Raw genomic sequence first — 412,878 nt, 5'->3', positions numbered from 1 at the left:
TGGATGCCTTGAAATTGTATAAGAAAATCCTCTGGATGGCTTAGACTTTTCTGGAGAGAGGGTCTATAGCTTTCATCAATTCTCTAAAGGCATTCATGACCCAAAAAGAGATTAAAAACCACTGGTTTAGGTTATATTTTGCAATGTTTTAGGCAACAACAGTAATTTGCATTTTTAGGATATTTAAATTTTCAAAGCACTTCAGTATCCATTATCTCATTGTATCTTTATCAGTTTTGTCAGGCAGGTGTTATCTCCAATGATGGAAGGAAAAGCAAAGGGACAGAGAAGTTACAAGACTTTTTTTTTTTTTAAGACTTTCTTTTTAGGAATTAGAGCAAAAGCCCTTGAAGTGCTAACCCAATGACCCTTCCCCCAAGCTTTTCCAGCTACCTTGCTGGGACCCAGAAGACACACGGCTTACAGGTGTTTTTACAAAAGATGTTATGGATTAAAACTAAATATCAATGCCTTCTCTGATTTTAAGATTAGTTTTTTCAAGAAGCAGTCCTTGCAAATAAAATTTCCCACAAGATCGCGGTTTACTGGCCTCATCGCACTTGTGAAATGAGAGTCATCTCAATTGTGGGGAAAATGAGAAATAGCATAATTACCCAACTCGAAGCCAAACTCAAGCCGTGGTGAAGCTAAAAAAAGAATTTGCTCTAACAGTGAATTTCTCACCCAACCTTTTAGGACAGGGGATTAGCATCAGCTTTAGAGCTTGTTCCAGGAGCCCTGCCCGAGTTCTCTGAAACGCGAAGGTCAGGACACAGGTGGGTGGCGGGGTAAGTAAGCAAGCAGGTAAGGGTGTTAGCTGGAGTCCATGCTCCCTGCTGAGCAGGCAGCTCTGGGAAGGAAGCTGCTGACCAGAGGAGGGCCCACTCAGTACTACGTTCATCTGACCCTGGGCCATGGTGGCAAGACCACCACTGAACAGGCTTCTGGGAGCTCCCCCAAGATGGCAGCAGCCTGCCTGGAGAACTGGTTATAACTGTACAAATACCTTGCAGAACTACATCCTTCCTGTTTTACATTCTTGTGAGAATGTGAACAATTTACGACTCTAGTCGTGAAAAACAAACAGCAGAGGAAACTTAAATTGTCCAGGGCCTTGCTTTAAATCATATTCATGATGAAAACTTTTGTGTGTGTGTGAGGAAGATCAGCCCTGAGCTAACATCCATGCTAATCCTCCGCTTTTTTTTCCTGAGGAAGACCGGCTCTGAGCTAACATCTATTGCCAGTCCTCCTCCTCTTTCCCCAAAGCCCCAGTAGATAGCTGCACGTCATAGTTGCATATCCTTCTAGTTGCTGTATGTGGGATGCGGCCTCAGCATGGCCGGAGAAGCAGTGCGTTGGTGCGCGCCTGGGATCCGAACCCGGGCCGCCAGTAGCGGAGCGCGCACACTTAACCGCTAAGCCATGTGGCCGGCCGAAAACGTTTTTTAAAGACATAGGCAAAATGACTGCTATCCCCCATTCTTAGAAGTTGTCATTAGAAGACTTGCATGTCAGTGTCCCCGGCGGAAATAGATAGAACACTCCAATGGGAAAATTGAAATTCTTTACAAAGGTGTGGGCAGGGTTGAAGAAAACCGACAAGAATGGTGAAACAGCCCTAAGCTGGCAATAATCGGGAGCCGTTACCAAGTCCTGGAGAGAGAGCAGTGGTTGTAGTGAGGGTCACCTGGCAGGAGCCGTGGCCTTCCTGGAGAAACACATCCGCTGTCAACCTGAGGCCCAGCAGGGAACAAGCTAGAGTAAATACCCTGACCCTCTCTCCTCCCTCCAGTCTCTGTCAGGGCCTCCCACAGGCCAAACCAGACTGGTGACCATAAGACTAGGGATCCAGTGACACAGTCCTTGTAGGTCAGTCAGCCCCAGGGGCACAGAGCAAGGGGAGAGTGGGTCTAGAGGGATGAGTGGAGGCTCTCCAGCCAGCAGAAACCAGAGCAAAGCAAATGTAAAAGAATGGATATTTCTAGAGCTTTACTTGGAGGCAACAATTATTGCCATTTTGAATCCCTTTGCCTAAGCAAAGACTATTCCACCCAAAGACAGTGTATTTTGAGAACATCTGAATTTTCTTTTTTTTACTACAACATGGCTTTATGCCATAAAAAAGAATTATACGAATCCATTCTATAGCTGAAACTCAGAAAAGATGCATGTCAGAGGTGGTACAGAAACATTCCAGGGAAATAATGGAGAGTCATCAAGAAATGCCTTCCCAGGCGCCGGCCCCGTGGCGCAAGCGGTGAAGCGTGTGAGCTCCGCTTGGGTGTCCCGGGTTCGAAGCTTCGGATCCCAGGCGTGCACGGACGCACCACTTGGTAAGGCATCATGTGGTGGCGTCCCATATAAAGTAGAGGAAGATGGGCACGGATGTTAGCCCAGGGCCACTCTTCCTCAAGAAAAAAGGAGAGGATTGACATTGGATGTTAGCTCAGGGCTGGTCCTCCTCACAAAAAAAAAAAAAAAGAAAAAGAAATGCCTCCCAAAGCAATAGGAAAAAAGTTTAAGTCCATAAACTGGTAGATTATCTCTCTTTGGAATGAAATGATGTCTCACAAAAGGTAAGATTTATTGGAGCCTAGATTGAATTTAATGCCAGTCATCCTCTTATGTTGAACAATTAAACTATGTTTCCACAGCTGGGGGATATAATCGATTTTCCTTTTATGATTTTGTCTTACAATATAGTTTTGGGTCTGCCTGCAGGATTTCCATCACCAAAATCAGGATTAGAGACAAAGAATCTTTTATATTAATAAGTAGGAAAGAACTATGTTAAGAAGCCAGCTCTAACTCAGAGATAAATGTATTTTAATAAAGCAGATTCACAAATGACATGTAGCTCTATGTTAACATAATATTCCTCAAATTGTATAAGAAAGATCCCTTCTCTAATCCTAAGGGAAAACCCTCCACAAATAAAATATTAGCAGTTCAATCACCGGCTCGCTGTGCACAGAGGATAACTGCCATCCTCATGGCCCAGTCATTGTAACTGAAGCACGACGGTTTTCTTCTGTTGCTATGCGGGCAGACAACGTCTGTCCCCATTAGAAAGAAAGAAAATACATCTTCAAGAGGAAGGCAGACTCTTGCTCAAGAGCTAAGAAAATAGACTTTTTTTTTTTTTACAAGAATACATTAGCTTTCCATCAGAAAACCACTTGTACTGTATAAAAACTGTCTGAGCAGATACTGTATTGTGTCATGGGTCAACAATAGAAAAACGCTTTCTTTGTTGGAGATTATTTTCAACAGAAAAAAAACGTAAGATGTCCATTTGGAAATGCTTTCTTTAGAGCCCAGAACTTAAACTAATACCATTGCAATCAATCCCTTATTATTAGTTCCTTTCTCATATGCATGTTTTAAAAAATTATTTTGTCCTATGAAACACAAAGTCCTGTGCAACTACAGTGAAATAATCTTTTGACTGCTTTTGACTGCTTACCTGTACAATTCCAAAGCAGGTGAAATGGTAGACTACTGAAGTAACATATACAAAAATAATAAGGATGACAGGATATAAATTAATTCCCCGTTGGAGTTTTTCATCTGAATTTTAAAATTTTATTTATTTATTTTTTCCCCCAAAGCCCCAGTAGATAGTGGTATGTCATAGCTGCACATCCTTCTAGTTGCTGTATGTGGGATGTGGCCTCAGCATGGCCGGAGAAGTGGTGCGTCGGTGCGCGCCCGGGATCCGAACCAGGGCCACCAGCGGCGGAGCGCGCGCACTTAACCACTAAGCCACGGGGCCGGCCCCTCATCTGAATTTTAAAAGGCTAGAATGAGAACATTTTAAAATGTAGTTTCTCAAGGCCCTGGGAGTAAGGTACTGACTTATTATCCTGAGATTTATAGCCTTCGTAAACTTGAAAAGAAAATGAAGTCAGTGATTGTGGCAGACCTTGTTAGAAACTCGTCCCAATATCCATTTTCCTCTCCCTCCCAAGAAACAGAACATCAGTTTCTACCAAATTGTTACTCAGCTAAATGCCTTTACTATATTTCCAAGTCTCTACACAGGTAGATATGGCCATGTGACTAAGTTCTGGCCCATAATGTGTTTATGATATATATATAAATGCAAGTGTTGTGAGGGATTTTATGGAAATTTTCCTTAAAAGGGAGGGAACAGGCCAGTCCGATCACTCTTTTTTCCTGGAGTATGTATGTGATGGCTGGAGCTCCTGTGGCCTTCCTGAACCATGAGGTGATTTTGAGGATGGTAGAGCAGAAATACAGGGCACGCATGGGCTGCCTTCCCCTAGACATCTTGTACATGGGAAAGATACATCTGTCTTATTTGATCCACTGTTATTTGGGGATTTTCTTTTTCAAATATCCTGATAGAGTAACACTCCCCTGCCTGATGTGGAGGAATTGCTCTTTCTTTTTCCTCTTCCTGCAGCTTCACGTTTTTATGACTTAACACTCCACTTTGCTTTTGTGGGAAGAAACCCTGTTGAGCAACCAAAAGAATGAGGGGAAAAAAGATCATTGCAGAAAGTGTTTAGTCCTCAGAAGACGCCGAAGATAACTATCCCAAGTCCCTAAAAATATGTCAATAAATGAAGTATCTGCTTCAAAAAAAATCGAATTCATAAACTTAACAGTAAAAAAAAAAGGTTTCTAACCAGCATATTTTTATATGACATTTCCAACATTTAAAATAAAACTTATAACTAAAATTGAAAGTTATGCAGGCAAATTTTGACTAAAAAGGTTGTGATACTGCAAATACAGTACTCACAAATCCTCATGATTCTGATAGACCTGTAAGTAGTGTTTACAAGGAGAATAACTCGGAATAAAGGACTGAATGTGGTGCCTGGCATCTCCCTCCCTCCCCTCAGGCGAGGTGACTTGCTCCAATGTCATTTTCCCAAATCCCGACATCTAGAATTTTAACTCACTCATCCCCTGTCAGTGCCACACCCACTGGCACTTTCTGTCCCTCTCTAATTTTTCTTGTTAGCATCTACCACTATCTAATATTCCATATATATATGTGGAATATATATATGTGTGTGTCTTCCTAGTTGCCTATCTCCTGTGCCAGAGGTAAGCTCCCTGAGGGCAGGACTTTTCTCTATCTGTTATCCTGATACCTGGAAGAGTGCCTGGCCATGGCATTTGCTCAATTCATATATGCTAGAAGGAGGACTCTTGAAACAAATCTGCCTCTGACTTGATTGTAACCACCACGGCTGGGAAGACATCTGGGTTCCTACAGCCCCAGGAGAGGGAGGGTTTGGCAGCAGAGGCCTGCCTGGTGCTACCTGGCCTTGGGTCGGCTTCAGGGTGTGCAGCCAAAGCAGTCACACAGGGTCTTGCATTCAGGAGGCCCCACGCTTGGGGTGTAATGCTCCGAGGTTGCTTGCCGTCTTGAATTTCTTAATTTTATCTTTGAATTTGTGTTTTGGAAGTGCAGTTCGATTGGTCAATGGAGTATGTGCCCAGGAATCAGAGCCCAAGTTCACCTACAGTCTCGCCTCCCTCCACCTCTCCCTGTCCCCAGGATGGGTGCTCAGCTGCCCCCTCCTGTCACCACGCAGTGACCAGCGTCCAGGTGGGTCATGCATGCCCTGTGTGCCAAGTCACCAGGCAAAACTCCAGCAGACCATGGGGCTGGCGTTCACCCTGCAAATAACCCCATGCCTGAGAGAACATGACACTAAATAGCAAATGAAGCAAGCCGTGAGTGGTGGAGAGAGAGGGATCGCGGGCAAATAAGGAAAAAGCTTTTTTCCTGTTTTTGTACAGGGAGCCCTGAATTTTCATGTTGCACTGGGCCCTGCAGAGTATGTAGCTGGCTGCACCTGGCACAGAAGTGAAAGGGGCCAAGGAATAGACTCTACACCGGGACCTGCGTCCAAGCCAACCTAGTCCTGCTGCAGGAGCGCTGGGACCTCCCAGACGTCCTTGAGGTGCTCACTCCCCACCCCACAAATATCCACCAGCTGATGCTGAGCACAGGAAGCACAGAGCCCCGGAGCCTTTTCTGGTCCCAGTTAGCCAGTCAAGGGGCCCCTGCCTTATTCATGCCTCAAACTCCCCTTGATGCTCTTTTGAACCAGGCTGTGTCTAGATATAGATGTTCATAGGCACAGGTGTGCTGGTAAATATTTAACAACCAGCTCTCTGGGGATGGGAGCCCTGATTTGTAGCGTTTGCTGATTGCCATGATGTAAATATCCCCACAGGGCCGATTTTGAGCTACCAATATTTGATAACCAGTTGGCAGAATTCTTGAAAATAAATGAGCTGCTGCACATTACTGCTTGGAAGAAGGAGGAAAGAACTCACTGTGACTTCCTTTATATTCTGGAACAATATGAACAGATAATTCACAGGAAAAAAAACCCTGCAGAACCAGCAAATGGGAAAAGATGCTCAAATTTGTGTTAGGATAATGCAAATGAAAACAAAGAGGACATATACTACTTTTTAAAAATCAGAATGATAAAAATGTTAAATCTCAAGTTTTGATGAGACGCACGGCTGGTGGGAATGTAAATTTGTGCAGGTGCTTTGGAGAGAGATTTGATAGCGTCCAGTAAAATTTAAAATGTGTGAAGCCCGGCAGCTCCTCTTCTGGGTTAGGTCTGGGGATTCCCACACGTGGACGAGACTGTCGTTCCCTGCAGTGTTATAACCGTCAGGGGCTCCAGGCCCCATCACCCAGCTTCAACAATTACCAGCTCATGGCCAGTCTTGTTTCAAGTTTATCCCCATCTGCTTCTCCACTTTCCATATTATTTTGAATTAAATCCCAGGCAGCATATCATTTCATCTGTAAATATTCCCGTATCTCTGCAAGTAAAACACAAGCAAACGAGAAGCCTGGAGCAGGCTTTTGTTGGGTATGGGAGAGAGACATCCCGGCAGAGGAATCAGAGAAGGGTGGATGAAGAGGCAGAAGTACTCTGATGAGCGCTCTGGAGTCTGGTTAGTCTAAGAGTAGGGTTTCAAGTGCGTTCCCTGAGGAAATTGTCCCGGTTCCCACCAGACACAGAGGGCTGAAGGGACAGCCTTCTGGTGTTTGGCAGATTCTGAGGTCAAATAGAATCTGTACTGGGTAATCAGCTTAGAGGATAATAAACTAAGAACAGACATTGCATGGCGCTTACAAACTTCCAACGTGTGGGGCTGACTCATATTTCCACGTCTCCCTTGAATATTGCTCTTTATCATCAGTATTTGAAAATATGTGCCTGATTAGTAATACTCAGTAAATAAAATACCAAATGCATAAATAACCACAAGAGAGGTCTTTAAAATGACAGTGGTCTTTGATTGCCAAATTCATTCCCAGCTCTAAAATTTTGTCTCCATGAAATATTTCATACTGCAAAAAAGTTATTCTAACAGCAATGATTTTCCAGATTGTTTATCAACATTAATCAAAATAATTCTCCTTTCCAAATTGCCGCTTTGGTCTGTGCTTTGTGGAAGGAGCTTTAGAATTTCATTTTAATCTGAAAATAAATTGCCAGAGATTGAAAAGTCAACAAGGAAAAACATTTCCATTTTAAGAGATGGTTGTCACAAAGCATTAGTAAACTGCTCTATAGTTAGTTTCGTTTAAGTGCTAGAAAACTTCCAGAACAGACATTGCATGGCACTCACAAACTTCCAACGTGTGGGGCTGACTCATAGTTCCACGTCTCCCTTGCCTCTGTCTCGGCAACAGAGAATATTATCTCCACATGGAACGTGGTTTCATAATTCCTACACAGATTACACATAATTCTCCCAAACTGGTTCCTTAGTGACTTTCACTCAGTAAAAATCATTACTGACTTGTTAGATTTTAAGCAGCACGCAGCTGGTGGGGAGGGCAGAAGAAAGTTAGAGAGTGCAAAAGCACTGTGGAAATTTTTTTTCTGAATTTTCTGAATTCTGAAAGCACAGGATCTGGTTAGTTTTTCAGTAACAGTAAGTCAGCTCCTCACCCTAAGGCCTGTGCTATTACCAGATGGACCCTCCATCTACAGCAATCGCAAAGCTGAAATAAAATGACTGGGATGGAACGTTGTTAGATGATGAACATCAGCTCCTCTGAGAGCAAAAGAGGCAGAGCTGTGGTGTCCACGTCTGCAGAGCAAGAGGCATTAACCTCGATGGAGACTCCCAGTCATGCCTCTAGTCCTTAAGCAATATCATAGCTTTCCTCTGGATAATCTGTGATTCCTGCCCCTTTTATAAGCCCCCAAATATTCTCTTTATTGATTAATTTAGTTTACTTATAAAGACAGTTGTTTTTTTTGTTTTTGTGAGGAAGATCAGCCCTAAGCTAACATCTGCCAATCCTCTTTTTGCTGAGGAAGACTGGCCCTGGGCTAACATCCATGCCCATCTTCCTCCACTTTACATGGGACGCCGCCACAGCATGGCTTGACAAGCGGTGCATCTGTGCGCGCCCGGGATCCAAACCCACGAACTCCAGGCCGCCGCAGCAGAGCACGCGCACTTAACTGCTTGCGCCACCGGGCCGACCCCAAAGACAGTTGTTTCATTTCAAAATTTTATCATGACATTTAGAGCCAGGATAAAATCATATATTTTATGGAAATAAATGCTTGTCATTTGGCCTGGCTCATCTCGAGGGGTGAAGAATGGGACTGCTCCAAACAGGTTGACCATCCTTTCACGGTTTTTGCCTGGACAGCAGGACTGTGTGACGGTCGAGAGCCTGGGCTCTGGGGTCACCCACCTAACACCAGATTACACCAAGTGGTCTCTGTTTACTCATGTGTAAAATGAGAATAATAATACACCTGCCTTGTAGGGTTGTTGGGAAGCCTAAATGAGAGAATGTGTGTCACCCCCACCTTAGCAGCGTGATGGAGAACGCTAACCACGGGACCCAGCCTCGGAGAAGCTCCTTCAGTTCCTCCTCAAGCTCAGACTCCACCTCCAACTCCTTCTCTGCCCGAAGGCCAACCAGCCGCTTCTCTCTAGGCCTTTTTTATAAGATAAGTGGGTTAGAGGAGTTCATGAATAAGTTCCCTTGCAGCCATAAAATTCTAGTAACTCCTTTTGAAATGATTGACCCACTGTCCTTTGCTTTTACAAAACAATATGCAAAATCCTATAGTCTGTGGAACTGTGATCAGACAGCAGAGCCCCTCCTTCCGTGTGTTAAACCTACCCGTGGGAAACCCACTTAAAGGGTTCTAAAACGAATTAACCCAGGAGGGGCTTCTGGAGCTCCTGATAAAAAACAGGGTTTGTGTTTATGAAGCCAGGAGAAATCATACTTCCTTTTACTCAGCGAGAAAGGATTTTACAGGAAATTGCCCTGACCTGTCAAAGTCCACTGTTCTTTCGTTTGTGTGTCAAATGGACAGCCTAAGGGCGTAAAGTGGGTAAGCCTACCTATCCATTAACCTTTGTTTGTACCACGTTTGACCATTCGAGAAGCATTTTCACAACCATTATCTCCCATAGGATCCAATTCATCCTGAGTAAATCCTTTTCCGGAAACCCCAACTATTCTGGAGAATGTGAGTACCTCCAGTCCATCAAAGCTGAGGCACCTCCATGGGGATCCCACCAAAAGATTGTTACCATGGCAATGTTTGAGAATGCATTTTTTTCACCTACCTAGTTGAATCTTGTGTGTGCGTGTGTGTGTGTGTGTGTATAAAGATGCTGTATTTCATGGAGTTTAAGATGTGCATTTTTTACATTTAATGTCTTTGAATTTAAGATGAGTCTCACAAAGGAGTTTTAGCCTTCTGTCGTAATCCTGTGTACTGGGTCCAGTAGTGTTCCCAAAAATTCATGTCCACCTGGAACTCAGAATGTGACGTTACTTGGAAATAAGGTCTCTGTAGATGCAATCAGTTATGATGAGGTCATACTGTATTAGGGTGGGCCCTAAAACCTATATGACTGGTGTCCTTATAAGGAGAGGAGAGGACATGCAAAGACACAGAGAAGACACAGGGAAGAAAGTCATATGACAATGGAGGCAGAACTTAAAGTGGTGTGTCTACAAGCCAAGGAAAACCAAGGCTTGCTGGCAACACCAGAAGCTGGGAAGAGGCAAGGAAGGATCCCCCCTAGAACCTTTGGAGGAAGCACCGCCCTGCTGACACCTTGACTTCCACCTTTTAGCCTCCAGAACTGTGAGAGAATGCATTTCTACTGTTTTAAGCCACTCAGATTGTGGTAATTTGTTATGGAAGCCTTAGGAAACTATTATACTCCGCAAAATGTGTGCATTTAGGCATGTATGCACACACATACACACACACAACACGCACGTGGGTTTGTTTGGTTTTCATTTCTTTTGCTCTTTTGCCTTGTCCACAGGGGAAGGAGGAAGGAACCTCCTCTGAGCTGCCAGGCGTGCACCATGCTGGCTGCTCTCATAGACACCGGCTCACAGAAGTCCCACGACTCCCTGCGGATTTACAGATGGGTAAGCTGAGGACAGGGAGGCTAAGCTGGGCCTGACCGTTAGATCCTGGCAAGGAGAAAGTCATGTATTTTGAAATGAAAGGAACGTGCTCAGTAACCATAAAGTCAGTCTTCTGCTTGTAGAAGAGAAATGGTTAGTGTCACAGAAAGGGGTTTCTTAAATTCAATATGTTGAGTGCTCTGAACTTGTCTTTAAAGGATAAACCTTTGCCTTCTCTGCCCCAGCACTCTATGGGAAGAGTGGGGGTCTAGGCTGCAATAGCAGTGAGAATAAACCATCCTTGGAGCTGAGCTCCCTTTGAGATTCTAGGAGAACCTCACGAGGCCAAATGCCCCCAGGCCTGTCTTCCCAACAAGGTCCCAGGAGCCCCAGATTTTCCTGAACCCAGTTCTCCTGTTCAGTCAGAGTAACTCTCTCCAGTGCTGTCCTTAGGGCGGTGGTCTTAGGGCACAACAATTGGAAATCTGTTACTATTTGCAAGTAGGAAGGAAGGAAGGAAGGGAGCGAAGGAGGGAGGAGGGAGGACAAGCTTAGCACAGGACCTGGAAACTAGCAGGTGCTCCCCTGGTATGTGTCACTCCACTCCCTGGAGGAAACAGAGCTGCTTTTGTATCACTGCAGAGAGGTCTTTCCCAATCAGTACCACCTTTACACCTGGGCTCGAGAGACCCCTTTCGTGTGCCTCGTACGTGACAAACACACACACAGCCCATGGATTAAAGAGCACAGGTGTTTGGCCACCTGGGATCCTGTGCTCAGCACTGGCTGATACACTTAAATAGCTGTAAGCATCCACACCCAGGACTAACACTTGTCAGGCCCTGGGGAAAGGTTCCTCCACCATCCCTGGCCTCTGTCCTGTAACAGAAGGTGGCTATGTCTGATCACCCCAGAGATTTGTGCTTGTGCTGCTGCCAGCACTGGAGACAGACACTGCTTCGGGGAGCAGGAGGATTTGGACAGGTGAAGATCTTAGGTAAGAGAAAGACAGATCAATCAATTTGTCAAATCCTCAAATAGCACAAATACATCAGATTCTTCCACAGAGAAGCATCATTTCCCGATAGTCCTCTGTGCCTTTTTCTTCTCCTCATGTTCGAATTCAGTATTGAAAGGTACTGACAATTTAGTACAGTTTTCACAATAGTTGCACATGGTGGCCAAAGAACACTGTGCAATGTTACACAATTCAAATTATTCTTAAATGTGTCCGTAAATAGGTTTCGATGTAACATGTGTGAAGCATAATGCCAGTTATTTACATTACTCTGTGGATCTGGATATTGCTTTAAGAGACGGAGAAAATTGCAATACAAGTGATAGCAGTTTATGTGGTAAAATCCAATATGTTGTAATATTTTCTGCAATAAAAATAATGTATCACATGAAACCCCATTACGATGTTTGATTCTGATACGTGAAATCCATGGCTTATTTCTGAATCTAAGTATTGCTTTAATAGTTTTACTGACAATTCTAATTGCTATTGCTTCAACAGAAAGAAGTTTCTTCCAACTGAAATTAATAAGAAAAAACTATCAAGAACTAAAATGACTCAATAAACGTTGTCTAATTTAGCATTACTGTCAATAGAACACAAATTATGTGAAAATTTTGCCTATAACAACATAAAGAGTGACTTTGCTGAAATGCAGGAAAGAAAAATAAATACTGTGGCATAAATATAGAATAATTTATAAATTTTTATATGTCTTTACTACTCACACAAACATCACCAGCCCATTAACAAAGCACCTAGTCATTTACAATGATAATTAAATCAGTTGTCTTCAATATCTTACCAACTTTCTTTTTTTTTAAGTATTTTGCCTTTTTTTTTTTGTTTTTTTTAAATTTTATTTATTTATTTATTTTTTTTCCCCCAAAGACCCAGTAGATAGTTGTATGTCATAGTTGCACATCCTTCTAGTTGCTGTATGTGGGACGTGGCCTCAGCATGGCTGGAGAAGCGGTGCGTCAGTGCGCACCCGGGATCCGAACCCGGACCGCCAGCAGCGGAGCGCGAGCACTTAACCGCTAAGCCACAGGGCCGGCCCTGGACAGCTCTATTTTAAATCACAAGAGCTCTGATGGCGTCTCCAGGGGAGGTGCCACTTTTGTGGTGAGCAAGGAGAGCTAGGAGAAGAGCCCACCCAGGGGGCATGGTGGGTAGAAGCCACTCCCCAAAGGATGCATTTCTTCTGTTAGTCCCTCTCCTCCCTCTGGGTCTTTGTACAAGTCACTCCAAGGCCCTGGTGACTGGCCCTGGGCCTTAAGAAAGAGCAGGGCCAGGAGTTGGCCAATGGGGGACTGGCCAGAGTTAGGATGAGCATCCTGGATGGGGTGTCGGTGGTACAAGACCAGGGGGAGCCAAAGTGAGTGGATGGGGCGAGTCCAAGTGAGCATTCATGGGGAGTGTACCCTGCAAGCCTAAGGGGCATGTGCAAGGGGATATCCGAGAATGGACCTAAGTAGAGAGGCTCCACAACAGACGCTAACACCTGGCACAGTCCTAGGGCCATCTAACTCAAGCACTGTGGCACTGGATGGAATTCTAGAGAGTCTAATCAGCTCAGCATGGTGAGGCTATGTACATATATAGCATAAAAATATATTATCTATCTCATTCAATCATCTATGGCTGGGGCTGGGGTCACCTAATGCAAACATGGCTACCTAGCTCCACCCTTTCACCGGGGCTTTGGGGGCACATCCAGAGAGGGCATGGGGGTGCCCCCAATGTGTTCATAACAAATTTGTCTACATCCAATGTCTCTGTGACAAATGGTTGTCCAGTTGACTTAGGAGTGAAGGGTCAGGGTGAAAAGTTTGGTACTCTAGGGCTCCTTTCCTGAGGCTGCTTAGACCTCCTCTGACTATGGGTAGGCTCTATCCCCCAACCAAGGGGGTGGTGTGCTGAGCATGGCTGACAGTGGGGTCAAAGGGCTGCTGGAGGAGCCGAGGCGTGAAAGTCAATGAGCTCAGCAGGTGGCGATGTGTCTTGGGAGATGACCAGCCCCAAATCCAGAGGGACTTCTCGGCTGACTCCCCAGCAGCAGCAGAGTTTGTAAGTGCAATGAAAGACCAAGGCCACAAAGAAGATCATCTAGCAGCTTGAATTCAGCATTCTTTTATCGAATGGGTTATTTGGCTGGTTTAACAATTGATTGTTACTTAGTCAGTTGACAGAGTCAAGAGTGTGATCAGATTAGGACCTGAGGGTGATGCAAACCACCCATCACATCTCCAATATCACTGAGCAACTTAATCTACACATAACCTAAATCTGCATATAACACATTGTCCTCTCTCTCAGAGAGGCACTGGCCAAATCGCAGGAGTTCAGCATTTACAGGCCATTTCCAGCACCATGGCAACCCAGACTGCACAACATATAACAGCACCTGGAGATTCTAAACCCTGAGCCTGGGGCCTAAGGAAAAAGAAGTCACCGCAGCATTTAGATGACAGGCTCATTCACTGAGGAATTAAAATTAAGAATTTAAGACACAAAGGCTTGATAAATTATTGACTTGGTGACAATTTTCTATCATATATCCTAGAAGAGGAGACAAAAGGGAACTAACTATATCTCTGGACATCATTTTGACCAACAAGAGGGACTGATAAATGGCAGAGAAGAAACAGCATCATTGTAAAAGAGGCCACTGCAAGGTGACCAAGATACAAAGCCTGGACTCAGATATCATCCTGGACTCTGAAGAAAGTAGCTTCCAAAACGTGCAGAGAAAAGGTGCGTGTGTCTCCAGGGCCTGGAAAATTCTGTCTACTCCTACGTCATTCCCATGAAGAATGCTGGAGTCCAAAAGCAACAAGGCCACATAGGGACTTAAAGATGAAGAACGAGGCCAAGGAAGGTCAGAGGGGTTATGATGAGGACCTGTGTGCCCATGTCTCATCAGTCTTGGGGCCACCATAGGGCAGAGAAAAACTTCAGCAGTGTGACTCTGAGCTCCCAGCTGGAAGATGCTCCACTGCCCAGATCACCTCTCTTCTTTGGTCTGGGTGGGTCATGCCTTTCCCCAGAATTACTGCTGCTGCCCTCGTGTTCTCTACCATCACCTGGTAGTCTTGGGCTTGTGCTTCCTGTATCCCTCCAGGCTGTGGCTCTTCGAGGCTCTAGCTCCTGCTGTTATCACTATTGCGGGTCCCAAAGTTTACAGAAGGGTTTTGCCAAGACCATTGCATATGGCCCTTCATAAGGCAGCAGGCAGAGGAGGCTGTCGTGCCAAGAGAGACAACAGTGATAAAGTTGTGCATAGAGGAGACACAAGGCAGTTTTATTCCTCTTAGGGTTATGCTTCCCAATACGTCTACGACTGTAAAGGTTGTCCCGATGGAGTTGGCACACTAATGACTCTCTTCCTGTCCACACATGAGGCTCAGGCTCTCTCAAAAAGCCCTGCGCTTCCTTCTTGCCTGCCCAGGGCAATGTTACACCCTCCACCCCCGGCCTTTGGACTTCATCTGGTTCTTCGAGTTTGCCCATGGATTGTCTCTCTTGCTAGCCTCTTCCAGCTGATGATACACTGGACAGTTTACCTGGCTTTCTGCTGTGACATTTTCCCAAGATCCTGCCTTTCAAATTGCCTCCTAGGGTCCAGGTGGGCAGCCCACCCAACACTGGCTTCTCAGGGAGCATCCCCTGCTTCTCTGGGAAGAGAAAATCAAGCAAAAGCAATGCTTATTTCTTACAGAAGACCTAGAAAATACGGGAAGGAACAAATAAAAAATAAAAGTTACACATCCACCCCAAACCAAGACAGATAATCACAGATAACATTTTAAAGAATTTCCAGAAATATGTTATTTGAATATATGCTTATTGGACCTGGAATGTGTTTGTATTTATGTATGTATTCTGCTTTTTTTTTTGGTGAGAGAGATTGGCCCTGAGCTAACATCTGTTGCCAATCTTCCTCTTTTTACTTGAGGAAAATTGTTGCTGAGCTAACATCTGTGCCAATCTTCCTCTATTTTGTTGTGGGTCACCGCCACAGCATGGCTTGATGAGTGGTGTAGGTCCGCACCTGGGATCTGAACCTGTGAACCCAGGCCGCTGAAGCAGAGCTTGCCAAACTTAACCACTACGCCACCAGGCCAGCACCTATTCTGCTTTTTTTTTTTATTCACATTTATCATTTCCATACATACATATATGTGTGTGTGTGTGTGTGTGTCATATAAATTCTTTGAAAACATTTTATTAAATAACTGCATGAGATTCTGTTTTATGAACATACTATAAGTTCGCCATTCCCCTATGCTGGACATTTACGTTGTTTCTGAACTTTACCATTTGTCGGAAGAAAGGCCATGGACCGTCCTGTCCCATGCTCTTGCCTCAACATACACAGGAGATGCTTCCACAGTGCTCTAGCTCAATTCCTCCACAGAGAGAGAGGGGTAAATCCCACTGCCCAGACTTTGACCCTAATTTGGATCAAATTTTTACTAGTGACCAGGGTTCGCAGTCCTCAAAAGTGGGCACCAGGCAATTCCTCTTTCATGGCCTGGGCTCAAACCCAGGTCATCTTGCCTGTGTTGCTCCAACCCCTCCCCTGGTGTATAGACGCCTGTGACTGTCGTCTGTGTTGTTGCTGGGGAGAGTGGACTCTAAGGCGGTTCTACCTTATCTTTCTCCACCATGTACCTGATCATGCAGACCCTGTATCTCGATTTCACTTGAGAAGGAAGAGGCCTCCTTCAGTTGCAGGTCTAGGCAAGCTGTCTAGGCAGGCTATTAGCAGGAAGCTCTGCTTTGGGGTTATAGGCCGATTGCTTAGTGTAGTTATTCAGTAAAATGTTTTCAAGCAATTTACTCACACACATATATATAATTATACAGGGAAATGATAAATGTGAGTAAAAAAACCCAGTATTCATAAATACACCCCCCCAAGTCCTTATCACCATGATAAACAACACTACAGTGAACATCTTTGTGCTGAAATCTTTCTCTAGATCTCTGACTATTTTCAACGTACTTTATCAGCATACCAACATTGTGTTTATGAATCTGTTCTGTCAATGCTTCCACTTCTTGCCTTCTGGACATCTGGACGGGCAGCAGGACGTTGCAGAAGTCAACACAGAATCTGGAATCAGAATTCCTGAGATGATTTGGCAGCATCACCACCCACTTCTGTGACTCGGGCAAATAAATCACTTAATCTATCTGAGCTTCAGTTTCCTCATCTGTAAAATTTAAATTAAGGTATTGAGAACATCTGCCAAGCCTCCTACACCTCATGGGGTTATAGTGAGAATGAGAAGCAAATGAGATCACAGATGTGAGCAGTTCTGTATAAGGGAGTGACGGGGCAAGCATTGCGACTTCAAAACAGAACATTGCACGCATTGTTCTCTATTTTAGCTCAGAAGTTTGCTCTCTTGGCAAGGTGTAAAATGGTTCGACACACAGGAAAAGAGGTCCAAAAAGCTGAGATGAAGAATTATTCCCCTTTAATTCATGGGATATTCAGGACAACTTATTTACATATAAGCACACTTAATAAATAGAATTTGGGAACGAATTTGAAAAGCCCTTCATTTTCCTAATTTTCAGAGCTGCTAATCTGCTCTTGGCCATTCTTATTTATTGTCTCCATTTCCTGATATATCATTTTACCACATGTGTCCTGACTTTGACTTACAATTAATAACCGGCTTTTTAGCAATGCATCGCCCTGCATTTCACATGTGAACAACTGGTCAGCGAAAGACTCTTCTGGCTGCTGGCCCTGGGTGGGTGGATGTTCTTCCTTCTTCCCTCAAGGCATTTTTTTTGTGTGTGTGTGAGGAAGATCAGCCCTGAGCTAACATCTGCCAATCCTCTTTTTGCTGAGGAAGACTGGCCCTGGGCTAACATCCATGCCCATCTTCCTCCACTTTATATGGGATGCTGCCACAGCATGGCCTGACAAGCGGTGCATTGGTGCACGCCCGGGATCCGAACCAGCGAACCCCAGACCGCAGCAGCGGAGCGCGCGCACTTAACCGCTTGTGCCACTGGGCCAGCCCCCCTCAAGGCAATTTTGATGACTTCGCAAAAACTGCTTTAGAAACAAGTATAGGAGCCAGTGGGCTTGCAACCTGAGGTCTTAGTCAACAGAGAATTCTTTTGCAAATTCAGTTGTAAATATTTTCTCCAGACGAAATGCGGAGACAACAGTCATTGCCATTTTAGTAGAACTTATTGTCAGACAATCCTGTGCCTGGCCTGCCATGCTCATTTGTTTTCATTCATTAACCCAATAACATCACTGAGCAGCCCCATGGGCAGGGCTCTGTGCTCAGTGGTGGGGTAAGGCCTGGCCTTTGCCCTGGAGGCCCTAGGGATCGGATAAACATCTGCGCTGCAGAGTAAACAGTGCTGTGAGAGAGACGGCATGGGCCATGCAGTCCTTGTCCAGGAAGGCTCCTCAGAGGAGGGACACCTGAGCTGAATTTGAAGGATAAGTAGGAGGGGGCTAGAGGGCTTTCTGGCACCTTCTTTAACCCATTTCTTGAGCAGGACTTGGTGCAGTCAGGAACCAGCTGTATTTTCCCCTCACCAATGCCTTGCAAATCTCCCCTGCTGGCTCTTCTCCTCCCAGATGACAGTTCTGGTGGATCCCACACCTTCTCAGAGGCTTCCACATGTTGACCAAAGTCCTCACTTTTGGTCCTCATAAAGAGTGTGGTCTGATTTAAGTCAAAACCTCAGTTTCACTCCCAGGTCAAAGCTTCTCCCCTTCTCCCAAGGTGAGCCTAGAGAGGGGTCTGTCTTCTGCACTCCGCTGCAGTCCATCCCGTCCCCAACTTGCTAACTGCTGCTTGTGGCTCCTCCAGGCTTGGGGCAGGGAGAAGGGAGGGACGGTACGGTAAAGGAGCAAAAATGTATTTTTCCTTAGCTTGTTATTCTCACTCGGCTGTTGAATTCTCCCCATCTTGGCAGATGTCTAAATGATGACTCCTTGTCTCTTGGAATACGTTGGAGGACCCACCCACATCTGCAGCGCTACCCCTGACATTACACAGGTCCCTGATGCAGGTGAGGCACTGTTAGGCTAGCCTCTCCGAATGCCCCAGCTCCCATGCCACTGCCCCACACCTTCAGGGGTGGCATTTGGCCCACTGTGACCCACCCAAGAGCTTTTCTAAGTCTGTCACTAGTATACCACTGGAGGATCTCTGCAATTCTGCAGGCATCAACCTGAGGGCTGTGCTGGCAGTCCCTGCTATGGCAGGTACCCCACTGCTTAGTGTGGTCCTGTCAGTGCCCCCTTCCCCTGGGTTGAAGAGGAAGTGTGTGGAGAGACCCTCAGTGCCCACTGCCCACTAGGCTGGCGACGCTTCCTAGCCTATCCTCACTCTGATGGGAGCGGAGGGGGGCGGGCGTGGTTGGCAGAGCAAGTTTGCAGAACCAGTTTGGCCCACTCTCTTCGCTGCTCCTTTGATGTGTCCCATTCCTTCCTCTAGAAGGTGGGGACACTGGTCACTCACTGACCTCTCTTCCTAGACAAAGTTACATTAGCAAATGAGACTACATTTCAATCAACTGCTGAGAATCATTTGACTGCACTCATTGCAGAAAGAGGCTTTGTTTTGTTGTCATTTTCAAGGCTGTTTTAATAGCTACATGAGTAAAACACAGAGGAAAGAGACCCAAACCGGAGATCCCATATGAGTTTCTGTGACTACGGGGTCACCAGCCAAAGAATGCTGTTCTCAGCAGCAAAGTAGTGGAAGGAGCCAAGTGGGCAGAGCTGAGCGGGAGGCCTGTCCCACAGGTCCAGCTGGACGGGGAGGGCTGGATGGAAGTGACCAGGGAGCTTTGTGCCAGGACGTCCTGGAGGCGAGGACCTGCGAGGTCCTGCTGTGGCCGTCCCAGGATTGAGGGGGAGGGGAAGGTGCCCCATTGGTACTGAACCTCACTAAACAGTCATGCTTCAGCCTGCTGCGCTGCAGGTGCTCAAGAATTCCTTGAGTCCCACATTAACGTTACTATTCTGTCAAGAGAAATTTCAGTACCATATGTTCCTTCCAAGAAACTTCCCACAATGACTATGAAGACAAAGCAAGACTTTTTTCCCACACTCTTAAAATGAATTTTGAAGGAAGAACATGAGAAATTCAGTAATGTTGGGAATAATAGTTTACAGCTCGGGGGGCCAACTTTATATTTTAAAATTCTGCTAGATTTGCCATATAAGAATAGAAGAAGAATTGGGACATAATTTTATTTTGTTCTTTATTAAGCAAGTAAAAGATAGTAGGACTGCGGGGTTGAAATGGTGGATTGAACATATCCACCTAACTTCACTTCCTCCTGAAATCTACCATAAAGGGATTAAAAAAACAAAGGGGCCAGCCCAGTGGCGTAGTGGTTAAGGTCAGTGCACTCTGCTTTGGTGACCCTGGTTCATGGGTTTAGATCCTGGTGCGGACCTACACCACTCATCAGCCATGCTATGGCAGCAACACATATACAAGATAGAGGAAGATTGGCAACAGATGTTAGCTCAGGGACAATATTCCTCTCCAAAAAAAAGTAGAAACCAATAAGTTTAGAGAGAACAAGAGAGGAAAACAGCAACAACATTTTGGAAACTGGAAATCAAATGAGCTGATGGTAACTGACTTAGGAGACCCAAGAAAGCCAGTTCCTACACCAGCAGTGAGGAAAGCTGAGAGCCATTGGTTTACATGGCAGACCCTTGCAAAGGCACGGGAACTGGTAATACCAGAGACTTCTGGAACTGGAGGTGAAAGGGAATGTGTTAAAATGAGGAGGGCTGAGTGGATGCTATTTGGTAATCACTTGAATTCCTAGATGTCCTCCCTAATTCGTGTGGCTGTGCGACAGTCCCACCCCTACCTCCACCTTGGTAAAATAAGATCTAACCTAAGGGATGGCAAGCACGGTTGAAGGTGTGGGCACCATACCAAATGCACCTCAATACTGGATACAGTGCAATAGCCGTCGCGTCCTCCCAAACTCCTAGAAGGCTGGCAGCCAGGCTGTTACTCTGTAGACAGGAGATAGGAAGACTATGTCTTGGGGAATCTGGCCAGCCGTGGGGAAATATCTCAAGTTATGACCACAGGAGTTCCCCCAGTACGTGGTCCACCTGATCATCCCACAGAGGAGCACGAAGTCAACAAGTCCCACTCATGTACACAGATTGTCCAATAAGTTTTTAAGACCCCATTTTGTAATCATGAGTATACAACCAAGGATTATTAAAAATCTGAGAAAACAGATCATCTGAGGAAACCAAAGAAACAAACATAAGGGCCGGCCCGGTGGCTTAGCGGTTAAGTGTGCGCGCTCTGCTACTGGCAGCCCGGGTTCGGATCCTGGGCGCGCACCGATGCACCGCTTCTCCGGCCGTGCTGAGGCCGCATCCCACATACAGCAACTAGAAGGATGTGCAACTATCACATACAACTATCTACTGGGGCTTTGGGAAGCAAAAAAAAAAGGAGGAGGATTCGCAATAGATGTTAGCTCAGAGCCAGTCCTCCTCAGCAAAAAAGAGGAGGATTAGCACGGATGTTAGCTCAGGGCTGATCTCCCTCACACACACACACACACACAAAATAAAATAAAAGTTAAAAAAAAAACATAAAAAAAGAATTTGGTGGGAACAAAGACTATGTACAGAAAGGAAAATTAAATTAAAAGAAAAAACTGTCAATGAGAGAAAACAGAAGATATTGCATCATGAAACAAGAGTAGGACACTATGAAAAAGTTACATCCAGAGAACAAAATCTCTTGAAAACATAGGTGTAGCAATAAAAAACTCAACAGTTTTAGCAGTGCATTAAGGCAAGAAAAAGAAATAGAAGGCAGAAGATCAAAAGGAAGAAGTAAAACTGTGTTAGTAGACAACATGATTATTTACATCGAAAATCATAAGGCATCTATAAAAAATACTATAATAAATGAATTTAAGCAAGAATACAAGGTCAGTATACAAAAATAATTCTATTTCTATATACTAGCAACAAATAAATAAAATTTTTTAAATACCACAAGAAGGGGGGGCACAAAAGATCTGAATAGACACCTCACCAAAGATGATATACAGATGGCAAATAAGCAAATGAAAAGATGCTCATTAGGGAATTGAAAATTAAAACATTGAGATACCACTACACAGCTATTAGAATGGCTAAAATCCAAACCACTGGCAACACCAAATGCTAGTGAGGATGTGGAGAAACAGGAACTCTCATTCATTGCTGGAAGGAAAGTAAAATAGTACAAGCCGCTTCAGAAGAGAATTTTACAAAACTCAACATGCTCTTACCATATGATCCAGCAATCACTCTCCTATGTATTTACCCAAAGGGGTTGAAAGCTTATGTCCATAGAAAAACCTGCACACAGATGTTTATAGCAGTTTTATTCATAATTGCCAAAACTTGCAAGCAACCAAGATGTCCTTCAGTAGTTGAATGGATAAATAAACTGTGGTACCTCCAGACAATGGAATACTATTCAGTCCTAAAAAGAAATGAGCTATCAAGCCATGAAAAGACACGTAAGAACCTTAAATGCATATTACTAAGTGAAAGAAGCCAATCTGAAATGGCTACATACTGTATGATTCCAACTATATGAAATCCTGGAAAAGGCAAAACTATGGAGAGAATAAAGAGATCAGTGGATGCCAGGGACTGGGGGATGTAGGAATGAATAGGGGGAGTACAGGGGATTTTTAGGGCAATGAAACTATTCTGTAGGATACTATAATGGTGGATACGTATCATTATACATTTGTCCCAACCCATAGAACGCACAACTCCAAGAGTGACCCCTAATGTAAACTCTGGACTTTGGTTGATAATGATGTGTCAATTTAGGTTCCCAGATTGTAACAAATGTGCCACACTGATGCAGGAATGTTGTTGGTGAGGAAGGCTGGAGAGGAGTGGGGAAGCAGGGTATGGGGGGAGGTATATAGGAAACTCTCTGTACCTTCTGCTCAAGTTTTCTGTGAACCTAAGACCACTCTAAAAAATAAAATCTATTAGTTAAAAAAAAAATACCATACTGTGTTATGTTTAGGATCATTGCCCTAAAAATCCTTTCTCTACTTGAAATGTTCTCTTCTAATATTTTTACGGTTTTAATTTTCATATTGTCATCCTTCAGGAATTTATTTTAGTTAATGGAAATCAGAACAGTGATTTTTGTAAGGGAGAGGGGAGGAGGCTGGAGATCTGCTGGAAAGGAACAGGAAGGAATTTACTGGGATGATGGAAAAGAATACATCTTATTGGATGTGGGTGGTGGTAATATGGATATATACCTTTGTTGAAATGTATAAAGCTATATATTTAAAATCTGTACACTTGATTTAATGTAAATAAACACTTCAATTTTAAAATTACATTAAAGAAGCTTAATAGAAGGGTTAGAAGATAAAATTGAAGAAATTTTCCAGGGTGTTGAGCACAAAGACAAAGAAATAAAATATAGTCAAAAAAAGGGTTAGAAAATCAGAGGACCAGTCCAGGAGGCACCACTTACAAATAACATGAGTTCCCCAAAGAAGAGAACCAAGAAGATAAAGGGGATGGAGTCAGCAGATAAAGGATTTAAGAAAATTTCCCAGAAAGCATTCTATATGCACATTGTAAATCTTGACTTTCCACATAGCCTCACTGCTTGGGGATCATTCCCAATGTCAAGACTTACAGACCTGCCTCCTTATAACAACCACATAGTGCTCCCTTGTAGGATAGCTCATAGTTACTTACCCAGTGTCCTAACGGCCGATATTTATGCAGCTTCCCATCTTTTGATATTACAAGCAATGTTGCTAATACCATCCTTGTGCGTTCAGCATTTCCCATGTGAGAGTCTGTCTCTAGGAAGAATTCCTGGAAGTTAAATAGCTCAGTCTAAGGAATTTTCATTTTAATTGGTATTGCCAAATGGCCCTCCACAGAGGTGCTGCAATCTCCAATCCCACCCCAATATGAACCCCCATTTCCGTTATTCTCACTAATACACCGTGTCAGTTAGCTTTTCTCATCTTTGTCAGACCAATTGGTGAAAAGCACTATATCCCATTGTATTTTAATTTTCCTTTCTCAAATTGAAGTTTTTAAAAGGTGTTTTTGTGTTTAATATTTGGGAACAACATGAGCAATAAAATAAATAATATTGGAATATAAACCAAAGGTGTAATAAATATCCATGAGTCCATATTGATATAAGTGCTGAACTGAATAAGTAAATAAGTGGGAGAGAAGTGACAACTCTTCCTTACAGAAGAACTCCAATAAATGTAGAAGGAATGGGGGACTGGGAAGAGATCTCCATGAAAACATCACAGTAATAACCGTGGCAGGCAAAATTTCCTGATGGGTGCTGAAATTAGCGGGGAAAACTTTAAGAACAAACAGGATAGCTGCAGAGTCTCAAAACTACCTCACCCAAAAGATTTAATAATTTCAAAGGGAAAAACAGTAACTTTGCAGTGAAGAAACCCAGCAGACACCACTTCAGCCAAGGGGTCCAGGTTGACATATCAACATCACGTCCTCCCGAGGATGCACTGACAAGTGCACTGATGATGCACTTCACCCCTGTGCGTCCTTCCCAATAGAGCACAACCTCAACCTCATCCCGAGGCAGTACCACCCTGAGGGACATGCTGCAAGTTATCTGATCAGTACTCTTTAAAAGTGTCAAGGACATGAAAGACAGAGGAACTGTCAGAGCCAGGAAGAGACTAAGGAGACCAGTCAATGGAATATAACAATGAATAGGATACTGGACCAGAAAAAAGGACATTAGCAGAAAAACTGGCGAAATACGAATAAACTCTGTACTGTAGTTATTAGTATCATACCAAGGAAATCTCTTAGTTTTGACAATTGTACTATGGTTATGCAAGGTGTTAATGTTAGGGGAAACTAGGTGAAGGGAACACCGAAACTGTATTGTCTTTGCAACTCTTCTGTAAGACTATATTATCTCAAAATAAGAAGGGTTTTCTTTTTCAAAAAACCCAGTTCTTTGTATTCCCTCTTCTGTGAACTATCTGCTCATGTACACTCATTTTTTAATTTAATTTTAATTTTTAATTTTGTCTCTTACATAAAGATTTATAAGAATTCTTTTGGGGGCCGGCCCCGTGGCTCAGTGTTTAAGGGTGCACGCTCCACTGCTGGCGGCCTGGGTTCAGATCCCGGGTGTGCACCAATGTACCACTTGTCAGGCCATGCTGCGGCTGTGTCCCATATAAAGTAGAGGAAGATGGGCACGGATGTTAGCCCAGGGCCAGTCTTCCTTAGCAAAAAGAGGAGGATTGGCATGGATATTAGCTCAGGGCTGATCTTCCTCACACACACAAATATATATATATATATATAAAAGAATTCTTTTATACATAAGATAAAAATGGGCTTTTGTGATATGTGCTGCAAATACTTTCTCCCTGTCATTTGTCTTTGATTTTGTTTCTGATAACTAGTAAAGCAAAAACTTGTTTCATTTTTACTTGGACAAATTGATTAGCCTTTCCTTTATAGTTTCTGTGTCATATCTAGAAAGTTCTTTCCCCCCTTGGAAAATTTTCTTCTAATACTTTTATGGTTTAATTTCTTACATTTAAAACTTTTTTTCCTTTGGGAATTTATTTTGGGGTATTTTTTCTATAACGGCTACCTAGTTTTTTCAATATTTTTACTAAATTATTAACTTTTTTCTCACTGATTTGAAATGCCACCTATATTAGGGACATAATCATTCTATATACTGATTTTTTAAAAATTAGACAAACTGCTTCTGAGGTTTCTATAAGTAAACATTCAAGAATAGCCCAGGAAAATTCAAATAAGGAAGTTAATGAGGATAGAACTTACCCAACTAGGTATTAAAGTACGTTATAAAGCTACTAGTAGTTCTGATTATTTGTTTACTACACTGTGAGCTCATTAACTGCAAGGACTGATTCATCTCTGTGCATAGCACAGTTCTGGCAAGAGTAGGGAATCAATAAATGTTTGCTGAATAACTGACTGACTCAGTGAACAGACGGGAAGTGGTGAAAGAAACTATATTGTTGAGAGCCTGCTCTGTCTCAGGTGCTATACATTTGTTTTCTTCTTTTACCTCCACTTTTAACCCCCAGTTTACTCCTGAGCAAACAGGCTCAGAATAGTCAGACCAGGATCCTCAGCTAGTGGTAAAGGGCGGGCTAAGATTTGGCTCTGACTGATTGCCCACCGAGCTCAGCAGGGCCTTGAAGAGGCATCAGCTGCAGCTTGCCCAGAGAAGCTGGTTTCAAAGAAACCGGGCCCAGACCTAACAAAACAAGCTCTTGTTTGGGGCTAGGTACCCACCTCCCAGGGTCACTGCCAGCCCTGCTGTGGAGGTTGACTAGGGCCAAGTCTCAGCTCTGCTGACAGGGGCTGGACCCCAGACCGGGATCTGCAGAGTCTTCTAGAATCCTAGGGTCCCAGCCATCAAGGCAAATAACAGCAGCATCCCGGGGAGGGACCCAGGAATTTATGTGGTTGCGCAGGAGTCTCTTGGGTCAGTCCTGGGAATCACAAGACAGCCAGATCTCAGATGGGCGTGATCTAGGGTTTGGGCATCAGGGTTCCAACCCAAGCCCAATTGCTGTGCATCTTAGGATGTAGAGTAGGGATTTTTTCCTTCATTATGGTAAAATTTATAAACTGTGAAATATACTGATTTACAGTACAATCAATGAGTTTTGACAAAGTATTACCAAAACCCAAATCAAGATATAGAGCATTTCCATAACCCTAGTGAATTCCCTCCATCATCAATTCCCTGACCTCAACCCCTTAGGCACTCATTGTCTGTCTCCAGAGATTAATTTATCTTCTTGGACTTCCTATAAACAGAATCACACAATATATACTCTTTTGTGTCTGGCTTCTTTTAGCATAAGTTTTTGAGATTTGTCCATATGGCTGCATGTATCTGTACTTCATTCCTTTTAATTGATATCCATTACTCTCTGGACATACCACCCATATACGTCTGTCCGCCTGTCTATGGACAGTTGGATTTGTTTCCAGTTGGTGGTGATTACGACAAAGGTACTAAGAGTATTTTTGTTTAGGTTTTGGTGGATGTGTATTTCCATTTCTCTTGGGTAAATACTTATGTGATGCCCACAGAAGCACACCGCTTGTATCTCCTTCAAGAGAACCTTTTGCTGGGGGCGCAGATGGCCGACACCCCAGCACTGCCCCTTGGGATCCACCTCCCTCAGCTGCTCCAAGGGAGACTGGTGCCAGCCCATTCCTGCAGGACACAGGACACCCCACTGGACACCGTGGCTCAGAGCCTCCCCATCAGCATGGCTGAGACTCTGTTAGAGCTGCATTGAGGCCTGAGGCTCTTCCTACCTGTTATGGCTGCATTGTGTCCCCCTAAATTCCTATGTTGAAGTCCTAACCCCCAGGACCTCAGAATGTGACTGTATTTGGAGATAGGCCTTTAAAGAGGTGTTTAAGATAAAATGAGGTCATTAGGGCAGGCCCTAATACAATCTGACTGCGGTCCTTATAAGGAGATTAGGACACAGATATGCACGCATTCAGAGGGAACACTGCGTGAGGACACAACGAGAAGGCGGCTGCCTGCAAGCCAAGGAGAGAGGGCTCAGAAGGAACCCAACCTGCCGACAGGTTGGTTGTGGACTTCCAGCCTCCAGGACTGTGAACACAATAGATTTGTGTGGTTAGCCCCGAAGTCTGTGGTGTTTTGTTTTGGCAGCAGAGCAGATTAACACACCACCCAGTCTTCCTTCCTGTCCCCTCCCCTTGCTCAGGGTTTAGACCTGTGTCTCCACCGGAGGGCTCCCTGCTCTCCAGCTCCCTCCCCCTCACCCCTTCCAGGCATTTCCTCCAATAAATCTCTGCACGTCTGGCCGTGTCCTGTGTCTGCTTCTTGGAGGACCCACACTGGCACAACCTGGGTCATTCACTGCACATTTTGGGGAGGTCGCAGCAGTGAGGCAGGTCCTATTCCTGGCAGAGTCAGCCAGGATTCTGGGCAGGTAGATGGGTCCCCAATGCTACTTTGCGGGCGGGAGCTGGGACTCAGATCCTTCCTCTCTGCCTAGGCCACGGTGCGGCAGGAAGGAGCAGGAAATCCCTGACGGGGGGCAGCCATTGGGGTCTCCGTGCCCTCAGCCCAGGATTTGCCCCAGCAGCAGGGCAAGAGCAGCAATTCCAGAGCAGGGAAAGGCCTCAGAGGAGCCTCTGGAGCGCGGGGAAACTAAGGCTGGGTGGTGCTGTGATCAAGGTCATCAGGCACACGGGCCCCCACGTGTTGCAGCAGGTCCAGCCTTTGGCTGACACAGGGACAGAAATATCGCCCCCAGTGGCACTGCCCGCCTGAGTTTGGGGTGGCCCTGCAGGTAAGCAAGCTCTGGCGTCTGTGGTGGGCTCCGTGCCCCACCCCCACCCACTGGCCGTGGCTTTGAAGGCTCAGTGCAGCTGGTCCCCAAGCAGGAAGATGATCAGCAGACTTTGCGAGGCTGGATCAGGGGTTGTCTCGAGCCGCCCTCGCCACCAGGAGAAGAAGGTGAAGAAGGAGGGGCTGGCATCAGGGACATTGGCTTTCAAGAGTGAAGAGGGCAAAGGATGTGGCACCCAGGAGGGGTGGGGTCGAGGGGCTTCACTGGGAGAGAGCGAGGAAGGAAGAGAGGGAGGGAGGAAGGAGGGACGGAAGGGAGGGAAAGAGGAAGTTAAAACCCGACAAATCACCTTTCTCTCTGTAGATTACAAAACGCTTTTCTACACGTTAGCTTTTTGATCTCACAACCAGCCCATGAAGAAGGCAGGTAATTATTCTCATTTAACAGGTGAGAAAACCCAGGCTCCGGAAGGGGGAGGTTGGGCAGCCTGTAAGGATCACGCGGCTGTCACCTCAGGCCTTCAGACACCAGCCTCGGGCCTGTCCAGTTTCTAACCCGGCCTCTGTCACACACACACCCGCATCCAAAAGCGGCTTTGGCTCACCACTGTGGGCTCGTTGGGAGTCCCCAGTCCACACTGTGTTTATTGGCCTTGGTCCCAAATCCTCGTGTCCTGGGCTGGCCCCAGCTTTACAGAGGAGCCTGAAACGCCGCGGCCACTGAGGCGTTTCTGAGAGCAGGCTTTCTTCTTGGGTCCTCCAGCCACACACACCCTCACCCCACCCCGTGGGTGACCATGGTGTCTGGGGCAGTGGCCCAGCGTCTCACACCTGGCCATGTGTTCAGTCATTCCTCCTGAGTCCCCACTATGCACCAGGCATTTTGCTAGGCCGTAGGAATCTGTGGTGACCAAGCCCAGGGTCCTGCTGGACAGGATGAGGGAGCTGGGCCCACAGCCCAGGCCCAGGGCCACTACATTGGCTCGCTCCCCCTAAGTCGCCCCCTCCAGATAGACTGTATTTTGACAGACAATGTCACTACCTTGGGACAAAGGAGTGAGCAGTCACAGAACCACAGGCAGATGGGAAGGGGGTGCTCTAAGGCTGGGATCTTGCAGCCTGTCCCAAGTCCTGACACCTAGGACCCTGGCTGGGCCATCTCTGCAGATAGGGAGGGAAGATGGCTGAGGAGGTGCGCCAGACCTTACCCTCCCACCTCCCACCCTGGCTTTCAGCCCCCTGCAGATGACTCAGGGAAAACACTAAAGAATGTGGATGAGTGAACATAGAGACTCTCACGGAAACCAGAAATACCCACCTGGGGCCAGCTTCATGGGTGTGCAAACTGAGCCATCACACAGGATCTTACACTCAGAAGGTGACCCCACACTTGGGGCTTAATGCTCTGCTGTCATTGTCTTAAAATGTGTAATACTCTTATCTTTGAATCTGTGTTTTGTAAGTGAAGTCTGATGGGATGATGGAGCTTGCAGGAGGGACCCTGAGCCTCAGCTCCTGCGTACTCCCGGCTCCCAGGAGGAGTTCTCAGCCACTCCTCCCGGACCCCACCCAGCAGCTACTGCTGCCACCCTCCACCCCTCAGCCTGCGTGCAGGTGTGGGCAGGACCCAGTCCGTTGCTCTTGTCTCGAATATGGAGGCATGAGTGGGGCCCCGGGTGCCTATGAGCGTCTACACTCTCCTACCAGCATCCCCATGCCTGAAGGAGAACAACGTTACGTAGACACCCTGACAGGTAGAGACCACAGAAGAAAGGAAAAAGCTTTTCTCCTACTCTTTGAACAAGGGGCCCCACATTTTCATTGTGTACTGGGCTCCACAAATTATGCAGCCGGTCCTGTCTCCTCAGAGGGACAGCAGGAGCAGGTTCCAGGAGGGGCTTTCTATTCAAGAGTAGACTTGCTTTTCTTTTCTTTTTTTACATAACATAAAATTGACCACTGTAACCATGTTTAAGTGTACAGCCGGAATTCCCTCTGTGGTCACAGAGCAGAAACGTTCCAATCGGAGGTCTGCGCTCAATCAACACCTTCACAGTTGTTGGGGATGGCGTCCACGTTGTGAGCATCCCGGTGGACGTTAAACATTGATTTCAACCACATCACCTGGGGACCCACAGCTAGTGAGGAAGTTAATCCTACTGCTAGTCCAGTAGCTGACTAACCAGGTTAATAGTGGTCATGTGGTTATGCTATGATTATCTGACTCGGAGGATCCCTATGTCTAGAATAAAAGATTCAGAGGAAATGTGTGAGCATATTAACAGTGATTGTGTGTGGGAGGAATCTAGAAGTGATTTCTTCCTACTTGTTTGAATTTTCCTAATTTAACATATGTGTATTAGTTTTATCATGAAAAATGTTAAAGCAATACTATCCTATCTGTGTGATGTTAGAAACACGATTTTCCACCTTTTCTCCTGTTATCACTATTTTCCACCACTGTTTACTTGACGTAGTTATTAACCAATTAGTCATTCCACATTTGTTTCATTTGCTAGTATTCTTAAGAAAATGTTCTTAAAGTCCTTGGCTTTTATTTAGTAATTTTTAAAAGCTCCATTTATCAAAATGACACATATTTATTATAAAAAATAAATAAATAAACATACCAAGAAGAATGTGGAAATTATCCAAAATTCCATACCCAGAGGTAACCTCAATGATCATTTGGTGAATATCCTTGGTTTACACAAACCCAGTCACTTTTTAGCTGATTTTATTATACTTTTTAATGAATTATTTTTTTGAATTGGTTATATATTCACAAGGTTCAAAAATCAAAGTTCAAAATGTGCAAAAAAGTGAAACAGTGCATCTTCCTTAACAATACATCTTGTTACACATCAGTAAATAGGTGGCTACGCCTAGTTCTTGAGAAAGGTGGAACCATATTCCCTGGTATGGAGGTAACATAATTTAACACATCCTGGCTGAAGGACATTTCGCTCAGATAGATTCACTCTTACGTCATGAAAGCACATACCACATGCGAATGAGTAACCTCCACAAAATACAGCATCAAGGCCTTTGCTTTTAAACTGATCTGAATGAGAACCTCTTCCTGTCCACTTCCTGCCCCCCTTAGCTTCATCAAGCCCAGCCTCATGCACGTCAATGAAATACCATCTTTTGCAGGACCTTGATATCTGCTTTCCAGTTTAGCGCTATGTTTGAGCAATAAGTTGGCAAGAAAGAAAAGTTCATCGTCTACACACATCAAAGGTTTTTTTCTCTCTCAATGTCCTGCCTTCCTGTGAGGTCAAGGCCCTTATAATGTAAGTCCAGTGCACAGCACCTCTGACAGATGGTCCCAACACTTGAATTTTGCAAGTTCATGACAAATTGGATGGGGAAAAAAAATTCATTTGGGACTGGGTGTGCCTGAAATTGTTTAAACATCTAGCACATTAGTAATGATCTTTTTTGGAATGTTGGCTCCTCTTGTTCAGAAGAGCAATCACTGACATGTGATGTTGTGGTTTTGCCTTTTCTTGTTTTTCCAGCTGATTCCCCACCACCCCCAGAAGCAGCAATCTGAAGTCTGTTTCCTTGGCTAAATATGTCTGCCTTTCTTCCTCAAGGGCATATGTATCCACACACATTTGTATTGGGGGCCACCCCTATGCCCAGGCTGGATTGATTATCGTTTGGAAAGATCAAATAAGAAAAAATAGTAATAATATGCACATCAAAGATTCCTTGAACTTTCTGGAGCTGATAGAAGACCTTGGATACCAGATAAGTTCTCCGGTGTGGCTGGTGTGGGAGAGGTGCCCTGCCACGCCCACGTGCAGCACCAAGGGCTGGGACGTGGCTGAGCAACAACTGCCTGGCCAGGAGATAGGAGATGGCAGAGCGCGTGCATGTCTGTCGACACCAGAGATGTGCCCAATCTCCCACTTCTCACGTTTCCCACCCCTGCAGTGGGTGTTTTCTGGAGCAATCTCTTCCAGAGTCACAGGGAGAAGGACAGCACGTGGGTGACCGACCCATCTCAGAAGGAGCTGGATGTTCAGGGAATTGGTCATTGTTGGCCAGGATGTCCGAGACTGAACCAGGTCCCCTGTATGCCTTTCAGGAAGGCCGTAAAACATCCTTGTCAGTAGACACCTGGGCTTGGGGAGGGGAGAGCATGCTGCTTTGGGGAAGACCCGGTTCACCTTGCATCTCTCAGGGTGGCCCCGTGACTTTGACTGAATGATGGAGTTACTAAGGCCACAGGCTTAGGGCCAAGCTGCTGGAGTTCTAGTTCTGACTCCACCACTTGGAAGTCCTACAACCTAAATTCACACCAGTTATTCGCTCAGTTTCCTTAGCTGAACATAGAGCTAATAATAATAGCTGCCTCCTGGGCTGTTCTGAGGCTTAAACGAGATAAGCGTAGGCAGCACGTGCCTGACCCTCTGAAAGGCCTCCACAGATGTTAGCTATGGTCATTGTCCTGAGCCTGCCACCAGGGACTAACCAGACCTGCCGTATTGACAACACACCAGAGATGGAAGTGGGCAAGAAATCTCAGGTCAGGTGTGCTGTGCAGCCAAGGGCTCTGCTGCTTTTCCCCTGGATGCAGAATGTCTGAGCTAGAGGGCCTGGGCGGTCAGCTGGCCAGGAGTTCCCAAACCCAGCTGCACTTCAGAAGAGACTGAAGAGCTAAAAAGGGCTGACAGACCAAAAACTCTCCAGGTGATCCTGATGGATAGCCAGGCTTGAGGACAACGGAGCTAATCCAATTCCCAATTCCCTGGACAGCGGGGGTAACGGAGGCGCAGGGTGGGGAAGTGGCCTGTCCAAGGTCCCGCAGTCAGCCGGTGGCCAAGCTGGGGCTAGCACCTGAGGTCTAGTCCTCAGAACCCCAAGGTCTCTCCTTTCCCATAGAGGCTCCCTGCAGCCATGAGGCCACATGGGAAAACCAATGAGGATGCCTCATGTCCTTTGAAGCATTTTTTAAAATTTTTTTGGTGAGGAAGATTGGCCCGGAGCTAACCTGTTGCCAGTCCTCTTTTTGCTTGAGGAAGATGGTCCCTGAGCTAACATCTGTGCCAATCTTCCTCCCTTTTCTTTGTGGGACGCTGCCACAGCATGGCTTGATGAGCGGTGGGTAGGTCAGCACCTAGGATCCAAACCAATGAACACCGGGCCGCCAAAGTGGAGCGTGCAAACCTAACTGCTAGGCCACCGGGCAGGCCCCTGAAGCATTTTTTTTTTAACCCAAAAGGTGGAAGAATGCATTTCCTGCCAACATGTTTAAACACTTTCCTTTAAAAGAAAGCAAACTTCATGATGTTCAGATTTAGCTGAATCTGAGTGGGAGCCTTAATCTGACTCACGGACAGAGACCCACTGGTTGGTGGGCTGCATTGATGCCTTTTTAGAGGATTGTTTCTCTGCAAATCAGGAAGATGCGTGCTCAGCCGTCTGTTTTAGAATTTGCTCTTTTCAGGAGGATAAATATCAGTCTGTCGTTTTGAAAGGGAACATATGGACATCAAATGACCATCATTTTCTTTTAATGGCAGACATGTGTTAATGAATATGTAAATATCCAGAGGTGAGGCTAGTGAAGCTCAGCCATCCTTGGGCAGGATTTCTTAGAAATATTTTTTGCACCGAGGACAAGATAGCGTGAGAGCTGCCCGACACTGAGGCTCAGAGCAACAGGTCTTTGCTCCTCCATCCCCACCCTCTGGGGGCAGCCCCAGGGAGGGGCCCCATTGGCTGACTTCTGTGCTGGAACGCCTCCCCTGGAAGGGAGGGTTAAGGGGACACACGCAGCCCTCTGAGTCAGGATGATTGCTCCCAGATGGCCTCAGCCAAGTGGGCCTCACTGTCGTCACCACAGAGTGTGGATGATGCCATCTGAGTGATGCATAAAGTGCCCCGAGCCTGGCAGGCAGTGGGTGTGCCCTGAGTGACAGCGGCTATGGTCATCCAGCCCTGGACTCCACCCACCGGCCTGACCTGGTTTGGGGCTGAGAAGCTGGCTCACTGCCATGCTGTGCTCTAAAAAGAGAATGCTGTGCCAGGCCACAGCCGCAGAGTGGCCAGCCCAGGAAACAGAACCTGTTTGCCACCCTGTCATTACCGGCCCAGGTGATCCTCCCAGGCCTCAGTCTCCCCTCATAGGAAGAAGACTGGACAGAGGTGCCCTGGGCACCCCCCACCTCAATAGGCTGCCCACTTGAATGGTTGTGCAGACTCAAGGTGGCCGTCTCGACCCTGACTGCGCATCACAATCGCCTGGTGCACTCTAACCGCACCAGTCGCCCCAACCCCACAGCAGACCAGTTAGATGAGAGACCCCGCAGTGTGGCCTGGGTGTTGGTGTGTTGCTAACACTCCCTGGGGGATCACAGAGTACAGCCAGGGTGGAGAACCACCGATAAGAGAAGCGTCCTTGCATAGAATTGATAGTTTAGACTCACACATCCAAGGCCAGTGACATGCAGGTGTGAATCTGGCACAGCTGAGCCGTCTAGCCCCATCACAACTGTGAGGCCAAGCTACAGGCTGTTACACGGAGGCAAGACTTCCAAGCTCAGCCAGCAGGGCCTGCTCCGCTACCCTGGTCTGGAAGAGGTAGGACACTTGCCCAGGAATCTGTTGGGGTCAGAGGTCAAGCCCGACCTGGGCCATGATTCTGGTGGGGCTCCCTTGCACACGGCCACAGGCTGCACCTGAAAGGGTCCTGATCCAACAGCACACCCACCTACAGGCTGGAAAGCACAGCCTGTTCCTGGTGGGACCAGCCTCTTTCTGACAGCTGGGCCAGCCACGCAGCAGACTCTCACCCGTTTTGGGTCTTTGGTTGTCTGCAAAATGCTAAGGACTGAGGTCCAGTGATTTTAACAACAACTTCATTACCATCCCTTTCTTGAGGGCTGCCTCAATGTCTGCCAGTACTACCTACTTGATGTGCATTAGCCAAATTCTAATTCCCACAGGATCCCTGTGAGGTAGGAGGTATGGTCCCTACTTCACAGACAAAGAAATAAGCTTGGTAACTAGCTCAAGGCCTCACCGAGAGTAAAATTGCTAAGCCAGAATTCACTCCGTAGTCTGAAAGGCCCAACTGTCCCTGGTCCTTCTGTCAAATCACCCTGCCCCTTCTCCCCATGTGGGCCTGAGACCGCCAGGTAGGCAAGCCCACTGCCCAGACTTACGTCTTGTCAGTGCATGTGAAGCTGGGGTTCAAGCTCTTCACATCTCATTCTTTCAGCCATGACCCACTTGCAGCAAAGCTCGGTTTACGAGACTTTCAGGGAATTCTGCTTCCGGCTATGATGCAGCAGCTTCGAGAAGACCAATTTTCTCACTGAAAACAACTAGAAAAACTGGGTAACACACACGCACACACACGCGCGCACACACACACACACACACACACACACACACTCTAGGTACATATGGTTTCACCAGAGAATTCTTTCGAACAATTTAGGAAGAAATAACTCCAGTCTTACACAAACTGTTCCAGAGAATAGAGATAGATGGAACGCTGCCCAACTCATCTTGTAAAGCCAGCATAACCTTGATTCAAAATCCAATAAGGACATTACAGGAAAGGAAAATTACAAGTGAATCTCTTTCATGAACACTGGTGCAAAATCCCTTAGCAAAATACTAGCAAACAAAATCCGGTGACACATGAAATGGATAATACCTCACAACAAAGTTAATTGATTCTACAAATGAAAGATTATTTTAACATAAAAAAATAAATCAAGGTAGTTAACCACATTTAATCAGACAAGGGGAAAAATCATATGCATTTGATAAAATTCAATATTCATTCATAGTAATAAAAAGAAACTCTCAGAGAACTAGGAATAGAAATTTATAGAAGGGTTAGGAAATTTCCTCAATCTGATAGAATATCTGCAAAAAAACTATTGTGAGCATCTCACTGAATATGAAATAATGAAAGCTTTCTCCCTGAGATCAGGAATGAGACAAGGATGTGCCCTACCGACACTTCTATTTAACATTATGTGGAGGTCCAAGCAACAGCAAAAAGGTAAAAAGAGAAGTAGAAGGTATAAAGAATGGAAGGGAAAAAATAAGAGTATCATTATGCACAGGAAACATGATTGTATGCATAGAAAATCAAAAAATCTGTAGATAAACTCTTGGAATTATAAGTGAATTTGGCAAGGTTGCTCAATACAAGGTCAATATCAACAAAAACCAGTTGTATTTCAGTATACTAGCAATAAACAAGTAGAAAATGAAGTTTAAAAATATTACTGTTTATAATATTATATGTGCACATGCGTTCACCACCCCCCATCAAGTGCCTTGGAATAAAACTAATGAAAGATATGCAGGATCTCTACACAGAACACAAATCAGGATTACAAGAAATTAATAAAAACCTAAATAAATGGACAGATATATGTGGTTTGTGGATTAGAAGACTCAGTATTGTAAAGATGTCAGCTCTTCTCAATTGATCTATAGATTCAATGCAATCAAAATCCCAGCAAGATTATTTGAGGGATGTGAAAGTTGACAAGCTGATTCTAAAATTTATATGGAAGTGCAAAGAGCCAAGAATGTTCAAAAAGAACAAAGCTCAAGGATTTATACTACCAGATATCTACAGTTATTATAAACCTACATTATAATAAAGAGGCCACGAGAACAAAAGAGAGTTCAGTAACAGACGTGAATTGATTTATGACAAATGTGGCAATGGGGTGCTGTGAGGAAAGGATTGTCTTTAATAACTGGTGCTGAGTCAACTGGATATTCACAGGGAAAAAATAAATTTTGACACTCAGATCACATAACAAAAATTTTCACCCTTACCTTACACCATACGCAAAAATCAAAATACGAGAAGTAAATAAAGCTCCTAGGAAAAAACTCAGTGGAAAATTTTCATGACTTTGGAATAGGTAAAGATTTCTTAAATAAGAGGCAAAAACACTTAACCATAAAGGAAAACAATTGGTAAATTGGATTAAAATTTAAAATTTATGTTCAGCAAAAAACACCTTTAAACACACATATGCACAATATACACACACATCCATATATACACACACATATTTCTAAAACATGTTTGGAATATATAAGAACTCTTACAAATCAACAAGAAAAAAGGCAGACAACATGACAAAAAACATGAGCTGAAACAGAAACTTCACAAAAGAAGTTATTCAAATGGCCAATAAACACCCAGAAAGGTGCCTAACCTCATTAGTTTCCAGGAAGCACAACTTCAAACCACAATGATCGCCACTCACACTAACCAGAATGGCTAAAATGTCTTAAACTGACAAACGCAAGTGTGGACGAGGATGGCACTCCTGGAACACTCATACTTTGCTGTTGGGAGTATGAATTGGTGTGACAACATTGGAAAACCATTGGCTGTACCTACTAAAGCTGAACATTTGCATACCCTGTGACCAGCAATTCACTCTTAGATATACACCCAAAAGAAATACAGACGTAGGTTTACTAAAACACATGATGGGAATGTTCTGACATGCATTATTTGCACCTCCTTCCAGAAAAGTCTCAGCTGTCCATCTATAGTTGAACAATTGCTGTACTCAACAACATGGACGAATCTTACAAACAATCTTGAGTGAAAGAAGCAGACAAGTTTATAAACAGACAAAATTAATTTATGGTAGATTAATTTACAGTAAGTGTCTTAGTTCGGGCTGCTATAATAGAATACCATGGGCTGGGTGGTTTATAAACAACAGAAATGTATTCCTCACAGTTCTAGGGGCTGGAAGTCTGAGATCATGGTGCCAGCATGGTCGAGTCCTGGTGAGGATCCTCTGCCTGGTTTGCAAATCCTCTCTCGTCTCTTCTTATAAGGGCCCTAATCTCATCCTCAGGTCTCCACCCTGACCTGGTCTAACCCGAATCACCTCCTAAAGGCCCCCCCTCCAGATACCATGCCACCAGGGACTAGAGTTTCAACATATGCATTTTGCGAGGATACAAACATTCAGGACATAATGAGAGAAGTCAGGAGAGCAGGAGTGAGGACTGAGGGGACATGCAGGAGCATTCTGAGGCACAGGTATGTTCTATTTTTTGTAATTGAGATATAATTGACATATAACATTGTATTAGTTTCAGGTGTACAACATGAGTCGCTATATGTATATATAGCGAAGTAATCACCTCAATAAGTGTATTTCTTGATCTTTGTGCTGGTTTCATAGGTATGTTCGCTTGGTGAAAATTCAACAAGCCATAAATTTATAGTTTGTGTCCTTTTCTGTATATATGTTACACTTTGATAAAAATTTACTCAAACAAAAGAGAAAGGAAGGGGAAAGAGGAAGGGGGTGGGAAACAGAAAAAGAGAGAGAGGGAGGGAGAGAAGACAGCACATCCCCCAGCTACGGGGGATGGGGCTGGAAACGGGGCTGACAATTGATCCCATCAGGTCTCCAGGCGCCCGGAGCATGATTTCCCAGCATCGGCTACAGCAAAGTGCACTCACGCAGGATTTGGTCGGGGACAGATGGCCAGAGAAAGGTGCCAGGATCTCTCCTGCCACCCCCCTTCTCCTGAGGGCTTGGACGTCACTCAGGCTCGCTCGTAACTCTGTGCCCACTCTCCCTGGGTGGGTAGAGATTTGAATGCCAGGCTCCGGATAAAGAATGGGGATTAATTTGATCCTCCACCTGGGTACCTGTGAGTGGACAGGCAGAGGGAATGAGCAGGTGGAATGTGTGCAGGAGCCGCAGAGATGTGGCTGACCTCCACCTTGATCCAGCCCCTCTTATCCGAGCTGGGGCAGTGGGAGGAGCATGCTGGTCAGAAGGGGTCACCGAGATTGCAGCTGCCCAGGCGAGGTCCCCTGACCCCAGCTCTGGCCTGCCTGCATCCGTGGGGCCAGGACACCATCGAGAGCATCTCGGGCTGAGCTGAGGACAGTCAAGCTTCCTGTGCAGGATGCCAAACCCCACAGGGGCTCCAGAGCCAATGCTCCAGCCTGTTCTTTGTTTACTTCCATCTGGGACAAATGTTGCCCGAGATGGGCTAACCTCCTGAGCCTGTGATGGTCTGGAGCATACACAGCTGAAAGAGGAGGCAGGAAGCCTGGGCTCTGCTTATTTCTCTGGCTTTGTGGCCTGGGGCACATCACAATGCTGCCTTTGCCTCCGTCCCTCTTTGAGACAGAAGGGGCTAGTGTCCTGTGCTGCCCAAGGTGGTAGCCACTGGCCATGTGGTGCGCGGCTATTTAAATCTGGATTCAAATCAGTTAAAATGGAATAAAATTAAAAAGTCAGTTCTTCAGTTGTGCTAGCCCAAATGTTAAGTGCTCAGTAGCCACATGTGGCTAGTGGCTACTATATTGGACAGAGCAGATGTAGAACATTTTCACCAACATAGAAAGTTCTATTGGACCACGCTGGGCTAGACCAATCTGTGGTTTCATGACCTTTTCTTAATTAGTGAGAAGAACTCTTTCTTCCAACCAAAGCCCAGCACAGTCAACAGATAAAATGAGGAAGAGGCGACCTGAGTTCCCGAGGTTCTCCACATCCCACATGGCCCCCAGGTTCCTCCATGGGGCCCCATCCGTGGAAGAGCTTCCAGCGCCAGTGCTTGCTGGTCTATCATCTATAAAGCTGTGTGTCTGGGATGAAGACGTGGTGTACCTAGCCACAGGTAATCAGTACTTGTTGTCTTCCAGGCTTTCAGAATTTCACACACTCTATCTCACTTAATCCTTATAATAACCCTATGAAAAAAGTATTACCATCCATCTCTACCTACAGATGAAGCTCAGAGAAGTTGAGTAACTTGCCCCAGGGCACGCAGTTGAGGAATTCAAACCCCAGGTGATTCTGATTCCCAAGGCCACTTCATAGCACATTTTAAGTACTTCCCAGGCCTGGGAGAGGTGACCAGCAAGCCCCTGAGGTCACCACTCCATGGTGGGGGTCTCCATTACCACTGGACAGGGATTGAGTTTGTGCAGAAAGCCTTAGTGCTTCCTTGGGACAGCTGGTGTGCTGGGGCAGGGGGCTCAGGAGAGAAGCTAGGGCATCTGTCCAGCTGGACGAGAGCTGATGGCCTGGACAGTTAGGGGGTGGTGCAGAGATAGTGTCTCCACTCTGAGAGGAAGCAGAATGCGAAGGTCACTCTTACAGAACACCCCCTGGCAGGTGAGATGGTCCTGGTTACTTGGAGGACCCCGATGGCTTAAGGCATCCCATGGAGGCCAGGACGAGTCTGTTCACTGTCTTCCCACCCCCCACCCCTACTCCACCCCCGTGGATTTTCTCCTTTGGCTTTTCTTTACCCTAAGGTCACTGTTCACCCAGGTGTGCTCAGTGAACACACTTCATGTGGAGTTTTACTAGCTCTGATTGGCCCAGGATGCACCAGGCTTTGCCAATTTCTCCCAGGGACGAACAGGCTATTAAATCAGGCTGGGAAAATCACTGGGGATTTGTAGGGATGGTAAGCCTACAAAATCACCATCCCTTAAATGCCATTTGGATCCTTGAGCTCAGTTTCAAGTAGGGGTAGGATGACCACCATTCTGAGGAGTTTCTAGGAAGTGAGAATTTCAGTGCTAACGCCGGAATTCCCTGGCAAACCAGGATGAGCTGGTCACCCTAATTAGTGGCTACTCTCCAGGAAACTTATCTTCACTTTCTAAATGCTGCTGGTGCCATGGGACTCAGCACCTGAAGGCACTTTGAGAACTTTCTAGAGGAGGAAGATGATGGGAGCTTGGCTTGGCATGCAGGCTGTACATGCCAGAAACGCCCATGCCAACAATCCACATGAAAATGCCCGAGCACTTGGGAGCTCGGAGCCTCTCAGTAAATAATGCACAGTTGCTGAAACAGGAGGAAAAGGGTGGGATTGCCAGCCACCGAGCAGGAGGGGCTGGGTTGAGAATGGGAGTCCCGGTGCCATCTAATGACGGAACCCTTGCTGTGCTCCTGTTCTGAGAGGCTTCAGAAAATACCCATTGACCTCAGGTGGAAAAGGGACCAGGAGAAAGCTCTCAGATAGACTGCATCCCCGCTTGTGCGGAAGACGTTCCATCTCTCCCTCTCCCTCCCTCCCTCTCTCTCTCCCTCTCCCTCCCTCCCTCTCTCTCTCCCTCTCCCTCCCTCCCTCTCTCTCTCCCTCTCCCTCCCTCCCTCTCTCTCTCCCTCTCCCTCCCTCCCCTCTGGAAGGGAATCTGTTCTGGGTTTTGACCAGAAGAAACATAAGTGAGCCTAGCATTCATCTAAATGACCAGAGGAGAACAGCGTGTGAGGAGGGGGAGGGAGAGGGCTGACTGGGGTACTAATCCCTTCTGGGCACCGTGCATGACAGTTCACAACGCCCTTTCTTGGACTGTCTCAGGTCATTCTCATGGCAACCCTGTGATGCAGGCAGGGTTGGTATTAGCATCAGCCCATTTTAAGGGCAAGTAAACTGAGGCTCAGAAGGTTGCAAAGCTAAGTGATGGAACCCACACCCAGTGACTTGGTCCACGAGTTTGGCCTCCTCAAACCAAGACCCAATCCCCACTTTACTTCCTCAAGCTGAATATCCCTTTCTGGGCTCCTTACGCCTACTAGACAAGCATGTTCTAGCAATAGTGGGCTTTGCCACTATATTCTCCCTTGTACACTGAGTCACGAAACTACTGGTCACCATGGATAAATAAACTGTGGCACATCCAGACGATGAAATATCATTCAGCACTAAAAAGAAATGAGCTAGCAAGCCATGAAAAGACATGGAGGAAACTTCAATGCATATTTCTAGGTGAAAAAACCCCATCTGAAAAGGCTACATACTGTATGATTCCAACCATATGACATTCTGGAAAAGGCAAAACTATGAAGACAGTAAAAAGATAAGTGGTTGCCAGGGGTTTGGGGGGAGGGAGGATGAATAGGCAGAGCACAGAGGATTTTTAGGGCAGTGAAACTATTCTGTGTGGTACTGTAATGCGGTAGATACGTGTCATTATACATTTGTCAAAACCCATAGAATGTATCCCATCAAGAGTGCATCCTCTTGTAATGTAAACTGTGGACTATAGGTGATAATGACCTGTCAGCGTAGGTTCATCAATTGTAAGAAATGTACCATCTGGTGGGGGATGTTGATAGCGGAGGAGGCTGTGCATATGTGAGAGTAGGGGATATATGGGAACTCTCTGTATTTTCTGCTCAGTTTTGCTGTGAACCTAAAACTGCTCTAAAAAATAAAGTTTATTAATTAAAAAACAAAAAACTACTGGTTATCCACTGAGCACCCCAAGCTGCTTCGTGTCTCCCAGGCTTTGCACCTGCCATCCATCCCCTCCTGTCGGCCTGGCAATCTCCTCTCCTGTCTTTCAAACCTTGCCTGAAGGTCACTTTCCTCCCAAAAGCCTTCTCTGCCCCTCCTTTGTGCTTTTCCTGTACTTTGAAGATGTATTTATTATTTCACATATCACACTGTATTCTAATTTGTTTCATAGCTATTATCTCTCTGTGCTCACCCTTGGGGCCTAGAATAAAGCCCAACACACCGGAGTCTCTCAGTATCGCTCTGTGGAGTGTCCTAAACCACGCTGCCTCTCCCTGGACTCTTTCAAGATCTTCTGAAGCTTCTCTCTGCACTCCCTCCCCATCCCTAATTATTCACTGATTTATCTTTTACTGCCTTACCAATTATCCAAGTAACTGACATTTATTTACCTTCTGGGCTGTGGGGGTCTGTTTGGGTGCTCTCTGGAATTCTAGACCGGAAACTCCTTGAGGGCTGTGTATCAGCAAGGGTTTTATAGTTGCAAGGAACAAAGACTAACCTTTTCTAACTTTGGCAGGAAAACAGGATTTACTAGGAGGATTCCGAGCAGCACACGCTATCAGAGGAAGAGCTGAAGAGCCAGGGCAGAAACTGGGACGTCTCTAAGGATCTTGGGGTCAGGGATATCTCAGGCCCTCCCTCCAGGCTACAGCCAGCAGGTGACTCAGCTTCAGTCACCTTCCGACTCTGCACATCTCTGCTCAAGATTCAAATTTCTGGAGAGTCTGATTGGCCTAGCTTCAGTCAGGTGTCCACCACTGTGATTGAGGTGATTGGGGGCTCAGGGTCCTATGAGATCCCTTCTAGAACCACGTGGAGGGGGAGGGACAGGAAAACATGATGTCCGCTAAGGTAGCGGCTATGTCTGGTACGCCTAACACTGCGTGACACAGCAGGTGCTCAAGTTTTGTGGAGTAAATGAATGTCGGAATGCATGAACCTGCCTCCAAGGAATCCCACCACCTTCCCCATCCATGCCAGGCTTGTCCTAGGATTCCATTCTTTCAGAGACCATGCACGGCCTCTCTCAGGACCTGCCCCCCTGAGAAGGGATGGAGTGTTGGACCTGCTGGGTTAGCAGGGCCACAAGGCCTGGAGGGGTAGGTAGGACACACATCCCTGCTTCAGGCAATGGCCAGGATATGAAAGCCAAACCTCAGACACAAGATCAACCCAGAGGAGGAGTAAGAATCTGTATTCCACCGGATTCTGTGCTCTGAGATTCCTCTCAGTAGTGGTTTTCCCAAGTATGAGTAGATTTATGAACATTAACTTTGCCTGCAACTTTCCAGGAAGATGGATCCATGGAAGCTTAGAGGTCATGGGACCTCAGAAGTTATTTATCGCCACCCCTTACTTTTTCAGAGCAGGGAACTGAGATCCAGGGAGCTGTGATGTTTTGCTCAAGGTCATAGCATACTCATGACAGGTCTCTTCAATTGTACACAGTTCAGGGCTCTTTCTACTGTGCAGCAGTGGCCCTCTGTGCTGATGGTGGGATGCTGGGGACTCCAAACTTGGACCTTTCCTTGGTGATCTGGATATCAACTGGCTTGTTCCATTTGGGGGCCCCTTTGTCCCACTTTCCCTGCCTTTTTGGTCCACAGATCCAGGACGGTGGCAGTTTTTCTTCAGTGCCAACAGCATGAACTGCACTGTGCATCATGCAATTTCCTCATTTTTAATAAGTGTTCAACATTAACACCCAGGCTTGTTCCCGACTGTATCGGTTAGCTAGTGCTGCCTAACAAATCATTCCCAAAATGTAGTAGCTTATAACAATAACCTTTTACTTAGCTCACAGTTCTGCAGGTTGGCAATTTAGGCTGGGCTCAGCTGGGCCATTCTTCTGTTCTTGGCTCAGTTCCCTCGTTTATCTCGCAGACCTGCTCTCTTGGCTGGGCTCTCTCATATGTTTGGGGGTCAGCTGGCTGTAGACCCAGTCTAGGATGGTTTTGGCTGGGACGGCTGGGCTCTCTACAATGTCTCTTGTGGTCCAACAGACCATCCTGGGTTTGTTCTCATGGTGGAGGAAGGGATGAAAAGGGACAGCAGAAACATTCAGGCCTCTATTACATTCTATTGGCCAAGCAAATCATAAGGCCAGCTCAGATTCAAGACGTAGGGAATAGACTCCACCTCTTAATGGGAAGAGTTGTGTATTATTGCAAAACTCATTGCAAAGCATTATTCATAGTCACCAAAAAGTGGAAGCAGCCCAAATGTCTACCATCTGACAAATGAATGAACAAAATGTGGTATATCCATACAATGTAATATTATTGGCCATAAAAAGGAATGGAGCCCAGATATATGCTACAACATGTATGAATCTTGAAAACAGTATGATAAGTAAAAGAAGCCAGATGCAAAAGGTGACATATTATATAATTTCATTTACATGAAATGTCCAGAATAGCCAAATCCGTAGGGACAGAAATTAGATTAGTGGTTTCCAACGGCTGGGGTGAGGCGAGGATGGGGTTTCTTTTTAGGGATGATGAAAATGTTCCAAAATTAGATAGTAGTGCTGGGTGTATAAATCTGTGAATACACTAGTAACCACTGAATTGTATAATTTAAAAGGTTGAAGTGTATGGTATATGAAGTATATTTTAATAAAGCTATTACTTAAAAATAAACAAGTGAAAAAAACTTATTGCAAAATAAGTCTACCAAAATAAAAAAACATCTTTTTGGAAAGCTTATAAATCAAGGCAACAAAATTTTAATCATTATTGATGAATCTTCATCTCATATATAGAAATATCTTGATAATTTCGACCTAGAAGTGAAGTTTAAGATTTTAAAGATGTTTAATGGTTTTTGTTGTCCTCGTGGAACAATATTTGAAGTAACATATTGAGCTTTATTGTTGGTGCTCAAGAAAAATGATTCCACTGAGAAGACTTTACAAGCAAACACTATTGATTTTGTTAGATAGTATCCGTGTAATGCTAGTGAGAAAGTCTAAGTTCCAGCCCAAGTTTAGAAGATTTTCTGTGTGTTTTAGTTTGATACTTAGTGGGTATATTCAATTTTCTGTGAATGAGGCAATAAAAGATATAAATCAATTAAATCACTTTAAATCTCTTCTTTAAAAAGCATTCTATTTACTATCACATCAAATAAATATCAGAGAAAACTCATATACCTCATGAACTGAGAACCTAAAAATTGAAAATCAGGATATTTGGATCTCAGTGGGTGAGCTCTGAGGTGCTAGAGTTACAAAAGTAGTTTGACAATTGAACTGAGTCTTCAATATTATCTTTAACAGAAATTACAAAACAGGAGTAGTTGACATTTTTTTTTTAATATAATTTTATTTATTTATTTATTTTTCCCACAAAGCCCCAGTAGATAGTTGTATGTCATAGTTGTACATCCTTCTAGTTGCTGTATGTGGGACGTGGCCTCAGCATGGCCAGAGAAGCAGTATGTCGGTGTGCGCCCGGGATCCGAACCCGGGCCGCCAGCAGCAGAGCGCGAGCGCTTAACCGCTAAGCCACCATGCCGGCCCAGGAGTAGCTGACATTTGGAAAATGAAAACACTTAAAGAGATGTGGTTTTAGTAAATGATATTCTAACCAAGATGTCAGGACTTTCCTTAGTTCTACAAGAAAGAAACATGTTGGTTATTGAAGCTGATAAAATAATAGAAGTGATTGGACCTATAAAACTAGATGTATTAAAAAGGAGCCGAAGGTATTAGGAAAACAAAGAAATACATGTCTTCTGAAACAAAGTAGCAATTCCTAGAAAAAACCCTATTAAATTGTGTAATAAATTACATGAGAACATATTTGCTGTTTTATGATAAAAATAAACAAAAATGATAAATTTTGATGTCTTTTAATTTATTTAATCCTAAAACTTGGCCAACTGATGTTTGCAAAGCTCTGTGGATTTTAAGTAAACAAAAATTTATAAAATTTAGCCAACTTATATGACATTCTAACAAAGTATTTTCAAGACAGATTGATATATAAATATCAATATAATCATATATAAATCATATATTATAAAATATAAATGTATCAATCTGTCTTGATAAAGAAAGATTGGCTATATAAAAACCTTACTATGATAAAGGCTAGAAAAATCCCAGATGTAGATGCTTTGGGTTTAGTAGAAGCTGAGAGAGATTCCAGCGTTCAGAGCAAGATTGTTGATGATAAAAGTGATTCTCGGGCCGGCCCGGTGGTGCAAGCGGTTAAGTGCGTGCCCTCTGCTGCGGCTGCCCGGGTTCGCCGGTTCGGATCCTGGGCGCGCACCGACGCACCGCTTGTCAAGCCATGCTGTGGCGGTGTCCCATATAAAGTGGAAGAAGATGGGCATGGATGTTAGCCTAGGGCTAGTCTTCCTCAGCCAAAAAGAGGAGGATTGGCAGATGTGAGCCCAGGGGCGATCTTCCTCACAAAAGAGAAAAAGAAAAAAAAAAAAAAAAGTGATTCTCTACTTACTGAGACTGTGAGTCTGTCAGCGCAATTGGTTTAATGAGAAAGCCATTGGAAAAGTTTGATGCAATTCCTAAGTCAGATCACGGCCCAGACAGGGGCGCCATTTAGCTAGTGACAGCTATGCTAAACCAAAGATCACTAACAATTTCTAAGCATCAGAAAGCAATTGGGAAATTATTAGAATAATGTGATAAATAATTTATATTACAATATACACCCCTTCGTTTTATGTATACATATATATATACGAAATTATATATTTTAGGTTTTTTCAAGAATAAAATATGTTAATTTATTATTTCTATATTTATATTCCATATCAGTCATTGAATATTTTTAATATCATCCCGCCTGTGGAATTATCATCAGCTCTGTTTTACTTTTATTTTTTCCCAACTTTCTATTACGTAAATTTTCAAACATACAGAAGAGTAGAAAGTATAGCACAATGAACAAGCATGTACCCATCACCTAGATTCAGCAATTGTTAACCTTCACCGTATTGTCTCTCTCTGTGGATGTGGTTTTTGAGTCATTTGCATGTCAGCTGCGGACATCATGACTCTTCACCCTTAAACATATAGCCTGTATTTCCCAACAATCAGGAGATTCTCTCACATAACCATATCATTATTGTGCCTAAGAAAACTCACAATGATTTCCTAATATTATCTAACTCAGTCTAGTCAAATTTCCCCAACTTTTCAAAGTTGAAGCCAACCAAGGCTGTTGTGTTTCTATAATCCCTTTTAGTCAGAATGGTCCCTTCACCTTTTTTTTTTTTTCCATGACACTAAATTTTTTGAAGAAAGTAAGCCAGTTATATAATGTCCCATGTTCTGGATTTTTCTGATGGTTTCCTCGTGATATAGTTTAACTTGTTCCTCTGTATTTCCCGTAAACTGGAAGTTAGGCCTAAAGACTTGATTAGATCCAGGGTAGAAAGTGGGTAAGCATACTTCCTAGGTGACATGCACTCTAATCGCATCATGTCATTCTGTGTCCCTGTTGATGATGCTAAGACCTATCGCTTGACTAAGGGGGTGACAGTGAGATCTCTCTACCGTAGACAGAGATTTTTGAGACAACAAGGACAGTGGACATGGACAAAATACTAGATAATATTATGGAATTCATTTCATTGGGGTGCTAACGGCTTATGATTGTGTAAGAAAACATCCTTACTTTTGGATATATACACAGAAGTATTTAGGAGCAGGTGAAAGGATGAGATGTTGGGAATATGTTTTAAAAGAACATAGCAACAATTTTTTAGAGGAAAAGAGGTAGATTAAGCAAGGGTTTCAAATAGTTGATAATCCTTGAAACTGAGGGAGGGAAAAATAGTGGTTCTTTATACTCTTCTCTATACTTTTGCATATTCTTTAAAACTTTCATGTTAAAAAAAGAGAAAAAAGAATGAATGAATGATTTGGAGATGGTGAAGTCAAATACAGCTAAATCCTGAATATGTACTGGTAACTGGTTCAAACCCAAATCCCATAGACTACTGACTGTGTCCACGGTGTCAAATAATTTTCTTGCCCTCACAGCACACCAAGCAAATGCCCGTGCAGCCAACTTTGTAAAATGGATCAGAATATTATCACAACTCTTTTTTTTTTTTTTGTGAGGAAGGTCAGCCCTGAGCTAACATCCACACCAATCCTCCTCTTTTTGCTGAGGAAGACTGGCCCTGGGCTAACATCCGTACCCATCTCCCTCCATTTTATATGGGACGCCGCCACAGCATGGCCTGATAAGCAGTGCATCGGTGCGCGCCTGGGATCCGAACCCGGGCTGCCAGCAACGGAGAACTTAACCCCTACACCACCGGGCCAGCCCCTCTCACAACTCTTTTAAACTGTAAAATACCTTTTGCCAATCTTAACTTTCTAAAGTTCACTCATGCTTGTTTGTCCAAGTAAAAGTCACAAATAATTTTCCAAAATGGCCAAACAATGAAGTTTAAAACAGCAGCTGTTTCTAAGAGGTAGGTTTTGTTGAGTAACGCCCCATTTCCTTCATCCACGTTTCCATGAAGGAGGAGGAGGAGACGGTTCTGGGAGCCGCACTAGGCTTTGGGTTCACATGTGGTTGGCAGAACCCCTTCCTGGCCTTGGAAGAAAACCCAATCAATGAAAGCAATGATACTCATGGGACTGCTTTCCAGGCCCTTCCAGGTTCCCCTGGGGGACTGCATGCAACTCTCTTCAGAGAGGGCCTTGGCCTCTCAGGGAACTTAACCTAGGAAGACGTTAAAATGAGGCCTGGGCAGCTGTAAGATAATTGCTTCTGTGATGCTTTTCAGTGTACAAAGGCATTTTCACATGTTTCTCAGCAATTTCCTCAACCACCCTGCAAGACAAGCAGCATCACCCTCAAGCCCATTTTGCAGATAAGAACAGGGAGGTCCTGAGAGCCTGAGAGACTTCTTGAGACCACATAGTTGATACAGGGTGGAGTTGGTCCTGAAGGGAAATCTTTCAATCATCTATCTTGCCTCTACACTCTGCTGGATTTGTGCCCACCCTTGTGCAGTGCATAACGGTCCCAACAGGCCCAGCTAGGGATCTGTTTGTCAAGAAGGTTTTCAATACAGGGGCAGTTTAAAGAAGTCAACATTTTCACTAGTAACCTGTCCAGATGATAATGTTTGCCTTACCGCCTGATTCTTCAGGAACAAGTATATCTACAGTGCAGTTTTACTTGGGTCTTCCTACTTTCAACTTTTGAGTGACAAATATTTATTGACACCCACTCTATGCCAAGCCTGTGCTGGTGCCCAGAATTCTGAGATGCCTCAGTCCTTTCCTGCGCTTGAGGACTTCACATCCTACTGCGGAGTCAGACATATTAACTATAACGCTATATAACATGCTGAGTGCTGTATCAAGATACATGCAAGGGGCCAGACAAAGTTTTGAGCCCAGTACTCAAGTTGCACAATCCTCCCAGGTGAGTCACAAAGGTTTCCTAAAGGAGGTGATATTTGAGCTGGGCCTTAAACAATGAGTAAGACTGTGACAGATTGAGAAGACGGAGAACTTTTAAAGATTCAAGTTGCATAAAATCCACCTCTTAACTTCCCATCTCACCTATGCCAGGGATCTTCCTTGGATTTATTATTTCTAGAGAGCGGTTACTTATCATCCCTGAATTCCTCCCACATACATGCACTCTGAAACTGTCTGAAAGGTCTTTGCAATGATCCACATTTTAGTACAGCTAAACCACATCTGTTTCTAATCAGTCGTGATTCATGACTGATGGCCCCAAGCTACAGCAAGCAGTGCCCATAATTGGTTGGCCACAACAAAGGTCCCAAGCAAGCATATATTTCCTTTGGAATCTGACACCTCACAGACTTGCTTGTGCGTGGATTGGACTATCAAGGGCCCACACTTCCAATAATGGAAAGGAACCATACTAAAGAATAACAGCAAGTAGGACATGTGAATCTTGCAGAGTTATCTGCAAGATCAAGGAAATCATTCTTATATTTTAAGACTCCAAAAACCCATTTTGTAGTAAGCACTTTTGCCTTAGAGAAGTATCATAAATAATTGCTCCAGTTTTGAATCACTTTCAATCTCAGAAGGCATTTACGTGCTTCTTTGAAATTAGGAAATGGATTCCAAACTATGAAAAGTGGAGTTGGCTCTAGACTTATTTGAAAAGGAATCAGTGTCAATGCAAAAAATGTAAGTACATGCTTTCATCTGGAAATGAGCTAAAAGTTGAATGCAGGGAAGTTAGCAGTATCAACAAGGCCGATCTTACACTGACCACAAATCCAAAAAATTGAAGGGCGGTGGTGAAGAGACCCCCAGAGAATCAAGAATGTTTCCAGAATCACTTCTAGGGTGGTGTGCCTGAAATAATTCATGTAGCCAACGACCCACCATTTCTGAAGTCTCTTATTATACAAACCCATTGCAGAAAAATTAGAAAATGCAAATAAGTGAAGGATGAAAAAAAAATCACCTGTATTGCCATGACCTATGGACAACACAGTTAACACTTTGGTGAATATCCTTCCAGAATGTTTTCTATCAACAGCAATAGCAATATTACATAAATTTTTTTTCCCCATAAAAATCAGATCATACCTTACATACCATTTGGAAACCTGGCTTTCTTCATTTTGTATCTAGAAACCATCTTTCCATGCCAAGAAATCTTTTTGACTTCTACCTCAATATTTTTTTCTTTTTTTTTTTTACCTTCCAAAAACACTTTATTTATAAAAACAGGTGGTAAGCTGGACTTGCCAGCCCCTGATCTAGACAGTTATGTGGCTTTGAGAAGGCTTTTAATTTTAATTAACTCCAACATTAAATAGGGAAAATGACATCTTTCTTATAGAGGGTTACCTTTCTTGATGACCAGGTCACCAGAAGCACTGGCACAAATTCCAAAACCATCCTGAACTTACTGAATCAGAAATTCCCGAGTGGCACCCGTAGTTCTGTTTTTCCAAAAGCTTTCATAGAGAGGTCTAATGCAGCCAGTCTAGCACCACACTGACAGCTGACCGAAAGAATGACTGTAAAATACTTACTATTGAGCCTAGCATAATATGAGCACTGAGAACTTAACAAAGCAAGTCTGTTTATACTGTGGAAAATAGACTCAAACAATATCAAGAATAGCTCTGAAGAGCAAGTTCATAGAATGGCTATATTAGGGGGCCAGAGGTGATAGAAGGCAAGAATGATAGTTGCTTCTACTTTAGTCAAGCCTGGAGAGTTCTACCTCAATATTTTTAATGGTTGCAGACTATTTCTTCCGTGGGTGTACCAAAATTTAACCATTCTGCTATCATTAGCATTAATTTCCAGTTTTTTGCTATTAGAAAAATGCTGCAATGTACTTCCTTTCGCTAAGTCTTTGCACAAATAGAAGGCCACTTTTAAGTACTACAATCTGGACCATGTGTAGCATCTGGTATTCAAGGGGACAGCTCCCTGACGTTCCAAGGCCTCACTGCTAGAGGGTGCCCCTCCCCCAACCTCCAGGGATCAGAGTAGCCCCAGAGTAAGCCAATCTGCATGTACTCGACGTCCTGACTCTCCTGCTTTATTTAGGGCATTATAAAAATCACTGGAAAAAGGAAGACAGTTAAGCTAAATTCCAGAACTTTTCCCAAATCTGTTTGTCATAAAGTTGAAAAGTAAACATTTTCCATTATTTATTAGCACCACATTTGCAGAACCAGTTGCCTTCAGGCTCCCTATCTGGCAGAATTAAGGTTTGCTGTGGGAAAGGATGAAGTAGAACCTTGTAAAAGAGTGAAGATCTTTTAGTAACTGAAATGAAACCTACAGTCAAGGCAAGCTAGACCCAGAACACAGTTAAGAACCATTATTGTTTCCTGTTGTTTTTATTTTACCTTCCCCCAGACTCTTTTGTTACCTCCTTAAAATATGGATTCACAAGACAATTTAAATCTTTTTTATTAAAGCAGTCATGGTCACTGCCCCACTGTGTCTGGAATTTTAAAATATATATTCTTAGGGTCTGAATGTTTGGGGATGAATTTCCGTTTTGATGTTTTGATCCTTCTTCAGAAAAGCCAATTACAACATGTTATTAAGCATTTCCAGACTTCTAAGTTAAAAGACCCCAGTCTTGGGCTGGCCCCGTGGCTTAGCGGTTAAGTGCGCACGCTCCGCTACCGGCGGCCCGGGTTCGGATCCCGGGCGCGCACCGACACACCGCTTCTCCGGCCATGCTGAGGCCGAGTCCCACATACAGCAACTAGAAGGATGTGCAACTATGACATAGAACTATCTACTGGGGCCTTGGGGAGAAAAAGGGAAAAAAAGGAGGATTGGAAATAGATGTTAGCTGAGAGCCGGTCTTCCTCAGCAAAAAGAGGAGGATTGGCATGGATGTTAGCTCCGGGCTGATCTTCCTCACAAAAAAAAAAAATAAATAAATAAGAACCCAGTCTTTTCTCTAAATGGTTAGAGGAGACACAGAGTAAAATTTGTGTGTGTGTGTGTGTGTGTGTGTGTGTGTGTGAGGAAGATCAGCCCTGAGCTAACATCCATGCCAATCCTCCTCTTTTTGCTGAGGAAGACCGGCTCTCAGCTAACATCTATTGCCAATCCACCTCCTTTTTTTCCTTTTTTCTCCCCAAGGCCCCAGTAGATAGTTCTATGTCACAGTTGCACATCCTTCTAGTTGCTGTATGTGGGATGCGGCCTCAGCATGGGCGGAGAAGCGGTGTGTCGGTGCACGCCCAGGATCCGAACCCAGGCCGCCGGTAGCGGAGTGTGCGCACTTAACCACTAAGCCATGCGGCCGGCCCCCAGAGTAGAATTTTAAAAGGCTACAATCCACATTTTAAAATCCTGTGAAAACAGACTTCACATTGGATTTTGGAAGAGATCCATCACTCAGATGGAATGGCTCCCACAGAATCCAGAATACACTTGTTAGCCCACACATCCTCATGCTAAGGCGATTCCGTAATTCCTAAGGCACTCTAAGAGCACCAAGTTCTACAACAACATCTCTATTTTCAGGTGATCTAGGCTGAGAGGTCTCTTCAAACAAGATCAGTTCTTATGGGAAAGGTGCCTTGTGGGCACCTTTCTATGATTCAATTCTGTTTTCTGTTACCATTGATACTCAGTTCTCTTGGTAACTTGATACTCAACACATTCTCCTTGAAATCAACAGAAACATTTTAGTAAGTCCTATTCCTGGACTTCCCCTGAAACCAGCCTGACAAAAAAAATCTGTCCAGAGATGAATTTTAACACTGTTTAAAAAACTGTATTAAGTCTATTAAGAACTGCCAGAATGAGTAAACTGAGGCAAGACCTTGTTGGGTGCTGAGACAGACATTAAAACAACGGTACCATGATTAAATAAGTTTTTATTGTCACATTTAACTGCTTTGTCAGATATACATTGTAGGTTTCAGTATGGCATAAAATAAAAACATTTTCCTGAATGTCAGAATCTGAACAGAGGAGACGGCAATGGCACTTAAAAACAATTAATTAATTCACACTGGTGCTGAAGCCCCTAGTAGGTAGCTGATAAAAACTGGAATGCATTTGCAGGTAAAGTGGTCTGCAACATTTTAAATCAAATGGCAGTGGTAGAAGGCCAACAAAACCAGGAGCGGAGTAAAATGCAGACCCCAGCAAGTGGGTATCTGAAGAACGGCAGTTTTAGCATTTCATTTTTCAGTCCCTATTATATCGTCTAATTTAGTATTGGAACTGGAGCTCAGTGAGTAAACTTCTCTCCTATAAAATGAAACTACTTTTTCAGAATCTGGATTTTAAGGCTCTTTAACAACTTCCTTATTCTTGCAGGTTTTAACTAGTCCAAAGGAAAGGCAGTTACGTTCCAAAGCATTAACTTCATGGGCTGACCTGTCATAAACGGTGGGTCTTGTCATTTCCAAACCAGGAGCCTAACATGCTCATGAACATCTTTAGTGGTTTCACACATTCTGGGCAAAACTAGAAAAGAGGCAGTAATTAAATAAAAAATATAAGTGCATCCCAACAGAAAGTCTCTACACATTCACAATTATCTTCCAAATGGCAACTTAAAAAAAAATAGGTATGATTATTCAGATTTAAAATGAATCTTTATTCACCAAGATTCCCAAATAGTTTATTAAATGTCTTTCCTCCACAAATAAAACTAACACTAGGATTTGTCAGAAGCTCTAAATGAATTATATCCCTTACGTACGAACTCGGCTAAATCCACTGCGTCTGGAATCTGTTCATCATAAAACTCAGGTCTGGAATAGAACACCCTTCTGTTATCCACTGCTGGGTGTCCTTCATTTAAGACTCCAGAACAGAGACCATAAATGTGGCTAGTGCAACATAGCAGTCACTGTAATTCTCCAAAAGAAAAATAAGTGATTTATTTTATGACATACTTATTTGGATGATTACTTACTGGTAATTAGTATTTCTACATTTTTTTTAAAGGCAACCATTTTAAGTGACAATACATATCAGGCTAGTAGAAAAAAGTTGAAACAAAGCCCTCTCTTTTGATCTCACAAAGTCATGCAGATGAGAGAAAGTACATCCAATTTGTTCCAATCAGGCTTCTTGGAATTATCAAAATTTCTTTTCTGGCAAAGATGAATTTGGCTCATCACAGAAAGTTCTTGAAGGCTGCTGCTAAACTCATTTCCCTTTGAAAAAGTGAATTTCAAGGCATGATAGTGCAAGAGGTAAGTTTTTGATTTATAGAATATTTATAGACTAATTGTGCTTAGTCTCTAATTTTCCAATTTATTTTAAAGAACAGAGACTACGTTGATAAGTTTCACTTAGCCTAAATTTACCAGTACATCCGTGAATCGCACCAGAATTAGGACAATTTGATTATCTTAATGATTCTGCCGTGAAACCTGCACACTGCGTCCGCAAGTGAAGCCCCGCGTTGTGAGGCTCTTACTAGTACAGTGCCCAAGGACTCTCCTCTTGGGAGTCCAGGGGTCTGAGAAAGCAGTTCTCCCCCCAGATGACGTCCTCAAAAAACTCTCTCAATAAGCGATTAAGAAAAACAGTGCTAAGTGGAGAGTTTCTTTTGTTTAGTCAAATCTGAGAGGTCTGAGTGTTCCTGGAGCCCCCGTCGGGATGTGTCATGGGTCGAGAATCCCTCGAATGTGAGTATTCGCTATTAGAGAGCTCTGTAGGGTCAATCAAATTTTCATAATCACTGTCGTCTGATTCCTCAACACTGTCTCCAGCTGCTCTTTGGGAAGGAGGAAGGTCGGCTCCACTTCCAGGATCCTTCAGTCCAGTGCTGGCGGAAGCATAACTGGAAGAGCCCACGGCCTGAGGTCGAGGCATAAAGACGCTAGTTTCCATGAGGGGATGGCTCAAAGTACTTTCTTGATTGTTTGGGTGAAAATCAGAATAAGGGGGAGGAGGATCAGAGGCCTCTGCGTCTCCAAGTGTACTTCTACCTTCAGCCACAAACCCAGAATAGGGCATCCGAGGGCTGAACGCTGGTTCCAAACTTTCAGACGGCATCTGTCTGCTCATCATCGCTTGCTGCAATCCTAGGTGAAAATAGGAAGAAAACTGTAACACTTTCTATATTTTCACAGCTTTGCATCTCAGTGCATTAAATGGTCAACCTAAACGTTCTGGAAAATAGCAACAAGGCAGTAAAACTGATTATTACTATTATTTTACATTTGCATAGTACTTTATAATTTACAAAATCTTTTCTTATACATTAATTCATTTAAGCCTCACAACAACCTTCTGAAGTATTACTATCATCATTATTATTATTATTGCTTCCATTTTAGAGGCAAAGAAACCAGAGTTAACAAAGGTTAAATGACTTGAGGGAACAGCTAGAAGTGGGGATGTGATACGCAAAATGCAGGTCATTTAACTCCACTATTTCCCCCACCTGTTGCTTACTGTGCTCAAAGACTGTGGGGACCTAAGGATGAAATAAATAGTCCTCACCACTCTTGGCAGTCATTTGAATGTAAATTTTTTTCTTGACAGACCTCACATCAGAAAATGTATTTCTTTACAACTACCCATCACAATACATTTATATCTCTCTTTCTCCTTAAAAATTTAAAAGCCCTATGTTAGATGACCAATTCTCCAGGTATGACGCCATAATTTTAAGCATTTTTATGAATGCTGTGAAACAGCCCCACAGCAACAAGTCTTTAAAATTTTTTAAAGTACATTTTTTTATATTATAAAAATGATACATACTCATACAAAATTTAGAAAAGAACAAAGAAAATAAAAATTTCCCACAATTCTATTATCCAGATAACACTGTTAGAGTTTTGGTGAAAAAAGCACAAGATTTGGGGTTAAAAGACATGGATTTTAAGTGTCAGGCCCTAACTTCTTTTCCGAACTCCAGTTTCATTATCCAGCCTTGTGTGTGTGTTTGGGGTATATGTATTTTAAACAGAGCTGAGATCAGATATTTATACCATATTATATCCTAGTGTTTTCACTTAAGATTATATATTGAGCATTATCCCATGTTATTAAAAATTTACTTCAATGGCTCTCCAGTATTTCAACATACAGACATACCAGAATTTACTCAACTACTCTACTATAGTTTATTCAACAACTCTAATAGATTGTTCCCAAGATTTGAGAATTATAAAGTTGTGATTAACATTCTTGTACATAAATCCCTATTTGCATTTGATTATTTCTAGGAAAATTTAACTTATTTTTAATAAAAATAAAGCAGACATCATTTACCTGGAAATAAGAACTACATTTTAATGGTTTGCAAATATTCTTATTAAATTAGAGGTTAGCCACACCCTTACCTCTTTTACACTTGATATTATTTGCCATACATTTTATAAATTTTACTTACGATCGTTAAATCTGATGGCATTATAGCAAACATGTCTGTTACCATGCTGGAATTAATAGATTCTTGGGCCTAATTCTCATTCAACCAGCTGGCTCCTTAGCCTAATGGTATCTATTCATCCACAGCTACCAAAAATAAGACATTTAAAGCCTTCATTGTGACCTTCACTATGAATCAAATATAACATTAAAAGAATTTCAGGTAGCTCCCTTGTGTGGCTTTAAGAAACAGAGGACATAGTCCCGACACACTAGGCATGCTCGAGTTAACTTAGTGAGAAACATCACATCCAGTCATGCGTTGTAAACAAATTACATGGGTCAATATATGCAGAAGTCTGCACCAGTCACTTCTTGGGCTTTATTCTAACTTGTGCTTCAGCCGCTCTACTTTTCGTCTTCTTTTTCTTCCAGTTTCAGAGACTTGAGAGGGATACTATGAAAAACACTACTTCTCTTCTGGAGAAGCTTAAAGGCAAGTGCATGCTCTCCCCAAACAGCTTAACTTGGGGCTTGATGAGTGTAGGATTCATGTAATTTATTGTATAATTTGACATTTAAAACCAGCCAGTTCTCTGATACTGAATGGTAAAATTAATAAGAAACTCACTTCTTTCTTGTTCCTTTTCATTTTTCCTCTGAGTGATTTGTCTTCTTAATTTGTTCACTTCTGCCTGACAAGATTCAACAAGTCGCTCACTCTTTTCTACATCTGCACACACTGCCTGAGGGAAAAATGACAAAAAGAACAATCAGTTTCAAATCCAAGCACCAGGCATTCCATAAAGACAGCACTGATTACAATCCTAGGAGGAGCCCGGATGCTTTACTGAGTTAAAAAGCAGACACAGAAGGTAGAACAAAATCATGATGGTCCAAGAGACCAGCACTGTTGTTGTTATTCGCTGACTTGCTTTCTTAATTTTGCTAAGACGATTATGCTATTTAGCTTATAAATTCTTGAAAAATAAGGGTAAGATGGGAAAGATTTAATCTTTTCCCTTGATTATTCATTTTTATTGAAATGAAAAGGGAATTTTTGATACTAGTCTAACATACAAAGGAAGAATAAAAGATAAGACAGGAATGAGATGCTTTCAACTTTTATTTACAACCAACAACCAAGAATCAGATGACACAGGGTCTGGCCCGGTGGCGTAGTGGTTAAGTTCGTGCGCTCTGCTGCAGCAGCCCAGGGTTTACAGGTTTGGATCCTGGGCATGCACCGACGCACCGCTTGTCAAGCCATGCTGTGGCGGCGTCCCATATAAAATAGAGGAAGATGGGCATGGATGTTAGCCCAGGGCCAGTTTTCCTCAGCAAAAAAGAGGAGGCTTGGCATTGGATGTTAGCTCAGGGCTAATCTTCCTCATAAAAGAAAAAACAAAATCCGATGACACAAAGAGATTTATTTAACAGAAAATATTTATAATCAGGGAAAGTTGAAAAAGAAAATAAGCTTCAAAGTCAAGATTTCATAAAAGATAACTATTTGAGACTACATCTATGCAACTTAACCATTCAGCTCAGAGCACTCTGTGTGATACTGGTGTCTGCAGAGCAGGCCTTATTCAACTGGCAAAGAAATGCACAACAGCCACTTGGAGGTCCCTTAGGCAGTGTTGATAGTCTGAAAAGAGCGTGGTCATGAATTCAGGACAAAAAGCTGTTTTCCACTGCACGTTTCCTCCATAGCAGAAATACCAGAAACTGCTGGAAAGTAGGCCAGTCACCAGTGAGTTTGTATAAAGTTCCCTATACTGCTAGGTGTACCGTGACCCTAGTTTGGAACACTAACACTGGAAATTGCCCGTTGTACGCTTTCTTCTTTCGCTCCAGGCTGATTTCAGTCTGCTTTCCTCTTTTTCAGTAGCTGCCTTCATTCCTTTCTCTATTCCTTGGGGCCTTCCTCCTCAAAGCTAGGCTTTCTCCAGTCCCAGGAGAGCTTCTTCAGTTCTACCACTTTCCTTCTTGTCCTCAAAGGTTCTTTTGTTCTTAGGGTTTTAGAGCAAATCACTCCTAAGAACATATCTGGGATGATGAAAAGAATGTGGGAAAGTATTGTTAGCACCTAGCTCAGTATCTGGCTTGTGAGAGATGTTTCCATAAATATTTGTTGCATGAATGACTAGGAATGAACAGACTCCACTGTGATCCTCCCACTCGATGGAGGCAGCTGGGGGCAGAGTGAGTGAACTAGAACGAAGGAAGCAGAGCTGTACCAAGTTATGGGTGCCTCCCGAGGTAGTCTCTACTTAGAGTATAACTGATGGAGACAACTGTGTTCTTAGCAATCCTTTAATCTTGGAACACATTTCCCTAGAAGAAACACTGTTATACATGGGATCACAAGTATTTAAAATAGTCATATTAATACATTACTGCAGAGTCTCTACTTCAGGCACATAATGAGTGAGATAGGCTTTTGTAGGCTGGCGTAAGTAACTATTCCATACATCTGATATTATTTTGGGAAAGCATATTCTGACTTTTGGACCACAATTCATTTGTCAGTTGGGAGACTATTAAAAATTAAAGTAGAATTAAAAGCATTTTGGCAATATAAATAAGATGAAAACTAGTAAATAAATCAGTTACCTGCACCTTCTCCTGAAGTGCATTATAAACCTGATAAATCGCCCTGATGTCTTTCATTACTCCATCCTTGTCAAAAAAGTCAGTACTAGAAGACAGATAGAAAAAAGATGTCACACAGTTATTACAACTGCTGTAAACCCGAAAGGCATTTTCCTATCACTTCTACCTTAACCTGTTACTTAAAAGGTGCAACTCCAAGGTGACAATGTCTCAGCAATAATGCCCACACTACGAGAATTACAGAGGAGAAATAAAAAGAACCACAGTTGCCGTGACAATTTAAAAAATAACAAGCTATACATTTTTCAGTGACCACTTTTAGCTTTTAGAACCTCAGAAATACACATACTCTATCCAAACTTTTGTATCAATTGCAAAAAAAAGTAGCAAATGATAAAAAATTAAGTATTAGTAAATGTAAACTATCTTTTCAACAGGAATAAAATGTTGATATACAGTGGTGGTGTCCTAGAGAATTACCTTACTGCATTTTTCCATTTTAATTATATCAAACTTGATTCCACATTTCTCCACACACCTTTTAAATGTTGTTAATAAAAGAAAAAACTTTCATTTTACCTTTCAACTTACCCATGTTCTTTAATAACTTTGGCATAACTCTGAGAAGTATTTGGCACTGAAGACACTTTATACTCTTGCTGGCTAGTATTGCCTAGATTGGGAATAGCAAGGGATATCCTTTGATTATACCTGTGGGCAGATTGAGACAGATCATGTTAGAAGCACTGCTGTGCTTGAAGAATGGGTCGTGGCAATAGGAGTCCGAGTCTGCACTGATGAACTAACAGAAGGTCTTACGGAGTGCCTATGCCCATAGACAACCCAAGAATGCATGAATTAGCCATTTTTTTCCCTTCTCTTAAAATAGAAGCTTGATTATAAACTCCATGAGGACAGAGGTCATGTCTTATACATCTTTTGCATCCTCACAGTGACTGACAGAGTGCCTAGAAGGTTCTAAGTGCTCAAGAAATACCTACTGATTAATTACTAAAATCTTGCAAATGGCTATTTAAGAATTAATAATTATTCTCATTGATGTCAATTTAACTTATTCTACCATAAGTGAATTTCCAGAGGGAAACCTCTCTGTTGTTTCCAGACAGACATCATGATCATATGATCATATATTTTTTTTTTGCTTTAACAAGTTCACAATGCAAAACCTTCATTAACCAGTAGGTGGAACAATTTTACAATTTTGTCTTGGAAATCTGTTTTAAAATTACAATCACTTTCAGAGCAATAAAGCTGTATTTCTACATAATGGATTATAGAGAAGCAAATGATGATTTCCAGCTGTTTATTCCTAAAAGAATTTACACATAATTTACATGACTTGTTAATGGTTCTTTATTCAAAAACAATTTTAATTTATACAACTAGCTGACAAGGAAAAGTACCTTCTCTAACTACAAAAAAAACTAGCTAAAAGAGAATTATAAAAGCTTTTCTACCAACATCTTTCCTGTATATGTGAGGCTGGTGGGAACACCTTCCTTACCTTCGATTTGGTCTAAAGAGAACGTATTCTAAAGCGTGAGTGGAATTGTTGGCTGTGGAGATGAAGCTGAAGAGAAGGAAGACAAGGTCAGGCACCCCAAGGATGCGAGTGAGTTGCTTATGGAGAACCTGCTCTCTGTATGACATTTGCTGCTGTGTGTTTCGCCGGAATCTGTACCACCCAATAACTTTCTGCAACCAAAACAGAAGGAAAAAAGTATTAAAAGTTACATGAAGTCTTACAAATTTAATTCTGAATGTATCCACACAAAGAACTGTACACAAATGGTCACAGTAGCTTTATGTGCAGTAGCCCTATCAACTGGCTAGAGCTATCAATGTCTAAGAACACGGCATATTACATCCTAAGCCTCAGTGCTCTACTTAACGCCAGAGTTAGCTCCTCTGTAGGACTGGGGCGTGTCTCATACTCCCTTTGCATCTCTGCAAAGACCTGAGCAGCGCTCAGTACATTGGCTGTTCTCATGAAATACTCACTGATTAACAGAATCTTGCAAGTGCTTATTAGATGCGCAATAGTGCTTTTCACTTATGCTGATTCCAATTGTTTTATTCCATTTGTATTTTCTGAGAAGTGGGGAACTTTATAAATTATTTTGGATATCAGCTGATAGCAATCGACTTATTCAATCAATATTTACCAAAAAGATGCCCCCATCGCTCCGATCAATGAACGATGAGATGCCAAATTAATTCACATTGGTGCAGCCACGAATCTGCCTTTTAGAGCTCACAAGCTACTTGGAAGGCTACTGAGAAACTAGGTTGCTAATGCTGAAAGGCACTTTTTTGATAGCTATGTTTGGGCCGTGATGAAAAATTATCGATATCTTTCCCTAAAACCTTATTTCTGCTGAAGTTTCATAGACAATTTTTCACAAAGGCTTTGCTCTCTACTCTCTATACTAGATATTCACTTAGGTTTTCCGGAGCCAAAGCAATTATCCTCAATACTGGGCACATTTATCATCTTCAGCTTGTGTCCTTTTTGGCCTTGTAATGATATTAAGATGGCTGTTATGTTTATCATTATCTATTTCAGAGCAGATGCTTCCAGAAAGCATCACTTGCTTTTTTGGCCTTAGCCCCAAACTTGAGGCTTGTGGAAACTTCGTAAACACACTATGATTCTGCAAGAGCAGTATTTCAGCATGCAACCACGTTGCACCTACTGGGGGATTTTCACATCAAAAACAATAGCCTCTATCTTAAGCCTAACATTTTAAATGTACATTTGTGGTAGTACAATAACCCTTTTGAGGTGAAGATACAATTTTGTACCTTTCCTGGGAGAAAATAACTCAAACTAGAATCAACTATAAAGCTTTTCAGTCATTTAAATATATGTCATCTTTGCTTTTGTGCTGGAAATTTCGGTTTTTGAAAAAAATCCTTAAAGAGTTTATATTATGCATAAGGTGCCACAGGAAATACATACAATGAAATATAAAATATAGTTCCTTCCCTTAACAAATACCATGGAAAATAAAAGATAATTTTCAAGTAAATTGAAGCAACAAACTCATATATTTAATTGCAAAGGAAAACATAAACATTTGTTTTAGCACAAAGTTCTATAAAATCATAACTGCAGATCAACTTTTAACTTTTTTGAAAATCCTGGCCCCAGGAAAAGCAAAGTTAACTCCAGGTAATGACCTATAACTGGTTTACTGTGCCCCTAAACAGCAAATCCAATTTTAAAATCCCCAAATTGATTGGAATGTGGAAAAACTACAGAGTAGAGTCCTTTTCTTTTTTTCAATTTATATTCAATTATAAAACACAGTTAGGGGCCGGCCCCGTGGCTTAGCAGTTAAGTGCATGCGCTCCGCTACTGGCGGCCTGGGTTCGGATCCCGGGCACGCACCAACACACTGCTTGTCTAACCATGCTGAGGCGGCGTCCCACATACAGCAACTAGAAGGATGTGCAACTATGACATACAACTATCTACTGGGGCTTTGGGGAGAAAAAGGGAAAAAAAGGAGGAGGATTGGCATGGATGTTAGCTCAGGGCTGATCTTCCTCACAAAAAAAAAAATACAGTTAAAAAACACTTATCAAATAAAGTCTCCCTTCATCAGCAGCATCTCTCCACTCCCTTTCCCAAAGTAATCCCTTTTAAGTTCGGTTGACGTCTTTCAAGATCTTTTTCTGTAATTTAAACACGCACTCAGACTTTTGTTTTTTACAATAAAATAGGCTCCAATTATAATACTACTTTTTTCATTTAACATAACTAACAGAACTTTCTACATTACATGAGAACCTCCCACATTTTTTTTAGTGGCTGCTTTGTATCCCATAGTATGGAGGTACCAACATAATTTGCTCCCCACTGGTGGACATTTAGATTGTTTTCAAACTTCTCACTATTAAGCAAAAATGCAACAAACATCCTTGTACACTTGATTAAGAGGCCAGACTGCTAGGTTTAAACCTTGGCTCCACCATGACTCGCTGGTGACCTCAAGCAAGTTACTTCAACTTAGTTGCCTTGACTGTAAAATGGGGATGATAATAACAGCAGTTCACCTCATAGGGCAGTTGCAAGGATTAAATGTGTCAATACCTGGAAAGTGCTTAGAACGTGGCTTGGCATAGAGTTAAAGTGTTTAATAATGCCAGCTTTTCATATCTTTGTGCCTAGATGCAATTATTTACTTGGGCCAGATTCCTAGAGGTGGAACTGCATATTTAAAATTCTGTTATTGCAAAAGTCTTCTCCTAAACGTCTGTATCAATTTACATTCCCACCCGCTACAGCTTTTCATTTCCCACAGCCTTGCCAACACTGGATATTAGCAATCCTTTCATGCTTTTGCCAATCTGATGAGCAAAAAATACTATCACGCTGTTTCTTTCTTTTTTTTTTTTTTTTTGTGAGGAAGATCAGCCCTGAGCTAACATCCATGCTAATCCTCCTCTTTTTGCTGAGGGAGACCGGCTCTGAGCTAACTCTATTGCCAATCCTCCTTTTCTTTTCCCCCCACAGCCCTAGTAAATAGTTGTATGTCATAACTGCACATCCTTCTAGTCGCTGTATGTGGGAGGGGGCCCCAGCATGGCCGGAGAAGCGGTGCGTCAGTGCGCGCCTGGGATCCGAACCCGGACCGCCAGTAGTGGAGCACGCGCACTTAACCGCTAAGCCATGGGGCCGGCCCCTACCACGCTGTTGCAATTTGCGTTTCCTGATTGAGGTTGAACGTTTTTTCATTTATTTCTTGGCAATTGGTGGATTTTCTTTTTCTTTTGTGAATTTCCTGTTCATATTCTTTATTCATTTTTCTCACTTTAAATTTTTTAATCTGTGAAAAAAAATACCTCCTAGTACTTTCCATATGTAGTGAGTGCTCTAGAAAACTGTGCTCCATAAGAATTTTCATGGAACAAATTTTAGTTTTAGAAAGTATAATAAATGTTCACTATCTAAAATACGAAAATAAATGGAATGAGGAGGTAAGGTGGTGGCTGGCAGATGAAGGATAGACTGCTAAGAGATTCCAGAATGCGTGTTCTTGGGCAAGTCACTGACAACGAGAGAGCCAGACCACGACTCCTGTGGCTACTCTCGCTTTCCCAGTTGGGCAGGTGACTGGGTCAGACTCTGCCAACACTGAGCACCTCCTGAGCTTGGTGTCACTCGCAAAGCCATCTGTCCTTTCTTCCCACCTACCCCACACTTCCCATTCTTCCTTTATCTCACCTGCTTTTCTTTCTGCCTCACGCCTACAGCTGCACGGAGCCGCCGTGCACTGGAAAGGCTGCTGACCTACTCTAACCACACTCTTCCTCCCGATGCCCTTCTTCAGACACCTGACAGACCAAGGCCCACACTGCCAGGATTATTTTTATCCACAAGTAATCTTTTAGAAGCTTTTTTATAATACAGGCTTCTAAAAAAAGGCATTTTGTTTTCTGTTTGACAAGTTGAAAACTTTTATTGGTATTTTTTTCCTCAAGTGATGGTTTAATAACCAATCTATTTTTCTGAAATTATTATTCCAAGGCAAAAAGTAAAAACCCACACATGGTACAATAGAGTAAATTAGAAATGAGACCATCGGACAATGCTGCAGCAATAAAACTTTGGTTCATTTTCAATTCTATTCAGATTTGCTTACTATACACAATCAGAACATCATAAACATATGTTGACACAAATAATAAACACATGACCTTTTGGAAAAACATCTATGTTCAATGTTAACTGAACTTGAAAGAGTAACACATCCAAAGATGTTTGATTGCAATTTACATTTTTTAGAAATATTTTTCCTGATTATAAAATTAATGCATATGTTTTAAATATTTGCAAAACTATTCTTTACATTACAAAATAGAAAGAACAACCCAGAATCAACTCAACTATTGTTAACTTTCTGAATTACGGTCTTTTTCCTTCTGATTTTTACATAATGGAATCATACTATAAATATCTAAATTTTTTTCTATTGATATATTGTAACATTGTCTCACATCTGCAATTTACCTTTAAAATCTACTTAACAGAACTCTCACGTATTAACATTAACATATTGTTTCATTTTACATTCCTTTCTGGTTTTAAGTTTGGGTGATAAGAAGGGATTTCCAAATCAGACTGGGTAACAAATAGAACATACCTTTCTCCGATCTTTAAGAATCCTGTCCAAACTTTCTTCATTAACTTTGCTTGCATAGTCATAAAAACTGTTTTTTTTTAAAGAGAAAAAACATTTTATTAAAATTACATAGTATTTTGACATGAATATACTTAGCTACATGTGTCTATGGGTCATCTAATCCTAAAAGTTAGTAATAAAGATATAATTGCTTGTCTTCAATAGGCATATAAAGAGAAATCAATCTAAATGCTTTACTACATGAGGTATCTTTTGCATGAAAGAATACTCAGGAGACTGCTACATTCAAAGAGTATTACTTCCACGTGTGGGAGGTGCTGTCAGCAAGTAATTACAAAATGTGTGGTTTCAAATGGCTGTGACATCTCTTCCTTGTTTCTAAGTATCAATTACCCAAGAAAAAAAAAAGAACTCAGGAGCTCATTTCTGAGAAAGGAAGAAGGGAAATGAACATTTGTTGGATGCTTAATAAGATGCTCAGCTGCACGCTTTCTCGTGTTATTTCATTTCATTCTTGTCTCAATGCTGGGAGGTAAGTATTAGTTCAGCCCAACAAGTCAATAAGTTTCATTCCCTTTTTTGTAGATACAGATACTGAGGTTAAGTGACTTGCCCTAAATCATAGAGTGGGAAGATGAAGGGCTGGGATTTGAAGCCAGGTTTGGCTAGCCTCCAACTGAATGCACTCACCCCTAAGACAGACCAATCTGACCAGGATCCTGCAGTGAGCAGTCCAGGTGTAATAATGTGTGGGCTTTTCTACCACTGATCGTAGTTTTAGAAATGTCACCCTTTCTCTCCTCCTCCCACCACCATAATTCCAGGCCTTGTAAGGCAAGAAGGAGTTTAAGACATAGTAAAAACACTGAATTGGGAATCAGGAGATACCAGCTCCAGCCCAGTTCTACTCCTCACTGTATGATCACTTAACCTATCTGGCCTCTATTTCCTTTTTTCCAAAATAAAGAGTTTGGAATAGACAGATGATTTCTAAGGTTTCTTTCAGCTCTAAGAATTATGATTCTATGATTTAAACTTGTTCTGGTGTGACTTTGCTGACAGCGTTTTAAGGAATTCCTGGGAAGGACAAGGCAGGGCACACCTAGCAAAGCTTTGGACAGTCAGGGCCAAATAGGACACTTCCGTGGACCAGGGCCTGAATCATTTCATTTGCACTGAGATTCTTTTCAGATGAACTGCTGGTTGCTGGTCTTGTTTCCAGCTCCTCTTTCAGCTCTGAGTAAATCTAAAAGAGGCTTCGTCCACAGGTAGCCATGTTGCATGATGACAATCCTCTGAATAATCAATGAGTAGGTGTGTTTGTGTGTGTGGGGGTGAACGTGATACAAGTCTGCAGGGGTTCTTGGGTGCAAGGGGGCTGGGTGTTTGGGCCAGCTGAGGACAGGCGAGTGGTCAGGGTGAGAGCTGCAGGGAACGCACAGCACCAGGGGTTCTTGGGTGCAAGGGGGCTGGGTGTTTGGGCCAGCTGAGGACAGGCGAGTGGTCAGGGTGAGAGCTGCAGGGAACGCACAGCACCAGGGGTTCTTGGGTGCAAGGGGGCTAGGTGTTTGGGCCAGCTGAGGACAGGCGAGTGGTCAGGGTGAGAGCTGCAGGGAATGCACAGCACCAACAGCCTGCACAAGGGGCTGGCAGTGTTAAAGAAGGAAGTGCTGAACAGGCACACTGAATCGTACTAGTGTGAGCAGCACTGGAAGGAAAGTATTGGCCTGGCTTCTAGGGAGGTAGCAGAATAGGCCTCAGGGGGTTTTAAGAAACACAGTTGAAATCATCATACCAGCCATCAGATGGAAGGGGTGGGGCTGAGAAAGAAGGCAGGGGCCTGGGTGATGGTTTGGGGAGAAGTCTGACGGCTGGGAGATACTGGCGTTTTTCTCCCTCACCCTTTCCTCTCCACATGTCTCTCTGCTATTTGCTTTCTCCCTTCGGAATGTCTCTCCTCCCATTGCTTTCTCTTTCTGTCCTTTAGTTGGTCATAAGATGCAACTGGTGTAGATTAACTTAAACACAAAAAGGAAGTTTTATGTTCTCTTTCCTTATATTTTAAAGTTGGACACTGAACATTTTTTATTCTTCTTAAAAACACCCATTAATTTATTTTATCTGTATGTGATCCTCAATTAACTTCCTTCTCTATGGCTGCAGAGCCCTTGCTAGGGAGGATGGTGGGGAAGGCTTCCATTCTAAACCTCTGAGGTCAAGGTTTATATTGTCCCTCTTCCCCTCCTCCTAACCTAACACAGTGCCACATACACTTCTGACACTCAATAAATAAGTGAATTTGGATGCCCTTAGTTATACTTGTAACTTTATAGCCATAATGAGCTACAGGCCTAAAATCATTAGTTTTTAATCAATTAATTTCTTAATAAGGACTAAGAGCTACAAAGAAGGATGTGGCTTACCTAAAAAGTTTTGAACAAGGCTGATGGTTATGGATTTCTGTAATTAGAAAGATGAAATACATCTCAGTTAATCATGTAAGATATAGGCAATTATAAAATAGCTCAGGATTTTTTTTTAACTAAAATCTCAGACAATAACAGCACAGTTTTCCTCTCTTAAATAGGTACTGTGTGTACATTAGTGAAGGCAGTACGTCTTCTTAACATTTAAACTCAGGGACACACTCTCAGAACAAAGTAAACTGGAGACCAAAAGTTCTGATTCCATTCATCCACGTATGATGGGCACACATCTGAAAGCTCTTATTCAGGAACACACAGCTATTGTGCGCCCTTACTCAATCTTACCTATTGAAACAAAGCATACAAGGAAAAAGTGACCACTGACTGGAAGCATTTAATCAAGGTGGATAAAAGCTGTGAGAACAGCTTGGGGACAGGAGGGTCTTAACCACCCTACCATCAATAACCTACTAACAACCCATGACAACTGGGGCCAGGCATTTTGAAGGGGAAGGGAGGAAACTCTGGAAGTCTATTCACCCTTTCAAAGATGGTCAGCACCAAGAGAGACTGTCATTTATAAGGCAGAGCCTAACGGCTTCTGAAAAGACTGCTGTGATTAATCAGAGTGAACAATTTCTTCAAGCTCATCAGGGGGCTTAGGGTCTGGGTTGCTTTATAAGACCATGAGACTAATTAACCATTCAATTCTATTAATCACATTCTCCTGGAGAGCAACTCATTACCTGCTGTTTAAAAAGTCACAGCCGCAGAATTCCAGGCTGCAATTTTAACTCAATTAAAATGAAACCACAGCCCTGAAGGACATGGGGCCATTAGCTTCTGTACTGATGTTAATGCTGCCAAGCACACATATAAATGCAATACTTCCACAGGAAAGAAAAGTTCATGTGCCTAGCATGGCTGTTGACACAGTGACGCACAGAAGAAAACCTTATCTAGAAATATTTCCTTCTTGGGCCGGCCCCGTGGCTTAGCAGTTAAGTGCGCGAGCTCCGCTACTGGCAGCCCAGGGTTCGGATCCCGGGCGCGCACCGACGCACCGCTTCTCCGGCCATGCTGAGGCCGCAGCCCACATACAGCAACTAGAAGGATGTGCAACTATAACACACAACTATCTACTGGGGCCTTGGGGAAAAACAAGGAGGAGAATTGGCAATAGATGTTAGCTCAGAGCCGGTCTTCCTCAGCAAAAAGAGGAGGATTAGCATGGATGTTAGCTCAGGGCTGATCTTCCTCACAAAAAAACAAAAAAAAGAAATATTTCCTTCTTTTATCACCAAACGATACAGAACACCATCATAAGTTATCTCAGAGATACTGTTAGTAAAGTAATTAGAATGTGGAATATTTGTAGTAAAAACATTACCTATAGTTCAGGAAAAAGAAAAAAACTCATCTTCTACTTTAAAGGAAAGAATATTTTGTTTAAGAAAATCCCTAGAGTAAATTCTGAACTCTGAATACATACTCCTGTCATCAATCTGCGCCAGCAGATTTACCACCTGGATTAGAAGCACACACAAGATATGCTCTAGATATCATGTGGTCTTTTCTAAAAGAAGTGAAAGCTTTCTCGTATACAATTTTTTGCAATACCTAACTAAGCATTCCATGGAGAAAACAGGGTGATGGTCTCAAAGGTGATAAAGCTGCAGATTGGAATGAAGTTGGAGGACACATCAGCTGATAGGTGGACCTTTGGAAGCAGGCGAGGCAGGGCAGCCTCGCCTGGGATTCTAGAGTTTCCCACACCTCAAGAGCTTATCCATGCTTTAGGCTCTCTGAGCGGCACCATGGTGGTTGGCAAGAATAAGCACCTTATGAAAGGGGGCACAAAGGGAGCCAAGAAGAAAGTGGTTGATCCATTTTCTAAGCAAGATTGGTATGATGTGAAAACACCAGCTCTGTTCAATATAAGAAATATTGGAAAAACATTAGTCACGAGATCTCAAGGAACCCAAATCACATCTGATAGCCTCAAGGGTCATGTTTTTGAAGTGAGCCCTGCTGATCTGCAGAATGATGAAGCTGCATTTAGAAAATTCAAGCTAATTACTGAGGATGTTCAGGGCAAAAATTGCTTAACTTCCATGGCCTGGATCTTACTTGAGGCAAAATGTGCTCCACGGTCAAAAAATGGCAGACCATGATTGAAGCTCATGTTGATGTCAAGACTACCGACAGTTATTTGCTTCGTCTGTTCTCTGTTGGTTTTAACAAAAAACACAACAATCAGATTCGACAGACCTCTTATGGTCAGTACCAACAGGTCCGCCAAATCCACAAGAAGATGATGGAAATCATACCCGAGAGGTGCAGACAAATCACTTGAAAGAAGTGGTCAATAAATTGATTCCAGATAGTATTGGAAAGGACGTAGAAAAGCCTTGCCAATCTGTTTATTCACTCCATGACGTCTTTGTTAGCAAAGTAAAAACGCTGAAGAAGCCCAAGTTTGAAGTGGGAAAACTCATGGAGCTTCATGGTGAAGGCAGTAGTCCTGGAAAAGCTACTGGGGACAAGACAGGTGCTAAAGTTGAACAAGCTGATGGGTATGAGCCACCAGTCCAAGAATCTATTTAAAATTTGACTTTTAATGGAGACAAATTTTTTTTACGCCTTATTTGGTGAAAAAAAAAAAAAGAGCTTATCCACATGTGAGACTTATCTTCATGTATATAAGGCATCTCTGCACTATTTCTTTAAAACTCCCCATGGGATGTACTGCTGTTCTTGCTTATCTTCCTGTCTCTGCTTCTCCTCGTAGTGGGTGAGCTGAACAGTTCCTCTCCTTTCCCTTTCCATTCTTTCCAATAACTGCTACTGCAACACCTCATTAACCAAGGAAGCTCTTCTGTTGTTGTCTCCTCCCTACCACTCCTAGAACTGAGGGTGGACAGCTCTGCGCAAAGGTAGGTTAGCACAGCTTTTAAAATTAATAAGTATTCAAACAAGACACAGATACTTTGTGTTCAAAACGTGATGTTCTATATAAATTGCCTAGCACATGCCTCCTTATTGTATAAAGTAAAGGTGTCTGCATGGATTCAGACAATTTCAACAAATAATAAATTTGGTCAATTCATTTTATTTAAAACATCTTATTCTAGAGGTTAAGCTATGCCAGAAAACTTCTTCACACTACTGGTGTGAAATGTAACTCATGGCACTTTACCTAATGTTTAGCCTTTCAACTCAGGTTTTCCAGAGTCCCTGGTTTACGTTTTCTTATATGAACTTATTTTTAAAAGAAAAATATTATAATGGTAACAGTATATTTAAGGTAATACTAGCAAATACTTTGTCCATGAGATCCATAATCGTTTCAAACAATGAATTGAATGTAGCTAATAAATTAAAGATCATACTGCAAAAGATGGTTGTCATGGCACTATATTAACTGGGACTCCCTATCGATTGGTATTTCTCCACATCTACAATACCATGGAAACGTATTTACTGCAAGAACCGGAAGGTTTACGAATCAAAGAATCAGTACATTATGCTGTAGAATTTGAATTAGTTTACCATTCTATTTCTTTAAAAATAAATAAATAGCCAGAATATTCATCAGAAATGCTATTTTTGTGATCATGCCAGATAGGAGAGCTTTTTCTTGCATGGTTTGCTGTCATTTAATTACATCTGGCATTTTAACCTTCATCTACCAAATTAATTTTGAAAACCCAAGTGCAAACAATAAATAATCGCACAGACGTCCGATGAAACCAAATTCTCTATTTTAGGATTTGAAATAGCTAAGGAAAACAAAAAACAAAACCTCAGTGAGACAATAGCTATCCCTATATATCAAGTCTTTATTTAACAAGTCAACATTGTGGGAATTGGTTTTATAGTTTTGGTCCTTCAGGAGACAGCTCAGTCTCTTGTTTCCCCCCAATCCTAACCCCACTTCAATCCTCACCCTGGCCTCCCAATCCATGCACTAGAAGGTTATCAGAACAGGCTTGAAATTGATGATTGGGCCCCAACATAACTTAACCTTCCAGCAGTATTTCAAACCACAAATCACTCACCCTCACATATTCTGTATTTTAGTCACATAGAAACAGGCCAGATGCCCTGTATGTCTTATGTACTCCTTGCTCTACGTTCCCCTGCATGTACCGCCTACCGGCCCTAAGTTCACCTCCTTCATGACATCTTGACTGATTTCACCCACTAGCCATTTTATTTTCAACCTCTGGGATTTTCTTTGTTGCTTTCTTACAGCACTCATCTGCACTATCTATTATTTCTGAATACGTGTCTCATCCTCCCCACACTCCTGGAAGGCAGGGATGCCTCTGGATGTTCCTCTCACGGCCCAGCACATACCTCACACGGGAATGTTCCTCAATAAATGTTGGCTGCGTAGGTGAATGAAATGTCTCTTGCTGATAGACTGGCGATATGCTCAAGGTACAGCTGAAAGGACTGTGATCCCTGTTTATCAAAAGGAGACTGATCCAAAAAGAGTGGGTGAATCTATAAATACTCCTTCATCTTCCCCAATAATCTTCCCTAAACTGATGGTTTGGCTTACTCCTCAGAAGGCTGTGTAGGTTTAACAAATAATCTCATGTAAACAAGTGTGAACATCTTTGCCAGATCCCTCCAGGAAGGACCACCACAACACATCCTTTCATTATAGTACAAGGTGATGTTGGCAATGGGGAGAGCCCAAAACACAAACTCGAGGTTCACTGTGGTTTTGAAGAGACTATCAAGTGCAAGAGCACAAAGCAATTCAGTAAAAGTCAGACCAGTCAGTGGGTAAGGGATGGCTTTACTGAATAGCTAAACTACAGCTATGCACTGTACGTTTACAGAGACTTAGAAAAACATTTCATATCTTTTATCAGTGCAAATAATTTGCATTGTGATTTTAGTGGTTTTCTATGCACTCTTTTAATCTTTTGGATTAAAATCAGTTAAGGGCCAAAGAACAAAACAAACAGTATATACACAGAAAGAGTATTTCTAAGGTCAGAGGTAAACTTACCAATTACTTGCAGAAATTCTGTGTTGCTGATTTGTGAGTCACTGATGCTAAAGGTTTCCTCTTGTCTTACCTCTCCCAGCAAAAATCCTTCCTAAAAGTAATAAAGGAAAATAGTTGCAGACTAAAAATAAAGACGATTTTTATGGGAATTAAGAGGAATTGAGGATGTTATAATTTTAATAATAATCCAAATAAGCTTGCCATGTAAACTACTATTCGGTAAATCAACAAGACTAAAGCAATCTGAGATATATCTATTAACTGGATTCTTCGATAACAAGATGAAATATTATTTTAATCCCTGCAAGTCTTCCCTGTTTTTTTGAAGTAAAAATAAATGGAGTGAGTTCATCACCTAAATCCTACTAAGTGTAATAACCAATACCAAAAAAACTCAGGAAGCAGGACTATTCTAAGGTTGTTTTCTCGAAATAGCATACAATTTATTTCATTGTTTTAAAAATACTGCTAATGATAAAAGGATAAAGAGGTTAACACAACGCACAACTAACTGCTCTTGTATAGGCCGGCATGAGAAATTAGGATCTTAGCAAATAAATTAAATTTCCTATGATACACATGAAAGTTTTTCTTTAAGAAAGACAGAGGTAATTTATGTACACCTTTGGAGAACATACACCATGATAATCAATTCTGGATTACTCAGCATATAACCTACTGCTTGAGTACCTGCTGTCACGTCCAGGACAAGCACAGTTGGAGAACACAGACCCTAAATGTCAAAATAACTTCCCTGTAGAGGGTAAACTGATAGGCTGTCCTGAATCTCCCTCCCCATATACCCACATGACCTACTCCCGCCCTCCATTAGTCTCTTTACTCTAATAGTACCTTATCAGAGGGGACCTGATGGCACCTTCCCTGGCCAATGGAACAGAAACAGCATCTGCCAGGCACTTGATGCTCTTTACTCTGCATTCTTTCTTCTTAGTCTTCTCACTATTGACCATATTACATACTTACACTATTAAATAAATGCCTATCCCTCACCAAAATGTCAGCTTCATGAGAGCAGGGACTTTGTGCTTGTTCACTGCTATGTCTCAGCACCCAGCACAGTGTCCAGCACAGAGGAGGTGCTCAATAAGTACTAGCTGAAACAATGCCCTTGTACTATACACCTTTCTATTCTAGGTAGATCCTTCAAATCAATTAAAGAAGGTTCCTAGTTTAAGAACATTCCCAGTTAGAAGTGAGAATCTTGGGTGGTGAGGAGGGAGAGAAGGATGCTTTACCGCACAGCTTTTGTATCGGATTAGGGGAGGGGAGTGTCCTAAAATTCCAAATCATTGTGTACAGGGCATTTCTTAAACTTGAGTAATATAGGGATCCCCTTAAAAAAATTCTCTCAGACCTGAAGGAGTGTCCATGGCTACTAGTTGGAGAAACATTGACTAAAGCAGCTTGTTTTATCCTATGAAAGTCTTTCAGTTATGAGTTCTCACTACAAAAGAGAAGCTCTGTCTTTGTAACAGATTAAAAAAATTTTTTTAACCAAAGTGAAAAAAACAATTTAAAATTCCTACAGAACTTTAGACCTTAAGAACATTATCTACGGATTCCTAGTATTCCACAGTCTAGGGTTGCCAGATTTAGCAAATAAAAATATAAGACACCCAGTTAAATCTGAATTTCAGATAAACAGAAAATAATTTTTATGTAATATTGGGATACACTTCTACTAAAAAATTTACTTTTTATCTGACGTTTGAATTTAACAGGGTGCCTTATATTTTATCTGGCAACCCTATTGCAGTCCTCAGTCTGAATAAGCCAACAGTGACATGTAGACATTCTAAAGCTGAGTATAAAATAAATGCTTATTTATCTACTGGTCTGGATTATCTGAGCCACTGTTACTTTATAGCAGGAGTAGGCAAACTATGGTGCGTGGGCTAAATCCAGCCTAATGCCTGTTCTTGTATAGCCCACAAGCTAAGAATGGTTTCTACACTCTTAAATGGTTGAAAAAATTAAAAATAGAAATAATATTTTATGACATGAAAATTAGGTGAAATTCAAATTTCAGTGTCCATAAATAAAGTTTATTGGAAATAGTCACCCTAATTTATTTACTGTCTATGGCTGCTTTCTCCCTACATCAGAATTGAATAGTTGCTACTGAGACCACATGACTCAGAAAGCCTAAAATATTTACTATGTGGCCCTTTAGAGAAAAAGTTTGCTAACCCCAGCTCTACAGAATGACTGGTTTTAAACTAATTTCTTGCCTGGATAAAACAAGAATGTACTACAAAAGCAAATTCTTGGTTCTTCAACTTTAAAATATATAAAATTGAGATTACATTAAAGTATTCCACGTATATAAATTGCGGCAAGGTTAATATAAACAGGTAAGGTCATATAAGATACAGATGCAAACTACTGTCATTGGTGAAAATTTCCATAAAGCCTAGCACCATCCCTGCCACAGCATAGATATTAAACAGATACCTCTTGAATTAAATTAACAATAATCCAAGTAACATGGCCAACTCACTGCACTTTGTAGAAACACTATCCACTTTTCAACAGGTTGGTGCTTATTCTTATCATAATCTTGCCTTATACATAAACTGCCATATTACTAAGCACTCCAAGAACTAAAGCAGTAAAGAAGCATTATTGAAACCATATTTAATACTTCCACAGACACTAGGAGTATCACAAACTACCCATACATGGAACTGCATTACATTACTAAATAGCTGGCTGCAGTATCAAAGGTCTTCCTGTCCAGAGGAAGGAGCTGCCTCTGGAAAAACCCATGTTGTGTATATTCTTATCATTAATCTCTACCACTGACACTGAAGAGATGAAAGGTACGATAATTCAATGCCATCTAATTTACTAATGGAATCACCTCTCTATGAAATTAGTTTTTATTAATGAAAGCTAAGACTGCTGACATCAAATCAAATCCAGTTCCTTCTTCTGCAGTGTATCATTTTGCTTTGTAATGACAACCACAAAACCCCCACACTTACTTAACGAATTTGAATAATTCACTATTAACATCATTTAAAATAATCCCCCGACTTGGTGGGCAAATTAAAGAGATGCTTCAAGATATAAATTATCTAGTTTCATAAAGAATTTGCATCCAGAGGCCAGTGACATTAAAAGACAATTCGTAAAATAAAGATACTGAAGCAGACAAGCTCTGCTCCCTCTGTGGGCTCCAAAGCCTATGCATTTCCGATCACTCATACGTAGGCCTGTCACTTCCCTATTTCACTGCGACTTAGTTCCGTGGTCTTAGGACATTCGCAAAGCAACTAAACATGCAACTTCAAAGCAAGTAGACCCTACACCTAACACTCTTGTTTACATTCTCCATTTTCCATCGAGGCAAAGAAAACAAACGATCGTATCTAACAAGTATGAATAGTGACAACCATGGATTCCCTCGTCGCATCCCACAACAACCTGTGAGACCGGGAGGGCTGGGTCCCTCGGCTCCTGGACTAAAGCCCGGTCTCTCTGCTCTTTCTCGACTCCAGGCGCCCATCACAAGTGTGGAGGCCTGATTCTCAGGGAGGGGCAGGCGTTCGGTTTCCACTAAGCGACTCCTGACACTGCCGGCGGCCGGCAGGGGCAGCTTTGCTAAGCGGGAGACGGATGTCCCGGGACGGCCGGGCGCCGGAAGGCACCGAGGGAGGAGGCCTATCCCGGGGGCGAAGTAGCCCCGGGCAGCACGATCTCGCCGGGGGCGGGAGCTGCCCGGGTCACCAGCTCCACGGGCCGGCCCTGGAGCGCGGGGGGCGAGCTACGAGTGGTCCCGGCTTGGTCGCAGGCGCCAGCCCGAGAGGGAGGGTGAAGGCCCCTGCGGCCGCGGCGGGGAGCCTGGCACCTACGTGGTCGGCGTTGCTGTTGGCGCTGTGAAAACACACAGCGCTGAAGGTGTAGCCCGAAATGGAAGCCGCCATGATGGAAATGTCCAACTCCCCCATCATGCCCCGCGGAGGGCACACAGCCTTCCGCCCGGCCCCACCCCTTGGCATCTTGGGAAATGAAGTCTTTGGCGGGAGGGGCCGAGGGGCCGGGCGCCGCGGAGTGAGCGCTGAGAAGTGCAGGTTTACGACAGCAGAACGACTCCGACATCGTATCTTCCGCGTGGGTCTCGCGCGCAGCGCACCCCAGACCCCGCCTCTTCTGTGTATCCCTTGAGAGATCCCTTAACCGTTTTTTCTCTTTGCAAATGAAACTCTTAGTATGAATAGCCAACATTTGCCGTGTTCAAGAATGAAAGGAGTGAGATGATTCAGGCAATTGTCCGGTTTGGGGTTTGACATAGAAATAACATGATGTGGTCTCAATTTTCACATGAGACTCCCCCTGCAATGTGGAGAATACAGTGCCGGGGAAGGGGGGAGGTGGAAGGGAGGCTAACACAATAATCCAGACGCGGGACGACGGCGGCTTGGGGGTGGTTAGAAGTGAAATGGTGGTAGCAGTGGAGGTGGTAAGAAGCAATTGGATTCTTGTTACAAACGAACACAAATTTAATGAAAAATCATGGAAAGAAGATGAAAACAACATAAATAAGAAATAACAGTGAAAATAAGCCATAACAAAGTTAGGAAAAGAAACTCAGTGAAGGAACTAACCTTTCTAATCATTATTCTTCAATTTGTTCAATGCTTCAGGTTCAAAACTGGGCTCCTGATCTCCCACAAAGCTCATTCTTCCACACTCTTTCCAAGCTCATCACACAGAGCCGTTTTCTCACAGTTGTGCAGGCCAATGACTTTAGAATCATTCTTTTTTTTGTGAGGGAGATCAGCCCTGAGCTAACATCCATGCCAATCCTCCTCTTTTTGCTGAGAAAGACTGGCCCTGAGCTAACATCTATTGCCAATCCTTCTTTTTTTTTTCCCCCTTTTTCTCCCCAAAGCCCCAGTAGATAGTTGTATGTCGTAGTTGCACATCCTTCCAGTTGCTGTATGTGGGACGCCGCCTCAGCATGGCTGGACAAGCGGTGCGCTCCTGGGATCTGAACCCTGCCGGCCAGTAGCAGAGTGCGTGCACTTAACCGCTAAGCCACAGGGCCAGCCCCCTAGAATCATTCTTGACACCCCCCCTTTCATCAGTCAGCACAGTCTTCAAAATATATCCAGGATCCTACAACTCACCATCAGCACACCTATCACGGTGGTCCAAGCCATCATCATCTCTCTCCTGGATCACTGTAACAGCCTGTAACTCAAGGGGTCTGAACTGGGGCACTTTTGCCCCTCAGGGGACATTTGGCAATGTCTGGAGACATTTTTGGATGTCATAACTGGGGGGAAGGTGCCATTGGTATTTAGTGGTTAGAGGCCAAGGATGCTGCTAAACATCCTACAATGCATAGGACAACCCTTCACAACAAAGAATTATCCCACCTAAAACATCAAAGGGATGAGGTTGAGAAATCGTGTGTTCCAGTTTCTGCTTTAACCCCTTCCCTGCCAAATCTGTTCTCAACATAGCAGCAAAAATGGTCATGCCAAAACTTAAATTTAAATCATGTTGCTTCTTGGTCAAATCCCCAAACTTATAATGACCTGGCTCCTATTACTGGTCTGCTACTGCCCCCTTTGTTCACTCTGCTTCAGCTACACCAATCTTCTTTCTGCCTTCTGGATATCCCCATCTCATTCTACCTCAGGGCCTTTGCACTTACTGTTCCCTTTGCCTGGACAGCTCTTCTCCCAGAAAGCTGCAAAGTTGACTCCTTTATCTTTGCTCTAGATGCTGTGATGTGCAACCCAGACCTGCCCTTGCAGGACTGATTGAATTATTATCCCAGCTGCTGGGGAGGTTGTCAGCTGAGAGCTCTCAGCTGTCAGCCCTCTCCTGGAATCATCCTCAATGAAAGACAGTCTCATTGCCCAAAGTCAATCCTCCTTTTCTGAGCAACCAGCATTCAATGCCTGATCAATGTAGATGAATAAAGGCCCAGCGCATTCACTCCAAGTTGGGGCAATTCCAAAAGGTCATCCCAGCTTCACAGTGCCCTGTGTGGGGAGGGAGTGTTAGCTGATGCTCTGTTGTAATGGTACTCTAGCCCAACTATTTCTTCTGTCCAATCCTGCTTCTTTCTCTTCCCCAATAGGTGGTAATCCTGAGAGCACTCCCTAATAAACTTCTTCCATGTTCATCTCAGTCTTAGACTCTGCTTCCCTGGGGACACAACCTGTGACAATCTCTTTTAGGTTTTCACTCAATGTCACCCTCTCAGGGAAACTTTCCCTTATCACCCTTACAGGACTGCAACCCTCACCCAATATTCTCAATATTCCTTCCCTGCTTTACTTTACCCTTTACCACTGTCAACAGCTAACATCATCTCTATTTTACCTATTTTTCCATTCTACTGTCTCTCCTTCCACTAGCATGTTCTGAACTTCAGGAAGACAGGGACTTATCTTTGATTTGCTTACTGTTGTATCTCCATCATCTGGAATAATACCTGGCATGTAGACATTGCCCAATACCTGATTGTTGAGTGACTGTTGCATGAAAAAGGGGCAGGGCCCCACAGAAGATGGTTGTTTTATCAACAGGGTGCAAGAGGGGGATGGAGATAGAAGAAGCTGATAAAAAGAGTAAGCTTATTAATAATGAGGTGCCTTGGGTTGCCCACTGAAGAAACAATTTGGGATGCAGGAGGAGATGAGAGAGCAAAGAGAGCCAGATGGACTGGCAGAGTTTGTACGGAGAAGGTGAAAGAAAGAGGGGAAAATGAGTAGCTCCAGTGAGATTCTGGACTTTAGAGGGAGAGAGAGAGATGAGAATAAGGAATTTTTAGGATCTAGTATTGTGTGTGGCACGATGTAATTCCTCTTGACTGCCTTCCTCATGAAAACCTTCAGCAAAACAACTATAGTGGTAGTGCACATCCATGTAGTGGGTAAGCTTGAAGGCTTTATAGTAGATTGCTTGGGTCCAGTCTCAGCTCCAGCACTCACTGTGTGACCTTGGGCAACTTCTCTGTGCCCTGGTCTGCTCATCCGTAAAATGAGAACTCTAGTATCTGCTTCATGTGGCTATCTTTAGGAGTAAATGAGATAATATATTGGACGTGCTTAACACAGTGACAGCTTCATGAATGTTAGCCATAATTTCTATTATCATGAAGTAGATTAAAAGCTAAAAGAGATTGATAGGTGTTGACAAGAAAAGACTTCAAGTATATCACCACACTATTGTTAAGTGAAAATGCAAGATGCAAACAATGCAAACGGTAAGATTCCATTTATATATATCTATCAAAACAATGTATTTTTGCATGTGTATTATGCATGCAAATGCCTCACTCTGCTATAATGAATCTCAAAGTGGGAATAAGAAGTCCAGTTTCATTTGGATTATGCCCATTTTGTAGTTGAGGAAACTGAGACTTAGGAGGTTTAAATTAAGTAACTTACCCAAGGGGCTGGCCCAGTGGCATAGTGGTTAAGTTTGCATGCTCTGCTTCGGCAGCCCGGGGTTCACAGGTTCGGATCCCAGGCATGGACTTACACACTGCTCATCAGGCCATGCTGTGGCGGCGTCCCATATACAAAATAGAGGAAAATGGGCATGGATGTTAGCTCAGGGCTAATCTTCCTCAGCAAAAAGAGGAAGATTGGCAATGGATGTTAGCTCAGGGCCGATTTTCCTCACACACATGCACAAAAAGTAACTTACTCAAGGTCATACCTGGTACAGACTAAGTTGTGATTGAAGTTCAAGTTGGCTTGACTCCATAGTTCATGATCAGGCAAGAAAATGCAAAGGAAAGGAGTGAGTGGTGTCAGGCACAGAAGGAGAGAAAACCTGGCTGAGTCTTGGCACCTCTCTGGAGGAAGAGAGGGGAACAGGGCATAGCTGGCACCTGAGAAGGGGCCTCATGCTGAATGGCTTGTGTGAGGTTTATTTGGAAGCTGCTGCAATGGCTCCAGTGAGCCGTGAGCTTAAGTGGCCCAAAGGAAGGCAGAGCAGTGGTGACAGGATGGAAAAATGCCCCTGAGCCCAGAGACCAAGAGGACTCCAAGAGGGGCTGGGTGGGGAAGGTGAGGGAAGGAGAAGGATGATGCTCTGCTTTGGGTGACAGTAGGATGGTCAGGGACCACATGAATGGAGAACACAGAGAAGAGAGGGTTCGGAGGCATGGGTGGTGGGGAGAAGAGGGTGCAAGAGAGTTTGGTTTTGAACAGGTTGAGTTTAATGTAACAAGAGACATCTAGGCGGCTGCAATAAAAGTCTGGAGCTGGGGGTAGAGGATGGAATTGGAAGTCATTGATAATAAGAATGATAGCTAACATTTACTGAACACTGACTATTTGCTAGGCTCTGTTCTAAGCTCTTTACATGTACAGTGTATTAACTTAATCTTCCTAACAACCCTCTGAAGTAGACCCATTTTAAACTCCATTTTATTTTATTTTTTTTTTTAAAGATTTTATTTATTTATTTATTTTCCCCCCAAAGCCCCAGTAGATAGTTGTATGTCATAGCTGCACATCCCCCCAGCTGCTGCATGTGGGACACGGCCTCAGCATGGCTGGAGAAGCAGTGCGTTGGTGCACGCCCGGGACCCGAACCCGGGCCGCCAGCAGCAGAGCGCACGCACTTAACCGCTAAGCCACTGGGCCGGCCCCATAAACTCCATTTTATAACTGAAGAAACTGAGCTAGCATTTATTGAGCATTTGCCATGTATCAGGCACGTAGGATTTTACAGGAATTATCTCATTTAATCTCTACAGCTGCCATATGCCATAGGTGCTATTATCATCCTTGTTATAAGGATGGGCAAACTAAGGCCCTGAGAAGCTAAGGAACTTGCCCAGGGTCACACACGGGAAGGCCAGGGCTCAAAACCTAGCAGTCCAACTCCAGAGCTGGGTGCCTTGCCCCCTTTTTTAAAGGTTCACAAGAGCAAGCGGTGTTGAGAAAACAAGGAGGGGTTTTTCAGAAGTGTGCTGAGTGGTGTTGACCCATACAGAGGATCAAGGACGTAAAGCCTGGAACATGACTCCTGGTTTTCCAATTGGGAAGCATTTGAGGAGTCCTGAAAGACCAGTTTCAGAAAAGTTGTAGGTGAGCAGGGTTCCAGGCTGCAGGGACTGGCAGAGTGAGAGGGAGACAGGCAACCTAGAGCACTCACAGAGCCTCCCTCCTGCCTCATGTTAACAGGTACCCGGTGGGAGGGACTGTGTTCCTAGGCACATTCCAGCTTCTCCCTGGTGATGGGCAGCTCTGCTAGGATTGAGCTTCTCCAACCCCAACCAAGAATCCCGTAGCCCTGGGTGATCAGGGGTGCTACCCCACACAGCCTTCAGGACTAAACAGCCAGAGTAATCCTGGAGCCAGAGAAGGAACTCCGTATAAACGGTGGGTTTTTCCAGGGCTCCATACCAACAGCTGTTTATAGCATTCATCACACATAGCAAAAACATCTTAAGTGTTGGCAAGACATCAGATTGAAGAGGGCCTTATCTTTCATGCGTGCTTCTTAATTAGAACGTAAAACTTTTTAAGAACTACTCAGTCACATTCAAGCTTGCTTTCCCTAGCATCTAGAGTCTCAAGAAGATCAAAACAACCAATCGCCCAGGGCAGCACTAATGGGCTGTGGCATCTGGTGGTTTTATTACTCTGTAATAAGGTTACTTACGCTCTCTCTTGAGTTCTTTAATCACTATGCACATGGATTCCCATCTGTCTTTTACCTGTTCTATCACCAGTGGCTGCCTGACAATCTTGGAACATCTTCTTAGGAGAAGATGCACATTCCGTCCTAATCAGGATTTCTGTGAGCTGGAGAGGCAACCGTTGTTGCTGTTTACCTCTAGGAACTTGTTATTGGGCTTCCGTCTGCAGAGTCAACAGAAACGTGGCCTAGGAAACATTCTTTTTGGTTGGAAGGCAGGCTTGCTAGGGGCCTTTGAGATCCTTGCCTAGGACAATGGACTACCAGTATTTCAGTGCTGCTACAGAAACCCCCAGACGTTTGGCCCATAAGTTCTCCCACATTATACTGCAGAACCACCAACAGCACTCAGACCAAGAGACAGATGAATCTCACGTTCACTGGTTGGGCTCCATCTCATGGCACAAGTCACCATCTATTTCCACGCGGTACAGGTGAGGAGACACACCAAGTTAGGAGTCTTGGACAGGGCCACATGCTGGGTTAGGGGCAGAGCTGAGACAGTATCGGGCCCCTTGACTCTCACTTAGCACTCTTTCTTCCACAACACTCTGATCCTCCTGATTGGCATATTGCGGGGCGGGGTATAGGGCGTTCATTTCTCTGGGCATAAATTCCCATGTCCACCCGTGACGTCAAGTCAGAAGAGGCCAGAATGCTATGTTCAAGGCAGAATCCCAGCCACAAACGGAATTAGTCTTCGCCCGGAAAGCCAAATAATGCTTCCCAGATCTGCCCACGACGTGGAGAGATGAGGTGATTTGTGCGTTTGGGTTGAGCAGTGTCAGCTTTAGGTATTTAGTGTGGCTTCCCCACCGTCAGGCTTCCAAAATGCAGTACCTTGACTAGTCCCCTATAAGCAGCCGTTCCCAAATATAGTGGCGCTTAGACAGTCACCTCGAGGAAGGAGGTTCATCATACGGTGGCTGGAGGGGCGGGGGAGGGAGGCGAGGCCCAGCCCGGCCCATGCCTGAGCTTCGGACCCCCGACTTAGGACTCAGGCAGAGCGGGTAGAAGCGCATAAGGACGGCGGACCCCGCACTGGGCCGGGAGCAGTAGAGAGGGCCGCCTCCTGCCGCCTAGAGGCGCCAACCCGCACGTCCGCTCTGTCCGCGCCACGTCTCTATGGCGGCCCCAACGGCCGTCCGGGGCGCGGAGCGGGATGAGCGCGGGCGCCGACGGTAGCGGCGGCGGCGGCGCTGGGACCGAGGCGCGGGTCGGAGGGGACAGTCCTGGAGCGGATGGCTTCGTCCCGTCGGCGCTGGGGACCCGAGAGCAGTGAGTGTGGCGTAGGGCAGCGGAGGGCGAGCGGCGGTGCCCGGACTGGGCCCCGGGAGGGGACGGAGATGGGGAGGGCCTTGGGGGCGTGACGGGAGGAAGCCTAAAGGGCCGTCTTGGGCGAGGGGAAGGGGCACTGAAGCGATAAAATCTCGAGGGGCCGCTATGGGGGTGGTAAGGAGGCGTTTCAAGGGGTTGACGTCTAAGGGGCTCGTGGGGTGCGGGACGGGCTCTGAGGCTCTTGAGGATGCCTTTTAGGGGTCTTGAACCTGAGGGGCGGGCTTGGGGAAAGGGAGAGAGGGCAGAGCCGACGAATAGGGCTGGTGGGCGAGGGTTAAGAGGCCTGGGGGGAAAACTGCCGGGCCCAGGGGCTGAAAAGGCTAAGACGACGAGGGTAGGGATATGGGATCTGGAAGGAGTGGGAGTGGAGGATGATCCGAGGAGGGAGAGAGGAGATAGTGGGGCATCTTGGGGTAGGCGAAAATGATCTGACCTAAAACAAAAGCTCAGTAATTATTTAATGAATTAATAGGTGGATGAATGAATAACTATGGCGGAAAGGTAAGGATGAGCTGTAACTTGGAGGGGTGAGAGGAGCAGGGATTCTGGAGAGATGAGGTGGGAAAGGAAGGCAAGTGATGGGGGAGGGGGAACTGTACTTAATAGAAATAAGAGTAAATCTTAAACTGAAAGCTTAACCTTTAAGCAGAACTTATCTTCGGTGAGTTCCATTGTGAGCAACCACTGTATTGGTAGAAAACCCTGTCTCTGCACATTTTAGACTGAAGTGTGCTGTCGTGACCCTATGCCTGTATAGTCAAGTTTTGAACTTGTGTTTGGGATTTAGGGATCCTTGGACAAATACTTCAAACACTTTTTTTTTGTGTGTGTGTGTGAGGAAGATCAGCCCTGAGCTAACATCCATGCCAATCCTGTTTTTGCTGAGGAAGACGGGCCCTGAACTAACATCTATTGCCGATCCTCATCCCTGTCTTTCCCCTTTTTCTCCCCAAAGCCCCAGTAGATAGTTGTATGTCATAGTTGCACATCCTTCTAGTTGCTGTATGTGGGACACGGCCTCAGCATGGCTGGACAAGCGGTGTGTCGGTGCCGCCAGTAGTGGAGCGTGGGCACTTAACCGCTAAGCCATGGGGCTGACCCCTCAAAAATTTTTTAAAGCGAAAACATAACATTTTTTATGTGTTGGGTGTTGTTCTAATTGCTTTATATGGACAAACTTATTCTGTCTTTCATTCTTTCAACACAAGGATGTTAAGAGATTGAGCTATGTGCACTTATTGATAACACTAATAGTTTTAAACTGTCATAAATATCTTTGTAATGTATTAGAAACATACATTTAGTTCCTAATATAGTTTAATTCAAGAATCTTGCTTTGCATTTGATTATTTATATAGTTGGGATGCTGTCTATGAGAGAGAACTGAAAACTTTCCAAGAATATGGAGATACAGGAGAAATATGGTGAGTTAGAAAAAATAGTGGAATTATGATGCAGAGGATTGTGTGTGTGTGTGTGTGTGTGTGTGTGTGTATGTATGTATGTATGTATCTTTTCGTTGCTTGTCCCAAAGAAAGACAGCCTAAAAATCTTGGGAACCTTGGGCTGATTCTGGCTTTAGTGAGTAGATTTAAAGAATCTCACTCTTTTCTCTCTTCTAATGGCGCAGATTTAAATTCAATGAGAGTATTAGGAAATTACTCTTTTTCAATTAGGAAATTGTCCTTTTTCAATAAGCAATAAAATTTTGAGCCATGACCGTGTACAAGTGTTAATGCTGATGTAGAGAAACAATAGGTAACATACCAACTTTATCTATTCTGTTCTGTTCGTGGAGGTATTTTCTCCTAAATAATAGTAGAGATGAAGCTTAAGCAGTGAGAGATATCACTTCTTACTTTCAAAAAAGACTTGAGTACATTGAATAAGCTGCTTAAATGGAATATAGTTGTAACTTTTGCTCTATATCCACCTGTTATTTGATTAACTGGTTCTCTGTTTCTAATAGGTTTGGAGAAGAGAGTATGAACCGACTAATAAGGTGGATGCAAAAACACAAGATTCCATTGGATGCTTCTGTGCTTGATATTGGAACTGGAAATGGTGTTTTCCTGGTTGAACTTGTTGGTACTTTTAGTATTCATGTGTTAGAGTGAAATTTTAAAATGAAAATTTAAAAAAATCATGCAATTGAGAATACTAACTATCTAAATTAAAGTAGTAAAGCAATCATACCTCTTACTTTGAGAAGTCACATGGTACAAAAAGGAGGCTGCATGGACTGTGAGAAACACTAAATGAGAAGCCAGGGAATCTGGCTTCTAGTCTTGACCCTTCTGGCTGTATCTTTGTCCTTGAGCAAGCCACTCTTTTTTCAGTTCTTTCCTAAAGATTTTGACTAGATGATCTCTGTTGGTTTCTTCTAGCTCAGAACTCCAGAAATCTATGTGTATAAAAGGAAGATGACTTTTTGCACTTCCAGTAGGACATGTGTACCTTATCTTAGGTGAGGATGTGGTTTGAAAAGAGCATTTTGTTCATGGAACTGAGTTTTGGAACAGGTTCTTCTACTAGCTAAACCATCACTCTTGTGAGCCTATAGCGTGTTCATTGCTGTGCCGTGTGCTGTGGGGGAAGTATAAGACTTAGGCTTCATTCTAGATGTTTTACTGTCTTAATTTGTGAAGGTACATACATAACAGTGAAATTTATTGATTATCATGTGCCAAGCCTTGTGCTAGGCACTGGCAACAGGAAAATTTAGACCTTATGCCTGAGTTGTTCACAGTATAATAGAAGATGGACTGACATAGATAAACAGTTAATGCTGTAGCTTGATGTGTGCAACAATAGATATACTGAGTACGGAAAAGGGAGTGATTAACTTGGGGGAAGAGGGATAGGAGGGGTCTTGGAGGAGCTAATACCCAAGTTGGGTGGAAATTGCAGGGGCAGGCTGTGAGTGTGGGTGGAGTGTAAAGAGGGAGAGAATTTCAAGCGCTGGAAACAATATTGAAAGGCGTGAAGATTTGAAGCAGCATAGTATGTACTGGGCCTGTAAATAATTTGGTAAATTAGAACATCAAATGTGTGTGTGGGATGGAGAGAGATGAGGATTAAAATGTAGGAGCCATATCGTATTATGCCTTGCCTAAGAGCTTAGATTTTACTTTTAGGGTATCAGGAGCCATTAAAATGTTTTAAGCAGTGGAATATGATTCAGAAAATTTGTAATGAACTTTTAAAAAATGTTGAGGTATAGCATATGCACATTAAAGTACAGAAATCAAGAGTATGGCTCAATGAATTACCACAAAGTGAACACACCTGTGTAACTATCGCCTTGGTCAAGAAGTAGAGTATTAGAGACTCTAGAAACTCCCCTTGAACTCCCTACCAGTCTTCTCTAAATTACTCCCTCCTTCCTCTCTAACCACTATCCACTAACCATGAGGAGTTTTAACATCATAGATTAATTTGCCTGTTTCTGAATATATAAATGGAAGTCTTCAGTATGTGTTCTTTTTAGTGTCTTTCACTCAACATTCTGTGAGATTCACTCAAGTTGTTGCATGTAGCAGTAGTTTATTTGTTTTCATTGCTGTATGATTCCTTTGTATGATTATACTGCAGTTTTATTTATTTGTTTGAAGATTGTTTACCTGTAGATTCTTTTTTTTTTTTTAATTTTATTTATTTGTTTTTTCCCCCAAAGCCCCAGTAGGTAGTTGTATGTCATAGTTGCACATCCTTCTAGTTGCTGTATGTGGGACGCAGCCTCAGCATGGCCGGAGAAGCGGTAGTTGGCGCGTGCCCGGGATCCGAACCCGGGCCGCCAGCAGCAGAGCGCGTGCACTTAACCGCTAAGCCACAGGGCCGGCCCATACCTGTAGATTCTTTTGGATTTTAATAGTTTACTTGTAGAGGCTAATGATTTATCCTTTGAGACTAGTAGTTTAACTGTAGATTCTAAAAAAAAAAAATAAAAGAAAAAAATAAAAAAATAGGGCCGGCCCTGTGGCTTGGTGGTTAAGTGCGCGCGCTGCGATGCTGGTGGCCCGGGTTCGGATCCCGGGTGCGCATCGAGGCACCACTTCTCCGTTCATCCTGAGGCCGAGTCCCACATACAGCAACTAGAAGGATGTGCAGCTACGACACACAACTATCCACTGGGGCTTTGGGGGGAAAAAAAAAATAACTGTAGATTCTTTTAGATTTTCTACATATACAGTTATGCACACTGAAAAATGATAGTTTTATTTCTTCCTTTCTAATCCTTAATAACTTCCCCCCCTTATTATGCTGTCTAGGACCTCCAGTAGAATGTTGAAAAGAAGTGGTGACAGAAGGCATCCTTGTCTTTTTTCCCCTTTTCAAAGAATGCTTTCAGTATTTCGCTGTTAGGTATGATGTTAGCTTGAAAGTTTGTTTTGTAGATAACTCTTATCAGATTAAGCAAGTTTCCTCCTATTCCTGCCTTGCTAAGTGTGTGTGTTTCTCATGAATCTTGTTGTTTATCAAATTTTTTTCCTGTAGCTATTGAAATAATAATGTAAATTTTCTCTTTTAGTCTATTCATGTTGGTGAATTACATTGGTCACTTTCAAATGTTAAATGCGCTCTTGAAATAAACCCAATTTATGTATATTACTGGATTCAGTGTGTTAATATTTTGTGTAGGATTTTTGCAACTTTGTCCATGAGAGGAATTGTCCTGTAATTTTCCTTTTTTGTAGTGTCCTTGTCAAGTTTTGGTATCAGGTTATGCTGGCATCATTAAATGAGAATCTGTTTTTTGAAAGAGTTTGTTGATGATTGGTTTTTTTCTACCTTAATTGTTTGGTAGAATTCACTGGCGAAGCCACCTGGATAGGGAGTTACTTATGGGAAGTTTTTTTCTTTTTTAATGTGAACTTATTTAAATGAAGTATAATATACATATAGAAAAGTAAGCAGGTCATAAGTGTACAGCTTTTACAAAATGGACACCTCTGTGTAACTCACCAACCTGATCAAGAAATAAAACATTGTTAGCACCATAGAAGTCCCCTTGTGCCCCCTCTTGCTCATTCCCTTCTAATGGTAACCACTGTTTTGACTTCTATCATCATACAGTAGGCTGTTTTTGTTATTAGCTGTACTGGTTTCTCATTGTGGTTTTAATTAGCATTTCCCTAATGATTAATGATGTTGAGCACCTTTTCATATGCTTATTTGCCATCCAGATATCTTGTTGGTGAAATGTTTGTGTGTGTGTGTGTGTGTGTTCAAATCCTTTGCCTGTTTTTAAATTGAGTTGTTTATTTATTGTTAAGATTTGAGGATTCTTTATGTATTCTGGATATAAGTTCTTTGTCAGGTATGTCATTTGCAAATGTTTTCTTCCATTCTTTGGCTTGTTTTTTCATTCTCCCAACAGTATCTTCTGAAGAGCAGACATTCTTGACTTTGATGAAGTCAAATTTATTAATTTTTTCTCATATGGATTATGCTTTTGTTGTCATATTAAAGAATTCTTTGCCTAACTCAAAGTCACATAGATCTTTTATGTTTTCTTCTAAAAGTTTTCAAGTTCTACCTTTTACATTTAGATCTATGATTCGTTTTAAGTTAATTTTTGTATAAGGTTTGAAATACTGTTTGAGATCTTTTCTTGCATATGAATGTTGAATTGTTCCATCCATCATTTGTTGAAAAGATTATCCTTTCTCCACTACATTGAGTTTTGCCTATTTTTAACTTGATATAAATGGTATCGAGTCTGCACTTTATTTATTTATTTATTTGCTGAGAGCTAATATCCCCTGCCAATCTTTCTGTTTTTGTATGTGAGCCACCACCACTGCATGGCCACTGACAGAGGAGTCGTGTAGGTCCGTGCCTGGGAACCAACCCCGGGCCACTGAAGCGGGGTGCACCGAACTTAGCCACTAGGCCACAGGGTTAATAATTTTTAAATTTTTAAATTTTATTGACATGAAGTTGTTCATAATTTCCTGTTAAACTGAAAAAAATTAACATATTATAAAATTGACTCTGTTTTGCATACAGTTCTATGAATTTTAACACATGTAGAGATTCATGTAATCACCATCACAGTCAGGAGGCAGAATAGTTCTATCCAGAAAACTCTCCCATGCCATCCTATGTAGCCACACCCTTTCCCCTAGGTAGCCACTCATCTGTTCTCCATCACTAGTTTTGTGTTTTGAGAATGTCCTATAAAGTAGAATCATGCAGTGTATAATCTGTTGAGACTACTTTCTTTTGCTCAGCATAGTGCTTTTGAGGTTCATCCACATTTTTGCGTCTATCAGTAGTCATTCCTTTTTACTGCTGAGACGCATTCTGTTGTATGGATATAACACACACTTTATCCATTTTCTTGTTGAAGGACATTTGGGTTGTTGCTCATTTTTGGCAGTTATGAATAAAGCTGCTATAAACATTTGTGTATATGTTTTTGTGTGAACGTGTTTAATTTCTCTAGTGTAAATGTACGTTTAACATTGTTAGAAACTTCGAGGCCATTTTTCTGAGTGATCACATCATTTTGCATTTGTATTTTACGTGCATGAACAATGCGTGCTAGTTCTAGTTGGTCTATATCCTTGCTGGCATTTGGAATTGTCAGTTTTTTTCTATTTTAGCGATTCTAATATGTATGTAGTGGCATCTAATCATGGTTTTAGTTTGTATTTCCCTAATGGCTAATGATGTTGAACATGTTTTCTTTCTTTTTTTTTTTTTTTGTGAGGAAGATCAGACCTGAGCTAATATCTGGTAATCCTCCTCATTTTTTGCTGAGGAAGGCTGGCCCTGGGCTGACATCCATGCCCATCTTCCTCCACTTTATATGGGACACCGCCACAGCATGGCTTGCCAAGCAGTTTGTCGGTGCACGCCCGGGATCCCAACCGGCAAACCCCGGGCTGCCGCAGCGGAGCACACTCACTTAACCGCTTGTGCCACCAGGCTGGCCCCTACTGTTGACTTTTGAGGGTTCTTTATATATTCTGGATGCAAGTCTTTTCTCTGATATGTGATTGCAGATGTTTTCTCCCAGTCTTTAGCTTCTCTTTTCATCCTCTATAATAGATGAAAACTAAAAGTTTAGAGCAAAAGTTTATAATTTTGATCAGGTCCAGTTTATTGAGTTTTTCTTTTATGTGTTGTGGTTTTGGCGTCATGTTTAATAGCTTGTTGCCGAGTCCCCTTTCTCCTTTCTTCCCCCTAAAAGTTTTATAGTTTACATTTGGATTTATGATCTTTTTCGAATTAATTTTTGTTTTAATTATCCTTTTTTTTTTTTTTTTGTGAGGAAGATCAGCCCTGAGCTAACATCTATGCTAATCCTCCGCTTTTTGCTGAGGAAGACCGGCTCTGAGCTAACATCTATTGCCAATCCTTCTCCTTTTTTTTCCCCAATGCCCCAGTAGATAGTTGTATGTCGTAGTTGCACATCCTTCTAGTTGCTGTATGTGGGACGCGGCCTCAGCATGGCCGGAGAAGCGATGCATAGGTGCGAGCCCAGGATCCGAACCCGGGCTGCCAGTAACAGAGCGCGTGCACTTAACCGCTAAGCCACGGGGCCGGCCCTAATTATCCTTTTGAATTTGAATTGAAATTGACTCCTTTAATCCTTTTGAATTAATTTTTTAAGATGTGAGGTTTAGTTTGAGATTCTTTTTTTTGCGTATAGGTGTCTATTTGTTGCAATACCATTTGTTGAAAAGACTATCCTTTCTTCATTGAATTGCCTTTTCGGCTTTGTCAAAAATCAGTTGGCCATATTTGTGTGAATTTATTTCTGCGTTCTCTATTCTGTTTTACTGATGTCTCGTTGCCAACACCACACTGTCTTGATTAATGTTGTTTTTTAGTAAATCTTAAAAGTTGGATAGTATGATTCTTTCAACTTTATTCTTCTTTTTCAAATGTTGTTTTGGCTGTTCTAGTTCCTTTACCTTTCCAAATAAATGTTTGAATCAATTTGTATGTATCTACAAAAGAATCTATGCTGAAAATTTGATTGGAATTGAGCTAAATCTATAATTTGAGGAGAATTGACATCTTTACTATCTTGAGTCTTCCAATCTATGAACATGATATGTCTCTTCATTTATTTAGGTCTTCCTTGATTTCTTTTGTCAGTATTTTTTAGTTTTCATAATATAGATTTTGTACATATATTTAAGACTTATACCTATTATTTCTTTTGGGGGTGGGTATTTTAAGTGGTATTGCTTTTTTTTTTGGTGGGGAAGATCAGCCCTGAACTAACATCCATGCCGATCCTCCTCTTTTTGCTGAGGAAGACCCGCCCTGAGCTAACTCTATTGCCAGTCCTCCTCCTTTTTTTCCCTTTTTCTCCCCAAAGCCCCAGTAGATAGTTGTATGTCATAGTTGCACATCCTTCTAGTTGCTGTATGTGGGACGCGGCCTCAGCATGGCTGGACAAGCGGTGCGTTGGTGCACGCCCGGATCCCAACCTGGGCCACCAGTAGCAGAGCGTGTGCACTTAACTGCTAAGCCATGGGGCCGGCCCCTGGTATTGCTTTTTGAAGTTCAGTTTCCAATTGTTATTGCTAGAAATATGGTTGATTTTTGTGTGTTGCCCTTGTATCCTGCAATCTTGCATTTTATTAGTTCTAAGAGTTTTTTGGTGAATTTCCTGGGATTTTCTATGTAGCAATCATGTCATTTGTGAATCGGGGCAGTTCTGTTTCTTCCTTTCCATTTTTGTATGCGTTTTGTTTTTTTTTTTTTTTTTTTTTGGCCTAATTATACTAGATAGGTCTTCCAATATAATATTGACTAGGAGTAGTGATGGGACATTTCTGCCTTGTTCTGATTTTAGGGGGAAAGTCTTCAGTTTTTCACCATTAAGTATGATGTTAGCTGTAGGATTTTTTTAGACACTATTTATCAAGTTGAAGAAGTTCTCTTCTATTTCTAGAATGGATGTTGAATTTTGTGAAAAAAAAAAAGAATTTTTTTGCATCAATGATATAATCATGAGGTTTTTCTTCTTTAGACTGTTAATATGGTGAGTTATGTTGATTGATTTTCAGATATTGTATAAGCACTGCATTCCTGGAGTAAGCCCCAGTTGGTCACAGTGTATAATTCTGTTTCTATATTGCTGGATTCAATTTATTAATATTTTGTTGGGAACTTTTACGTCTATGTTTTTGAGGGATGTTGGTCTGTAGTCTTCTTTCTTGTACTGTCTTTATTTGGTTTTAGCTTCAGGGCATGGCTGGCCTTGTAAAATGAGTTGGGAAGCATTCTCTCATTTGAAGAGATTGTGTAGAATTAGTGTTATTTCTTCTTGAATATTTGGTAGAATTCACAATGAAACCATTTAACCTGGAGATTTCTTTTCTGGAGGTTTTAAGTATGAATTAAATTTTTTTAATAGGGCCGGCCCCGTGGCTTAAGTGGTTAAGCGGGTGCGCTCCGCTACTGGCGGCCTGGGTTCGGATCCCGGGCAAGCACTGACACACCGCTTCTCCAGCCATGCTGAGGCTGCGTCCCACATACAGCGACTAGAAGGATGTGCAACTATGACATACAACTATCTACTGGGGCTTTGGGGGGAAAAAGAAAGGAGGAGGATTGGCAGTAGATGTTAGCTCAGAGCCGGTCTTCCTCAGCAAAAAGAGGAGGATCGGCATGGATGTTAGCTCAGGGCTGATCTTCCTCACAAAAAAAAAAAAAAATTTAATAGTCACAGTCCTCTTTAGGTTGTTTATTTCATTTGAGTGAGTTTGCATGGTTTTTGGTTTTTGAGGAGTTGGTCCATTTTGAATTTGTATATATAGAGTTCTGCATAGTATTCTCTTATTGTCCCTGTAGTGTCTATGGGATCTGTAGTGATAGTTCCCTTGTTCATTCCTAATTTTAGTAACTAGTATCTTCTCTTTTTTTCTTTGACAGTGATGCTAGAGATTTATTTTTTGTATCCTATCTAAAAACCAGCTTTTGTTTTCATTGAGTTCTACTCTTATTTTCATTATTTTTTCATTCTGTTTGCTTTTACTTTATTTTTGCTTTTTTTCCTAGCTTCTTAAGGTAGAAGCTTAGGTTATTGAAATGAGACGTTTCTTCATTTCAATATAAACATTTAATCATATAAATGTTGTGAATATTCCTGTAAGCTCTGATGCACCCCACAAATTTTGATGTTGTATTTTTATTTTAATTCAGTACAAAATATTGTCTCATTTTCCTCTTTGATCCATGCATTAGTTAGAATTCTGTTGTTTAATTTCCAAATGTTGGGGATTTTTCTCTTATCTTTCTGTTAACTGACTTTTAGTCTAATTTGATTATGGTCAGAGAACATACTTTGTATGATTTCAATTCTTTTAAATTTATTAAGGTTTGTTTTATGACCCAGAATATAGTCCATCTTGAATGTTTCATGTGCACTTAAAAAAATATTTGTTCTGCTGTTATTGGGTGGAGTGTTCTATGAATGTTAACTAGACCCATTTGTTTGATGGTATTATTCAGTTCTATATCTTTGCTGATTTTCTATCTACTGGTTCTCTTAATTTTGTAGATAGGCGTGTTGAAGTGTCAGACTGTAATTGTGGATTTATCTATTTTTCTTTTCATTTCCTTCAGTTTTTGCTACATGTGCTTTGAGGCTCTCTTGTTAGGAGCATACACATTTAGGATTTTGTGTGTGTGTGTGTATTGATGAATTGACTCTTCTATTATTGTACAGTGTACCTCTTGAACATTGGTAGTTTCTGTGCTTTGAATTTGACTTCGATGATAATAATAAAGCCACTTCAGCTTTTTTTAAAATTGAGATATAATTCATATACCATAAAATTTACCCTTTTAAAGTGGTTTTTAGTATATTCACAAATTTGTACAACCATCACCACTTTCTTAATTCCAGAAGATTTTTGTCACTCCAAGAAGAAACCCTGTACCTATTATTGTTCACTCCCCGTTCCTTTCTCCCTTCAGCTCCTGGCAACTACTAATCTGCTTTCTGTGTCTGTGGATTTGTCTGTTCTGGACATTTCATGTAAATGGAATCATCAGTCGGTAGCCTGGTAGCCTTTTGTGTCTGACTTTTTTCACTTCTCATGATGTTCTCAAAGTTCATCCATGTTGTAGCATGTATCAATATTTCATTCTTTTTTTGGGCCAAATAATATTCCATTGTATGGATATATCACGTTTTGTTTATCCATTCATCAATGGATGGACATTTAGGTTGTTTCTACTTTTTGGATTATAAAAAATGCTGCTGTGAAAATTTGTGTACAATTTTTGTGTGGATATATATTTTCATTTCTCTTGGTTATATACATAGGGTTGTATTGTTACTCTATGTGTAACCTTTTGAGAAATTACAAGACTGTTGCTCATGGTGGTGAAACCATTATACATTGCCACCAGCACTGTATGAGTGTTTTGGTTTCTCCATATTCTCACCAGCACTTTTTATTATCTGTCTTTTTGATTATAGCCATCCTGGTGAGTGTGAAGTTCAAATTTTTTTATTAGTTTTTTCATGGTTTATCTTTTTCTGTTCTTTTACTTTTCTTTATTTTGCCTATATCATTATATTTGAAGTGAGTTTCTTGTAGCCATCGTATAGTTGGGTCGTGTTTTTTATCTGTTCTAACAATCTCTATCCTTTAGTTGGTGTATTTAGGACATTTACATTTCATGTAAGTATTCATGTTTGGATTTGGTCTACCATTTTATTATTTGTTTTCTCTTTGTTACCTCTGTTTTTCATTCTTTCCTTTCTTCTTTCCTACTGCTTTTGGTTTATTTGAACATTTTTTAGAATTCCATTTTAATTAGATATATCTATTTATATATATGTCTTTGTATGGCTTTTTTATTATTGGTTGCTGTATGGATTACAATATACATACTTTTCACAGTCTACTTAGAATCAATGTTTTACCATTTCAAGTGGCATGTGGAAAACCTTATCACATATGGATTTTTTATCTTTCTGCCCTTGTATTGTAGTTGTCTTACATATTAGCTTTATGTACATTGAAAGTCCTATCAGATAATGCTGTAATTTTTCCTTTCACACATTAAAGATCTTTTAAAGAACTCAGTAGGAGAATAATAGTTAATTGTGTTCACCCAAGTATTTACTCTCGTTGCTCTTCCTTCATTTCTGATCTTCCTTTTTTTGGTATTATTTCCCTTCTGTCTAAAGAACTTTCTTTAGGAATTATTTTAGAGAGGGTTTCCTGGCAAGAGATTTTCTTAGTATTCCTTCATCTGAGAATATCTTTATTTTACCTTCATTCCTGAGAGATGTTTTTGCTGAATATAGAATTCTTAATTAACTGTTGTTTTCTTTCAGTACTTTAAAAATGTTATGTCACTTCTTTCTGACCTCCATAGTTTCTGATGAGAAATCTGCAGTCATTTAAATTGTTGTGTTTCTATAAGTAATTAGTCATTTCTCTGGATGCTTTCAAAATTTTTTCTTTGTCTTTTAGTTTTTAGCAGTTTGCTTATGATGTGCTGGGATTTCTTTGTGCTTTTTCTATGTGGGGTTCACTTACCCTTAACTCATGTCGTTTGCCAAATTGGGATGTTTTCGGCCTTTATTCTTCAAAAAATTTTTTATTCTGTATTACACTCTTCTTTTCTGTTGTGAATCTGTAAGTATCAACGTTAGACCTTTTTTTCCCAATTATTTTTCTCTGTTGATTAGATTTGTTAATTTCTATTGATGTATCTTCAACTTCAATGACTTTTCTTCTGCTGTTTCCATTCTCCTATTGAGTCCACATATTGCACTTGGTTAATAGTCTCTTAAGACTCTTTTAAGTTCTCCTTACACCTTTTCTTTATTTAACTTTGTGATTTATTTGTTGTAAAAGGTAGTTTATTAGTCCCAAATGATTTTCCACAATGTGGATTTTCTAACTGAAAATTAAATAATCTAATCTCTATGGTATCATTTGACATGTTTTCTGTTCCCTGTATTTTCTGTAGGTTGAAAGTTAGATCTAGAATAAGGGTCAGCAAACTACAGTTTGTGGGTCAAATCTGAGCTTTCCTTGTTTTCATAAATATTTATTGGAATACATCACACTTATTCATTTATATATTGTCTGTAGCTGCTTATGTGCAGCAGTGGTAGAGCTGAGTAGTTGCGACAGAGACTGTATGGCTGGCAAGCCTAAAATATTTATGCTCTGTTCTTTTAAAGAAAAGGTTTGCTGACTTCTGATCTGGATATTTTTATCAAATTCAGTTTTTTTTAAGAAGTAAACTTAATAGGTAGTGGTGTATTTTTGCCTATGTGGCATGTAACGTTTGGTTGTCTGTATTTTTGTGATGTTAACAGCCATTGCTTATATTCAGTACTTTTTTAGTGATCACCTATGGTTTTGATAAATATTTCTTTTTGCTGGGCATATAATTTTAGATTGGCATTTTCCTTTCATTGTCCTCTGGCTTCCATTCTTTATGACTTATTGTCAGCTGTCACCCTATTGTTGGTCTTTTGAAGGTAATCTGTCCCCATGTACCCCCCACCCCATTCCCACTCCTTGGATGCTTTTGAGATTTTTCTAGTTTTGATTTGCATCAGATATATTATACTATACTGGTTTTCTTTGTTTTTATCATGCCTTGGGCTTATAGTGCTTCTTGAATCTGTGACTTGGGGTCCTTTGTCTGTATTAGAAAATTCTAAGCCATGTGTCACTTTCTCTTCTGTCTCATTCTCATTTCTTCTTCTTCTAAGATTCCTATTATTTATATGTTAGATCTTATATTCTGTGCCATATTATGTCTTTTATGTTCTTTCCTGTTTTTAATTTCTGTCCTTTTGTAATTTCATGCTTAACAGGAGTATTTTCTTCTGATCTTTCTTCCAATTCACTAATTTTTTTCCTGTGTCTAATCTGCTGTCAAGTCCACCCTTGAGTTTCTTAATTTAATCTTTGCATTTTTCATTTCTGTCATTTGGTTCTTCGTTATAGTTTTCAGTTCTCTGTCAAAATTCTCCAAATTGTCGTTTATTCAGTTGTGTTAAAATCTGTTTCTGATCAGTGTTTTATTTGGTTCTCCTGTGGGTCTTTTTCTAATGTCAGTCTTTCTCCCTTGGTTTTTGGTCATTTATTATTTCCTTGAATGTCTGCTTAGTTTTCACTGAGTGCCAGAAATTGAATGTGAAAAATGTAGATAGTTTGAGGCTTCGGATGATTGTTTTAGCAACCTAAAACATCTCTCGATGCTTTTTATAAGTTCTACTGGAAGAATAAATAGGCATGGGAGAAGAGAGAACTGGTAAGAGTCAATTAATAGAATCATCTTGCGTTCTAGGGCTGATAGAGAAGGAATTGAGGAAAAGTGGGAGAAAATGAAGATCTTGAAGAGTATGGAGTGAGACAGCTAAAAGAGTATTGTTTGGCATCAAAGAGGGGTAATAGACCTTATGATAAAAATAAAAATAATCAAAGGGAGCAAAATGCTCTGTGGCAAAGAACTGGTGTGTTACTTGATTTTAACATGATGAGGTTATATTTATGCTTGGTACTTACCTTCCCTTGATCTTTGGTTTTAATAATTAAGTGTTTGCTAATCTATTTTGATAGAGGACTGCAATTTTTCTGGTTTTGTCGACCTATTTTCCTCCTTGTTCAAAACTTTGAATCCCCTTTCTCTTTTTTTGCCTCAGGGATGAGGGCCTTCTTGAGCACTTCTTGTAGTGGGGGTCTTGTGGCAATGAACTCCCTTAACTTTTGTTTATCTGGGATAGTTATTATTTCTCCATCATATTTGAAGGATATTGTTGCTGGATAGTGTATTCTTGGCTGAAAGTTTTTGTCCTTCAGAATTTTGAATATATCGTTCCACTCTTTCCTAGCCTGTAAAGTTTCTGTCAAGAAATCTGCTGAGAGCCTGATAGGAAATCCTTTGTATGTTATTTTTTTTTTTTTTGTCTAACTGCCCGTAATATTTTTTCTTTGTTGTTGACTTTTGCCAGCTTTACTACTATATGCCTTGGAGAGGGTCTTTTCGTGTTGATATATTTAGGAGATGTGTTGATTTCATTCACTGGTATTTCCACGTCCTTCCCCAGGTTTGGAAAGTTCTCAGGTACTATTTCTTTGAACAAGTTCTCTGCTCCTTTTTCCCTCTCTTATCCCTTGGAAATACCTATAATCCCTATGTTGGATTTCCTAATTGAGTTGGATATTTCTTGGAGCGTTTCTTCATTTCTTTTTAGTCTTAGTTCTCTTTTCTCCTCCATCTGGAGCATTTCTGCATTGCTGTCCTCAATATTGCTAATTCTTTCCTCCATATTGTCAGCTCTGATGCTTAAGGCTTCCAGATTTGTCTTTATCTCCTCTGTTGTGTTTTTCATCTCTAGGATTTCTGATTGTTTTTTTTTTATAGTTTCAATCTCTTTTGTGAAGAAATTCCTGATTTCCTTGAGTTGTCTGTCTGTGTTTTCTTGCATTTCATTAAGCTTTTTTATGATGGCTATTTCGAATTCTCTCTTGTTAAGGTTATACATTTCTGTGCTTTCCGGGTTGACTTCTGGGTGCTTGTCATTTTCCTTTTGGTCTGGAGATTTAATATATTTTTGCATGGTGCCTGTCGGCTTACTTTTCCTCATAGTGAAAATATATGGTCGCAGTTTCCTCTTGCTGCCGCTGGGTAGGGGTCAAGGGCTGTGTATTCCGGCCCACCTCCATCTGCGGGCACTCTTGGCCCCTGGCTGATCTGAGGCGTGGCTGAGTGCTGGCTGCTTGGGGGAATGCGTGGCAACAGCTGGAGCTGGGGCATGGGAACAGCTGAGACTGGAGCGCAACTAGGCTGAAGAAGCTGGGGCTTGGGTGCGGGTGGGTTGAAGCAGCTGCAGCTGAAGTGCCGCTGGGCCAAAGAAGCGGGAGCTGGAGCACCGCTGGGCCGAAGAAGCTGCAACTGGAGTGCATGGGCCAGGAAGAGCTGGAGTGCGCCGGGCCAAGGAAGCTGGAACCGGAGTGCACTGGGCCATGGAAGCTGGAACCGGAGTGCGCCGGGCCAAGGAAGCTGGAACCGGAGTGTGCCTGGCCAAAGAAGCTGGAACTGGAGTGTGCCAGGCCAAGGAAGCTGGAACCGGAGTGCGCCGGGCCAAAGAAGCTGGAACTGGAGTAGTGCTGGGCCGAAGAAGGAAGAGCTGGAGCACTGCTGGGCCAAAGAAGCTGGAACCAGAGTGTGCTGGGCCAAAGAAGCTGGAACTGGAGTGCAGTGGGCCGAAGTTGCTGATGCCAAGTCAGCTGGAGCCTGAGCACAGGACAAGCCGAAGCAGCTGGAGCCAGGGGGAGGGGGCGTGGTCAAGCTGAAGGAGGTGGGGGCGGGGAACGGTGGGGGCAGGGAAGCTGGGGCTGTGGCTTGGTCCAGCTGGAGCACCCGGGGCTGTGGCGTGGTCGGGCCTGAGCTGCCGCTGCCTCTGGTACAGGGGCACAGGCTCGCCCCGCTGCTAGTTGGGCCCGGGCACCTGAGGGCTGCTGCCTGTGGGGTGGGGTGCGGTCATGCTGCTCCTGTTGGTGGGGCTTGGGTGCCTGGGGGCCGCTGCCTCTGGGGATGGGGCTGAGCTGAAGCGCCACTGTGCTGAAGCACCAGTCAGGCGGGCTGGGTGGGGGAGGGGCACTTACTTTTGCCTCCCCCATGTCAGAGGTTTCTTGCCTCCCTGTTGCTCTCTGCTCTCCTGAAGGGCTAGCTTATTGAAACTACCCTCGCAACAGTTCTGCTTCCTCCGTGGGGGATCCCCTCCGGCTGTGAGGGGTCTTGGAGAGCGCTGTTTTTCACACGGCGAGCCGCCCCTCTCCCTCCTCTGAGAGCTGCGTGGTCTCAGTCTCTGGGTGGCAGTCCTTGGGGAAGGAAGGGAGCTCCTCTTGCTTCCTTCCACTTACTCTGGGGATTCCAGCACCTCAGTCCTCGGGTGTACGACTGCCTGGGTGCCTCAGACATCCCCTGTGTTGTGTGAATGGCCTCTGTTGGAATATGAATGTCCTTTTTGTTGTGTCTTAGAGGGGGAGAGTTCAATGGGGGCAGCTCACTCCATCACGATGCTGACGTCACCTTTGTTACTTGAGTTTAGATTAGGAATCAGTCCCTTAGGGTTGAAAAGTCTAGGTAAGTCTTAATGGCTCATGTGGGAGTAGGTTAAGTTTTGAAGGAAGTAACCATTTAGTAAATGGTGAAGAGCAGGAAGAGAATTTCAGGCTACACTGTATTTTGCAATTTCTTTGTTTCTTTGAATTTCCTTTGAAATTACCTTTAGCCTGATTGGTCTAAAATGTTTGGCATAGTTAGGAGGTGGGAGTGAAGACCAGAAGCTATCCTGCTTTTGCCACAAGCTCCACACACCCTAAATGGATTCGTATGGCTAGTAAATAGCTGGGGCTACAGCTTTAGTCTCAAACTCAAGTTCAGTGAGCTTTCTTTAACTCTTTGGGAGTACTAATACCTGCCTAACCTACTTCACAGGTTTTTTGTAAAGATCTATTGGAATGTATGAAATATTTCAAAAAATACTATACAAATGTAAGGTGGTTAATAATCCATGGCTAGTGGAGAATAGCATGACTTATAATTACACTGAAGGAAAAATTTTAAATCAAGAACTTATTACATATGATTTAATTTATTCATATAACTTAATTGTGTTAAGTAAAATTTATGATAGATTTATGTGTGAATCAGAGCATATCAATGTCAGAAGTTAATACTACATTTTCCTACTTGAAGGCAGAAATATTGTACATATATTCTCATTATCTTTGAGAAAATGAATTTTCTTTTGAAAAAGAAATCAAATACTATAAAAGCAAATGAGTTGTTACATTATATAAACTTAAATTTGTAGTTTCTATTTAGATTCTACAAGAAAATTTAAACATTGTAGATTATTGGATAGTATATATCACTTGATCTATTAAAAAAATAAATAAAACAGTCCCAGTCCTAAAGGGATATTATGATTTGTAGGCAAAACATTATACTAAAACTTTTAGAAACTAACGTATAAAATTATTTCTCTGTCTCTAGGCAAAATTTGGTTTCTCTAATGTTACTGGAATTGATTACTCTCCTTCTGCAATACAGCTTTCTGGAAGTATTATAGAGAAAGAAGGTTTATCTAACATTAAGTTGAAGGTAACTATTATTTATATTACTATAACTTACTTTTATTTATAATAAAAGTTATAAGTTTAAGTGTTTCTAAAGTACATTAATTAGCTGACATCTTTTGAACTCATTTGAATAAGGGATCAGTCAATAACCCAAATTGAAACATTTTTAAATAACTGTTGGAAATTTTGTCTAGTCAGCTTGGGGAAGTTATTTTCTCTTCTTCTTTGTGTGCAAGTGTGTTCACTCTTTTTCTCTCATTTGCTAACGTACACAAATAATTCCTAACTTTGGATTAACTAGATCAAAAAGTTGTAAATGCATAGAGTGATATAATGCCACCAAAGATTGCTTAATTTTTGTGTCCTGTGGTCTGTGAGGTGATGACTCTTACATTTATATTTCTAGCCCAGGCCTCTTCTCTGGGCTCTAGAATTATATAAAAACTACATATTCTGCAGTTCCACTTGGCTAGTTAATAGTCTCTCAGTTCGTCCAAAATGAAACTCTTGGTTTCCTCCTTAAACTTGCTTTCCCCCAGTCTTTCTCATCTCTATTAATGATACCACCATTCACCTGTTGCACTAACCCAATCCAAAGAGTCATCCTTGAGTCTTCTCTTTCCTTTAAATTCTATGTCCAATTCTGTTGGTTTTATCTTCAAAGTATATCAGGAATGTGATCACTTCTTGATATTTCCACTGCTACCCCCCAAGTTCTAGCCACCATCATTTCTTGCCCAGCCGACTACCGTAGCCTCTTACTTACTCTCCCATCTCCAGTCTTGCCACCCCACTGTCCATTACCAGAGGACAACCAGAGTGATCTTTTTTTTTTTTTTCCTAAGGAAGGTTCATACTGAGCTAACATCTATTGCCAGTCTTCCTCTATTTTGTGTGTGGGTTGCCGCCACGGCATGGCTGACGAGTGGTGTAGGTCCGTGCTTGGCATCCGAACCTGTGAACCCTGGGCTTCCGAAGCAAAGCACGCATACTTAACCACTACGCCACTGGGCCAGCCCCTGTTTTTATTTTCTTCGTAGCGCTTTATCTGAAATTATTTGGTTAGCTTATTTATTGTTTGTTTCTCCCTTTAGAGAATATAGATATATTCTCATACAGGGACCTTTCTGTTTTGTTTACTGTTATATTCCCGGGGCCTGAAAAGTCCCTGCGTAGAATAGGTGTCTACGAAATATTTGTTGAATAAATGAATACTTTTATACAGGCATTTAGGATAGGAAGCCTCTCCCAAGTTAGCTCTTAAGAGCAGTAGTCATTATTTTGCTTCAGGTGTAGTGAATACTTGGATGTGAGAGAGGGGAAAAAACCATCTTCAAATGTAAATGAACATAAAATCCACATTTTAAAGTCAAACAATAAGAAAGCTTTAGATAATACACTATTTGTGATTAGTTTATTTAGTTTGTATTAAAGTCTAATTGCTTAATTACTTTTTCAAAGTAACTTTTCAGAATTAAGTTCATTGGTAAATTATTGTGAATATTTTATGAAATTGAGACAGATCACTATTTCAAATGCTTATAATGTATCAGTAGGTTATTGAAAATGAATGAGATGCTGCTCTATGACTTTCAAAATGTAAAGTGCATGATATTTATGAAGTTAAGTAATTGCGGTTTAAACAGTCATTTAATTTCTTAAGTTTTATTCCATTCGTTTTATCCATTAGTTGCTTTGTAAGGTGCTGAGTCATGGCAGAAGAACTTTTGATTTACCGTGTTTACTTCAGACCACACAAGTAATATCAGCCAAAAATCATCCTGTTTCCAATGATCCAGTGAGTTTTAGTTCCAGATAATTTTTGTCATTTTTAAGAATATGTCAAATATTCTACCTTTCGACAGAAACAACTTTTTCATAAACCAGGCTTGTGAGATTCATTATGTGCTGGTATTAGGTCCTTTACCCAGCTTTGATTTGTTTCCAGATTTGTAGAGATTTGGAATGTCCAGGAAACGCTGTCAGTCTCTCTTACTAATCTTAGCTTTAATGATCTCGGAATGAAGCACATAAAAGTTACCTATAAAGTTGAAAATATGTTTATTATATGTAAAATGCCATCATAATTAGTGGGTCCTTTTATCTATAACTTTTTACAGGTTATCATTTAAATTCAGTAAAGATTATGTTAATTGTTCTCACATAGATATTGATTTTTAATATAGGTAGAAGACTTTTTGAATCTTTCCACAAAACTGTCTGGATTTCATATTTGTATTGACAAAGGGACTTTTGATGCCATAAGCCTTAATCCTGACAATGCAATTGAGAAGAGGAAGCAATATGTGAAATCTCTCTCCAGGGTATTGAAAGTGAAAGGCTTTTTTCTAATAACCTCATGTAATTGGACCAAGGAAGAGTTGCTAAATGAATTCAGTGAAGGTAAATGGCTATATGTTGTTCAAATGTTTAATGTGCTTAAATAGGTTTTTTTTTCTTGGTATTATAGTGTTTCACTTTCCTATTTGTGGGAATTACCTGCTTTTCTAGTCTGTTAATAACCTCGGTAATATTTAACTGTATATACAAAGAACAAAGAAATATTGGTTGAGATCCAGAGTCCTTTTAAAAATTTTCCAAGAAATCCTGGCAGTTAAGTACTAAAATTTTCGAGCCTGTAGAAATTAAGTTCTTTATTTAAGCTGTATAATCTATTGTTTAAAGAATCAAAGAAAGCACATATATTTTGCTCATGACTTCATCTGATAAATGATAAATGGTAATAATAGGATCATTAATAATGCAAATGGAAGTAGTATTTTTTAAAGTCTTACATGATGAGAGTTTTAATTTTATAGATACTTTATATGTCTTGCTAGTGGTCATTTAGGTATTTAGATTTGTCTTCTTGTTTTCAGTGTATATAGAACAATTTTAACATTGCACAGAAACAAAATGTAGGGACTTGATGGTAGAAATACTACCTATTAATTCTTGAGGAGAGCTGTACCTTTTTCAAGATTTTGGTGCAAGACAGGATTCTTTTTTGCCCCATTAACAAAGTATAATTAGTGCTGTGTCTACTAAGTGGGGGTCTTGTGAGAATTGAGAGTCTTAATCTATACACAAATATTTTGAGTTCTTTGGCAGTCTGTTTCCTGCATGTTTTAAGGAATGTTTTACCTGCCAATTTGTTCATTCAATGCACATGCATTTCTGGGAAAGTACCTTGAGAATCTGTAACTAGATATTTGCTTGTTTTTTCCTTAGAATCTTTTTCAGATTAGGATTAAATTTTTTAAAGGAATGAGAGGAATTTTCAGGATAGAGTATTAATAAATGATACAATACTAAATTAGTGGTTATATTTTGAACCTCAATTGTCACAAGCTAATGGGAGATGGATTTATAACTGTATTGAATGCACTTTATCTTAGAGTTTGTTTTCTTTTTTGGTAATGAGGGAATAGGCAGTAGGGGGAAGAACACTTAACACATGTCCTTTTGTGTGCATTCAGTGGCTTTGGCAGGTTGTATAATGTAAAATCTGAAGTGTTTGAGGCTTGAAATGTGAGCCTGTGGCTTCATTACTGTTGTCTCTGGAAAACAGGAATTACATATATGTGATTTATTGTCTTTTATTTCATGCCATTAATTTTATTATCTTCCATGTTCAATTTGTTTCCTTTAGCACTGTTGAGGCCCCGTATCAAAAGTCTTTCCCTCTTCCTGAAGCTTGACAGTTTTAATAAATGTTCAAAGTTACACTGTGTAGGGGCAGGTTCCTTTCCTGGTTTTTAAATACAGGTGTTCTCTTTTACCCCTGGAACCACCAGACAAAAGCATATTTGTCTGTTTTTGATAATGAGGAACAGACTTTATCCTGGTAAAGAGTGCTTAAAAATGTGTCTGTCTGAGAACTACTGAGTACATTCTTTAACTTATGTTCAGTTTTAAAGGTTAACACAGAATTTAAATAAGCAAAATGTTACAACAGGAAATGTTAAAGACGTGTTTATATACAATTGAAGACATTTTTTGAGGCGTATGTCTCTTAGAAAATGTTTTTGGAGTTAGATACAGGACGCCAACAGAACACACTGCCACAAATCTCTCTTGAAGGTCTTGTCACCAGCTACTCAGAATTAGCTTCCATGGTCCCTTTTGCATAGAATAAAGCTTGCTTCAGCAATCTTTTAAGGTACTTTGCTTGTTTCCTTATTTGAAACGTGAATGTTCATAAAACTGTTGAAATGGATCTTCATTTTTCCTTTATAGCCCTACTTATATAAACATTTTGTGTTATCACTTGTTTTAGGATTACTTGAATCATTTGCCACGTATTAGGAGGTTTTAATTTGATGTCCGAGGGACTTGACCTTCTTACAACTACTGAATTAAAAAAAAAAAATCTTAGTAGAAGAAAAGGGGGAGGGGAGAGAGGAGGAATGACTTATGTTGCCGTGATGCTGACATCACTCTCCTTCCTATCTTACTATGAAAGTAATCCAGATTCATTATGAAGAAAATTGAAGAATATGAATAACCCCAACACATAAACATATAGATTAAGATAATTAAAATCATTTCTTATCTATCACTGGAATACAATCACTTTGAATATTTTGCTGTATTATTTATTGAAGTATAATATCTTTAATTCTGTAGGGTTAGTCCAGGGAGTTAAAAGGTTAGTCCTGGAAAATTCACACAGACACCTCCATTTTCTCTTGAAAATTTTTATTATGAAATAGCTTAAGCATATGTAACATTTCTTTTTTTTTTTTGTGAGAGAGTGGCCTTGTGCTAACATCTGTTGTCAATCTTCCTCTTTTTCTTTTTTCTCCCCAAAGCCCCAGTACATAGTTGTATAACCTAGTTGTAGGTCCTTCTGGTTCTTCTCTATGGGACGCCGCCTTAGCGTGGCTTGATGAGCAGTGAGTAGGTCCACGCCCAGGATCCGAACCAGCAAACGTGGGCTGCTGAAGCGGAAGGCTAGAACTCCAGCGCTATGCCACTGGGCCGGCCCCGTGTAGAATTTCATAGAACAAATATGGGTGTATACCCTTGTACTCACCACAGTGACTCCATTTTCCAGCATTAAAATATATCATGTTATTTAAAAGCCCTGTCTAGGGCCTGCCCCATGGCTTGGTGGTTAGGTGCGCGTGCTCCGCTGCTGGTGGCCCGGGTTCGGATCCTGGGTGTGCACCGACGCACCGCTTCTCTGGCCATGCTGAGGCTGCGTCCCACATACAGCAACTAGGAGGATGTGCAGCTATGACATACAACTGTCTACTGGGGCTTTGGGGGGAAAATAAATAAATAAATAAAAGCTTTAAAAAAAAATAAATAAAAGGCCTGTCCTTTGGAAAAGTTTTCTTATGATCAGTTTTTTTTTTTTTTTTTTTTTTTTTTTTTTTTTTTTGTGAGGAGATCAGCCCTGAGCTAACATCCGCCAATCCTCCTCTTTTTTTTTTTTTTTTTTCCTGAGGAAGACGGCCCTGGGCTAACATCTGTGCCTATCTTCCTCCACTTTATATGGGACGCCGCCACAGCATGGCTTACCAAGCAGTGCGTCGGTGCGCGCCCGGGATCCGAACCAGCGAACCCCGGGCCGCCGCAGCGGAGCGCGCGCACTTAACCGCTTGCGCCACCGGGCCGGCCCCCTTATGATCAGTTTTTAATGAGCATTTCTTTTTTTTTTTTTTTGTGAGGAAGATCAGCCCTGAGCTAACATCCATGCTAATCCTCCTCTTTTTGCTGAGGAAGACTGGCTCTGAACTAACATCTATTGCCAATCCTCCTTTTTTTCTCCCCAAAGCCCCAGTAGATAGTTGTATGTCATAGTTGCACATCCTCCTAGTTGCTGTATGTGGGACACGGCCTCAGCATGGCCGGAGAAGTGGTGCGTCAGTGCGTGCCCCAGATCCGAACCCAGGCCGCCAGCAGCGGAGCACACGCACTTAACTGCTAAGCCACGGGGCTGGCCCTTAATGAGCATTTCAATATTTAGTTATTTGTTAAGATTTGGTGAAGTTTAATTAAGAATATGAATTAGAATGTGTAATGAAACAAAGTATAAAAGACCAGTTGATATAACAGTCTATATCCTTTTTAAACATTTTTTCTGTTTATAGGAGTTATTTGAGCTTAAGCTCAAGACGTGGAAACTTAAAAAATGCAGACACCACACCAAAGGAAAAAAATCCCCCCAAACTAAGAGTCCTGTCACTGAGGGAAAGCCATGGTTAACTAAGAGTGACCTTCCAGCCTTATTTGTCTTATTTTTTAAAAACAGAATAATAAAACATTAAATTTCCGTTTTATTTTATATTTTAGGAAAACATCATGTTATCTTATTTTGATCTTCACAAAATCCCTGTGAGTTAGATAGGGGCATTGGTATCTGTATTCTCCTTGCATAGAAACTGAGGATCCTGGTTAAGGTAACTTGACCAGCACATCTTTCACTTAGTAAGTGGTAGAGATGGGACTTGAACCCAGAACTTTTGAATCCAGGTTAATTTTTTTTAAAACCACACTGCTGCTTTGAAAGTTCCTACTTCCTTGTCTTCCCAGACCCTTCATTAGTTCAGTTTGGGTCTTGATCTTTGGTTGTAAACTCCTTTTTTTTTTATTGTGGTAAAATATATATACCATAAGATTTACCATTTAACCATTTTTTGTGTGTGTGTGTGTGTGAGGAAGATTAGCCCTGAGCTAACATCCGATGCCAGTCCTCCTCTTTTTGCTAAGGAAGACTGGCCCTGGGTTAACATCCATACCCATCCCTCTACTTTATATGGGACGCCGCCAGAGCGTGGCCTGACAAGCCGTGCGTTGGTGCATGCCCAGGATCCGAACCTGCAAACCCCCGGCCGCCAAAGCAGATTGCGTGCAATTAACTGCTACGCCACCGAGCCGGCCCCACCATTTAACTATTTTTAAGTATGTAGTTCTCTGGCATTAAGTAAATTCACATTGTTGTGCAATTATCACCACCATCCATTTCCAGAAATTTTTCATCTTCTGCAAATTCATTTTGATTTCCATGTTATTTAACCTTTCTGTATTAAGTGCTTTTATATGTGTGATGTGGATTGAGTTACTACATGTAAAGCACTCAGAACAGTATTGGATACATGGTAAGAACTCAACACATGGTAGCTGCTTCCTACAGACTAGATGGTGAAGTAGGCTAAAGGAGATGCAGAGTTGAAGAGATGATAAACAGGAAGTGGAGGAAATGGGGGATGGATGGGAAACCTCTTTTCTGCAGTTCGTTCTTGTCTGTTTCGTGTTTGATTCAAAGTGTTTTTGGGTGTACACACGTATACAGTAGAATTGAAAAATCATAAAATGAAATTCAGTCACAATTTAGAGTTTGGAATTAGATAATTTTATAATGGTTTGAAAGTACATTGTTAATGCAAATTTCTCTAAACTGTGAGATTCAATTCCTAATGAAAGTATTTTAATTTTGTCTGACAGGATTTGAACTTTTCGAAGAGCTGCCAACACCCAAGTTCAGCTTTGGAGGCAGATCTGGAAACAGTGTAGCAGCATTGGTTTTCCAAAAAACGTGAGACTTGTCATTGGACAAATTCAGTTAGCTTTTTTAAGAAGCTCTACATCAAAGTAAACCTGACACAGAAAATGCAAGTGCAAATAAATGCTTAGTAAGTACACAGGATGCACATGTTGAATAGATGTAATAGGTTGGTAAAAAAAATCATGAGTATGTAAGTGGTTGGGTTTTAGAGATCAACCAAAAATAATTTTAAAATTTCTTTTGTATTTGAAATGTAAATATTTTTCTTTTTGACTAAAAAAATTTCCTGTAACTGCTGAACAGTTTAAAATTTTAAAGCAGTAAATGAATTTACAGAAAGCATGTATTCTTGATTTTTGTGCCTTGGTAAAGTTGAATTGAATATAGCTTTTTATTAAGATTTGTCCAAACTATTCCAGGGCCAGAATAATAAGCAAAACAACTTGCTTAGTGTTTTATTAGACTATTTATGAAACACAATAAGTATAATATTTTGGGTTGAATGGTGGTTTTTAAAAAAATTAATACCTGAGAAAGTCCTATAGCCTTCATGTATATAATTAAACAAAATAAGATAAATGTATCAGTTGATCAAGAAATATTTATTGAGCTTGTATGTTGTGACTTATTGGTCTTTTACACACTGTGAGGGATAAATAGGAAATAGAAGGAAAGACAGCTAAGCGATACTGTTATATGCTAGCACTGTGTTAAGTTATATTATCTTACTAAGTCATTGTATCCTCGAAACAGCTTCTTGAGGTGTATATTACTTATTCCTGTTTTGATGTATCAAACAGCTAGTACAGGGTGGAGCCAGGATTCTTTTCTGGGTCTGACTCTAAAACCCATTCTGCTTCCCAGGTGCTAAGTCTCTGTCTTTATGGCATTTATAGTTCATTTGGGGAACAAGGATTGGTACGTAAAGGATACTGTTCGAGAAGTGGGCAGTTATTTTTAGGAGCTCTGCAGCTCCTTGTTAGTCACAGTGTTGATCTATGGACTGTGAGAATAGTGAGTCATCCTTCATTACTTTTCACCATCTCCCTACTTGTCTTAAAAGACTCGCCTAATCGAGAAGTGAATCGTGTCATTCTGTGAAAGGGTGGTAAGTTACGTATAAATATATATATATATTTATATATATATATTTATTTATATATATATATTTATTTATATATATATTTATTTGTATATATATTTATTTATATATATTTATTTGTATATATATTTATATATATTTATTTATATATATATTTATTTATAAAGTTCTCAGGGATACAGGGACAAAGATGTTTTAGTTAGGGGCTAGTTAGCAAGAGAAACAGTTTGTTTATTAACATTTTTGAAAAGATAAGGAATATTAATATTTAAGGTATATTAATATTTAATACCATTTTGTATTTGGGTTAATATTTTAATATTGGAGTCACAATCACTTTTTAAAAAAAAGGGATATAATTTTTGATGATTTTCAGCTTTTTGGGCCTGTTGGGTTACAGAATGAACAGAATTTTTGTGTGTTTGGTAAATGTTACTCCGGTGATGAGTAAGTCTAGCATTACATCTTTTTTCTTTTCATTTTTTCCCTGGAGTGGCAAGAGAGGGGAGGAGGATGGTTTGATTTAGATCAACATTAATCACCCATTAAGATTACTCCCTGCCTTGCACAAGGTAACTGAACACATTTACATAAACTTTCAACACAAATAACATTTTTTGAAAAGCTCTAGTTTTTAACATGTGAAAAGTGAGAAATTACTTCAAAATATATGTGATTTAAACGGTAAAAAAAAATTGTATTGGTTTTACAAACTAGACATGGGATCTTAAACCATGGAAACATATAAATAGTTTTATAATTTATTGAGGAGATGTGGTCTTTGTTGTTTTTTTCACATTAATATTCCTTGATTTCAAATATGATAATAGTATGTAAGTACATTTTTAGAATTCTGAGTTGTTAAGTATATGCTATGTTAAAGCACCAATCTAACACAAGAGGCTTTTTGTGCAAGTGGACTGAGACGTTGGGTTTGAGTCACTGATGGCTTGGAGTGGGCCTTTGTTGAAAAGCTCGTTGAGTCACTATCATGGGGGTATTATGTGTGTTCCGTTTGTAAAGATGAAGGATTTTGTTTGGGAATCATGGAGCTGTTGATAAGGTTAGGAAAAGGGGGTTGTCATCTCCTTTTATGAGTTTAATCCTACTGGAAGCCAGCCTCTTGGAGGTTTAAATCAGAACAAATGGAAGGCCCAAAAATGCTAACAATAAATTTGTCTTTTCAAATAATATTGCGCTTTAAAAACCAGGCCAGTAAATGTCCCCAAGTTACTGAAACAAGTCATAAATATGTTATTATTAAACTTAGTTTTGTTAAATCATATGAAAAGGGGGATAACTGAAAGAAATTGTACACTTATAAAAGGGAGCAGTAAGTATGTAGTGAATGCTGTTTTCTCTGGATAAGAAGTTGGAATTGTAATTTTATTTCATCAAAAGACACTTTTATTTTGAGGAAACTTGATTGAAATGCAAAGGAGATTTCTCTGTGGAGCCTGCACAGTATTGTTGCTTTTCATTATGATGTTATTGCTGCATAACAGGGCACTTCTGTGTGTAGGAAGTGCGTATGCAAGTCCAAAGGGATTTGAGGCCTGAATGGGCGGGTTACACCAATTAACAGATAGAAAGGTTTCAGAAAATTTTGTTTTAAGCCAGGTGCACAAGTTACAGTTGCTTTTTGGGACTGGCATTTATGCATATGAGAATCAAACCTGACACTACTCTTGGCAGCTTGACTAAAGCCATTTTAAAATAAGTACACTGTCCTTGAATGATTTTTTTCCCATTGTAGTAGCAGTGAGTTTGCCTTTCTTCTTCATCTGTGATATGCAAGCAATTTTCTATTTATTTTGGGGGAAGAAGGGAGGTAAACATATACAAAAAGATTTTGCCTTTGTATGAATAATGTGTTTCAATGCACTTATTTATTTTTAAATTTCTGTGATATTGTAATGCAGTATTATATGTTGACTTTTTTTCTTTTTGTGAAGAAGATCAGCCCTGAGCTAACATCCATGCTAATCCTCCTCTTTTTGCTGAGGAAGACCGGCTCTGAGCTAACATCTATTGCCAATCCTCCTCCTTGGTTTTCCCCAAAGCCCCAGCAGATAGTTGAATGTCATAGTTGCACACCCTTCTAGTTGCTGTATGTGGGACACGGCCTCAGCATGGCTGGAGAAGCGGTGCGTCGGTGCTAGCCCGGGATCGAACCTGGGCCGCCACTAGCGGAGCGTGTGCACTTAACAGCTAAGCCACAGGGCTGGCCCTTGTATGAATAACGTGTTTCAATTCACTTATTTATTTTTAAATTTCTGTGATATTGTAATGCAGTATTATATGTTGGCTTTAATTCACATTCATCAGAGTATAATAGAAACCTTAATTTTTAAGGAACCTAAATTAGTAATTAAGTTTTATATGGCTTTGAAATAATTAAAAAAAAATTATTTTTTAATTTATTTTTGTCCCCCAAAGCCCCAGTAGATAGTTGTCTGTCATTGCTGCACATCCTTCTAGTTGCTGTATGTGGGACGCGGCCTCAGCATGGCCGGAAAAGCCGTGCGTCGGTGCGCGCCCGGGATCTGAACCGAGGCTGCCAGCAGCAGAGCGCGCGCACTTAACCCCTAAGCCACGGGGCCGGCCCTAATTTTTTTAGTTGATACGCAAAGAAATAGAGTATCTCTGCCTATATTAATAGATTTTGGTTTATGTTCTCTTAAGTAAGTTTTATATATTTATGCGTACATGTGTGCCTGGTAGCCTACAATGAAAATATACACAAATGTGAAAAAGTCAGTTGCTCTCCAGGCCAGCATTCTACTGCTCTGGGGAGACCTGGGTTTGATTTCCTGCTTTTGGTACTGTGCTAGAGTGTATGTGCTCCAGAGACAGCCTTCTGCTTTGAGAGCAAGAGACCAAATGTCTTGTGTTCCACAGTAGTAACCTCTTTAGCTAATTGTGGGGCGGGTGTTGATGGGCTCTGAAAGGAGTCTTGTCTAGTACACTTCACTGGAAGGAGGCTGCCTATGACCTAGAGCTTTATTGTGGGAGGCAGGAGCATGGTAGGTTGAAGGACAATTGCATAGTGGGAAAAAAATTAGGAAACCCTTATCACTTCTCTTGGTTAGGCAGGAAACAGAGATGTCCTTAGAAGAAGGGGGAGCACATGAGCATGTTTTCTTGACAGTCAATGGAAGAAAATTAATGCTAATTTATTCTTCATACATACCATGCAATTTGTTAGAAAAGTAAAAGAATAGTTCGAAATTCTTTGGTCAATTGATGGATTCCTATGTTAGGGGCATAGAAATGAAACTCAACATTAAGCAGACAAATACCCAAGCCCACAGGCTACATAAATGCTGAATAAAACCAGCTCTACAATGGAACTCTCAAAAGCGAGGGGTAAGAAGCCTAATGAATGATTGAATATGACCTTAGCAAAATCCCTGGAGTGTTGCTGAAAGATCATTCATTTCCAGCTTAGATGTCAAGATGGGCTCCAGTAACCAGAAAAAAAAGAGAGCTTGAGTCGGTACTTACTGAGTTTTTAAAATCTTTACAACACAATACATTAGACTATCATTAAAAGGGCTTCTCTAACTGAATTTTGAGCTGTCGCTGTGTGGACCTGTAGTTTAGTCCCAGGGAAACCAAATTAAAAAGATAGGAATAATTCCCAAGACATGAATGTATCAATATCCTGCTTTTATGGAGTAGAACTTCAAAAACTGGGATGTAGAGGCTGGCAGAATGTACTTTTGTCATGCTGATACCATTGTAAGAAAGACTTACAACCAAGAGATCAATTGTACCTTAAAGTATTTGCAAATTACTTGCCTAGTTTATTAGAAGATATAAAAAACCAAAATCTACTTTTTTTCATTTTTAAATGTCCCATTCTGAAGAAATGGTAAATTCTTCTGTTATGTTTTTAAATATGTGTTGTTATTACTGCATCAGGAAATAAGTATGTTAGTGAGTGATCTTTATTGTGCATGCTATCCAGAAGCTTTTTAAGAAAAGCAAATCTAACCCATTTGTTTTTCCAAATACCTAAAAATTTACACATGAACCAGCAATTAGTATATCCTGGATATTATCTGAGGAGCTTAGAAAGACATATGAAAAGTACTCTGATTGAATAAGGGGACCATGAACTGTATTTCTCACTCTTCATTAACATATTTACAGATGAAGCAGTTTATTATTATCAGTGATTATAGCAGAAGAGAAGTGCTGTTGGGTGGCTGTAGTTCCCCTGCTATTGCCTCCCTTACCGCTTCAAAGACAAGGGAATAGTCAAGAGGAAGAGGCTAAATGTAGAAGAGAGTGGGTGCTGCCAGTTCAGATTTTTCTCCTAACCCCTCCTCTAAAATGAAAATGTCAGTCCTTTGTTCTCATCTAATTTTAGTACATCCTGGCTAAAAAAATGTTAGGATGAAAAATGTTAGGATGATTTCCAACCATGGAACTTGGAGGGGTAGGGCGGGACGGGGGCAGAGTAGAGGAAAGAACAGTTTACATTCCATATCCTTCTGCCTTTCTGCGACAGCATCTAGCCTTTACTCTGTTGATTTTGGTAATGAAATAAATTTAGATGCACTGAAGCAGCAATAATTAGTTTTCCTTCCATATCCTCAACAAGAAGCCTCGTTGGAGCCTGAATGGGGAAAATCATAATATGGTATTTAATAAAACATACTGGGTTGAATTAAAGAGCTGTGTGCAAGTTTTGGAAGAAAGGCCTAAAATTGTAAGTGAAAACTACATGTTGTGTTATTTATAAATAGAACCTTTGTGGTCCCTTTGTGAATCAGTGAAACTGCTTTTATGCTATTGTTTCGAATGAGAATAATGTTTGTTGATTTTTGAGAAGCTGACATAAGCAAGGCACACAAGTCAGAACTGTTTATTCCCTCTGGGAACCCTAACAGGTCTAGAAGGAAAGCTCTGATTCTGTGACGAGACCCAGTTGGTCAAATCGCTGATAATATAGTTTGTTCAAGAGATAGGACAGAATTCTGTATGGCTTTGTAGTTGGAAGTGCCAGTTGTTGTAGTCATTATTTAATTAAAAAGTAATTAACTGGATTAAACTATGAGGGCAATTCCACGTGCTGTACCTCACTATGAAATAAGCCTGTCTTTTCCAAAGGTTTGTTCGTTTAGTGAGCTGAGGTTTACTCTTGGAACCTCTCTGTGTGATAAAGACTTTATATACCCCAAGGAAGAGAGATCATTTTGTTATTAAGTCCATGTGGTTAATGATTTAATTTGTGACAAATCCAACATCAGATTATTTTCGGAACTTGAAATTCCATTTATTTTGGTTCCTTTAATTATAGTAACAGATAATTTGTGTTTAAAATCTGTTAGGTAATAGAATAACTATCAAAGAGAAATGATTTTTTTTTTTTTTGTGAGGAAGATCGGCCCTGAGCTAACATCTGCCAATCCTCCTCTTTTTGCCAAGGAAGACTGGCCCTGGGCTAACATCCATGCCCATCTTCCTCTACTTTATATGGGATGCCACCACAGCATGGCTTGCGAAGCAGTGCGTCGGTCCGCACCCAGGATCCGAACCAGTGAACCCCGGGCTACCGCAGTGGAGCGTGTGCACTTAACCGCTTGCGCCACCGGGCCAGCCCCCAGAAATGATTTTTTTTTAATAATAAATTTTGGAGAAAAAAATGATCGGAACCTAGGCCAGTCACTTTCCTTTTCTGGGCTTTAGTTTTTCTCTCTGTAAAACAAAGGCGTTCAGTAGGTGATACTTAAAGTTCTTCTCTATCCCTATGTTAGTCAGCCTGGCTGCCATAGACTGGGTGGCTTAAACAACAGAAATTTATTTTTCATAGTCTGGAGACTGGGAATTCCAAGATCAAGGTGCTGGCAAGGTAGGTTTCATTCTGAGGCCTCTTCCCTTGGCTTGTAGGCAGTTGCCATCTCCCTGTATGTTCACTTGACCTCTTTGTGCGTGCTTGAGGGGAGAAAGTGAGCGTGAGTGAGTGAGCATGTTTTCTGGTGTCTCTTCTTATAAAGGCGCTAATCCCATCCTGAGGGCCCCACCCTCATGACTTCATCTAACCCTAATTACCTCCCAAAGGCCCCATCTCCAAATACCATCACTTTAGGGGGTTAGGGCTTCAACATATGAATTTTGGGGAGACACAAACGTTCAGTCCATAATAACAGCTGAAATTGATTTAAGGTTCAGAGAAAGGCCTACAAAATAGGTTTCCACTATATATGGGAAGTTTAAATACTTCATTAGCTAAATATCAATTGTTAGGGCACTTTATGGTTCTTTTAAACCAAGGTATCTATCTGTTCATATATATGAAGAAGTATATGTACATATAATAAAACATTCGAAGCAATCACATGAGTATTTTTCAATCTAAAAAACGTCTTTGTGCATTCATTGGTAAACTTTAGATTTGAGTATTGATTGTCTCTGATATATGTTTGATAATTCAGTTTGTATTTATTTGACCATAGAGATGTTTTGTCCAAGAAACTCAGAAAATTACATCTAATTGTTTAGTCCACTTCAATTTTATGTATAGAAATATCGAGATCAAGATTGGGCCTAAGCAAGATTGTGATAATCTGAAGGATCTCCTTATTAATTCTTCCCTACTCTACTGTCCTATAACTGTTTATCCCCTCAATGAAATTGAAGTATGTTAAGGGTGCTAGCAAAGTGCCTAATGCATAGTAGATACTTATTTAAGGTTGGTTTCCCTTCAGTACGTTTCTTTGAAGCAGTTTGATATAGTGGAGCGAGAAGCAGTTGTGACTCTACATAATAGGGTTGTGAATAGTAAATGAGAAAAATAAATGTAAAGCAGCTTAGCATGATTCCTAGCACACACCAATGCCAAATAAATACTCTTTTCTCCAAGGACCGACCTTTTCATTGGAGCTAATATATTGAATTGTTCAAGATTTTAATCCTCAGTGCCACCGAGTTAATGTATTCAGTTCCATTGTAAGGTATTTGTATTCCAGGAGGGATGAGATGAGTGAAGAGAAGAGGAGGAGTGGTAGATAAGTAAGTCAGAAGGACAGTGTGGAATAGGTGGGCCTTTCAGAACTTTTTAAAAAATCGTGCTCTGTAGCTCCTTTTTCCGTAGTCTCTAGATAGGGCTCGTGCTGAAGTACCTTTTCATTTAGTTGGGAAATGACCACATGTCATAATGCCAGATTTTTATGAAATGTCCTTTCTGACTTGTTTCAGCAGACTCTAAGAATACCCCTCAGATTTAAGATTATTATCTAAGTGGAAATTATTTAGTAATAAATGTAGGTGTGGTGGGGAAAATATGAATGTGGATGCATTTGAATTGAAAACAAATGGTCAAGGGTATGGTGTACCTTCCTTCCTTAGATCTGAATGCTAAGGTATTATTCCCAGTGACTTCAAACAAGGGAACTGAGAGCAGGTGCCCCAAATGACCATGCATCAGGTTTAATGAAAGTTGTTAAGTTGGATTTGTGTCTTTTACTGGGCGTTGAGGAAGTAGTGGGCTAAGATTTTTATCATTGATTTCTACCTTGCATCATTTAGATTTGATTTCTTTCATCACTCAGGCATGTTTATTTTCCTTGCTGTAAGTTGAGTTAAAAGTGCTATTCATAGTGGCATTTCAAAGTTTGATGTTGGGTAATACTTTAAATAGTTTATCTGATTTGCCCTTAGTTTATACTAGAACTGACAGTATAGTATGTAAAGTGCAGTGAATTAGTTGTTTATGCTAGTCTAGAAAACATTTGGTTTTTTAGGTTTGTTTATTTAAACTTTTTATCAGTGGTTAAGTGAATATCTCCATGCCTAGAGTGCTTAGTATGACTATAGAAATGCTGGCCAGAGCAGTGTCACTTACTCTAGTTAACCTCAAATAGGTTAAGTCTTTGAACCATTTTCAAAAAGTTTTACATAGATGAGATGAATAGGATATGTACGTCATTAGGACAGAAAGTAATCAAAGCTTCACTACTTTAAATTAGGTAGTTTACCAGTACAATGGTTGAATTACCTGGTTTTGATCAAAGTTTTTGGTTTTTTTTTGTTCCTTATGAAAGTTAACAGGAGCTGTAAATAGTATTTAAAATTGCAAGCCAAGTCCTCATTCATATCAGTTCTTTTCTGTTTCAGGTCAGCTGTAGGGTATGCACGTACAAAATAGGCAAGGCTAGTCCCTCTTATAAACAGTAATGGGTATGATAAAACACCCTTGCTTTTGGTTAATGTAGAAGATTGACAGACTGCTGAGGAGAGTTAAGAAATTCACAGGCTAATATCGTATCTAGGGGAAATGTTCTTTTCATACTGCTCCCAGGAATGTTCTGCCCATTGGAGCCAGAGACTAATTTTTTTTCTTCATATCTTAAATCCAAGGGATTCAGTCTTTAGATTGGGTATTTAAACTCTGTGAAATCACAGACTATCTAGTTTCACAGTTTCCTCTCTACCTAACGAAAATGAAATTCACTCAGTGTCATTTTTATGGGGATAGTCAGGATAGCAGTAGCTTTAAGCATATCACTGGGGATGAGTTAAAAATAGATTTTTCTTGAGGCGTGACTTATATGGCAGATAGTTGACAGAAGAGAAAAATTAAGTTAAATTTTGGGCTTGTATCTCAAATACTAAGTCTGAATTCCACTAAAGAATATTAAGAAAAATAATTGAAATGATTTGAAGATGATAAAATAAACATTTAGTTTGGGTATGCTGTTGAAATATTTTCTAGATTAAATTCAATGTATAGCAATATGAAAATACTATAACTTGTTTTTAGCTACGTTTTGGGTGGAGTGACTGAGGCAAACTAGGTTATGGATAACTAACCATGTTATAGTGATACTAATTAGAGTCTACTTCAGCTAAGATCATAAATAGATGAGGGAAAGGCAAGGAATTAATTATGCTTTTGAATCTTAGTATTAAAATAGTAAAATAGGTTTGGTAAGTTTTACATATGCCAGTAACTTTGCATGTAGATAGTGAAAAGCCTTCGTTATATTTATTTTTGCTTATTTACCACAAATAAACTTTTCAATCTCTGTTTCTTCATGCTTGTATTTTCTTGTAGCACATAACACCAATAACTACTATTAACTGCAAAAAAACCCCAAAACCAAACAAAGTAAAATCAAATTGAACTAAGTTTTAGCTGTTGCTCTGTTCTTTTTAGCTTACTTTACCCAGAGCTCTTCCATCCAGTGAGTTGCAAGCGTGACATTTGCTGTGTTTTCAGCACCTGCTAACTTGGAAACCAGGGTTTGTGTTCAGGACTTAGGCTTACAACCCACACTTTGTGGTGCACAATGCCGTCCCAGCTGGCATGCTTCGTACCTCAATGGTGCTAGACGTTTGGTTACAAAGCTGTGCAGGTTCACATGTACTGATTGCAATAGGCATTCCCCTTCAAGCTGCTTTCAACTCGCATTTTGTATCAAAGGAGTTAGATTGATATCATTAAATTCACTGCAGTGGTTATTTTTCAGTGAAAATAAATTTGTTTTATTTAGTTCTTGAATCAAAAAGTAACTTTGTCTTTAAGAATCAAAATACCTCTTAAAAAAGATGTGTGTGTATAGATATGGGATAGATATATATATATGTATATGTACATGTGTATAGATATATATATGTGTGTGTATCTCTATATCTGTATATATCCAGCCAGTGCTATAATTCATTTTCATCAGTGGAAAGGTTTCAGAACACAAGATAAAAAGAACAGAAAGGAGAGAACAGAAGGATTAGTGTGTTGTTATACACTTATGTAGGTAGGGCTGTTAGTTGTAGCTGGATCATAGATGTGGGAACAATTATAGAACTTAATTTCTCTGAATAAGATCCACATAAGGAAATTGCCCCCATAGTAGGTTCAAATTTTTGGCTTCCATCTATAACCAAAACTTTCCATATTTTGCAAAGAATTGTATTTTGCTAACTTGTTTTCAGTAGCCAATCTCTTTGAAAATGCTTCAGGTGGACTTGGTGATGTCTGTCTTTCCCACATCTATTATAAACAATTTCAAAAGGTTCTGTTTTTAAAAGATCTTTTCAGATGTAGAAAGGACAGTGTGAAATGTGAATGACTGGCCTTTAATACAACAGTTGTGAGAAAGAGCCAGTGGCTTTTGGAAGCTGAATAAAGGGGTTAACATACACATCTGCATACTGCTGTTGGGTCCAGTGTGTAACATGTTTGCTATTTGTTTCACTTACTTTGTTAGTCTAAAAAGAATAATGTGTTATTCTCAGAGACAAACTAGTTTATCATTTTTTAGTGGTGAGCTCTTTTTACGACCATAGGTATGATAGATTTGATGGGAAAAACTGAACAACATTGACTGGTACTTGCTCAGACTTCAAAGCTTAGCTCCTTGTTGTTTGAATATCACATTTATCTGGTTCTAAAGGCAGAAAAATAAAACACCCACTAACTACCTAGGACACTCCTTAGTGCATATCAGTTCCCAACCTTTACCCTCCTCTGCGCAAATGTGCTTAGGTGAATACTTTTATTAGCTTGTTGATACAAGTATAGTTGGTTACACCCTTTTTTCATAAAATACACCCTTATTGTCTCTTGTTGCTTAAGAGCTTTAAACTTGCGAATGGGGGAGCTCTCTAGTATAAAATGATACTCAGTTTAAATGTCCCAGGCAGTTTTGAGTAGACATATGATGCATACCATACACACAGGCATTCCTCCATTTGGTAGTTGTGCTTTGAGGGGAGCCAGGAGAGCCAGTATGGCTGTGTTTTATCCCTAGATTTCATATATTGGTCTTGGAGTGAGACTGTAGGTAATCTCTACATTTGATATTTCCCAGGGCGTTCTATGGCTTAACCAGGTTACTGTTGGTTGATGATAGTGGAAAAGTTACAAGTTATCATTTTTGGATTATTTATGGATTTATTTCTAAATTGGCTTATGAATTTGTGTTTAGGTGTCTGGTTGTGCTCTAAATCTGGTTTTGATTTGGTTTTGACCTTTTAGGATTGCACAAAGGTAGGCAGCTTAGCCCCTCTTCCCCCGATTGCAACTTACATTGTTTTTAATATGGAGTTCTGCTGAGTTTATATTTACTCTTGTGAATTGAGCAAAACTCTAATATACAACCTTTTGGAAAAGGATTTTTTATAATAAAGAATTGTGTAGAATAGCCCTAAAAGGTGGGGTGTTTTATGTCTGTAGGACTTATTACATAATATGGGAAGAGCCTATAGTATGGAAGGTTAAGTGACAGGCCTTAATGTGTATATATTTGTAGCCTTTGAAGATTCGAATTAAGTAAATGAGAAATAGCTATTCGTTGGTTAGGAGCACAACTCCTTACACAGGTATTTTAGTTCTGCACACTCTTAAGAAAGCGTCAGAACCAGAAAAACAGGCTGCTTTAGGTTGGAAAGGAGGTGTTACAGCGAAGGAGCTTGCCATAATCACAATCCTTGGAATTTTGTGAGACTAAAATCATCCTGAAAGCAACAAGAATAATGGTTGCAATAATTGTTTCCAGTTGGGACCGCTGCATTTTGTTTTTTAAGTTGACCCAATGAACTAGTAATTGCAGAAATAAACTGAATGTTTGCCAGCAGGAGTCACTCTAGGCCTCCTAATAACAAGTAAATTAAACTATATCCTTAAAGCTTTCAAAGGCTGAGTGACGCAGTGATAAGATGGCATTAGGGAAGTGTGGCAGCATTTTCAAATTATCCCTTGTGCCTTTCTTTGTTCAACCAAGGAAGACTTAGTACTTGCTCCTTTCAAAATTGGCCCTTGATAAAATTTTTTAAAGCAATGTTTATGGATAAGGATATCAGTATCTTAGTATTCTGCCTATTAGTTCATTTTGGCTTTCTAAGGATGAAGTGATTATATCCCACATCATCTGCTTGAATGGAGTCACATCCGTCTGATTTTTGCCCATCCTAATCTTGCAGCAGAAATCACTGGAGTGAGCTGTAGTTAGTGTGAAAGGAGATGTTAGCTCAGGATTTTCTGAAAAAGAATGGGTCCAGTGTGATGAGAAAGTGAAATATTTCAGCAATAGCGGTGAAATATAATAGTTTCCCAAGTGCACACAAGCTCAAGAAGTTAATTGTTCATTTATGTTTGATACTGGGATTCAAACATTGGATTAAAACCAATTAAATGTTCCTAGAAGCAACAGAAAAAGTTTCCTGATTTATGAATAGAACCATTCAAATGGTGCAGACACAATCCATGTAAAGTAATGAGGTGTTTTGTTTTTTTGGCAAAGGAGAACACAAAACAGGCATAGGGAGTTCTTTTTAAAAACCTTCTCTTTAAAAATCTCTTTTTGGATACAAGGTCAATAAAATAACATACACAGTAGGAAGGAGTAATGGGAAATCTGGGGCTTCACTTCACAAGGAAAACAATCCCCCTCCCCCAGGTGAGCAGCACAATGAAAATACTCTGCTTATTCTATCAGGGTTACATTCCTGAACTTAAGTCAACATCCTAAGTTACAGAACTAAACATGCTCTGCCTCTGCTTAGCAACCACAAATCCTTCCTTCACCAGTTGCATATACTTTGGATGTGGCTTCTGAAGTACACATTCCTTTATTTCGATTAGCGCCCCGAGTTAGGAAACCAGCGCTTTATTTTCCCAAAGTGTGACAAAACTAACAGGGTTCCCCCTCCCCTGCCGCCCAGCACGCCACTGAAATGATCGTTTCTTTAAAACCTCAAAAAAACCCCAATAACCCGGAAGCTGGACGTCTGAAGTCCACGCGGCCCAGGGTTTTCGTCCCGGCTTGTGCGGGGGGCGGGGGAGGGCGCTCACGGGGCCCCTGGCCCAGGGCCCGGGGAGCCGCGGTGGTGGCGGCGGCGGCCTGGCCCGGCCCGGGGGCCACTTCCCGCGTCCCGGGGCCTCGCAGGCGCGAGCTCGGCGAGCGGCGCGCGGCGCTGCTCGCAGGACGCCCTCTAGCCCCGCCGGCGGCGCGCTGCGACCCCCCCCACTCCCCGCCCACCGGCGGCTACGCGCACTGCACACTCGCCCGCCGCCGCACGCCGCCCGGCTCCTGCACGCCGCCGCCGCCGCCGCCGCGCCGAGCGCCCGGGCCCGCGACGCCGCCCGCAGAGCCCCGGACTCAGCGACACGCAGCCGCGGTCGGGCGGCGGCGGCGGGCGCGGGCGGCCTGGCTGGGGCTGGTTAAAGGGACGAGTTGCAAACAGTTCAGGAAGTGACAAGTCGATTTCCTCCTCTCTGGGAGCCGCTCGGTACAAAGCGCTCGGCGCCGGCAGGAGAGCGTGCGCGCGGCGGGCAGCCCGGACGACTTGGCGAGCGCCGGCGGCGACGGCGCGGGGCCCGAGCGCGAAGCGTCCCGCCGCGCACAGTAAGCGACCCCGGGCCGGGCGGCGGCGGTGGCGGCCGGGAGGCCGGTCCAGAGCGGAGGTCCCTGCTATGTGCGCCCCGGCCGCCGGCTGGAGGGAGCCCTCCCTGCTCGCGTGTGTGCTGGGCTTGTCCTTTTAAAAATTTTTATTTATTTTTTATGTTGCTGATTTCCTTTTTTTCCGCCTTGTTTCGCGTTGGGTCGGGTGGTTTCTCGGGGCGCTGAGTGTCGCCCCTGGTGCGGGCGTGAGACTTGTCAGAGCGTAGCCAGGGGAACGAACCATCCCGGCCCCTGCGGAAAAGTCTTCGCTTCCCGGGGCGGGTGCGGGGACGGCTGCGCCCGGGGGTGTCTTCCTCTCCGCGTCTCAACTTGAGTCCTGGCTCGCGGCGGCGGCTAAGGCGCTGAGCCCCGGAACCCAGGTGGTCCCGCTCGCCCCGAAGTTCCCGCATCGTTTGCAGACAACTCTTTTGTTCGCGGAAGTTTGCGTCCGCCACCCACGGGATGCGGGCGCGCAGCGGCGGGCCCCGCGGCTGCTGGACCGGCCGGGGCGGTCACATTGTGGGTGAGGGGCGTTCTGTCCCGGGCCGAGGAAGCCCGCGGGGTGGCCGCGGCGGGGGCTTCCCGAATGGGGGGCTCCTGCGCCGGCGTGGCTTTTGCACATGGCGAGAAGGGCCGTCCGGCACGGGCACACTGGTCGAGTCACATTTTTGCCGGTCTTTGATTTGCAAGACCCTGGGAGTCGGCTTCCCTGCTCGGGGTTTCTCTTGGTGAGGCAAGGACACCTAGAGTCCGGGGAGGGCTCTCGGTGTGCGTCGTCCCATGTGGCTTCTCGGGCACCCCTCCAACTACCCACCTCCGCCCACAGACTTGGGGAACAATGCTGGTGGCGCGGGACAGGGTGGCTGAGCACCGGCGAGTCGCGCGAGCCGGGTTACTCGGGTCCCTCGCCCCCGGACGCCGGCTGAAACCGGGCTCCCTCCGTCTGACCGCCCGAGTTCATTAACACGTACTGTACTTCATAAGATGGTGAACAAAGAACAGCTCTTTGCAGCATTTGATGAATGGGATTCTGCCTCCTATAGGCCACACTCCGAGTCTTACATACGTTACAGTCTCCGGACTCGGTGGTATGGGCAAGTGGCCCCCGCGGTGGGCTGCATTCCGGGCCCGGGACCCTGGGCAGGGCATTTGTGCCGCTGCCGCGCTCGCCTTGCCGGAGCGGGTGCAGATGGAGCCAGGCTGACGGTTGTTCAACAGTAACAAATGTTTGTTGAATTGTTGGGTGGTGGAGACAAGAGGCTGTTTTCTATTGACTGCTGCAGGAGTTGGAATGGCATTGTTTATTGGCCTGGGAAGCCAGGCAAGCGCCTTGTGCTGCTTACAACATATTAGCAGATTTCCAAATGACATTCTAGCATATGTGTTCCCAGCAGTTCCCGCCGGCTGGAAGGGGATCCCTCCTTGCTCCAGATCCTGGACGCCGGGTTAAAAAATGCCACCCGGCTTGAGGACTTGAGAAGGAATGGCGTTAGCAGACTGGGTGAAACTCACTGTTCCTGACTTGGCCAGGTTTTGGTTTCATTTTAATTTATCCACTTAACAGTAACTTATCTCAGTTACAGTTTTGATACTGAATTGCAGATCTGTAGGGCTTTTTTTTTTCTTTCTCTTAGCTGTGGACAAGTAGATAAACAGAGAACAGCCTCTTGTCCCAGTTGATAGGCCCATGTTAGTGGGAGAAGGTTTGGGTCTTAAGTTCAGGATTGGTAGCTCTTAACCCTGTGTCTGCACTTGGCTAGCGTCTGGATACTGCCAGCGGTCCTGCAGACCTAGGAGCATGCTGATCCAGCTCCCAGGGCGCTGTTACAGTCCCGAAATGGAAGGAGAAGCTTGGGGCAGGGCTGTGTTTTTCTCCCAAATGCCCCTCTGGAGGACAAGGTGGTTTTAAGACCAGTTCAAATAATTTTGCCCAAGGACTTCTTATTTTCCCTTGAGAAGGTGATATTGATGTGCAGTCATCCTGACATCAAGACAAGTTTTAAGTAAAAGCTAGTGGTGCCATTGCTGCAGAAGTGGACTTGAATATTCTAAGGCTGGCAGAATAAGTAGAGCATTCCACTGTTATGATTGATAATGTTTTAAGTCAGTTCCTCCCTTCTGTTTTCAACTTAGGGTATGTCGCATGTAGTAGCAGTTTGGAAGTTCATAAACTTCTTTTGGGAAGAGCTTTAAGATACCTTATTGTCACCATGGTGGCTACACTTAATTGACATTTTATGGGAAGCCCTGTTGTTACTTCTTAGACTCTCTCCACATCTTTTAATCTTTCTCTGTCCCCGGGTTGATTCCTTCACTATCCCCTGGTCTCTCCATCTCCCCAGGTCGGTAGAAGCCTAGTGGGCTGAGTGTGCTTTAAGTGGTTTCAGGGAGCAGGCACCTGACCCCTGATTGAAGCTCAGGAAAGGCCAGCCAGCTCTCCCCCCTGCAGGAGGCTGGAGAGGAGGGAGCCTTGTGTACAGTCTGGGAGCTGGCAGCAGAGGACGCCTCAGAGCAATTTGGTGTATCTTTGCTCTTTAAAAAGCACACCCTTCTCACCCACTGCTTGGTGCTATGGGCCTTGAAGACTGAGCGCTGGACCCACTGTTGGACTGTTCAGCTGATGTGTTATCCGGGCAGTGTGACTTTTTTGAATTGCGTACTGTGTGGAAAACTTTTTGTTCTTGCCCTTAAAAAAAGACTGAAATAAGCAGATACTCAGATCAGCACAACCCCCATCATTACCACCACCACACACACCTCTCTGATGTGTAATAAAAGAAACCTGCAGGCATAATTTGTTATGTAATATGCTGATAATACAAGTTTCAGTTTTAGATGGAAACCAGATGTGGAGGGGCTCTCTTTAATTGATCCAGCAAGGGGGACACTTTAATAGATTAACTAGCTCTGGCAAACCCCAAAGGTGATTTTTTTTTTTTTTTTTTCTTGACTTGAGGGGAGAATCCCAAACCCGGGGCTTTTTCGAGGTTTTTGCTTCTCGTCTTTTTGCTTTGCTGCAGCTGTCCTTTTTGTCAGACTCTTCCTCTCTTGAAAGAACCGGTTTGTTGCCAACACGAAGCACATGGCCCGGTCTGGCGGGGCTCAGCACAGCTTAACTCTGCTGGGCTCCACTCCCCTCCTCGCCTTGTCCAGCTGCTGCCCTGTCCTCCACCCTCCAGAACAGGGCCTAGCCGAGGGACTTGGGTGCTGCAAGGAACGTTGACTGATCTCCCTCAGCTCCTTTCTGAAACATCTGATCATCCAGGGACAGTTGCTGTTTAAACTTGTCCAATGAATACACTTCCCAAAATCACTGACTCTCCTCAGATTAATTTCTGTGTTTGTTTCCTGCCTAACTTTATGAGGGTTCTTTCTACATGGCTGAGTCACCTTTATTATGGCCCAAGGTCGGGGACTGCACTGTAATAGCTGACCCCATTAACAGCAGTTTCATTGCGTGCCGGGATGTGAACTTTGGAAACAAACCCAGAGGCTTGGATATGCTGATGTGCCCAGAGACTTGCTTAGAAAATTTTTGTTTTAGTGCAGTTTACATTAACGTGATTAATGACCGTGCCACTGAAAAGTCTATATTCAAAAGCAATTTACTGTTCCCCAGGGTTCTTCTTATGGGAAAGTAATTTTCTTTGCCAAACAGCTTTGTTTTAAGGTAACTTGTTTTTTGATGTTTAATCCAAACCTCCTGTGCACACAGTTTGGGATCCAGGTTTGGGCTTCAAGAATTGCAGGTTGTGGTTTTGGTGGCGTCTGTCTTAACCTTCCCGAACTCGGGTCAGAGGGCACCCGGATTCTTGTCTTAAGCAAGTTCTCTGAGATCCTGAGCAGCAGCAGAGTTAGTGCAGTGCTGGTTAGGATGGGAGGAAATCTTCCAGAGGAAACTTGGCTTCACTAGGCTGGGAGGAGGGACACAAGGAGGCTGGAGCTGAGGACAGGAATTTTCTTTCCTTGCACCGACTGGGGAGATACTTGAGCTTTTTCAGAAAACAGAGACGTCTTTGCTGCAGCCAGCCTTCGTCGTTGTCTTGTTTTTTTTGTTACATGTGGCTTGATTGAGACGGGAAATGCTGATGGGTAGGTCTGAAAGCAGCCTTAGGAACCCGAGAAAATAACAACACGTTTGAAGGACTGTGGAAGATTTTGCATTTCAAAGGGTCTACCTTGTAGAATTTCACATCACGTCAGGCGTTGCGGAGACGTTGACAGGCAACCCCCTTCTTTAACCGTTCTCCGTCTCTCCTGCTGTGGGGGCTGCACGGGAAGCTGCTTTTTGCAGGGGGGATGGGGGCAGCTTGGCCAGGCCAGGCAGGGAGATCACGGAATCCACAGCGCCCCTTAGGCATCTGTAGTCCCTGGAGGGACTTTTTCCACAGGGCCATTCTCAGGAGGTGAAAGCAAATCATGCTGGTAAACAGCCCCTTTGACCCCAGAATGCAGGGGCAGCCCAGCTCCTCCAGCTCTCTTTTCCTTCTCCCCTGAAACAAAGAAACAGATTCTTCTTCTGCAGTGGTGTGATGTGCTTCTTTCCAAGTTCAGAGATTCAGGTCCAAGATTCAGGACCATGAAGAGTTGGGTACCGCAGGATTCAGCTGAAATGAGTGCAGATTGTTCAAAGAATAATAGCAGGGCCTACTGGTTGTCGAAGGTCCACCCTGGGCCAGGGCCTTTGCATAGGTTCTAATTCTCAAAGCAATCCTGCACTTAGAGCTGAAGAAACTGAGGCTCAGAGAGGCCAAGTAACTGGCCCAAGGCTGCACAGCTGGAAGGCCAAGAGGCTAGTAGCTATATCCCGGTCTGTCTGTGTCAGAGCCTGCTGGCAATCCATACACATGCTATTGGTCGATGTGTTTGTAAGATAGAGGCCCTGGGTTCTGTTTTATCTCAAAGCATAAATTTTGTTTAGTCTTGTTAACACCACAGGGAAACTTAGATATTTTAACTGCTTCTTTTCCTTCCCCCCGATTTCCTAGAGCTTTTTTTGTTTGTTTTTTAAGGAGTGATTGGATTCTCTATCTACCTAGGACCAAAGGCAGTGCCTTACTTGGGAAGACTGAAATGTTTTGCTTCATCCTTACAAAAGACAGATTCACAAGAAAATATAATTATTCTCAGTGACCTTCTCGGGGAAAAAGGAAATAAATCTGGCCGCCCACTAGATGCATCACCACTTATTCAGATTCCATTTTCCATTCAAAGAGATCATTAAAAGGGTTTCCAGAATTTTTTTCTTTTTTTTTGCATTTGTAATTCAGATGTCTCAAAGTAAATCATTTTGTGGTGCTTGCTACTCCAGGTTTGTACAATATCACGTTTTGTTACATGCCTGAAGTAATCAAATAACTAAACCCAATTGTACATCCTCTGGCCTGTGGGAACTTGGTATGCCCCAGCCAGGGCTGGGCAGAGGCCCTGCATTCTGTCTCAGACAGATGGCTCTTTGCAGATTGATCCTGGTTTGCGTGTGGGGGGGGGACGGGGGTTGGGGTGAGGATACCCATCTCCTGCAAGGCCTGCCGGGCTGGGTCTGCTGCCCTTTCTGCCTCTAAAGAGTTTGTGGGAGAGAGCTGAGGCCCCTGTGTGCTGAGTTTCTAGAATTTAGAGCAGTGGTTCTCAACTTGGCTGTGCATTAGAATCACCTGGGGAGGTTTAAAAAAAATCTGGATGCCCATGCTGCATCCAGGACCAATTAGCTCAGAATCTTGGAGAGAAGGGGTAGGTCTCAGCATTGGTATTTTTAAAGCTTCTGAGTTGATTCTGTTGTGCATCCAAGACTGAAGGAGCAAGGGCTGGAATAGACCCCACTGATACTTCGCTTCCCTTAGCAGGGGCTTAAAGACCTTGCTGTTCAGTTGTGGGATAAACCTATTGGAATTTTCTGCTGCTGCCATGCCTCAGTGAAGGAGAATCTGAAAGGTACCCACCCCTGGGGGAAATGCCTGCTGTAGACGTCATCCAGGTAGTTCCTGTTTCTGCTGGACCGGGTCTCGGGTGCGTCTCCCTGCATGGGATTCGGTACAGCCCCTCTGAGCCACCTTCTTTCTGGAATGAAGAGGGCAGGTTTTATTCAGCCTGTTGTCTCAGGGTACTTCTCATGCAGGCCCTGCATCCCCACCATCCTGTTGGTCTTTTCAGCTTCTTCACCCTTCTAGAGGTTTTCACATGGTACCCTCTGGGGTTAAGGGGAGGGAAGATGCAGTTTGGGTCCAGAGTGCATCTTGGTGATTCTCAGTGAGCAGTTGGTCATTTTCACCTTGATTTGCAGTGAATATCACACTGTCAGCCACCTTGGTTGTACCTGACTGCTCAGAATCTGTCCTCCTGCGGCATACTTGGGATTACAATTTATAGAATTATGTTTAGAATGACCAGGGACTGAGGAGTGCACCAGCTTCTCTGGCCTGCTGATGTGATCTTACGAAGGAGAAATCCAACCCCCAGGAGGTGTGGTGACCTTCCCAAGGTCACATAGCCAGTGCCTAGAGGAACGAGAACCCTCATCTCCTGAGTCCCCTGCTCGAGTGCTGTGTTCTCTCCTCTGAGACTTAGGCAACACAGTCTTGCTTGCAGGACAGCGTGCACAGACCCACAGGCACTGTGATCATTGTTCAGGGGTTCTTTAGCCAAGTGAAACATGCCATCGTCACTCTTGGTCAATTTTGACAGTACATCCCATATTTTGCCTCCTCCTCTGATGCCTACTCATCAGGGATCCCTTGGGTTGCTGAGAGAGACTCACTAAACTCCCGACAGGTGAAACTGAGTCCCCGTGGAAAGTACTGAAACCTTGAGCTTGATGAAAAAGGTTTTGGTCGATTTGGCAAAGGTTTGTCTATCTGCTCTTCTGCGTGTTGGTGGTGGTGGTAAAAAAGGGCTCTTTCTCCTCTGCTAGGAGTTGGGTTTGGGCCTAATGAGGTGGGGCAGAGGGGGATCGTTCTTTTCTCCAGGCCTGTTACTCCTGCTTCATTTAGCGGACATTGGTTGGGCACTTGCTGAGTGTCCCAAGTGGAGCTGGGCACTTCACTTCATTAGTTCATTGAAGTCTCAGCGCAGTCTATGGCTGAGGGACCAGCTCCAGCTATTGCTGGGTGAGAGGGACAGTGGGATTTCAGCTCTTTCTGGCTGGCCTCAGTTCTGTATTCTTTCCACCACGCCATGCTTCCTCTTTGTCCAGTGCCTGCGCCAGTGCAGAGGAGGCACAGTTCCTGCTGTAAGCACGGTGCGCCATCCATGGAGCGCTCCCTGGCGATTACTGCCTGGGCACTGTGCTGCTACTTCCAGAAGGGGCTCAGGTGGCCATGCGGCAGAGCCTGCTAGGTGGGACTGCGGGCTTCTGGAGAACAGGGCCTGTCTGGGGCCTGTCTGTGTCCCAGCAGTGTGAGCAATGCCCTGGATAGAGGAGGTGGCTTGTGCGGGTTCTGGTGCTGCTGTCTGCCTGTCCTCCACCCTGGGAAGACCACCCTCCTTCCCGGCTGCCCTCTGACTGAAGTGCCCTGATGGACAAGGCCCAGCTGGGAGAGGCCTGGACTGCGCCTGGAATTCCCCTTGCTCTGGCATTCATGTTGGCCAGGGGCCTGGGAGTGGAGGGAGGTTCCATCTGCTGGAGCAGCCTCTCTGTGTGTTTGGAGGTAGAAAGACAGTGTCCTCTGTAGCCAGCCGCCTCCATGCTCTGGGTGAGGAGAGGGAGTCATCTCCTCCCGGTGGGCCGGTGGGGAACGGGGTGTCTGTGGTTCTGAGACTCCAGAGGGGGTGTGGAATGCAGGAGGCCCCTCTGTGGCATGGTCCAAGGGCCAGGCTGTGGGAGCCCCCCTCCTGTGAAGTCCCTCTAGCAGTCAAACAATTGTATTCCCCGGATGGTAGTGCCCAGTACTGCTCACTTGCTGGACCTGATTTGCTGTGTGATCTTCTTGGCTTCGGGTTTCTCATCTTGCTGGCCCTGCCTTCCAGTGTTTTTAGGAGGATTGGTTAAGAGCCTGTCTGAGAAGCCTCTTGTGAAGGGTGCGTTGCCATCTGGATGGATGTGAGGTAGGAGACGTGAGTCTGACTGGATGGGCAGAAGTTCTGCCATGGGGTCCAGGGCAGGCTGCCAGCCAACAAGGGAAGAACCACTGAGGAACTTTGGGCCAAGTGGGGGTAAACCCAGGTTTGTGTCATTTAGGGCAAGGACAGCATTAAGCTCTGGAATCTGCCTGGGTTCAAATTCCAGGTCTGCCCTTTGCTGACCATTTGTCCTTGGGCAGGTAACTCTCTCTCCTGGCCTGTATTCCCTCATCTGGACTATGGCTATACTGACAGCACCCAGCCTGTGGGTTTGAGACACCGAGTGAGACCATGGGTGAGGACACTTAGAGCCCAGTGAATGTTAGTGAGCATCTCGTGCAGTCTGTGGCAGGCACATGCTGTTGGGAGGACAGATGGAGGGCTGGAAGGACAAGGGCAATTGTTCTCATGGCCCCAGTGGGTGACAGGATGAGGGACAGAGCAGAGGGGACTTAAATTTGAGCTGGATTCGGCTAGATGGGTTAGACTGGGGCAAGTAGAGCCTTTCCTCATCCAGCATTCTCCGTTCTCAGATGTCTTACGATTTGTTCAGGGACAAGAGTTGAAAGCTTGTGTTATAATTTAGTTTGCAGTATATTTCTTTCTTTTTTTTTTTTTTTTGGGAGGAAGATCAGCCCTGAGCTAACATCTGATGCCAATCCTCCTCTTTTTGCTGAGAAAGACTGGCCCTGAGCTAACATCCGTGCCCATCTTCCTCTACTTTGTATGGGACGCCGCCACAGCATGGCTTGACAAGCAGTGCGTTGGTGTGCGCCCGGGATCCGAACCAGCGAACCCTGGGCTGCAGCAGAGCACGCGCACTTAACCGCTTGCCCCACCAGGCCCTGCAGTATATTTCTTAACAAGAGTTAAGACTGGTGAAATCTTTTAAGCTTTCTCTTTAGGAAACAAAATCTCTGTTTACCAAAAGTGATTTAATTTGGTCCTGAACATGGAAAATTAAGTGCATGTAAGCATCATGATGTGGCCTCAAAATCTTGGCTGTGCTGTCACCAACTTCGGTGAATGAATTCTCTGGAAACTTCAATGGCTGCACATCTATCTGGACTGAGAGTAGGAGGTCCATTTACTACCTTTTTCTGTTCTTTGCAGCTGATGGCTTTATTTGGTTTTGCCTCTTCTTTCAAGTTGACAAGCTGCCTTTCACAACTGCAGTCAAGATCCTCTTGGTGCAAGTTATGTGGTCACAGCAGGGCACTTGCCCCCAGCCTTGCTGCCTCTCGCTGACTCCTGGAGTGTGATTCTGGCTGCCTCTAGACCCCTCCACCACCTCAACGTGACTGGCAGTCTCTGTAGGAGGAAGAGGTCGTCTAAGCTCATCAAAGCTTTTGAAGCGAGCCCTTGACTGGGATGACCGAGGGAAGAGCCTGTACCCTCCCCAGTGGTCACTGAGCTTTTCTTGGTACAGGCCAGTGATTCCTGGTGGTCTCCACTCCCTGTGTCTTCTGAGTGTCACACCTTGTCACCGCCAGCCTGGCATCCCGTGGGGTGGACAGTCTTGGCACAAGAGATTGCCTACTATACTTTGGGCAGCTTTGGGGGAGACCCCTTGGTACCGGGGTGTGAAGATTTGGTATTGAGTGAATTCTGGGCAGAGGCCCTGACTCCAGGCTGTAGCAGCCCCATCCCCTCAGAGGCTGGCAGAGGTGGTTGGGGCTTGCCTTAGAGAGCCCTCCCCAGAGGACCCACCAAGGTGGCTGGGCTTGTGTGGCCTTGACACCCTCTTCTTGGACATCAGGAAGCTTTGTAACTGAGGAGATGTGTGAGGGAGGTAACCAAGGCATCTGGACTACCTCTGGTTGATGGATGTGACAGAACTCATCTTTCTTGCCCTCTGTGCCTCTTCAGATGTGTCACTGTTTCTGTGGTGACCACAGAACACTGCCATGCTGGTGGTCCTCCAGGCGCAATCCAGTTCAGTTAGTTTCTGCTAAACTATGTGTGTCAGGCCCTGAAGAATTCGGAGATGAGTAAACTGAATTACTTTGCTTTTGAGGAGCCTATTGGCTTGTGTCTTGGACAGTCAGACTGCAGTTGTTTTTATTCAGTTCCTACTATGTACCAGACAGTGTAATAAATGTAATGGAGGTGTGGGTGCACAAGGTACCTTGTGAGTCCTCAGTCCTACGGGAGTCACAGGAGGGTGATTTAAACTGAACCAGAGGGAGGAGGGCAGAGAAGGCTCCCCGAGTCTTGAAGACTGAGCAAGAGCTTAGACAGATGAAGAATGGGGAGGAGGAGATGTTCCAGAGCAGGGAGCAGTGTGGGCAGAGGCATGCCAGCATGAGACCACCTCTGGGGTCATTTGGCGCAACAGCAGGTGGGTGAGAATAACCCAGAGCTGGGCACCTGGGTGAGAAGAGTGCTGATGGGCCAGTAGCTGAACTGGTCAAGGTCAGGATGGCAGTGGGTGCAAGATGAGGGAGTTAGGACTTGAACCGTGAAGGGCTGGGAGCTGGGGAGACATATGATTTTTGCTTGCACTTTCGAAGGCTCTGCCTTTGGGGAGTGGCGGTGGAGAGCAGGGTTGCAGCAGACAACTGGGAGACCACTGATTGACCCAGGAGAGAGGCGGTGGACCAGGGCAGGGCGAGGGCCAAAGGGCGTAGCAGTTGGTCAGTCACCAGCTGGATGCTGGTGAGGAAGCAGGAGGAGAAGGAAACAGTCTTCTGCAGCGGTCCTCACTAGGGACCACCTTCTATGGAGACTGCTCAGGGGCTCAGTCCTTTTGACCTTGGCGTGACCTCCTTAGAGGGCACAAGACTAGCCTCCTACATGTGGAATTTTCATCAAGTGCTGCCTGCTTAGCCAGAGGGATGTGGTCTTTGTTTATTTTTAGTTGAAGCTCTTGCTTTCAGCGGGGACACTTGGGATTCCCAAGAACTTCCAAAGTTTCTTGCCTGTGCCTGCACTGGAACTAAAGAAATCAAAACGAACAAAACCTTTTGGCATTGCATGAGTTGAAAAAATCTGATTCAGTATAAAACTACGTTTTTTTCCTTAAAGGAAACAAAGTAACCATGTTGGTGTGATTGGAAAAGGAGCTTCAGTGCCCTTTGGGCTCTGTCGTAGCGTGGTCTCACTGCTGTCTCGAAGGGTGGGGGAGTTGCTGACACAAACACGCGAGAATGTTCTGCCTGGGTCACCTGGCTCCTGGCGTCTGGCGCTCCTGCGGCCTCCACACCCTTAGATGCCAGCCCAGATTCCAGGCCCCGATGACTGTGAGTCATGTGACTTGGGCCCAGAGGAGGAGTATTAAGGAAAATAATGAATCGACGAGGATGAGCAGTTTATCCTCCCGTCTCGGCTTTTGGGGTGTCTTTTCCAAGCCCTGTAGGGTCGTCTTTATCAGTATTTAGTCTTGAGGAGACAAGTAAGTAAATTAGCTGCAAGTGGCCTTAATTTTGGCAATAAACCTCCTTGTTCATCTAATTCCCAGGGAGGTTAGCAAACACCCTCACCTATTAGAAAGAAAAGTAAAAGAGAGATCGGGCATGGATGAGGCTACATAGGCCAAGAGGTGAACTGCAAACGAGAGCAGGAGAGCTGTACGCCGGGAACAGGGGCCAAGACCCGTGTGGGTCAGACAGCTGGGTTACTAAGGTGTGGTGGCCCACAGGTGAATGGGTTCTAACCTGCCTTAAAAAGAAATCAGTTTTTTAAACTTGTGTGAGGTTTAAGCACGTCCTCGAGTGCTACAGAAAAGACTCCGGATGTCACTGCTCTGGGACGTGGCACAGAGCCCCACCGCTCTGCTGTGGAAGAGCATAGCCAGCATGGAGTCTGCTCTGTGTTCACCTGAGGAGCTCCTGGGCCTGCTAGCGTCCTGCTTGGCTTTGAACCCCTGCAAAGATGCCTGGCCCAGCCCTTCTCCTGCACTTGTGAGAGAACGATCGAGTGGGCTGCTTCTGCACAGTTTCTGGGTGGATCCATGGGGCTTAGGGGAGACCAGGTGATGTCCCTCGTGGAAGGCAGTGAGTGGCATGGCTAGGCTTCAGGTGCTCTTGGGACAGAGCACCTACTGGCAGCCCCTGGCTATGGTAGAAGGAGAGACCTGGGGCCCAGGGGCTTGCTCCCTGTCAGGCCGGCTGCCCATCTCTGATTTGGCCTCTGCTCAGGTTTTGGCCCAGCCCCCTGGTTGCTGCAGTTACACCAGCATGGTGGTCACAGCCGGTGGTGTCTTAGGGCCCTGAAGGAGAAGATGGTATTCCTGAGTGCCCTCTCCTCTGCTCGGGAATGATCCTGGCACACTCTGCTAAGGAGATGGGGGAGAAGACCTCGGTGGCTCTTTCTTCCTGGAAGGGAGCCTGGTCTTCGTGTTGCATGGAGGAAGAAAAAAGCGTCATTCAGTTCATGTTTGAGCTGGGCTTGCTCTTGTAAGATTGTGCAGCTCTGTAAGGAACTGCAGAGAGCATCTCTGTGGCCCCTATCACCAAGGTAGGGGTAGTGTTTTTCAATTTTGGAGGACTTAATGGGGATTCAGTGCTGTGAAGGGTGACAGCTAGATCTTCACGTGGATTTGCAGCACCTGAACCTCATTCTGACCCTGCACAGTTAAGGGGAGCCACCTTGTGAGGGTGTTCCTGTGGTGTCCTGGTGATTGACAGCCTTGGATGAGGGGTCTCTGGTCATTAGTGCTGAGAAGGGCTCCAGAGCAGTGGACAGAACAGGAACCAAGAGAGCACAACATCTTAGAGTGCTCAAGAAATCGTCTACTTCGTTTTTCTTAATGATTTCCTTTACAAAGGAGCAAGCCTCTTACAGTACAAGCTAGTACAAATGAGCCCAGACAGTCAGGCAGAATCTTGGGTGGGGCTGCTGTCAGTTGGAAAAGCCAGAGAGGAAGAGAGACTAGGGCACAGAACCAGGAAATGGGAGCCTTGGGTTCTAGTCCCACCACTTTATTGCATTTGACTTTGCACTAGACACTTCTCTGTAGACTATTACTAGTCTACAGAGTAATAGTGCCTACTTCACAGGATAGGGAGGGATAAATAGGATATTATAAGTCAGAGCTCCCAGTATGTATCCAGTTTCCATTTACCCTGAAAGTACTTTTGAATGCCCACTCTGTGTTGGTACTGTGTTAAGTGAGTTGCAGGCTTCCCATTTAATTCTTATAAGCACCTTGAGAAGTGGGTACTATGATTGTTCCCTTTTGATAGATGAAGAAATTGAGGTTTAATAAGATAAAGATGCCCAAGGTCATCCAGCTGGTGGGCAGTAGTCCTGGGATTTGAACTCCTAGCTCTATACTCTATATCAGGGGTTGGCAAACTAAGCCCAAAGGCCAAATCTGGCCCACTGCCTGTTTTGTAAATAAAGGTTTATTGGCACACAGCTGTGCTCATTTATGTACACAGTGTCTGTGGCTGCTTTAATGCTACAACAGCAGAGCTGAGTAGTGGCAACAGAGACCATATGGGCTACAAAGCCTAAAATATTTACTATCTGGCCCTTTACAGGAAAAATGTGCTGACCCTTCTCTGTATGTACTCCAGATCTGTGCTGTCCAATATGATAGCCACTAGCCACATGTAGCTGTTAAAATTATTTTTTCAGCTTTATTGAGGTATAATTGACAAAATTGTAAGATTATTTAAATTTAAATTAATTAAAACTATATAGAATTAAAAATTCAGTTATTCAGACACACTAGCCACATGTCAAGTGCTCAGTAGCTATGTGTAGCTATTTACTATCATGTTAGACAGTGCGGATATAAAAACATTGTCATCATCACAGAAAGTTCCACTGGGCAGAAGTGCACTAGACTGTCTCCCCGTGTGTGGAAAATCCAAGTCTGAAAGAACCGAAGGTGTAGAGGAGGCGTTCCAGTGAAAGAAAGGACAGTGGTCCAAAAACACAGAGTTGTAAATGAGTTCATTGACTCAGAAGTGATGGAGAAAGGTGTGAAGTGACAGAGGGAGCCTGGGTCTGGAGTGAAGAACTTGCTTCCCAGACCTTCTGTATGGCCATGGGCAAGCCACCCAAACTGCCCAGGCCATAGCCCCTAACTGCAAGTGACAAGTTGCTGTCTGAGGACCCCCTCAGCCCTGCCACTCTCCAGGCTGTGACCCCCAGTCCTGGCTCACCTGGGCCGGTGGCCTCATCAGCTCTGCCTTGCTCAGCATGTGCCCACCCCTCCTGTGTGTGTTTGCCTGCTGGGCCCTGTGGAAATCCACAGAAATCCAAACTTTCCCTGATTCAGATCATGCTCTGTTTTGGACCATCTGGACCTGACGGGTTGTATCATTGTTCCTGCTGTGCTGGGATGGGAATGTTTTTGTTCTGAGGAAATGGCCGTGTTTTCCAGTGGCACCAGATAAGGAACTACTTTATTCTTGCGGGATGGTGGCTACTGTGTAGCATGAGGAAGGAAGATGAGTTCCAGGTCACTCAGCTAGCTAACATCACGTGGCTTTCTCCTTAAAATGGTGTCGGTTGCAACTCTGGGGCAGTCTGTTGACTAGCTTGGAGCTGGGCTGAACTCGAGCTCTTGTCTTGCCTGTTTCCAATGTTCTCTGAATAGGAATCTCTTTAGAGGCTAATTAGAGGTAGAGTCATTTTGAGATGTGAAGACAAATATGGAGAACGTGGATTTTCAGTTCATTGGACCTAGCCATAAATGCATCGGTGCCGGAACCATCTCCCCCCACCTTCGTGCACGCCGATGGACTCTGAGCATAGAGAAAAGCCGTGTGGTTGTTTACTGCTGGCTATTCTTGTTCCAGGGCTGGCTGCTCTGGGGTCTTGAGTGAGATGCTGTGTGTTGTCAGGAGTCTGATCCACTCCTGCTCTTAGGAGTGCCTGGGCCTGTCCATGTTGGATTTACACGGATATAGTCTGCACAAATCTCTGTAGCTTAGACAGTGCCCACTCCCTTTATAATCAGGATGAAAACATTTATAAAGTGCAAGATACCAGGAGGACCTTTTAGAACCTTGGGCAAGAGTGAAGAAAGGAGAAAACCAGTTAAGTCTGGTGAATTTAGCCATAGAATAGTTGCATGAAAGAAGCACTTCGAAAGAAGGAAGTTGGGGTTAAGAGGACGCACACAGAGAGGTGTTTTTCCCTCTTGCTTTAAAAAGGAAAAGAATAGCCCTGGAAGTCCAGATTTGACTGCATACCCTTCCTCTGAAACTGTACTTGTCTCTCACTAGCCACTCCTAAAATGATCTTCCTTCTGTGGCCAGTGGAAGGCTGAGATCATGGCAAATAGGGCTGCCCCAGAATTGCTCACTGCCATCCCAGAAAAGGAGAGAAATTACATGTGCCCCAAAAGAATCCTGGGACAGATAAGTTTACAATGGAAATTGGTTTTTACTTAGGGAGCTGATATTTGTGGAGCACCAGCCATGTGCCAAGCACTGTGTATCCATTCTCATTTGATTGTCACACAGTCAGCTGTTGGGTAATTAGCTTAGCTCTATAGGGAAGGAACTGAGCTCCAGCCATAACCCTGCGAGTGTGGTCCTGACTTGGACCCTGGTTCTTCTGTTTGGAAGCTCCTCTTTGCTCAGTACCTGGTGCTGTCCCCCAGTTGTGGAGCATGCTGCTGTCTGAAAGAGATCTGTTGCTCCTCTGGATGGGCTCCCCAGTCTTGGCCCGTGGGCAGAGAAGTAGGTTGCTTTGTGGGTTGACATTTAAGAACACCCACTTTGTGGAGCTTTCTCTTTGAATGTGTTGTTATGGTACAAGAAGTCTTCATTTGTCCCAGGCTATTTTAAATAAAAGGCAGGAAACCCCCCTCTCATTTCTGTATCTCGCATAGAAGTCATCAAAACAGAATCCTGTGTTCTGTGCAGTAGTTGTAATTGAGGAAGCAGCTGTTCTGTTCACGATGACCCTCCAAACCAGCCATCTGTAGGCGTCAGGGATCCAGAATTGTCTGTTCCATCTGCTGGGTTTACTTGCATTTGTTTAAAGTATTTGGCATGGAAACTCTTTCCTTCCCCAACCCCATGTTGAGGGAGAGGCCAGAAAGGAGCTCTGCTGGTGAGGGCAGGGCAGACCCTAGGTCCTCCCCCTGCTCCCGATAATGCTGCAGCTTGCCCTGTAGAATGGATACCAGGCAGAGAAACGAAGCAGGTCAACGACCTCTCCAAGTCCACCTGAGGGAAGGCAGGCCTCACTGTTTGGGATTGGGAGTTTCATGGCATCACTTGGATGTACTCAGGATTTCAGACAGGCTGCGCTTTCTAGTCATTTGTAGGCCTTCGCTAACTCAGAATGAGCCGAGAGTGATCCAGATGCATATGCAAGACTGTGGGGTGCTGAGGCCAAGTGAGTCCACACGGCTCTTCAAACCAAGGTGAAAATGTAGTTGTCCGGGTGATTTCAGAGTTTTGAATATTCAGCATCTGACTATTAGACCAGAGGTTGCACCCCGGTGGTCTGGGGGCCAGACATGGTCCTCAGGCATGATTTATTTGGCCCCCATGATGCTTTATGAATTTTTGCATTCCTTGGCAACAGTTAAAAACTGGGATTGTACAAAGAAGTCTGGATTTGCAGCTTTTCTTGAGAAGTCAGAAGATTTTAAATATTATCCTGGGTCCTCTTTCCCTGTACAACTGCATCCTGTCAGCCATAGCTGAGTAGCTGTCCACTCTACGGGGCATGCTCTCTGTGTGGCATCACAGTTCCCACCCTGTGCTCTTCACTCATTTATATTCCTTGCTTGGCTCTGGAAGGCATTTGAGTTTGAGATCCCTGGAGTGGACAAGACGTTCAGAAGACAGATTCAGATTTTCTGGCTCTCCGGGTTGTTGGTGCAGGGCGAGGGGTGGTGAATGGCAGTTACTAGTGGAAATGCCTGGTACTCAAGGTCATTCCCTCCATAATCCTGCTAGTTGTTCTACCTGCAAGTAAACTGACAAAGATAAGCCAGCGCTAAGAGCAGGGGAAATGCTCCGTTCATCTCAGCGGAGTGTTCACCTGCTGCCCCTGCAGTAACCACTGACATGACTCTGGGAGTCAGCACTGCAAACCTGTCCCTTAACTCAGAAGCCAGTCTCAGCGCAGGGTCCCTTCCACCCCAGTGTTCACTGCAGGTTGTCTTCCCTCCCCCGCACAAAGTCACTCAGGTGCTTCACCCAGTTTAATCTTCTTAGTGCAAAAATGTCTCCAGGATTTTAACAGATGCTGCAGGATTTTGTTTTTAAACAAAGATTTTATCTTTAAATTATCTTGACAGGCAGTCTAGCTGCCGTGTATCAAGTAGATAACTTCTGGTGGTAGAAAAAGAGAAATTTCTTAGGGTGAATGAGAACACGCTTCTCAGAGTCTTCTGGCTTATTCCTTTCAACAGAGACTCAGTGAAGCAAGTAGAAGTAAAGAAAAAGATTCTCCAAATGGCAATTTATAATTTTCTAGGAATTGTTTTTTTTCTCATAGTCCCCCAAATATTTAATATCAATCACCCCTTTCATTTACCTTTTTTACTCAACCCCATTTTTCCCTCCTCTTACGGCAAATATTCTGCAAACATTTTTTTTTCTTCTGATTCTCACACATTTCACTACATGGTCAACCTTTGGGCTTCTTAGTGTCATTCTGGATTGTTTGCTGAATTTGAGAAATGTGGGCCATAAATTTCATTTCCTGAAAGCTCTTCCTGCCTTCCCTGATCTGCAGCAGAAACGTGCTATCCTTTCGGCTTCTCCTCTCCACCAGTCAGTCTGTTCCACATCTGGGGAGTTTGTCCGGTACCTGATTCTGCTGGCCCCAGACTTGTGAGAAGGGGCCCGGAGGCCCTGACCAGCCCGGTGTTCTTGAGTGCATTCCAGGGACTGCTCAGAACTCTGTGTGGACAAGCACTAGGTCATCTTTATCTAGATCTCCAGGTCCTGGCCCAGAGAAAGTGCTGGGGGCAGAGCCTAGGCCTCCCATTCATTACTGACCTCATGTTCTTTTGCAAGAGACTCAACCTTTGATGGACCCCAGTTTTTTCATCTGCAAAATTGTCCTCCCAATTGCCAGGGCTCTGGGTACTGAATCGATTAAAACAATGGTTTCCAAACTTTTGGGAGCACCAGAATCAGCTGGAGGGCTTGTGAAAGCACTGATGGCTGGACCGTACTCGCATAGTTTCTGATTCAGTCTGTCTAGGGTGGAGACTGAAGCTTTGTATTTCTAACAGATTCCCAAGTGAGGCTGCTGCTGGCCTGAGGATCACACTTTGAGAACTACTGCACTAAAACCACATTGTTGAAGCAGGTGCCAGATGTTCCAGTGTTTACTCCAGCAGGGTTTGGGTCAACTTGTGCGGGTCCCAGCTAGCGAGATGAATGCCTGCCCTTGGCAACTTGTAAGCCTGATCTTTTTACTTTCTCACTGAGCAGAGGTGTATAGTTTTTACATCTTATTTTCTGGGAAACTTGACTCTAGATGCCCAAAGATGTTTTATTTTCCATTTGCTGTGGACTGAATGTTTGTGTCCCTCCCCAAATTTGCATATTGAAACCTAATGCCCAAGGTGATGGTATTAGGAGGTGGGGCCTTTGGGAAGTGACTAGGTCATGAGAGTGGAGCCTTCATGGATGGGATTAGTGCCCTTATAAATAAAAGAGACCACAGAGAGAGCCCTTGCCCCTTGTGCCACATGAGGACACAATGAGAAGATGGCAGTTGATGAGGAAGAGAGCTCCCACCTGACACTGAATCTGTTGGCACCATGCTCTTGGACTTCTCAGTCTCCAGAACTGCGAGATATAAGTGTGTGTTGTTTCTGAGCCATGCAGTCTGTGGTATTTTGTTATAGCAGCCTGGGCAGACTAAGACACCAGCCATTTTATGGAAGCTCTTTGTCTTCAGACTCTCATTGTAATAGCTGGAAAAACATTTATTGCCTACCTTTAGGTCTCTTGCACCATGTCACCCACGGTCCCCCCTTACCTGGACCCCAGATACCAAAGGAGGCAACATTGGTGATTTTGAGTTCTGAGCTTTGGTTTCCCAGATAGATTTATTTTACCCATTCTCACCAAAGAAAGGCCTCAGCTGCAGTCACCCGCTCAGGCAGCTGTGTATCCCCTCACCATGCTTGTGCTCTCTGAAGACTTCCCAAGACTTCCCAGGTGTCAGTCCTCAGGCTGAGGTGCCCTTTGTCTCAGGTGCCCTGAAATCACTGTCCCCATGTAGTGATGGGAACTGGGACACCAGTGATGCCCAGAATCAACTGCCCTGTCCCTTTTTTCTCTTAACTAATGACAGATGAGCCCAGCCTGGGCTTCTGGAGGTGAAAGAGACCTTGTTACAGCTGGGGAAACTGAGGCCCGGGGCCAGGAAGTGATGTGCCTGAGTCCATACAGAGTCAGCCAGTGTTTGGATGGGCCTGAGTTGTCAGTGGTTGTTGACTGCCTGTGGCTTTCAGTTGTCCGGAGTAAATGTGCAATCACGCTTGTCTCTTGTCTTGAGCTTATAATGGAATAGCTGGGAGGTGGTGGCAGTCACCAATTTTGCTTCGCTTTGAAGTTTTCCTTGCAGTTTTGTTTTGTAAAGGAGAGTCCCCCATTCCACTCCCACTCCCTGAAAATTAGGGGACAAAGCAGTCATGGTTTTGAATGAAGCATTTCTGTGGTGTTTTTCTGACTCCTTTTTCACTGCCCCAGTGCTCTGCCGTCCCCACGCCAGTCCTTGGCAGCTGAAGCATGTTGGCCCTTGTGCTTTTGTGCTTTCATAGCCACGCAAACACGTGGTGAGCACGTGCTCAGCACATGCCTTGGTCACGTATTTGTAACTCGGGAGTCCGAGATGATCGTGACATTCTCATGCAGGGCTGTGCGAGGCCACTCCTCCTTCCCAAGAGAGAACACAATTATTGTATTGTCTCTTGGCATTCTGGGTTAGCTGCGTGGGTCAGAGCAGGGGCTGTGGGTATACTGAGAGAGAGAAATAACTTTTGCGGCTTTGTACCTTTATGCTGCCATTTTATGAAAGGGAGAGGTTAGGTTACCCTGTCAGGATCCCTGGCTCACCTGACTGTTCAGCTAAGTAAACCACCAGCTGTGCCCCCCACAGCTCAGCTTGTTTGCCTGGTGTTCTTGCCGGCAAAAGGGAGAGCAGGACAGGTCTGGTAGGGCAGACCCCTGAGAGCTAGAGAGGAGCTGAGTGAGGTGGAGGCCAGGCAGGGAGTGGGGAGGTGAGTGGCGGCCTGAGGCTGCCCTGTGTGGCAGAGCCCCACCCTCCTGAGCCGTGTGAGGGGCATCGGCATCAGCTGGACATGTGCCCATTTGGTTGGCATGGGGCTCCTTCCACCAGAAGCCAGGAAGGGGCCCTCACCTCCCCGCTCCCCAGCTTGCTGGAGTGTCGGACATGTCACTTATTGGCTTCCTCTTGGGATGCCCTTGCCCTGACTCTGGCTGTCAAACTCCTACCTGTCCGTTAAGGCCTGACACTTATGCCATCTCCTCTAGGACATCTCCCCAGATCTTTACCTCCCCACTTGCGATTACAGCTCACTCCTCTGTTCTGTAGCATTCGTCATATTCTGGCACTTACTATGCCTTGTGGTATACCTTCTTAAACACTTGGTGGTTTGTGTGAATTTAGTTGGGTACCTCTCCCTGCCTCCCTCGGTCCCTGGCACAGCCAGCCCAGGCAGTGTTGGACTTGGGACGGGACTCTGATACCATGAGGAAGTAACGACAAGAGAGAAACACAGCACAGGGTGTGCATAGGGTTTGCCTGTTAAACTGAAGTCATCTAGAAATTACTCTTCGTTTAGGGGCCCAGCGTCACATACACATTTGACTTCTCTTGGATGATCCTGCCCGTTGACACTCCTTGCTCACTGTGCAGGCTCCCAGGACCTTGGGCCCCCTTGTTCCCAGGACGCACTGGCCCACGGGGGTGCTGCAGAGCCTGGAGCTGTCCCGGAAGTGCTGCCTCTCAGCCAGCCCTGACTGCGCCAGGCTCTTTCTCCTTAAAGCAGAACCTGGAAGACAAAGCCTTTGGGAAGGGCCCTGGGCATGCGTTTTCCTAGGATCAGGTGTGAGAAGGGCCACCCGCCGCCCGCCTGCCCACTGCCCGCCCGCGGAGGCCCTGATGAGTGTCACAGGCTTCCAAGGAGGTGTGAGTGTTACCAGAAAACAGGGATTTCGTGCCGACACAGATTCTGCTGCGCTCTGCTGCTGTGGAGCCCAGACGGCTTCGAGCCCAGCCCCTCCGTGGACCAGGAGGTGCAATGCTTCGAATTAGTGTTAACAACACAATTTTGATAGCTGTGGGAAACCCCACAAGCATGAGAGGTTTCAAAAGTTTTTGGCACCCGGAAAGTCAAGACCTGACTTAATGTGGCGAATGTGTTTTTTGGTTCGGCAAACATCTGAGCAATTCTTTGCGCCAGGTACTGGGGACTCTCAGGACTAAGGTTGGGTTCGTGCCTTCCAGAAACCCACAGTCCGTGGGGGACACAGATACACTGCTAGTTCATTTCATGCTCTTGTGATTGGAGCTCTGCACAGTGGGTGAGGCCTTCCTGGAGGAGGTGACACCTGAGCTGAATCTAAAAGATGAGGGCAGTTAGCCTGGCTGGAGGCTGAGGAGGCTGAAAGGAGCAGGGGGAAGCAGGGAGCAAGTTCTAGCCTGGGGGACCAGCATGAGCAATGGTCTGGGCACATGGAACAGCATGGGGTATTTGGGGAATTGCAAGCAATTTGTGTGTGGGTGTTTAAATTGATTTTTTTTTTAAATAATTTTATTTATTTATTTATTTCCCCTAAAGCCCCAGTAGATAGTTGTATGTCATAGCTGCACATCCTTCTAGTTGCTGTATGTGGGACTTGGCCTCAGCATGGCCGGAGAAGCGGTGCATCGGTGCGCGCCCGGGATACGAACCCGGGCTGCCAGTAGTGGAGCGCGCTCACTTAACCGCTAAGCCATGGGGCCGGCCCTAAATTGATTTTTAAAGAATAGGCGATATATGCACGCAATACAGACTCAACGGTAAAAAGTAACCCTCCCCCCATCCCTGTCCTCCGGCTACACATCTCCTTCCCTCTCTGGATGAACCGCTCTTGCCGTTTTCTTGTTTATCCTCCCAAAGATAATCCATGCATGTGCAAGCATATACAGGTGGATATAATTTGGATTCAAAAAATTATATATGTTTTTGCATAGGTCATACTGCGTGATTCAAAATACACAACGTACAAAGTGGTATTCTTTGAAGAGTCCTCTCACCTCTGTTCCCAGCCACCCATTTACCCTCTGTGAAGACCACTGATGTTAAGTTTCTTCTGTTTCCTTCCAGAGACTTCTATCTTGTGATTACAATTATTTATTTAGTTTTCCCCAATTGGGAGCTTACTTTACCCCCTGTTCTGGTCTTTGCTTTTTCACTTAACACTGTACTGGAAGATGGTTTCCTGTCAGTACACATCGAGTGCTCTCAGCCTTTGGAAAGCTGCGTCTTCTCCTTTGCACGGATGTCTCGGCATGTATTTATCCTATTCCTACTGTGAGGCAGTTAGGTTGCTTTCTGTCTTGGCTGTGTCAAAGGGGTTATATTTTTCTGCACTCAAGCAGGACTGTCTCTAGGGCAGATTAATTTGGCATTCAAGGCTCATGCAGTTCAAGGGGAAAGCGGTAGAGGATGCCAGTAGAATGGCACGGAGACATTTGCCCAAATTATGTTTTGGGTTCATGTCTCTGGAGGTTGACTTGTTCCTCTTTGTGGAAGGCAAGTGACTTTTAAATTGGGTTCTACTGAGAGCTTTGGGGAGAAACTTTTATTCCTTTGCTGCCTCCCATCAGTGACCCTTCTGTAAAGGGGAACAGGCCCCACTGTGGGCTCACGAAGTGCGGCTCACCTGGGAGTGTGGTCACCATTGCTCAGAGAGACTGCCTCTTGGGCACCGTGCCTGACTGGCGCTTCTGCCACTCACAGTGGGGGGGCGAGGCAAGACGAGGGGCCAGGAAGCAGCCTGCACAGCGCCTTTGCCAGCCCTGTCCGCTGGGGCCTCATGGACGTGGATGCCACTTCTGGGCGTGCTCGGCTTTGTGCTTCACAAACGTCCCAGCTCTAGTAAATGTTTTGTTGATTTATTAATAATTGAAGTGAGCAAGAGTCTGCCCAGGCCAAGAACCTGCCAGAGTACAGCGGGAGAGACCCCAGCATGGCTTTGTGCTCACCTCACAAAGGTTGTGACGCCAATTTTTTTTTTTTTTTTTTTTTTTTTTTTTTTTTTTGTGAGGAGATCAGCCCTGAGCTAACATCCGCCAATCCTCCTCTTTTTTTGCTGAGGAAGACGGCCCTGGGCTAACATCTGTGCCTATCTTCCTCCACTTTACATGGGACGCCGCCACAGCATGGCTTACCAAGCAGTGTGTGACGCCAATTTTTGAACATTAGAAGGCCCAGTTATGTTATCCTGTTATTTTTATTTTTATTTATTTTTTTTTTCCCTCCTTTTTCTCCCCAAAGCCCCAGTAGATAGTTGTAGGTCATAGCTGCACATCCTTCTAGTTGCTGTATGTGGGACGTGGCCTCAGCATGGCGGGACAAGCGGTGTGTCTGTGCGCGCCTAGGATCCGAACCCGGGCTGCCAGTAGCGGAGCGCACGCACTTAACTGCCAAGCGTGGGGCCGGCCCTGTTATGCGTTTTTTAAAACAGACTCTGCCTCCTAGTGCATTTTATTTTACTTTTTATTTCACTCATCATCAGTCGTTAATAATTGTCACTTCCTTGGGAGGAGGGCCTGTGGCTTACATGTGTCTGTTTTCAACCCTGCCATCATCCCTGCAGGCAAAGTAATCACTCGATGAGGGCTTGTTGAATGAATGAAAACGACTCCTGCTCCCATTAGGCTTTTCAAGGGAGACAGCCTGTTGTTGACTGTTCACCCAGAGCACCTGAAACTTGGTTTTGGTACCCAAATGCCGACCTCTGACCAGTACCTGTTAAATTTCATCCATTCTGATCCTGTCCCCTTATTCAGTCTGACAGCTTTTTTTTTTTTTTTTAACTTTATTGTTGTTTTTAACTCTGAGAACATTTATAATCTATGTCTACCTCCCCTCGTCTTACTCCTCATTAAGGAGGCCAGAGTTACTGGTTTTATGAGTAGCCTTCCTGCTCTTGTACGTTTGATGACTCCTCCAGTCGAGTCTTCAGACCAGGCAAGGCCGCTTCCGTGGCCAGGCGAAGGCCGCAACTGCTGGGTTTGGGAGGTGCTCTGAGGCCTGGTTCTGTGAGCTTCCAGAGAGCAAGGCAAGCCTGCACCAAAACCTGGTTCTGATGGCTCCACCAGGGGCACAGTCACAATAACACCACAAGTATGCAGTAGCTGGTGCGTTTGGCAGTTTTTCAGGCACTTTGGGGTATGTTGTGGACAGACAATGGAGTGAATCTCCATTTCTTCTGGGCGTGGGCTGTTTCTGAGGAGGGAGATGGTCTGCTCACCTTGGAAAGTCGGGTTAACTCTCTCAAGGCCCTTTGAGTCTCTCTTAGAGCTGTCAAGATACCCACGGGAGGCTCTGGAAGAGTTCAGCAGGGCTTCTAAGATACCTTTCCTTTAAGCTGGGTGAACCTGGTTGGCTGTGTCATTTCCTCTTTAACCCCTGAGGTCTTTGGTGTAAGCACCAGGAGGCCCGGGTGTCATATCCAGAGTGCTTAGAAGGAAGTGGAGATGGGTTTGCAAATGAGGTACCCCTCCCTTCTCCCGCCCCCACACCCTGCCAAAAAATAAAAAAGAAGCTCAAGACCCGAGAAGCAGCTGCTGCCCCAAGCTCCTTATGTTCATTCCATGGCCAGTTCTGAGCCATTCAGAGCAGAATGCCTGGGCTTTGCTTTGAGTTGGGACCTCAGGGAAGCCCTTCTTACAGGAGCCTCTTTCTCTCTCTAAAGAGTCGACAGTCTGGTGTCGTTTTGGTCCTTCTGCAGACAGATGGCTGTTGTTAGACATAGTGGCTCCCCCGCTACGGTGCTGCAGCTGATGGCCCCAGTGTTCTTAATAGAGTTTGTCCTGCCCTTTAGAACTCCCCGGAAGGTCCCAGAGAGATGGTCTTGGGGATTTGACTTCAGAGGTGCCATGGAGTTCAGGTGCATGTGTTGTTATGACAGACCTGTCAGACAGCTGAGTCCCTCCAAAGAGTTTTGTTTTGGCAGATCTTGAACATGTGATAGAGCCTGCAGTGTGAAGAGGGGAGAGGGGAGAAGGTGGAAGGCTTAATGTAGATTGGTTAGCCCTTCTGATTAATTTCTACACCAGGCCCTGTAAAACAGGTTGGTAGATATGACTCTGGGGGATCCTGGTGTGTGAGCTGAGGTCAGGATGTGACCTCTGAGTGCGTGGCAGATGGGAAACCTGGTGGCTCTCATGTCCCCAGCAGTTTCTAAAGAGCTCCTTGGTCCCCACCTGCGTCACCTCCAGTGTTCCAGTGTGATACTTGTGATACTGTTTTGAGCACCAGCCCCCAGGCCCCTGAGATAAAAAGATGGCTGCCCTCCCAGCTATGCCCCAAGTGCCAGCTGCTAAGAGATTACGTTCCCTCTGCAGCCAGGGCCAGAGCAGGAATGCTCCTGCTCAGAGCTTCTGGAGCCCTGCTGGTAGGAAAGCTGTGCATGTAGCCTGGGCTGGGGGTGGCGAGCATCTTTCAGGAGGGAGAGAATATAGCTGTCTTTGGACCCTAAGAGTCCATAAACATTTTGGAAAGGAAGAGGATATTCTTGTTGCAGGAGGTGGGAGATGAAGGTGTGACAACTGGTGAGTGACTAACTTCCTGGTTCTCCAAGCAACTCTGTAGTTCAGAACATTGTTGTTGTCACTGAAAGACACCAAGGTGCCTGTGTGCTTAAGGACTGAGCTTGGAAAATGCTCTTGTGCAAACACCCCCATCCGTAGATGTGTAAGAGAGCGGGGCTGGTTCTGCAATCCCACCTCTCTTCCCCTTGCACCCATGTGTTACTTGCCCCTGAGAGCCTGCAAACAGATCAGAATGTCAGGGTGGCCTCCAGCTCCCCACTTGGCTGTATGGAAGGTCATAATAGAGGCTCTTGATGGTAGCGAGGGAGGATTTGTCTAGTTTCCTGGGACCCTGAACACTGCAGGTCAGGTTTGAGCAGGACTGGGAAGGCTGGCCTACACACAGTCCACCAGAGCAGTTGCTCCAGGACGGGCATCATCAGTTCTTACCATCCTTTCTCACCGCTCACACAGCACGTTCAAATCCATTACTGAGTCTCATACTCACTTGGGTTCCATTTGCATGTGACAGGTGAGGAAACTGAGACTCAGAGAGGCAGAGTGACCTGGCTAAACCACACAGCTCGTATGTGGCTGCACTTAGATGCTCACTAGTCAGACACTGAGCTTGTCTGGCCCAGCCTCCCATTTGACAGGTGAGGGAACTGAGGCCCAGAGAAGGGAAATGACTTGGCAGATGGGGCAGAGCTGCTCAGTGGCAGAGCCAGGGCCAGAACCCGTGTTTCCTGAGTCCTGGTGTCTTTATATAGGCCACACTGCCTCTTGTCTGGGCTTCTCCAATTTTTTTTTTTTTTTTTTTACCTCCCATCTCTTTTGTTTTTTAATCATGGTTTGATTAAATTCGCTGTACTTGTAAAGAGGTCTGAAGAACCAGTTCATGGTCGTCTTAGGCTGAGTGGTTTAACATTTCAGTCGATTACCTTTGGGGCCTTTGCTGTGTCTCACCACCCTCTGTTCTCTGCCTGTGCCTCCCTCATCCAGGTTTGGAGGGGACGGCAGTGTCTAGCTCTGTGCTCACTCAGTAAGTACTGCTTCTCCTCCCCTCCCTACCCCTGTCCTTCATGTCCTTCCTTTTGAGTTTGCTCAGCAAATTCTAGTCCGTAGCACACTCTTCTTTCATAGTGTTCAGTGGGTTAAAATGGCACGAACGTAGTGAGAATTACAGGAGTGCTTATAGGAAACTCGTCTGTCAGTTATTTCTCATTGATAAATGAGCTCTTGACAAATCATACATGCAGTTGGCTTCAGTTTCAAGAAACAACATGATCTGTCTCGTTCCCATGTTCAGATTTGTTTTGGCTCTGGGTCTCAACACTTTCATGTCCCTGAATAATGTCGTTCCTCCCCCTCTTAAAATATGATTTGCTTAAAAAAACAGAAAATCCCTACAACCCTGTGAGAGTGACTGGGTGAAGGCAGAGAACAGAGTCCTGTTTTGGTTCAGCAGCTTATTTTACTGGGTTTTTTTTCCCCCTCCATTAAGACATTCTCATAAGGGAACCTGGGCCACTTTGTTGAGCCAAGGAGACAGGGTGGGTCCCTTTCTAGTCAGGTAATGTGACTACCAGTCCTTCCTCAAATGTGGGCCTTCGGTGGCCTTTGATTACCTGAAGGAATAGGCGAGGGAATGTATATTCATCCAGTTACTGGAGAGAACACCTCCAAGGACGCACCTTACCCTGGGGTGAGGGACAGAGGATGGGGTGAGCATGCCCTCTCTAAGGACAGCATGTGCTTTATACTTGTAGCGAGAAAGAATCCCTCATTCCCCCGAGGTCTGATGCAGCTGCATGCCAGTCATGTGGCTTTAGTCAGGTCCCTCTGCCTCTTTTAGCCTAGTTTCCTCACCTGTCACATGCAAATGGGAACCCCGAGTGAGCATGAGATTCAGTAACGGATTTAAATGTCCAGCAGGCACATCCCCCGAGTGAGGTGCTTGGAGGATTTGCAAGCATATTCCCTTCTCCCAGCAGTCCGTGCTGTAGCTGTGAAGATGTGGTCTTTGTTAGCCAGTTTACAGGCGTTTGACGGGAGTCTCCTCTCTGCTGGGAACTGTGCTCACCCAAGGATGTCAGTACCCGCCAGGGACGTTCTCTGAGCTGCCCCCACCTTACCTCCTTAACCTTCCACTTGAAGTGGGCAGAGCAAGGATAATTTCTTACATATTACAAAGAAAGAAAGCAAACAAAAGTGCTGACAAAGTCAGGTAGCTCACCCTGGGTCCCACAGCTCGTCTGGGACTAAGCTGGGACTGAAGTGGGGCTTCTGGACTTGGAGTCCAGTGTTCTTCCCCACTTTTGTTGTTGATTCAGCAGATGGACGTGGGTCAAGTTCCTGCTGTGGCAGGCTCTCTGCTGAGACCAGAAGATGACTGAGGCAGTTCTGTACCCGGACTGCACATGTGGAGGGGAGGGCTCCCCACAAGCACCTTGGGAATGGACTTGGAGAGGGGGGGCAGGGCGGGCTGTGTTGGAGGAGCAGCCCAGGAGATGGGGGCGCATAGACGCAGATGTGGGAAGAAGCCGCTGGTGTGGGAAGAAGCCAGCACGACTCCTCCCAGGTCTGGGAGCAGCCTGGCTTTCCTGGGAGGCGTTTCACCTTCTGCACGGCACCCAGCACAGCTGCCCATCCATGTGGTTAAGGAGGGAAAGCAATGACTTTATGTCCTAGCCCCACCCTCTCCAAGACACCCTCTTGCATCCTCACTTCCCCTCTGCAGTGGGACCCCTAGTGCTGTGTTTCAACATTAAGTTCCAGAAGATTGAGGTTTGGCCTGGGGTGCCTCAGGATGAGCTATATAGAGAAGGGGTGTATTCCGAACCCAGCATCTGTGCTTCAGCATTTGGTCAATTTAACTGAGAAACCAAATACAGGATAATTATGGTGAAATTTACAGATCTTGGAGTAGAAGGGTTAGTGGTTAAGACAAAGACTTTGGAGTTCCGCAGATGTGGCTTGAGTCCTTGTTTTACCCATCACAGCTGGGTGACCATGGGCCTGGACCTCAGTTTGTCCCTCTGTAAAGTGGGACGACCGTAGTTCTCACTTGTAGGGATGCTCTGAGGATTCAGTAAGCACGGGGCCTGGCACTGTTGCTATGGCTATTATGTTATTCATGCTTTGTTAAAAGGTAGACTCTGTATCACCTGTTGTTTCTGCATATACGAGACTAAGAAGATACTAGGAAAGTGATAAACAAAAATGTATTTTTTTCTGGATACTGCCTGTATTGTGGCGTTTCCTTAAAGCAGCACTGTTTGGTATTGAGCCTGTCCTTGGTGTTAAAATATTGACTAAAGAGATTTTGTCTGTCTCTGTGGTTCTGTTTGTGTGTTGAAGGTGATGAAGGGGTGGCTATCTTTTTTCACTTATCTTTTAGTAGGACCTGAAGACCTGGGAATCCGGGCTGAGGGAGTTAGCGTAAACGTTCCACTGCAGTCTGGGAAACGCACAGTCTCCAGACACATCCTCTTATTGAAACTCCAGACTCTCTCTCTAATATCAACTCGGTCTGGGAAAGCATGGGCTCTCGATAAAGTTCCTAGGCAGCTTTTAACTTTTATACTTTAAACTCAGATGATTTAGGTATAAAAACAGCAAGCAAAAGGCATCCCCAGGCAGATTAACTTCCCTTCTCTTGGCAGATGGAACCTTGACTGCCGACTGCAGGATTCAGCTCCCCTCTCAACCCTGCTATTGGTTTGTCACAGGATCTGGCAGAAGGCAGCATGACCCTCTGAGAAAAGCACTTCCCCAAATGTTCGTAAATTTGCTTGTAGATTCTATCTGCAGATAGCTTTTGTCACATCAACAACTAAAGTTATGAAGGTTTAAAAGTGCATGCGGCCTTCCTGAAGACCTTGTAGAATCGCTGTTTTCCTCCCATTTCCTTTGCTTAATGGGAGGGGGAAATGGAAGCAATGAGGGGAATGACTTGCTTGAGCCGTCAGGAAAATCTCTGTCAGTGCCAAGGTCATGTTTAGGCTTTTCTCTAAGTCCTGTGTTTAGGGTGGTGAGATATTCTGCTATAAAACTAACTTGTACAAGTGGTAAACACACAGGAGAAAGATACGAAAAGAAGGAAAAGTATTATTAATTGTCTTGGCGATTTCCAGCCAAGTGGTCAGTTTCTTTTTAAGAGATAGCCCTTCAAAATGCATTACAGAAGCATTTGGTAAACTCCTTTAATCGTCTTAAGAGCTGTATAGAATTTTAGAGTTTACAGAACTTTTTTGCATATATAAATGCATTTAGCATGTACCAGGCAGGATTCCCATTTGCCAGAAGCCGAGTGTCTCCAACTACAATGATATCAGACAGCTGGGTTCAAGGGCTGCAAATGAGTGAAGGCTCACTGAAGACTGCAGAGCAAAAGCAAGAGCATTTCATGTGAGGAATGACTCGTGTGAGAGAGCAGAGCTGTCCCCTGTCCCCTGCGGTGTCAGAGAGAGAGTGGCCTGAGCAGACAGACCTGGATTCAGATCTTGCCCTCACCTCTGCTAGCTGTAGGATCTTGGTGAAATACTTGATTTAGTTTCTTGAAGCCTCAGTCTTCTCATCTGAAAAATGGAAATACTACTAACAGCAATGCCTATTCATAGGAACGTGAGAGATTTAATGAGAAGAGCCAGGTCCCTGGTTGGTGCTGAGGGATGTGGAGGCTGGGGGTGCAGCTGTATGTGGACACATCGGGGTGGAGGCAGCTCTGGGGCTGGGGTGCCATGGCGCTGGATCCGGGGCCTCTCACTGACTGCAGGCAGCGTCGCTTGGTGCTCGCCGGTCTGTGTTAACCCTCTCGCCCTGCAGGCCTTTCTCTGGGCTGGGGAGCTCGGGGCTGTCCTTGGGTAGACACACCCTTGGGGTGAGGACTTGGGGGTGGGCAGGGCCCTGTGCTACTACATTTGCACCCAGGGAACATGAGGGTGGTCAGGGAAGTGGGATCATGGGTCAGTGGAAAGTCTGACTTTGCCTTTTGGTCTCTTGGTGGAAATCCTGGGGAAGATGAGTCACTGAGTAGAGGCTCCTGGAGTCAGAGCTAGAGAGCGCGCGTTCCCCTGAATAGGTTGGGCACCTGCCGAGGGGAGACCCTTACCAAGCCCTCCTACCACAAACAGCAGGAACCCCAGGTGTGTGCGGAGGTGGGGCAGGAGGCCCTCTGTCTAGCATCAGCACTGTGCAGGGAGTCTCAGTGAAGAGGTGGGAGGTAAATGCAGGGACAGGGAAGTGACAGTATGAGATTTAAGTACAGGTCAAGGAGACTGCAGAAGACGTGCTGGGTGATGTTGACAGACAGAAGTGCCAGCCACAGTGGCTACTTGTGCAAAGGGGAGTGGACACCGACGTCTGGGGCCTTCTCTGTACTGTGCTCTTTGATACATATTTTCTTATCTAAGTCTCCCAGCAGCCTCCAGAGCAAAGATATTATCACTTTCATTTTAAAGATGAGGAAACTGAAGTCAAATGACTAGCTCAAAGTGAAGGCCAGGGCTAATCCCACAGCAAATGTCCTCTCCTCGCCTTGCACACAGTCTCCTCAGTACAGGCAGTGGCAGCTATGTGCGTTTCTTTTTTTAAGTATTTATATTTATATATGGTGCAATTTACTCTTTTGGTGTTTAGTTCTATGAGTTTTGACAAATGCATAGATTGAGTGAACTTTTTAAATTTAAATTATAACTTTGGAGATCATCGTAAACTCACATGTAGTTGTAGGAAACCACAGAGAGAAATCCTGCGTACCCTTTACTGTTGTACTGTAGTACAGTATCACAAGCAGAAAACCGACACTCACGCAGTCAAGATACAGAACATTTCCATCACCACAGGGATCCCTCCTGTTGCCTCTTCGTGACCACATCCCACTCCCTCCTGCTCCCACGCCCCTGTCCCCAACCCCCATCTCAAACCCCCGGCGACCACTAATCTATTCTTCATTTCTATGACTTTATCATTTCAAGAATGTTGTGTAAATGGAATTGTGCGATAATTAACCTTTGGGGATTGGCTTTTTTCACTCAGGATAATTCTTTGGAGATTCATCCAAGTCGTAGGTATCAATAGTTGGTTCCTTTTTAATGCTGAGTAGTGTTCCATAGTGTGATTGTTCCATAGTGTGATTGTTTGGCCATTCACCCATTGAAGGACATCTGGGTGTTTCCTGGTTTTGGCTGTTATGAATAAAGCTGCTCTGAAATTCACGTGCAGGTTTTTGTGTGAACATAAGTTTGCATTTCTCTGGGATGAATGCCAAGGAGTACAGCAGCTGGGTCATGTGTTGGCTGCTCGAGTGGGCTTCTGAAGGCTGTGTTTGGGCTGGAGAGGCAGGGGAGGGGTGGGGGCCATGCTGCAGGTGGGCTCTGGTGGGAACCATGTGCCTGGGAGCCAGTCTGCCTGGGTTCAGATGTTAGCTCACCCTGTGTCCCCTGGGTGAGTTGCTTCATCCGTCTGTAAAATGGGGATAATTGAACCTGTCGTGTAACTAATATGGGTAAAGCATCTGGTACACAGCAGGTGCTCAGTAGGTGGAAGCTGTTCTTCATATGGGTTAAGAGAAAACCCAGCAGGCCAGAGCAGGGTCTGTGCCCCAGAGGTGGCCTCAGGAGCCCTTCACTTTGCCACCTGTGGGCTCTGGGGCACCTGCTTTTTACCTGGGGCAGAGCTGTGCACCCGGTTGTCCCCTCACAGTCTGAGCCCCTGGCTTCTCCCTGAGCAGTCCCTGGCCCTGTTCTCAGACTGGGCTCTAAGTCTCTGGACAGGCACCGGCATTCCCCAATGAACGTGGCCAGACCTATGCCACGGAGCAAAGGAATCCCACGGAATTCCAGATTGTGCCAGACTCTGCTGGTCTGGATTCGCCTCACGAGGTCTGAGAGTGTGCCGGATCATTTCAGATGTTACTACAATTTAGCCTAGTTCTAGAAATGTGTATTGAGCTCTTACTGTAATGAGGGGACTGTGCTAGGTGTGCAGAGGGTTTAGAAAAAGTCACTCTCAACAGATCCAAGCCACCAACTCTAGCCCCTTGGGGAGTCCCTGTGGCTGCATGATGAAGTCCATATTCAGTCCGGCATTCAGAGCCCTCGGTCTGGTTTGAATCTGTCTTTCCAGTCCCTTGTCCTGCTGCCCCCTCTCTATGTATCCTGTGCGCCAGCCATCAGTGTGCTCATCGTCCCCCCACCGTGTACAGGGCAGCTCCCCGTGCTTGGCTCATACTCTTCCCTCTGCCCCTATGCCTCTTTGCTTCCTGTTGAAATCTTGCCTGTTTTCTTTTTCATCAAAAAAGTATCATATGCACTGGATGAAATACTCAAACAGCATGTAAGGCTGTACAATCAAGGTGCTTCCTCCCACTCCAGAACCACAGTCTCTGGCTCAAGGCAGCCATGGTGAGGGGACCATGCTGCCCTCCTCGTCTTGCTGCTCTCACTGTGCAGCGTGTCTTGGAGAACAGTTCACATCTGTACCATTAGAGTGGCCTTGTTAAAATGCGGTGGAGGTGACGTGGTATTCCTTTACGTAGCAATGCCATGATTTGTGTAACCAGTCCTCTGTTGATGGCATCTAGGTCATCCCCACTCCTGGGCTCTTACAGGCAGTGTTGGGTGTTGGCCCCTGTTGCAAAGGGGTCTGTTCACAGCCAGCTCCAGTGCCCTCTCCTCTCTGCCTTTGGTAGACGTAGTGCCTGCATTCACAGTGCTCTCTTTCCGTGACCTCTGAGGACAGGGATTGCGCCTGACCTTCTTTCTCCTTTCGGCACCTGTCGTGTTTGCTGACCACTCAGTTCACAGCTTGCGTGCTCCGGTATTCACCCCCCTGCTGCCTCTGTGAGCCCTGGGCTCCTTAGGGGCTCCAGTGAGGATGGAGCTTTGAGAGTCAGACTGCCTGTACCACTGTCTCCGTCCAGCTTCATTTTTGGTGCATATCAGCTGCATCCGGATGGGCTAATGTGTTTCCGTGGCAATAGATTTCCACAACGTTGATTTTACTGGCTACCTACTGTTTCACCAGGGGAATGGGCCATACCATAGCTAGTCCCCTCTTGATGGAATTTAGCTTTAAAAAAATTTGATGGAATTTCCTCTTCAAAAAATTTGAGGGCCGGCCCAGTGGTGTAGCGGTTAAGTTTGTGTGCTCCACTTCAGTGGCCCAGGGTTTGCAGGTTCAGATCCCTGGTGTGGACCTGTACACTGCTTGTCAAGCCATGCTGTGGTGGCATCCCACATACAAAATAGAGGAAGACTGGCACAGATGTTAGCTCAGGGCCAATCTTCCTCATCAAAAAAAAAAAACAAAAACAAAACTTGAGAAGACAGGTGCCTGAATGTGCATTGATGAGAAAGGATTGGGACCCACAGGCTCCCCCATGAAACTAGTGATAATAGCTACTGTTTGTTGAACACTTCCTCAAGTGAGCCAGAGCTTCTCACCGAGCCAGGGGCTTGAGCTTGGTTTTCATAAGAAATACTAATCTTCTGAGGCAGGCCCTGTTGTCCCTATTTTATGGAGAAGGAAACTGAGGCTCAGAGAGTAACTAACTTGGCAAAGATCGCTTGGACAATACATTTCAAGAGCTGGGATTCCAACCCAGGTGTGTTTGACTCAGGATCTGAGCTTGTATCTGCCGAACCCTCTTGCCTTGTTAGGGAAGAAGGAATGTGGGGGAGGGCAGGTCACCGCCTGGGCCTTGAGCCAATGGCTGGCTGCCCCAGAACTGGATTGAGGTGGCACCCAGAAAGAAGGCAGCCACCATCAGGCCTCGCCTCTGCCACTGAGGTGGCACAAAGGGTCCCTTTGAAGGGAGAGTCCACCAACAACCCTCTGGGCTCTCTTCCTGCCTGGCGCGGCCCTGGCCCCTCTCCCGCTCCTGAGTCAAGCGTCCAGGGGACTGGCGGGCATTTCTGGCTCAGCTGTCTGGCCAGAACTCAGAGGAGTGGTCTGAAATTCTTTCCTTGAGCAGATCACACTTGGTCAGAATGTGTCGCTTCTAGACTGATGCGGTATTGAAACTGTGCATCAGCTCTCCCAGTGTGACCAGGAGCCGGCAGACTCCACCGGGCCTCCCTTCCCCAACAGTCAGGCCTTTGACAATGTATTGATTCCTCCTCCCCTTCCCTGCTTGTGCACTTTGGATGAACCTTGTTTTCGAAGAACAGTAGAAGGTAATTTTCCTGTGCTTGCCAGCTGGCCCGTAATTGAGCAATTTCAGTAACACCCACTGTAAAGTCTAATCGAAGTAAACAGGAAAATATGATTTACAATCTGGATGGCAAGTAAATACCAGGGTGCAATTAATTTTTACACAGAGCAGCAGATTCTAAAACATTTTCCCGCACTGAGCAGTTTGTTTTTAATTACAGATCAGGAGCTGCCTTTTTATTTATTTATTACTATTACCATCATTACTTTTTACTTTTTGATGATAATCTTCAGGTTGCTTGTATCCATGTGACTTTCTTTGAAGGTGTAACCACAGATGGGGGGTTAGGATGGGGGAATTAGGGTCAGAAAAGTTAATTTGTAAGGAGCGATTTTTTAGACCTGAGCTGAAGGCTGCAGTCTCTCAGCATTTGCTTGGTGGGAGATGATGGTGGATCGGGGAAGAGGTGCTGACGGGCTGTGCAGAGTGGTGATACGGGGGGGTCCTGTCACTGCTGGAGCTCAGAGTGGTGTGGGCAGGCCCTCCAAGGGCTGTGGCTGGGCTTGGCTCCTTGGGAAGGGAGCAAAGCTACAAAGGCCCCCAGTGTTGCAAATGTGTCATGCGGAAGCATGGTGCTTCCAAGGATGGGAAATCTGTGCCTTTCAGTGGATTCTCCTAATTCTTCCAGTAGCTTCTGTTCATAACTGGTTGGAAACAATAGTTGTCCTGCTGACTGTGGGTCCCCTGCTGCCCGTTGGCTGCTTGAGGGCCGACCCCTTCAGTTTTGGACCGTGGGGTTGGTGCGTGTCTGACCCTCAGCCTCCTTAGGCATAGGCTGAAGCTGTCTGCAAAGCCAGCTCAGTGTAAGATGTTACATGACTTGAGCACACTTTGGGGACAGCAGATTGTGAGCAACTCAGACGCTGAACTATGTCTTAAAGGTGTCATGTGGTTGAACTGAGGTTCGCTGTTGTACCCACCAGGGTGTTGGCTATGGGGAGGCCCCAAGGCCGGCATGGGGGGTGGCGACTCCGAGAAGGTGATTTGGGTCTTCGTGGCCCTCTCAGAATGCATCTCCTTCAGCAGGGAGGTGGTTCCATTCTTGACCAGGGCCCCTGCCTGGAGGGGAGGGGGGAGCTCTCTCAGGGTACTCTTCTTTCTCAGTCCTGAATCCCTTTGCCTTTGCTTTGTCTTTCCAGGGAATTGACCACACTTGGCCATTTCCTAGAAGAGCGTCACCCTGAGGGTGAGTGGCTGATGGGGAGCTGTTTCTGCTGATATCTGTCACCTGGGAGGTACCCAGGACGTCTCCTCTGCCCAAGTCTGTCCAACTGAAGATGGCTCGTGCCCACCCTGGGATGGAGCCCCATGCCTGAGGTCCTTACCATGGTGATGATCCTAAGTAAAAGCCTCGACAAACAGGGAGCTGACTTCATAGCATGCAGGACCTTCAACCCTGAGCTGGTAAGGACCTAGTAGGCCTCATTTCTCTGAGGTCCCTTTTTGAGGCTTGGTTTCCAAGTGGGGCTGTGGACTGAGCTTGCAGGCTTAGCAGACTGAGTCCAGAGTGCACAAGAGCAGAGCTCTGTGAGATGTTGCAGGCCTGCCAGTAGGGCCAAGTAACCAGAGCCTGGCTAAGTATTTGCAAGAAGGAAGTATCCGGCCCAGATTGGAGTCCTCTGGTGAGTGAAGAAGGGAAGGCCAGCACCTTGGTAAATAATACCAAGCATGGTTCTGTCGCCTCTGCCAGGCTGAGGCCAACATTCCTTCTGTTCTCCACCCAGTAAGGGGAGGTGGTTTCTAGAAGGGGGGTGGTGCCCTGAGTAGGGGCCAAGATAAGGGCGTACCTTTAAAGGGTGGTGCAGAGCGAGAGCTGTTGCCTCAGAAATGTCAAGAGTGGGAGACAATGGAGAAACAAGGCATGGTCTGGCCGCCAAGGTGGTGGGCCGTGGTGACAGCTGCCCTCTGCCAGAGTTGTCCTCTGACCAAGTGACCTGATGGGCTGGGCCAGAGAGACAGACAACACGGCCTTCTCAGACCGCGAACAAAACAGCCTCCTAACCCTCCTTCCAGCCCTAATTCCTCAGAAGTGAGTGGGGCTGCTCCCCTACAGAGGGAGCGGCAAGTCCCACTCAGACATAAACATGCTTGTGGGGGAGTTTTGCAGACAGTTAAGTCCCCAGGACTCTCTGCAGCTTCTGTGGTCAGTGGGGGGCCCACTGTCCAGGGTCACTTTGCCTGGCATTCCTCCTGGTGCCCTTCACAGCCCCTCGTGAGAACCCACACTAGAACCCTCGTGGGCTTCTCTCCCTGATCTCACACCAACAACCAAGCCGAGAGCAGGCAAGTGGGTCTCTCGCTCTCACAGGAGCATCTCAAAGCCACTGAGACCTGTGTCTACTCCATAGGCCCTCACAGAGCACCTTGGGTGTGTCAGGCACTGGGCTGGAGGAATTCCACCAACAAAGATGCATCAGGTCTCTGCCCATCACCACTTTCTTTCCAATTTGCATTTAATATCTAATGTAATTAGATTCCTTCTCGCCATCCCCACTGCTGCCACTCTGATCCTACCTGCTGTCCTCTCTCGCCTGGATTCTTGTGGTAACTCGTCCCCGGCTTCTGGCTCCTTTAGCCTGTTCTCCACCCAGGAGCCAAAGGGAATACAAGTCAGATCTGTCCTCCTTCTGCTCGGAACCTTCCACTGGCTTTCCATCTCAGGCTGAGCAAATGCTAAAGCCCTTACTAGAATGTACAGGGCTCCACATACTCTGCTCCCCATGACCACTCTGCTCTCTCTCTGCTACTCTCCCCCATTCACTCTGCTCAAGCCACGCAGGCCTCCCTGCTCAAACATGGCAGGCACAAGCCTGCCTCAGGGCCTTTGTACTTCTTTCCTGGCCTAGGACACTCCCCTGTAGCAGGAGTCTCTCCCTCGCTTTCTTCTCTGCCACTTGGCCTAAAATGTGATTTCACCCCTGCCCCTACTTCCCCACCCCTACACTTCCTGTCTCTCTCCCTGTCCGCCCTTTTCCCTCTTAGGCTCTTAGGACTTACTAACATTTTGATCTTGTTTATTGAATGCTTTCTGCAGTAGCATGTGAGCTTCATGAAGGCAAGGAATTTTGTCTCTTTTGCTTGTTGCTGAATACCTAGTGCCTGAAACCAGGGCTTAGTACGTGGCAGTTGCTCAGTGAACGCTGTGGAGTGAATGAGTGTGGGTCTCAGGAGCTCAGCTTTTTCTCAGCTCATCATTGTTTTAGTCCTTCTCTGGCTGCTGCTCAGGTTCGTGGCTCAGGTTGCCCTGTTTTCTGTTGTTGGTGGGTGTTTTCCTGGTGAAATCTGAAGAACACACCTATAGTAGCTCTGACCAGAAAGGAACATCCTCCAGGGTGAGGGCCTTCTGGAGGTCCCAAGGGAGGACCTCTGCCGGGTTCCAGTTGTGCTGTTGGGACAGCCCTGCTGAGCTTGGTTCCATCTTAGGTGGCCTGGCTTGGGTTGGCTGTGGAGCTGGTTCCAGGGCACGTGGTCAGCTGAGCCGCTCTTTCAAGAGACATGGCCTGAGCCCCTGCCAGGAGGAGTGTGACCTCCCAGCCCTAGCTAGGGAAGAAAAACTCATCTTCTCAGAATAGGAAAGGAAGGAAAGTCAAGGGAAGCAAACGGGTCATGGAAAGGGGCTCCGCCCTGCTCACTCCTGCAGCTTTACAGATGAGGGTCTTCTCTTTCTTCCCAGACTCCCCCTCCCCTTCTTAGAAAGTCATAGGCTTTTCGTCATTGCCCAGCCCACAGCACAGTGCTCAGGCCATCAGTCTTCCTCCTCCTCTTCCCTCCCCTTGACTCCCAGATAGAAAGGACAGCCTGGGGAGGGGACTCCTTTGGGAGGGGGTTTTCTTGTTTGTCAGTTTGTTGGCACATCACACCTTGTCAGCCATGTACCTGGCCTGGCTTAGTTCTGCTTGCACAGGGCTGGTGGAAGCACAATGTGGGCAAGCGGGCAGGCGGGAGCATGGCTGAACCCAGGGCTTCGGAGGGGAAGCATGGTCTGTGTGCTGCTTGCAGAGGTCCTGTCACCCCTCCCTCTCCTGGAGCCTCCCCCCACCCTGCTGAGGGACAGGGGTGCATCCGTCTCTGCCCTGTTGTACAGACAGGAAGCTGCGGCTCAGAGAGCCCAGGGGACGGGGGGGCCCAGGTCACACAGCTGGCGAGCTGGGTGCCAGGGTACAGGCTTCAAGTCCAGACCCTTGTCTACTCCACCCAAGGCCTTCAGGCACGCCCCAGCCCTGCTCCTGAGGATGCAGTCTTCTCAGGACTCCGCTGGGCCTTGGGGAGAGGCATAGGCTGTAAACAACTGAAGAAAGACTGAAAATAATCTCAGTCTAGTGATGATATCCAACAAGACAGAATGTAAGATAAACTGATGTTAGAATTTGCTCTGAACAGCCAGCAAGGTTGAGAGGAAGTGGATGGGGGTTTCGCTTTAGCTTCCAAAACTGGTAACATCATCCTCATGTAAATACCATCAAGATAACAACAGGAAAGATGGAAAAGCATTTCTCTTTTGTTTTCTAATCAGACTAAGAAGAGAACAGAAGTGGGGGGTTTAAGATTAAAAAAGAAAACATGAATCACCACAGGCCGCTTTGGAATTGTGGGAGCAGGCCCCAGAGCCCTAGCAGTGAGGAGAGAAAGTCTAAAGCTGCAAGCGAAAGTCACCCGGGACCACCTGGGGGGGCCGTGGAAACACCGGGTGGAGAGGCCCAGGGCTCCCTCCCCTGGGGCCTGGCCAGGGCCCCTCCCTGTCCTCTTAGGAGCCTGTGTAATGGTCTCTTGTTCTCCTTTTCCTAAAAACTACTGGTGACAGCGTGACTGCCTCTACTCCCGAGAGAGATGTAGGAAAACAGAAAAAGGGACTGACGTGTGCTCCCCAGCATAGAGCCCGCCTGGCCCGGGAGAGATGGCCGAGGGCCCGCGGTGCCCCAAGCCCCGGCTTGGCTTGCACAATGGGCAGCAATGACGGCACTCGGTTCCCCTTTCCCCTACTCTGCCGGGTCGCTTTCCTCTGCCGAATGGGCTCTTCCTTCTAGTGTTCTAACATTAGCTGCTGCTGCTGGAAGGCAGCCCAGACATTTGACCTTGAGGGCAGCGTTCCCCCAGCTCCTTCCGCACGCCCACGCTCCGGCCCAGGGCCTGTTCTCTCACATCAGAGGGACCATCTTCCCTGGCCAGGCCTGGCCTCCTTTCCCCAGCAAGTCTCCCAGCCCTCTCTCAAGTCTGGAGACCAAAGGGCGCTGTGGGTGCACTGCTCCAGGGCAGAGGATGGATTGTGCCTCTAGGCCTCCTCACTTGCCCCAGACTCCCCAGACAGGTATTTCCCAGAACAGCTGACACTGGCTTTTGGAGCAGGTACTTCCTTCTGCACTTGTCAGATTAGGAAGCCAAGGTTAAGTTATTTGCCCAGTCAGAAGAGTTAGTGGCCACGTCAGGCCTTGCACCTAGCTGCCTGGGCACCAAGGGTCTTCATAGTCCCTGTCACCTGGAGTTGGCATTGGGCTCAACAGTCCCACCCAGGTTCCCTGGCAGGCCACGGGCTGGCCTGAAGTTAAGAATTCAGAAGTGCACAGCGAGTCCATGGCAGTCTGATGCCATCCATCCTGGGCAAGCAAAGACACCAAGCGGCCTCCCGTGCCTTGGCTAACCCTGCAGCCTGGGGAGCAAGGGCTGCTCACTCTATCTCCATCAGCATGTTTGAGAGCATCCACCCAAGGGCACTACTCCCTTCTCAGCTTCTGTGGCCTGGCTCTCCCTTCTGCTTTCCACTGCCACAGTCTCCGTCGGGTGCTCTGCTTGTTCCCTTCGAGTGCATGAGTGTGAGCTTGTCCACGTTGCGTTGTGGTTCCCTGTGACATTGTGTCAAGAGAAGGAAGCAGTGACGTGACTGCTTCAGTCAGTAATCCACAGAAGAAAGTTATGAAGAAGCACGATTATGACCAGAGATGAGCTCTGCCATTTTCTGTCTGAGCTCGTTCCTCATTAAATAAAGACCTGAATTGTGTCTTTAAGTCAGAACTTTTTTCCTTAGTCAGACAGATGGTCCCTGAAGCCTCTAATTTGATTTCTAGCTTTTGCCTTTCTTATGGATTCTGATTCTAAAACCTTCTCTCGTGATCTTAGGAATCTCACAGAGACCGGGCTCTGCCCTGGGGTAGGCTTGGGAACAGAGGCTTCACAGTGGGAGAAATACCATGGGGAACTGTGCTTATTGTCCTACTTCACTGCAGACACCAGGCAGGGCCTGGGCGCTCGCTTCTGTGCATACGCTGAGTGTCTTGTGAAACCCCAGAGGGTGAGAGCTTCTCCCAGGGCCTGTCGGGCCTCACCATGCAGTGATTGGCTCACCCTTCCTGCAGCGGGTGCAGAGGGTTCAAAGGGTTAGGAAGGCTGGCTGCAGAATGGCACAGACCAGTGGGAATTTTATCATATACCAGGTATAATGGGAATAAAACAGCTGTGGCCAACCTGGAGCCCTGTGGGAACCTCGGTCTTGGACCCTGGGAAACCTGCCAGCAGTCAGACACACTGGGAAGCCGTCTGGTCTGTGATGTTCTGCCTGCCCCCTGCCAGCCCAGCCTCATAGATGAGGCTCAGAAAGCAAGACGGGGACCCCCATCTCATCTTAAAGTCTGGCACGAAATTGGCCAGGGTTCCTCCGTTGTAAGCAACAGAGACCATCTCTGGCTAACTTATACCAAAAGAAAATTCACTAGAGTGACCCGAGAGAGCTACGAGACTGGAGGAGAGTTGGTGAATGAGGCCTCAGAAAGGGCAGGACAGAGCAGCCAGGAGGATTTTGGAAGCAGGTGCTCATGGCAGGCTCAGGGCCTCCCTGCTGGGTGACCAGCACCAGCACCCCCTTGGTCCAGGATTCAGAGCCCCAGAGTGAGGAGGGTCTGGTCAGCCACACCTGCATCCCGTGCCAGGGGAGGTCAAGGCATCATCCCACCAAGACACTCTCCAGTGAGGGAGGCGAGGAGTCCCAATGCAAAATTGGGGTGCTGTTAGCAGCAGAAAGGGGACTGTACCACCGTGCATTTTCACATGCTCAGTGAGGGGAGCAGGAGTGGGGTTCACTGGGAACAGGGAACGTAGAGAAGGTGTTTCTTCAAGTTGTAAAATCTCAGTGCGAGCAATCACCGGTCCACCCATGCCGTTGGATGCAGAGTCAGAGGCCGGCATGGGGGTTGACCCCAACTCTGTCTGGCTGGTGCTGTCTCCCCTTCCTCACCAAGTTTTGATTTGGCACGAGCCTAGCAATTTTGGGAGGCAGCAGGTTCCGCCCAGTGAAAATCCGTTTCCATTGGCCCTGCATCTGCCGGGTGTGGGGCAGCAGGAACGAGACAAGCTTGGGCTGACAGGTGGCCATAGCAGTCGGTCAACAGATAGTCACGTGGCACCTGCCTGTGCTGGGAATATTGTGGACAAGACAGCAGCCTCAAGAAGCTTAGTTCTCAGAAGGAGCAGAGAACAAGCACAGAAACAAATGAACTGATGCAGGCAGTGCCAATGCTAAACATGTGGAGAAAAGCACTGATGGGGAGGGCACCCTTCCAGCTGGGGTGGTCAAGAAAGGCCACCGAGGAGGCCACATGACAGAAATGAGATGCAGAGCCCGTCGTGTAAAGACCTCACTGCAGAGGCCCTGAGGTGGCAGCGAGCTGGGCTGGTGCCTGCTGAGCTGCGTGAGTGAGGGTGGGATGGACAGAGGCAAGGTTGAGGACGCCCGGGCTTGGCTCATGTGGGCCTGGAGGGCTGCGGGGAGAGGGGTTGGCCTGGATCTTATTCTGGTTGCTGTGGCAAGTCGTTGGAGGGTTGTAAGCAGAGGAAGGACGTGGGCTGGCCTCTGCTGGGTTCTGGGTGGAGAATGGAGAACGGGCCCAGGGCACAGGTGGGGACCAGTTAGGAGGCTGGTTTGGTCTTTCAGTGGAGGGCGGTGGTGGCTTGGAGTAGGGCAGCAGAGGAGTGAGAAGCACTCACATTCCGAGTTTGTGCTTTCTATCCTGGGAAACGGGTCTACAGCAAATGCAGGTAAATCCTTGCTGAGCGAATGAATGAATGAGTGAATGAGGGCCTGGGGAGCCTCTGTGCACTGGCCCAGTGGCTTCTCTCTGTGGGCACAGACCCCAGCACCTCTGGCGTCCACTCATGTGTCCACATTCCCTGGGAGGGCCCTGAGGTGCTCCTCTCTCTGGAACACACCAGCTTAGTGGAAGGAAAAGGCCAGTGAGCAGAGCTCCACTGACGGTCAGTGAGTCAGGTCACTGGTTTGCTTCCTGCTGTTTCTCTAAACCCTGAGTCTTCCTCAGTGGCACCTATGTGCCAGCACAGCAAATGAGCGCTCCAGCGTTCTTGCTCTCTTCTGCTTCCCTGGCCCCATCCTGGTTTGGGTTTGTGTGGGCTTTCAGCCTGGGTAGCTTTGTGCCACACAGCACAAGGGTGGGGCTGTGGTTCCCCGCTGGGTGCTCCTATAGCATTGGAGCTGTCTTCCTTGGCAGGCAGGGCCCATGCCATTGGCCAAGCCCAACCTCTCTCTCTCTGAACCTTCCCCTAGGAGCCGAGGTTGCCTGGAGGCAGGGCTTGTGAGTGTTTGTCACCGCACTCCCTTCAGTGACTTTGGTTTGGGTTCTCAGTGTGCATCCTGCTGCCTTAAGCTGGAAGGGAGGCAGACGCAGCCGTCTTTAACTCTTTCCAGATATTTCCCCGGATGGCTGTAGATTGGATGGTTAAGTCACTGTGGAATCCAGGAGGGTGACCTCCCCTAAAAATATAACGACTGTTTTAAAACGAGGAGGGGGCATCGGAGAAGGACTGCCCCATTCCCCTTCGCCCCTTGTGAGCTCCTTCTGGTCCTTCAACACCAGCTCCGGCGTTTCCCCCAGGAAGCCAGCACCCATGCCCTGGGTCATCTCCCCTCCAGTCCCACTTGCTCTGTGTTGTCGTGGTTTGTCTGTGTGATTGTGTCCTCCCTGAAATGGGAGCTTCCTGGGGTCCAAGGCGGGCGTCCTTCACCTCTGCATCCCAGGCTGGTCAGGACAGACCCTTAATAACCTGATTGGATGAACACATTGCTGACCAAGGACAGATATCTCCGAATCGGGCAGCTGGGGACAGGGGTGAGGGAGCTGGCACAGGAGCTTGCCACCCTCTTATCTGGGTGGGCCAGGTGTTCCTAGTCAGCCCCACCCTCGTCCTTCCAGGCCTTAAAGAACCAGGGCCTGGGTTCCCGCCTACTTCTTGGACTAGAAGCCTTGCATGTCCCTGTCATCTGGGGCTCCTCTCAGAAGTTGGAGCCCTCTATGATTGCTGACTCTTCTGGGGCTGGGAGTTTCTTTCACCATCGCGTGGTCAACCCCTAGCACAGCCTGCACGTAAATACTTAACAGTACATATTTGTTGAATGAGTGGTTGAAGAATGAGTGAGTCTTTGGAATACTTGAGGCAGACCCTTCTTCTTGGGGCCCCGATGGGCACGATCTTCTCTTTGCTGAGGCCTCTTGACCTGTGCCTCAGCTAGTGCAAGAAACCCCTGAATGTTCCATGCTCAGGTTACCGTGCAGCCATGGAGCAAGTGCCTGGACTTGGGGTTCTTCTAGGCCTCACTGGCCTATTTTTCACTGAATGGCTATAGCGTTCAGCTGAGGCTTAGGTGTGGGTTTAAGGGAAGATGTAGAATGTTTACAGTGGAAAGGGAAACCATTGTGGAAATAATGGTGCCAAGGAGTTCAAAAGCCGTAGCTGTATGTGGAGACCAAATATAACCTCTGAGTTTCTGTTTCAGTTCAGAGAGGATGCCTCAGGGGGCCTCGTAGCCACAAAGCAGCCTGCGGAGCAGAGGGCCACCTTCTTGGGCTTTACCTGGTGCTTCTGTGTAGAGAAGGAAGAGCCATTCTCCTTGTATCTTGAGGAGAGGGATTTGGGGGTGGCAGACGGGTCTCTGTTCTTCACTCAGGGTTCTTCTTGTCACTGTGAGGTCCTCTCCTCTCCCAGCCTGGGCTGTGGGGAGGCCTCTTTACAGCCCAACTCAGTGAACTGTTTATATCACACCTCCTCCTGTGCCCTCCTCCACATCACTCACATGGAAAAATCCCCCAATGTCAGAAGTCATGGGGCTTTCTGGTGTGTTTTTAAAGCCCATTAACTTGATGGACTCCATAACTCGCTGGAGACTTCGGACGAATGGTCCAGGCCTAATTATGGGCAGATGTTGTCTCTTTTAATACTTTTTTCTCCTTTCCCTAGTCTGATGTCGGCAAAAGGCATTTACCCCTGTAATTGTGACTTTAGCAAGGGATCAGTGCAGGGTCGTGTGCAGACGTGCTTCTTATGACTTGAAGAGTGAATAGCTTTTCTGGTTGTTTTCAGCACACGCCAAAGAAGATGAGTCAAGGACCGACACTTTTCTCTTGTGGAATTATGGGTGAGTAACCAAGGTGGCTGTGAATGATCCTTCTCTAGTCCTTTCTCCAGGGCCTGAGTCCTCCAGGTGAGACACTAAAAGCACTTTCTGGACACAGGTTCACAAAGAGCAGCCGTGGGGACTCTTTTCTGTGTGCTTTAACTCTTTCAGTCCCAGCGGTGCTGGAGTGGTACAGGGGGCTGCTGGGGCTGGTGAGTGGACGGGCACTGGTGAGTGGTTTACAGATATAATTTCCAACGATAACATTGAGAGTTTCTGTCTGATTGTTAAAGTAATCGTGTTCATCTTTTTAATTCAGAAAATGCACCGTAGTATAAAGTATAAAACAAAATCTCTCATAGCCCCAGTACCCAGTGATAACTACTGATAAATTTTGCTGTATTTTTATGTTCTCTGCACTTTTTACACAGCCAAGTCCAAGATGAACGTATGATTATATAAAAGTATACATAAAAATATTTGTTTTACTTTTATTTTTTTTTTGTTTTACTTTTTTCACTTAGTTGTAGTTACCATCATTTTCCCACAGCATTAAGATTGTCTGTTCCATGCATTTTAATGAGTCTGTAGTACTGCATTGTGTGGATGTATCAAAATGTATTTAACGACCTAACTGTTTCTTGGTTGTTGGGTAAAAGGGCTGTTTTGTTTGCTGTTGTGATTAACAGTGACTAAGTGTCTAAGTCTTCGTCTGCCTGTTGGATTATTCCTTAGGATAGTTCCCAGGAGTGGAATAGAAAGGCTGGAGGGCAGGACCATTTTTAAGGCTCTTGCTTCATATTGCTGACATCTTTCCAGAAAGGTTGTCTCCGTCCCCTATTCCTGTGCAAGTGTGGATTACTGTTTTTTGTAAGAGGGCCGAAAAGATGACTGTACTGATTATATTGATTTCTCTGTGCTCCAAATGATCGGGCACAGTTTCTCCTTTCACCATCTTTCCATGACTTCTGCCCCCTTTGGGGATACCTTACCAGGTGAGTTTCTGTAATGTCTGCATTGAGGTGGAAACCAAGCTTCCATGTTAGGTAACCACTGCAGGCTTTCAGATCTCCAGTTGGTCTTCGCAGGACTGTATGAAATCTTTCTTGCCTTTTTTCTCAGCTCTTTCCCTCTGTGCATAGTGTTTTTTTTTCTTCTTTAGACTCAGGTTGCCGTAGATGGGATGATGAGGGAGGAGGGAGTGCTGGGTACGTCAAGTTAGTGTGTGCTGGGCACTGCTCCTTACATGCACCATCTCCTTGACTCTGCAGCCCACAGGGGGTGGGCAGGGGCACTCCATTCACATATAGGGAAACCGAGGCCTAGTGAGGTGACCCCTCCCCTAAGGTCCCTGGGGAGGCAGAGTTGGACCCAGGTCAGGGGAGAAGGGAGATTGTTTTCTTTTCAATCACAAGCCATTGCTCTGTGGGAGAGCCCCAGGCGGTCCTCTTGATGCTGCCACCCAGAGGAAATGGAAACAGGGAGATCACCTGGCCTTTCGTGTGACACACTTCTGAGGCCTTTCCCCACATGGGGCTTGATTGAACCCCTCATTGGTGGTTAACGGCTCTCAGCAAATCCTCAGCGACCCAGCCACATGGCCCAGAAGCCTACCTCACTGCCTGCTTCCTGGGCCAGACTCACAGCTGAGCTGTGGTTGAGCTGCCTCCCTTTGTCATGCCCAGGAAGGGGAGAGGCTCCCGGGCACACCCAGCCTGGACTTGAGCTCCTGGCCACACTAGTGCACTGGCCTATGGAGATGTTGCTCTTTATTTCACGGCCATCCAGGCGTTAGGCTTCCTTGCCCTTTGCGCTGAGTACTTTGTAATAAGGTGGAGCTCTTGTGGGTTTATGATAGTTGCTGTGGGGCTCAGGTAGTCCCTCTGAACTACTTAACTTTTCCAAGCCTCAGTTTTCTCACCTGTAAAATGGCTATTTTGGTAGCACTTGCCTCGTAGGCTTGCTGTGAGGACTGTGTGAGATAATGTTGGTAAGGAGATTGGCACAGATTGAGCTCTCCATAAGTAATAGGTGAAACAGAGGGCTGAGACCTAAATTGAGAATCCCACTCTCTCCAAGAGGCCTCCGTGCCCAAGCAAAGGGACTGCCGCGGTTTCCTTGGGGAGGGGTATAGCTGGGGGGAAGATCCTCAGGCCCAGACCAGGGCAGAGTCCCAGGGGACGGAGGCACGGGGAGAGGTTCTCCTTTCAGATTGTCCAGCAGAGTTCATCTGAGCCTGCGGAGCCCAGCAGCCTGCTTTCTGCCAAGAAGGCCTGCTTTCTACCGGGGAGGCCTCTCTCTGGCCCAGGGTTTCCACCAGGGCCTGTGCTGCTGCTTCTCCAGGCTCTTGTTTGCAGAGTGGCTCTCAGGAAGCACTCCATCACTCACGGCCTTGTCTCCCTTCTGCTTTGCAGGTCAGCGCCAGGGCACTGCCAGGCAATAGAGGAGCAGCCGGCAGCAGCCATGCTGGTGGGGGTCTGTGGACCCCTTCGTCCTTCTTCTCGCCTTCTCTCCCACCACATGCTCAACTTTCTGTTCTCAGCTCCTCCTTGATTCAGGAAGACCGTGGCCCATCTGACAGTGTGCAGTACCAAGGCTTTTTGTTTACCACCGTTCATTTCAGTGGCTTGTTCTAGTAGTACCTACTGTGGGTCAGGCACTTGGCTCAGGGATGGGATGAATCGGCCCCTGCCCACAAGAGGGTTTTTGTCTAGTGGAGGAGAAAGATTGAGGAGCAGTGAATTCCCTGTGGGTTAGGGCAACTTCCACAATACTTACCTACAGCGGGCCCTCAGAACTATGGGCAAATCAGACCATCTTCCTGAGCCTTGATTTCCTCATCTTGCAGATTACAAGTGTTTGTGGGACTTAGACAGCCGCACAGAGGAGGTACTGGCTCAGTCCCTCCCACCTCCATCCCTTTCCTGCACTTGCTGAGCCTTCCCGAGTCTCTGTGCTGGTGGAAGCTCAGGTGACTGCTCCTGCCCATTTAACCTATGAATCAAGGTGTGCCATGAGCATCCCAGGCAGCGAGATTTCATCTTAGCCATGCCCGCTGTTCAATAGCAGAGAAGAGAACACCCTGTGGGTCCAGCCAGACTTTCAAGAGGGTTTTGGGCCCTTCCAGGGCTGGACAATGCTCAGCAAAGATAAAAATGTCATATTATTATAATCACCAAACCCCCTGCCTGTCTCCTGGAGATAAAGGACTCATGTTCTGACCTGGATCAGTGGAACTCTCCTGTGAGAGCTGGGGACAGCTTGGCCCTGTGACTCTGGGCATTTCCCTCCTAAGCCTCCACGCACGGGTCCTAGCTGGAAGCCAGTATGAGTTGGAGTTTCATAAATGTTAAAAAAATCCAGGCAAGTGCATTAGGGTGGGGAGTGCAGCGCCTGTTTGCTTCCTCTTAAAAAGCTACCCTTTCAAGTAGCTCAGCCTCCTCTGCACCCATTTAGATAGAATGCCTTGCTAATATCATCAAGTGCTCACAGCAGTGTTGTTTTGAATACTTCATGCTGCATTATTGTGAGCCGGGTTGCAGGCTCCTCCCCAGCTTTGTCTCCCTTCCCCACCCAAGTTTGGGAACTTGATACGAAGAAGTAGCTTTGTGGTTTTCCAAATTGGGGGAGAAAACACAGCCAGCGTGAGGTGTGTATGGGAGAAGCAGGGCAGGGTGGAGCCACGCTGCTGCCCGGCCTGCTCTGTTCCAGAGCCCAGTGCCCCTTAGTAGGGTGCCAGCCCATCCTGGTCACTGCAGGGCTTCTTCTAGCAGAGACAGTGTTTTGCCTCTTGATTTCCTTTCTCACCTTCCAGACCATCCCCAGCACACCTTCTGTGCTGAACTGGAATTTCCTCTGCAAATAGCTTCTCTGGGGAAGAGCCATGTACATGACCCATTATTGTGTTCTTGACACAGGAAACCTTGGTCAGGTGGCAGCTTCTTGGATGTGGCCCTCCCACTGGTCAGCAGGCCTGGCAGGCAAGCTGGCCCCTGTTCTTGGCCATGATTTCTAGTGGGTGCAGAAAGGGGCTTGGCTGTGCTTAAGAGAATTCATTCTGTGCTGGGAGAAGCGGGGCTGCATGTGAATCCTTAGCACATGGCTACTCTGGGTCCTCCATCATTTGCCATGGGAGATGCTTCTTCTTGCTGACCCAGGGTCACACATGTACTAGTTTAATCTCTTTTGGTGAAATAAGGCAAGTGGGATGAGAGCAGGCTGCATTCACCACCACCCTTGGCTAATTGCACCCATTAGGTGAGTTCTGTATTGCAGAGACAGTGGACACTACACATTCCATTTTCTTCACCACTCAGGCGAGGAGAAGACCTGGCGATCAAATAATATGTGAGAAAGCACATGCAATATCAATTATTTCAAAAAGGCCGTGAGGAAAAGTCTTGTAAATACCAGTCAATGGGCAGAGAATAAAACAATTCATATGCTAAAAAAAACCTAGATGGAAACCCATAATTACTTTAGGACTTATGGTAATAAATTATTTATTAATGTAAATTATTTCACAGGCAAAGAACATAGAAGGAACTTGAGCAGAAGGATCATACATTATGTATAAAAAGAATTGTAAAAATATTATAGCAGCCCTGCTTGTGCCCCTCTGGTTCAGGTTTGTCAGCATTTTAATTATAAGCCCTTCCTGTCCATGTTTAATTACTTGGCTGTTAAAGTCTGCTCTGTACATAAAAGGGTTGTTCCTGGGGGCACTCTGTGTTAATTTCTACAGGGTAAACCCGTTGGCTGTGTTGAGCTGTGCAGAATGAAAAGATTTCACTTTGAGATTTGGTAGCTTTTGGTCTTTTAACTCCACTACTGTTTGTCGTTGAAAGTGGAACGCGATTGCCCCTTGAATGAAGAAGCTGGCGTTGGAGGTTGAGCATTTTAGGTTTCTTAGAACAACCACATACGTGAGTGAAACAAAATGACCAACAGCAGTACCAAAACCAGAGCCACTCAGGCCCAATTTCTGGTCTCTGCCACTTTGTCCATCTCTCAAAACAGAGCCATGTTGAATATGATCATTGGATCAGGGCCTTCTGTTAGAAACTGATTATTAACCAAAATAGGCTAGAGTGAGGCTTGTTTTCATTTTAAAAAGTATAGCCATATGCAACTGTGCATATGTATGATTTTTAAAAATTTACTTTTACTTTATTTTTATTTATTGTGATTATATGTGTGATTTTTCAATCTCTAAAACAGTTTAAGGTTTTTTCCATAGAGAGTGCTTTAAATTTCTCATTGCACTGTGTATTGGTTTCAGACAGTGTTTCTTGAATAAAGTACAGAATGGAAGGAGGTGCAAAGTGTAGTTGGCACATGATAGCTGTTTATGTTGACGAGTGAAAAGGGAGCCTCCCGGACTGCCTTCTCACCCGGGCTGGCCCGACCTGGTGTGGGGTGCGGGCCACAGTGGTGCCAGGACACGGGGAATGGTAACTGCCAGACTGACTTTGGGTGCCACCTGCCATGGTGCATTGCCAGGTTGCCTTGCGCGTGGGAAGGTGGTCAAGCCGGTCAAGTTAAGAGGCAGCCTGGCCCAACTGCAAGAGCGTGGCCACGGGATTGCAGCCTCTGTCCTTCACTAGCTGTGTGTCCACAGGTGAGACGTGACGCTGTTCTGAAGCTCGATTTCCCTGCCAGTGAGACGGGCAGTGCTGTGACGCCCCTCGAGATGAGTAATGTGCTTGGGTGACACGCTCGTGCTCTTTCCCAGCTTCAGCTAGGATCCCGGTGGAGTGTTAGTTAATTAACAGTTAATATGCATTTATTGACAGTTTCCTGAATAGCTCTCCCAGCTGCCAGTTTTCTCATCTGTCTAATGGTGCCAGCTTTACTCTGAGCATCGGTTTAGAGATGAGTCGCAAGCAGCTGTCCTTTTCCCATGCTCTGTGTGTACCCACAGCCAGGATGGGAATCCAAAGGAGATGGATGAAAGTGACCTTTCTGTCCCTTCAGAGTTTTTGTTGCCACTGCAGATACTAGCTTTTTCCCGCACATTTGTAAATGCCCCTGGAGGTTGGGGGTGTGGAGCAAGAGGTCTGGGTCAGAGCTGAAAGGGCTATCACAGCGCCCTTTTTAAAAGGCCTTTTAAAAGGTCCACCTTGCCTCATACAGATGGGGAGACTGAAGCCCATACTCTAAATGCCCAGTTTGGTATGTTTTTTTACACCTCTACACTGTCTGTTTGGGATTCCACTGGGCCTCTTTTTGTAAGAGCAAAGACTTCCCACAAGCAGTGACAGCTGCCCCAGGCCACCCCCACCCAGCTGGTGAGGGCAGGGCCCTGGTAACCACTCTGAACCCGGGAGCCTCTTAGGCTTCTCCCAGAGCCCCTTGAGCCAGCCTTCCTGCTTCCCTTGATGAGGCTAGTGGCGTGTTTTCTCCAGCCATCCTAATCCCTTGTCCTTGTGCTTTGGCCGAGGAGCTTGGCATCCTGTGTCACTGTCCCTGAACCCGAGATGCAGCTGACATTTTATGATTCATGACAGGTGAGAGGGCACAACCAGAGGCTGAGGCCTGGGCAGGCAAAGCCCGAGAAACTTTTCTTCCTGACACAGCTCTGAATTGAGTCTCCATTTCCCACCCCCCCCAAAGCCCCAGTAGATAGTTGTATGCCATAGTTGCACAGCCTTCTAGTTGCCGTATGTGGGATGCGGCCTCAGCATGGCCGGAGAAGCAGTGCGTCGGTGCGCGCCTGGGATCCGAACCCGGACCGCCAGCAGCGGAGCGCGAGCACTTAACCGCTAAGCCACGGGGCCGGCCCTGAGTCTCCATTTTTGTGGCACAGAGAAAGGCGCTCCAGTGGGCCAGGGGCTCTAGAGGTCATTTAAAAATAAATGACACCATTGTGGAGTAGCTCATGTCATTGCCCTGCATGTTTTTCCCTCGTGTTCTTTTCAGAAGATAGGTTTAGTAAAGCTGGCTTCAGAAAGACACCCCTTGAGTTTCCCATTGAAGGGTGGGTGACCCCCAAATCAAGCACAGAGTCCTTGCAGCCCCGAGGCCAAGTTAGCACAACCCAACCCACAGGGTAGAGGAGAGACTCATCGTCAGCACAAGTAGACAGGTGTGAAATCCAAGAATGACTCAGCCGGTCTCGATCTGGCTGGAGGCCTGCTACCCGGGCCTGGGAGGCTGCAAGAATCTTATAGCTTGGGTCTGTGCTTCAGGTGCTTAACCTTTTCTAGAAACCACATTCTGCTGTGGTTATGTCACCATAAGGCAGCCTCTAAAACACAGCATAGAGATTTCCAGAGCTGTAACTCTCCTCTATCTTTTGAACATAAGAAAGCTTGTAGTCCCCTAAGAATCTGGGCCCCTGGGAATTTCCCTTCAAGTTTAAGAGCAGAAATGGAGACAAGAACATTTGAGGTCAAGTGCTATTTGTGTTCCTCTGAGAGTTTTCTTTCTTTGAGCTCTAGAGCTGTGCACCTAGCAGCCTTCTGTCCTCCTTCATCAAGGGGTCGCAAGACAGAAGCCTCGTGAGTACGGTTGGGGGATCCAGATTCTTGTCCCCATGTGTGTGGGCATTGGCTTCTCTTGTGCCTCCCAGGGTCATAGTAGTCTTCCCAGACACCAAGCTTGGTCATCAAGCGTCAGCTTTGAAAGACACCTTGGCAGTCACCTAGTCGTTCCATCTGTGAGAGAACTGGATGGTTTGTGTGATTTTTTTGTGTGTGTTTGTGTGGTTTGCCCTCCCATCTGTAGGCAGAGCCCTGTGTGTGTTTACACTACACACACATATCACACACACTCCCATGTATAATCTCAAACTTATGAAGATAGGGTCAGCAGGGAAATGGAGCAACTTTAGATGTTCCTGAAGATTAAAGTGGTGGAGGTGGCATAGAACTTAAATGGCCAGCTCCAGTGCTCTCAGACTGTGCGCTGTCATGCTGTCCTCATGTCTGCCAGAGGCTTGGTGTTGGGGACTTCCCTGAGAAGCTTTAGGCCACAGCATGTCTCAAGGAGAAGGTGGGAGGCCTCACATTCTTCCCCTTCACATGAGTCGTTGGCTTCTCAGGCCTTTTCCAGTGGCTCTCCATCCAGAACATGCTGTGTAACTCAGGTTCCCCACCCCCTGCTATGAAAAAGGGACCCCTAGGTACTTGAAGGGTAAGGTTATCCCTCTCCGTAGCTCCTCTTTGTGTTATTGGCCCAAAACAAAACAAACACCAAAACACCAACTTTGAATGATATTCTGAATCTAAATTTGTAGAGACCGGAATCATCAATCCTCCGGAAGTTTCCTGGGTGTGGCTGGATGGTTCTGACTGGGCTGCCACTCTGACAGAGGTGTTGGAGAAGCCAGGCCCCTGTGTAGCCAGTAGTCTAGAGCAGTGGTTCTCAACAACTTTGCATTAAAATAACCTGGAGAGCTTATTAAAATGCAAATTCCTATTCCTAGAGATTCTGTTACCAAGTCAGGGAGTGGGCCTAGGAATCTGCATTTTAGTACCCGAAAGGATGCTCTGAAACCACTCTGTGAGAAATCCTGGCATAGAGCACACGGGTTCCCATTCCAGCCAGGTCCCACAGAGATTGGTACCCAGTTGCAGAAGCGCCGAGCCTCAACTGTACAAGCATTCTCCAGTGTTGTCATCATAGTCATGACGGCTGCCATCATTGAGAGCCTCGCAGGCCCTATCCTGGGCAAATATTTAGTTCTCATAAGAGCTCTGTGAGGTGGTTACTATCTATTACCCTCCTTTGATAGATGAGGAAACCAAGGCTCTGAGAGATTAACTTGCAGAGTCGAGGTTTGAACCCAGGTCCACACGCATACCCCCACACCAAGTGACCCCTGCTCCGTGGACTCCCCACGTCCATAACCATTGTCACTTCTGAAAGAGTTATAGTTGTTTTTGCAGAAGTGATATTGAATGGAGGGGCAGGGGCTTCCGGCGTCCTCTCCTTGGAGCCCTACTGAGGCCGTTTGTGCAGCATGACGTTGGGGCCTAAAGCTCGGGGCGGTTTGCCATTAAAAACTAGCTCCTATTCCTGTTTCTTTTGTCTGGTGACCTGACCCAACAAATTGCTTTCTGTTCTCTGAACGAAGGGGGAAAACACAGGAGCTAAACATAGCCTCAATTGTTTTTACTTTTCTTATATTGTACTTCTTGAAATGATAAAGATAGAAACAATTAAAATATTATCTGCCCTGCAGACAGAACAAGTGGCCACCTGGCTGGTGTTGACACACAATAGCAGCACTCCACATCGGGCAGTGCTTTGCATTTTCAAAGTATCTTAGACGTTATTCCATCAGCCAGTCCTCCCAGCTGCTTCATATACAACCATCCATGGCCCTGGTGGGGTGGGGAGATCAAGGCAGAGCCCAGGTTGGATCTGCCTGCCCAAGGAAGGGTCACCTGTGCCCAGGGCAAAGACAAGTGAGACCAAGTGAGCACCCATGGCCTGCTCTACAGCTTTTGTCTGCACGTCGTCCACTCCTTCTTCTACCCACCACCGGCTAAGGTCTGCTGTGTGTCAGGCTCCGTGCTGGTCACTGGGGAGCCATGCTGGGACTGTGCTTGAGAGCTTGTGTTCAGCAGAAGTAGTAGACATGTGAGCAGATAATTGAGGTTCAGTTAACGTATGAACCATATGAGTGAAGATCTAGGCAAGGAGTGTATGGGTGTCCAGGGCCGATACGGGGAAGGCGTATCTGCAGAGGAGGTCATGTTTGAGTTGGCTTTGAAATGATGAGTAAAAGACTGTTGGTGGAAGGATAAAGGCATGGGAAGTATATTCCAGGCCTTTACAAAGGCATGAAGGCTGATGTTTAGGGGAAGCTCCAAATCCACCACAGTTGCCTTGTACTTGTATGTAACCAGTGGACTGAGTTGAGAACTGACTCTCTTAATCCTCCCTACAACAGAGAAATCTTATATGTTGAGATCATAGAGGCTTACTCTTTAAAACAGAGTGGAGTAGTTCCTGCAGGAAAGCAGAAACACGTTAGAAGTAGCCATCCAACCCCAGTCGTCACTGGGAATTTGATAGTTAACCTAAAAACAAATTGAATGCCCCCCCCCCGCCCCCCACATATAGATGTTGCCTGTACTCATTCCTGCAGTCCAGTTGTTAAACTTTAGTTTTATAAAGAATTGCTGGCGTGTAAGAATTACTCTTCAGGGCTGTGTCCACAGAACCAGGAGGAGTGTGGTTTATGGGCTGTTTCAGGGATTTTCAAGGATGATCTTGAGCCTGATTCTCATCTGACTTCTGATGCCACAGGAAGTTTGGTGTGCCTGGAGCGTAAGGTCTCCTGGGAAGTCGATGAGTAGACGGGGGCCTGGATGCCAGGCTAAGATGTTTGCATTCTTTCTGCGAGGCAATGGGCAGCTGCTGAAGGGGGTGGACCATGACAGGTGTGGGCCTTAGGAAGTTCTCTGGAGGCAGTGAGGAAGTGGGACTGGATAGGGAAGCCCGAGGGGTCCAGTCAAGAAGCACCAAGATCATGAGATGGCCACGGGAGAGGAACAGCACTGCCAGATGAGAGAGAGAAAATGTTCGTGCTTAACTGGCTCCCAAATCCCCTTTCTTCTCGTGATTTCCCTAGAGATGGGGAAAATTCTAGGGCAGTGAAATAAAAATGGAACAGAAAGTGGTAGCCTCTGAGGATGGGATCAGTCTCTTAATTTCATGGGTTTCCCAGGGCCTGGATGAGACACATTCTGTAGTGTACCTCAGGCTCCTTAAGGGGCTACTGTGCTGCCATCTTGGGGCCCTCACTGCTCTGTGGCTGGGCCCACTGGTTTCTTCCTCAGTCTACCACGTTCGTGGCACGTCTGGCGCCTCAGTGCCTTGTCCCAAAAGAGAAGTTGGTGGCCAGCATTATTCTATGGGAACTTCTTGAAAAACCAAAGGAGCAAACCCAGAGGAGGGTGGGGTTGTCAGCGTAGGCGTGACCCTGGCACAGCACCAGCAGGCTTGGTGGGTCACGTTCCCCCACATATCTGGAAATACATTTGTCCTTATAGGAAATATAGAAGAAACTGTAGGAAAACGAAAAGGAGAAAATATAAGTCAACCAGCCAGCTGCCAATCGACTCTGAACATTTTGGTTTATTTCCTTTGTATCTTCATGTATAACATACAGATTTTACTAAATCGGAATCATGCTGTCTATACAGTTTTACATCCTGTTTCTTTATGCTTAGCTTTACATCATTAACATTCCCCACATCGTTGATATTCTTTGCAACTCTGCTTTTTTCATACTCCATGCTGTTCCTTGATACTTTCTTTAACTTGTAGGACATTTTCGTGGTATTCACCATTTTGCTATCACTCATGTTGTTTTGAAGAACGTCATCATACATAAATCTCCACTTTTTTCTGAGAATAACTTTTTTCTTCCAAATCAGGTAACGTGCCTCAATCAATGTTAGTTTGTATTTCTTGTAATTTTACTTTAGTGTTAGTTTACTGCACTTACACTGCTGACAGATGTCAAATTGAAACTTTTTTAACAGAACGATAAATACTCGAGGGGTCAGGGTCGTGGGTAGTGAAGACATATTTTGAACAACATAAATGCTACTTGCAAAAAGGTAATTTTTGGTAATAATTTATCAAATTTAGTTAAAGGAACATGTATTGAGATTTGCTGTGCATCAGGCCCAGGAAGATTCAGGGATGAGATGAATTGGACATTTAGCGATAGTCCTGCCTTGTTCCCAACTGGCCTAACTGGGCTTAATGACAGCCTTTCTCTTACACCTCCAGCTTCTGAGGCCCTCCCATGGAAGCACCCTTTGGACAGATCCTCCCGTGCCCCCTGCCCAGGGACCCAGCCTCTCAGGCTCGGTGTCTCATGACTGTCAGAGCATCACATTTAGCCCTGATTGGGGTTTTGCTTTGGCTCGTGAAGCTCCTTGTGGGCCTCATCGGTCATTCCCTTTGAACCTGTCAAGAAGCTGCTGCTTGTGACACTCAGCACGGGGTCAGTCCCTTGGGTGTTTCTCAGTGCCCTTTGTGAAGTGGCCACTGAGAGGAGAAAGATGTAGTCCTTGCTGCCTGGAGGTTACATCACAGTTTTCTGAGTCAGCGGCCCATCTTGCATGACTAGAAAACTCCTTGAGAGCAGGGCCACTGTCAGATTCCCCTGTGGTTCCCCTCAGCACTGTAGTGTGGTGAAAAGAGTGTGGGCTTTGGGTCGGACCAGCCTGGGTTTGCATCCTGTCATTTGTTAGCTGTGTGGCCCTGGGCCACTTACTCAACCTCCCCAAGCCTCGGTCTCCCCATCCGGGCAGTGGCTGTGTGGGTTACCCCGCCCATGGTGGATGCTCAGTAATTGATGGCAGTGTCGTGAGATTCGGTGTGCATTAAATACCTGCTGAATATTGTTTCAGGTTTTACTTTTGTCCGTCTTCTGCCTGCCTGACTCAAGCCATAGTTTTCTCCATATTCACATTTGCACAGTTGATAAATATATAGAGATTAGAAAAAATAGAAACATGCTAACTTACTGATCCCTGGCAGCACAACATATTTCTCAATATTGCTTTTGTATTATAAACTTGAATACAAGAACTATGTCAGATTTATCTTTGCTCTCCTAAAATTCTCAGCACAGTGCCTGATTCCATAGTAGAAAAACAACAAATAGTTCTTGAATATTTTACTAAAATAAAGGTTCAAGTGCAAAGTCAGTATTTCATAATATGATTAACTCATTTATTCATACGTTCAAGTGGAGACTTGAATATGTAAGTTTAAATTGTACCATTAAGTTTCTGCAGCCCAAGACTTGCTCCTACAGATTTTAACCCCTTTAAATATCCTTGATTTCAGGGAGAAATCAAGTGAACATGAGGAAGGTACTCAGTGACTGGCAGCTACTGAGGTTGTTGATGTTGTGGAGGGGACATAGACCAATAAAAGATTCAGTTTCTATTATCAGCAAGTATTTTAAAGATGGAATTCAGATGAACTAACCTGGCAGCGCCCCCAAGCCCCTTTTGACCTTGACCCTCTGAAATACCAAAAGACTCATCTTTGGTCGTGGTCTTCTGCCAGGGCGTTGAGGCCCGGCCCAAGAGCAGCAGAGCACTGAGGCGAGATGTAACAGACATGTTGCCCCAACTCTGCGGCTGGCTGGGGGAGGGGTTGGGGCAAGTCGGTTTCCCATCCATAAAATGAGAAAGCATTTTGGGTGAAAAACATTGCTTTGGACTTTCCTGAGAGGCAGTATAGTATGTTGGAAAGGAAACAGTATCAGGCATCCTGGGGGATACCTGGATCCTAGACCTCACTCTGCTTCTAACTCAACGCCTTGGGACTTAACGTCCCCTCTCTGAGCCTCAGTTTGTCATCTTTAAAACGAAGTTGGACTGGATGGTTTTTAAAGGACTTTCTGGCTCTAAAATCCTGTTTAAAACGGGCTCTTGGTGAGGAGATAGAGGGCTGGCGTGAAGGCTTTCTCAAATCCTGTTTTCTCTTTGTCATTTATAAACCAGAAAATGACAGATGGCGAGACCTGGACAGGAAATGCCCTCTTCAGATCGACCAACCAAGCGCCAGCATCTGGGAATGCCTGCCTGGGAAGTGTCAGGACAGTGCTCTGTGGCACCGGGAGGCAGCAACCGCCTGCGCAGTGACCAACTTGATCAAAGACCTCAGCCTCAGCGACCACAATGGGAACCCCTCAGCACCCCCTAGCAAGCGCCAGTGCCGGTCACTGTCCTTCTCTGATGAAATGTCCAGCTGCCGGACATCATGGAGGCCCTTGGGGTCCAAAGTCTGGACTCCTGTAGAAAAGAGACGATGTTACAGTGGGGGCAGCGTCCAGCGCTATTCCAATGGCTTCAACACCATGCAGAGGAGCTCCAGTTTCAGCCTCCCTTCCCGGGCCAACGTGCTCTCCTCGCCCTATGACCAGGCGGGCTTTCACCACCGATTTGGAGGCCAACCCTGCCAAGGGGCACCAGGCTCAGCCACCTGTGGACAGGCAGGCGACATCTGGAGCTCTGACCCGAACCCCATGGGAGGGGGCCGGCTTGACATGCAGCGGTCCCTCTCTTGCTCGCATGAGCAGTTTTCCTTTGCAGAGTACTGTCCACCCTCAGCCAACAGCACACCTGCCTCAACGCCAGAGCTGGCGAGACGCTCCAGTGGGCTCTCCCGCAGCCGCTCCCAGCCATGTGTCCTTAATGACAAGAAGGTCGGCGTTAAGCGGCGGCGCCCTGAAGAGGTGCAGGAGCAGAGGCCTTCCCTAGACCTTGCCAAGATGGCACAGGTAAGAGCCCAGCTGCATGGAAGGTGCTGCAGTGGCATCTAGGTGCTCACTGGAGCCTCTGCTGGTCCTGGGCCATCCCAGGCAAGTGCAGAGTGCCAGTTTCAGAAATGCCCAGGAGTGGGTTAATTTTCTTGTTTTTTAAATCCTATTGAAAGATGAAATAGAATCTTTTTTTTTAAGTGTCTGTTTTTCTCCATTTAAAATCAGAAATACTCTTTCTCTGTGGACACAGTGCTAGTGGTTTAAGAGCAGATAGATGGTGAGAGGCAGGGCGTTGGCAGGCAGACCAGTGTCACCAAACACTGGTGATTCCCTTCCGGCACTTTGCTGGATCCTCTCCCAGGAACCCATCCCTGCAGCCACTGTAAGAAGGGCTCACACAGGCTGGGATTGAGTGTCACTTGGATTATGCTGATCCTGAGATCAAGGGAGTGGGTAGTGGTTTTAGAGACTGCGAGATGGAGGAGGCACTTATTCTTTTGATTAAATTGTCGAAAACGTGAGACCGACAAGAAATTGTGATCACTTTCCTCTGTGTCACCTCTGTAATCGTCCTTGCTTTTTGCTGTAGGCAAGGCCTCCGGCTGTGTGCCCCGTCACTTGCACTTTATCTTCTGTGTCTTGGAGCCCTGCCTCGTGTTAACACTGATCTTGGGTATTGATTTGAGTGAGATGAACTTGGAGTTAATACACTGTTTATCAGGAGTCTCTAAGCTTGAGCAGCGCCTGCGTTTGGTTCTTACTGGGGAGGCCTGAGGATGAGAGCATGGCGGTGAGGCCCAGGGAGTAGAGTTGGCCTTTGTGACCCGTCCACTCAAGGATGGGTGGCTGTGGTGGGTAGAATGCGGCGCTCTGGGTTCTGTGTCCAGGAGGCCTTCGGGTGCTTAGTGCTGCGGTTTGACCATGGTCTTTTCCGGTCTTGTTATGTGAGCATCCGTCATCGCTGGGTTTGAAGGGGGTGGAGACCTTGGCAGTGAGGGGCTAGCCTTGCTCACACAGCATGTGGCCACATCTGGTCAGGCAGGCTTGTCATGGCCGCTCCTTTTCAGGCAGGCACGACGGCCTTCCTTCAGTGCCTAGTGCTCCTTTTTCAGCTGGGCCTCCTTTTGTTTTAGAATGAAAATGCAGTTTCTGTTTATGAAGTTTGCTTCTCTCTCCTTTAGTTCCCCCTCCCAGCCTAGATGCCCCCTCCACCTCGAAAAGAAGAAGTGTAGGTATCTCAAGTCTGGAGCACACACCTGGCCCCAGAGTCCAGACTTTCTGGCCACCTTTGCTCAAGAGCCCAGGCCCTGGCTGGCACAGCTGGAGGACAAGCTCATCATGTGCTTTGCCTCCTCCATGCCGTGGGGGGGTCACTTGGGGAAGAGCCCAGAGGAGGACTGGGCACATGTCCATCCTCTGCCCCTCATTTTCCGGTTTCTGTTTCTTCCATCCCTGCTCCAGGTGTGTCCCTCTTTTTCCTAAGCAGAGGACATTTTTTACTTTACTAGCTAGACAACAATCAAACACGTTCATTTACGTTGGACACGTGAGTGGAATTTTCCCTCTCTGGAGAAATTTAAATAGGTAAAAAGGCTGGAAAGGTGACAGATTTGGGTGACTTCTTAAGGAAATTCAGGGCCCTGAGTTCTGGGTGTGATAAATGGCTTCAGTTAAATTTTTAATGCTGAGCTTATTATATTAGCTAGTAAGCTAGATAGGTAATAAAAACAGCTTACACGTGTTATTATATTTTACCAGCCACAAGTTGGAATAAGACCTCTGGCATCACTGGAGACGTTTCCTGTCCTCAATTGGGTAGAAACCGTTTAAAAATATATTGCTCGGTGTGCTGTGCCCAGAGGTATAGATCGCTTCATGGCTCCAGGCAGGCCTCCAAGATGCTGAGGAGGCCGCCCTATTCTGCCTGGGGAGAGTAGAGAAGGAGAGTATTCTGTCTTTCCCTGGCCAAGGCCTTGGGAGGGCAGAGTCTGGGGAGAGTAGAGAAGGGGCCCCTGGGAGTGTGTGTGCGAAAGGGCCACAGCCAGAGCCCCGGGGGTGGACCCTGAGTGCCCACCCCACCCCTCCCCCAAGCATCTAGACCCCTGGCAGCCCTCTCTCCATGGGGCTCTGCCTGCTTGGGCTCCTCCACCTGAGGATTTATGGCCTCAGGAGGTAGGCCTCGCTTTTCCAGGAGCCTTGAAAGCCAGGCCCAGGGCAACCCCTGTGCATTTGAAAAGAGCCCTAGACCCAGCCTGGAACATGTAGGGCCCTATGCCTGGTACCCTATGAGCTGGTGTGTCGCTGGTGTATAGGAACCTGCTTATGGCCAGACGACAGCTGACGTGGGCTTTGCTGCCTACAGACCCTAGCCTGCACAGGCTGTGGCTTTACTCAGCATTTGTCACTCCCAGGAAGTGAGCAGGGTCGCACATCTGTAGAAAGGTAGGCTTGTGCGATTGTTGGCTGCTCCCTCTGCGTTTCCTGCCATTGTTTTCCCAAGCTGGCTCGTGGACTCTCTTTCATGGGTTTTTTGATCTTGGTTTATACATTCACTTTTTTGGGGGGTTCCAGTTGTTGTCAAAGAGCCTCTTTGTGCATGGGTTCTGGGACCAGATGCCTGAGAGCCTCAGTTTGGAGGTGCAAAGTACCTTTGGAATGACTGGGAGTTCTGATAAATCCCGATTCCCTAGAGGCAATGACTGGGCCTGGGACCTTCAGACCTCCCCAGGGTTGTGTGAGCACGAGGGGCTTTCCTCTGGCCATTAGTTAGGGCACCCAGAGCGAGGATGGTAGCCCAAGCCCCTCCAAATTGCCTGCAGAAAAGGGACCATGGAGAGAACCCAAGAGAGTCAGACCAGCAGGGGAGGGCAGAAGCTCTGAGGTCCAAGGCCCTGCCCTTGTGCACACTGACGGTGAGTTTAGCAGGAGCAAGTCCCCTGGGAGTGGGACACTGCTGTGAGATGTAGGCTCCAGGCTAGAAGCAGAGGGTGTGAGATTTAGATGTGACCTCGGACCTTGTCCGTTCCAGCCCCTCCTGAGGAAACCGAGGCCCTTCTAGAGCATGGTGTTCACCAGTAGACCCGCATTTGGCGGAGAGGGACATCAAGAAATCAGAAGGCCTCCAGAGGAAGGGCAGGAGGCTGGCAGCCCTGGGCAAATTGCTTAACATCTCTGTGTAGCAAATAATACCACCATCATCACCAACAACATAGGACTGTTGGGAGGAATAAGGGAAATAATATGTGTGTGTCTGCATGCATGCACATATGTGTATGTGTGTATCTATATATGGGTGTGTATGGGTAATATATATATATGTGTCTGCATCTATTTTGACATATGTATGTGTGTATCTTTATCTGTCTACACGCACACACCACCTCGTGCACTGGCTGGCATGTGGTGAGTGCTGACAAATATTTATTATCATTGTCACAATTGCAGGGCTTGGGAGGGAAGGCATGGGCTTGTTCTGGGAGACGCCAGAGCCAGAGCTGGGCCTGGAGGGTGACGTTCTCAGAGGCACACTCAATCCGTTATAAGGACTCCCTTTTTGCTTTATTTGTCCATCTTTTTCCTTCTGTTTTTACCCTTCGTTTTCGGTCCTTGCCCTTTATTTCTTCTTGTTTGTTCTTCTTGCTTCATCCTTTTCTTTTGAAAATGGGAAGGAGGCCTGCCCTGCAGCTCAGCGCAGCCTGCGGTGAACTCCATGCTGGGAACTGATGGTTGTGACGGAATCAGAAGTGCCATCCATTAGAGGAGGTTGGCTGTATGTGAGTGTTCTTGTCTCACATCTGTTCCCTGTGGAACTAGAGTGGAAATGACCCTGGGAATCCTCCAGACGCCCCTCCAGGTGCCCTGTCCTTTCTCAGCCACACCTTTGGGGCACAGCTGTCCAACCGGCCGGCAGTGGTGGCTCTTATCTCTTGCAGCATTGAGGCTGGGATGTGGTGGATGGCGGCTGGAAGTTGCTTTCAGACTGTCTTTGCTCATGTCTTCTTAAAACCTCAGTGCCCAGCTCATAGGCAGGGATGCTGAACGAGGCTACAGGTGAACCAGCCATCTGCGTCCTGAGTGAGGGAGGGTGATTATAGTGAGGAGACCCCTACGGGGAGAAATGACACAAGGACCCAGCCCAGAAAGGCCCACCCCTCCCTATAATTGTAATTGCAAGCACTTGGTTCACAGAGCAGGATGCTCAGAGGCAACCCAGAGGACCAGTCTGGCCCCAACCCTGCCCAGGTCTGATTCTCCTGACCTCCCCACACGCTTTCCTCCTCATGTGGCCTGCTGAGGCCCCTTCTGCCTGGTGTTTTATGTGAAACTGCAGCCTCCCTTTTGCAAAATGACAATGTGTGCCATTGAGGGTAGGGCCCAGCCTGAGCATACGAGTAGTTTATTAGGAGGACTTTTGCTGACGTTATTAGTTACTGCTTTTTTGAGACCTAGTTTGACCACCAAGTGTTCGTTGACTCCCAGCAAGACCTGAGCTATGCATGGCCATTTAGACATGGATCACATGTGTGTGAACAAAGATTTCAGAGAAAGCAACAATTAAACATTACCCGCTGAATGCCATGCCCTTGGGTGTCATGGTCCTTGCCGTATTTTTGACTCCAAGCTGGTCAGCTTGAAAGAGCAACAAATTGTATTTCTCAACAGTGCTTTAAACAGAAGCAAGACATTTGTGAGGAGGGGTCGGGATGCTGAAACAGAGGTTTGATTGATTGCAGCTGCCCACACACTGAGTCCCTGAACCTCCCAGAGCAGGCCTTAGAACAGGCAGCAACTGTTGTGTTAGCAGATGTCTGAGGGGCCCATGAAAGCTGGCTGGGGGCAGTTTGGGGTAGGAAAGAGGCATGAGGTAGAAACTACGCCAAGAGCTGTGGTCTTGCAGACGAGTCCAGGAGAACGGGATTGGCCCGGGCTGAGGGGGCTCTGATGGGTGAGTGGTTGCACCAGGAAGTCGTCAGTTGAGTTATCTGAGATGCATATCAATAACTTGTGGTTCTTCACTGGCAGGGACATCCCTGGGTGAGGCTCCCTCTGGTCAGCCTTCTACTCTCCATCTTCTGTGCCAGTGGGGGCCGCCTTTAACGAGGGAGTGGCTCTTCTTGGCCACTGGCTGGAGTGGCCTTTAAGACCACTGGCTGCTCGACCTTCTTGCTCAGGCAGCCCCAGCAGCTGTAAGCCAGCTGTGCTTTTCCTTGGCAAAGTCCCTGGGCTCAGGCCTGGCTTGCCTGCACCTTTATGGCCTTATCCTGTCTGCTCTGCCAGCTGTCGGCCACTTCGCTGGTTTCAGTTTCCGGCTGCCTTGCATCCTTAGCACCCCTCCTGCTGGCATGGGGAACGTTCTGACAGCAAGCGGAGAAATCCAGGGGTGGATCACCCTTTACAACGTGGAATGCAGACAGCCGTGAAGATCTGGTGAGGGGTAGGCATGGAAAGCCTTGGAATCCCAACTGGAAGGAAAGAAATGCTGAATAAAAGCAAAGGGAAAAACCACTGTGGGCACATGGGACTAGTTGCTTCTGATGAGGAAGCAATTAGGATGGGCTTGAACAAAGAAGAGAGCTTTTAAGACCTGGACCCTCAGAGCTTATGGAGGCCAGGGGGTGGTAGCTCTGGGCACTGGTTCAACGCACGTCCTCCCTGCTCTTGACAGACATCGCTAATCAATCGTAGCAGTCTTTCCCGTTGAACTCAGAGGAAGTCTTAGAATCCTCCCCTCAGTGATCTTGGCAGCCATTACTAACGGATCTGCCATCTCTTCTTTTGTCTATCCCCTCGCTTGAGGGTGCGGCCTCCAGAATCCAGGAAGAGTCGGTGACTTGCCCAAAGCCACGTGGTTGGTTAGGAGGCTGGGAAGGTTGGGAGGCGGGTTCAGTGCCCTTCCTGCTACAGTGCTTCATCCTTGGTGAGGACCACCCAGTTGGCCTTTCCAGGTAGCCGGCACTTGCAGGACATAGAAAGCGTGGAGGTGAACAGTGTGAGCTCTGGAGTCCGATGGGGATCAGTTCCCCATTCTGCCACTTTTGAGCTGGGTGTTCTTGGGCAAGTCACCCTCCATCAGCCTCTGTTTCCTTGTCTGTAAAATGAGAATGATAGTACCTATTTCTCATGGGCGTGGGGAGGAGTCACACAGTGTGGATCTGGCCGTGGTTGACACTCAACCCATGTCGGCTTCAACAAAGCCCTGCCCTGCACCCTATCTCCTGTAGCTCCTGTTCCGGCACTCAGCTGGGCCTGCCACTCCTGGTATACGTGGTATCAGTGCGAGGCCTAGGTCCTGCCAGCGGTGGAGTGGGTCTGAGCCGGAGCCAGGAGACTGGTTTCAGCTCTCTCTGGTCTTTCTGTTCTCTCAGAAATACACGTGTCAGTGACACCATAGAACCCCTGAAGAGGGTTCTCATAATTTGAGGAAACCCCTATTCAGACACCTGGGTCACTCCTTGCTGTCTCCAGTCGCAGTCACCAGGTTGCATAAGCAATTTGCTTAAGGTCCTTCCAATCAGGGACGAGTGTTGACACAACAGCTTTGATCTCCCAGAGAAAAGAAAAATAGATGGAGTTCAGCTGGGGACATGCCAAGGAGGCAGCTTTTAATGCCACTCGGTGATTTTCTGTGCTTTAATTGAGAGCCTTTCTGAGCAGAAGGGTGTTTCAGAAGACATGAGGTGATGAAGCTCTGGGGGCACCCAGGGCTTTCTGGAGTAGGGGCCTCTGCTTCGTTAGCCAGTTGCTCAGTTAATGTGCTTGGAGCTTGCCGGGTCCTGTCCTCAGGAGGCCACAGCCTGTGGGTAGGGGGGAGAAGGAACCTTCCCAGCTGAGGCACATCTGAAGACATCTCCAGTCCTGCTTCATGGAAACCAGAGTAGGAAGGGCCTGTGGACCCATTGGCCTTGACTCTTTGATCGGCTTGACTCCAAGGGCCCACAGAGGAGGGTTTAGAGACATCCTCACGTTGCTCCCAGCCTGCTGAAGAAGCAGAGTGTGGGGTGAGACACGAGGAGACAGAGGCTGGTGGAGAGTGGGGCCTCATGCCAGAGCCCTGTGTGGAGCGGGCTCAGTCTTATCCTGGGCAGCTTATGTAACCTCTCTGTGTCTCACTTTCCCCATCTATGAGGAGGGGTAGCACCGCCTTCTCTCGTCTTATTGCTGGCAGCATTAAAAAGAGTTTATTTGTACAAAACACTCGAGCTCAGGCCTGTGTTTGCCCGGGGTGAGTGCTCAGTAAGAGTTAGCTGCCATCATTGCTATTGGGAATCCCATTTTAGGAGTAGGGAGAGAAATTTGTCAGAAGGAAGGAGCTGCTCTTCGTCGAATGTGGCCGATCCTCACCAGGGGGATTCTTTGTCGCTGCAGCTCTGAGGTTCTCAGTCACATCCCTGCTCCCCAGAGGAGAGCCTGGAGCCCAGAGGCTTGTCTGAGGGCCTGAGTTGAGTTGGTGAGTTGCATTGTTGGGGTTTGAACCCAGGGCTCTCTGACCCCAAGGTCGGGGTTTTGCTCTGCTGTGACATGGTAGATGCTTCCCATATCACAAGGGAGACAAAGTGTGGCCTATCGTTGGAACAGAGCTGCATTTGGAGTCAGAAGACCTGAGTTGAGACCCAGCTCTACGCTGGCTCTGTTGTGACCATGAGCCAGTTGTCCTGCTTCTCTGAGCCCCAGATTTCTAACCATATGCACCTCTGCCCAGTGTGGCTGAGAAACTGCGGCTAGCTGCAGCTAGGGGCCTCTCCCCGGAGTCTGAATCAGTGGGTCTGGGCCAGGGCCCCAGTACCTGGGTGTTTTGGAAGCTCCCCAGGTGAGTGGGGATTTGGAAGCAGCAGAGGTGGGCACAGCGCAGCCCAGTGACTCTACAGAGGCTGGGGGACGGGCTCGTCTCATGTGAAAACTGCGTTGAGAGTTGAGGCCCCTTGGTCAGGAGGAACTGGCTTAGCCTGGATTAGGAAAGCTTGACCTGGAGAAGGGATTCAAGAGCCCAGTTTTCTAACTTCTGAGTCCTAGGACGGGAGTCTCCTGAGCCACTGTGCCTAGCAGAGCAGTGGTATCCCACCTACTAGCGAACCTTCCAGAGCGCTAAAGAGGGTTTGGGGTTGACTTATGCTGAGCTGGGGACGTAGCTACCTCAGAATTGTCTGGAAAAACATCTAATGTGTAGTGTTGGGCATTTCCGAGGCAGGTCCTTGTGCACGGGTTGTCAAAGGCAGGTCTGCTCGCTGTCCCGAGTCTTACGTTCATCAGCAGAGTGAATGACCAGGACCCAGTGTGGGTGTTTATGCTCTGTCCAGATGCTGTGTGTGCTGGGTGTCTCTGGTCCCTGGTAGTGTTTGAAAGAGGCTAGGCTTCCAGAGTATTCTCATAGAGTGCATTGGAATCAGTGTGACGAGGGAAACAAGCCATGAGTCGGCCCTGGCAGGAGAAGTGCATGTGCAAAGGTTGGAGTCAGGAAGGGGGTGGGAGGAGCCCCTATGTGGCTGGAGCAGAGTGGATGGGGTGGGGCACGGGGCCCGAGCACAGTTGGCCTTCTTGGCAGGTCCTCCAAAGACATTTGGCTTTTATTCTGAGTGTAGGAGGAAGTGTCAGCGAGTTTTAAGCAGGGGAGCAACAGCCCTCCCAAAAGAGCTCCTTCTGGGTGGAGTGAGCAGCATGGACTGAGGGGTTTGGCGGAAGCAGGAGGCTGTTGGCACACATAGTAGTGGGCTAGACCAGGACAGGGGCAGTGGACGTGTTGATTCGTGTTAGAGGCTCAAGCCTTCTGGAGGTGAGACCAACAGGACCAGCCGATGGGTTAATCTTGTTGTTGGTTTCCAACCCACCTATCTGGGCAGCGAATCAATCACCCTGCTCTCCAAAGATGATAACTTCCTTTAAGCTATCCTGTTTCGTGTTTGCTGATCATATGTCCCTCTTGTTATCTAACCTGCAGCCCTCACTTTAAAGGCTTGTGTTTCTTCTTGATCTGTTCTCAGTAGAAATGAAGTCTAGTCAATCACCATGATTCATTTTGTTTCCACAAGTATCCTTGAAGCTGTCCCACTCCCAAATCCGTACGCATCAGTGCTTTGCCAGCCCACGCTGCCCTTTCCCACCTTGTGGAAGCTCAGTTCCTACCCTTTCCTGTCAGCCCTGTCTCTGAGCCTCTGACTCATTTGCTGGAGATTCTCTATCCTTGTCCACTTGAAACTGGGTGCCCCGTTCTGGACTCGGGCTTGAGAAGGCTGGGGGTGGCTTAAGGCCACAGGAGGATTCTCTCAGTTTTGAATGCTTGTCATGCTGGATCTCGTCTCAGCTGTGCCACATCTGGTCTGTTTACAACAGCTAGGGCAGCGTCTCCAGAAAATGAGGGGCCCGTGATGGCCTCTCTGAATCTACTCAGAGCTGCGTCATCCCAGCCCAGCCTGGAAGGATGCAGAGGAAGGGGGTGCTTGACAGACCCGGAAGGAATACAGCATTCCCTGTCTTATTCCTGCTTCCTTACTAGGGCGGGGATAATGCCTCCTGGGAAGGATCTCCAAGGCCTTGGTGAGCCTTGTGGGGTTTTGAGAGCCCCAGGGAAGTCCAGAGACAGGGAAGCACAGGAAAGTGTCACCAAGATGGACATGTAATTAATTATAAGCCAGGCCCAGAGCCAACAGGTTTGACACCTGCCACTGGCTTTACCTAGTACAGGCCATTGGCTTTCGTGGGAACCAGCACTGAATGAAACCTTAGTGTAGCCCATTTTGCCTTTTGCGAGACAGTCCTCTGTTGTCCTGAGCACGACATCGTAGGATCTCCCCTGTTGACATGAGTCATTTATCTATAACATTTTTATGGTATTAGCTGTCCTGAATTACTGCCCTTTCTTGCAGCTTCAGGCCATAGTCGAGAACTAAAGAAAGCAAATGCCACACAGGAGGGCAGATCCTTTGCTGCAGTCCCCAGGCCAGCAGGAACTTGGTTTGACTGGACTTGAAGTGGGTGTTAATTGGCTATTTATGGCCAAAAGATTAACAATGCCTCCTTTGAAAGTTAGGCATAGTAGAACTCTTGGATAATTCCTTTTGGGGAGGGGGAGGGGTAGCATTTTTTTCTCTTTTGGAAAACAAAAGAAATGATTGGTTCCAAAATATGACGCAACCACCAGAAGCTGCATTTGCGAGCAGTAGCAGTGAGCCCACATCAGTCATATGTCACAGAAGGCCACCAGGCGCCCAACACCTTCCCTGAAACAGTGCAGGGTCTCATAACGCATTTAATCTTTGTGGAGCGGGTGGGGGCGGTGGGGGTGCTGCAGCGGTTTTTTTGCCCGAGTTCTGTGCGAGGAGAGAGTGCAGCAGGCTGCCTGGATCATCCAGGGCCCTATCTTGACAGAAACCACCCTGTATGTCACAGAGAATTCACTGTGAACAGTTGCTAACTAGGTTTCTGAAGAACGCAGAAGCCAAGACGCGAACACCAGGTATCATGGAGGAAGCAACTGCAGGAAGCTGCTCCCACCTGGGCTGGGTCAGCAAAGGGAACAGGCTCAGTTCTGAAAGCTTGCTTGCTTAGTGTCCACAGGCCCCCCAGGGCTGGGACCCAGACCCTGAGGAGGGGGTGCTGGCCCGCTGGGGCTGAGGAAAGGGGGAGCGATGAAGTTGGTTCTGCATATGTTGGAAAAGCTGTGAACTGGAGGCAACTGCTGTGAATGGGGCAAACCGCTCCTGCTGGGTCAGGAAGCATGGCTAGGTGACAGTGACAGCCACAGGAAGCAGACAGGAAGACGCAAGGCCCTCCTCCCTCCTCCGGCTTTGGGGTCTCCTCTAACGCTCCTATTGGCAAAGCCTCCTGGGGAGCAGATGGCAGAGCCCTGCCCCCTGAGGAGAGGACAGAAGTGGGGGTGGGCCTGGAGCTGAGACACGTGGGGAGCTCCAGGATCTGAGCTGCCCGTTGCTGCCTGTGGGACCACCTGCCCTTACTTCACATAACTCCTACATCTGAGGGACTGGCCAGAGGGCAGGCTGTCAAGATGGGGCCAAGCGTGCTTCTCTCACTACCATCCAGTGTCCTAGAGCATGAAGCTAGGGATCTGTCCTCGCTCTCTTCTCTGCTCCTTGCCACTTCGTCCTCACTCAGCAAGTGCTTACCTGGTGTGTGCCGGGTGCCTGGCTCTTGGCTAGGCCCTGGGGATATTTTTGCAAGACACACATGATTGCCACTTTCATGTAAGCTCCGTTCTATATGGGGAGTAGGTAACAAGCAAGCAAACAGCAGGTGAGATTGGTTCCCATGGTGAAAGTGCCACGAAGGAAACAAATCAGGCGGGCGTGATCGGGAGTGCCGGCCAGGAGGAGAGGAGATGGCAGTGCCTGGCTTTAGGTTGGAAGGACAGAGGAGGCCTCTCTGAGGAGGTCTTTTGCGCCAAGGGCCAAATAATGAGACATGTTCAGCCATGCAAAGGTGTTGAGGGAGAGCGTCCTGAGTGGAGGGAAGAGCAAGCACAGGCGTTGGGAGGTGGGATGGGCGTGGCAAGTTTGTGGCGAAGCGAGCTGATGTGACTGGGTCTGAGCAAGGGGGTGTGCTGGAGGGCCAACAAGGGGGGTCAGCAGGGCCAGCCCGGGCGGGCCTTGCACTAAGCCCAGGAGAAAGCCAGCAGTGCTTCCAAGCCAGCATCTGATGTCATTCACTATGTCTGGGACCCACTGGATCAACTGCCTTGGGGATTTGACCTCAGACTGCACCTGAGGGAGACTGTGGTGCAAAGAGGTCATGGCAAGAAGGCGTGTGAGGGAGAAACCACACTGAGGGAGGCACTGAGGCAAGGATCCCCCGCGCTGGGGGGCTCGGGGGCTGGAGGGAGTAAGTCAGGCGCCTCCTGCCACATGTCTCTCATGGTGGAGTGCCACCTCCCATCCCCTGCTGCTGGCCAGTGGCAGCGCGCAGCCCTTGGCTTTTCCCCTCTCCATATTTTTACACGTCAGGCTGGCTCTGGGAAGCGGGTTCCTAACTGCTAACTGTACTGGCCCACGTTTGCAGGGGCCTTGGTTGTTCTGGGCCCTCCCTCAGGTGTGTGGTCCTCTCACTGACCTTGGGAGGGGCTTCTCTCCCTCCTCTTCAGGGATGAAAATTGAGTGTCAGCTGTCTGCTCACCTGCTGAGTGGCAGAACAGCGACTGGAGCCCTGCTCATTCTTTAGCCCCCACGGCTCGTGGGCCATGACCTTTCCAGAGGGCCCCTTCCTGGGGTGAGCTCTGCCACCACTTGTGAACCACAGGCCTAGGCGAGTCTGGGACCCACTCTAGGCTTCGAGTTCCCTGACAATAAGGTGGGGATGGTGACATCCTCACCATGGGGCTGCTCACAGCCTTTGGCCCAGGGCCTGGTGCCCAGGACATTCTCAAGAAGCATGGCTGTTATTTATCATACGCACTGGGCCCATACGCCGATGAAGTGGCCTTGAAATTCTAATATTGGGAGGTCCAAACCTCGTCTCCCAGACTCGTTCTCCTAGCCCTTGGGCAGACTGTGCATTTCTTGAGCTGTGAGTTTTCTGGCTGGTAAACAGGGCCCTGGGGGCTTAGAGAGGCTCATGTATGGCACAAGGGCCTCTCTGAGAGAGCGCTTCAGCTCTGTGCGGCAGTGTGGTTCAGCCGTTCTGTTCCAGGTCCTTCCGTTGTACAAGGCTGGGGCACAAGGGAAAACGGCCAGCACTCTGACACTGCCGTGCTGAGAGGAGGCACCTGGAAAATGCCGGTTATGTCCCTCAGGTGGACCTATCCAGAATTTGGGATAATCCTCTTAGTGCCTAAAGCAGAGCCTTGGTTTCCTGTTTTTTGTGACTTGCTGGAAGATCTCTGATTTCTGGGCTACTGCCATCCACCCCCCCCACCCCCAAAGTGGCTCTTCCTGATGGGGAGGAGAGGGGGTCCCAGCCGGTCCTGCACTTGCCCAAGCCCAGGGTCTGGCTGGCCTCCCCCTCTCAACCTCCTGCCAGCTGTTCCAGACGCAGCCCCTGGGCATTCCTCTCCCTTTTCTCCTGGTCCCGCTCATCCTCCCCGAGAGGCGCCTCTGAAGTGACCGGTGTGCCTGGGCATGGGGAGAAGAGGCATGAGAAATGGGCTTTCTGTGAAAGGAAAGTTCCTAGCAAACCCCTTACTGAGCTGACTTGGCAAACAAAGTGAAAGGTGGCTTTGAGGGTTGGCTGTGGGGGCGGCTCTGCCAGGCCCAGCCCAGGGCTGTGCTCACACTTGCACAAGGAGTGTAATGGCCCTCGCAGGCCCCCTGTCATGAGTTCTCTTCTTGCCCTGTTGCCCCATTTTCTCGCCTGCATCTTTCTGATGTGGGCACCCAGCTTCTTATCTTGTCTTACCGTTCTGTCTCGGAGCATCACATGTCCCCCGTGGAGGGGTAGATCCTGCCCCGGTGCTCAGTGTCATGGTCCAGCTGTTCAGACAGTTCTAACTGCACCCACTCTGGGAAAGCACGTGTGTCCTGTAGCCCATGATGGTTGGGACCAGCTTGAAACAGGCCTAATCCACCTAGAGAAATTCCATCTCACTTTAATCTGGAACAGTCTTGGACAATGGAATTTTCCAAGAATTGATGGCAAATAAAAACGGGAACAAGTATGCAGGCTGGGGAGCTAGTGGAAGAAAAGACCCTTTTATGTTGGGTACAGGCCTGCTCAGAAACAGCCCATGCAAGAGAGATGCAGCACAGTGTGTTTTAGCAGAAGTGGGCTGATTATGCAGCATTCACTGTTTGGCAAGAGAACGGAGATGGCATCTGAAATGTGGTGAGGCTAATTGTCGCTCGGCAGAGACACCAGAACTTCAGCGTGATGCACACAGGGAAACTAGGAGCAAATACATGTGCCAGCGTCTGCCCCAAACCTGGGGTGGCAGGAAATGGAAGGCAGGCCCTGGCCTGGTTCCCATCTGGAAAGGGTCTGTGCTCTAGGGCCAGATGGGCCTGGTGTGGAGTTTCGGTGTGCCACTCATCAGCTGGGTGGCCCTGGGCAAGTCACTGTCCTACTCTGGGCCTCAGTGTCCTCCTGCATGATGTGAGGATTGAGCACGTGAGCATACTTAAAGCAGGCCTGGTGCACAGTATGCCCTCAGGAGGTGTTGGCCCTGGGATCCTTGTTGTCACCACTATCATTATTATTATTTCTTTGACCTATTATTGCTTGTGACCTTAAAGCAGGATCGCTGTTTCTTACAGTTTTCTCATTGGAGGCACATTGTCATTAGCTTGACGGGCAGCCCGGCGAAGGAAGCAGCACTCTGCCTGGAGGCCCAGGACGTGCTGGGAGGCTGGACTGGGAGGGTGGGGAGGGCGGGTGCCTGGGGACAAAGCGGGTGCTCCAAGGACAGCCTCTGAACACACAAGTGGAGTGAGAGGCAGCAGCTGTAGGGCTGCTAACCATCGGCAAGTGAGGTGGGAGCAGATTTGCAGAAGAAGCTCACCTATTACATTTTCTCCTCAGAATAGCCCTGTGAGTTGGATGCATCTGACCTGTTTTAGAGGAGATAACTGAGTCTCAGAGGGTTGACATCAGCTTCGTCCAGTGGAAACAGAATCTGAACCACAGAGATAATTTAAGATTTTCTTTTTTTTCCCCTCTTTTTTTAAGCTTCAGTGTGTGGTTGTGTATCCTAGTTGTTAGTTTAATTCTCTGGGTGAGCCGCCTGGTTCCATGACTGGGAAACCAACCTGGGCCGTGGCGGCAAGAATGCTGAATCTTAACCACTAGACCACCAGGGCTGGCTCTAATTTAAGATTTTCTGGGAGCCACAATTCAAAAGAAAAAAGGAACAGGTGAAATTAATTTATATTTTATTTAACCCAGTATATCCAAAATACTGTCATTTCAACATGTAATCAATAGAAATAAATCATTAATGAGATACTTATATTCTTTTTTTTGTACTAAGTTTCTGAGCTGCGGGCTGTGCATTACACTCACAGAACATCTCAGTTTGGACTAGCCACGTTTCCAGTGCCCAGTGGCCACATGTGGCTGGTGGCTCCTGTAGTGGACAGTGCAGGGTCAGATCATTTGCGCAAGGTGACACTGCATTAAGTGGCTGAGCTGTCAGACTCGGGAGCTTATGGCACAGCAGGTAGAGAGGCTTTGGGGTGTGGACATAAGAGATAGGGCTGGGAATCAGCCTTGGTTTAAGTGACTCGGCCCCGCCACTCAGACCCTTTTTTGGGTAGGCCCCGTGTGCCAGCTGGTAAAGGAGGGGGCTTCCGAGAGGCCCCTGCTCTGACCCCTGTGCTGGGTTCTCCGGGACTGCACTCTTTGCCAGGGCACCAGCGTCAGGGGAGAGCAGGCCCCGGGAGGCCTGAGCAGTGGAGCATTTGGATGCTCACAGGACAGCTCCATCACAGAACAGTGTAGGATTGCCTGCTCCGCCCCGCTGTGGGGCAGGTGAGGTCAGGGAGGCGGTGGTGCTGGGGGGTGCCATTTCTCTGAGATCTTGCCTTTGTCTCTGGAGTGCTCATTTCTACTGAAGTTACTGTACTCGTGTGGTCCCACTCAGTCTAATATTCCTGGTGTGTGGCCAGGGCAGGGCTGGAGGAGAGGACAGGCGGCAGTAGAAGGGTGGGGTGGGGAGGTTGGCTCTTCTCATGGGGTCCAGGTAGGGATGCTGAGATACGCTTTGCAGCATGACAAGCCCTGGGCAACTTCTGCATGCTGTGGTCTTGCCCTCTGATGACCGGGCTGTATGTTTGTCCCCACACATCCCCTGAGCACACCACCTGAGCCAGGGTCCACACAGCTGACCAGTTCCAGGCCCCATTTCTGAGGGTGGGTCCCACATCCACTTGCACTCCGACAGTGAGTGTGAGCCTAGAGGGGCACAAGGGCATGTGTAGAATGTGGCAGGGGAGGCCGTGGACCAAGCAGAAGGTTCCAGAGCAGTCCTGTCCTTGGGTCTTGGCAGCCTTCTAGCCACAGTTTTCCTGGAAAATTGCATTTGTGGTTCTAGTTTGTGGCCCCTGCCAGGAGGGACTTACAGGAATATGAGCCCTGCAGCATCAGCAGTCTGGGAGCTTCAAACATGGATGGCCCCACCCACCATGGGAACCTTCTGGGCTGTCAGACTCCAGGCTGCAACAACCCTGTGAGCTGGTTCAAATCAGCATGCATTGATTGAGCCCTGGTTGTGTACAAGTGCCTAGGCCAGGGGCTCAGGGAGATCAGTGCGCATAAGACCCTGTCCTTACCTTCAAGGAGCTTGCAGGCTATAGAGGGTGGGTTGGGAGCAGCTGTGTCTTTACAGCATCTGCAGGCTGATAGCTGTGTCCTCCGAGGGCCTGGATTCAAATTGTGGTCTCATCCCTTCATTCAGCCACCACTCACCAAGCACCTGCTGTGTTTCAGGCCCCTGTAGGCTCCAGGGAAGCAGCAGTAGACAGGACAGTCAGCCCTGGCCTCCTGGAGGTCACAGCCCCAACATGTTGTCGCTTAGAAATGTATGTGGAGAATGTGACCAACTCTTGCAGCTCTGCCCTCTGAGCTTTGGTCTCCTCACCTGTTAAACAGGATCCATCATGGCTGTTGCTAGGATTAAATAAGATGGTGAATGCAGGGCTCTCACTTGGCTCTTAGGACACTGGCAGGAGTGTTCTAGGAATCCAGCAGTAGGGACCAGGGGCAAGTGGTGGGTTCTCCCTGTCATGTGCAGGGCTCAGCTCCTTTGCAGGGGAACATAGAAGCTCTCTGGGGCCCAGGCATGGTGCACTCTTGGGCTGCACCTCAGCTGGAGTGGAAAGGAGAGACATGGCACAGAGATGTTCCCAAGACCAGGAACCAACCCGTCCAGCTGGAGCTGTGGTTGAGATGGAGTGTGGAGGGCCGTGAGAGCGAGTTGGGGCCTTATTCTGTGTGCACTGGGGAGTCAGAGATGGTTTTGAACTAGGTGACTGGAGTTTTGAACCTCAGTCTGGCTGTGGGTAGTTTGAGGAAGCATCCCAGGGCAGAGGGAGAAGACTATGCTCATGTCTGTGGTGCCCCTTAGTGGAGAAGGGGGGCTGTGGAATCTCTGCCTGTGCAGAGTGAACTGCTTGGGCCTGGAGCCTTCAGAGAATTCCTTGTCTGGTTTCTACAGGCCCGAGAGTCAGGGCCTGGTACAGGTTGGATCAGGGGGCCTGCTGGCTGAGTTGAGCTCTGTGAGGCCACTCAGGAGAGTCCCTCCTCTCCCTCACAGTCAGGGAATTTCATCCGGCGAAAAGGGGGATGACCAAGTTTGTCCTTGGAGGGGCGAACCAAGTCAGAAATGGCTTCCTTTTTCTCCAGGAGCCAAGAAAGCCAGAGGGCACACTCCTGAGCAGTGAGACAGTGGGGATTTCTGCCTTGGTTTGGGTCACCTGCCTAGTCACCCTGCTTCCCACACTGTCCCTTCTCCTCAGGAATAAGGACAGCATGGTTCATGTTGGAGACCTTTCGCCCTGCACCTTGTGTGGCCTGGACCCCACCCCTTGAAACTTGGGTCAACGTGCAAGTGATAACACATGAGACTCTTGTTGTATGCGGCAGCATACTTACACTGTACCCACGTGTCCCTGTGCTCCGCTGTGCTCTGTGGGCCAGGGCCGAGGCTTGTGTTCATGTAGTTACATGTTGTCTTCATTACAATTCAGGAAAATGGAGATTGCTGTCCCGATTTTTTTTTTTTTTTTTTTTTTTGGTGAGGAAGATCAGCCCTGAGCTAACATCCGATGCCAATCCTCTTTTGCTGAGGAAGACTGGCCCTGAGCCAACATCCATGCCCATCTTCCTCCACTTTACATGGGACGCCACCACAGCACGGCTTAAAAGCGGTGCGTCGGTGCACGCCTGGGATCCGAACCGGCAAACCCCGGGCCACCACAGCGGAACACACGCACTCAACTGCTTGCGCCACTTGGCCGGCCCCTGCTGTCCTGCTTTTGCAGAAGAAGAGGCTGTGGTTCAGAGTGGCAGCCAAGCTCACAGGGCTAGGCCTGGCAGAGCCAGGCGTGGCTGTGAGGTCCATGCTTATTCTACTCTCCATTAGGGGACCTGGGCAGGGCTCAGAGTGCCAGACCCATCCTATCTGAGGTGTCCACACAGGGGGTCAGGCCAGCGAGAGCTGGAGTCACAGAGCTGAGGGTTGGCCAGGAGCAAGTCTCCCCTCCTTGGTTGTGGTGGGCCCTTGGTGGGACAGATTGGCCCTGGATGCGTGAGGCTCTCTGGTTTGAGGACAGTGAAGCAGCTAGGCTCAGGGGTCAGTGCCCAGTTCTGGGACAGCAGCTGGGAGCTCACGTGACATCACCAGGGGAGCCCGGTCCAGCGCCTGCTCCACCAGCTGTCGGAACCGTCTAGACAGTCTGAGGTGACAGTTGTCACCGTTCTGGATGAAGTAGGCTAAAATTGGATTATTACCGAAATCTGAAACTCCAGTTTGAAGCTGCAGCACTGAGCAGTGCCCAAATGGGGGCACTAATGGTGGCCTTGATGAAGCCCAGGGGCTTGCGTGAGGAGCCCCGTGCTTCTGAAGTGGCACCTGAGGCTCAGCGTGATGTGGTGGGTGGAGAAAATGAAGAGCCCCTTTCCTGCTCTCCATGGACCTTCCCAGTTGCCCCAGCCCCAGGCCCTAGAGAGACTCCACAGTGCAGGGTGGTGGGCATGAGGCTGATCCCAGAGCCGGCCAGCTGGAAGAAGGAAAAGCACAGGGTGGAGCATGGTCCTCAGCCCTGTTTCAGAATCCGTATTGGGCCTCTTGGAGGCCTGGTGTCCAGAGCAGCTGGACTTGCCTTTGTTCTAGTCTGCTGGTCCCTCCTCCTCTTCCGCTGGGGTTTTAGGTAGGACAGAGGGGAGCCATGAGTCCTTCTCCTCCTGGGCCTCCCTCAGCCCTTGAGCCTGTGTGGGGAGGGGGTGGAGGGGCCCCCCTCGTCACAGAGCAGGACCTCAGAGGACTGAGGCCTAGTGTTTGTTGAGTTCTGTACAGCATGTGACTTAATATTTTATTATAGTGTATTTAATATTCTAACTAGAGCTCTGCCAAGTGGCCCCGGGGGCCTCCTGAGTGGGAGTTCATTGGTATTCTACAATCATGGCCCGTGTCTTCCAGGAGTGGTAGCAGTCGTCACCTCAAACCATCTAGATCAGGGGTCAGCAAACCACAGCCCACAGCTGTGCCTGTTTTTGCAAATAAAGTTTTATTGCCACACAGCCACGCCCACCAATTTACTGTTGCCTGTGGCTGCTGTTGTGTTACAACAGAGACCACACAGCCCACAAAGCCTAAAATGTTTACTGTCTGGCCCTTTAAGAGAATTTTACCAGCCCCTGATCTAGATGGCCCCGTGCCTCAGTTTCCTCCTTTGGAAAGCGACTGGAATTTGTTTGGCAATTTCTCACTGAAAGCGAGTCCTAGAAAGGGCCTGGCACTATTATCTTGGCGGTCAGGAATGTGGGGTGATGTAACGTGGCCCGCCCAATTGTCTAAGGCTCTGCTGAGCTGAAACTTGGCCCCTGGGCGGCCTTTTCCTGTGCTCCTCAAGTGGCAAATGAGAACGCCTTGCTGGTGAGGGGGCTGCGGAAAAGGGGCGGCCGGAGCGTGTGAGTTTTGGCTACCTGGGGCCCTGGCTCGGGACGAGCTGCTCAGTGTGTCTCAGTGCACAAAAGCATCTCACTTGTTTTTTTAATGAACTGTGTCCTCACAGTGGCATTGCTCTGGAAGCGTTTGCTGGGTTGCCTGTCCAGTCCCAAGGCTGCCGTCTTTTCTAGGCTGCTCTGCCGTCGCTTCTGTGCTTGAGAAGCATGGGCCGAAGGGAGGGTTGCTTGTTCCTTTCCTTCTGCTTTCACTCACTGCCTCAGTTTTCTCCTGTCCCTCAAAGAGGTTTTTTTGGTGAGGCTGTTCCGCTCAGTATGGGAGAACAAAACTCCGACGCAGACAGTAGGGGTGGCCCTGGGATTCTCGTCATTCAAGACAAACCCCTAGAAAGTTCACCCTGGCTGGGAATCCAGAAGTCACCTGCTGGCCAGATATGTTCTGGCCCCCAAGGTGGACAACCAGCTGGGAAGTTACTAGAGAATATTAACTTTGTGGTAACAGAACTTGGCCCAGTGAGGTCGTTTTGGAGCAGCATTGTGAAAATAAGGGTGGGAGAGTTGGCTCTGACATTTAAAAGCAAGAGATGGCCGCGGTTTTATCCTATACTCCACCTCAAATCCAGTCAACAGAGGCCGGCCTGTTCCAGGGCTAAGCCGCTCTGCACCTAAGAAATCTGCAGCAGCCAGCCCAGAGCCAGGAGGCTGTGGCCTGGGTCAGGGTGTCTTTGGGGACCCAGGAATGTGGTTGGAAAGTTCTTAATACAACCAGGAACCACTTCCACCATTGCTGTGGGCGCAGGCCCGCTGTGAAGCTGACGTGAAAAAATGAGGCGTGAGGAGGAAAGGATGACCATGAGGAGATGTGCTCCCTCTTTTAAATAGAGCTGCTTCCCTGTATTTTTTATTTTTATTTATTTATTTTTTTGTGAGGAAGATCAGCCCTGAGCTAACATCTGCCAATCCTCCTCTTTTTGCTTAAGACTGGCCCTGGGCTAACATCCGTGCCCATCTTCCTCCACTTTATATGGGACGCCACCACAGCATGGCCTGACAAGCAGTGCCTCGGTGTGTGCCCGGGATCCGAACCCGTGAACTCCGGGCTGCCAGCAGCGGAGTGCGTGCGCTTAACTGCTATGCCACAGGGCTGGCCCCCAGAGCTGCTCCCCTGTAGGTCCTCTTATTCCCGCCTGGTCCTGCAGGGGCAGTGTGCAGTGGGCAACTCTGCTCAGACTTAAGGGTATCCATAACCGGAGAAGCAGGAAGACTGGGTTGGGGGGTCACGATTTTCCAAAGAGGAGTTTAGCTTCACAGGTCCTGTGACCTGTGAGTCACTGTCAACCTAAGCTAAGCTCCTGCTGTGTGCGAGGACTTCTGCGAGTCCTGTCAACCTAAGCTAAGCTCCTACTGTGTACAGGATGCTGGAGGTGAGTGTGCATTAGCCACAGTCCCAGCCTGGGAGAGACTCATGCATAAGCAGTTAGCCAGAATGAGGGTGGATGAGGCCAGTGCTAAACTGAGGGCCCTGGAACATTCTGGGGTCCCTGAGAAAGACTGGGTGATGATAATGAAATTGCAGGCACTTTCCTAACACTCCGTGCGCTCCCAGCACTGCTCTCATTGCTATTTGTGTATGAGCTCTCTTAACGCTCACATCAACCCACGAGACAGATGCTGTACATGCCGGATTACCACCAAGGACACTGAAGCAGAGACTTGATTACTAACTTGCCCATGGCCACAGAGCCAGTCCGTGACAAGTGTGGGATTTGAACCTGGGTGGTGTGGCTAGGAGTGTGTGCTGAGCCAGTGCGTGGCACAGAGGCAGAAGGCTCAGGGAGCAGGGTCCGAGGACCAGAAGGCTGGAGAAGATCTCATAGGTGGAGACGGGGAATGTGGGTGGAGGTGAGGAATGCATCCCTGGAGTTTTGCCACTGGCAGCCTGTGCCCGTCACCTCCCTGCACCGAAGCTCTCCGTTTGGTTGCTGGGGAAGTAAAGGTCAGTTTGTCAGAGCACCAGGTCCACTCCTAGGAACTCGTCTGCACCTTTGTCCCTGTCTCCTGAGGTGGGCTTTGTAGACTCTTGTTCTGCCAGACTTGTACAGAAGGTTCTCAAAGGTCCAACACAGTTAAACAGGTCTCATTAAGGTGATGGTTCTGGGAGCCTGAACATACTTGTGTCCCCAAGAGGGAGTGGAGAATGCAGCATTTTGTATGCATTGTGTGGGGGCTGACCCCATGGCAGAGCAGCCTTTGAGAAACACCATTAACATGTCATCAGGGCTGGGCACTTGGCAGTGGGTGGGAGGGGACCCACTTGACGTCTGTTCTTGAGTCTGTGGCCTGGGACCTCTGCAGAGGTGACCCTGGGCTTCTGGTCCTGAAATCTTCTGGGGTGGCACAGTGTAGAGCAGCACAGAAGATGGCCAGGCCTCCATGTTGCCCAGTAGGATCCCCATCCCCAGACACACCAGTGTTTTCTTCAGTTTAATGTCTAGCAAAGCCCCCTCCCCAGGCTCCTACGGGCCTGCCCCTTTCCCTGCACTGGACAGTCTGCTGGATGAGGCTGGGAACTGACCTGGTTGTTTGTGGGAGAGAAGTCACCAGTCATGACCCAGATGCCTCTGGAGTGCCCACCCAATTCCGTGGTCTCTGTACTACTTGTGGTTAGGATGACAGCTGCTTTCAGTGGCCAGGTAGAAAAAGGGACAGGTAGAAAGGAGCCCTCAAGTCTGCTGGGAGGCTGTGCAGCAGGTTGCCTGAGAGCAAGGCCTTTGGAAGCAGCGCTGGGTGCGGATCTAGCTATGGGACCCTGAGCCATAGTTTCCTCATCTGTAAAATGAGTATAATAATAGTGAGTTAAATGAGATGATGTCTGTCTCACATTGAGAACATAATGGAACATAACAATTCTTGGAATAGGGAAAAACACTTGTATATCAGCTCAAGTAATTTCCACATTAGTTGATATTTATTGTTTCTTCTGATTATAAAATTAATGCATACATATAAAAAATTTAAAGTTCAAAAGGTAAAAAAATTACAGTTCAGAAATGTAAAAACATAAAGTGAAATTCCTCTGAAATCCACCCTCAGACAACCATTGTTGAATGTTTGCTGTAGATCCTTGCAGCCTTTTTTCTAAACAGCTGAATAGAGACTCTTAATGCTCCTTCTAGCCCCTGGAGTCCATTGATTCCACAGTTTCAGATAAGCTGTATGTGGAGTGATGAAAAGAAATAAGAATTTGTTCCTTTAAAAGAGAGAAATGAAAGAAATACTACTTATTAAAACAGAAAATATAGGAGCTTAGGACCAGTTTCTTACTCTGTCCAATAAGAAATGCAGACACATAGTTAAAAAAAAAAAGTTACCACAAAATTCTTGGCCCTGTGCAAAATAGAGTTGAGTTCTTTTAGGCTATTTGGTCCAAGCTCTGTGGCGAATGTGTTGCTTCTCTTGTTATCATGAGTTTGTCCTATGCTGTTTTCCTTTAACACCACAGAACACACATGATGGAGTGTGTGTGATTAAATCACCTCTTGTGATTTAATCAATCATCCCACCCATTCAGGGGGCTTCTTGGCCTGGGTACAGGAGCTGAGCTGGCATGGCTACTCTGGGCACAGTTGGCCAGATGTTTCCAGCCCATTCAAGCACAAGAGTCATTTCCAGCGTCAGCCCTCTACCACGGAGTTGGAGCAGGGGTGCCGTCTGGGCAGGGCCCTGCTGTCGTTTTGGTTTTGTTCTTTTTTTTTTTTATAATTTTATTTATTTATTTATTTTTCCCCCAAAGCCCCAGTAGATAGTTGTATGTCATAGTTGCACATCTTTCTAGTTGCTGTATGTGGGACGCGGCCTCAGCATGGCCGGACAAGCGGTGCGTCGGTGCGCGCCCGGGATCCAAACCCGGGCTGCCAGCAGCGGAGCACGTGCACTTAACCACTAAGCCGCGGGGCCGGCCCGGTTTTGTTCTTTATGAATAGTTTGCACGTGAGTCCAGGGAGCTGGTTTGACTGTGTAATTTTCTCTAAGCAAACCATTACGTTTTGGGGCTGTGGTATCCCCACCACAACAGTGCTCCCCAGAACCCGAGGACCCCCATGCTCATTCAGGACACACTTATTTGTGGGGCCTTTTTTGCCTCCACACTGCCCCTGCACAGCCGAGGTGCGCATTTTATGTGAGAAAACCCAGGTCGCACCTACGTTCTGGGAAGAATCTGCTTCCCAGATTCTCAGGCCTTGCCCCATGCCAGGGGCAGAATCTGGGCTTCCTTCCGAATTTTGTAGGACTCAGATTCAGGTGGTCTATCTCTGTCACCTTGTGTTCAATCCAGTACACCTCTGTCTGGGGACCTACTGTGTGCTGGGCACTGTGCTAGGTGCCACAGAGCAAGAAAAATAGAAACAAGACCTCATTCCCTCCATCTCAGTGGATCCTACTCGTTCTGGGGCCAGTGCTGTTCAGTGTGTACTTGCTGTGTGCAGGCACTGCTCTCGGCCCTGAGGATACAGTGTGGAGCAAGGTGGCCACGGGCCTTGCTCTCTGGAAGCTTCCCCTTGTGTGGGCAGACAGACAGTGAGCAGGAGCAAAGAAGATCATGTGAGACAGAGTCAGTGCTGAGAAGACCAGAGACACAGGTAAGGGAGGAGATGATGGGCAGAGAGGCAGAAGGACTTTTCATGGGGAAGGGTGGCATTAGAGTGACCCCAGAGGCTGGCAGCAACTGGCTGGGGCACGGCACATGAGCAGGGTCCAGGGTCAGGCACTCACACCTGGCCCAGCCCTGGCTCTGCCACTGAGCAGTGTCCTGGATGATGATAGTCCATGACCTGGAGTGGCAAAGACGCCTCCAAGGAAGGGCCATCTCCCAGAATCCCAGTGCTGGGCCGTTCTTGCCTATTCCTCTTTCCTCGGCATCCCATGTGTCCTGCAGCATTTGCTTGGAAGTCCATGGGAGGGAATGTCTTGGTGGGGAAGGCGACCAGGTGGGGAAAGGTGTCAAGTTCAAGGAGCCCCTCATTTTCCTATTGAAATCCGAGAAGGCTGTGGCTTTTGGGCCCCTCACCGTCCCAGTGGGTCTTGGCACAAATCCCTAATTCATGTGGAAACACCCAGCCTCAGAATGGGCTGCCTGCTGTGCAGGAGGGGGCGTTGTCATGGGAGTGGTCCTGGAGTGTGGCCAGGAGATGGGGGATGACTGGGTCCTTGAGCTTCTTAGCAGCCCTGTCACCTGAATGTAGCGGGACACAGTGGACAGTCCACTTTTGTGGCCGGGAGTGTCCAGTGTGGCAGTGAAGTTATGAATGGGCCGCTAGATTGAGGGCCTGGGGAGGCAGTCTCGGACACCAAAGCTCATATTCTGTGTCACCGTCAGCTAAAACAGGAATTCTGAGAAGCCTGTGACCTGTGTGCGCCTTGGGCTCTTGTAACCTCAGCACTGTTTCGGGACCCGTGGCTCATGTCAGTCTTGACTGTCGGCAGAGTGATCACCGTGCCCTTCCTGCCTGTCTCACTTTTAAAAGAAGCTGGGGTGACCTGGTGTGAACCCGCCCTCCAGGCTCCTCGGTCCAAATGTGGATGGGTAGGCGGTCACATGAGGGCTCCTTCTGTTAAGTGCTGGCCTGCAGACCCAGGAACTCCAGAGCCGGGAGAGCATAAAGTCAGTGGCCACAGGAAGGCTGAGCCACCTACGGCCCTACCCAAAACACACGCCTAGTCAGCCCTGGCCATTCTGGTAATGAAAGGGAGCAAATTCCTGCCCCCGCCCCTTTGCACATGACAGGACTCAGATTTTCGGCCCGGAGCTGCCCCTACATGTGCTGTGCTGCCCTGGCCCTGGGAAGGGAGGGCCATGGGTGAGATGAATCAAAGGAGGGTTTTGCCTTCCAGTAACTCACTTCTGTTTGTTCTGCTCTATGTGAAAAATAAGCCCTCACCACCCTGCCACCCCCACCGCCATCCTCATACCTGGGAGCATCCTCATCCTGTCCGTGGGAACGCCCCTTCCTTCCCGTTGTCTCCACTGGCAACTGATGGGAAATGCCCCTCTCCCAGAGCTCATGTTCCAGGGCAGACCTGTTTTGGTCCCAGTGTGGAGAGAATATCAACTGTTCAGACCCATGGGGTGAGAGGGCGGTCAGGCCCAAGGCCTCGGGTCCTCTGTTTTCAGATCTTTTTCTGAGCACCATAGTGTTGACTGAAGATGACAATCATACTTAGCACGTGCCAGGCACAGCATTTACTCATGACATATTTTTCCCATTTAATGCTTCGTAATTATTTCCTTTGGTAATGATATGAGACTTTTTCTTTAGGATTACACCCAAGAGTTTCCAGAGCCACATTCTTTCCAAATAAGGAGAAATGTGGCAGCCTAGCTAGGCCAGTAGCTGATGTCCCATAGGTTTCTTAATGGCTCTGAGCATCCATCCTTCCTGCATCCACAGCCTTTGGCCTGGGAAAGGGGCTGCCTGGAGCTGCCAGAAGCCTGACAGGTGGAACCCAGCCCCCGCAGTTTGCCAGCTGAGCCTCTGGCTGCTGCCGATCAGTGTAAAAACATAAGCTGGAGAGTCCACCCAGCACTGGCCCTGAAGTGGACAACAGGTGTTCCAGGCCTGGCGCGGTGTAGACCGCCCCCACCCCCCCATACATCCAACACATTAGAGTCACCCTCACGTACCTTGTTTTGTTTCTTCCTCATGGGAGCCCCCCCTCCCCCGCCAAGATGGGTTCTGCTCGCCTAACTTACAGATGAGGAAAGTGAGGTTCAGGGGTGGAGGGCCTGCCCAAGGCCACATGGTGAGGAGGTGGCTGTAGAGAGGGCTTTGAGCTCAGGTCTGTCTGGCCCCTAGCCTGATGTTGCCATCCCAGTGGCACCCTAGTGACGGACCCACAGCCCATCCATCCTTGGCTATTTATTGGCAGAGCCGCGGGAAAGTAGAGAATGGAGAGTGAGGCCTGGCTGCCTGGGCCCCTCGCAGTGTCCAGCTCTAGTTGGCTCCATAGATGCCCCTGTTGAGTCAGCATCAGAGTCCCCACGCAGGGCCCTTCTTGTCAGCCCCTGCCGTACTCCAGCCTTCTTGGCGCAGAGGAAGCCAGTCACCCCGGCCTCAGGCACAGCTCTTCATGAAATCTGGAAAACACTACTTTCTAGCTGGCCTTGAGCTTGGGGCTTCACCAGAGAAACTCATCAGAGCCCGTGACTTCTCTCCAAGGAGCTGGAATGTGGCCTCCGTTTCCTAAGGTGGGGATAGAAACCACCAATCTAAATAGTTTTGAAGAGCAAGACCCTGACCGTGTGTTTGGGGCACTTAAGGTGCAGGCAGGCAGCCTTTGAGGCTCCCTTTAGCTGAGTTCTCTGCAGGGCGCTGGGGGACCCATTGGAAAGTGCTCTCCTGGCCTCGTGGGTGCTTGGCTCTTCACTCCTGGGGCTGCCAGCAGAGTCTCCTCATGGCTGAGGCACTGGGTGCCCCAGGGAAGGCAGGCCCTTTCATCTCAGACCTTTGGAAGTGTTTGGTTGGTTGAGCCTATGCCAACATAGGGCATCCATGCCTGTGCAGCCGTGGGCTGGAAGGACAGAGGGGTCTGCGACCTGGGGACTCGCCTGAGTGTGTCGGCTGGAAAGAGCGTGTCTCCTTTTGGCGGCAAGAGCATTCCCCTGGGACTCCTGCTCTCCTTATTGAAGGAATCAGAACCCCAAGCTGGGGACCAGCTAGGACAGGGGAACGCTGCAGTTTCAGGCCCTCTGCCACAGTGCTTCTGTGACAGTGTAAACACACATCATCCTTTCCCACCAGCACTGGACTCCTGGCATGTTGGTACCCAGAAAAACCGAACATCACTCGCCTCCTTCAACCACTTGAGTCTGCAGGTGAAGCCACTGAGGCCTGGAGGAGGGAAAGGGCTGTGCTATGGTCACCCAGCAGCTTGTTACCAGGGGACCAGATCCGAGGGCAGCTTCGGGCCAGGCTCCTTCTCAGAACTCCCCAAAACCCATAGCAGAGAGGCCATGGCCACAGCCTCCTCTGCCATTTGGCAGCACTGGGCACATTCCAGGGCCTCAGTTTCCTGATCTGTGAATTGGGCCAAGTTGCTCATTCTGCTCTCCCCCAGGGCTGGATGTGGATGTGCTGTGTGCGTGATAAAACCCCAGGTAGCCTAAGCACTGTTATGTAGGTGCAGACCTACTGAGTAGCAGCATTTGGGGAATGGATGATTTTCCTCTTTGTAGGAACAAACTTGGGAAAGTTTCAGGACCCAAGTGGAAAAGAGGCTGGAAATGAAGAACTAGGGGAGATAATTCCAGCCTCAAAAAAATTCTCATTCTTAATTGTACTTTGATGAGTCCTAATTGTGCTGGGTTTGAAATTCTGCAGGTGTGTCCTTTGGGAGGGGGCTCCTGGAAGACAGGGGCCTGTCTTGCTGGTCCCTGAGTCCATGGAACTCAGGACAGTGCCTGGCGCATAGTGGGTGCTTCACAGATGGGGACAAATAAAGGAACCAGTGAGTGAAGGCCCTCTGGGTTGAGAATGGCCCTTAGTTTCAGGTCGTCCTGAGGCTGAAGTGGGCATGAACATTCTGGGCTCGGTCAGAGGGACTGTGGCAGTCCCTGCCGTGTGTCAGTGCTCAAGAAGCCAAGATCTGCTGACCTGGGGCAGGGGCCTGGTGTCTGCAGGAAGGGTTCACCAGCCGGCTTTGCGGCCTTGCCCCTCCAGAGCAGTCAGGTCCCAGGGTAGGAAGTCAGCTGACCATCTGCACAGTGCTGCCCTGGGGAGGAAGTGAGGAGGCTGCTGGGCTGGGATGTCCGCTGCTGGAGAGTCAGGGCAGAGGAGGAGGCAGGAGAGTGGGGTGCTCAGTCTGGGCCCCTGGGCCTGTTTGTGGGCTTGTGCTTTTGTGCAGCAGCTGAGCTTCCAGTTGTGGTGCCTGCAGGTCAGGAGCAAGACTGGGCCACAGCCACGCCCTTGTACTTCTCCCCACTGCAGCCCTCCTGTCCCAGCTCCATTCCTGCCTGTATCGTGTAGGTTGGAGGCCAGAGCAGGCCTGGGAAGACTCCAGGCATTGCCCTCCACTCAGCCTGCCCCTCCTGGCCTCCTCCTGCCCTTCCACATCAGATGGATATGGAACGTTGGAAGCCAAGTTATGGCAGTGGGGCTTCGACTCCTGGTAGCAGGCTGGCAGCAGGACCATAAGAGGCTCTGAGGGAAGGGTAGAGGGGTGACCTCGTCCCCTCTCCCCATAGTGCAGAGGCAGAAACCAAGGCTGGCAAGGACAAAGGATTTGCTCTGCCTGAGTGCTGGAGTGCAGCTGGCCCTCTCCATCACTCTGCCTCATTGCCACCTATGCTGCTGTGGCTTTGGCTTTGGCTTTGGCAGGAAGCGACCTCTGAAGGGAGGTTGGGGGGCCCTCGGTGAAGGGAGGTGCATCGAGCCCAGCAGTGCCCCTCAACGCCCTGCCAGCACCCATCAGTCCCCACTGTTCTTCCTTCCTTGTCGTACGAATAAGTGTGCTTCCACTCTCATTGACGAGGGCAGGGGAGGGGTCAGAGTCTGGAGCTCACAAAGTCCACTTTAGATGAACCCTTTCCTTTCAGATAAGGCTTTGCCTCTTCAAACAAATGCCAATGGCTAAGGGAGGTTGGCTTGATAGGGGATTGGGGACATTTGTACTGAGGAAATAGAGTCTGGAAATTGATCATCAGCAGAAGAAATGGTTTCTCATCTGGAGTGGGTCACTTGGGGAGACATGAGGTAGGGGAGAAACAGCACCTTTAGAATCCAGTGGACCAGGGTTTGAATCTCAGCCTTACTGCTCTCTAACCAGGTGACCACTCTGAGCCTCAGCTTCCTCATTGGTAAAATGGGGATAATAATAACTTAGCGCAGAGGGTTGGTGTGAAGATCACATAAGCCAAAAGGTTTAAAGCACCTAGCATATCTGGCCACACTGTGGGTGCTCAGCAAATGGTAGCTGCTCGTCACAAGCACTATCATCATCATTACCTTCATCATCAACACTGTCATCACCACCATCACCACCACTACCATCATCGCCATCACCATCACCACCTCCACCATCATCTCCATCATCATCATTATCGTCAGTACTACCGTCACCACCATCATCTCCACCATCACTATCAACAATACTACCACCACCACCATCACCATTATCACCGTTACCACCACCACTACCATCATCACCACCATCTCCATCATTATCATCATCAACACTACCATCACCACCATCATCGCCACCATCGCCATCACTATCAACACTACCATCCCCACCACCGCTATTACCACCATCATCACCATCTTCCTTGTCACCATCACCACCACTACCACCATCACCTTTATCACCATCATCATTGCTGCTACCATGATCACCATCATTGTTATCATCTAGCATGGAGAGTCCAACCAGAACACTTAGAAGGCTCAGCCTCATGCCTGGCTCTCTGAATCGTAGTGGAGGATACCTGTCATCTCACTGGTATTGCCGTGACCTGGGCTTCTGCCCCCTCAAGAAGGCTCTTTTACCTTTGGCCTCCTCTAACTGGTAGAAAGTTCTTCCTTGTAGGGAGAGGTCCCAGTGTTAGTTGCTGTCTCCTTAGTGCTTACTCTGGGAGCAAGGCAGAGCCTAGTATCTTAAAATTGTCCTATACTTAATTATATTACTAAGAATAAAATATTCTGGCTCCATTAGGGAGAAAAGTCTTCTGGTAGATAATTTATGTCATCTGTACATGTCGCCAAATCATCTTATGACTTTAGCTGTTATTGCTATAAATATCTCAGTAGGTGACTGGAGATCTGAGTTCACAGTGGAGCAGGAGCTGGCCCGGGGCTGAGAGGCTCTGGGGGCCGCTCCCACCTCTCTTGTTCACTAGCTGCAGGATCCTGGGCAAGTTACTTCCCTGGGCCTCAGTATTTTTATTTTTTTCTGAAAAAATGGGGCTAATAATACCTGCTTTGTAGAGGCCTCATGAGGACTAAAGATATACAGCATAGTTCCTAAGACGGATATGCATGCAGTAAATGTTAGTTGCTTCTGGAGCCCCAAGGAATAGAAAGAACGAAGTGACACTTCCCAACATGTGCCAGGGAGACCATGGCACCATCAGACCGAGTTCTCGGGAGGGCAGCTCTCTGGTCATGAATCTTGCCATCTTCCAGTCAGGCACTATCCATGGCAGGCCCTTCACCACAGTTGTGTGAACGCAGACTCAGGCTTAATCTGAAAGTTTGTTTAGAACTGGCATTGTCCAGATCTGTGCAGTTGTTGGGATGTTGGCAATACCCTGTGGTATGTGGTGGAGGAAAAATATGTTGGGGGAAACAGCTGCTGACTCACGTGGAGGCGGGGCCGGCCAGGACTGTTCTTTCTGCTTCCCACCACTGCCTTTGATGCGTGGGCCAACGTGCTGGGCAGCACTTTCTCCACCCATCCCCCATCCTGGTTGGTCAGGTGGGTGGTCAGAGGGTGCCAACCTGGTCCAAGAACAATACAGGCGCCTCGGCCAAGGTCAGTGTGCTGGTGTCTACTGAGACGACGGTATTTTCCTCTAGGAAGACAACATGAAAACTTCCGATAATCAGGGCTGGTTTGCCAGTTTTGAGGATGAAGAGGTGCAGAAGGTTCTAGCAGAAACTCGTAAGTCTCAGAGCTTGAAGGGCCCTTAGTCCAATCCTGTCATTGTGCATCTGGGGAAACTGAGGTCCAGAGAGGGAGAGGCCCTTTGCCCAGGGTCACATAGTGAGAGAGATGGTGACAGGGCAGCGCCTAGACCCTAGCCCTCTGTTACTTCTGTCGCCTGCCCTTCCCACCTTGACACCCTCCCCAGCAGGCCTGCAGCTGTTCCTGCAAGTTGGTAGGACGTGGCTCTCATCTCCCACTGGTTGTATCCTGTCTCCACAGCCCTCGCCCTGAGCTTCTAAGTGTCTCTCTTGTTGTGGCAAGCACTTTCCACTGGTCTCTCCAGTGACGCTGCACATTCCTCAAGGGCTGGGATGGTGCTTTCTCTTCCCAGGGCAGCTTCCCACGATTCCAAATCTTGGCCAGGCCGCTTAGTGGCAAGAGGAGCCCTGAGCAAGCGGGGCAGGTGGCTGCGTCCAGGTTTTGCTGGGGCGACTTTCGGCTGTAGGACCTTGGGCAAGTTACTTAGCCTCTCTGAGCCTGTTTGCTCATCTGCAAAGTGAAGATAAGAAGAGCACCTCTCAGGGCTTCTTGGTAGGGGCACAAATGAAGGCTCTGCTGCTACTACCTTAGTGGGTTCCCCCTTCCGAAGCCTCACGACAATTATTCTTGAGGTTTCCTGGCAATCCTATGAGGTGGGCTGGCCGGAGACCATTACTGCCATTTTACAGATGGGGAGTTGGAGGCTCCAAGGGGGAAGGAGATGGGTGATGACTTTATGGCAGGTGGTGTAGAGCCAGGCCAGGACACGGCAGGCTGAGACTCATCCCTCTGCCTGCCCCCCCAAGACTTCCCCCCCACATGGAGAGTGTGGGCTCAAGGGTGCTGGGCATGTTGGTCTGGAGGCAGCCACTGCCCATCCATCCCTCTGTTTTGGAGTTTTCCTGCCCCAGGCTTGGCCCTTTGCTGTGCCCCGGCCTGTGGTCTCAAACTTGAGGTTTTCCCACAAATGTTCCCAGAGCCAAGGAGCCTCAGTATCTTTGTTTCCTCCCAGAAGCCTGGGTACCCTCAGTGCTCCCAGAAAGAGGGCTTTCTCGAGGAGGAAGAGTGCGCCATTTTGCCCTGCAGAGGCGAGCAGATTTTCAACATCTGAGGGAGAACCGAGAATGCAGAAGTCTGGGGGTGGCAGTGCAGCCTCAGCCTGCTTCTCTGCACGTTCCAAGTGCATTTCCTGTTGACTCCCTCCTTACCACACTCACTTCCTTTCCCATCCCTCGCCCCACCCTGATCGCCCTGCTGGCTGAGAGCTAAGTGCAGCTACTGATGCGCTCATGTTTGGCTCCCTGGCTGTCCTGGGCGTTGTAGGGAGCCCTGACCCCAGTACAGTGCCATCACAGGAGTCCTAAAGCTCCCACGGTGTGTCGCTCATGAAGCCAGACACGTTTCCTTGGCTCATTTCGGATCTGCCCTCAACACTTCCAGCCAGGTGCTGGGGGGTGACCCTGGGGGAGATTCCTTGTGCTCCACCACTCACTGGCCGTGACACTGGGCACGTGCCTTTGGCTTCCATATTAGAGTGTTGGTGACATTTGTTTCTCCACTCATGGCTGTGGTGAGGACTTAATCATGCTTCTGTAAAAGATCCAGCACATAATGGTCCTCAGCAGGTCACCTTCCCTTCCTTCTGCCTGCTCATTCTGAGGGTACCTCCAGCTGATTTGGGGCCTCAAAGTGTACAAATCAGCATCTAGCTTGAGGCCCTGAAGCACCTGATTACCGAGGTGTGGGGTTAGGAGCAGGAGAAACAGCCGAGGAGTAGGGGCTTGAGCAGCTCCTTGGAGGTGGGGAGACTGGTAGTGGCTTTCTGCCAGCCATTCATTCAAATTACTGAGGCTCAAATTCCCCTTTTATAAAATGAGGATAATAGTAAAGTTGAGTCCCTCAGGGAACGGGTACAAATTAAATGAGATATTTCAAAAGTATTTGGCAGGGTGCCCAGCACAAGCCAAGTGCTCCACAAATGCTGGCCCCTTCCCTTGCTCTGAGTGCCCCTCACTGGCCCTGCCCCTTCTGCCACTGTGAACTCCTCAGTGGCAGGGCTGGTCCCCCCGTGCTCTGGGCTCCCAGGTAGGGCTCGGTGCCTAGTAACAGCGCTGCCAGGAGGTTGACCTTGTCACCCTGTCATGATCCCTGGGGCTGATTCCAAGGGTGCCTGGGTACCTTGGATCCTGTGGATGGGGTCTCACTTTAGACCTGGAGAGAATGGTGTCCGTGTGTTCAAACTTTGACTCTGCTTCCGTAGACACTTCTCCTGCAATGGGGAGAAGACTCCAGCAGTACTGCCAGAGTCCCTGGGCATCTGTCATGGCTGCTCCCAACCTCCCGTAATCATGTGAATCACCCCAGTATCACAGTCTGACGATTCAGAAAGAAGGGAAGTCAGGGTTCCCATGAGGCAAGTGGTTGCAGACTGGTCTCCCAGAAGCAGGAAGAGACTAGGGGAAAGAGCCACAGCGAGTAACCATTGCCACTTGGGCTGAGGGCAGGGACACTGAGTCACCACAAACCCCTGCGTCCACTGTGAGTCTAGTCTCCTGTCTTTAGCCCTTGGCCTAACGTCCCAAAGGCCCAGGGCTGGGAGCAAAAGGATGGAGGGAGTAAATGGAAGGTAGAGGCCTGACAGCCGGGGAGCCCCAGTTTGGGGCAGCTGGTCAGAAGGCGGCTCTGGTTGTTCTAGGGTTCCTTCTGTGCTTGGTTGTAGAATTGTGTGTCTCTCCTCCTCTCTCCCATCAAGCACTAAAGGCTGGGGAAGATGTTTAAGCTACTGGGGAGCCAGAGCAAATTTAGCTGGTCTGTATTGAAGCCACAGTGGGAATGCCTAAAAGAAAGAGCGCCGCGCTTCCAAAAGGCAGTCGGAGGGAGAAGTGCTGTGATGATCGGACGAGAGCAGTTTCTCAGCCTCAGCACCATTGACATTCAGGGCTTGTTAATTCTTTGTTGGGAGCAGGGGAGCTGTGCTACACTGTAGGATCCCTGCCTTTACCCACCAGATGCCCATAGTCCCCACCACCCTCTCCCTGAAGTGTGACAGAGGTGACGTTCCATGGTTGAGAACCACTGACTGGATGAAGGATCTTGACCTCCCTGGTGGCTGCATCCCTGGGGCCCTGTTGTGTCTGGCCTTCTGAATTGGGCAGTGGCAAAGGAGAGGTGTCTTCTCAGTGCCCACTCAGCTCAAGTGTGTACCCGGTGAGGGGTGCTGGGCAGCAGAACGTCCTGGTACCTGAAGACACAGGCAGTGCAGGGCCTCTGCCCGCTGGAATGGGGTTGTTAGCTGTGTTGGCCCCATGTTTTCTGTTCTCTCTGAGTCCACGTCCCCAGGAGCTGGGAAGGATGGGGACACTGTCAGCTTCTCGGCCCACTTCTACCAGCTCCCAGGCAATGCCAGGGTCTCCCCTGAGCCCCTCCATGGAGGCCAGGTAAGCAGGCATTTCGCCAGACAGCTGCCAGCAGTGTGTGTCGCTGCTTTTCATAAGAAAAGGCGCCTGAGTCCCACTGCCAAAGCTTCACGCCATCTTGCTCATTAATCAGGATTTTGAGATTCTTGGAGCGATCTTAGCAGCTGCCTGGCACAAGCCCTACTTGATTTACCATCACCTGTCTGCCTTCAGAGCTGGCCCTATCCACTGCCCCTCCTGGGGGCTGGACTGGGGGTGGGCACTGCCGCCACCCTTGGCCTGTCCCCGGCAGGAGCTAAGACTGCATCTCTCAGCAGGGCCTGAGGAAGCACCCAGTTAGAATGAGTGTTATTTTTATTATGATTCTCAATTTTCAATTTTAAAAAACTTAAAAGAGAGAAAAGAAGCTGGACCAGTAGTCCCAGATATTCTGTTGAGGAAGAGGTTGAGAGAGCAGGAGCAAGATGGGTCACAGAGTGGAGGTGATGGCAGAGCTCGAGTTGCGCAGAGGCCTCCTGGGAGCTCCTGAGCTGGCCCTGGCTGCCCCTTTCTGCACTGACGGCTCAGCCCAGCTCCTTGCAGGGCCCCGGGCACCCTGGGGATCCCCCCACCCCCCACCCGATTAAGACTGAGCCTGGTCATTGTTCTTCAGCTGCCCCCGAGGCAGGTGACCACTGCTGGGATCATTGCGTCTCAGGCCTGGCTTCTGTCCTGCAGACAGACACTCACACACGCAGCTCCTTTTCCTCTCAGGGGACAATGTGAGAGACAAGCCCCACAGAATTCTGGGTACAGTGAGGGCCACCCTCACCCTCTTGGGGGCAGGTGCTCTGGGCAGTGCAGGGTCCCACAGCAGAGGGATCTGACACACCATCCCCTCTGTCTCTCGGCCTCCTGACCAGAGGCGGCTCTGGAAAAGCTGCCCCAGGCTGCCATCCTTGGCATTGCTCCCCCATTTTCATTGCTGCTGCCACCCCCAGGACCCGCCTGCCCTCTCAGGTCAAGCTCTTGGGCTTTGCCGATCTCTCCAGGTGCCCCCTCCCACTGCCATCTGGGAAACCGACATCCCCAGCCTCTTAGAGCAACCCAGGGAGGTCGCCTCTGGCCTCGCTCTGGCAGAAACCTTTAAGCAGTGCATTTCTGAGACGTTCCTGGGGGAGGACCTCGTTCAGCAGCTTGGATACCCGGGTAATTTGGAGAAGGGCTGCCAAAAGCCACACAGGTCAGCCGGAATTAACGCGCATTTTGCTGAAAGAACAGAGTTGCCACCCACATCTTCATCCATTGCTGGACTAAGAGCTGTCCTGGAATTTTAAAGGGCACTTGGGAGGCAGGAGGGAGGGCAGCAAGGTCCCCCATCCTGTTTCTGGAGGTTCTGGTTTACCTTTGTAGAACCAAAGTTCCTTGGTTTGCTTACAGAGCTTCAGAAGGGGTGGTGGCCACTTGGTAGTGCTGTGGTCAGTGGTTGCAGCAGTGGCTGTCACTGGGTGAGGCCGTGTGTGTGCCATGCACTGTGCTAGCCCAGCAACGCTGCAAGGGCGCTTTCATTATCACCAGTTTCCAGTTGAAACAGACCCAGAGGGGTGGAGGGACTGGGCCTTAGATAACAGCTAGAAAGTGGCCAGGCCTGGGTCCCTTCTTCCCTCAAACCGTGAGTGTCTCAGTAGTCGGTGACCCCCAGCTAGCCGGCGTGCTGTCCGTTGGGCATCCTAGGAGCAGGCATCGGGTGGTGAATTCGCCCCAGAGGCATGTCAGTCTGGGGCAGGGCTGTGTGAGCTGCAGACCAGCCTGCTCTCATCCACACCAAGTTTGCCCTGTTTTCCCAAGCAGGTTTGGAGGCCTTTGGCACACGCATGGAGTACTAGAGTCTTCCAGAGACCCAAGGGGCTAGGCTTTTCTGGGGGTGGATGCCCAGGCGGGCCCTACTCCTTCCAGAAGCCCTGTGCCTCTGAGGATAGGGCAATGGTCTGAAGGGGACCCGTCCTCCCAACCTGCCAGACGCCCTTGAAGGAAAGGAGTCCAGCATTCAGAGTCGTGCCTCGTCCTGTGAGCCTTCAGCCTTTGCTCCTCCCCACGAGCAGCCTGGGAGGGACCATGCTTTTAATTAGCCTAGTTTGGGGATGGCGGCTCTAAAGCCCTGGGAGGTGAATGCAGCTGCCTTGCTTTTGGAATCCACTGCCAGTGGACACAATGTAGCTGTAGGAATGAAAACGAGGAAGAGAAAGGCCCACAGGCTGGGGATTTTAATTGGCACCGTCCTCCCAGCCCTGTGCCCGCCCGCTGGCCCTCCCGGGGCTCTGTTTGGGCGACCAGACCCGGGCTGCGAATGATGGAGCCTTTCACAGCTTCAGACTGATTTAAGTGGACCTGTATAGATTCCTGCAGCCCTCGCTGAAAGAGCACGCGCTGATCAGCCCTGGGAAACGTATCAGCCACCTGCGAGTGGTGAATAGCGATAACCGCTGAGAGCCTGCAAAGCGGCCTGGTCTTCAATGGCCCCAAGGCCCTGCCGGAGAGAAAAGATTTTTCTAAAGCTGCAATTAATTTTTTTCCCCCCAATCAATTGGAAGTTGCTTTCTTGTTTTCAGCTGGGTGAGTGGGATGCTTGATTCTGTGCTTCTCCGTTAACCTGAGCGCTCCAGCAATTGATGTCTCTCTCGAGGGCTTTCTTTCTCATCGGCCATCGAGGAGGGGACTTTTTTGTTTGTGTTTGGTGTGTGTCTTTCTTTCTTTCTCTTTCTCTAAGATCATCTCAAGCTAATAGTGAGAAAAAAGGCATATGTGAGCGATTCTGCCTCGATAGGTCCCACAATACCTTCAGGAATGTCAATTTTTCTTGCTTTCATGAAAACACTATGAGGTCTCACTTAGAGGGGACAATGGCGGAGATTAAAGAGGGAGGGAGCGCAAGTAAAAACGGAAAGTAGAAAGGCAGTGCGGTCTGACCTCCGAGAGCTTTATGCTGCAATCTGAAGGGGTTTGTTCTGGACTCACCCTGCCTGAACAATTAGGGAGACATTCTTGGCTCATTTGGTTTTGCGGTGAGAACCAATTTTAAGTGCAAAAGAGGGAGAAGGCCACCTTTTCTCTCAGGAGTCAGTCTTACAGCTTCTGTGAACATAAATTGTTTGTGTACATGTGTCGTGGTGGGCACGGACCCACAGGATTTCAGGTTCCTTGTTCACTCCGGGACATTGTACCAAAGGGTGTCAGCCTGAGCACCCATCCATCTGTTGGTCATTAGGGTGGGGCCCGTAGCCCAGGCCGGTTCTCTTGCAGAAGGGAGGTGCCAGGTTTGAGAAGGTGGCATCTGGGGCCGTCTGGGCTACATCCGGCAGCCCGTCTGTCGCTGCAAGATCACTCTACCCCTGCCACCCCACCCTTGACGCTGGGCTGCTTTCCCCACAGCGGCCTGGAGAGGTGTTGGCATGGGAGGGAGACCCGTCACTGTGGATTTGTCCACATGCGTGGCTCCGGGTTTCATCCCCTCTTGTCTGGAGCCCCAGCCTCGTTAAGATCCCCTGACCTGCTTGCACAGCAGATTGCTGATAAGCCTCGGCAGGTCCAGTGTCCTTGAGAGAGAAAGAATAATGACTGCTCTGTCTCCCGAGCCTGCCTGGCACAACCACGGGCTACAGTTGTAGTGACCTGCTGGTTAGGGCCCCCACAGCTCATTCTTCTTCGAGGTTTGCAGGGCGGCGTGTGTGTGTGCATGCGAGCACATTGTACACACATGTGCGTGCCCGTGTATGCACATGCCATTTTGTTCAGATGGAGAATGGCCTTAGGCCCCCACTCTCGCTTGGTGACCTTAGCAGGCCCCTCAGCCTCTCCAGGCCTCAGTTTCCTCATCTGTAAAGTAGGAGTGCTGATACTTGCCTCCTAGGGGCTCTGGAGGAACGAATGAGGCCACAATGGGTGAAGTTTCTAGTACAGAGCCTGCACATAGTAGGCGCCCAGTTCTAGGAAGTGTAAGTGTTGTCAGCTCTCGTTTTCTTGGAGACAGAGGGTATCTGCTTAGAAGACAAAGGATAGAGAAGGGGCTCTCTTTCTGTGGTCCAAGGGGCAGGGGTCCTAGCCTGTTGGGGGTGGGTTGGCTTCAGGTCTGCTTTTCTCCTGAGGTCGTGGTGGCAGCCCCCTTATCTCCCATAGAACCTTATCTCCCAAGGTTCCATGGCTCTGGGCTCCCCTTTCCAAGGGAACCTGGGCCTTAGCCAATGACGCTCCTTTTTGTGGTAGTCACTTACAGATGGAAAGTGAGGGACTTCCTTTTGGGTTCTGTGCTTTGTCCAAATCATCGACATTTTTGCAAAAGAGAGGTAGGCTCATTTCCTGCCTTGGGCTTAGCCAGTGGTGGTCTTAAGCCAGAGGCTGGGGCCCCAGGTCCAAAAGCTGGTCTCCTGGTGTTTGGCACCTCTTCTGCTGCCACTGCTCCATCATAGCTCCTCTCACCTGTCTGGACTGGGAGGACCACTGTGGGGTCAGAGTCAAACTGACCCTGTCATCATCAGTCACTGTAGGAATTGCAACATCTTGAAGTGATTGCAAGATGGCGGAGCTGTGTGTGTGTGTGTGTGTAAGATGTGCATGCACATACACATGTGCACGCATTTACATCTAAAGGGAAGAAAGGAGTGAGGGTCAAACTGGGACCCTTGGGAAGACACCAGATTCTGTGTGCACTGAGGGTGTCGTCACTGGCGCTTGCTGGTTCCTTTTGTTTTGTCTCGTTGGTTTGCCTTCTGCTTGGCTCTTTCAGCCTCCCCCCGACACATCATTCATCACCTAGGGGTGGGCTCCAGGGGAAAGTAATAGACTCATGGCCTTTGCCCCTCTCTCCCCGTCTGGCCGAGGGCCTGGCCCCACATGGGGTCAGCTGGGGCACACCCTCTCTTTGGCCTCTTGCCTGGCTGTTGCCTTGCTGGCGTTCTGCATCAGGGAGGCCCTATCCTTTGTCTGTTTCTCTCCTTCCTGCGCTTGGGCACTCAGTCCCGGAGGCAGACTGCCGGGGTTCAGATCCTCCCCACTTACTCCCTGTGTGGCCTTGGCAAGTTTCTGAACCTCCAGGGACAAGAGTGTACCTTGCCCACCACTCCCAGGGTAGTGTGGGGGTTCAGTGGGACAGTCCCAGAGAAGCTCAGGGTAAATACTTAGTAAGTGTTAGCTCTACTGTCGTCAGAGGCTCCAGAGCTGCTAGGACACAAGAACAAATCCCTAGTAATGCCCTGACTTTGTTCCCAGAACAGACAAGATTCCACGGGATGGTGGGTGGAATTTACAGTAGCTCAGCCTTGTGGCTTGCTTTTCTATACATGAAGAAACATCTGGATTTGGGAGTGATTTAGGGTCGCTCCAAGCCCTGCGCATTCCTTGGGGGCCATCTTGGAGTCTTTGTCCCAAGGGCCTTTGGCCGTCATAGTTGGGAATTTTTACCAAGTAGCACGTGGGGATTGCTGTAAGCTCTTAGGGGTTGGAAATTAGGTTGGGTTTCCATCCTGAATTCTGGCATTTCTGGCAGTAGTGAACTGTGGCATGGTGGGTCAGGGCACAGGCTCTGATAGACAGAGCCCTGCACTGCCCCTCCATGGGAGTCAACCTTGGGCTCTCCACATGCCTGTGGGGATGCCGGCAGAGCCTGTCTCTCAGGATTAGGTGCTGAGATAATGGAGGCGAGAGGTTCCCCAAGAGCTGGCCCCGGGCATCCACCTCTGGTACGTTAACTTGGACTTCAAGGGCTTCTTGGGTCTTCTAGATGCCTCGAGATGTGGGTGCTGTGTTTGTATGTGCTGCCAAGCATTTAAACAGTAATGAACAAAAGGGAAAAAATAGAAAGGGAAAAAATAAGCCTATCAGGAAATTCACAGTTATGTTGAGGTGTGTCCCTGGGAAAGCCAAAGAAGCAGGGACCCACCCTGGCCAACCCTTCCGGAGCCTGCAGTCAGGCCTCCCAGCGGGCAGCACATTCTGTCAGCACTCTGAGGCCTTGGGCTGGGCCTGCCGCAGGCTCCCTCACCAGCTCAGCATCATGATTCCCATCAGGGCTCCGAGAGGGAAAACGACTCGTCCAGAGTCACTCAGAGAGCAGCAGACACTCCACTCTTGTGTCTAGTTGGTGGCAAAGAGTGTGCTCCAGGCCACACCTGTGCTGCTGAGGCCCCTCTACAGCCTCTTTGGCACCTCTAGTGCCGTTTAAGAAAATGTCCCCTGGGTGCCTGCACCTGGCCCAGAATCTGGATCTCCTGCTGGGGTGGGTTTGGCCTGTCCTGGTGGACAATACAGAATCCCCTCCTATGCTACCCTACCCCCCACCCCTGCAGCCCAAGAGCCCCTGCACTAGGGGTTCCCTGCCAGGGCGTCCCTGGGCAGCAAAGACTGAGGAGTGCCTTGGGCTGGTGGCCACAGGTGTCTAGGAGAAGTCTGGCGAGCACCACGCAGCCTGCCATATCTTTGCACCCTCTCTGGCTCCCATGATTGTCCCCCATTTTCTCTCACTGCAGCTCAGAGGAACTGGGCTCCGAAAGGGGATGAGACCTACTCAAGTCACCCCTGGGGCACTGGGCAGAGCTGGGACTCCAAGCCCCAGGGCCCCTGGCCCTCTGCTAGGCTCCTGCCCAGCTGCCTAGGCGCCCTGTTTTGCAGGCCCCACCCTGCAGCAGCATTGGATTTGGTTGGAGACAGGACTTACACGGGTGAGAGGGCAGGCCACCCCAGGAAGGGTGCTTGGTGGGCAAGAGTCCGAGGTGAGTCCCGCCCACTCCACCCCGTAGGTAAGCAAGTGTCTCGCCTGCCTCCAGGTGAGACAAAGCCCTCAGGAGAGGCAGTCCTGTAATAGGGCCTCTGCGGCTCAGGAGCACCAGGGCCCCACACGCTGTGTCCCTGCCACTCACCTCTGGCTCTGTGGGTGGGGACAGCCGAGCCTAGAGAGGTGGAATGTACCCAGGAATGTCCTGCCGCACCCGCCGCCAGCAGGCATGTCCATGGCCACCTGCCCTGCCCGGGCACGCTGGGACATGCTGGCCGAGCCCGGCTGGACTGCTGCCTCTCCTCACCCCTGCACGACTCTGGTGGCCAGCGAAGGCTAGCACAGCTTCTCTTTTCCCCAGCATGCCTGGGATTTCTGCTCTCACAGACCACTTCCTGGTGGGATGCAGCTGGGGTAAATGGCTCTCCTTATGCTGTTTCCGCTGGGGCTGTTTGTGGCAACGTGGGCCCTCCACCTCCATCTTGGTGCAGCTGGGAACTGTAAAGTGGTGTTGAAATCTCGCTGAGACGGGCCCTGTTGATGATCTCATTTCAGCCCCATTACAGCCCTGCGAGGGCAGTTTTGTTTCCCCATTTTATAGATGGGGAAAGAGAAACTCAGGTTGCATAAGGATCCCAAGGAAACACCAGTCCTAGTCACAGAGGCAGGATTCCACCCCAGATGGATCAGCATTTTCAACCCTTCTTTCAGCCACCTGACCTCGTTCCTCCAGGCATCAGGGATGCAGTGAGCAGAAGACTTACTCCCTGGCCAAGCCCCCTCCTCTGCAGCCCGGCCAGCCAGCCCGTGGGTGTGGGTGTGGGGGCTCTAGGATGGAGGGTGTGGGGCAGGGAGGCTCTAAGAGGGCTTTGTGGGGGCAGGGGAGGGCATTTTAGCTGTGAAGGGAGAGAGAAGTTTATTAAGGGGGTAATCCTGGCTGAAGGAGGGCACCCCCAGGAGAGCTTAGTATGTCCAGGGGAGCCTGAGTGGGCAGAGAGGGCAGAGGGAGGCAGGGATGGGGCTGCTGGGCTGTGGTGTGCAGCAGGCCAGGCCTTTGGCCTTGGAGTGAGGCGTTTGCTCTTCATGAAGGCCTGGGAAGGAAGTTGCTGGATCAGGTTTGAGACACGTGGAGCTGAGAGGCCGTGAGATGTTGGCTTGAAGGTACAGTTCCGATTTGCATTTGGTGCCAGGCCTCACGTCGTGTCGAAGCTGGTCTCTCACATCAGCCTGTCAGGGCAGGGCGGGGACACCCTGGGCTCATGCAGGACGACTCTCTCATTGTGTAGATGGACCCAGAGCCGGCAGGATTTTCCAGGACACACCTGGTATGAGGCAGGCTGGAGCCAGAAGCCAGGTGCCCACATCCCCGTCAGGTGCCCTTGGAGCATGTTTGTTGTCTCCCCCCTTCTGCAGACTGCTGTGAGGCCCGGAGCCAGCAAGAGCGACCCTGGAGGACCACCCCTTCTTAGAACAGAGGACAGGTGGAGGCTGAGAGGGGAGCAGAGTTTGCCTGAAGCCCCCATTTCTGATGCCCCTGGTGGGGCTCATTATCCCACCAGCAGGGCCTTCCTAGGGGATGCCGTTGCCCTTGGACTCCTGATCTTGGACCAAGTCACAGAGCAAGGGAGGGCTGCGGATGGCTTGTGACATGGCCAACTTCGTAGCCAATGAGGAGCCCCTCTGGATTTGGTGGGGGAACCCCCCTTGATGCTGCAGAAGTGAGGGCGGCCAGACGTTTTGTATTTGTTCGCTGATGCCTCTTCTCAGTGTCCCTCCCGTGTCCCTCTCAGGGGACCTGCACAGACCAGGACGCCCTGTGGGTGGTTGGGGCCGGTCCAGTCAGTGGGGAGAGGCCCCTCCTTTGGGGCCTCCAGCACGTCCCTGCTCCCCACGCCTGCCCTCCCATTCTGGCTACCTTGACAGGCTCTGAGCACGAGGTGAGCTGGTGCTGTCTGGGACCGGCCAGGATGCTGGCTCCCAGGAGTTAAGAGGGGTGTGCATGCATACGGGGGAGCTGGGCTTATCCTACGATGGTTGGCGCAGGCTCTCTCTACCTAACGTTTGCCTGGAATTCACTCTGACTGTGGCAGGTTTTATTTGGATTTTCCAGTATTTGGCCTTGGGAGACAGCAGAGGTTCTAGACAGCAGACGTGGGCATGTGTGTTTCTTTTTCTTCTCCCGGCCTTCTGGCATGGGCCGTTTAGCTGGGAATCAGTGCTAAGTGGCCATTTGCTGCGAAGTCCATTCCTGCAGTGCCATTGATCTCAACATAGACGCCAGAAGGAGTCAGTGCTGTGGGATGGATCCTGGCTCTGCAGGTGGTCCTCTGGGCCCTGCTCAGGCTCTGTCCTCCCTGAAGTCAGGGGCCAGGGGCCTGGAGGTGCAGAGCTCGGAAGGGGTGGGACCAAACCAGAGAGGGTGGGAGTGGGGCGGTAAAAGCACTCGATAGTCCTTTCCAGCAGGAGGGGAGTGCTTTGCCAAGGAGAGGGGGAGTCTGTAAGGGGCATGGGGACTGTTTGCTTCTGGAGTTTTCCGTGCTGGGGCCTGTTGGAGGAGATAAGTCAGTCAGTTGTGTTTCTGCAATGTTTGCCTGCCTTTCTTTATGATTTATGTTTTATTGTTCAGGAGGATAGAAGAGATTCCCCCCCCTCACCAAACTGAAAGGAAATCCAGCTGAATCTCACACTTTGAACTTAATCTCTGCTTCTCATCTATTTGCCAGGTGTAAAAATATGATGACAGGTGGATATGGGGGCTCCGTGTTCACACGCACCAGAATTGTAGACACCTGGCCCAAATGTCCGTCTTCGGTGTGTGTTGTAATGTTCCTGTGGCACCGAGGCTGTTGCAGACACGAGGGGGCCATTGCCCCCAGACCATTCCTGACAAACAAGCAGCCTCCTTCTTTCGCTGCCGTGGGGTGGGCCGGGCAGGGCAGCTGCTCTGAAGGGCCGCCACTGGCCCATTTGGACGAGGCTTGTGTGCAGTCCAAGAGCGGCCTTGTTTAAGGAAAGCTGGGGTTTTGGTGGGCACAGAGCAGCCCCCAGCCCTGCCTTGCATTGCCCACAAAGCTCAGCAGTGTTCTCCTGTGGAGCAAGATGCCCCAAACCAGCCCCTGTCAGGCGGGCAGAGAGCCATGCGAACCTCCACAACAATGAGATGTTTTCCAGGGGTCTCCCCTTCCTGTGTCCTGTGAAAGAGCCTACCAGCCGCGGGGGAAGGCCCACACGGCTAACCGCCCACATGCAGATGTCTGGCACATGTGTGGCCCATTTGCCATTCAAGGATTGGCTCTGCCTGATGTTTTCACATTCTGTGCATGTGTGAAACTTGTATTTAATTTGGTGATTATTAAGTGCAGGAACTCGGGCCTGGTAGGGGTTTTTTTTTGTCTGCACAATTTCGCAAAGTGCCGTTTTTAAAAATGCTTAAGCTTTGTTCCTGCCAATAAGGAGAGAAGAAAAGTCAAAAAGAACTTTGGTGGAGAAGCATCAGAAATGATTTAGTATGGAGGTGGAGGAGGGGCTTCTTTGTTTTGGAAGTATGAGTGGCCATTTGAATAAGATTTTGGCCTGTGGGTCATCCTTTTCTTCATTCCTAACTTAGTGTGTCCCCTCCTTGTAAAACACACACACACATTTTAGTTTTTGATAGTTCATTCACATGTTCAGAAATTAAAACAATATACAGTGGCAAGTCTTGCCCCCATCCCCCACGCTCTCACGTTAACTGCTTATTTGTTTCTTGTGATCCTTCTAGAATTCCTTTATGCAAATACAATCAAATAAAAATTTGGATTCTTATTTTATTCTGCTTTCTTATACAAAAGATACCATGCTATATCTACCTTTCTGTACCTTGCTTTCTTAAGTAATAGACCCTGGAGGTTTTTCCGTGTCAGAAAGGCTGCCGCCTTCTTTTTTCCTACTGCAGGATGTTCAGGTGCATGGATGTGTCCCGGTTTCTTTCCCAGGCCCCTGCTAACGGATCCCTCAGCCGTGTGCAGTCTCCTTCAGCTGTGAATTGCAGTGCTCATGAGTCCTTTCAGATGTGGCAAGTATATCTCCTGTGGGGCACATCCCACCAGTCGGATCGCTGGGCCACAGGTTGTGTGGGTCTGTCGTCTTGGAGGATGTTGCCCAGGTGAAGTTGTGGGAGCTGCGCACCCTGATGCAGGCTGGAGGTGGTCCATTTCCCCACTGCCGCCTCAATAGACGCTGGTCTAATGTGGATTTTGCCAACTAGATAGGTGAAAAATGGTTTCTCTGTGTCATTTTAGTTTGCGTTTTTCTAATCAGTTGAGCATCTTTTTGTATACTTAAGGGCCGTTCAGGGCCGGCCCCATGGCTTAGCAGTTAAGTGCACGCGCTCCGCTACTGGCGGCCCGAGTTTGGATCCCGGGCGCACACCGATGCACCACTTGTCCGGCCATGCTGAGGCCACGTCCCACATACAGCAGCTAGAAGGATGTGCAACTATGACATACAACTATCTACTGGGGCTTTGGGGAAAGAAAGGTGGAGGATTTGCAATAGATGTTAGCTCAGAGCCGGTCTTCCTCAGCAAAAAGAGGAGGATTAGCGTGGATGTTAGCTCAGGGCTGATCTTCCTCACCAAAAAAAAAAAAAAAAAAAAGCCATTCTTATGTCCTTTGTTGTGTTCCTTTGCCCTTTCAAAACAGTTGAGTTATCTTTTTCTTCTCGATTGTATATTAGGAAGATTAGTTTTTGCCTGTGATAGGAGTTGCAAATACTTCTTTCTAATTCATTCTTTGTCTTTTGACTTGGCTTTTACTGTTCTTTAACAACTTTATTGAGACATAATTCACATACTATACAATTCACCCATTTAAAGTGTACAATTTTAGTGATTTTTAGTATAGTCACAGAATTGTGCAACCATCACCACAATCAATTTTAGAACATTTTTTATCACCCCAAAAAGAAACCCTGTTCCCATTAACAGTACCCATTGCCCTCAGTCACTCCCAGCCCTAGACAACCACTAGTCTACTTCCTGTCTCTCTGGATTTGCCTATTCTGGGTATTTCGCATAGATGGAATCATATAATATGTGGTCTCTTGTTGACTGGCTTCTTTCACTGAGCAGCATAATGTTTTCACGGTTCATCCATGTTGTAGCAGGCATCACTACTTCATTCTTTTTCATGGCCTAATAATATTCCATTGTACAGATAGACCACATTTAATGTATCCATTGCTAATTGATGGACATTTGAGTTGTTTCCATTTTTGGGCTATTATGAGTAATACTGCCGTGAGCTCTTATGTACACATTGTTGTATGGGCATGTGTTTTCATTTCTCTTGGGCATCTACCTAGGGATGGAATTGCTGGGTCATATGTCAACTCTGTTTAACATTTTGAGAAACTGCCAGCCTGTTTTCCAAAGTGACTGCACATTTTACTTTCCCACCAGTGCTTTTGGCATTTTTTTTTACATGTATATGTTTTTATCAAATTTATTAACTTATTTCTTTGATGGCTCTGGATTTTGAGTTTTAGAAAAGCTTGTCCATCCCAAGATTATAAAGGAATTCTCCTATGTTTCCTTCTAGTACTTTTATGGTTTTATGTTGCAGTCTTTGATCTACGTGTTTTCCTATGTATGGTATAAATATGGATCCAACCTTTTTTTTAAAAATATGGCATCCATTTGTCTCAATACCAGCTATTGAAAATTCCCTCATTTCCTCTCTGCTTTGAGATTCCACTTTTACCCCGCACTGACCTCTGTCTGTTTCAGCATGCTCTCTGCGTGACCTCCTGGGCTAGTATACTCTTACTTGTTGAGGCTTTATATATGTTTTAGCATCTGGTAGGGCTAGCCCTGCCTCATTGTTCTTCATAGAGGTTTCCTGACTAATCTCTTCTGTTTATTTTTTAATAAAAAAGTTGAGAATCAGCTTGTCTTAAGATGGTGGGGGGCAGGGGAGCTCTGGATGTTTTAGATTGGGATCGTATGAGACTTATGAATTAACTTGGGGAGACTTTACACCTTTTTGAGGTCAAGTCTTCATGTCCACAGCACAGGATGTCTTTTTATTTGTTCAAGTCTACGTTTGTGTTCTTTAAGGTTTTATTCCTATCAGTTTTGCCAATTCTTGTATTTTTATTCCTAGAGAGTTTACCTTTTTGTTGCTGGCATGCCTTCTTGCTCCTAAAAGTAACTTATGGTTAAAAAGGGCAGTTGGGTTTGACCATCTATAGTATAGATTCTGTTCCCAAAGCTGAGCCCCCTGACGCCTTTGCTATGCAGTGCTGTGTCCGCAGAGAGCCATGGGCACACCTCTGAGCCCGAGCGCAGTGGGGTGGGCAGAGGGTGGGAAGAGGGGAGCTCAGGTTTGCCAAGCACCCTCCTTGGTCTCCTAGATGCAATTAAGCCTCCAAATAGTTTTATGACTTTGTTTGGGGCTCTTATTAGCCTTGTTGTACAAATGAGAAACCAAGGCTCAGAAGTTTAATGATTGTCAAGGTCCCCCAGAGGGGACACCGGAGCTGGGATTCCAGCCCAGGCTTGTCCGGCCTTTTCTAGGCTGCCATCCTGCCCGAGGATCGAATGTTCTCCTGAGCACAGCCCGGAAGTCGAGAGGCTGGTTGCACATCATCTAGCTTGCAATTTGGGGCAAGTCTCATCCCCTCTCTTGGCCTCGGTCTGCCCATCTGCACAATGAGGTTGTTAAACTGGTTGGCGATTTGCTCATTTTTCCAAAAAGAATCCCTTTTCTCTGAAAGTCAATATCTGGAACACAGACATGGAGCTGCTGGGGTGGAGCTGAGAGGGTACCAGTGCTCTGCAGTCCTGTCCCCCTGTGCCCAGTGTGGCCCTCGGGGCACCCAGCTCCAGGCAGCTGAACAAAAAACAATGCCCACTATCCCCTGTGAGGGCCTTGGCCCCACCTTCCGTGCTCCCAATCCTGCTGCAGAACCTGCCCCCTGACACTGTGTGCGTCCCGGCAGCGCATTAACCTTGGCCCCCTGCCAGAGCCCTGTGTGCTTTGGAAAGGTCCCTCCACTTTTGTTAGGCAAAGAATTCTCTTCACGCCAAGCTGAGAGCGAGGTGGTTTCACAAGTCCCGTCCTGAGTGTGTGCTGGCCGGAATGCACACCACAGAAACAAAATGTTTGTTTTCTAGTTGTGAGAGTGCCGGAGGCCCTTTGGCTTCGGCTTCCACACCTTCTGTGTTCTGGCAGGCCATCTGCCACCTGGGGCCCTGGTACAGAAACATTGTCTGCCACAATGTGGCCTGTAGGGTGTGAGCGAAGAGGGGCCTCCGGGCCACTGGGTTGGCCACCGTTCAGAGGACGTGCAGGGCTCTGGGCCACCAAGGCCTGTTCTTGCCCACAGCACCCTGGGGACCTCAGGGCTGCCCAGACACACTAGCCGAGCCAGGCAGGGCTGACCGGGCGTGTCCTTCCTTCCTGTCCCTCTAGGCTGCACTGGGCACCTACTGTGAGTGGCCCCTGAGCCAGGCAGTGGGGCAGAGAGTCAGGGCTGTGCGGGGCCAGGCAGTGTGCTGACAGGCTCAGGTTGGCTTCTGGAAGAAATGATGCGAAGCTGGGCATTAGTGGGTGACAAGGAGCCTGCCAAGTGAATAGGCACTCAGTAAACATTTGTGGCCTCTGCAGAAGTAAGCTGAGGAAACGTGGCGCAGGAAGGCAGGGACTTCCTAGTAACTGCACAGGGCTATCCCTCCACCCTGCAGATACTTCCTGGCCCCCTGGGCTGTTGGTTGTAGAACCTGTGATCTGGGAAGAGCCTTGAGTCTCCAGTGCCGAGTCAGTGGTGCTCACTGGGCCCCAGGGGCTCCCCCAGGCACCTTTATTTCTATTTTCAGGCCTCGGCAACCCGGCTTCCCTGTCTGGCTTGTGGGGCTGGTGTTTTCCTTATTCCTGAGGGTAGGGAAGCAGTCCAGGCTCAAAAGGGCTGCCTCTTGTGGGGTCCAAAGGTAAGTATTTCACTGAAACGGGCTGGGCCTGACACAGGCCTGGGTGAGCAGCTGAGCTGGCCGCACAGGAAGTGGAGCTGGGCTGCAGCAGGAGCACGATAAGATGCCCAGAGTAAGGGGCCGGCCTTCAGCGGGGTCTGTGCAGCAGCCCCGAGAGGGGCTGGCCCACACCCACTGCGCTCGGCCATCTCCAGCACCCGCCTGACACCAGAGTGACCACAGCTCTGACCTAGGGCAGCCTGGGGAAGCAGCCCCACCATCTGACCCCTTGTGCCTGGGCCTTCCCGTGACAGTCTGGCCTTCATGCAAAATTCAGATTAACCAAAGATGGATTAAAGGTAGGCCAAAAATACGCTGGGGCCTTTTTCTCTTTTCTGAGACAGTTAAAAAACCACCCCGGAAACCACGTCTTGCCATCCTGGTTGTGCCAGCTTCCAGCGTAAATGAGACTTAGAACATTTCCAGGCTACTAGCCATCCTCATGGCCTAGTGTTTTCTTGATACTTGGAGAATTCTGTTCTCATGAAAGTGTCTGTTTGGGGAGGAAATGCCTCAGCTTAGCCAGAACCCTCGGCCTAGCAGCTTCCAGTGGAGTGGCAGCAAGGCGCCAGGAACCTTAGGCCAGGCTGGGGGCCTGTCTGATCATCCTGACTTGGTTGGGCTTGTTTGTGCCCCTCTTTCTAGAGGGATTTGAGGTAACTCCCTAGAAATCCGTAACACCAAGAGATCCGTAAAATTGGATTAAAAAGAAGGAGATAGCATTAAAAAGAGGAAAAGCAAATGTGCCAGCCTTGAAGAACTGTGCCAGGAGAGGGAAGTGGAGGGGCTCTGTCACACTTCTTGTCTGAGAAGGGGAAGCACACGTGTGCCTCGGGGAGATGTTTTTTGTCCCAGTACGATGCTGGGAGGAAGTTTCACATGGGCACTGTGCTCGGGACACGCACTAATCAAGGAGGAGTGTCCCCTGCAACCACTGCTCCCCAGCAAATGCGAGGCAGGCTGGTTCCGGCAGCTAGACTCCTGACAGGACCTCACAACCAGCCTCTGACCAGGGCCTGGTGTTCCTGTTCTGGAAGGAACAACAGTACTGATGAGCAGTTGTATATGCATGACTACATGAGCATACAAAGTGCTTTCGCCTCCCTTCTTAGGTCGGTTCCTTAGAAGCAGAGCCTGAGACGGGGATTCTGGTCCAAGTGATTGATTGGTGTGGCTCTCAGGAGAAACCTGGAGGGAAGTGAGGGAAGCAGACAGGTCAGAGGAAGGAGCTCCACAGTGTGAAGAGCACCTGGGACTTGATCCCCCCTGAAGTCTGGGGCAGCTCTGGTACCCGTATCAGCCAGACCCTGGCTGTGGGCTGCCCGCCCCGCCCAGGAGGGGTAACCTAGACTTTCCAGCCGAGGGCAGTTCTCAGGAGGAAGGGGCAGGGGAGCTGTCAGTAATGGGGGGATGGGCGCATCTGCGGGTGGGGCCCTGACAGCCCCTACTTGGTCTCTGTTTTCTCCTGTGAAACAGCCCAACCAGCAGTGACTGTTCCCATTTCCCAAATGAGGCGACTGTCAGTGGAGGAGTTAGACTTGGGCCCAGTTTCTCCAACTCCAGAATCTTCATCCCTGCGCTCCTCCAGGTTTCAGAGGTTTGTCGGGGCCCAGAGAGACGAGAATGAGCCTGTCCTCCTTAGGGCGAGATGACCAGGAGAAAGGGGGCCGCTGCAGCCTGCTCTCGGCCATGGCCTCCAACAGCCCACCCTTGCCCTTTCCCCGGGATGCCCCCCACCCTTCACCATGTGGGGACTCCTGACACCCAGGCAGCGTTCCTGGAGAGGTCTGTTGTGCCCCACACCACCCCTTACCTCTGGGTCCTTACTCTCAAGATGTGTGGTGCAGCTCAGCTGAGTGGACGTTTCTGGAGTCCCTCTCTTGTGCTTGCCCAGGCCGGCACAGGAGCTGTAGCACTTGGGGAAGGGAAAGAGCTCGTGGGCCCGAAGTTTGGCAGGATGGGAGGCAGTCGGTGCACACAGCAAGATGGGGCGGATTGTCTGTCGAGTTGATGTGAACTTCCCAAGGGGAAATTTGGTTTTCAGCTTGTAGCTCCAGGCAGACGTGCCCTCAGCTGGCGAGGGGCTGTGACCTCTCCAGACTCTTCACAGGATAGGTGCACGGCCTGGGCATGGAGAGGGGAGCCGGGCCTGGCTCTCGGGGTGCTTTCACTGCCCAGGTCTGGTGGGCTTCCATCTGTGAGGAGGGCTGCATGGAGTTCCGTCGGGGGTGAGCACTGGGAGGCAAGGTCCCCAGGTGCCCGGCCAGGGGCCTCCCATCGGGGAGGGTGTCACAGCAAATATCTGCACAGAGAGGCCATGCAGAAGCGGAGGCCATTGCTCCTGGCTGGGAAGCCTTGGGAGACTGGCTGGGGTGGGCTGAGACATGGTGGCTAGAGCTGAGGTCTGGCAGGTGGATGGAACGACTTGACTTTCAGAGGCTCCATTCCAAAGTCACTCCAGACTCTAGCACTGGGATGCTGACCGATCTCTGCAGCCACTAGCCTGAGGTCACATGGACAGTCCCTCTGAGCTTTGTTACCTGGACAGGCCTGTGCCTGCATGGGTGGGCTGGGCCTCAAGAGAACAGAGTTTGGGGTGGGGGCCTGTCTGTCCCAGAACAGCCTTTTCTCTTGTAGTGATGTGTGCACATGGGCTTTGGACTTGTTAGCAGCTTTCCCCAGACATTTTTGGGGACACAGGCCTCCAGGTCCCCAGCAGGCACATGCAGCATCTTCTGGGAGCTGGGCTTCTGGGGAGCTTGAGCTGCCAGGACAGGCTGGGTTGGACCCTGCCCCCAGGGCGTGGTGGTCACAGGGCAGCCACAGGGCCTGAGCATGGGCCGTGCCCTGGACATCAGCACAGGGTGGGCTCTCCCAGGGGATAGAGTCTGGGCGGGACACACACTGCCCATTGTGGCAGTCACATTCCTCCCCCACAGGTGGGGCGTGCCACCTGCTGGGGCATTCAGTGGGTGGGTCTTGGTTGTCACTGTGGCTGTAATGGCTGAGTTTTGAGTCAACAAAGTTTTCAAGGTGACACTGGCTTTGCAGCCAAGGAGCAGATGCCTTTGGGACTTTTGGCAGGTGGGGTTCATTAGGATCCTGGGGTTGGCTTGTGATGACGTTCACCAACCAAACCTGGCAGCTTTTTGTCCTGCTGCAGAGCAAAGAGGACCCAGTAATTCCAGACAGCCAGAATGGGGGTGGCCTTGGGTGCCCTTGGTCCACCCCTGATTTGGCAGGTGGGCCAAGGCCCAGAGGTTGGAGGGTATTGTCTGAGGCCATGATGCCCGTGTGTGGTAGAGCCCAGATCTGTCACAGCCTTGTGACCTCAGCCTTCTCTGGGGCACACTTGAGGCAAAAGCTATGTCTCTGAAAGGTTCCAGCAAACCGGGGTCCCCAGCACCCTGCTGCTGGCGTGGCTAACATTTAACATGATCAGTGCTCAGACACACTATCACATTTACCCATGAAGTCAGGCACAAGAGTCCCCCCCCACACACACACACCTGCATCTTAGGTACTGGAATGCACCAGGTCAGGCAGGACAATCTGAGCAGCGTGAGGAGGTGAATGCAGACTCAGGGGCATTTTCTGTTCAGGTTGATGCCAGCACATCCCCTGTTTCCACATTACAGCCCACAGGGCACAGTGACACTGTTTGGGTGTTCGGCACGCTGGACATGGCCAGTCCTGAGGGCTGAGGCAGCGGTGTCTCGGCGTCACCTGTGGGCCGTCCGCAGCTCATTGGGCTGACACTGAATGGTATTATTTGTACTAGCAGGAGGCACATCACCCTTCACGAAGATTTCGTGAACACCGCCACTTCTCTCTGGCAGAGACAGACTACCCAGCCGGGTGTTGGGGTTGGATCTGGCTGGCTGGCTCCTGAGCTCCACAACGTTTCCCAGCCTCATGCCTGGGCCTCCTCCACCCTGGGCAGCCTGGGCCAGCGAGCCTAGGGACACAGGTTGGGGCGGGGGGTTGATGCCTCCTGCCTAGGCTGGGCTGTCTTCCCTCTTTCTTGTGCCCCTACCCATTCTCCTTCTGTCCTGGCTCAGGTCTGTGCCAATCAGGGGAAGGGGGCTCAGAGACCCTCCCATCACAGGCATCTGGGGCCTATGCCCACCATCAGGTTGGAGTTCTGACCTGTGCATTTTGCGTGAGGAGCCATCTTCAGTCCTCTGCTGTGTCGAGAGAGAGAATATGTTCTATGCGGACTGGGGGGGCCTCTTGAACCCCACAGTGGCCCAGGTGGGGGGACTGCGGGGTCCCCAGTCCAGTGAGGCTGCGACTGGACTCCTGCCATGGCCTGGGCCAGCATCCTGGGTCTAATGGGTGGCCTAGCCCTTCTCTCCTCAATCCCAGAGCCCCCAGTACCCTAGCCTTCACTTTTCTCAGTTAATCAAAAGATTCCAAGAAAAGCAATCCCATCACAACAGTGTCCTCCGTGGAGCATTCAGGAACAATGAGCGTGTGCATGACAGGCTCAGCCACCTTCCTCCAGAGAGAGTGCCTTTTATTTTTCATTTGCCGAGCCCGTTTCAGCAGCTTGTTCACTGTGACAGCAGTGGTCATCTTTATTTCAAAGTGACATGAATGCTGTAGCCTGTGAAAGGACCAGGGCCCTCGGGACAGGCCTGTGATCTTGGCATCGTGTGGTGCCCCAGTCCCTGCCTCTGCTCCCTTGTGCCCCTCAGCATGCTGGGAAGAAAGCAAAGCCCAGAGTTCTCTCTCTGCCTTCCACGCACGTCTCTTCTGTCACGTCCCCTCTGAGAAGGGGCCATGTTGCTGCTGGTCCTGTTGGGCATCTCCAGGGCTGGGCTGTGGATGCCCCTGGCCGTCACAATCCTCTGTCCCAATTTTGTGCTCTGCCCTGAAAGCAAGTGTTTAACTGAACCCACTGTGCACAGTGTGGCCCTGAGCACCCTGGAGTAGTGTTCCAGCTGCACCCGCCGCTCGGGCAGGCCCCAGGCTGTCTCCTTCTCCAGGCCAGCCCCACATAGGGGCTGCACTTGGGTGGGGGGCTTCTGGCAGCCACACTGTCTCACTGGGGCCTCAAAGGGCCCCGTGGGACAGGCAGGGACCATTGCTCGCCTCTTACAGATGAGGCAGCCAAGGCCTAGGGAGGCTGAGGGGCCTGTGTGAGGCTCCTAGCTGGTAAGCACCAGAACCAGCCTGGAGCTGGGCCTCTCTTCCAGCAGAGCTGCGGCATCCGCCACCAGAGGGCCTGTCGATGGCACAGGGCCCGACTCCCCGAGAGAATCAGCATCTTCAGGCCGGGCCTGGGGCTCCTGTGGAAACCAGCTCCTTGGATGGCTGTGATGTGCACCAGGTTGGAATATCAGCTCGACCCTGTGGTGCCATCTCCCTGTCCTCGGGGTGGCAAGTGGGTGAGGTGGGGATTATGCCCCCTGTGTGCAGCAGTGCAGCCTGGCGATGTTTCCAGTTGCATCAGTAAATTCACTCCTGCTGTGCACTTTCTAATGGCTGAAGAGCCTTCCCTTGGCTGAAAAGACACGCTTTATGTAACCATTATCGAGGGGAATTGGGTTACTCTTTTCCATTTAACATTGTGACTAGGAATATTCATGTCGCTGAATTTTTGCATGCATCCTGAATTGTTTTCTGTAGATAGGAATCCTAGAAGTGAAGTTGCCTGATGAAGGAATCTGATACATTTTTACCATATCACCCTTCAGAAAGCTTGTAGGTGAAGGGTTCCGGGCGTTTTCTCTGCAACCTCCTCACACTGGGGAATATCAAGCTTGTGCTCTTCGCCAATTTGTAGGTGAATACCTGAATTTTGCATTTCTTTATTAACACGGTGTTCATTGGCCAGGGGTATTTCTTCATGAGTGAGTTGCTGACGGCCCCTCTTCCTTGCCCTGCTGGTGGAGGAGGCCAGAGTTTGAGTGGTCTTCCACCACTTGGCGGAGCCATTGACAGAAAGCCCCATGGGCTTTGGCCTGGCTTTGTGAACTGTGTGGTCCTTGGGTTCTGGGAAGGGAGTGTGATCCTTATTGACCTGTGTGTCTGTCTCCCCAACAGAACTGTCAGACCTTCAGCAGCCTCAGCTGTCTGAGCACGGGGATGGAAGACTGCGGCCCCCACAGCCCTTTCGCCCTCATCAGTAGCACCAGGTCCTGGACCGCCTTGCTCTCGGCCTCGGCCTCCAGCACGGGGGGCAGGACCCCGGCCGGGACCCCGGTCCCCGATCCTCTCCCCCCGTCCTTTGATGACCACCTCGCCTGCAAGGAGGAGCTGTGCTGTGAGGAGTCGGATGGCTGTGCCCTGGACGAGGGCTACGGCAGGAGGGGGGAGTCGGCTCCAGCCTGGCGGGACCGCAGGGCCCTTGAGAACAGCCCCTGCTCCCTGGACGGCGAGCTGGACATTGAACAGATAGAGAACAACTGAGGGGGTCGTGGGTCCCTGGTCAGGGGTGGGGGTGCATTAGAATCGACAGCCTCCCTCTGGGCACTAGGTGGGCACTTGAAAAGGGGAGCCCCACTCCTGGGCCTGACGGAAGCTTCTGGAGGGCACTGGCTCCCAGGGGGCGAGCCCACCCACCTCCCAGAGAGGCTTTCCAGCCTTCAGGGTTCCTGGCTCAGTGCAAGCCGACCTGGCCACGCCACGCAGTGGAACGCTCAGCCTCTCACAGCATGGCAGCCATGGTCCACGGAACTGCTGTAGCCGATAAAGCAGCTTCTTGATTTGGGTCTCTTCCCCCTTTTCCTCGTGGGACATCGGCGGCCCCACTGGGCAGTTGTGGCATTTCCGGCAGGGCTGGCCTGCTCTGCATGCTGACTCCCGGCCGGCGTTTCCGACTGGTGGGGCTTGTCGGGGCGGCCTGGGCTCAGGTCCATCCAGTGGTGTCAAGGCCCTTCTCGGCCTCCTGCTCAGGTTCAGTTTTGGGGGGTCGGCCCCACAGCTTCGTTCACTCAGTTTTATTCCGTGCCTTCTCTCCCAGGTCTCCCTGCTTCGGGCTTGGGAAAGTTCGGGAGACGCTTCCTTCTGTAGTAACACCTTGGCCTTAATTCCAAGTGTGGAAGATAGAGATGCCAGGGTGGCCCTCCATGTCTGAACTCTTGGGGGCCAGGGAACAGCTTGGGTGCTTGTTAGAGGTCAGCTGTGTTGGGTAGACATTTGGTGGATCTTTTGGCTGAAAAGACAGACCCACTTGCCTCTCCAGTGGTGTGGAGAGCCTGACCCCATGGCTCTCTGCCACCCTGGGAGCCATGTTGGCAGGGCTGGCAGATGGCAGCCGTTCTCCTGGCTAACCTGTCCCTGCACGATTAGCTTAGTTGATTCAGGTGCGTGGAGAGGTGTCACCATAAAAGGGCGACCTCTTAAAAATGTCCTCAGAAGGTAGGAGCTATGAGCAGGGGCGCAAACCCAGGCCCTGGCACATTTTGGGGGTGGAGGATGTTTGCTGGCTGCTCTGGGGGGCCTGGGTCGGGGGCCTCCGAGGTCCTTGCAGGATTCCAAGCATGTTCTCCTTGGTGGGTGGGGACTGCTGGCTTTAATCAAGGTGCACTGTCCACCTCAAGACAAGCCTACCTGCTGGTCAGCTGGAGGGACAGAGTGTCTTAAGTGCTGCCTCCCGCTGCAGCGCACCCACACGCACAGAGCTTGACACCTGCACCAGCACTGGCTCCCACACCCGGCAGACTCCCCGACCCCCTGAGGCTTCGCTCTCAGGCAGCTCCCCGCCCCAGCCCGGCTTGCAGACAGACCACATGGGCTTTGCTCTCTCGGAATCTGGCTTTTAGCAAACTCGGCATCTTCCACAGATGATAGCAATTAGGTTGACTTATGAGCAAGTGGCTCCTTTTCCCATAAGGCTAAAAATAACTGGGGCGTTCTCTCGGGGTTGCTGCCACGTGATCAAGGTGCTTTCGCAGTCACTTTGCTTTGGCTCCTCCCGTGTTGACAGCGAATGCCTCACTTCTGCAGGTCGAGTACAAATGGTTCTCACCTTCTTTCCCCTAAAGACCCTGTTTGGGAAACTACTTAAAATTTCACTTTTTTACTGTATCAAAAGTGTGGTGGCTCAAGGTCTGATTTGTAACCTTAAAATGCATGCAGAAACCCCAACTCAATGGCCCTCCGAGGTTGTGTTGAAAGCATCTGGTTGATAGCATAATGGGTGTGCGGGTGCTGGGCAGGCCCTGTGGCAGGAGCCAGCTGCGCCTCAGTGGCTCCCATCAAAGGCACATCCACTTGGGACCCTGGAGAGCTAACCCGGTGAGCTGGCAGCTCTGGGTACACGATGACATCTTGCCTGATCCCCACCAAGTGGCTTGTGGAGACCACGTCGTCTTAGAGCAAATCTGGAGAAGGCTGGGGCAGCTGTGTGATGTCCGGCAGCATACGAACTCAGAGAGCACGCGCTGGGGCCTCTGAGGTGGGAGGTATGGCATCTGGCCCACACCAAGAGTGGCCACAGAGGGAGCGTGGCCTCTACAGCAGCCCTTCCTGTGGAAGGGGAGGCAGGGCTCCATCTCCTGGTCCACACCAGTGAGGGACGGGGGTTGAGCCAGGATGGGCTGAGTCAGCTGCCTTTCCTCAGGGCCAGGAGGGGAGGCACATGGTGGTGGGTGTGTCTCACAGGACTGTGGTACGGGTGACCTGCCCTCAGACCCTGCCTGCCACCAACCCCTTCTTAGGCCTGGTGGCAGGGAAGGACAAGCAGGGGAGCTTCTGAGATGGCCCCCTCCTTCCTACCTCCCCCCAGGCTGGTCCCATCTGCCTGCAAACCCAGCCCCAGGGCACTTTCGGGCAGAAGTGATCCCGGCCCAGGGCAGGGCAGGGCAGGGTTCGGTTGTTTCTAGCTTCCTCAGGTCCCTCTGGGCTGTCTGTGCCTCCTCAGAAGCTCCTAGCCCAAGCCCATACCAGCAGCAGTGAGGGGAGAGAATGGCCGGTGTCACTTCTGCTCAGAGAAAAAAATGACCTTCAGGTGGTTTCATGTTTGTCTTTTGATTGGAGAGAGCAGACCCCACTAGAAGATGCCACCACACTGCCCACAGAGGCCCATTTGTGCTCAACCCACTGGCATAAAGATTTCTGCTCTTGTAGCTCTTGGAGGGGCTCACCCAGGAGGCTCCCTTGGACCCCGTGTGGCTGTCCCCCTGGGGCAGCTGTAGGCTGGTGGACTCACCCTGCAGGTGCCACACTTTTGTTGGGGCCCTGCCTCTCGCAGCCGATGCCCATGAACTCCTGCCTCTGATGTGAGACTGAGGAAATTCAGAGCCAGGAAGGAGGGCTGTGCCAGGCCGCCCCCCTGCCCAGGGGGCCCTGAAGGACGAGCGGGGTCGTGGCTTCAGGAGAGCAGTGTGGGGGGAGAGGCTCGCTGTCATATGCATCCCGGCTCACTCCAAAGGCACGTCTTCTCCACCCTCAGCACTAATGGACTGCTGTCTGCCTAGAGGCTGGCCTGGGGCTGGCCCAGGGCAGGGCTGCAGCCTCCCCACTTAGATTACCGCCAACTCGCTTGCCTTACTCGCGGTGGAGGCTGGCCTGGCTGGGCCTGCAGACAGACACGATGTTCAGGCCACAGGGGAGCTTGTTCTGACTAGACATACGGATTTTCATTCTTAGAAAGCCTTACTTTTCAACAAAATTTTTGCAGCAGGAGAGTTTTGTGAATTTGTATGCTAAAAAAAAAATAAAGGAAAAGCCCGCATTAAAAAGAAAACAACCCAAATGTCCAGATGGGTCTCCCAGTGCAGGGGGGCGTGTGAGCTGGGCTGACGCTGCCGAGGGGGCGTTCAGGGCACTGCCTCTCTGAGCAGGCGTCCGTGGAGTTTAAAACGCACCCTGGGTGCTCTGCCATAGGCTCAGGCTTGGCGTGGGCTGCGCCTCCATGTCCGTTGACGAGGTTCAAGTAGTGTGCACTCTGGCCTCGGGGCCGGTCACCTAAACGATGACCACTTCAGGCTCTGCCGCCTGGGGCGTGAGCAGTCCAGCCCAGCAGCGGGCTCGGCAGCCCGGCCAGGACACGGTGGGTGCTGCCCAGGTGCTCAGCTCGTTGTGTAGGCAATGATGCTGCATCTTGCCATGTCCACACCGTTGGTCAGACACCTCCCCTGGGTGCCAGTCAGAGAAAACCATGCCTCTTTTTAAAGAGAAAAGAAAAGAAAAAGATTAAAAAACAAATCTCAGACCACAGCAGAGATCTTGTAGCCTAGATAGGATAATCTGACCTAGCATAGTTCTTTGGCAGATTGTTTTCAGTGCGTGGAGATGTCCTGGGAGCTCGGGTAACAGCGTGCAAGCTGTTTCTGGGGGTGTAGCATGCTTTCCCGAGCCGTACGTTGTTGGTGTTGCAGAGCCTCAGGAGGTAAGGTGGCCAGGACGTGTGGTGTCGGGCCAAGCCCCTGCCTGGGCGAAGCAGTCTGTGCGGAAGGCACTGGGTCTGTGTCTCGCCTATCTCCACCCACTGCAGCCTGTCCTCCGTGCAGGCCATGACTGTCTTGCACTAGAGCCGCTCTAGTCTCTCAGGAATTTGCTTGTTACTTTTACTGTGTAAATAAAGCTTCCTGGTTCAGTACCCAACCGTGGGCGCCAACAGTGTGGTTTCTGTTGGGAGCGGTGCATTGATGGGTCCCCCCTCAGCCCATGGGAGCATTGGCTCTGGGTTGGCAGGGGCAGAGCCTGGACCCTTCTGTCCCCTCCGAGCCTCAGGGTCGGGTCAGTAAAGTGGGGATAGCAGATCTCTCAGTGGTCAAGGGGCTCAAATGCAGGAGACTGCGTGAGCGACTGTGAGGGTTAGGGCTGGCCACGGCACAGCTGTGGTCATGGGGGAGCCCTTCTAGAGGTGCCATCCAGGCAACCCAGCCCAGGGCAGTGTGTGTATGTATGCATGCGTGTGTGTTTGGTGGTAGAGGGGCCCAGCTCCTCACCCCAGCCAGGAGTCAGGGACCCCAAGACAGCAGAGTGGAGACACCTCCTGTGTGTAATTTCTGAGTCAGGAGCAACGGAGGAAGCTGCCTTTCACAGAGCCTTCATGAGCACATCAGCTCAGCCCTCAGCAATGCTGAGAGGCAGGGCCCCACGGCAGTGTGCTCCAGGTCCCACTGCTATGGAGTGCCTGGCCTGGCGCCCTGCAGGGCATCTGCCCACCAGGGTAGCCATGGAGGTGGCACAGGCCGGGCCCCCATGCCCCATGGAAGGCAGCATGGCTCAGACCTGCACTGCTTGGGCCGCAGGGATGCCAGTGTATGCAGCTCAGCCCAGAGTGGGCTCTGGGGCATCAGTCCCTATGCCTGGTCCTCCACTGGGGACCCCTGGCTAACCAAGCTCAGGAGACCAGGATATCCGTTTGCAGCCTTGAGGACAGGCGAGAGAGGCTTAATTTCTATATCGCAATGTTCGCCCACAGGGTCTGACCACAGTTTCTGCCTAGAACATCTATGAGGTCCTGAGGCTGCCCCTCGGGACCTGAGCACTCCATGCAGACTCTTGTTTAAACGTTTTCAGTTTAGCAGCGGATTCTTTTTGAGACAAAATGGCCTGTGAATGCCTAGTTCACGACACGGGTGAAGCAAGGTTACTGTGGCTGAAGCTGCGAGTGAGGGGAGCCCCTCACCCCGTCCCTGGCAGTCTTGCAGTGCCAAGGCCCAGGGACCCAGGGACCCGGCCTCATGTCCCCCATGACTGGAAGGGCAGAGGCCAGGAGAGGCTTTGTCAACCACAGTGACCCCACATGTTCCCTACCTGAGGGGAGGGCACAGAGTAGCCTGGATGGACCTCCAGCCCCTAACAGCCCCTCATCTACCTCCTCAGATGAGGCCCCTGGCTGGGCTCCAGCCTAGCACCAGCCCTGCTGTCGGGGGAGCAGCATCTGCCCTCCAGCCCAGCTCGCCCGCTCTTTACCCTGGCGTCTCCCCACGGCAGGGGAAGGAGAGTGCCACACCCTCCTGTATCTTGAGATTTGCTGAAACCAGGACATTGCCCTGGGCACAGGCTCTAGGGCTCGCTGGGTCCACTCTGCCCTGCCATTGGGTCCAGCTGCAAGTCTCTGTGGGCCCGGCCCCACTGTGGCCCCTGAGCTGAGCCAGCTTGCACCTGCATCTGACACGGGCACTGTCTGCGGGACCAGGCAGTGTGCTGACTCTGAGCAGTCCCCTCACGGGTACACAGGGTCCTTAATACTTGTGGGGTTTAAATGAGAGACTAAACGCCAAAAAGCCCCAGGACCATACTAGACGTACAGTCCAATCCAGATTGTGTTAAAAACGTCTATCTTCACATAGAAAGAAGGCCAAAAGGAAATGACCCAAATATCAAGTGGTCAGACTCTGAGTGACTTTTGGTTTCTTTTTATACTTCTTTTCTGTTGAATTTCCTACAGTAATACATATTGCTTTTATAATCTTAAAAAAGAAAAAATAAGATAATGCAAAGTACCCAATATCACCTAAACCAGGACGGTGTTGGGAGGGAAAGCCGAGCTGCGGGTCATCTCGCTGGGGTGGGAGGTGGAAATGTGAGCACACGGTGGGAACGTGCACGTGTCCCTCCCTGGGTCCCCACCTCTGGCCCCTTCCCACCTGCCAGCTCCTGCCGGCCTCCCTGAGGGGCAGGAGTGGCCCAGCGGGAAGGTCAGGCCTTTGCAGGCACCTGAAGGAGGAGGGAGCGCTGGAGCCGCTGGGCCCAGGGGCAGGCGCATGCCTCGTGTCGAGGACTCTGATGCTCCAGCCCACTCCCAGCCGCACGTCAGCGAGATGACAGTGCGGAGGTCCCCCGTTTTCCTGTCCTCTTCCTGGTGCCATGCTGCCTCCCGTCTCTCTTATGGGAGTTTGGGTAGGGTGGCCCTGGGGTCAGCCTGAGACTTTCTTGGGACCCATATCCAGCCAGGCCTGGACTTGGAAGTCACGTGAGACAATAAAATCTTGTTGGCTTAACCCAGTTGGAATTGGGTTTTCACACAGGGCTGGTACAGTGTGGACCCTCGAGTTGGAAGATCTAGGGGTAGGTGAGGCCCTTGTGCCCCCCAAAAGGTGACATGCTCAGTCTCTCCTCTCCACCCCCCCCCCACCCGCCCAACAGTGGCTCTGCTGGGTGCCCCTAGAGCCTGGAACGTTCTCCTTGCAGCATGGCTGGGCCCAGGCTGGTGCCCCACTCCGTGGCTCTGCTGAAAGGACCATGGCAGGGGGCGGGGGGGGGGGGACATCCTGGCCTGTTCCCTGGACCTCGAGTGTCTGTTTCTTAGCAGGAGGTCTGTGGTGCGTCTCCTGAATGCAGACAGGTCTTTAGGCCACAGACAGCCCCGAACTCCAGCCCCACCCATGGCCAGTGGCTCTGTCTATCTCTGGCCCGAGAACTGTGCTCCCCAGCTTGGGGTTATGGTCTGTGCAGGCTGCGGCTGGGCAGCTGCAAGAACCCAGGGGTGAGCGAGGTCCACGTTGCCCTGGGCAGCACTGTCACCCTGGGTGGCAGCAGGACAGAGGTCATCATCCCCAGCCAGGTGATGGCACCCCAGCATGGCCTGGTCCCCAGCAGGGCTCAGTGATGCCTGTTAAGAAAAGGATGCAGCAGCTGAGGCTTAGGGCTTACATGGCACCCGCATAGTAAGGCTGGACCTCAATCCCAAAGAATATTTTGTCTCCAGAAGGAGGACGCCAATGTACTGGCTTGCCTGGAAAGTCACAGCCACTGGGGCCACCACAGGCCACTCCCCACAGAAGGGCTGCGGAAGGGACTAGAAGGGATATGGGATGCAGGCTCAGACCTTGATTCGAGCCTCAGCTCTGCCCTTACTGTCGGCCCTTGTGCGGGTCACTTGCTCCCTCTGCACCTCATTGTCCTTGTCTGTAAAATCGGGAGATAACATGCACCTCACTGATCCCACAGCTCGGGGCATGGGGGGCACGTTCTTTGCCCAAAGTGGATGTCTGTGCCTGCTGTCCCTCTGACACTGCCCTCTGACTCCCTCACTGTCCCCATTCCTGGGCAGCAGCTTGCAAGAGGAGGCTCCGCTTGTCCTGGAGAGAGCGAGCACCAGCCTCCTTCCTCCAGAGGGGTGCTGCCCTGGCTGCCAGCTCCTGCCAAGGATGCGAGCAACGGCAGCCCACAGACAGGGAAAGAAAGAAAAAAGGAAAACCAAAGCGCCGCAAAACAAACCGTCCATGCAGGCACCCTCCATGCCGCGGTGAGCTGTGACCCACTGCGTGCCCGCTGCCCCGCCACCGCGGAGCTCCTGACGAGCCGTGATGATGGGCAGCTAACAGGCCAAACGCCCCTGCTCCCTGCATGCCAATGTCACCATCCCGGCTGCTCTCATCCATTTTCTCCCCATCCTGATTTAATGGGGGACAAGGCCCGGGGACTGCACAGCCCCTGCCACCCCAGGCTCCCGTGCATGGACTCAGGTACAGGGGCCAGCGTTTTATCACTGTCTGCCTTTATTTAGTGGAAATCCTGTTACGGAGGACCCAGGACTTCTTTTGTGAGAAGTTGTTGTCTCCCAAGACTTATCAGTGGCTTCTGGATTGATTTGGGGAGAAACAGAGCAATATTTGTTCAACTGATGACTCTGAAACCTGGGCTGTGAGTGAATTCAGAAGCCTGTGGCTCACCACCACCAGCCACGGGGCTGCTCTGTGAGGAAGGCCGATGTGTGCCCTGGCCCGCCTGGGCCCCTCAGGGCCTCAGTTTCCCCATCTGTTAAACGAAGGGGTTGGCGTAGGTGAGGTCTCAGGGCCCTGGCCTCGGACGTTCAGGGTTCAAGCCAAAAGGCAGGACCAGGACAGTGTTGAGCCCTTCCCCACCGCCTCCCACCCCCACGGCCCTCCGCAGCCAAGGCCTGAGTGGGCTGTGGGTCAGGGTGGAGTTTATTTAACCATAAGTCTCCTCCTGCATACACCCGGCAGGACACACTCAAGTCTGTGACTTAGGGCTCCAGAATGCACCCTCTCTGCTTGCAACCTTGACTCCAGAGGGTGAAACTCATGCTCTGTAGGACGGGAGTCTTCAAAGTGCCCCTGGGAGCTGCCCCGGCTTTTGGCTCAAGAGGTGACTTGGGGGGATAGGAAGAGCAGAGGGTGGGCTGGCATTATTTGGGGGCAGGGGAGTGTGCTAAACGACCACTCTGACATCAGGTGGAGCCAGGGGGTGGGCAGGGGCCACTGGGCAGTCCCAGGGAGGCTGGCTCAGCTCTGGGCTGCATGGACTGTGCATAGGAGGCTACTGCTTTCTCAAGGCTCCTCACCCAAATGCAAAGCATATTTGATAAAGAGGCAGTGGGCAATGCCTCTGAGTCTCATTAGGTGGAGCATTTAAAGAACCAGGTGCAAATGGAGAGTGAACGGATTCGGGCTTCGGGACATTCCCAGAGCACCTTGAGCCCATGCCTGCAGGGTGTTCCTTCTCTGGAGGCCGACAGGTCTGTCCCACCCTCCTGACTTCACTAGGGGACTGCGGGCAGGGAAGCAGGCCTTCCTGGGGACGAACTCTGCCCAAGAGGCTGGGGGGCATGACTGGGGAGGGGGGAGGGAGGCAAGGGGTCAGCAGAGGAGACAGAGGAAGGGCCTGGCTGGCACAGGCCCAGGGGCAGGGCAGCCCAGAACTGCCTGGCTGGGGCCCTCTTGCCTGCCTGTCCAGGGCAGAGGGCAGAGGGCAGAGGGCAGGGCCTTGGGTCCAGGCACTGGGGGAGGTGTGGCAGGAGGCTGGGGGCCCTCCCAGAAGGCCTGTCACTTGTCCGCGTGCTGCAGCAGCAGGTCCACGGCCTCCGCGAGGTTGTCCACGTATCCATCAGCCTTCACTTCTGGATGGTGCTCGTCACTGGGCCTGGAGAGCAGGGCTGTAGGTTAGTCAGTGGGTGACCCCATGGTGACCCCTCTGAAGCTACTTTCTCTCAGCATCTAACACAGACCTGGCATTGCCCTTGGGAAACCTCCAGGCCCTTTCGCATCTGGTCAGGCAGCCAGGCCTGTGGCCAATGGCTGTCCCCCTCCCCACCATGCCCCAGTCCCAGCCATCCCCACTCAGGGCACACACACACACCTCCCTCCTGACTGTTCCCTCCCACTGGATACCTCCCCAAACCCTTCTGTTGGAAGCCTGCCTGGAGCCCCGTGGTGGAGTGACCACTGGCCCCTGCTCCGTCCATGCTGCCAGCAGAAGCAGCACACCCTGAGGCTGGGGCCGTGAGCTCAACCCTGCTCTGAGCTCCTTCCTGCCCAAACCCTGGGGGGGCCCACAAGCCATCTGGTCGGTGCCCTCTGAGGCAGCTCCACCTGCTCAGGAGCTCTAGCTCCTGTTGGGGGCTAGAACCTCCCAGAGCCTTCATCCATTCTCCAGACACTTCCTGAGGTCTGGCTAGATGCTGGGGACAAGGGGAGCGAGACCACGCCTGTGGGGTCCTTGCAGCACCAAGGGGACCCCACGTGGGGGCTTCCTGAAGGAAGGGCTGTGGGGTCCTGAAGTAGAGTGGGGTTCCAGGTGGGCATGTGGGGGGGGGAGGGGAACCATAATGGGGCTGGAGCCCCAGCCACAGGAGGGGACATCCTGCCTAGAGTCTTGACAGTTGTGTAAGGAGCTGGGACCTCGTCCCCAGGGCCATGGGCAGCCTAGGGGGTCAGTGAGCTGGAGAGTGGGGTCCTGGTGACTGGAAGGCCCCTCCCACTGCTCCTGGGTTGGAGCTTGGTGGGGTGGGGCCGCCCCTCTGCATCCTCCCTCTCCTGAGGGCCTGCTGCTCCTATCCCCCCAAGGTCTGACCCAAGCTCCCTGGGGAAATGCAAACCCACGCCCCCCCAGCAGCCAGCCCACCACCTTGGAGGCTCCCGCCTGGTCGGGGAGGAAGTGGCTGAAGTTGGTTCTGACAACATCCTAAGAGCCAAGCTGTCCCTTCTGAAGGGTGTGGTTTCCGCAAAGCACTTCACCCTAAACCGGCCGTTGTGGGCAAGGGCACCTTTTCTTTCCGAGTTTTCAGCCCAGTGGCCTGGAAGCCACTTCCCCAGGGGCTGCCGAGGCCCAGGACCTGGCGTGGGGGGAGGGCAGCGGGGACACTCCTTATGACTTCGGCCCTGCCCTGTCCCCCGCCCCTACAGGAGGACCCCCACTCACTCGCCCACCCTCTTGTACAGGCTGAGGCCCCTTTCCCTCCTGCCTCAGTCCCCAGGCACAGCCTTCACCGGTCTCACATCATTTTCTCCTTACATCCTCAGGGAGGAGCCAGGTACCCCCTCTTAGAGATGAGGAAATGGGGGCTCAGAGAGGTTCAGAGACTTGCTCAAGGTCACGCAGCAGGGAGAGCAGAGCTGGGATCTGACCTGGCTGTTCTGACTCCCAGCTGTATTCTGGGTGCCAGAGCCTCCAAGAGCATGCACGGCTGCTGGATATTCCCACCCCCTCCAGGAAGGTCCTGGGTCAGCAGCACCCGCTCTAAGCACAGAGGCCACCTATAGATGCCAGGGCCAGCGGGCATCACTCCTCTGGCCTTCCTGAGTGTGGCCACCCTGTAGTTGGAGGATCAACATGCTCCAGGACAGATGCCCTGGAGGGCACATGACTCCTCCAAAGATGAGGCCCCAAACCATGAGTCGTGGGGACAAAACAAGGGGACGAGTGCACAGGGACCCTCACCACCACCCATGGCATCAGCCACTCAAGCAAGAATAACTCTCGTGTCCGTGCACGTCTTTTAAGAGAGAGTTACTTTGTTCTTGCCGTCACACACACAATCTAGTGCATGTGGGAAGTTAACATTTACATCATCCTACCTCAGTGCTGAAATGTGCACTTGTCACTATCAGAAGCTTGTATATGGCATGGCCACTTTGGAAAACTGTGTGTCAGTACCTACTTGTGACCCACCAGTTCCACTCCTAGGTATGCACACAACAAAAGTGCATCAACATGGTCACCAAAAGACATGTACTAGAATGTTCCGAGCAGCAAAAAGGCCAAAAACTGCACAGATGTCCATCAACGGGAGAAGGAGAAACAGACTGTAGTCTGTGCATACGTTAGAACAGCACGAGACAAGGCCACTCGGAAGGAACTGCTCCCTGCACTGCAACGTGTATCTGACGTCATCCCCCAGACATCACAGCGGGCGGGAGAAGCCAGGCCCACAGAGCCCAAATGGGACAGCCCATCTATACCAAGTTCAGGAATGGACACAGCTGGTCTCCAGTGCAGAGGCTGGAAGATGGTCACTTCTTGGGGGAAGGTGATCCGGGGTGCTGGCCTAGACCTTGACCTGGGTGCGGGGGTGCCACATAGGGGAAAACGCATCATGCTCTTCATTTTTAGTGCACTTTATATGCATATAAACATAGGTATATAGAACATACTTTTGAGATATATGCTATACCTGGAAAATTTAACTCAAAAATCGCATATAATCTCACAATACAAGGGGGTCTATTCCCATCACTATGGCTATTCTCTACGGCGTGGGGCCGCATCCCGCCTGCAGCCTGTTTTGGTACAGCCCTCTAGCTCAGAACGGTTTTCATATATTTAAGGCATTGTAAAAAGAGAATATGCAACAGAGACCATGTGGCGCCTACCAAGCCTCAACCAGGTACTCCTCGGGCCTCTACAGCAAAGGCTTGCAAAGCCTTGGTCAGGCTATCCGTCCTCCCAGGGGCGGGTGCTCACAGCCTCCCGGCCGCCCAGGGTCCCTGTGGACAGCTCTTCCTGTGGAGGCTCTTCCTCCCTGGGGACCCATTGCTCTCGCTCAGGCCCTCCTGGGGTGCAGCAGAGGCGGGCTCTGGGTGCTGCCAGCCACGCCTGGCTCCAGGGTGTGCGGGCACCCCTCCCCAGTACAGACTGAGGGGCCAGGCAGGGGTCCCAGGTCCCCCTGCGGCTGCTGACGTGCCCCCTCCCTCCCGTCCTTCCCCGAGCAGGTAAGGGAGGGATTCTTCTCTCGGCTGCTCCACCTCTGAGACTGGGCTGGCTTGGCCCGGGCACAGCAAGGTGGGCGGGCGGGTGGGCAGGAGGGGCCCTCTGAGTGGAGACAGAGACAGAGATAGAACACCTGAACGGGCAGTACACCCACCCCCGGGCAAACGGTTCCTCTGCCTCAGTTTCCTCATCTGTACCCTGAGGATACGCATGGCTCCACCTCCTACCCGCCACAGGGCCTTGGGCAAGCACTGTATGCCTCTGTGCCTTGGTGTCCCTGCCTCTAAACGAAGGTGATAACAGGAAACACACAGGTCTCGTGAGGAATGCGGGAACTGACACGCGAGGCTCGGGGAACAGGCCTGGCACGGGGGTTCCGGACCCTTCCTGCAACCACTGAGAACCCTGCAAGCTGTTGGGGAGTGCACTGTGTGCCAGGGCTGGGCACACAGGCTGACGGGGGGACAGACAGACGGGACAGAAGGACACATATCAGTATATGAGACACAGGGAAGACAGCGTGTGTGTGTGTGCAGGGGGCGTGTGTAACCACGGGCACTGGAGCAGGACGGGCACGCAGGCTGGGACCAGGACCCTAGGGGGACGTCCCAACAGCCCAGAGTGCCCGAGGAAGTGGCCGCCAGGCTGGCTCCAGCACTGTGGCCCCGGCTCCCACTGCGCTCTGCTCCTGGCCCTGGTCTTGCCTCTTGCTCGGCCTGTGTGCGTGAGGCTTGAGTCCTGCGTTGCCCTGGATGTGCCCTTTCGGCCATCTGCCCCACCGAGGGTGGCCCCAAAACCCTGCTCAGCGACGTAGGGGGTGCCCTAGCCCCCACTTCTGAGGGGGTTTTCGGGGGCAGTGGGACAGCCGGGCAGGCTTCAGGCTGCACCTGTCAGGTGCTGATGCCCCTTGCCCCCACTCTGTGCCTCTCCCACCAGTTCCTGTCAGACTCCCAACTTTTCTTTCCACCACAGTGAGGTCAGTGTGGTTGCTCAGAGCGGAACAGAACTCTTCCCAGCAAACATCCCACCCCGATTCATCATCCAGGCCCTGGGCAGCTGGCCCAGGTCCCCTCCTCAGACACCTTTACTATACCCTTGGGCCAGGTTTACTGTCCAGTCAAATGAACTCGACCTTGAGAGGGAACAAGAAATCTGCCCGTAAAAGATGCTTTGTAATGTGATTCCAGCTGGCCCCATGGCATACGGTGCCTAGCCGAATGGCGTACATGGCTAATTATGTTTAATTACGTATCATCTAAATTCAAGAATCCATTAAAAGAAAGGATTGCATTAGCAGCCAGCGGTGTTTGCCAACACAGAGGAAATCGTGGAGTTTTATATCTTCATTACGTGTTGCTGCCATGGGCTGCAGCTCTCCGGGAGCCGGGGATGTGGAGGGGACTCATTCTGGACCTGCCTGTCCTGCAGCCCCTGAACGGCTAGGCTTGGCCTAATGGACTGGGCAGGAGAGGACCTCACTCCATGTGGGCCCGTGACCTCAAAGACCTCACACTACAGAAGCCTAACCAAGAAACCCAGCAAGGACATGCCCCTTGGCAGTGGGAACTGAGCAGAGGAGGTGATGGAGAAAGGGGCCAAGAGACGCGCCTGGCCTTGAGCAGGCCCTGCCAGGTCAGAGCAGGATGTGGGGGGAAGGAGGGGAGACGAGAGCGGGGGAAGCGAGGGGGAAGAGACAGACAGAGGGACACAGAGATGCGCACACAGAGGAAGAGGAGGGGGGCAGGAGAGGCAGGGACAGGAAGGGCAGCATGACAGAGAGAGGGAGGGCGGGAAGGGAAACTGAGTCAGAGAGACAGCAGAGAGGGGCAGAAAAACAGAGAAGAGAAGGTGGGAGAGAGCGGGGCACAGAGAGACACACAGGGGGGTTGTGGGCAGAGAGACAGAGAGAGAGGGATGGACGGAAGGAGGCGAGAAAGAGAGATGTGCAGAGAGGGTCAGAGAAACAGAAGAGACAGAGCGAGCGAGCACACAGAGTGTGTGTGTTGGAGGGACCGGCACCAGAGTCTCCCGGCAGAGAGCCGGCAGCACCTGGCCGTGCCCCTGAGCGGGGCCAGGGCTGCCTCAGTGGCCCTGACTCCCCCCACCCCCCTGCGACTCAGGGGAGGCCCCCTTTCCCTGCACCCTATAGGCTCCCTGTGGGGGTCACAGGACTGCCCCTCCCCTACCCCAGGCCCACGCAGGGTGTGCTCCCTGCTCTGCACCCCACGAGCTGCCTCTTCACCTCCCTGAGCCTCAGTTTCCTCATCTGTCAGGTGGGGATAGGACCTGGCTCTCAGGGCCACTCTGAGCGAGAAGCGAGGTGTGGCTGAGAATGCACCTGGCGCTCCACCTGCACTGGGGGGTGGGGCTGCTTCCCGTGCTGCCCTCTGCCCTCCTGGGCTCACAGGGGGAGGGGAGTGAGGCAACTCATGGGGGACTTGAGGGGTCAAGGAAACTTCCAGAAAAATGGACATTAGGCTGGACCTCCCTCCCCCCATCCACTGTCCTCACCACCAGCCTACTGCAACATGGAAACACGGTCCTTGAGGACGACTTTCTAACTAGGCGGCTCGGGTCTTGGGCCAAAGGTGGAGGCGGCGGCAGATTCCCGGGTGGCGGGTTCGCCTCTCTCCCGGGCTCCTGTGCGCGGTGTTCCGGTGTCTCCAGTGGGTGGGTCCTCCTTGCACAGCAGCCGCATGTGGGTCCCGCTGCCCCAGTTTTGGAGTTGGAAGTGGAGGGCCGGGGCTGTGGCATGTGGCGGCAGGAACAGGATGTCTCCAGGAGCCAGCATGGCTTCCACCCCACACCCCCCCAACCCCCCTGCTCAGCTGGGCCCCTTCTGAAGGGTGTAGTGGGGTCTTCTGTTCAAGCCTGTCCCTTCCCCACCCCCACAACCAGCTCCTCCCTCCCTGTCCTGCAGCTCCCACTCTCCCTGTGTAAACTCTGCTACAGCTCCTTGTTGCCCACACACAGACCGGCCTCTCAGCAAAGTAGACGAGTCCATCCTAACTGGGTGCCCTCCTTCCACACACTAGCCACCCAGCATCCAGGGCCCGCTGGCCTTCAGATGTGCCCTCTCTCACACACTGCTGTCATGCTATGTCCTGGAATGGCATGATCACTAGGTCCTGCTCCACCTACAAACTCCTACTCACCCTTCAAGACCTCACCCACTTGTTCCCATCTCCAACTCTGTGCTCCATCCCACAGGGCGAGTTGCTCTCTTTTTCTGAGCACATAGGACTTGTCCCCACCAACACCATGCCATTCTGGCTGGGCACCTGCTGGTGCCCTGCTGACCTGGGCTGCCTAGAGGGAAGGGCCAGGCTTCCTGCCCTCAGTGGTTGCCCATGCAGGCCTGGCCCAGAGCAGGCGCTCAGGAAGTGTCCACCATCCAGTGAATGAACAAAGGCCCCCACTCAGGCAGGGTGTCGCCTGTCATTAGCCATTCCTCCCCCTCACACCCTGTGAGCCGAGGGAAGGAGGGAACGACAGAGGCAGAGAACAAGGCCGATCTGTGTGGCGGCCTGGACAGCTTCCTGGGGTGGTCTTTGTACCAGCGACGGAAAATGGTGGCTGGGCTCCCAAGCAGAGGAGCACAGCAAAGACCATCTCCACGCCTGCCTCCTTCCCCGGGGCCCACGTGGGGCCTGCGCCTCCTCCCTAGCTCTGGGGACCGAGGGGACACAGCCGCAGCCTCTCCCTGAAGACTTCTCGAGGGCTCGGTGCTGCCCGCCCGCCGCCCCCCACCCTGGTCTGCTCCAGGGCAGGGCTGGACAGAGGCTCCAAGCCTGGAGGCCACAGCATTGCCCACACGGGAGGGCACGCACCCTTGTCCTCGACTGTTTTGGAAGGGCCGGCCACAGCCCTGCCAAGTGAATGCAGGGACCTGGGCACTGGCACGGGGAGGGTGATGCCAGTGAGAGACGGACACCAACCCTGGGCTGTGCTGACGAAGTTGGAGGAAAAGGGCAGAGGGCATCGATTCATGGGGCCGGAGGTGACGAGACTGCGCAAAGGGTGTCTTCCTGTCTGAGCCCAGGAGTCTGAGCCCCGGGGTACGGCCAGAGCATGGGCTCCTGCAAACGCCAGGACGTGCAGGGAGACCACCTCCACCTGCCCTCGTGCACGCTTTTCTGAAGGCCGATTACAAGACCCCCGCCACTGGCCGGGGCCCAAACGTGAGGCCTGTGCCACAGGCTTCCCGCTGTCCACCTGCTGACCCAGGATGCTCACTGTCAAGACGGCAGCTGGCTGGAGCCCAGAGGGGCAGCCAGCGACCCCCTGACCTGGGCTGGCTGCTGGTAGGTGCCTGCGGGTCAGTGACCTTGTAGTACGGTGGCCAGGAGAGCGGAGTCGGCCACAGATCTCAGACGGGCTGCTTCTCCCCTCTGTCCCCTGGGCCAACGAGGGACCTGGGTTCTGGAGTGGGGGCAGGCCCAGACTAGGGAAGACACCCTGGACGCCTCCGGGAAAACACGGGGTCCTGCTGCTTACAGAGAAACCTAGGCAAGATCTCCCCGTGGAGCCTGTGCCTCCACCCATTTCTGCTGAGCCTCTGCTTCACAAGGGGACCCTGACCTGGTCCCTGCCTGCAGGGAGGTCACCATGGAAACAAGAACCAGGCCCTGCCTGGATGCCTTAGCTGGGTGCCTGGTCATTGGCTCCAGCCTCAGATCCCGGTCCTCACTCAGAGATGGGCTCAGCCTTCAGGCTTGTGTCACCCAGCCCCGCCCACCAGGCCCTCGGCCCCCCTGGCCCCTGTGTCCCCCACCACCCGTCCTCCGTCCCACCTGCCTGGGCCCAGCCTCTGCCTGAGGCCCGGCACAAACCAGCCTGGAGCCCCTGAGCCCCACCTGGGGACCCTGCAGCCCGGGGCACCTCCCACCACGGATGGCAGAGACCTGCCCTCCCCCCGCCCAACCAGCTCACACAGACAGGGCCTTCTCGGGCTGCTTTAAAATCACGTGGGGAAAAATACCGAAATAAAACCCCCAGGCCTGAAAGAGTCCTCAGCCGGGCTCCTCTGAGGCCCATGGCTCTCTGGCCAGGAAAGGGAATGGGGACACACTTCTGCGGCTGGGACCTCCCTTGGGGTCAGAGCTCTGCCAGGCGAGGAGGCCGTGCCCCAGAGGTCCCTTTCCTGGCAGGCGCCTGGGCCTCCCCCATCAGTCTGGCCGTCTACTCATCTGTAACAGGCCAGGGCAGGGAGGTGTAACCCACCCCGAGAACACCCCCTATGGAGTCTCTGTACAAACGAGAAAGGAGAGGTGCACCCTGGTGACGTGCTGGCCTGAACCCCCTCACACCACCCTCCTCGCACCTCAGGGGAGCCAGGCCCCTCAGGGCACTCAGTAGAGCTGGGAGCCTGATGTAGGGGGGCGGGGCAGGGGCATTGCAGGTTGGCTGCCTCCCCTCCCCCACCTCTGCCTATCAGAGGAGCTAAAGGTGGGGTAGGGTCCTGTGCCTGCCAACTGGGAGACACACCCTCCCTCACGCGCAATGTGGCTGGGGTGCCACCTGAGAGAGGGGAGGGTCTCATTATCTGTGTTTTGTGCCTCATGGCCCCAGCAGTCCCTCCGGTCTCCTGGTGGTCTGACCTCATCTGGACGCGGTGATGAGTGGGGGCGAGGGCCAGGGCTGGGCTAGCAGGTGCCCATTTCCTTCAGGGGGGCAGTACACCAGGGCCCAGAACCCCAGCCTGGCTGACCTGCCCTCCAGCTGGGAAGGATCAGGAGTTTCTCCCAGCAGCCCCAGGGGCTCTGAGCTCTGATGGGTAAACTGAGGCAGGGGACAGGACTTGCCACAGACTAGAGCTCCCACCCAGCCAGCAGGCAGGTCCGGGATGCCAGCGAAGCTCGCCTGGCTTAGTGGGGTGGGGGAACCACAGACGCCGCGCCACAAGGACCAGGACGACTGTGCCCCACGTCTGCTGCAGGGGAGCTCTGAGGAGCATTTCCCGTGCACCCTGCACAATGCCCCATGACATGGGCACAACTGGCCCATTCTAGAGATGACGACACAGACGCAAGAGGGGGAGGAACCTGCCCAGAGTCACAGGAAGCACATGGCCAAGCTGGGACCTCAACCCCGCGTGTCTGGCTTTCACACAAATTTAAATCCAGGCTCTTTTTAGCGCCTCTTCCCTCGGCACCCGGGACGTAGTCTGCATGTGGGAATCACTGATGTGCGGTCGACCTCCAGTCAGGCCAGAGGCCTGTGGGCAGGGGGGCCGCTCCCCTCCGGCTCAGCCCCAGGACAGACATGGGCCCTGGGGAGTGACCGCCAGCTTTGACCAATGCAGTGCAGACAGCACAGTGTTCGTGGAAAACCAACGAGGAAAATGAAGGAAAAGCCACAAGTCCCACTGGAGCTAGGCCGCCCCGCCAGAACCACAGAGCCGCCAGGACTCCTTATCCGGGCCTCGCGGTCACCAGCCCCGGGGCCAGGCCTGCACAGGGGCGAGTGCCAGCCAGGCAGAGGGCTAGCCGGCTGGGGCGGGACTTCCCCGTGGGCCCCAGCACCTGCCCCCGGGGCCACTCTGTCCACAGGGAGCAAATGGGCTTGTTTATGGTGAGTTTCAGCCTGGTGGCACCTTGTCAACCAGAACCGACCCCCCAGCGCCAGCTGTTTCCTGTGCGGTTCTCACTGCCCATCAGCTGCAGACACCTGGGGGTGCTGAAAACAGAGGCAGGACGCCCGAAAATGAGTGGGCGGTGCCGCACAGCCACCCAGCGGCACGTGGGCAGTCTCCAGACGCCCTCACACCGACAAGCGAGGTCCCTTGAACCTCAGCCCTGCTGGAGCCCCTGCCCCGGCCTTTGCCCAGTTCACACACACAGTGAGGCCACAGTCACAACCTGGTGGGCCTTGGACATGTCTAGTTGGGATCACATAGTGTTGTTCAAAAATAGAAGCTGGAAATCTGGCTTCTTTTGAAAATCTGGAAGATCCAGTAACAATGGGCCAGCATTCCCCAGGCAAAACTGAGCTGATGTGGTGCGGCAGCTGCTTTCTTGAATGGGGCAAGTGGCTGCTAATTTGCCACACTCCCCACCGTTCTCTCTCGTCTCTCTATTCTTAGCCCAGGCCTGGTTCCCTCCACTGTATTTCCTGCCTGCCCCTGCAGGTATCTGAATCTGCTGCCCTGCCCTAAAGCGCTGCCTATCAGGGACTCATTTCCCAAGGAACAAGTCACCTCCTCCAGGAAGCCTTCCCTGAGCCCTTCCCCCAGCCCTTGCCTTGGTTAGGTGCCCACTCTGTGCTTCATGACACTTGTGTTGACCCTTCAGAGCACCCATCACTCTACTACAATTGTCTGGTTACCTGTGTCATGCCCTCCTCCAGACTGCGCCCCCTGAGGTCAGGGGCATCCCCATGGCGGCCTCATGCTCCCAGCATACGGCCTTGGCTTCTGGCAAAGACAGGAACAGTCAGCCAACTGCCTGAGCAGGCGAGCAAGTGGCCTCCTTCCTTCTGACCATCCAGGGGCTGTGTGTCATCACCCAGGCATCTGGCTCCCTAGAGATCTAGGTTTGGGGGCCAGTCTGTCCCCATAGCCAAGGGGGGAAGGGCAGATGGGCAGGAGTCTGAGTCTCAGGGCCTGGAAGCCCTGGCCTGGCCTCCCCCTCCTTGTCCTCCCTAGAGCCCAGGCCCCAGCACGTGGGCCACGTGCCCTCAGAATTCCTCACCTCCTTGGGGAGGCTCCACTGCTGAGTCTCCAAGCACCTGGGCTCTCGGTTGGGGTGGCAGTGCCAGGCCACAGAGCATTTCCTCCTGGAGAACCACTTACCAGGATGAAACGCCCTCTCCCCCCAGACCCAGACTGTCAGAGCCGTGAGAATGCCACCCACCCCAGGGCCGACCTCCAGTCTAACTGAGCCCTGAGAGGCAAGCCCTCCATGGCCCCAGGCCTGCAGCTCTCTGCGCCTGCAGCTGAGCAGGCTCCAGCAGCAAGGGCAGCGTCCTGAGCAGAGCTGCCGGTGTGGGGGTTGGAAGTGGAAGGGCGTGGACGCTGGGGCTGCACATGAACAGCAGCGGGGGTCCGAGTGGTCTATGCAGGGCACCATCACCCCTGCGGTTCCCCACCACCAAGACCAAATCCAGTCTCCCTAACGTGGCCCGTGAGGTTGCCCCGGAGCCCGCCAGCCACGCCCCCTCCTCCCCCATAACTCCCCAGCTCTGCCGTTCATCCTGTCACGTGCCGCAAACTGTCCACGCCATGGCCCAGAACATCCTCTTACTCCCACTCCCCTCTGCAAGGCCCGACTCAGAGAGGCCCCCCACCCCGTCGTCTCCAGGACCCATCCTACCCCCTGAAGGAACGAATGAATGAATACCTGTAAGGCCTCTGGGACACAGGCCCAGGGAGTCTAGTTGGGACCTTCCAGAATGGGGATCTGACAGGGTCATGGGAAGAGCACCCCACAGTGGGCAGCTGTGTGCACGGAGCCCCCTGGGAGGCAGGGCACCTCAAGTCAGGCCCGAGCAGTCAGCCATCACACCCCTGTCACTCCCACAGGTCCTCCAAATAGCAAGGGCGGTTTCTCTTTTCTTCCCCCTTTTTGTTCCCAGAGAACATTTCAGGCCTGACCCTGGAGCTCCTTAATTACAACCACACGCAGGACTCGAGCCTCCCACACCTGGGCCAGGGGAAGGGCAGGGAGCTGGGGGCGGGGGCTGCCCGGCAGAGTGTGTGGCCTGCCGCTAGTGTGGCCCGCTGGGCGCGGCAGAGGAGGCCTGAGCCACGGGTTTGGACTGGGCTGGCCCTGGCTGCTGTGTGGCCTTGGGCAAACACTTAAGCCCTCGGAGTCTCGATCCTCTCCTCCAGAAGTGGGGCTGAGAAGACCCCTCCCAGGGCTCAGCAGGGAGTCAGTGAGATGATGCAGCCAGCACAGGGTGTGGCCCCCGCAGATGCACGATCTGCAGGGATGGACGGATGGCAGGGGCTGCACTGGGGGGGTGAAGAACCCTCGCAGGCCCGCTCTGGCCAGAGGGGAGGGGCACAGTCCACAGCTCCTCACAGGAAGCTCACCTTGGGCTTGGTGTCTGGAGAGCAGATGCCACCTTTGGAGAAGGCGGCAGGTCCTGGGGGCCAAATACCTCAGCGGGGCTTCCCCCAGGGGCTCTCGGCAGAAGCCAGCCAGGCCTCCAGGGACCAGTGCTGTGTTCCTGTTCAGCAGCTGACAAGCAAGCCCGGCGGTGGCCGATGCCAGACCTGCAGAGATGCCTGTGTGGCTGTGCCCAGGGACCGGTGGCAAGGGGTCAGTCTGACTCCCGAGAGAGAGAAGGAACACCACTGGGGCCTCTGACCCAGACTGTGCCCCCAAGCCTGCCCACTTCTCCAAGCCGACAGGCCGCTCTGCTCATAATATTATTCACAACAGTGATGGTCACTGAGGCCCTCTCCCTCCGGGACCTGGTGAAAACCCTCCGCTGGTTTTCACAGCAGCCCAGGAGGCAGGTGGTACTGCCCCCAACTTGCAGCCGACAAAATGGAGGGTCAGAGAGGGTAAGTGGCCTGCCCGGGGCCACAGAACCAGCTGGGAGGCCTACTGCCCCCCTACCGGGCTGACAGCACCTGCAGCACGGTCCAGACCCCACGGGGAGCCGGGGGGCTGGGCACCAGGCGGCAGCAGGGGCCCACAGGAAAGGTTGCTTTGGCAGAGGGGCGGGCCTGCCGGGGCTGGGCATCTGGGCTTGCAGCAGAGGAGCCACTGCAGCTGTTCAGAATATTTTGATAAAAACCTGTTGAACACCTGGTGTGTGTTTAGATTAAAACAAGCTGGCCCAGCCCCTTCCAATGTGCTCTCCAACGGCCAAATCCCCCAAGAAGTCCGTGTGCACCCCCACCCAGGCCCACAGGGGCACAGGGCACGGCTCACTCTCCGCCTCCTGCAGAAATGCCACCACCCCCCTCCTTTTGAGGCTACTCCACTCGAGGTTAGCCCAGCCGGCCCCGGGCTTGCACACCCAAGCTCTGGGATGTCATGAGGCGGCCCAGGAGAGAGGGAGGGGATGGGGTGGTGCCCCTCCCGGTCCTGGGGGTGGCGGGGGGGGCAGTCACACTCATGGAAGGCCTGGTGTTGTCTCCATCACATGCAGACCCGGGGGGCTGGGCCAGGTGGTCCTGTTGATGACAGGGGTTACTATGGGCGGGGGGCCATGCTAGCACCTCCTCAAGCTGTCCTGGGAGGGGGCATCCATATTCTCCCTTGGTAGGTGAAGAAACCGAGGCTTAGGACGGCTGAGGAACTTGCCCAGAGCTCAAGGGGCAGAGCAGGGCTCACCCCTGGCACCTCTGTCCGTCTGTGAGCCTGGGAGGAAGGTCTCCTAAGGCAGGGGGCCCACTGCCAACGGGCCAGGCCACCGCGCCCTGGGTGCTGTTTAGGGTCCAATGTGGGGAGCTCTCACTCCATGTAAAGTGCGGCCTGAGCTGAGAAACGCAGCGTGATCAACCCCGTGGCCTTCCAGGAGCTCACACGGGACTGCGGCTCTACCAGCCTTTATCTACTCTGCACGTGTTCCACTTGAAAAGGGTTAAAATTGGCACTTCACAGACCAAAAGGTCCAAGTGGCCACTGTGCCTGCGGAAAGGCGCCCAGCACCACCAGCCATCAGGGATGTGCAGACGCAGAGCAGCACACACAGCCCCTCCACCAGAACAGCAGAGGGAAGACCACGAGTGCTGGAGGACGTGAGCAACGGAGACCCGCACACACGGCCGGTGGGAGCGCAAGATGGTGCAGCGCTCTGCAAAAACGTCTGGCAGATCTCTCCTAACGCTAAACACATGAGTACTGCGTGAGCCGGCGATTCCATCCTGGATGTATGCCCAAGAGAAATGAGGCTACGTCCAGAGAGACATGGACAGGAACGTTCTGTCAGCTCTGCTCATAATGACCCTGAACTGGAAACCACCCAAGTGTCCATTAACAGCAGGATGAATAAATAAATTGTGGTCTAGTCATACAATGAACCGACACTGCAATGAAAAAAAGACCAGGCTCCTGCTACACAGAACAACATGGATGAAATAAAGAGTTGGTTTTTTAAAGTATCCCAGGTAGTCTAGAAAGGCACACAGTGATGTTTATACTAGGACAGAACCAGAGGAAGTTAGAGAGATGGCCCAGAAACCCCAGTGAAGAGGAGGGGAAATACCGGTATGACAGGCCTGGGAATTTGAGCAAAAAAAAAAAAATGTAGCTTTGAGTTCCCTGGCAGCCAAAGCAAAGAGGGAAACCCTGTGGGTTACAAAGAAGCAGATTGTTCAGGAGGGACAATTTTCCTAGCAGCACAGACCAGGAGGGTCTTGTCCCTGCCCTATGTGAGGGCATGCGTAGCTTTATGCAGGTGAGGCTCCAGCAAGGGCTCTGCAGAAGCTCAGAAGTCGTTATTCCCAAACAAGCAGACCCCTGGCTCTCTCACTCCCAGGTGCCCATTGCATGGCTCTGAGACTGGCTCGACCCGCTCCCCTGACTTTCCAACTCCTGGCACCACGAGAGGGTCACTGGGTTGCTCAGCTGAGGTTTTTCCACACTAGATCCCACTTGCTCCTGAGTTCCCCCCTGGCCACCCCCTGTTCATGGAAGTCCCTTCTCCTCTCCAGACTTCGGAGTCTCCACTCATAAAGCCAGGGGGCTCCAGTAACCCTCCTTGCTCTCCCACTCCTTTCTCCTATCTGTGGGTGGACGTTGCACCTGAGGGGCTGACAGGAGACAGAGGCAGCTGCTGGCCCTGGACAGATGGTCCGGGGGAGGTGGGCGCAGGGCAGCCAGTACAGCATAGGCAAGCCAGCAAAGGTCCCGGGAGCCAAGTGGAGTGGGAGAGCCTGTGTTTAATGAGCCCCATGCAGGGATTTTATTGCTCACTTCCAATCCTGCACATAACAAGTCTCTGAGGGTGCCTCCGGGGTGGGGTGACAGTCATGTCCCTCCCTGGCAGCCTGCTGTGTGCCCTCCTCATTCACTCAGGCTGGCCCAGGGCCCACACGGGGGAAAGGGGCTGAGCCGACCTGCCTGCAGTGCAGGCCCCGCGTGCTCGAGAAATCCCCCGAAAGGCCCACGCGATGGCAAAGGGCGACTCGAGGCCCTCACACGGAGAGGACTCTCCCATCACAAAGAGGCAGCCCGGCCCCACTGAATGAGACGGTCAAGGAAACATTTTCATGTGGGGCGCTGAGCACTGCTGTGCTCTGTCGTGAGGGTCGCGAGTTAATGGCCTGTCACTTCCCAACCATAATCAGGAGCCCGCAGCGCTGACGGCGTAGAAGCAGAAACTGCATCCAGGTCGCTCCCGACCACCTCCGGATGTCAGCCTCCATCCCGGAGCCGGAAAGGACGTTCCGCGGGCCTGGCTCCCACCCGCCCCTGAGCTCGGAGGCTGAGCTTCTCGTGCGCAAAGGGAGTAAGGGGACCCTCCTGGCCCCTCCAGGAGGTCGGCGGGGTCACGCGGGGAGGCCCTCGATACAGCATTTCACACACAGGCTCTGGACTCGTGCGGCCGGTTCCAAACCCCGCCTGAGCAGATGACCCCCCTTCTGAGGCACAGCGACGTGAGGCCTGAATAAGGCGGCGGGCACTGAGCACCTGGGGGGTGCTGGGCTCACGGTCAGGCCGGTGGGCTAACCAGCGGTAGCTCGCATGAGCACTCGGGATGCGATGGGGCAGCAGTGCTGATGGCCATCACAGACGACAGCCCAGGCAGGACAAAAAGGACCAAATCGTCCCAGGAAACAGCTTCAAGGGGGCTGCTCGTTCATTTGAAACTGACACCTGGTTCATGAGGACCGTCCCCTGCGGTCTCCTCTGTGGCACCCCTGCCTCTGGGACGGCCTCCCCATCCCCGAGCATGATTCTGCGGCGCCCGTGTGGCTTCTCCATTTGTCACCATAGACCCTGCCCAGGGAGTAGATGCACACTCCTTTGCCGTCCTCCTTCCTGGGGACGCAAGCTGACACCACTTCTCTTGGGGGTAATCTGACTATAGATCCGTAAAAAGAATCACAGTCTTCAACCCCATTCCTGGAAACCTTTCCTAAAGACTTAATTCTAAAGAGAACTCATACAGAGTGTGGCATGTGGAAAATTTTCAGTAAATGTTTGCTTCTTTGAAGGAAAAGGTTATAGGTGCAAGAGAGATGTTCATGCTGGCAGTGTTTACAACAGAAAGAGACAAGTCCAAATGTCCAACATAGGGGAGTGGTTAGGTCTGGTATGTTTATCTGCTCCATAAAATATGACGCGGCAATGAACAATGGTCCGGGGGAGGGGAAGTAGAAGATGCGAGTTTTCCGTGTACAAGAGCACGGCTACAGACGGCAGCTGGCAGGGAGCCGGAGGAGACAGGCAGCTGTCTAAGCGTGGTGGGATAGTGGGTAGGACCTCTTCTCTAAGTTCCCTTGGAGGCTGCAGGAATGCTGTCTTACTAATGTACATCATCATAGAGGCAGAGTTTCTAGTTTTGTCTTGCTGCTGCTTCACCAGAGGTATTAACGAGGCTGGAAAGTCAAAGTCATGCTCCAGCCCAGCCAAACACAACAAGAGGCGAGCAGCCCTCCTTGACCCAGCAGCTCGCCAGCCAGGGGAAGGACAGTCCCGGCCAGCCCTGTTCCTGGGGCCAAACACCCGGCCGGGCATGGCAAATGCCACCAGCTCTGCTGAGCATATCAGTTAAGTACAGAGCACCCCCAGGTGAGCCACGATAACCAAGCTGGGGGGACCGGCAACGTCCAAAAGACGCCACCCGGAGACCACCCGGGGCTGGCCATCACCCCAGCCCCTCTGCCCACCCACAGTGTGTGTCAGATAGGCCCAAACCCACCACCCTTGGGACAGAGAGCTCCGGGGGCCGGCAGCACGTCCACGGTGGCACCTCATTCCTATCCACCTGGAGAAGACCTCACCTCTCACCCTAGGGAGGAGGACACGGGAGTAAGGGGTTTGCTTCAGGTTATGTGGCCCGCATCTGGCAGGGCTGGGACTCAGACACCAGGCTGACACCAATGCCGGCACCTTCCCTGTACCCACTGGATGAAACGAACCCCCAGACAAGGCACATGAGCCCCCAAGCCCAAGAGCTAGAAGACTTCAGGGTACAACCTCTCATTACTCAGGTGAGAAAACGGGCTCATGGAGGGGCAGACGCTGGCCCAAGGCAGCCCAGCAAGGTGGCACCCACCATGGGAAGACTCCACGTCCTCCAGAGAGCTCAGCGTGTCTCTGTGCAAAAGGCATCTGCCTGCCACCCACGGGCTCCCTTCTTCCCAGGACTCTCTCTCCTGCCTGTGCTTACAACACAGGGGCTGGGGGTGGGGAGTGGGCACTCCTCATCGGTTTCTCTATACAGATGGGGAAACTGAGGCAGAGAAATGGAGAGCTCGGAGTGAACTGGGGGGAGGCCCATGCCCCTCCCCCTGTATTCACTTAGCATCTTCCACCCTGGCCGGGTTCCCCGAAAAGCCGATGGACGCCACCTCATTCATCACAGTCCAGACGGCACCTCGTAAATGGTCAAAGCTGCCCAGTGAGGGGCCATTCATTCTGGCCCTCAGGGACGCCAGCCTGCCGGCGCGGCGTGCCCCACACTGGGCCAATTGTGCGTGCAGGGACCCCATCCAAGCTGTCCCGGCTCCTGGCGGGCCGCCTCGCACTGGGCGATTCCTAGATGGAATCTCGTTTTCTTCAGCTTCGTCTCCAGCCCAGGAAGACGAGCTGCTGCTCCAGAACATTTACTCGGCACTGTTTTGATCTTCCTCAAACCTGGGTCCTGTCCCACGATGCACTGGGCAGCCATAAACCGGCCCCAGACAAACCAGCCCTGTGGCTCCGGAGAGCCCTGGAAGCAGCTCCAGTGGGCTGCGCCGCCCGCCAGCTGTGTGTGGGGATGCTGGTGGCCCTCAGACATGTATGCTCAGTGATCCTCAGGGGGCACTGTCCTCTTTACAGATGGGGAAACTGAGGACCGGAGGGGAGCCTGGCCATTGACAGTAGTCTAGGCTCAGGATTCTGAGGCTGGGGCTTTCCCCAGGCTCAGGGAATACCCCAGTGACTCATCTTCCTCGACTCTCTCAGCCTCAGTCCCCTCCAGTGACCTTTGGGACCCGAGCCCCAGGTTCAGTGTATTTAAGGGCTCAGGTAGGCCGGGACTGGAGGACCAGCAGGCCAGCCTGGTGACTGATGGGAAGAGGGTAGTAGGACCCGCCTCCTCCGGTGCTGTGCAGGTTGAGGGTCCCATGGGAAGCAGGGACCCAGATGCATCTGTGATGCTATTCCTTCCTGGGCACCAGGAGCTGGGGACAGGGCCTGGCACACGCAGGAACGCCATCCCTCACTGGTCCCCCAGCCCAGGCGTGTGTCAGGACCACACCATTCCAGCAACTGAGGCTTTACACTGTTAACCTCTGAGAGGGCCTGTCTCCCTCATGGCTCCCCTGCTCGAGGTCTCCTGACTATTTACTTGCTTCTTTTTCCGTACAAACTTGAGAATGAACTTGCCCAGTGTGTGTTACAAAGTGGGGAAAGGAGGGAGCAGAGCAGATGGCCCTGCTGGTGTCTTAAATTTTCCCTAAACAAGGTTCTTCAGCAGGAAAAGCCTAATTTCCTCCTCAGAACTGTAGGAAGGGGACTGGGAAGTGCTGCCAGCTCCATTTCTACAGGCCCGAGATCAGACGTGAGATGAGAAGCCTGGTTCTCAAATCCAGCTGCTCAACAGAAGCTTAGAAGAATGATATGCCTGGTATGAAAGCTGTGGGTGCAGCCAAAGCAGGAACCAGAGGGAAATTTATAGCACTAAGTGCTTACGTTTAGGAGGAAAGGTGTCAAATCCATCATCAAGCTCCCACCTTAAGAAACTAGAAAAAGAAGAGCAAAATAAACCCCAGGCAAGCAGAGGAAAGAAGTAATAAAGATCAGAGCAGAAAACATTGAAACCAAAAACAGAAAATCAATAGAGAAAATCATTGAAACAAAGAACTGGTTCTTTGAAAAGATCAGAAATGCAGATGCCTGAGCTCCATCCCAGAGATTTTCACTTAGTTGGTCTGAGGTATAGCCTAGGGGCTGGGTGGTCCAATCTCCCCAGGTGATTCTAATGGACAGCCCTGGCTGAGGACCACCTTGCTCCCCAGTGCAGACCTTGAGGGCTGACCTGGAGGAAGAAAGAGCAACCTGCCACCGGATAATGCCACAGTTTCTACTCAGTTTCCTGTAAAACAAAGGAGGCAGCACAATGCCAGACACTGGCTTTGTGGTCTTGGGCAAGTCCGTTTCCCTCTTTGGGCCTCAGTTTCCACACGAGACTTTGTCCTAGACCTAGCGTTCTCCACCTATGCTGCTTGGAGCCCCAGCTTCACTGAGGACCCTGGCGCAGCAAGGGTGGGGGTCAGGCTGCCAGTCTCTCGGAGCCCTGCCTCCCCACCTCTTCCACTGGGGGGTGGCATGGACTCTGCCCTTGCACCCTGGGCCCTGGGCCTGTCAATGAAGCCCCTCAGTTCTGCTCCACCATCAGGAGCCCTGGTCCCATGATGTGGTGGCCTAAGTGTCCCCTGTCACCTGTGGTGGCCGAATTCATCTCCTTCCACAACTCTGCATGGACCTTCCCTCTGCACGGCAGGGTTTCATCTTTTCTCCTTGTAAGGCCCGGCCCCAACTGGACACTCGGGACATGCTTGCACTCCAGGACACTCACAGGATGCTTGGGGACGGGCAGGCGTGGGGAGCTGTCCCTCCTGCCCCAACTCCCCTTTAATTAACCAGCCCGAACCCCGAGACAGCACTGAACGCAGCCCCCCTCGCCCTCCTCTTGGCTCGTGTTCTGCCAACTGCACACCCTCCCGTAGGAGGCTGCTCTGTGCTCCCCACCAGAGAGCCAGGGAGCTGGGAACACCTCACCCACAGGTACAGCAGGAACATCACAAAAGAACGGTGATCCTGGGCCCCAGGGTGGGAGAGAGCTTTTCTCTCTGGGATAGGGATCCTGCTTCCTGCCAAGAGGCGGGCATTTACCAAAACCACAGTGTCTTCCCTGACGTTACGGGACAGAGCCCCCATGAACCCATGCTGCCCCCCAATTTGTGCAGGATTATGATCTGGCCTCTGGTCTGTGGACGAGGAGCAGGCTCAGAAGGGGCTATAAACCCTCTGGGCCCCACAGCAGGTAGGTGGCAGTGCTGGGCCTCAGACCCACTGTCTCTAGGTCCAGGGGCTGCCCGCTTCCCTCAGCTGAGTGTCACTGGGTGCCTCCCGTGGGAGAGGCCCACTGTGTGGACGTGGGGGAGCCCTGGGCAGATGAGATGGACACTACCCTGCCCTCCTGCAGCTCCTGCCTGGGCCTGACAAGTCCCCATCCCAGCATGGGGCTGTACTGGTATTGGGGTAGGGGGGTGCTGGGTTGGGGGTAGGGGCTCCTGGGTTGGGAGTGTGCTGGGTTAGGGGGTGCTGGGGTGGGGGGGTGCTGGGTTGGGAGGGTGCTGGGTTGAGGGTAGGGGTTGCTGGGTTGGCAGTGTGCTGGGTTGGGGGTTGCTGGGTTGGGGGTAGGGGTTCCTGGGTTGGGAGTGTGCTGGGTTAGGGGGTAGGGGTTCCTGGGTTGGGAGTGTGCTGGGTTAGGGGGTGCTGGGGTGGGGGGGTGCTGGGTTGGAAGGGTGCTGGGTTGAGGGTAGGGGTTGCTGGGTTGGCAGGGTGCTGGGTTGGGGGGTGCTGGGTTGGGCACAGGGGGTGCTGGGTTGGGGGTGTGCTGGGTTGGGGGTAGGGGCTCCTGGGTTGGGAGTGTGCTGGGTTAGGGGGTGCTGGGGTGGGGGGTTGCTGGGTTGGCAGTGTGCTGGGTTGGGGGGTGCTGGGGTGGGGGGGTGCTGGGTTGGGAGGGTGCTGGGTTGAGGGTAGGGGTTGCTGGGTTGGCAGTGTGCTGGGTTGGGGGGTGCTGGGTTGGGCAGAGGGGGGTGCTGGCTTGGGGGTGTGCTGGGCTGGGGGTGAGAGTCCTCTAACTCCACCACAGAGTGGCTGTCTTGGGGAAGGCCTGGAGATGCTCGCCATGGCCAATGCCCACATCACACTTCGACTCAGAATTCTGGGCCAGGAAAAGTTCTCTTGGCTCTGTTGGCACCTTTGGAGCCCAAGAAAGACCCCCTTGACTATGTATCCTTCATCCCCCGCCGCCAGGAAAGGGAAGCCCAGTCCAGAGCCAGCAGGGCGCCACCCCCACCTTGGGGAAGAGGTGGGCGTACAAACACACAGATGGATTATTAATGAAGCCAGGCCTTCTAAAACATCACAGGCATAAAGAAGAATGCCAAAAGGGACATCCAGCGGCAGCAAACCCTATGCGGAAGGTTCTAGCACATCCCCACGGCCACCCATGGGCACCGCCACTCCCTGGCAGCCCGGGGCACTTTCCTTTGCACAGACCTCAGCCAGTGCTTGTTCTGTACCCCCATCGCCGAAATGCGCCTAGGCCATACTCGCCCACTTTCACTTCACGTGCATTTGGAATGACACAGAGAGAGAGACAAAAAGAGAGAGAAATGTTATGTGAATGAACGAATGAGCTGTTCACACTATTCTTTGCAAAGAATGATGGATTAAAAACCTGCAAAGCCAGTGAATTGCACATCTATTTTTCTAAGGGGGCAGGGTGGGGGTGGAGAGAACTTTCCTGAAAGGACTTGGCCTTGAAACATTAAGTCAAGCAACTGGATTTGGCAGCGGCCAGCTTCCGAGCCCCGCCAGCCTGAAGAAACTGCTGGCCCAGCACGCCCCGTCAGGGTGAGGAATAATAAACTCATTCAAAGCCGAGCCCAGGGGCTGGAGAGTGAGTGCACGCAGGGGGCCTGCAGATGAGAGGGGCTGCGGCACCGGGGACCCCGACCTCAGCTCTGCAGCCATGGTCAAGGCTGCCAGTGGGGAATCCCACAGATCTGTCCCCACTAAGGTGGCAGAGCCAACAGGTCTGTCGAGATGGACAGGAAAAGGCCTGCTCCGTGCTACTAACACAGCAAGGAAGTGCCAGGGGACGGGACTTCCACTGTACATGGGGCCAATCCCCGATTGGCAATTAAGTTTTGAAGGGTGAGCCCTGTAGCACCACAGCCTTCCATGGAGCCTGATTCTCACATACATCAGTGGTCCAGCTCCTCCCGGCTCATCCAGCCAGGACAAAGGGGCTGTGCTGAGCCCACGTGGCACTGCCCACACCTTCTCTTGGCTGCAATCCTGTGTGGGCCCACAGGATTGTGAAGTGGGTCTGAGCGACTCTGCGGCTGAGCCCATGTCACTTTCTTTGTTTTTTTGCTTGAGGAAAATTGTCCCTGAGCTAACACCTGTGCCAATCTTCCTCTATTTTGTATGTAGGTCGCCGCCACAGCATGGCCACCAACGAGTGGTGTAGGTCCGTGCCTGGGAACCAAACCCACGCAACCAAAGTGGAGTGTTCCAAACTTAACCACTAGGCTATGGGGACGGCCCCGGCCTGGTCACCTTTTTGAAACCAAGTTTTAATTTCTGCTGATGGCTTTTGCCTTTGGAGGTGGCGCAGAAGCCAGCATGGTGGCCACAGCTGAATTCAGCAGTTGGCAGCTTTGGGAACAGATGAAAAATGAGGACTGCAATGCATGCTGTAAGCAAGCATGGCCACCACCAAGGGGTCACTGTCTTTAAGCTCTGAGCTGCTCATTCAGGAAAAGGTGCCTGCCCCACACCACCCTAACTCCGTTCCTTCCACCCTCCGCCTGCTTCAAGTAGCCCCTATTAATACCCAGCAGACCCTCCTCCTGCGCAGATTGCTCCAAAGGCTGTTCGTAAACCCAGTAGCATGGGAACAAGGTCTCCCAGGGTCTGAAGGAGGCTGGGCAGAAGCCTCGGTCCCGCAGCGGACGGGCCGTCTTCTCTCAGATGGGTTAGTGGAGGGGGCCCCATGAGATCATTTCGGAGTCCTCATTAGCTGCACCGCTGGGGGAAAACCCTGATTTATGGACCCTCCACCATGGCTATAAATAACCGTGCTTTGCTGGCAAGGCAGCTGGTCAAGAAAGGGAGCGCCTGGTTTTCCCTAAAATTTGCTCTTCCTTTCTCAGCTCCCAGAGCACACTGCAACCCGTGGGCCAGCCCCTGCGGAGGGGGGGCAGTGCCCCCAGTGCCCCTCACCGATGCCCCTCACCAATGACCCCCCCGGTGCCCCTCACTGATGCCCCCCGATGCCCCTCCCCAGCACGCCCCCCCCCAGTGCCAGATGGGACTCAGGCAGCAGGAGGAGAGGATGAGGTAGGCCTTGGGGTGGGTACATCCCCCCTTGGAAGGCAAACATCCCCTGCAAGCTGTTGTCACGGCAGGTCCTGAGGAACGAGAACCCACCATACGGATATTTTTGTGCAGACATTTGTAAAAACTTCTCCTATTTTTTTTTAATTAAAAAGCATACATTGCTACTCTAGAGAGCAATGCTTTAGGCCGGCTGGACCCTGTGGTCACCTTGGAGGTGAGGCCCAGGAGGACCACGCTGTGTTCTCAGCTCCCCTGAGCTGGGAACACACGGAGCCCCTAAACCTCAACGAACACCAGGTCAGTGGGTCATACTGTCTCGACCTCTGGCTCTCCACACACAGAGCACCTGTGAGCTCTGTTTGCTGGGGGGCGGGGGGGCGCAGTGGGACTTTCCCTTGTGGCTGGCAGGCAGGCAGGGGTGGCATTGCTGGTGTGGGGCCTGGGGGTCTGGGATACCCATCATTACAGAGGCTGGCAGCCCCGTCCCCGACCTGCGTCTGCACCTCAGTCAAGGCTTCCACACTCTCCTTGTTCTGGGGGAGGTCGTCAGGTCAGTGCCAGCCCCTGAGAGGTCTTGGCAAACGTTTCTGGCTTTTCTTTTGTTAACTCAGGGTGGTTTCTGGCCACACGTGAGAATAAACAGCTAGAGCAAAGGCTGTGGAGGCAGAATGGGGGGACAGCGGTGACGGGGGAGGAATTGGGGCAAAGCAGGGCCCAGTGGGGCTGGGGCACATCTCGATGGGGGCATGGGCCAGGGTGCCGGCTGCCACATCGTCAAGCTCACCCTGGCCTCAGAGGTGAAGGAAGGGGTGGAGAAGAAGCAGTGAATCAGAAAGGGAGAAACAAACATTCAGACTGAATCGAGGAGCAGAAAGGTGAAGTTACAGGCGCTGGTGTGAGAGAAAGAAGGTGGCTTTGGCCAAAATGACAGGGCAGGGGTGCTCACTGCACCCCAAAGAAAAGCTCTCCATGCCATGACCTGTTGTGGGGGGAGCCTCACTCTTCCGGGGGGCCCCTCCTTGCCGCCCTGGGGCCCACGCCCCAGCCCAGGCTCCCACGGCCCTCTGGACCTACCTCCCCATTCAGTCCCAAGTGGCCAGCACGCAGGAAGGACAGAGGCGAGGGTGGCCTGCGAGCCCTTGTAAAGCTGCCCAGGTGCCGACAGGGGCCGCCCCAGAGCCCTCTGCGCCCGGGCTTGAGGAGAGAGCGGGAAGGGGCGCTCCGCGTGCCAGCTCCAACGCGGGCTCCGGCTGGGGCTATGTCTGAGGGGCTCTGCTGGCTGGGACCAGGCTCCAGAGGTCAGGGGCACAGGTGTCTAGCTTGAGGCAAATCTCCTGACCCTGGAACCTTCTGAATTCCTTGGGCTGTTCTCCTGATACGGCCTCCTCCTCTGAGCGTTACCAAGGGTCATCAGACTTGCAGAGTGGAGGGGTCAGAGCCTAGCGAATGCTCCTGCTGGATGGCATTCTTAAGGGACTGGGAATTCTCTTTCCACCTCCTCCCCATCCCTTCTCTACCACCCACCCAGAAACCCCTTTACTTCATTCACTGCTGACTGCTTTGTGCTCTGCAAAGACTAGACACACACAGTCTTCTCTCTGAGTGACCCCCATATGTCTTCTCTCCTGGGGCTGTCAACACAACCACCAACAAGCTAGGGATGAAATCAGCTGATGTCTACACTGCTACACCCATGTCTACACCTGGGACACCAGGTTCATCCCAGAAAGAGCTGTGGCACCGCATTTTCTTTATTAGAACATAAATTAAGTGGGCTGCACACAGCGGTGTGCTGGAGCTGGTGTACTGACTGTGCACAGCTCTTCCCAACTCTGTGCAGTGACATTGATTGACGGCTCAAGATCAGCCATGATGGGAGTATTTACACCACTGAAAGTGGCAAGCGCTACCACTCAGGGCTTTCTTCCCCCTGAAGGGCTGGTGGTTACATTTAAAGCACACCACTTGAACTTGTTAATCCTCCAAGTTCCTTAGTTAAAAACAATTCCAGGGGCTGGCCCAGTGGCGTGGTGGTTAAGTTTGCACACTCCGCTTCAGCAGCCCAGAGTTGGCAGGTTCGGATCCCAGGCGCAGACCTACGCATCGCTCATCAAGCCATACTGTGGCAGCATCCCACATACAAAGTAGAGGAAGACTGGCACAGATGTTAGCTCAGGGCCAATCTTCCTCACCAAAAAAAAAAAAAAAATCCAAGAGATGATGATTTATATGCTTACGTATACATAAGCCTGTGTTCACAGATCTGTGAATAAAATACATGGGAATAAATATAACAACAGAAATGTAAAACTTATACTCTGGAAACTATAAAATATTGTTAAAAGAAATTTTAAAAGATCTAAATAAATGGAAAAACATCCCATGTTCATAGAATGGAAGATTTAACATTGTTAAGATGGCAACACTCCCCAAATTGAGCTACAGATTCAACCAATCCCCATCAGATCCCAGTGGACTTCTTTGTAGAAATTGACAAGTTGATTCTGAAATTCATATGGAATTGCAAAGAACCCACAATAGCCAAAACAATCTTGAAAGAGAACAAAGCAGGAGGATTCACACTTCTCTATTTCAAAACTTATCACAAAGCAACAGTAATCAAGTCAGTGTGGTACAAGGATGAACATAAAGATCAATGGAATAGAACTGAGAGTCCAGAAATAAAACCATGTGTGTAGGTTAACTGATTTTCAACACGGGTGCCAAGACCATTCAAAGGGGAAAGAATAGTCTTTTCAATAAATGGTTGAACATTTGCTGGGACAAATGGATAGCCACATGCAAAAGAATAAAATTGTACCCTTCTTTCACACCATGGGCAAAAATGAACTCAAAATGGCTCAAAGATCTAAAAGTAAAAACTAAAAATATAAAATTCTTAGAAGAAAACCTAGGGGTAAATCTCCATGGTCTCAGATTTGTAAAAGATTCTTAGATATGACACCAAAAGCATGAGCAACAAAAGATAAAATAGATAATTTAGACTTCATCAAAATTAAAAACTTTTGTGCTTCAAAGGATACCATCAAGAAAATGCAAAGACAACCCACAGAATGAGAGAAAATATTTGCAAATCATATATCTGATAAGGGCCTATAGCCAGAATATATAAAGAACTCTTAGAACTCAATGATAAAAAGACAACCCAATTTAAAAATGGGCAACAGATCTGAATAGACATTTCTCCAGGGAAGATACACAAATGGTCAATAAGTACATGAAAAGATGCTCAACATCATTAGTCATTAGGGAACTGCAGATCAAAACCACAATGATACCACTTTACCACCCACTAAGATAGCTAGAATCAAAAAGTCAGATGATAACAAGTGTAGGCGAGGGTGTAGAGAGACCAGAACCCTCACACACTGCTGGTGGGAATGTAAAATGGTGTCGCTGCTTTGGAAAACAGTCTGGCAGGTCCTCAAACGATTAAAATTATTAGTTACCATATGACCCAGCAATTCCACTCCTAGGAATATACCCAAGTGAAAGAAGCCAGTCACAAAAGACCACATATTATATGGTTCCATTCATGTGAAATGTCCAGAATAGGGAAATCTACAGAGAGAGAAAGTGGATTAGTGGTTGCTTAGGGCGGGAAAATGGGAGGCTAGCTAGGTGAGTACACAGTTTCTTTTAGAGGTGATGCAAATGTTCTAAAATTGACTGATGGTGATGGTGTGTGAAGATACTAAAAATCATCAAATTGCACACTTTAAATGGGCGAATTGTATGGTTGTGGATTATATCTTAATAAAGCTGTTTTAAAAAAAAACACATTTAGGGGCCAGTCCAGTGGCGTAGTGGTAAAGTCCACATGCTCCACTTCGGTGGCCCAGGGTTCGCAGGTTCTGATCCCGGGCGTGGACCTATACACCGCTTATCAAGCCATGCTGTGGCAGGTGTCCCACGTAAAAAATCGAGGAAGATAGGCATGGATGTTAGCTCAGGGCCAATCTTCCTCAGCAAAAGAAAAAAAAACCCCACATTTAAAGGGACTGAAAAACAAATATGGAAAGTTGACATATGACAGAGGTGGCATTACAAGTCAGTGGGGAAAGGGTGGGCTATTAAAAAACACTGTTGGAACAGCTGGTCATCCATATAGAAAATAAAATTAATTATTTTCTTTTTTTTTTAAAGATTTTATTTATTTATTTTTCCCCCCCAAAGCCCCAGTAGATAGCTGTATGTCATAGCTGCACACCCTTCTAGTTGCTGTATGTGGGACACGGCCTCAGCATGCCCAGAGAAGCAGTGCGTTGGTGTGTGCCCAGGATCTGAACCCGGGCTGCCAGCAGTGGAGTGCACGCGCTTAACCACTAAGCCACGGTGCCGGCCCAAAATTAATTATTTTCTATAATTAATCCCTACCTCACACCACACACACAAGTCAAATTCAAGTAGATTTATCAAAGCAAAACTTTAAAACTCTGGAGCAGAATGTAGAAGAATACCTTTCTGACTATGAGGAGGGAAGGATGTCTCAGACAAGATACAAAACGCACAAACCATGACAAAATGACTAATAAATCTGATAGTATTTCAGTTTAAAACTTTTGCTCAATAAGACACCATAAACAAAGTGAAAAGACAAACCACAGACTGGGAGTAAATTTTTGCAACACAGAAAACTGCCAAAGGAGCAGGAGTAGAATGTACAAAGAATCGTGACAAACTCATTTTAAAAGTGACAAGCATTCCACAGTAAAGGGTACAAAGGATAAGAACAGATAATTCACAAAAAGGAAACTGGAATGGTCATTAAACATTTGAAAAAGTGCTCAACCACACCAAAAGAACAGGGAACACAGATTATATGAAAACAGGATACCAATGCACACCCTGCAGATTTGGAAAAGTTTGAGAAAAACCTCACAGTACCAAGAATTGGCAAGGATGTGGGAAAATGGGATTCTTTTCCACTGCTAGAGGGGGTAGAAATGGGCACTCTGGAGTGACCAACAACATCTCATTAGTAAACTGCCAGCTCTCCTGCCTCTGAATCAGGGCTTGCTAAACTTCCCCGATAACAGGAACCAATGAAGTATTGAAAGAAAGAAAAGATTCCCGGGTCCAAAACTCAGACCTGCCAGGGACAGACCTGGCATATGTGTATTTAACAAGCTCTCCAAGGTGATGCTTATTACCTGGCAAGTGTGGGGAAAATTGTCCTAAAGAAAGCCTAGCGCATTTGCACGAGGAGGCCTGCCAACAGTGTTCACCACCGTGTGATTTATAATCACGGAAACGTTGGAAACCATCTCCACGTCCATCAACAGGAGACTGGAATACAAACTGTCGGACAGCCATACATTGAAACACTACAGCGTAACTCTGTCCTCCTTCCTGGCCGACCCTGGAATGCTCATTGCCAGAAGCTGGCCAGGCCTCTAAGTAAACAGGTCCTATGTGCGATTTTCCCTGCTGGTGCCACGTCCGATGAACAGAGCTGAGGGAGACCGGAAGGCGCTCAGTGCTGATTCTTCTACCTTCCAGTAGCTGCCTGCTTCCATCAAGAGGTGGCAATGACTCATGCCCGCCAGTTCCACAGTGGTGGCAGGACTGCCTAGAGCAGAAGCACCTTCTGCAAAGGGCACGCCAACCCTGCTGCCATGTGACACTCCTCAAAAGAAGGGCTCTGTGGTCAAGCTTGTTTAGGGAGTGCAGATACCCCACCCTTCTCGGCCAATTTACTTACTACAGCACTGGGAAGACCTGCCTTACAGAGACCCAGACCCCCAGTGACAGCGTTGGGAACACCTCCAGGGGCACGTGCTTCTGCACTGGGACCGTCAGCACGTTAGCCTAGAGCAGCCAGCTTCTCCCAGACTATTCCCTGCGGAACCCCTTTTCCACATAATCCCCTTTCCTAGAAACCCCTCTGACCTTTGGTGGGGCCTCCAAGCAGCCTGATACGGGTGGGGCCAAAGATCAGTGATGCACAGATCAATGATCTTTGGATAAAGGATGCCTCTTTCCAAAGGCCAAAACCAGAGTGTGGGAGCCACGAGTGAGTGCCCACTAGAGGCCCAGCTGTACTGCCAAGGGGGGCACCAGGGCAGAGGGTAGAGGCCCAGCCCTCCAGGTGCCCACGGGTGCTGCTCAGACCCCGCCAGCTTCAGACGCACAGCACAGTGTGAGCTCTTCATGGCCAGTGGCCATGCCCGGGTCCCCTGGGGTCTGCCCCTCCTTGGTATCTGGCACAAAACACACAGGTACCTGGACACAGTTCACAGGGAGGGCACAGGAATGTCCTTCCCAACCGCCTTCCTGTCTCACTGCTGCCGAGGTGGGGCTAGATGCTGTCCTGCCAGCTCCCTCAGCCCCCTGGGACCCTGAGCCACGCCTGTGCCCCATGGCTCACCTGTCAGGTGGGGCTCACAGCGCCGCCCCTGAGGCAGTTGGGGGAGGGCACGGTGGAACTGGATGAGGCCCTTGGGCCCACGCTCAGCACACAGCCAGCAGCCCCCCTGTGGAGTTATGCCCTGGGAACCAGGGAAGGGGTGGCAGGGAGGGGTCTGTGGAGGATTCCTGGGGGTGACACATCTGGGGGGCCTGGAAGGGCAATGGGAACTGGACCCGTGGCTGTGGGAGGAAGAGTACCCCGCTGTGTGTGCGCCAGCTCCTGACCTCAGGAGCTCCTGAGGTCCAGGGAGTTGAGTTCTAGGCTGGGGGCCACTCTTGTAAGGCCTCCAGGCCCCTCAGCTGGGGCAGGACAAAAGGCCTAACCCACCGAGTGCTACTGGCATTGTCATTCCCTCAGCCAGCTTCCCTGGCTAGGCCGGCGCAGGGACCTTGGCAACCATGATGGTGTGACCTCATCTCAGGGTGGGGGGACACACACGCATGAACGAATCGTCACACAGGAGTTAGAGTAGCTACTCACAGTGTGAAAGGGCCTGCGATTGAGGAAGTGCCATCTGCTGAGAAGGGGATGGGGAATGAAGGCGTGTGCATCCGTGTGTGGGTGTGTGCAGGCATGTGTATGTGTGTGTGTGCAAGTATATACATGTGTGTATGCATGTGTGGGTGTGTGCAAGCATGTGCAGGCGTGTGTATGTGCGGGTATGTACATGTGTGGGGGCACGTGCATGTGTGTGCAGGCGTGTGTATGTGTGCAAGCATAGGCATGTGTATATGTGTGCATGGGTGTGTGCAAACATGTGCGTGTGTTGGCATGTGTATGTGTGCGTGGGTGTGTGCAAGCATGTGCTTGTGTGTGGGGTGGGGAGGAGCCCGTCACCGCCTCACTGTGAGGGAGGGAGGCGTCCACAGTGCGAGCCGCGAGGTGGGGAAGACAGGACCAGGCCAGGCCTCAAAGGCCACCTGGCGTCATCTGAAGAGGGAGGGATGACAGTCAGACCCAGGCATGCCTGCGTGCCGCCTGTCTCAGGCCTTGGGCTCCCTGGGGACCCTGTGAACCGGAGGCAGGCCCTCTGGAGAGTATCAAGAGTGACAGTTTATGAACCTAATTAAGTTTTTTCTTTGGATCAATAAAATCTCAGGGTGGGCTCATTCCAGGGGATGTCTTGGAGAGCAGGTTACACGGGGGCCAGGCGTGTGGGTGGGCTGGGGCAGGAGTGCCCTCCGTGCCCAGGAGGCTGGGGTGGGTCCAGGGGACAGCCGTTCTATGGCTGGCTGGAGTGGGGGCGAGCCACCCTGGTCCTGGTGCTCAGGGCACAGAACCTGGTGGCCAGCAGCCCGTGCTCAGGAGCAGCCGGTCCACCTGGTTCATCTCCGGCCAACCACAGATGGGGGCAGGCTGGCACCTCCCTGGGCCTCTTCCCCCAGCTCTAAAGTAGGGATGACAACGGTACCTACTTCTTCGGAGTGATTAGAGGAGTGAGCACCAGGCCTGACAACAGTGAGCACTCAGTAGGCACTAATGTTATTATGCAGTTTCCCTGTCCTGAGGATGCAAATAATAGTACCTGCTCTGTCTCCTTCACAAGTTTTTGGTTGGGCCGGACAACACACCTCAGAGCTCAGGATGATAAATGGCCAAGTCACCTTGACACAGGCAGATGGAGACTGGGCTGTGGTCTGGCGTTCAGCAGCTCATCTCTGGCACGGGTCAGATGGGGGGAGGCAGAGTCTGGGGGACCGTGGGCTGGGGAAGGAGGGTGGGGGACGGCAGGGCTCTCGCTGGCAGCACGGACACTACCTGCGGGCGCCTCGTCTGGGGACAGGTCCTGTAGGGCTCTCCCCGGTCCTCCGGCTGCCCCTTGCTCAGGGATGTGCGTGCTCTTTGTGTGTGCATGTGCAGAGGGGTCCAGGAGGGCCCTGCTCCTGTGTTCCCAGTAGGCCTGGGGCAGGCCGTGGAGGGGGGCCTGGGGGCAGGATATGGAGGGGGGTCTGGCCCACCACGCGGCCCAAGCAGGCCCTCTGCATCCCCTCGCCACCTCACACTTCACACTAGCGCTTTATGTTCTGCCCGGTTCTTACCGTCTTTTTTCTTTAAATAAATTTCTGGGAAAGCTGTATTTTTACTCTTGTCCTGCCAGGTTTTTTTTTTTAATATGTGTGCACTCCATTAGGCAGTAAAATCTCCACGTGAAGTCATCCCCAGCAGCTAATAATCAAAACCCTGGGTGTTCAGAGAACAAAGCGATCAAGAAAACCAGGCCTGAATGCTGTGGACCGGGCAGAAATGACCAGTGCAGTTGGGATCCACGTTTCCTTTTGGCTCGTGCCTGTTTTATGAACCGTTGACGGCTGAACACCACAGCAGACACCCAAGGGGGGCGAGCCTCCTGGTGGGCCAGCAGGCTGCCTGGGGTCCTGGCCCGGCCCCTGGCCCCTGCTGTCCAGACACGTCACCACTCCCGCGCACACACCCACCGCGCCAACAGGATGAACACTGACTCTTCCTGGGAGAATTTTCCTCACGCATCCACACACATGGCGGCTTTGGAGGCCAGAGTGTGCAGGAGCAAGACACAGCCCCTGCCCACAAAGTGCGCGATGTGGGCGGCAGCAGGTGTGGGGGAGGCCAGTGCAGGAGAGAGGAGGGGACAAAAGGGGGCAGGGACACAGGGAAAGATGGACACAAGAGCCGGCCCCTTCCATCCATCCTACGGATGCTGACACCTCGATCCCGGAAGTTCAGCCTCCAGAACTGTGAGAAAATAAGTGCGTGTTGTTTAAGCCCCCCGTCTGTGGTATTTTGTTATGGGAGCCTGAGCAGACTAACACATAGCATCTGAGCAGAGTCAAGGGAGGGAAAAATGCAACATTCGCATGGGAGAACAGTGACCATTTTGTAGAATGTCCTGCAATTTGTTTGTTTTTGAAACAGATTTATTGATATATAATTCACATACCACATAATTCACCTATTTAAAATGTACAACCCAATGAGTTTTGGTATATTATTAATTTTTCCAAGCTGTGGTAAAATATATAGAACATAAGATTTGCTATTTTAATCATTTTTAAGTGTACAGTTCAGTGGCATTAATTACATTCACAATGTTGTGCAAGCATCACCACTATCTAGTTCCAAGAGTTTTCCATCACCCCAAACAGAAACTCTGTACCCATGAAGCAATAACTCACCATTATCCCCTCCCCGCAGCCCCTGGCAACCTCCAACCTACTTTCTGTCTCTATGAATTTGCCTATTCTGGGTATTTCACACAAGTGGAATAACACAATATTCGTCTTTTTATGACTGGCTTATTTCACTTAGTATAATGTCTTTAAGGTTCATCCATGTTGTAGTGTGTGTCAGAACTTCATTCCTTTTTATGGCTGAATAATATTCCATCACAGGGACAGACCACATTTGGTTTATCCATTCACCAGCTGATGGACATTTGGGTTGCTTCCACCTTTTGGCTGTTGTGATGAGTAGTGCTAAGAACATTTGTGTACATTCCCTGCTTTCAATTCCTTCCTCTATGTGGTTATGTCTAAGGTTTCCCCCTGACTTATGGGGAAAGGCATACAGGGCTGAGGGGCCCTTCTCAGTGCATTGTTGGGAGGACGTGATGTCTTATTGCAGGTGACATTAACCTTGACCACTTGGCTAAGGTTGAGTCTACCAGGATCCTCCACCGTAAACTTCCCATTTTCCCTTTGCAATTGCTAAATATTTGGAGGAGGGGGTATACTTTAAGGCTGTGCAGATATTCTGTTTCTGCTTAAACTTCCAAAGGGCTCTGTTTTGAACCTGCCAAGCTAGAGATGTCTAATGATAGGTAAGGGCAGAGGTCATGAGCCTGCTGATGCCCCCACTGGAACGTGGCAGGGCCAGCTGCAGGCAGAGGTCAGGAGGCATCCTGGGGCTGGGTTTGAGGCCACAGGCCTGGGTGGGTCACCTTGGGGGAGAATGGAGAAGGAGAGCAGTGGGCCTAGGCCAACCCGCCCTGGAGCCTGCGACACCTGACAACCGGGGAGGAGAGGAGGCCAGCAGGGAGACCAAGAAGGAGCCCCGTGAATGACCGTGTACCGTGAGGCCCAGAGAAGACGCACGGCCTCAGCAGGTGAAACACTGGAACCCATCCTTAGTTCTTCAAGATGGCAGGCCCACCAGTTCCCACCTCTGCACCTCTGCCCACGCCCTTCCCTCTGCCTGCCTCCCATCCCCTCCCTGCTCCTGGCCCTACACATCCTCCCTCTTACCCTATAGGGCCCAACTCAGATGCTGTACCTTCTGGGGCCATTCCAGGTGCCCAGTGGGATGTGACCACTCCCCTCCCTTGGCCTAGTTTCCTCTGGACTTTGGTTGTGCCCTTGAGAGAGTAAAGATGCCGAGTATCAGTCCCTGTGAACTTGGACCCTGGGGAGCAGCTCCCATGTCTGATTTTCCACAGTCCTGACACACCCTCCACTTCTGCACACCTGATACCACGTGAAGTTTACAGCCAATGACAAGCCCCCAATGTCCTCTGAGTCAGGCTGTCTGTGTGTGAAGTGCTGGGGATCCAAGGCGACTGTGACGAGGGCCCTCCCTTGAGGGCCCTGCTCCAGGGGAACGAATGAATGCTGTGTGCACCTTCCCACGGGGAGAAGAGCCCGCTGCTGGCGATGTTCCCAACTCCCACTTTCCAGCAAACCTGTGCCCTCAGCGCTATTCTGCTCATTGGGTGTAGCTGTGTGTTGAGAGCCATATGTCAAGAACAACCTACTATTCTGCGTAACAGATATTTTGGCGGGCGGGTCTCCTCTGCTTGTCTTGCAGGTTTCACACGTGCACACAGACAGCACACATCGTCCGACAGCAGAGGCGTCAGGAGCCAGCACGGGGGTTTTGCGTCACCTGTGCTAGGTCAGGCGCGGCCACAGACACAGCTCCCACAGCACTGGGTGCCTGGGAGGTGGGGCCTGAGCCTGGCGGGTCATGGACACGGCATGATGGCCACAGGGTTCATGAGCCTGCATGGCGGCACCTGGGGCCTATGTGCCTGGAGGCTGTGAGGGTGGCTTCTCATTCCTCAAACATGAACTTGGATCTGTCTATGTCTCAGGTACACGAAATCATAATTTGGGAATGCAGAATCCTCTGTGTTTCAAGCCTGGAGTGGGAAGCTGTCCAGCTCCATCCTGTCTCTGTGCCAGGTGCTGCAGGACCGGGAGCAGGGACCCTCCCTCCTTGGGACTCGGTTTCCTCATCTACAAAATGGCTGGGTTGGCACAGGTGACCCCAAGTCCCACGTTCCATCTGAGTTCCATGATCTCACCCAGTGACAGTGCTCAGCAGCTGGTGAGGGTGGGGGCCACGGGATCCTCGTCTGTTTGGTAGGATGATAAGTGGCGCCTGCTTCCTTGGGAGCGATAAGGCAACGGGTATGAGGATTTAAACTACCTTCCCTATGACCTAGCAATTCTACCTTGGGGAATTTACTTTAAAGAAATAATCAAACAAGCATACAAAAATACATGTCCGTGGTGAAATCCAAATAAAGTCTAGAGTTTAGTTAACAATACACGTCCAATGTCAGTTCTCCAGTTGTGACAAGTGGACCATGGAAACCTAAGACATAGACAAGAGAGGAACGTGGGTGAAGCATGGATGGGAACTCTCGGTGCTATCTTGGCAACTTTTCTGTAACCATGAAATTATGCCAAAAAAAGGTTTATCTTTGAAAATACACACACAAATGCCTGTCTAGGAATTTTCACTGCAACACTGTTTAAAATAGTGAAAATGTAGGAACAGCAAGGTCTAGCAGTCTGGGAGCCATTAAATACGTGAGGGTACAACGGGGCCACACTTGCTGTGCAGCTGTACAGAAGGCAGCCCCAGGGGCGCTGACCCAGACACCTGGGGCACATCAAGGGGAAAAACAAGATTATTGAACTTCATACTTATGGTACGACCCCATTAAGGTAAAAAGTGCGTTTACACTGGTGAAAGAGTCCAAGAGGACCGATGTCGAGCTGTGACAGTGGTGACCATCTCTGGGAGGCAGCGACGAGGTGACGTCCACGTCCTAGTGCACGTATTTCTATGTTATTTGACAGAGTGTTTTCTCTACAATGCGCCTAGATTACCCATGCGAGCGACCACCACCTCGTGTTACTGCAGAAGACTCCTGACTGGCCCCCCTGCTCCTGCCCTCACCGCCTGCCATCTTCTGTCAGCACAGCAGCCAGAGGGACCCCTTGAGACCTGAAGTCAGATCACGTCTGTCCTCTGTGCCAGATGGCAGTGGGCCATCCGGCAGAAGAGCAGTGCAGGCCCTGACCGCTCACTCCCTCAGACGCTCTGCTCCCTCCCTCTGCTCCAGCCACGGCTTCTATGCTGTTCTCACCTCTGGAATGTTCCTCCCCAGAAATCTGCACCACCCCCCACCATCTCCTCCAAGTCTTGGTTCAAACCTCACTGCTTTGATGAGGCCTACCTGAACCCACGTGCTAACACCATGCCCACAGTGCCAGGCACCTCACCCGCCTGTACCGTGTTCACTGTCTAGGGCCCCTCTCGCCCACTCACACACAATATTATCTGCGTATTTGCCATCTCTACCGTCCGTCTTCCTCTGTCAGCATGTGAGGTCCAGGAGGCAGGCACCTCTGACTCGAGCACCCTGGTGCCTCCCGAGCACCCAGCACGGGGCCAGCACAGAGTGACCGCCCTGTGAGGGCTGGTTAAAGGAGTGAATGAGTCAACAGAAAAACCACAAAAATACTTCCATTTACGAGTTCTTTGATCTCACTGACGAGCTGGACTGTGTTACCACTGACATGTTACTTACCTTTTCCACCAACGGCCCCTCTGAAAAATGGGGGTGACTCTACCTCGTGCTGGTCTTCCTCCCAGACATGTGGGTACACGGCTCCCAGGTAGTGCGTCCTGGACATTTGGGGCTGTTTGGGTCAAGGCTCTGAAGGTTCACATTTGGCATGTTATTTGGTAAGTTTCCTGAATGGAAGTGAATTCACTTAGTCTTTTCCTAACATATTCTTATCCAGTCTTTAAAAATGGCTGCTTTTTCCTCAAAAAGTTAAACATAGAGTCACCATATGATCCAGAAACTCCACAACTAGGCATATATCCAAGACAATTGAAAATATCTGTCCACCAAAAACTTGTACACAGATGTTCACAGCAGCATCATTCACAGCAGCCAAAAAGTGGAAACAACCCATAAGTCCATCAACGGATGAACAGATAAATAAAATGTGGTACAGACATGAGATGGAATATTACTCAGCCATGAAAAGGAATCAAGTACTGACACATGCTACAACATGAATGAACCTTGAAGACATTATGCTAAATGAAAGCAGCCAGTCACAAAAGGACAGATGCTGTATGATTCCACTTATATGAAACGTCCACAACAGGCAAACTCAGAGACTGAAAGTAGACTGGAGGTTGCCAGGGGCTAAGGGTATGGGGAAATGGGAGGTGACTGCTAACAGGTACAGGGTTTCTTTGTAGGGTGATGGAAATGTCCTGGAATTAGATAGTGGTGATACTTGCACAATTGTGAATATTCTAAAAACCTAAAACCCACTGAATTGCACACTTTAAAGGGAATTTTATAGTATGTGAGTATATCTCAATAAAAAATATTTAAACCTGGCTGCTCATAGGATAAAACCTCTAATTTGGACCCAATCTTACTAGACTGTCCCCTTCATCCCCACAGGCCCTGGGCCAGCTCCATGCCTGACTCACAGTAGGTCCTCAACGAATGCTGGCCGCATAGAACTAAGTCAGATGGAGCCCAGTTAAAGAGCTGTGTGCTGGGGCCATAGGAGTGGGCGAGGTGGGCACCATCCACGCAGTGGGGGAGATGGTGAGTCCACACGCAGCAGTGACCGGCCAGGAGGAGGGCAGGGAGGGCCGCTGTGTGGTGCTGTGGGGACAGAGGGGGCGCTCTTCCTCCAGTCTCAGGGAGCGGACTGTGGGGGCAGAGGGCACCACCCCGAGAAGTGGCGGCTAATCCATGACCGGAAGGGCAAATGCCGGTCAGCTCAGGGCAGAGCTGTGTCTGGAGTCCAGACGATCGGGGGGTAATCCTGGAGACACTTAAGACATTTAAGTGGGGAGGGTCTCGGCCAGATCTGCCTGTTAAGGAATACATCTTAAACCTAACAGCCTAAGTTTTCTCCAAGTAAAAGGCCTTCCTCGCCTGCTGTGAGGAATAGATGAAAGGGGAGAAGCTGATCTATGGGCTGCAAGTCAGAACAGCAGTTACCTGGGGGGCGTACCGACTGGGAAGGGGTGCGAGGGAACCTTCTGGGGGCTAGAGTGTTCCGTATGTTGATCTGGGTGATGGTTCACGGGTGCACACCAAGCTGTACAAAAATTCACCAAGCTGTACACTTCAGAATAATGCACTTTACTGATGTTATAAACATTTTTAAAAAAGAATAGATAAGACTTACTGACGACAGTCATTCATCCAACAATGTCTTGCTCCCCTCGGTCTCTCCCTTCTCAGCATTCATTGCATCTGTGATTGCTAGGTGGCAGACGCCTGTCTCCCTTCTGGACTGTGGCTCCGTGAGGGCAGGGTCTGAGTCTGGGTTACCGAGATACCCCCAGTGGGGTGCGGAGTGCCTCAGGCCACCCAGCAAATGCTTGTTAGTGCCTGAGTCACGTGTGACAAGACTGTTTCCAGGCTGCCTGGCCCTCCACACCCCTGCCTGCTTTGGAAACCCTGGCTCTGCCTTTAGACAGGGCATGACCGAGCTCAGTGCTAGCCGGCCCAGGATGGCAGAGCTGGGGCCCTGCTGCAGAAGAGCAGCTCACCGACCGCCCCGCGGGGCCACCGCGCAGAGCAGCCCACAGTGACCCCGAAGGGGCTGAGCGGCCTCAGAGCTACACCTGCACATCCTCGAACACCTGATCCAAGACCTAGGAGAGAAAAAAACGCCCCATCTTTCCGAGAGCCTGGGCCTCCCAGCTGCCCAGCTCCCACCGTCTCACACCCAGAGCCGCGAGCCGCGCCCCATGGGCGGAAGAAGGACGGCCACTCCCTGCCCACGGACGGAGTGCTGGCCAGAGCTGGAACAAGCCTCGCCCCCCAGGCCGTGTGTGTGGAGTGGACGGGGCAAGAGGAGGCTCAGAGCCCCAGGGCACAGACCTGGAGCCCCCGTTACCAGCTGCCCCCCATGCACCAGAGGTGAGACCTCCGTCCTAAAGGCCCTGCAGAGCCGGGAGGGGAGTGTGGGGTGAAGTGTGGTGGTTACCAGCATGGCTCACTACAGATAAGCCTGGGTGGCCATCCTGTATCCCCAGGCACTTGCTGTCAGCTCATTTTTTTTGCCTCAGTTTCTTCTTCTATAAAACAGGGAAAGGTCACCATAGCAAGATTACTGTGTAGAGATTAAATGAGTGGTGTGTCCCCCTCCTGCGCTTACGATGAATAGCATCAGACGCAGAAACACATCTCTCGTGCACCCATGACGGGTAGGAATGTTCCAGCACACTGTTCCTAAGGGCCCCGAATGCCCGCGTCAGCATCATGGAGAAATGGCAGAAACCGCACAGCAGTGAGAGAGGAGAGGACAGGCCACGTGACACTCGGCACACGGGAGACGCTCACTCGGGGTGGAGCAAAAGCAGCCAGACACAAAGGAGAACACCCTGCGTGCCGCCACCCACAGACAGGAAAGAAACAGACTGAAGTGACCCACGGAGTCCCAGTCAGGAAAGCGGTTACCCTGGGGCTGGGGAGTGATGAGAGTGATGGGAGGGGACGAGTGGGGAGGTTCTCGGGGACGGAAATGTCCTGTCTCTTGATCTGGGGCTGGTTGCAGGGATGTATGTCACTTTGTGAAAATGTATCAAGCTGTGCACTTCTGATATGTGCGCTTCTCTCTATTACGTAATTTTTAATAAAGTTAAAGAAATTTTTAAAAAAACAATGGAAATTATACAGGTACTAAAACCGTGCATTCGAGCAGATCAGAGAGAGCAGCAGTATGCATGCACATGAGCCTGTGAGCACATATGCACGAGTATGTACACAAGTGTGTGCATATGTGTATGAGTACATGCATGTGTGTGTGCACGTGCGGGCCTATGTGTGTGCTTGTACATGTTGTGCATGAGTTTGTGCATATGTACATGTGCATGTCTGTGTTTGAGCATGGGTGTCTAACCGAGGAGGACAACACTCCATCCACCACAGGAGATCACAAGCCACAGCTGGTAACACAAGAGGCCACCGGAGACTGACCGGGGACGTAAACAAACAGTGCTGCCCCTTGTCAACCCAGAGTGCTGCTCTGTGGTCATCTGGGCATATTACAGACTCAAAGGAGACCACAAAGGAGACCACAAAGGACATTTTCATTAATAACAACAATACTAGTTCCTACTTATTAAGCATTGCTACGGTAGGCCAAGACTTGACCTGTATTTTATATTCTATGATTTATGCCCATTTACGAGTGGCGGAGACCGAGGCTGAGGGGGCAGCCAAAGGCACACAGAGAGCAACAAGCAGCTGAGCTGGGATCTGACCCCAACCGAGCCTTTCGTTAGCCCACGAGTGTGCAACTCACTCCCTGGTCAGTGGCTCCTTTCTTATTTAAGAACGTTTATCACGCTGCTCTGCCCAGGCCTGTGGACGCGGAGCTGACCAAGGCAGGACCCAGCCCTCAGGGAGCTTGCAGTCCACTTGTGGGGACAGACTCAAACACAATTAGCTCCAGAAGAGGTTGGGACAAAGGGCTCGGGTGTCCAGAGGACAGAGGAGCAGGGTCCACGCCTTCTGGGGCTCTGAGAGCTGGGCGGGAGCCCCAGCTTTGAGCCTCTGGGGTCCCAGGGAATTCCCCCTTCATCTTCACCTCCCCTGCACTCCTCACCGTGGGACCCCCTCCCCACCTGTCCTCCCCACTAGACTGGGGATCCGTGGGCCGGAGCTGGGCCCGCCTCTGTCGGGTTCTGGACACCTGGTAAACACCATCTGGAGAAGAACTGAATGGATGCAGGCGAGTAGGCCTCTAGTTTCCTGAGGTGACTCAATTCTCCTCTGGAGCTGTGCTGACAAGGGTGTGTAGCCTGGATGCCAGCACTCCTAGAAATGGGGGGCCTGACCAGGGGAGGCAGCATGCTGCTCCTGGGCAAAGTGCAGCTGCCCAGTGATCTCCAAGGGAAAGGGTTTGGGTGCCCAAGATGACCACACAGCCCTCAGGCATCACTGCTGACCCACAGACCCTGGGCCTCCATGTCTAGGTGGACAGCTCAGCTGCCTACCCACCCGTCACCCTAACAGTGACCTGGCCAAGTTTCTGCTGGGATTCCATCAACTCTGCACAAAAGTCCCCCAATGCAGAGGTGTGCTGGTCAACTGGCTCCCTGAGGGGGCGGGGCAAACTCTGCTTTGTGGCACTTGCTGACTGCCGTGGGGTAAATATGTACCTCTCCCGTGGCAGATTTCAAGCTACCGACGTGATATGGCTGAACAGAGTTGGGAAGAGACGTACACAACTGACTCCTGCAAGTTGGTCCCAGGGGGCTCCAACACCCCAAAGGCCTAAATTACAGTCACATACATCACCTGAGCCAAATGGCTTAGTGTCAATGCTGAGAAAACCAGGGGAAAGTGGGCAGAAGCCCCACAGAGGACGCTGGCACCCATGGTCCCCAGCTTAGTGTCCACAAAGGACAAACAAGCGGTATGCTCCTGGGGGTGCAAAGATGACCCCTTCTGAGCGTGGGTCTCCCCAGGGACCCAACGATGCTAACCAGACTCCTGGTCCTGGGGGAGGGGGCGCCCGAGCACGTGGAGGGGACACGATGACACGTCCAGTCTCCAGGATCTGGGCCCCTAAGAGTTACCGGAGAAGGTGCCGCCTGCTGGCCAGGCCAGGCCGGAGAACCACTGGGCTCAGCCACACCTGTCCCTAGGCCTCAGCCGCTGAGACGCCTGACGTGGCACGGCAACTGCCCACAACAAACACTGCAGTGGCCAAGCCCGGCTCTGCAGGCCACCCGGGGGGCCACGTGGGCCACATCGAGCCCACCTCCCCACAGGCCTCCGAGGACAGCAGGGGCACGCTCCACTTTGGCGCCTTGGTTTTGTCGGGTTTCTGAAGGCGTAAAGTTCTATTTTCTCCTCAGCACACACAGGCACAGAAGGGCAGGGTGGTCCTCCGATCCGGCGTGGACCTGCGGTAACCCGGTCCTGGGCTGGAGCAGGTTGCTGGCAGCCGTGTTCTAGGCTCGGTCTGCCAACCTCTCCAGCTGCCTCCCGGCGACCTTGAGCAAGGCCATACTCCCCCAGGTCTCGGGCTGCACGCTGGGACAATGGCAGCTGTGCCTCTCCCCCTCCTGACAGAACCGATGTGCCAAGAACTGATACCATAACCCTAAATATAAATGCATTCAGCGGAGAAAGACCAGTGAGTGAACTCTCGGGGACCATGACCGGCACAGCAAGCCCACGGGTGCCTGTGTTCTTTATCACTTCCAGTAAAGGATGGCAAGGAAGACTACTGTCTACAAATAGTGAAACAGTGAGCAAGCAGACACAAAACCCTCCATTTCAACCAAAAAATATTCCCAAGGGAGGAAAATGCCCTTCTCACACTTGCCTCTCAGCTGGCGGAGGGCTGCTGCTGGGAGGGGATGTTCGCCCAGGGAAGGCCCTTGAGCATCTCAGGTGGCCTTGCTTGTTGCCTGGCGTTACGTTTGCAAACATGAGAGCAGAGTGTGCGGTGAGAACCCATGGAGCCTCCCATATGTTTTTTCAATGTCACTAAGCAATTCTCTGACGCCGGCTGGGTGTCCTACAATCCGACTCAATTCTGACACCATCCACCTAGAGATAGCATCTGACACTCCCCTCCCCCCCCCGCCCTGGTTAGGGGCTCAGTCCCATAAGACTGCCTCCACCACCCCCAACCTCAGATGCCAATCACAAGTCCGGGTTGTCACCTGTGCTTTTCTCACTGACCGGCTGTAAGTCAGAGGTTCCCATGACCGCCTCCTCCAGTTCAATTAATTTGCTAGAGCAGCTCACAAAACTCAGAGAAACATTTACTTACATTTACCAATTTATGATAAACGATATTATAACAGCCAGATGAAGAGGTACACAGGGCAAGGCCGGGGAAAGGGGCGAGGAGCTCCCATGCCCTCTCCAGGCCTGCCACTCTCCCAGCACTTCCACGTGGTCACCAAGTCGGAAGCTCCCAGAAGTTGTCCTTTTGGGTTTTTATGGAGGAAGGCCTCATTATGTCGGCATGGTTGATTAAATTATTGGCTATTGGTGACTGAACTTAATCTCGAGCCCCTCTCCCTTTTCCCCAGAGAGATGGGTGGACTGAAAGTTCAAACTCTCTAACCACACGATCAGGCCCCCTGGCAACCAGCCCCATCCTCAGTGCTTTCCAAAAGTCACCTCATCAACATAAACTCAGGTGTGGTTGAAAGAGGCTTGTTATGAATATGAAACACCTTTATCACTTTTATCACTTAGGAACTTCCAAAGGTTTTAGGAACTCTGTGCAGAAATGGAGATGAAGACCAAATACATATTTCTTATTATAAATCACAGTGTCACGGAGCCTAACACGGGACCTGTGCAGGTGAGGACATCACCACTGAAGGAAGACACAGGCTCCTGTGACAGCCCCCGCCTCACTCCTGCCTGGAAATTGCCTTCTGGTTTCTTGCGTGGTGGGAAACAGGCTAGAACAGGTGTGGCTGGGCCGGGTGAACCCACCACCAGCCAGCTGGTCCTGGGATGTGCGTGTGTCAGGGAAGCGCAGGGCAAAGCCCCAGCAGCAGAGTGGTCAGAGCAAATCCCCCCACCCCCTGGCAAGTCCCTGCTGTCACATGACTGTCTAGTAAGCGGGTGCCCCCTATGAGCTCCCCAAGAATGGCTAGCAGAAGAGCTTTACCTTGCTTATGTTGTTTCCCTTTTTAATGTATAACTTCTTACATCATAAAAAAATAATGTAACCATATCCCCTGTTTGGAACTTAGAGATAAGAAGAAAACACTATCCATAATTCCACAGCACAGTGCACTACCCCCAACCCAGACTCAGCATCCTACACTGCAACTGCCCCGTTCTTCATCTGTCTCGCACCGGGGAACCAGGAAAGACAGTAGGAAATGGATGTTCAGACATAAATGACAGGTCGATGCCAATCCTCTAACTCAACCACCATGAGCACCTGGGGATGTTGCCTTCCAGTCTCTTCCCCCCACAAGCAAGCTTATTCCAGCGTTACCGACACTCTTACACAAGAAAGTTTGTCATCAGCTCCTGTCACTTCAGATTATATCATAAGCAATTTTCTGGGTTGCTACTTATGTAGCAAAATGTTTTTCTTTTTTTAAAGGTGGGAAGGGAGAAAGTCATGAGCATTTTTTAAATTAGTTAATTAATTAATTGATTTGCTGAGGAAGATTCACCCTGAGCTAACATCTGTGCCCATCTTCCTCTATTTTGTATGTGGGTCACTGCCACAGCATGGCTGACGAGTGGTGTAGACCTGTGCTTGGGAATCAAACCCAAAGCTGCCAACTTAACCACTAGGCCCCCAAATGTTTTCTTTTCCTTGTTCCATTGTTTTTTCAGTAAAATTTTAATTTTGAGATAACTGTAGACACACATGCAGTTGTAAGAAATCTACTAAGTATAGATTTACCCAGTTTTCCCCAATGGTAACATCTTGCAAAACTATAGAACAATATCAAAACCAATATATTGACATTCTTTTTTTTTCCTGCTGAGAAAGATCCACCCTGAGCTAACATCCGCTGCCAATCTTCCTCTTTTCGTATGTGAGCAGCCACAACAGCATGGCCACTAATAGACAAGTGGTGTAGATCCGTGCCTGGGAACTGAACCCAGGTCACCAAAGCACAGCGTGCCAAACTTAACCACTAGGCCACCGGGGCTGGCCCTATACTGCCATTCTTACAGTCAAAATAGAGAAGATTTCCATTACCACCAGGATCTTTCATGTTGCTCTTTATAGCTACACCTACCTCCCTCTTGCCCCAACACCCATCTCAACCCCTGTCAACCACTAACCTGTTTTCCATCACTATAATTTTATCATTTTGAGAATTAGGTTATATACATGAGATTGGATAGTATGTAATCTTTGGAGATAGGCTTTTTTCTCTGGAGATTCATCCAGTCTATCAATAGTTTGTTTCTTTTCCTTGCTGGGTAGTTTTCCATGGTAGAGATGTATAGCTCAACTATTCACCTACTGTAGAACATCTGGGTTGCTTCTAGTTTAAGGCTTGGAGAAAAACTGCTATGAACATTCATGTACAGGTTTTTGTGCGAATTATAAGTTTAATTTATCTGTGATAAATGCCCAGAAGTGCCATTGCTGAGTCATATGATAGTTGCATGTTTAGATTTTTAAGAAACTGCCAAACTATTTTCCCTAGTGGTTGTACCACTTTACATTCTCACCAGCAACGTCTGAGCGATCCAGCAGCATCCTTATCAGCATTTGCTGCTGTTGCTATTTTTTATTTTAGCCATTCTGATAGGTACATCAGTACCCGTCTATGTACATAGGTCCATCTGCATAGTGATATCTCATTGTGGTTTTCATTTGCATTTCTCTTACGACTAATGATGTTGAACACCTTTTTATGTGCTTATTTGCTATGTGTATATCATCTTTGGTGAAATATCTGTTCATTTTTTTCAGTCTGTTTTTTCTCTCTTCTAATTGGGTAACCTCTATTTCTCTATCATCACATTCACAGATTCTTTCCTCTGTCCCCTCAATTCTGCTATCAAGCCCATCCACTGAGTTCTTTATTTTGGCTATTGTATTTCTCAGTTCTAAAATTTTCATTTGGTTCTTCTTTATACCTTCTATTTCTTTGCTGAGACTTTCAACTTTGTTGAGATTTTCGACGTTGTGATTTGTTTTAAGTGTATTTGCAATTGCTTGTTGAAGCACTTTTATAATAGCTCCTTTAAAACCCTTGTCCTGGGCCGGCCCCGTGGCTTAGCGGTTAAGTGCGTGCGCTCCGCTGCTGGCGGCCTGGGTTCGGATCCCGGGCGCACACTGACGCACCGCTTCTCCGGCCATGCTGAGGCCGCGTCCCACATACAGTAACTAGAAGGATGTGCAGCTATGACATACAACTATCTACTGGGGCTTTGGGGGTGAAATAAATAAATAAATAAAATTATTAAAAAAAAAAAAAATCCTTGTCCTAACATCTGTGTCATCTCAGTGCTGGTGTCTATTCATTGTCTTTTCTCATTCAAGTTGAGATTTTCTTGGTTTTTGGTATGACAAGTGATTTTGTATTGAAACCCGGACATTTCGGGTATGATGGTATGAGACTCCGAAACTTATTTAAACATTCTCTTTTAGTTGGCTTTTTTTTGGACACAACTCTGGCAGGGGCAGCAGGGTAGAGCTGTCTCATTACTGCCAGGTGGGGTGGAAGTCCAGGTTCTCCACTGGGCCTCTGTGGACCCTGAGGTGGGGGAGGGAGTCTTATTACTTCAGGTCGAGGGTGGGAGTCCCGCTCTGGTTGGGAGGAGCAGGAATGCCTCACGACTGCTTCCCATACGGCCTCCAGTGACACTGTGTGTGTGTGGCGGGGGGAGGTGGCCGTATTTACCACTGCGTGGGGGTAGCACTGGCTTCTCATCCAGCCTCCACTGACACCCCAGTTGAGGGGTGTCATTACCGCCCAGCTCCTGGGTCCCCACTTGGCCTTCTCTGACAGCCCCCAGTGGTGGGGGGCTCATTATAGCCTGATCAGGGTGGAAGTCTAGGCTCCCCACTTGGCCTTTGCTGGCACGGATGGGGACAGACCATAGATTTTTCTGTGGCATTTGACTGGCTGGAGCAGTTACTGTCTACAAGTTTTCTGTCTTGGTAGGCTGCCTGTTTCCTGGTCCTTTGGCTAGAGAGAGCAACTTCCGCAGGGGCGTTTTTGTCTGTGCCCATTGGTGTTTCTGGGTTGCTGGCTTCTTCAGCTCCAAGTCTGGGTTCTAGGAGGCAAAAGGAAAACCCAGGGAACTCACCACTGGGTTGTTCCTGGGTCCCGAGGTCCCGAGCTGGTCTGCCTTCTTCTCTCCATCTTTCAGAGCCTCCTAATGTTGGTTTTATACCTAAGGCCCAGGGTTTCTAGCTGTACTTAGCAGAAGGAATAGGGAAAGGTACTTGCCCTCCATATTGCCAGAAGCAGAAGTTTCCAAAATGCTGTTAACAGTTTAGACTTTTTTCTCCTGTCACCAGGGTAGGTCTTAGGTGAAGAAGCAGCGTGAGTCTCTGAGAGAAGACCCCTCCAGCTCCCTCTAAAGTGTTTGCTTTGCAGAAGACCCCAGAGAGCTCTCGAGGGGCCCCTCAGGAAGAAGCTGGGCTCCAGGCCCCCTCCACAGCCCGGCCAGGCCATGCTCCAGACTCCTTCTGTGACAGCCCCTTCCCAGTCTTCGGGCTTGACAGAGCGAGCACAGAGTGCAGTCCATGAGCATAATCGCCGAGCACCCATCAGGAGGTTCAGTCTCAGTCTTGGCCCTTATTTTACTGGGAGGAAAATGTGAGGCCACGGTGCTCCTTGTGCAAGGCCAATGAGAAGGATATTTTTAGATTTCCTTCTCCTACAGCTTCAGCTAAACCTCAGAAATCTGGTCTTTTCCTGCAGCCCATACAGACAATGCAGATGAGTCTATTTCAAAGCTGACAAATATATGCTGTAAAACTGCACATAACACACAATCTCAATTATGTTTAAAAAATACGAAATAAAGGGGGGAGGCTGGAAGGAAATATACCAAAATGTTAATTGATGTTACTGGTGAATTATGAAAGGATTTTTTTTAGCTGCTTCTTTCAGATTTTTTATAATTTCCAAGTTTTCCATGTAAGCATATGACATTCATAAAATTAAAAAACAAAAATTTAACCAAAAACCAATTTTCTCCCCTAGAAAAACAAACTAGTGACTTTATGAAGCCATCACAGGCTGCTTGTCTCGTCTGGATCTGGGCTTACTCCTTAAGACCACAAATTGCAGTCAAGATAGCACTCTGGTGCCATTGCATGTGATGCAAACCAGATCCAGGGCCTGGAAAGTGGAAATTACACCTCTTCCCCGGGCATCTGAAGTTGCCATCTCGCTCAGCTCCAAAGCTTTCCAGTTTCAGTGGTACCTCAGGTGGCAACGCCCCTGTGGGGAGTCGCTTTGCAGCTCTGACTGGAGATGAACCACATGGAACCTACTCTCCGAGGGCTACGGAGCCAGTGGTAGGTGCTCCCGGGCCCTGCAACAGACAGTGCCACTGAAGGACCGAAGTACAGTAAAACCCAGCACTGCCAAGAATCAATGTCCCCACATCAAGGCCTGCCCCAGACTTGCCAGAGGAAGCCCTCCAGGAGGGAGACAAAAGTAGTGCTCATTATCCTCCATGAAACAACTCCACAGCAACTCCTGGGCAGACCAGGACCTAAGTGTGGCATCTTCCCCAGCAGATACATCCGTGACCCCACCAGCAGACCCCTTCTGTGGCCTTTGTGGGTGGCCTCCATTTTAGCAGGGAACTCTTGGTCATGGCTTCCCTGGAAGGGTGTGGGCCCTGGGGAAGCCAGCCAGCCCCCTGGCGGGGAGCCTGGGACCCACAGCCAGGAGAGTGCAGAAAAGTGAACACAGCTAAGAGCCAGCTGGTATGCATCGCAGGTAGGTGCCCTCAGACCCACCCAGATTCCTCCAGTAGACGGACAGTGCTGCCCGAGAGCCGAAGGGCAGTCAAGAACCAACACTTCCCAACTCCACGACAGACTCAGCAAACATTCTAAGCGTTCAAACACATCTTGATGGCACCGTCTTGCCACAAGCCACACGCCTTAGATGGCCCAGCACTGTTCTCTGCCACTCTCCTCTCTCTTTGGGTCTCTCCTTCCCTTACTATTGTAGGGTGTGGAAACCTTGCTCTCTGTCCCTCTGCTATCTGGAAACGATCTTAACTTCCTCTAACGGAGGCGGGGCCTCAGCAGGACCCTCGTGCTCAGTAACATCTGCGGAGAAACCACCGATGGCCAGTTGGGAGAGCAGGGCCAGGCCTGGCCATTGGCCGCATCTTTATTTATAACTTCTTTTACTTTCAGTGTTAAGGCCCTGCAATTTCAACTGAAAAGGTCTAGAGAAAAATGAATGCCTTGACATTTTTTCCAAACATCCTCCCAAAGAGCGCTTGGCAAGGGAACTTGGTTTTGCTGAGAGCATGAGAATGTCTGTGGCTGCACAGCCCTCCTTGGATCCAATCTATTTTTGTTTGGTGAGACATCTGTGCTCTGCTAGGCTTGACACTTGGGACTATAAAGGAAAAACAAAACATGTTAATGGGAACTAAATGCTCCACCAAAATAAAAGTGGGTCTGGAGCCGTTTTGTTACATGTGCAGTGGGCGGTGGGAGCCATGGCAGCGTGGTGACTGCCCCCTGCCTGCTGCCTGCCACCCCCACCCGGGCAGGGCCGACCAGGACGCCAGCTCAGGGCTCTGCCCCAGTGTTTTCCTGCAAGTCTTTCCAGGAGGTTCTATGTCTGAACCGAACAAACACAAGCCCAGCGCATCCACCCACGGGAGAGGCTGGGACTCCCCACCACCAAGAGGGAGACAAGCAGAGCAGCTCAGAGCACAGCTGCTAGAGTCAGACTGCTGAGGGCTCAACCATGTCCACCTCTCACTGGTGGGACCTTGGGCAAGTGGCTTATGCCTCCCACCCTTCCTTCACCTCACCTGGAAAGTGACGGATTATAATCAGGAGCCGTGCAGAACAACACATGCACACGCATGGACAGCACACAGCACGAGCTGCACACAGGCCCACTCTAAGGGTGAGGGAGGTGGCAGCTCCTTGGGGACGAGGAGGCCCAACAGCCACGGGAGGATGTCCACTCAGGGAAGGCACGGAAAGCCTTCCAGCCACTCCCCAACATGATGCTCAGATTCTGGAAGTGTCACTGTGCCTCCCTCCCCCAGAAAGGCTGCTGAGAGCACTGCCGGGGAGCCGTTGGGCCCATTCCCTGGGCCAGGTGGCCCAGCAGCTGCAGAGTGGCCTCGGGGCAGCTGATGCAGCTGTCCAGTTGCGGCACGAGAATGCAGAGCCACGTGGCTGCTTCTCTCTCACGGCCTCATGGGCCCTCAACTGTCACCCAGAGTCCTCAGGGTGCCTCTCTTCTGTGACCCTGAAGGGCCAGGCAGACAGGACGGCAAAGACAGAGGAAGAACCAGGTGTACGAGGGCAGGCTCCACACGCCCATCCTCGGGGTTGGGACACACTGATGGGAGGCGCTGAGGCCACACCCCACAGCTGCCTCTGTGCTTCCCCTCACCCACGCCTGCACCCACCCTCAACTCCCTGGACCCCCACGGGCTCACGTCCCACCAATGTGCTCCACCACTCAGCCCAAGACTACCATGTGGGACCCCTGCCCCCGGATCTCCACAGTCCACCCCGATGTAGCTTCCCCGCCCTTGTGTGCTCTGTGCCCCTCCCCACTGTGGCCAGCCTTGTCTGGCATCACTGTGGGCTACAGATGACCTGCCCCACCAACGGCCACCCCAGGGGTTAGCCCACCAGCTGGGTAATGACAAAGTCACACGAGGCTTCAGCCTCCAGCCCCACCTGAAGACCAGCACCCCACCTCTCTTCTAGGAAATAGATTTTCCAAATGAACTGTGATTTACTCCAAGACAGAAATCATTTATTTCCGCACTCTTGTCTCTCCAATTCCTGGGGACACAGGAGTTGAGAACAAAGTAAACCCACGAAGCTGTGTGTTGACTCGAATTCCGAACACAACCAGAGTGGGCTGGTCTACATGAGCTCTGACGGCACCCCCACCGAGCTCTGGGACTACAGCACGTGCAGGCCACCTGGCACCACCACCCCTCCAAGAGGAGTGTACTGAGCACTGCTGAGTACCAGGCCCTTGAGAGGCCCAGATCTGCCAGCCATTCGCTTGTGCCTTCATTCATTCATTCATTCATCAGCTCAAAACCAAGTCTGGGGCACAGTCCAAGCCGGCCCCAGGCTTGGACACTGGGGACGAGAAAATGAAGAAGCCCTGGTCCAGACATGACCAAGGCACGAATGAGGTATCTTGAGGGGCAGGGGAGCAGAGGAGGAAACACCTAAATTTCCCCACTGGCACCAGGGAAGGCTTCCTGGAGGAGGTTGCGCTCACAGGAAGAGTCATTGTGGGGAATCGGGGAGAGGAAGAGAGCCTTCCAGGCAGCAGAGGACTGAAATAGCACAGCTGTGGTTGGCTCACCTGGAATTCAGGGTATGAGGGAGGAGAGGGCAATGAGACCAGAATGCTTGATGGGGCGGTTCTAGAAGGATCTCAAATGCCAGGGAGAGGAGTTCAGACTGTGTTCTTTGAAAATGGTGTGGCAGATCCAGGACAAGTGCTTGCAAAGGTGTCTTCAAAACTGCTCTGAGATCCTTGATGTGGCCTCGCCTCATGATGGAACCAAAGCCCACCTGGGTGGAGGCCACAGTCCCATCAGATTCACAAATCAGACTCTGCACAACACCCTAGGCAGTCTCAGAGCCGCCTCTGCACCTTCCCCCCTCTCCTTTCTGATGGGGCCCGACAGACTCACGAGACCCAGGACTAGGAAGCCAGGTCTCGCCCGACCCCTGCACACATAGAACATGGAGCAGGTGGGGAGGCCCTTGCTGGGCACAGACCTCAAAGACCCTTAACACAGGACCACATCCAGAATGAGCAGAGTCCTGGCTCTGCCACCCCCGAGCTGTGCTTTCTTGGCAAGTCATTTTCCTCCCTGGGCCTCAGTTTCCTCATCTGTAAAATTGGGATAAGACAGCATCTGCCTTAATGCTCAATAAATCTTAGCAATTGCGATGAGACTACTGGCAGCAAACCAGAACATCCTTTCCACCCATCACCGAGCTGCAGGATTTCTCTAGCTTTCCTTTCCCCCGCTGCAGACCTGAGGTGCATCCAGGGCCCCTGCTGGCCTCCCTGGCACTCCCGATGTAATCAGCACGCTGATGCCCCAGCAGCGATGCAGCCCAGCTGGTCTGAGTCACGTTATTCGAGCACTCCATCCACGGCTTCCTTCACCTGCCTGACCTCGCACACCATCAGGAACGAGGCCTGACCCAGCACCAGCGATATTTGAAAAATAGCCTCTCCTACAACGTACTGTAGGTTTTGATTTGCAACAACTAAGATTTTCTTTACAAATAACTAAATTATACCCCCTTCCAGGCTAAAGTGGCTTTTTCTTCTGATTTATTCCAGCATCACAAGTACCTGGGGAGGAGATGGAGGCTGGCGATAACACTGGTGAAGATCTGCTGAGCGCTTACTGTGTGTCAGACGCAGCACGAGCCACATCACATCCTCCCAGACCTCACGTAAACTGCCCGGCAACCCCAGGGGGGTCCTCATTCTAGGGCCCAGAAAGTAAAAGTTTTGAATGGTTGAGGGGCATTCCAAGGTCATGCAGTGTTGTTATTGATAAGAAAGTGGCCGAGTGGGGATTTGCACCCTGGTCAGCGACCCCAGGCGGCCTCACACTTTTGAGTAACTGGAATTAAAATGTAGTGTTCTCGGCCAGGGTCCTTATACACACCAGCTGCCAGTCTCTCATGCTGGGAATTAATTTGCCAACATCTTTTAGCCTTGGTACCTGATTAGATTAAAGAACAAAAAAGAAGCATCTTCTCCAGAGAATAAATGAGTCACAGACTTTGTGTTCCATCTTTGATGAAAGGCAGATTTCTCATTAAAAGAAAAGCCTTGGTTGTAAAAACACACAATAAAGAATGAGAAAGGATATAAATATGCAATTTATAGGAGGAAAAATGTCAGTGATCAAGGAAGATGAGAAAAACCTTTAGTCTCATTAGTAATCAGAGACGGTACCAGTTTTTTCTATCAATTGAGACATTTATAAAAATTATGATACTGTTCACTGGTATTTTTTTTTTATAATTTTATTTATTTATTTTTTCCCCCAAAGCCCCAGTAGATAGTTGTGTGTCATAGCTGCATCCTTCTAGTTGCTGTACGTGGGACCCGGCCTCAGCATGGCCAGAGAAGCGGTGCGTCGGTGCGCGCCCGGGATCCGAACCCGGGCCGCCAGTAGCGGAGCGCGCGCACTTAACCACTAAGCCACGGGGCCGGCCCTGTTCCCTGGTATTATGTGTTGGTGAAAGTGTAAAGAAACAGAGCACCATCTACACCGCATACAGGAGTGCAACTGATGTTGGGAGTGAGAATTCTATAGAAGTACCAAAAACCTTAGCATTTTGCATACCCTTTGGCCCAGCAATTCCATACGCGAGAATTTATCTTAATGCAAAATCACAACTAAGTGTAAGGCTGTGCTCCAAAACGTGCAGTGCGGCCCTGTTCACACCGACGAAGAGGTGAACACATGGAATGTCTAGCAATACGGTGGGTCCACACGATGGAGTTGGGTGCGGCCATTAAAACAATGACATAGGCGAACTGCACTGATGTGGGAGGTGTTCTGGAGCCAGTCACTGGAGACAAGTTTCAAAAACAGCATGTGCTCCTAACCTCACTTTTGAATAGAATATGTAACCCACGACCTGCATACCCTGCACAGGAAGTCTGGAAGGGGACCCCTGGGGGTTATCAGAAGTCTCCTCTAGATGGTGGGCTGGTCCGAGGTTAACTTGCTTCCTTCCACTTTCTCCAGTTTTCCGAAATTTTCAACATGAGCACAGGGAGCGGAGCTGGACAGCCTGAGTTTGAAGTCTGCTTCTGCCACCTCGTAATTGTGGCCTTCGGAGGTTGTAGAGACAAAAGGAGCCAGCGTGTGTAAGCACTGGGGTCAGCTGGTCAGGGGCCAGGCCGGCCCCACTACATCCCAGCTGTGCAACCTCCGGCAAGTGGCTGAACTCATCTGAATGGGGGATAATGACAGCACCCACACTGTGGGCTCAGCACGTGGGTTCAGTGAGGCAACACATGCAAACAGCTCCTCCTCCTCCTCCTCTTGCCAGAACAGGAGCTCAGGAATGTCCACAGTGTTGTTATTGATAAGAAAAGATATGAATTATTATCCTGAAGTTCTGAAAAAAGATAAAGAGGCTAACAGTCACATTGGAGTGATTCTCCTGAGACCACGGTATTCAGGCCCTGGACTACTGGCCGTGCAGGACTGCGGTCCCAGAAGAGGGAGACCAAGGAAGCCAGCCCCCCAGCTGCCCCGAGTAGGGAAAGGGGGCCCGCCCTCCCCAGGCTGAGGGTCAGGTGAGATCCCATCTCTCTGAAGATGCCCCCATCCTTGCAGGGTCCTCCAGGGAGGAAGTGTGCCTGGCTGAGGCCCCAGCCCACCCTGGGCAGGGTCTCCACAGTGCAGTTCTCATTTCCCCTGGAGAGGGCATCTCCCTCAGCAGTCTGCAGGCTCCTCCCCCTGGTCCAGACAGGGGCTGTCCACCTTGCTCCGGGCTGGCTCCCTCTGTAGCCCAGCCCTGCCTCCTCCTTCCTGTTCTCCACTATGGGGTGAGAGAAACGTCTGCATGCCCATCCCTTCGCACCAGCCCCTCTGGCCCACCCAGGAGAGAGAGAGAGCAGATGGGAGGCTCCCCTTGGGAAGGAAAGGGCACAGTGATGGTGAGAATGACTGGGTTCAAATCCTGGCCCAGCCACCCCCTTGCTGGACGAATTCAGACCAATGACTCAACCTCTCGGAGCCTCAGTTTCCTCATCCATGAAAAGGGACTAAAACACCAGCCACATGGAGCTGCTGTCAGGAGTCAGTGAATGAGTCTGTGTGGTGCTTAGCCCAGAGTCTAGCACACAGTAGGTGCTCAATAAATGGCTGCTGTTATTATGATTTGTCATTTTCGCCCCTGACGCGTGTGTGCAGCCCCTGACACGTGTGTGCAGCCCCTGACCACCTGGTTCCCGTGGAGAAATCCTTGTACCCGTTTGCCTCATTCCTCTGTTAAAGAATCCGGTCCTGTCTGCACATTTCTGCCAGAACTGCCAAGTCTCTGGGGCCCAGAGACTCGGTGTGCAGAAGTGAAGAGAGAAGAGAGAAGAGCCAGCGCGGGGATAGCCGAGACACCTGTCCCTGTAGCAGCCCTCTGGGTACTGCCCCACCGGGTCCCACCCCACCCACCCCCATGTCCTTCAGCTCCTCCAGGGCACCTGTCAATGACAGTGATGACAACAGCAGTGGCAGCAGCATTAGCTGAGTGCTTACTGTGTACCAGGCACTACACTAAACACTTTACATGCATTATTGAATGTAGTTGTCATATCCCCATTATATATACTAAGTCTTGAAGTGGTTAAGTAACTTCTGCCTGGCCAAGGGCACCACCTCTAAGTGGCAGAGGCAGGATCTGAGTCCAGGCAGCTCAGGCTAATAATGGCCCTGCCACCCTCCCTCTCAGTACCGGCCTGAGGGCTCCTTCTATCTAAGTGAGAATCCCTCCCAAAGGATCCATATGGTGCTGTCTAACGGAGAACCTGGTTCCCAGAGGACAGAGCTGCAAGGACAGCAGGAGGTCCCCGTCCCTCCCAGAGAGCTGTTGCTTTCCTGAGCCAGAACAGGACAGATTCCAAACAGATTAGTCTTCAGTAATCCCGCCATGGACACTGCCTGCTGGGGCTGCCGCTTATCTCTGCTCCGGACGGGGTTGGGGGCAGGCGGGTGGGCCTCTGTGCAGCTCACAAAGCTGACGATATAACCAGGAACCAGGCAATATCCAGGAACAGGAGGAATCCTGGCCCTAGCGTGCAGCTGTCAACTTTCCTGGGGGCTGGGAAGGGGTGGAGAGAGCAGAGGGCTGAGGTCTGGAACATTCTGTATTAGAGAGGGTTCTTTTTCCTGGACACACAGATTTGGAGACTATGCAAAAGCCACACACGAACAAGGGCATCTGGATTTCCTGGCTGGTTCCCCTCAGTACTAGCCCACGCGTGGCCCCTGGGCACTGGCTGTGCCTCCCTGGTCCTTGCACGGCCTCTCCCCCTGCCACCTGCAGCCCCCACACCCACCAGGGCCAACTCTCCCTCTCCTGGGGAGGACCCATGGGGACAGAACAGGGCACAGCCAGGCCAGCGCTTCAGGGCAGTCTGTCCTGCCCCACTTCTGCCCCAGGGGCAGGGAGGGAGCACAGGTGTAGCTGCAGGTGCAGGGACGGGGCAGGAGGAAAGCCCGGAGGTAGACCCTCTCCTCCCGAGGCTGGGGAGGACGCTCCATGTTCCCTCCAGCAAGAACCTGAGTTTGGTTTTGCCTCTAGTTCAACACGAGGATTTCTCGTTCTCTTTCTCCATGATCCACTTGTCAGGCTGAGTCTATTGAGCCACAACACAAGCTGAGCTCTGGGGACAGCAGAGTCAGAAGGATCTGGCTCCCCTGGTGCTACTGCCATCAGCTGGGTGCCCGTCCCAGCACCCTGGGGTGGAAACGGCGGGTGCTGACCCCACCCCAGTGAGGTAAGGCGCCAGCACTTGGTCCCCAGAGGCCCGATGCACAGAATCAAAGAGCTCTAGGAGGCCGCGGAGCACTGAGTGGCCTCATTATCAGCTCAGAAGGCCAGCTTAAAGGATATTCCAGTAATTGCAAGGTTTTTTGTAAATGTTAATTACGGTTGCCTTAATTAGCTCCGAACCCATTGATCTATGGATTATATTACGTTTATAAGTGTAATTACCTTAACAGGCATATGGATTACAATTATGCTCCAATTAAACCCCAAGCGTATGGCATATAAATCAGCAGAGGGGGTCCTCCTAATTCTTCGAGGTCAGGCCATTAAAATGCTGGCGCTTTGAGGGCCTTACAATGGGGCTGGCCCTCAGGCTCAGCGGCATTTGGGAGTCTGGAGGGAGGGACGGGGGAAGGCAGTCCACATAGTCTCTGGCATTTTCCAAAGGATGGTGGCCACACGTCCAGTCTGTCTAGGCCTGATTTAGAAATGACTGCTGCGGCAGGTGGGGGGGTGGCAGGGCCCCAGCCCGAGAGGCAGTTACTGCAGGATTAAGAGCTGGGCCCAGCTCAGCCACTCTTCCGTGAGGACAGCCCAGAAAGCCCCCCTTTCTTCTCGATCAGGACACTCATCAACTCGTTAATTATGACTCCCGGCCCCTCCAGGCAGAGAGGGCTTTCTCTCCTTATCTCCAGAGACGGGGGGTGAATGTTATTAACCCACTTTCCAGGGTGGGGAGCAGGGAGGCCACAGGGCAGCTGGGCGTGGAGGCAGGAGGGCTGGGTCCCCTCTTGTGACGGTGGCGAGGGAGTGCTGGGGACCCCCACCCAACAGCCTAGAGGATGGATGGGGTAACAAGGGGGACAGAGAGGAAAGGCTCAAGAGGACAGCCCAGTGGAGCAGGGGGAGAGGACAGCAAGTTACTGCAGTTGGTGGAGGGTGTGTGAAGGGTCTCAGGATGCTGGACCTGCTCTCAGAGTCCCTCGGAAAACTCGCTGTCAGGAAGCTGGCCGCAAGCCCATGACTCTGGACGTCCTCTGTGTGTCCCAGCGATGAGCCCGGGCTCCGAGGGCAGACCAGCAGCTCAGTGGGGCCTGAGATGAGAGCCCCCACCTGGACCAAGCCCCACTACTCCCCAAGGAGGCCTGCCAGGGGCCCCCACACGGGAGTGGAGGGGCTGTGGGCCCCTCACACGCCCGCCTCAACCGCCCTCACAGCTGTGGACTCTCCCCGTGGAGGCCAGCCCAGCCCGGCAGGGGTGGCTGGTATCAGAGCTCGGAAGGCTGCGGCCTCCTGCTATACTGGCAGAGGTGGCTCCCCACCGCGCAGGGCCCCAGGCCCCCTGCCCACCTTGGCACCTGTGGTTCTGAATCTCCCCTCGGGATCGTGTCCCATTGCCTGTCCCTCACCTCCCCTCCAGAATGAGCAGCGAGGGAGAAGAGCCCACGGGGAGGCTGTGGGGGACGCGGTGTGCCGGCTCAGCAGGTTTCTGTGAGGATGAGGGCAAGGATGGGCGTCTGGGAGGCTGGGATGTGGGGTTTGCTGATGGCGGAGTGTGACTGCCAAGGGGCCCGTGGAAAGGCTCACTGGGCGGAGGTAAGAGTCTGGAGCCCGAGGGGTGGTGGGCAGGCTTGAACTCTGGGAGGCCGAGGTGGATGAGACAAAGCCCCAGGCCTCTGGGGAGAGAGCCAGCTGGCCATCAGTCCAACCCACCTTCCCCTCCACTTGGTCCTGAAATAGGTGGGTGTAAGGCTAGGGGGCTGTCTCCCCAGGAACCCCAGCACTGATGCCGGCAGGCATGACGATGATGACAACAGGCACCACTTCTGGGGACACACGATTTGCGAAAGGCAGCAGCTCCCGGAGCCACATTTCATAGATGGGTTATGTAGAAATGGAGGTACAGCGAGGCTCACTCACAGAGAGAACCCCAGACGGCAAGGTTATTCAGCAGTGGACTGGGGATCTGCGCGCAGGCTGTCGGCCTCCAGAGCTGGGCTCCAGACCCCACCTAGCGCAGCCCCCTCTGTGGGCACACAGCTGGTCCCTGCTGCCGAGCATGGACGTTACCGGGGGCACCAAGGGGGCTGCAGTGCTGTGGGCAGGGAGGCTCAGCCATCTCAGGCCTCTATGCGCCACTGGGCCCTTCCCCGCTCCCTGGCTTCCCTCTCTCGCAGCTGGCATTCCAGAGTCCCTTTTCCAGAATCACAGCCAGGAGACGGGAAGCATGTCTGTCTTCTCCAGGGTCAGTCAAGGTAGGGAGAAGCCGTGCACACACGTTCACACGCAGGAAGGAAGGGCCCTGTGCACATAACCATGCTGTGGCTGAACCTTCTGTGGCAGCCTCCATGCCACTGCAGCCGCACCACCCTGTACACGAAACACACGACGTCCCTCCTCCCACCTGCACACGTTTCTAGAAACCTTATGAACAAGCAAAAGCAGACGTACCACTTGAACACAGCCACTGCAGGGAGAGTGGGGACGGGTCCTCTCCCTGACAGCACAAGAAGGGGTGTGTCTTGGGGGGGCCACATCCTCAAGCCAGGGTAATGGCTCAACAACCAAGACCGAGGTCCTCCACAAGCCCCCTGCCCCACAGCTGCCTGAGGGCAGAGGCCACAAGGTACAGGTCAGGAGAGAGGGTACAGAGACAATGGCGTCAACAGCAGACCAAGATCCCTCGAACAGGAATAAGTCCTCCATCGCCAGAGGTGTTCAAGCCCAGCTTGCAGGCACAAAGATGAGAGGAGTCCGTCCAACCCCAGGGCCTCTGAGGGGTGGGGGCCTGGGCCATCAGCCCTCTCACCAAGGTCAGGACGTCTGTGCCACCCTTTCCCTGCAAGGCCAGTGTCCCCCCACAGCCAGCAACTGCCAGCTCAGACACTTTACAGACACAACTTGATTGGATTTAATCCTCATAACGCCTGACAAAGCAGACACTGCCGTCCCCATTTACAGATGAGAAAAACAAGGCTCAGACAGTTTGTCACTTACCCCAAAGTGCCCCGTCAGGCAGTGACTGAGCAGTGATTCAAACCCGGGCCTCTGATCCTGGAGACCATGCCCTCGAATGCCTCCAGTGGCCGGCCCAGCCTGGCAGACTCTTCTGTGGATGAAAGGCCCCATTCTGCAAATCACACTACTAGTCACCATAGGAACCCCGTATACTGCGCCCCAACCAAGGGAAAAGAGTACCAAGTGGTTTTTTCTGTGAATTTTTAAGGTTTTACAATTAAGAGTAGAGCTAAAAAAGAAAAAAGAAGTTTTTATTTAAGAATTAGGGCTCAGAAACTGACTTCCTTCCTTTCCCTTAAACTTCTGAATTTAGCAGATAAGATTCACTCACCAAAGGGCTTTCATGTCCACGATGCATTGCTGGGAAATTGTTTTGTGGGAAAAATCTCATTGGACTAGATTTTCATATTAGCCTTATTAGTTCCCATTCAGACCTCAACACGATAATCATCATTGCTGCTTAAAAGTTAAAAGAAGCCATGCCTTTAAAAATGCATATGTTTATTGTAAAATGTTCCCCCTCTCTGTTTCTTTCTAGGTCAGGGAGGGCTTAAGGCCACTAACCTTGACCTGGGAGACGGCCACAGCAGAAAGAGCCGGCCTTGCTCTCCGGGACCGAGCTTCAGCCAAGGCCCGCTGGACAAGCTGTGTGGCTGATCGCAGCCCCGCCTGTCACCCGGAGCTCCAGACTCCAAGACCCAACCACCTGCGGGTCTCCACTTGGGTCTAACAGGCCTCTCCATCATAACGAGGCCAAGGCAGGCCTACCCAATGCCCCCAGCCCCCGCCCCCACCCCCAGCTGCTGCTCAGGCCCCAACAGGCCATCTCCCTGACTCCCCTCTCCCAGCCCCTCCCAGCCCGCCAGTCCCTAGCTCTGGACTGGAATATTTTCAGGCGAAACGATATGACATCTGGTACTTCTTTCAATTAGTACTAGACAGGCCTGACAAATACTAATTATAACAAAGCACCACAAACTGGGGGGCTTAAGGCAATAGGAATTTATTCTCTCACAGTTCTGGAGGCCAGAAATCTGAAATCAAGGTGTAGGCAGGGCCGAGTTTCCTCTGAAGCCTCTCAAGGAGGATGCTTCCTCGTCTCTTCAGCTTCTGGTGGCCCCAGGTGTCCTCGGCTTGTGGCCACATCGCTCCAGTCTCTGCCTCCATCTTCATGTGGCTGACTTGTGTGTCTTTCTGTTCCTTCTCCTCTTCTTATAAGGACCCTAGTCACACTGCATTAAAGGCCCACCCTACTCCAGGATGGCCTCAAGTGAACTAACTAAATCTGCAACAACCCTACTTCCAAGTAAGGGCCCGTTCACGGTGCCGGGAGCACCCTCCCCAGTCCAGGCAGCCCTTCCCCTGGAACTGTTTCTTCTGGAGGGAGACTGCCAGCCCAGACCTCCTCCTCGAAGCCAGAAACCCTCTGCTCTGAGACGATGCTACATCACCAAGCATAGAGCCAGGTCAAGGCCTCAGGGGCTAAGGGGGGCTTTTCATGCACTCAGCAGGGGCCCCAGGGAGACCGGGAGTGGAAACCTCACCTAGGAGACTGGGGGACAGAGGCTGACCACATCCCTGTATACTCAAACCTCTGCCTGGTGAACACCTGGGAGGACAAGCTATGGACTTTTCCAGAACTTTTCTTTCCTCCACAAAGACTTACATTAATAGAATTAATAGAATCATTAACAGAATCTAAGTCCAAACCATTTAAGTGAGAAATTGGAAACAGTTTTAAAACATGAAAATAAGCTTAAGAAAGCATATTTTTTTGTTTGCAATGGAGAAAAAAAGGAAATAGCCCAAGTATCCATTAACAGGAGACTGGAGGAACAAACTGGAAGATTCACTCCAAGGACAAGCGTGCAGCTATTACAGCGTGCGGCTATTAAAGAGCATGAGTTAGTGCTTCTGCCGTGGACTTGGTGGGGTGTCCAGGATGTGAAGTGAGAAACGCAAGGTGCGAGGAAAAACAGTATGGTTCATTTTTTAAAAAACAAACAAGACGACCCCTCCCATGTGGGAGGGGGTGTGTGTGCATGTGTACGCGCGAGCAGGGAGAGAGGCATAGCAGGTTGTTAACTTGGATTATTCTGGCTGGAGGTGGGGGTAGGAGCGAGGAGGGAGAGGAGGTATAGAAAACTTAAAGACCACAGTAAAGAGGAAAATGTGCAGGAGTGGCGTAATGTTAAGTGAAAATGTAGAATACAAAATTCTAAATATATGTTATTGTTAAGTATCTAAAAACTAATGAAGACGACCTAAATGCACAGATGGACAAAGAGCGAGAATGGAGTGACAAGGACGAGGGACGTTAGGGGAAGGTGATGATGGAGGGGAGTGCAGCACATCAAGACCTGCATTCTCCACAGGCCTTGAGAAACCCGCAGGGGCGATCAAGCTTGGGAGCAGCTTGATCGAATTTGTGTTTTAGGTCCTTCTGGCTCCCAGGGAAGATGGATGGAGGGTGGGGGCAGGACAGAGACAGGGGACCAGCCAGCAGCTGCTGCCAATGTGGGTGTGATGGAGCTTGGGGCACAGGTGGGGGTGCAGAAGAGGGATGAACTCGATGACTGAGGAGGGTGACTGCAGGACACGGTCTAGGTGAGCAGTGGCACCAACAAAGGTGACATGGAGGGGTGAAGCAGAGGGGCCAGGCGCTCCGTGACAGGCACGTCGAGTGTGAGGCGCCCTGGGTGGAAAGGTCAGGGAAGTGGAATCCTGAGATGGGGCACGGGAACCTGGGGAAGGCCTTGGGGTCTTGCGGAGGTACAGTTGTCTTCCCAACGAGGGCAAGGGCCCTTCCGTGCTGCAAACCCCAGCATCCAGTTTGTCTCTTCACACTGGGGACAGCAAGGTTTTCAGGAAGAACATGGCCAGAGAGCGTGAGTCAGAATCCCACCCCGCTGCCAATTAGCTCTGGGACCCTGGGCGACACACCGCCGCTCAGAGCTGCAGTCTCCTTGACTGTCAAATGAGAAGAGCAACGCCGACCTAGTCTACCTTCCAGCTCTGTAGATGTGCCTATTCTGGACATTTCCTATAAATGGAACCACACGACACTGGGCTTTCTCTGTCTGGCTTCTTGCACTCAGCATGATGTTTTCAAGGTTCATCCATGTTGCAGCACGTGTCAGTGCTTCGCTCTGTTCTATGGCTGAGGAGCACTCCACTGTACGGCTGCGCCACACTCTGTCTATCCGTCCGTCAGCTGAAGGACTGGGTTGTTTCCACTTTGGGATATTATGAATAATGCTGCTCTGAACATTCGTGTACAGTTTTGTTTGAACATATGTTTTCAATTTTTTCAAACCTAACTTCGTATTCATTAAACCTAACGTTGTATTCTTTTTCTTAAAACAGTCCCCCTCCACCAAGGAGGGGTCTAAAGTCAAGGCCTCAAAAACTCTGGATTCACCCTGATATTAAGGCTGGTGGGTCAAAAAGACAGAAGGAGAGGGCCCTTGTTACACTGTACTGCCAGCCCTGAGCCTGAGGACCCCCGATCGTTTTGTAGGTAAAGAACCAGCCACTGCTGGTTGAGTGTTGTCAACTGCAGCCATAGGTGTCCCGACAGCACAGGAGTGCACCACGGGATCCAGGCAGAGGCAGTGCGGAGTGGGTGGGGCCCTGACTTTAAAACATTGGGAGAGGAGAACGGTAAGACTTGGGGACCGAGGACCTGAGAGGGGAAGAATTTAGGACGACTCTGGACTTCTCTCGATGATTTCTCAATCACAAATAAATACTGAATCACTGTGAAATATTTCACTGTCTCCTTATTTAGCTCATAATATTAGCAAATATCTGGCTGGTACATCACAGAGCAGGGCAGGGGCCCAGCAGAGAGCAGGCCTGTGATAAATCACACATAGTGGCTGACAGCCATCGAATGGCAGGATGTGCACAGCACGCAGCACGGTCCCGGAGGACAGTAGGCACTAGGCCACCCTCCCCACCCTGTCCATTAGCAGCCCCCTAAGGGCAGGATAGAGTGGCGGTCCAGCGGCGCATCCTTTCCACCCTACACTGCTCCCAAAGAAGAAGAGAGGCCCCCTGCAGACCCCGTGCTCCTCATGGAGTCCTGTGCACATTGGACCTTCCCATCAGCTTGGCAGAGGGAAGGAGGGCAGCAACTAAGCGACGCCCCCATTCAGCAGCACACTCCTGAAACAGACACCTCATCAGTGCCCCCCTCTCCACCCTCTTCTTGAAGTTCAATCAGAGCTGTGATCACCGTTGCCCCAGGTGGACTTCTGAGCTCCTAATGCAGTGAAGGTGGGTGCATTTTGTCCCGGACTGAACTTTCCCCCTCACTCGCCACAGAATGACAATGCCAGGCTCACAGACCCAAATTACGCCTGATGATTTATATTGATTTTCAGAAACATAAGAAAATTGAAAACCACAGGAGACATGTTAAAAAAAAAATTTGTCCTCCAAGTGCATTTACACATACGCACATGTACACACACTTGCACACATTCACTCACACACACACAGGGATACACACACGCACACACACACGCTCTGCTGGGTCTTTCACGCTGATATACACACACACACCTGCACATACACACATACACACCCCCGCTCTGCTGGGTCTTTCATGCTGATACACACACACACACACACACACACACGCACATACACTCCACCGGGTCTTTCATGCTGACACACACACACACTCTGCTGGGTCTTGCACAATGACTGCGGATTTCGGCCCTTCGTCCTGGCTACCTGGGAGCAGCTGCAGCTGCTTACACTAACTAACACTAACTAACTTACACTAACTGACATTAACGAGAGTACCGGGCTCACCTGACGCTGCGCTCCAGACACCCAGCAACTCCCCGCCCGTGAACTAAAGATCAGAGCGCCAGGCTTGGACTTGTGGCCTGGACACGGAGGGCAAAGGTAAGGAGCTTCAGAGTGGGTAGCGGGCTGCCGAGGGGTAGCCAGTGGTGAGCTACAGAGAGGAGATCCAGGGCCCTTCCTGGAGGCCAGAAAGGCCCCTCAACCACCCAGAAGGAGGGAAGCTGGAGGCTGACGTACAGGACTGTGCGATGGCCCCAAACAGGAGAGTTAACCATTTGTCACGTGCACTGCCTCATTAATCCTGTGATGCCCTGTGAAGTCCGCACGATCACACGTCCCCCCCCACCCAGATAAGGAGGTGCATGCTCAGAGAGGTGAGGGCCTCAGCCACGGGCCCGGGGTTCACGCCCGGCTTGCTCATCCACCCTGAGGGAGCAGTCTCAGGCACAGGAGGCCCTCTTCACTCCGAAGGGGCTGTGGGGTCAGGCAGGGGCTGAGACTTCTCTCTGCCCTGTGGGAGGGTCACTGGGGCGGGGGGGGGGGGCAGAGCTCTCTCAGGAGAAGTTCCGTCTGTAACTCGGCTCTTGGCCCTGACATCCCTGGGGGAGGGGATGACAGGAGGCTGCGGCTGGGAGCCACAGTCCCCCAGGCGAGCCGGCCCCCCGCTGCAGCACAGTGGTGCACACAGATTGTACCACCAGGGTTGCACCCACCCACGGCACCCAACTCCATGGGTGGTCAAACGCTATCAGCTCCCAGGCGCTGGTATCCACGCCAAGAAGGACAGACACACCCTGACTGAAGGCCCGCTGGGCACCCTGCACATCACACCTGCAATCTCATTTACCTGTGAGGTCCCGAGATGTAGGCATCCTTCTCCCCACTTCAGACATGAGAACACTGAGGCCCGGCCCAGCCAGCCGTAGAACCGAGGCTTGTGCTCAGAGCTCTGGACAGACTCTTCCCTGTACCCTGCACAACCTCACGGTGATAAAATACAATCACAGGAGCCAGGTCTTCTGCAAGGAGGGGCTGCCAGTCAAGAGGTGAATTAGGGGCTTCCCAGTAAATCAAGACAGTGGTTTTGGCTTGAGCAGAGGGGGCCTGCCCGACGTTAGCATCCCAAAGGGGGTCGTGGGAGGAGGCTGGGCCTGCCCAGCTCCTCAGAGACTCTGCAGGTGGAATGAGGGGCTCCCCTCTTAAACAAGGACAAGATGACTGGCCCCTGCAGGGCATGAACCTGAATGACTCAGCGGCACTTCCTGGATGTGTCCTGGCTTCTACCAAGGTCAGGGCCTGTCCAGGGCAAAAGTGCAAATGGGCCCCTGGCCCGGCCTGCCCCAGAGAGAAGTACCTGTAATTCCAGGTAACAGAAAATCCGATACAGCCCCTCACACAGCTCCTTACCCCAGAGCAATGCCCATTTACGCCACCTCTGCACGTGGTCCCCTAAACCCAGCCACGGCCCTATCTCCAGCTCTGCCGCCCACCCCTCCCTGCCCGCCCACATTTAGGCACACAAGGCCTTACTGTGGGACGCTTCTTCCATCTCAAGTGCTCACTGTGGGTGATGGACTCGCAGTCATTCACACCACACATCTTACTGGGAGGTGGTCAGAGCTGGACGGGACCTCAGCGACCTCTCTACCCAACTCCTGCCTCTTCCGGAGGCTCGGCAAGGGGCGAGGCCAGGCCAAGTCATGGCGCCCTGTCCCTTGCCCTGTCCGGCATCACGCTGTCGTCCTTCCCAGAAGCATCTGCCTTAAGCAGATGCTTAAGGGGGTCTCAAGGGGGAAGAAAATCCTCTCCACCTGTTGAAAGGACATGGGGAGATGTTTTTGATCAGCAGTTTCCTCCTGGTTCCTCCGGGAATCCCAGCACGTCTCGTGTGTGCAGCTGGCTTAGAGGCCTGGAGACAGAGGCCCTGGCCCAACACCAGGACACGTGGTGCCGAAGAACAGCCTCCTCCGCGGGCTGGGTGGGCAAGGAGCTCCACTCCTCCAAGGGCTAGGTGGGCAATGAGCTCCACTTCAGCCTCCGACTTGACTTGATATACGGCTTCCTGGGCCCCCAGACTCAACAGGGCAGGGGTATGGCTGGGTCTGCATGAGCCAGGGTCCTACCAGGAAGACAAAAGCTCATGCTCTTTCTTCTTCCTGACTTGCCCTTTCTCCAGCTCTTGTCCCTCTGGCAAACTCTTCTTCATCCTTCAGAACCCCACTCAGGCTCCACGTCTCCCAGGGAGACCCTGATCACCCTCTGGGCTAGCTCTGTTTCCTGTGGGTGCAACCCCCATGCCATCCAGCCCCAGAAGGAGAAGTTGCCTATTTACACATCTGCTCCCCGCCCTGTGGACTGAGAGTTTCAGCAAGGCCAGACCTTAGTGTCCCTCGCACCGAGCCGGCATCTGGCAGGTAGCAGCACTCAGGGAGCCTCTGCAGAACGACTGAACAGCCTCGCCTACAGCGGCAGTCAAGAGCGGCATGGCTGCCCACCACAGATGACACCACATGGCTCAGCGGCCCACCAGCAGAAGCCCCTTTAAAAGCCTGACCACGATATGATTCCCTTTATAGAAAGTTCCAGAACAGGCACACTAACCTCTGCTGCTAGAGGTTGTCAGGGTCGTGGTTATCTCACGGGACGTAGTGACTGGAAGAGACCCAAGGGGGCTTCTAGGGGGCTGGTCATGTTCTGTTACACAGGTTGGTTCACTTAATAAAGTTTATCAAGCTACACGCTTAAGTTCTGTGTACTTTTCTGTACGTTGTGTCGATAATAAGTTTAAAAATTACAAAGAATCCTGACCACAGTAAATGGAACCTGGCCCAGGCGCTAACAGCAGCCAGAGGTTTGTGGAGGCCGCTCACCACCCCCATCAGCGTGGGCAAAACTGCAGCCCAGGGGTGCCAATTCTCCGCCCGCTGCCACTGCTGTCCACGGGGGTGCAGGGGCAGGCCACCCCACGAGGAGCGTACGTCCAGGGCTGGCTGTGCCCCAGTGGGCCATGGGGGGAGGGGAGGAGAGGCACATGCAGACCCTCCCTGGGGGCCTCCATGCCCACCTCCCACATACACTCATTGAGCGATACGTGGAGGTGGACGCTGGAGCCTGCCTGTCACCATGCCTGTCACCATGCATCACGGTCCGGCCCCTGGGGGCTCTGGGTCGGCAGGCTCGCCCAGAGTCATGGAATGTTCATGTCGGGGGGCAGGGTTCCTCCCATCTCAGGGGTTCCAGAGCGGGGAGAAGTTCCACTCCATTCCCAGGAGAAACAACAGGACAATCCAGCTTTCCTCTGCATCCAGCTGCAGAGCAGCCTCCCTGCTGGGTGATGGAGGGTGGGGAACGTGCCTGGCTCAGCCCGGTTGGAGGGGTGCCTCCAGCCTGCCTTCCTGCTCTGCTGGGCCGGCAGCTTCCCGGGCAAGCTCCACCCTGGGGGGCTTGGCTGGGAGGCCAGGGGGCTGCGGCTAGGAGGGAGCAACCACATCCCCGAGACAGGAACATGCTCAGATACAAGTGACTCTCTGGGTATGATCTTAACTCCAAAATCGTGCTTTGTAAATAATTGCATTTAGCACAACTTTTTTAAAGAAAAAGCCAGAACAAAACGCTAGCTGTTGTTCCCTCTGGGAGGGGAAACTGTGCATTATTTTCTTCTTTGTGTGTTTCTGTATTTTCCAAAGAGGGCTCCCATTTCTTCTATAATTAGAAAAATTACATTAATTAAAAAAAAGAAAAAAACCCCATTGGAGGCATTGTCAAAAGCCTAAAAACTAGAAGGATTAATGGAGTTCTTCAGGGTAAAGGTGGCTTTTCTGCGGGCTGCTGTGCTCGGGCCCAGACAGGCCCCACTAAACCCACCCCGCAGCAGATGAGAAATGAAGAGAAACCCCAGTGCATGCTCACCACCGGCAGCTGAATTCTGTGTTGTGAGCAGCCCTGGCAACCAGGATGTTCCTTCTTGAAAGAAAGGCTCTGAGCCCAGAAAGACTCCCTGTACCCGGGCTCCTAGGTCTCGGCCCTTGTGGGGCCCCCAGACCTCCCCTTCTTGGGGCATGTGTGCAGACACAGTCACCTGGTGCCTGCCTTGTCCCCACGGCATGACCACTCAGAGACGGGACCTGGATTCTCGAGTGTGGAGTGATGCGGTCTCAGGCTGGTCTGTGCTGGCAGGGGGCGTCCAGGGTCTGGAGGACAGGCAGTGTCTTCCTGAGGTTGTCACGAACTCAGGTCCCTCTGGGGCACGCATCTGGCCCCCAATGACGGGAAGTGAGCTGCCCACCCCAGGTGGGAGACCGTGCACGTGGAGGCTGAAGCAGCAGCCACGCAGCTCAGGACCCTGACCTCAGGGGGCAGAGCTGTGTCTGGCAGGATGGACACTTGTGTTCGGCTGCAAAGGAGTTGTTCTCTCTCATGGTCCCCGAGGTGAGTTTGCCAAGACCCTCGGACAAAGCCCTGCCCGGCCGACCATCCCTCCAACGGTCCTGACTGAGGACCAGCTGTGCCCTACATCCCAAGGTGGGCACCGGGGATCAGCGAGGACCAGCACAGGCAGCCCCTGCTCTCAGGACATGTGTGGCGTAGTGGGGACAACAGAGACTGTTATTGCATCCCAACTACGGCCAAGCTATGGGGCAGGCATGGGTCACAGGGAGAGCACCCGTGACAGGCACAGATGTGCAGGCCGTCTCTATTCTCACTTGGGAGACGGCTGGACACCAGCGGTGTAATGCAGGCGGGACATGCCCATGAAAGTGAGAGGGTCACACGAGGAGGAGGCGGCAGGAACCTCAGGAAGGGCGCACACAGGGCGGCAGAGCCCCAGGAAGGAGCGTGGAGGGAGGATTCCAGGAAAGACCGGCCTCCAGCCTGGCTGGGCCCTGGGGGTGCAGGGGACCGGGTGAGGGCCAGTGGAAGACCCACTCCCCCTAACTGTCTGCTCCCTCTCTCTGGTCGCTGCCTGAAGAGGCAGGAGAACCGTGGGCAAAGCCAGAGCAGGACCGAGGAGGGAAGGTGGCTCCACTCCCCTAGCACCTACTCTCCAGCCCCTGAGAGACCACCACCTAGAACCCTAGCTCCCTCTCAGCACCACCGCCAGGGAGAGCCCCAGCCTGAGCACACAGACTGGAAACAGAATGCCACCTGCTGCTGTAACCCAACCTCTCTGTGCCTTAGTTTCCTCAACTGTAAAATGGGGATATACCAGTACTCACTTCTTTGGGCTGTTGTAAACATATCTGTAAACACGCAAGTCAGTAAAGGAGTGGACGTCATCCCATGGCTGAGCCCCCGAGATAGCTCCGATTGGGTCACAGTCTGGTGCTGTGCTGTGGAAGCCATATGCACACCGTGCATCCACAGCTCTGTGCTGGCCTGAGCACCAGCTCTGAGTCTACTGCGGGTGACAAGGCACCACGAAAGGGTCGAGAAGGCAAATGTATGACAATGGCCTTTGGTGACTCAGCCCCCAGGCCTGCAAGGGCTTCTGGCTCCAGGAGTGTCAGCTGGAGGAGTGTCTCAGGAGAGCCCCTCAAAGCCCCCTTGCTGCTCTCCGTTCATCTTGGCAGGGACTGGGTGTGGGCATAACCCCCTCAGGGAGGGAGCACCCCTTCACGGGGGGAGAGTGGGGTGAAGGGGACCATCACCCCCTCCTGGCTAGGGGCTGGCTCACCCAGCAGTCCCCACTCCGGCCTCCAGCAACACAAATTTGTGCAAATAGTATTAGAACCCCCCACTCACGTGTTCTAAGAGGCCCCTGTAGTGTATATTGAGGGATGAGGTCACAGGAGCTCCAAACCAGCAGGTCCACAGCGCCCCGCCTGCCCACAGAAAGCCCCAAGCCTCAGTGCCCCTCGCTGGCCTAGGTGTTTCCCCACAGGTGGTCCCGGGTCTACACTGCTGTCACGCAAACAGGCAGGAGACTCTCAAGCCTTTCCCACTGGAGCTGCTGTGTGGAATCCCTCGGGGTAGCCGGGGACCCCGCCACAATTAGGTCAAGGGCTAGCAGGGGCTGGCTCCTCCGCGAGCTTCGTGGTTCAGAAACTCCATCACACGTGGCCATTTTGAGCCAAAGGCAATGTTTCTGCAAAGTGGAGGGCCCGACCCGGCTCCCTGCACAACCAGCTCTGGATACAAGTTCCCATCGCTTGGTGGAGTTAAGCTCAGATCTCAACTACATCTGGGCCCCGCAGGCCCGGTGGGCTGTCTCCTCATCCGAGCTCTCGTCTTGTAGTGCGGCCTCCATCCTGGGGTGGCTTGTGATCTGTGGCACTCTGGGGCTCAGGCCTGCTGAGTGGGCGTGGCGGGCTCTCACATGCCCCGGGCCACTTTATGACTCTCGAGGCCCCTTCCTCCACAAAAAAAATTTAAATAACTTAATAGATTTCCACGGGCCTTAAAAATATCATTTATTTCTGATGTGAGAAAAAACATTAAAACATTTTCTTTGACCTTAAAAGTTTGGGAGTTTTTTGCTTCTAATTTTAAAAGAAGTTAAAACATCTTCACAAGCCCCTAAAGGTATTGCGGGCCCCAGGTACTGTGTCTCAGAGCCCGATGGGTAAGTGGGCCCAGGGTATTCTGGCTCCAACTCCTGGGAGAGTCTGGAGCCCAGACCTGCAGCTGAACCTAGGAGTGAGCTCAGGGGAACATGAGGGAGGACGAGTGTCCTCTACACACCGCTGAGCACTCTGACCCACTGGTCTTGGTACCCACACCTGTGCAGACCCTCAGGGCCGGGGCTGCTGCAGGGCCCGCTGGAGAAGATGCGGGTGCTCCCCGGGCCCTCGCACCCCTGCCCTGGCCCTGCCTGCAGAGCCCAGGTGCTGAGATGAGGGGAGTGCTGGAAAACATGAACCATTTTCCTGGCAGCCGAAGTGGATGGGTGGGTGTGAGAGGCCAGCCCACAGCAGCCCAGATCCCCAGCGAAAAATCCACTCAAACTGCAAATGGCAGAATGCATTGAACAGAGCGGGCTGCAAGGGGGCTGGGAGCGTGAGGCTGGGCCATGTTGACGGGGTTTGGGGCGCCTAGTGGAAGGAGCCAGCTCTCCAAGGCATGTGCTCTGCACCAGCAACTGCCCTCAGAACACTCCGGAGCAAGTCCAGAAGTCATTGAGTGCGGGGCTCCAGACTGCAGAGAAAGGGCCCCCCTTACGCGGCTCCCCCAGCCCCAGTCTGGCCACAAGAGAGACCAGGCCCCACTGCCACCTGGTGGGGGCCTGCAGCCATGTGGACCTGGAGGGACAAGGTCGGAGACCCCTGGCCTCTGGAAGCCTGACAGCACAGGCACCTGCCCACCCACCCAGAGCATCTGTCCAGAGACAGGGGCTCACACAGCCTCAGAAGTATGGCGACGGGGATGCTGCAGGGACAGTCGGGCCCAAGGGCCTGGGAAGTAAAGCCCCTCCCCTCCACGTTACCCTGGGGCCCAAGTTTCCCCAAATAACCACACTGATGGGAACACCAATAAAAATAACAATAGCTAGGGGCTGGCCCCATGGCATAGTGGTTAAGTTAGGCGTGTTCCGCCTGGGCAGCCCGGGGTTAGTGAGTTCAGACCCTGGGCACGGACATATATCACTCGTCAGCCACGCCATGGTGGCGACCCACATGTAAAGGTGGAGGAAGACTGGCACAGATGTTAGCTCAGGGCTACTCTTCCTCAGCAAAAAAAAACCCCAAAAAACAAGAGCTAGTATTTGCCCAGCACTTCTATGTGCCAGGAGTGTACTGAATGTTCTCTGCAGAATATGTTCTGTTCTCCTCCACCTGGGGGTCGGTATCCTATGATTCCCATTTTAAAGATAAACCAAGGCCTGAAGTGACTGGAACAGGATGTGACTCAGGCAAGTGGCTCCGACTGAGGCGCTCCGGGCCCCCCTTCAGCACTTCTGATCTGCACTCTGGGAACTCAGGGGGTGGGGGCATCTTGGTTTCAAGATGGCCGGTGAGTGACAGAGAATGCTTGAGGGCCCTCTGGTATGCCTCACACGCACCCACATTCCCTCAAATCACTCAATTCCCCCAGAAAGAGGCCCTGAAGAACATTCTACACTGGAAGTCCATCTGCCCAAGTTGCAGCAAACTTATTCTCTGATCCCATGAGGCCTGGCTAAAAATAATTCAATCCCTACGATCTTGGGAGAAATAAAGTGCCTTGAAATGTCATGGGGCCAGCGCAAACCACTCAGGAAGCCCTTCCTTCCTTTGCCACGCCTCCAGCGTGCGCGTGAATTAAGAGGAGTAGAGCCTGCACTGGTGAGAGACCCAGGCTCCGAGCTTGAGGCCACTCCCAAAGAGCCGTGTGACCTGGCACATTAGAAACCACTCTGGGGCTGACTTTCCTGTATGAGGGGGTGGGAGGGAAGAACCTAGATAATTGCAAAGCGTCCTCCTAGACGTGTGAGTCTCTGAACAGATGGAATATCTGGCTGCATAGACTCATCGTCACCGGTCTCTTCCGGACCCAAGTAGCCAAAAATAAGTAGCAAAGTCTTTCTGGGGAACCACATAGTTCAGGGCAGCCATGCATGGGCCTCCATCTCAGGGCAGGGAGGCCTGTCCTCCGTTTCCCCTTCTGCCAGCTCAGGTGGCGTGGCTCAGAGCAGCGGCCTGCTCTCCTGAAGCTGTCGAAGGGTGCAGACCAGAGCCTTGGGGCATCGGGCCTCTCTCTTCCTCACACAAACCTCCCAACGCGGTGAGAAGAGAAGGCGACCAGGAGACCACACTGCTGGAAGGTGAGAGGCAGCAGCAGGGCTGGGAGCTGGTCAGGCCCAGGAGACAAGACCTGCTGACTGCAGGAAAAGTGACCGCGAACTGCTCAGCAAACCAGGGTGGGAGGCTCTGGCCGGGTCACCCAGGAAGGGAAAACCAGGGTGGCTGCCCAGAAGAGGGCTCAGTCACAGCAGAGGGTCAAGGACCCTGCCTTGTCCTAAGAGGGTCTTTTCGCCTGCCATGGCCACATGCCACACCCTCACATCTGAGCCCTGCCCACATCACTTGTCTCCGCTCTGTGGTAGCACACGTTAGGGGGCACAAAACCCCCCACATTTATAATAGTGCAAAATAAGCCCAGCAGTTTTTGCTTATGACGTAGCCTAAACCACTCACACCTGGCTGATGGATCCAAAGTCTTGGGTCATATCAGCCTCCCTTCCCCCCAGGGCAGTGGCACAGAAACGGGGCCCACAGAAGCAGGAAATGGGGATCCCAGGCCATGAGGGTCTCTGGCCTCAGTTTCCCCATCTGTGAAGTGAGGGCAGTGTGATGGGTGAGACGAGGGCTGGCCATTATCTCTAATGGGCATGGCCTCAGATAGCATCTCTTGAGGAACTGTGGAAGGGCTTAGGGAAGCTCTGGCGTCTGCCCCGGGGCCTGGGGCTGGACAGGGAGGCAGAAGAGGCTCTGCCGGTGCCAACAGCCTTCCACAGGGCCCAGCCTTCCCACCTCGCCCGACTGCACAACCTGCTTTGGGCTGCGCACCCCTGCCACCCACTCTCTGCGGCCCCGATTATTCCTGCTGCCCGGAGCCTCCCAACCAGTCTCACTTCTGGCAACAATGGGCCCTGCCACCTGGGCAGAGCTCTGACACTCCCCACCTCTCCCCATGGTACCCCCATGGTACCCCCGAGCACTGTGTTCCCAGAACCTCTCAGGCCGCAGGGGAAACTGAGTCTGGAAAAGCTGAGTGGGGCTGTAAGCAAGAGCTCTGGGGTGAAGCACACCAGATTTGACCCCCGGGTCCACAAGGTTGTTACTGAACGTCTCTGATGCTCACATTCCTTATTTAAAACCCAGAGACGATACTTACCTTACAGGCTTGTTGCACAGAGGAGGAAGTGCTCGTGCCTGCACATCATTAAGTGCTGGATTATTCTACAAAAATGGCTATTATTTCTATTACAGAGAGGTGAGGAGGCCTGAGCCACCAGCTGGCAGTTCAAGCACCCCACCCCTCATGGCTCGGCCCCTCCAACTCTCAGCAGCAAAAGGACTGCCCATGGCTTCCACCTGACCCATCAAGGGCCATCGTCCAAACCAATCCTTGCTGGATCCGTCCAGATTCCCCAGGGCTTGAAGCTGTGGCAAAGGCTTTGTTTTTAGATATCTGAGGTTCCCAACGGTCTTCTACCAAATGCGGGCCTGTCCCACTTCCTGCCTTCAGAGGGTCCCTTCCAAAGTGGCAGCGAAGCTCTCCCTGCCCTCCTCCTCCTGCTCCTCCTCCCCACCTCCACTCACAGAACCCTCTGGGAGTCTTCTGCTTTGGCTCTGGGACACATCAGCTGGTTCCTGGAGCCCCCTGGTCCCTCGGCCTGCCCACGTCCTGGTCCTGCCATGACCTGCAGGGCCGAGGGGCTCTCCCAAGCCTGCAGACAGAGAGCTGGGACACTAGGAGGCACTCATGAGCCTCCATCTGGTCCTAGCAAGATCCTTCTGGGGCGGCCTCAGAGGGGCTGGACAGGAGTTTATTTTAAACTATTTCATGTGGAAACACTGATGCTTCCTCTTTACTGGCGGGTTCCAAACAGGTTAACCCCTTCTTCTCCCTCCAAGCTGACCCTGGCCAGAAAAAAGCAAGGAATGACTTCCACACGCTGCACAGTTCCTGCCAGCCCCCAGACACGGCACCCATGAGCCCATGAGACCCCAGGCAGAACACCCAGGAACACGCCTAAGGATGGGCGAGCCTACTCGGCTGCAAGGTGGGCTGCTCCCATGGGCGGGCGCAGGAAGCGCCAGGCGGGGGCCCTGGTGCCAGTGCCAGCCCCGACTTGCAGGCCTGCCGGCCTCAGCCTCCTCACCTGTAAAAGGGTGGGGGTGGGGGGTCTGGAGAGATCAATGCTCTCCAAAGCTTTCAAATGCTTTTGAAGCAGTAGAACCTTCCACCTCAGCCCAGTGAAATTTGCAAGGAACCCCGATACAGACGAGAGCTGCTCCAGCTGAATTAGGGGCAAGAGCCTGGAAGCCCCACCTCAGTCCCCTAATTCCCTGCCTGAGGACCCTGATCCAGCCGTGCTCTCAGCCCTGGGGCTCTGAGCTCCTTTGGCAGCTGTGAGCTGCTCCTCCTGGCACAGCCCACTCCCCACACCCGTTCAGCAGGACTTCACAGCATGCGCCCCTGGAGGCCAACACGATTTAAAAACCCACTGGACTAATTTACAAGCGTGCAGAAACAAACAGAGAGACAACAATCACAGGTAACACTGCCCGTGGTGGAGGGGTTCAGAGCTCAGACTATGGAGTAGACGCCCAGGGTTCAAAGGCTGGTTCTCACCAGCTCTGTGACCTTAGGAAAGTTACCCGACCTCTCTGAAATAATATCAGTTAACCATCCCATACGGTTGTTTTGAGGGTAAACGAGCTAATGGAACAATCTCTGGTGGAGTAGGTCCCGTGTCTGTCACTGTCATAAGTAGTGTTTTCCCAAAAACCTTAGGAAGGAGACACGTTACTACCCCCATTGACAGTGGGGAAGCTGGGGCACAGAGAGGTTAAGTAACCAGCCCCAAGCCACATGGCTGAGAGCCCAGAGCCTCTGTGCTTAACCCCTAGGCTCCAAGGACCAGGGCACATGAGAAAACACCCAGATCCTGCGAGAGTCTTTATGTGCAACTCTTTGCAAGGCCTAACTGCTACTTTATACAGCCAGGTCAGTGAGCTCTTCCCAACCCTGTGTAAGCCAGAGCCAAGCCACCGACAGCACCAGAAACCACGAGAGATCTCTGGTCAGGCACTCGGGGGGACGGGACAGGCCTCATCTCAGGCTCATGCGTACCTGCCTCGCCTACCTGTGCCTCACAGCATCCTGCAGGATCAGCAGCATCTGGATTTTACAGATGGGAACGGAGGACAGAGAGGTAAGGCAGCCCGTGCCGGGTCACACACTGGCCAGGTGGTGGCTCAAGACATTTCATCCCCTGCCGTGGGCCCCAAAGCCCAGGCTCTTCCCCAAGGGCCCCACCCCTGGGCCAGGGCTGGTCAGGCCGAGAGCCGCCCACCCAGGCCTCCTGCCCATGCTGCTGCAGCTTCTAACAAGCCAGTGCTGCCTCCTTCCCACCATCGGCTCTCTTTAGAACCTCACACACACAGGAGATTCAAACAAGTTAGAGAAAACCCTATGGCACTGTGGTGGAGAAAGAAGAGCCAGGTGGATCCAGCACTGTCTCCAGTGCTGAGCTCCCCAGCACCAGGGGGAAGACGGCGATGACACTCTCCTGGCAGTGGCCCGTCCAGCTGGCCCCATGAGGGGCATTTCTTCCTGAAACATGGGTGACCCACGCTGCTGGGCTCTCTCCTGCAGCCCACCTACCTGTGTGTCACACTCTGGAGCCTTTAAGGGATTCCTGCTGCACCAAAGGGCCACTGTCTCTGGGCTCCCACCCAAGGCCTCCTTGCATCCTCAGCCCCAATCCCCAAACTCTGTCAGTGAGAGCCCACAGTGTGTCCAGCCCTGTGCCCACAGCGAGCAGGACATCAACCAGGCAGAGACATGGTCCCTGCTGACCAGGTGATCCCAGAGCTGCCACCCCCACGCCATATGCCTCGTCCCCCTTTGTTCTGCATCTCACTGAGTCCTCCTCGAGCACCCCCAAGTCCCCCTGGACACACACTCTGTGCCCAGCACTGGGCTGGGGATCCTCCAGGCCACCTGGTCTCGTTCATCTCATGTCCCCACTCACTGCTGAGCACTGAGCAGGTGCTTGCACAGCTGAGCGGCCCTTTGGATGTACTCTGGGTGGTGGAAGCAGGCGGGCTGGGCAAGGGTGGGCTGCATCTCCTTACATGGTGAGCGAGGCCAGGAGCAGCCCCTCCTCCCCACGCAGTAAGCCTGGATGTAGCCAACTGCACCCTATTTAAAGAAAAGTCAACTTTCTGATAAGCGTCTATCCCTCTGGGAGAGGCTGGCCCCGTGGCATGCACATTCTGCTCAGCTCCACAGGGTGATGGACAGGAAGAGAAATCCTACATGGTTGTACCTGTACTTCTCCCTCCCCCTGCCCAAGTACGTCGACTTCTGAGTGCTGCTGTCCACTCCCCCACACAAAGGGAAGGCAAGGCCCGGAGCCGGGCTCGGGGAATGTTTTGGACATCAGAGGACGTGGTCTCTAGGGTGAATTTTCAAAGTGGTGCCCTGACCGTCCTGGTTCATGACCCCTGCGTTCTACGCAGGAGTGGGGGCCTGGCCGAGCCGGCCCTCAGGGATGCCCCGGGCATCTGGAGGGTTGGGCTGGCTGCGCTGTGGACACACATCGCTTCCCTGACGCATCTCCTGCAGCTATATAATGATTGAGCTCCTCCTGTACCAAAGGTGCTGACGACACCAGGGAATACTTCAAAAAATCTCCATTTTACAGATGAGAAAACCGAGGCTCAGCGGTCTCCCAGCTGGTAAGCGGCAGAGCCAGCGTTTGAGCCCAGGGTTCTTCCGTGTCCTTGGAGTGCACGCTCTTCCACAATAGTACCAGCCCAGGGGAGTGTCCAGCTGCCAACAACAAATGCCCCCTGTACCCCAACACTCACACCATGAGGCCAGGCTTTCACGGGGCACAGGGACAACAGCAACAGACGCGCTGGTAACTGCCTTGCAACACGCTTACCAGTTGGGTGACCCTGGGCCAGTCGGCTTCTTCCCCAGAAAACAGAAGACTTTCTCTGCCTACCCGAGGCTTGGATGAGAACCACAAACGTGAAAACGGTCTGGGAAGCTGAAAGGCCTATCCCAATGGGAGAGACCACTGTTACCCAGTTTAACAAATGCCGGGCGTCCACCACGTGCAAGGCATTGTGGGGACAACAAAACTGGCAAAGACCCGGTCCCTTCACTCAAGGAGTAGGGAGGGAGAGAGCAGGGAGACAGACGAGCCAGCAGAGGTCTGGGGTCTTCCTTCCTTCCTTCCTTGTGGGAGGGCAGCCCATGGCACCCAGCACATGTCGGGGGCCAGGGCCCCAAGTGAGGAGGGCTTTGGGACAGTGGGTGGGGTGGCAGTCCAGCAGGGGCAGGCACCCAGCAGCCCAGTGGGGTCAGAGATTGGCTATATACAGGGGGACTGAGCAAATAAGCAAACAGAGAGAGAGTAATGTAACCAGCTTTCTCCCCGTTGGAGAAGGTACAAACTTGTGAAGGCTTAAGGCTGGGAAGAACCCTGTGGTGCTGGACTGGAATCAGAGGTATTGGGGTGAACTCATGGTTTTGATAGATACAGAGAGGTACAGAGACATGTACCGATGTGTGTGTGAATTACATGCATATATGCAGGCATATGCTTCCCACCTCTGTGTACTGACAGAGTCTGAGAGCAGCAACAGCCAGAGGCAATATAAGAACAGCTAGTGCCCTGGTATTCGATTCTAAGTATCACTTTCCACTAAAAGGAACTAGGGCTCCTTGGAGAAATGGCTGACTCCAGGGCTGAGGCAAAGACAACATGAAGAGCCTGAAACATCTTTTTGTGCCAGAAAGTACGGAAGGGCTCAAGAATGGTGGGGATGTGTCAAAAGGACACAAGGCCAGCTTGAAGGGGCTGTCATATCAGGGACCACTGGAGTATCATAATAAAAAGTGATAGTAACAGATTATAACCCATTGAACTAAGTAGGAATCCATGAGTCCACACTGGTATAAATAAATAAGTAGAAGAAAACCTTCTTCTTTACAGTAGAATGCCAACCACAAATGTAAGGACGAATGACGGAATGACCCGGCAGCCATCACGGAGATAATTAATTCGAGAAGCAGTAACAGACATTAAACTATAGACGAAAGTACGGGGAGGAACAGGATTTTATACAGTCTCAAAGTATCTCCCACAAACAGTTACAAATCCTACAGGGGAGAAAACCCATAACTATACATAACTTTACGGCAATCACCATCTTAATCAAACAATCCATGTAAATATCACCAATTCTGGGCAAACTGACACGGCACGCCTCCTGACGAGATGCAGTGAGAAGCACAGAGCGTCACTTCTGTGATATTCTGGCCCCAAACGCATAACCTGGCTCATATCATGAGGAAACAAACTGACTTCTCACAATCTTCAGAACCGTCAGTGTCCTGAAGGTTGAGGCAAGGCTGGAGCAGTGTCCCAGACGGACGTCTAGAGCCAGGACCTCGGAGCTGCGTGCCCCCACTGGATCTTCCTCTCCACAAAGGAGTTCACGGAGCACAGGGGAAACCTGGGCGCGGTCTGGCTCTGGGAGAAGGGCACATGGAATTCCTGACCATTCTGGAAGTCTCAAAAATGGTTTGGAAAGAAGAAGGCTGTGGGAAGTCCAAGGTGCCACATAATTCTCGGGGAGGTGAGGTGTGTTCGAGGTACAACAGAAACAGCCCTGGTGTGGGAGCCAGCACAGACCCCAGCTTGCCACAGGGTTACCCTTGACCTTGAGACGGCCCCTCTGCCATTCCTGCCTCCCCATATGGAGCCAGAGGGTTCCCTAAGGGCCTTCTAGGTGGGAAAACTCCAGGAATTCCACTGTCAGGAAAGGCCTGGAAGACAGCAGAATTCAGGCACGCCGAGGAAGGGGTGGCAGGACAGGCAGACGGCACAGCACGGACAAAGGCTCGGAGGCGGGACAGGGACAGGAGGAAGCCTGGAGGGGCTGGAGGGCTGCCCCCTCATAGTGGATACCCGGCCTCTCTCACGCTTGCTGGGCATGCTGGGAGGCCACACGCCAAGAGTACTGGCAGTTCTCAGGTTGCCCTCCCCTGAGAAGGGGTCAGCTGGAAAGGAAAAAAGGCGCTGGCAAGGACGATGTGGGGCCGCTCACCTGCTTTAAACCCCGGGGTCCTGGCTGCAGGAAGTTCTCTCCCCGCCCTCAGCACCTCGGTGTTCTCCACGCCTCATCGCCCGTGCCCACAAGGGGCAGCAGAGGGTAGGAGCGGAGGGGTGGCAGGCTCTGGAGGCCTGGCTCTGGGAGGCGGGACCCACAGGGCCAGTCTTCCCCGGGCTTGGCAGAGACATACAGCAGCTGTGAGTGAGGCAGAGAGGGCGTGTAAGTGTGTGTGGGCTGGTGTGGGGGCCAGGTGGGAGTGTGTGCAGATATGTCAGCAGGCCCACGTGTGCCACCCCAGGTGCATGTGTGCACGGGGGGCCTGGATGTGAGTGTGAGTCAGAGTAAGTGTCTAGGGATCCTCGTGAGTGTGTGTGGGACTTGGGGGGACCTGGCTGTGAGTATGCACGAGCGTGCAAGTGCGGGACCTGCAGGTGAGTAGGCAAATGTGGGATCTGGACGTGAGTATGTTAGTGTGTTTGACCTTGGTGTGAGTGTGTTAGTGTGCAGGCGTGGGGCCTGAGTGTGAGTGCGTGTGCGAGTGCAGGGGACCTGGGCGTGAGCATGTATGAGCGTGTGGGCATCCGGGCCTCTCCCCATACCCGGAGCAAGGCGCCCTCTAGTGGCCCCAGCAGAAAGCAGCGTGAGGAAGAAGGGAAAATGAAAGTTGACCCTGAAAGATCTGGAAAGAGGCAGCGAAGCCAAGGGCGCAGATGAGGGACAGGGGCTGGGGACAGGAGGAAAGAGACAGAGGGGAGAGTCTGGAGGAGAAAACGAGGGGGCCGGAGGCACACTCCCTGGGGTCCTTGGGGAGCAGCAGGTCTTGGTGGCTGACACTGACCCCCTGCCCACGCCTCCAGGGTCCTCACCAGGCCTCACCCTCCCTTGGCATCTGAGGTGTCCTCTCAGAGGACACGGGGCAGGGGGGCTTGGACTGGCCTCATATGACACGTCGGGCTGGCCCAGCCCTTCAGCAAGGGGGGCGTTGAGTCTGCCTACCCACCACTTGTCTCCAACTAGGGCTCAGCCCCCTCCGCCCAAGACACACCCTGACCCCCAGCCCTGGGGTCTGGAGTCTGCAAGCCTAGAGACAACGGTCCCAGGCACCCATTCCAGCATCGGGCGCTGGGATCCCACCCTCAGGAGGCCCCCCTTCCACAGGTCAAAATGTGTGTGTGTATGCATGAGTGCATGTGTAAGCCAGGGTGTGGGACCTGCGTGTGAGTGTGGTACCAAATGAGGCCACATCCCTGCCAGGCCTGGGGGACAGAGAAGGCTGTGGGGAGGGCACAGACTGCTGTGTATGTTTGGTGGTCCAGAGAAGGCAATGATTTTAGTCACAGGGACCAGAGCCCCTCACCCCGATCCTTCCTGGATGAAACCCCTCGGCGGGTGCAGGACGCTCCTCTGGCTGTGTTCCTGGGGAGTAAGGGAAGGCAGGAGGATCCAGGGGCAGCCAGGCTGGGGCTGGTGGGGATTTCCAACAGGAGGAGGCCCATTGTCAGGGGTCTGCAGTCTTGCGTGGGAGGAGAGAGCTGGCTGGGCATCCGGGGGCCTGGTCAGAGCTGTATGAAGGCTCAGGAGTGCTGGGGTACTTGGGCTGGTTTCTGTTTTTAAATTAAGGAAGTTGTCCTTTGGGTGGTTTTTCTTTGTAAGAATCCCCCAAGTTTACAAACCTGGAGGGGAATCCAGTGTACTTGAGAGAATAACTCTTGTTCTGATAAGAGTGTTATCCTCTCATCATAAACATTTAGAGGACACCCAAGGACGCAAGGACACGACCAAAGCATCTGTAACTAGTGGAGGTCTTCCCAGCAGTCTCTCTGTTGCTCAGATACCTACACACCTGCATGGACACCTGTGGTTTTCACACACTGCTGGGCTCCAGCTCTGATGCTCACAGCCCGTGACCCAGAGGAGGAGGTCACACACTGGGCGGAATCCGAGGGTGAATGACAGTACCAATGTCTGCCCCTGCCCTGTCTGGGCCTCAGTTTCCACATCTGCAAATGGGAGGTGGCAACACTGAAATATCAGTGTCCATCACGGGGGGGGACAGGACAGCCTCCCAGGGCTGTCCCAGGGACCAGAGGTACAGAAATGACTGGCACCCACAGGTGCCAGCTAAATGTCAGCAGACTCAGGAGGGCTGAGGCTTTATTTAGCCCCAGCCCCTGGCCACTGCAGTCCCTTCAGCCTCCCGGCAGGAGGTCCGCCAACCCCTGCGAGTAATCTCTAGTGATGAGGACTCTTCTCTCCCTAGGCAACCTGCTCTATTTTGGGACAGCTCTGACACACCTTTGCGGGAAGTTTCCTCCAAGGTTAAATGAGGTCCCTTCCAGCACTTTCCAGAGCATGGAAAAAGCCAGCAGCGGCGTGAGCTGCAGGCCGTTGCAAAGGTCTCTATCTGGCCCTCAGAAAGGGCAACGTGGACTGGGCCTTGCACACATCATCCACGTGAGTAAGAAAGCAGAACCCTGGGGCAGGCTCCCTAGTGGGTGTACATCGGACAGAAGCCCACATGGCTGACCACCCGGGTAGATGTCAGAGATTTTTGGACCAGTTCTGAGGTACCACAGTGCTCGTTGCTGCATTGCTCACAAAAATGCTAATTTATTGGCCCACTTTACTAAAAGGCCAGAAGTGGGACCAGCTTCAGGCAGAGCTACATCCAGGTGATCAAACGATGTAATTGGGAGTCTCTCTCACTCTGTCCATCTCTAGACTCTGCTTTTCTGCTAGTCAGCTCCCCCTGGGGCAGGCTTTCCCCTGGGGTAGCAAAGATGGCCATTGGTACTTCTCGGCTTTTATTTCACTGGCCACTTTCCTAGGGGTTCTGAAAAATCCTGGGCCAACTCACCAGCCCAACTCAGATCACATACCCATCACTGTGGCCAGGAGCTCTGCATGCTCCAGAATGGCCAAGCCTGAGTCCCACGCCCAGGCATGTGGCCCGTGGGCGCTGGAGGTAGAGGAGAATGACCCCAAGGGCATGCAGGGACCATACTCAGAGCAGGTGGAAACACGTTACCCACCTGCCACCCTGTCTATGTACCACGGCCCTCTGGAAGGCCACAAACCACTGTAACATCAACTTTTTCAGTCCTAAGAAGAATTTTGGCCCCCTTGGGGGCAACATCACCCCCACTGGGAATGCATGGGCTAAATGAGGAGGCCAGACACCAGGGGGCTGAGACCCCTGACCACAGGTGAGAAGCAGATGAGGCCGCTGGACCCAGCCTCACACTGCCTGCCACCCCCACCACCCCCACCTGGGCACCAGGCGGTCAGCTCGGCTGCCCCAGGGACCATTGTCAGGCAGGGGCCACTGAGGCAAGGAGGGCTGGGTCCCAATTTGGTGGGGAGATAGTCTGAGCCCAAGGCTGGGGTACCCATGAGGGACTGCTTCTCTCAGAAGCTTCCCAGGGGGTAGTCAGGCCTGAAGGAGGAGCAGTGACCTGAGGACACCTGGACACCTGGTGGGAGGGGCAGTCCAGGCCCCGGGAAGGATGTAAGCAAAACGGGGGGTGGGGGTGGGGGTGGGTGTCTGTGTGTGAACGGCCGCCTGCTGGGGCAGCTGGGCAGGGATAGGTGAGCAGGCTGGCAAGAGAGGAGGCTGCCTGGCAGGCCAGTGGGCACCAGGAAAGGGCCTTGAAGCTCCCTTTCTGGAAGGATCTTGCTTGTGGGTTTATTTGTTTCTTTACTGCTGCCCCCTCCCCACTAGAAAGAACAGCTCTGGAGGGCAGGGGACCCCTGTCACATTCCCTCTAGTTCCCTGTCCAGAACAGCGCCTGGCACGTGGTGGGTGCTCTGTAAATATCTGGGAATGGGGAGAGAGGCGTAAAGGAGGAGAACTGGGCCTCCTCTCACCAGCAATAGGATCATTGAGATTTTAAAGGCAATGGGAAGGATTAGGTCCATAGTCTGGAAAACCAGGGTGACCACTGGGCGGAGGGCCCCCCCAGAGTGGCGAGCACTTGGAGGCGGTAAGCCCAGCGGGGAGGCCCAGGGAGTCCAGAACAATATCCCATCAGCCTGGTCTGGGCTGGGTGGACAGAACGGGAACTGCTGAGGGAAGATACCACCTGGGGGGTGCGGGAGGGGTGCCTAGCCTAACCCTCCCCCCTGCATCCCACACACAGCTGGGGGGACCCTGAGGGAGGGGAGGTTCCTCTCCACTTGACACATGAAGAAACACCACGAGCAAGTGGTGGAGTGACTGGGACTCACACCCAGCCCCTCGAGACTGGGCTCTCACTACCCCCCGCCACGAGGTCTCTGGCCAGCTGGACTGGACGTGCTCCGAGGCAGGAGCCAGGCCTCTCAGTCTCCCTGCTGCTCTGGTCTCGGCGCAGGTGCTCATGCGTGGTGAAGGCGGGGAGAGCCACCCGGGTCAGGCAGCATCCAGCCAGGGGCTGTGGGAGGAGGCTGGGGAGGGGGCCTTGTCCCTGGCTGTCCCCACCCAGAAAAGGCTGCCACCACTGGAGCTGGGGATGGGGAGCATGCTGAGATCACAAAGGCACAGCCTGGGTCCTGCCCACGACACAGATGAGCCTCAGCACAAAGAAAACCAAATATGGAGTGATCATCAGAAACAAGAACTGCATGGAGCTCTGTCTGCAAGGGTTCAGGTCGGGGGCCCCAAGCTACTCTCTTCTTCTTCATCTTTCTGAGGAAGACGTAGAAATCAGAGATCCCATCAATGGATCAAAAATGCATCTTCCCTGGTATGTTAGAAAACAGCGGCAACAGTGAAAGCTTTGGGGGACTCCTTCCCACGCCAGCCCCCGGGACTGGCTCGCGCCAACAGCGCCACGTCCCCGAGCAACAACACTTCAGCGAGGGGGCTGCGGCTGTGCCCAGGTCTCAGAGGGGCTCCCCTAGCAGGTGGGCTCTCACAGCCCTCGGGGGACATCCAGCAGAGCCCAAGTGGCCCAGGTTCATGTCGGGGTTAGACACTATTCCGGGCAGGCGGCCAGCCCAGTGCAGGACGGTTGGGCCACAGTTCCTGCTGCACTCTCAGCGCAGTGTGCCCTTATTCCTCTGGCACGCTGCGGCCAGGCCAAGCTGCCCAGAACTGCCTGGCACCCCCCCCACACACACACACAAAGGAGGTGAAGGGAGGGCTTGGTTTTAGCTGGCTTTAACCACAAAGGCAGCAAAGATGTGACTTCTGGGGTTGCCACCTGTCACCCCCCCACAGGCACTGGGTGGGGTCAGGTGACCCACTTCAGGGCCTGCCCTGGGCCAGCCTCTGTTCAAGTCACAGCTCATCTCCATTCAGCCCCTTTCCTCCAGTAGGGCCGAGCACAGCATGCTTTGGGGCAGGGGGTGGGAAGGGCGACAAGGAGTTAAGGGACCTGCACAGTCCTGTGAGCCTCACAGTGGCCACTCTTGTTTGGTGAGACCCAGCCTTAGCTCGGAGCTCCAGTGAGACTTGGCTAATCAGGGGAGAAGGAGCAGCAGGGTGTCAGAGCATTCAGGAGAACAGGCCTTGGAATCAGGCAAAGTCGGTTCAAATCCTGACTCGGACACTGGCGGGCTGTGTGCCTTTGAGCAAGTTACTCCACCTCTCTGAGCTTCCATTTCCACATCTATAAAGCGGGGTAACAAGAGGCGCAGCCTCCCACGCGATTGTGAGGTTTGGATGAGATGAGGTAAGATGCAGGTAGCACTTGCACAGGTGATGACGTGTGAGACGCCCTCCGTGAGGCATCACCCTGTTCTCACACCTTCCTTGCCAGCTCGTTGTAGAATGGGAGCCGTGACTCCGTCCCCTTCTCAGGCCGTCATGAGGGTGAGAACAGTGAATGTGAGCAGCGCTCCAGAGCACACACCTTCCATTTGCTGAGGGACTCCTGGAATGTACCAGCCGGGTCCAGTGGGATTGGAGGGCCCTGCTGACGCTTCCTCCCTCCCTGTCCCACCACTCCAGAGCTTTCGGGACCCCCGAGTTACCTGCAGGTCCCCAAGAGGCAAGTGCCTGGGACTAAGAGGCTGCCGACGGGGTCCTAACTTCTGGGCCACCTCCCAAATCTCGTGGCGTTGCTCTGCAGCCACCTCCTGGCCTCTACCTGGGACCCCCCTCCTAGCCCGGAGCCCACCAGCCCTCGGCCCGCTGGTTTCTCCACGACAGGCGCACAGCTCCGCAAGGCTGTTCAGTTTGAAGACCATTCCCCTCTTGCCCCGGGCACGAAGCAGGCTGGGTCACGGGCCAAAAAGGGTAATAAGGGTCAAGTGCCAGAAAGCGCTACAATTCCTAGTTCTGTTCCACACCCCCGCCCCCGGCCCCCGCCAATCAGAGAGCAGAAAAACCGGGCAGGTGTGGAGGAAACCGCCCAATCCAGGCAAGGCCAGAGGGGAGGGCGGGGCCGGTGGGGCGGGGCCGGAGCGGAGGGCGGGGCCGGAGCGGAGGGGCCGAAAATGGGCGTGTCTGCCCCTACCAATTCCACCTTGACGCTGCACTGACCTTGCCGCAGGCGACATCTCTGCCTTTCCAGTGCCCTCCCCTCGGGCCCCTCAGGGTCCCTCCCCAACCTCTCCTGAGGCCCTGGGTCAGGGTGGACTGGACTGTACCCAGCATTATCCCGAAGACTCCTCAGGGCCATAAACTGGGAAGAACATCGGCCTCCCTCCACAGCCAAGTGGTGATGAGGACGGGAGCAAGCGGGGCCCGGCCCACTGTGATGCAGGTGTCAACTGGCACAACCGATTTGGAAAAGTCTGGCATAATGTGGTAAAGTTGACCATAGACATCCCACATGACCCAGCAATTTCATCCGTAAGCAGATCTAGCCTAGAAGGACCCAGGCCCATGTGCCCTGGAGACAGGGACCAGAATGTTCCTGGCAGCACTGTGCAGAATGGCCAAACTGGGACCCACCCAAGTGTCCCCTCTGGGGTGGGCAGCAAGAGATGTGTTCATACCGCGGAGGACGAAGGGCGCGCGGCCACAGGGATGAACCAGCTGCAGCCAGGCAGCACATAGGTTAGATAAAGGTCGGCTCAGGAAGACCGACGCCGTTGTTGTGGGAGGCAGACCCACGCAGAACTACGAAGAATACCAAGATGTGGCTGTGACCAAGGCGGCCCGTGGTCCCCTCTGCAAGGCTGGGAGTTGATCAGGGACTGGGGTCTTCTTCAGAGCTGACGACGTCCCAGTTCTTGACCTGGGGGAGTTTCCTTCATTATTCATGTATAAGTGTGTATTCAGATTTTATTCACTTCACAATTTTTTTAAATGGCAAATTTTATGTTATATATATTTTACTACAACAGGAAATTTCTGAAAAATGTTTTTAATGAAGGAAAGTGTGACAGAAAGTAGACTGGTGGTTGCCCAGGGCTGGGAGGGATGGAGGGGTTCCAGAATGATGGCTAAACTGTACAAAGTTTCTTTCTGGAATGATGAGGTATTATAAAATTGACTGTAGTGATGGCTGCACAACTCGGTGAATATTTGAAAATCCACTGAATTGTATGGCATGTGAATCATTTCTCAATAAAGCTGTTACAAAAAAAGACAAAAGAAAAAAAAAGCATACAGGCTCAAATCTCGGTGTGCCCCCTTCACCTGCTACCGTGTGACCTCAGACGAGCTGAGTGACCTCTCGAAGCCCAGGAGTGCCCGCCACAACCTGAACCCGCAGTCTCCATCCACCTGTGAGACTGAGGCTGCCGGCGGGCTGACCGGGCAGCCCACTGACGCATTCCACAGTCGATTTTCCACAGGTTTGTCCCCAATGCCCTCCCCTGACTGGCAGTCAGGAGTGGAGCCTGAGGGACCCAGGAGTGAGCCCCCAAGTTCAGCATTAACCCCTTCTCCCCATCTGTACCAGCCTAGGATGCAGCTGAAGTGGTAGCTGGCCCTGTCTCCAGTTTCTGTGCCTGGACTGCAGCCCTACCTGAAGCTGCCCAGAGCTTCCTCCCCAGCCGGGAGCGTCTCCCAGCGGCCTGAGGCTCAGGGAGTGTTCATCCATGAGGGCAGGAGGTCTTGCTCAGTGCACACGTGGCGAGGCTCCGTGACGTGACACACGGGTGGAGGCCACGACCTCCAACCCCAGGCTCTGACACACGGGTGGAGGCCACGACCTCCAACCCCAGGCTCTGACAGCCAGCACTGTGACTACTGAAAAATTAACAGCCAGTTCACTCATTTCCCTCAAACACCACCTGGCACTAGAAGTAAAATCTATTTCATTCCAAAGAGAAACCAGAGCCTCTTACAGAAAAAAACTCTGAAGTCTGGCTGCAAAGTCAGAGGAGACCCAAGGTGGGATGCTCGGGCAGCAGCTGTTTTAGAGTGCACCCAAGTCGGGCTCTGGGGTGGTTCTACTGCAGCCTCCAGGTCCACATCAAATTCTCTGCATCCCCTCATCTTTCAGCCTCTGCAAGGCAGCTGGAATCCCAGATCCGTTGGCCGCCCCGCTGGGTGGAAAGTGCCCAACAGCACCTGGGCCCCCGCTCAGCTTTGGTGCAAATGGAGCGCCGAGCCCCAGCCCAGGAGGGGCCCTTGAGAGGACATCTGGAATCCCAGTCCCAGGAAACTCTCCCTCTCAAGTCCAAAAGGGCAAACTGTTGGTGAGAAATGTTCTGGGCTCATAAACCATCTTCCAGCCTTGAGCAAACAACAAATCAGAAAGATCCCGTGCCGGCTCCATGTAGCTGGTTTATTCACACAGCAACTACATGACGGGGGAGGAGGCACTTTGAAACAGTGACATCTACAATTGTGCTTAAGAACCAGGGTGGCGGCTGCGGTGTGCAGCGTAGAACGGGGAACAGAGCGATGCGGGAACAGTCAGGGCAACATTGCCCCATCTCTGGCATGTGCAGGAGGAAGGGTCAGGTGGGGATATAAGGAGGTATGAAGGGTCTGTCAGACACGCTGACAGCTGTTCCTTCTCCACTGGGGACAGACAGGCCATCTCAGAACTGGGAAGAATGGCCCTTGACTGAATTTTCCAGAATGGGGGTACACAGAAGCCAGCCCCAGCCCCCATGGAAGATGAGGCCTCCCCCTCAGAGAAGGAGGGAGAGAGAGAGGGGGGCTACAGTGCTCAGGGGTGGGGGCACCGGTCCTCCCAGCCGAGCTGCCCATCATTCAGCCACAGGGCCCTGCGTGGGCCCTGAATCGAGGCTGGGACCGTGACTGCTGTGGCTGCAGAATTTGACCACAAGGACAGGATGTTCCCAGTAGGAAAAAGGTGGTGGCAAAGGCACCCACCTGGGGTAGGAGCAGACGGGCTCCCCAGCCTCTGTGAAACCTCACTAGGTGGCCCTGGGCAAGGCTTTAGCCACCTCATCTGAAAAGACCCCCTTTAGCCAGCACCCTCTGGGTCTCCAGGACTCACTGGGACCAGAAGGACTTGCCATCAATGGGCATAGGGCCCCCAGTGAAGGAAACATTCTCGTCTGTCTGGGGCCTGTGGTCGGGGTGGGATCTCAAGGAGTCTGGAGGATCAGCAGCCTCCTGGCCTTGGGCTGGATTGTTCTGCCAACAGACCCAACGCGTCAGACGTGCCAAGAATGGGGCAGATGGGGAGAACGCCCAAAAGGCCTTTACCTGCCAGCCAGGTGAGGGCCGTGCCCTGGCAGGGCCGGACTTCCAAACAGAGCAGATATGAAAAGAAAGCTTTGTGTCCCTCTGTCCGTGGCTCAGGTTGCCTGCTGGAAGGAGGCATGTTTGCAAGCTATCTGCCCTGGGAGCCTCTCCCTGCCCCAATGTGTGGGGTTGGCATAGGGACCCAGCCCCCCGGGTCAAAGCACAAGGCCTCTCCTGCAAGGAAACCAAGCTTTGCTGGTGGGGCAGGCCCTGTGAAGCTGTCTTTCCCAAGCGCAGGCCACCCTGTGACCTCTCCCAATTCTGAGGCTTCACTCTCTTCTCGTTGGGCCATTTTGTGATAAAAGCAGAAAGAGGCGATGGGGATGAAGACATCCAAGGTCACAGGGAGATCTCACAGCCACAGGTGAGTCCAAATCCCACATTCCCCAGCAGACATCTGACTGGCTGCCTCCAAAACACAATCGCTTGTGTGTGTGTGTGCAAGCACATATGTGTGTATGCACGCGTGTGCGCAACTAGAAGACATTGGCCTAAGGGGGCATCCTGTAGCAGGGCCATCAGGAAGCCCTATGTTGCCCCCTCCAGCCTCCTTCCCTTTCCAGTGCTACACGGTGACAGTGCCCAGATTTGCACTCGGCTCAGCCTCCCCATCCTGCCCTGAGCCTCAAAGTCGGCAGAGAAGCCCCATGGCCAGGTGTAAGCGCCAAGCTCACTCGTCGCATGGTTCTCTGCACCTGTGCCCGTGACAAGGCCATCCTCCAACCCCCTCACTCCTCCAATTCAGCCAAAGCTAGCCTAAGGCCACCGACAGAGGACAGGGTGCACAGGGCCTTCTGAGACCCAGATGACCCATCCAGTGGCCCTTGGCTCCTGTGAGGCCACTCAGAGGAGAGGCCCCAGCACACAGTAAGGACATGCCTTGCTCACACACGGGACACAGACCCTGCCCCGACCAGCTTACGTCTGGTGCAGACATGGGCCATGCTGACCCTGAAACCTAGTGCCGCCTGCTCGAGAGGAGCAGAGAGCTCTGGGGGGCGGGCCAGGGTGGCCCTGGAAGGAGCTGGATGCTGCCCGGAAGGTTGGAAGGAAGGGACACTGCCCAGTCACCGGGGTACTGGCTGACGTCTGAGGCTGTTCACTGGCCCTGAGCCAACCACACATCTGCAGAGGGCACCATGCAGGGTGCCACGGGGGCCTCTGTGGATTTCCCACCCCCTGGGGGCCGCAGAGCATACAGCTGGTCTGGCCAGCAGGCCATGCCCCCACCAGGGTGTGGTCCATGCTCCAAGAGTGCCATCTGCAGGGACAAGGGGGCGGTGCAGGGGCCCCTCTGACCAACAGAAATGCACTGAGTCCTGATGCGTGCCGCAGAGGCAAGCTAGAACTTTCTAGTAGCCACATTAACAAAAATAAAAATAAGTAGGTGAAATTAATATAAAATATCAGCATTTCAACATGTAATTAGTATAAAAAATTATGAATGAGCCCTTTCACATTCTTTTTCTCCCAGTCTTTGAAATCTGGCGTGTATTTTGCACTTCCGGCACATCTCAACTTGGACCAGCCACATTTCAAGTGCTCAGCAGCGCCACCCACAGATCGCGGCTACCGTACTGAACAGCTTGGCTTTATAGAGTGGCCAACGGCAGAGGTCTCCCGCCGCTTTTTCACGCACAGAACCTGGCCTCCTGTTCTGCCACGTGACCTCCCCCTCAGGTGGTTCATTGGCTACCTTAACTGGGCTACGGTTCTCCTCCTTCCATCCTGCATAGTTAACAAAACAGATTTATGTCCTTACAAACAAGCAAATCAAAAGATGTGAAACTTTAAACACCATTGAGAAATGATAGGCTAAGCCCCATCCTCTCCACTCAGGGCCGGGTGGCTGCTCCTGGAAGTGAGAGGGACATCACCAACAGGACCATCATCACCTCACCTTTGCTGAGGGCTTGCTCGGTGCCAGGCACGAACCAGTACTCACATACGGCATCTCCTTAGGTATTTAAAATTATGAAGAATCGGGCCGGCCCTGTGGCTTAGCGGTTAAGTGCGCGCGCTCCGCTGCTGGCGGCCCGGGTTCGGATCCCGGGAGCGCACCGACGCACCGCTTCTCCGGCCATGCTGAGGCCGCGTCCCACATACAGCAACTAGAAGGATGTGCAGCTATGACATACAACTATCTACTGGGGCTTTGGGGGGAAAAAAATAAATAAATAAAGTCTTTAAAAAAAAAAAAATTATGAAGAATCATCATGGAAAGATGCCATAAGACATTATTCAAGAAAAAGTCGATTATGAAATAATATAATCCCATTTTTGTAAAAAGAAAAAAACCAAAATATTAGCCATATGTTTATCTACACAGAAAAGGCAGTCTGGAAGGATCTGGCTAACCGTTAACGGGGTTTACCTCTCTGGGGGACAGGGTCATGGGAGACTCTGAAAAGTGCCAACCCTGATGGTGTAAGGTGTGACGCAGCCTCCCACATACCCCTGCCCATGTGTGGGTTTCCTGACTGTGTGTGTGGACCTTCTGCAGAGACCCAGCAACAAGAGGCATGCTTGGGGCCTAGGGCAAGGTCAGTACCTTCAGTTTATAGGGGCACGGCTTAGGCTGGCCAGAAAGACCCCAACTGAGGCCACATTTAATTGGGACAGACATGTTTCTCCCCCAAGAAAGCAGAAGCAGCCCTCAGCCAAACACTATAGTTCTCACTCTTTACCTCCTTCTAAGCCACACCACTGTGTCTTCAAGGAGGCATCACTCCTTTGCTCATCAGTCAATGATGCTCACCGAGCAGGCGCTGGCTGCTGGGCTGGGCTCCTGATGGGACAGTGACCCTGGGGCGGCACCATGCGCCGGGCAACACCAAGGAACAGCATCACCTAAAGGGTGCCTAGTCCCACTGCTCAGCAACAAGATGGGCTCTGCAACTTTGGGGGAAAGGTGGGATTAGGGATCTCGGGGTCCCCAGCCGGCCTCCTAGAGAGAATGTTTCTGAAGTTTGTGAGTGGGGTCTCCTCAATTAGGCCCGACACAGCTGAAGGGACCCAGGAAACCCTTCTTTGAGGGCCTGGGGAAGAAAGAAGGTCCATATTTCGGGTGTGCCCTTCAAGAGGGCCTCCGATGCTCTGGGACGGTCCAGGAGGTGGGTTCCAGAACTTCCTGGCCCCAGACCCCAGGTGCACCAAGACTTCCTCACTCACCTGTGTCCATCTATAGCCCCAAACCCACAGGTCCTTTGGGTCCCTCACACGGGAGAGGGGCCTCAGAGTGAGAGCCAGCCCTCTAATCTACTTCTCTGATCCTGTCTAAGCAGATAGCTCAGGACAGAGGTAACACCCCTTCCCCCCAAGTCCAAGGACCCCTCGGGAACCATGTTAACCAGGTCTCTGCAGCATCCACACACTGTACTTTCTCTGAGTGGCCGCAATAGAAACCATCTAGAATACAACAGGACAACACTCCGATGTCTAAGGCACTCTCAAGAGCCGAGCGAGCCAGAGCCGGTCACCACAGGTCACCTCCACGTGCCCACCAGTGCCCGACCCGCCACAGACGTCCACCAGCGACCTGCTCAAGGCCAGGCTGACTTCTGACCCAGGAAAGAAAACACAAGCTCCTCTGGAGACAGAGGTTCAGTTCCAAGCGTCCCCGACTGAGGATCTGTCGTCTCTAGATTCTCTGTCGCTTGCAGATCAGCAAAGGCGGAGCAAAAGGAGAGGGAGGGTGACCAGGAGGGCCAGGCGCCCACGGCAGTACCCTCCACGCGCAGTGCAGGATCCCACCGCATGGCCGAAAGGGGCACAGCCCAAACCCACCCGACTCGCTGCAGGCCGGGCCTGCGACGCCACAGCCACTGTCTTTTTGTCTCCACTACACACCTGTTCACATCCCAGTTTCGGAACTTGGAGCTGGATCAAGAGCTGCTTTCCCTTACCACTCTCTGCTATAAGAGGCCAGCCAGGCCTGTCCTTAGAGGGCAGTTACGTGGAAGTCAGTGATGCCCACGTACTGCTCTTCTACTTGGAAATAATAACCCCTTTATTTTGGAGAAGAAAACAGAACAAAAACATGGCGACCCCGGGAACCCAGGGGGCAGGGAGGCAGATGAGCCCGGCCGCGGGGGGCACTCACCTGAACTTCCCCGTCCGCACCTGCAGGGCTCTCATTCCGCACCGCTGGGCACCGCCGATGTCGCCCTCGATGTCGTCTCCAATCATGATGGCCTGTGACGCAGTGAAATGCACTCAGAAGTGATGTCAGGAGGGTGTTATTCCTGCGATCCTTCATTTTTTCTGACATAATACACTGCTTGACTTGATGTTTAAAACCACCATCGTACAAATTAAACAAGGTGATGTTGTCATCATATTGATTAAAAGTCAACTCACCTGGAATATATCTCCCGCTGCCCCCCATGGGCCGAGACTGAATGGTGCATATTTGGGCCATTTGAAATCAATCAGCAGGCATCACTGATAGGCTGCCACGGAACACGTGAGGAGGCTGACACTGTCTTGCCTCTATTTGAACATAAGCTGAATTCTACCTGCAGCTCAACACTCTGTAACCAGGTAATTTTGCCAACTGTTGGTTCTGTGAAAACTAAGTAAATCTCTTGGCAAATCTTTGTAGTCCACAATTTAGAAGGTTTTACTTTCAACAGTGGAGGTACTTCTTATAAAAAACAAAATACTATGCAAACAAAAATACACACACACACAAGAAATGCTCACAGCCTGGAGATGATTTCAAAAAGCAGCCTCTTGGATATATTCTCCCGTCTGAAACAACTAGAAAAGCAGACAAACTATATGAAATGACAGTTTTCAAGACACCAGGCATCAAGCGATGAAGGATGACTTCTGAGACACAGGAAACAAATGAGGCGAGCCCTATGATTCCCCAGCTTACTACCTTCAGAGTTTCCAGACCAGGCCCAGGGAGCGAGGACCCAGGCGGAGCCCAGCATACTCCCGGAGTTGAAGAGATGGAGCTAGAGTTCCCAGGACAGAGTACCCGGGAGAGAGGGCTACCCAGAGAAGAGTGGCCAAGATCTGCAGAGGGTCCCCCCAAAGGATACAGCATTCTGTCAACTGCTGATCAGCACATGCGAGCGAGGAAACCATCCAAGGCCTGGGAAAGAATCGCACCGAAAAACGAAAGAAAATAGTGCCTGGACTTCACACAGGGTTGGGAATCATGCCTGTTCCCACCGGCCAGACTGGAAAATCTCACAATTCACAGGGCACTTGGTAGCGTTCTCAGTAGTGGGGAATAATTAGCCCTAGACTAAACCCTACTCTGGTGCTGCTTCCCAAATCTTAAAATCAGCTGTGGAAGGAGCAAACTGTTTCAAGTAATTTAACTGCATCCCAGAACAAAGTTCAAAAATATTTATGGGCATACAAAAATATCCAGCACCCAAAAAGGGAAAATTCACAACGTCTGGTATGCCATTAAAAAAAAGAAATCAGACAAGTATCACAAAGAAGACAAATATCACACATAATGAGGAGAAAAATCAATCAATCGAAACTGACACAGATGTGAGAATTAGCAGACAAAGACACTACCTCAGCTATTATAACCATATTCCATATGTTCCAAAAGTTAAGTAGAGACATGGAAGATAAAAGAAAAGACCCAAATCAAGCTTCTAAAGAGGAAAACTACAATGTCTGGAATAAAAAATACACTGGATGAGATTAATGCCAGATTAGACAATGCAGAAGAAAAGATTAATGAACTTGAAGACAGTAATAGAAACTACCCAAAATGAAACACAAGGAGAAAAAATAATTTAAAAACAATGAATAGAGCATTAGTGAGCTATGACATAACTTCAAGGGAGCTGATACAGATGTAATTGGAGTCCCTGAAAGAGAGACGAGAGAAAAGGAGACAGAAAGAATATCTGAAGAAATAATGGCTGAAAATTTTCCAAACATAACAAAAGTGATAAATCCACAGATCCAAGATCCCAACCAACACCAAACACAAGAAACATGAAGAAAACTACATCAGGGCACAACATAATCAAATTGCTCACAACCAGTGACAAGGAGAAAATCTTAAAATAGCCAGAAAAAAAAAGACATGTTCTATACAGAGAAACAAAGATAAGACATTAGATTTCTCATTGAAAACACTGCAAGTGAGAAGACAGTGGTGCACCACCTTTCAAATACTGAAATGGGGAAAACACCAACCTGGAATTCTATACCCAGCAAAATTATCTTTCAGAAACAAAGGTGAAATAAAGATATTTTCAGATATCTGCAGCTAAAAGGCTTCATCACCAACAGATCCACACACAAGAAATGTAAAAGGAAGTCCTTTAGGCAAAAGGAAAATGCTATGAAATGGAAATCATGGATCTACAAAAGGAATGGAGGGCAACAGAGAGGGCGACCCAAGGGCACATGCTGTGCTTTCTGCCTGCTTGCCTCCCTACCAGTCTTCAGGACTCAGCTCAGCTGAACACCTTTCAAGGCCCCGGCTGGGCCCCTTGGCTGGGTTCCGGGGCCCTCCCAAACCCTCTGTGATTACCCCCAGCAATGCACGCACCCAACCGCATTACACTGGTCCGTTCTCTCATCCCACTCCACCAGAAATGTCTGAGCTCCCTGAGTGGGGGGCCCCGTGCTGATAACTGGCACTTAGCTGATGATCAACAAAAGCTTACTAAGTGGATCAGTGTTCTGAATTAAGGCATGCCTGTCCGCGTCTGGAGACACTTTGGAGGCACGGCCAATAGGACTTGTCATTGGTCACCAAGGAAAAGAGCTGGGGAATCAGTACAATCCGCTTCAGTGTCGCTGAAACTCAAGTCATTGGTGGGTCTCCTTTTGCGATATCAACATGAATTATTCATATTATCATTTAAATTGATTCATATTGTCTTACGTAAATAAATTTTTAAAGAAAACAGAGCACTCAACTAACTCAACTAACACAAAAATCTTATTAAAAGTTTCAAAATATTTTCAGAAGATTCCGCCAGTGGAAGAAAAGCCTCAGACATCAAATGTGTTCCAGATCTGCTCTCAGGTCCAGTCAGGAATTTCCCTGGTCAGAGGCCAGACAGGCCTGAGAAACTGGACTCCTGTAACAGGGTGAGTGTCCTGATGTTGATGGGACAGAAGCTCTGAAAGCGACAGTTATTCCGCAAGCTTCCTCTCTGGAATTCAGATGCTAGGTAGGGCTTACCAATGAATAAATACACAAACCAAAGTCAAGGAAAACCAAAACGATGACCTTGAAGCATTCACAAGCAGGAGAAATCTTACCCACCAGTTTGAACACTGCCTGTGAGGACGGGAGTCCAGATGGAATTTGCCTTCCATCTCGGAGTTGGGGCTTGAGGGTAGTGGAAACTGAGGCAGCCCCTATGTGACCAGCAGAATGGACGGACTGAGCTCAAGTCTCACTCTGTTGCAATGAGCTCAAGTTCTCGGGTGGTGTTGAAATGAAATCACACAAGTTAAGCATCAAGGACAGTGCCTGGACGTAGTAAGTTATCTATCCGTGCTTCAAAGAAAAAAAAATTAGGAAATGTTTTGTTGAGGAAACTCAGTCTAGCCCTGTTGGAGACAGTCCACTGTCTTACAAGGGGACTCTTGCCCCCAGTGACCTGGCAACTTGGTATCTAGCCCTTTGTGGGCCAAACAGTGGGGATACAATGAGTGAAGGAGATATAGTCCCCGCCCTTGTGAAGCTCCTGGTCCAATGCAGAAGACAGATGTTCACCAGATAATTTCACAAACACACAGCCAGGCCCTGTGATAAAGCACAGGGCGGGAAAAGTGCAGGAGGCTGTTGAGGCCTGACCTCGTGGGGTGGTCAGGGAAGGCTTCCTGGAGGAGGTGAGGTGTTGAGCTTTGACCTGAAGGGCAAGAAGGGTCAATCAGGTTAGGGGGTGCAGCAGAAGGGGTGAGAGCATTGCCAGCAGGGGACGCCACATGCGTGTGCACTGCCCCTCTGCCATCATTCACCATGGCAGGCCACACAATGAATTCCAAAAAGCACAGGCTAATAAGCCTGAAGCAACTGTCCTTGGAAACATCTCCTGAATAGGCCTTCAAATAACTGGAGGAATCATAAGGAGCTTGTGGAGAAGAACAAAGACTGAGCTGGTGCTGCCCCCAGAGGCCAGGGAGGTGGTTCCAGGTAAACACGAGGCTTTTCTAACCACCAGCACAGGCTGCTGGAGGTACCAAGTCCCTGTCACTCAATCACATTCAACAGAGGCCAGAGGGGCCTCTATCAGAGAGCTTCAGGGGGAGGCTGGCCCCAGGAGAAAGCTCGGGGGAGATGGCCAACGGCCACGGTGCTGAGAATTCTGCCACTTCCTAGTAGCCACAACCCACTGCAAGACACAGGAGGTACCTGAAATAAAATGCATTCCTTCCCAGTGAATATTCTAAACTTCATGCATTTCCCTCGTTTTCTCTGCTCTTTTCTCCATCTAATCCCATGTTTACCAAAGTGAGTTATGCATACTGGTGACATACCATTTGATTTTAGGTAGAACAAGGACATACATTTTCAATGTATTCGTTTTGTATTTATTTTTAGAGTAATCTATTTATGGTAAGTGAGTGATTCTGGTTTTCCTTTATAGTAGTGATCAAAGGGCCTTTTAAAATACATTTATTTAAGTTTAAGAAATGAATCAATTTTAAGAAACATTAAGTATCCAATAGTGCCAGTAGCAAGTACCCAGATACGGTAAAAATTGGAATTTTTTTTCTAGAATGACTGATGTTGGAGAAGACTGCCAAGTCCAGATTTGTGTTTTTATCAAGCTACCACACAGCTGTGTGGAAATCATCAGTCACTAAAGAAGAAAGAGCCAGTGGTTACGTGTGTTCCCTGAAGTGGGACCAGCGGCAGAGCCCGCGGCACACACAGGTGATTCTATGGGGGCCTGCGAAGCCAGCGTCCCCTGGGTATCCACACAGCTCCCCTGGGAGGAGATGGTAGGGGCTTGGCCCAGGCGGCTGGGCCACCTATAAGCCCCAGCGTGAGAGTCTACTTTACCCTTCTCAAGCAGGAGTCCTGAAACCTGAACATTCACAGCATTCCGACTTAGGACTCTGTCCATTGCTGCCAGGGGCTCCGGGGGCCATCTTGCTAGAAAGTTCCTTGGAAATGAAACAAGTCTTCCAATTTTACATGCCTGGCAGCTTCCATGCTTCTGGGGAAAATAAAATTTTGTGCATATGCACACGTGTGTACACACAGACAGACACACCAAGACAGCAGAAATTCACCCTCAGAACAGACCCCCAGGGCCTCCCCGGATCAGGACACTTGTCCATGTGGCCCATGGAGATGGAACCAGAGGGACCTGGGCCCTTGGAGGAAGAACTCTCGTGGAGGAGCGGCAGCTGTGGTTCTGCACGATAAATCGATGCCAAATCCAGGCAGAGCCCCGAAGCGCGTGTGAGGGCGGGGGAGTGTGGGGCACAGGGACGCCGTGGGGGTGCAGCCGCCCGGGGCAGTGAGGCCTGTCCGGGCCAGCTTGTGGGCTCCGCACACCAAAGTGCGCTCGGGCCCCTGGGGATTTCACAGATTTACTATCGGTGAAGGGCAATAATCACGCGAGGAGGAGCAATTATTGCCAAATCATTTAGGATTTAAAAAATCATTGGCAAGAAGATAGAGGTCAAGAGGTACGCCGTCGGGGGAAATAAAAAACCCCACCTGTCAGGCCTGGATTGCACTTCCTTTCTGATGCAATATGGTAAAGGAAGACAGAGGCACACGGGGAGGCCCGACTCCCACAGAACACAGAGATCAGAGAGCTGGAGGGGCACCACAGCCCTTTAGGCAGCTTTTCTGGTTTGGGTTCAAAAAGCACATTCATTCATCCTTCTTAAATATCTGCCTGCCTGCCATGGTCTCCTCTTTGCCATCCTAGGTGCAGTGGAAGAACCCATTGTGACAGGTGGTGATGTTTGGGAGTGCAAACTTCCAGTGCCAAAGAGCTTTCCCAAGAAAGCCCACGTTTCACAAATTTTCTAGTTATCCCGGGACTCTGCCAGGAGAAGGACTTCTCCCTCTCACAGGGCAGCAAACAGCAGCGCTGGAGGTGAGAAGCATCGGGCTCAGCCTGTATCTCAGCCCCCAGGAGCACACACCCACTGAGAGGCCTCGAGATGACTCCTAGCACTAGACCTGCAGCCTGCGGCTCAGAGAAACCCAGGCCCGCAGACACCTTGAGGTGCTCATCGCTAAGTAACTTCCCCTGTGGTCTGACACATTCGTAAGGAACAATATCAACACAGCAAAACTCGAAGACCACTATTTTATAAAAGGTAAGAAACAAGGGTGTTGGCAAGGATGTAGGGAAATGAGCACTTGCATATGCAGCTGGCAAGGAAGGTGAACTGATGCCTCCTTTCTGAAATGGAAGCAAACACTGGGCATCAAGGCCTCACAACCACCCCACTAGGATCGCTAAGCTAATAATCAGGAATGTCCAGAAGGATGCACACACAAGGGTGTTCACCAGGGTTGTGTACGAGAAGGAAATTGGAAGTAATTTACATGCACTGGTAAAGAATATTATGGTAGGCCACATGATGGGACACTACATAGTCATGAAAATTACTTAAAAGTGCTTAAATAAGCACAAAATAAATTACTCTCAACAGAATATTAAGGGGAAAACATCAAGTTTCAAACAGAGGATACAGGATTATCCCAATTTTGTGTTAAAAATGTATATATAATATGACACAAAAAAATTGAAAAGGTTAAACATGATTTGTGTTTTTCCAGTTAATGGAACCATGAATGGTTTTGGGTTTTTTTCCCATACTTTCTGAATTTTTCCTATCTCCTTTAATGAACATGAGTTACCACATAACCAGATACAAACATACTTGTGTTTTGAGAAGAAGAAAATAAAATCTACCCAATAAGCTCTAGGGAAGAAAATGTATTAGAAAAAACTAAGACATGAGGTTTTAAAGATACCTTATGCTCGAGACGTAACACGAAGACAAGGCGGAGCTGGAATTTCCTGAAGCTCCCGCAGTTCCAGACCCGCTGCTGCGTGCCAGCCCCGTGTCTGGAGGCAGAGCTTCAAGTCCAAACCAGGGCTGCAGGAGTCGGGGAGCCACTCCTGGCCCTCTCTCCCCGGGCGGCTCAAGTCGCCCCTGCACTGACACCCAAAGACAGGGCACACAGCTGGGGGGCGGGGCCCGGGCCAGGGAAGGGGCTCAGCCAACAAAGGGCAGGGCACGGGCCTTCCATGGACACACTTGAGGGGAGGAGGCAACGAGAGAAATGAGTGGCCCCAAGTGGCCCCATGTGGACATTCACTCCCCACCCACAGGCCTCCCCACCAGAGGAACAGACTGGCCCCATTGCCCAGTAGCTAGAATTAATGCCCTTAGAACCAGGGAGTGAAGTGATGGGGCACTGTCCATGTTTTATGTCCTCTTTGGATAAACCTACAAACCTCACCCCATTTTTGATCAGCCGTCCTGAGGGTGCATACCCTCACCACCCAAGATCTTGTCTAACTTTATTTTCTATAGTTTGTATTCTGCCAACAATATATATTTTAATATTTTTCAAAATAGAAAAGGATATTGTACTACTAAATATGTCTTTTCAAACTTCATTTACCAAACCTAAAAATTCCACTGGCCTCTCCTTGAGAACTGGGGTACAGCAGAGACCTGGAGGGGACTGGGTCCCGGCCTCACTCCGCATCAGCAGAGCAACCTCGGGTTCAACACTATACTTTTCTGTGACTCTTCCCCAGTGCTGGGGCTCTCCACTGGGGAACCCTCCACTGGGGTGCTCCCTGGGGGACATTTGGCCATGTCTGGAGACATTTGTGGTTTCACAACAGGGGGAGGCGGGTGCTGCTACACATCCTATAATGCACAGGACATCCCCCCACCACAAAGAAAGGTCTGGCCCCAAAATGTCAATAGCGCCAAGGTCGAGAAATCCCGCCCTAACCTTAGGATGGAAATGCAAGTACCCATGACAGGGCATTGGAGTATTTCATGAATAAATGGGTCACTGACAGTTCGCAGGTGTGCCCAGCACACGGTGCTGAAATTATGCCAACTCCTTCCTCGCCTAGCCCCAGCTCCTCATCTGTGAAACGGGCGCCCTGGCCTCCCAGCTCCCCCTTATTTGCTCCTGTGCTAACTAAGCACTCTGGCTTGAACAGTTTCAATTTCCATTAAACCTGCACAATTTGCAACTGATGGAACTTCTTACAATTGTGGAAAACTGCCAAAACCTTCACATCGTTTGGGCTTTAGTCTGAAGCTATAAAACCACCCACTGATTCAGAAGCCTTACACCATGAGAATCAGGTATTTCTAGAAGTAATCTTTAAAGTATGTTACTCTTTGCCTTATTACTGGATCCTAGAAAGGGCCTGGTTACCTCTGAGAGGTGTGAATTTCCGATCTATTAGAGCAATACTGCAATCCGTTATTTCTAGGCGATGGAGGAAAGGTTAAAATGAAAATTGGATTTGGGGAGTTATATCCATTCCGAGTGCAGGCTGAAAACTCAGCAGCAAGAAGCAAGTCTGGGTCTGGGAAGAAGCGGTTATCAAGGGAAATGACTGGTGATAACTTTATTGATTAAATCAGCTTGAAAAATTTAAGGTTTGCCACAGCCTGGCTCCTCAGCAGCAAGACAGCTCCTCACCGGCATTTTTCATTAAAAAAAAAAAGGAAGCAGCAGGAACAGAGAATTACCACCTTGTGCATAAGACACAGTTCATTTGAAATGGCCTTATTTCGACACACTGCTTTAAAATGTCTACACATCCTGAGGCTCAAATAATATCAACGAACATTTTAGAAAAACGGTGGGGCGGGGGTATTTAGAACATGCAATTGCTGCTCAGCTGTCTGTCAAGGGCAGAGACGAAAATGACATGTCAGGGCGACAGATAATGACCATGTGGGAGGTAAATAAGATTCAGCTTTGCGACGTGTGCCTGGAGCCACAGAGAAAACCATTCCTTAGCCACCCAGGGCCACAGATGCTGCGATGGACAGGACAGCGCAGGGACCACAACCTCAGCACACACGAAGACCGCCAGGAATCCAAAGACCTAATCCCCCCCCAGACCCTGCAGCCACCAAATGAGAAGCCAGGATTAAGCTCATCCCCATAAGGGCCTGGGCTCCTCTTTGGGGTGTGGGGAGGGCAGTTTCTCATTCAGAATGTAAAAGATGCCGACTGTGAAAATAGCTGGAAAATACCCAACAGGAAAAAGGGAGGCGGGGGGGGCGAATCACTCAAAGCTGAACTACCCAAATACAACCAATGATACCGTCTTGACGTTCAGTTCCTCTAGTCTCACTTTCTCGGCAGTGGCAGCTGACTGTTTTTGCTGTTTGAGATGGTTATCATACTGCTTATGTAATTCTTTTTTGTGTGTGTGTGTGTGAGGGAGATCAGCCCTGAGCTAACATCCATGCTAATCCTCCTCTTTTTGCTGAGGAACTGGCTCTGAGCTAACATCTATTGCCAATCCTCCTCCTTTTTCTTTTTTTCCCCCAAAGCCCCAGTAGATAGTTGTATGTCATAGTTGCACATCCTTCTAGCTGCTGTATGTGGGACGTGGCCTCAGCATGGCCGGAGAAGCGGTGCGTCAGTGCGCGCCCAGGATCCAAACCTGGGCCGCCAGTAGTGGAGCACGTGCACTTAACTGCTAAGCCACGGGCCGGCCTGCTTATGTAATTCTCAACACTGATTTCTCAACTCACATTACATTAGCCTTTCTCCCACTCTATAACAAGTTATCTTAAGGATTTATTCTCTCTCAAATTATCCTATGAGTAGGATACAAATATATACACAGTCGTTTATATTTAAAAAATGGAAAGATCAGCCACGATATACATAAAAACGGCTACCTATGAGACGGGTGGGAGAGCACAGAAGGAAGGGGACAGAGGAGACTTCCTTGAATATACCTTGGTTTGTGGATTTGATTTTGGAACCACATAAATATTTTACATACCTATAAAACAAATCTAAATGGTGAAAAACCAACTCCCTAAAAATGAGAAGTAAAGTGAATTCAAAGAGGTTCTGTTGGTGGCATATCGCCCAGAAAGGAACTGTTCCTAGCAGCTTTAAGATACAGGGCCGGCCCTGTGGCTTAGCGGTTAAGTGCGCGTGCTCCGCTACTAGCAGCCCGGGTTCGGATCCCGGGCGCACTGACGCACCACTTCTCCAGCCATGCTGAGGCCGTGTCCCACATACAGCAACTAGAAGGATGTGCAGCTATGACGTACAATTATCTACTGGGGCTTTGGGGAGAAAAAAAAAAGGAGGAGGATTGGCAATAGATGTTAGCTCAGAGCCGGTCTTCCTCAGCAAAAAGAGGAGGATTAGCATGGATGTTAGCTCAGGGCCGATCTTCCTCACAAAAAAAATAAATAAAATAAAATACAGTATTTTGGCTCTAAATCTCTAGAGGTATATGCTCTAAGCAAAAAAAGAACTGTCAAAAAAAGAAATCTTAAACAGCACTGGTAATCAGTCTTCCCATATCCAGTCATCGGTCATCACAGCGATCACAGCTCAGGCCATGGGTACAGCAATCACAGCATTGTACAGTCCTGGTGGCGCTGGTAGACTGGGGGTGGCACACATTCTCCTGTGTCTGGCTTCTTTCACATGGCATGTTTTTGAGATTCAAGACTCGTGTGTGTATTATGGGCCAAAGCAAATGATTGATTACATTGGCCCTCTTGAGAGGATTTTTGACAGGGACAAAGGAAATACAAATATAAGACTGATGAGATTAAGGGGGGCCGGCCTGGTGGTACAAGCGGTTAAGCGCGCACGTTCCGCTGCGGTGGCCCAGGGTTCACCGGTTCGGATCCTGGGTGCGCGTCGACGCACCGCTTGTCACGCCGTGCCGTGGCAGCGTCCCATATAAAGTAGAGGAAGATGGGCATGGATGTTAGCCCAGGGCCAGTCTTCCTCAGCAAAAAAAAAAAAAAAAAAAAAGAAAGAAAAAGAAAAAGAGGAGGATTGGCAGATGTTAGCTCAGGGCCGATCTTCCTCACCAAAAAAAAAAAAAAAAAGACTGGTGAGATTAAGTAGAAACCCACAGGCCTGAATCTGAATCAGAAGTCTCAGTATGAACTCATGATGTATTTCACCTTTAAAGACATATATTTTTCTGAGCCTTGTTGACTGAAAAGGCTTAGAAATGACAACCAACCCAGGAGCAATGAGAACTGTGACTGTCCCAATTATGGTTTCTAAATACTATTTCCCACTAAAGGTAAGTATGGCTCCTCGGAAGGACACTGGATTCCAGGCTTAGGAAATGAAATGTGCAGGCAGGTGTGGAACATCTTGTCATAACAGGAATTAAAGAACTTTGGAGACCACTGGGGTCAGGTCAAAAGGACTCAGATGCCGCCTTGAAGAGGTTCCCACAGGTCAGGGATCAAATACTTGAACGTGAATAAGATAAGAACTGCAGGGGATTGAAACATATCAAATATTCTTAAGTCTATTTATTTATAATGATATATGTAGTTTTAAATCTCCTTCGTCACTTGGGAGAGTGCTAGAGAATCAACTCATTATTTTGAAATCTAATAAATATTGGGAAAGAAACAGGCATTTACCTGGAGTTTCCTATATAAACTGTACCTCAGGGTAACAAAGAGTTGGTGAGAAGTTTTCCTACTAGAAGTAATCCAGAGAAAAATGAAGGAATGCTAGAATTCAAATATCACAATTTTGCAGCCCTCAGCGAATTAATGGACTGAGGTACTGATCATCAATAGTTTTAACACTGCAAAAGGAGACAACTGGACATTCTGTGCCTCCTAATGGAGGACACACCACCACCTACAAAGTAGTCATCAAAAAATCGAACTGGACTCTGACCAAGCTTCTAGATCTAACTACCAACACACAGGAAGCAGAGAGGACAGAGGAGCATGCGAAAGGACACCACTGAGGTGCAATCAACAAAATCCACGCCGTGGGAAGCTCTACAGGACATACAAGCCAGCTTCTTGTGCAAAATGTTGCAAGGAAAAACAAAAGGGAGATGGAATCACACTGACCAATCACGATGCGAGGACCTCATTTGGATCCTGATTCAAACAAACTGTAAGAAACGGAAAACAATTATAAGACAATCAGGGAAATGTGAACAATGACCGGGTATTTGATGACATTAAGGAATTATTGTTAGTATTATTTAGATGCGACAATGGCATTATCTATGTTTTTAAAAATAATTTCTATCTTTTAGATACACAGAAATATTTACAGACGAAGTGATATGATTTCTGGGATTTGATTAAAAATATCTAGGAGAAAGAAGTGGGCGGGGGTATAGATTAAACAAGTGGCTATTAATCTTGAAGTGGGTCCCAATGGCCAAATATGGGATGATTTGAGCAACAAAATAAACAACGAGAATGGATTGTAACTCGTAGAATAAAACAAACATCCTTGAGTCCATGTTGAAGTAAATAAATAAACCAGTAAATGGGAGAAAAAGGAAAGCTCTTTCTTACAGTAAATTCCAATTAATAAATATGGAAGGAACGATGGAAATAGAAAATTGCCATTTGGCAAAGACCACAGTAATAACTGTTTCAGGTAAGAATGATCAATGGATGCTAAAATTAGGAGGGGAAAAAACGATAGGAAAGAGGACATTTACACAGTGTCAAAGTCCTTTCCCACAAGAGACTTATTAGGTACAAAGGGACAAACAGTAACTCCACGGTAGAGAATCCCGGCAGACACCACCTCCGCCCGGATAAAAGTGAACATCACAGACGGGGCCAAGTGTCATCACGTGCCTCCTGACAGGATGCACAGCGTCGTTTCTAAAAGATTCCTGCTAAAATTGCATACCTTGAATTCAATTATGAGGAAATATCAAGAAAAAACCAAATTGAGGGACATTCTACAAAATAAGTGGCCGGTACTCTTCAAAAACGCCACGGTCATGAGAGACAAAGAAAGACTGAGGAACTTCCCCAGAGCAAAGGACACTAGGGGACACGATGCTGAATGCAACGTGTCCCCAAAAAAGATCCTGGTTGGATGGCTGGTGACGTCTGCAGAAGGTCTCCAGGTCAGTTAATATCTTGTATCAACGCCAATTTCCTGATTTTATAATTGTTCCGATTGTTACGTAAGATGTTAGCATTTGGGGAAGCTGGTTTAAGGGCATATGGGAAATCTTTGTACTATTTTTGCAACTTTTTTGTAAGTGTGAAATTACTTCAAAATGAACAGTTAAAAACAATTTTTAAAAGTGGTTATTAGTTGATAATTATCGAAGTGATGGGCCCTGGGGGTTCATGATGCTACTTGTTCTACTTGGGGACGTATTTGAAACGTTCCATAACAAAAGGTAAAAAGAGAGGTTTAAGAGGCAGAACAACCACATGCAAGGTATGGACCTTGTCTATTTGATCAAACAAATCAACGTAAAAGAACATTTCTGAGACAGTCAGAGAAGTTAAATACGGATTGGCATTAGATAATACTAAGGAATTGCTGTTGATTTCGTTAGGTAGGGGTTTTTTCATTGTGATAAAATACACATAACATAAAATTTACCAAAGTAACTATTTTACAGTGCACAAATCAGTGGCACTAAGTATTCACAATGTTGTGCACCATCACCACCATCTAGTTCCAGACATTTTTATCAACCCATAAGGAGACCTCGTACCCATTAAGCAGTCACTCCCCATTCCCCCACCAGCCCCTAGCCACCATTACTCCATTTTATGTCTCTGCAGATTTACCTATTCTGGACACTTCACACAAATATCATGTAATATATAAAATGCGGCCTTTTGTGACTGGCTTCTTTCACCTACCATAATATTTTCAAGGTTCACCCATGCTGTAACATTTACCAGTACTTCATTCTTTTTATGGCTGAGACATTTCACTGTGTGAATAAACTACATTTTGTTTGTCCATTCGCTGATGGACATGTGCACTGTTTCCACCTTTTGGCTACTGTGAATAGTGCTATGAATATTCACGTGTAAGTTTTTGTTTGAACACCTATTTTCAATTCTTTTGGATATAAATCTAGGAGCGGAATTGCGAAATCACATGGTAATTTTAAGCTTAACTTACTGAGGAGCCACCAAACTGCTTTCCACAGTGGCTGCTCCACTGTACGTTCCTACCAGCATTCCTCGAAGAGGGTTCCAATTTCTCCACATCCCTGCGAACACTTGCTATTTTCTACTGTTCTATTTTATTATCACGGCCATCCTGGGGGGTGTGAAGTGGTACCTCGCTGGGGTTTTAATCTGCATTTCCCTAATGACTGACGGCGTTCGCTGAGCATCTTTTCACGTCCTTGTTGACAGGTGTTTGGTGTCTGAAGGTACTATGGTGATGTCAAAAATGACCATCTTTTTCTGAAAGGCATACTACATGATGAGAGGATACAATCACAGTAAGTCTGAGATTTGCTTGAAAATATGACGGCAAAAAATAAGTCAATTTTTAAAAAGAAAGAAAAGGGAGAAAAGAAGAGAATTTGACAAAATCTTTTAATTGCTGAATCTGGGTGATGGCTATATAGAGGGAATCACTGTACCATTCTCTCTACTTTTGTGTGTTTCCAATTTGTCACAATAAAAAAACAAATTTGGCCCTAAGAAACAAAGTCCTGAAAACCCAGGTTGTTTATTCCTGCAGTCTTCATTCATTCAAAAAACAAGCTTCTCCTTCTCTACTAGCCTCACAGGGCATTTCCTGGGTGTTTTCCGGGGACCCCCAAGACCCCGTGCCTTCTGACTTCTGTGAATCTCAGGGGAAGTGTGGGCACAGAGGTTCTAGATTTCCATGGCTGCGAGCCTTCTTTTTCTAAGCATTAGGCTGGAACACATGCAGGAACTGGGCGTCCAACAGTAAGGCAGCACCATGGTGATCCTGGGGCACCACCCTCACCCCACGATGCTCACACCATCCCCTGGTGCAATGTCCAAAACAAACACCAGGACAGCCTTGGGCTGGCTGCAGACACATGGCCATTGCTTCAACAGTGCTCTCAGGAAACCACCCAGTTAGCTCCATACTAACTGGGAAGGGGGGTGGGCACTGTAGATGCTAAAATCATAACCACTTCATTTTCCTTTTTAAGACATATGTTTGGAAGGCAATCTGTCTCACAAATAGTCATCATGTAAAGGTGGCAAGATGTGTGATTTTATTATTTCTTACATAGTGTTTTAATTTTGCTATTATACTGTCTTTCCAGTGAAATATTTTTAACACACTGATAGGACCTGTCAATTCTTATCCTTCCAGAGAAGAAGCAGAAGTTGCTTAGGAAAAGCCACAGGCATTTCTGTGTCTTGCTCTTACACTGAAACAAATTTAACAGGTTAAAACGTTCAGTGGGCCTCCTGTGCTGTCTTCTTCCCCTTTTCCAGTCAAATCAGCTCTCATGGGGGGTCCACACTTGGCTGCCTGGCCAACCTCCACAGACTGTCTGAGCCCTCAAACCAGTCTCTGGCCCAGGGCTGCCACAGCGTGGGTGCTCTGGGCCTCCCCCAACACAGCTGCGTCCACATGCACCCTTCCTACCTGGTGGGCTTCCACTCCCATCTCTCGCAGGGCAGACTTGAAAAACTCAGGAGAAGGTTTCCCCACCACTTCGGCTTCAATACCACAGGCATACTGGGAGGAGAGAAGGACACAGCATGGGTTTGGGACGAAGCACCAGGTGGATAACCGACCTGAAGTGAAGGCCTCCCTCTGGGGAATCAAGGGAAGACGCCCCAAACATGCGCCCGGGGCCAGGGGCCTCCAGGGGGCAGGACACAGGGGCTGAGAGACATGTCTTGTAGGCAAGAGATCACGATTCCACCTGCGGCTGCCCAGGATGCTCACGGCCCCCCCACCAAGCGCCCTGCCATCTGCTTCAATGCCCGACCGCAGCTGAGGTGGCCCATGGCTGGCCAAGCCACAAAGTGTCACATGGGCCACCCTGACCATGCTCTCATTGGCACTCTTGCCTCTCCCCCCCCGCTCCTCCCCCTGTCACTCCCAGCTCTGTCACAGGCCCTCCAGGGGAAAAGTTCCAGGGCTCCATCTGCCAGTCTGTCCACCCTCCCCGCTGAGTGCAGGCAGGCTGGGGTCAATGCAGAGGCGACATGAGCCGACCTGGGGCAGGAAGCCGGCTGGGGCAGCTGACAGGGCATGGGTCAGAGCAGACACTGGGGAGCCCCATCTGGCCTGGCCTTGGAAACCAGGGAAGGGAGTCGGGAGGAGCCCACTCAGGACACGTCAAGCTCAAGGTGCTGCAGACGACCAGGCGAGGAGGGTGGTACACACAGATACAGAAGCCAGGAGTCCGAGAGGAGAGCGGCAGAGAGCATGCTGGGAGGGCCAGCGGGTCAATGACAGGCAGCGCGGGGTATGGGGGGGGGGTGGTGGGAGCAACAGGGGAGCAGAGTTACCACAGGGCAGCTGAGGGGCCACACTCTAGAGGAGAGGGCACGCTCGGCCTGAAGCCCCAAATGAGAGGGCCTACTCTGAAAACATAAAAGGCAATTCAGATGTTGAGTACACCCCCTTCTCCAGAAAGACCAGAAACATCCCAGACGGCCCTGAGATCTGAAGAGGGCTCAGAGAGACCCAGGGCAGGTACCTCAAGAGCCTTCACGTAGGCACCAATGTCCAGCATCAGGCCAGAAGTCTCCTTGTAGTAGCGTCTAGAAAAGAGCAGAAGTGGACAAGGTGAGCTGAGCCTGGTGTCTGGGAGATGCCAAGAGAAGCTGTTCTGACTTGGTTCTGCCAGCTCAAGAGAGCCACGTCACGGAGGAAGGTCAGTCCAGACGCCATGCAGAGAATGACCAATGGAGGTCAGCACAACAGAGCCTAGCGGTGGGCCGCCAGGCCCGGGAGACAGAGACAGTGGGCCACAGCTCTCAGGCGGAATGGCCCCCTGCTGCCAGCCTCGTGGGGACCCTGCTGTGATGATTAACAGGGGACCCCAGGGGCAGATGGGTCCAGTTGCTAAGGCACAGAGAGACAAGTGACCTGTGTTCTAGGAGAGGACAGCCAGCCCACAGAGCATGTGGCAAACTCCTAACTGCTAATAATTAACCCCTAATTGCTGTCTGAAGAAGAAAACTCCATTAGTTCCGCAGCACCCTGCCACATCTCCTATTAGCCAGAGGTCAGGAGAGCTGCCAGGTTCTGTGGGCGCCAGATGCTTTTACGAGAAGACAACTATTTCTTCCCCGTCTCACTAAAGACCGAGACAGCTCGGCTCCCAGGAGCATGCCTTTCTGAAGACTCTTGTGAGCACTGTGCCGAGCCCCAGCCACCACTGCCTGGCCCACCCCAGGCCACATGCAGACCTCTCGGGACACCTGGTGGACCAAGCCTGGGTCTCTCTGAGCAAGACTCTAAAGAGGGGAGAAGGTAGTTTAATCCGTGTTGCTCTGAAGACAGGCTTAGTGGAAACCCAGGACTACCCAGATGTGTGAGACCCATCATATCAGTTAGCCTTCCCCCGGGCCCTTTGAATAGGGAGGTATTAAACGACATGCATGCAAAGAACCTAAGGGAAGAACAGTGGAAGCATGCCGGCTTCAGGCTTCCAATCCTCTCTCCACTTCTTTTTAACTGTGGGCTTTGGGTTGCTTAAGCCATCTGGGCCTCAGTTTCCTAATCTGTAAAATGGGCAAAAAAAACCAAAAAAAACAAAAAAAAAACAGTGGATTTATTGTCGATTGTTGTGAGGTTTGAACAAAATAATGCATGCAAAACTCTTAACATGACGCTTAGCATGAATAAATTGCTCAAAAAATATTAGAGATTATTACTATAAATAACTGTTCACCCAGACTGAGATGTAGGCAATAAGACACGAGCCGGGGAAGAAAGAATGAGCACAGGTCTTTCCCATCTTGGGGGTGACACCTGGTCTGTGCCTATTTAAAATGTTTGAACTGAGCTCCCAGGAGCTGCTCAAGGCTGTGCTCTTCCTCCAGCTCCGCCCAGGAACTCCACCTGTCCCTCTCTGCCCCACCTGAGGCCTCGGAGGCTAGGAGCCTGCAGTGCCCACCAGCTTCACCCAGCGCTCATAGGGGACAAGTGCTCTCCCGCTCTGTGTTATCCACTGCCCGCCTCGGGAGCTTCCGAGCTGGACATCGGCTGGGCTGCAGGGCTGTAGCCAAACCCCTGGCCTTGGCAAGGACTGGTCCCCTGCCACCCACTCCTGTCAGGTGGATTTGGGGCCTGGAGCCCATCTGTTGAAACTGTGGGGCATCTCCTGTCCAGCGGTGACAGGACTCGCTGGTCTTCAAGCGAACCCGAGGCCTCTCCATCGGGGTCCGAGGCTGTGGGCTCTAGGGGCACCCCACAAGGATGTGGACCAGCTGGGACACTGCACACATGCAGGAAGGTGCCTGGTGGCCAGAGAGAACTACCACCTGCTTATAGAGCCGGGACCTGCAAATGCTCCCCCTTTTAAAGGGTGACCCTAAAATACAAGCTTGGACGTCTCTAATTGCATTTGTCTTAAATCCAGAATCTAGACACATATTCTGCATTATTCAGCCTCAAAACAGTGTTTCCCTTTATTTTTCCCATTTCTACCATGAACTACTTTGGTATGACCATTTCCTTAGCTGGGTCCAGAGTTGCAAGGAAACGGTGAACGATGAAGTAAAGCAAAGTTTGGTCGAGAGGAAGAGGGAGACGCTGGGTGCTAGGGCCTGTACTCGTCGGCACTGCAGTTGGTGTCTGTCGACTCAGTCCCCCAGACATTCAGGACGCAGCTGCCCCACACCCCCCTGCAGGACTCGGCGACTCTCCCAGACTCAGGCTACCCCCCAGGGACTCCCGGTCTGGTGGGGAAGCAGAGAGTCCACCAACAAATCTAAAGGGCAGGACACAAGCCAGGATGAGGGACCCCGTGCTCTGCGCACTCTGCTGGAGTAGGGCTGGACACCCTGGGGACAGGGGGCTCCCAAAGAGGGAAACATCGAAGCTGAGACCTGAAGCCCAAGGGAGGGGAGTGGAAGTGTCTGGGCCTGGGGACCCCGTGGGCCAGACGCTGCTCTGCGCAAACACCTCGGTCAGGCGCTCAGAGAGCCACCCCCTCGTGCCCTCGCCCTCCGCGTGATGACTGCCACGGGCGGGGAAGAAGGGGACAGTGGGAGCCCAGACTGGAGGGAGGGGGACCAGGGAGGCCTCCTGAGGCCGGGACATGTCGAAGGGAGCCAGGGCGGAGGGCAGAGGTGAGGAAAGAACGCGGCCCGCGTAGGAGAGGCTTACCCAGAAGCCAAAGAGAAAATTATAAAACAACGCCACCCTGCTGCAGCAGGCACGGCCCTGTCTGGAGCAGCGAGCCTGGGGGCCTCTGGCCCAGCCCCGTCTCAGCCCCCGGGGCCGGCACCTCGCCTTTGGAAAACCCTCCTGAGGACACCACGCTGCACAACTTCTGCCCGCCTCATAGCTCCCAAGGCCTTCTTCCACAGTGACAGAAACCCGGACTTTTTCTTAAGTTTAAATTTAGTCCTATGGGAGGAAAAAACTGAACATACAGCTTAAAATACACAATCAAAACCTTGTCTCTGTTACACTTATTTTTAGAGTCTAAAGAAAAAAACTGACTTCCATAAATCAAAATTAGAAATTTTAAGATTTCTTTTTTAACTGAATCTGGGCTTGGTTTTACAGTGCCCAGAATTTTTCTTTATTTCTTATTCATTCAGGAAAACACAAAGGCATCTTGAAGGCCATCTGAAAACATTTTTAGAGAAACAGTAAATACAAGGACCTAAGTTAATTTTTTTTATTCTAAAGGCCCATGTTATTCCCGAAACGCAAGAGCTTTGATACATTTATCTTTGCTTACTGGCATAATCAAAGCACTAGCAGGCCCGGCGAGAACCTGAGTGCTGCAGCCACAAAGAAAAAATTGTGGACGCTGGAAAGACAGGAAAAAGGCAGGGAGAAGCAGTCAGAAAGATTTTATGCTTTATTCTCCTGCCCTTCCGATTATTCAGCACAGCCTCCCTTCAAAATGACCACTTGACCTTTCCCACAAGAGCCATTAACCTTCCATAGTCTGTCGCGTAAACAGCTTAATTTTCTGATGGCGGCATGACAGAAGAAATTACAAAGGCAATTCCCACTCTCAGTCCAAACAGATGCCAAATGTAAATCACTCCATTTCCAGGAGGAGGACATTGTGCCCCAGTGCCTCCGCCATCCTGCCTCCTCGGGGGCACCACTCAGCCCTGCTCTGGTGGAGGACAGCCCCTCACCATGGGCGACCCACTCTGACGTGACAGCAGCCCTTCATGGGTCCTTAGGCCGTCCCGAGAAGCTGTGACCTAGGCCCAAAAGCCATCGGTTCCTTTCTCTGGTTTTTGAGCACCTGACCCACAGCCCAAGTCAGAACCCCCATCAGCTAGAGACCTCACTAATCGCTTATTTGTAAAACAAACCCTGGCCTGTTACTGAATTTGTTGCAGAATTACAAAGCTGAAGGCAACTGATGCTGTGTTTTTTTCTTTTTCAACAATATATTTATTTTGACTACTAACCATAATCTGGAATAATAAATTTCGATAATTAGAGACAATTGTAAAGAAAAAAGTTTTAACACAAATGTGCTATAACAGAGCTTCTTAATTACCTTGTTCTCCAGTGAGGGGTTGGCAACTGTAGGGGGTGCCTATAGGACCAAGCCTGGACCGTAAATCAGTGAGGCAAGCCAGGTTTTGCGTTTTGCAGTGACGTAAAATGCAGGAGGTTGTAAGGTTAGAATGGGACTGTGATGGTTAATTTTATGTGACAAGTTGGCTGGGCCACGGCGCCCAGATATTTGGTCAAACATTATTCTGGACTTTCTGTGAAGGTGTTTCTTGGATGAGATTAGCATTTAAATCAGTGGACTTTGAGTAAAGTAGATTGCCCTCTGTAACATGGTGGGCCTCATCCAGTCAGTTGCAGGCCTGAATAGAACAAAGTCTGACTTCCCTGAGCAAGAAGGAATCTGCCAGGGCTGGCCCTGTGGCTTAGCGGTTAAGTGTGCGCGTTCCACTGCTGGCGGCCCAGGTTCGATCCCGGGCGTGCACTGACGTCACCACTTCTCCGGCCATGCTGAGGCTGCGTCCCACATACAGCAACTAGAAGGATGTGCAACTATGACATACAACTATCTACTGGGGCTTTGGGGGAAAAATAAATAAATAAATAAAATTAAAAAAAAAAAAAGAAGGACTCTGCCAGCAGACAGCCTTTGGACTCAGACTGCAACTCTTCCCTGAGTCTCTAGCCTGCCAGCCCATCCTGCAGATTTTGGACTTACCTAGTGTCCACAATCAATTTCTCTTTATAATATATATATATCTCTCTCTCTCCACATCCTGTTGGTTCTGTTTCTCTGGAGAATGTTGACTAATACAGGACACATTTTATTTGTATGATAAACATACTAGAATATTTTTAGTTCCTAAAAGAAATATATCCTCTCTCTTCTTCCTTGAAATCTCTTTCATTTCCCTATTTTGACAGAGACATAGCCATGAAGAAATATTTCTCTACTGTGAGAAAAATACACACAGCACAAGATAACAGCAAGTGACTCTGAAGCTCGGAGAGGGGACGACAGAAGCGGTAGGTCTGTGGTGAACTGGAACTAACGGAGGCAGTGGCTCCAGCTAAGCTGCTGTGTGCTTGGGAATGTGGGGCCCAGCACTGTCAGATGTTCTGATTTTTCAAAAGAATCCAGAAATCTGTATATTTTATGTAAAATCTCCCATTTTTTAAACACAGGCTCAAAAAAATTTAAGATCTTGTGTGGGCCAAACATCTGCTCTCGAATGGAGCCTAGAGGTGATGAGCACAGGCTCTGGGTGGCACTCCTGGCCCTGCCTGCACTTACTGGCTGGGGGCTCATGGCTTACTTCCCCTCCCTATATCTCAATATGCCAGAGATGTGGGGTCCAGACCAGAGCATTCCACACGCTCTCGAGCCTATTTTTCTCTACTTAGGCGCCCCCTTGGCACAGTCCTTCACACCTTGTACTGTACCCTCTGCAAATGCTCCTAAACTTGGGGGACAGTCAGCACTTGCCCTCTGAGATCTCCATGGGGTCTCCACCTGCAATGACCCTCCCTGCTCTAGCCTCTCCCAGCCAAGGGCCCATATGGAAGCTTGACCAACCAGCTCCTGAAGACAGAGGATTCTAATTTCCTCAAAAGTTATTAAAAGAAAAGGAAGGAGGAAATGATAAGAAAAAGCAAGAAGGGAGGGAAGGAAAGGAAGTCATCCTGTGCCTACCCCACGCCCACTTTTCTGCATCGTCTCCTGATTCTGTAAGTCAGAGACGCACGGAGCATTGCCCAAAGCAGCCAAAAACGCCTCACCCTGGAGCCAACTTACCCTTTTCCCAGTGATATGAGCACAGGATTCTCCAGCTCCATGAGCACCTGGAAGGCCTTATTCATGTTTTGATAAGAAAAGCCTTCTCCTGCATCTGCCATGACCACACAGTTTGGGTTGGACGTGTCGATTTGATCAAATTCTGAGCGGATTCCTGGAAAGAAAGAGGGAGAGAAAGGGGGATAAAGCCCCAGGGTGACGTGGCCTGCCTCCCATCTCCTACCAGAGACACCTTCTGTCTGCCACGTCTGCTGTCCCTTTCTCAGATGCTCTCTTTATGATCCTCACAGCTGCCATGGAAGGTGGGCAGGGAAGGGGTGTCATTCCCATTTTACCGAAGAAGGAATCCAGCTCCCCACAGTCAGAGAGCTCATTAGGAGACAGATGGGCCCACCCCTGGAGACCCCACCCCAAAACCAGCATCATCCCAGGAGCTCCCTTACTTCAATACCACCAATGGCAGGAAACCCATAGCTTTGCAACCAAGAAGGGAAATCTGCCTGGAAGACACACATTCCTAGATGTAGGACGAAATGCGGCTGCTTGCAACCTTTATAGAGTTGTACTGCTGGCCCCAAACTCGAAGAACCATCGACACATTTCAGCCAATCCCCACTGGAGATGGGACAGCAGGGACACACGGACATCCTGAAAAGGAGGAGCTGAATCTCATCCCCACCAGCCTCGTTCACAAGCCCCCTTGGGAAAGTCTCTTCCTCCTCCTCCTCTCTGCCCCACCCCCATTTCAAATTAAAATAGGGGAAGATGCAAGGATAAATCGAGTCATTGGCCTTATGTCTTCAGTTCCGAGGAAGACACATATTCTCATCTATCTTGGTATTAGATGTTGACCTTTCTGGATTAAAAAAATTATAGCAACCACAACGAGATACTACTTAATACCCACCAGAATGACAAGAATTAAAAAGACTGAAAACACCAAGTGCTGGTGAGGACGTGGAGCAGCCACAACAGCTGGCAGGAATGTAAAATGAGACAGTCCCTCCAGAAAAAGGGCTGGCAGTTTCTTACTAAACTGAACATACACCTACCCTATGACCCAGAAATTCCATTCCTAGGTATTTACCCAAAAGAACTGTACAGGAATGTTCACAGCAGGTTTATTTCTAATAGCTTAAAACCCAAAACTACCCAGGTGTCCATCAACAGGGGGATGGATAAACAATGTTCACCCAATGGAATACCACTCTGCAAAAAAAAGGAAGACCCTACTGATGCATGCAATCACATAGATGAGTCTCAAAACAGCATGCTGGGTGAAAGACGCCTGACACACACGACTATAGTGAAGAAAGGGTGAACTCAGCAGGCCTGGGCTACTCACGCCCTGCACATTCCAAGCAAAGGCTGTCTTCAGGTCAGGCCCTCCACCAGCTCCTGGGAGATCACCTCTGAGCCCTTGGAATATCCTGCCTGGAAGGAGGGCTTTGTATGCCTGGGGCCCTGGGCCATGCTGTGTCAGTTTGAGATCTGGGGGGCTGAAGACTGAGTAGTGAAGGTCAGTCACAGAGGCACTGCACGCCTACCGGACTGACCCTTAATAAAAACCCTGGACACAAGGCTCCAGGGAGCTCCTCTGGGAGACAACACGTCACATGTGCTGTCACCCATCACTGCTGGGAGAAGTAAGTGCGTCCCAGCGCAACTCCACTGGAGGGGACAAGTGGAGGGGTGCCTGGCGTCTCCTGGCGTTTGCCCAGGCGTCTCGTCCCTTAGCTGAGTTGAATCTGTTTTCTTTCACTATGATAAGCCGGAACTGTGAGTAGGACCGCTTCTCTGAGTCCTGTGAGGCCCTCTTGCAAGTCATCAAGCCTGAGGGTAGTCTTGGGACCCCCAACACAACCAGATGCTGTATGATCCTATTCATATGAAATTCCAGACAAGGCAATCTTATTTATAATGGAAAAAATCCAAATAGCGGCTGCCTCTAAGGGGGCTGGGGATGGGGACCGACTGGGAAGAGCATGAGGGAAATTCTGGGGTGATGGTAATGTTCTAGGTCTTGACAGGGGTTCGGGTTACACAGATGTGTGCATCTGTCAAAAGTCAGCGAAAGTACGCTTGAGATTTGTGATTTCATTGTACGTAAATTTTACATCAAAAGAAAAAACTAAACAGATATTGAACTCTAGCTGATGATGTGCTGAAGTGTTTAGGGGAAGTGTACCAATGTCTGCAATTTATTTTGAAATGCAACAAAAAGGTAAGATGGAGACTGGCCCGGTGGTGTAGTGGTTAAGTTCACATGCTCCAGGTTCGGATCGCTGTGGTGGCGTCCCATATAAAGTGGAGGAAGATGGGCATGGATATTAGCCCAGGGCCAATCTTCCTCAGCAAAAAGGAGGAGGATTGGCAACAGATGTTAGTTCAGGGTTACTCTTCCTCACCAAAAAAACAAAAGACGGATAGATGGATGGAGAGATGGAGAGATATATAATGAAGAAAATATAGTAAAATGTCATTTGATAAAAATAAGGTGATGGGTATTCAAATAGGCCAGGTAAAATTCTTTCAGTTTTGCTGTATGTTTGAAAATCCTCATGATAAAATTTTGGAGGGAATAAATTCATCAACAACAAAACTTGAAAAAAGATTCAAAGCCTGAAAACACAAGTACGTCTGTGGAAACCACAGACACAGGATTCCAGCTGAGGAAGGTCCTCTGAAGCTCTAAGATCTGCTTATGGGGACTCAGTGATTAATGCCACCCTTCAAGGCAAATGCTGAATTTTCCTCTCATCTCTGCCCATTCCTCCCTCACCCCTCCCTTTGCCCCGGGGAGGGGGATTTTCTTTCTTAAGTCTTGCTCTTTCTTTGAGGACCTGTTCTAACGACACTGGCAGGGAGGGATCCTAGATCAAGAGGAAAGATTTTGAGGGGCCGGCCCTGTGGCATAGTTGTTAAGTGCGCGCGCTCTGCTGCTGGCGGCCCGGGTTCGGATCCCGGGTGCGCACTGACACACTGCTTGTCAGGCCATGCTGTGGTGGTGTCCCATATAAAGTGGAGGAAGATCAGCACGGATGTTAGCTCAGGGCCAGTCTTCCTCAGCAAAAAGAGGAGGATTGGCATGGATATTAGCTGAGGGCTGATCTTCCCCGAGTGTGCGCACATGATCAATAGATCAATCAATTGATCAACAGATTAATCAATAAATATTAAAGAGGAAAGATTTTGAGAAACAAGATTTCTTAAGGCCAGGCATGTTGCCCTCAACTGGCACCAGAGCTGTGGATGTAACACTCAGGCCCTTCACGGAGCACCCTCCACCTCAGGGAGCCCCACTCCTGCTTCGAGACAGACAAGCATGCTTGTCTCTGCTGGTGGTCTGTAAATAAAAATATCAAGTGTAGATGAAGGAAGGAAGAGGGCTCAGTGCAAGGAGAGGAAAGTGTCCTGAATTCTGAAACACTGCTTACGTCTCTTCTTTTTAAATATTCAGAAGGCACCAGAGAATATTGCTCCTTCTGCTTCATTCCAGAAAAACTCCCCACCGAGGGTCAAAGGGGCTCTTTTCTCGCATTCAGACTTTATCAGGATATAAACTTGTTCCATTCACCAGAGAATGGGGCTGGTTTTCACAAATATACTTCAAGGCTATGGCTGCCAGACGTTAGAAACCTTACAGACCTCAATCTGGCTTTTCATTCTGCATCTCTGTCTCTCCCCGCCCCGCCACACACACACAGAAGAATTTTGCCCCCTTGATAATTCCCTGCCCCCGTGGTCCATCCTGGATCAAAGAAAGCCAGCTCAGGGTTTTCCTCCGAGGAGCCATCTGGAACCTGCCTCTGAGGACCCTCTGATATGAGACCTTCTGGTATGAGGCCAAGGGATGGATGGGCCAGGTCCCCAGCAGGAAGCCCCAAAAGTATCCATCCCACAGGAGCCAAGTGTTACCTCTGTGTCCTTCCCAGTGGCTTGGCCCAGGTGACAGTGGATGCCCTCCCCTAGCCCCACCCAAGAAAGGGGGTGCCTTCACCCCCATGAGGTCCCAGGGCCGCAGCAGGCCTACCATCAGAGATGAGCAGGTGTGGCCGCAGGCCTCGCTCCTTCAAGATCAGGCAGGTGGCTGGGGCCGGGGCGGTCACGTCTCCCTCGGAGATGTCAAAGCCCAGTCCCCGAAGCAGCCCCACTAGGTATTCCAGGGACTTCTGCGACTCGTTGGTGCAGAACCTCACCTTCAGCCTGGACCGCTTCAGTCTGAAAGTGGAAATGACAGGCAGAGGTGCTGTCAACAGGCAGAGCGTGGGGTCTCCTGGGGAGGAAGCTAGATGGATGCTTCTCCAAGGGCTGTGGGTACTGTCCCAGAGCAGCCCAGGTCACCGCGGGGGCCTGAGGTGGGCCTCAACTGACCCCAGGTATGTTTAGGCTGGGATTTCTGAGCTGGGATTCTGAGCTGAGCAGATCCTTTTCAGGGGACCCGATCGTGCCCCACAACCCTCCTTTTCATCCTCACTGAGCTTGGCACACCTGAGACTCCCCAACGTTCCTCCTGGGACACATCCCCGCTCCCTCCTCCTGGGACACGTCCCCGCTCCCTCCTCCTGGGACACGTCCCGCTCCCTCCTCCTGGGACACGTCCCCGCTTCTTCCTCCTGGGACATGCCACCTCTCCACAAGTGCCGACTCTCCCACCCTCTGAGATCCACACTCTTGACACCTCCCCTCCACCACACCATCCTGCTCAGCCCGATAGGGGTCATCTCCGAACATCCGTAGCAATTTCCCTGTACCTTTCCACAACAATTAGTACTTCCACTCTGCATCTGAGCTACGTATGCCTTATTAACTCTGGATCCATATTTCCCAAAAAGTACAAAGGCTGAGGGACCAAGCAGAGGCGTGTCTTCTCATGGCTGTCACTGAAGAAAGGCTTGCCAGACAGAGTCATCAGGTAGACAGAGGATCGCACGCAAACCCAGAGCAAACCCAGAGCTAACGGACGTGAACCTGAGATGCTGCCAAGCGTCAGCAGCGCTGATGTCTTCCCGCCTGAGCTCACAGGAGACCGTCTTCCTGCCTGAGCTCACAGGAGACCGCTGTCCTGGCTGCACTGGGGCCGGTTCTCGGAATGCAAAGCCACAAAGCAGAAGCACAGAGGCTCCAAATGAAATAACACTGACCCCTTCTACAAACGGTGATTGAGCACCTACTAAGTGCCTGGCTGGGATAAGGCACGGAACTGCCACCGGGACCACAGGCAGGCTCCTGCTCCCCTGGGGCCCACAGTGTGGCGGGTGGAGTGCCGAATCTACGCCAAAGGAAGGGGAGTTTGTGATTGAGAAAAGAGAGGTGCTATGAAGCAGGTAAACCAGTGAAGAGACAGAGGGTGGCCAGGGTGGGTGGGAGTGCAGGGAAGGCCTCCCTAGGGAGACAGCTCAGGAGCTGAGACCTGAAGGGAGAGAAGGCGCCGCAATTTTTGCAATTAGGCAAAGGAAGAATGACCAGCAGAGGGAAGGGCAGACTTGGCGACAGTCAGCGCTGTGGGCGAGGCTGGGCTGCCGGGAGAGGAGGCCAGCGCAGCTGTGCCCAGCAAGGGGCCTGCGGGACAAGAGGAGTTTGCAGAGGCGGGTGGGCCACACAGGCCCACACAGGCCCCGGCTCAGGCACAAGGCCCTCCCTGGACAAATCCCAGTCACAGCAAGGGAGCAGTCACATTTGACATCTGCACAGAGCTGCAGTATGGGGTCATGGGAAAGACACCAGACTGCAAGTCAGGAGGTCCAGGAAACCCTGGTAAAATTACCTGGGCAGGCTAATCGTCACCAGCACTGTTGTAACAGGTCCCCAACACGTCCCCGTCAGTGGACTCTGAAGACGCAGGAAGACATCCTTACTTGTCACCCATCCTTTCCAGCTTTATATTTTTTATAAGTATTACATAAAAAGAGTGTTAAATGCATAATCTGTCATTTATTATTTATAAATAAATACACATATATGGGAGGTATGGGCTTCAAATTTGGGCATACAGATTTCACCCCATGTCCAGAGGTAACACCTAGATCAGACCCAGTCACTCAGAACTACGGCATGAAATCAACCTCCATTTGCACAAATAAGTGAGACCGAACTAAAAATGCAACTCCACCTCAACCCAGCAGGAACATACTTTTGTCCCGCTTTACAAGTGAGGACACCAAGTCTCAGAAAGGTCAAGTGCTTCCTGTTCTTCCTCCTGTATCCGAGATCCAGGCTGTGGGCTAATTCCTACCGGACCTCAACACGGATCCTGGGACTTCTGTGGAGTCAGGAACAGGCAGCATGGGCACCAGAGCTACCCTACAAACCGAGCGGGGGCCAGAGGACAGAAAGGTCTCGTCCCAGGTGGGGTCTTAGACAAGGCTTCCCAGGGTCCAACTGGAATCCTGCAGGAGGGACACGGAGATGGCAAAGGAATGTGGGCAGAGCAGAGGGAGGAACAGGCACAGCGCAGGCCCCTGCCCTCTCAGGCCCTGGTCAGGCCTGAAGAACCACTGAGCCAGATAAAGAAGCTAGAGAGGAGGTTCGGGGACGGCTCAGGCACTCTGTCCCATCCTGGGGTGGAGGAGATCTGAACGCAACTCCCTAGCAATGAAAGCAACTGGGGAAAGGTGGCGGGTTTGTCCGATGCCCCTTCTCCCACCATCCTCTGTGACGCTGCCCCCACTCCGTCTCTATCCATGTTTTTCTTTTTTCTTAACACTAACCAGCAGCTCCAATCACCTCATTTATATATTTGTTTACTCTCTCTCCCCCAAACCTTTGTGCTCCATGAGGTCAGGAATGGGATGCTATTCTCCTCAGCATTCCTAGTGCTTCACACAGGGCTTGGCACACAGCAGCCCCCAGATAAATGTTTGCTGAATGACTGACTGATGGAAAATCCAAATGACAGCCAGTCAGAGGTACCCTTCCTTATGACCATGCCAACCACCCCTACTGCTTCCCCAAGGGTGTCCTGAGCCTGCAGCCCGCTCACAAGCCCCGAGGGAAACAGACAGGATTCAGGGGTGAAAACATGCATTCCCACGTTATGATGGGCCTCTAGATCCTCCAGCACCTGGAGCCCACAGGTGCGATTTGGGAAGAAATCTGTAATCTACTGACAACAGAGTGAATGAAAACCGAGAGGCTGACAATGTCTTCATCAATAGCCCAGGTGATTCAGTCCTTTCTTAGTATTTGTGTTTCCTAATCAGAGGGCTATGAATTATCAATTACGCTTAGTAGTTAATTGCCCTTCATAAAGACAGCTTTTGTATTTTTAAATTAGGCAGTTAATATATTGTAACTAATAGCATCACCTTGTACATTACGGACGGGTCTTCATTGATTGGCGCCTGGAATGCGTGATTCGCATCCAAGTTAATGGAGCCGCTGAGTGAAGAAGTGCAGGGGTGCCGGGGGACTAATTATTGCTAATGAATTACGATGTGACCTTCTCAGAACAGTGAACAATCCGTGTGACAGTGAGATGACAGTGCCTCACATCTGCCACTCCATACACAACTTCAGATGCCGATGAAAAAACAGTAAATAACGGAACCCACGTTAGGACACTTCAGCCACCGGTCTCTTTGGAAACACCACTCACTGTAAGTACATCCAAAACATATGCTTTAAAAGCAAAGTACATTTTAGGATTAAATCAGCCCCTGAAATATCTGGTGCAAAATGCTTGGGGAAGTCCCCTCCCTGGGGGTTTGTCCATTTGTGCCCCCTGATCACACCCCCTTTTGATGTGTCACTATTGACACTTTCTGACCACTTGGGATGAGTCCTAGGTCCTCTCTTCATTTTTCTTAATCACTGAAAATGATAAAAGTGTTCATTATTATTATTAAAATGGTAAAGCATGAATGCAACATTACACTGAGCCGAGCCTCGGGCTCAGTACCCGTGATCCAATTTTGTCCTCACTCCCTGAGGGCAGAGCCACACCGTCTGTCCCTTAAGTACATCCCCAGGGACGGTGCCTGGCATGCAGGTGGCGCTAAGTGTGTGCTGACCAAGTAAATGAGTGATGAGGCAAGAACCATTATCCCCATTCCAGAGACAAGAAAACGCGGCTCTGGGAGGCAGAGACATACAACATCACACAACTTGTAAGCAGCAGAGCCCACCAGCTCTCAACTGTCCCGTGGTGGCGTGCAGAGACCCACACACCAGCGAGCAAAGGTGGCTGACGCTTTCCATCATGATAAGGAAAGCACCGTGTCCAGGCAAGGCCAGCAGCCTCAGGAACACAGGCCAGCTCTTCCCCACTGGAAGGGAAATTGACACTTTGCAGGTGGGGAGGGGTGTGTGGGGCGCACCTGTGCATGCACAGGGGCCAGAAAGTGTGAGATGATGTGTCAGCACTGATGGCGAGGCCCTGAATGGCCAGTGCTATGGACTGAATTGTGTCCCCCCCGCAAATTCATATGTTGAAGCCCTAAGGAGGCAACGAAGGTTAAATGAGGTCATAAGGATGGGGCCGTGATCTGAAAGGATTAGTGTCCACATAAGATCTGTCCCTCTCTGTGCACACAAAGAAGAGGCCACACCAAGAAGGTGGCCACCTATAAGCCAGGAAGAGAACCCTCACCAGAAACTGACCCTGCTGGCATCTTGATCTTGAACTTCCAGCCTTCAGAACTGTGAGAAAATAAACTTCTGTTGTTTAAGCCCCTCAGTCTGTGGAATTCTGTTATAGCAGCCCAAACCCACTAAGACAGCCGAGGAACCAAGTCCTCAGCATCTCCTGGGGCGGCGGTCTGCTGCCAAATGTCACAGATTTGGCCTTGGGAGGCCTGGAACACAAGAACTCAGAATGTCGGGAAAGCCCGAGTCAGGTGCGGCTTCAGGGTGGAGGCACAGCCTGCGAAGAGCCCCCCAAAGGGAGCGAATCTGAGGGATTTCAGCATTGGGGCTGAGCTCAGCTCTGGGACGGGCTATGTTATCCCCCCAACACCCAAGAAACCCAGGGGCAGGGGGCCAACCACAGGGCCCCAGCAGCTCGGAGCAGGGCTCTGGCCAGGTGGCCCCTGAGACCACCACCTCCCCAGGAGCCCCCCGAGAGTGGGATTTGCCCCCGTTTCCTGCGGCCACATGGGCTCTCTGAACTGACCTTTATCTCATCCCAGCAGGCCAGAACAAGCCTCTGAGTGACAACGTCGCCTGGTGCAATTACTGTGGATCACATGAACCAGTCCCTTGCAAATCACCTCGGACCTCACACATCTGCTGGCTGTCGGCATCTGCCAGGGGCGCTCACCCGAAAATAATGGAAACCTCTCATTACTGTTCCGGAGCAGGTAGAGCACTAGGACGACTGCTGGACACCCTGACTGACCTTGGCATCGCTCCACAGCCCGCGGCCCTCTCGGCTCGCAGAGTCAGGGCTGGGAGGCTGCCCCTCCCAGCACCCCTCCCAGCTGGGCCCTCCTCCCTCCTCACCCCATCCCAGCCCTCAGGAATCTGTCACCTTCCTTCGTCTGACCCAGGAGGCCCTCCCGGCACCCCGAGTCTTTGTCTTCACCCTCTCCTATAGCCAAATCCTACTTATCCTTCAAGGTCTGGTTCACATGTCCCTTCCTCCGGGAAGGCCCCCAGGCCCCTGCCCCACCCAGGCACAGCCCATCCTCCTGCTCTGCTTTCACAGCCGTTGAAGCATGGCAATGCTTTTCTGTGAGAAGCACCTAACTGACCCAAATCCCACCTGGTAACGGAACCAAATCATCCCAGTACCCAGAGAACCTCGGGCAGAAACGCATGCTCACTGCCAATCCCGCCTGTGGGCAACACTGCCTCACCACTGCTCCATCTCTAATCGTTATCTAGTGCAAGGTTTCTAGAGAACTCCGGAGGAGAAAGCACAGTGGAGCCGGATGAGTCCAGACAGGGAGGGGGAGGAGGGGCCTGTGCAGAGGGACGCTGGATAGTTACTCCTTTCTGCAGGCTGCAGAACAGATGTGCAGAAGATGCTCTACTGCTGAGCGGGGAGGCCAGGTGGCCAAGTGGTGACAAGGACGTGCTTCAGAGTCTAATGACTGTGGGCTGCGTTCTGGCTCTGCCACTTAATGGCTGTGGGACCTCCGGCAAGCTACTTCTTCTCTCTGTGGCTCAGTTTCCTCTTCTGTAAAATGCGGGTCATAATAGCACCTACCTCACATTGTGAGGATCCAATGAGACCTGTAGTGTGCTTGCATGGGCCGGGTACACAGTAAGTGCTCACTAAATGCTAGCTGAGAACGTCTGCCAGTGGCCAGTGGGCAGGCTCCTCCAGCCTTGTTCATTCCCCACTCTACATGCCCTAACCTCTCAGAGCAGGTGGGGTGCTCGCCCATCTCACCCCAGACCCCTGTTACCAAGCAGCGGCAGCAGAGAGGCCTTCAGCAGCAGAGAGGCTTCGGCTGCCAGGACCCCCCTTCTGCTCCCACTGCCCTCAACCACCTGGAGCCTCCAAGGAGCTAGGGGCAGGTCCCACGAGGGAGGCTCTTAGGAGGGAGGGATGTGTGGAGGATCTGGGAGACTGGGCTGACCATGACTCTAAATCCCTCCACCTCCACCAGGGGGGAGATGTCACCAACTAGTGCCCTGAGGAATTCAAGAGTGGGTTTGGAAGCATTCAACTGTTTTTACGTTAAGGAGACACAACCAGCAACCACCCTGAAACTAACCAAGCCTCCCTAAAAGACCTACGCCCATGACCTTGCCTTAAGTCTAATATGAAGATCTCTTCAGGAGGAGATTAGGCTTCATTACCGTAATCTGCAGTGTACGCAGAAGCATGTTTTCCAACTGAGCCTGTGCGAGCGAATACCTGCCTCTCCCTTTTGAATATTCATTTCCCAGCTAAAATAAAAGTTCCTGCTTCCCTTGTTCAGGGACACCGTGACTTTGGAAATGATTCCTCATGGCCTCCTATTTGCTGTAAATACATTTTACTTTGTGAGACAACTTCCACTGGTGTAGAGTCTTATTTAACTCACCAGGAGGTGAGCCCACTTGGTTCAGTATCAAATTGGCGACCCAGAGGGGACATACCCCTTCATGGTGCCTGTGCCACCGGCTTGATGTCGCTGCCCCATCGGCCGCACTAAGTGCTTTGCTTGGAGGATCTCTCCATGGAGGTGAGTGGTGCCAACCCCACAACACGGCTTTGTGTAAACTGTCTCACAAAGCCTGTCTATTGGGGCCTGGCTTTGGGGTTTGAGTTCCCACCCGGAGGCAGCCTGGCTCAGGGGAATGAGAGTCCCCTCTATTTGGAAGGATTGCTCGATCTAGCCACTCCAGAAGGGCTGATGCTCGGCTCTGGCAAAACGGGAGCAATCCCTGGTGTTTAGTCAGGGGTGAAACCCCATCTGGAGATTGAATCTCATCTGGAGTGACGAGGTGGGGGGTTGAGGTCCCCTGAGGTCACTGAGTCTGTCTTTGTGTTGTGCCTGTGACCGGAGGAGGGGTCCCCTTGAATGGGGTTAAACCCCCTTGGGGTTGCTGAGCCTGTTTTTTGTTTGTTTGTTCATTTGTTTGTGTGTTTTGGTCGAGGATGCTCGACATTTTCCACAGTCTGGCTTTTCTGGACTCCTAGGTCTTCTTTTTTTCCTTGCCCACCTTATCAGTGGTTGCTGGGTGAAACCCAGCGTCCACCCATTTTATTTTCCTCTAAGGATTTAGTTACATGGCCTGGGTCTAGTTTCAGGCTATTAGCGTGCTAAATTTCCTCTGGGCACAACCTTTCGGCACCTGCGTCACCACTAACCGTTATAGGTTGCTCCCAGGAGGTTGGAAACAGACCATAAGACAAGATGGTAGAGGCCCGGCCCGGTGGCGCAAGCAGTTAAGTGCACACGCTCCACTGTGGCGGCCTGAGGTTCGCGGGTTCGTGTCCCAGGCATGCACCGATGCACTGCTTGTCGAGCCATGCTGTGGTGGCGTCCCATGTAAAGTAGAGGACGATGGGCACGGATGTTAGCTCAGGGCCAATCCTCCTCTGCAAAGAGAGGAGGATTGGTATCAGATGTTAGCTCAGGGCTGGTCTTCTTCACAAAAAAAAAAAAGAAAAGATGGTAGAATCCACAGTCAGGAGAGCTCTTGCAACGGCTAGTCTTAGGAACCTAATTAAATCTGGAGTCTCAGCCTCCTCTCATGGTCTTAATGAAAGCTCCACATCCCACCCTCACCTCTGGGAGCTCTCCTCTGGGTTCTGGTTTCAGAGAGTCCACGCTCTCCTCTGGTTTGTGGGCACCTGGAATGATTCCAGGTTGGCCCCTGGGTCAGTTACTTGACTGACAATCTGGAACCCTGTTTAGTCTCTGTCAAGAACCTGTTGAGTATTTCAGGTGCCTACTGAGTCAGTTTGGGGACAAGAGACCTGTATTCTGTAAGCTATCCTTCAGGGTTGTGTTGCCCCACAATGTGTGTCACTTTTATCTTGATAATCCTTGGGAAGAGGCCATGAGGGCAAGGCCTGATCACCTCTTTCCCTTCTTTGTCTGTCTTGTTTGTCACTTTCTCTTTCATCAGCAAGTTGAGGTTAAGTTCAGGCTGACCTGAGCAGAACCTGGACCTTCTGTAAAACTGAAAACTTGAAAACCTTTTGCCAGGGACTTAACTCTCAATCCTGGCAATGGGAGCCCCGGCCGCCAGCCCGCTCCAGGCTTGTGCCTATGGCCTCCCTGGCGTGCCTTATGCTGGCTCAGGGACTAAGTGCCCGGGCTGAGTGGGACTTGACTAAATCTTACAGCTATATTGACACCGGCAGTGGGGCTCAGCACCCTTGTCCGGCCCACTGCCAGTTGGACACCGGCTTTACTGCCATGGAGAATGCCCCAAGCATCCCCAGAGACTCACCCCTTGGGTGTATTTTAACTAATTGGAAACACTTTCAATTGGATGGGTTATGCCCCAGAAACTCCATCTTAAAGAAAACTTGACTGCTTTCTCTGTGTCTTTATGATGCAGATTTTCTGCTCCCATCTTCTCTAGAACCTAAGAGCCATTCTTTGAAATGCAAATGTTTCTCAGAAATTACTGAATTTTGTATCGTGCCTGATTCATAGCAAAATTTAACGTCTCTGTGTCTACTTGTGTGTTTACGTGTGTCTATACGTATGTGTGGGGGATCAAGGTTGGCCACCTCAAAATGTGTCTCTTTACCTTGATTGTTTTGGGAACAGGGGACTCTGAGTGAAGACTTGACCTCCCCCAGCACTAAATGCCTGAAAGAATTTAAGATAAGAGGACTGTCCCCAGGACAGGCCATCACCATAGATAACTCTGGGCAACGATAGACTGGGAGGGTCCTTGCTAAGCCCATTCTAATCAAAGTTCTGTTTACCAAACATTTACATTTGTAAGGGAAATCTCCACTTGTAAAGTTATCTCCCTCTCTGTACCGGGAAGATGGGGGGATGACCTCATCTCTAGAAACTTATCAATTTGGAAGGCAAGGTCTTAAATCTGCATAATAACCTTACTCTTGTTCACTGTGCTTTTCTGGTAAAAGCAGCCCTAAAGGCAGTTCAGATCCCACTCAGTTCCTTTATCTCAGAAAGTATTACTGCCTCTCTGGGAAGTATTATCTAGCCCACCACCAATTCCTAAGACTGGAGGAAAAAAAAAAAAGGGAGTAAGGCCAAAAAACAGCCATAGGAGCACCCTCGCCAAAAATCTAGCATCTTGAGTGTCTTTTCCAAAAATATTAGCAAAAAGGCTTAGAAAAAAATTTGGATTCATAACTAGGGAGCCTTGTGCCTGATTCATGACAGTAATTTTAAAGCAATAGCTGTGGAACCTCTGTGTATGTGTGTCAACAGGTATGTTGTAAATGTGAGAGCTTTTTCTACCTCTGGATGGTATGACCAAAATTAAGAGCTCTATTGAAATTGGCTTAAAGTAAGCACTTACACAAATTCTAAATGTAATAGAAATTAACCCAAATGTCTTTCAAGTTAACGTGATATAAATCAATCTTTGGTAAATGAAGGCCAGTTTAAGTTTGTTGGTTTGATTGAAAGAGGCATGCCCTCAGAGTAGTCAGTATTTGGGTGTGATACGACATGTAGCCTGGGTTTATTAGTCAAATAAGCTCATGTTATCTGTTACAAATTTGTCAGCAAAAATAATAGCTTTAAGTGACAGTTAATTTTGACTAATGTCCCGTGAAGTTTTCATGGGTAATCTAAACATAATTGTTGGAAACAAATGATTCAGGTTAGATGAAAATGGGTTTTTGGGTACAATAATTACATTTTACGGTCAGTATACTAGGAAAAAAAAACAGCTTCCAAATCCTTTTTGGTAACTTAAAACTTTAGAGTTTTGCTAAATTAAATTAAATGATAAAAATATGTTGAGTATCTGGGTCATTTCCAAATAAGATAAAATACTGAAACATTATTGCTAAACGTATCTAAGTTTATCTACTTTTGGCTTCTTATTACAGAGAAACTGAAAGGTATTTTGGGTTTATTGGTAAACATGTCTTGTGTTTTATTAAGATTGTACTATGAAGTAGCATGTTTCTAAAATATATATATACAAAAAGTGTTTAAAATGCTAATGTAATGTAAAAGAAAGTTTATAATTGCTTGCTTAGTTTTTACTTAAAAATTAAGTTTTCTAAGGGTTAAAAATTCTAATATGTGATTAAAGCTACTAAAAATTAATGAGGAAAACATCTTTGTATCCAAGGAAAGCAAGATATATATTTTCAGTAAAGAAGGTATAAAGAACAGAAATATTTTTGATTTGCTAAGAAAGATAAAGTTATCCTAAAGTACTAGAAGGGAAGAAAGGAAGGCATGGGACAAATTCTGAATGTAAAAAGTGACAGAAACTTTGTGACAGTAAAACCCTGAGGAGTTTTACGCATGGTCAAGTTGGCTAAGATTAAACTAAATCCAATTAAGTAAATGAGTTTTAATGTCAAAAGTAAGCTGAGGGCCGGCCCCGTGGCTTAGCGGTTAAGTGCTCGTGCTCCGCTGTTGGCGGCCCGGGTTCAGATCCCGGGCGCGCACTGACGCACCACTTCTCCAGCCATGCTGAGGCCACGTCCCACATACAGCAACTAGAAGGATGTGCAGCTGTGACATACAAACTATCTACTGGGGCTTTGGGGGGAAAAAATAAATAATAAATAAAATCTTTAAAAAAAAAAAAGTAAGCTGGTACAAAATTAAAATTTGGTCTTCATTCTCTTAAAATAATTTCCTCTGTTCAAACAGACTGAGGTACTGTTTTAACTCTCTGTTTTCCCTTGACTGTTTCTGTTGTCACTTTGATTGAATGGATAACTGAGCATTGTTTCCTGCTTAATCAAGTGTTTTGAAACCCTTTGATATTTTTGACAAGCTTCTCCCCGCAAAAATATTCAGATCCTGAATGAAGTCTTTCTTTTGACCTGGAAGAAAAAAAAAATTTTTTTTTCCCGTTGAGAATTCTCAGAAGGCCCCTGGGACGTCTCAAAGAAATTTTCTCTTTTCCTATAGAAAGGAAGACACCAAACTTAATAGGCTTATTTGGTATGTTATATTACACGGCAAGCATTGTCAAATAAGTGATGATAAACCTTCTTAGGTGGTATTATGTGGGTAAATGTTACTGATATAAGTGTTTTAAAAACTGTATAACATTACTAAAATTCTGATCTGTCCTGGTTATCAGTCATAATTCTGGTTATTATTTTAAAGTGTTGTATGTCACAAAAATTAACCAAATTTCTTTGTTAATTGCCATTTTGGGGTGTTGTTGTTTACAGACAATTACTGTTTTACTCTGATGCTTTTGCAAAATATGTTTCATCTTCAGAGAAATTCATGGAAAGCACACTCACACTTACTCTAGAATAAGCCTTCTGAAAAACTTTCCGATTATAAAACTGAACTGGGTAAAAAATTACAGAACTCTAACATAGAAACTGATGACTTCATGAAACTGTGAACAGAAGATTAAGATCAAGAATCGATTATACAGGACTGAATGAACTGGGGAGGATGATTATAATTTTTATGATTTTTCATTTGAAATATTGCTGATTTTTTGATGTTTTGTTTTTTTTCCCAGATTTAAGGAAACTTTCTCTCTTTTCTCTTAAGCTAACTATGACATAACAATTTGGTAAATTATAACTTTGTAAGCAGAACTAAACCATTTATCTTTTTTTCCCCACCTGATCCCTGCAGGATTTGGAAACTCTTAGTGAGTATTGTTTTCATGGCAATATAGTTATTTGCAAAAGTTCAATAAGAATCTGTTCTCCTTATAACAGGACATAATTGGAAACATCGGTTATATTACCAAAGCTTTGAATGGAATATCATATTTGAGAAAAACATGCATAAACTCAGATACAACCAAACAGCTTTTGAAAAATAAAGATTGGACTTTCCGAAATAAAGCCACTTGGAAATATCGGCCTGATACCTTGTTCACAGAAGTTCCAAGCAATCTTATGTAGGTGAGTAAGGAAGGACACTTATCTGGCAGGTGCCTGGAACCTCAATATTTTGGGGAACCTCAAAAGAAGGGAGGAATTCACCCAAATCTGTAGGTATTGCAGGGAAAGTCTGATGACAAAGTCCTTGGCTTGGCTTTCCCGGCCTCGAGAGGCCTTTAAAGTTCAATCTGAGATTCCTTATCAGGAATTCCAGGGGCCGGCCCAGTGGCGCAAGTGGTTAAGTGCGTGCATTCCGCTTCGGTGGCCTGGGGTTCACAGGTTCAGATTCCAGGGGTGCACTGATGCACTGCTTGTCAAGCCATGCTGTGGCAGCGTCCCATATAAAGTAGAGGAAGATGGGCACTGATGTTAGCCCAGGGCCAATCTTCCTCAGCAAAAAAGAGGAGGATTGGTATCAGATGTTAGCTCAGGGCTGATCTTCCTCACAAAAAAAAAAAAAAAAAGAGTTCCAGCAAAGCAGATTTAAAACAGCCTATATGATCAGTTGCTATTCTTGTTGCACTTATGTAAATAATTGAACCAATTTTTATTGAAACTAGACTTATTTTGCAAACCAGTTAGTCTTAATTCGGCTATCTTTGGTAAAAATGATGGTGATTTTAGAGAGAAAAATTATGTTTCAATAGAAATTATAGTACACATTCATGGATATTAGATTCTAGTTCTGTTAATTGTCTTTGAGGGTTTTTTTTTTGTTTTGTTTTTGTTTTTAATAATTTTATTTATTTATTTTTTCCCCCAAAGCCCCAGTAGATAGTTGCATGTCACAGCTGCACATCCTTCCAGTTGCTGTATGTGGGACGCGGCCCCAGCATGGCCTGAGAAGCGGTGCGTCGGTGCGCACCCGGGATCCAAACCCGGGCCACCAGCAGCGGAGCGCGCGCACTTAACCGCTAAGCCACGGGGCCGGCCCTGTCTTTGAGGGTTTTGTTTTAGATCTGTTAACTGGACTGGATCCTGAATTCTTCTAATCTCTTGAAATATCTGGCTACAAATCTCTGAACTAACGTTTTCAATTTTCCCATCACTTTCATTTGGAATCATTGAGAACTGAACCTGCACCCCTTCCTGAAGCCTTGCAAACTGAAGCTGGAGGACTTGATATAAACTTAAGAGATTCATGTCTGTCACTGTGTAAGCCACTAAGATACCTGAATGCAAGATGACATCATCAGAGACATTTTAAGCTGCAAAAGATGCTTCAAGGCTGACATCTAGAAATCTTCTTAACTGGCTGTCCTCTGAACTCAGAAACTGGCTTATAATTTGCTCCAACCATTAACCTTGTTTTTCTTTTGTTTCCATAGAAATGCTTCTTACTAAATACCTGAGTGCTTGCTTCCACAATATAGGCCTAACCTTGGGAGCCCACTTGCATCACCATCTTCTAAATGAACTTAACTGGAATGATCTATTATCAGGACTAAGAAATGTGTTCAGTGAGATGAAACAATCTACCACTCAGCTTCTGGACTATGAAACTTCTTTAAGTTTCAAAAGGACTATGAGATAGGATCAAAATTGCTGGAGCATTCTTTTCTAAGGAGTCACCCCTTGGGTCCACCGCACATGGGTAAAAAAGGCACCCACACCTGCACATCAAGGGTGATCATCACCGACAATTGACGACTCCAAGTTTTCCTGCAAACAACTCTCTGATTTGAAACTCTTGTTTCGGCGACACTACGTAGATAAGTAATGACTGGCTATCCACCCCAGGCTCTGCCCTGGATCCTAACCAATCCCATACCATTTAGGCACAGAACGCTTACAAGGAGGCTGCATGTTCCTGGGCAGCAAGACTAGGTCCATCAGAGAATGGGCAACCTAGCAGCTAGACTATAAAGAGCTAGTGGAATCTGGACGGGGGAAGAGAGGGCAAGTATGCCCAGATCCTAAACACATTGAGGCTATAAAATTACAAATGGTTGTTACAAACAATTTGGGGCTATGCCTCTGGTGATGCGCAAACCTATTTGAAATTTAGCTGTAAATTCCGCTCCTCTACTGGTTCCTATGAAAACATCTATGCTCAGCAGGAAGCAGTTACAGAAGACGGACCTTCAACCTGTGCCCCTCAAGAATGAGGAGCAGGATAAAACTAGAGGGGGGATTTGTCACTGACTAGTGCCCTGAGGAACTCAAGGGTGGGCTTGGAGGCATTTAACTATTTTTATGTTAAGGAGACACAACCAGCAACCACCCTGAAACTAACCAAGCCCCCCTACAAGACCTACGCCCATGACCTTGCCTTAATTTTTTTTGTGTGTGTGTGAGGAAGATCAGCCCTGAGCTAACATCCATGCTAATCCTCCTCTTTTTGCTGAGGAAGACCGGCTCTGAGCTAACATCTATTGCCAATCCTCCTCCTTTTTTTTTTTTTCCCCAAAGCCCCAGTAGATAGTTTTATGTCATAGTTGCACATCCTTCTAGTTGCTGTATGTGGGACGTGGCCTCAGCATGGCCAGAGAAGCGGTGCGTCGGTGCGTGCCCGGGATCCGAACCCGGGCCGCCAGCAGCAGAGCGTGTGCACTCAATCGCTAAGCCAGGGGGCCGGCCCCAACCTTGCCTTAATTTTAATACGAAGATCCCTTCAGGAGGAGATTAAGCCTCATTACTGTAACCTGCAGTGTATGTGGAAGCATGTTTTCCAACTGAGCCTGTGCAAGTGAATACCCACCTCTTCCTTTTGACTATTCATTTCCCAACCGAAATAAAAGTTCCTCTTCCCTTTGTTTGGGGACGCCATGACTTTGGAAATGATTCCTCATGGTCTGCTGTTTGCTGCAAATACACTTTACTTTGTGAGACAACTTCCACTGGTGTAGAGTCTCATTTAACTCACCAGGAGGCAAGCGCACTTGGTTCGGTATCAGAGAGACCCCTACAGGACGATGGCGGAGAGGAGGCCTCAAGCTGAGTGGGCTCCTGGGTGGGAAGGTGAGGGCACGAGCTGGCAGGTCAAACTTGAGGTGACAAATGAGATTACTGCCAGGGGGGACCGGTGACTCGGACATCACAAAGAAAGCTGGGTTTGCTTTATTTCATTTGCTCATCCCTGGGCTGGTCTTCAAAGAGCTGTGTGAGGCCCATGGGTACCTTGGGCTGGAATTCTGGTCTCCCACTGGGACCAGGGCCACCTCTACCGCAGAGGCCAGGACCCCTCTCCCTGATGAGGTAGGAGAAACTCACACCAGGAGGAAAGGGGATATTGGGGGGAGGAGGGGCGCTTCCCCCTCATTCCTGCCTCCCTGACCCACCACCTGCTCTGCCCCTGGGGATGTTACCCGGTGGGGTGGAGGGTCCCTATTACTACTGAAATGGGAACAGTTGCAGATAAATAAAACGCCTCGGTTTCCTCAGAGGGAAAGGACATTCACAACGCCTCACGGGGTTGCTATGAAGTAAAACGGGGGCAAGGCCCTTGGTGAACACCAGCCTCAGCTGCCCCAACAGCATTCAGCCCTCGTTACAGAGCCGGGCTCAGCAGCGGCACCAGCTGCCAACTCATTTTGAGATCTCTGGCTGCTTCCCTTTCAGAAAGCCACGGAGCTTGAAAACACATGTTGGGAGAATTGAAACCTGCAAAGTGCTTATTTGTCCTAAGAACCCAACTTTTTTAAATAGAAGGTCAAAGAGGAACCCACGAACAGAGCAGGGATGGTTTTGCAGTAGAAAAATACAGTCATTTGAACACTCCAAGGGGCATCCATGTTGATTCAGGGAGGGACCCAGCCCAGCTGCCCGTGTGCCCCGATGATGGGCATCAGCTCGGAGTCAGGCAGCCACCTTGTGGCTGGAGCAGCTACAGAAGAGCTGGCTCTTTTGCTCCCATGAGAATGGGGTCTGGCTTCCTGCCTGGGGTCCTGCACCTGCACCTGGCACGTGCCCTTGGCTGGGCATCCATGGGCAGATTTTTGGGGTCCTTGAGTCCCAGCCATGAAATGGGGTAATGGCAGTGCCTGGCCTTCTGGCTCCCCAGGGCTGGGCACGGCGGACACTCCAGGAACCCTCCCTCGTGCTGGCATCACCATTGGACCACGAACGCTGAGGGGCAGCCTTTGCCAGTAGCTCCAGTTGGGCCTGCTACACCTCCCTCTTCTTTCCACCGACCCCCAGAGCAGAGCTTTTCGCTAGGCTGATGCCCACTGCTCACCCACCCTGTAGGTCCCTCCCCATTCTGCATCTGACACTCTGCTGGGCAGCAATGCACATCGTTACATCATCAGAGTCCAAGCAAGAAACAGAGTCCAAAGTCTGGATGGAGAGAAGAGAAAGAACGAGAGAGGCAGTGACGCACATGGCCGGGCCCTGGCTGGGCCTCTTAGTCTGACCCAGTCGGCCAGTGACCTCAGTGGGACAGCAATGAGGTAAAGCAGACATCAGGCAGGCCCCAAGCCAGAGCTCTTACGAAACTCACGGCACACCTTTTCCATGCCCGTGACTGCCTCGCCTGCCATCCACTGTGTTATCGCTCTGACCTGCCTGAGCCTCTGAGCTCAGAGCAAGGGGACATGCTGAGTACACAAACATCAATTTACTCTTTATTAATAAACACAATTAAGAATCAAGTGCAGGGAATCTAGAAGCCAGAGGAGACCTCAGAGACTGTCCACCTAGGGGCTCATTTCACAGAAGGGGAGACCGAGGCCCCGAGGGACATGAGGTGTCTAAGGGCATGTTTCAGGGAGGCATGGGCTCCTTGGACCTCTCCCCAACCCCGGAAAGTCAGCTGCCAGCCAGTCCCCCTGAGCGCCGTCATGAGCCAGTCCAGTGCTGGGGACAGAGGCCAGGCATTCTCGGGGTAAGGTGGGAGCCTGGCTCAGGAAGCAGACACATCCACAGCACGTCCACCACCTTCTCACTGTGTGACAGAGGCTTGTCATCGAACCCTCTCCAACCTCGGTTTTGGCATCCATGAAATGGGGCACTAACAGTAGCTACTTGATAGGGCTGTCATGAAGACTACACAAAAAAAACATGAGAAGCACCTGGAACGCTGCAAATACTCAACGAATGGCAATGAAGATGATGGTGGTGACAATGAAAACCCCACCTCTGGTAAGCTGGGTGCTGGGGACATCTAGGCCCTCCAAGTGGATAGTCTGACAGGAAGTCAGATGTCCAGTGAACCAGGGACAGCAGGAGGAGCCAGGAGGTGAGGGAGGCCTGCATGGGGGGCCCAGACATCACCATCCAGGGGCACTGTTAAGAAAGAGGACAAAGTTCAATCCAGCAAAGGGAGCCTGGGGTGAAAACCCGGGGCTGACTGTCCTGGTGGACATCTGGGGCACCCAGCACACAGGGAGCTCCAACAGTAGCTACCGCAGCTCCCAGTGACTGGCCGCTACCCGCCCCCATGCATTACCGACATGCTCACATGGAATCCCTGCGACAATCTGAAAGATGGGTCAATATCCCCATTTACAGACGAGGACCTAGGGTTTGGAGGGGCCGAGCGCCTCACGCAGGGGCAGAGCCTGCACGAGAACCCTTTGACATTGGCCTCATGAAAATATATACAAATGTGAAAAAGACAACTCCCTGGGCAGAGCTGAGTGGTTTTGTTTTGAATGTGCACCAAGTTCCACAACTGAAAGACTGCATATCTGCAAAATAACCACCTCTTCACCATTATCTGACCCTTCAAGCAACAAAACGCTCCTCTAGCTCCTAGATGTGGAAGAAGTAAAATGTTGGTTTAAGAGAAAATATCTCACTTAACTCTTACACCCCGTGACGGAGGTGTTACAGGTGGGAAACTGAGGCACAAAAAGGCTAAGAAACCTGCTCCCTGCCTAAGACCACATTGCAACCACCGGGCAGGGCTGGGACTGGAAACCCAGGCCCTCGCCCGCAGGAGCTGACGCCTACCTTTTTTTAGGTGACAGGTGAAAAGCAGCACCTGCCCTGGCGAGGGTGCCGGCTCCACTCCTTCCTCATGAGGCGTCTTTGAGCAAGTCTTGTCACCTCTCTGAGCCTCAGGTTCCTCCTCTCCACACGGGCAGCATCCCGCCGGCCCCCAGGTCACGGGAAATCGCCCTGCACACCACCAAGGGCAGGGCCTGGGCACAGCTTTGCCAATATGGCCTCTCCATACATCCTTGGGGTGCTAGGGGGTCACGACTCCATTTGTGAGTTTCATCAGTAACCCGTGCCATGCTCACCTCCTGATCGGCAGGGATTCCTACCAGAGGCAGCATCGTCGGTGTAAACCATTAACTCCGCTCCAGAACCCCCAGCCTGGCTTCTCTTGATTTCCATAGTGACCCCTGCCCACTGAGGCTGAGATCAGAAAGCAAGAAACAGCTCTCGTCTGGTGTGGCCTCACACATCCGCCGCCGTCCCTCAGTTTCCCCCACACAAGTCAGGTTCGCGGTCCTGTTCCCACTCTACCCCAGACACATGCGGGCGTTGTGTCTCCTTTCTTTATCTTTCTGAACAAAAATGGTATTTCATACACATCATTCTATGACTTTTTCACTGACTATACTCATGTCATATAAACTAATGTCAACACCAAACAGAGCTACCTCATTCTTTTTAGCAGCTGCAGAATATTCTGCAGTCTGGATAAACCAAAATTTATTCCCCCACCTCCCATAGACACGCAGTTGTTTCTGGCCACATGTATAAAATTATAAACATATAAACCGTGTTGAGCTGCCCACTGCCCCAGACTTCAATATGGTTATTCATCACAACCCTTTCATCATTTTCATTGACTGACCTCATAATCAACATTATAGATTTGAACATAGAAAATATACACTATTCAAACATTGTCCTTTTATCTGTTTTTTAATTTTGGGGTTCTGCCCCAGATTTCATTTGAAGGATAAATGCTCTCAGGCTACACAAGAGTTTGAAACCCCTGGGTCGGGATGTGCAGGGGACTCCAGCCTCCAGTGACCTGTGAAAGAACAAAACATGTCCCCTGAGCATCAGGGCTGCCCCACGAAGAGGGCAGCGGATGGTGTGATGGGGAGCCCATGGGAGGCACGGACAGAGCCAGGAAAGAGAGGGGACTGCATCTCAAAGTCCTCTGTGATTTCAAGGAAATACAAAGGAAAAGTTCTGGAAGGATCCACAGGGTCAGCCTGAGGGAACGACTGGGACAGGGCTGGTGATGAGGATTTGGACTTTTTACTCTGTATATTCATGCTCTGGTGGGACTGTTTACAAGAAGGAAGCCACCTATGACTTCTGAAGCTTAAACAGTGAATGTTATAAAACGAGAACACAGCCCGGGAGGTGAGCGTCGAGCTCTCACAGAGTCCCATCTCTGAAGACAGTGTGGTTCATCCCCGACAGCAAATGACAGCACGAGTGACAGGACAGTCTCGATGAACACCCCTCGTCCAAAGTCCAGGCTGAGTCAGGAAACAAACTCCAACAAGCACCCACCCCTCCAATAAGCCCCCTCTGGCAGGTGCTGGGCCACGTGTGGGGGGATGGGATGACACAATGCAGGTGAGGCTCCTGGCCTCGTCCCGAGTAGCTATTATTATTATTGCCACTCCTGGGGAGCCAGCGGTGCCAGCGCAGCTGAGCACTAAGGAGGGGGTTGGTCCTAAAGTCTGTGGGCAGCCAGACTTCAGACAAGTTTCCCTCGGGCCTGTTCCTCGCTGCTCCAAGACCTGCTGGGAGGGCCTGAGTTTTTTTTTTTTTTTTTGTGAGGAGATCAGCCCTGAGCTAACATCCGCCAATCCTCCTCTTTTTTTGCTGAGGAAGACGGCCCTGGGCTAACATCGGTGCCTATCTTCCTCCACTTTATATGGGACGCCGCCACAGCATGGCTTACCAAGCAGTACTTCGGTGCGCGTCCGGGATCCGAACCAGCGAACCCCGGGCCGCCGCAGCGGAGCGCGCGCACCCAGGGAGGGCCTGAGTTTTAACCAGTTCCCAGGACTTCCGGTGTACGCCAGGGTTTGAGAGGCCCCACACGGAAGGATGGGTCTTGGGCCGAGCGGTCCTGGGTGGGAATTGCTTTATGAGGCTGCTCTGGGCCCAGGCCGCACCTGCTTCCTTCCGCCGGCTGCAAAAAGGCTGGGCCGGGCGGGGCCAGCAGATGTGCTTTAGTGGCCCGAGGCAGGATGCAGTAAATGCCCACCCGGCTTTCACATGCAGATGCCTCCGGGGCTACCCTTTGTGCTGGCCAGGCCCTGGGCCGGCCCCTGCAGCCCCTGCTGTGCCTGGCCCTGCCTCTGAATGGCTCCCCTCGGGGAGCCCAACTGCCCAAGAATGGGCTCCAATAACCGGCCTGTTGGGGGGACCCAGGCCATTTACAGATGTCCCATGACCACACCCGCCCACAAGCCCTAGAGCAGTAGGAGGGCCCCACCTGGCCAGCACCGTCCACAGCAGCTCTAGGAAGGAGTCAGCGTGGCCTCAGAAGCCTGGGCCTCCTATTCTCCCGTCTGGGACACTCCTCGCCCAGATGACATCTTCAGACCCAGCTCACACATCTCCGGATCTGTGAGGCCATGTTCGCTCACCCTGGCTCCCCGCCTCCCTGCTGGCTCAGTCCCTCCACCTGACACTAGCCTTTCTGGGTGCTGTTTACGCCGATCTCCCCATACAGGACCATCAGTTTCACGAGGGCAGGGACTTCCATCTGCCCCGTTCACTGCCGAGAGTCTGGGTGTTGAGCGTGGTATTTTTAGTATAGTAGAAGCACTCCATAAATACTGGTCAGGAGTGTAAGTGAATGAGGGAAGGAATGCATTTACTGAAAGGCAGTGCGGTACTGGGGGAAAAACTGGGGCTTTGGAGCCAGGCAGCCCTGGGGGGAAATCCTGGCTCATCCCCTTTCCCTGCTCCTGCCAGTTCTTGAATCTCTGAGCCTGAGTCTTCATCTTGAAAAGGGGCCGACACTCCTATCCCAGGGCTGCTTGTGAAACCAGCGTGTGTGTCAAGCACCCACCTGGGACAGAACAGGCCTCCCTTGATCACTGGCGACTGCTATTATTGTGGTTGACATTGTTTTAAAAAGCAGAGTTTATACTCCCCATGTGCTCTGTGTCCCCAACAAGGTGGGGAAAGTCTGGGACACCTGTCACCACAGAAAGTCTAGGAAGAAAAGCGGTGAGTCGCCCCCTCCAGGGTTCCCAGAACGGAAGGTGCTGTTTGAGAACCGACTGTGCCAGGAGCTTCCACGGAGGCAAACGTTCCCCCAGAACCCCAGGTCCCCCCCATCACGCTTGTCCCCCTGTAGCACTGCTCTCACCCCAGGAACTTCCTCTGAGCTCTGGCGACTTTAAAGCAAGCCATGCATATCAAGGAGGCCACAGAGAGCAGGGTGCAAAGAAACCTTAGTCCTGTGGCTGCAAAAACCACAAAAAGCAGCTGAATGCCCAGTCTTATGCACCCTGGCAAGCAGGCCTGTTCCGGAAAAGACCCCCGGTAGAGTCCATTCTTGGCTCAGCCACCACAAGGGAAATGACGGTGTCCCACACGTCTGACACATCCCCATGGAAAACTCCAAACGCAGGCATATTTGACTGGGGGGAGTTTCCAGCACCACACTCACTGCCACGGAGCTTCTGGACTCTGGGCTTCGCAGAGGCCCGGGGCCACGCACGAGGAGGGCCTGTGGGGCGTCCTTGATCAGTTGGCCATTGGAGGCCAGGCCTGGGTGGAGGGGCCTCATCTTTACAGAGCCAGGAAAAGAGCTGAAGAGAGACAAGGAAGGTCAGGAGAGCCAGAGGGCACCACCATGTGGGCGGCCCAGCTCCGGGGGTACCCGAGGCTCAGGAGCTTGGTCAGTGAAAACCCCAGTCGGAGTCCGTGTAACTGGGAGCAGGGCCGTGAGGTGGGCGGAGGCGGAGGAGAAAGGGCCACAAAGGTCACCTGAGAAGGTCCCAGCGGACCGGTGGGGACATGGGCCTGTGCCATGGGAGCCCAGGGGGTTTCAGAGGAACCAGGCCATATCATCCTCCAGGCCCCTGAGCAGCACAATGATAAAATCCCCGGGGTAAGGAGTACCATGTCCCCTCATGGAAAATAACCCCGCGCTCTGGGGAAGGAGCTCCCCTCTCAGCTACATAACTGGCTGGGATGGATTTCAGGACTGTTGTTATATCGCTGTTAGGTCTGTACAGTGTAGCTGCTACTCCAGCTAGATGAATCTGCCCGAGTTACAGCAAGTCCAAACAAAACTCTCCTGGGGACCAGTCAGAAGATGCCAGGGCAGCACCCACAGAGGTTAAGGGACCAGGGACCACTCTCCTAACGCCATACCCTGGAGTCTGTATGTGTGTTTGCCGGACAGTTGTGAGTCAGGGGGAGCATGACTCAGGAGAGGCTGTCAGAGAGAAGCCCCTGCCCTTTCTCAATGCCCCCTTCTCCCTCGAAGGATTCTAAGCACGGGTCTGGCACAGTGGTTAGGAGGCACGAAGATCTGGGTTCCTGCAGTCCTGGGCATCCCAGCTGAGCCCCTGGCAAGCCCTGAGCTGCAGCTGCTTCAGCTAATACACTGGGATAACAGCAGCACCCCCTCGGACTGTTAGGGGCCTAAAGGAGACAGGCACGTATCCCTAGCACAGAGGGAGCACTCTGAGAGCAGCCTCACCCCTAGGAGGGGAGGGGGGGACCCCAGACCCACTCTTGATGGGGAAACAATGGCTCAACAGGCAGCCTGCCTTTCCCACTGCCAAATGGACTCTGTACTCCTCAGGGGAAGTGGGCAGGGAGGAAGGGATGCTCTGGCCATATCCTTGACCTACTTTACTTCTCAGGTTTTTTAGAGCCAAAAGTGATCCTGCTAAAATGAGAAGGACTGACAAACCCAAGTGTTGACTAGGACACAGAGCAATTGGGACTCTCACATGGCAGCATCTACTAAAGCCGAACACACACCTCTCTGACGACCTGGCAATTCCCCTCCTAGGTCCATACCCAACAGAAACGCATCCATGCACTCACCAAAAGACATGTCTAGAATGTTCATAACAGCACTATTCACAGTTACTGAAAATGGGAAACTACATCCTATCAATAGAATATATGTATATTTTACTTTAATAAAAACTTGCTTTTAAGTGGTCCTGATTTTAAAAGAATTAAAAGCCTATGTAATAGGAATTCCTATATTAATAACATGGGACATTAGATTTAAATGTTATACTGTCGTGGGGTCTATCCTGTGCCAAGTGCCAGGCCAACAACTTGACATACATCATGGCACCTGCCCTGCACCCCCCTCCCTGCCCATCTCCATCCCCTCAGATGCAACAGTATGACAGTGGGAGCCATTCTTTATTTCATCTCTGGTCCCCACAATATCCAATATATCAGCAGGTCTATTGGTCCTACTTCCAAAACATCTCTTTAATTCACCCCCTTCTCTCCATCTCCATGACCACTCCCCTGGTCCAAGCTCCATCATCTCTCCCTGGACCACACAATGGTCCCCCAACTGGCTGCCCTGCTTCCTCTCTCGAGCCCTGCTGTCTGCCCCACTGCCAGGCCATTCCCCACTTTGCAGCCAGAGAGATCTTCTTAACATATTTTTAATATTTTTTTGGCGTGTTATTTTTTCCAGCTTTATTGAGATATAATTAACAAAACATTTGTAATTTAATATTCTGAATGGGAAACACATTCACATGGTTCAAAAACTTTTAAAAATGGTCATATACAAAGTTATATAGTGAAGACGCTTGCTCCCACCCCTCCCCCAACCACTCAGTTCTCCCCAGTTGCTTGCCCCACAGGAGGTTCTTCCTCCTAGTTTCTTTACGCAAACACAGCAGCAGGAATACATGCTCGCATTTTCCACCCAAAAGACAGCACACCCTGCATCCTGTTCTGTGCTTGCCGTTTTCACTGACAATATGTCTACATGGCAGGCATGCTCATTCCTTTTTATGCTGCACGGTATTCCCCTGTATAGACAGATGGACCGTAATACTCCCCTACAGATGGATATTTGAGCTGTTTCCACTCTTTTGCTATTTCAGAAGGCACTGCAATGAATGACCCCAGCCTTACGTCACCTCTCATGCATGAGGTAGGACAAATTCTGAGAAGTGGAACTGCTGATAGATAATGCCAAATGTATCTTCCACAATCAATGTATGCCAGGGTCTGTTTCCGCAAACTCTCACCAAGAGGATGCATTCCCAAAGTTCTGGATTTTTGCCAATTTTCTCTAATTGATGAAAGATGGCATCTCAGCGTAGTTTTAATTGCATTTCTCTTGAGTAAGGCCGAGCATCTTTCATACGCTTAGCGATCATTTGTTTTTCCTTGTGACTTGATTGTTTATATCTTTGTGCATTTTTCTATTAGGCTTTTGATTTTTTGTTGTTGTCGATTTCTAGATTTTGAGGCATAATTATGAAGGTCTTCTCTTACTCCAAGATTTCAAAGGAAATCTCCCCTGTTTTCATTTGGTACTTATATGACTTCACTATTTACACTTAAATTTCTTTCAAATATAAATCAGATTGAAACCGAGCAATGAAGAGGTTAAACAATCTTCCCTGGGCTAGAAGAAAAGAGCAAAAGCTTTGAGATAAGCTTTGCTAACTGCAGCTGTGCATATTCAGCATGATCAACTGTTGTTTACAACTAACCAGGTCTTTCCGTCCCTCCTTAGTATACGAGTGAGCTGTCTTTCCCAGGAAATCAAGGTCCCGACATCAAGATTCAGCCTCACAAGGCCAAACGCAGGCTGAAGATGAAAACTAACCAGAAAAGTCTGTGGGAGATCAAGATTTGGCCACCCTGAAATCTATCTCTTTACCTTGGTTGTTTTCTCTGAGGACATTTGACCTCCCCCACTAACTGCCTAAAAAATTTGACATGGTAGCTCCTTCCTGGAACAGATCTATCATGATGGCTGTAAAGATAACGTAGGGTAAATGTTACAATAGGAAAGGCACCAACAAGCCCCTCTTATCAGAAGTTCTGTCTCTCTGGCCACATTCTCTGGATGACCCTGCGAAGAGTTGCTCATTTCTGAGTTTCTCCCATGTATACATGTTATTAAACTTGGTATTATTTTCTCCTGCTAACCTCTCTTGTTAATTATTTGGCCAGCCAGAAGAACCTTAAGGAAAAGGGCAGAGGGAGATTCTCCCTCTTCCCCCGACAAGTCCATACAATCAAGGGAAAGAAATTCAGTCTTCAAGGCCAAATGCAGGCTGGTGGGAAGATGTCAGCCAGCAGAGCTACATGCTCCCCCTCCCTGACCTAAAACCCCAGCACATGCTCTCCCTCACAACCTTTAAAACCCCTTGCCTCCCATCTTTCAGGGAGACAGGACAAATTTGAGAGCTCTCGTCTCCCGGCTAACGTCCCCCGAAATAAAAACTCTTTCCTTGCCATAAGCCTGGCCATTCCAGTTTTTATTTGGCCCCTCTTGTGTGGTGGGTAAAGAACCTGGGTATGCATCCAGTAACAAGATCACATGACACTCCTGCCTAAAATCCTCAGAGACTTCCCACTACACACAGGATAAAATCCAGACACGTCTCCGTGAGCCTCAAGTCCCTGCTTGCTGTAGTCATGCTCCCCCTCACTGCTCTGTGAACCTGAACGTGCCACGCTGGCTTCTGCCTCAGGCCTTTGCAGACGCTGTTCCCTCCAGCTGGAATGCACTTCCTCCACCCCATTACCCTGATGGCCCTTCTTCCTCTCTGGTTCAGTCCAATGCCTTCTCTTCAGAGCTGTCCCCGGACCCTGGCACGGGCAGCCTCATCCTTGTCCCACTCTCTCAGCACCCATTTTCTTCATGTCACTTATGCCAATCTGGTGACTCGGTTTATTCATTTGTGTCCAGGTTTACTGTCCATCTTCCCTCCACACATGAGCCCCATGAGCCCTTTTCTGCCTCAGGCACAGCCCTGAGGCTCTGGCCTCCTGCCGCCCCATACTGGGCCCACTCACCCCAAATCACAGCCCAGTGCCCCCTGCTCCATTCCCACAGGCACCACCCACATAATGCTCTTGTCTTTGACAGAGCTAGTCTGAAGCCTTGGGCTAAACAGAGACCAAGGCAGAGGCCATTTAAACGTGGACTTCAGGAACTGCACCCCCAGGGCCACTGGGAGTCTCCTAGGTCTTGGCTGCCCTTCCCATGCTCTCCTGGAGGCCTTGTCTTCCTTTCCTGAGTTCCTGGACTCCCAAATATATTCTGCTCTGCTGTGCAGGACAGTTTGGCTCTCGTAAAGACAGGTGCGTGGGGTCTCTGAGAAGGACCAAGAAGCTCATTTAACTGCCATCTACAGGAAGGTACACTGAGTTCCAGCCAAGTCAGGCCACCAAGCCAGGGTCCCCCAGCTAGTGACTCTGGGAGGCCAAGTATTGTGCAATTAGCCTTTCCCAGCTTCCCATCAACATCATGGCAGCACTGGCCCACGATGCCAATGGTAACGACAAAGTCCAGGGGCCAGTGGTACCAACCTTGGTCCTGGCAGTGTCCTCCTGCACAAGACTTGGTGGGCAAGACATCCTCCTCCTTCTCTTCCCATCTAAAGCAACACAGTCCAGCTGAATTATAAAGCCAGCCACGTGTGTAATTTAAAGTTTTCTGGTAACCACACTAACAAAAGTCTAAAGAAACAGGTGGAACTCATTTAATATATTCCATTGAATATAACTAAATTGTTATCATTTCAACATGTAATCAATATAAAACATTATAACGAGTCATTTCACATTTTTCTCACTAAGTCTTTGAAATCCAGTGCGGACTGAACACTTACAGCACACCTCAATTCAGACTAGCCATATTCCAAACGCTCAGTAGTCACAAAGAGCAAGAGGCTGCCCTACTGGACAGCGCAGCTCTAACCAGCAGAGGCCCTGTGCGCGCCGGTCCCTCGCGCACCCGGGGGCTACAGCGGGGTCCTGGGGGGACCGGTTCTCAGCTCGCCGGGGCGGGCGCGGAGCCAGAGCAGCAGCCCCGTCCCCTCCCCGCCTCGCCCCCCCGCAGCGGCCAGAAGCGGCCGGCGGGACCCGGCTGAGCGCGGAGCCCGGCGCCCGTGGCTGCCAGCGCGGCCCACTCACCTCGCCACCGCCTCCACGGAGCCGGCGATCGGCACGCCGCCGCCCTCGCCGCCGTCGTACAGCACGCCGGAGATGTCGAGCAGCACCCCGCGCACGCCGGCCAGCCGCGGGCCCCACGCGGCCATTGCGCCCCGCCGTGCGCCTCGGCCCCCGCGTGCGCACCGCCTGCTGGAAACTGCGGCCGCGCTCGCCGCGCGGGGGCGCCTGGGAAGTGTAGTCCGGCGGGGCACAACCGGGCGCTGCCTCCCGGCTCTGGGGCCACGCGCCTCTCCTGCCCCGCAAGTGGAGTCTTCTCCAGGAGATCAGTGGATCAAGAGCAGGCAAAGCAAAGCAAAAAACAAGCCTCTGGGAAATAGTTAACCTCTCTAAAAGTCAGAGTAAGGTTGAGACCGCCCCGTGGCGTGGTGGTTAGGTTCAGCACGCTCCCCGGGTTGGCTGGTTTGCATCTTGGGCGATGACGCGCACCACTCGTCAGTTATGCTGTGGCGGCGACCCACGTAGAAAATAGAGGCAGACTGCAACAGATGTTAGCTCAGGGCGATTCTTCCTCAGCAAAAAAAAAAAAAAAGAAAAAATCAAAGGAAGGCAAACCGAGACAACGAGGCACCTGCAAAAGCAGCAAAAATTAAAGAGAACAGGCAATACCAGTGCTTTCCTGGTGTTTTCATCTTTTGTCGGGAGAGTGTGACAGCCCTGAAAGCGATGGAGATAGTTGGACCCATTGATCCGACAACCCTGCATGGGAAGCGATGCTAAGGAGATGATTCCAAAGACGACTGCAGCGTAAGCTATAAAGCCAGAACAAGGTGGAAGAAAAATAAATGTTCAAGGACAGGAGTTGTTCAAGAAATTGTAAGATGGCTAATGAGAGAAATATTATGCCAACAAAATAAAGACTAGATAACAACATGGAAAATGCTAGTGTTATAACGTTATATGAAAAGTAGAATACAAAATTAGACAACAGCCTGCAAAAATAAGGATGCATAGGAATAGGGCTGAGAAGAAAATAGGAATATTGCAATGTGTTGGGCCAGTGAGATTTTGAATGAATTTTTACATTCCATTTAATGGTACATCAATTTTGCAATAAATAAAAATTGGTAGAAAAGAGGAAGAGTTTCTTGACTGTCCCTCTGACCCTTTCAAGTGTTTAAATGGAAAAAAAAATTGACTTCTCCTGGCCTGACTTGGCTTTGAGGTTTCAAAAGAAGACCATATTAGGATGGCCACTCCATTTCGGGCTCTTGATCCACAAATAGGATGAAGAACTCATCAGAATGTTAGAACTTTGACCCAGTTCCATTAATTATGTGTAGCAGGTTGATAAGATTACTGGGAGATCCGTGTACTCTGTTGATTATACAGAAGAAATATAAAATGGAGTTCCTGTAGTTCACTTCTTAAGGTGTGGGGTTTCCAATCCATCTTAATCAGGCTGTGGAGCTTTGGGTTTACACTATCGGGCCACCATTTATTCCTTTCAACTCTTCAATCTGCTAAATACCAGTGCACTAATGGGCACAAAGACAAATGCTGTGTGGCCCCTGGCTTTAGGGCAGTGGGAGGACCAGACAGTCTGTATCCCTGCAGTGTGATAAAGGCTGTGCCAGTCAGGGTTCTTGACCTTGGCTAATTGAATTCCAAAATGGAATTTGGAGAGAGTTGGGAAAGGGAGAGCTGAGAAGGCTATGAGGCAATTTACAGAATCAAGGAAATGTTGAACAACCAGACCTCAAAAAGTACTGGAACTGTCAGCTCCAGGAGTGGGAAACAGCAGACGATTTCTTTCAGGCATTGCTGCCAGGATGAAGCGGCCCCTAACTAGTGTCCCTCTGCTTGGATTCCCAGGGGAGAGAGAGCCTGATTGGTCCTGCAGGAGCCCACTGCCACCCCATGGCCGGGGGGGGAGTGGGGCCCTTGATTGGCAGGCCCACCCCTACCACATATAAGGGGAGTGAGGTGGGGCGACCTGAGCAAAGTCAAACTACCGGAACCAGAAAAGGGGGCGAGGATGCTGACCAGGCAAAAGCAAGAGATGGCCACCAAGGCTGGGTGGCAGCCTGGGAGCCCCACGGGAAGGAGTGCCCGAGTCAGCCTGGGCAAGTCAGGAGAGGCCTCACAGAAGACACAGCACGTGAACAGAGGAGACTTGAAGATGAAAGGAGGCTCCGAGGTAGGCACGGGCCGGAGAGAGCATTGCTGGAGTGACACACACACAGGTATGAGAGCGAGTTCTACCCAGGGCTCCTCTAGTTGCCAGGATTAGAACCCCTCTGAGGGTGTGTGATGGTTAATTTTAGGTATCAACTTGACTGGCCCAGGGGTGCCCAAATATTTGGTCAGACATTATTCTGGGTGTGTCTGTGAAAGTGTTTTGGATGAGATTAACATTTAAATTGGCAGACTGAGTAAAGCAGGTTGCCCTCCCTCATGTGGGTGGGCCTTGTCCGATCAGTTGAAGGCCTGAAGAGAACAAAAGGGCTGACGCTCCTCCAAGTTAAGAGAGTTCTTCCTGCCTGACAGCCTTCAAACTGAGACAATGGCTTTTTTCCTGCCTTTAGACTTGAACTAAAACATTGGTATTTCCTGGGTCTCGAGCTTACCAACTCACCTTGCAGATCTTGGGGCTTGCTAGCTTTCGTAATTGCATGAGGCAATTCTTTATAAAAAAGTCCTTTTATCTCCCTCTATATATGTATATCCACACACCCTGTTGGTTCTGTTTCCCTGGAGAACCCTGACTAATCAGGGTGGCTCACATGAAAGGGGGGAGGAGTGTGTGTAAGGAGGCAGAGAGGCTCACAGGGAACCTACAACATCCGGCCTCAGGGAGAATGGGACTCAGGCAGCGGCTGGTACTCGCCCATCTGTGTCTGTCACAGCTTCTCTGCTTTGCTCTGCACATCTGCTCTGTTTGACTCTCCCAGCTCTTGCTGAGTATGGACTTCCTCATAACTTTGAGGCTTATGTGGCCCCTCAAGAGCCACCCCATCTCCATTTTCCTTGCCCATTGAGCTCAAGCACCCACTACTGGCAGGAAACATGTCCCTGGGTCTTAATCCAGACTTCTGGAGAGCAATTTGATGGTCCAGCTCACCTGGTTGAGCTGATTACATTAGGCAGCCCAGGAATAGGCCAGCCCATGGGTCAAGTGTCCCCTCACCTGGCCCACTGCCCACTCACCAGGATCCAGGGGCTGGGCAGAGTCTCTGAGAAGGTAGCATGCATGAGTGGGGGCCCCACACACATCTCATACAGAACACAGCCTGTCCGGGGACCAGGGCTGCACAGGCAGTTGGGTTAGATGATGAAGAATCTTGTATTCGGTGCTAAGGCATTTAGTCTTCACCCCATGAACCACAGTAGCCATGGAAATGCCCCGAACAGTGAATCAGGTGAGGTCACTCGGCATGTGCACAGCTGAGGTGGCCAACTCCTGACCCACAGACATGTTTCTGATGGCCTGTTTTTCAACATTTTGAATTGGTTGCCAGCATTTAAAACTTTGGAGATATCACTTAAGAATCCAGATTTCCAGTTTCTTTTGGGCAACATGGAGATCTGGCAGCACTGATCAGCATTCCTACAAGGCCACCATCCATGGGTGGAGTAGCAGCTTCGCCTTCACGTGGACTGCCAACACTCCAGCCTGCATGCTCCTCAGCCAGCTGGCTTTGCTCATGTGGCCACAGCCCGGCCCTCGGAGAGCCAGAGTTTGCACACCCATGTGAGGTGAGGAGCCTGCAGAGGCGGCAAAGCTGGAGGCAGGGAGACCAGGGAACAGAAGATGAACTTTGGGCACAGATGTGCGGAACCGAGGGGCTTTGACACCCACCTTGCAGGAGACCACCGAAGAATGACAGATCTTACTCGTCTCCATTCAGTTGGGAGGCAGGTGCTTCGTATACTTGTGAAGTCCTACCTTGCTTCCTTGTCTCTATTCTGTGCACGCCTCTCTGGTACGGTGTTAACAGGACGTGTGATGCTCATGGTCAGAAAGAGCCCAGGCTGCATCTGTGTCCCTGTTCCTTCTTGCCCTGTCCTTCACCAGTTCTCTCCTATATGTCCTCAGCTTGTCACTTGGCATATTTCCCCCATTCTCTTTCTTCCAATTACACGTCTCTACTTTTCCAGAGGTCCAGAGCAATTTGGCTTGCCTGGCAATTCCCTTCTCTTGAGCTCCTCCTGGGAATATCTTAAAATGTTAGAAAACACGGAATGTAAGAGCTTCCAAAACTGGATCCCCAAACCTGCACCACAGCATCCTCCCAGGCAGGGCTTGGGCTCGGGCAGGAATGTGACTTCTTTGATGAGAACCTTACTGAACCGGGCTCTGAAATCTCACTCCCTGGGTTCAAACCTCAGCTCCCTCACTTCCTAGCTTTGGGGTTGTGGGCAAGTTACTTAAGTTCTCTAAGCTTGGTTTTCTCAACTGCAAATTGGGGATAATAGTGCCTGCTCTGTGGGGTTGTGGGAAAGGTTGAAAGAAATAACCTAAAATAAGCAAAAAGCTTAGCCAAGTGCCAGGTCCATAGCAAGTGCCCAAGAAAGAATAGCTATTATTGTTCATACTAATTGTCATTATCAGAAAAAATTAACATGCATTCTACTTACCAATATAATCCCTATTGCTTTATCACCTCCTTTGATGCTTCCTTGACATTTCTAAGATAAAGAAGTTGATTGTTTTTTTAACCTGTTGATTTCCAAGTAGAAATACTGATTTCTGAAAGCAAAATATGTTGAATAAACATTCTGATTTTGGTTGCAGGCTGGGGACGGGTGGGAAGACTATGCTCTGAGCTTTCACAAATCAAAGTCTCCGAGGTGGGTTTCTGATAGGACTGCTTGCTCTGCTTGGCAGCCCGAGTTCAAAGGCCTGGTGGGAAAAGGTAAATGCTGGCTTTTAATTGTAAATGAACTCTCCGCAACAAGGAGCACTGAGTCAAGTAAACATTTAACAATTGATTCCGCCGCTATCAGCAGTTCAGGAGTTTCCTTTTCAAACCCAGCGCCTTGCCCACCTCGTTTTGTAGACTGATTTGAGTGGAAGAAGTACATCTTGGGGAGAGCTGGCTGAGGTCATGGGTGAAGGGGTGGCCGGATGGCTGGCTCTCCCTGCAGCTGACCACCCCCCTTCTCACCTCACTGTGCTTTATGAAGCTGTCTCTTTGGCATATAAGTCCTCCCCATGGGCTGCCCACAACCATACGGTTTTACCTAAAGAATTTAGGTCCTATTTTATTTCAGGAACGTAAGATTTTATCTAAGGTGCTTTAACGCGGCGCATTATATTGCTCTCCCTCTGCATAAACTGCAAATTCTGTCCATTGTTAACACCATTCATGGCTCCTGCAGCTGCTCCTCAAGGCTGTGCTGGAATTATAGGCCACTTTGTCTGGGGAATAGCTTGGGAAGCTTGGCACCATTGATTTGCATCAGTGCCTCCGGAATAGCCTTTGCCTTCTCCTTAAAGATACTATCTAAACTGTGAAATTCATTAAATAGCCCCAGAAAGGGATCAGGTTATTTAACACAACATCCCTAATGGTGCAATATCTCAGCTGTCTGCACTGATGGTGAACATTGTCTTGGATAGTGTTATCAGCCCAGGACACCCGCTATGAATATTGATCCCGAGCTTGTTACAGCCATCACTTGCCATCAGGACAGGTCAGGGTTGGAACCCACCTAGCATCAAAGCAATTTAAAGACAGCACTCAGGCGGAATTTTAATGCCCATGCTGAAAAAACAAATCAACTCCATGCACAGAGGGAAGGTGGCCTGCTGGATATGGATATATTTAGTATATAGGAATACTTTGGGTTATAAATACATGTGTGAGGACGTTAGTGAGTCAACGCATGGCCAAATTGTACCTACAGGAGGTCTCACTGCCTCCTGCTCATTGATAAAGCACGTAGCCAGAAAAACAATTCCCCAAGGGCACCCCTCCCCTCACCAAATTGAAGAATTTAGCCTGTTCTTTGGGTGAGGGTTTCTCCTTAAGTTAGGTGAGTTAGAGGGAGCATTTTCTATTCCCTAAATATTGGTAGGAGACACTGTGGTATTTCTTCTGTGTCATCTATTTCCAGAAACCAACATAACCTGTGTTGCACTGAACACACATATCAGAAATATAGAGAAAATAAGGGGCAAGAAAAATAAAAACAACTGCAAGAAGGAGTTCTTAAAGATTCACAGTCTTAAAGAACATGTGCTTTAGAACTGCAAGAACACAATGTGTTCTTGACTTTCCAATTTCTTGCTTCTCCCTTTTCTGCTCCTTTTCTATATTTAACACCTGTGGACCTCAAAGGAAACATGATTCATGTCATTTAAACAAAATTTTTTGAGGCAATTTATAAAGTGAAATGAAAATGACCCAGGCTGGGGCTGCCCTGGGCTGCCTGCGCCTTCCCTGTCCCTCTGGTTGGGGGTAAGGGGTGCCCTCTGGAACACCAGCCCACCTTCCCGTGAAAACGGCTTCAAAGTTTCTTACAGGATAAGAAGAGGGATCGTGGGAAGCCACAAATGCCCATTCTGGAGCATCCTTAAGGAGATTTATCTGAAGAATCTAAATATGAAAACAGGGGAAAAAAAGTAAAAGGGGCTGGGATCAATATGGGGATGGGGGAAGAAAGATTAAAAAAAAATCAAGTGAGAATCGTGTGAGACAGTTGTCAAAACAGAAAACAGAGTACCCTATCTGTCTATATTCGGGGAGGGTCTGTGATTTGCAGTCCAGGTTCCTGGGTGCCACCGTTTAGTGCCAGGGCCACTTTTTCTTTGGTTTTCACAGGGCGTGCATTCCCTCCGGTGGGAGGTGGTCTAGTGGGCTTGGGCAGGGCACTTCTCTTCCTGATTTCCTTTCAAAGCACAATCCATCCTTGCTTTAGAACCGGAGCTGGCTTGAATTTCGGCAGGGCTTTAAAGTCCGCAGGGAATACAGTGGCCGCCTCCGGGAGGGGCCCCGAGGTTTGAATGAGAAAAGCTACAAGGAGCTGGCGGGTAAGGCCTCCTCTTCAATAACAGATGGGATTAGCGGTCCCTCACACTTTAATAGGAAGGTTTCTCCTCCTCTTCCCACTCCTACCTTCTCGAACAGTATTAATTGCCAAGTCATTGTTTGGAAACCCCATGGGGTAGGGAAGAAAGACACAGCAGAGTTAGAAGTGGTTCTGGGCCAAGGCGTAAGGGAAGCCTCAGAATTTGCCGCTGGGATAAATGCTCAGTGCTCACAGACTGCTCCTGAAGTGACAAGATGAAAAAGGAACGTTAAGCTGGGCGTGGCTGGTGGAAGCTTCCCCAAGGAATGGTGTTGGCCATTCCACAGGACTTGGTGGGACAGATGGGGGCCGTTTCAATCATCTCTGTTCTCTGACCTCAAATTCAAATCAGACAACCATCTTTTAAGCTTTTTCTTCTTGGGGCTGGAAGGGGATGAGGGTCAAAGATGCAACCTGGTTCCCGGAGGCTCAAGTTCTGCTACAAATGATGGAATCTGTGACTGTGAAGAAGGCCTGAGGGGCACTGAGGGTTGTGCTTGGCGGCCACCCTACCCTGGCTCACCTGCCCTCACTGAGGCATCTCACCTGGCTCGGGACCCACAACCTGCCAAGGTTTCCAAAGCAGCAGGGCACCTTGGCAGGGACTCAGACATTTCTCCAAAACCCCTGCTGCCCTCTGACCTGCTGGGCTCAGAGTGGAAGGGAAAGCCTGGAACACAGGGCAGGATTTTCGTCCTCCATTTCTGAGACAGCAGGATGTACTGAAGAGGGTACTGGTCCGGGAATGAACTTGGGTTCGAATCCAGACTCTGTCACCAACCAACAGTGACCCTGGGCAACTCACTTCTCATCTTTGAACCTCAATTTCCTCATCTTTAAAACGGGGATAATAGTCTTGCCAGGCCACGCCCACCTCACAGGGATGCTCAGAGAATCAAATAAGATCTCGAAGCCCAAGGGCTTTGTAAACTGTAAACTGTGAGAACATGAGAGCTTTTAAAACCGAGGTGACCGGGTCTGAGGCCGTGATCACTGTGATTCACTGGCGGGGAGGGAGATGTGCTGAGTGTTGCCTTGAAGTACAGTAATCAGTGCTGGCCTCAATCGCATCCCTAATTCAAAGGCGGGTGCACTGGGAAAGGGCGCAAACCCAAGCCCAAGTCTGTGTGTGTGTGTGTGTGTGTGTGTGTGTGTGTGTGTGTGTGTGTGTTGGCGGGGGGAGTGTCTCCCGAATGAAAGCGTTCGGCCTTCCCTCCCTAGCGCATACCCGTAGTCCCTGCGGTTGGGCGGAGGCATGCGGAGCCAGCGGCGCTGTCCCGGGGGGCGGGCGCGCGCACCAGACTCACCGACGCGTCCCGTCACCGAGGCGAGCGGCCCCCGCGCGGCGCGGGGCAGTCTTGGGGCTGCTGAGAGCACGCCGTGCACGTGGCGGGGGTCTGGGCCGCTCAAGTGCCAATCCGCGCGCAGCCCCCCGCCCCCGCGGCTCTCTCCCGGCCCCGCCTCCACATCCCCCTCCCCAGCTTCGCTTGGCCGCCCCGACCCTCCTACCGCCTGGAGAGCTGCGGCCGAGCCACTGCCGAAGGCAAACCCGAGCGCGGCCATCCCGGACCCCGCGCCGCCGGCCTCCGGCCTGCGGGCGGCGGGCATGCTGGCATGGCAGGACGGCGGGGCCAAGGCGGCTCCTTCCCACCACAAGATCTCCTTCTCGGTCCTGGACATCCTGGACCCGCAGAAATTCACCCGCGCTGCGCTCCCGGCCGTGCGCTCTGCTTCCCGGGAAGCCAAGAAAAGTTTGGCAGAGGCCGAAGCGGGGAAGGACGCCAGCCCGGGGGATCAGGCTCGGCAGAGGGAGAGCCCTGGTAAGGATGCGAGGAGGCCTTCGGCCTCGGGAAGCCCCAGCTCTGATGACGCGACAGAGGTGGGGGGGGACATCCAGGGACACGGTGAGTGGCCCTTAGTGGCGTCTTCCCCAAAGGGAGAAGGCGCACGGGACGAAGTGCGAAGTGTAGCCCTGTCTTGGAATTGGATTGAGGCAGAAAGGAGGCCCCCAGCATTCCAACTCAGGGATTTGCCACCGGAGCCCCATCCCTGCTCACCCGCCAAGCGAGTAAGCACCACGGCTCTGATTTGCTGGCAGTGAAAACTAATGCCCAGCGCCCACCTGACCCAGTCTCATTCATGTATCGGGCATTTAATGCGCCCGCCACGTGCCAGAACCTGGGCTAGAGACTGTTCTAAAAGTCATGGAAAACTTCAGAACCTGCGAGGTAGACAGCGTCATTAACTTTGCCCCCATTATATGGATGAGGGAGCTGAGGCTAAATCTTGTGTCGGGGTCTTAGTGAGAAGCGAGGTCAGGTTTACGCACTCAGTGCCCCACTTCTAACCATCCAGAGACACCTGCGGAGACTCCGCTGCCCCAAGCGCTCACTCTCCCCAGACCCAGTGGTTGACTGGGCTGGGGGCGGGGGTGGGGCGGAGTGATGGGAGGCTTTTGGTCCTTTCTCCTCGAAACCCCTTTTGACTTACTCCTAACTCTGGCGAACACTTGATGAGGGGTCCAGGAAAGTTTGTGTCCGGAAGGAAGGACAAACGACAGCAGGACCCATGTTGGGTGAGGCGTGGGCATGAGCTTCCCTGGAGGGACGCCGAGGGTCAGGGGCGCAGGTCTGGGAGAGGCTGGATGCCACGCAGCCTCCCGCTTCCCCTCCTCAAATTTGGCGGTGATTGTCTGGGGCTCGGGGTGCCTCTGGCGGCTGCTCTCGGGCCCAGGCGGTCGGCCTGGTAATTGTTGGATCGCCCCTCGGAGGCGCAGCGCTCCCCTCCCCCCACCCCATGATCGATATTCTATTACTGGCGCCTGCATATCTCCTGCCCGCAGCTTGCAGGTACCGACTTCAAACCCCCTTTCCCTGTCTGATCCTAATATTGTTCGATTAAAACTTACCTTTAATAGATGACATCTATCGATCCGGCCCCGCACAAATCTGAAACTCTATTAACACGGCAGGAGAGAGAAGATGGGAAAGGGGGAATTTCACTTTAAAAGGGGGGTAAGCTTAATAACTTCTTTTTTAATTGCTAGGCGTCCCAGACCAAAAGACGCTTCTAGGGACTGGGGAGACACAGCCCTAAACGCACTTGATGTCTTGATGTGTTAATGTACAATGACCCTATCCCCCCCACGGTGTCCCATAAAGTCTATTTTTCTTAATGCGGGGTGTCATTCATTCAAAATACACTTCCTAGACGCCTGCTAGGTGGCAGATGAGTAAAGGGCAAGAGGGCACTGCACCCCTAAACCCCAATTCCTGGGAAGCGCTTTCAAGGATGTGAGGTCGCGGGTAGGGGGAGCGCAATGCTGGGAGAGGGGCAGAGCTGGGGCTTGGGTTGGGGGCGAGCTGCGTGCTCTGGGGAGGACAAGGAGGAGGTCTGGGGATCTGGATGGGCCGGGTGGTTCGGGGCTTCTGGTCACCGCCCCCTTCTCTCCTAGATGCTGCTGCGTCCCCCCTGGAGGGCTCGGAGGCCGAGGACTCAGAGGACTCAGAGGACGCGGGGCGGCGGCGGCGGCGGCGGCGGGAGAGGCCTGCGCGCCTGCAGGCGGGCCCGGCGCGCTCCCCTGAAGCCCCTGCGGCGGCGGCGTTGGCAGCGGGGGAGCGCGGTGCGGGCGGCCTCGCTGGCTCCCCGGGATCCCCGCGGCCCCGGCGCCGGCGTGCCGAGCCCAGCTGCGCCAAGCCGCGGCGCGCGCGCACCGCCTTCACCTACGAGCAGCTGGTGGCCTTGGAGAACAAGTTCCGGGCCACGCGCTACCTGTCGGTGTGCGAGCGCCTGAACCTCGCGCTGTCGCTCAGCCTCACTGAGACGCAGGTCAAAATTTGGTTCCAGAACCGCAGGACCAAGTGGAAGAAGCAGAACCCCGGCGCCGACGGCGCGGCGCAGGCAGGGGGTGGCGCGCCCCAACCCGGGGCGCCCGGGGCGACGGCGGGGGCGGGCAGCGGCGGCGGCGCGGGGAGCAGCCCGGGTCCGCCCGGCCCGGGCGCTCTGCCCTTCCAGACTTTCCCCTCCTACTCCGCGGCCAACGTCCTCTTCCCAGCCGCCGCCTCCTTCCAGCTGACGCCCGCCGCCGCCGGGAGCCCCTTTGCGCCCTTTCTCGCGCCCTCCTACCTGACCCCTTTCTACGCCCCGCACCTGTGAACCCGAAGCCCCCCTGGGCCCCACTTCGTCGGAACTCTCGAATGATTGGTGTCGTCGTGTGGTCCCCACTCCATGGAAGGGCGCCGACGCGCAGGGACCGCCCCCTCCTGGTGCGCGGGTGTCTGCGCGCCCTTTCCCTTCCAGCTTCCGGGAGGTGCCGCCAGAGGGCAGGGAGAGGCCGCCTGCCGACTCCCAGCCGCGCCCCTTCCCGCCGCGCCGACCCCCTGAATCCACGCGATCCACAAAGGGGGTCAAGGATCTGCCTTCTTTAAAAGTGTCCAGGACAGAGGCTGTCCTCAAATCTTCCCGTTTCTGGACCTTACTCCTCACTTTCGGGCAGACTTACTTCAGTTCAAGGGCTCTTTTTGAGGGTCTGGGTGCTCCGCGCGGGGCTAACACAGCTGCGAGGATGGAGGCACCAGGGAGCCAAGACCACCTGCCTACCAGCTGCTCACACCTAGGATGGAATCTTCAAAGATTTTCGCTCACTCAGAGGGTGAGGAGCTTTCCATTTTCATAGATGATTGTTTCCCTTTTCATACTTGATTATTGGCCCAAACCCAGGGATTCTTCCCAAATACTGAACAAAGCTGGAGAGGGCTGGGTCCACGAGCACACGCTGCCGCTGTGAAATGGACTATTTTTTAAATGCATAAAGCTCTACATTTTAGATCTTCATTTGAGATTCGGACTTGAGCTGAGTTTGTTCCAAACAGACACTCCACAGGCTATTCCTGAGATAATGGTACCTTATTTTCTGAGAAGACCAGAAATTTGTGCTAGGAAATGTTAACAGCTTTGTAGCCAGACTTACCTGCCAAAGTAGACACGGTTCTAGTGCACTGGAGTTTTGAGAGCAGCTTTGACAAGCCACCGTGATGGCCCGAAAGGCGTAAAAATGGTAGTGAAGGGACTAGAGGCTCAACTGAAATCTTGAAGTCTATGCATGAGACTGCCTATTTTGATTTGCAGGATTTGATACTTTAAAACTTCAGTCCTGGCTAATGTCTCTGTCCCAGCGATTCCGAGGCTGCAAGTAGTGAACAAAGCTGGGCAGAGTTAGCTCCTGCAGCACACACTGCTGGTATGAATTGGACTGTTTTTTAAAAGCACAAATTCAAGGTTTTTAGAGCTTCATCTAAGATTCTGACTTGAAAGCAATTATTGTTCCAGACTCTCCATAATGGCATGGCGAACAAGCAAAAGGTTGTAAGGGACTGTGAAAGAAATGCTTCTTGGGTGTAAAGAGCTACTGGGGAAGCAAAAGGCATATTCATGATGGATTCAACTGTAGGAACTTGACATATGGACATGCATTCTCACTGCTGCTTTATCTCCCTTAAAAATTAATTCTTCTGTAAAGTTCTCTTGCCAGCTTTGTTTGCAATACTCTTCCCTTAGTCTTCTATGTAATATGGTTTGTAGCCCGTATCTCAGAAACCCAGAAGTCCCCAGCTAGGTCATGTATGTTTCATTCTCCTCCTTATTTGATTACCTGAGGCCTACTGATATCTATGTGGATACCATGTTCCTTGCTATTTCTTGATAGCCTATGCCGTTAATAATTGTATTTAATGATCAATGGCTTCATATAAAGTAAAAGCATGCTGTTTGGTATTATGAACACATGATATTATAATCTTGAAATATCTAGTTCTATTACTATCAAGAATGAAAGAAAATATCCTCCCTTTCTCCCAAATTAAATGAAGACTTCATATTCATGTGACTCTCACAAGATCTGAGAACATGTATTATTTGTGTGTTATTTACTAATTAGACTCTTTTCCTTCTATACTAAAGAAGAAAAGTGTCCCCAAACAACACATTGTAACTTTCTAGAAGACAGTTGATGCCAGATGAGATTAAAAATGCAGTTACTGTAGTAGAGAATATTGTTTATTCACTTTATATGTTGATAAACACTCCTGTGATAACTATTTGTTGGTTTCTCAAAAGCAACCTTCCACGTGTCGTGAACAGGCAATTCAAGGGCACAGAGGCAAGATCTGTAATAAAGAAGCTGAGTTTCTGTAAGACGTGGGAAACACTTCATTCCTCTCAGGCACCTGAGTCACAGAAGACTCCACTTGAAGAGAAGGAGGAGGGAGGGAGGTGGGAAGCTAATCAGTCTGTGGACCAGCATGGAGGGCTGTAATTCCTGACTCCGTTTCTACAAATTGTAACTCAGTAATGCTCTAAGTGTGTGGCTTTGGACTTCTGCTGCTTTAAAAAGCTCAGTGGCTTTCCAACCAAATCCTCAGACTCAATCTATTGATGTGTTTGTCTAATAAATTCATTTTGTAATGATTTCTTGTTGAATTATTTCTTGTTCTCTATTAGCAAAGCTTTTAACTAATTTTATAATTATCAGAAGTTGTGTGTATCCTCTTTCCCCCACCAGCTGGCATTCACAAATAGAGAGTATTTCTACTGTAACACTACTTTCTTATGCCATCTTTTTCAGACTTTTGCTAGATATGCACCTACTGGCTATACCTGCAGGCAGTATATACAAACACACAATTAGGGCCATTTTCATACCAAAAGCAAAATGTCTTACAGAATTTTTATTATTGGCTACAAATTAAATCAACACCTATGTAGTGGATTGCTAGGACATTAACTTCCTAGTACTTTACAAGTTCTTAATACTGCATAAAGGGCCTGGTAGATAACTTTTCAGACTTGGGCTGTCTGCTGGTCATAGATTTCTGATGTTAAAAATGACCATTTTAGATCCCCACTTGAAACCATGTAGCCAAAGAGCCTTATATTTAAGGGGGTGAGTGGAGAGCATTTCTTACACTGAGAGACCTCCATCCATTTTATGGGCACAGATCAATGTACTATAATTGTCTTTTTAGAAATAACTCGCAAGAACCTTTTAACTAGCTTTTAAAATTATGAGTAGGCTAACATAAGAAATTCTTCAGTAAGTGCTAAGTACACTAGAAAATGTAATTTCACCCTAAGGTCAGTTGAAGGGGAGTATCTAAGAGTCCAAGCAGTGAGAAGACACAGTTTCCAGGAAAGAGAAACAGAAAGTGCACCCCTGCCCCCTCAGCAGGAGGAAAACTCAGAAGGAGCCGGGCTGTGGAGATAAAGAGAGAGGGAAACCCAGCTCCAGACACCCAGGAGGGTCTCTGCTGGGCATCAGCCGGAGAAAGCCACTCTTGCCACACCTACCCCTTCCTGGGTCCCTTGGGCTGTGGTCTTCAAGGACTACAAGTGAGGCCCCTGGCCTCTGAGTGGCTGGGTTCAAAGCCACTTCCACCCGTCAGTCAATATGTGACCTTGGAAAGTTCCCCATGTCTTTGGGCCTCAGTTTGTTCCCCATAGTGCCTAGCTCAGAGGACTAAAGAGAGGACCACATGAGAGTTTATGTAGAGAGCACTCAGCTTCGTGAATGAACAAGCACAATGAAGACAGTTATTATTCCGATTGAAACTGGAAAGAACATTAAAGATGCTGTACCGAGCCCAACCACCTCATTTACAAAGTTTTTACTGCAGCATAGTAAACATACAGAAAACTGAATATATCAGTTGTGTACAGCCTGGTGCATTTCACAAACAGAACACCTTATAATCAGCACCCAGATCAAGAAACAGAAACCCCTGGTGTCCCCTTCCGATACTTACTTCCTGGAGGATAACCACCATCCTGACTTCTAACAGCATCGATGAGCTGTGCCTGTCTTTTCCTTTTTAATCATAAAAATGGAATCCTATAGTATGTACTCTTTTGTATTTGGCTTTCTTTGCTCAACACTATTTATGAGTTTCATCTATGTTGTGTATAGTTGTAGATTATTCATTCCTATTACTGTTGGCATATTATTGTAGACACATGCCTCAACTTATTTACCCATTCTACTGTTGATGGGGAATCGAATGCTTTTGGGCCATTTTGATTAAACAGTCTTATACATATATTTTGGTAAACATATCTTCTTATTTCCATTGGTAATATATCTAGGAGTGGGGTTACTGGTGTGCATATGTTTACGTTTAGTAGAAACGGCCAGTTTTCCAGTGTGTTTGTAGCACTTTACATTCCCACCTGCGAGGAATGAGAGTTCCAGGTGTTCCACATCCTCCCAACACTCAGGATTGACCGCCTTTTCCATTCCAGTGATTCTGGAAAGTATGTGGTAGTATTACACCGTGCTTTTAATGTTCATTTCCTGATGAGTAATGATGTTGACTACCTCTCCATATGCCCGTTGTCCATTTGGGTATCTGTTTTGGTGAAGTGCCTAGTCAGATCTTCTGCGCACTGCTTAACCCCCTCATTTACTGGTTCAATAAACTGAGTCTTAGAGAGCAGGTGACTTGCCCAAGGTCACACAGCTACTAAGAAAAGGGCAGAGCCTGAAACCTGGGCCTAATAACCCCAGGGTGGTTTAAATTGTACATGGGGCCACCAATCATATAAAATATTTGGTAAAAAAAATATTTTTAAACCATCTGTGAGCTGTCTGGGCATTTTGTAGGTACAGGTGATGTGTCAGAATCAGAAAGAAAGGGTATCCACTGCTCCTCCTTCCTCCCTCCCTCCACCCGTTCCCTCCTGCTGCAAACGTGTATTGAGCACCCATTTCGTGCCAACGACTGTTTTGGGTGATGGGAACTTATGAAGGCAAATGGGGTCCCAGGCACAGGGAAGATTACAGTCTGTGTATTCCCTTCCTTTCCTACCACCAGGGTGGTTTGTGCAGTCAAAAGATGACGGCCCTATTTCCTCTCTCCACCACTTACTAGCTCTGCAATCCTCCTAAATTTTCTAAGCCTCTGAGAGGCACATATTATGCTGTCAGTAAACATTAAACTTCCCCCAAGTGGAGACTGTGTTTTAAATAAACCGCTCTCCTAGGCAGCTGCTGATCACACGGGTGTCCTCCTCTGCAAGGTTTCCCCCACCAAGAACACTGGGGCAGGAGATGACAGTCCACACAGAAGAGCCGAGTGGACAATCCTGTAAAATTACTTATTTAAAAAAATCGATTCCCTTCTTGTGACGATTTTATTTCTTGCGAGTTAATACATTTACAAAAGGGGCTGATGTTCTCTTTGCTTCTAAATAACTTGCAGATTCTAAGGTAGAAGGTG

General features: G+C 49.4%; 5 protein-coding genes, 1 long non-coding RNA gene and 1 pseudogene across 15 annotated transcripts; 5 read left to right on the top strand and 2 right to left on the bottom strand.

Moving 5' to 3' along the window:
- Window positions 1-53,537: 53,537 nt before the first annotated feature.
- Window positions 53,538-77,252, bottom strand: ABRAXAS2 (abraxas 2, BRISC complex subunit). Its single transcript, XM_058544246.1, has 9 exons — window positions 77,149-77,252; window positions 73,271-73,361; window positions 68,239-68,275; window positions 65,816-65,882; window positions 61,168-61,358; window positions 60,234-60,353; window positions 59,643-59,727; window positions 57,655-57,769; window positions 53,538-55,726 (listed from the first exon to the last, which is right to left on the bottom strand). The coding sequence occupies exons 1-9, from the start codon at window positions 77,245-77,247 to the stop codon at window positions 55,257-55,259; spliced, it is 1,275 nt and encodes a 424-aa protein (XP_058400229.1). The 5' UTR covers window positions 77,248-77,252; the 3' UTR covers window positions 53,538-55,256.
- LOC131407532 (small ribosomal subunit protein eS1-like) lies at window positions 70,059-70,861 on the top strand (annotated as a pseudogene).
- A 6,847-nt stretch (window positions 77,253-84,099) lies between the features above and the next one.
- On the top strand, window positions 84,100-160,646 carry EEF1AKMT2 (EEF1A lysine methyltransferase 2). 4 transcript variants are annotated; one of them, XM_058544241.1, is made up of 7 exons: window positions 84,100-84,253; window positions 85,672-85,737; window positions 86,283-86,397; window positions 102,335-102,442; window positions 104,607-104,823; window positions 109,876-109,966; window positions 160,556-160,646. In XM_058544241.1, the coding sequence occupies exons 1-7, from the start codon at window positions 84,138-84,140 to the stop codon at window positions 160,632-160,634; spliced, it is 792 nt and encodes a 263-aa protein (XP_058400224.1). In that variant the 5' UTR covers window positions 84,100-84,137; the 3' UTR covers window positions 160,635-160,646. The 4 variants fall into 4 exon arrangements, with proteins under 4 accessions (XP_058400224.1, XP_058400226.1, XP_058400225.1 ...); XM_058544243.1 differs by lacking the exon at window positions 160,556-160,646 and adding an exon at window positions 106,504-106,582 and having other exon boundaries at window positions 109,876-109,941; XM_058544242.1 differs by lacking the exon at window positions 160,556-160,646 and adding an exon at window positions 106,459-106,582 and having other exon boundaries at window positions 109,876-109,941.
- Window positions 160,647-160,724: 78 nt separating this feature from the next.
- Window positions 160,725-244,010, top strand: FAM53B (family with sequence similarity 53 member B). The gene is made up of 4 exons (XM_058544232.1): window positions 160,725-160,820; window positions 169,773-169,827; window positions 183,294-184,072; window positions 239,505-244,010. Exons 1-4 carry the CDS (start codon window positions 160,725-160,727, stop codon window positions 239,868-239,870), a joined length of 1,296 nt encoding a protein of 431 aa, XP_058400215.1. The 3' UTR covers window positions 239,871-244,010.
- Window positions 244,011-248,272: 4,262 nt separating this feature from the next.
- Window positions 248,273-396,732, bottom strand: LHPP (phospholysine phosphohistidine inorganic pyrophosphate phosphatase). Of its 6 annotated transcripts, XM_058544237.1 has the most exons (8): window positions 396,557-396,720; window positions 369,128-369,315; window positions 365,095-365,248; window positions 359,335-359,398; window positions 358,269-358,361; window positions 342,786-342,877; window positions 336,144-336,248; window positions 330,671-330,686 (listed from the first exon to the last, which is right to left on the bottom strand). In XM_058544237.1, coding segments are annotated over exons 1-8 (822 nt in total). In that variant the 5' UTR covers window positions 396,682-396,720; the 3' UTR covers window positions 330,671-330,685. The 6 variants fall into 6 exon arrangements, with proteins under 6 accessions (XP_058400221.1, XP_058400220.1, XP_058400219.1 ...); XM_058544238.1 differs by lacking the exons at window positions 330,671-330,686; window positions 336,144-336,248 and adding an exon at window positions 248,273-249,245 and having other exon boundaries at window positions 396,557-396,709; XM_058544236.1 differs by lacking the exon at window positions 330,671-330,686 and having other exon boundaries at window positions 335,451-336,248; window positions 396,557-396,721.
- LOC131407530 (uncharacterized) lies at window positions 375,992-384,504 on the top strand. Of its 2 annotated transcripts, none has more exons than XR_009220513.1 (3): window positions 375,992-376,211; window positions 381,350-381,538; window positions 382,846-384,504. It is a non-coding gene; the product is annotated as an uncharacterized LOC131407530 (long non-coding RNA). The 2 variants fall into 2 exon arrangements; XR_009220514.1 differs by lacking the exon at window positions 382,846-384,504 and adding an exon at window positions 382,587-382,709.
- Window positions 396,733-404,814: 8,082 nt separating the features above from the next.
- Window positions 404,815-410,075, top strand: NKX1-2 (NK1 homeobox 2). The gene is made up of 2 exons (XM_058544233.1): window positions 404,815-405,429; window positions 407,064-410,075. Exons 1-2 carry the CDS (start codon window positions 404,865-404,867, stop codon window positions 407,762-407,764), a joined length of 1,266 nt encoding a protein of 421 aa, XP_058400216.1. The 5' UTR covers window positions 404,815-404,864; the 3' UTR covers window positions 407,765-410,075.
- The last annotated feature ends 2,803 nt before the right edge of the window (window positions 410,076-412,878 follow it).

This window comes from Diceros bicornis, chromosome 6 (genome assembly GCF_020826845.1).
Source record: "Diceros bicornis minor isolate mBicDic1 chromosome 6, mDicBic1.mat.cur, whole genome shotgun sequence".
In the NCBI taxonomy this organism is placed as follows: domain Eukaryota; kingdom Metazoa; phylum Chordata; class Mammalia; order Perissodactyla; family Rhinocerotidae; genus Diceros; species Diceros bicornis.
The sequence above is the reverse complement of the archived record's forward strand: the minus strand, read 5'-3'. Positions and strand labels throughout refer to the sequence as shown.

Excerpts from the sequence above, each read along its gene's own strand:
- ABRAXAS2 (XM_058544246.1), bottom strand. The coding sequence starts at position 77,247 with ATGATGGGGGAGTTGGACATTTCCATCATGGCGGCTTCCATTTCGGGC. Across the intron at positions 73,362-77,148 it reads CCAACAGCAACGCCGACCAC|GAAGGATTTTTGCTGGGAGA; the intron begins GTAGGTGCCAGG and ends TATTACTTTTAG. Across the intron at positions 57,770-59,642 it reads CACTTCAGGAGAAGGTGCAG|GCAGTGTGTGCAGATGTAGA; the intron begins GTAACTGATTTA and ends TTTTTCCCTCAG.
- EEF1AKMT2 (XM_058544241.1), top strand. The coding sequence starts at position 84,138 with ATGAGCGCGGGCGCCGACGGTAGCGGCGGCGGCGGCGCTGGGACCGAG. Across the intron at positions 84,254-85,671 it reads GCGCTGGGGACCCGAGAGCA|TTGGGATGCTGTCTATGAGA; the intron begins GTGAGTGTGGCG and ends TTATTTATATAG. Across the intron at positions 102,443-104,606 it reads TATCTAACATTAAGTTGAAG|GTAGAAGACTTTTTGAATCT; the intron begins GTAACTATTATT and ends TTTTTAATATAG.
- FAM53B (XM_058544232.1), top strand. The coding sequence starts at position 160,725 with ATGCCTGAGGTCCTTACCATGGTGATGATCCTAAGTAAAAGCCTCGAC. Across the intron at positions 160,821-169,772 it reads GGACCTTCAACCCTGAGCTG|CACACGCCAAAGAAGATGAG; the intron begins GTAAGGACCTAG and ends GGTTGTTTTCAG. Across the intron at positions 184,073-239,504 it reads ACCTTGCCAAGATGGCACAG|AACTGTCAGACCTTCAGCAG; the intron begins GTAAGAGCCCAG and ends TCTCCCCAACAG.
- LHPP (XM_058544234.1), bottom strand. The coding sequence starts at position 396,681 with ATGGCCGCGTGGGGCCCGCGGCTGGCCGGCGTGCGCGGGGTGCTGCTC. Across the intron at positions 365,249-369,127 it reads ACACCTGCTCATCTCTGATG|GAATCCGCTCAGAATTTGAT; the intron begins GTAGGCCTGCTG and ends CTTTCTTTCCAG. Across the intron at positions 347,854-358,268 it reads TGGGAGTGGAAGCCCACCAG|AAGCATGGAAGCTGCCAGGC; the intron begins GTAGGAAGGGTG and ends TATTTTCCCCAG.
- NKX1-2 (XM_058544233.1), top strand. The coding sequence starts at position 404,865 with ATGCGGAGCCAGCGGCGCTGTCCCGGGGGGCGGGCGCGCGCACCAGAC. Across the intron at positions 405,430-407,063 it reads TCGGCAGAGGGAGAGCCCTG|ATGCTGCTGCGTCCCCCCTG; the intron begins GTAAGGATGCGA and ends CTTCTCTCCTAG.